Genomic DNA, 576,716 nt, shown 5'->3' with positions numbered 1-576,716 from the left:
AACTGTGGGCAATACTCCAAATGTGGCCTGACCAGAGCCTTATAGAGCCTCAGAAGTACATCCCTGATTTTATATTCAAGTCCTTTAAAAATAAATGCCATCTTTGCATTTGCCTTCCTGACTACTGACCCAACCTGCAAGTTCACCTTAAGAGAACCCTGGACTAGAACTCTCCAATTTCTTTGCACTTCAGACTTCTGAATTTTCTCCCCATTTAGAAAATAGTCCATGCTTCTATTATTCCTACCAAGGTGCATGACCTCACACTTTCCCACACTGTACTCCATCTGCCACTTCTTTGCCAACGCTCCTAATCTGTCCAAATTCTTCTGCAGCCTCCCCGCCTCCTCAATGCTACCTGTCACTCTACCTACCTTTGTATCATCTGCAAGCTTAGCCAAAATGCCCTAAATTCCTTCACTGAGATTGTTAATGTATAAAGGGAAAAGTTGTGGTTCCAACAGAGTCTTGCACAACACCCTTCCTGATGAAGAGCTTCCTGATGAAGAGCTTATGCCTGAAACGTTTATTCTCCTGTTCCTCAGATGCTGGCTGAGCTGCTGTGCTTTTCTAGCACCACACTCTCAACTCTGATATTCACCATCTGCATTCCTCGCTTTCTCCTGATGGAAAACCATTTGTCACTGGCTGCCATCCTGAGAAATCCCCACTCTCTGCTCTCTGCCTGAAAGCCAATCTTCTATCCACGCCTCTAACACCATGGGCCTTTATCTTACTCAGTAGCCTCCTGTGTGACACCTTGTGAAAGGACTTCTTGAAGTCCAGGTAGATAATATCCATCAGTTCTCCTTGGTCTACTCTGCTCATTACTTCCTCAAAGAATTCTAGCAAATTTGTCAGGCATGACCTACCCCTGATGGGGAGTAGGGATAACCCTAGTAACTATAGGCCGGTGAGTCTCACTTCTGTTGTGGGCAAAATCTTAGAGAGAATTGTAAGGGATAGGATTTATGAACATCTGGATAGGAATAATGTGATCAAGGATAGTCAGCATGGTTTTGTGAAGGGCAGGTTGTGCCTCACAAACCTTATTGAATTCTTTAAGAAGGTGACTAAGGAGGTGGACGAGGGGAAAGCGGTAGATGTGGTGTATATGGATTTTAGTAAAGTGTTTGATAAGGTTCCCCATGGTAGACTACTGCAAAAAATACGGAGGTATGGCATTGAGGGTGAGTTGGAGGTTTGGATTAGGAGTTGGCTGGCTGGAAGAAGACAGAGGGTAGTAGTTGATGGCAAAGGTTCATCTTGGAGTGCCGTCACTAGCGGTGTTCCGCAAGGATCTGTTTTGGGACCATTGCTGTTTGTCATTTTTATAAATGACCTGGAGGAGGGGTTAGAAGGTTGGGTGAGCAAGTTTGCGGATGATATGAAAGTCGGAGGAGTTGTAGACAGTGAGGAAGGATGTGGCAGGTTACAGCGGGATATAGATAAGCTGCAGAACTGGGCAGAAAGGTGGCAAATGGAGTTCAATGTAGCTAAGTGTGAGGTGATCCACTTTGGTAAGAGTAACAAAAAGATGGGGTACTGGGCTAATGGTCGGATACTTGGTAGTGTGGATGAGCAGAGGGATCTTGGTGTCCATGTACACAGATCTTTGAAAGTTGCCACCCAGGTAAATAGTGCGGTGAAGAAGGCATATGGCGTACTGGCTTTTATTGGTAGAGGAATTGAGTTCCGGAGTACTGAGGTCATGTTGCAGTTGTATAAGACTCTGGTGCGGCCGCATCTGGAGTATTGTGTGCAGTTTTGGTCGCCATACTATAGGAAGGATGTGGAGGCACTGGAACGGGTGCAGAGGAGGTTTACCAGGATGTTGCCTGGTATGGTAGAAAGATCGTATGAGGAAAGGCTGAGGCACTTGGGGTTGTTTTCATTGGATAAAAGAAGGCTTAGGGGTGACTTGATAGAGGTGTACAAGATGATTAAGGGTTTAGATAGGGTCGACAGTGATAATCTTTTTCCACGTACGGAGTCAGCTATTACAAGGGGGCATAGCTTTAAATTAAGGGGGGGTAGGTATAGAACAGATGTTAGGGGTAGGTTCTTTACTCAGCGAGTCGTGAGTTCATGGAATGCCCTGCCTGTAGCAGTGGTGGACTCTCCCTCATTATGGGCATTTAAATGCGCATTGGATAGGCATATGGAGGATAGTGGGCTAATGTAGGTTAGGTGGGCTTGGATCGGCGCAACATCGAGGGCCAAAGGGCCTGTACTGCGCTGTATTCTTCTATGTTCTATGTTCTATGAAACCATGTTGACTCTGCCCCATTTTACCACACACTTCTAAGTATTCAGAAATCTCATCTTTCACAATGGAAGCCAGTATCCTACCCATGACTGAGGTTAGGTTAATTAATCTGTAATTTTCCATCCTTTGCCTTACTCCTTTTTTAAACAAGGGTGTCATGTTAGTGATTTTCCAGTTCTTTGGGACCACCCTGCTTCTACTACTAATGCCTCCAGCCTCTTTTCGGCTATCTCCCTTAGAACGCTGGGGTGTAGTCTTATCTAGTCCAGGTGATTTATCCACCTTCACCTCATTCAATTTTTCTAGCACCTTCTCCTTGTTGATGGCTACCATACTCAGGTCTGCCCCCTCACTCTCTTGAAGTTTTGGGAAATTACTTGTGTCTTCCACTGTGAAGACTGATGCGAAGTAATTATTCAGTTCCTCAATCATTTCTTTGTTCCCCACTACTACCTCTCCAGCGTCATTTTCCAGTGGCCCAATGTCCACTTTTACCTCTTTTTTGCCCTTTATATATCGAAAGAAACTCTTACAGTCTTCCTTTATATTAACGGTTAGCTTACTGTCATATTTAATCTTCTCCCTCCTTTTTCATTTTTTTGTTGCCCTCTGTTGGTCATTGTAATTTTCCCAATCCTCTGGTTTCCCACAGTTCTTCCCTACTTTATATGCTTCTGTTTTGCTTTCATGCTATCTCTGATTTCCCTAGTCAGCCATGGTTGCCTCACCTTCCCTGTACCGTGCTTCTTTTACCTCACGATGAATCTCTGCTCTGTCTCCTGAGTTACTCCCAGAAACTCCTGCCATTGCTGTTCCACTGTCTTTCCCACCAGGCTCCTCTCCTAGTCAATTCTACCCAAGTTCTCCCTCATGCCTCTGTAGTTGCCTTTATTCAGCTGAAATACTGTTACCTCTGATTCTATCTTCTCTCTTTCAAATTGCAGAGTAAATTTGATCATGTTATGTTCACTGCCTCCTAAGGGTTCCTCCACCTTAGGTTCTATGATCAAGCCTGCCTCTTTGCACAACACTAAATCCAATATTGCCTGTTCCCCAGTTGGAGAAAGTGAGGGCTGCAGATGCTGGAGATCAGTGTCAAAAGGTGTGCTGGAAAAGTACAGCCGGCCAGGCATCGTCCAAGGAACAGGAGAGTCAACATTTTGAGCATAAGCTCTTCATCAGGAATCCTGATGCCATGCCAAGTGAGAGCCTTTTTCCTCGGAAGGCAATGGCCAGCACAAAGGGCATAGCTTTAAATTGAGGAGTGATAGATATAGGACAGATGTCAGAGATAGTTTCTTTACTCAGAAAGTGGAATGCACTGCCCGCAACAGTAGTAGACTTGCCAAATTTAAGGACAATTAAATGGTCATTGGATAGGCATATGGAAAGGGATGGAATAGCGTAGGTTAGATGGGCTTCAGATTGATTCCGCAGGTCAGCACAACATCAATGGCTGAAGGGCCTGTTCTGCACTGTAACGTTTTGTGTTCTATGTTCTGTGTTCTATGTTCAAGCCATTATGCACCCGGATAGAATGCTTACTATGGTGCATCTGCAAAAGTTAGTGAGCATCCTTATGGACCTGCCAAACTTCCAAAGCTGAGAAAGAAGAGGCATTGTTGTGCCTTCTTGACTGCTGTATCTACATGGGAGGTCCAGGACAGATTGTTCGTTATCATAGAACATAGAACATAGAACATAGAACATAGAAGAATACAGCGCAGTACAGGCCCTTCGGCCCTCGATGTTGCGCCGATCCAAGCCCACCTAACCTACACTAGCCTACTATCCTCCATATGCCTATCCAAGGCCCGCTTAAATGCCCAAAATGAGGGAGAGTCCACCACTGCTACTGGCAGGGCATTCCATGAACTCACGACTCGCTGAGTAAAGAACCTACCCCTAACATCTGTCCTATACCTACTCCCCCTTAATTTAAAGCTATGCCCCCTTGTAATAGCTGACTCCATACGTGGAAAAAGATTCTCACTGTCGACCCTATCTAAACCCCTAATCATCTTGTACACCTCTATCAAGTCACCCCTAAACCTTCTTTTCTCCAATGAAAACAACCCCAAGTGCCTCAGCCTTTCCTCATACGATCTTTCTACCATACCAGGCAACATCCTGGTAAACCTCCTCTGCACCCGTTCCAGTGCCTCCACATCCTTCCTATAGTATGGCGACCAAAACTGCACACAATACTCCAGATGTGGCCGCACCAGAGTCTTATACAACTGCAACATGACCTCAGGACTCCAGAACTCAATTCCTCTACCAATAAAAGCCAGTACGCCATATGCCTTCTTCACCGCACTATTTACCTGGGTGGCAACTTTCAAAGATCTGTGTACATGGACACCAAGATCCCTCTGCTCATCCACACTACCAAGTATCCGACCATTAGCCCAGTACCCCATCTTTTTATTACTCTTACCAAAGTGAATCACCTCACACTTAGCTACATTGAACTCCATTTGCCACCTTTCTGCCCAGTTCTGCAGCTTATCTATATCCCGCTGTAACCTGCCACATCCTTCCTCACTGTCTACAACTCCTCCGACTTTCGTATCATCCGCAAACTTGCTCACCCAACCTTCTAACCCCTCCTCCAGGTCATTTATAAAAATGACAAACAGCAATGGTCCCAAAACAGATCCTTGCGGAACACCGCTAGTGACGGCACTCCAAGATGAACCTTTGCCATCAACTACTACCCTCTGTCTTCTTCCAGCCAGCCAACTCCTAATCCAAACCTCCAACTCACCCTCAATGCCATACCTCCGTATTTTTTGCAGTAGTCTACCATGGGGAACTTTATCAAACGCCTTACTAAAATCCATATACACCACATCTACCGCTTTCCCCTCGTCCACCTCCTTAGTCACCTTCTCAAAGAATTCAATAAGGTTTGTGAAGCACGACCTGCCCTTCACAAAACCATGCTGACTATCCTTGATCACATTATTCCTATCCAGATGTTCATAAATCCTATCCCTTACAATTCTCTCTAAGATTTTGCCCACAACAGAAGTGAGACTCACCGGCCTATAGTTACTAGGGTTATCCCTACTCCCCTTCTTGAACAAGGGAACCACATTTGCTAGCCTCCAATCTTCTGGCACTACTCCTGTAGACAACGAGGACATAAAAATCAAGGCCAATGGCTCTGCAATCTCCTCCCTTGCTTCCCAGAGAATCCTAGGATAAATGCCATCAGGCCCAGGGGACTTATCTATTTTCACCCTTTCCAGAATTTCCAACACCTCTTCTCTACATACCTCAAAGCCATCCATTCTACTTAATTGTGACTCAGTACTCACATTGACAACAATGTCCTGTTCCTGATTGAATACTGACAAAAAGTATTCATTCAGTGTCTCCCCAATCTCTTCAGCCTCCACACGCAACTTCCCACTACTATCCTTGACTGGACCTATTCCTACCCTAGTCATTCTTTTATTCCTGACATACCTATAGAAAGCCTTAGGGTTTTCCCTAATCCTACCAACTAAGGACCTTTCATGTCCCCTCCTTGCTGCTCTTAGCTCTCTCTTCAGGTCCTTCCTGGCTACCTTATAACTCTCAATCGCCCCAATTGAACCTTCACGCCTCATCTTTACATAGGCCGCCCTCTTCCATTTAACAAGGGATTCCAATTCCTTATTAAACCACGGCTCCCTCACACGACCCTTTCCTCCCTGCCTGACTGGTACATACTTATCAAGGACACTCAATAGTTGCTCCTTGAACAAGCTCCACATATCAATTACGCCCTTGCCTTGAAGCTTACTTTTCCAAGCCACACATCCTAAGCCATGCCTCACCGCATCATAATTTCCATGCCCCCAGCTATAACTCTTGCCCTATAGTGCACACTTATCCCTCTCCATCACTAGAGTAAAAGTCACCGAATTATGGTCACTGTCCCCAAAGTGCTCACCTACCTCTAATTCTAACACCTGGCCTGGTTCATTACCCAGAACCAAATCCAGTATGGCCTCACCTCTTGTTGGCCTATCTACATATTGTGTCAGGAAACCCTCCTGCACACATTGGACAAACACTGACCCATCTAACGAACTTGAGCTATAGCTTTCCCAATCAATATCAGGAAAGTTAAAGTCCCCCATAACAACCACCCTATTACTTTCACTCTTCTCTTGAATAATCCTCGCAATCCTTTCTTCTACGTTTCTAGGACTATTAGGAGGCCTGTAAAAAACTCCTAACAGGGTGAGCTCACCTTTCCTATTCCTAACTTCAGCCCAAACTACCTCAGATGGCGAGTCTTCATCCATCGTCCTTTCCACAGCTGTAATACTATCTTTGACAAGCAATGCCACACCTCCCCCTCTTTTACCCCCACCTCTGACCCTACTAAAACATTTAAACCCTGGAACCTGCAACAGCCAATCCTGTCCCTGTTCTACCCATGTCTCCGTAATAGCCACAACATCGAAGTCCCAGGTACCAACCCACGCTGCAAGTTCACCTACCTTATTTCGTATACTTCTTGCATTGAAGTATACACACTTCAAGCCACTTTCCTGTTTCCAGGCACCCTCCTTTGAAATTGATGCCATGTTCCTAACCTCCCTACACTCTAGGTCCTGCACCCTAAAGCTACAGTCTGGGTTCCCATGCCCCTGCAGAGTTAGTTTAAACCCCCCCGAAGAGCACTAGCAAACCTCCCACCAAGGATACTGGTGCCCCTCAGGTTCAGGTGTAGACCATCCTGTTTATAGAGGTCCCACCTTCCCCAGAAAGAACCCCAGTTATCCAAATACTGGAATCCCTCCCTCCTGCACCATCCCTGTAGCCACGCATTTAACTGTTCTCTCTCCCTATTCCTCGACTCTCTATCACGTGGCACGGGTAACAAACCAGAGACAACAACTCTGTTCGTTCTAACTTTGAGCTTCCAACCTAGCTCCCTGAAAGCCTGCCTAACATCCTCAGCGCTCCTCCTACCTATGTCATTGGTGCCAATGTGGACCACGACTTCGGGCTGCTCCCCCTCCCCCTTAAGGACCCGGAAAACACGATCAGAGACGTCACGTACCCTTGCACCTGGGAGGCAACATACCCCGAAGTATCGAGTCCACAATTACTATTGCTCTGCTCTTCTCCACCCTTCCCTTCTGAGTAACGGGGACAGGCTCCGTGCCAGAGGCCTGAGCCCTGTTACTTACCCCTGGTAAGTCGTCCCCCCCACAAGTATCCAAAACGGTATACTTGTTCTTGAGGGGAACGGCCGCAGGGGGTCCCTGCACTGGCTGCTTCCTCCCAGTCCCCCTCACTGTCACCCATCTATCTGCCATCTTTGGAGTTACTACTTCCCTAAAGCTCCGATCTATGACCCCCTCTGCCTCCCGAATGATCCTAAGTTCATCCAACTCCAGCTCCAGTTCCCTAACATGGTCTTGGAGGAGCTGGAGATGGGTGCACTTCCTGCAAGTGTAATCAGCAGGGACAACCATGGCATCCCTCACCTCAAATATGTTGCAAGAGGAACATTGCACTGCCTTCACTGCCATCCCTCTGAAAGTAACCTTTTATATAAAAAAAACTGGGTCTAAAGAATACAACAAGCAAAATGCAGCACTTACCTACTTACCACAACGGGTCTTATTAAGTCAATGATCAGTTCTTTTGTTTTGCTGACATTGAGAATGAGATTATTGTCATTGCACCACAACACCAAGCACTCTATCTCCTTCCTGTATTCTGACTCATCATTGTTTGATTTCTGGCCTACAATAGTGGTGTCGTCAGCAAATTTGTTGATGGCATTAATATGGAATTTAGCTACACAGTCATAGGTATACAGGGAGTACACGTCCTTGTGAGGCACCAGTGTTGAGGATTGTCGTGGAGGAGGTGCCATTATCTAAGTTCACTGACTGTGGACTCGGGAAGCTGAGGATTCAGTTTCAGAGGGTGAAGCAGAGACCTAGGTCACAAAGTTTTGAGATTACTTTGGTTGGGATTATGGTTCTGAAGACAGAGCTGTAGTCGAAGAGCAGGAACCCGATGCAGGTATTCTTGTTATCCAGATGTTTCAGGGGTGAATATAGGTGAGGGAAATGGCATCCGTTGGGACCTGTTTCATTGATAGGCAAATTGCAGAGGATCAAGGCAGGCTAGTGTTGATGTGGGAATGACCTCTCAAATCACTTCATGGTTACGGAGTTCAAAGCCACTGGGTGATAGTCATTGAAGCACATTGCATATGTTTTCTTTGGTACTGGGATGATGGTGGTCTTCTTGAACTAGGTGGAGATTTCAGATTGTAGCAAGGTGAAATTGAAGATGTCAGCAAATACTTTCACACAAGACCAGGGCCTTTCTTATAGATAAGGAACAAACAGCCTCAGGTATTTTTATGTGCAGACACCCACAGCCCAAGACACTCCAGACCAGTATCTCAATATGCAGGTAGCAGTAATGGTTTAAAGTACAAAATAAAGCATGTTGACAGGTCGGGAACCAAACTCTTCCAGAGCTAAGGTCTGAAATTATAACAGAATCAAAGGGAAACAGCCAAAAGGTAAGGCAGGATCTCAGAAGACTTTGAGAAAAAAAACACTGGAAAATAGAGAGTGGGAAAGAAGATTGGAAAACTTAGATTTCAGGGCTACACAACAGGATATGTCTGAAGGGTGGGTAAAGATTTTGGAAACAAGCCATAAGCCATACTTTGAAAATTAAAAACAGACGATTGGAGCACTTCAACAGTAAGAAAAAAACTCAAGATATCTTTGGTCAAAATGGTGTGGCATTTTTGCACATTAGGATCCCACATAACTACCAAAGACATTGTTACTGCAAGCCAAATTTCTCTCTCTTAGTCTTTTACTTACATACTTACATCTACTTAACCATATTGTGGTTAGTGCTAAAATCTTTTTAAAATTTTCTCTGCCTTTTCTCATATTTTAGGTGCTGGAGGTGATTTCCTCGAATTCCAGGAGCAGCACTTATTGTTTAAATGTTGTTGCATTGTTTTGGAACTTTGGAAAACAAAAGTCAAAACAACAGCAGTTTTAAAAGGGTGAAGAACAGACAAAGGAAGCACATGATGAGGTCATTGCAGGAGAGAGTGAGAGAACCTTTACAGTTACTGCCTTTGCTGTTTGAATTCATGTATTGCTGGATTATCAGAGTGCATCTGGTAAAATTAACAAACAGTGAAATTCACAACTGATCTTGGAAGAATTGTTGGGCAAAGTTCACAGCACAAAATCAGATAAGTTAATTGTTTTAAGTGTGGCCTACAGAGAATCTGCAGTAGCGAATAGAGTGGGTTCTTTCTTGATTATATGTTTTTGGAGTTATGTCTCTTGATTAAAGCTAAAATATAAGCCATAACTATTAATTTAACCTGGGGCAGTGTTTGTAGAGGAATAAGATGGTGTTATTTTCTGGCTCTGTAGATTGTGAAGGACCAAAAATGGCCTTTAATAGAGTGATATGTACTTCTTGTCAGGTGTGGGAGTTTAAAGAGAGTTTAAGGGTTACTGCGGATTATATCTGCCATAAATGCTGTTGGGTGCAAATCTTATCAGATCAAATGGATCGGTTGGAGAGACAGAAGCAATGAGGAATTTGCAACAGCAACAGAAAGTGATGGATGGCAGTTATAGGAAGGGGGGAAAGTCTCAGTTACAGTCACATAGATGGGTTAACTCCAGGAAGGATAAGAAAGGTAGGCACCTAGAGTAGGAGTCTTTTGTGGATATACCCATTTAAAACATGTATGCTGTTTTGGAAAATGTAGGGGGTGATGGATTTTCAGGGGAAGGTAGCACGAACAGCCAAGTTTATGGTTTTGAGACTGGCTCTAATGCAACGAGGGGTACGTCAGGTTCCAAGAGATCAATTATGTTTGGGGATTCTCTAGTCTGAGGTACAGACAGACGTTTCTGTGGCCAGCAGTGAAAAAGCAGAATGGTGTGTTGCTTCCCTGGTGCCAGGATCAAGGATGTCTCAGAGAGGGTGCAGAATGTTCTCACGGGGGAGAGGGGCCAGCAAGAGGTCATTGTCCACATTGGAACCAAAGACATAGGAAGGGAAAAGGTTGATATTCTGAAGGGAGATTACAGAGAGTTAGGCAGAAATTTAAAAACGTGGTTCCCGAGAGTAGTACTATCGGGATTATTCCCAGAGTTACGAGCTAGTGAGGGCAGGAATACGAGGATAGAGCAAATGAATGCATGGCTGAGGAGCTGGTGGATGGGAGAAGGATCCACATTTTTGGATTATTGGAATCTCTTTTGGAGTAGACGTGACCTGTACAAGAAGGACGGATTGCACTAAATTGGAAGGGGACTAATATACTGGCAGGGAAATTTGCTAGAGCTGCTCAGGAGGATTTAAACTAGTAAGGTGGGGGGGGGGGAGGAGCGGGGGGTGGGGGGGGAGAGAGAGAGAGGTGGTGTGGGACGCAGGGAGATAGTGAGGAAAGAGATCAATCTGAGACTGGTACAGTTGAGAACATAAGTGACTCAAGCAGTCAGGGCAGGCAGGGACAAGGTAGGACTAATAAATTAAACTACATTTATTTCAATGCAAAGGGCCTAACAGGGAAAGCAGATGAACTCAGGGCATGGTTAGGAACATGGGACTAGGATATCATAGCAATTACGGAAACATGGCTCAAGGATGGGCAGGACTGGCAGCTTAATGTTCCAGGATACAAATGCTACAGGAAGGATAGAAAGGGAGGCAAGAGAGGAGGGGGAGTGGCATTTTTGATAAGGGATAGCATTACAGCTGTGCTGAGGGAGGATATTCCTGGAAATATATCCAGGGAAGTTATTTGGATGGAACTGAGAAATTGTATTATAGACCCCTTAATAGTCAGATGGGAAATTGAGAAACAAACTTGTAATGAAATCTCAGCTATCAGTAAAAATAATAGTGTGGTTATGGTAGGGGATTTTAACTTTTCAAACATAGACTGGGACTGCCATAGTGTTAAGGGTTTAGATTAGATTGATTAGATTAGGTTAGATTAGAATAGATTACTTACAGTGTGGAAACAGGCCCTTCAGCCCCACAAGTCTATACCAACTCTCCGAAGAGCAACTCACCCAGAGTCATTCCTCTACATTTACCCCCTCACCTAGAGAGGAATTTGTTAAGTGTGTACAAGACAATTTTCTGATTCAGTATGTGGATGTACCTACTGGAGAAGGTGCAAAACTTGGCCTACTCTTGGGAAATAAGGCAGAGCAGGTGACTGAGGTGTCAGTGGGGGAGCACTTTGGGGCCAGTGGCCATAATTCTATTAGATTTAAAATAATGTTGGAAAAGCTAGACCAGATCAAAAAGTTGAAGTTCTAAACTGGAGAAAGGCCAATTTTGCTGGTATTAGGCAAGAACTTTCGAAAGCTGATTGGGGCCAGATGTTCGCAGGTAAAGGGACGGCTGGAAAATGGGAAGCCTTCAGAAATGAGATAACGAGAATCCAGAGAAAGTATATTCCTGTCAGGGTGAAAAGAAAGGCTGGTAGGTAAAGGGAATGCTGGATGACTAAAGAAATTGAGGGTTTGGTTAAGAAAAAGAAGGAAAGTATAGACAGGATAGATTAAGTGAATCCTTAGAAGAGTATAAAGGAAGTAGGAGCATACTTAAGAGGGAAATCAGGAGGAAAAAAAGGGGACATGAGATAGCTTTGGCAAATAGAATTAAGGAGAACCCAAAAGGTTTTTACAAATATATTAAGGACAAAAGGGTAACTAGGGAGAGAATAGGGCCCCTCAAAGATCAGCAAGGCGGCCTTTGTGTGGAGCTCCTGAAAATGGGAGAGATACTAAATAAGTATTTTGCATCAGTATTTACTGTGTCCATATTACAGAGGAGGAAGTGCTGGATGTGTTGAAACGGGTAAAGGTGGATAAATCCCCAGGACCTGATCAGGTGTACTCTTGAACTTGGTGGGAAGCTAGAGAAGTGATTGCTGGGTCTCTTGCTAAGATATTTGTATCATTGATAGTCACAGGTGAGGTGCCAGAAGACTGGAGGTTGGCTAACATGTTGGTCAGAGTATTGAGTACAGGAGTTGGGAGGTCATGTTCCGGCTGTACAGGACATTGGTTAGGCCACTGTTGGAGTATTGCATGCAATTCTGGTCTCCTTCCTATTGGAAAGGTGTGAAACTTGAAAGGGTTCAGAAAAGATTTACAATGATGTTGCCAAGGTTGGAGGATTTGAGCTATAGGGAGAGGCTGAACAGGGTGGGGCTGTTTCCCCTGGAGCGTTGAAGGCTGAGCGGTGAACTTATAGAGGTTTATAAAATTATGAGGGGCATGGATAGCGTAAATATGCAAAGTCTTTTCCCAGGGTTCGGGAGTCCAGAACTAGAAGGCATAGGTTTAGGGTGAAAGGGGAAAGATATAAAAGAGACGTAAGGGGCAACTTTTTCACACAGAGGGTGGTACGTGTATGGAATGATATCTGGGATATCTGGTCGGCACGATTAGACCGAAGGGTCTGTTTCCATGCTGTAAATCTCGATGACTCTATGACTCTATATGTAGCTGCCATAATCTATAGAGGTGACAACATTACCTTAACCCATTTCCAAGTCTGACAGTGAGGCCAAGTGTAGTTGTGTGGAAGCAACTACTTCATCACTGTGAAATAGGTTCAGGCTTACACACAAAGGAGCAACACTATTTCAGCAGCATGTTTCTGTATGTCCAATAGCTCATAATGTTCTGGTGAGACAAAGTATGGAGCCAAGTACTCCAGAGTATGATGGGTTAACTAAAACATTTAATAAAACTTGAGCTTGAAAAGAAATTTAGTGACAGAATGGATAAAACTTAATCAATGACATCAGCATTTGGAAGGAACAATAGATGTATTTGCAATGGATTTATATCATCCGGCAGGATGTTGTGGATACAGAGTTTTGAAGAATCAACTAATTGGAGACCACATAGTGAGAGATGAGATGAGATCAGACTTTCTGACTTGCAAGTTCTTTGCACACATTTCTAACTAAGGAAGCATCATATGCTTTCTATTAAAGTGTGCACATTCAAAGTCTGCCAACAGCATGCAGAGTGGGCAACCTGGATGTCAATCAGTGTGCAGTGTGTATTGTTAATTCAACAGTTTATGCATTGATTGACATCACAGCTTACCTGCCCTACATGCTGCTGGCAGACATTGGATGCACATTTTAAGAAGAAACTGCATGATGATTTCTTGGTCAAAATTGTGTGCACATATCTTGGGTGGCATTTTTGTTTATTAGGATCTCATAACTACCAAAGAAATTGATGCTACAAGGTCAATTTCTCTCCCTTAGTCTTTTTCTTAAAAAAAAGAGAACATTTTAAAATATGTTTGTTGTTAGTGTTAATTAACCACTATATGGCTAAGTTGATACAGCTGTCTTAATTCATATCAGTTTGTTGAGATCCTTCATATTTGCATGAAATTAACTGCAGAACAAAGTCTTCCTGAAAGACTGGCTGACATACCGTGGATTACCTCCCAGGCTCTTTGTTGCTACAGTTTCAGCCTGGCTTACAGTTATCTGATTCTGCAATTGCTCTCTTGTCTTCTGCCAGATAATGTTGAGTACCTCCTAATAGACTGACTAACATTACCATTAATAAGAAACCCATGAAACCACAAATAGTCAAATTACACAGTTAATAGGCTGTCCTTTTTTTACTTACTGTGATGCAACACACACACTTTGTCCATAAACCTCATGTACAAACAAATAGACACATTCCAATTCCACAAGAATTGATAACATTATAATGGAAAGCTCCAACTGATTCAACAGTAAGCCTGCTATTCCTACTTAAATATCAAGTCAGTTAACAGCAATTTCTACAGATTTTTTCTGTGCGGAGCCACATGAAGTTTTGGCATTTATTGCTGAAGGAATACATGTAAGAGTAGGGAAGTGTCTCTGCGACTGTACAAAACATTAGTGAGGCTGCACCTAGAATACAATTTTGGTTACCTTATCTGAGGAGGGATATAGTTGCATTGGAAGCAGTTCAGGGGAAATTCATTAGATTGACACTAAACAAAAACCCAAAGAAATGTGGATGTAGGAACCAGAAACAAAAACAAAAATGGCTGGAAAAACTCAGCGGTTTTCAGAAGAAGGATCACTGGATCCAAAATATTGTCTTTGCTTTCTCTCCACAGATGATTTAGGGGAGCCGGTATTGGACTGGGATGGACAGAGTTAAAAATCACAGATTATAGTCCAACAGGATTATTTGGAAGACCTAGCTTTCGAAGCATTGCTTCTTCATCACCTGATGATCTCGCTTCAAAAGCTAGTGCTTCAAAATAAACTTGTTAGACTATAACCTGGTGTTGTGTGATATTTAACTTTGTCCACAGATGATGGCAGACCTCCAAAGTTTCTCCAGTAACTTCTGTTTTTGTTCACTGCATTAATTCCAGAGATGAGAGGGTTTTCTTATGAAGAGAGATGGAGCAGGTTAGGCCTATACTCCTTGGAGTTTAGCATGTTTCCACATGTGAGACAATCTAGAATGAGAGGTCATAATTTTAGGATAAGAGGTAGCAAAATTAAAACAGAGATGAGGTGAAATTACTTCTCTGAAAGTCCTGTGAATCTGTGAAATTCACTGCCCCAGTATGTGGTGGATGCTGGAATATTGAATAAATGAAAGGATATGGACAATTTTTAATTAGTAATTAGTTGAAGGTCACAGAGAGCGGCAGGAAAGTGGAGTCGATGCTAGATTAGACCAACTGTGATCATACCAAAGGCTGAGCAGACTTGAGGTGCTGAATTGCCTATTCCTGCTAATAGTTCTAATTAAATTATGTAAAGATTGGCACAAGGAGACTGGCACATGTTGAAAGGTAGTGAATCTTATAAGTGTGCCCAGATCAAACAATGATTCAGATTTTACGTGGACATGAGGTACACGTCAGAAAGAAAGTCATGGCCAAGCCCATCTGCTTTGACTCTGAAAACTAAAACTCAATTTTCCTTTGATCAGGTAGCTAATTGCCAACAGTTATGTCTTCCACTCCTCTGAGGGAGGATGTCCCCACTGAAAAGCTGACACCCCAAGGTTTTCAGTCAAGGTATCACTTCCAGGAGCAGTGGCTACTGTCCAGACTGCAGCAGTCCCCAGATGCCCACCATCAGGAAGATTCGGAGTGAAAGTAGGTGGGATTGGAGGTCACTGGGAGAGCTGGTGAGGGAGGACAGTTTGATCATGAGGGCATGGAGCATTTTCTGGCAGATGCCGCTTCTGCTGCTGTTAGGGACATGGGAGAACCTCTAGAGCCATAGGGTGAACAGAAGAGTCCTGCCCTCCGCCTCCCTCCACCTGACCCTCTGGGTCAGCAGCAACATTATATCACATGCCATCTCTAACTGAGACAAGCGTGGAGGTGGCCAATAAGGGGGCCATCATGGGAAAATTGGGTGGCAAGGTGGCACATTTACTTTATCAATCCCCTTTAACATTTTGTATCCTCAATTAAATGTTCTTTAATTTTTCTAAACTCCAAGGAGTATAGGCCTAACCTGCTCCATCTCTCTTCATAAGAAAACCCTCTCATCTGCTGTCTCATAGCGACAGAGACCCGGGTTTAATTCCCGCCTCAGGCAACTGTCTGTGTGGAGTCTGCACATTCGCCCCGTGTCTGCGTGGGTTTCCTCTGGGTGCTCCGGTTTCCTCCCACAGTCCCAAAATGTGCAGGTTAGGTGAATTGGCCATGCTAAATTGCCCGTAGTGTTAGGGGTAAATGTAGGGGAATGGATCTGGGTGGATTGCTCTTCGGAGGGTCGGTGTGGACTTGCTGGACCAAAGGGCCTGTTTCCACACTGTAAGTAATCTAAGTAAATCTCACTGTCAGCAAGTGGTGGCTCAGATTCCACATTTGCTCCCGATGTCCAAGCTATAAAAGCATCTAAGATCCTAAGTTTCGAGATTTAAGTAAGAACTCCTTCATTTGGATGATACTAAGGTACATACTTTTCCGTGGATTGTCACCTTGCTGCAGTGGAGAGGCTTTAGTGCTCTATTGACCCTGAAAGCAATGCTATCAGCAGTTCTCAACTCCTGGCAGGGTCATCCATGATGGTAAAGTTGGAGGCAGGAACCAGACAAAGCACACTCTACAACAATTACCTCAATAGCAATGCAGGCAGGAAGTATTTGTGTGGTATCAATAGCTGTAATGGCAGATAAAGGCTGCAGCAATAGGGAGGTTCCCCGTCATTGAGCTTTCCTTGCCACTGGATTTATCTTCTGTCAAGGACCATGTGTCCACTGATGTGCATCATTTACTCTGAAACCAAAAGGATGTCCTCATTTTTTAAAATGATAACCAATGCAGACAACTGCTAAACAGACCCCCAGCTGATCTACTCCTCAATGTCTATCAACTGGGGCAGCAGAGTGGCTCAGTGGTTAGTACTGCTGCCTCACATAGCCAGGGACCCATGTTCGATTCCAGCCTCAGGTGACAGTTTGTGTGGAGTTTGCACATTTTCCGTGTCTGCCTGGGTTTCGTCCAGGTACTCCAGTTTCCTCCCACAGTCCAAAGATGTGTAGGTCAGGTGAATTGGCCATTCTAAATTGCCCATAGTGTTAGGTGCATTAGTCAGAGAGAAATGAGTCTGGGTGGGTTACTCTTCGGAAGGTTGGTGTGGGCTTGTTGGGCCAAAGGGCCTGTTTCCACACTGTAGGGAATCTAATCTAAGTGTCACCAGAAACAGTTTAGAAAAATGCAGAAGTTTGAGTGACTAAAAGAGTCATGCAGAGTAGCAAACTTCCATCAATATCTTCCCCAAAGAATTCATTTTAATGGAGGAAATCTGAAAACAGCTGAAAAGCAACATCTCATGCTGAGAAAAAACTATCAGCTACAAGACCAGGAAATATCAAGCTTGGTAACCATTAATGACTACATCATCCAAGACAAGAAGAGCACAACTCTCCATGCCGAGAAAAATAACATCAACAGTGAGGAAATGAGGAGAGTTCATCAGAAAACAAAGGCAGAGTTATAAAGAAGAACTAAGGAAATCAAGAACCAATGGTGAACTGAGAAAGATAAAGGGCTGCAACTCCTTGCTGATAAACATGACACCTGGGGTTTCTTCAGTGTCACCAAGGCAATATACAGACCCAATGTCTTTGGCTTCAAACCTGTGCAAGTAAGGATAGAACCATTTTGAAAGACAGAGAAAACATCAGCCTCCATTGGATAGAAGACTTTAAAGAATTCATAAACCATGATATAATCAACAAGGTCATATTTGAGGAACTCGCCTAGCTCTCCACCAAAGATGATTTTGGATTGCCACTCAGTGTGGCATTGGACACATGAAAATGGAAAGCTGCAGAATTAGACAGAATTCCAGCACAGCTTTTCAAATTTTGAAGAGCAATGCTTATCAGTCATCTCCATCAACTTCCTGAAAATCTAGGATAAAGAAGAAATCCCTGCAGATCTTGGGGATGCTGCCATTATCACTGTTTTCAAGAAAGGAGACAAAGTAGACCAAGGAATCTCTCAACACTCCAACTCAGGAAGATCTTCACCTGAATCCTCACTAGGTGCATTCTCCCAGTCTCTGAGGAAGTCCTTCATGAAAGCTAATAAGGCTTCTGACCCATGATTTAACAACTCAGCAACACCAAGACAAAATCTAGGAACAATGCCAACCACTCTAAATGGCCTTCATTTACCTAACCAAGGCTTTTGACTCAGTCTATAAAAACAGATTACTGCGGATGCTGGAATCTGAAACCAAAAGAGAAAATGCTGGAAAATCTCAGCAGGTCTGGCAGCATCTGTAAGGAGAGGTTTAGATAGGGTTGACCGTGAGAACCTTTTTCCAAATATGGAGTCAGCTATTATGAGGGGGCATAGCTTTAAATTAAGGGGTGGTAGGTATAGGACAGATGTTAGGGGTAGGTTCTTTACTCAGCGAGTCGTGAGTTCATGGAATGCCCTGCCAGTAGCAGTGGTGGACTCTCCCTCTTTATGGGCGTTTAAGCGGGCATTGGATAGGCATATGGAGGATAGTGGGCTAGTGTAGGTTAGGTGGGCTTGGATCGGCGCAATATCGAGGGCCAAAGGGCCTGTACTGCGCTGTATTCTTCTATGTTCTATGTTCTATGAGAGAAAAGAGCTGATGTTTTGAGTCTAACTGACCCTTTGTCAAAGCTTAAAAAAAAGGGAGAAATAGGGAGGCATTTATACTAGACTGAAAGAGGGTGAGTCATGGCTCCAGAAGCAAAGGTGGCAATAAAGGTAGCAATATTGGTACCTTTACTTCTGGAGCCATGACTTACCTTCTCTCAGCCTAGTATAAACACCTCCCTATTTCTCCCTTTTTTTAGCTTTGGAAAAGGGTCAGTTAGACTCGAAACATCAGCTCTTTTCTCTCCTTACAGATGCTGCCAGACCTGCTGAGATTTTCCAGCATTTTCTCTCTTTGGGTTTTGACTCAGTCAATCGGAAAGTGCTATGGAAGACCCGCCAAAGGCTAGTTGTCCAATGAAATTCATCAATATCCTCTATCTCCTCCATGACAAACTGTATTCGCCTTACTGATGATTAATATGACAGAATCCTTTGAGATCAAGACAAACATCAAGCAGGGATACACCATTGTGCCAATGCATCTCCCTTTCTCCATCTTCATCTTGTTATGAAAAAGCTTCCAAGTGATGTGGATATTGTTTACAGGATGGATAGAAAACTTATTTTATGACACGGAGGTGAATCCCAAACACTCAGAAAAAAGCTCACCTCACCTCATGACAGTGAGCTCCTAAATTCCACTATTTAAAGAAAATAACATCAATTTATTTTCTAACTCTGAAAATGAATATTATACAAAAACTATTCACAAATCTAAGCCCCCCTTTCTCTTAACTGCTTATTATCTGACTCTAACTCTACAAAAATAATATGCTGTTCCAATAAGATACTTTTTAAAATTGCATTAACTTAATCTCAAAACCACAAAGCCTCCGTCCTCTCTGCTGTCTTCAATTTCCCTGTCGCTAATCTCCCTGGGTCATCTTCTTTCTTTTTACTACAAGTTTGATTTACATGAAAAGGTACCTTTGATAGAGAGGGTTTTCTAATTTCTTTGAGAGCAAGATGTTAGACTGGCAGTTAGCTCTCCAGCAGTTTTTCTCTCTATGGCAGTTGCTCTCTGACCAATTTCAAAATATCCACATTCTTATACCCCAACATTGGATCATCTCATTGATTCAATGTTGGCAAAACAATAAATTCAAATTTGATTGGGTTTTTTGGATCCTGGGGCATAATTTAAACTGATTGGTTAAATTTGAGTTGTTGTCAAAATAGCAACCAAAATTCAGGTATCCATTTCACAGCCAAATGTTACATATTTTCAATTTTCCTGTACAGTCTAGGACTGCCATTGAGTCAAATACACAGGTTCTGACAATCTCTCAGTTCATAACAGCATTCTCTCTCTCTTAAAGGTACAGTACATGCCTTCAACCTCATAGCACTTGTCAAACTCAAATGGTTGAAATCCAAGAAGTAAACAACACTGACCTCACTTGTGGAACTTCAGTTTGTGGATGACAATGTCATCTCTGGTGTCTCAAAAGAGAATATTCAAGCTTCGCTCAATGTCTTTGTGGAACAATACCCAAGAATTGGTCTCAGCCTGAACCTCAAGAAGATGTAAGTCATTTACCAATCCATACCAGGGCAAGTTCTAGTCCATCCCTCCATTAAGATCAGGGGAGAACTGATGACAAATGTAGAATGTATAACCGACCTAGGAAGCTACCTCTCATCTAAGGCTGACATTGATGCAGCAATTCAACATCACCTCCATTCCGTGAGAATTGCATTTGGATGTCTAACAATGATTGTCTTCAATGACGGTGACATCTGTATTGATACCCAGATCCTCACATATAAGGCAGTCATCCTTCCAAATCTTTTGTTTGTCTCCAAAACTTGGATTATATGTAGATGGCACCTTAAAATCTTTGAGAAGTACTATCAATGCTGTTTAAGATGTATTCTCTGCATTAGCTGGGAGAACAGGCATCATTATCCTTGAACGAGCTAATAGCACCACCACTGGGGCCATGGGTCGGCTATGTGTTCAGGATGCCTGGGTTTCAATTACCAAAAGAAATCTTCTTTGCCCAGCTCAAAGAAGGCACTCAGATGAGAGGAGAATAAAGGAAGTGGTTCAATGACGCCTTGAAGGCTGCTCTCAAGAAATGCAACATAGATATCAATACATTCAGAAGAAACTGACTTAGATGAAACTACTGCATGAAGGGACACAGTTCTTCAAGAACAGTCATGAGAAAAAGAAAGTACAGAAAAGGAACCAGAGAAAGGGCTGATCTCAAGACCAATGACCACTTCCACCTCCTGCTGAATGTATGGCTCTAGAATCCAGCACTTAGCTACACAGAACCCATGACCAGTGACACCAAATTCCACGAAGTTCCCTAGCTAGATAATTACACTTATTGAAGGATTGTCTATGATATAAGCTATCAACAGTAATATCACAACTTTGTCCATGAACAGGCAGTGAGAACTTGCCAAAAAATAATTTAACTTAATAAAGAATCGGTTTGTACCCCTTTTAAGACAGGTGTTCTGTTGTTGTGTCGTCATAGTCTTACCAAACCATAGAAGCTGCTCTCTTATTAGGGAGAAGTGAGTGGTGGTGAATTAACCTGAGGGCCAACAGACCTCTGGCAAGGGAAAAGATTCAGAAGTAGAGTCCTTCATGGTAACCTCAAACCGGTGATGGAAATTAAACCCTCCCTGTTGATGTCACGCTGCTCTACAACAATCCAGCCAACTGAGCTAAAGCAATTCCCTTGACAAGTATTCTCCTTACATAAAAATACACTACAATCAGCTAAATAGGTTAGAGACAACATAAATCAAGAGGAAAAGAATAAAAACTGAAAACAAAAGCAAAAAATAAAAAGTTAATGTGGTGAAGGTGATTGTTCCTGATATTGAGACAGTCTGGGTCCACTGCTGTTTGTCATTTACATCAACAGTTTGAATGAGAATATAAAAGTTATGGTTAGTAAGTTTTTGGATGACACCAAAATTGATGGTATAGTAGACAATGAAGAAGATTATCTACGAATAGAAAGAGTTCTTGCTCAGATGGGCCAATTGGCCAAAAAGTGGCAGATGAGTTTAATTTAAATAAATGCAAGGTGTTGCATTTTGGTAAAGAAAGCAGGGTAGGACTTACACAGTTAATGGTAAGGCTCCCGGAGGAGTGTTGATGAACAAAGGGACCTAGCGGTGCAGGTTCATAGTTCTTTCAATGCAGCGTCACATATAGATAGGGTGGTGAAGAAGGCATTTGGCAAGTTTGCTTCATTGGTCAGTGCATTGAGTACAGGGTTTGGGTCATTGTGGCTTTACAAGACATTGGTGAAGCCACTTTTGGAATACTGCATACAATTTCAGTTGCGCTTCTGTAAGAATGATGTTATTAAACTATAAAGGATGTTGCCAGGACTGGACGGTTTGATTTCTAAGAGGAAGCTGGATAGGCTGGGACTCTTTGCCCTGGGTCACCTTATCAAGGTTTATAAAATTATGAGAGACATCGATAAGGTGAATAGCCAAAGATCTTTTCCCAACAATAGAGGAGTCCAAAATGAGAGGGCATAGGTTTAGGGTGAGAGGGGAAATACTTAAGAGCGACCTGAGGGTCAACGTTTTCTCACAGAGGGGTGATGTTTGGAATGAGCTGCCAGAAGAAGTGGTAGAGGTGGGTATCATAATAACATTTAAAAGACATTTAAATAAGTAATAGAATAGGAAATGTTTGGAAGGATATGGACCAAATACAGGCATATGGAACTAGAACATAGAACATAGAACAGTCCAGCACAAGAACGGCCCTTCAGCCCACGATGTTGTGCCAAACATGATGCCAAATTAAACTGATCCCTTCTGCCTGCCTTTGGTCCAAATCCCTCCATTCCTTGCATGTTCATGTGCTTATCTAAAAATCCCTTAAGTGGCTCTATAGTATCAGCATCCACCACCACCCCAACAGTGCGTCCAGATTCCTACCATTCTCTCTGTGTAAAAAGCTTGCTTCTCACATCTCCTTTGAACTTTCTCCCTTTCACCTTAAATGCATGCTCCTAGTACTAGACATTTCAACTCTGGGAAAACGATTCTGACCATCAAGCATCTCATAATTTTACAGACTTCTATCAAATCTCCCCTCAGCCTCCACTGGTCAAGAGAAAACAACCCAAGTTTTTCTAACCTCTCCTTATAGCTCAGACTTTCTAATCCAGGCAGCATTCTAGAAAACCTCTTCTGCACCCTCTCCACATCCTTGCAAGTGGCAACCAGAATTGAACACAATACTCTAAGTGTGGCCTAACCAAAGTCTTATAAAGCTGCAACATGATATCCTGACTTTTGTACTCAATTCCCTGACTGATAATGGCAAACATGCCACCTGCCTTCTTTATCACCCTAACTACTTGTGTGGACACTTTGAGGAAGCAATGGACTTGAACCCCATGATCCTTCTGTACTTCCATGCTCTGCTCCATTTCTCCGCCCATTTCATGATCTATATCCCACTGTATCCTTTGACAACCTCCTACACTATCCACAACTCCACCAATCTTTATATTGTCTGCAAACATTACATTTTCATATATATACGCGCATATATATGACAAACAGCAGAGAAGCCAGTGCAGATCCTTGTGGAACACCACTAGTCATGGACCTCCAGCCTGCAAAGCACCCTTCTATGGGCAAGCCAATTCTGCATCCTTGTGGCCAAGTCACCATTGCATCCATTTCACCTTAATCTTTTGGATGAGTCTATCTCGAAGGACCTTGTCAAGTTAAGTTTGGATATACTGTCAGCATGAAGGAGTTGGACTGAAGGGTCTGTTTCTGTGCCGCATGACTCTATGATTCTATGACTCATTTGATTGAGTGTGGCTTTAAGGAATCCTAACAATAGTTATCTTAATGGAAATCAAGAGAAAATATCTGTACTGGTTGGAGTCAATCTTGGTTCAAAACAAGATGATTGTGATTGTTGAAAGTCAATTATTTGAGCAGCAGGACATTGCCACAGGAGTTCTTTAGTTCAACCTGGTTAGAGATGGTAAGGCTGGATCATTACTGGAGCTATTGGGACTTAAATAGACCTCTTGTTCCAGAGGTAAGGACACCTACACTGCACTACTCGAGCCCTAAAGCTCAAAATGGTGGTGTCCTTGTCCCAAATACCCTCCACAACTGAGCTGATATATGGCAGATAACATTTGCACCATACAAATAACAGGCAATAATATTAATTCATACTTATTTGAGAACTTGAGTTTGAATGATTATTTTTAAAGGTCAATGACAGACATTGGAACTTTGTCTTTAAATAAGGTTTCTGGGAAGTCAAGTAATTGGTGCTCTTGATTGTTTGAAATCACTTCAGGAAAAATGCTTATTTTATGACTGGTTGTTATGGCAGTTCTGTTTGAATAGTGTTTGCGGGCTTGGAATTTGTTGGGGGGATAGCCTAATAAGTAAAACTTGCTCAACTAATATCTCCTGTTTATGAAACAGCTGTGTGGTGAATTTCAGAGTGAAAACTGATGGTACTTTTGTAAGAGTGATTGAAAGAATCCATGTTACCCCAAAGGTATCCATGCATAAGTGTTGACATGACTATGCATGCAAGTCCATGAGATTGGAAGAACAGCAAATCAAACGAGATGATGAGTCAATTAAATGATTAAAATTAAATTGCAGAGGGTGCTGGTTATATATTGAAAAAGAAATGAAAATTAAAGGTCTTGAACATCAAGAAGAAGTGCCAAAAAGAACAAAAAAAAGAAAGAATACTGAACAGAGAGGAAATGGCAAGGGAAAACATGTTTCGTGCAAATAAATGGGAGATAGAAATAGAAACAACTGATTTTTTTTTTAAATGACAGATTACTGATTCTAGGTACCATTGGGATATGAAGAGGGAGCTGAGTCCAGACCAAGATGAGTGGGGAAGATTAAAATTTGTGTGTGCCCTCACAAACTTTTATGAAAGGGACAGTGGTTAGCTATGGAGCTGAATGAAAACTAAACATGGCTCATGCAATGCAGGTTGACAGGCAGAGCTCCTGAAATTTATGCTTGCTTTCTGGGGTGGGTTCTATAGGTAATGAGGTGGAAAACATTCTACTTTTGGCGTATAAGTGTTATCTATAAATCTTACATTCAGAAATTTAGAGAGACGTGTATAGAATTTCAGAGAGTAAAGCAAAGTAATTTTGACAAGTGGATGTGGGCGTTAAACTAGAGACTATCTATGTTCAAAACAAGATGTTCTGAGAAAGTTTCTTTTTAAATCACTCCCTCTAAATAAAACTAAGAGAACTAACAGACAGGGTGGTTACTGAACATGGTGGGACTGGCCTTCTGAAGTGTGTTTGTTTTAATGGGAGGAGTATGACAGGTAAACCAGATTAATTTAGAGCTTGGATTAATACATATAACTGTCATGTTGTAGCTATTACAGAGACTTGGTTAGGCCAAGACTGGCTTTACACTCCAGAATTTAGATATTTCAGGTGTGATACAGAGGTATGGAAATGAGGCGGGGAAGTTGCTTTACTGATGAGGATGACTTACCAGGGGAAAGCAGTGGGGCACAGGGCTCTGGCACAGAGTCTGTCCCTGCTGCTCAGAAGGGAAGAGGGAAAAGGAGCAGAGCAGTAGTCATTGGGGATTCCATTGTTAGGTGGACAGATAGGAGGTTCTGTGGGGACAAGAGAGACTCGCGGTTGGTGTGTTGCCTCTCAGGTGCCAGGGTTCATGATGTCTCTGATCATGTTTTTGGGATCCTTAAGGGGAAGGGGGAGCAGCTCCAAGTCATGGTCCACATAGACACCAACGACATATGTAGGAAGAGAGATGGGGATTTAAGGCAGAAATTCAGGGAGCTAGGATGGAAGCTTAGAGCTAAGACGAACAGAGTTGTTGTCTCTGGTTTGTTGTCCGTGCCACATGCTAGTGAGGCAAGGAATAGGGAGAGAGAGGAGTTGAACACGTGGCTACAGGGATGGTGCAGGAGGGAGGATTTTGGATTCTTGGATAATTGGGGTTTTTTCTGGGGTAGGTGGGACCTCGACAAGCAGGATGGTTTTCATCTGAACAAGAGGGCTACCAGTGTCCTGGGGGGGGAGTTCACTAAGGCTATTGGGGTGGATTTAAACTAATCCAGCAGGGGTATGGGAACCAAAGTTGTAGTTCGAGTATAGAAAAGGTTGAAAGTAGGGAGGTCCAAAATCAAGTTTCAAGGACGCAAGATGGAACCAGCAAGCAAGAAGTTGGTTTGAAGTTGTGTCTACTTCAACGCCAGGAGCATCTGGAATAAGGTGGGTGAACTTGCAGCATGGGTTGGTACCTGGGAACAGAGAAGATGGTAGGAGGTGGGGGGTGTGTGGCATTGTTGGTCAAAGACAGTATTGCAGGTGCAGAAAGGATGTTTGGGGACTCGTTTGGGTAGTATGGGCTGAGGTTAGAAACAGGAAAGGAGAGGTCTCCCTGTTGGGAGTTTTGTATAGGCCTCTGAATAGATCCAGAGATGTAGAGGAAAGGACAGCAAAGATGATTGTCATTAGGAGTGAGAGAGACAGGGTAGTTGTCATGGGGTCTTCAACTTTCCAAATATTGACTGGGAACACTATATTACGAATACTATAAATGGGTCAGTTTTTGTCCAGTGTGTGCAGGAGGGCTTCCTGACACAATATGTAGACAGGCCAACAAGGAGCGAAGTCACATTAGATTTGATACTGGGTAATGAGCCCGACAAGATGTTAGTAGGTGAGCACTTTGAGCCCGACAAAGTAGGTGAACACTTTGGTGATAGCGATCACAATTCTGTTATGTTTACTTTAGTGATAGAAAGGGATAGGTGTATACCATTGGGCAAGAGTTACAGCTGGGAGAAAGGCAATTACGATGCGATTAGGCAAGATTTAGGAAGCATAGGATGGGGAAGGAAACTGCAGGGGATGGGCACATTAGAAATGTGGAACTTATTTAAGGAAAAGCTCCTGTGTGTCTTAGATAAGTATGTATCTGTCAGGCAGGGAGGAAGCTGTAGAGTGCGGGAGCCATGGTTTACGACGGAAGTGGAATCTCTGGTCAAGAGGAAGAAGAAGGCTTATGTTAGGATGAGACGTGAAGGCCCAGTTAGGGCGCTTGAGGGTTACAAGGTAGCCAGGAAAGACCTAAAGAGAGAGCTCAGAAGAGCCAGGAGGAGAAATGAGAAGTTGTTGGCAGATAGGATCAGGGTAAACCCTAAGGCTTTCTATAGTTATTTCAGGAATAAAAGAATGACAAGAGTAAGATTAGAGCCAATCAAGGAGAGTAGTGGGAAGTCGTGTGTGGAGTCAGAGGAGATAGGGGAAGCACTAAATGAATATTTTTCAACAGTATTCACTCTAGAAAATGACAATGTTGTCAAGGGGATTATTGAGATACAGTCTACTAGACTTGGTGTGATTGAGGTTCACAAGGAAGAGGTATTAGAAATCCTGCAGAGTGTGAAAATAGATAAGTCCCCTGGGCTGGATGGGATTTATCCTAGGATCCTCTGGGAAGCCAGGGAGGAGATTGCCGAACCTTTGGCATTGAACTTTAAATCGTCATTGTCTACAGGAATAGTGCCAGAAGATTGGAGGATAGCAAATGTGGTTTCCCTGTTCAAGAAGAGGAGTAGAGACAATCCTGGTAATTATAGACCAGTGGGCCTTACTTCAGTTGTTGGTAAAGTGTTGGAAAAGGTTTTAAGAGATAGGATTTATAATCATCCAGAAAAGAATAATTTGGTTAGGGGTAGTCAGCACGGTTTTGTGAAGGGTAGGTCATGCCTCACAAACCTTATTAAGTTCTTTGAGAAGGTGACCAGACAGGTAGATGAGAGTAAACCAGTTGATGTGGTGTATATGGATTTCAGCAAGGCGTTCGATAAGGCTCCCCACAGTAGGCTATTGTACAAAATGCAGAGGAATGGGATTGTGCGAGATATAGCAGTTTGGATCAGTAATTGGCTTGCTGAAAGAAGACAGAATGTGGTGTTTGATGGGAAATGTTCATCCTGGAGTCCAGTTACCAGTGGTGTACCACAAGGTTGGTGTTGGGTCCATTGCCGTTCGTCATTTTTATAAACGACCTGGGTGAGGGCGTAGAAGGATGGGTTAGTAAATTTGCAGACGACATTAAGGTCAGTGGAGTTGTGGATAGTGATGAAGGATGTTGTAGGTTATAGAGAGACATAGATAAGCTGCAGAGCTGGGCTGAGAGGTGGCAAATTGAGTTTAACGTGGACAAGTGTGAGGTATTCACTTTGGTCGGAGTAACTGGATTGCAAAGTACTGGGCTAATGGTAAGATTCTTGGTAGTGTAGATGAGCAGAGAGATCTCGGTGTCCAGGTACACAGATCCTTGAAAGTTGCCACCCAGGTTGACAGGGTTGTTAAGAAGGCAAACAGTAGAGGGATTGAGTTCCGGAACCATGAGGTTATGCTACAGCTGTACAAAACTCTGGTGCGGCCACATGTGGAGTATTGTGTACAGTTGTGGTCACAGCATTATAAGAAGGATGTGGAAGCTTTGGAAAGGGTGCAGAGGAGATTTACTGGGATGTTGCCTGGTATGGAGAGAAGGTCTTACGAGGAAAGGCTGAGGGACTTGAGGCTGTTTTCGTTCGAGAGAAGAAGGTTGAGAGGTGACTTAATAGAGACATATAAGATAATCAGAGGGTTAGATAGGGTGTTCAGGGAAAGCCTTTTTCCAAGTATGGTGATGGCGAGCGCGAGGGGGCATAGCTTTAAATTGAGGGGTGATAGATATAGGACAGAGGTAGTTTCTTTACTCAGAGAGTAGTAAGAGTATGGAATGCTTTGCCTGCAACGGCAGTAGATTTGCCAACTTTAAGTACATTTAAGTTGTCATTGGACAAGCATATGGACGTACATGGAATTGTGTAGGTTAGATGGGCTTCAGATTGGTCTGACAGATCAACGCAACATCGAGGGCCGAAGGGCCTGTACTGCGCTGTAATGTTCTATGTTCTATGAAAAAAATCACAGCTCTCCCGAGGGAGGACACCTTGGAGGGCTCAACCAGTGTGTCTATATGGGTAGAGCTCAGGATAAGAAGAGTGCAATCACTTTGATGGGATTTTACTACAGGCTACCCAACAGCCAGCGGATTTGTTTGGTGTGTATGGAATAGATTTTTGTAACAGTACGTAAATAGTCCAACTTGGGAAGAGACAATACTAGACCTGGTGTTGGGATAGGAGCCTAGTCATGTGATCCAAGTTTCAGTTGTGGACCATTTCAAGAACAGTGACCATAATTTTTTATGTTTTAAGTTACTTAAGGATTAGGATAAGAGTAGAAGTCCAGTGGAAATACAAAATTTTGGAAAGATTAACTACAACAATATGAGACATGAACTGAGGAATACAGACTAGGGTTGTGTGTAAATCCATACCTGGCATGTGGAAATCTTTTAAAGGCCAGTTGATTAGAATTCAGGGCCAGCATGTTCATGTGAAAATGAAAGATACAGATGGTAAGATTCAGGAACCTAGGATGAAAAGAGAAATTGAGAGTTTAGTCAGAAGGAAAAAGGAGGCACTCATAGGGTTTAGGAAACTGAAGACAGACAGAGCTCTCAAAGAATACAAATATAGCAGGAAAGAACTCAAAAAAAGCATTAGAAGGGCTAAAAGGAGCCATGAAATGTCTTTACTAAACAGGATTAAGCAAAGTCCTTAATCTTTATACATATATAAGAAGCAAGAGGATAGCTAGAGAAAGGGTAAGTTCATTCAAGGAAAAAAGAGGGAATTTATGCATGGAGCTGGAGGAAATGGGTAAAATCCTTAATAAATGCATTGGTATTCACAAAGAAGAAGGACACGGTGGATGATGAGTCTCGGGAGGGGTATGCTGGTATTCTGGGGCACATCAATATAAAAAAGGAGGGGGTGTTGGTTGTTTTAAAATGCATTAAAGTAGACAAGTTCACAGGTTCTGATGAGATCTATTGGAGAATCCTGAGGGAGGCAGGTAAGGAAGTTGCTGGAGCCTTGAATGAAATCATTGTATCCTCTTTGGTTACAGAAAAGGTCCCAGATGACTGGAGAGTAGCCAATGTTTTTCCTTTAAGAATTGTAACAGGAATAATTCACAATTTATACATCATAAGCCTTACTTCAGTGTTAGGAAAATTATTGAAAAAGATCCTTATAGATAGGGTTTAGATTAGATTAGATTAGATTACTTACAGTGTGGAAACAGGCCCTTCGGCCCAACAAGTCCACACCGACCCGCCGAAGCGCAACCCACCCATACCCCTACATCCACCCCTTTAACCTAACACTACGGGCAATTTAGCATGGCCAATTCACCTGACCCGCACATCTTTGGACTGTGGGAGGAAACCGGAGCACCCGGAGGAAACCCACGCAGACACGGGGAGAATGTGCAAACTCCACACAGTCAGTCGCCTGAGTCGGGAATTGAACCCGGGTCTACAGGCGCTGTGAGGCAGCAGTGCTAACCACTGGGCCACCGTGCCGCCCGTTTACACGCAATTGGAAAAATATGGATTAATAAGCAATAGGTAGCATGACTTTGTGCAGGGAAGTTTGTGTCACAGAAACTTATTTAAATTTTTTGAAGTGACAAAATCACTTCTGAGGGTGAAATAACTCCACAGAGGCTCATATCCAGTCACCAAGTCACACTTTATTCACATGGCAAGTCCTTGACATTGATCCAGCTCCATCAGAACAGCTGTCAGGGTGACGGGATGCCTGACACTCCTGTTTTTATCTGTCAGCCAGGCTCCCTGATTGGACCAGATTAATAGCACTTGGCCGTGGGGGAATTGATTTAGCTCAGTTGGCTGGATTGTTGGTTTACAGAGTAGTGTGATATCAACAGCATGAGTTCAATTCCCTTCACTGGTTTGAGGTTACCATGAAGGACTCTCCTTCTCAACCTCTTCCCTTGCTTGAGGTCTGGTGGCGCTCAGGTTAAATCACCAGCAGTCACTTCTCTCAAAATGAGAGAGCAGCTCCTACAGTCTGGTAAGACTATGGTGACACACACATTTGGTGGATGTAGGTTTGCTCGCTGAGCTGGAAGGTTCATTTTCAGACGTTCCATCAGATTAGATTAGATTAGATTAGATTAGATTAGATTAGATTAGATTTATGGGCGGCATGGTGCACAGTGGTTAGCACTGCTGCCTCGCAGCGCCAGAGACCCGGGTTCAATTCCCACCTCAGGCGACTGACTGTGTGGAGTTTGCACGTTCTCCCCGTGTCTGCATGGGTTTCCTCCGGGTGCTCCGGTTTCCTCCCACAGTCCAAAGATGTGCAGGTCAGGTAAATTGGCCATGCTAAATTGCCTGTAGTGTTAGGTAAGGGGTAAATGTATGGGTGGGTTGCGCTTCGGCGGGGCGGTGTGGACTTGTTGGGCCGAAGGGCCTGTTTCCACACTGTAAGTAATCTAATCTAATCACCATATTAGGTAATATCTTCAGTGACCCTCCGGATGAATCTTTCCGAAGGCTCACTGAAGATGTTACCTAGTATGGCGATGAAACTTCTGAAAATGAACCTCCCAGCTCAGCACGCAAACCTACATTCAGTCCCTTAACCTGAGCTACAAATCTCAAAACTCACCAACACACACTTGGTTTTGAGGTCCACCTGGCTGACCTCATGACAATCTCTCACCCTCTGAATCTGAGGACATAGGCCAGTTCTTTTTTTTTGTAACTCCTCCTGGGGCATTTCAGATTCTTTTGACTTTGCTTCAGTGCTCACTTTTAGTATCTGGAGCATCTCAGAAGAAATTTATCTCTTCTTCAGGCAGCAAAGGCATCCAGGTGGTGACATCTGCTATTTCTGTTTTAGATTCCAATGTCTCTTCAATGCTTGGCAGAAATGGAGAACCTGCGGGTTCTGAAGCCTTTCTAATTGTTCAGAAGAGCCGGGCACATTTTGCTCCCACCTCATTTGCTAGTTTTCAGCTACCATATGGTCTATGTGCTTGTTCAGAACCATTACACCGACTCGAACTTTATATATCACTGGATCTGATCTCATACCAACCATGTGTCTTACCCATGCAGGATCATTCTTGTGGTTTCTACACCAAACTTTGCCCCCTGAACCACCTGATAAAGAAGCAATCATTCGAAAGCTAGTACCTCCAAATAAACTTGTTGGACTATAACCTAGTGTTGTGTGCTTTTTAACTTTGTCCACCCCAGTCCAACACTGGCAACTCCAAATCATCTCTTGAAGTAAACTGTCTGACTCACTTAGTGGAGTCTTGTATCCAGTATTAGTGTTCCTAATTCTGTTCACTGCCCACCCCCTCCCAGGTGCTGGAAGGTAAGATTTAACCAGATTCTCCCCATTAACAATTCTGCTGGAGCTATCCCTGAAGTTGCATGAGGGTGGTCCCCAAATAGAAACTGGGGCAGGTTGGTATCTAATGAAGCTGAGGGCTGTTTTTTTAAAGCTGCCTTCAAACTTTTGCACGTTCTGCCAGGCCGTTGGATGATGGATGGTATGAAGTTGTCCCTATATATTGAATACCATTCAACTTTAGGAAATATTCGATTCTCTGTTGGTAAACAATGATCTGTGACCAAAATTTTAGGGAGTCCATGTTTTGCAGTTCTCAATCATTGCCTCATGTTTGACAAATGAACTCATTGCCCTCACCTCTTTGAGGGGGCAGGAATTAATCAAGAACAGTCAACATAGTTTTGCTTAGGAAAGCTCATATCTGACCAACTTGATTTAATCTTTTAAAGAGGTGACATGGTGTGTAAATGAGGGCAATGCTTTTGATGTAGTCTACTTGGACTTCAGCAAGCTTTTTGATAAGGTCCAACATGGGAGATTTGACAGCGAAGGTAAGAGACAATGGGATCCTTTCGAAAATTTGACAAACTAGATGCACAATTAGCTGAATAGCAGGAAGCTGAGGGCAATTGTTGAGGCATGTGTCTCTGACTGAAAAACTATGTCCAGTGGTATCCCACAGGGCCCTTGCTATTTGTGGTTTAAATAAATGATTTAGACTTGAATGTAGGAGGATTGATCAGTAAGTTCACAGATAGTACAAAAATTGATGGAGGAAATAGTGAGGAGGACAGCCTTAGAGTCCAAGAGGATATGGATTGGCTGATCAGTAGCAAATGGTTTAGATAAAAGTTAAATAATGAACCTGGGCAGGACAAATAGGAATGATGAATGATAGGACCTTGGGAAGCACCAAGGAACATTGGTGTGCATGTCCACTATCTGTGTACATATATGATTTACACCAGGAGGGGGATTGTGTTTAAACAAAAGTTGGCTTTTAATGAAGTCAGTAGCCGGCAACTGATTCCAGCAAGTTTGAGAGACACCGTATTCAAGCAAATGGCAGATGTTGAATGTAATTGAAGTCTTCGGGAAAGAAGGTCAGGAAGGACCAGATTGGAGTTTGAACTGTGTTTTCTGGGGAGAGGAACTTTGGCTGCTGATGGCAAGGCATGAAGATTTTGAAAGCTCCCTCCCTCCCTCCCTCCCTCCCTAACCTCCCTTCCAACTTTTGGAAGCCCAGAGAGTAGAAAGCTGAGTTAGAAGTATAATAAACTCGACCTGAATGAATTGAAAATGGGAATCTAATCGACATCTGCAGAAAAGCAACCAAGGAGCCCCTGCCTGTGAAACAACACATTCTGAAAACCATTTAAATAATTTGGCTAGTTTTTCTTTGTTTACTTTTGTTTCTCCTTTAACTGTTTATTTCCTTGTCTTTTTTGTGAATGAGGGTTAAGAACAAAATGTATGGGTTTAAAGCATTGACGTTAATTTGATTACTCTTTTCTTTTAACTTTACTTGTTAAAGTTATGAAAAATATGTTTCTGGAAAAGCACAGCAGGTCAGGCAGCATCCAAGGAGCAGGAGAATCGACATTTCGGGCATAAGCCCTTCTTCAGGAATCCTGAGGGATATTAGTGAACCACAGCAGAACTCAAATCCAAGTCCTGAAAACATTACCTGGGTCTCTGGATTAATAGTCCAGCAGTAGTACCTCGAGGCCATCACCTTCCCTATTTCGTTAGAGTTTTTGAAATGGAGAGAAGTTTCCCTGACATGGTTGCAAAGTCCAACTAAAGCTCACCTAGCAGTGTTCGCCAGCAGGTTAGAAATAAAGTTGCCAGAGCAATCCAAGAAGGCAGATATTATAGATTTAATAATGAAACAGTGTGGTTTGGTAGAAATAGAGAAATAGGGTGGTACAGGTAGTACAACAGAGCATTAGTGAACCTTGAGTTGCAGCTCAGGCAAATGGAAATGACAAACTTGGAGATGGAATTCCAAATAGTGGAAAGTGAGAAACAAAGTGAATTCCAAAGAGAGTTAGAAGTTATAAAAACTTGAATTCCTAAAGGAAGAAGAGAGAGAATAGAATTGTAAATTAAAAGCAATACAACTCAGCAAGCTAAAGTAGAGGTTTGGAAAAATTTGAAAGAGGAAGGTTTATTCATAATCCGTGGTTCAATCAGATGTTCAAGAAATTACAGGCTTTACCAAACTTGGGGGCAAGGATGCTGAAGTACTTTCATTTAACTTGAGAAGATAGATACACATATAAGGTGGCAAAAATCAGATTGGATCTTACATACGCAAAGTAAATTAACTGGTGAAAAACAAGAGATTTATGCATGCCTGTCAGAGGAGCGTACTAGGGGTTATGCTGAGGTGAAAATGGATATTCTAAACGCATATCAGTTGGTCCCAGAAACATATAGGTAGAGGTTTCCGAATGTATGGAAATAGCCTGGACAAATTTAGAACATAGAACACAGAACATGGAACCTTACAGCATAGCATAGGCCCTTTGGCCCTCAATGTTGCACTGCCTTGTGAAACCAATCCAAAGACCATCTAACCTACACTATTCCATTCTCGTCCACATGTTTATCCAATGACTACTTAAATACCCTTAAAGTTGGCTAGTCTATTACTGTTGCAGGCAGTGCGTTCCACATCCCTTCTTCTCTTTGAGTAAAGAAACTATTCTGACATCTGTCCTATATCTATCAGCCCTCAATATGAAGCTATGTCCCCTCGTGCAAGCTATCACCATCCGAGGAAAAAGGCTCTCACTATCCACCCGATCTAACTCTCTGATTATCTTGTATGTCTCAAGTAAGTCAGCTGTCAACCTTCTTCTCTCACATGAAAATAGCCTCAAGTCCCTCAAACTTTCCTCATAAGACTTTCCCTCCCTACCAGGCAACGTCAGAATAAATCTCCTCTGAACCCTTTCTTAAGTTTCCACATCCTTCCTATAATGCAGTACTCCATTATAGAACTGAATGCAATACTCCAAGTGTGGCCACACCAGAGTTCTTAGCCCAGCTCTGCAGGTTATATATGTCCCTCAGTAACCTATAACATCCTCAGCACTATCCACAACTGTACCAACCTTAGTGTCGTCCACAAATTTACTAACCCATCCTTCTACGCCCTCATCCAGGTCGTTTGTAAAAATGACAAACAGCAGTGGATCCAAAACAGATCCTTGCAATACACTACTAGTAACTGAACTCCAAGATGAATATTTCCCATCAACCTCCACCCTCTGTCATCTTTCAGCTAACCAATTTCTGATCCAAACCGCTAAATCATCCTCAATTCCATGCCTCCGTATTTTGTGCAGTAGCCTACCGTGGGGAACTCTATCAAATGCCTCACTGAAATCCATATACACCACATCAATGGCTTTACCCTCATCCACCTAGTTTGTCACTTTCTCAAAGAACTCAATCAGGTTTGTGAGGCACGATCTACCCTTCACAAAACCATGCTGACTATCACTAATCAACTTATCTCTATCAAAATGATTATAAATCCTATCTCTTATAACCTTTTCCAACACTTTACCCACAACCCAAGTAAGGCTCACTGGTCTAAAATTACCAGGGTTGTCTCTACCCTCTTCTTGAACAAGGGAACAACATTTGCGTGGGTTTCCTCCGGGTGCTCCGGTTTCCTCCCACAGTCAAAAAAGATGTGCGGGTCAGGTGAATTGGCCATGCTAAATTGCCCGTAGTGTTAGGTTAAAAAAGGGGTAAATGTAGGGGTGTGGGTGGGTTGCGCTTCGGCGGGGCGGTGTGGACTTGTTGGGCCGAAGGGCCTGTTTCCACACTGTAAGTAATCTAATCTAATCTAATCTAATCTAATTTGCTATCCCCCAGTCATCTGATACTATTCCTGTAGTCTATGACAACATAAAGATCAAAGCCAGAGGCTCGGCAATCTCCTCCCTGGCTTCCCAGAGAATCCTGGGATAAATCCCATTTGGCCCGGGGATTTATCTATTTTCACACTTTCCAGGATTTCTAACACTTCCTCCTTGAGAATCTCAATCCCATCTAGTGTAGTCACTTGTCTCTCAGTATTCTCTTTGACAATGTTGTCTTTTTCCAGTGTGAATACTGACGAAAAATATTTATTTAGCACTTCCCTTATCTCCTCTAACTCCAAGAACAACATCCCACTACTGTCCATGATTGGCCCTAATCTTACTCTAGTCATTCTTTTAACCCTTATATGCATATAGAAAGCATTAGGATTTTCCCTGATCCTATTCGCCAACAACTTCTCATGTCTCCTCCTCACTCATCTTCACTCTCTCTCTAAGTCTTTCCAGGCTAACCTCTAACTCTAAATTGTCCTGACTAAGCCTTTACATCGCATCCTAACTTAGGCCTTCTTCTTCCTCTTGACAAGAGATTCAACTTCCTTAGTAAATCACAGCTTCTGCACTCGACAACTTTTTCCCTATTTGACAGGTACTTACTTATCAGAAAACGCAGTAGCTGTTCCTGGAATAAATTCCACATTTCTATTGTGCCCATCGCCTGCCGTTTCCTTCCCCATCCTGTGCATCCTAAATCTTGTCTAATCGCTACATAACTGCCTTTTGCCCAGCTGTAGCTCTTCCTCTCTGGTATATACCTATCCCTTTCCATCGCTAAAGTAAACATAACTGAATTGTGGTCACTATCAGGAGAAAGTGAGGACTGCAGATGCTGGAGATCAGAGCTGAAAATGTGTGCTGGAAAAGCGCAGCAGGTCAGGCAGCATCCAAGGAGCAGGAGAATCGAACGTTTCGGGCATGAGCCCTTCTTCAGGAATCATTCCTGAAGAAGGGCTCATGCCCAAAATGTCGATTCTCCTGCTCCTTGGATGTTGCCTGACTTGCTGCGCTTTTCCAGCAACACATTTACAGCTGTGGTCACTATCACCAAAGTGCTCATGTATCTCCAAATCTAATACCTGGCTGGATTCATTACCCAGCACCAAATCCAATATGGTATAGCCCCTTGTTGGCCTGTCTAAATACTGTGTCAGAAAACCCTCCTGCACACATTGAATAAAAACTGATCCATCTAAACTACTTGAACTATTGTATTCTCAGTCAAATTTATACTGTATTTGAAAGAGTTAAACAAAATAATTTGTTTGGTGGATAAGAGTATTAGAGTCTGAGATTACTTATGATGGTCTCAGAGAAATTATTAGAACAAAGAACAAAGAAAATTTACAGCCCAGGAACAGGCCCTTCAGCCTCCACGCCTGTGCAGATCCAAATCCACTGTCTCAACATATTGCCCAATTCCTAAGCATTTGTATCCCTCTGCTCCCCAGCTACTCATTCGTCTATCCAGACGTATCTTAAATGAATCTACCGTGCCTGCCTCTACCACCTCTGCTGGCAATGCGTTCCAGGCACCTACCACCCTCCGTGTAAAGTACTTGCCATTAAACTGTTTTCCTGTCACCTTGAACATGTGACCTCTCGTTATTGAATCCCTCACCCTGGGAAAAGGCTTATCTTTATCTACCCTGTCTATACCTTTCATGATTTTGTAGACCTCAATCAGGTCCCCCTTCAATCTCCTTTTTTCTAATGAAAACAATTCTAACCTACTCAACCTCTCTTCATAGCTAGCACCTTCCACAGCAGGCAACATACTCATAAACCTTCTCTGCATCCTCTCCAAAGAGTCCACATCCTTTTGGTAATGTGGCAACCAGAATTGTACATAGTATTCTAAATGCGGCCAAGCCAATGTCATGTACAATTTAACATGACCTGCCAGCTCTTATACTCAATAGCCTGTCCGATGAAGGCAAGCATACCCTATGCCTTCTTGGCCACTCTATCTACCTGCACAACCACTTTCAGGGTACAATGGACCTGAACACCCAGATCTCTCTGCTCATCAACTTTTCCCAAGGCTCTTCCGTATAATTCGTTCTAGAATTAGACTTCCCAAAATGCATCACCTCACATTTGCCTGGATTGAGCTCCATCTGCCACTTATCCGCCCAACTCTCCAGTTTATTTATATTCTTCTGTATTCTTTGACAGTCCCTTATGCTTTCTGCTACTCCACTAATCTTCGTGTTATCTGTTGATCAGACCAACAATTCTTTTAGAAGAATTTAAAGCTTTGTTACCTTCTATAATCAGAACTCATGTAGAAGACCAAAGGGTGATGGCAAGCAAGCAGCTATAATGGCTAAAGGTTATGCAACAATCCATAAACATTTTTTTCCATCACTCTCAGAAATTTGAGAATAATATAAAGTGGGAGAGTGAAAGGAAGTGTAGGCAAGTGATCACAGGCCCAAAATTGGACATTCTAAATTGACCCACAGCTGGAGAAATTGGGCTTGACAGAAAATTGGCTGAACTACATTAATGAGCAGCCAGCAACTATCAACTACAGAGAACAATGGAAACCAAAGTCAAAGACGTCACAAAGGTTTGGGAAAGCCAGTTATAACCAGCCCAAGGGTTGTGTATTGGAGAAGTTTCGATCAGACTTCTAGGCGCCTTGACTTCCAGCCAGTGCCTGAGGATTTATGCACATTTAAGAAAATGAGGACTTATTTGCAATTTGCAGTCTCTTTTTGTGCAAGGAAGGTCATGTCTCACAAACTTGATTGATGTTTTGAGGAAGTGACAAAAAATGATCAATTGAGGATGGTTAATGTTGTGTATGTGGACTTTTGACAAGGTCCCTCATGGCAGGCTGATACAAAAGGTGAAGTCACCTGAGATCTGCATGAACTGGTAAGGTAAATACAGAACTGGCTTAGTAATAGAAGACAGACTGTGGCAGTGAAAAAGTGTTTTTCTGAGATCTGTGATCAGAGTTGTTCCACAGAGATCAATGCTGGGCCCCCTTTGTTTGCAATATACATAGATGATTTGTAGGAAAATGTAGATGGCCTAATTTAGTAAGTTAGTGGAAAACATGAAGATTTGGGGAGTTGCAGAGACTGAGGAGGATTGCCAGAGAATACAACGGCATAGTCATAGGCCAGAGTCATGGGCAGAGAAATGGCAGATGGTATTCAATCCAGACAAATGCAAGGTGATGCATTTTTGGAGACCTAATGCAGGAGGAAAGTATACAGTAAATGGTAAAACCTTTTATAGAAACAACATATGGAGATATCTAGGCGAAGAAATCCACAGTTCCCTGAAAGTGGCAGCACATATGAATAAGGTAGTCAAGAAGGCATGTAGCATGCTTGTATAAAAGTGTAAAATAATTATAAAGAGTATAAAAATTAGCAAGTCGTGTTGCAGCTGTATCAAACTTTACGAGGCAAAAGTGAGTGCTGCAGATGCAGGAGATTAGAGTCAAGAGTGTGGTGCTGGAAAAGCACAGCAAGTCAGGCAGCATCTGAGAAGGAGGAAAATCAACATTTCAGGCAAAAGCCCTTCATCACGAGTAAGGCTGGGAGCCTCGGGGTGAAGAAATTAATGGGAGGGAAGTGGGGCTGGGGAAAGGTAGGTGAGAGTGAGATAGGTGGATGTAGGTGGGGGTAATGGTGATAGGTCGGAGGAGAGGGTGGAGCGAATAGGTGGAAAGGAAGATGGACAGGTAGGACAGTTCATGAGGGCAATGCTGAGCCAGAAGGTTGGAACTGGGATAAGGTGGGGAAGAGGGGAAATGAGGAAACGGGTGAAATCCACATTGATGGCCTGGGGTTGGAGGTCCCAAGGCGGAAGATGAGGCATTCTTCCTCAGGCATCAGGTGGTAAGGGAGTGGTAATGGAGGAGGCCCAGGACTTGTATGTCCTCGGCAGAGTGGGAGGGGGAGTTAAAGTGTTCGGCCACAGGGCAGTGGAGTTGATTGGTGCGGATGTCCCAGAGATTCTCTCTGAAACACTCTGCAAGTAGGCGCCCGGTCTCTCCAATATAGAGCAGACTGCATCGGGAACAACGGATAGAATAAATGACATGTATGGAAGTGCAGGTCAAAATGTGATGGATGGGGAAGCCTCCTCTGGGGCCTTGGACAGAGGTGAGGGGGGAAGTGTGGGTGCAGGTTTTGCCTGAAACGTCAATTTTCCTGCTCCTTGCATGCTGCCTGACCTGCTGTGTTTTTCCAGCACCACACTCTGTATCAAACTTTAGTTAGACCACATTTGGAATATTGTGTACATTGCTGTTTGCCACAGCAAAAGAAGTATTGGTACTAGGTACCATATTATCTACAGATGCGCAGGCTTCAGAGAGGGTACAGAAACATTTACCGGAATGTTGCCTGGTTTGGAAGTTATTAGCTATGAGGAAGGATTAGACAAACGTGAGGATGAGGGACAACGTGGTACTAAATTATGAGAGGCATGGATAGAATGGAGTCAGAGCTTTTTTCCCAAAGTAGAAATATTAATTATGAGGGGATATTTATTTAAGGTAAGAAGAGGTAAGTTTAACGGAGATATGAGAGGCGGATTTTTAATATTATGGGTGGTAAGTGCCAACAGAGGTGGTAGAACTGTGCCCAGTGGTTAGCACTGCTGCCTCACAGCGCCAGAGACCCGGGTTCAATTCCCGCCTCAGGCGACTGACTGTGTGGAGTTTGCACGTTCTCCCCGTGTCTGCGTGGGTTTCCTCCGGGTGCTCCGGTTTCCTCCCACAGTCCAAAGATGTGCAGGTCAGGTGAATTGGCCATGCTAAAATTGCCCATAGTGTTAGGTAAGGGGTAAATGTAGGGGTAGGGGTATGGGTGGGTTGCGCTTCGGCGGGTCGGTGTGGACTTGTAGGGCCGAAGGGCCTGTTTCCACACTGTAATCTAATCTAATCTAAAAAAAAATCTAATCTAAAAAAAACATTTAGGAGGTACTCTTCTGTGCCGTTCTTTATTCTTTGTTATTTGAAAGGACTACATAAATTGTTGCATGATATGCATTTTAGTCTATTGAGTGCTAGTAATCCCCAAAGAGGCTTGAGGGGGTTGAGCCAGAATCCATAAATTAGCTAATTCTCAATTTATGGTATTGTTATATATACATGTAGTACTGTTAAACTTGTTGGTGTGAATAAGGAAGATGCTTGCTTTATAGGGTAATTTTCTCAATGTACAATAGGAAACCTAGATACTCAGAGAGTTAGGCTATCCATCTGAGACTTGATACATGCCTGCACAAGATCATGGTCTGGGCCTGTGATCCCATTTTTGCTGGACACTTCAAGGGATCAACAGAGGTGCCAGTAGTCAAGCCCAAAATTGGACATTCTGAATTGACCTGCAGCTGGAGAAATCGGGCCCGACAGAAAACTGGTCAAATTTATTTAAGCAGCAGTTATCAGCAACAGAGAACAATGGAAACCAAGATCAAAAAGTCACAAAGATTCAGGAAAGCTAGTTACATCAAGACTGAGGGTTGCATATCAGAGAAGTATTAATCTGGCTTTCTGGCACCTTGACTTCCATCCAGTGTTTGAGGGCATGCATTTCACACCTCTTTAGCATGCCAACAATCATAGATGTTGGCGTAACCCCATTGGAGGCTTTGAACTACACTCATGACCCCATTGGTCAAAGGTGGGGCAAAGTAGGAAAGTAACACAAACATGGAAGCCACACGTCAGTGAAGACTTGCAGCAAGACCCATGACAGAAGTCCTTCAGCAACCCTTGAAGACTCAAGTGAAGATTCACCCTGACCTGCAAGGAAGAGAGCTATTCCTAGTTTGGAGAGGAAGGAAATTCCAATGGCCCAGCTCAACACATGGATAATTGCAGGTAATATCCTTTTTCTCAGATGGTTAAAGCTAGATAGAGGGTAAATATTGTAAGAATTTTGACAATGGCTCATAGGGTATTTTTAATAAGGAGTATTTTGTAACTAACATTGAATTGAACCACAAACCAAATTCTATGTACATTCATCGCCATCCACAAGAGCATTTGGCTAAAGTGTTTTTAATACATAATTGGGGCAAAGTGTCCAAAGCAGAGACAACAGAAAGCAAATATCCAGGGTAGGGAATGGACAGTAGGGAACAATTTGTGTTTTTGGAATATTGAAAGTTGCTGGAAAACCCATTTGACTTATAGGAGTTAGTAAAATGAGTTGGAGAAGGGAACAGCAAAAGACAATATCATGGACCAGGTTGTGGTTCTAACTGTAACAAAAATGGTGGGAAGTGATTTCTGTCATTAGTAAAATAAGCCGTAAAATAGGTGAGAGCAATGCAAGATTTTTATATAAAAGAATTGTGAGTTCTTTTTCTTTAGCTAAGATAGCTAAACATAGTCAGATAAAGAGATACAACACAGTCACCTTTTTGGAGAAAGGATTGATTTTCCCTCAGAGAGTTCAATGGGAGCTAAGATATTAATAAACTAGATTGGTGGAGAATATAAAGCATAACTAGAATGTGATTTGTTATTGGGAAAAGTAATTGTCAAAATAGTAAAATCATGACCTGTTGAGGGAATAGATTTACTTCTGGCTAATGATTTGGCAATACCAAGATTGTAACACCAATTACAAGAACAGGTTCCTGGTATCTTTCCTTCATGTGTGGCAATCAGGGCAGTGATTTATTAAAATCCATCAATCAGGGTTGATGTGACACCAGAAGCAAGTGAAAGGATCATTGAAACATTTTTGAGAAGTGAGGATGAACCAAGTGGAACATTTGGTATAATTGACCCTAATTACCTCACAATAAATAAACCCTGAATTAAATAAATTCATACAGTCACCTCATACTGAGGCAGAGGCCAAAGACATTTTAGAATGCTATTAGCCTAAGAGCAGAGTGCTGATGTGGAAGTGGAAATAGACACAGAGATGAAGAATGGTCAATTGTGCATCAGGTAGAGGCATCACTCTGCTAATGTAGGGAGAGATTACAAGAAACTTGAACTCCCGTGGCAGAAACATGGGGATTTTGTAATCTCCGGGACACCTAGTTTCCAAGGTCAATTTAGGATTCTTTAATAATGCCATATCTTACTTAGTTAAATCTTACTATGAATAGAGAATTGTTTGCTAATCCCTTTCAATTAGTTTAGGAATGTCGTTTTCAGCAGAGTTAGATGCCATTATAAACCAAATTGTTAATTTGCTCTGAGAAGCCATTTTGTTATGTTACCTTATGTTACTTGCATTAAGGAGCCATTTTGTAGTTAGTAAAGACATGCATTAAATGGTTGTTCTTGACAATGGCCTAAATCCAGATTTTAGATCCTCATTGGTACAACATTTCAACACTTCATATAGTTCTTTATATGTCTTGTTTACTGAGTTCTCTATTGCACTAGACTCCTTAGAATTGCAAAGTCTTGCTCCTACCAGTGCTCAAGTAAACTGGTACCACTAAATCTTCAGCCACTCTGTTTGCATTAAAATATTTGGCGTACAGAATTCAGCTTTCTGTGTCTCTTTGTTAAGAGATCCCATTACTTCAAATTGACCTGCCATTTTGTTTTCCTGCCACTTGAAGCTAGATAGCTGCTCACAGCCTAAGCCCCTTGGTGTACACTCTCCATGATGATTTCGGTAAACTCACGGGTGAGTACTCCCATTTTCAGATGTTGGCTGCAGCCTGAGTCCCCTCACAAATGGCACTCTCTGTTCACTCCGCAGTGAGTACCCTTCTTCCCTGGGATCGACCACAGACTGAGTCACCTTGTGACTACTTCCCTTGGCATTTTGGTTGGTCCCCCAACAGGTCTGTCATGCTATTTCCAAAATCCTGCACCATTTTCAAAGTCCGGGCAATGATCAATCTCCTCTCTTCTTTCAAAAAACAATGACAGCACACAATTAGTGTGCTGCGATTCACCCTCATTGCCAGTTATTATGTTTGGGACTGATTATAAGGTATAAAAAAATGCACAACATAGCCCTGTAGAAATTTGAACCAGGAACAGTTTATTATGTGTCTTTATAGCTGCACAATCGGACCTGGAGTGGCCTAAGTTCTCTGACTTTAAAATCTATTTTAAAAACTTCCCAAAACAAGGTGAAAGCATGGACAGGTAAACATGTGATGACTGGGAATTGTGAGCTGAAGATGACCTTTGGACTTTGGAAAATGGCTTGTAGTAAAAGGAAAAGACCAGAACAAACAAATCTCTACCTACATCGACACTGTCCTATCCCCCCTAGTCCAGGAACTCCCCACATATGTTCGAGACACCACCCACACCCTCCACCTCTTCCAAGACTTCCGTTTCCCCGGCCCCCAACGCCTCATCTTTACCATGGATATCCAATCCCTCTACACCTCCATCCACCATGACCAGGGCCTCCAAGCCCTCCGTTTCTTCCTCTCCTGACGTCCCCAACAGTACCCTTCCACCGACACTCTCATTCGTTTGGCCGAACTGGTCCTCACCCTTAACAATTTCTCCTTCGAATTCTCCCACTTCCTCCAGACCAAAGGGGTAGCCATGGGCACACATATGGGCCCCACTATGCCTGTCTCTTTGTTGGCTACGTAGAACAGTCGATCTTCCGTAATTACACCAGCACCACTCCCCACCTCTTCCTCCGCTACATTGATGACTGCATTGGCGCCATCTCATGCTCCCGCGAGGTGGTTGAGCAATTCATCAACTTCACCAACAAATTCCACCCTGACCTTAAATTTACCTGGACCATCTCTGACACCTCCCTCCCCTTCCTGGACCGCTCCATCTCCATTAATGACGACCGACTTGACACTGACATTTTTTACAAACCCACCGACTCCCACAGCTACCTGGATTACACCTCTTCCCACCCTATCTCTTGCAAAAATGCCATCCCGTATTCCCAATTCCTCCGCCTCCGCCGTATCTTCTCCCAGGAGGACCAGTTCCACCATAGAACACACCAGATGGCCTCCTTCTTTAGAGACCGCAATTTCCCTTCCCACGTGGTTAAAGATGCCCTCCAACGCATCTCGTCTACATCTCGCACCTCCGCCCTCAGACCCCACCCCTTCAACCGTAACAAGGACAGAACGCCCCTGGTACTCACCTTCCACCCTACCAACCTTCGCATAAACCAAATCATCGGCCGACATTTCCGCCACCTCCAAAAAGACCCCACCACCAGGGATATATTTCCCTCCCCACCCCCTTCCGCCTTCCGCAAAGGCCGTTCCCTCCGTGACTACCTGGTCAGGTCCTCGCCCCTCCCTACAACCCACCCTCCCATCCTGGCACCTTCCCCTCCCACTGCAGGAACTGCAAAACCTGCGCCCACACCTCCCTCACCTCCATCCAAGGCCCTAAAGGAGCCTTCCACATCCATCAAAGTTCTACCTGCACATCCACCGATATCATTTATTGTATCCGTGGCTCCCAATGCGGTCTCCTCTACACTGGGGAGACTGGACGCCTCCTAGCAGAGCGCTTTCAGGAACATCTCTGGGACACCCGCACCAATCAACCACACCACCCTGTGGCCCAACAGTTCAACTCCCCCTCCCACTCTGCCGAGGACATGGAGGTCCTGGGCCTCCTTCACCACTGCTCCCTTAACACCAGACGCCTGGAGGAAGAACACCTCATCTTCCGTCTCGGAACACTTCAATCCCAGGGCATCAATGTGGACTTCAACAGTTTCCTCATTTCCCCTTCCCCCACCTCGCCCTAGTTCCAAACTTCCAGCTCAGCACTGTCCCCATGACTTGTCCTACCTGTCTATCTTCTTTTCCACCTATCCACTCCACCCTCCCCCCGCCCCCAACCTATCATCTTCATCCCCTCCCCCACTCACCTATTGTACTCTATGCTACTTTCTCCCCACCCCCACCCTCCTCTAGCTTATCTCTCCACCCTTTAGGCACTCTGCCTGTATTCCTGATGAAGGGCTTTTGCCCGAAATGTCAATTTTACTGCTCCTCGGATGTTTCCTGAACTGCTGTGCTCTTCCAGCACCACTAATCCAGAATCTGGAGTAATTGTAGATTAATGAGGAGAAAGTGAGGTCTGCAGATGCTGGAGATCAGAGCTGAAAATGTGTTGCTGGAACAGCGCAGCGGGTCAGGCAGCATCCAGGGAACAGGAGAATCGACGTTTCGGACATAAGCCCTTCTTCAGGAATTGTAGACTAATGTTTGATTTAAGAAGTGTCTACAGACACAGTGACAAATATGAGGAGGATGGTCTTCTATCCCAGCTTGCATTTACTGGAATCAAGTTATCACTCAAGTCCTGTCTGCCTTGTAGCACCCAATGCAGCTAAGCTATTCCAGCTACAAGGCTTCTATCACAATACTTGCTCCAATTGTGCAAAGCACAGCACTCCAGAATGATTCCGCACACTGTCTGGACTATACAGAAGGCCAACCCACAAAGTATGTTCCAAGCTTCAGAACTCACATCATTTCCAGCTCTATGGTCAGTTTCACCACAGCTATGGGCATAATATAGACCAATGAGCCAAGGAATGGCAGATGGTGTTTAATTTAAATAAACGTGATGTGTTGCATTTTGGTAAGGCAAATCAGGGCCGGACTTATACATTTAATGGTAGGGCTTCGGGGACTGTTGCCGAACAGAGAGACTAATGGTGCAGATGCATAGTTCCTTGAAAGTGGAGTCACAGGTAGACAGGGTAGTGAAGAAGATGTTTGGTATGTTTGCCTTTGTTGATTAATGCATTGAGAATAGGAGTTGGGATGCCATGCTGCAGCGTACAGGATATTGGTCAGGCCCCTTTTGGAATACTGCTTTCAGTTCTGCTCTCCCTGCTTTAGGAAAGCCAGTTTTAAACTTGAAACAGTTCAGAAAAGATTTATTTCTGGGGTTAGAGGGTTTGAGCTATACATAGAGACTGAATAGGCTGGAGCTATTTTCCCATAGCATTGGAGGCTGAGGGGTGACCTTAGAGAGATTTAAAGTTTCATGAGAGACATAGGTAGGATGAATAATCAAGGTCTTTTTCCCAGCGTAGTGGAATCCAAAACTAGAGGGCATAGGTGTAAGGTGAAAGGGGAAAGATTTAAAAGGGACCTAAGAGGCAACTTTTTCACACACAGGTGCATGAACAGAATGAACTGTCAGAGGCAGTGGTTGAGACTGGTACAATTGCAACATTTAAAAGGCATCTAGATGGATATATGAATAGGAAGGGTTTCGACTAAATCCTGGCAAACGAGACTGGATTAATTTAGGATATGTGATCGGCATGGACAAGTTGGACAGAAGGGTCTGTTTCTGTGCTGTACAACCTCATCTTTCTATGGCTCTATGTGCACCAACTTAGTGAAGGTCACACTGGGCTGAGTGACCAACATATTACATCCAAAACAGAGTGTCTGCTTCATTCTGACCCCCTTCAGATCCCAGACCCATCTCAGCCATTCTACTTTCCAATGTATTCATTAGAATCCATCATCATACTTACATGACAGTGACAGCATCCTTCGAAGTTCTACAAATGATGGGATGCTTTTGGCCAGTGTTTCCCTCTATTGCTGCTAACCACTGCATCACTGAAGTGACAATGTTACTTTAGCTAGCACCAATGCTACTGTTCTGCCTTTGACCAATATTTGACCCTACAAAGTTCTATCATCCAGCAGACATGGATCCTGAGCATTCCCCCATCAAGCTGATTCCACTGACTGCTTGTGCCAGCCCTACAGGACAGATAACCAGAGTGCCCAGTAGACAAGGCCATTGTCTACTCCCCAGAGTGTAGACAGACAGATCCCCTAGTGGTCAAACTGATGACTGACCATAGCTGAGATTGTCAGAGGACTGTACCCCTGACTGATGCCAGTACCAGGACCTCAAAACTGATAGTGGCCACAGCTAGACTGTAGACTAATCCCTTTCTTCTAACCAACATAGAAATTTAGCTGAATTCAAGTCTAATATTTTTGCCAAGGCATTTTCTGTAAGAGTTAAACTCATGTCCTGGTGTGCCATACTGCAAGATGCCCCTGCTGCTGCCTATCAACACGAGTAACCCATATATCCTGTTCTGCAAGTACACAGTTCCTCAGTGGATTACAAGTTGATTGAGGAGGTGCTAGGATGATTGTGACATTTGGCCAATGTCAGATGGTAGTTCCCATGGATAAAGGGTAGACTCAGCTGCACCCGATGTGGCCTCCTCTATATTGGGGAGACAGGCCGCCTACTTGCGGAACGTTTCAGAGAACACCTCTGGGACACCCAGACCAACCAACCCAACTACCCGTAGCTCAACACTTCAACTCCCCCTCCCACTCCACCAAGGACATGCAGGTCCTTGAACTCCTCCATCGCCAGACCATAGCAACATGACAGCTGGAGGAAGAGCGCCTCATCTTCCGCCTAGGAACCCTCCAACCACAAGGGATGAACTCAGATTTCTCCAGTTTCCTCATTTCCCCTCCCCCCACCTTGTCTCAGTCCCAACCCTCGAACTCAGCACTGCCTTCCTAACCTGCAATCTTCTTCCTGACCTCTCCGCCCCCACCCCCACTCCGGCCTATCACCCTCACCTTGACCTCCTTCCACCTATCGCATTTCCAACACCCCTCCCCCAAGTCCCTCCTCCCTACCTTTTATCTTAGCCTGCTGGACACACTTTCCTCGTTCCTGAAGAAGGGCTCATGCCCGAATGCTCATGCCCGACGTCGATTCTCCTGCTCCTTGGATGCTGCCTGACCTGCTGCGCTTTTCCAGCAACACATTTTCAGACTCAGCTGATGCCCATGAATCAAGCCTTGAGATGCTGTTTGGTGCTGAAAATGTGTTGCTGGAAAAGCGCAGCAGGTCAGGCAGCATCCAGGGAACAGGAGAATAGACGTTTCGGGCATAAGCCCTTCTTCAGGAATGAGGAAAGTGTGTCCAGCAGGCTAAGATAAAAGGAAGGGCTTATGCTGTTTGGTACTCAGCAACATGGATGCTGGTTACTGCCAGTGGTGAGCTGAAATCACCAAGTACCTGCTGTAACTTCCATGTCAAGATTCTCCATGACTAGCTTTTATGATGTGCTTGGTAAGATAGAAAACAAAATTTTAATAAGTGAGTGGTAGCATTAACAAGATCATATAATCACCATAAACACCTCCTGCTTGACAAAACTCTAAAGGATGAAGCAAGATGCTCCTGGCATCAAGATAGGCATAGCCAAACCTTTCTCCTGATTCTGCCAGGCATCATGCCATTGGGACCCACATTGCTCAGGGTCCAAATATATTCTGCTCAAAGATTCTGTAGAGGGGCTTAAGTGGGTGGGCAAAAACTTGGCAAATGAAATATTATGCAGGAAAATGTGAGGCTATGCACTTTGACAGGCAGAATAGAAGAATTGACTATTTTCTAAATGGTGAAAGACAGCAGAAAGCTGCAGCACAGAGGTATTTGGTGGAGTCTGCTTGCATGAATAACAGAAAGGCAGCATCCAAGTTCAGTAGGTAATAAGAGAGGTAAATCTTTATTTCAAATGGAATGGGTACAGAGTTAAAAAAGATTAAATTTGCTAAAATTATACAAGGCCCTTGTTAGACAACAAGGCCTCCCCACCCTTCTCCAAATACTATGAACAGTATTGATCTTCTTACCTAAGCAAATATATACTGGCATTGGAATCAGTCCAGAGAAGGTTCACTATGTTGACATTTGTGTATTGAGGTATTTTCTTTCCAGCAGAGGTTGAGTAGGTTAGGTTGTACTCTTTGGAATTTAGAAAAATGAGATGTGACCTCAATCAAACATTCAGGGCCTAGACAGGGTACTGAGGGGTTGTTTCTCCTAGTGGGAGAGTCTACAAACAGAGGATATCACCTCGGAATAAGAGATTGTCCATTAACATAAGATGAGGAGCAATTTCTTCTCTGAGGACAGTAAATCTGTGAAATGTATTACTGCAGAGGGCTGTTGAGTCTGGGTAGTTAAGTATATTCAATGCTGAGATTAGCAGAGTTAAAAATCACACAACACTAGGCTATAGTTCGAAAGGTTTAATTGGAAGCACTAACTTTTGGAGCGCTGCTCCTTCATCAGGTGGTTGTGCCTGGCAGATTGGCAGATGTTTAGTCAGTAAAGGAATCAAGGGTTAGAAGGATAAAGTAGGAAAGTGGAGTTGACTATTAGTTATGATCAGTCATGATCACATTGAATGATGGAGCAGACATGATGGACTGAATAATTGAGTTCTACTCTTAACATCTTATGATTTTATTCAATTGAGTTATTGGTGACATCTAAACTTAAGTACTGAATTTTAGCAGTTCAGTAGTTGCAGAAATGGAGTAGAGACCAGGAAATGTGCTGTGTCAAGACAGCTTCCATCACTATCTTTCCATCTAGAAATTTCCTGTACCTTGGTTACAAGGGCAGTAAAATGTTTAAGGTGACAAAGGTGGGACGTTGCTACTGATCATGTGATTTGGAGTGCATGCCAGTGAATCTGAGGGCATGGAATAAGCAGTTCCCCTCCAAAAAGAAGTGCTTCTTCAGCTTTAATGACATAATACATACAACAGTCTGAAAGTCTGTGCTTTAAAGTGGTTTGTAAAATGTTACTATTTCACATACTTATACTGAATATAACCACTTCCATAGTCCTCAGAGACAGAAGAATCAATGAAGGACAAGGCAGGACTAATAAATTGCACAGCATTTATTTCAATGCAAGGGGCCTAGCAGGGAAGGCAGATGAACTCAGGGCATGGTCAGGAACATGGGACTGGGATATCATAGCAATTATACAAACATGGCTCAGGGATGGGCAGGACTGGCAGCTTAATGTTCCAGGATACAAATGCTACAGGAAGGATAGAAAGGGAGGCAAGAGAGGAGGGGGAGTGCCATTTTTGATAAGGGATAGCATTGCAGCTGTGCTGAAGGAGGATATTCCTGGAAATACATCCAGGGAAGTTATTTGGGTGGAACTGAGAAATAAGAAAGGGATGATCACCTTATTGGGATTGTATTATAAACCCCCCAATAGTCAGAGGGAAATTGAGAAACAAGCTTGTAAGGAGATCTCAGCTATCTGTAAGAATGATTAGATTCTCTACAGTGTGGAAACAGGCCCTTCGGCCCAAAAAGTCCACACCGACGCTCCGAAGAGTAACCCATCCAGACACATTTCCCTCTGACTACAGGCAATTTAGCATGGCCAATTCACCAAACCTTTGGACTGTGGGAGGAAACCAGAGCACCCAGAGGAAACCCACGCAGACATGGCGAGAATGTGCAAACTCCACACAGACAGTTGCCCAAGGCTGGAATCAAACCTGGGACCCTGGTGTTGTGAGGCAGCAGTGTAACCACTGAGCCACCGTGCCACCCCGAGGGTAGTTCTGGTAGGAGATTTTAACTTTCCAAATATTGACTGGGACTGCCATAATGTTAAAGGTTTAGATGGAGAGGAATTTCTTAAGTGTGTACAAGACAATTTTCTGATTCAGTATGTGGATGTACCTAATAGAGAAGGTGCAAAGCTTGACCTACTCTTGGGAAATAAGGCAGGGCAGGTGACTGAGGTGTCAGTGGGGGAGCACTTTGGGGCCAGCGACCATAATTCTATTTGTTTTAAAATAGTTATGGAAAAGGATAGAGCAGATCTAAAAGTTGAAGTTCTAAATTGGAGAAAGGCCAATTTTGACGATATTAGGCAAGAACGTTCGAAAGCTGATTGGAGGCAGATGTTCGAAAGTAAAGGGACGGCTGGAAAATGGGAAGCCTTCAGAAATGAGATAACAAGAATCCAGAGAAAGTACATTCCTGTCAGGGTGAAAGGGAAGGCTGGTAGGTATAGGGAATGCTGGATGACTAAAGAAATTTAGGGTTTGGTTAAGAAAAAGTAGGAAGCATATGTCAGGTATAGACAGGATAGATTGAGTGAATCCTGAGAAGAGTATAAAGAAAGTAGGAGTATACTTAAGAGGGAAATCAGGAGGGCAAAATGGAGACATGAGATAGCGTTGGCAAATACAATTAAGGAGAATCCAAAGGGTTTTTACAAATATATTAAGGACAAAAGGGTAACTATGGAGAGAATAGGGCCCCTCAAAGATCAGCAAGGCGGCCTTTGTGTGGAGCCACAGAAAATGGGGGAGATACTAAATGAATATTTTGCATCAGTATTTACTGTGGAAAAGGATATGGAAGATATAGACTGTAGGGAAATAGATGGTGACATCTTGCAAAATGTCCAGATTACAGAGGAGGAAGTGCTGGATGCGTTGAAACGGTTAAAGGTGGATAAATCCCCAGGACCTGATCAGGTGTACCCGAGAACTCTGTGGGAAGCTAGAGAAGTGATTGCTGGGCCTCTTGCCAAGATATTTTGTCATCGATAGTCACAGGTGAGGTGCCGGAAGACTGGAGGTTGGCAAACGTGGTGCCACTGTTTAAGAAGGGCGGTAAAGACAAGCCAGGGAACTATAGACCGGTGAGCCTGACCTCGGTGGTGGGCAAGATGTTGGAGAGAATCCTGAGGGACAGGATGTACATGTATTTGGAAAGGCAAGGACTGATTCGGAATAGTCAACATGGCTTTGTGCATGGGAAATCATGTCTCACAAAATTGATTGAGTTTTTTGAAGAAATAACAAAGAAGATTGATGAGGGCAGAGCAGTAGGTGTGATCTATATGTACTTCAATAAGGCATTCGACAAGGTTCCCCACGGGAGACTGATTAGCAAGGTTAGATCTCATGGAATACAGGGAGAACTAGCTATTTGGATACAGAACTGGCTCAAAGGTAGAAGACAGAGGGTGGTGGTGGAAGGTTGTTTTTCAGACTGGAGGCCTGTGACCAGTGGAGTGCCACAAGGATTTGTGCTGGGCCCTCTACTTTTTGTAATTTACATAAATGATTTGGATGCGAGCATAAGAGGTACAGTTAGTAAGTTTGCAGATGACACCAAAATTGGAGGTGTAGTGGACAGCGAAGAGGGTTACCTCAGATTACAACAGGATCTTGTCCAGATGGGCCAATGTGCTGAGAAGTGGCAGATGGAGTTTAATTCAGATAAATGCGAGGTGCTGCATTTTGGGAAAGCAAATCTTAGCAGGACTTATACACTTAATGGTAAGGTCCTAGGGAGTGTTGCTGAACAAAGAGACCTTGGAGTGCAGATTCATAGCTCCTTGAAAGTGGAGTCACAGGTAGATAGGATAGTGAAGAAGGCGTTTGGTATACTTTCCTTTATTGGTCAGAGTATTGAGTACAGGAGTTGGGAGGTCATGTTGCAGCTGTACAGGACATTGGTTAGGCCACTGTTGGAATATTGTTTGCAATTCTGGTCTCCTTCCTATTGGAAAGATGTTGTGAAACTTGAATGGGTTCAGAAAAGATTTACTAGGATGTTGCCAGGGTTGGAGGATCTGAGCTACAGGGAGAGGCTGAACAGGCTGGGGCTGTTTTTCCTGGAGCGTCGGAGGCTCAGGGGTGACCTTACAGAGGGTTACAAAATTATGAGGGGCATAGATAGGATAAATACACAATGTCTTTTCCCTGGGGTCGGGGTGTCCAGAACTAGAGGGCATAGGTTTAGGGTGAGAGGGGAAAGATATAAAAGAGACCTAAGGGGCAACTTTTTCACGCAGAGGGTGGTACGTGTATGGAATGAGCTGCCAGAGGGTGTGGTGGAGACTGGTACGACTGCAACATTAAGAAGCATTTAGATGGGTATATGAATAGAAAGAGTTTGGAGGGATATGGGCCAGGTGCTAGCAGGTAGGACTAGATTGGGTTGGGATATCTGGTCGGCATGGATGGGTTGGACTGAAGGGTCTGTTTCCATGCTGTACATCTCTATGACCCGATGACTCTAAGTCCTTCTTATTCAGCTTCCTTGCCCAGGATTGCACATTTGCACATTGTCTTCTATAATGATGCATATGCTTCTGTGGGGATTGCAATCCAATACAACCTGCTGGCCTTCTAGGAAATACAAGGCAAATATAGCCCCCGGAACAAACAATAAGGAATGAGAGACAATGAGCAAACTTAAGGAGCAAAGTTGGTACCCTCACCATGCTATTGGTAAATTGTCCTTTAATAAGCAGGGGTTTGTCCTGCAATAAGCATTCTTCACCACCCTCAGCCATCCTGAATTTTAATTTTTACTGTACTGTCCTGAAAGCACCTCTATTTTTGAGGTTTCCAAATTTCTAAGCTGCTTCGGCAGCACATCTTCTCCCAATAGCTAAGACTTCAGTCCTCTGATTGGGAAAACAACACTAGGAGCCCTTCTACCATCCTTAATAGGACAGGGTAGCTGCAGATGGCTAGTTCAGAGGCTGTTTCCAATAAAATTACAGCTTGGTTGCACTGTCCACAGGTGCAAATTTGCCCTGATTTCAGGGATGCAAAGCTCTCAGTGAAATTCAGTCCTTCGGCCTTCTGTTTAGCAGATGCATTGGAAGAGATCAGTTGCACAGAGCTGAATTGAGTAGAGTGTTTGCTTTGAAGAAAAAAAAAGGAGGAAGGAACATATTTTGGAGTGCCATTTGCTTGTATTAAAACTAGAAATTGAAATTCTTCCAAATAAATCTCAGATGGGGATTAAAACAGTTAACATTAGCACATGGGAGCCAAAAAGAATAGAACTGAAACAGTCAGCAAAATATTGAAATCTAGTCTGGATTACTGTGCGGGAAAATCCCTGAGCTGGAAAGAGTTCTTTGGATGGCTTTCTTTAAATGGTTTTCTTTTCTCTCCAAGTGACTGAATACTTTTCCAGGTGCTTTATTTATGGCTCATGAACCTGGACTGTAATCACCAAATGAGACTATCCATTTCCTTTCTTTTGAATTTTGGCAGGGCCCAGTATACATTTAAAAATTAACAGTTAGCAGTCTTACCTCATGTTTTGCACTCTTCCAGATAACAGTTTTAAATCTTTAAATGTTAAAATGATTGTTAGCTAATCATTTAGTCCTCTAGAGATATTCTTACATTGCTCTAATTCCAATATTGTTGCAATGCATTCTTGTTTGAATCAGCTGTGGTATGTGTTGCTTGCAAAAACCACAAGACTGATGTAACATTTAGTCCCTTAACCCATTTCCTTTTTATAGAAGCCCAAAATGTATAAAAACAGGTCATTTGCCTCAAAATGTCCACACTGAGCTTCTGAAGAGCATCCCACCCAGACCCATCCCTCTCCTCTATCTCTGTAACCCAGCATTTTCGATGGCTAATGCACCTAACCTACATATCCCTGAAAACTATGAGTAATTTAGCATGGCCAATCCACCTAGCTTGCACATCTTTGGTTGGGGAGGAAAACCAGAGCACCCAAAGGAAACCCACGCAGACAAGGGGAGAACATGCAAACTCCAGACAGTTGCCCGAAGCTGGAATCGAACCCAGGTCCAGGGTGCTGTGAGGCAGCAGTGCTAACCACTGAGCCGCACAAAATAATATAGCACAGAAGTATGCCATTCAATCCATCAAGTCTGTAATACCTCTTGAAATAACAATCCACTTACCTAAACTTCTGATGCAGCTTTATCCCAAATCACTGCAATTTAATCTTCAAGTATATATCTAATTCATTTTCAATGGCTATTAGTAAATTTGTTTCCACCTAGCAATACCTGCAAAGATTTGGTTAAACCAGAACACTCTTCACTTGTCTGGACAAATGAAGTGCCAACAACTCTCAAGAAGATTGAGAACATTCAGAACAAAGTAGTTCATTTGATTGAAGTCACATTCACCATTTTAATATTCACTTCCTCCATCACTAGTGTACAGTTGCAACAGTGTGCGCCATCTGTAGGATGCATGGCAGCAACTTATCAAGACTCAAGAACAAAGAACACTATGGCCCTTCCACCTCCAAGCCTGACACATTTTGCCCTTCCATACTAAAACTGTCTTCACTTACAAGATCCGTATCCCTCTATTCTCTTCCTATTCGTCCAGGTGCTTTTGAGTGCTACTATTGTGTCTGCTTGCAACACCTCCCTCGCAGCGGGTTCCAGACTCTCACCACACTTTGTGTGAAAAACCTGTTTTGCACATCTCTTTTAAACTAACCCCCACACCCACCACAGCTTGGACCTGTGTCCCCTAGTAATTGACCCATCCGCCCTGGGTAAAAGCCTCATACTTTCCACTCTATCCACCCCATTTACAATCCTGCAAACTTCCATCACTTTGCCTCTCAACTTCCTGCATTGCAGTGAAAACAAATCCAGTCTTTCCAACTTCTCTTCATAGCTAAAATCCCCCCATATCAGGCAACATCCTGGTAAAGCTTTTCTGTACCCTCTCCAAAGCATCCGTATCCTTCAGTTAGGGTGGTGACCAGAACTGTACACAATATTCCAAGTATGGCCTTAACTAAAGTTCCATAAAGCTGCAGCATAACTTGCCTAGCCTTATACTTATTGCCCCTTCCACTGAAGGCAAGCATGCCATAGGCCTTTTTTACTGTCTACTTGCACTGTCACCTTCAGTGACCTGTAGACCTGCACATCCAGATCCCTCTGCATATCAATATCCCTAAAGGTTCTGTTATTCACTGTATAATTTCCTCCTGTACTTGACCTTCCAAAATGCATCATCTCACATATGTTCAGATTAAACTCCATCTGCCACTTTTCTGCCCATGCCTCCAACTGATCTATATCCTATTGTGTTCTCTGATAATCCTACTCACTATCTGCAACTCCATCAATTTTTGTATCATCTGCAAACTTACTAATTAGAACAGCCACATTTTCTTTCAAATCATTTATGTAGACCATGAACAGCAGAGTGGCATGGTGGCTCAGTGGTTAGCACTGCTGCCTCACAGTGCTGGGGACCCAGGTTCAATTCCAAACTTGGGCAACTGTCTATGTGGAGTTTGCACATTCTCCCTGTGCCTGCTTGGGTTTCCTCACACAATCCAAAAATGTGCAGGCCAGGTAAATTGGCCATGCTAAAATTGCCCATAGCCTTAGGTGCATTAGTCAGGGGTAGATATAGAGTAGAGGAATAGGTTTGGGTGGGTTACTCTTCGGAGGGTCAGTGTGGAGTTGTTGGGCCAAATGGCCCATTTCCACACTGTAGGGAAGCTAATCTGAACATGCTTTACTGAAGTCATCTTCGTCGCCTCCTCAAAAAACTCAATCAAGTTAGTGAGGCATGATCTCCCTTGTACAAAACTATGCTGTCTATTGCTAATAAATCCATTTGCTTCTCAATGCGTTAGATTTTGTCCCTGAGAATCTTTTCCACTAATTTCCCTACCACTGCCATGAGGCTTTCAGGCCTGTATTTTCCTAGATTGTCCTTGCAACTCTTCTTAAACAATACAACAACATTGGCTATTCTCCAGTTCTCTGAGACCTCTGTGGCTAAAGAGAATACAAAGACGTCTATCAATGCTCCAGCAATTTGTTCTCTTGCCTCCCTCAATTTTCTTGGATAGATCCCTTTAGGACCCAGAGACTTATTTATCTTAAAGCTTTTTAAGAAGCACAGCACCTCTTCCCTTTTAATAGCGCCTCCTTTAATAGCTCTCCTTGAACAGCATCTTCCAGGAGTACCACCTTGAAGGATAAGGACAGCAGGTCCATGGGATCATCATCACATGCAGGTTCCCCTCCAGGCCACTCACCACGCTCATTTGGAACTCCTTCACAGTCACTGGATCAAGATCCTGAAAAGTCCTTCTTAACAACACTGTTGATGTACCTACACCACATGAACTGAAGCAGTTCAAGAAGATAGTTGATTCACCACCTTTTCAAGAGTGAATCTGAATATAAAATAACTCATGGTCTAGCCAAGATGCGCACATCCCATTAAGAAATCCATTTTCAAAAGTCCAAAACAAATTCCAGTTGAGTTTCTCAAGTGTGGAAAGACCCATCAGGTGCTATAACTTCATGGCTCTTATTTTTCTTTTGGAAACTACAATTTGTTCCCAATGGCAAATGTGACAGAAATCACCTGATACAAAAACAAAGATGACAGAAATGATTGCAACAGTTATGGGTGCATTGTACTCCTTAGTGCCATTGGGATGGCTTTGACTAGTGAGATGCATCCACTTACAGATCATGTATATCCAGGTGTGCAGAGTAGTTTCAATAGAAATTATTTTATCCATACACCATCCACAAGGTAAGTATGGGGACAGGATATATCTCTTTTACTTACCTTTGTAAATCTAGCCTAAAATGTTTGGCAACTGGGGAGGATTTAATGAGATTTTGGGAAAAAATTACTGTGCACCAAAATTCCTCAGTCATATGAGTCCCTTTCATGAAAATAAACTGTTGCTGTGCAGTTTGACATCACAACTTCCAACAGTTTCAGGAGGAAGAATGAAGTAAAACCAGGCTATGCCTTAGACCTCATTTGGTTTGATATTTTCTTTTCCATGGCCCTGTTGATGTGGAAAGATTTTTTAACATACTACGACAGCTAGCAAGTTTGCAATCTGTCTTGACTGAAAAAAGAAAAGGAAAATACAATGTGCCTTAATCAGAAAGCTCCTCTACACTATGATGCCATGTTAGATCCTGAGAGATCAGATAAACTGTCACTTAGAAAGGCATGGAACTAGTCAGAGTTAGTCAGCAAGGCTTTGTTAAGGAAGGATTATCAAGTGCTGAAGGGTCTATACTGTGCTGTATTGTTCTATGTTATGCCTTACAAATTTGATTGACATTTTTGAGGAAATGAAAATGATGATGATAGTGCAGTAGATGTTGTCTACATGGATATTAGTAAAGCATTTAACAAGGACTCACATGGCAGACTGGTCAAAAAAGTAAAAGTCCATAGGATACAGGGTAATGTGTCAAAATGGATCCAAAGTTTGCTTAGTAACAGGAAACAAAGGGTAATAGTTGATTGATGCCTTTGCAAATGGAATAATGTTTCCAGTAGTGTTCCACAGGGCTTGGTGGTGATACTCTGCTGTTTGTTCATGCATCAACAATTTGGACTTGAACTTGGGGGGCACAGTTGGGAAATTTGTAGATGACACTAATATTGGCCATGTATTAGAGGACAGCTATGAACTCCAAAATGATATAAATGTTTCAGTAGAGTGAACAGGAAAATAGTAGATGGAATTCAGTTCTGGTAAGTGTGAAGTAATGCATTTAGGGAGGTCAAACAGTAAAAAGGAATATACTAAAGGGATAGATGAAGTAGATATCTTAGTGTGCATTTGCACAAGTCTCTAAAGGTAACAGTACAGGCAGATACGGCTGTTAAAAAAGGCAAATTGATGCTATTCTTCATTGCAGAGGTATAGAATACACAAGCAGGGATGTAATGAAGAAAAAGTATGAGACACAGGTGGAGATCACAACTGGCATATTGTGCTTACAGGAAGGATGTAATTGGTCTGAAGAGAGTGCAGAGAAGTACTAGAATGTTACCAGCCTTGAAGAGTTGTAGCTATAGGGGAGATAAGAGAGATGGGAGTTGTTTTCCTTGGAACAGAGAAGGCTGAGGGGTGACAAACCTCATGGCAGAAGCATTAAAGGGGGCATGTTTGGAATTTGCTGCCTCAGCTGGAGGCAGAAACCCTAGACTTTTTTAAAAAGTATCTGCATCTGCATCTTAAGTGTGTAAGCTGCAGGGCTATGGGCTGTGTGCAGGAAGATGGGATTAGAAAGTGTACCTGAGTGTCTTTCAGTTGGCATGGACAAGATGAGCCGAATTGCTCTCTTCTCTGCTATATCATTTGTATGCTTCTATGGTTCTATAGATCCTCATAGTGAAATCATGGATCGTCTCTCCCAAGCTTTCAACGTGTTCAGTCTGATTATCAGCATCAAGAAAACCATGTTCATGGATCAGGGTATCACATCTCTGCACTGATCATACCAAATAACACCTCATTAGAAATGGATATAAATTTTTGTATCTTAAATCCACAATTAGTGACAATTTGTATCATGATGTGCAACATAACATGCACACATCATATAAACTCTCAAAACAGGTATGGAATCATACTAAGCCAGCTTGTAGAATCAGGATCCGGGTTTACAAGACACGTGTTCAAACAGGAGACAATGAGAACTTCAGATGCTTTAAGTCAGAGTCAATAGATGTGAAGCTGGAAGAGCACAGCAGGTCAGACAGTGGTTAGCACTGCTGCCTCACCACACCAGGGTCCCAGGTTCAATTCCAGCTTCAGGTGACTGTCTGTGTGGAGTTTGCACATTCTCCCCGTGTCTGCGTGGGTTTCCTTTGGGTGCTCCGGTTTCCTCCCACAGTCCAAAGATGTGCAGGTCAGGTGAATTGGCCATGCTAAATTGCCCGTAGTATTAGGTGCGTTAGAGGAAAATGGGTCTGGGTGGGTTACTCTTCGGAGGGTTGGTGTGGACTGGTTGGGCCTATTTCCACACTGTAGGGAATCTAATTTAAAAGTCAACTTTACAGGCTGAAACCCTTTGTCAGATTTGGGGGCGGGGGAAAGAGTCCAGAGGTATATAGAGGGATGGGGGTGGCGATGGGGAAAGGGTAGGTGGGATAATGATAGGTGGATGCAGATAGGAGGTTATTGTGATTGGTCAGTGGCAGTGATTAGGAAGGTGGACAGGTTAGAACAGGTCAGGGAGGTGAGGAGGGTTGGGGCTAGATATAGGATAAGGCTGGAGGAGGAGGGACTTTGAAGCTGATGAAGCTGATGTTGAGGCCATTGGGCTGTCGGATTCCCAGGCGAAATATAAGGTGTTGTTCCTCCAGATTCCATTTGACCTCATTCTGACAGTGGAAGAGACCAAGGATGGAGAAGTTGCTGAGACAGTGGAAGGTGGAATTAAATTAGATGCCAACGGAAAGGTCAGGTTGGTTAATGCGCAGAGAGTGCAGATGCTCTGCAAACTAGTCTCTGAGTTGGGGAGACCACATCAGGGAATTGAACACGGGTCTCTGGCGCTGTGAGGCAGCAGTGCTAACCACTGTGCCACCGTGCCACCCACTGTCACCGTACCGAACATAGTAACAGAAGTCAAAAGGTAATTACCCCACCCCACCCCCACTCCGAAAGATGTCAAAGAGGTGCTAACTGCACTTGAGTGCTCTTTGTTCTCGATGTGAACAGCTCTCACGCCTGAGTCAATAGACAATAGACAATAGACAATAGGTGCAGGAGTAGGCCATTCTGCCCTTCGAGCCTGCACCACCATTCAATATGATCATGGCTGATCATCCTTAATCAGTATCATGTTCCTGCTTTATCTCCATAACCCTTGATTCCACAATCCTTGAGAGCTCTATCCAACTCTTTCTTCAATGAATCCAGAGACTGGGCCTCCACTGCCCTCTGGGGCAGAGCATTACACACAGCCACCACTCTCTGAGTGAAGAAGTTTCTCCTCATCTCTGTCCTAAATGGTCTACCCCGTATTTTTAAGCTGTGTCCTCTGGTTCAGCACTCACCCATCAGCAGAAACATGTTTCCTGCCTCCAGAGTGTCCAATCCTTTAATAATCTTATATGTCTCAATCAGATCCCCTCTCAGTCTTCTAAACTCAAGGGTATACAAGCCCAGTCACTCCAGTCTTTCAGTGTAAGGTAATCCCCGCCATTCCAGGAATTGACCTCGTGAACCTACGCTGCACTCCCTCAATAGCCAGAATGTCTTTCCTCAAATTTGGAGACCAGAACTGCACACAGTACTCCAGGTGTGGTTTCACCAGGGCCCTGTACAGCTGCAGAAGAACCTCTTTGCTTTTATACTCAATCCCTCTTGTTATGAAGGCCAGCATGCTATTAGCCTTCTTCACTACCTGCTGTACCTGCATGCTTACCTTCATTGACTGGTGTACAAGAATACTCAAATCTCTCTGTACTGCCCCTTTACCTAAATTGATTCCATTTAGGTAGTAATCTGCCTTCCTGTTCTTGCCACCAAAGTGGATAACCATACATTTATCCACATTAAACTGCATCCACCATGCATCTGACCACTCACCTAACTTGTCCAGGTAACCCTGTAATCTCCTAACATCCTCATCACCCTTCACCCTGCCACCCAGCTTAATATCATCAGCAAATTTGCTATTGTTATTACTAATACCATCTTCTATATCATTAACATATATTGTAAAAAGCTTCGGTCCCAGTACTGATCCCTGCGGTACTCCACTAGTCACTGCCTGCCATTCCAAAATAGAGCCGTTTATCACTACTTTTTGTTTCCTATCAGCCAACCAACTTTCAATCCAAGTTAGTACTTTGCCCCCAATACCATGCGCCCTAATTTTGCTCACTAACCTCCTATGTGGGACTTTATCAAAAGCTTTCTGAAAGTCCAGGTACACTACATCTACTGGATCACCCTCATCCATCTTCAGAGTTACATCCTCAAAGAATTCCAGAAGATTAGTCAAGCATGATTTCCCCTTCATAAATCTATGCTGACTCTGACCTATCCTGTTACTACTATCCAGATGTGTCGTAATTTCATCCTTTATAATAGACTCCAGCATCTTTCCCACCACTGAGGTCAGACTAACTGGTCTATAATTTTCTGCTTTCTCTCTCCCACCTTTCTTAAAAAGTAGTATAACATTAGCCACCCTCCAATCCGCAGGAACTGATCCCGAATTTATCGAACTCTGGAAAATAACCACCAACGCATCCACGATTTTTAGAGCCACCTCCTTCAGTACCCTGGGATGTAGACCATCAGGTCCCGGGGACTTATTAACCTTCAGACCTAACAGTCTCTCCAACACCAATTCCTGGCAAATATAAATTCCCTTAAGTTCAGGTCCTTCAGCCACTGTTACCTCAGGGAGATTGCTTGCGTTTTCCCCAGTGAACACAGATCTGAAGTACCAATTCAATTCTTCTGCCATTTCTTTGTTCCCCGTAATATATTCCCCTGTTTCTGTCTTCAAGGGTTCAATTTTAGTCTTAACCATTTTTTTGCCTTTCACATACCTAAAAAAACTTTTACTATCCTCCTTTATATTATTGGCCAGTTTACCTTCGTACCTCATTTTTTCTCTGCATATTTCCTTCTTAGTAATCCTCTGTTGTTCTTTAAAAGCTTCCCAGTCCTCCATTTTCCCACTTATCTTTGCTATGTTATACTTTTTCTCTTTTAATTTTATATGTTTCTTAACTTCCCTCGTGAGCCACGGCCACCCATGCCTCCTCCTAGGATCTTTCTTCCTTTTTGGAATGAACTGATCCTGCAACTTCTGCATTATATACAGAAATATCCGCCATTGTTCCTCCACTGTCATCCCTGCTAAGGTATTGCACCATTGAACTTTGGCCAGCTCCTCCCTCATAGCTCCATAGTTCCCTTTATTCAACTGAAAAATTGTCACTTCCAATTGTACCCTCTCCCTCTCAAATTGCAGATTGAAGCTTATTGTATTATGGTCACTACTTCCCAATGACTCCTTCACTTCGAGGTCCCTGACCAATTCTGGTTCATTTCACAATACCAGATCCAGAATTGCCTTCTCCCTGGTAGGCTCCAGCACCAGCTGTTCTAAGAATCCATCTCTGAGGCACTCCACAAAGTCTCTTTCTTGAGGTCCAATACCATCCTGATTCTCCCAGTCTACCTGCATGTTGAAACCCCCCATAACAACTGTAGTAACATCTTTGCGACAGGCCAATTTCAGCTCCTGATTTAACTTACATCCGACTTCCAGACTACTGTTTGGGGGCCTGTAGATAACTCCCAAGAGGGTCTTTTTACCCTTAGTATTTCTCAGCTCTATCCACACTGACTCTACATCTCCAAATTCTAGGTCCACCCGAGCAAGGGACTGAATATCATCCCTTACCAACATGGCCATCCCACCTCCTCTGCCCGTCAGTCTGTCCTTACAATAGCACGCGTAGCCTTGAATATTCATTTCCCAGGCCCTGTCCACTTGAAGCCACGTCTCAGTTATCCCCACGATATCGTATCTGCCAATTTCCAAAACAGCCTTAAGTCACCTTCACGTCTCTTGTAGCTGAGTGAATCACAAAGAAGGAGTTTCACCAGATTGAAGAATTGTTTAGAGCCTTGGACAGAGGTGAGAGGGGAGATGAGTGGCAGGTGTTGTATGTCTTGCAGTTGCAGGGAAAGGTACTGAATGTGGTGGAGAAGTTGGTGAAGAGTGTAGAGTTGACGAGGAAATCACGAAGTGAGTGGTTGCAGCGGAAAGCGGACAGGGATGGGGAAGGAAATATCTTTTTGCTGGTGAGTCTGATTGTAGGTGGCAGAAATGTCAGAGAATGATGCGTTGAATTCAAAGGTTGGCGGGGTGGCATGTGAGGACTAAGAGGGCTCTATCTTTATTGTTGTTGGGGGCAGGTTTGAGGACAGAAATGCGAGAGATGGAGGAGATGCAGTTGAGAGCATCCTTAATTACTGAGGATGGGAAACTAAGTCCCTAAAGTAGGCAGATATCTGGGATGTCCTGGAGTGGAACGTCTCATCCTGGGAGCAGATGTGGTGGAGGCGGAAGATTGGGTGTATGAGATAACATTTTTGCAGGAGGCTGGTTGATATGAGTCAAGGTAGTTGTGGGAGTCAGTGTGATTGAAATAGGTATCAGTGGTGAGTTAGTCTCCAGAGATGGATACGGAGAGGTCCAGGAAGGAGAGGGAGATGTCAGAAATGGTCCAAATGAAGTTGAGGGCAGAGTGGAAGGTGTGGGCGAAGTTAGTGTACTGCTCGAGCTCCTCGCAGGAACCCGAGGCAGCACTGATACAGTAATCAATACAGCAGAGGAAGAGGTGAGGGATGGTGCCGGTGTAGAAGAGAGACTGTTCCATGACTCCTACAAAGAGGCAGGCATAACTCGGGCCCATGCTGGCCTTTTGGTTTATAGGAAGTGGGAGGAATCAAATGAGGCTGTCAGTGGAGAGGAACAGGTTAAGCCTATGGGAGAAAAAGCAGTGGGCTTTTAGGCCCCCCCCCCCATGTGGGCGATACAAGTTAAAAGATCTCTAAGTCCATGGTAAAGATGAGGTGCTGGGGTCCAGAGAATTGAAAGTTTTTGAAGAGGTGCAGGGCATGGGTTATGGGTCAAATGTAGGTGGGGAGTTTTTGGACCAAAAGGGAAAGAACAGAATCGAGGAGATGAGCTTGGTGGGGCAGGAGAAGGCATAGACAATGGGTCGACTGAGACGGTTGGAGCTTGAGTCGGAGATAGAAATAGGTGGTGGGGAACAATCAAGTCTTTTTTTGATTAGATTACTTACAGTGTGGAAACAGGCCCTTCGGCCCAACAAGTCCACACCGAACCACAACCCACCCAGACCCATCCCACTACATTTACCCCTGCACCTAACATGATGGGCAATTTAGCATGGCCAATTCACCTAACCTGCACATCTTTGGACTGTGGGAGGAAACTGGAGCATCTGGCGGAAACCCACGCAGACACAGGGAAAATGTGCAAACTCCACACAGTCAGCCGCCTGAGGCGGGAACTGAACCCAGGTCTCTGGCGCTGTGAGGCAGCAGTGCTAACCACTGTGCCACCATGCCACCCACCGTGGAGACCTTGTTTGATTGCTGTAAAATGTGGATGATTTAAAGCAATCAAAAAAGGAAACTCAACTTCATTTTTGTTACTTGTCACATATTCCGGGAATCTCATGGAAGAATGAAATCACAAATGCTGCAGCTCTGAAGTATGTTGGCTTTCATCAAGCTGATGTCACTTCACTGGTGTGGACACATTCACAGAATGAAATATGGTCACATACCCAAGGATTTTCTGTATGGTACAGTAACTGAAGCGAGATAATATATAAAATGCCCAAAACATGGAAGCCATAATGAGGAGGTGCTGGTGTTGGACTGGAGAGGACAAAGTTAAAAATCACACAACACCAGGTTATAGTCCAACAGGTTTATTTGGAAATACTAGCTTTCGGAATCCTCATACTCATTTGATTCCTCACATATCCTACAAACCAAAGGGGTAGCCATGGGCACCTACATGTGCTCGAGCTATGCCTGCCTCTTTGTAGGAGTCGTGCAACAATCTCTCTTCTGCAGCTACACCGGCACCATCCCTCACCTCTACCTCTGCTGTATTGATTACTGTATCGGTGCTGCCTCCCACAAGGAGCTCAAGCGGTTCACCAATTTCATCAACACTTCCATCCTGCCCTCAAATTCATCTGGACCATTTCTGATGAAGGAACAGCACAACACCTGGTGTTGTGTGATTTTTAACAAAACATGGGAGACATTAATAGGTAGCATTACATGTGAACTAGTACACATTACCATAACAAACAGTGGTCACTGCAGTTTGGCAACAAGAGCCAAGACTATACCACACTCTTGGGAAATTTGTAACAGGAGCTGCCCCTCACAGACTAATCTCTTCAGCCATTAACAAAAGTGCATCATAAGAAGCCACTTCATCTCTATGATTTGTTGTGTGACCATCATCTTGCATAAATGTCAAGAAAACAATATCATCAGGCAGTACCATAGAATCATACAGCCCAGAAGAGGCCCTATGGCCCATCAAGTCTGTACCCTCACCCCACTACTCTACATTAGGCCAATAGCCTTTTGTTATGACACTTTATGTGCTCATCCAATTGCTTTTTAAAGGATCTAAGGTTTCCTGGTTCAACACACTCTCACGTGGTGTATTCCAGACCCCCACTAACTCTGGGTGAAAATACTTCTCTTCAAATCCCTTCTAAACATCCTATTTTTCACTTTAAAATTATGTTTCCTTGTTATTGACCCTTCAATTGAGGGGAACAGCTTTTTTTTTATCACTCTATCTATCCCTCTCATAATTTTATGCAACTCAGGACCCTCTTCAAACTTCTCTGCTCTGAAGAAAGCAACCCAAGCTTATCTAGCCTCTCCTCATAGCTGGCTTGCTCCATCTCAGGCAAAATCCTGAAGAATCTCTTCTGCTCCCCCTTAAGTGCAATCAAGTTCTTCCTATAATGTGGTAATCAGAACTGCACACACTAATCAATCTGCAGCCTAACCAAAGTTCTGTTCAGTGCCAACATGATCTCTCTCCCCTTACAAGCTATACCATGACTGACAAAGCCATGTGTCCCATATGCCTTCTTAATTACCTTATTAACCTGGCCTGCCACCTTCAGGGATCTATGGACAAGCACCCCAAAGTCCACAGTTTCTCTGAGCTTCCAAGTGTTTTGCCATTTATTGAGTACTCCCTTGTCTTGTTCCTTATTCAGGAGTGCATCACTTCACATTTATCAAGCTTAAATAAACACTGATCTGCCCATCTGACCAATCCATTTATATCCTCCTGTAACCTTAACTCCTCAATGTCAAGCACCTGGCCAATTTTTGTGTCATCCACAAACTTACTCATCATCCCTCTCACATTCTCATCTACGTCATTTATGAGTATCATAAACACTGATCCCCGTGGTATGCTACTGCACACTGGCCAGTCAATTGTCTTCTACCATCACACTTGGTGACCTATCATAAAAGCAATTTTGGATCCATCTTGCAGATGAGCTTTACCTTCTTTATTAGTACTCCATGTGAGAGCTTGTCAACGGCATTGCTAAAATCCATACAAAGTACACCAACTGCTCTACTCTCATCTAAACACTTGGCTATCTGTCAAAAAATTCCACCCGATTTGATAGGCAAGACATCCCTCGAAAAACATCATGCTGATTATTCCTGACCAAACCTTGCCTCTTTAAATAGAAATTAATTTTCTCCTTCACTGTTTTCTCCAGGAGTTTCCTTATCACTGATGTTACCCTTACTACAGGTCCCTGGTCTATTTCTGCCATCCTTCTTGAAAAGTGGAATCACATTAGCTGTCCTCTAGTCATCTGGCACTTCCCCTATGACCAGAGGTAAATCAAAAATTTGAGCTTAGGCCCCTGTAATTTCCACCCTCATCTCTCACAATAGACTGGTTACAACTTGTCTGAACAGGGATTTGTCAATTTTAAATCTGCCAAAACATTTAATAGTTCTTCACTTTTTATTAATCTGCTCAAGAATTTCACACTCCATCTTCTTGAATTCTATACTTGCATCCTACTTATCCCGAGCAAAAAACAGATGTACAAATTAACACTACCAATGTCCTCCATTTTCATGCACAGATTGTCACTTGGTCCTTTATGGGCCCTAATTTTTCCTAGATTATTCTTTTCCCCTTTATATACTTGTACAATATTTTGAGATTCTCCTTATTCTTGGCAACAAGCAATCTCTCATACCCCTTCTTTGCTATCCTACTTGCTTTTTTGAGATCCTCCCCATACTTCCTATACTTCTCTAAGCCCTCCGTTATTTTTATCCCTTTATACTTGTTATACCTCTCTCATTTCCTCTTTATCCAGTATCAAGCTATTTGTAACTTGATACCATTTGGAACATTGTCAAAGCCTGTTTGGTGGCCACAACAATGTAATATTGCAATAAATGCTTCAATAAATAAACAGAATTTCACTGATTCTAAAACTGTTTCCAAAATTTGGAAGGTAGCAAATTTAATCTCATGACATGAGAACAAAGGAAAAGAGAAAATGGCCAGATAGCCTCTTAACATCAGTAACCAAAAGACTGGAACCATTATTAAGAATGTGGTAATAAGAATGATTAACCAGAGTCAGCATACATTTCTGAAAGGGAAATCATGAACCTGTTGGAAATTTTAAAGGCTGTAACCTGTTAGACAAATAAGGGGAAATTAGTGAATGTAGAGTATTTGGATTTCCAGAAAGCATTTGAAAACATGCTATGTAAGAAGTTGATACCTAAAATTTAAGACTCAAAGAATATATTGACATGAATTGAGGTTTGGTTAATAGACAAAAACATGGAATTAAAATAAATGCATATTTTCGGGTTGGCAGGCTGCATCAGTCAGTTACTATGAATGTTAATATTTGGGCCTCATGTTTATAATTCCTATTAATAACATAGAGAAAGAGTCTGAGAATATTGCACACAGATTGGGTGACAATACAAAGCTGGGTGGGAATGTAAACTGTGGGCAGAACACAGAGACTGCAGAGAGACATAGACAGTTTGGTGAATACGTAACAAGATGACAGATTGCATATAGTGTTGACAAGTGTAAAGTTATTCGCTTGAATAATAAGAACAGAAAGGCAGATATATTTTAAAATGCATTAAACTCTTTAGTGTTTATTATCAGCAAAACTTAGGTATATTCATTCAGGAAATACAACAGCTGTCATGGAAGCACGCCAAGAAATCAGGAAACAATTGCACTCTTCTCTTTGATGTAAGCATACCAATCATACACCAGGATTGGTGAATAAAATGATGGTTCTTTGTTTGAAAATAAAGCAATATATAAATAGAACTAAAGTTATAATGTCAATTACTGAGCTGATTCAGGCATCATTGTGTTTCACTGCCTTCGATATCCAGTAGGCCTCCGAATACTGAACTTGTGGAATGCACAACATAAGCTATTTGGAGTGAATTTTCATACCAATACTTGGGTGTAATAGACCCTGAGGATGAAATCTCTGAGCCACTATATATGATGAGATTGGCAATGGTCTCTTGCCACTTCTGTAAATGCATGCATTTTATTGTACAATGTGGAAGGATATTCTGACTGGCATCCAGCTTTGCAATTAGGTTATACTGTCTGTTCATCTGTGAGCATTTAATCTGGATTTTGGGAATACTGTGCCAATTTTTTTTATGCTCACTGTGCTGAAAATTGGCTCACTTTTTGTGTCGATGATCTGGTCATCATCATCATTATCTGACTGTTTAGGTTCGTTAGACAGTTAATGGATCTTGTGTTGACACTATTTGTTATGCAATTTTGATTGTTTAGGATTCTGTACCAGTCTGGTCTCTGCTTGTGGCTTGTAATTGAAGTCAAACCATTTGTTTCAGGCTATGCTTTCTGCACTGATTGTTCCAGTGTCCTCTGTTTCCATTTGTTATGCATATTGTACTGAAGGCTGAGTGTACATATGAGACCGCATCATTCACATTGCTTGCTAGGCTTGCTTATACTGTATGCCATGCCAATGGTGGACGAATGGCACCCATTAGTATAATTTCACACTGGCAGTTGTATCAGAGGTGCTAGCAGAATACTACTATTGGAGTGAGTGCTGTCATAGGCTTCATTATTTTGTTGGCTAACTCTGCTGAACATGAAACTGGGGATGTGAATTCCAGATGGAATATATTCAGAACTGAGTTTCGGTCATAAGTGATATTTGAGTTTTTTTCCAAACATTCACAGCACGTAGGTGTCACTTGTTAGCTAGCACTTATTACCCATCCCTGATTGTATATAGCCATGGCTCTGGATTCACATGTAGCTCAGACCAGATAAGGGAAGCAGTTTCCTCCCCTAAAGGTGGAACCAGATGAGATTTTCCGACAATCAAGAATGGTTTTATGGTCATCATCAGACTCTTAATTCCAGATTTGTTTTGCTTGAATTCAAATTCTACAACTTACCATGGCATGATTCAAACCTGGACTGCAAAGGTTCAGGAAGGCAGCTCACCACCATTGTCTCAAGGGCAAAGAGGATGGACAATAACTCCTACCCAGCCCTCTTCCCATGAGTGGAAAAAAAAGGTCGCACATCTCTGGATTTCTCGTCTCATGATTATACCACCATCATCCCCCGATGTTTTCTTACAATTTTTAAGATGGTTAATGGGGAGGCTTTTATTGCTGTAGCAATTTTAATCTTAAGGACTATTTCTAAGCTAGCTCAATATTGAATGATTGGTCCAGAAAACATCTCTATGCTTTGACAGAACAGGGTAACTCAGGTGGGAAATCTATTGCCTTCCACATGTGATGTAAACTTTGTAGTCATCTTTTAGCTTTTTGTACAACTTTTAGTGCTATCTTGAATAGTTGACAGAATTTTTTAATAGCTCTTCAAAAGTTAATTGTGCTCTGGGTTGCAGAACCATAAGTAGTCACTGCTTTATATTGTTATCGGTCATTGCTTGGCTACAGTGGTGGAGCCATTCACTTGTTATTCATTTTTTTCTGGGTTTATTCTCAGTGCAGCCTATAAAACAGTGATGACTTGAGCATTTAACGAACAATTTTAACAAGCAATAAAGATCGTCAATGGGGAACTTGCCACTCCCTACCATGTCATGAGCAAAGTCAGAGTATGAGTTACAGAGTTTTTACAGCTCAGACAAAGGCCTTTTGGCTCATCTCATTTGTGCTGGTTATTAGGTATCTATCAATTCTAATACCATTTTCAAGCACTTAGCCTGAAAAGTTGTATTCTATGGTGTTTCAAGTATTCTTGTAAATACTTCTTAAATGTCTTCAAAGTTCCTGCCTCTAGCACTCTTTTTAGGTAGCTTCCTGGAATCTCCTGTGATCCTCCTCCTCTTTACCTAAAAACTGCCTTTTGTTTATGGATCCGTCTTCTAAGAGGAAATGTTTCTCCTTATCCACTCCATCTATGCTATTCAGAACTTTGCACAACCCAATCAGAACCTCTCACAGCCTTTTCTCCTGTAAAGAAAACAATCCCAGACTATCTAACCTCTTTTCATAGCTGAAAAGCTCTCATCCTGACAATATCCTGGTGAATCACCACTGCACCCTCTCTAGTGCAATTACTTCCTTCTGATCCCAAATACCTTCTTAACCACTTCATCTGCTTGACCTGCTGTCTTCAAGGAACTGTTGACATGTACACTAATGTTCCTCTGATCATTTGTATTTCTTAGGATCCTACCATTCACTATGTACTTCCTTAACCTGCTAGACCTCCCAAAAAAAATCACTCACACTTGTCAGTATTAAATTCTTCCAATGATCTGAACACCAAGACTAACATCTCATCTGATCCTACTACTCTTCACGCCATAATCTATTATTCAGAACCTGGTAAGATTTGTCCTCTTGTGTCCATTGTAAAGACAGTATGCAGAAGTAGACCACACTGTGACCCAGCTGACAATTTCAAATATTTGTCAGTGTAATTCTTAGCACATTCAGAATTATTATCAAATATAGTCCAATTGTAGGAATGCATTTAGCGTTGGATACCATGTTTGGAAATTTGCAAGCAGGGGCTATTTGAGCAAGACTGTTTGATATGATACTCCAGTCTTTAGAATTTATGTACCATATATCACATCAGCACTGATATTCCAAATACCACATGACACAGTTGTGTGATGGGCAGGAATTGGCTTGACAGCAGTATCATGTTTGTAGGGAGCACCACTTATATTGCGACTGTATAATAACAAAGTGAAACTGCTCAATTCACCTGTTGCTCAAATTGTTGAGATACCTTATCCTTCCAGGATTTCTGAGGTGGACTTAGCCCTTTATGGGATCAAAAATGGTAGCCATGTAACTTAATGTCCTTAGCCATCTTTTATGGACCCTCATATCCCTATGCTAACTTAGTACCTACTCTCAACCTACCACCCTTTCCACTTCACCTACCGTGCCAACTTGTTGAGTAATCACAAGCATCCATGCAGCCAGGAGAAAAAATATAGTTTGATTACTTAAATTCTGATATTGCAGATTACATTCTCTTAAGAAAGGTACTCCCATTCATACATTTTGACACTTTTTGACAGGTCAATACTTGTTGACACTTCTGGACATAGGTTTAATAGTTCCAAGGAGTTTGCACATCTTTAATATAAAATCTTCTCCATAGTTAAACAATCCCAAACAGCACCTGACATCTCCAAAGTGTCCCTAAGCCACATCTCCATTATCCAGGGATCATATACATGGGAGTTTCTCAGCGCTCCAATAGAAATGCATTAAACACACACCAGCAGGCAAGACCTTTGCTTGGAGATGGATTCGATTTTCCCTGTGATTACAGATTTCTCAGCTCATTATATATCAATTTATGGGTAAAAAGCCTAATTTTGTGAGTGGACAGGCAGAACATTCTGAAGTCTAGTAAGACATTCTGGTCTTGAGCATTCAGGCTCCACATTTAAAAGGCAATCAGACAGCACTTCATTCTAGGCAAAAAAAACTTCTGCCCTGCTGGACAGCAATGTAAATCACTAAAGATCAGGCAAAAACAAGCATCATGATTTAGCAATGCCTCCTTAGAAGTTATCTTGAAGGTTGTCCAGTGGAGAAGTGAAATTCTTCTTCCCCTTGATGACAAGAGACCAGCCTAACTGATAAATGCAATGTGAACAAGAAAGCAGAGGCAGTCAACATTTATGAGTGGCTCAAAAGTACTTGATCGCAGCACCACTAAAGTGTAAATGATCTGCTTTGCTCTGTGAAGCTATGTACCATGGTCTATTCCATGCTACCACTTAATTGCAGCTATCAATGTGGCATTACTGGTGCAACAGCGGTACTGCCTCAAACAACTCTGCCAGGATTCAGACAAGAAACATAAACAGTTACCACCCTCAGAAGCTCATGCACCCAGGAGCAAAATAATTTCTTTTGTCACAATTAGGAGAACATAAACATCACCAAAGTATTTCATTGGACTAGGACACAGCCACAAAGGGTGGCCTTTTGAGTTGAGCCCCTTTTGAGTTCAGCATGATGTCCTGGCCTGGTCAGATTTGTAGACATCAGTCAATGTATCTGCCTTGTTGGCCAGGCTTTTTGACCTGGGCAGACTTCACCCACAAAACTGTAAGCATTTATAAATGACACATCAGGCTGTGAATAACTGAGATTTCTCATGAATTAACATGGAGAACCTTCAATGCTAACATTTTAACATTGTTTTCAATGAAACACATGGGTCATGAGAGAGCTGGATACTGAAGTAATTTGTTCTCACCAGAGCTTGAAGGAAAAAGCTTTCCTCTGCAGACACATTTCTCATACATACAGCTGAGCTTGTGAAGACATGTGTTGCCATTTAAGGTTAACAAAATTGCATTCACAAACTTAATTCCAGTAGTCTGCAGTGTTAATGAGTACTGAGGACATGCTGACAAATGCAAAAGAGGTTCCCAAACACTACTAATTAACCTGAAATGATTGTGTGAACTTGAGAGCAAAATATTAACCCACCATCGGGAAACTGTAATTTCCCTTCTCACCCATGAAGTTCCCTTGCCTGTCCTTCTGAAAGCTCCTGCAGGCATGGAAAATTCCATTTCCTCCATGTTATTTATACAAGTGTTATGAAATGGCTACGTATTAATGACTTTTTAAAATTCTGTCATGCAATGTGTACACAACAAAGAGCAATAACATAATGACAAATTAATCATCTTGTGTGAAGTTAATACACGGGTAAATTTTGGGCATTGAGAATATCCCGGGAACCCTACATCAAAATATCATAAAGTCATAGAGTTGTAGAGACATATCATGACATCTTTTTGCTAAACTTTAGGAAGCAGAAAAATTGGTGAATGTAATGAAAACTAATTCCAGCCATTGAAATCAGTTGATTTTTTGAGGCAGTGCAAAATGAGTGAGTACGAACCACTAAAGACCTGCCAAAATTATTTTCCACTGACTTCAAACATGAGAAACCAGCAAACAGAAAATATAAGTGAAGACAAAACTGAATTTTCAAGACTTTGAGGACTGGAGCTTGAGTTCAGGGCCCTTTTGCACCAGGGATACTGATTCACCAGCTCTGTTTTAATCACTTTAATTAAATAATCTGAGACTGATTTACTATTGCTGATAGTTTGTACAAACCCTTGCTGGTCTTTTCAGTTGCAGACTATAAATGAACCCTTATGCTATAATGAACTTATATTGTTACCATATGATATTGAACTGTGTTATGCTGTAATTTCCTTACTTTAAAGCCAATAAAAATTTAATCTGAAACAAATTGCCCCTAGTTAAAAGTAGATGCTGCCATCACAATCAGCTACCTAAGACTCCTCAAATTAAAATTGCTTAATGCAGTGTATGCCTGGAAGCTTTCAAATTCTAGCTACAATTTTTACCATATGATTAAAGTTTTAATCTCATGTAGACATTAACACTTTATTGATGGTGTCAGCTTTAAATATAGATTCAATCCATTGTAACTTATGTAAAATTTAATAATATCTGCAAATCAGATGGCTTCCCTGCATGTGAGTTCCGTATATAAAAGTGTAGAAATTAATTTGGAAATTTAAAAATGCCAATTCAAAATAATTCAATTCAAAGAGAAAGCATTGTTAATATGTAACAGATCAAGTAATGTTAATAAAGAAGGATGAGTTCAAATTCCAACAGTACTTTTCATTAGACTAATGTCTGATGTCAAACTAAGGTTTCACATGGTGGACTGGTTGGCAAGGTTAGACCACATGGAAAACAGGAAGAGCTAGCCATCTGTATACAAACTTACTTGAAGGTAGAAGACAGAGAGTTGTGGTGAAAGCTTGCCTTTCAGACAGAGGCCTGTGACCAGTAGTGTGTCATAAGGATCAGTGCTGGGTCCATTGCTTTTTATCATTTATATAAATGATTTGGATTTGAATATAGGAAGTATGGTTAGTAAGTTTGAAGATGACACCAAAATAGGTGGTATAGTGGACAGTGAAGAGGGTTATCTCAGAGTACAACCTTGATCCAATGAGCCAATGGGCTAAAGAGTGGAGATGGAGTTTAATTTAGATAAATATGAGCTGTTGCATTTTAATAAGGCAAATCAGGGAAGGACTTAGACACTTAATGCTAGGTGCAGGTTCATAGTTTCTTGAAAGTGAAGTCCCTGGTAGACAGGATAGTAAAGTAGGTATTTGGTACACTTGCCTTTATTCGTCAGTGCATTGAGTATAGGAGTTGAAAGGTCATGTAATGCCTGTACAGGACATTGGTTAGGCCAGTTTTGGAATACTGCATTCAATTCTGGTGTCCCTACCATGTGAAAGATGCTGTGAAACTTGAAAGGGTTCAGAAAACATTTACAAGGATATTGCCAGAGTTGGAGGATTTGAGCTATAGGGAGAGGCTGAATAGGTTGGGGCTGTTTTCCCTTGGAACATAAGAGGCTGAGGGATGGCCTTATAGAGTTTTATAAAAGCATGAGGGGCATGGATAGGGTGAATAGCCAAGGTCTTTTTCTAAGGATAGAGAAGGCCAAAACTGGAGAACATAGGTTTAAGGTGAAAGGGGAGCCTAAGCGGCAACGTTTTTCATGCAGAAGGTGATGCGTGTGTGAAATGAGCTGCCAGAGGAGATGGTGGAAGCTTTTATTATTATGATATGTAAAAAACATCTGGTTGGTACATGGTTTAGTGGGATATAGGCCAGTTGCAGGCAAACAGGACTAGATTAATTTAGGATATCTAGTCAGTATGAATGAGTTGAACCGAAGTGTTGGTTTCCAAATTGTACATCTCTATGATTCTATGACGAACATGTTTCTAATTGTTCCCTTCGTAAGAACAATAAATAACATCAATGCCTCATGGTACCATGAAGGAACATAGAAATAGTACCATTCAACCTGTACTATTGTTGTGTCATAAAGATTGGGGATTCAGAAATTAGAAAGTTACTTATGTTGCTATAGATGTCAGTCCAAGAAGATGTTTGCCTCGCTGATGCAAGGTTAAGAATGTGACTGAGCAGCTGCAAGAAGTTCTGACGAAGTACTCCTCCAGTATAAATCTTCATTTTTTGTCGGATGGGATGTAGTCCCAGCAAAGCCAGCATTGACTTTTGGTGCTCCTGGGAATACAGAGCTGCTAGCCAACCAAATTTGTTGGTATATGTCTATAGTGGGTTTTCCTACCACTGAGAATGCGAAGGACACATTCATTCCACCTAATGCTGATCCCAGTATACGATTGCAGCAGGGCAACCAGCTTTCATATCAGCAAAGTGCTGACTGACTTTTCATTTGGGAGCAGTGGGCAATCCTTCTACTGATAAATTTCACGCTTTTTGAGAAGCTGATAGTCGTATTACATAGTTGGTCATTTGTCTCAGCTGGTAACTTCTTCAGGACAAATTTGAAACTAAGTCTGAATCACATATCTGACATATTTCTCTCTAGTGATATATACACATCCACTTAAAGTTTTGCCATAATATCTCCTTATTTTCCAAAGTGCATCTCATTACAATTAACACATTTAAACACATAGAAAGCTTATTTTCAATTTTCAAGCTAAGAAATTCAGAAGTTGATGGATCAATGAAGCAATTATCCAATTACAATCCTTGACTTATTAACTGTAACATGAACTTTAGGCTTTTGAATTTTCTTACAGATCCTGCTGGAATGTCAGACTTGGATGTAACTTTGCACTTTGCATTGGATTTTGTCCTGGCTGCAGTGGAGTTGCACGAGGGTTGAAGATTAGATGCTTCCTTGAATTATTCTCTGTTTCATCTCTCAGCTGTACCAGTGGGTGTGACAACAAATTTTGCCTCAAGACAGGTATTTGTCACTTTGGCTGATTGCCATATACTTTCCATATTAAGTTCAGACCTGTTGTCCCATCTTTAAACTTGGTAACTTTTCACCTGCATTCCTGATCTGAATATCTTTCATCCTCATCTTTTTTTTCCAGTTAATCTCCAGTTTCTAAAAGGGTAGATTGATGAATACTAGGTAGATTTGTTCATACAGGTCAGCCGTTTATAAGTTTCACCAGTGATGGAATGATTGCTCTCAGTGATTTTGCTCTAAGGAGTGGCTTTAAAATGTGAGGATTTTCATTGGTCTGTCTACACTTTATAATGAAAGATTTAACAGTACAAATAATTATTTTGGCCAAACCATTAGATTAGGGCCTGAAGAGAAGATACAGTATGATCTATTTCCATTTCTTACACTTCTACCAGAATGATTTACTGGCAAATTCCAGAGTCATTATCTCAGACTAACACTCAGATTGCTGCAGATAAACTTAAAATAGCATTTTTAGTGCATGCTACAGTTATGCTTGACATATCATCCAATCAGTGGATCATCAGATACTTATAAATATAATCAGTGATAATTCTAACATAATTCCATAGATGAGTAGGAACTTTATGGTGTAAAAGGCCTTTTGTTTTGCAAACTGAACTGAAATAGACTGATATAAATGAAATATCAGGAAGGTTTTGTATTTTGAAAATCAAGTGCTCCATATTTTTTCTTTGAGCTGTGCAAAAGAGTGTTGTTATTTTATGAAGCAATAAAAGGGGGAATTCGAGACTTAGCAATATCAAAAGTCCTTTGAGTTAAGGGAATTCTGACTGACAACAGTCTTCTAAATACTTGAGCTGCAACGTGATTAAAAGCTGCAAGAGTGGAGGAAGAAAATCTTCTGGATCCTGCAAGCAAAAGTATCCATCTCCCTCCATGTAGGCAAGAAGTCAAGGAACCTGAAAGATAAAGTTCTAATATAAGACAAGACCGAGGTCCAGCTGATCACCTATTGAATGGAAGATTGAGTGCCACCCTACAGACAATAACATGGCATTATTGCTAAATTCAAAAGGGAAATAACTTTCCACTTTATAGTCTGCATATTTGATCTTTGGAATTTTGTTTACCCTGTAAGCATAATGTATAGTGTATGAGTTATACCATTCATCTTTTGTTTGTCTTAACCATGAATATGTATTTGAATTTTCTAAAGAAGTGTAGTTTATGTCACAGATAGATCCAAAATTCTTTTTTTTCCCCTTCTCTTGTTAAAATTTAAATGTGTTACTACAAATAGAGATTTTTTTCTGTCAATGGAAACTAGAGTGAACTGCTTTTCTCTGAAGTAGCAGTCAGTCAGTCATCATTTTGGTGATCTCCTTGGAATTTTATACAATTATACTTTTTGCAAGGGCTTGTGGAGTGGTGGGGCATGATTATCAGTACCTTTTTCCCAGTTAAGTCAGTCAAAAGAATGGTTCCTTGTGCCAATGTGGCCTACAGTGAAATTGGGATGAATCAAATTTGAACAACCAGAAACTTGATTGTGATTACCTTGTCAGTTGTTCCTGCCAGTAGAATTGAAATACTTGTTGAGCTGTAATTCAAGACTGGTAAATTTGTTTTACCCAAGCTCATACATGCTTGCCCTAAAACTATGCCAACCAATCGCAGTGAAGGTAGGCCAGGCTAGAATACAAAATCATGGGCAAGTCATCATTCAATATTGGAGTTATAGGAATTTCAAAAATATTGATGAACTTGTGAAAAATTTATAAGTGCTATTGACTAGAGGCTGTGAATTTGATAGAGTAAGTGGAAAACCTTGACACAAAATTAAAAGCAGACATGGTTAAGGTATAGGAGATTCCACCATTGGGTTGTCAACCATTCAGAATCGCAAGATGAGTATCTTGGAACAGTTTGACAAGCTGATATCCTTTCCAGTAAGGAAAAGGGTGAAAACAGCTTCCTAACGTGATGTTGAAGAATTCTGCAAATATGTTTCAAAACAGCACAAACACAGATGCTTCAAACTCTGGTCCAATCCTTCAGGAAAGGGGATTGCCCTGGAAAGGGAGTCTAAGCAATGGGCTGCAGTACTGTTTCGCTGGACTGATTCAAGTCAAGGCACCATGGTAAGCAGTGAGGGTGCAGCAGTTTTAGCTGCAATGTCAGATGTTTGACTGTAAAGTGATCACACAAAAGTCCTCAATGAGAATGCACCAAGATATGAAATCAAGTTGTGTTATCGTTTTTTACTAGACAACTCTTTTTTATAAAAGCTAAATATGTAATGGTGGAATGCAAAACAAGGGCTGAGTCACTGGTGAGGTCTGCATCAATATGGATTGCACTTAAAAGCTTCTGCATTGTGTGGAAGTCCAAAACACCATGTTGCTTTGCAAATATCAGGATTTACTCACTCATATAATGCTAACAACATCACCAGGATAACTTCTGAGGCATGGATCAGGAAAATGTGCAAAATCTATTAATGGAGAAAAGGAAGATTATCATCATTACAGACATCAGGCCTGTGCATCCTGATATTGCTGAGTTAATGTTCATTCTGACAAGCATCACAGTTAAGTTCCAGCCAATGCATTGGGGATAATTAGAAACCCAAAAAACAACTACTAATGGCATTTGGCCTCTCAGGTTACTGAGGGCATAAGAAGCAGGAAGACAAATTCTCCTAAAGGCCATTTTTTTGATGGAACAGGTAAGGATATGATAAGAGATGCCACTAATTACCAGTTCTGAAGAAGAGCCACTGAATGTGAAATGTTGACTCTGCTTTCTCGCCACAGATTCTGCTAGACGTGCTGACTTTCTCCAGCATTTCTGTTTTTCTGCCATCAATCACCAACAGAATCTACCTTGCTGAGTGCAAACAGGCTACAGTTGCACAAGACACTGAGAACAAGATGTTTAGAGTGAGTCCTACCAGTCCAAAGAAAAGGCTCTTTTCAGACATCCGCAGGACGGTGGCATGGAACTAACAGCTGAGACAATCATTAAAACTTACAATGAGGTGGAAGACACCATACGCTGCACAATGGAACTGCCAGATGAAGCAATAATTGATGCAGTATGTTCTTGAATTGAGGAGGCCAGTGACCTACAGAGGTTGCATGCTCAACCACCTGGTTCCCTACTGAAGTTTTAGGGCCATGGAAATGCTCTATCATTTCGAACTGCAGTGCATAAACAGCAAAAATGTGTTTGATAACCTAGACAACTTGGTGAGCTGCCTTGCACTCGTCCAAAGGTAGGACATCAGCAGAAAAAGATTGCCAGGATTTTCCGAAGATAACACCCAACACTTTTCCAATGCTTTTCACTGTCCATGGTCAGGCCATTTTAAGGTGTGAACAACTTGAAAATTAAAGACTTCTTTGAGATATTTATTGCATCTCAATATTTTAATTTTTTTTTTATGTAGAGCACTTTTTAGGCAATTTGGGTTACATATTGGCCTCCTTGGCTATTTCAAATCTTTGCTTAACATGAATTTGTCGGAAGACCCTCTGTAGTTCAACTTATTGAGATCTGATTGACATGCTCTGCTTTTCTTAACTCTGACTTTGATGTCATTGATCAAACTGGTCAGTAGACCAGCTCCTAATGTAGTTGCTGATATTTACGTTGTGCAAAATTCATCTGGTGTATGGGTAGGATATCTTTGTTTCATGTGTATTGGATCAATTGATGAAGTGGTACCATGTCTAAAGTATGATTTTACATCTCTCTGAAAGCTTCTGATTCCATCAAAACATTCAGGATATTTAAACATCAGATAACTAACAAATGTGATGTGTGTATCTTATGACCACATGGCTTGTGGTACATGGCTGATTCCATGAACAAATGATCACCACAGCCTGGAATCACAACATGCTGGTAGACCTGCAATCACTAGACTTCAGGTTTTTATTATGTAGAACATTAGGATGATTTATAATTAGAATCCCTACAGTGTGAAAACAGGCTCTTTGGCCCAACAAGTCCATATCGACCCTCTGAAGAGTAACCCACTTAGACCCATTGCCCTATATTTACCCCTGACTAATGTACCTAATCTACACATTCCTGAACACTATGTGCAATTTAGCATGGCCAATTCACCAAACCTGCACATCTTTTTGATTGTGGGAGGAAACCGGAGCATCTGGAGGAAACCCAGACAGACACTGGGAGAATGTGCAAACTCCACACAGACATTTGCCCAAGACCGGAATTGAACCTGGGTCCTGGTGCTGTAAGGCAGCAGTGCTAACCACTGATTCACTGTGTCATCCCAAGCCACTGTGCTGCCTCATTGCATTTACACTCCAGTAAAATGAACCCACATAATGGAATTAGTGAGGTATTACACTGAAAATTTCACAGCAGTGTGTTTCTCTATGGTCTTCCACATCTGTAGGTATATTTCTTGTAGAATTCTCAGAAGCAGGAATTTGGCACTTGCCCAATATCTATTTTTGCCAATAGTCAATCTTCTTTTAAAGGCAAATTATCTGAATCACTCCAGAAAATCCTGGTGGTGTAAGGATTTTGCTATATGGACATTGCAGCATCTTATTCATGATTAAAGTTATCCATTTTATCTGCGCCTCATGTATGTTTTTCCTATGGTCATTGTTGTTGCTCAAGGAACTATCTATTTGTCATCTGCTTGAGCTGTTGAAAGACTTCATGTAGTTCTTTCTACCTTTCCTCTTTCTCACTACCACTAGCAGTGATACTTGTTGCCATATGCTTTACAGAAATCATGAAATGCTGGTGATTTCTTCACGCATGTAGAAATCTGCATCTTCAACTTGTCCTCCTGGATTTTCAGTGGGTTGATAGCTTGGGTTACGCAATTTATTTAGCCTGCAATGGTCACATAGCTCATGTTGCAGTTTTGGGATTTGTCGAGTGGATTTCTCTGAAATATGTCTATTGGAGTGAATGCAATCACTAACTTGATGATTCTCTGCTTCTGAAAAATCACAGTTGACACACTTTTCCCTTTATAACCTGATAAAATAGGTCAACTGATTCTTGAAGCTTCTTAGCCTTTTGGCTCATATTAACTGTAAATTCTGAGTTGTCAGTCATCAGAGAATTTTGAGATCATCGCTGGATCATGATTGGGTGTCGAGGATCATCCATTGAGCTGAGCTGCTGTAGCGGATCTTTATGCTGGCTTTGGCTTAACGCCAATTCAGTGTACAGCCAACCAGAGGTATGGCCACTCCAAAGCCTGAGCCCAAGCTATTATGTCCGGAAAACATTCAGGGTGACTGAGCGGAAGATTGAGGAAGGAACACCAATCAATCGAAGCTTCTTCATGAAGAGGATCCTCCTGCATTGCTGCATGTTTCAAGCAGCGGATATTTTCTGTCTGCAGGATTTCCCCATGAGGGGGTCATTTTGATGTGACTTTCTGGAGCATGAAGCAATATGAATGTCTCCTGAATGTATTTGAGGAGAAAAGAGGTGAGGGCCCCCTCTCTGTACTGTCCGCAATATCATTGTTTGTTCTTCCAGTGCAGTGGAGCAAGGTTGTTACAATCCATATGTCCAATACCGATGTCCAGGAAGCAGATGAGCTGACCTTCCTGGGAAGTTATGGACAGCACCGATGTCTCCTTTGGAATGTGGACCAGCAAGTGACCCTGAAGGTGGATGACAGCAGGAACATTAGCTTCGTGATTGGAGGGAACCGAAGGTACTTGACAAATGTGGGGCACCCTGGAGTGTGCCAGACCTGCAGGACGTCAGGGAATATGGCAGTAGAGTGCAAGGTAACCTTCTGCAGGAACTGCGAACAGGAATGGCACTTGAGTAAGCACTATCAAGCATCCAAGAGTTGCAACCTGTGTGAAGAATCAAGCCAGCCATGCAAGGCCTGCCAAGATAGAGGGACACATATGCACAAATGGCCTGAAGTGACAACACAAGCAGTGAACCCCAAAAAGATGGTAAGGCACAGCCATCCAATAAGACAACTGAAAAAAGGACAGTCAGAAGGAAGGCAAGACTTGTGGAAAAAGAAAGGAAGATGCTCCAGAAAGTGATTAACCAACTGAACCTCAACCTGACAATACAGAGTCAATGGAGAAGGTGACAGTGAACAAACAGGAATGTGCGTATGGCAGGTGGCAAGGAAAAACCACAAAAGGAAATCCTGCAGCCACCCATGGCCACCACGGGCCAGCAGCAAAGTGGAAAGGGACAAGTGTATAAAGGACACACCAGAGACTCCTCTTCTGATGAAAACATACAGGAGGATCACCATAAACAGAAGAACAGACAAAGCACCTAGAGTTGGGAGGCAAGAGCTGAGCAAACCCTTCAACCCAGAAATGCTGGACATCGCGAAGGGCCTGATAAAACTCCAACTCCTAGTATCGGCAACCCCAGCACAGCACAGTACAGCTCCAGGAAACCAGGAGCAGTGATGCTTGGAACCAAGAGTACAGCACAATAATGACTCTGCTCAGTTCAGCGCACAACATTTAACTGGACCTTCCTGGCTTCGTGTCCACTCTGATGACACCTAATCCAGGACAATGCCCCCAGGGAGGAACAGGACAGCTACCTCAGCCCTATGAAGGTGCAAGAGTTCTTCCATACCACAGAGATGCAGGAGCTCACCAAGCAACAGGCCAGTTTTAAATCTTCATTGTGGTGACTTAATAAAATCTCAATTTGAAAATTGCCAGCATAAGCATGTGTACTGTAAAAGTCACTATGTAATGTGTCTCCACTTTGGCTTAGCTGCTGAACACCAAGCATCGTTTCTGCAGCAGTGTGGGATACCACAACTCAGCAGTTACAGGAATGTCCAAGCTTGTGGACTCACAGACCTTCGACTTTTTCAAGAGCTAACGATTGCTATTCCTCAGCCTGTGTATTCTGCTGTAAGGAGGCAACTTCACCTTCTCCAAAGTTAAGGAGATGGTGGGTGGGCACCTCCTTATGGCAGTTCTTTTACACAGAAATGCTCCCTTGATACTAATTAATGTGTAGGCTTCGGCAGTAAATAGTGAGCATCCAGCCATTCTTCATCAGCTCCCATGACGATGTCCAGGAGCTGATGAGCATCAAGAGATTTTTCATGTTCAAAGTTGTTCAGAAGGTGAGACAGTGAAGGATGAAACTGTCAAAACTCCAGAAAAATATGCAGAATCTACTCTTGCTATGGATAATGGGAATCAATATCAAGGAGGATCTCCAGAAGGTGAATAGCCAGTAACTCTCACTCTTTGTCTCAGAGGCTTCCAAGATATTCTTCCAGTGTCTGCTCTGTGGAGTAGGATGAGACATGTTTGCATCACTTCTTCCAGTGGGGCACAAAGAGAGATCTGTGATCAACAGCCTGTGAAGGAAGAAGATGGTTTGATAACATCATCTCAGACTAATAGCCTGAGAATCAACAAATCCTTTTATGCTAGAATGTATTGACAAGAAGCCTATAGACAGAGTGGCCTCCCTATCCTCTCTCACCAAAGTCTTAGATGACAGCACGTGGGAGACTCTGGATCAACTATTGTCTCTGAATGAGCTGACCAAGGCCCTCGAGTCCTTTTGAAAAGAATAAAATGCCAAGAAGTGACATTTTACTGGCTAAGTTATATTCAGCAATGTAGGAAAGGATTGGCCAGGACTTCCTGGGGGTGTACGACAGTATGTATCTGGCTGGTAACATGTGCGAATCGTTGAGGAAAGATATATTCACCCTCATCTAGGAGCAGAAGGGGGAAGAGAAGGAAATTAGAAATTGGCAACCAATTTCACTGCTTAACACAGATTATAAAATCTTTCTAAGGTCATCGTCAACCAGTCAGGTCTGTTCTGGGATTGGTGTTTCACCCTGACCTGTTTCACCCTGTCTGTACTAGTCAGGAAAATGTCAGACCCCCTCACTCTCCTCAGGGATACAATGGCCTATATTCAGTACAGGCGTGGGGGGACCTGCCTCAACAGCCTGGGCCAAGACAAGGCCTTTGACGTGATATCACACACACACATGCGGGACATGCTCACCAAAATGCAACTTGAGGATGGAATCCAGAATTAGATGTGAGTGCTCTACACCAATATCGTCCATGCAGTCTCAATCAGTGATTTGAAATCAGAAGGTTTCCCAATCAGATCTGGAGTCAGACAAAACTGTCCACTCTCTGCTGCCTTGTTTGTGTATTGTATAGGATCGTAAGGATGTGAATCAGAAAGGGGTTACTATTCCAGGCAGTGGAAGCCTGCAGGTCAAAGCCTCTCTGTACTTGGATGAGGTCATTGTTTTTGGTTCAGATCCTCTGTCAGTGCACAAACTCAAGATCATCTGTGACCAGTTCGAAAAGGTCTTGGTAGCCAAGGTAAATCTTGGCAAGAGTGATGCCATGTCTTTTGGGTCTTTTATCCCCTTCACCATCAGGACAAGTTATCTAAAGGTGCTGACAATATGGTTTGGAGGGGATGGGATATGTGCAAAAACTTGTGAGGAGAGTATTGCCCAGGTGAGGCACTCCCTCTCTATTGTATATAACAAACTGACTATTGGATGTGAGGTACTGCCAGTGTTGTTACACATAACACAGGCCTGGTCCATTCATCAAACCAGTGCCTTTGCCACCTTCCACTTCACTTCATCTGGAGGTCAAAGATGGACCATGTCCATAGGGACATTATGTACAAAGGTTCTGGATAAGGGGAGGAAAGATGTACCCAATGCTGCCCACATCCTGATGGCCAGTTTTGTTTGTGCTGCATAGATCTTTTGTACATAAACACTAAGTGTCCCTGGCAGTTTTACCTGTCTCTGGTGTTGTGAAGGTGGATCTGGTATCAAAGCTGAGGGACATGCCAAATAATTGGATTGTCTTGTATCACCTGTCTCTTGTGGAAAAATTTGCAAAGAAAGACATCTTTGACCACAAGTCCATCAGCACATAGAGAAAGAAGAGAGTGGATCCTGTCACATGGTTCCCTGAGAGGATTTGCGCCCACACCTCCCCCCTCACCTCCCTCCAAGGCCCCAAAGGAAACTTCCATATCCGCCACAGATTCACCTGTACCTCCACACATATCATCTATTGCATCCTTTGCACCCGATGTGGCCTCCTCTATATTGGGGAGACAGGCCGCCTACTTGCGGAGCGTTTCAGAGAACACCTCTGGGACACCCGGACCAACCAACCCAACCACCCTGTAGCTCAACATTTCAATTTCCCCTCCCACTCCACCAAGGATATGCAGGTCTTTGGACTCCTCCATCGTCAGACCACAGCGAAACGACGGTTGGAGGAAGAACGCCTCATCTTCCGGCTAGGAACCCTCCAACCACAAGGGATGAACTCGGATTTCACCAGTTTCCTCATTTCCCCTCCCCCCAGCCTGTCTCAGTCAAATCCATCAAATTCAGCACCGCCTTCCTAACCTGCAATCTTCTTCCCGACCTCTCCGCCCCCACCCCAGTCTGACTTATCACCCTCACCTTGACCTCTTTCCACCTATCACATTTCCGACGCCCCTCCCCCAAGTCCCTCCTCCCTATCTTTTATCTTAGCCTGCTGGACCAACTTCCCTCATTCCTGAAGAAGGGCTAATGCCCGAAACGTCGATTTTCCTGTTCCCTAGATGCTGCCTGACCTGCTGCGCTTTTCCAGCAACACATTTCCCTCCCTGAGAGGATTGTCAAAGCTAATAGGCAGAATGCCTCACCGCAATAAGTAATGGTGAGAAGCTAGTGGTGAAAAGGCCACAGCCTGTCAGATTCTTCATGAACGCCTGATCTCTGTGTGTCACAGCATCCTGCCTCGAAGTGGCTGTGACAGTGAAGAGTCTGTTACGCATCTTCTTTTGGAATGTGCCGTTACAAAGAAGTTCTAGAGAGAGATGCAATGGTTTTTGTCAAGGTTCATCCCAAGCAGCGCTGTTATACAGAACTCTGTGCTCTACAGGCTATTCCCTGGGATTCACATTGAGACAAACATTAACTCCACTGGAGGACCATCAACTCTGTGAACAATGCTCTTTGGTCTGCCTGAAATTTATTGGTCTTCAAGTGTAAAGAGTTGACCTTGACTGAGTGTCGCGGACTGGCACATTCCAAGGTCCAGGTCTACATGCTAAAGGACACAATAAAGCTTGGGGTAGCTATTGCCAAAGCACAGTGAGGAAAGACCACTGTCTAAGGTCTTTCTGCCGAAGTATAACGATGGTTTGTTCTGTTATCAGACCTCTTGTTGACACAGTGTATGCAAATAGCATTTTGCAGGTATAAGAAATACCTTTGCTTTTTGTAACTTCAGGGAGTGTCAAATTCCAATGTTTGCTTTTTTTGATATGCAAAAACTGTACAGAACTGCTTTAGTACCTGCAAATATGTACAGATTTTTGAATGAATAGAATGTAATTTTGAAATAAAAAAGGAAAATAACCTCTGTCCCTCACCTCCATGTATCTCTTCTATGTATAGCAAAATAGGTTTTCAGATCAGATACTAGCTGATACCCCAAAACATGTAATGTAATGGCCTTCTCTTTTGATGTGCTGTTAAACATGACATCAAGCCTCTCATCATAGTTTCAGCAGGTTGAAAACCTTCAAAGTTTAGAGCAAACTATATCCAGTCAAAAGCTATGAGGAGAAAGTGAGGTCTGCAGATGCTGGAGATCAGAGCTGAAAATGTGTTGCTGGAAAAGCGCAGCAGGTCAGGCAGCATCCAGGGAACAGGAGAATCGACATTTTGGGCATGAAAAGGGCTTATGCCCGAAACGTCGATTCTCCTGTTCCCTGGATGCTGCCTGACCTGCTGCGCTTTTCCAGCAACACATTTTCAGCCCCAGTCAAAAGCTACCAAACATTCACCAAAGGAAGCTGGGACACAAGCGATGAAAAGTGAACTTTTTTCCAGATGATAAAACTGCAAGTTAAAGCATACTCCTGGGCCAGAATTTTACCGAGACTGTAAGAGTTGGCAGACAACAAGGTACTTGAAATGACCTGGCATAGAAATGTTGAGTGGTAGGAAAGATGGAAGAAGCACTTCTTATTCTGACCAAAAGGAATGAGATATTTTAGACGATAGTTATCATAAATTTTAAAGCAATTTAACATTGCATTTTTATTTTTAGATCATTCACAGATTTTCAGAGAGAATGATCTTTCTTTCAGTGGGTTATCAGACTGACATTCTGAAAAGTTGCTGGAAGTATAGTCCTTGAATATTTTTAAGAAAAAGGTACATAGATTCTTCAGAAGCAAGGAAGTGTGAGCAGGTAGCCAGGAATGTAGATTTAAGGTTAAAATCAGAAGCCATGATCTTAATGAATGGTGTTACAGGCTTGTGGGGCTGAGTCAACTTATCTTTCTCCTCATTCACATGTTCATTCATACTTTCTTAATTCACGATTCGGAGATGTCGGTGTTGGACTGGGGTGTACAAAGTTAAAAATCACACAACACCAGGTTATAGTCCAACAGGTTTAATTGGAAGCACACTAGCTTTCGGAGCGACGTTCCTTCATCAGGTGATTGTGGAGGGCTCGATCGTAACACAGAATTTATAGCAAAAATTTGCAGTGTGATGTAACTGAAATGATACATTGAAGAATTGATTGTCTGTTAAGCCTTTCATCTGTTAGAATACAGTGATAGTTTCACTTCTTTCATGTGTAAATCACAAAATCCTTTTTTTTAAAGTTGCTGTTAACAATGGTGATAGCTAGACAATATGTTGAAGGTGTTAGACCCTGTGTTCTCTCTCTATGACCTGATGTTTAGATTGATTCCAATCTAAAAAGTGAAATAACAGAGTTTTACATAAATTCATGCAGTTTTTGAGCTCAGAGTTCGACATGAATCTATGTGGTTTTTGAGTAAAGTGCAATGTAACTCTGAAAGTACCAAAAAAATTCACCACACACAATATATATGTGTGCATGTGGCTCTTTGTCTGTCTGTGTGTGTGTCTGTCTGGGGTGGGGGTTGTGAGTGTGAGAAAGTGTGTGTGTGTGTGTGTAGTGAGTGCAGAGTGTCTTAAGTCTGTGAGGGGGTGCATGTGTGGGAGTCTGTGTGTCTATAAGGGTGTGTGTGGGTTTCTGTGTGCGCGTCTGTGTGTATCTGTGTCCGTGTGCATGTGAGAGTGTGTGTGTGTGTGTAGGAATATCTGTGTGTGTGTGTGTGTGTGTAGTGCAATGGTGATCACCTGTAATGTGACATGAACCCAAGGTCCCGGTTGAGGCCCTCCCTATGGGTACCGAACTTAGCTATCAGCCTCTGCTCAGCCACTTTCCTCTGCTGCCTGTCCCGAAGTCCACCTTGGAGGATGGTCACCCGAAGGTCCGAGGCTGAATGTTCTGGACCACTGAAGTGTTCCCCAACTGGGAGGAAACCCTCCTGTCTGTTGATTGTTGTGCGGTGCCCATTCATCTGTTGTCGTAGCCTTTGCTCAGTTTCCCCAATGTACCATGCCTCTGGGCATCCCTGCCTGCAACGTATAAGATAGACAATGTTGGCTGAGTCACATGAGTACCTGCCATGTACACGGTGGGAGGTGTTCCCACGCGTAATAGTGGTATCTATGTCCACAATCTGACTCTGTTATTTCACTTTTTAGATTGGAATCAATCTAAACATCAGGTCATAGACAGAGAACACAGGGGGCTAACACCTTCAACATATTGTCTAGCTATCACCATTGTTAACAGCTAACCCAAGAATGCAACTTTAAAAAAAAGGGTTTTGTGATTTACACATGAAAGAAGTGAAACTATCACTGTATTCTAACAGATGAAAGGCTTAACAGACAATCAATTCTTCAATGTATAATTTCAGTTACATCACACTGCAAAGTTTTGCTATAAATTCTGTGTTACGATCGAGCCCTCCACAATCACCTGATGAAGGAACATCTCTCCGAAAGCTAGTGTGCTTCCAATTAAACCTGTTGGACTATAACCTGGTGTTGTGTGATTTTTAACTTCTTAATTCACAGCTGCAAGTGGGTTTCCCTGTTCCCAGTAAAACCTGGAAACAGTAGTGTGACATTAGGATTATGACTTATCTTCATTCTTAATGGATTTAACTCACCTCATGCCCCCAAATTACCTCCATTAGTTAATGAAGATTCTGCCCATGAAGTTTAAATCTATGTTCCTATGCATCATTTCAAGTCACTGATATTAACAAATCTTGGTGTTCTCTTTCATATGTTACCCACAGTTATAAATTATAAATAGTGAAAAGAAGAGTTCTTTCCAAACCTTCAGACTCTCAAAATTCAAATAGGATGAATCACTGAGGAAAGACTTTAGTACAAGTGGCTCTAAGTTCATTGATTCTCTTGAGACAGGAAGGAAACGGTGGTGGGTAAACATTGTTGGTGCAGAGTGGAATAAGTACAATAGCACCAATTGATCTTGAATCAGAATAATATGGGTGGTGGTAAGCAATAAAAAGGAAATGCAAACGCTGGTATGAGTAGTTGATAGGCCCCCTAAAACTGCCCGATTCTACCTCCTTCCCAAGATCCACAAGCCTGACCAACCTGGCCGACCTATTGTCTCATCATGCTCCTGCCCCACTGAACTCATTTCTACCTACATCGACACTGTCCTATCCCCCCTAGTCCAGGAACTCCCCACATACGTTCGAGACACCACCCACGCCATCCACCTCCTCCAAGACTTCCGTTTCCCCGGCCCCCAAAGCCTCAACTTCACCATGGATATCCAATCCATCTACACTGCCATCCACCATGACCAGGGCCTCCAAGCCCTCCGTTTCTTCCTCTCCCGGCATCCCCAACAGTACCCTTCCATCGACACTCTCATTCGTTTGGCCGAACTGGTCCTCAGCCTTAACAATTTCTCCTTCGAATCCTCCCACATCCTCCAGACCAAAGGGGTAGCCATGGGCACCCGTATAGGCCCCAGCTATGCCTGTCTCTTTGTTGGCTACATAGAACAGTCGATCTTCCATAATTACACCAGCACCACTCCCCACCTCTTCCTCCGCTACATTGATGACTGCATTTGCGCCACCTCGTGCTCTCGCGGGGAGGTTGAGCAATTCATCAACTTCCCCAACACATTCCACCCTGACCTAAAATTTACCTGGACCATCTCTGACACCTCCCTCCCCTTCCTAGACCTCTCCATCTCCATTAATGATGACCGACTTGATACTGACATTTTTTACAAACCCACCGACTCCCACAGCTACCTGGATTACACCTCTTCCCACCCCACCTCCTGCAAAAATGCCATCCCGTATTCCCAATTCCTCCGCCTCCACCGTATCTGCTCCCAGGAGGACCAGTTCCACCACAGAACACACCAGATGGCCTCCTTCTTTAGAGACCGCAATTTCCCTTCCCACGTGGTTAAAGATGCCCTCCAATGCATCTCGTCCACATCCTGCACCTCCGCCCTCAGACCCCCCCATCCAACCGTAACAAGGACAGAACGCCCCTGGTACTCCCTTCCACCCTAACAATCTTCGCATAAGCCAAATCATCCGCCGACATTTCCGCCACCTCCAAAAAGACCCCACCACCAGGGATATATTTCCCTCCCCACCCCTTTCCGCCTTCCGCAAAGACCGTTCCCTCTGTGACTACCTGGACAGGTCCACGCCCCCCTACAACCCACCCTCCCATCCTGGCACCTTCCCCTGCCACCGCAGGAATTGCAAAACCTGCGCCCACACCTCCTCCCTCACCTCCATCCAAGGCCCTAAAGGAGCCTTTCATATCCATCAAAGTTTTACCTGCACACCAACAATATCATTTATTGTATCCGTTGCTCCCGATGCGATCTCCTCTACATTGGGGAGACTGGACGCCTCCTAGCAGAGCGCTTTCGGGAACATCTCTGGGACACCCGCACCAATCAACCACACCGCCCTGTGGCCCAACATTTCAACTCTCCCTCCCATTCTGCCGAGGACATGGAGGTCCTGGGCCTCCTTCACCACCACTCCCTCACCATCAGATGCCTGGAGGAAGAACGCCTCATCTTCCGCCTCAGAACACTTTAACCCCAGGGCATCAATGTGGACTTCAACAGTTTCCTCATTTCCCCTTCCCCCACCTCACCGCAGTTCCCAACTTCCAGCTCAGCACTGTCCCCATGACTTGTCCTACCTGCCTATCTTCTTTTCTACCTATCCACTCCCCCCTCCCCCCCCGACCTATCACTTTCATCCCCTCCCCCACTCACCTATTGTACTCTATGCTACTTTCTCCCCACCCACACCCTCCTCTCACTTATCTCTCCACGCTTCAGGCTCTCTGCCTTTATTCCTGATGAAGGGCTCTTGCCCGAAACGTCGATTTTACTGCTCCTCGGATGCTGCCTGAACTGCTGTGCTCTTCCAGCACCACTAATCCAGAATCTGGTTTCCAGCATCTGCAGTCATTGTTTTTACCCCTAAAAGTAGCCACATGGTGAGACAGAGAATAAAACATGAGATAATCCTGAATCCTTTCAAGTTTCACAATATCCTTCTGATAGGAAGGAGACCAGAATTACTTGCAATATTCCAAAGTGGCCTAATCAATGTCCTGTACACCCACAACATGACCTCCCAACTTCTATACTCAATGCTCTGACCAATAAAGAAAAGCATACCAAATGTCTTCTTCTCTATCCTATCTACCTGTGACTCTACTTTCAAGAAATATGAACGTGCACTCCAAGGTCTCTTTGTTCAGCAACACTTCCAAGGACCTTATCATTAAGTGTATAAGTCCTGCTGTGATTTGTTTTTCCAAAATTCAGCACCTCGCATTTACCTAAAATAAACTCCATCTGCCACTTCTCAGCCCATTGGCCCATCTGATCAAGATCCTGTTGTAATCTGAGGTAACCTTCCTCGCTGTCCACTACACCTCCAATTTTGGTGTCATCTGCAAACTTACTAACTGTACTTCTTATGCTCACATCCAAATCATTGATATAAATAATGAAAAGCAGTGGACCCAGCACCAATCCTTGTGTCACACCAATAGTTACAAGCCTCCAGTCTGAAAAACAACCCTCCACTACCACCCTCTGTCTTTCTACCTTTGAGCCAGTTCTGTATCCAAATGGCTAGTTCTCCCTGTATTCCATGAGATCTAACCTTGCTAACCAGTCTCCCATGGGGAACCTTGTTGAATACCTTATTGAAGTCAATATAGATTATGTCCACCACTCTTCCCTCATCAATCTTCTTTGTTACTTCTTTAAAAAGCTCAATCAAGTTCATGAGACATGATTTCCCATGCACAAAGTCATCCCGAATCAGTCCTTGCCATTCCAAATACATATACATCCTGTCCCTCAGGAATCCCTCCAAACACTTGCACAACACTGATGTTGGCTCACTGGTCTATAGTTCTCTGGCTTGTCTTTACCACTTTTCTTAAATAGTGGCACCATGTTAGTCAACCTCCTGTCTTCCGGCACCTCACTTGTGTCTATCGATGATACAAATATCTCAGCAAGCAGCCCAGCAATCACTCCCCTAGCTTCCCACAGAGTTCAAGAGTACACCTGATCAGGTCCTAGGGATTTATTGACCTTTATGCATTTCAAGAGATCCAGCACCTCCTCCTCTGTAATATGGATCTTTTTCAAGATGTCATCATCTATTTCCTCACATTCTATATCTTCTATGTCCATCTCCACAGTAAATGGTGTTGTGAAACTTGAAAGGTTTCAGAAAATATTTATAGGGATATTGCCAGGGTTGGAGGATTTGAGCTATGGCGAGAGGCTGAATAGGCTGGGGCTGTTTTCCCTGGAGCTTTGGTAGGCTGAGGGGTGACCTTTTAGGGGTTTATAAAATCATGAGGGGCATGGATAGGATAAATAGATGAGGTCTTTTCCCTGCGGTGGTGTAGTGCAGAACTACAGGACACAGAAGATATAAAAGGGACCTAAGGGGCAACATTTCCACACAAAGGGTGGTGCCTATATGAAATAAGCTGCCAGAGGAAGTGGAGGAGGCTGATACAATTACAACATTTAAAAGGCATCTGGAGGGGTAAATGAATAGGAACAGTTTAGAGGGATATGGGCCAAGTACTGGCAAATGGGACTAGATTAGGTTAGGATATCTGGTTGGCATGGATGAGTTGGACCGAAGGGTCCGTTTCGGTGCTGTACATCTCTATGACTTAGAGATGTTTGAGAAGATTTGTAACTCAAGTTGATGATAAGTATGTAAGTTAGCTCGCTGAGCTTGAAGGTTTGTTTTCAGACGTTTTGCCGCCATGCTAGGTAGCATCATCAGTGACAGTCTCTGGTGAAGAGCTGGTGGTATGTCCTGCCTCTTTATTTCTAGGGCTTGGTTTCTTAAGGTGGGTGAAGTCATTTCCGGTTCTTTTCTTCAAGGGAAGGTAGATAGGATCTAAGTCGATGTGTTTATTGATGGACATCAGGTTAGAATGCCATCCCTCTAAGAACTCTCATGTGTGTATTTGTTTCGCCTTTCCGAGGATGTGTATGTTGTCCCAGTCAAATTGGTGTCCTTCTTTGTGTATATGTATGGAAATTAGTGATTGTGGGTCGTGTCTTTTGGTGGCCATTTAGAATTCATGTATCCTCGTGGCAAGTTTCCTGTTTGTTTGTCCGATGTGATGTTTTTTACAGTTCTTGCATGGTATCTTGTAAATTACGTTAGCTTACTGGTGATATCTAATGGATCCTTTAGGTTCATTAGTTGCTGTTTAAGTGTGTTGGTAGGCTTGTGGGCTACCAATGTCAGGGGTCAAACCAGAAATAGTAATGTGGAGACTTGAACAAGCTGCCCTCCCATCTATCCAACCCAAACTTTGGGTCCACTCCGTAGATGACACCTTGATCATCACAAAACGGAACAAATTAGATGAAACATACAACACCATCAACAACATCCTTACAGGCATAAAATTCACAAAAGAGGAGGAGAACAACAACAGACTGCCATTCCTAGACGTGACAGTTGAATGTATAGTTAACAGAGAGCTTCAAACCAGCATCGACTGAAAAACAACACAAACGGACTAAATACTTAACTTCAGAAGCAATCATCCCAACACCCACAAATGGAGCTGCATCAAGACATTATTTCAATGAGCTACATCACACTGCAGCACCCAAAAACTACAAAAAGAAGAAAAATATCTATACAACGTATTCAAGAAAAATGGGTACCCAATAACACAATCTGCCAATTCCTCAGAAACAAACCCAAACAAGCAGACACATCTCAACCAAAAGCTAAAGCCATATTACCTTACATCAAAGACATATCAAAAGTGACTTCCAGACGACTCAGACCCTTGACATCATGGTAGTCCACAAACCTACCAACACACTTGAACAGAGTGAAGGCTTCCCTCGGAAACAGTGCCCATAACATAGTAGAATTTAGGGTTCAGGGTGTGAAGAAGGAACTTGGGTCAGAAAAAACTGTGCTAAATTTAAATAAGGGAATTACAAAAGAATTAGGGCTGGGACATTATGTTGCAGCTTACAAGACTTTGGTGAGACCACTTTAAATACCATATACAATTCTGGTTGCCCTGCTATTGAAAGGATGTTATTAAACTAGAAAGGGTATGGAAAACCTTTACAAGGATTTTGCCCAATCTGGATGGCTTGAGTTAGAAGGAGAGTTAAAAATGTGTTGTTGGAAAAGCGCAGCAGGTCAGGCAGCATCCAAGGAACAGGAGAATCGACGTTTTGGGCATGAGCCCTTCTTCAGGAATGGGGCTTAGAAGGAGAGTTTAGATTAGATTACATTACATTACAGTGTGGAAACAGGCCCTTCGGCCCAACAAGTCCACACCGACCCGCCGAAGCGCAACCCACCCATACCCCTACATTTACCCCTTACCTAACACTATGGGCAATTTAGCATGGCCAATTAACCTGACCTGCACATCTTTGGACTGTGGGAGAAAACCGGAGCACCCGGAGGAAACCCACGCTGACACGGGGAGAATGTGCAGACTCCACACAGTCAGTCACCTGAGGTGGGAATTGAACCCGGGTCTCTGGCACTGTGAGGCAGCAGTGCTAACCACTGTGCCACCGTGCCGCCCATCAAGTTGTCTTGGGTGGGTTCACCGAGCTGGGAGATTGGTTTTGTGGACATTTCGTCCACTTTCTAGGTAACACCCTCAGTGTAGTGGAAGCTCGTGTGCTGCTGTACTTTGTTGGTTGGAATTTATTTGGTTTCATTCCCACTACTTCCAGTTGTTGGTTCCTGCTGTTCTTTTCTAGATAGGTTGGGACATTTTTCCCTGGAGTGCAGGAGGCTGAGAGATGACATTATAGAGGCTTATGAAATCATGAGGTACATAGATAAAGTGAATAGCAAAGATCTTTTTCCAAGGATAGGGGAATCCAAACTAGATGGAATAGGCTTAAGTTGAAACAAGAAAAAATTTAAAGGGACTTGTGGGGCAACTTTTTCACATAAAGGGTGGTGCATGTGTGGAATGAACAGCCAGAGGAACTGGTAGAGATGAGTACAATTACAACATTTAAAAGACATTTGGACAGGTACATGAATAGAAAAGGTTTAGAGGAATATTGGCCAAACACAGGCAGATAGAACTAGTTCAGTTTAGAATACCTTGTTGGCATGGACCAGTTGGGTCAGAGGCTCTGTTTCCATCTGACTCTATGACTCCAGCTGATTGGAGCAAACTAGGACAAAGACCACAAAGACAGCTGAGGGACAATAGCAAACATTTAAGAAAATAGTTCATGTTTCACAACAAAATAATGGCTGACCAATTAAATACATATTCTGTGTTCCCGGAGTAAAATGCAAATAACGTACCAGAATTGTTAGGGAACATGGGGTTTAATAAGAGATAGCAAGTGAAGGACATCACTATTAGTAGAGGAATAATGTTGGGAAAATTGATGGAATTGAAAGCTGTTAAATCCCTAGGCCCTGATAATCTATATCCCAGAATAGTTAAGGAAGTTGCTGTAGAAATTGTGGATATGTTGTTGGTCATTGTCCAAGATTCCATGGACTCAAAAAGAGAGTAGCTTCTATTTAGATTAGATTAGATTTCCTACAGTGTGGAAACAGGCCCTTCGGCCCAACAAGTCCACATCGACCCTCCGAAGAGTAACCCACCCAAGACCCATTCCTTCTGACTGATGTAATGGGCAATTTAGCATGGCCAATTAACCTGACCTGCACATCTTTGGACAGGTGGAGGAAATCAGAGCACCCGGAGGAAACCCATGCCGACACGGGAGGATTGTGCAAACTCCACACAGACAATGGCCCAAGGCTGGATTCGAACCTGGGAACATGGTGCTGTGAGGCAGCAGTGCTAACCACTGAGCCACTATGCCACCCAAAGAAGACAGATAGAAAGAAAACCAGGAAAAATAATCGACCATTTAGCTAAATGTTGGTGTGAGGTAAATGCATGAGTCCACGATAATTGAATGGAGAGCTGAGCATTTAGGAAACAGTGGCAGGATCAGACAGAGGCAGTATGGATTTATGAAAGGGAAATTGTATTTGACAAATCAACTGAAATTCTTTAGGATGTAACCCATAGAGCTGCTTAGAGGTGCCAGTAGATGTGCTTTATTTAGACTTTCAGAAGACTTTTAACAAAGGGATTAGTGTGTAAAAAAATGCATGGGAGTTGGGGTGGAGAGAAAACTGGTTGCCAGACAGGAAACAATAAGTAGGAACGAACAGATCTTTTTCCAAATGGAAGATAATGACTGCTGGGGTACCACAGGGATCAGTACTCACACCCAAGCTATTTACAATATATATTGATGATTCAGATTAAGAAACTAAATGTAACACCTTCAAATTTTCAGATGAAGGTGAGGTGTGAGGAGGATACAGAGGTGCTGCAGTGTGACATAGACACCCTGAATGGGCATTTTCATTGTTAATGTAGTATAACATGGATAACTGTGAGGTTTGATAGCAAAAACAGGAAAGCAGATTAATATCCGAATGCGTATACATCGAGAGGGATAATATACAGTAAAATGTGAGAGTCCTAGTACACCAGTCTCTGAAGGTAAGCATGAAGGTGCAATAGGCAGTAAAGAAGGAAAATATTTTGATGGCCTTCATAGTATGAAGCTCCTGCGTACAGGGACAGAGTTGTCTTGTTGAAGTTTGTGGAATATTGTGTGCAGTTTTTGTCTCCTTATCTGAGGAAGGATAATTTTGCTATAGGGGGAGTGTAGCAAAGGCTTACCAAGCTGGGAATTTGTGTTGCAGACATTTCGTCCCCTGTCTAGGTGACATCCTCAGTGCTTGGGAGCCTCCTGTGAAGCGCTTCTGTGATCTTTCCTCCAGCATTTGTAGGGGTTTCAATCTGCCGCTTCCGGTTGTCAGTTCCAGCTGTCCATTGCAGTGGTCGGTAAATTGGGTCCAGGTCAATGTGCTTATTGATTGAATCTGTGGATGAGTGCCATGCCTCTAGGAATTCTCTGGCTGTTCTCTATTTGGCTTGTCCTATAATAGCAGTGTTGTCCCAGTCGAACTCATGTTGCTTGTCATCTACGTGTGTGGCTACTAAGGATAGCTGGCCGTGTCGATTCGTGGCTAGTTGGTGTTCATGGATACGGATCGTTAGCTGTCTTCCTGTTTGTCCTATGTAGTGTTTTGTGCAGTTCTTGCATGGGATTTTGTACACTACATTGGTTTTGCTCATGCTGGGTATGGGTCCTTCGTTCTGGTGAGTTGTTGTCTGAGAGTGGCTGTTGGTTTGTGTGCTGTTATGAATCCTAGTGGTCGCAGTAGTCTGGCTGTCAGTTCGGAAATGCTCTTGATGTATGGTAGTGTGGCTAGTCCTTTGGGTAGTGGCATGTCCTCATTCTGTTGACTTTCCCTTGGGCATCTGTTGATGAAATTGCGCGGGTATCCATTTTGGCGAATACATACAAGGACTGCACAAAACACTACATAGGACAAACAGGAAGACAGCTAACGATCCGCATCCATGAACACCAACTAGCCATGAAACGACACGACCAGCTATCCTTAGTAGCCACACACGCAGATGACAAGCAACATGGGTTCGACTGGGACAACACTACTATTATAGGACTAGCCAAATAGAGAACAGCCAGAGAATTCCTAGAGGCATGGCACTCATCCACAGATTCAATCAATAAGCACATCGACCTGGACCCAATATACCGACCACTGCAGCGGACAGCTGGAACTGACAACCGGAAGCGGCAGATACAAATCACTATAAATGCTGGAGGAAACACCACAGAAGCGCTTCACAGGAGGTTCCCAAGCACTGAGGATGTCACCTCGACAGGGGACGAAATGTCTGCAACACAAATTCCCAGCTCGGCGAACAGAACCACCACAACGAGCACCCGAACTACAAATCTTCTCACAAACTTTGAAAAAGCTTACCAGGCTGATTCCTGAGCTGCAGGACAGGCATATGACAAGAGGTTGGATTAATTAGAATTGCATTCATTGGAGTTCAGAAGAAAAACATCATATAGAAACCTATAAAATTCTAACAGGACTAGTCAGGGTAGATGCAGAGTATTATATCCCATTGCAATACGCTTTACTATCCAAAGTTCCCCCAGCCTTCATGTCCTCTGAAAACTTACCAAACAGACATAACGTTTCTTATGTGTTATTTGCAGAACAATGAACATAGAACCAAGTGTGTATTTAATTGGTTTGCCGTTACTTTGCTGCCTTGATAAATTCCCTTCCTTACTGTAAGGGACTACATTAATCTTGATTGATCTTTTTCTCTTCACATATTTACAGAAATGTTTACAGTCAGTATTTATATTCCCTGCAAACCTACCCTCGTACTCTATTTTCCCTTCCTTCATCAATCCCTTTGTCTTCCTTTGCTGAATTCTAAACTGCGAGAAAGTGAGGACTGCAGATGCTGGAGACCAGAGTTGAAAAATGTGGTGCTGGAAAAACACAGCAGGCCAGGCAGCATCCGAGGAGCAGGAGAATTGACGTTTCGGGCATAAGCCCTTCTTCAGGAATGAGGCTGGTGTGCCAAGTGGGCTGAGATAAAGGGTAGGGGGAATTTGTGGGAGGGGCGCTGGGAATACGATAGGTGGAAGGAGGTGAGGGTGAGGGTGATAGGCCGGAGAGGGGGTGGGGGCAGAGAGGTCGGGAAGAAGATTGCATGTCAAGAGGGCGGTGCTGCATCCAGGGGTTGGGACTGAGATAAGGTGGGGGGAGGGGAAATGAGGAAGCTGGAGAAATCTACATTCATCCCATCCCGTGTGGTTGGAGGTTTCCTAGGCTGAAAATGAGGCGCTCTTCCTCCAGGCGTCGTGTGGTCAGGTTCTAGCGGTGGAGGAGGCCAAGGACCTGCATGTCCTTGGCGGAGTGGGAGGGGGAGTTAAAGTGTTCAACCACAGGGCGGTTGGGTTGGTTGGTGCGGGTGTCCCAGAGGTGTACCCTGAAACGTTCCGCAAGTAGGCGACCTGTCTCCCCAATGTAGAGGAGACCACATCGGTGCAATGGATACAGTAAATGATGTGTGTGGAGGTGCAGATGAATTTGCAATGGATATGGAAGGATCCATTGGGGCCTTGGTGAGGGGGGAGGTGTGGGCGCAAGTTTTGCACTTCTTGAGGTTGCAGGGGAAGGTGCCGGGAGTGGAGGTTGGGTTGGTGGGGGGTGTGGACCTGACGAGGGAGTCGCGGAGGGAGTGGTCTCTTGCAGGGGAAGGTGCCGAGAGTAGAGGTTGGGTTGGATTCTGAATTCTAAACTGCTCCCACTCCTCAGATCTGTTATTTCTTTCTGGCCAATTTGTATGTCTCTTCTCTGGATCTAATTTTTTTTATCAACTTGTGGAACGTGGGTGTTGCTGGCTGGCTAGCATTTATTGCCCATCCCTAGCAGCCCTTGAGAAGGTGGTGTTGAGCTGCCTTCTTGAACAGCTGCAGTCCATGTGTTGTAGGTTGACTAACACTGCCCTTAACAAGAGTCCAGAACCAGGAGTTAGAACAAAAGGAAGAATACAGTACTGGAACATGCCTTTTGGCCCTCCAGGACTCTGCCAACAAAGGATGCCTTTATAAACTAAAAACCCTTTGTCTCGACACTGTCCGTATCCCCCATTCCCTGCCAATATCTGTCAAGATACCTGTTAAACATTGCCATTGTATCTGTATCTATCACCTCTTCCTCCTCTGTGTAAAAAAACCTGCCTCTCACATATTCTTTAAACTTACCCCCTTTTACCTTAAATGTATGGCCCTTTGTAATTCTAATTTCTACCCTAGAAAAAAGACTCTGATTGTCTACTCTATCAATGCCTTTCATAATTTTGTAAATCAGGTTGCCCCAAACATTCAAGTGAAGACAAACTAATTTTGTCCAATCTCCTTCATAACTAGTACCTTCCAAACCATGCAACATCCTTATAAATCATTTCTGTACCTGCTCCAAAGACACCATGTCTTCTGGTGATGTGGCAACCAGAACTATACACAATATTCCAAATGTGGTCTAACTAAAGTTCTATATAACTGCAACATTGCTTGCCAATTTTTGTACTCTATGTCCTGATCAATGAAGGCAAGCATGCCATAAGCCTTCTGGACTACCTTACCCACTAGTGTTGCCTCTTTGAGGGAAGTGTGGACCAAATGCCTAGATCCCTTTATATGTTGATGCTACTAAGAATCCTTTTATGACTGAGCCAGTTCTGTATCCATTTTGCCAGTTCATGTGGATCCCATGTGATTTCACCTTTTGTATCAGCCTGCCATGAAGGAACTTTGTCAAAGGCCTTGCTAAAATTTATATTGACGGATGTACTATCCTGTTCTTATCAATCATCTTTGTCACTTCCTCAAAAAACTCAATCAAGTTTGTGAGACATGATCTTCCCTGCACAAAGCCATGCTGACAATTGCTAATAAGTCCATAGTTTTCCAGATGTGAGTCAATCTAATCCCTAAGAATTTTCTTCAAAGTTTCCCTATTACTGATGTAAGGCTCACTGGCCTATAATTTCCTGAATTATTCATCTTTCCCCTCTTAAACAAAGGAGTAATGTTAGCTATTCTCAAGTTCCTTGCACTTCTCCTGTGACTAAAAGAGATGACAGTCTAAGGATATGGATGAACCATTTAAGACTGAGACGAAGAGAAATGTCTTCACCCAGAAAGAGATGTGCTTTTGGAATTCATTATCACAGAAAGCAGTTGAGCTAAATCATTGTATAATTTCAAAAAGGATTTGAATATAGCATGTCGGACTAAAGGGATCAATGTATATGGGGAGAAAGCAGGAACAGACTATTGAGTTGAGTGATCAGCCACGATCATAATGAATGGCAGAGCAGACGTGAAGGGCTGAATGGCCAACTTGTCCTATTTTCTGCACTTCTATGTTTCTATTTAATACAGAAGAATGAGAGGTGACCTTATTGAAACATATAAGATTTTTTGGGGACTGGGCAGAGTAGATGTGGAAAGGTTGTTCTCTCTTGTGGGAGAATCTAGGACCAGAGGCCATAATCTCAGAATAAGGGGTCACACATTTCAGGCAGAGATAAAAAGGAATTCCTTCTCTCCTTGGGTTGTGAACCTGTGGAATTCTTTACTGCAGAATGCTGCTGGGGCTGAATCATTAGCTGTATTCAAGGCTGGGATAGACAGATTTAGTCAGTAAGGGATTTGAGAGTTATGGAGAAAAGGCAGGAAAGTGGAGCTGAGGATTATCAGAGCAGCCATGATCTCATTGATTGGTGTAACAGACTCGAGCTGCATGACATTCTTCTACTTCTAAACCTTAGGAGTTTATGGTCTGAGCTGAATTGCCAGGCTAGTCAGATATGGCCAACAGGCAACTTTGTTCATTAGGGAGAATAAATGCAAACATTTGCCATTGTCTTAGGCTTCTAAAGGTATCTTTTTTCAAATTACACATGCAAATGGAATGTAACCTGACAGTATAACAAATGTCATACCAATAACTTTTGAACTCTGCATCTGGTAAATTGCAGGCTCCATATTGTCAGATTTAGTGGAAAAATACCAGTCCAATCCACAGGAGCTTCAAGAAAGATATATCTTAATTGATTAACTTCAGGCATTTATTCAGTTGGAAGAAAAGAGCACAGGGTAAGTCACACTATTTCAAGTTGTAGGAAGACTCATAGCAGCTTGTCTGATTTGATGTATTTACAACTTCATTTAGTTGGACAACAGTGACTGCCTGTTGATTAACTATAACTTCCATATTTAATATAGTGGAATCCAGTAATAATGATATCATCTGAGCCCCAAAGCTGTGATGTAATGTTTGAAATAGTTGCCTGGGAGATGTGTTCAAAACAAGGCTGCTCTTCACAAGTTACTTTCCATGACATTTAATTTATCACAGAGCACCCCACCTGTACTTCTTAAACAGGATCATTTGCCCCATTAATCAGTTAATTTCCAGTCAAAAGCATGTGATGAGGCTAGACCACCATTTGCATCTACTTCATTCACAGATTTAGCCCCATTCAAGGTGAAACACTGCAAGTTAACTTTAGCTGACTGAAGTAACAGCTGACATTTTTAAAAACAAATTTCTGAACCCAGGAAGTATGACTCTCAAAAACTTCTTAACAGTGGTGTGCAACAGATAATATTTTAAAATGAGTACTTGAAAAGAAGAATCAAATTATTATGCTTTCCAACAGCACATTAGCACAAGTGACATAGTTAGACATAGGGATGGAGTCCTATGGAGTGATTACAGAGAGCTAGGAAAAAAGTTAAAAACCAGGACCTCGATGGTGGTAATCCCCATGTCACTTCCAGTGCAATGTGCTAGTGAGAGTAAGAACAGAAGGATATTGCAAGTGAACGCACGGCTAGAGAATTGGTGCAGGGCGCAGGGATTCAGATTTTTAGATCATTGGGATCTTTTCCGGAGAAGTTAACAGTTCAAGAGAGACGAGTTGCACCTGAACTCACAGCCAGGTTTGCGAGTGCTACAAGGGAATGTTTAAACTAGATTGGCAAGGGATGGGATTCTCAACAGCAGAAAGTCAAGTGCGAGGCTGGAAGGAGTTACAGCAATCAGAAATAGTAAGACTGAAACACAACAGGGAGAGAAGAATGCTTATTGGATTAAATTACATCTATTTCAATACAAGAGGGCTGACAGACAAGGCCGATGGACTCAGGGTATGGCTTTGTGCGTGGGAGATCATGCCTCGCAAATTTATTAGAATATTTTGATGATGCAACCAGAAAGATTGATGAGGCCAGGCCAGTAGACATAGTCTATATGAATTTCAGTGAGGCCTTTGATAAGATTCCACATGGTAGGCTGCTCTGGAAGGTTAGACCACATGGAATCCCATAGGAGCTGGCAAATTGGATACACAATTGTATCGATGATAGGAAGCAGAGGGTAATAGCAGAAGAATGCTTGTCGAACTGGAGATTTGTGACTAGTGGAGTGCCTCAGGGGTTGGTGCTGGGCCCCTTGTTGTTTGTTATCTATATCAATGATTTGGAAGAGAACGTACAAGACATGCCTAGTAAGTTTGCAGATGACACTAAAATAGGTGGTATCGTGGACAGTGAGGAAGGTTGTCAGAAACTGCAACAGGATCTGATCAGCTGGGGAAGGGGGTCGGGAAATGGCAAATGGAGTTTAATATAGATAAGAGTGAGGTCTTGCACTTTGGAAAGTCAAATCAAGGTAGGAGTTTAATGGTGAATGGTAGTGCCTTAAGGAGTGTAGTGGAACAGAGGGACCTTGGAGTTCAGGTGCATAGCTGTCCGAAAGTGGATTCACAGGTGGACAGGGCTTTTGGCACTCTGACCTTCAACAGTCAGGCATTGAGTAGAGAAGTTGAGAGGTTATGTTGCAGTTGTACAGGACGTTGGTGAGACTGCATTTGGAATATTGTGTTCAGTTTTGGTCACGCTCCTATAGGAAGGATGTTATTAAACTGGAAAGCGTACAGAAGAAATTTACAAGGATGTTGCCAGGATTCAAGGGTCTGAGTTACAGAGAGACTTTGGACAAGCTAGGACCTTTTTTCTTTACAGCGTAGGAGACTGAGGGAGGATCTTATAGAAGCTTATAAAATCATGAGAGGCATGGATAGGGTGAATGCAGTCAGTCTTTTTCCTAAGGTTGGGGAATTGAGGACTAGATGGCATCCATTTAAGTTTAGAGGGGAAAGAATAAAAGGGAACCTGAGGGGCAACCTTTTTACACAGAGGGTGGTGCACATATGGTACTGTCAGTAGAAGTGGTTGAGGCAGACACATTAGCAACACTTAAAAGGCACTTAGACAAATACATGGATAGGAAAGGTTTAGAAGGTTATGGGCCAGATGCTAGGAAATGGGGTTTGCATGGACATTTTGATCGGCATGGACCGGTTTGGGCTGAAGGGCCTGTCTCAGTGTTATAGGACTCTTTGACTCTATGATTCTAATAGCTTTCTATATTTTTACAGTACATGAGATTTATTTTCTTCCACACTGACAGGAAGTATTGATTGATTCCTTGTTATAACTAATAATCCAGCAGTGTTTGCTCTTACTGCAAGGAAGATTAACATTTTTTTGTGAGCCTACTATTTTCAACATATTTGTATTGATTATATTTTACCTATGTATCTTGAATATGCAAACATCTAGTCATGTGTGTCTATAAATCTCATTGGTTGCCAATAAGTGCAAGGAGACTATATCCTCTTTGGGTTGACTGGCAGTGTTTAAATACAACTGTAATTCTTATTTCCAAAGTAAATTTGTAATGAATACTTCGCATTACATTTCTGCATACACTCTATTTACTGAGATATTAAGGTACATAATTTGAACAATTTGTGTGAGAATAGTACATGTGGATCAGGCAGCATCTGAGGAGCAGGAGAATCAATATTTCGGGCATAAGACCTTCATCAGGCAACCTAATAAACCCTTCCTGATAAAGGGCTTATTCCCAAAACATCGATTCTCCTTCTCCTCAGATGCTGCCTTTCCAACACCACACTTTTAACTCTGATCTCCAGCATCTGCAGTCCTCACTTTCTCTTCCCTGAGAATAGTACATGCTAACTACTTGTTAGAAAATGATCTCCAATGAAATGTTTACACTATTATACTTTTTCTAATTTGAAATATTTTATTTAACTTTCTGCTTCTGTCTTCTATTTTGTTATTTCTCAAGGTCGATATGTCACTATTCTTTTAAGATACATGCTTACAATATCACCATTGCATCATATGATGTGACCCAAAAGAAAAAGATATTCTTAACTCAATAACTTGAAACATAGCAAGTGCAAATTGCATATGACTGTGTAAACCAATAACTTTATGTTAGCTAAATATTTACTTGCCTGTGAATGCAATGTTAGTGTTTAATTTCTAAATGTAATAAACTTCTATTGGATGCTTCAATACCATTATATCAATGCCTAGTTTCTTATGTTATGAGGGGAAACATAAGCACTGTATCGCCGGGTTAATTAGCAAATTAGAGGCAAAACCACCTATCTCACTGTTCTACTTCCACAGACAAGTTGAAGAAGAAGTAATCACCAAAACTATATTCTTACATCATTTATGTAATTAAGACCAAACAAAATGATGTGATTACCAGAAGAAATGCTGCATTTTCAGATACTGTCTTTCAGATGAAATATTAAATTGAGGCCCTGTCTGCCCTTCTTTTTATATTAACCATATTAATAAATTACATAAAAAAACCAATGCTGGACGTGCACAGAAGTCAGCAGTATCTCTACAGGATAAATGCTCATAAATTAATGTGGATGGAGAATTGAGTGGATTGCAGAAAAGAAAGTGCTAGCCTCCATATCCAGTCTCCCAGTGTAAGCTGTAAGCCTGCTTAGGTCTGCACTAACTTAAGTAATATGCCCAGTTCTGCAATACTCTAGGGAAATGGGTTGGAGAATTGTATGATTTCCAACCTATTTCAGAAGGAAATAACTATATTATAAATTTTATATAGATTTTGTATCTAAAGATATTGGTCATTCTGAGCTAAAGTAATGTAACATTCAAACATTAGTCTCTAATAAAACCATGGGCAGAATTTAATGTCTGAAAGATATGAACGATGGAAAGATTTGTACCAGAATCAAATGAGAAGTCTGACAAGGCCTATCTCATGCATGAGCATCTCGCTGCATTTTTATGCATTTCCTGCATGCAAGGTTTCCCACTAGGCAGCAGAGAGTTGCCAACTTAAGGGGAATTATAACTTGTTAATGACCTTTATTAATGCCACAACTCACCTCATCAATATTAATCTTCCCATCTCAGCAAACTTGCCAAACAAGTTTGATACTGAGAAATCCTAATACAGAAATCAGCATTGGATGAGGTTGTTGACTTGCTCACTGACCTGGTAGGTTTGTTCGCAGACATTTCATCACCATTCTAGGTAACATCATCAGTGTGCCTCTGGTAAAGCATTGGATGTCTGGGTCTGCTGGGGTTGGTGGTGTCATTTCCGATTTTGTTGCTGTTCCTTAATAGTTGGTATATAGGGTCCAACTCTACATGTTTGTTAATGGAGTTCCAGGTTGAGTGCACAGCTTCCAGGAATTTCCATGCAAGCCTCTGTTTGGCTTGTCCTGGGATGGATCCGTTGTCCCAGTCAAATTAGTGATCTTCACTGTCCGAGTGTATGGGTACAAGTGACAGCTAGTCATGTCTCTTGGTGGCTAGTTGGTGTTCGTGTACCCTGGTAGGTAATTTCCTTCCAGTTTGCCCTATATTGTGCTTTTGGTGATCTTTACATGGTTTTTTGTATATAACGTTGGTCCTGTTGGTTATACTTGTTAGTAGCTATCGTAGTGTGGTAGTTACTTTGTGGACTACTATGATACCCAGGGGTTGGAGTAGTCTGGTGGCCATTTCTGGTATACCCTTAATGTATGGCAGTGTGGCCAGTATGTCTACGGACACAAGCTGCAAGCACACTTCATTCAGAGATATTGACATCTGACATTGACATCCCATCAAGACTATCGAGAAACATCTCCAATACACATGCAGGCTGCTTAGGAAGTACATATTTAAATTGCAGGATATACTGGCAACTAGCATTGAAAGGCTGCAGCAGGAACACTTACCACACTGAGGCAGGGATCTCGGACTGATCCAGAGCCAGTGAGGAGAAGGTCTAGGCAGACTGTTGAGCAAAGTTGGAGTGGGGAATGTCTGAGTGGATTTTGGAGCAAGGGAGTATAACTGGGAGAGGGTAGGGTCTCAGCAGAGTGTGGAACTTGCGAGCAATGCTGGGAATAGATTGTGTCTGAGCAGAAAGTGAAGCAAGGGAACAGAGAGGGTCTGAGCAGAGCTTGGCAGAGCATGGGAGCAGAGCTGGTAGTAGGGTAAATCTGAACAGAGTGTGGAGCAGGAGAGCAGAGCTTGGGAGTGGGCATGGTCCTAGCAGTGCATGAAGTAAGAAAGCATTGATGGGATTGGAGTGGTCTAAATAGAATGTTAATGATGCTGTAGCTGCAAGTGGATTGGTGCCATCCATGTATAGCATCCCTACATTGTAGAAGTAGGCCATTTGACCCTCTGAAGAGCATCCCACCCAAAGCCACCCCTATCTTTGCAATGCTGCATTTCCCATGGCTAATCCATTTAAACTATTATGCCTGGACACAATGGGCAATTTAGCATGGCCAATCCATCTAACTTATAGGAGGAAACTGAAGCACCCAGAGGCAATCCATGCACACATGGGGTAAATGTACAAACTTCACACAGACAGTCATCCATAGGTGGAATCAAATCCGGGTTGCCTGACACTGTAAGGCAGCAGTGCTAGCCACTGAGCCACCATGCTGTATGTACAAGCACATCTTTTGTCACTGTGTTGTGATGTCACTGACATTATTTGCACAAACAGTAGCTATCTATACCAGCCACCTTGATGTTGGTAACACACGATCCATAAAAAAAATTTGCTTACAGTCACTTTGTTGAGGATTTAAAGATGCATATTGCTTTCTCTGTTCAATTAGTCATACATATGACAAATTGTTTTCCAAATGTTTCCCTCAAGCCTCTTCCCTATCAATGATATCTCACGATAATGTCTGTAGATACTTGGTTCAGTTTTTCTTCTGTTTATAAAGATATTGAGTACATTAGCCTCCTTTATGTCTGAGAGATCTATTGCAGACCTAGTGAACTATTAAAGTTAAGTCCAAGGAGTTAGCCAGCACTTGACCCATTTCTTCGAAATCCTCTCTGACCTTCATTCATACCAGCTTGGGAAATTTGTATAGCCTGTTCATTTCAATATCTGTGTTTGCCAGCTGTGCATTGAGTGCATTCTTTTTAGGAGGCCCTGATAAAGGGAAGAATCCTTACTACTTAAAGGCAGCCAGCACCTCTGCAATGCTGTGTAGAATTGCGGTATAAAACATATTACTCAAGTGCCTGAAGGTGAGAGAGAGGACAGACATTAAGGTTGTCTGATACCACACTGGAGTCTCAGGTGCACCAATTTGGGAGAGGGAAAGAATCACAAGGCAGGAATCTGATCAACTGCTGATAAGGAGGCAGTGGAAGGAAATTACCAAGGAGGTCAATAGCAGGAGAATTGCTTTTATACATTGAGCATGCAGTACCAAAAAAAAATCATGATTTGACTAGAGTTGTTTGTGCATCTTCTTAGCACAGCTGAGGCACAGTATTCCCCTTCCTAAGAACTCCATAAACTGCTACTTTAAGCACAAATTACAAATTTCTTTTACTTACCTTCTCAGTTGTAACCTTTAAATTGAGGAATGGTGTGTTGCCTGGGCAATTATGGGAAAGGAGGTAGCAGTGATCTTAGGTGAATTCAAAAATATTCATCCGTGTGGGGTGAGTTTGAATTGGAGGGACTCACTGGGTATAAGATGTGGCTGTCGAAGTGAGATTTGGTAAATGCCTTGTTAAACATTAGGAGTGAGAGTAACAATAACGATGGTTAACAAGAAGAAAGATTAGAATGGAAATCATGTTTGAGAAAATAGCAGAATGTCTTTAAGGCAGGCAATACTGGAAGAGATATGGCAGTGAGCTAAACATTAAAATAAAACAAAGAACTGTGGATGCTGAAGATCTGAAACAAAAAAAAATTGCTAGAGAAACTCAGTACATCTGGCAGTATCTGTAGAAAGAAAGCAGAGATAAAGTCTAATGTTTCAAGTCCAGTGACCTTTAGAATGGGGAGTGGTGTTTATTTCCTGTCGATGGTGAGTTGGGTGTTACTTGGTGTATGTTCGAACGTAGAATATTACAGTGCAGTACAGGTCCTTCAGCCCTCGATTTTGTGCCACCCTGCAAAACCAGCCTGAAGCCCATTTAACCTACACCATTCTCGACCATATGTCTATCCAATGACTATTTAAATGCCCATAAAGTTGGCGAGTCTACACCTATTCAGGCAGTGCCTTCCACGCCCCTACTACTCTCTGAGTAAAGAAACTACCTCTGACATCTGTCCTGTATCTATGACCCCTCAGTTTGAAGCTATTCCCTCCTGTGCTAGCCATCACCATTGGAGGAAGAAGGATCTCACTATCCACCCTATCTAACCCTCTAATTATCTTATATGTCTCAATTAAGTCACTTCTCAAGCTCCTTCTCTCTAACAAAAACAGCCTCAGGTCCCTCAACCTTTCCCTGTAAGACCTTCCCTGCATAACAGGCAACATCCTCGTAAATCTTCTCTGAACCCTTTCCAAAATCCTTCCTATAATGTGGTGACCAAAATTGCACGCAATGCTCCAAGTGTGGCCGCACCAGAGTTTTGTCCAGCTGCAGCATGACCTCATGGTTCCGAGACTCAATCCCTGTACTAATAAAAGCTAACACACCATACGCCTTCTTAACAGCCCTATCAACGTGAGTGGCAACTTTGAGGGATCTATGTACATGGACACCAAGAACTCTGTGCTCATCTACACTACCAAGAATCTTGCCATTCGCCCAGTATTCTGCATTCCTGTTACTCGTTCCAAAGTGAATAATCTCACACTTTTCTGTATCAAACTCCATTTGCCATCTCTCAGCCCAGCTCTGCAGTTTATCTATGTTCCTCTGTAACCTACAACATCCTTCAGCACTGTCCACAACTATACTGACCTTAGTGGCATTCACAAATTTACTAACCCATCCTTCTACGCCCTTATCCAGGTTGTTTATAAAAATGACAAACAACCGTGGACCAAAAATAGATCCTTACGGTACACCACTAGTAACTGAATGTTGTCAGTTGGGTGACTATGATAAGGGGTGGGGCGTAGTTGAGATGACAGTGGGGAAGGTTACAGAGCAGGTGTCTCTTGGGATTTGATTGGGTCGTCCAGGGTTGGGTTGTGTCATTTGAGTGTCAATGGAGGCAGGGTCGTCAAGTGGGTGAAAGTGGAAAGGAGCCTGTCTGTGGAGTGTGTCAGGTATCTGCAGTACTTTTAAGTTAATTTGGTTGACCGGAATGGTTGCACCAGGAGTTTGAGAATTGCGGGTCTTTGTGGATGCTTGCAGTCTCTAGCAGTGAGTCAACTGGGGACACAGATTTCAGTTTTATAATTAGCCAGGTGTTAGGTTTTAATGCCCCACAATCAACTCCTAGTTTTTCCTGGGTAACTAATAAAGTAAATCAGAACCACCCAAAGTCAAGCTACAACTGCCTTGAAGAGTTTGAAATATTGGGTCATTCCCTATCAGAGGTATCTCCTCAGGAAATATGGCCTACTCGTGCATCAGGTTATCTAAGACTTCCCGGCAGATATCTTGCAGTTTACAGCTGGTCTCCTACGATTGAAGGCTTTTAGAAAGGTTTACCATAATTTCCTTTTGTTTATATTCTATACTTCTATTATAGAAATACGTCGTCACATTTATAAATATATGGTCACTTTTCATCATGCAAGCTAAGAACGAATATATAGAGGCTAACAGCTATCCTTCGAGCTACACAATATTTTATGGACCAGGTGTGAAGAGAACAGGTCCTGCACCATATGCAGGCTATTTAACTGTGGAGGATAATTGCTGCTTTGGCAACAAGGTTAATTTTTTTCCAGCTGCAACCTATTGCTTGTACCTCACAGCCATTAGTAGGATTGATTTGTAACATTGCATGATATGATCGAAAATGCCTGGAGCTAGGAATTTTAGTTCACAAAGTAGATCAATATATAATGTTTACATGTCATTTTGTGATCCCAGATGTCTTACCCGTACTGTCTGGTGTCTGTTTAATACTCTCAGCATTTGAAAGGGCTTACATCACATGAAAGTGGAGTCTATTCTCTCATAGAATGAAACACTCATTCCATCCACTCCAATGTGATGAAGGCCACTTTCATCTCCATTGAGGACTCGTTATTATGATGAAATGTGGAAGCAAATAGTTATCACAGACTCAGCCTCTCAGTTGGCAAACCCCCCAAATCTTCATATTTCCTTCTTGGTTGCCATCTCGGTCAACTCCATTGACTTTGATCTTCCCGACATTCACACCCAACACATGTATTGAAGTCAATCAGACATGGAGAATGTGGGAGAAACTCAGCAGGTCTGGCAGTATCTGTTGAGAGAGAAAAATAAGGATAACATTTTGAGACTGGCATGACTCTGCTTCAGAAGTTCTGAAGAAGAGTTTTGTCGGTCTCAAAACATTTCTGTTTCTCTCTCCATAGATGCTTCCAGACCTGCTGAACCTCTCCAGCATTCCCTGTGTTTATTTCAGATTTCCAGCATCTGCAATGTTTTGCCTTTATTCAAACATTTCATTGTCCATCTCCCCACTTTACTCCCTGAGTCTCAGGCATACCATGTCATCATATCAGACACAAAAATGCATATCTCCCATTGAAACCAGGATGGTGGGGACTGTTGTTCAGCTCCCCCTTGCCCTCCATTGCTCAATCATCTCTTTTTTATATGTTGAGTTGCTGTGTTTTACGATTATTATCCTCTCTGTATCTTGCATGCTGCTTCGTATACACACAATTGAGTCCTTACGTTTCCCTACTGCAATGGTGCACCCTTTTTTGACTTTTAGTCACTTTTATTATAAAAACTGGATTCATCAAATGGTTCATAAATTCCCTAAACAATTTAACTCTTGAGAGAATAGTCAAATATTTAATAAAACCATTAAAAAGTTGGATTGTGTACTAAAAGCCCATAAATCCCAAAGTTAAGCAAAAAAACCTCAGAACAGCTAATGTCTACAGATATTTAAGCTAAGAACATCAAAACTATTGAAAATAATTGTATAACATAGAAATAATTAATTATTTTACTACATCAGACTTTAAATACTGTAAAATGTACTTCACCCATTTGTTTTATTTTATATATACTTGCCAGTTGACAGAAGTAACATTTTGGCAAATACTCTGTTAGAGACTGATACCAAAAGTAACAGGCCCTGGGATTGAAGTAAATCTAGTAAAGTAGATCCAAAAATTGGCTGAGTAGCAGGAAGCAGAGAGTGATGGTTGAGGAGTGATTTTTCAACTGAAAGTCTGCGTCCAGTGGGCTCCCACAGGGTAAATGTTGGGGACATTGATGTCAGTGGTTTATATTAATCATTTAGAATTGAATGTAGCAGGGTTGATCTGTAAATTCACAGATGATACACCAGCAATATGATGGGTGACATGATGGCACAGTAATTGGCACTGCTGTCTCATAGCACTAACTTTGGGTGATTGTTTGGGTGGAGTTTCCATTTTTGTCCTCTGTCTGTGAGAGTTCCCACTGGATTTCTGTTTCCTTTACCAGTCCAAAAAATGTATAGGTTTGATGGATAAGCCATGCTAAATTACCTCATAGTGTCCATGGATGTGCAGGCTGGGTGGATTAGCCATGGTAATTGTGGGTTACAGGGATAGGGTGGATTGGGGGGGTGGGTCTGGGTTAAATGCTCTTCAGAGGGTTGGTGTAGACATAAGGGACTAAATGACCTTCTGCTCTATATGATTCTGTGATACAAAAATTGGTGGGGTGTTAAATATGCAGGGTGGAGGATAGACTTTGACTATGAGAGGATATAGACGGGCTGGACAGATGAGCTGATCAGTGATAAATGGAATTCAATCTGAATAATTATGGGATGATGCACTTGGGCAGGGAAACAAGACAAATGAATATATGATGAATGGTAGGAGCCTGGGAAGCACTGAGGAACAGAGCAACCTTGGTGTGAATGTCCACCCGTCCCTGAAGTTTTCAGGACAAGTGGATTGATTTAGATTAGATTTCACACAGTATGGAAACAGACCCTTCGGCTCAACAAATCCACACCAACCCTCTGAAGAGTAACCCACCCAGACCCATTCCCCTATCCTATATTTACCCCTGACTAATGCACCTAACAGAGTGGGGAATTTAGCATGGCCAATTCACCTAACATGCACATCTTTCAATTGTTTGTAGAAACCAGAGCACCCAGAGGAAACCCACGCAGACATGGGGAGAATGTGCAAACTCCACACAGACAGTTGCCCGAGGCGGGAATTGAACCCAGGTCCAACGTGCTGTGAGGCAGCAGAGCGAGCCACTGTGCCGCCCCTAAAGTGCTTAAAGAGACATATGGTATACTTGCTTTATTAGTCAAGATATACCGCTTAAGTGCAGGGAGGTTCTGCTGAACTGTATAAAAGATTTGTTAGGCCACAGCTAGAGAATTGTGTGTGTTCTGGAATCCACAGGATAGGAAAAATGTGATTGTGCTAGAGACAGTGCAGAGGAGATTCACCAGGCTGTTGCCTGGCCTGGAAAGTTTCAGTTATGAAAAGACAGGAGTTATTTTCCTTATAGCAGAGGAGATTGAGCGAGGATATGTAGAAAGGTACAAGGGGCATAGATTGGGTAGACAGGAAGAAACTTTTCCATTTGATGGAAGCATCAATGACCGAAAGCATAGATTTAAGGGAAGGTAAGGGGCAGAAGGTTTCAAACAGATGTGACGAAAAGCTTTTTCACCTAGAGTGGGTGAAAATCTAGAATTCATTGCCTGTAAGGGTGGTAGATGCGGAAATCCTCATAACATTGAAGAAGTATTTAGATGTATACCTGTGATGCCAAGGCGTATGAGGCAATGGGCCTAGGGCTGAAAAATAGGATTGGAATAGTCTAGCAAAAGAGAAAATGCTGGAAAATCTCAGCAGGTCTGGCAGCATCTGTAAGGAGAGAAAGAGCTGACGTTTCGAGTATAACTGACCCTTTGTCAAAGCTTAGACTCGAAACGTCAGCTCTTTTCTCTCCTTACAGATGCTGCCAGACCTGCTGAGATTTTCCAGCATTTTCACTTTTGGTTTCAGATTCCAGCATCCGCAGTAATTTGCTTTTATTTATTGGAATAGCATAGGTTGTTTTTGAATGGCTCAGATACAATGAGCCAAAGGGCCTTTTTCTGTGCTGTAAGTCTCTGTGACTCTATGACTGTTTAACTCGAAATTAATGTTCCAATCACAGCTCACTCATTCACCTTATTGAGCAGATGCAAATCATGCATCCATAATTTTCTGATAAAATCAGAAGGAGACAAAATCATTTTATTCATGTTTAAAAATTATTCCTGCCTTCCTTGCAGCTGGTATAAATCTCTACAGCTGCTTCTCTCTGGCTACTTCACTGGCAATCAGATTGTTAATAGGAGTGGTTCAGTTCAAGTCTTGCCATTTCTCTTGCTCTTGAGAAAATGGCAGTTGACAGAAAGAGAAAAGGATTTCTGGCTGCAGCACTCAGCAGCAATTTCATTGCTATTTTGCCTCCATTCCTATCTCTTTTGATAGAAATTGGATTTGATTGGATTGAAGAAATCCAGTCCAAGTCTTCAATGCCATAGCCAGGAGGTTGTCAAGGCCCATATCAGTTGCTGCAGACTACATCTTCAGTCATTTTGTGGTATGATGTGGAGTGAATCATATTGTGTGAGGATTAGCATCTATTATGCTTGTGACCACAGGAGGGGGCTGGGATGGTTCATGCACTCAGCATTTCTGGCTGAAGATGGTTGCACAGGGTTTGACCTTATCCCCATCTTTCCCCTCTCTTCCCATCATTGAATATGGGCATGTACAAGGATCCTGTTACTTCAATGAGTTATCTACTTTGTTCATGATTGTTTATGACAGAATTGTAGAGCTTTGATCTGATCCATCTATTATGGGATCCCTTTTATCCATCACATTTGGCTTCTGTTAATAATCATGCAAACAGTCTTGCTTTGGAGCTTCACGAAGCTGTCATTGCATTATTGGATATTTATGCTGCTGCTCCTGGCATGCATTCCTACACAGTCTCCTGAACCAGGGTTGATCCCCTGTTTGATGTTAATGGCAGAATGGGGATTATGCCAGGCCATGAGATTATAAATGCTGTTCAGTATAATTCTGCACCTGCCAATGGTCTGCAGTGGCTTCTGGTTTTGCCTAATTTTCAGCTATCTCTTCTCAGTATATCATATTTAGAACAGCAGTTGTACAGCACAACTCAATGATTTGATCATTGTCATGACCTCTGTCCTCCATTTTGTTTATATGAACCACCCATCTCTACCAAAACCCACTGTGTAATTTTTATGTTTTGTTTGCTTTCCTCTCAACAGAGTGGAACCATTTTCTCCTTTCAAACCTATCATTTATATCTCTTCTTTACCACCACGTGCACACTCCTTTTGCCTTTTATTCTGGGCGTCCTCACCATCTGTTCCACACTCTCCTCCTCCCCCTCTGACAACAGCATAAGAACCATATTCCAACAGCTTTCAGTTTTAAAAAGGAGTCATATCAAATCCAAAATGTTACCTCTCGTTCTCTGTCCACAGATACTGCCAGACCTGAGATTCCCGAGCACTATCTGTTTTTTTTTCAGATTTTCTCATCGACAGTATTTTGCTTTTATTACAATGGTTTAATCAATGTGGCACAGTTTGAAGCTGCTTGCAAAAGATCTGCTATTCCTGGTGGAATGTCTTTGTTGATTGCCCACTCCCCAGTTTTATTTATACTAATTCAAAAGAGACATGACTATATATCCGGTTTCTCCTTAATGTGCAATCTGTGTGAGAAGTTTGCATTAAGTAACATTCAATCACTTTAATTTTTTTTAACTAAAGAAAAAGCTAGATGTAAATATTTAAATAAAGAGATCTAAGTGGTCCAGAGGTACATCAAACATAAATCTAAAGACAGTGTTCAACTCTTATGGGGAAATGTTTCCTTACTTTGAATTCTCAATTCTCTTGCTGACACATTGCCAACTAACAGTTTAACAACCACTTATGAATGTATAAGGAAAGAATGTAGATGAAATCTAAAGCTGTAATGTATTACAGCACTACAAGTGTCATTTCTAATTCTAATTTCAAGCTACAGCTCACTATAAACAAGAAGTATTGTAGAAGGTCCAAGACTGGTTCTTGCTAGAGCTTCACCATCATTTTGCATGTTACCCCTCTCTTCAGTCTTTTGTACCCTTCTCAATTATCAGCTTCATACACGTCTGGCGTAACTTAGTTAAATTAGGTTCCTGCAAGCCAAAATGGTAACTGTAGATTCTGAACCAAATTAATTTAACTAAAGGAAAAAGTGAGGACTGCAGATGCTGGAGATCAGAGCTGAAAATGTGTTGCTGGAAAAGCGCAGCAGGTCAGGCAGCATCCAAGGAGCAGGAGAATCGAACATTTCGAGCATGAGCCTGAAGAAGATCGTATAAATTCTTGCTATACATTTTTGCTATAAATTCTGTGTTACGATCGAGCCCTCCACTATCACCTGATGAAGGAGCGTCGCTCCGAAAGCTAGTGTGCTTCCAATTAAACCTGTTGACTATAACCTGGTGTTGTGTGATTTTTAACAATAGATGGTGGCATTTGAATTCAATAAATACTGGAATTAAAGGATTAATAATACTGAATTTTGCAAAAACTCATTTTGTTCACAAATGCCCCTTTAGGGAAAGATATCAGTCTTCCTTAGGGGTCTGATCTACATGTGACTCTAGACCGATGTCAGCGTGGTTGACTCCACAGCCTCTGGAAGAAATGATTTCTACAGATTCGCCAACCTCTGGCTGAAGAAATTCCTCCTCATTTCAGTTCTAAAGCATTGCCCCTTTACTCTGAAGCTGTGCTCCATGACCTAGTCTCTCCTACTAGTGGAAATGTATTCTCCACATCCACTCTATCCAGGCCTGTAAGCATTCGGTAAGTTTCAATGAGATCTCTCCTCATCCTTCAAGTACAGCCTCAAAGTCCTCTGACATTCCTCATATGACAAGCCCTTCATTCCTGGGATCATTCTTGTAAGTCTCCTCTGGAATCCCTCCAAAGCCAGCCCATCTTTCCTTAGATATGGGGCCCAAAACTACTCACAATATTCCAAATGTAGTCTGACCAGGGCCTTATGTCGTCTCAGTAGTACATCCCTGCTCTTGTATTCCAGCCCTCTTGAAAGGAATGCTAACATTGCATTTGCCTTTCTGTCAGCTGAACCCGTTGTTAACCTTAAGAGAATCTTGGACTAGGACTTCTAACTTTCTTCATGCTTCAGAATTCTGAAGTCTTTCCCCATTTAGAAAATAATGTCACTATTCTTCGTTGCACATAACATCACACACTTGTACACATTGTATTCCATCGCTCACCTTTGCTCATTCTCTTACTCTGTCCAGTCCTTCTGGCTCCTCAGCAATACTTGTCCCTTCACCTATCTTTGTGTCATCTGCAAACGTAGCAACAATGCCCTCAGTTCTTTTGTCCAGATTATAAAATTTAATGGTTGTGGTCCCAACACTGATGCCTGTGGAACTCAACTCATGACTGCCTGCCATCCTGAAAATGATTCTTTCCTCCCTATGCTCTGCTTTCTGTCAGTCAGCAAATGTGCTATCCATGCCAATAGCCTGCCTCTAACATCATGGGTTCTTTTCTTATTTAGCAGCCTCTTGAGTAGCACCTTGTCAAAGGCCTTCTGAAAATCCAAATAGCTCATGTTCATTGGCTCTCCTGTGTCTAACTTGCTCATTACCTCCTCAAAGAATGCTAACAGATTTGTCAAGCTTGACTTCCGCTTGATGAAGCCAAGCTGTCTCAGTAGTGTTTTACCATGCACTTGCAAATACTCTGCAAAACCTTACCAATGACTGTGGTTTGGCTAGCCAGCCTATTATTTCCCATCTTTTACCTCCCTCCCTTCTTAAACAGGGTATTACATTTTCCAGTTCTCCGGGACTCTCCCTGATTCCAGTGATTCCTAAAAAAATCATCGTCAATGCCTCCACAATCTCCTCAGTTATCTGCTTCAGAAGCATTGGGTTAGACCATATGGTCCAGTTGACTTATCTTTTTCCAGACCTTTCTGCTTCCCAAACACCTTCTCTTTAGCGATGGCCACTCACTCACCTCTGCCCATGAATCTCTTGGATTTTTGGTGTGCAGCTGGTGTCTTGCTCTGTGAAAACTGTTGCAAAGTACCTTTTTATGTCCTGCACTATTTCTTTATTGCCATTATGACTTCTCCAGCCTCATTTTCCAGTGGTTTAATGTCCACTCTTGCATCTCTCTTACCTTTTATATATGTAAAAGAATTTTGGATATTAAATTGTCTTTTTTTAGTTTTCCTCTGTTAGTTTATTAAAAACTTCCCAATCCTCTGGCTTCCTATTAGTTTTCACCACATTATATACTTTTTCTTTTGCTTTTGTACTGTCCCTGACTTCCTTTGTCAGTCACTGTTACCTCATGCTTCCCTTAGTATGCTCTTTCTTCCTTGGGATAAATTTCTGCTGTACCTCCTGAATAACCCACATAAACCCTTAACATTACAGCTCCACCATTTTTCCTATTAGCCTTCCCTTCCAATCAACTCTGGCCAACTTCTCCCTCATTTCTTTGTAGTTACCATTACATTTGATTCAAGCTACCCTCTCAAACTGCAGGGCGAATTCTACCATATTATAGACAGTTCTCCCTAGGGGTTTCTTCACCTGAAGCTTCCTAATGAAGAAGCTTAAATGCCTTCCTCATTACACAGCACCAAATCCAAAACTGCCTGTTCCTTTGTGGATTCTAACCACAAGCTGCTCTGAAAACCATCCTGTGATCAGTACAAACCTGATATATCCAGTCCACTTGTATGTTGAAGTTCCCCATGCTTATAGACAATAGACAATAGGTGCAGGAGTAGGCCATTCTGCCCTTTGAGCCTGCACCACGATTCAATATGATCATGGCTGATCATCCTTAATCAATATCCTGTTCCTGCCTTATCTCCATAACCCTTGATTCCACAATCCTTGAGAGCTCTATCCAACACTTTCTTAAATGAATCCAGAGACTGGGCCTCCACTGCCCTCTGGGGCAGAGCATTCCACACAGCCACCACTCACTGGCTGAAGAAGTTTCTCCTCATCTCTGTCCTAAATGGTCTACCCCGTATTTTTAAGCTGTGTCCTCTAGTTCGACACTCACCCATCAGCGGAAACATGTTTCCTGCCTCCAGAGTGTCCAATCCTTTAATAATCTTATATGTCTCAATCACATCCCCTCTCAGTCTTCTAAACTCAAGGGTATACAAGCCCAGTCGCTCCAGTCTTTCAGTGTAAGGTAATCCCGCCATTCCAGGAATTGACCTCGTGAACCTACGCTGCACTCCCTCAATAGCCAGAATGTCTTTCCTCAAATTTGGAGACAAGAACTGCACACAGTACTCCAGGTGTGGTCTCACCAGGGCCCTGTACAGCTGCAGAAGAACCTCTTTGCTTCTATACTCAATCCCTCTTGTTATGAAGGCCAGCATGCTATTAGCCTTCTTCACTACCTGCTGTACCTGCATGCTTATAGTGTTGTTCTTATATATCTTTTCTATCTCTTGAGTTATTTTCTGCCTCACATTCTGACTACTGCTCGATCTGTAAATAACTTCTACCAATGTCTTCTTTGCAGTTCCTCAACCTCTACCTATACAGATTGTATACCTAGATCACTACTTGCTAGTGATTTAATTTCATTTTTTACTAACAGGGCAACCCGTCCCTCTGTCCATTTGTCTCCTTTGGTTAGGAAGCATATCCTTGGATATTTAGTTCCCAGCCCCAATCTCCTTGCAGCCATATCTCTGCAATTTCGATCTGTCCTCCAAGTTCATTAACCTTGTTTCATATGTTGTGTGCATTTAAGTACAACACTCTCAAACTTGCTTTGACTGCCCCTTCTCATAGTTGTCCCTTTTGTCTGCTGTGCCTAAACTCAATTCCTGACCCTTTCCACAGTTGTTCTGGAAACTTTTTAATTGCTAACACCCCTTGAACTTTTTCTCTAATTTTCCATGCAATTGAACGGACCACTCTACTATTTAGTTTAAAGCCCAATCTATATCTATCTAGGCAATCCTACAGGACTTCAATCCTAACATGATTCAGCTGAAGCCCATTCCATTGGAATAATTCCTTCCTTCCCCATTACTTGTGCCAATGTCCCATGAATTTGAACCCATTTCTCCCACAACAATCTTTGAGTGTATGCCAATTACCTCATAGCTCAGGTAGCAATCCAGATATTATTATCTTTTTGGTTCTGCCTTTCAATTTACCATCGAGATGCTCACATTCTCTCAGCTGAACCTCTTTCCTCTCTCTGTCAATATTGTTGGTATCTATGTGGACCATAACAACTGGATCTTTTCCCTCCCACTACAAGTTTCTCTGCAGCCCAGCTGAGATATTCTGAATCTTGAGTTGAGCCCTGGATTTTACCTTGGATTTGGTACCAATGACATAGGCAGACTGAGGGAAGAGGTCTTGCATTAAGAGTTCAGGGAGCTTGGCAGTAGATTAAGAAGCAGCGCTTTGAAGGTTATAATTTCAGGATTATTCCTAGTGTTACAGTCTAGCATACACAGTAATGGGAGAATACAACAAAAGAATGCATGGTCCAATAGTTGGTGCAGGAGGGAGAAATTTAAATTCTTGGATACTTGGACGTTTTCTGGGGAAGGTGGATTTCACACGAAGGATGGTTTGCACTGGAACCAGAATGGGATAAATATCCTTGCTGAAGGGTTTGCTCGTGCTCTTGGTAAAAGTGTTTAAATTAGTTTAGCAGGGGCAGGTGACAGACTGCATTAGTTCAATAACAACACAGCATAACTTAGAAAAGGAAGCAAGACAGAGCAGGTTCAGCCATGCAGCGTCTCAAGGGAGTAAGAGGCTGACGACTTTAATTCCAGGAGTATTAGTGGTAGGACAGATGAGTTAATGGTATGGATTTACATATAGAACTGCACTGATGTTGCCATCACAGAAATATGATTGAGGGAGGGACAAGACTGACAATTTAACATTCCAGAGTATGGAATCTTCAGGCAGGATAAGGAAGGGCCTGAAAGTAGGGTCGTGTTGCATTATTAGAAAATCAATTACTGCAGTAAGAAGGAATGATATCTTGGAGGGTTCATCAAATGAGGCTTTGTGGATAGAATTCAGAATAAAAAGGGAGCTGTCACACTTTTAGTGTTGTATATAGGCATCCAAACAACCAGTGGGCAATTGAGGAGCAAATATGAATCATTGAATCACTACAGCGGCCATTCAGCCCATTGACCATGCATTGACTCTCCAAAGTACATTCCACCCAGAGCCAGTTCCTTGTACCATCCCTGTATTCCTGCATTAACCAAGGCTAACCCAGTTAGCCTGCACATCCCTGGACACTACTGGGCAATTTAGCTTGGCCAATCCACCAAATCTATATATTTCTGGACTATGGGAGGAATGGAAGAGCACCCAGCGGAAACCCACGCAGACAACAGGAGAATATCCAAATTCCACAGTCATGCAAGACCAGAATCAATCCTGGGTCCCTGGTGTAGTGAGGCAGCAGGGTTAATCAATGAGACTCTATGCCACCCATTGTAGTCACTGACTGTAGTCAATTCACTGAAGCGTGTCTAACACTAATAGGGAATTATATTACGGGATTTCAACCACCAAATAATAATTGGGATAATCATAATATAAAGAGTTTAGAGGGGACAGATTTCTTGAAATGTATACGGAGAGTTTTTTTTGTCAGCATGGTGATAGTTCTACTAGGGACGGTGCAGAGCTGGATGCAGTTACGGTGAATGAAGTCAGACAGGTGTTCAAGGCAACAGTGGGAGAGCATTGTAGTGATAGCCACACATCTGTAAATTTTAAGTTCCTTATGGAAAAGAAGAAAGATGGCCTGGAAAAAAAAGGTTTTGGATTGGACGAATAGAGTTTTATTAAAATAAGGCAGGATCTGTCCAAGATAGACTGGGTACAGCTAGGTTAGGGTAAATTTACAACAGAACACTCAGAAATATTCAAAAGGTACTGACACAGGGTGTATAGGTCCACCATATTCCCTTTAGGGTAAAGCTTAGAGTATCAAGCCCAGAGAACCATGGATGATGATCAGCTAGGCCAATGGATGGAGGAGTGGCAGATGGAGTTTAATTTAGATAAATGTGAGGTGCTGCATTTTGGGAAAGCAAATCTTAGCAGGACTTATATACGTAATGGTAAAGTCCTAGGGAGTGTGGTTGAACAAAGAGACTTTGGAGTGCAGGTTCATAGCTCCTTGAAAGTGGAGTCACATGTAGTTAGGATAGTGAAGAAGGCATTTGGTATGCTTTCCATTATTGGTCAGAATATTGAGTACAGGAGTTGGGAGGTCATTTTGTGGCTGTACGGGACATTGGTTAGGCCACTGTTGGAATATTGCATGCAATTCTGGTCTCCTTCCTATCGGAAGGATGTTGTGAAACTTGAAAGGGTTCAGAAAAGATTCACAAGGATGTTGCCAGGGTTGAAGGATTTGAACTACAGGAAGAGGTTGAATAAGCTGGGGTTGTTTTCCCTCACGTGTCAGAGGCTGAGGGATGGCCTTATAGAGATTTATAAAATCATGACGGGCATGGATAAGGTAAATAGACATAATCTTTTCCCTGGAGTGGGGGAGTTCAGAACTAGAAGGCATAGGTTTAGGGTGAGAGGGGAAAGATATAAAAGAGACCTGAGGGCAACCTTTTCACGCAGAGGGTGCTATGTGTATAGAATGAGTTGCCAAAGGAAGTGGTGGAGGCTGGTTCAACTGCAATATTTAAAAAGGCATTTGGATGGGTATATGAATAGGAAGGGTTTGGAGGGATATGGGCCAGGTGCTGGCAGATGGGACTAGATTGGGTTGGGATATCTGATCGGCATGGACAAGTTGGACCGATGGGCCTGTTTCCGTGTTGACTCCATGATTCTACATCTAGGAATATTTGGGATTGGATTAAAAGGAAAAAAGGGGCATATAACAGGTACAAAAGGAGCAAAATAACGGAGGGCCTAGCATGCAAGGAATTCTCAAGAAAACAATTAGCAGAACAAAGAGGTTGCATGAGAAAATGCTGGCAGGTAAAATTAGGGAGAATCCCAAAATATTCCACAAGCATTTGAAGGGGGAAAGAATAATCAGATAAAGAGTAGAGCCTATTAGTGACCAAGGGGGAAATCTGTGCATGAAGCCAGAGGACATGGTAGTGTGTTACATGAATAGTTCACATCTGTCTTTACCCGAGAGATGGAGGATCAAGTATAGAAGTGAAAAAGATGGACTGTGAAGTTCTTGAGTTTAGATCAGAGTGGTGCTGGAAAAGCACAGCAGTTCAGGCAGCATCCAAGGAACAGGAAAATCAAAGTTTTGGGCAAAAGCCCTTCATCAGGAACAGAGGCAGGAAGCCTCCAGGGTGGAGAGATAAATGGGGGGGTGCCTGAGATTGATAATAAGAAGTGAGGAGGTGTTGAATGTTTTGGTGGATTTTAAAGCAGACAAATCCCAAGGACGCTGACCTAAATTTTCAAATCATCTCTGGGCATAGAGGATGTATCAGATGACTAGAGAACAGCTGATGTGGTTCCACTTTAAAAAAGGGTGGTAGAGATAGACATGAAAACTGCAGATCAGTATGTCTAACATCAGAGATAGGGAAACTATTGAATAAAATCATGAAGGAGAAAATTAATCTCTGTTTAGAGAGGCAATGTTTGATTGGGGTAGTCAGCATGGCTGTGTCAGAGGCAAGTCAGGCCAAACAAATTTGATGGACATTTTTGTGGAGGTGACCAAGTGTTTAAGTAATGGTAAGAGATAAAGAGTGATGTTAGAAGGCTGCTTGTGTGGCTAGAGGCCAGTATTCAGTGGTGCACAAGAGGAATCAATGCTGGGTACCTTATTGTTTGTGATATTCATAAATTATGTGGATGACAATGTGAGAGAGATGATAAGTAAGTTTATGGATGACACTAAGATTGGCTAAGTGGTTGAAGGTGTTAGGTTATGGAAGGATATAAATGGGCTAGTCAGATCAGTGGCAAATGGAACTTAACCCTGATAAATGTGACGTGACGTACTTTGGAAGAAGGAACAAGTCAAGAGAGTATTCAAAGCATGGCAAGACACTGGCATGCTCAGAGGAACAGAAGGAACTTGGGGTGCTTGTGCACAAATCCCTGAAGATTGCAGGACAGGTTAGTCGGGTGTTAAGAAGGCCAATTGGACACTTGCCTTTATCAATTGCGGTATAAGTTTTAAGAGAAATACAGAACTTTGATTAGAAATACAGAACTGTTGTCAGCTTTTGTCAACACAATATAGAAAGGATGTAATTACACTTTGGGAGATGCAGGTAAATCAATGTCTCTGTATCTTGTGGACTTATAGATCAGGAGGGAAAAGGTAGTGTGACAGTAGATGGTGAAACATTAGGAAATACCAGCGGAGAATAGGTGGAGAACATGAGAAACGACAGTAGCGTGCAGAATTGCATTGAAAATTGAGAGGTGTCTACATTCCCTCGTGGATGATGGTTAATTACGAATGTACTAAACTACATAGACAGCAGCGTAATAGATCCTGGATGTTCTTTAAGTGTAACCTAACAGATGTTATCTTTGAATCCGAAGGAGCTTATCTTCATTTTCCTTTTTCTCCTTCTTTCACTTTTTTGAATGCATTTAAAGAGTATACCTTAAATGTTAATTTCCAAAGAAGAGTCATATTTGATTAGAAATATTAATTCAATTTCTCTCGCTGCAGATACTATCAGACAAGTGATGGGTACTACCAGCTCTTTATGTTTTTAGTTCAGATTGCACCATTTTTAACACATTTCTTTTACTAAGTTCCTCCTTTTGTTTGAACCAGTTCAATAGCAGAGAGTTGTGGTTGGATGCTTTAATAACACATCATAATTTTATATGGCTATTTTTATCTGCAGTGTACCAAATTTTTCATACCACACTGTGCATTTGTAATCATGCACTTCAAGCTCTCATTTCCTGTATTGGATCTCTCTATGGATGTAGGTTTGCTCACCTAGCTGGAAGGTTCATTTCCAGACGTTTCATCACCCTACTAAGTAATATCTTCCGTGGGCCTCCAGGCGAAGCACTGCTGATAATTCCTGCTCTCTATTTATATGTTTGGGTCTCTTTGGGTTGGTGATGTCATCTCCTGACATCAAACATATAAATAGAGAGCAGGAATTATCAGCAGTCCTTCGTCCAGAGGCCCATTGAAGATATTACCTAGTAGGGTGATGAAACATCTGGAAATGAATCTTCCAGCTCAGCGAGCAAACCTACATCCAGAATCTCAACCTGAGCTACAAACCTTCTCAAAACTTGCTGCGATCTCTCTATTTCTGATCTATCTTGTGAAGCAAAGTATTAACTTCTAAACACTTAGAGGCTATATCATTGTTCCTGTCATCATTACATGATGATGATGATGATAATGAGACTCCAGTGAAAGAACTTAGACCTTATGCAGAATGTAATGTATATAGATATTTTGGTTTAAATAAATAATTGCTTTAAAAGGTCGCAAGAGTTTCTTAGGATGTTGAAGGGGGTGAGGGAAGAAATAGCCTTGGGATTATTTTCCAATCTTCACTAGACACAGGTTAGTTGCCAGACAACTGGAGGAATGCAAACGTAGTTCCATTGCTTAAGAAAGGTACAAAAGAAATGCCAAAAAACATAGGCCAATTATTCTTAATTCGGTGGTGGTCAAATGGTGAGCGAATCAGGGATTGTCAGCATAGCTTTGTTAAGGGAAAGTTATGCAATACAAAATTGAATTCTTTGAGGAAGTGATGAGGAGGATCAATGAGGGTAGTGCTGTGCATGTTGCCTACATCGGTAAAGCAATTGACAAGGTCTCACTTGGCAGACTGATCAAAAAGGTAAAAGCCCATGTGATACAGGGTGATGTGTCAAATCGCATCCAGAGTCGTCTTAGTAACAGAAAACTAAAAGTAACAGTCAATGGTTGCCCTTGCGAATGGAAGGGCAAGTGGTGTTCTGCAGGACTCGGTGCTGAGCCCCTACTGATTGTTTTATACGTTAATGATTTGGACTTGAATCTGGGGAGCACTATTGGGAAATTTGCAGATGACACAAAAATTGGTCGCTTAGTGGATAGTGTAGGGAATAGCTGTAAACACCAGAATGATATAGATTCATAGATTTGTACAGCTCAGAAAAGGCCCTTCGGCCCATCGAGTCAGCACCAACATAACTTCCGCTAAAGGTGCATCAATCCCAATTTCCTGGACTTGTCCCATATTCTTAAATGGTATAATATCTCAAGTGATAATTCAAATTTTTTTAAAGGTTGTAAGGTTTCCGGCCTCCACTACCTTCCCAGGCAGTTCATTCAGAATTCCCACTACCTGCTGAGTAAAAACAATTCTTCCCAAATCCCCTCTGAATCTCCTGTCTCCTACCCTAAAACTAAGCCCGCTCATGATTGACCCCTCAACCATGGGGAACAGCTGCTCTCTATCCACCTGGTCCACACACCTGTCATAATTTTATACATGCCCCCCACTCCGTCTTCTTTGCTCTCAAGAAAGAGTCCAAGCCTATCCAGTGTCTCCATGTAGCTAATTTTCTCCATTCTAGGCAACTTCCTAATAAACCTCCTCTATATACTCTCTACGGCTATCACATCTTTCATGTGGGGACATGACCAGAACTGCACACCATGCCCCAACTGTGGCCTAACCAATACTCCAAACAACGTCAACATTACCTCCTTACTCTTATACTCTAGGCCATAACTGATGAAAGCATGTGTTCCATAGATGGGTTGGTAGATTGGGCAGAAAAGTGATACTCTGAAAAGTTCAATTCTGAAAAATGTGAGTAAAGCATTCAAGCTATGTGGCAGGAGGATTGGAGGCATCATGAGATAAACGCAGAAGGTGGTGGTTGTCTGGAATTGGGTGGTGGAGGCAGAGACCCCAAGGTTTTTTAAAACGTCCCTACATATGCACCTTAAACGCTATAAACTGCAGGGCTATGGGCCATGTGCAAGAAGATGAGATTAAAAAGTGTATCTGGGTGTCTTTGGGTTAGCATAGCAAAATAGACCAAATGGCCCCCTTCTGTGCACTGTGTATCATTTTTATGGTTCTATGGTGCTGTAGATCTAGCCATATCTTTAAAGTAAGATCTTACAAACATTGTCCCGATCACAACTCTCCAAAAACAGATGGTGATAGAGTTGAAGGGACCTGAAAGAGCCTGATGACTAGAAAATCTGAAGCAAATTTGGTACAATCAGGCAACCTCATTGCAAACCCCCAATGAATACACGGAACAGAGTAACAGCACGAAATAGAAACAGACCAGTGACCAGCAGAGTAGCAGTGCAGAAATAAACCCTGTACCAAAGTACATGATTGCAATGTCACCATTTCCAGAGGCATTTCAAACAATTCAGATATGAATTGAACAATTCAGATATGAACAGGCAGAAAGTTGGAAAAATTGGAGAATGAAATCCAAGTATTTCAGAAATGCTTCAGAGTTAAGCAACAAAGATTGACCAAATTCAGGACAATTCGTGGCTTTACACAGGAGACACCATGGATGATATGATGTGAACAAGAGTGAACAAAGAGACTGCAACATAATTAGCACTTTTTATTTTATTACTTTAGTATTCAGTACATTGATAGAATTCAATAAGACGATTTAACAAGAGGGGGCAGAAAACAGGGAAGGTTGCAACTGCCTCATTAATAATCTTCACAGCTTGGCATACAATTGCAATTGTGAAAGGCTAAAGGATCTGTAGAGAGATCTGGTTGTGCAGGTCCACAGATCACTGAAAGTGACAGCTCACGTAGATAAGGTTGTAAAATAGGGCTATGGCATGCTTTTCTCCATCGGAAGGAGCATTGAGTATAAGGATAGATAAGTTATGCTGCAGATTTTAGTTAGGCTGCACTTGGAATATTGCATACAGTTCTGGTCACCACACAACCAGAATGATGTGGATGCTTTGGAGAGGATACAGAAAAGGTTTACCAGAATGTTGCCTGGTATGGGGGATTTTAGCAATGAAGAAAGGTTGGAAGACTGGGTTTGTTTTCACTGGAATGCAGGAGGTTGAGGGGCAACCTGATAGAAGTATATAATACTGTGAATGGCATGGATAGAATGGAATGTAGTATGAGGCTTTTTCCCAGAGTGGAGGGATCAATTACTAGCGGACACAGGGTCAAGGTGCGAGGGGGATGTTTAAAAGAGATGTGCAAGGCATGTTTTTCACACAAATGGTGGTGAGTGCCTGGAATGCATTGCCAGAGGAGGTGGAAGAAGCAGACACAATAGCATTTGGATGAATATATGAGTGGAAGGAAATCGAGGGATACGGATCCTGTAAGTGAAGACAGTTTTAATATGGAAGGGAAAAATGTGTCAGTGCAGGCTTGGAGGGCTGAAGGGCCAGTTCCTATGCTGTATTCTTCTTTGTTTTTCATTCTTTGTTGACAACGTGATCCAAGATAGAATAGTTGATGTTTTAGATTAATGTGTTTTAGACTTCCTGCAGTCCATGGTAGATCTAATTTTGATTAAAGCAGTAAAGCATAAAATCAAGTCACTATTAAGAAATGGAGAGGAATCGCTAAGAAGAAACAGTTTGAGTTGTGTCAATATAGCAGCAAAAATAAAAGCACCATGGCAGCAGCCCGGGAGTACAAGGAAAGTGTGCCAGATGCCATTTGTCATGTCTCTGCTGTGGCAAGAAGAAGGTTCACAGGCATAAAGAATGTCTGCTCAAACCGCAGAGAGCCTTGCATGCAGAAAAGTCAATTTATTTTAAATTAGTATGCTGTTGCAACAGATACTTATCCTCAAAGTAGAGAAAAAAACTTCAAAGGCGAGCATTATCCAAGAAATTAAGGAACTGGTAATGGAAAAAAAAACCTTTATGGGGAAAATTAATGAATTTTTTAAAAACTGGAGTGATAATAAAGAGGCCAAAGGACACAGTAACATTTACAAACTGGACACAAGAGCAACAGTCTCAGTGTGAGATAGAATGGCTCAGTTTAAAGGCAAGGTGGTTCAGTGGTTAGCACCGCTGCCTCACAGCATCAGGGACCCAGCATCAGGGACACAGCCGAGGGTGATTGTTTGTGTGGAGATTGCACATTCTCCCTGTGTCTGTGTGGATTTCCTCCTACAATCCAAAGATGTGCAGGTTAGGTGAATTGGCCGTGCTAAAATGGCCCATTGTGTTCAGGGATGTATAGGTTAGGTGCATGTGTCAGCGGAAATGTAGGGGAATGGGTCTGGGTGGGATACTCTTTGGAGGGTCAGTGTGGACTTGTTGGGCCAAAGGACCTGTTTCCACACAGTTGGTGGTTCCAATTCTAATTGCAATCTTCATTTATTTGAATTCAGGGTACAATAAGATCAAACTGAAGATCAAAGCAAAAAAAAAGAGACATGGAAATCCATGAAATACTACACATTTTCCAGACCCACAGAAAAACATGCATAGAATATGACTTAATTTTAAAAAGTGGTGTGATGATACTATGGCTTTGAGAGGTATATTTTATCCTTTTTGTTATGAAGAAAGGTTGAGACAGAGGTTCCAAGCAGTCTGCTCAAAACCAAGCTCGAAACCAATAAAGTAAACAGTTTGTGAGGCCTTGAGTTTTTTTAATTGGGAACAAAAGAAACAAGCTAACTCAGTGGGATCAAGCTCCCACAGAACCAAGATTTTTACTTTTCTGCAGTTGCTGAGGTCTTTAAGCTAGATGTGGAAGTTTTTATTTCACTCTCTGTTACAGTTGAAAGATGTGTTTTGCTTAAAGTCGAATATCTGAAACATAACACCTTACAATTACCTTTAAAATAAGTTTAAAATAAGAAAAGGTTGGGTCAAAGCTACCCTTTATAATATATTTTGAGGGGGTTTGGTCTGGTCAAAAGTAGTGGACCAAGTCAAACATAAACAGCAAAACAAGTAATTCAGACTCATATTCATTTGGAGTGGATGCCAGTTTGTTCTCAGAAAAGATCCACAACCATCTGAAAATATCAGAAGTGAAATATGAAACAATGCTTCAAGAAAGAGTTATTTAATCAGTTACTAGATCTACGAAATGATGTTCTTGTCTGGTACCTGATCAATCTGATCCAAATCCAAATGTCTCTATCAAACTTTTACAACTGAACAAGGCCCTAGAACATGCAGTACACACAATGGAATCTGCAGACGAGAAAAGAATACCATTACTACAAAATTGAATGCAAATAGTGGACTTTGGAGGCTAGATGAAAACTTGACAATTTTAACTTTATGTAATTTGGATGATATTGTTTCAACTACCTATGTTTTAGAATCATGTCTATGTGAAACACAGAGGACAATTCCAGAGAACAATATAAAACATTGGAACGAATAGAAGGTATTGTAGATCATCTAGACAGTATTTTGATCCATTGCTCATCAAAGGGTGGCACAGTGGCTCAGTGGTTAACGTAGCTGCCTCACAGTGCCAGAGACCTGGTTTCAACTCCACCCTGTTTGCACATTCTCCCTGATCTGCATGGGTTTCCACGAGGTGTTCTGGCTTCCTCCCACAGTCAAGATGTGCAAGCTAGTTGAATTGGTCATTCTAAATTGACCATAGTATTCAGGGATGTGTAGGTTAGGTGTGTTAACCATGGAAAATGCAAGGTTACAGGGGGGGATGGGTCTGGCTGGGATGGTCTTTGGAAGGTCGGTGTGGATGTTTTGGGCTGAATAGCCTGTTTCCACATTATGGAGATCCTATGAAAAACAGAAGGTGATCAAAAGTGTTCAATGCACTTCAAAGTGCAGTCTTAATACTCAATGAGTAGTGTGGGTTATCAAAACCCACGATAATGTTTTCAGGCTAGATTGTGCAAGCAAATAGAATCACAATAGACCAACAGGAAATAAAACTCTGGATCTCTGGATAAGAAGTCTTGTAGCCACATGGATGTTCGAGAAGTTTTTTGCCCAAGTTCTTGGACTGTAATTCAAGATTGAAACTAATCACTAAGCCACTTAGAGTTGTTAAATACAAAGGAAATCATGAAGGTACTTCCTCAGATCAAAACATTCAGATTGAAGCCAACCAATGTGATCCAATGCTGAGTACATTCAGTATCAAACTACTGCTGATGCATTATTGACAGGAAGACATGAAATTTGTTAAGGAAGGTGAAGCTTAGCTTTGCCTGAACATTGAATACTTGCCTGTGACAGCAAAGAAGCTGGATGAAATCAGGCAAGCACAGATGCAGAATGGGTAACATGTGCAGATCTGTATATGCTGCCTTGACTAATGACCAACATATGTCTGAAACAATCCTGTCTTACAAGACTACATTGAGCAGCATTGACACTTTAGCATCATCGATTGGCCAGGACCAGCACAAAGCATGGTATCCACATATAATGCAATCATTAAACAAACTGTTTCTAATTATGTCACAAATACAGAAGGAATCACTTCTGGCCTTCTCCTGCACATCTGGGCCATAGGGCTGCATTGGCATGGACTTTAAATTGAAAAGTAAAGATTTTTCACTGTCATGGATTAATATCCTGTTGGATAGATGTACAGCACTTAACCTGAAGTTGTCAGAGCCTTTATAATAAAGATTTTCTGAACACATTTAAGACATTGTTGTCTTTGATAATGGACCATGACTTGCAATTGCAAATTTTAAGTTCTTTGCAGAATTTTACAGGTTGGTTCATGTCTCAATATCCCAAAGATGCTTCCAGGCCAATGGGTATGCTGAGAGAGAGATACACATAACCAAAGATCACCTAAAGAAGAACAGAAACACTAACCCGACTGTGTGAAGCCACTGTTACATTCTATTCCAGAGCAGTCTAGCCCCATGTGAACTACTGATGGGCAAAGGCTGAAAATCCAACTCCTTTCCCTCGCAGACACATTGACATCAAGGGTTGATGATTCTGAAAATGGAAGAAAGGTATCGAGCAGGCCAAGTTGATGCTACTAATTAATGTCAAACACCTACAAACTGCTTGGTATTGAAGCCAGAAAATGGTCTGGATCAGAGACAACAGCAAGCTGCCACTGTCCTCAGGAAGATTCAGACACCAAGATTATATTTGAACAATACAGGTGGTACTATTAGGTGCAACAAAAATTACTTGATATCTATCAAAACAAACCTGCTTCCAGGATGGACTACCCAGGTAGATGTACATGCCTATGGAATTTCCACTCAATAAGAGAATCAACCATGAAGCAACACTTTCAAAAGAGAAGACAGATTTTCGATAAGAAAACTCTATACATGATCAGAATGTTAGTGAAACCAGCAAAAAAATTGCTCCCATAAAACAGAGACTTTGGCAGAGATGGACATGTGTGTTTATAAAAAAGACTGGAGGGATAAAGACTTGATGGGAAACATGGAGTTAAAGATTTAGTCCTCACTTGTGAAGAGGAAACTATATCATCGCTGATATCATTGCCAAATGATGATAGGCATGATGAGGAACAGACTGTAGTGAAGGAATAATAGTTTATGCACTGTTGTATTGTACACAGTGAGCTTGGAGTAAAAAAAAGTTCTAAAAATGAATGCAACCACACCTTTACCTTGGAGTAAGACTTTACAAGCATCATCTTCAGATTAACGGAATGTCAGCACTCTGGTGTTGCTCTTTCCTCCATGTCCTTGTGCACCTTATGTTTCCTGTTTAATGCTTGCTGTAGGTTGCTCCCTCACTTCCCACTCCCCACACCCCCCATCCTCTACCAAATTAAACTCTCCCAAAGTACAAGTTAACACTCTGTGTGAGCTTTGGTCCTAGCTTTTTGAGGTGCACCTTGATAATCTCATACAGCTTTATCTTGGCTGAGAAATGGTCCTAAAGTACCATGTGTCTGAAACCTCCAGACAAATTTGCTTTATTGCTTTGATTTTGAAGGTCCTACTGTTTAATTTTGTCCCTAGCTCCAGCAACATAATGGGGTGACACAGTGGCTAGCACTGCTGTCTCACAGTGCCAGGAAAATGGGTTTGACTCCACCCTCGGGTGACTGTCTATGTGGAGCTTGCACATTCTCCCCGTGACTGCATGAGTTTCCTCTTGGTGCTCTAGTTTCCTCCCACAGTCCAAAAATGCGCAGGTTAGGTGGATTGGTCATGCAAAATTGCTCCTGGTGTCCAGGCATGTGCATGCTAGGTGGGTTAGCCTTGGGAAAGGTGGGCTTATAGGGATAGGGTCTGATTGGGATACCCTTCAGAGGGCTGCTGTGCCTCGATGGGCCAAATGGCCTGTATCCACACCGTAGGGATTCTACAATATTCTGTAGGAATGTCTTCCTACTAATGTCAACGGTTCCAACCGGGAATTCTGATTGTTCTTCTTTCCCTCACAAAATGTTCTGTATCTATTCTTTAATATTCTTTACCCTGGCATTCGAGAGGCAATAGGCCATCTGAGACACATCAGTGATTGCAGGAACATCTCTATACTTTCTGAACAGTTGATTGTCATAGAATCACTGCATTTAGATGGATTTGTTAAAGGTTTTTGAGTAGCAAGTTGAAGGACCTGAACGTCACCACCTACAGGTCAATTGAACCAGAGATGATTCGAATAATTTATTCTTTAAAAAAGAAATCGCACTTGAGGGGAAAAAAAGCTTGCAGGTATACCGGGATAGAGCAGGGAAATGTGACCTGATTGGGTTGCTCTATGCAGATCCAGTGTTGTCACAATTGACCAAATTGCCTCCTTCATCACAATTTAACAATGTTGCCCTGCCTCACTGTGTGCCCAAATCTCCCCCATCATCTATCACTCCACAATGTCATGGATGTGTTCTAGGCTGCATTACTCCAAAGTGTTGACACCTTTGTTGGTTCAGAACACTGAAATCTCCATAATGAACGTAACATGTTGCAGACGTGCATTCTCCATTGATTTGTGAGCTCATTTCTTCCACAAAAATAGTTTAGCTTTTAATCCAGGCACTTCTTGAAATTTATGTGGCTGTTTTGTAAATTACTTTGGCTTTGTTCAATCCAATGGCCTGTCAGCAATGGTGTAACTGTTTGGCACTCACCACAAGAACCAGATGGAAATTTTGGCTTCAGTCTTAACTTTTTAGACTTTGTTCAGTATAATTTCTTTTATTAGCTCTTTCTTTTACAATATTATTTAAAATTTGGCCAAATCATAGGTCAATAAGTCTAATAAAAATAGATTTTTTTTACACAAATAAAATTCAGTCTGCTGATCCATTTTTCAAGCTGTTGCAGAATATCATTTTAAAAGGAAATTAAATACAGTGAAGTACAGTTTCCATCCTGATTGCAATCAATGACTCAAATGCAAATAGTGCCCAAAATTACACCAGTTTCAAAAGCATTTTGTTTCTCTCATCTTTCCAGCTTATCAGTGGCCACAAAATCAGTAATGGAACAGTCTAACTGGGCATTACTTTGAAATATAGTAATTGTAACAATTAATTTGCTACAAAACTAATCCTTTATATATATAAGAATAGCAAATGCAGTGCTATTTAATGGAAGTGAATTTACTACCAGAGAAAAAGTATTGCTTAATTACAATGTCAATGCAACTTCTCTGTGTAACTTGACTTTAAATCACTAAGAAAGACCTATATAAAAGGAAGAACCATTTGTTAATTATTTTGGGATACAGTAGTTAGTTTCTTGGTAAAGTAAAAAAAACTTTAAAAGATGCCTATTAATGCCCTCATGCAATTTATTCTTTAATGACTCCTCAAGGACCTACAACTAAAATTTGTTAATGAAAGCTCTCAATGGCGATTAACTCACCAAGGATGTAGCCAGTTATCTGGATTAAGCTGATTCTAGTGTTCTTTTTTTCTCCTAGCAAGCACAGAGGATCATAGGAACTCAACTTGTGTTGAGTCTAATTTCTGCTAATTAAATGCAAGCAATAAACTTACATCAAAAATACTACATAGAAAGTTCTGTTCAGACAAAATAGACTGTTTTGTTCAACTAGGCAAAAGTGAGGACTGCAAATGCTGGAGGTCAGAGTCTAGATTAGAGTGGTGCTGGAAAAGCACAGCAGGTCAGGCAGCATCCAATGAGCAGGAAAATCAATGTTTCGGGCAAAATGCCTTCATCGGGAATAGTTTTGTTCAACTAAACAAGTCCCTATGGATGCTATTCCTTAATCAGTAGCCCTTATTCTGTGTTAAAGAAGAAAGTGAGGACTGCAGATGCTGGAGATCAGAGTCAAGAGTATGGTGCTGGAAAAGCACAGCAGGTCAGGCAACATCTGAGGAAGAGAATCGATAGTTCAGGCATAAGCACTTCATTAGGATGAGGCTTGTGGACCGGGGGACTGAAGGATAAATGGGAGGGGCGTGGGCTGGGGGGAAAGGCAGCTGGGAATGCAGTAGGTAGATGAAGGTGGAGGAGAAAGTGATAGGTTGGAGAGGAGGATGAAGGGGATAGATGGGAAAGGCGATGGACAGGTCAAGAGGGCAGTGCCAAGTTGGAGGGTTGGGACTGGGATAAGGTGGGGGGAAGGGAAATGAGGAAACTGGTGAAATTCCACTAATCCCATGTGGTCACAGGGTCCCAAGGCAGAGGATGAGGCATTTTTCCTCCAGGCATCGTGTGATTGGGGTTTGGTGATAGAGGTAACCCAGGACTTGCATGTCCACAGTGGAGTGGGAAGGGGAGTTGAAGTGGGGTGGTAGGGTTGGTTAGTGCGGGTGTCCCAGAGGTATTTTCTGAAACAATCCACAAGTTGACGCCCTGCCTCCCCGATGTAGATGAGACCACCGGCTGCAACGGATGCAGAAGATGACATTATTGAAGGTACAGGTAAATTTTAATCTGATGTGGAAGGATCCTTTGGGGCTTTGACGGAGGTGAGGGAGGAGGTGTGGGGCACAAGTTTTGCACTTCCTGCAAAACTTCCTGGGAAAGGCGATGGACAGGTCAAGAGGGCAGTGCCAAGTTGGAGGGTTGGGACTGGGATAAGGTGGGGGGAAGGGAAATGAGGAAACTGGTGAAATTCCACTAATCCCATGTGGTCACAGGGTCCAAAGGCAGAGGATGAGGCAGGAGAAGGTGCCAGGAGAGGGGTGAGGACTGGTGGAGGGCATGGATCTCATGAGGGAGTTAGACAGTGGCCATCTGGGATTTTCTATGGTGAAATTGGTCATCCTGGGAACAGATGGGGCACAGACGGAGGAATTGAGAATAGATAATTCCATCATTGAAAATCCCAGATGGCCTCCTTCTTCAAAGACCGCATCTTCCCCTCTCACGTGGTTGATGATGTCCTCCAGCGCATCACCTCCACTTCCCGCACCTCCGCCCTTGAACCCCACTCCTCCAAATGAAACAAGGACAGAATACCCTCACCTTCCACCCCACCAACCTCCATGCACATCGTTCACCCTCTGTCACTTGCACCACCAACAAACAGACCCTACCACCAGGGACATTTCTTTCCCCACCCCTATCAGCGTTTCAGAGAGACCATTCCCTCTGCAACTCCCTTGTCAGATCCATGCTATCAGCTGCCCAGAATCTCAAGGAGGGAATGGCCAACTGATGTTCTATTTTATAAACCTTCTCACAATTAAAACTCCCCTTAGAATTAGAAACTTGCAGTGGTTTATAAGTTGTGTTGTTTTATATCAATAAATATATTGATCAGAATATTTAAAGTTTGTGTGAAAAGCATGAGCAATCTGAATGAGTGGAAAAATTATTCTAAAATGAAGATGTCATTGCAAACAATGTTTGAATACATTCACAATGTTAATTCAGTGGACTCCTGTCCTTACAATTACATGGAGAAAACAAGACATATTATTGGCTCAAATTTTGATGGACTATTCTTCTGGAGAAGGAAGGTGAAACAGAACATGAGAGCACCCATTCCCAAGGACTCTGACCCCATTTTTAGTTGTAAAGGTGGGGATTTTCTCTATTTTCAAAGCTGATAGCAAAGCCTGCAGGTACATTTGAGTGTTATCTGATCCAATGAGAGAGACTAAACCATTCTAATTAAGATGCATCAGATTTAATTTGATGCATTATTGTCACATGTACTGAGATACTGAGAAGTCTCTTAACAATTTTTATAGATGCATCCATTCGAATGCATCACAGTTTGGAATGACAACTGTTTTGTCCAAGACCACAAGAAATTATAGCGAGTTGTGAATGTAGCCCAGTCCATTACGAAAACCAGCCTTCCTTCCATTGACTCTGTCTACACTTCTGACTGCCTTGGGAAAACAGCCAACATAATCAAAGACCCGTCCCACCCTAATTATACCCTCTTCCACCATCTTCCATCACGCAAAAGGTACAAAATTTATCCCCAGGTTTGTAAAGTCTAACTGCAGATTCTTTCTTCAAAAAAAGTTTGGGATCCTTCAAGCTATCTTCCTAAAACTGTCACTAACTCTCAGCTGGTAGGAAATAAAATCATTCAGCATGCATGGAGAAAAGAATAATACGACGATGTCAATCATCTTGCAGTCTGACCTTTACAGCACCTCCAGCAATTTCTGTTTTTATTTTGGATTTCTAGCATTGTAAGTATTTTACTTGTTGTCTCAGTTGACAAGTGTTCTGCTGAAGACTTATGAGTGCAAGATGGATGGAAAATGTCCAGTTAGACAGCAGACATCACCTTGACATTGACAGGAAGAGTCAAGGATTGTTTGGCAATGTTCTGAATGCCAATCAATGGTAGCTGAAGATAAAATGAAATAAAATAGCTGAGGAATCTCTGTTTCACTAGTTATACAGTCATAGAGTCATAGTAACAGACTCTTCGGTCCAATTTGTCCGCGTCAACCATACATCCCAACCTCACCTAGTCCCATTTGCCAACATTTGGTCCATATTCCTCTAAACTCCTCCTATTCATATACCCATCCAGATATCTTTAAATGTTGTAATTGTACCAACCTCCACCACTTCCTCTGGCAGATCATTCCATGCATGCGCCATCCTCTGCATGAAAATGTAACCCCTGACGTCCTTTTTAAATCTTTCCCCTCTCATTTTAAACCTATGCCATCTAGTTTTGGACTTCCCCACCCTAGGAAAAAGACCTTGACTATTCACCCTGTCTGAACCCCTCATGATTTTATAAATTTCTGTAAGGTTATTCCTCAGCCTCTAATGCTCCATCGCCAAAAGCTCCACCTTATTCAGCCTCTCGTTATGACTCAAATCTTCCAATTAAATTCCATCGGCTACTCCTCAGCCCATTGGCCCATCTGATTAAGGTCCTGTTGTAGTCTGAAATAATCTTCTTTACTGTCCATTACACCACCTATTTTGGTGTCATGATTCGGATGATGAAGGAGCGTCGCTCCAAAAGCTAGTGTGCTTCCAATTAAACCTGTTAGACTATTGTGTGATTTTTAACTTTATTTTGGTGTCATCTGCAAACTTACTAATCATATCTCCTATATTCACATCCAAACAGTTTCTCAATGTTTGGCTGCACTGCAGTACCACGTCCCTGATCTTTTGTCACCAAGTGTGAAGTGAAGTAGGCAGATCAGAACCTGCTTATGGACAACCCCAGGCCTGGTCAAGGTGCCACAGGGAGGTTCATCTGTTTTGCTTAGATGCCACATTTGCACCCAGGTGTCTGTGAAGATGAAGCACATGGTGTCCACTGGTACACTTGATGTTTTCCACGATGTACATACATCTGAGGGGCTAAGGTGCATCATCAGTAACCCAAACAAAATTTTAATTTGATGTGCTAATGTTCCTTGCAATATTTTGCTTGTTAATTTGTTAGCAATAGGCTCTTCTTTAATTGACAAGCCCCTGTAACTGGTTGAATTAAAAAACAATATGAGAGATGAGGAATAGAGCTCTTCTGCAAATTACAACCATTGGCACGACTGAACCTATCCTGACCTCTCATTCAGGAGTTAGTGAGCTAATCACTGTCAGCCCTGAAACGGAGTTATATTCAACCTTACCAAACTCATGAGTCAAACAGTGCTTGAATTATTTAAGGGCTAATTCTGTGCTTTTAATTAGGAACAGCATTCATAAAACTCTAAAGGTTTCCCAGGCCACATCATCATAAAGATGACCCAGGATGTCAGGCTCTTCCACTGAGAAAGTATTTTAGCCTCAGCTCTGTGGTACAAGGGTAGTCATTCACTTCTTATGTAAGAAACATAAGCACAAATCAGCATGGTCTCACAATGTGACTTAGTAAAAAAATACATCTTGGCTAGGAAATGGTAATATGAGCTGGGGTTAAAATACCTCAAAAAGCTTGTAATCACTCTTCCAGTTGGACTTGTGCTGCCGTCTCGTCGTGAATTTTTCTACAATTAGTTCAGATACCTCACTTGGTAAAACAGTCTCGACTGAAGTTAAAAAATATTACTTTGTCAAAAACGTTTCCCTCCCTACTTTTTAAAGCTGCACAAATGTGTTGTCACTTTCTGTCTGCTTGAGCAATTCACCCACATAAAAATCCAACTGAAATAATGTGGAAATTGGCCTGAGGTAATAGTACCTGGGAGGATAAAAGACATGACAGTCTGTTTGAATCATGTCTGGGTTTCCTTGCTGAATATTGTGATACTTGCAGTGGAAAATTCAGAACATTTTCAGATTACTTAATAAATAGACTGTGAAATATATGATTCAAGTCGCAATTCAAACAAATGCATTCAGCTAAGTTTAAACTTCTCAGCTAGAAAAGAGAAAGTTAAAGTGATCATCTAAAGGAGAGTTTGAAAATTCTGAATGGTTATGGGACTATTTCCACTAGTCAGTGAGAGGCACAAATTTACAAATAATAAAACAACAAGGTTCAGAAAAGAAGACTTTACAACAACAGAAAAGGTTAGGATGTGAAATTTTCAGCGATATTATTAAATTGGAGTTTTGAGTCATTATGCAACAGAGAACGCTATTCAATCCATTACCAGCTTTCTAGTGTGATCCAGTCTGTCCCATTCCCACACTCCATCCTCACAGTCGTGAAAGTGCTCATCCAATTTATGTTTAAAAGCAATAATCTTTTCCACTTCCACTGCCATTGAGGGCAGTCAATTCCAGGAGTGGAATCTTACAAGTCTAAGCAACATGAGCTATAAAAAGAGGTGTGGCTGAATTGGCGAGACTCATCCTGAAATCAAGATTATCCTGCTTCAACCTTTACATTTTTCCAAGCAGCTTGGTGAGATTCTCGTCAGGAAGCAACAAGTTGTCAATTGATCATGATTAATACTTGTTAAGCTTGTTTTTAAGCCCAATTTATCTTGTAATCATTCTGCTATTGATCTTACCAAACTCACCCAACAAATTAGCCATCAAGGAAACCCAGCATGGGTACCTGCCGGGTTCAGCTCAGCGCTTCCTCCGAATGGCTTCGCTGTTACTCACAAGCAAACAGTAACTTAGGGCACCATCCTTCATTTGTGGATATTGGCATCTGAAATTCAGCAACATTTGCCACCATCTTGACACCCCTCCAATGTACTAGCAGTGCTCCTGGGAAATCCAGACATGCATAACATGGCATATCAGCAACCAGAAATCAACAATCAACAAAGAAAATCAGGCACTTGGCCCACAGCCTGAATGAGTCAGTCATCCAGGGCAGATTATTTGCTTTCTTAGTATGCATTGACCTGGTACCTATCGATATGCCCATAGCTTGCATGCCTTGCCTTGCTCTGTCTTGGAGTGTCAGTTAGCACAGTCACAGAACCAAATCGCTGGCCATGCTGCTCAACAGTCCCAAAGTTAAAAATCACACAACACCAGGCTACAGTCCAACAGGTTTATTGAAAGCACTAGCTTTCGGAGTGCTGCTCCTTCATCAGGTGGTTGTAGAGCTGGACCATAAGGCACAGAATTTATAGCAAAAGATTACAGTGTCATACAACCGAAATGATGTATCGAACAAACCTAGACAGCAATCTAGGCTTGTTCAATATATCATTTCAGTTGCATGACACGAAACTTTTCTAAAAACTCTGTCTCTTATGGTCCTACTCCACAGCTATCTGATGAAGGAGCAGCACTCCAAAAGCTAGTACTTCCAAATAAACCTGTTGGACTATCATATGGTGATGTGTAATTTTTAACTTTGTTCACCCCAGTCCAACACAAGCTCCTCCACATCACAGAAGTCCCAAGTCAGGGTTTCACACTTTTTGCATTTGGCAGAGTACCATGTCAGTGTCACATCTGCACCATTTTGTTGCAGAGTTTGTGCCAAGCCCAGTGCATTTGCAGCAAGCAGTTAGCCTTGTCCCAAACTATTAGGGGAGTATTCTTCAGTGAAGTCCATGAAGGGAACTAACAGTCAGGGGTACTGTTAGTCAAGTACTGCCTTCCATTCCAACCCAAGGTTTCAGACGCCATCAGGTGTCCAAATAGAGTGGTTGTGCAGGGGGTGGGGAGTGGGGGTGATGAGTGGATCCATGCTTCTGAATTCAAGGGAGCAGATTACACAGTCCTTTGTCTCCATCATGCCATTTGGGAGGGGTGGGGTAGGAGTGTTGCTGTTCTGGACATATATAGTCACTAGTCAAGGATATGTACAGACCTTAGCCTGCATTGCCTGGTGAGTTGCAGTGGAGCGACAAATGGTCCTTGGTTGGAGGGACATGGATTCCTCTGCATCCTAGCAGGAGATGTCCCACTCTTCTCCAGAGGCAGCAAGGAGGCAGTTGTATGTCCCACTCTTCTCCAGAGGCAGTGAGAAGGCAGGTGTATGTCCCAGTCTTCTCCAGAGGCAGTGAGAAGGCAGGTGTATGTCCCAGTCTTCTCCAGAGATAGCAAAGAGGTAGGTGTGAGGACATAGATATCGGGCACCCCATGCATCTCTCCTGCATTGTTCTGTCCTTTTATGGGGTGCCTTTTCGTCTAATGACAAAAAGGGGGTAATGTGTAAGACGCAAGTGGGTAGACAGCTGTTAGATCTGGTAAATGTGGGAGTAAGGCATTAAGGTGCTCTGAGGGAGTGGGGATATACTAGGGAGGTCATTTAGAATTAGTAATGTTAAAGCATGACAGGGTCAATAACGAGATCAAGCGAGATAATGAGATTTTAGGGGTAGGTTCTTTACTCAGCGAGTCGTGAGTTCATGGAATGCCCTGCCAGTAGCAGTGGTGGACTCTCCCTCATTATGGGCATTTAAGCGGGCATTGGATAGGCATATGGAGGATAGTGGGCTAGTGTAGGTTAGGTGGGCTTGGATCGGCGCAACATCGAGGGCCGAAGGGCCTGTACTGCGCTGTATTCTTCTATGTTCTATGTTCTATTATGTGTTGCAAGCAACAGAGGGGGTGTCAGAGCATGAACTTTAGTGGGAGGTGGGTGTGGCGACAGGGTGAGTGGGAATTAGCAGAGAACAGAGTGTCTCACTTACCCTGGAAAAGCAGAGAAAATCATTGACCTTCTCTCTACACTGTATTCTAGTCCTCTGAACCCTTGTGCCAGCAGTGATCCGGGTAGCAATTTCCTACTAAACTGGTCACATAGCTTCTTCTGCCTGCGCTTCAAGAGAATGACACATCACTGGTGGACCACCCATCCACAAAAGTTCCCAGGTCACTGCTGGAAAAACACAGGGTCAATTTCACGTTCTCTGCCACCTCTCCTCACACTCTCCAAGTCTGACATGGCTGCTTGTAGATGTGAGCACTCCTCCAGTTGCATTGCTGACTTTCAAAGATGGTACAAATGCAAGGGATTCTCATTTTCAGGCAGATACTGGCTGAACGGCGAGTTCTTCTGGAAACAGTGCATAGCAAGAGGGTGAAAATCAGATGTTTTCTTGCCAGAAGGCTGAGTGGTTCCTATCAATTTCATCATCTTAATTGCAGTTCCCACTCACAGTTGATGAAATTGATAGGAATCACTCAACCTTGTGGCAAGAATCCCTGCAACAAACTTAATGTAACGCCCACTTAGTCAAAAGTACAAGGTCAGCTCAAGGTCATTATACCTTATTTCGTAAAATAATTCTTTATCTCATCTCCAATGCACCTCTTGTCCAAAACCTGAAATATGTCTCCAAGCTAAAAACTATCAGCTAATGGGAAGATCTTTTCTCATCTAACTGTAATGATTTTATAATGTTCTGTAAAATCTCACCCTAATCTCTTTTGCTCCAAGCAAAATCGACTCCAGCCTCTCCACGTTACCTCCAGCTAAACTCCTTCACTCCTTCACTTTACCATTCTGGTAAATTTCTTAGAACTTTCTCAAGGACCCTATCATTTCAGAAAGTGTAGTAACCAGAAATGAACAGTCAGAGTAATTTAGTGGAGCTTGCTAGAGGATGCAAACCTGATATGTGGGCCTGGAGAATCACATGGGAGAGAAGTGTTCCTTGTCAAATGAGAGGGGGAAGAGGATGAATTCAGAAACTCCCACTCGCAGGAAGATGGGAATCAGACTAATAATGGGTTACTTAAATCCAATTACTGACAGTCCACTAGAATTTAATGGCATTTGAAAAATTAAGCAAGCCTGACAAAGTTCTCTCATGCCTTCAAAAAACCACCCATTGGCCTGTCACAACTTTGCCAGTGGGTTCCCTCAATCATGGGAATTCAGTGCCCAATTCAGGCTCACAGCATCAGGAAGGGAATTGCTGTTGAATGCCAAAGCTCTGTTCTTGCACTTGAAACCGCCTCCATTTCTTTGCTGGAAATTCATTCCCCTCAGCTCCTGCCTTTCCTCCACTGATTGTTCCTAATGATGAATGCAGTTCGAGAACTCCCAGCATCTTAATAGCTGACTGCTCGTAAGGGTGAGATTTCTGCTTTCAATGACATTTGAATGAATAAAGGCTCAATGTTGTCTAGGTATTTCCTGATTACCAAATTGTTTCAAGCCTCTCATTGAGATGATATGGTTTTGCAGGGTTTCCCATCAGTTCTGTAATTGATGGGCGCCACCCATTACAACAGCTAAATTTTAGCCAATCTCTAGCTGTCATCTCACCAGAGCTTTACAAACAGTTTCCTTACTTTTTTATTTAAAGCCTCTATTTTGAAGCTTAAATGCCCCGTAAGCTTCTTTTTTCTACTCCTTTAAATATGCCCTACCACCGTAAAGATCTATATGCTTTATAACACTTCTGAAAGAGTCAATGATTGATCTATGCTGAGCTCCACCCAATCTGATGATGTCATACATCTCTGGTTGGAGAATTTGTTGCACTCTGTACTCTGTTGGACACCTATTTGTATTGTATGCCTCCTACTAGTAATGGTTAGTACGCCCAAGAATTTATGTAACCTATATACATATGCTGTGATGTAATAAACTTCTTCTTATTATGAAAGATTAGATCATCTTCTGTTGAGATTTATTCATGGTCAATCTCCCACCACAGACTATTGAACATCCCATTGGACTAGCAGAAGGAGGAGGATTGGTGGCAGCACTGTATCCAAATCACAACCCACTATGGGATGGTTGTTAAGTGATGTGGGTTCCATTTAGCTCCTTATTAGAATCTCCAAGTCTCCCTGACTCTGCACACTCTTTAGAATTGTGTCATTTAGTCTATATTGGCCCTGAGTATCAAAAATATAACATCCCAGAATGTACCTCAATCTGATGATTGACTGGCCATTATTTTAGGAAATCAGAAGTAGAGTAGGCCATTCGGCCTGTCAAGTCTGATCCATTATTTAGTACAATCATGGCTGATTGAACTCTTCAATGACTTTTTCCCACACTCTTCTCTTAACCTTTTATGTCATTGATAATCAAAATTTGTTAACCTCAGTTTGCCCAATCTATGTTCATAGGATAATCCTGCTATCCTAGGAACAAGTCTGGTAAACCTTTGTTCTATCCCTGCATGGCAATAATATCTTTCCTGATGTAAGGAAACCAATGATGCAAGCTGTACTCTAAATGCAATCTAACTGTGCTCTTATACAATTAAATAAATACTCACAGTGAAGTATTATTTTCTGATGAAGGCTAACATTCCATCAACCTACCTAATAACTTGCTGTACCTGCATATTAGCTTCAGTGACTTATTGACAAGGAAATATAAATTCCTTTGTACTTTCCAACTTCTCACCATTTAAGAAATACTCTATACATCTGCTCTTCCAACCAAAGTGGATAACCCCGTATTTTTGATATTTTGTACTCTATCTGCCAAGATCTTGCCCAATCACTATGCCTTTTTAATACTTTTGAAAACATTTTACATCTTCCTCACAATGGACATTCCAAGTTAGCTTTGTATCATCTGCAAATTTTGTAATATTACATTGTTACTTATTGTGAGTAACTGGGTCAAAGTACTGATCCTTACAATATCCCATTTGTCTCAGTCTGCCAATGTGAGAATGACCCATTTATTCCAATTCTCTGTTTCCTGTCTCTTAGCCTGTCCTCAATCCAATATTACCTCCTGTACTATATGCTTTAAATTTGTTGAACAACCTCTTGGCAGGGTTGGGCTGGTGGGGAGCCTTATCAAAAGCTTTCTGAAAATCAAAAAATAAAATTCAACTTCCTTTTATCAATTTTTTAATGACATATTCAATAAATTCCAATAGGTTTGGCAAACACAATTTTCCCTTTGCAAATCCACAATGATGTGCCCAATCAGATCATTTCTTTTATCCAAGTACCCATTTGTCACACCGTTTGTGACAGATTCTAGCATTTTTCCTACCATTGATGTAAGGCTAACCAGTCTGGTTTTCCCTTGGTCCTTTCTAAATAGGCAGGAGTTGGACAGTTACCAATGCAAGCTTCCAATCTGGAAGAATCTTTACAGCATCAACTATCTTGATAGCACCACCTTCAAGCCTTTAGGATGCAGATACCTGGGACTAATTAACTTTCAACCCCATTAATTTCTCCCATACAACCTTCAAATTCATATAAATTTCCTCCAACTCCTTATTCTCCCTCAACTCTTGGATCTCTAATTCTGAGAGATTTCTTGTATCTTCCTTTGCAAAAACAGACATAAAGGGCAGAATCTTCTCAGGATTTGAGCAATACAGATTGTGGCAAGATTTGTGGCAGAGTTGGAGAACAAGTCCAGTGAGGTGAATGTCAACATTGGGAACATTAGCACTATCTTCTATGCTTTTCACAAGTGATGCAGTGAGTTTTTCACTAGGCAATGGGGAGTTACCAATTAATGGCCCAACTTTTCTGATTAATATTCAGCTTTCTATCTTATCATATTTGCCAGACAAGCTAGATGTCAAGACATGGAAAACTGAGCTCATCCCTTGCTCCAAATGGCCTCCATTTTATGGTAAATCAAAGTGCAGCCCAGGGCATGATCCATGAGCAGCAGATGCTTGCAGTCCTTGTGCAGAAGCATTGTCATCCAGCAATTGCCAAATCCTCAAGATTATCTCGGCATTTCTCCGATACATGTATAGGGTGATCTGGGAACACAGACTTCAGTTGCAGGGCATAGAGGCAACTGGCATTGAATGCCTGCAGCAAGGATATTTCAAGTACATGGACACATAACCAGCTCATGGCTTGGACTAGGCTGTATCTCAGGGCTGCTTGCTTGTTTTTTTTGTGTTCACTCACTTAGACCTAACTGTAGGATAATACCATCAATGTCTTCCACAGCTTTGAATTGCTGATTAGCATAGTCAGACAACCAGGCAGCTTGTCTTGCTGGTCAGCTCTTCTCAGTCAAGGAGGTATACATCTCACTGAATGGTAGTGTGCTATGTAAACTCATACCTACTTAATGTCCCAGCAGCTAATATGGCAAACACATTGAGGATGGATAATAATCTGTCTGTCAGCTCAGTCTGCAAAAACTATGGGGAAAGAGGCACACCAAAACACAAAATTACTGGAGAAACTAAGCAGGTCTGGCAGCATCTGTGAAGAGAAGACAGAGTTAATGTATCGAGTTTAATGACCGGGCAGCAGATGATAAAAATCAAAGAGAAAAGCAGGTAGATATTATTAAAGTGACAAGGACAATTCACTCACCCTTCCTGTCAAAGATTAAAATTCCTGCTAAAGGATGCAGATGAGGCTGATAAAACATATGCAAGGCCCTTTTAAGAGAAGAATGCAAAATGTGAGATATGTAAAAAATATTAAAGGACAGCACTGCATCGTATGGCAAGTCTTATTGTGGAGATAGTTATAGAAGAAGCATGGAGAAATGAGTACAGCATGAATTTGGGGTTCCAGCTACATTTTGGCTGATAATGGAGAGAAATTTGCTAATGTTGAGTTAAGAGATATGTATGAAAACATGAACGTTATGGTCATGAAAACCACAATTGACAGCTTTTAACAATGGCCACTGTGAAAGGAATTATGCAGTGATCAATGCGTAAAATCTTGCTCAATGCGCAAGTTGACCATACTGTCCTAGACATTTCTTGCAAACAGTGTATTTCAGATGGTCAGAGGATATAGTCCAATCTGTAAATGGAGGTATTTATTTTCCTCTCATTTAAAAAATGCTGTGATGTGTTTCCCCTGAGGCCTCTGTTTGAAGTCCAATTTTACAGCAACTGGCAACAAACTCTCTATAGACTTAAATCAGAGGTATGGTTTATTCGTGCATACAGACCTTGGGGGTGTTTGTCGCAACACATGTCCACATGCAAGCATTCAAAGCACAAAAAATTAAGAGTTTACTATGAAGAATGACATAAAAAACAGAAATGAATATTAATTTAGGTGTTTGTCAGAATCCAGAAAGTTAATATCCAATGGCCCTAAGGGGAAAACATCATATAATTTCTTTGAAATTGATGATGATGCATTAGGATAATGTTGGTCTATTTTACAGGCAAACACAAGGATTTTTCCTGGAGAAACAAGTTTTCAAAGGAGGTTTATTCATACTTGAAGTAGAGTTAGCGATTAGCTTGGAATCAAACTATTTGCTATTCTCTGTTCCAAAGTTAAAAGCAGACTTTAGACTTGGGGCAAATTTACTGTTACTCTAGAGTCTGGCTATTGTGTCATAAACTGGTTAGGCTAAGGTAGAAGGGTTTCAAAAATTATAAACAAACACTTCAGTGACTGGAAAGGTTTTGGTCATGTAACATGGCTATTGAATGAATCAGGTTATATAGGTTTCTATGAACCTGGTGAAAACCATTATTCATTATATAAGATACATGGTGGACAGTACCTTTGACAGGTATAATGAGCTCCAATAGCTTTCTTTGTTAGTAGTCCTTGCTGGGAACATGTCCTGTCTTCTGTTCTTTTGTGTTTGTTGATTGCAATGGCTAGACAATGAAAGGTATGAGACCCCCAGAAGCGTCTATGCTTTGGTTTTATGATTTCTGGAACTCCAAGAACTGTAGTAAAATTGTATCCTGTGACCAGTAGTAGCCTTTTTTTTTGTCTCAAAGTCTGTTTTAAAAAGAAAACAAGAAATTACACTTTTCTAATAGTGGTTATGAGGCTGACATGTTAAAAACTATTCGTGGACCAATGAAAGAGTAAGTACGTGCAGAAAATGTCTGCAGAGAGAATTTCGAAGGCTAAAGCAAGGTTAGTTGCTTGAGGTTTTAAAGAATGACTGGATGATTGAGATGTTAAAGTGACCTCTCCCACAATGGAAAGTTTAACCCTGAAAATCCTTTTAGGTCAATTGTCCATATAGTTGTGACAGTGTTGATCAATTGAGCTAAAATCTGCATTTCTACAGTCTGAAAATTTTCAGACAGAAATGTTTCTGTAACTGTCCAAACAGACATGACTGTAGAAAAATTATGGAAACTAAAGTGGCCTTGCATGTAAAAAAATTAAAGAGGGCAGGAAGAAGCTGAATTGATGTGTGCTTTGTTTCTCATAACATGTCCCTTAACATAAGTATATGGATGTGGATAACTTGATGTCAAAAAATCCATCTGAATGTTCATTACAGCTCACTATTTTATACAAACAATAGATTCACTGGCACTTTGGTGCCTGGGCTATTATTAGACTATTCAGTTAGAAAGAACAATATGCGTTCCTCAGTGTATCATGTTTCAAATGGTCCAAGTTAAAATGGAGTCTGAGATCTTTACATCCTCAGGCTACATGCTACGTTACAGTGATGAATAATGAGCATGACACTTATACTCACATTCTGCATGATCTAATGCAAGATCTCCCTTTCCTCAAAGATTAAAAAAATTCCCAAACTGATAAATATGTTTGTCCATAGTTACAATGCAATAGTAGTTCAAGAAAGAAGTTCATTACTCCTTCTCAATTAAGGACTAAGAATTAAGTAACATATATTGACCCAGCCAATGAAGCCCACACCTCATGAATGAATTTAAAAAGGTCCATTTGGTAATTATACAAACATGTAAAACCAGTGTTTACTAGATTAACAATTCAAACTTCAATGTAATCCTAACGCAACTTGATCTGATGACAGGGAAGTGTTCAGATTTTTGGGACATTGAGACCGGCACTGGGGGAGGTGGGACTGTTACAAATTGGCTGATCTACACCTGGGCCGGACTGAAACCAATGTCCTTGGGGGTGCTTTTGCTAACACTGTTGGGGAGGAGGATGGGAACCAAATGAGGAGGTTAGTGGACAGGAAGAAGTTAGTAACTAAAGCCTGTAAAGAATTAGATAATGAACATGATTTGGAGTTGCCGGTGTTGGACTGGGATATACAAAGTTAAAAATCACACAACACCAGGTTATAGTTCAACAGGTTTAATTGGAAGCACACTAGCTTTCGAAGCGCCACTCCTGATAAAAGCTAGGGTGCTTCCAATTAAACCTGTTGGACTATAACTTGATGTTGTGTGATTTTTAACTTAGGTAATGAAGTTAGTGTGACTTAGGGGAAGAATAGGCAGGAAGTGGAAGATGAACGCAGAGGGACTGGTGGTCTGAGGTGCATTTGTTTTAATGGAAGAAGTATAGTAGGTAAGGCAGATGAACTTAGGGCTTGGAATAGTACCTGGGAGTATGATGTTATTGCTATTACTGAGACTTGGTTGAGGGAAGGGCATGATTGGCAACTAAATATCCCAGGATATCGATGCTTCAGGCGTGATAGAGAGGGAGGTAAAAGGTGTGGAGGAGTTGCATTACTGGTCAAAGAAGATATCACAGCAGTGCCGAAGGAGGGCAATATGGAGGACTCAAGCAGTGAGGCAATATGGGAAGAGTTCAGAAATAGGAAGGGTGCGGTAACAATGTTGGGGCTGTACTACAGGCATCCCAAAAGCAAGTGTGAGATAGAGGTACAAATATGTAGAGAGATCATAGAAAGATGTAGGAGTAGCAGAGTAGTGGTAAAGAGGGGATTTTAATTTTCCCAACATTGACTGGCATTCACTTAGTGTTAGAGGATTGGATGGAGCAAAATTTGTAATGAGTATCCAGGAGGGTCCAACTCGTCAAGGGGCCATACTGGACCTGGTGTTAGGAAATGAGCCCGGCCAGGTAATTAAAGTCTCAGTGGGGATTACTTTGGGAATAGTGATCACAATTCCATAAGTTTTAGGATAATAATGGGCAAAGTTGAGAGTGGTCCTAAAGGAAGAGTGTTAAATTGGGGGAAGGCCAACTGTTCCAAAATTTGGCAGGAGCTGGGGAATGTAGATTAGGAGCAGCTGCTTGAAGGGAAATCCACATTCGATATGTGTAAGGCTTTTAAAGAGAGATTGATTAGAGTTCAGAAGAGAAATGTTCCTGTGAAAATGAGTGATAGAAATGGCAAGATTAGGGAACCATGGATGACAAGTGAAATTGTGAGACTACCTAAGAGGAAAAAGGATGCATACATAAGGTCTAAGCGACTGAAGCCAGATGAAGCTTTGGAAGAATATTGGGAATGTCGGATTAATCTTAAATGAGGAATTAAGATGGCTAAAAGGGGTCATGAGATATCCTTAGCGAACAGGTTTAAGGAAAACCCCAAAGCCTTTTATTCATATATAAGGAGGAAGAGGGTAATGAGGGAAAGGGTTGGCCCACTCAAGGACACGGGAGGAAAGATATGCGTGAAGTCATAGAAAATGGGTGAGATTCTTAATGAGTACTTTGCATCAGTATTTACCAAGGAGAGGGACATGACGGATGTTGAGGTTAGGGATAGGTCTTTGCTTACTCTTGGTCAAGTCGGCATAAGGAGGGAGGAAGTAAAGGATGGGGTCTATAACAGGTTACTGAGGGAAGTGAGAGAAGAAATAGTTGGGGCTTTAACAGATATCTTTGCAGCATCCTTGAAAATGGGGGAGGTCCTGGAGGATTGGAGAATTGCTAATGTTGTCCCCTTGTTTAAGAAGGGTAGCAGGGATAATCCAGGGATTACAGAGCTGTGAGCCTGACGTCAGTGGTAGGGAAGCTACTGGAGAAGCTACTAAAGGATAGGATATATACCCATTTAGAAGAAAATGGGCTTATCAGTGATTGACAGCATGGTTTTGTGCAGGGAAGGTCATGTCTTACAAAACTAATAGAATTCTTTGAAAGGTGACAAAGTTGATTGATGAGGGAAGGGATGTATATGTCATATACATGGACTTTAGTAAGGCATTTGATTAAGTTCCCCAGGGTAGATGCAGAAGGTGAAGTCGCATGGGTGTTCTAGCCAGATGGATAGAGAACTGGTTGGGCAACAAGAGACAGAGTAGTAATGGAAGGGAGCTTCTCAAAATGGAGACCTGTGACCACTGGTATCCCATAGGGACCATGCTGGGACCACTGTTGTTTGTAATATACTTAAATGATTTGGAGGAAGGTGTAGGTTGCTTCATTACAAGTTTGCAGCTGACACTAAGATTGGTATAGTAACAGAGAGTGAAGGGGACTATCAGAGAATACAGCAGAATATAGATAGATTGGAGAGTTGGGCAGAGAAATGGCAGATGGAGTTCAATCTGGACAAAGGTGAGTGATGCATTTTGGAAGATGCAAATCCAGAGTGACTATATGGTAAATGGAAAAGCCCTGGGGAAAATTGATGTATAGAGATATCTGGGTGTTCAGGTCCATTGCTCCCTGAAGGTGGCATCACAGGTCACAGTGGTCAAGAAGGTATACGGCATGCTGTCCTTCATCGGACGGGGTATTGAGTAGAAGAGTTGGCAAGTCATGTTACAGTTCTATAAGACTTTGGTCCAGCCACATTTGGAATATTGCATACAGTTCTGGCTGCCACATTACCAAAAGGATATGGCTGCTTTGGAGAGGGTGCAGAGGCAGTTCACTAGGATGTTGCCTGGTATGGAAAGTGCTAGCTGTGAGGAGAGGTTGAGTAGATTAGGATTATTTTCATTGGAAAGAAGGAGGTTGGGTTGCAGTGGGGGGGATCCTGATTGAGGCCTACAAAATCATGAGAGGTGTTGACAGGGTGGATAACAAGAAACATTTTCCCAGGGTGGAGGACTCAATTACTAGGGGTCACAAGTTCAAAGTGAGAGGGGAAAAGTTTATGGGAGATATACATGGAAACTCCTATTGTTGCTTATCTTCAATAGTTGCTAAATGCAACAGTTCACACTATCTCTGGTCAAAGTGTAACAGATCAAACTTGAGAAAGTCTTTGACTGATTCAGTAGTATCCTGCAGGGGCTGTTCCACCTCAGTGGGTATGATTGAATATCATAAATTGTGGCTTCAATGAGATCTGTGCATACTTGAGGTCCTATGATCGGACAATTGATATCAACCAAGTAAAAGATTTCGGGAAGCCAACATCACAGAAATCACCAAATTGTTACAGTGTGGAAGGAGGTCACTCAGCCCATTTCTAAATAAAATGTAACTACTTTCAAGCTAGGAGGAACTTCTAACAGTGAAGTCATAGTCATAGAGTCATAGAATCGTACAGCACAGAAACAGACCATAAGACCAAAAGACCATAAGACATATGAGCAGAAATTAGGCCATTCAGCCCATCGAGTCTGCTCTGCCATTCAATCATGGTTGATATGTTTCTCAACCCTATTCACCCTTCGGTCCAACCTGCCGAATATAATCCCAAACTAATGAAGGCCCATCTGTCTGCTCCTAGCCCAAATCCCTCCAATCCTTTCTTATTCAAGTATTTATCAAAATATCTTTTGAATATTGTAATTGTAATGTTGCAAATATAAAGAAGGCTGGAAGTTACAATCTTGTACCCAGCAGTAAACATTATTTTTCTTGGTACCTGAAACGAATAAGTTCCTACAGACCTAATTTGGAAAAAAAGGTAGATTAATGCTACTCAAAAGTCAGCTACAAAACTTTTCTGAATGAAAATACAGAGTAAAAACAAAGTGCTCAGAAGCAGTTTTTTACACACATAAACCTTGCCTGTCTGCAAAGATCAGTTGGTTTAGTGCAATTTTCACTGGCTTGATTTCTGGATGCCTTTTCCTGATATCCCCACATGCTGTATCTATCCAAATAATTACCTAATGCCCCCTCAATACCTCAATTTAACCTTCCTCAACCACATTTCCAGGCAGTGCATTCCCTACCCTAACTATACACTGTGTGAAAAGTTTATTTTTCATTATCAACCAATTTATACTTACATGTTGGCACTGCAGTGTGATACTGCCATAGCACAGAATTGGTGAATTGGTACATGCTGGGTAAGGGTCTTTCATGGACTGAAATATCGAGCAGCACTTGTTTAGATTAGATTAGATTAGATTATTTACAGAGTGGAAACAGGCACTTTGGCCCAACAAGTCCACACTGACTCGCCGAAGCGTACCCGCCCAGAACCATTCCCCTAACAGGTACATGTTTTTCAGGTTATACAACTTCTGATTATCTTTTACCATTAACATGATGTTTGAAGTTAACTTCTTCTTCTGAAACCCTGTCCTTTGTTTACTTGGTTTTAAACCTCATGGAAGTGTTTGCATCTGCACATCTCCACAACACTTTCCTTGCTGCCAGCATTGTAGTAGGGTGGCACAGTGACTTAGTGGTTAGCACTGCTGCCCCACAGCACCAGGGATCTGGGTTTGATTCCAGCCTTGGGTGACTGGTTGTATGGAATTTGCACATTCTCCCTGTGTCTGTGTGGGTTTCCTCCCACAGTCCAAAGATGTGCTGGTTAAGTGAATTGGCCATGCTAAGTTGCCCAGTGTTCAGGCATGTATAGGTTGTACGCATTAGTAAGGGGAAATGTAGAGTAGTAGGAAAGGGGAATTGGTCTGGGTGGGATAATCTTTGGAAGATCGGTGTGGACTTGTTGGGCCAAATGGCCTGTTTCCAAACTGTAGTCATTCTATTTTTTTTAAAACTCACCTCTAATCCCTTTTAACACATTCCCAGTCCCTCTTCATCTGAAAGACTGTGGACTTCCCTTGTCTAGTACCAAAGATGCTTATTTATTGTAGTCCCTGTAATGCACACTAATGAGCCTATAAAAGCTGTGGTTGAACAGATCTGACAGACAGGACTCCCTTTCATTGAGAGGCAGATGTCTGATCTTCAGCTTGACAAGGCCTTCCTGTGGGACAGCCTTTCTTTTACGAGCTGATTGGTTCACAACTGACATTTCTGTGGGGACGGGGTCAATGATATGCCCCCCCCCCCCAACAAACAACATTCATCCCTATATAATGAACTGCCCAAAGCAACAAGGCAACGTCTGCAAAATGGCATTGGACACAAGAATTTTGAAACAGAAGATGAAGTTAATACTGATTTCTAACAAAATGTAATGGTTACAAGTTTTAAAACTGTGATGATTAAGTTTGTTGCTGATTTGTTTTATTGTGCTTGTACTACAACAGCATGGGAGCAATTTGATTGAAATGTTATTTGGATTCACAAAGTAGTGAAAGCAGAAGTTTAAATGGTTTAGAAGTAGTACTTGTGTTAGTGATGACTATACATTGAGCACATTGAAAATAGTTGTAAATCCATGCAAAATACCTGCAGTAAATCCTTTTATAAGTGCGGATGTAGTCTTTAGTTCGGTTTGTGCTGCTGAGTTAACCATATATGAAAAAGGTAAAACTGAAAGCTGACATGAAGCATTATTTTTGGAAAGCCATTACACCTTTAATTTTACCAAATCAGATATTATTTCCTTTCCTTAACAAGGTGATATTTCTTGTCAATTGTCTTAATAGTATCAGGTGATAAGAATAAAAACACATTAAAGGCAATGTTTTCCCCCCACTTAGAAACGTATAGAAAATAGGAGCTGGGGTAGGCCATTTGGCCCTTCATATCTACTCTGCCTCAGTACACCATTCCCATTTTCTCACCTTACCTAGTGAACCCTTTAGCCCCAAGAACTATAACTAGGTCCTTTTTGAAAACATTCATTGTTTTGGCCCAATCAGCTTTCTGTAGAGGAGAATTCCACAGGTTCATCAGTTTCTTGGTGAATAAATTTCTCCTCATCTTAGTCCTAAATGACCAATCTTGTATCCTTAGATTGGCCCCTGTTTCTGGACAACCCAGTCATTGGGAATGTTATTCCCATGTTTACCCCATTTAGTTCTTTTAGAAATTTTATAGGTTTCAATAAGATCCCCCCTCATTCTTCTAAACTCCAGTGAATATCATCCTAACTGATCCAGTCTTGCTTCATATTTCAGTCCTGCCTTCCCAGGAATCATTCTAATGGTATTGCACTCTCTTCATAGTCAGAACGTCCTTCCTTAGATAAGGAGACCTCATAGAATCAAAAAAATCCCCACAGTGTCATTCATCCCATCAAGTTTGCACCAACTCTCCAAAGAGTATCCCACCCAAACCTAATTCACCTCACTTGGTTAAAAACTCTGTAGTTTGATGAAAAATAAACAAGGCTAATAGAAGAGATTAACAGAAGTCCACAGATAATTTGCAGTCAAATGAATTTATTTAATGCAAAAGTAATTGAAGATACAAGAATCAACGTTCTTCACTCTCAAAGAATCTTCATAAAGATTTATTTGTGTAAAACCAGGCCTAGAAGTATATGCATATATTTTGTCAAGCTTATGTTCTCTTGTGACTTATTTATAGTTATTGAATATGGAAGTTTAATGGGGAACTGTTTTTTATTTTGGAATTAAAGGAGGTTCACATCTGATGGATCCAATATTATTTGAAAAATGAAACCTCAGTTTCCTTAAAATCTGTTTATTATTTCAGGTATTATAATCATCAAAAACAACTTCAAAACTCATAAACATATCGAATGACTGTCCATGTTAAGGATCAAAATTTTGTAGCAACATTATAACTTATCGCTCTTTATGTTTTTCAGTGATTTGTCCATTAGAATTATAATTTGTAGAATCTCTGGAAGATATAGGCTATTGACATTCCCATTATTGATGTATTCTTTTCATAGAGTCATACAGCACAGAAACAGACCCTTCAGTCCGACCAGTCCATGCCGAACATAATCCCAAACTAAACTAGTCACACCTGAATGCTCCCGTAACATATCCCTCCAAACCTTTCCTAATCATGTACCTATCTAAATGTCCTTTAAACATTGTAGTTGTAGGCACATCCATAACCTCCTCAGGAAGTTCATTCCACACTCAAACCGCCCTCTATTTACAAAATTTGTCTCTCATGTGATTTTTTTAAAAATCACTCCCCTCTCAACTTAAAAATGTGCCCCTTAAATAGAAATCTCCCATCCTAGCAAAACACAACTACCACTGACTCTATCTATACCTCTCATTATTTTATAAACTTCAATCAGGTTCATCTCTCAACTTTCTACGTTCTAGTGAAATAAGTTTCTTTATAACTCAAACCTTCTGTACCTAGCAACATCCTAGTAGATTTCTTCTGAATCCTCTCCAGCTTGATAATATCCTTCCTATAACTGGGTGACCAGAACTGGACACAGTATTCCAGAAGAGGTCTCATCAATGCCCTGTACAGCCTCACCATGGCTTTCCAACTCCTATACTCAAAGGACTGAGCAATGAAGGCAAGCTTGCCAAACACCTTTTTAACCGCCTGTATATATGTGATGAAAACTTCAAAGAATTATGTACCTACACCCCTATGTCCCTGTGTTCTCCAACACTATCCAAGACCCTGCCATTAACTGTATAAGCCCTACCCTTGTTTGTTATACCAAAATGCAATACCTTGCATTTATCCAGATTGAACTCCACATACCATTCTTCAGCCCATTGACATTTAATCAAGATCCCATTATAATCTTAGAAACACTTCTTCACTCTCTACTATACCACCAATTTTGGTGTTGTCCATGAACTTACTAACCATGCCTTCTATATTCTCAGTCAAATCATTTATATAAATGACAAACAAAAGAGAGAAGGTTTGTGAGCGGCACGGTGGCACAGTGGTTAGCACTGCTGCTTCACAGCGCCGGAGACCCGGGTTCAATTCCCGCCTCAGGCGACTAACTGTGTGGAGTTTGCACGTTCTCCCCGTGTCTGCGTGGGTTTCCTCCGGGTGCTCCGGTTTCCTCCCATAGTCCAAAGATGTGCAGGTCAGGTGAATTGGCCATGCTAAATTGCCCGTAGTGTTAGGTAAGGGGTAATGTATGGGTGGGTTTCGCTTCGGCGGGTCGGTGTGGACTTGTTGGGCCGAAGGGCCTGTTTCCACACTGTAATGTAATCTAATCTAATCTAATCTAGAACTCAGAACCGATCCCTGTAGAACACTGCTGGTGAAAGGCCTCCAGTCCAAATAACAACCCTCCACCATTACCCTCTATCACCTGCCATTAATTTATTCAGTTGGCAAGCTCACCCTGAATCCCATTGATCTAAAAGCATTTTTTTCAAAACCCTTCCATTCAAGGCTAGTGAATCATTATTTTTAGCTTAAAAAGTATCCTTCAAATAAAAGGTTGTTCAAATTGTTTTCTTTTGCCAATCTAACTAATTCCACCATCACATCCATCTCTCACATACTATACCCCCCTGTCCACCCACATCAAAAACCATTCAAAGTCTCTCATGCCATGCTTATGTTTCTTCGTAAGAATGTAAGGATCAAAAACAGGGACATCGGAAACATCGGACAGGAGCATGCCATTCAGTCCATTGAGTCCATTGCTCTACTATTTCATATAATCATGGATGATTAAATAATTGAATGATTGAAACCTACCCCATAACCCTCTATGCCTTTCTTCTCAGAAATCTATCAATATCTTCCTTAAACATTCTCAAAGACTGGGCTTCCGCCACAGTGCTCTGTGGTAGAGAATTCAAAAGATTCACAGTCCTCTGAATAAATAAAAGTATGAAGAAGGTCAATGACCAGAGTAAGTGCCACCATTTTCTCCCTAATACCTCACACTCACCTATCTCTGCTTTGTATCCACCTCCCACCGAGGCTCATGCCCTACCACTCTCATTATTGCCTGCAACATCTTCCCAACTCACTCTCACTCACCCTAACTACCGACATCACTAACCCTATATGTCATCTGTGCAGCCTTGTCACTCACTTGGGACATTTCCCATCTCCAGCAACAGTAATATCTGCGCCACTAACTTGCCTCTCCTGTAATATCTGCCTCTTTCTCTCATTCCAGGAGGAAAACAACCCACAATAGAACAGAAAAACCCAAATATGTGATGTTCTGCCCGTCATTTATCTCCTCACTCCTTCAGAAGATGGCAAGCTGATTCTGAGTAGCCCAACAGGCTTAGTATTGGAGGGTAACCTTGATTTAATGTCCTAGGAATCCGAAGTGATGATTATCCCACTTGACTTGATTGAGGTCTATTGATCACCATGACAAGCTACCTGGCTTTACATCTGTGCTAAACATCAATGGCAAGACAGCAGTAATGTGAGCTCACTATCTCTGGCTGAGTGGCGAAGCACAAAAATGGTGAGCAAGGCAAGCATTACAAGCAGGGATGTTTTGAGCATCCAAGTAGCTCACAATGAGTTAGCAGTATGACAGCAAGCAGAGAACCTAGAAGTGCAACCTAGTCCAATTTATATGCTGAGTGCATGTCCTTGAGAGCAAAGTCTCTTAGCAGCAGCATTACAATCACGGTTGCCAGTGCAGCGGCCTGAGGTTCAGCACTGAAATGCAGATACGTTCTGTAAGTGAGTTGGAGATGTGTCATGAGGGTTCTGAAAGGCTGATGTATGTCAGGTGCCAATGACATGGTATGTGTGTGTCCACTGCCCAAGGAGGTCTGAAATGTTGCTGTCTGGTTTCCAATCTGGAGATCGGTTAGAGCAAGTGAATTATCCAGGTAGCTCCTCTGATTTCCATGTGGTGTCTTCCAACTTCTAGTTTGTTGGGTGTGTTTAGGAATATTGGAACCTGAAATTAGATCAAGTGGGTTGGATTGTCAACAAGAAGCTTTGCCGTTGTCTGGTGAGAATTTCACCACAAAGCATGTGAAAAGGCTAAAAGATGGAGCAAGGTGATTTTGGGCAACACCACATTTCTCGTTGATTCTGCCATATATCTCATTGTAGCCCACATTGCTCAGATTCAGCCCTAAATTGTTCTTGTTATACAATCTGCATATCTGGCAACCAGATTAACTCTTTCACTGATAATAGAGAAATGTACAGCATGGAAACAGACTCTTTGGTCCAACTCGTCCATGTCAACCAGATATCTTAATCTAGTCCCACTTGCCAGTACCAAGCCCATAATGTTCCACACCCTTCCTATTCATATACCCATCCAGATGCCCTTTAAAAGCTGCAATTGTACTACTTCCTCTGGCAGCTCATTCCATACACACACCACCCGCTGCATGAAAAAGTTGCCCCACTGGTCCCTTTTATATCTTTCCCCACTCACCCTCTAGTTCTGGACTCCCCACCCCACGGAAAATACCCTGTCTATTTATCCTATCCATGCCACTCATCATTTTATAAACATCTATAAAGGTCACCCCTCAACTTCTGATGCTCCAGGGGAAACAGCCCCAGCCTGTTCAGCCTCTCACTATAGCTCAAATCCTCCAATCCTGGCAACAGCCTTGTAAATCTTTTGTGAACCCTTTCAAGTTTCGCAACATCCTTCTGATAGGAAGGAGACCAAACTGCATGCAGTATTCCAAAAGTAGCCTAACCAGTGTCTTGTACAACATCCACCAGTCATTTCCAGCTCATAATTCAAAATTGATTAAAGAATAAAAATAAAAATTATGAAAAATCAGCAAAGGTTCTAACAACAAGAAAACAACCATTTCCGAAGGTTATGGGTCACACTCTAGATCCTTTGAGCAAAAATATCTAATTTGAGCAAAAATGTTAGTAAGAACTTTAAAAACATTGATCATTGACAAATTGTAGAGAAATTGGGGCAGCACAGTAACTCAATGGTTAGCACTGCTGCACCAGGGACCTAGGTTCGATTCCACCCTTGGCCAACTGTCTGTGTAGAGTTAGCACATTCTCCCCATGTGCAGGCTGGGTGTATTAGCAGTGGAGAATACAGAGTTACAGGGATAGGATAAGATAGGATGGTGCGAGGGTTGGTGTGGACTTGATGGGCCAAATGGCCTGTTTCCATACTGTAGCGATTCTATGAAATTAATAAAGAAAGGATTGGGACAACACCTACCTGATTGATCTTTACCTCAGTTTGATAATGAAAGGGAATTTGCTGCTGAGAACAATTTTCGAAACTGTTAACATTATCATCATGAACACCGCTGTTGAAAGAGTTTTCAGTAGTGAGCTCTGTGAAAGGAATCACGTAGCGATCAACAAAATGCTGCATACAATTTTTACTAATAATCAAATTACATGTTTGCAACCATAAGCAGTTCATGCAATAACTCATTCCAGATAGTTGGAGAGTATGTCTATAACAATTGATGTTTGTGTGAATCCCAAACTTTCTTCTGTGATATGAAATAGATTCTGCTCTAGAAACTGCTGCTATTAGTTCTTCCTGCACATTTGGATGCTTTACATGCAGGGAGCGAAATGTCCATCCAAAACTAAGGTCATGAGGAAAACATTAAGGGGTCAGAGCCATTGTATCAGCAATTAATCAATCAATCAATCCAGGACAGAATTTATTTCAGGAGATCTAGTGTATTATAAAATAGAGGGTCAAAGGGAATGGAATTGCCCTTGCAAGGTATTTGGGTATGACAAACTTAATACTTAAAATATGGAATAAAATGTGGAGATTCTTGGCATAATTATAATATTACTGGACTACGGCAACTAAAAATGAAAAACAACTGCTGGCCCAAGCAGTAAGATCCTTATTCCATGATTTTTTTTTCTAAACTAGGAATTCAGAGGCAAGATAAAATGTCACCCCGGCAGCATTGGATTTGAATTTAGACAATAAATCTGGAATATGAAAACTAGACACAATAAAGGTGACTATGACAAATGATCTTTAAAAAAAATGCACCTGGTTCACTGATTCCTTCAGGGAAGGAAATCTACCAGTCTGACCTATGTATGACTCCAGACCAACAGTATGATTGACCCATAATTACTCTCTGAAATGACCTAAAGCTTTACTCAGTTCAAAGGTAAATAAGGATGGACAACAAGTGCTTGCCTTGCTAGCAATGTCCCCGTCCCATGAAAGAATAAAGAACATGAGACTTCATTTGCCATGATTAAACAAGATTAATTACAAAATCCATGTCTTTGAACAGCTGATGGAAACAAACAAGGCACTTTGAGTCTCTAATATTCTGTTGAAAAAAACCCTGAGGAATAGAATATAATTGATCAAGAAATCAAGTGGTAGCATGAGTGGTCATTAGACACAGGAAAAATTGTAAAACACAAAGGAACTGTTTAGGTGTACTTGTGGTGACCATAATTTTGTAAGTTTTTGGATGCTTATGGATAAGGACAAGAATAGATCTCCAATGAAGGTGTTAAACTGGGTGAGGGCCAACTTTGACCAAATTAGGCAGGCACATTTCTGTAAAAATGAAGGATAAGAATGGCAGGATTAGGGAACTTTGGATAACAGCAGAAATGATCAGCTTCTTCAAAAAGAAAAGGAAGCATACCTAATATTTAGGCAAATAAAAGTAGACAAAAGCTGTGAAGAATATAGAGAAAGTAGGAAGGAGCTCAAAAAGGAGTTATGAATTCTCCTTGGTCAACAGAGTTAAGGAAAATAACAGGCATTTTATACATACATTAGAAGCAAGAGGGTAGCTTAGGAAAGAGAAGGCCCAGTCAAGGTTAAAAGGAGGGAGGTTATGTGTGGAACCCAAAGGAAATGGGTGAGATCCTTAATGAGTGCTATACACCAGTATTCACCAAAGAGAGGGACATTCAGGTTTGGGAAAGGTGTGCGAATACTCTCAGGCAAGTCAACATAATGAAGGAGGAAGTGTTGGGTGTCTTAAAATGTATTAAGGTTGATACACCCCCAGGGCTAAATGGGATTGATCACAGGATACTGTGGGAAGCAAACAAGGAAAATAGCTAGGGGCTTAACAGATATCTTTGCATTCTCTTTGCTATCAGGTGAGGTTGCAGAGCACTGGAGAATAGCCAATGGCCTTTCTTTGTTTAAAAAAGGAAACAGGTAATCCAGGTAATTACCGGCCAGTGAGCCTGATGTCAGTGGTGGGGAAAATACTGAGAGACTGGATTTATTCACATTTGGAAGTGAATGGACTTGTTAGCAATCAGCAGCTCAGGTTTGTGCAGATAAGTTTAGGTCTCATTAACTTGAATGAGATTTTTGAGGAGATGACAAGAATGAATGATGAGGAAAGAACAATAGATATTGTCTACATGGACTTTAGTAAAACATTTGATAAGGTACCTCCTGGCAGGCTGGTACAAAATATAGAATCTTAGGGGACCCTGGTGAGTTGGCGAGACTGATACAAAACTGGCTTGATTAAAGAATTAAAAATCTCAACAGCAGAATGAGACTTCGGAGTGCTGCTCCTTTATCAGGGAGCTGATGAAGTAGCAGTGCTCTGAAAGCTAGTACTTCCAAATAAACCTGGTGTTGTGATTTTTAACTTTGTTCACCTCCGTCCATCACAACGCCTCCATATCATTGTTTGATCATAGACAGTAGTGGTGGAAAAGAGTTTTTCAAAATGGAGAAATGGCAGAGTTTAATCTGACAAATGTAAGGTGATACATTTTGGATGACCAAATTCAGGTGCAAATTATACATTAAATGGTAAGACCATTAGGGAAAATTGACATACTGAGGGATCTAGATATACAGGTCCACAGATCCCTGAAAGTAGCAACACCAGTTGATTAAGGTGGCCAAGAAGGCATACAGCATGCTTACCTTCATCATGTGGGGCATCAAATATAAAAACTGGCAAGTTACGTTACAGCTGTGTAAAACTTACGGCTACACTTGGAATATCGTGTGCAGTTCTGGTAACCACACTACCAGTAGAACGTAGAAGCTTTGAAGAGGATGCAGGGAAGTTTTAACAGAATGTTGCCTGGTCTGGAGGCTTTTAGTTATGAGGAGAGGTTGGATAAACTCGGATTGTCTTCACTGGAAAGACGGAAGCTGAGCGAGGAGTTGATAGGGTGGATAGTCAGAAGGCTTTTCCCAGGTTGGAAATGTCAACTACAAGAGGATACCAGGTTCAAGATAAGAGGAGGAAAGTTTAGGGGAGAAGTGCAGGGAAAATCTCTCCCACAAAGGCTGGTGGGTACCTGGAAAGCACTACCAGTGGAGATGTTGAAAGCAGGCATATTAGCAACATTTAAGGTTTATCTGGATAGATAGGTGAACAGAAGGACAGAAACTGCATATAGGCAATATGTAGCAGATCTAAATAAGGATTAGGAATCAGTGCAGGCTTGGTGGGCCTAAGGGCCATTTACTGTTCTATATTGTTTTATACATTCGAAAGAAGTAAAGTGAATGGTGAGAAATGACAGCTGTGCAGGAAATACTACTGAAAAGTTAAACATTCGTTGATTAATCAGTTTGTTAGCCAACAAGTAAACCCTGTAGACTGTCAAAATGGGTAAGGGGGAAGAGTACCAAAGCACGATGCAAGTGCTGATAGTGGTTCCAGAAGTCACTCTTTGTTTGGAAATGAGCAGGCAATAAAGAAATAACTTTTTCTAGTAAGGAAGGGAGGTCTCACAATACTAACATAAAAATGAATAGAGGCCGTAGCTTCAACTGATTAGAGAATAAAGACTACAGGACAGTCTCAGAAGCAAAATCGAAACAGAAGTTCTTATGATTGCGAAGTTGGGTTACATGTAAAAATATAAATCAGTGGAAATGCATAATTAATTTAATATCCTTAGGTGATCCAAAGAACATGGAGCTACTCATTTTTGGTGACTCTTTGCATACCTTCCTGATGGGAATTTAAGTCCAGCTGTTTTTGTAATTTTTCTAATGGATGAAAATAGGAGTGGTGCCTTTTAGCTTGGGGAGCTAAGAAAATAAGGAGTTGTTAAAAGTAATGCAACTGCTGAAACATTGGCTCTTGCACAGGCAGTGCATATAAATTTTAAGTTGTCAAATAATTAAAGTGAGATTCTTTATTGAAAGACATACTGAAGATTAGAAACCCATTGAATATTATGTAAATAATCATCTATTGGGGTAGTGCACATTCTATGAAAAAGGTAAACGAGATAATTATAGACTAACCTTGCTAGCTTGAAATAAATATTGGACAGAAAGAAATCTCAAATTAAATTGATTAACAATCTGTTTTATACGTTTTTGTACTGTAAAGACTCCCCTACCTTTTTTCTATTGTTATCTGAACTTTTGATTGCAAACTGACATTGGAAAAGAACTGGCTTAAAAGCCAAGGATTGTTGCACATTTTAAAAGCAACCTGGCACTCATTGTTAGTGCTGTTTGTTCAAGCACTCGTGGAAATCTCGTTACGGACAAGCTTGAGCTAAGGGGACTGGGTACAAATAAACATTTGGTCAGAAATAAGTAGCTGCTTGATTTGTGAACAAATAGCCAGTTACCAATGAGAAAGGCCTTCTACCAACACTATCCGACTGGCTTCTAGGTAGCTGAACAATTTGTGGCTGTGAATGTTTGTTTGAGTCAAAAGTAATTGAATCTCTGGAATGAAATGAGCTTGTGAAAGGAGCTCTGCAGCAATAAGCATCTGAAGCCTAAAAATAGTCAGTTTTATTTTTTTTCCTTCAGCAATTGCTGTAAGCTGTGGCTCTTAACCATTAAACCAGAGATTTTATAAGTATGAGCCAACCACCTTGTAGCTTTTGAAAGCAAGTGGAAGTATCTAGAAAAGGAGAATCATGGAGCAACACAGCCAAAAGCACCATCTCAGTGAATCCTGTGAACAGAGACCACTGAACTTCTTTCCAAGTCTTTCCCTCCACAAATTACTCTTCCTTTTTTTTCCCTGTCTGTACATATTTGTAGAGGAATGTTTATAAGGGTGTTAGAGTTTTAACAACTAGTTTTAACCTGACTGAAAGGTAAGAACATTATCGCAGCACTATGCAAGACCAAATATGTTGATGGTTCATAATTGTTTATCTGTAGTTAATATCTATTTATTTGTGTTAAATACTATATCTTGTTGAGCACAGAAACCTGGTCTGCACTCTGTCAACCTGGATCGAAAGGACAAATAAAATCAGGGAATTTTGCATTTTTTTAATAAAATCTTTAATTTTGTGATGATTCCACTAATACTGGGGCGTGATTTCCAGTAGGTTACCACAGCAAGATGCAATAGTGCAAAAAATTGAGAAGTTTAGAAGTGAGATGAATCACACAATGTATTACTTTGTACAATTATGGAGATTTTGTTTCATTTGTTTTGAAATGTTGATTGTGTGTGTGTGTCTGTGTGTCTGTGTGTATGTGTGTGTGTGTATTAACACTTTTTTTTGTTTAAAGATAGAAGGAAATTTGCTAATTGCAAGTATTTTCTAAAGAATCTGTTCAGAGACTTTATAACACACTGTAGAGCAGGTGAGACTTGAACCCAGGTCTCCTGGCTGAAAGGTAAGAACATTATCGCAGCACTATGCAAGACCTAATATGCTAATTATACATTAATTGTTTAATTTTATGCAGGTTGTGGGTATTAACTGGAGTTTCGTTTGAGTACGTATGAAGTAATACATATTGAAACTATGGTTATTGACTTAAAAGTGTGTGAGCTTGTAATATAAAGTAAAGATAAGACTTAGTAAAGATTGACTTCAGTATTATCTTTCATTTAACTAGCTTTCTGAAATATATAAAGGAAAGTTGTGTCAAAAGGGATTGACTTGTTCTCTTTTCAAAGCTTGCATTGCAAAACCTAGCCATTTTTGTTTTATGTTTTCTTGGGAATTTAAAAAAAAATACAGGAATACCCACCCTTCAGGCCTTTTCTAGATATTTTAATAAACTTATTTGGGCATGTTGTAATATGCCTATGAATCCTGGCTGTCTAGCTCAGAGGAAGAGACACTATCACTGTGCCGTAAGAGTGCTTTTTCTAAACTTAGTTACATAGATGCTTAACCACAGGTAATGTATAGCCAAAAGGTGATTGGAGAAACTGGGATAAATAAGAAATTTGAATAAAAAGTAAGCAACTATTTCCAGCAGATCTCTATGTTTCTGTGACTAACTCAGACAAGGTTATGGAAACAACTGACTGAATATATTAGGTAGTGGCCTCTGTTATTCAATAACTGAATGAACAGGTTTCTTGAGTTTGGAACTGCAGGCATTTGATTCAGATACTGTTATATGATACCTGAAACATTATTAAGCAATGAGTCTGATGGATGAGTGCTTTTACTGTGGCATTGACAATGAATAGTGCTCCAGGTGCTATTCAAGCAAAGGTATTTTCTTCATAGCACAATGTAAAATATGAACAAAGTTTCCAACTGAAATTCAACTAAAATTTGGATTGAAACCAAAATAGTTAGTTCACCATTCAGTGGACATTTCAAATAGATTTTGCCAACATGTTCATCAAACAATCAATCGTTGTCATTCAGCAACATGTCAAATCTATACCTGGCATTCCAATGCAGAAATCTCTGTCAGCACAAGACCATTTGCTAAATGATGATCTGATTTGGCACACAAATCCATAAAGAGCTAGAGGCAACCTGATTGATTTGGAAACATGGAGAAAGATTAAAACAGTGCAATATCACTACATCAAAGCCATGAAATGTTTAACAATAATTCAGTCAGGTCACACACAGTACTATAGTGAAGGAAGTATGTAGGATGGGTTTCATGATAAATTGAACACATACTGAGCATATCCACATCCAAAATAGCTTTACTTTGTTCAAGGAAGCTGTCAAGAAGGTCATCAGCTACATAAATGTTGGCAATACACATATGGCAGTACAGTGCAAAACATTATGTTGCAATATATATCTGTGAAGGAACAAATGTATAGGAAAGAGAAAAATAATGTGGCTCACTGACATTTCTGTTACCTTTTTACAATAGACTAGGGTGAACCCCATCAAATCATGTAGGTCCAGAGAGGATACGCCAATCTGTTAAGCTCCCTGATGAGAAGGGATGAACTAATCCCCTTTCTTTATTCACTCATCCCCTTGGGTGGTTGTAACAAAGTGAACTTGAAACGATCCCTTCCCATGAGGATAATTTTCTCCCAAACCCAAATAAACTTGCTTGAAAAGGAGCCAATTTAACCAGACTTAATTGGAATAACAAGAAGTTTTAATTTATTAAATACAAAATGCAGGAAGAATTAGTAATACAAGACATAAACATACATGAATTAGAAATAAAAATTGAGTACAAGATAAAAGATTAAAAACAAAACATGGATGTATATCAACATCTGAATTGTTGGCTAGGAGCAGATAGTTGAGCGTTGCTGTTGTTGCACTGGAAGGTTCCCAGTAGCATTGGCGTTGGTAATTGAACAGTCAATATTTTATGATGCTTGAGTTTGGAAGCTTGTTGAAGTTCCAATGCTTTTCAACTGTGATTGAATTCCAGCACTCAGGATGAGAGAAAGCCCTTTGTTGTCCTGGTTCCTTCTTAACATGTTTTCGGCAGTTGGAGTTAAGAGTGGATAGTTACTTGCAACACAGGGATAACATAGAACATAACATAGAACATAGAATGTTGCGCCGACCTGTCACACCAATCTGAAGCCCATCTAACCTACACTATTCCATGTGCGTCCATATACTTGTCCAATGACGACTTAAATGTACTTAAAGTTGATGAATCTACTACCGTTGCAGGCAAAGCATTCCATACCCTTACTACTGTCTGAGTAAAGAAACTACCTCTGACCTCTGTCCTATATCTATCATCCCTCAATTTAAAGCTATGCCCCCTCTTGCTCGCCGTCACCATTTTTGGAAAAAGACTCTCCCTGTCCACCCTATCAAACCCTCTGATTATCTTATATGTCTCTATTAAGTCACCTCTCAACCTTCTTCTCTCTGATGAAAACAGTCTCAAGTCCCTCAGCTTTTCCTCGTAAGACCTTCCCTCCATACCAGGCAACATCCCAGTAAATCTCCTCTGCACCCTTTCGAAAGCTTCCACATCCTTCTTATAATGTGGTGACCAGAACTGTACACAATACTCCAAGGGCGGCAGCACCAGAGTTTTGTACAGCTGTAGCATAACCTTATGGTTCCAGAACACGATCCCTTATTAATAAAAGCTAAAACACTGTATGCCTTCTTAACAACCCTGTCAACCTGGGTGGCAACTTTCAAGGATCTGTGTACCTGGACACCGAGATCTCTCTGTTCATCTACACTACCAAGAATCTTACCATTAACCCGGTATTTTGCATTCCAGTTACTCTGACCAAAGTGAATCACCTCACACTTGTCCGCATTAAACTCCATTTTCCACCTCTCAGCCCAGCTCTGTAGCTTATCTATGTCTCTCTGTAACCTATAACATCCTTCGTCACTATCCACAACTCCACCGACCTTAGTGTCGTCTGCAAATTTACTAACCCACCCTTCTATGCCCTCATCCAGGTCGTTTATAAAAATGACGAACAGCAGTGGATTCAACAATGACCCTTGCGGTACACCACTGGTAACTGGACTCCAGGATGAACATTTCCCATCAACCACCACATTCTGTCTTCTTTCAGCAAGCCAATTACTGATTCAAATTGCTAGATCTTTCACAATCCCATTCCTCTGCATTTTGTACAATAGCCTACTGTGGGGAACCTTATCGAACGCCTTGCTGAAATCTATATACACCACATCAACTGGTTTATTCTCATCTACCTGTTTGGTCACCTTCTCAAAGAACTCAATAAGGTTTGTGAGGCATGACCTACCCTTCACCAAATCGTGCTGACTATCCCTAATCAAATTATTCTTTTCTAGATGATTATAAATCCTATCTCTTATAACCTTTTCCAACACTTTACCAACAACTGAAGTAAGGCTCACTGGTCTATAATTACCAGGATTGTCTCTACTCCCCTTCTTGAACAGGGGAACCACATTTGCTATCCTCCAGTCTTCTGGCGCTATTCCTGTAGATAATGACGATTTAAAGATCAATGCCAAAGGCTCGGCAATCTCCTCCCTGGCTTTCCAGAGGATCCTAGGATAAATCCCATCCGGCCCAGGGGACTTATCTATTTTCACACTCTGCAGGATTTCTAATACGTCTTCCTTGTGAACCTCAATCACACCAAGTCTAGTAGCCTGTATCTCAGTAATCTCCTCGAAAACAGTATTTTCTAGAGTGAATACTGTTGAAAAATATTCATTTAGTGCTTCCCCTATCTCCTCCACACACAACTTCCCACTACTATCTTTGATTGGCCCTAATTTTACTCTCGTCATTCTTTTATTCCTTAAATACCTATTGAAAGCCTATCTGCCAACAACTTCTCATGTTTCCTCCTGGCTCTTCTGAGCTCTCTCTTTAGGGTAACTAGGGGGTAATTCTTTGACTATGACTTTCACAGCATGCAAGGACTTGAAACAAGCTTTTAAACATCTTTTCTGTTTAGTTCTGCAATAGGTGACTTTCTGCTGGGAGTACCGAGATAAGCAGCCCCTCATTATCTCTTCTTGAAAAGTTTCTCCCTTTTTGGAGTTTCACAATTTACCTGTGTAACATTCCATTGACTTCACGCAGAACTTTGCCAGTCAATGAACCGGCATATTAATTCTGTACCAATCCTTTCGAAAACAACACATTTTAGAATTCAAAGTAAAACTTGTCTATAAATACTTCAGGATTCTGACCCACCATTATAACAATCTCAAAGCCCAGGATCCCCAAGGTCTACTCTGTAGAGTCCAGAATCAGGTGGTTGGATGACCAGTCTGGTCTGTATGCTCTGCATGTTACATGAGATTGGTCAATGCAGGTGATTTGTCTCTGTTGTTATATGAAAAACATATGTTTTATTCTGAGATACATTTAAAAGTATAAAAAACCCAAAAGTGGACGAATCTTGTTTTTGGACTTAGTCTATAGCTGGTGAAACTGACATAGCTCCTATAATTCTGGATCAGTGGTGCTGGAAGAGCACAGTAATTCAGGCAGCATCCGAGGACAGGCAAAATCGACGTTTCGGGCAAAAGCCCTTCATCAGGAATAAAGGCAGAGAGCCTGAAGTGTGGAGAGATAAGCTAGAGGAGGGTGGGGGTGGGGAGAGAGTGGCATAGAGTACAATAGGTCAGTGGGGAAGGAGATGAAGGTGATAGGTCAGGGAGGAGAGGGTGGAGTGGATAGGTGGAAAAGGAGCTGGGCAGGTCGGACAAGTCCGGACAGGTCAGGGGATCGGGTTTCTGGAGGTTAGAAGCTAGGATGAGGTGGGGGAAGGGGAAATGAGGAAACTGTTGAAATCCACATTGATGCCCTGGGGTTGAAGTGTTCCGAGGCGGAAGATGAGGCGTTCTTCCTCCAGGCGTCTGGTGGTGAGGGAGCGGCGGTGGAGGAGGCCCAGCACCTCCATATCCTCGGCAGAGTGGGAGGGGGAGTTGACATTTCCGCCACCTCCAAACAGACCCCACCACCAGGGATATATTTCCCTCCCCACCCCTCTCCGCCTTCCGCAAAGACCGTTCCCTCCGTGACTACCTGGTCAGGTCCACGCCCCCCTACGACCCACCCTCCCATCCTGGCACTTTCCCCTGCCACCGCAGGAACTGTAAAACCTGCGCCCACACCTCCTCCCTCACCTCTATCCAAGGCCCCAAAGGAGCTTTCCACATCCATCAAAGTTTTACCTGCACATCCACTAATATCATCTATTGTATCCGTTGCTCCCGATGCGGTCTCCTCTACATTGGGGAGACTGGACGCCTCCTAGCAGAGCGCTTTAGGGAACATCTCCGAGACACCCGCACCAATCAACCACATCGCCCAGTGGCTCAACATTTCAACTCCCCCTCCCACTCTGCCGAGGATATGGAGGTGCTGGGCCTCCTCCACCGGCGCTCCCTCACCACCAGACGCCTGGAGGAAGAACGCCTCATCTTCCGCCTCGGAACATTTCAACCCCAGGGCATCAATGTGGATTTCAACAGTTTCCTCATTTCCCCTTCCCCCACCTCATCCTAGCTTCTAACCTCCAGAAACTCGATCCCCTGACCTGTCCGGACTTGTCCGACCTGCCCAGCTCCTTTTCCACCTATCCACTCCACCCTCTCCTCCCTGACCTATCACCTTCATCTCCTTCCCCACTGACCTATTGTACTCTATGCCACTCTCTCCCCACCCCCACCCTCCTCTAGCTTATCTCTCCACGCTTCAGGCTCTCTGCCTTTATTCCTGATGAAGGGCTTTTGCCCGAAACGTCGATTTTGCTTGTCCTCGGATGCTGCCTGAATTGCTGTGCTCTTCCAGCACCACTGATCCAGAATCTGGTTTCCAGCATCTGCAGTCATTGTTTTTACCATAGCTCCTATAATGATTTAGAATGATTTGGGTGAGGAGTTAGACTAAAAGTAAGTTTGACATGCAGATAGGTAAAGATAGTAAAACTGCAGAATATACACAATATGGTATGGTTTGATTCATAAATTTGGATTTGGAATTTTTATTTTGTAGTGCATTTTATTCTTGCCTTGCTGCAAAATGGATTCTGTAACGGTCAGCAATAGAGGGAAGCTAAGGCCTGGGCATGTTATGGATGGTGAACTAACATTTCCAGAGCCTTGGGAAGTGACAGATTGTGTCCATCATATTTGTACTATGTAAATAATTGATCTTAATAAACAGCGAGATCTGTTTCAACAAAACTGACTCTCTGTGGTACGTGTCATATGGACTAACATGTAGAAAACTAAAGTGCAACATGCTTATGACGATGGTGGCAGCAAGTGGGCACTGAACACTTCTGGTGACTGCTAGTTATTGGCAGTAAGTAGATCTTAATAAAGGCTGAAATAGTGACAAGTGTTGCAGTTGCACAAGATCATTTTCCCAACAGTCATCAACCTGTCAAGTTCAGAGCTGAAATTACAAATACAAAAAACTTAAAGGTACTAACCTGTACTGAAGCATAGTACCTTAAAAGAAGCAAGAAACATCTGTAAGTACTCCAGTCCTCTCTTTACTTCAAATAAAACTACCTGTTTACAAATGGCCAAGGACAGCACTGTTTTTAAAAAGACAATTAGGTTAGGGATGTCCTTTAAAACTAATAAACAATCTTAGAAGAAAGTATGGAAAACACACACAAACAAAAATTCTATACTGAAGAATTCTATACTTACCTGCGTCAGTTAATTCTGCAATTCTTTTCCCAAAACAGGTATGATAATAAAAGAAAGGCATTAAATCATCTTTGCTGCTGCTGTTTTGATGTGAATTCAATCTAGAAGTACAAGACCAATTCTCTAAAGGGGAACAGTGCTAAAACTTCAAGGTTCTACAAATACGTTAGTGACAAAAGGATAACTTGGGAGAGAATAGGGCCCCTTAAAGATCAGCAAGACCTCCTTTGTGTGGAAACATAGGAGATGGGGAAGATACTAAATTAATATTTTGCATCAATGTTTACTGTGGGGAAGGATATGGAAGCTAGAGAACTTGGGGAAATAAATAGCGGCATCTTGAAAAATGACCATAATACAGAGGAGGAGGTGCTGGACGTCTTATAAATGTGGATAAATCCCCAGAACCCGATCAGGTGTACCCTAAACTTTGTGGGAAGCTAGGGAAATGATTGCTAAGATATTTATGTCATCAATAGCCACAGATAAGGTGCTTAAAGATTGGAGGTTGGCTAACTTTGTGCCACTGTTTAAGAAAAAATGTTAAGGAAAAGCCAAGGAATTACAGACTGGTGTGCCTGACATCAGTGGTGGGTAAGTCGTTGGAGGGGATCCTGAGCGACCAGATTTATCTGTATTTGAAAAGGCATGAGAAATCATGTCTCACTAACTTCAATTGAGTTCTTATGAAGTAGAGAAGAGGATTGATGGGGGGGGCACAGCGGTGGACGTGAAATATAGTAAGACATTCGACAAAGTTCATCATGTTAGACTGGTTAGCAAGGTTAGATCAGATAGAAGGCGGGAGAACTAGCCATTTGGATGCAAAACTGGCTCAAAGGTAGAATATGTGGAGTGGTAGTGGAGGGTTGCATTTCAGATCGAAGACCTGTGATCAGCTGTGTGCCACAAGGATTGATGCTGGGTCCATTGCTTTTTATCATTTATATAAATGATTTGGATGTGAACATAAGAGGTATGGTTAGTAAGTTTGCAGGTGACACCAAAATTGGAGATGTAGTGCATATTGAAGAAGGTTACCTCAGAATACAATGTCTCCTTGATCAGATGGGAGTGGCACATGGAGTTTAATTTAGATAAATGTAGATGCTGTATTTTGGAAAGACAAATCAGGGCAGGACTTGTACACTTAATGATAAGTCCTGGGGAGTGTTGCTGAACAGAGACCTTGGAGCACAGGTTCATTGTTCCTTGAAATTGGAGTCGGAGATAGATAGCATAGTGAAGAAGGCATTTAGTATGCTTTCCTTTATTGATCAGTGCACTGAATATAGGAGTCGGGAGGTCATGTTGTGGCTATACAGGAAATTGTTAGAACACTTCTGGAATATTGCATTCAATTCTGGTCTCCCTGCTATAGATAGGATATTTTGAAACTTGAAAGGGTTCAGAAAAGATTTATAAGGTGTTGCCAGAGTTGGAGGGTTTGAGTTATAGGGAGAGGCTGAATAAGCTGGGGCTATTTTCCTTTGGAGTGTCGGAGACTGTTGGGTGTCCTTATTGAAGTTTATTAAATTTATGAGGGGCATAGAAAGGATGAATAGCCAAGGTCTTTTCCCCAGGGTAGGGGAGTCTAAAACTAGACGACATTGGTTTAAGGTGAGAGGGGAAAGATTTTAAAAAGTCCAAATGGGCAACTTTTTCACGTGTGTATAGAATGGACTGCCAGAGGAAGTAGTGGAAGCTGGTACATTTTAGATTAGATTCGATTCCCTACAGTATGGCAACAGGCCCAACCAGTCCACACCGACCCTCCGAAGAGTAACCAACCCAGACCCATTTCCCTCTGACTGATGCACCTAACACTATGGGCAATTTAGCATGACCAATTCACCTGACCTGCACATCTTTGGATTGTGGGAGGAAACCCACGCAGACACGGGGAGAATGTGCAAACTCCACACAGACAATCTCCCGAGGCTGGAATCAAACCTGGGACCCGGGTGCTGTGAGGCAGTGGTGCTAACCACTGAGCCACCAGGCCATTGAACAGGAATGGTCTGGAGGGATATGGGCTAAATGTTGGCAAAGGGGACTAGGTTAATTTAACATATCTGGTCAGCATGGAAGAGTTGAACCAAAGGATCTGTTTCCATAATGTACAGCTCTTTGACTCAATGACTCTATAACTGTTTGTACTATTAGCTCTCAATGAGAAATTGCATGTTTATGTCAAGGTCTAAAGTGCCCAATCTAGGATTGCACTTCAGTGTAATTTTAAAGAAATGTTATACAGTCAGAGATGTTGTGGTTCTGTTCGCCGAGCTGGAAGTTTGTGTTGCAAACATTTCGTCCCCTGGCTAGGCGACATCATCAGTGCTTGGGAGCCTCCTGCGAAGCGCTTCTTTGATGTTTCCTCCGGTGTTTATAGTGGTCTGTCCCTGCCGCTTCCGGTTGTCAGTTTCAGCTGTCCGCTGTAGTGGTTGGTATATTGGGTCCAGGTCGATGTGTTTGTTGATGGAGTTTGTGGATGAATGCCATGCCTCTAGGAATTCCCTGGCTGTTCTCTGTCTGGCTTGCCCTATGATAGTAGTGTTGTCCCAGTCGAATTCATGTTGCTTGTTGTCTGCGTGTGTGGCTACTAAGGATAGCTGGTCGTGTCGTTTCGTGGCTAGTTGATGTTCATGTATGCGGATTGTTAGCTGTCTTCCTGTTTGTCCTATATAGTGTTTAGTGCAGTCCTTGCATAGTATTTTGTACACTACATTCGTCTTGCTCATGTTGGGTATCGGGTCCTTCGTTCTGGTGAGTTGTTGTCTGAGCGTGGTGGTACAGAGAACACCAGACGGAGAATTCACTACAAGAGTATACAGGAAAGCCACACACACAGACCAAGTCCTAAACTATGAAAGTAACCACCCCAACACACACAAACGAAGCTGCATCAGGACACTATTCAAAAGGGCCACAACACACTGCAGTACACCAGGACTGCAAAAAGAAGAAGAGGAACACCTATACAAGGTATTCGCCAAAAACGGATACCTGCACAACTTCATCAGCAGATGCCTAAGAGAAAGACCATGGAACGAGGACATACCACAACCAAAAGGACTAGCCACACTACCATACATCAGGAGCATCTCGGAACTGACTGCCAGACTACTGCGACCCCTAGGACCCATAACGGCACACAAACCAACAGCCACGCTCAGACAAGGTTTAGATTAGTTTCCCTACAGTATGGAAACAGGCCCTTTGGCCCAACCAGTCCACACAGACCCTCCAAAGAGTAACCCACCCAGACCCATTTCACTCTGATTAATGCACCTAACACTATGGGCAAATTAGCATGGCCAATTCATCTGGCCTGCACAAGGAAACCCATGCAGACACGGGGAGAATGTGCAAACTTCACACAGACAGTTGGAATCAAACCTGGGACCCCAGTGCTGTGGAGCCAGCAGTGCTAACCACATGAGCCACCATGCCACCTTTTTAAACAGTGAAAGACCCATTTGACCTTGCCCTCAACCACCTACTTTAGATTAGTTTAGATTCTTTACAGTGTATTGGAGTTCCCAGGGGTCAGTATTGAGGAACTGTTTTTCCTGTTTTATATTAATGAGCTAGGTCTTGGTGTGCAGAGGACAATTTCCAAGTTGTGGATGACACAAAACTTGGAAGAATTATAACTGTGAGAAGGATAATGTAGAACGTCGAAAGAACATTGACAAATTGGGGGATTGGGCAAATAGGTAGCAGATGAAGTTCAATGCAGAGAAGTGTGAGGTGAAAATGGAGAGATTGTATAAAATAAAAGGTTACAACCTAAATGGCATGTAGGAGCAGAGAAAACTGCATAAGTCATTAAAGATGACAAGTAGAGAAAGCTGTTAATAAAGTATAGAGTATTCTACTATTGTTTAACATCGGCAGGGAAGTTATAATGAACTTATATAGGACATTGGTTAGACCTCATCTAGAGTATTGTTTACAGTTTTGAGTGCAACACTATTGAAAGGATGTGGATACATTGGAAAGAGCACTGAAGATGTTTATGAGAATGGTTCCATGCTTGAGGCACTTCAGTTCTGAGAAAAAAATCTGAAAAATTGAGATTGTTTTCCTTGGAGAAGAAAAGTACAGGAGATTTGATAGAAGTTTTCAAAATCACATGGAGACTAGAGAGTGTGAATAGGGAGAAATTGTTACAGCTCATAGAAGAATCAAGAGTCAGAGGGCACAGTCTTAAAGTATTTGGCAAAACAAGCAAATGCAAAGTGACAAAATGATTTTTTCACACAGCGAGTAGTAAGGAATTAACTGTAGCGGCAGCACAGAAGGATTGCCTATCCATTTGCTGTTGTGACAGCAATGGGTCTTTGCTGATCCTACAGGTGCTGAATGATGTGGAGCACCCTCTTTGCTTCAACACCAACCCACTAGCGAGCAAGAACGTAGTCCTCTAGGCAGGGGGTAGTCATGGGGAATTTCATCTGTATGTATTAGTCCCCACCCATGCAGTGGAGGCTTGTCTCCAATTTCTTGACAATTCCTATCAACTGCCTATGGCCAAACATTTGCTATACGACTACCACCCCGTATTAAAACATCTCATGCACAGGCATATTTCATCCCAAAAATGAAATATGAGTCCTGAAATATCAGAACCCTCGTGAACCACTGATGGACCTGAATATCCCACCTTTTCCATCACTCAGGAATTCCAAAGCTACAACATTGATGTTGTTGCCCTAAGTTATACATAGTGGATAGGAGAAAGACAGCTGAATGAATATGATAGCAGATTCACCTTCTTCTGGAAAAGGTAAAACAACAGACGACTTAGTGCTGACTTCAGCATGAAATAACAAATTAGTTGTCTCAGGAATCCTCCTCTGTGAGATAAATGAATGCCTCATGACCCCAAAACTCACCTTAACCCAGAAGTAGCACACCACAGCCATCAGTACAAATACCTCAACCCTAGAAGCAATGAATGAGGTTGAAGTGGTATTCTACTCCAGCCATGATCAATCAATATCCTAAAGGGAGATGGGTTGATTCTCCTTAGTGATTTGAGTGTCAGAGTTGGGAGGTACAAAAACTGATGGAAGGCAGAGGGAAATCACATAACAGTGGAGTCCTCCTCACAACAAAATGTCTAGAACCTGGTCTGGTAATAACAAATACCTTATTTCATCAAAGAGATAAATAAATCAGGGATTACAGCACGGTGGTTCAGTGATTAGCACTGCTGCCTCACAGTGCCAGGGACCCAGGTTTGATTCCTGCCTCAGGCAACATTCTGTGTGGAGTTTGCATGTTCTCCCTGTGTCTGCGCGTGTTTCCTCTGGGTGCTCCGATTTCCTCCCATAGTCCAAAGATGTGTAGGTCAGGTGAGTTGGCCTTGCTAAATTGCCCATAGGGTCAGGTGCAATAGTCAGGGATAAATATATAGCTGGAGAATGGGTCTGGGTAGGTTATCCTTTGGAGGGTTGGTGTGGACTTGTTGGGCCGAAGGGCCTGTTTCCATACAGTAGGGAAAAAAATCTAATCTAAATAACCTCACAGGTACACACTTGTTCCAGAAATTGGCATCTGATTGACTACACCATTGCCTGAACAATGGACTACAAAAATGTTTGCATTACGCACACCGTGGAGCTGATATCTGCTGGATTATGTTTCAAAACACAGATAATGTTTGCATGTGCAGAGACACAGACACCATTGTCTGACCTTGTTTACAACCTCCATCCTGGCCCAAAAGAACCCAGTGGTAGTTAATGAATCAATGAACTCAAGAACTCCACTAAAAAAACCTACTCTGTTAACACATCAAACCCAACCTAATGATGTTCAATGAATAGGAAACATAGAGAGTTGACAGTGACTAACCTGCTCTTAAATCCATCATAAACAATACATTTGAGGAGACTTTGTGTTTGTTCACCAGAAAAAGATCAAAACTGACTTGATGGGAATGATCAAGTGTTGCAAGAGCTCCTGAACTGAAAGTACCACCAAGACTTGAGAACAGTAAATTTATCTACAGACAGATGAAGGCCAGGAAAAAAATCCTGTGACCTAAAGAACAAATGGTAGATGTAAACAACGGAAGAAAACCAGTTACTCAGTTCGACATGGAATGTGTATATTCTTCAGCACAGCAAAGACCATCTACAGCAAGCACTCTAAGACATACCCTTTGAAGAATGGAGTGGCATTCTTCAAGAACAGAGAAGCAGTCAGTCTCATTGGAAGGAGCACTTTCAGGATCTCCTTAATCAAAGCTGAGTTCTTAATGGAGTGCCTATGATCACATTCCACAGCATTCAACTCATCACCACCTCTGCACAATGTGCCTGAAAGAGGTTGAAAAGGCTATCTACCAGCTGTGAACCAACAGGGCCAATGGAATCTCTGTGCAAATATTAAATATGGCAGAGAAACACTCTTAGCTCATGGAGATGATCTCATCTGAAAAAAGGAGCAGACGCTGGTTTTCAAGTTGATGTAATTGGGACTATTTTCAAAAAAGAAGATAGGACAGATTTCAGTAATCACAGAAGGCTCTTCCTGTGGTTCACCACAGGGAAGGTCATTGTAAGAATCATCCTCAATCATCTTCCCCATGATTGAAGAGCTCCTCCCGAAATCACAACGCATATTCATCCAGCAAGGGGCACAGGGGATATGCCCACAAAGATGCAGAGAGCAGCAGCTACCTCTATTCATGGCTGCCTTTGATATCACAAAGACCTTCAATTCTATAAACCAAGAAAGATTATACAATCTCTTCAAACTTGGTTGCCTGCAGAAATTCTTCACTATCCTCTCCACCACAGAGCCATTACTAACACAAACTGGAATCAAGTTAGGTTGTGTCATATCTGTGCTACTCTCCATCTTCCTTGCTGCAATATCCAAGAAACTTCCTACTAGAGTGGAGCTAGTTTACAGAGTGGTAGGAAACAGATAAATGCACATTGACTTCGGTATAGAACCCAGATCCTCCAACCTCTGTCAAATTGTAATACACAGATGACACTTGCATGTGCACAGGCACAGAGACTAAGCCTCAAACTATTATCAATGCACTTACAGAGAATACTATGGATCATTTACTATACCATGGGAGCCTCAATGTTTGTAAGGGCAGGCATCAGTGGTGAAACTCACTATCACATCCTGTTTGCCGCCACAGCCTTTGGCCAGCTGAGAAAAACAAAGGATCACCAGACTCAAAACTTTACCTCTGTTTTCTCTCCACAGATGCTGCCAGACCTGCTGAGAAAAAGTGTTTGATGACAAATTACACACCCTGCATCAAGTTCATGGTTTACAGTGCCACAGTAATTAAGTGCTCTCCTGTTTGTATTGGAGGCAAGGACAATATACAGCAGACATCACAAATCCGGACTTGTGTCAGAATGGGTCTGGGTGGGAATCTCTGGGCTAGTCTGGACTTGTTGGGCCGAATGGTCTGTTTCCACACTGTAGTGATTCTATGAAAAAAATCATAGATTTCAGGAGAACAATTATATTCCATATGCAGTCTATTTATGCTTGTAGGTAATGAATTGTAAATGGGTTCTGTTCAGTTGTACAGCTAAGGAATTGGCAATGACTCAGAGTTTATGCTGAGGTAGCACAGTATTTAGTAGCTGATGTTTTGATTTCCAAGTCATACAATAGATTTGCTATACTGCAACTTTTGTGCCAATTGGAATGGGTAATGACTTTGTTCAACAACTCATAGATTATGTTCCTATGTTGTTGAATTAAGGTCAATCTTGGCTTAACTGCAGCACGTCAGTTTGCTAATTCATTATACAAGACTTGACCCCTCAAGCCTGCTCTGCTCTTTCAATGAGATTATAACTAAGGAAGAGTGACTCAACCCAAAATATTAATGCTGATTTCTCTCCACAGATGCTGCCAGACCTGCTGAGCTTTTCCAAAAATTTCTATTATTGTTTCTGATTCACAGCATTTTCAGTTCTTTTGGTTTTTAGATTGATCTTTATTGACTTGGCTGTCCACCATCATCCTTGTCAATCAAAACTTTAACGCAAACTTGAATATATCCTAAAACATATTAAATGATCCATCTGCACTGTTCTCTGGGAAGAGATTCCATAGACTAATGATTCTACAAGAAAATAAATTCTCCTAATTTCATCCTAAATTGGAAGACCTATCCTCTTGCTCCGGATTCAATCACAAGAGGATGCATTTCATTGGCAGACACCCTGTCAAAGACCTCCAGGATCTTATATTTTTTGATAAGATTAACTCTCATTTTTCTGAAATCCAGTGGATATGGGTCCAAGAAGTTCATGACATGACTCCTTTTTCTCAAAAATCAAGTGAACATTCTTTGGACAGCTGTTAATGCAACATATGCTAACTTAAGTGAGAAGACACTAACTGTACACTGTATTCCAGATACAGGTCTCACCCTTCACAGCTACATCCTTGCAACACTTCCTTGCTTTTACTCTTGAGCTCTCTTGGATTAAACACGACTATTTCATTAGACTTCCAAATCATTTGGTGTACCCGCATTGAAATATTTGGTACTTCATGTAACAGGAGATCTAAATCCCTCTGTAGAATTTTTTACACTCTCCACTTAAATAAAATACAATAAAACTTGTCATGGAATTGTGGAAGGAGGCCACTTGTCTCTCCAGTCCACACTGACCCTCTAAAGAAAAAACACATCCAGACCCACATGCCTATTCTAATACTGTAACCCTTTGTTACCATGGCTAACCCATCTAGCATGCACATCCCTGGACACAATAGGCAATTTAGCATGGCCAATCCACCCAAACTACATAGCTTTGGACTGTGGAAAGGAAACTGGAGCACCCGAAGGAAACCCACGCAGACGAGGAGAGAATGAGTAAACTTCATACGAGCAGTCACCCGAGGTTGTAATCAAACTCGGGTCCCTGATGCAGTGAGGCAGCAGTGCTAACCACTGAGCCCATTTCTTCCCATAAAACTGAACAAGTTCATTTTTTTTTACCTTGTATTCAGCTAAACATTTTATATCCACTCGTTTAGCCTATCTAAACCTCTTTTTTAGACTCTTTAACAAATTACTTTGCTCTCACAAACCTTATTGAATTCATTGAGAAGGTGACTAAGGAGGTGGACCAGGGTAAAGCGGTAGATCGGGTGTATATGGATTTTAGTAAGGCGTTTGATAAGGTTCCCCATGGTAGACTACTGCAAAAAATACAGAGGTATGGCATTGAGGGTGAGTTGGAGGTTTGGATTAGGAATTGGCTGGCTGGAAGAAGACAGAGGGTAGTAGTTGATGGTAAAGGTTCATCTTGGAGTGCAGTTACTAGCGGTGTTTCACAAGGATCTGTTTTGGGACCATTTCTGTTTGTCATTTTTATAAATGACCTGGAGGAGGGTCTAGAAGGTTGGGTGAGCAAGTTTGCAGATGATATCAAAGTCGGTGGAGTTGACAGTGAGGAAGGATGTGTCAGGTTACAGCAGGATATAGATAAGCTGCAGAGCTGGGCAGAAAGGTGGCAAATGGAGTTCAATGTAGGTAAGTGTGAGGTGATTCACTTTGATAAGAGTAACAAAAAGATGGGGTACTGGGTTAATGGTCAGATACTTGGTAGTGTGGATGAGCAGAGGGATCTTGGTGTCCATGTACACAGATCTCTGAAAGTTGCCACCCAGGTAAATAGTGCGGTGAAGAAGGCATATGGCGTACTGGCTTTTATTGTTAGAGGAATTGAGTTCCGGAGTCCTGAGGTCATGTTGCAGTTGTATAAGACTCTGGTGTGGCCACATCTGGAGTATTGTGTGCAGTTTTGGTCGCCATACTATGTGGAGGCACTGGAACAGGTGCAGAGGAGGTTTACCAGGATGTTGCCTGGTATGGTAGGAAGATCAGCGTGAGTTGGTACCTGGGACTTCGATGTTGTGGCTATTACGGAGACATGGGTAGAACAGGGACAGGATTGGCTGTTGCAGGTCCCAGGGTTTAAATGTTTAAGTAGGGTCAGAGGTGGGGTAAAAGAGGGGGAGGTGTGGCATTGCTTGTCAAAGATAGTATTACAGCGGTGGAAAGGACGATGGATGAAGACTCGCCATCTGAGGTAGTTTGGGCTGAGGTTAGGAATAGGAAAGGTGAGCTCACCCTGTTAGGAGTCTTTTACAGGCCTCCAAATAGTCCTAGAAACATAGAAGAAAGGATTGCGAGGATGATTCAAGAGAAGAGTGAAAGTAAAAGGGTGGTTGTTATGGGGGACTTTAACTTTCCTGATATTGATTGGGAAAGCTATAGCTCAAGTTCGTTAGATGGGTCAGTGTTTGTCCAATGTGTGCAGGAGGGTCTCCTGACACAATATGTAGATAGGCCAACAAGAGGTGAGGCCATACTGGATTTGGTTCTGGGTAACGAACCAGGCCAGGTGTTAGAATTAGAGGTAGGTGAGCACTTTGGGGACAGTGACCACAATTCGGTGATTTTTACTCTAGTGATGGAGAGGGATAAGTGTGCACTACAGGGCAAGAGTTATAGCTGGGGGCAGGGAAATTATGATGCGGTGAGGCATGACTTAGGATGTGTGGCTTGGAAAAGTAAGCTTCAAGGCAAGGGCGTAATTGATATGTGGAGCTTGTTCAAGGAGCAACTATTGAGTGTCCTTGATAAGTATGTACCCGTCAGGCAGGGAGGAAAGGGTCGTGTGAGGGAGCCGTGTTTTAATAAGGAATTGGAATCCCTTGTTAAATGGAAGAGGACGGCCTATGTAAAGATGAGGCGTGCATGTTCAATTGGGGCGATTGAGAGTTATAGGGTAGCCAGGAAGGACCTGAAGAGAGAGCTAAGAGCAGCAAGGAGGGGACATGAAAGGTCCTTAGTTGGTAGGATTAGGGAAAACCCTAAGGCTTTCTATAGGTAGTGGGAAGTTGCGTGTGGAGGCTGAAGAGATTGGGGAGACACTGAATGAATACTTTTCGTCAGTATTCACTCAGGAACAGGACATTGTTATCGATGTGAATACTGAGTCAGAATTAAGTAGAATGGATGGCTTTGAGGTATGTAAAGAAGAGGTGTTGGAAATTCTGGAAAGGGTGAAAATAGATAAGTCCCTTGGGCCTGAAGGCATTTATCCTAGGATTCTCTGGGAAGCAAGGGAGGAGATTACAGAGCCATTGGCCTTGATTTTTATGTCATCGTTGTCTACAGGAGTAGTGCCAGAAGATTGGAGGCTAGCAAATGTGGTTCCCTTGTTCAAGAAGGGGAGTAGGGATAACCCTAGTAACTATAGGCCGGTAAGTCTCACTTCTGTTGTGGGCAAAATCTTAGAGAGAATTGTAAGGGATAGGATTTATGAACATCTGGATAGGAATAATGTGATCAAGGACAGTCAGCATGGTTTTGTGAATGGCAGGTCGTGCCTCACAAACCTTATTGAATTCTTTGAGAAGGTGACTAAGGAGGTGGACCAGGGGAAAGCGGTAGATGTGGTGTATATGGATTTTAGTAAGGCGTTTGATAAGGTTCCCCATGGTAGACTACTGCAAAAAATACGGAGGTATGGCATTGTGGGTGAGTTGGAGGTTTGGATTAGGAGTTGGCTGGCTGGAAGAAGACAGAGGGTAGTAGTTGATGGCAAAGGTTCATCTTGGAGTGCCGTCACTAGCGGTGTTCTGCAAGAATCTGTTTTGGGACCATTGCTGTTTGTCATTTTTATAAATGACCTGGAGGAAGGGTTAGAAGGTTGGGTGAGCAAGTTTGCAGATGATACGAAAGTCGGAGGAGTTGTAGACAGTGAGGAAGGATGTGGCAGGTTACAGCAGGATATAGATAAGCTACAGAACTGGGCAGAAAGGTGGCAAATGGAGTTCAATGTAGCTAAGTGTGAGGTGATTCACTTTGGTAAGAGTAACAAAAAGATGGGGTACTGGGCTAATGGTCGGATACTTGGTAGTGTGGATGAGCAGAGGGATCTTGGTGTCCATGTACACAGATCTTTGAAAGTTGCCACCCAGGTAAATAGTGCGGTGAAGAAGACATATGGCGTACTGGCTTTTATTGTTAGAGGAATTGAGTTCCGGAGTCCTGAGGTCATGTTGCAGTTGTATAAGACTCTGGTGTGGCCGCATCTGGAGTATTGTGTGCAGTTTTGGTCCCCATATTATAGGAAGGATGTGGAGGCACTGGAACGGGTGCAGAGGAGGTTTACCAGGATGTTGCCTGGTATGGTAGGAAGATCGTATGAGGAAAGGCTGAGTCACTTGGGGTTGTTTTCATTGGAGAAAAGAAGGTTTAGGGGTGACTTGATAGAGGTGTACAAGATGATTAGGGGTTTAGATAGGGTCGACAGTGAGAATCTTTTTCCACGTATAGAGTCAGCTATTACAAGGGGGCATAGCTTTAAATTAAGGGGGGGTAGGTATAGAACAGATGTTAGGGGTAGGTTATTTACTCAGCGAGTCGTGAGTTCATCGAATGCCCTGCCAGTAGTAGTGGTGGACTCTCCCTCATTATGGGCATTTAAGCGGGCATTGGATAGGCATATGGAGGATAGTGGTCTAGTGTAGGTTGGGTGGGCTTGGATCGGCGCAACATCGAGGGCCGAAGGGCCTGTACTGCGCTGTATTCTTCTATGTTCTATGTTCTATCGTATGAGGAAAGGCTGAGGCACTTGGGGCTGTTTTCAGTGGAGAAAAGGTTTAGGGGTGACTTGATAGAGGTGTACATGATGATTAGGGGTTTAGGTAGGGTTGACCATGAGAACCTTTTTCCACGTATGGAGTCAGCTATTACGAGGGGACATAGCTTTAAATTAAGGGGTGGTAGGTATAGGACAGATGTTAGGGGTAGATTCTTTACTCAGCAAGTCATGAGTTCATGGAATGCCCTGCCAGTAGCAGTGGTGGACTCTCCCTCTTTATGGGCATTTAAACGGGCATTGGATAGGCATATGGAGGATAGTGGGCTAGTGTAGGTTAGGTGGGCTTGGATCGGCGCAACACCGAGGGCCAAAGGGCCTGTACTGCACTGTATTTTTTCTATTTCTATTTCTATTTCTATTTCTATCTTTGTGTCATCAAATAATTTAGCTTGTACATATTTCAGCCCTTCATCCCAGTCAATGATGCACATGACACATGTTGAAAATTTAGCACTGATCTATGAGTAACTCCACAAGTTTGCTAACCTGAAAATAACTTAATTGTTTCTACTCCTGCCCTCTTTTTAGCTAACCAGAATTTTGACAATGCTAATATGGACCCCCTACACCATCAATACTTCATTTCATTTATAACCTCTCACATGGCACTTTATTGAATGCCTTTTGGAAATTAAGTACACCACATGGCTCTCCATTATCTACTTTAGTTGTTATTTTCTCAAAGAATTCTAAAGTTCGGACGAACCTGATTTCTCTTTCACAAAATCATGTTGACTCTGACATGTGTTAGTTGAAACTTTATTGCTGGAACAGCACAGCAGGTCAGGCAGCATCCAGGGAACAGGAGATTCGACGTTTCGGGCACAGGAAGGGCCTGTGCCCGAAACGTCGAATCTCCTGTTCCCTGGATGCTGCCTGACCTGCTGTGCTGTTCCAGCAATAAAGTTTCAACTTTGATCTCCAGCATCTGCAGACCTCACTTTCTCCTCTGACATGTGTTAGCCCCATAGTTCTTGTTTTCTTGAATAATGGTGTTACATTATGGTTTTATAACCAGCAGAGGAATTTCCATAATTTTACAGAATTTTAGAAGATCACATATAACGTATCTGTTATCTCTGCAGTCACTTCTTTTGAAACCATAGGCTTAAGTTCTTCAGTCCAGGGCACATGTTAGCTTTTAACTCTATTTGTTTTCCCAGTATTCCTTCTCTCATAATAATTTTAAGCTCCTCTCTCCTACCTCTCAATTTGCAAATATTCTGTTTGTGCTATTTGTATCTTGTACAGTGAAGACAGACACCACAAGGTCTAGATTAAAGTGGTGCTAGAAAAGCACAGCAGGTCAGGCAGCATCTGAGAAGCAGGAAAATCATCATTTTGGGCAAAAGCCCTTCATCAGGAATGAATGGTGAAGGGCTTTTGCCCGAAACGTCAATTTTCCTGCTCCTTGGATGCTGCCTGACCTGCTATGCTTTTCCAGCACCGCTTTAATCTAGACTGTGATCTCCAGCATTTGCAGTCCTCACTTTTGTCTAGACACCACAAGGGATCTAAGCATTGGGGGTTATGGGAAGATTTTGGTAAAACTGATCTTACTGTTGGGAGCATGCTGGTCCTTCTTTCATGTTTTTGACAAGTGGCATGACAGGTTTCTCATTCGGTAGCAACAAGTTGAGAATTAAGGTAAACTACTGCTTGTTAAACATCTTGTTAATTTCATTAATATTTAGCTTTCTGTCTTACAAAACCATCCAACCAACTTAGAGCATTTGACATCGAGATCAGACTGGGTAACTGGACATTTTGTTTGTACTCACTCATGAGACATGAACATCACTGGCCAGCCAGCATTTATTTGCTTTGGGGTGATGAAGTGCCTTCTTGTCTGCTGCAGTCCACATGCTGTTGACTCACATGCACTTAGGGAGGGAATTCTAGGATTTTGGGCCAGCAACAATGAAAGAATGGTGAGGTATTTCCAAATCAGGATGGTGAGTGGCTTGGAGGGGAACTTACAGATGGTGGCGTTCCCTTGCATCTACTTCCCTTTTACTTCTAAATAGAAGCTGCCTTAGGTTTTAAAGATGCTGTCTAAGCATCTTTGGTGAATTTCTACTGTGCATCTTATAGATGGTACACACTGCTGCTACAGAGCAGCATTTGCTCGAAAGGACCTCGATGTTGCAAATGACCAAACAGCATCCCAGGAGATGGTATACAGGTGCATGTACCCATGGACATTGATATTTGGCACTTGCCAATCTGTCATGACCAACATGGCATCTCTCCATAGATTGGTGGGATGCTCTGAAACACAGACTTGGATTGCAGGGTGCAGTGACAACTAGCATTGAAAGGTTGCTGCAAAGACACATTGCTGAGGTTAGCTGAAGGATTGGACCAGACTGTATCTCAGGGTTGCTTATTTATTCTCTTAACACTCACTCAGTTTGCCCTGCTCCAAAGTGAGCAAAGACACATAAGCAGTCAGCTTGACTTGCTGCTCAGCATTCCTCAGTCAAGGTAGCATACGTCTTGCTGTATGGCAGTGTGTTACATGAATCTCTTACCTGCACCACATGCCAGTAACTTATATGGCAAACACACTGCAAGTGTATCGAACAGGCAGCCATGTCTCAAAGTCTTATGGGAGTCATCCTTACCACAATCCATGGAAGCACACAGCAGTCAGGGAATCCTGGCACAATAAGTCAAGATCAAGCTCCAGGGGTTGAATTAATATGGCGGGACATGGATGTTTTGGATTCCCCATAGGTTCCATCCCAGTCTTCTCCTGTGAGGATCAGGGATCTCTCCATATAGGGTGAAGAGTCTAATGTCAGGGAACCTTGTACCATATAGACTCACTTTGCCATGTTATAGATTGTTTTCTCCTGTAACTAAAGAAAGGAAACAATTTACTGATGAAAATGGGTGGCACAACTGTTATTTCTGGTGTAAGTAAGTGAAAGGTAATGAGTGTTCCAAGAGCATGACTAGGCATTGTAGGCAGGTTAATGGTTTGGAAGGGCAAGTTAGGAAGATGTTGCAGGCAATACAATGAATGGCAAAGCATTGTAACCTAGAGGGGGGGGGGGGGGGGGTGTGGGTTCAGTAGTAGAGATAGAGTGCGTCAGAGTTAACAGAGAGAAGAGGAAGGCACTTATTCTGGTGTAGCTGATCATTCCTCCAGGCCATGAAGTTGACACTGACCCATTTATTGACCTTTAACTAAGCAACCATTGTCTGGTGGCACATCCCCTTCTGCAGGTTTTACAGGAGAAGGCTCCTCTTCCTCGCTGCAGTCCCTCGACCAGAACATCTAGATCCCCTCTTAGAGAAGCATATTGCCATCTTACCCATTTCCAATATGTTCTGCAAATATCCTTGATCGAACAAGGCAGATCCAGATGGTCAGTGTTCATCCAGATACACAGTGGATTAACTCCTCAGTATAACTCTCTAAGAACTCAATACTCACCTTAGTTATCCTTTCCCTTTTAAATAATTGGAGAAACTCTTACTATCTGTATTTAATTTTCCAGGTTGCTTTCCCTCATATTCTGATTTCTCCTGTTTTTATGGTCTTTCCTTGCAGGATTCTAAAATCTGTCCAACTTGACTTACCACTAATCTTTGCAGATTTTAAAAAAATTTCTTTAAATTTTATATTATCCTTAACCTCTTTAGGTGTGGACCTTTTTTTAGCTAAAAACTATGAAATCCTTATATATTTGCCATTACTCTTTTCCTGTTCTGCCTCCTAACTTAGTTTCCAGTTCTTTTATCTAACTCTATCTTCATACTCTTGGAATTGCCTTTATTCATATTTAAGACACTAGTCTTAAACTCACACTTCTAAACAAGGTTGAAAGCTGACCCATTTTTGGGGTTGGGAAAGAAAAGTTGTTAAGTAATGAAAGCACAGAAATCTCTCAGAATCAGTTGCCAGTTCGTAGGAGGGTTTGCTTGCAACCAGTTGTTGGTATGCTTATGGCAACGAACTAGAACTTGTAAATCACAGGCCTGATTTAGATGGCAACCATCAGTATGGCAGCTGTTTTGACTTCCACGGAAACTGGACCTCAAAAATTGGAAACCTGGCAACTGCACAAGGTTGCCTCATGGTTCAAGGTGAAGCCAGGATTGTAAGAAGATGACAAGAAGAAGGTAGCTATTCAAACAAAGCAAGCCTGGCTGGAGGCAACAGATAATGAGCATCCATAGTGTTATCAGGAGGATTTGGCTGCATTGCTGCAAGAGGTTTAATAATCTTCTTCTTTTTAGCTAAGTGACCACTATGTGACATCATTACCATTACGATGTGATTGACTTTTAATTGCGACCTAAATGTCCTAGTAAGCCATTTAATTCAAGGGCAATTACAGACTGGTAACAAACAGTTGGTGTTTTCAGGGACATCCTGAGAGAATAAAGAAAAAAAAAACACCCAAATGATAGGCCTCCACATCTGCAGTCATCAACAATTATCAGCTGAACGGCTTGAGGGTCCTTGGTTCCCGTGAAAATAAAATTACCATGTATCCCGGATCATTACTGACCTATTAGCTTTGCCCAGTAGCCTAGCGACATCAAGCTGCATTGCAATTCCAAGCACCTTAATGATAATGGAGATTGGTAGCAGAGAGGGGAAAGAGAAAAGCAAATCCTGCACTCCAGATCACACTACCTCATAGGACACCCTGCCCTATGTACCCAAAGATCTGTGAGTCAAGAATAAATCTCTTCAGTCATAAACAGATCCATATTAAAAATTCACAATCTTGATTAGATACCATCTACAAATCAAGAGTTAATGATGAGCAGGATCGGAGAGGGGAGAGAGAAATCACAAGAACTGGAACGGCAGGATTTTTTCAAAGCTGGATTTCCAGAGCAGCTGAGACTCTGGAATGCTGTTCGAGAGGGAGGAATTCATTGCAACTCCTTTATCCACTGAATATAATAGCTTTTCACCATCCATGTGTGAGGCTCACCTGGCAATTTCCTTGTATCGTTGTAAAGAGGGCAAGCCAAGCATTCGTCCTCCTGTGTTTCTACACATTACAGAAAACTTTGGAATGTCTTTGTTGCATTCTTTGTCCTCCCCAAAATGCTTGAGAGTTAAGAAAACAGAAGCTGGCATAGAAGACATCTGGACAGTGTCCAGGTCCACCAATGTTGACTTTGCAGGATTTTTGTCGGAATGCTTGTAGAGCTGTTTTCAAGATACACACTCGAATTTGTTCAATCACTGAATCTGGATACTGTGGCAAAGGCATTGCTGGTGAATTTCCCTTTCACTCTTATGTATCATTGACATAAAGTCTTAGCCTCACTGCTGTACTGGATTGTGGCAATAACAACTGCTCTGTGCACTACAATGTTTGTTGACTTGCAGATGTCTTCATTGTGAAAAACTTACTGCCATAATTGTAGAAGGCTGAACTAGCACAGCTGATCAAGTGTGTGTTTATTCTCATCAATGATGGCCTTTTAAGAGAACTGGCTGCCAATAGGGACTACTCAACTTATTATGGGGTCTTTTTAGATAAAACTAACATACCAAAAGCAGTTATAAATCACAAATTAGAGGAGAGGGAGAAACACAGGAAAATTATGATCATCAGAGAAATAGCACAAGGAGCTGCAGGTTGAGAAGTACCCAGGTCCTCATGGACTTCTTCCTCAGGTCTTAAAAGCAATGGCCAGTGGGATAGATGATGCATTTGTTTTAATTTTCAAAAATTCCCTTCATTTAGTGAAGGTTCCATGAGATTGGAAGATAATGAATGTAACACATATATTCAAAAGGGAGTGCACCAGAAAACAGGAAATTACACACCAGTTAGTTGAACAGCTGTCTTAGGAGAAACATTGCACGCTGTTATTAAAAATGTTAGCACTTAGAAATGTTCAAGGTGATCACAGAATCAAAAAATGTTATCATGCAAAAGGCTTTTCAACACATCATGCCTGCACTAGCTCATTAAATTGCATCATTACCTGATACCAATCTTCTGTTTTTTCCCATTTCCTTGCAGATTATTTTTATTCAAAAATCATTCAATCCCTCTTAAATGCCTCAATTATACCTGCCTCCAATGCAACTCCAGGCAGTGAATTCCATGCACTCATTGCTCACCAAGTAAAAAGCTTTACCTCACTCTTGCTTTTTTTTTGCACATCAGTTTAGATCAATGTCCTCTTCTTCTTGGTCCTCTATCTGCCCCTTATGATTTTGGAAATCTCTGTCAGATCTCCTTTTGGCTTCTTCTTTCCAAGGTGGACAATCTCAACTTCTTCAATCTATCCTCATTGCCAAAATTCCTCATTTCTGGAAGCATTCTTGAAAATCATTTCTATACTCTTTCCAATGTATTCACATTCTTCATACAATAGACAAGGTCTTTTCCTTGTGTTGGGGGTGTCCAGAACCTGAGGGTATAGGTTTAGGGTGAGAGGGGAAAGATATAAAAGAGACCTACGGGTCAAATCTTTCACGCAGAGGGTGGTATGTGTGTTTGGAATGGGCTGCCAGAGTATGTGGCAGAGGCTAGTACAACTGCAACATTTAAAAGGCATCTGGATGGGTATATGAATAGGAAGGGTTTGGAGGGATATGGGCCGGATGCTGGCAGGTGGGAGTAGATTGGGTTGGGATATCTGGTTGACATGGACAAGTTGGACCGAAGGGTCTGTATCCCTGCTGTATCACTCTATCTATGACTCTATAACTGTCCACCTGTACACAGTACTCCAGCTGAGATCTAATAAGTGCCTTACACAAGTGCAAATCACCTCCTTGTTGTTGGATTCTATGCCCTATTAATAAAGCTATGGTTGCTGTTTGCTTTGCTTACTGCTCTGTCTACTTTTCCTGCCACATTTAATGACCTGTGTGCATATATACCAAGGTCCCCCTGCTACTACACCCCTTTTAGAACTGTGTTCCCTATTTTATATTTTCTTTCAATATTATTCCTCCCAAAAAGCATCACCTCACACCTTTCTGCATTGAATCTCATCTTCCACCTATGTGCCCAGTGCATCAACTTGTTAATGTCCTTTTGAAGCATCTGCAGAACAACAACTATAAACCTTTGGAGGCTTCATGGCTGATCTGCCCGAGGTCTTATTTCCTGTTTTGTACTATCTCATTATAGCCCGTGACTCCTTGATATTTCAAAAATGTATCTACTTCCTCTTTAAATGCTCTCAGTGATCTATCCTCCACAACACTCAGTGGCACTTGGGTGGCACAGTGGCTCAGTGGCTCAGTGGTTAGCATGGCTGCCTCACAGTGCCAGGGACTGAGGTTTGATTCCAGCCTGGGGCAACTGTCTGTATTCTCCCCATGTCTGTGTGTGTTTTCTCCCACAGTCCAAAGATGTGCAGCTTATGTTGAGTGGCCATATTAAATTGCCCATAGTGATCAGGAATAAATAGATTAGGCGTATTAGTTGGGGGTAAGTGTAGAGTAATAAGGTAGGTGAATGGGTCTGGTTGTGTTACTCTTCAGACGGTCAGTGTGGACTTGTTGGGCTGTTTCCACATTGTATGGATGCTATGATTCTAACTCTTTGAGCTTGAGTATTCCAGACATTTACTACCATCTAGAAGAAGAAATTCTCTTATATCTCAGTTTTACATGAGTGTTATTCATAATGTTAATTATTTCTCTTAGTTTGTGATTCCCTACTAGTGGAAATTCCCCTCTCAATACCTACACTATGAAGCACCCCCCATCAGCCTACTGAATAGCCTTCAATACCAGTATATCCTTTCATAAATATGGTACCAACTGTATCCAGTACTCCAGGTACTTTCTCACAACACTCTATATAGTTGGAACTATTTTTAATTCCTCTCCCTAGTAAATGCAGGATCACAAGTTTAGGTTAGGTATTGAGTTGGGTGGGCGCTCTTTGGAAGACAGTATGGATTCAATGGCCAAATGGCCTGTTTCCAACACTCTAGGGATTCAATGATTCTATGGATAAAGACTAAAATTCCAGTTGTCTAGTTCATTACTTGCAGCTTCATGCTGACCTTTTGTGTTTCATATGCAAGAACTCACAAATACCTCCACACTGCATCTTTTTTTGGAGTGTGTCATCATTTAAATAATAGTCTGCATTTTGATTCTTTTGACTATTTGAGGATGCATTGTTTGTCTTGAACTACTCAAGTAGAATCATTGGACATCTAGTAGCACTACATTCAGGTTCTCTGAATGAGACTGGCTACTTGTTTCTACCACCTGCACAGAGTGATCCATAAGACTTTATATGGATAGCAGACCTCATATCCTGTCCAGTTTCTGTACCAAAGGCTGCCTTACATCAAACGGACCTTACATCTCACTTTCTGCCCAAATTCCTTCCAAGTCAAATTAATTTCCCACATTTGCTCCAGTCAAAACAAACCTTCCTATTAAGTGATGTAGTTCAGCTTTAAGTAGTGCTGGTCAGCTTGAACTCTGATCAGATTCTATCAGTTTTTCACCCCAGCTTGGACGTGTGGCTTCTTAAAAGCACGATTTGTGAAGGATGCATACCGTAAATATGTAAGTGAAGAGATGACAAAATTTGACGGCAGCCTAGACCATTAGTAATGGATACCATGTAATCACATAGCACACCTCCTGCACCAGTTTTACACTGTGATATAAAGTGCTGGCCAATCACAGATCTGTATGAAATCCTGCTGGACCTGGCAGCCATGCTTTCATACTGATAGTGGAAGTTTTAAAATCTTGTTGCTAGCATGTTACTGGCGGCATTCCTTGTATCTTGGCACCCATATTTTACAAATACATTAATAAAATCCTGCTTTCCAGACCAGAATTATTAGCTACAATTGTCAGTTGATGACACCAATCAAAACAAGGGTTCTTTAATTTGTTGGAGTGATTGTTTGCCTTGTGTGTAGGAGGCTGGACAGATGTAGCCATCAGGGCAAAATATCACTAGCCAAGACCGTCATAATAAGAAAGGATTTCATTCCATAAATATGCAGCTGGTCAGTGTGTATGCCATAGAGTATTGTAGATTTGTGCCAAGTTTCCATGCAGCTGCTCCGATCACTTCATGCTGTGCCAGTCAACCATTTTCTTATTACTTCAATGGCTAAGCAAAGATCAGGGTATATTTGGTATGGTCACAATCAACTCAATACAGCACCATTTTGCAGCTGCAGTACAGTCACAAAAGAGGGAGAAACAGACTCATGGGATTAACACACTTAATCTCTTGAAGCAATGACTTGGTGGTTTGCATCAGTACAACACAGAAAGTTTCATGAGCTAGGCTATGTATTGCACATCATCACAATCCAAAAGTGGATTGGCCATGGAGGAACAAAAGAAAGACTTTCCCATTTCAGATGGGGAAAAGGAAAGGAGGGAACAGAACAGATGGAATAACTACTACATCTTGCAGCCAGGGATGACCTGCACAGAAGGTTGGCTAAGCTGCTCATTTTGCTCCACTGCTCACGAATTACTTTGCATTAATAATTCTTGTAACAATTCTTTGATAGTCAAAAGTGTGTTGCTGGGAAAGCCTGGCAGGTCAGACAGCATCAGAGGAGCAGGAGAATCAACATTTCGGGCATAAATCTTCATCAGGAATGAAGGGCTTATGCCCGAAATGTCGATTCTCCTGCTCGTTGGATGCTGCCTGACCTGCTGTGCTTTCCCAGCAACAGACTCTCAACTCTGATCTCCAGCATCTGCAATCCTCACTTCCTCCAAAACAATTCTTTGATACTCCATTAACTAACGCACATCATACTAGAATTCTGCTAGTAATCCAAATTAATAACTTTGATTGATACTTGTATTGGATCAGTGGTAACATTCCTACATCTCAAGTGGATTTGTATTCAAATTTGCTGCAGAAAATTGAGTGCATAATCTAGGCTAAAACCAACATAATATAAAGAGAGTGCTGCACTGTCAGAGCTGTTGGTGTAAATTCATTCTTGTAAATCTTTTTGGTAAGTAATAATTTATATCTTTTGCAATATGAGGTTTGGAATTGTGATTCTTATTATACTCTAACCAATAATTCATTCAAGTTTAACCATTTTAGTGGAGACATTCATGATCTTATTTGCTCATTTTTGGTTTGGAACTGTGAATTGAAGTTGAACTTTAACCTTTGAGCAGGAGCTTGTTCTGGAAGGGAAGACAGAACAAACAAACTGATGTTTGATTATGGGAACTGACCTGGAGAGAGAATTTCTGGTTGATTGTTTCTCCCAGAACACTACAGACTTTTCAGTATCAAGATGTGTTGCTCAAGAATTGGCAGTTAGTTGGTTGTTGATTGGGTCAATCAAGGGCTGAATGGTGTTAGCCAGCCAAGCACAGAGAATGTTGACAAAGAAAGAGATGATGAAGAAGCAGTGCTTTGACAGCTAGTGATTCCAAATAGATCTATAACCTGGTATTGTGTGATTTTTAACTTTCTCTGTAGGACATTAGGCGAAAGTCTCCAGCAGTCTGTAAAATTTGTTTGCATGCATCATTGACTTTGGAATTCAAACAAATTACAGTCCTATGTAGGAGCAAGTTACAAATGCTGGAACCTGAATGAAAACAAGAAATGCTGGAGATCATAAAGGGTCAAGCAGCATCCGTGGAGAGAAAGCAAGCTAACGTTTTGAGTCTAGATGACTCTTCGTCAGAGCTGAAGTGAAGTGTGAAAGGGCAGCATTCATGCAATAGTGGGGTGGGGGTGCGGAGTGCTGGGGGAGAATGGATGTTGATGGTTCAGATTAAGCGACTGGAATGTGAGAATGGCAGAATAATGGTGTGCCTAACTGCCAGACTGGAAACAACAGACAGTCCCTCTGGGTCGGGGGTGGGGGAGAGAGGGTGACAGAGAATGTAACAAGCAAAGCTTAAAAAAAGGGAAGGAATGGGGTCACAAGCTGAAGGTGTTGAATTCAATATTGAGCCCAGAGGTTGTAAACTGCCTAGTTTGAAGATGAGATGTTGCTCTTCCAGTTTATGATGTGATTCACTGGAGCATTGCAGCATGCCGAGGACGGACAAGTGGGTATGGGAGTAGTACACTGTGTTACAATGACTGGCTATGGGAAATTCAGGGTCATGCTTACACATGGACAAGAGATGTTCTGCAAAGCGATTGCCCAGTCTGAGTTTAATTTCTCCAATGTGAAGTAAGCTATATTGGGTGCAACAAATATAGTACACAAGATTGGAGGACGTACAGGTGCCGTGGGAAGGGGTGGTGTTGGTGGTTAGTGTTGGACTGGGGTGTCCCAGAAGGAACAATCCCTGGAAATGCAGGGGGAATGAGGGGATGATGTGTTTGGTTGTGGTGTTCTGCTGAAGTTGTCTGAAATGGCCAAGAGTGATCCTTTGAATGTGAAGGCTGCTGGGATGAAAAGTGAGAACAAGGAGGACCCGATCACGCTGTTGTGGGATATGGAAAATGGCAAGAATAGAAGCACAGGTCAGATGCGATTAAGAGCCCTGTCAACCACAGTGCCACACGCAACAGTAGAAGGTGTAGGAGCTGCTCCTTCACCTCCTCCCTGCTCACCATCCAAGGGCCTAAACAGTCTTTCCAGGTGAAGCAGCATTTCACCAGTACCATTTCCAATCTTGTGTATTGTGTTCACTGCATCCAATTGCATAAGTGTTGCCCCCTCCACACTTCATTCAGCTCTGATGAACAATCTTCTAAACTCAAAACATTAGCTTGCTTTTTCTCCATGGATGCTGCCTCACTTACAATCCTATGTGCCTAAAATATAACATATAGTTCAAGAGTTTCTGAAGGCCTAGTACCCATTGTGCAATCATTGAACTGGCAACTTACAATTCTTTATTTTTCTTTAAATTTATCTGTTAACTGCAGGGCAAATAAGATACTGTCAGATAAAGAGGATAAGATATTATATGGGATATTTGCTTTTATTAGCCATACATAGCATTTAAGAGAAAAGATGTGTTGCTGAAACTGTATAAAACATTGGTTAGACCACAGCTAAAGTATTGTGTGCAGATGTGGAATCCAGTGTGATAGCACTGGAGAAGGTGCAATGGAGATTTACCACGATGTTGCCTGGGCTGGAGAGTTTCAATTATGAAGAGAGATTGTACAGACTGGGGTTGTTCTGATTAGAGCAGAGGAGAGTGAGAGGGATCATGATATGGAAACCCTCACAACTCTTAAGGAGTATTTAGATGTACATTTGCAATGCCAAGGCATACAAGGCTATGGGTCAAGTGCTGGAAAATGGGATTAAATTAATTAAGTGGTTGTTTTGACTTGTGTAGACTCAATAAACCGAAGGGTCTTTTTCTTTGCTGTGGACGTCTATGACTAACTCTGCCTATCTGCCTGTGTGTGAGTGGTGGTGCTGTTTAAAGGAGATTGGATTAGATCATCAACCTTAAGTAGATTGTTTTGTTGTTTATCCATGTTCTGCTAAAGTTACATTTTTAATGAAAAATCTTTATGTTCTTTGTTTAAGTATACATTTGATGCCTGTTATCTGTTATTTGTAAAGAGTGGTAAAGAACATTTGGGGGCATAATTGAATGCTTTAATTATATCATGTTACAAATCTATGGATAAGGAGGCTGATTTGGTTTGGCCTGCTGTCTCTGTGCTGTAAAACTTTGCATCTACTCTCCTAGAAATAAAGAGTGTTTTGTTTGCTCTTTTTCCGTCTTTGCCAACATTTTTAATAGCTTGTGAATCAGTCCTGTTAAATTATTTAAACTCCTAGGCCCAGATATTTTTGGAGATGGAGCAGGAGTGTTGTTTGGCAATCCAGAATCCCAGAAGAATGGATCTCACTCAGGTCTGACTGAAATTAATTGTAGGATCTGATGAAAATTTTGTTTCTGTTGCCCAATTGCAGACTACCAAATTGAAAGGTTATATGGTGAACTTCATCAATGTAATTTGCTGGCATAAGGCCATGTTCAGGGAGTAGTTGGAGATTAGGAAAGGTCAGAGGTCTGTGTGAGATTGGAAATTGGGGGAGATCCAAGTTCAATTGCTGGTTAGGTAAGGGGTCCCAGAATTTGGTTGGGTCAATGGAAGATGGTGCTTAGTAAAGTTCTGATCATGATGGAAGAAGGAGTGGAGTAGTTAGCTAGTTACTGATTGCTTTACAGATGCTTTTGAATAACTAGAGGAACCACTTGTGGTCCTATACCTACTGTGGTCTATCTACAGCTCATGGAGTGCAGCTCCTCACCAGCTTCTCAAGAGCAACTAGTGGCAGGCAATAAATGTAGACCCAGCCAGCAATGCACATATCCCACAAAGAAATCTGAGAAAAAAAAACTTTGACTGATGAATTCAGCAGCCTATGTTTTTCTTTAGGGATTGCCAGAGGATTAGGAAAACAAATGTGAGAAATGCAACGTCAAAATATTTTAACTGAGCCATCCAACCTCAGGAGCATGTTGGTTGCCTTTCTCCATGTCTACTAAATCTGAGTTTGAGTTCAGATTTGAGCATTTTAACATTTGACATGCCACTTGATCAAAATCTACCGGTTTAGGGGTTAATGTTCACTCCTATTTTTCAAGGGGTAGAGACCTCTTTATTCCTCATACCAAAATACATCACTTCACATTTATCTATACTGAAATTAATTGACTATTCACACATTCATTCTAGTCACAGACCCCACCGCGCAAACAATATTCCTTATTATTAAGTTTTCTGTGCATTTTGACACAGTTCTTCAAGTTTAGATTTAACCCGTTATAGCAAATGATAAACACTCAGTTTCAACATCAATCTTTATAAAGTACCACTTCTCACTGCTCATTATCATAGCTTTGCTGGTGGGGCCTTATTATTAGGTAGATTAAGTGCTGTATTTCTCACACTAAGTCTGTACGCTTCAAAAACATCGAGGACATTGTGGATCTTCTAAAGGTTGGGAACAATTTATTCTATGGAAATACACTGTATGCTACAACATAATAACATGACAAATAGGAGCTGACTTTAAAACCTTTCATGCCTACTCCACCATTCAACATGAGCATGATTGATCACCTCCCCCAATTCCACTTTCAGCCCACTCACCAAAATTCCTTGATACTCAGATCAAATATCTGTTATTTGTCTTTTAATGATGAAGCATCCACATTCTCTGAGATTCCGAAGACTAAAAATTGTCTGAGTGAAATAAACTGTCATCTCAGTCCCAAGTAAGCAACCCCTAATTCTAAGATTATAGCCCATGTTCTGTATTCTCCACTTAGCGAAACAACCTCTTGACAAATATCCTGTCGAGTCACTTCAGAATCTTATGTTTTGCTGAAGTTGCCTCTCATTCCTCTAAAGTCTATAGTGTACAGACCCAACTTGCTCAGTTTTCCTTTACAAGCGGAGGCAATGATCTGGACATTTTATCATTAGACTGTTAATCCGGAGATCCAGACAATATCCTGGGGGCCTAGGTTCGAATCCTGTCATGGCAGAATTTGAATTCAATAAATATCTGGTATTGAGAGTCTAATGATAACCATGAATCCATTGTCGATTATCAGGAAAAACCCATCTGGTCCATTAATGTCCTTTAGGGAAGGAAACTGCCATCCTTACCTAGTCTGGCCTACAAATGACTCCACAGCAATGTGGTTGACTCTTACCTGCCCTCTGAGCAAGTAGGGAGTGGTAATAAATGCTGGCCTAACCAGCAATACCTATGTTCCATGAGTGAATCTAATAAAAAAAAGACAATTCTCTTCACAGAAACCAATTTAGAAAACCTTCTCTGTAGCACATCCAATGCAAATATATCATCCTTTAACTATGGAGTTTAAAACTGCTCCAGGCTACGTTTAGTGATCTCTGCACTGTGTGGTGGCAGGTATATACAGGGGCAACTAAGTTCCTCATGCCACCAGCAAGAAAGCCTGCAGACTCAAGCTCCAACCAACCTTTCGAAAACTGAATGGTAGGCTTCTCAGTATATCATGTGTCCCAATAATGAAGTCCCAATCCATTGGAAGCTGCAGACCAATCAGATCCCAGCAGCTTCAGGGCTTGGAGAACATCATTGGAGGTCCAGGCTGCAAAGCTTTGAAAAGTTGAAACGGCGAGTAGGTGAGGTAATATTTTTACAGGATCACTGGAGAAGGAGGTCAGAGGGTTAGAGGAAAGGCAAGGCAAGTGTGATGGCTTTTAGCGGTCACCACCATATCAGCCATCCATTGCCCCAGATGCTCCCAGAAATTGGAAAATGGAGATTCACCAAACCAGCAGACTGGTCACCCTGATTTCCTTTTTGGGAAAGCAACTTATTGTCTTGCCTGTAGAGCAGCCAGTTAATGAGGTAGGATGAGGCTGTTAAATGGCCACTAATTGACCACTTAAGGGCCTTAACTCGTAGAATGTTGGACTTCCACCATGGAACGTCTTGCACAGAGCTTAATTGTTGAGAGTATCTTGGCTGTGCCAATTCTCCCTATTATTTGTCCTTCCCACTACCAGCCCCACAACCTATAGACAGGTAAAAATCCTGCCAGAGGTTTAATAAAAGCCTGTGCAAATGTAGTAAGACTTCCTTATTTTTGTATTCCAATCCCTTTTCCATAAAGAACAACACAACATTTGCTTTCCTAATTGCTTTCAATTTCTGCATGCAAAACTTTAATCATCACCTTTATGACTTTTTAATTATAACTTCGTGCAGCCTGTATCCTCATCACAGTGAAATGATGAAATCATAACTTCAAAACTATGCTTGATATTATTCAAATCAACTAACAATACCCTTTTCTTAATCCTACCATTTCTAAGAGGTTCTCTCCCATATCTTCAGGAAAGCTGGTGAATAGCTGGGGTTTGTTGTGTTTTATTCTTCATGGTGTTTGTAAATGATGACCCCTTGGAACTTGAACCTAAGAGGTGTGGTAGAAGACAGCAGCATTTTGACTGTTAGGTATTCTGGCCCAGCTGCTTTTCTAACACAATGAATGGCATTGGTGGAAGGATAACCTCCCCCATATAACTTTATCAGAAAATAATTGTCACTCGTCTTTAACTTAACTAAGTAGAGAGATCTCAGTATTTTCATTATTATGTGAATGTGGAAAAGGGGAACACAAACTATTCCCATTGTGTCATCATCATTTTGATGGAGTTACAGCACATCACCACAATGAACCCATGAGAGAAAGCATACCTATGGGTGAATCTTTTAAGCTTTCCATTTGATTCACCACCCTCTCCCCAGAGAAGAAGACTTCAAGAGCTACAAGAGCTGGTGGTGCATGTTCCTTGGATACAGCCTGGCCACTACTTCCCTAGAAGTCACTTCATGTTCCATGGTAAATTACAGACTAGTATCCTTTGACAGATCAGATTCCTTCAAATATATAGACTTGATATGACCACTATGGAAGGCTTTCCAGTAATCAGCATTTCTCTCCACTCTTGCAGAGCTTGGAACTGAGCTTGCCCATCAGTGAACTGACTTCAGGGCTGTCAGGTCCACTAGTCACTAATCCAGGGGACAGATATTTCATGTTTTAACAAATGCAGACTTCTCTGGCATTGTGACTGGATTAGGCAATCTCTGTGCTAAGAAGGGGTGGAGTGGATGACACTTCTGTTGATAAACTTGCCCTCTTCCAAATTCTCTTCCACAGGATACTAATGCTAAGATAGAACTTGAGAAAAGACAGAGAGAGATACAGGATTTAGTGCGTCACTACAGGCAATAGGTTTCAGTGTACACGCTTATAAAGGCATCAAGTTAATTACAGATTTGTAAAGACATATAGTCATAGAGTCATGCAAACATGGAAACAGATCCTTCTGTCCAACTAGTTCACGCTGATCATGTTTCCAAACTAAACTAGTCTCACCTGCTTGCATTTGGCCTGAACTCCTCCAAACCTTTCATATACATGTACTTATATAACTGTCTTTTAAATGTTGTAACTGTACCTGCATACACCACTTCCTCTGGCAGCTTATTCCACTCACTAGCCATTCTCTGTGTAAAAAGGTTGCCCTTCACGTCCTTTTTAAAACTTTCTCCTCTCACCTTAAAAATATGCCCTCTAGTATTGAACTCACCCACTGGAGGGAAAAGAGCTTTGCTATTATCTGTGCCCCTATGATTTTATAAACCTCTATAAGGTCACCCTCAACCTCCTATGCTCCAGCCTATCCAGCCTCTCATTATAACTCAAACTCTCCATTCCCAGCAACATCCTGGTAAGTCTTTTCTGAACCATGTCCAGTTTAACAATATCCTTCCTATAATAGGGTGAGCAGAACGACACACAGTACTCCAGAAGAGGCCTCACCAACATCCTTTTCGACTTCAACATGACGTCCCAACTCCTATATTCAAAGGTGTGAGCAATAAAGGCAAGCATGCTAAACACCTTATTAACCACCCTGTCTACCTGTGATGTAAATTTCTAAGAATTATGAACTTCAGCCCTTAAGTCTCCCTATTCTACAAGATCTGCCATTTCATAGAGTCATAGAATCCCTTCGGCCCAACAAGTCCATACCGACCCTAAGAAGAATAACCCATCCAGATCCATTTCCCTACCCTATTATCCTATGTGTACCCCGTCTAATATACCTAACCTACACATCCCTGAACACTATATTATTTTCCAGCAACACATTTTTAAGCTCTGATCCCCAGCATCTGCAGTCCTCACTTTCTCCACTATATTATTAGCATGGCTAATCACCTAACCCACACATCTTTGGAAGGAAACCAGAGCACCTGGAGGAAACCCATGCAGACACAGGCAGAACGTGCAAACTCCATACAGAGAGCCACCCAGGGCTGGAATTGAGCCTGGGTCTCTGGCACTGTGAGGCAGCAGTGCTAGCCACTGTGCCACCCCCAAACCACTGTGCCACTCCTGCCCATTGACCCAATTGATCAAGATCTCTTTGTAATCTTAACTAACTTTCTTCTCTCCCCACTATACCACCAATTTTGGTGTCATCTGCAAACTTACTAACCATGCCTCCTTTATTCTCATCCAAACCCTTTATATAAATGACAAACAAAAGTGGACCCAGTACCGATCCCTGTGGAACACCGTTGGTCACAGGCCTCCAGTCCAAAAACAACTCTCCACCAACACCCTCTGTCTCCGATCATAAAGTCAGTGTTGTGTCCAATTGGTAAGCTCACCCTCTATTCCATGTGATCTAACTTTACTAATTAGCCTACCATGCAGAAGCTTATAAAAGATTTTGCTAAAGTCCAAGTAAACAACAACTACCACTCTGACCTCAATCTTTTTGGTTATTTCTTCAAAAAACTCAGTCAAGTTTGAGAGACATGATTTCCCTTGCACAAAATCATACTGACTATCCCTAATCATTCCTTATCTCTCCAAAGACATGTAAATCCTAACTTTCGGAATCACATCCAACAACTCACAGCTCTATACTCCTCAGGCTTCTCCTAGATACATGTGCAATTGTTTGAAATAATTAGAGGGGTGCAATTTGAAGGAAGACTCTGCCAGGATTTAATTTAAAGAAAGAGGCTAAGTATGAAGATACGCAGAAAAAAACGTACTGACTTGTTATTTCTCCCAAGAGAGAACAGAATCTTGTTAGTACCTCAAAGAGGACGAGATACATTATCTCCCAGTGACTGGTGATGAAGAACAACTCAGGGAGGAGTTCAAAGTGCTGGAGATTGTAGGAAAATCTTGTTGTGCCAGATACAAAACAGAGAAATGGAACTGTTCAGTGTAAAGTCAGCTGTAGTTCATCCGGTTGGAAATTAATGGAAATCTTGACAGAAAAACATATTTTCTGGAAAGCACAATTTTTAAATTCTCTGTAATTGCAGTTTCTAGTTATAATGTATAATTCATGGCAGAATTCTTTAAAGAGGCATCCAAAAATTACTCCATATAAATTTTTTGAGAAGAATCAGGTGTCATCTTTAATAAACATTTCATAAAAGAAATTATGAACTTCCTTTATTTAACCAAATGTTCCAAGTCCAATTTCAGAATTAACATGTTGTCTGTTCAACTTGGTTTTTTTCTTCCACTCTATGATATTTGTACAATCACATAATAAAAAAGTGCTGAGATCCTCTATTAGCTTAAATCAAATCTGACTGTAAATTATAATGTACTCACGGAATTAGACTTTACAGATAATGTCCTAAACCCCACCATCACCATCCTGAATATGTCCTGTTCACTGGCAGGATAGATCCAGCAGAGGTGGCAGCATAGTGATATAGAGTCAGGAGGGAGTCGCCATGGGAGTCATCAACATTTATTCCAGACCCCATGAAGTCTCATAGCTTAGGTTAAACATGAAGAAGAAACCTTCTTCTGACCACAAGATGGAGTTGTACTGGGGAGGTGATGTTATCACTAGGCGATTAATCCAGAAAGGATGCTGCCTGACCTGCTGCGCTTTTCCAGCAACACATTTTCAGCTCTGATCTCCAGCATCGGCAGTCCTCACTTTCTCCTCGAAGATTTTAACCTACTGCGAATCCTCTTGCAAGGATGCCTTCCTTGAAGAAGCTCTCTTCCTCCCTCTATCTTAGCCTGCTGGACACACTTTCCTCATTCCTGAAGAAGGGCTTATGCCCAAAATGTCGATTCTCCTGTTCCTTGGATGCTACCTGACCTGCTGCGCTTTTCCAGCAACACATTTTCCGAATAATCCAGAAACTCAGCTAATGTTCTGCATGGGGACCCAGGTTCAAATCCTGCCACAGCAGTTGGTGGAATTTGAATTTAATAAAATAAATCTGGAATTAAGAATCTACTGATGACCATGATACCATTCTCATTGTCCGAAAAGCTGATCTGGCTCACTAATACCTTTCAGGGAAGGAAATCTGCCATTCTCCATTGGTCTGGTCTACATGTGACTCCACACCAACAGCAATGTATTAGACTGTTATCTGCCCTCTGAAATGGCCTAGCAAGCCGCTCAGTTGTATTATTTGCTACGAAATCTTAACAAAGAAATTAAACTGGACCAGCCACCGAGCATTGTCCTAGGCACTGGAAAACACAACAGCAGAAACAGCCCTGTCGACCTGCAAAGTCCCCTTTACGAACATCAGGGCGATAGTGCCAAATTGGGAGAGCTGTCTCACAAACAAGTCAAGCAACAGCCTGACATAATCGTACTCATGGAATACGATCTTACAGATAATGTCCCAAACCCCACCATCACCATCCTGGATATGTCCTGTTCACCAGCAGGACAGACCCAGCAGAGGTGGGAGCATAGTGATATACAGTCAAGAGGGAGTTGTCATGGGAGTCATCAACACTGACAACATGAATTCTCATGGCTTCAGGTTAAACATGAACAAGAAAACCTTCTATTGATTATCACATACCATCCTCCCTTAGTTGATGAATCAGTACTCTTCCATGTTGAATAACAGTTGGAGAAAGCACTGAGGATGGCAAGGACACAAAATGTTCTCTGGGTGAGGGATTTCAATGTCCACCACCAAGACTGGCTTGGCAGTAATACAACCGAGTTGGTCGGGTCCTAAAGGACATGACTGCTCCTGAAGCAGGTGATGAGGGAACCAACAAGAGAGAAAAACATACTTGACCTCATCCTTATCAAACTTCCAACTGCAGATGCATCTGTCCATGGCAGTATTGATGAGGGTGACCACTGCACAGTCCTTGTGGAGACAAAGTCCCATCTTCAAATTAATAATAACTCCCATAGAGTTGTGCAGCACTATCACTATGCTAAATGGGACAGACTTCAAACAGATCTGACAACTCAAGACTGGGCATCATTGAGTTGCTGTGGACTGTTAACAATAGCAGAATTGTACTCTAGCACAATCTGTAATCTTTTGGCCCGGCATATCCCCTACTCAGTCATCGCCATCAAACCATGGAATCAACCCTGGTTCAATGGAGAGTGCAGAGTGCATGTCAGGAGCAGCACCAAGGCATATCTGAAAATGAGGTGTTAACCTGGTGAAGATACCCACCAGGACTACTTGCATGTCAAACAGCATAAGCAGCCAGTGATCGACAGAGCTAAACTATCCCACAACCAAAGGATCAGATGTAAGCTCTGCAGTCCTGCCACATTCAGTCATAAATGGTGGTGTATATTAAACAATTCACTGGAGGAAGAGTCTTCACAAATATCCCTATCCTCAATGATCAAAGATCCGAGCAGATTAGTGCAAAGGATAAGACTGAAATATTCACAGCAATCTTCAGCCAGAAGTGCCGAGAGGATGATCCATCTCAGCCTCCTCCAGCAGTCCCCAGCAACACAGACACCAGTATTCAGCCAACTCAATTCACTCCACATGATATCAAGAAATGGTTGAAGACACTAGATATTGCAAAGGTATGAGCCCTGCCATCATTCCGTCAATAGTACTGAAGACTTATGCTCCAGAACTATTCCTGTACAATTACAATACTGTCATCTACTGTCATCAATGTGGAACATTTCCCAGGTATGTCCTGTACATAACAAGCAGGAAAAATCCAGCCCAGCCACTTACCAGCTCATCAGTCTACTCTCAATCATCAGTAAAGTGACGGAAGGTGTCATCAACAGTGCTATCAAGCAGCACCTGCTCAGCAATAACCTGCTCAGTGATGCCCAGTTTGGGTTCAGCCAGGGCCACTCAGCTCGTAACTCATTACAGCCTTGGTTCAAACATGGACAAAAGAAATGAATTCCATAGGTGAGGTGAGAGTGCTAGCTCTTGACATCAAGGCCACATTCAAGAATCCCTAACAAAACTGGCATCAATGGGTAAAAGGGAGCAAACTCTCCGCTAGTTGGAGTCATATGTGGTAGATAGGAAAATGGTAATGGTTGTTGGAGGTCAGTCATCTCAGATCCAGGTCCTCTTTCAAGAGTTCCTCAGGCTAGTGTCCTAGGCCCAATCATCTTCAGCTACTTCATCAATGATCTTCGCTCCATCATAAGGTCAGAGGTGGGGATCGTCACTGATGATTGCATAACGTTCTACACCATTCACAACTTCTCACACATTGAAGCAGTCTATGCTCAAATACAACAAGATCTCCAGGCTTGGACTTACAAGTGGCAAGTAACATTCGTGCCACACAAATGCCAGACTATGACCATCAACAATAAGACCACTGCTCCTTGTGATTCAATAGTGTTACCATCACTGAATCCCCCACTGTCAACATTCTGGGGGTTACCATTGACCAGAAACTCAACAGGACTCACGATATAAACATAGTGGTTACATGAGTGGGTCAGAGGGAGGAATACTATAGCAGATAACTCATCTCCGGACTCCACAAAGCCTGTTCATCATCTACAAGGCACATGTCAGGAGTGAAATGGAATATTCCCCACTTGCCTGGATGGATGCAGCACCAACAACACTCAAGAAGCTTGACACCATCCAGGACAAAACAGCCCACTTGACTGGCATTACATCCATAAGCATCCACTCCCTCTACCTCTGACACTCAGTAGCACCGGTGTGTGCTATCTACAAGATGGTACTGCAGAAAATTGCCAACAGATCCTCAAACAGCACCTTCCAAACCCATGACTACTTCCCTCTAGATGGACAAGGGCAGCAGATATATGGGAATACCAGCACCTTCAAGTTCACCTCTAAGCCAATCACCACTTTGACTTCGAAATATATTATCGTTTCTTCAACATCACTGGGTCAATATCCTGGAATCCCCTCCCTCATGGCATTGTGGGTCAACCAAAACAGGTTGACTCTAGCGGTTCAAGAGGGCAGCTCACTACCACCTTCTCAAGGGCAACTAGAAACAGGCAATAAAATGCTGATCAGCCAGCAATGCCCACAAATGAATAAGAAAGTTTTAGAATAATAAAAAATTACATACCAAAGAGTTGCTCAGCATTTCATTAAGGTTAAACCAAAGTCACATGCCTCTGCCAATCTTTGTGGGTGGCACAGTGGTTAGCACTGTTGCCTCACAGTGCCAGAGACCCGGGTTCAATTCCCACCTCAGGCAACTGTCTGTGTGGAGTTTGCACATTGTCCCAGTGTCTGCGTGGGTTTCTTCCAGGTGCTCCGGTTTCCTCCCACAGTCCAAAAATGTGCAGGTTAGGTGAATTGGCCATGCTAAATTGCCCGTAGTGTTAGGTGTAGGGGTAAATGTAGCGGAATGGGTCTAGGTGGGTTGCTCTTCGGAGGGTCGGTGTGGACTTGTTGGGCCGAAGGGCCTGTTGCCACGCTGTAAGTAATCTAATCTAATCTTCTTAACCTAGACAAAAATCCTGAAATAGATTCCACGTGTGCGTAGGGACCCTCACCAACTTTTATTGATGCACCCTAGAAAGTATACTATCTGGGTGCACAATAGCGTGGTATGGCAACTGCTCTGCTCAGGATCATAAGAAACTACAGAAGGTTGTGTGCACAGCCCAGACCTTCATGGAAGCCTACCTCCGATCCATGGACTCCATTTACACTCCCCATTGCTGAAGAAAGGCTGCCAACATCATCAAAGACCCCTCCCAAACCGATAATGCTCTCTTACTGCCTCTTGCATCAAGCAAAAGATACAAAATCCTGAGCACACGCACCAACAGGTTCAAGAACAGTTCCTTCCCTGCTGTTGTTAGACTGCTGAATGGCCTTTCTAACTTCAAATAATGTTGATCTTGCTTTACGCATCTCCTGTGCACTTGTAACCTATAGATCTCGCTCTATCTGAGCACCCTATGATCTGTCTGCTCTTGTTTGCTATGATGTGCCTGAACTGTTCACAAAACAAAGCTTTTGTCTGTACCTAGGTACATGTGACTATAGTAAATCAAATCAAATTGTTGAGTAAACCTGATTGTGCCTCAAATTAGAGAAGGCTTGGGATTTTAATATTCCTTAATTTAATCCTTCAACTCTTGGCAGGTTTTAGTATCTGATGCCTCAGGGAAAGTTAGACTCTTAATAACCAAGAAGGCTGTAGGTCCACAAGCTATCAGGAGAAGTACTCATTGCTTTTCATCTGCCCCAATATCATTGGCCCAGAAAGAAGTAATACATTATTTCTGCGTACTGAGCCTAGTTTTCAACAACAGGAGTGAACGAGTCAAGCTTCCCAAATAACGGCATGGTGCCAGCAATGCTTACCCCAACCCATAGAGTCTGTTGTGAGGAAATATTTTCAGAACGCTTTTCTCTCAATTCCACTGAAATACTTCAAAAGAGACTAGTATTCCTTAACCAATTCGCTTTTTATTTACATGTGGAGAGTCTTTGACATTGATCCAACTCCCTCAGAGTCAGTTTTCAGAGTGAACAGGACATCTGATAAGCCTGTTCTTTTTTTGTCTTTTTTTTATTACCCCCACACTATCATTTAACTGTGGTAGTGCTTGTTTATTCCCCCGCACCCATATTGTGTGTGTGCAGGTGTAAGACACAGTGAAAGACACAAGGTGCACGAATCTTTATTCAATTTCCACTACCAGGAAGAAAAGAAACACCCAGGTAGCCAGTGACAGACTCTACTGTTTTTTTTTCAGCAATGACAGTTGTACATTAGACAGTACTGTTACATACAAAAGTGCAGACAATACAGATCCAGCAAGCCCCCGCCCCTCCCACCTTCCGACCACTCTAAGGCAGCCCGCCCCTACCCACCTTCCAGTTCTCGGTCCACCCCATGCCCCCATCCTCTTTTTTTTTTCTTTTTTCCAACTCTCAAAAGGGAAAAACACCCGAGTGGCCAGTGACAAGCACTGCCCTTCTCTCCATTTATTTTTTAATTTTTTTTTTATTTTAACCCCCGCACTACCGCCTAACCGCAGTAGTGCTTATTTTTTCCCCAGCACCCATGGTGTATGCGTGCAGGTGTGAAAGACACAAAGTGCACAAATCTTTATTCAGTTTCCACCACCAGGAAGATAGGAAAACACCCGAGTGGCCAGTGACAAGACTACTGCTTTTCTTTTTTTTTTGGACCTTGGGGCGACACTCCTGTTCATATTTTTTTATTTTTTTTTCTTTATTTTTTTTCTAAACCCCCACACTACCACCTAAGTGTGGTAGTGCTTATTTTTTTTCCCAGCACCCATGGTGTGTGTGTGCGCAGGTGTGAGACACAGTGAAAGACACAAAGTGCACCAATCTTTATTCAATTTCCACCACCAGGAAGATAGGAAAACACCCGGGTGGCCAGTGACAAGACTACTGCTTTTATCTGATAGCCAAGGCTCCTGATTGGACCGGATTAATAGCCCCAATCAGGAAACTCATGTTCTACGATGTCCACCTTGTTATAGTCACTACAGGAATTATATCACAGTGTCTCTTCTGTTGCCCGGTTAAAATTCTGAAGTTCCCTTCTTAATTGAATTGTAGGTGACCGTGTACCCCAAGGGCTGCAATGATTCAAGAAGATAGCATACCATCACCTTTCTCAGGCAATTAGGGGCATGCAACAAACATTGCACTAGCCAGAAATGTCCGCAAGCAAAGATCATTAAGAAAAGGTTTAAACAATGCAAATATATAAAACTACCCTCCTTCAAAAATAATATGCTTAACACACAAAACCATTCACTCTGGGAAAATACAAAACTCTGCAGTCTTATCTTAAAACTATTTAAAAGAAATTAAATTCAGAATAAAAATTTCATTCACAGATTATCCAGAATATTATTCTGTAGTTTTGCTTTTCCAGAGGCAGTGTTACAGGTATAAAATTCTCCTTTAGGAATTACAGTCAGTTTTCAACTTACAAGCTTTGATAAAAGGAGTTTCATTGAAAGGTGAGAGAGGGCAAATGCTGTTGTCACAGACAAATTCTCTCTGACTCTTGTGTTCAAATCCAATAGTTTTACCGCATCCACAAACTGGTCATGTGACTGCTCTCCACAATTCCTGCTCTCAGTGACTCTAATTGAGGAACTTGCATTCTTTACAAATGCAACATTCTACCTTGCTGCAGCTAGCTGCCTTTCCTTTGCAAAGTTTTCTTTCCAAAAGGCCAAGATATGCAACGTGAAATGATATTGCAAATTAATGTCTCCAATAAAACATCTTCATAACAGGGAGGATTTTGTTGGAACATGGTATTATTGGAGAAGAGTTTAATGGAAATAGTAGCATTGGTGAAAATATTATTGGAAGATGGTATTATTGGATAGGATTTTATTACAGGATGGTGTTACTGAAGAGGATTTGTTGGTAGATAATGTTATTGGAGGGGGTTTTATTGGAAGGTGATTTTCTTGGAGATGATTTTGTTGGAAGATGTTTTTGATGCAAAGTATTTGCCAGACTATTAGTGTTGGAGTATATTAGACTGGATTATGGGCTTTATAGTGGAGTTCTAGCTTGAATGATGGATTATACCAAAGGATTTGTTACATTGCTACAACTGTGAAGGATGCCTACCGCTCCATCCCCCGCCCTCATTTCGGGAACTCCAACTACAAGCCGTGTTTCTTCTCCTGGCTTATAGGCAAAAGCTCAAGCAGGAGACCCCTTCACAGATACAGGTCCAATGCTGATTGGAAGAGGCAGAGGATCAACCCTGGTGCTGTCTGGGATTGGCTGATTGGGCCAAATTCAAACAGTCCGCAAATACCTGTGACAAGTACACCACCACTGTCACAGACTTTATCAGCAAGTGTGTGGAGGACTGTATACTGAGGAAGTCAATCAGGTGTTCCCCAACAGGAAATCTTGGATGAATCAGGTCATACAGAACCTGCTAAAAACCAGGCGTGAGGCCTTCAGATCAGGAGTCAAGATTAGAGTGGTGCTGGAAAAGGCACAGCAGGTCAGGGCAGCTTATGCCCGAAACATTGATTTTCTTGCTCCTCAGATACTGCCTTATCTGCTGTGCTTAAAATGTATCCCATAAAGTTCTCAACAACATTGGGCACAGGTAGTAAAGGAAGTTAGGATTAATGACTGGACCAGTATTTCTAAGATAAGATTTCTTATACTGATCCTTGTTTAACTTTGCACTACCTGAAGTCCTCGAACTCATCTTTCTGCCTCCGGAGGAACAGCATTTCTCTCTATTTATTGCAGTACATTTCACTCCACCTTCATCTGCTTTAAATGCCATTTTGTGCATTTCACTAGTACTTCTTTCACCTCCTCTCTTGAGTGATATAAACAGTGAAGATGTGTCATGTCAGATGCATAGTGAGTAGCCTTTGGAAGGCATGTCCTGCAAGCTCTTTGATATCTTATAATCTCTCCTGTATCAGTAAGATTTTGCACCCACACTGAACATGTTGAAGTGCAATTGTTTCTTTAGACATTTCTCAGTTTTTGGTTACCCTTCTCCCTTTCTTGCTTTACTGTTTAAGAAGATATAAAGTCCTCAGAGGATGAAGAGTTGCCTGGAAGCAACACATAAGTTAGTACAGTGTCATCATGCTTTGATCACTCTTCCTGAGAGGATCCTTTACTGTGAGCTCATTAATTAATTCCACCTTACTACACAATATCACATCCAGAATAGCCTGATCCCTGGTTGATTCCACAACATATCGTTCCAAGAAACAATCTTTAATATATGCAATGAACACTCCCTCAGGGCTATCCTTGCCAATTTGATTAATGCTGTCTACTTGCATATTAAAATCACCCTTGATTATTGCTGTACCATTCTTACAAGCCCCCGGTATTTTCTAGTTTATATCGTGCCCCACTACAGGACATCTATTTAGGACTTACAGATTAATCCCACCAGAGACTTTTTGCCTTGCTATTTCTTAGTTCTACCCAGACTGATTCTAAGTCTTGATCTTCAATATTGATTTCATTTCTTACGACAGCTCCGATATCTTCCTTTACTAACAATGCTACACAACATCCTTTTCCTTCTCATGTGTCCTTTCACAATAGGGATTACACTTGGATATTCAATTCTCAAATCTTATCTTCCTGCAACCACATTTCAATATCTTTCACTAAATCATGTCCACTTGTCTCTATTTTAGTTGTTAACACATTAATTTTTGTTTCAAATAATCTGTGTGGATTAGTGCCACTGGTTATTCTTCCATATCTTGCACTTGCTTTTATCTCTCCAATACACCCACCAAGACTCATATTCTATTCACTTTCACTGTTGCATGCAGCATCTTCCCTCACTCATCTTGCCCTCCTCAACCTCCTCACACAGCTAACCCTGTATGCTCCCTGCACTGTCTATTCACTCAAAATGCCTCAACATATTTTCCTGACCTGGACCACCGCTAACAGTTTTGTCAGTCACCTTCATCTCCCTTAATACCTCTTTTCTCTCACAGCAGGAGTAAAAAGCCAACAATAAAGCTGGAAGAGCCACAGTTGTTGTCACGCTGCTCGAGATTTGGCTTCTCACCCCTCACAAGAAGAAGATCCTCACATGACAACCTCAAACTACCAATTGGCCATGTCCAAGCCCCATATTGGTATCAGAGGCTGCCCTTGACTTATTGTGCTGGGATCCCCTAGCTGAACGTTATCTCTCTTGGCTCGAACTGGCCATGACAAACATCCTGGCTTTGTGTGTGTGCTAAATGACAAGGCAATATACAACTACTGTCAGCCCTCTGGCTGAGGGTTATTCTGCTAAAAGGTAGGATTGTTGTGGTGAGGCTGGCACATGTCAGATACTACAATCATACATGAGAGGGTGCTTGTAACTGCTGCCCACCTGTGTGTTCTGAAATTCTGTTGCACGTGTACAAGATGGTGATGTACAGAAGCAAGCGGTCAGCTTAAATCGCTCAGATTCTCATGTCAGGATCTCAGGAATTCTTAATAACTGTTTTCTTTGTAGTGGATGGTGGGACTGAGACGTACATATAAACAACGCAAGAATTACAGTTAATGAGGCTGACAATGAGCAATATTTCCCATTAGTGATGCTGACACCAGCTTGTATGGGAACTTGTAGCTGTCATCAAGAATTTACAGCACAGAAAAAGCCTCTTCAGCAATGTTCATTCTAAGTTTCTTATTGACTGCATTGGCATTGAAGGCAGCAGCAACTTTTGAAACCAAACTACCTGCACACAAGCATAGATGTGCAGCTTAGAGGGAATGATACCTTTGGTCTATGGTGTCCATGTCTACCATCTATTCTGAAAGCATTTACCAGTACTTGGCCTGTAGCCATGTATGCCATAGCATTTCAAGTGTATATCTAAATATGTTAACGTCTTGAGGTTCCTACCTCTACTACCCATTTAGGGAGTGTTGAAACTCCAAGGCCAAGTATGCATCTTCTGACCCAATGCTCAGAAAAATCAATATGATGGTGGTCACTTTTTGAATGCACTTTCAGTAAGAATAGTTTGAGACATTTACAACTCAAATGCTGAATTCATGTGCTAAAGTTTTGTGAGATGTGAAGTGATTCCTACCTCATTATCTGGTCATTTATCTCATTTGCAGCGTGCCACTAGGCTATGTGTTTGCTTACATAACAATAGTGGGTATTTTGAAAGTTTATTTGCCATAATCACTTTTGGAATAACATGGGAGTGTAGAAAAGTACTATGTATAGATATACATCTTCTTTATAGTTAAGATTATAAAGTTGCTGCAAGGCACAATCTGTCAACCTCCAGGAAAACTGTTAACTGAACTGCCTGCCACTGCCAAATTTGAAGAATATTTCCATGAACAGCTCTGAAGACAGGAAAACATTCAGTGTTATGGAATGGAATACATGGTCATTAATCAAATGTGAAATAACTACAGTTGCCAGTTTGGAAAAAATAACATTGAAACTGTAAAATTGTATGGTCTTTAGTTATGAATACTCAGAGCAGTAATTCATTTTATATTTCTAGATAATTTCGAATCAAAGATTAGTACAACTCAAAAAAAGGTCATTCAGCACATCCTCCTTGTGTTGGCTTGCTGAAAGAGCTCTCCCATTGAATTCCATATTACAGCTTTGTCACAGTCATCATGAAAATTAGCTTTCGTGTCTTTAGAAAGTTTGTTTGGAATCTGCTTTCATCACCCTCTTTTTAAAAATCTCATTTTCCCTACAGCTTTCTGTCAATCATTTCAATTCTATGATCTCTGACCTACTTGCCCATCCAGCATCCATTTTTAAATTTCCTCCAGCACTCTTTTGATTATTCTGATTCATTTTCAATTGTTTTCTACACTTAGCATTTGGCATAAATTATTTTATCTTAGTCTCATTTTTCCCTTTGACATGCAAGGAACAATCATGTTGTCAGAAAAGTTTTAAGCATACAGAGAGGCAGTGAAAGGGAGCAGGAGAGGAAAGAGCAAATAGGAGCGTCGGTGATATATAGAAAGACAGGAAAGATTAAATCACAAGAGCAATGATGTTACAAAGCAAAATTGAATGGAGGTGGGACAATTAAAAAAATGAATAAGGGGTTCAGAGGAGTGAAAAATGAATTGCAAACAACTGCTGTCCATGAAATGAGAGAAACAAGATGATTTTAAATTATTGAACTCCAGAAAGTTGGTTAAGTGTCTGGTTGAAAGCTGAGATATTATTCCTCAAAGTTCCATTGATCATGATTGTAATAATGTACAAAGAGGTCAGAATGGGAGCGGGAAGAAAATTAAAATTACGGCATGGTGGCACAGTGGTTAGCACTGCTGCCTCACAGCGCCAGAGACCCGGGTTCAATTCCCGCCTCAGGCGACTGTCTGTGTGGAGTTTGCACATTCTCCCCGTGTCTGCGTGGGTTTCCTCCGGGTGCTCCGGTTTCCTCCCACAGTCCAAAGATGTGCAGGTCAGGTGAATTGGCCATGCTAAATTGCCCGTAGTGTTAGGTGAAGGGGTAAATGTAGGGGTATGGGTGGGTTGCGCTTCGTGGGTCGGTGTGGACTTGTTGGGCTGAAGGGCCTGTTTCCACACTGTAAGTAATCTAATGAATCGAAAAAAAAAGTGACTGACTGATTTCAAAGCCATCAAACTGTTTGGTGTCCCAAGTATACAGAAGTTCACATTCTGAACATTGAATCATAAAATCCCTACGGTGTGGAAGCATTTAGCCCATCAAGTCCACACCAACCCTCTGAAAAGCATCCCACCCAGACCTACCCCCATACTCTACATTTGCTATGGCCAATCCACCTAGCCTGTACATCCCTGGGCAATTTAGCATGGCCAATCCATGTGACCTAACCAACACATCTTTGGAATGTGGGACAAAACCCATGCAGACACAAAGAGAATGTACAAACTCTACACAGTCTCCCAAGGGTGGAATCAAACCCAGGTCTCTGACACTGTGAGGCAGCAGTGCTAGCCACCATTCTACCCCACAATATACTAAGTTGAAAAATGTACAATTAAATTCCTCTTCCATCTGGATGGTTTATTTTGGACACTTAATGATGGGAAGGGAGAAGACGTTATCTATCTTTACTTGCATAGAAAAGTACCATGGAAAGAAGATTGGAGGTAATGGAAAAGTAGACCAGTGTATTGAGGAATGAATTGTCTTTTTGAGCTCTGAAAAAAGTAAGGGCATTGGCATCAAGCTGAAGGTGGGGGTAATAGTGGAGAATGATCCATTGAATCTGTTGGATGTTTGTGCATAGAACATGAAGACTGAGAGTTAATAACCATTGACTCTGCAGGAAAGAAAAGTAGACCATCAATTGGTACAAGGCTCTTTAAGACAATGCTTTTACATTTACAAACATACAATGAGGATGAGGATTAGATAAGTCAGTCATTCTAGTGTGGCTTAGTGGGGTAGCACTGCTTCCTACAGTACTGGGGCCTGGCTTCGATTCCAGCCTTGGGTGACTTTCTGTGTATATTTCCACGCAGGTGTTTCCTCTCACAGTGAGGGTTAGGTGGATTAGCCATGGGAGATGCAGGGGTAGAGGGATTGGGTCTGGGTGGGATGCTGATCAGAGAGTCAATGTGGACTTGATGGGTCAAATGGCCCACTTCCATTTATGCAGTTGCAAACATTTGCTGGCTCAGGCACCCCACGCTCCAGTTACCCTGTGCTGCAGGTGCCTGCTTCTGTGTACTAATATATGTTCATTTTTTTCTGTACAACTTTAAAAGCATTGTTTATTTATGTACAAATTTAAATGTGATTAATTTCTCAGTGATTATTTTTTGCATGCAGTTTGACAAGTATTTAACTAAAAGGAAAATTTTAGCCACTGCTGCTCAACAGAAACTGATTTGAACACATAAATTTGCTGAAGTTACTTATCTCACTTGATGCCACCAGGAGCTGTCAGAAAACAATTTTCACCACCTTTCCTGATTAGATGGCAATGCCATGTGCCACAGATTGGCCTAGTCCTTTTACCATCCACATGCAAGCTCCTGACAATGCCACAGGGACCATAGGAATCCTGAGTGTGAAGCAATAGCATGTTTTCCACAAGTCCTCCAAGTTACTCAAGAAAGCTCAGGCCTCTTTTGTCAGAAACGTGTCCCCATGTCTTGATCACAGAAGTCTGGTGGGAAAGCCCAGTAGTCAATCTCACCATTTACTTGCTGCAGTGGGCAGTCTCTGACCAACAGCGCTTTCCATCAATTCCACCCCCATAATGGGTGAGACCAGTTGCCAGGAGTTATATTAGTCCTAAGCATTGAGGGGAATTATTTTGCTGGGTATTAGAATCCAGGCTAATGTTTCAATTACACTGCCTTATCAGACTAGGACAATTTCATTTTGAAAATTGAATTTCTCTTTTCTTTTGAGGAGAATTGCAGTTATTTCATCTGTGGACTAAACACTTTCCAGTCGTGGATGTCAAGTGCTCAGAATCTATTCCATTATCTCCAAGTTTCAGAAACAATTTTCTTCTATTGTTTCAAAAACAATTTTCATCAATTTTACAATTTCTATGCAAAAATAATTAAAATGATAAAAACATAACAGAAACAGAATCAGTGATGATTCCATTGTAGAAGGAAGCCATTTGATCCATTATTCCTACAACTAAATGTGAAAGACTCCATCTTTCTTCCTATAAGTCTCTTTGCAGCAGATATTAATCCTTTAAAATATACAGTGATATGTAGTTCGAACATGTTCTGCAATATGGAAGTTATATGAATAGATGTTATGAGTAGAAATCTTTCCCGTGCTAGAAATATGTCACTTTTTTTTAATGTTGTCTAATTTAGAAATTGGCAGTCTTTGTAAGAAAATATAACCTTTTATTTATCTCTTTATTCGCACTTCAGTCCATCTGAAGGCTACTTTACTTTTTCTCTCAGAAAAAGAATCTTCATTTAGCTCCAACGTATCTCAGCACAAGGGACACGAACAATCAACTCAACATTCCTTAAAATCCACAACCTTCTGCTATCCATTAACAGGATTTTTTATCCCATCCGTAATTCTTGGCATTGCTATTTAGTTTCCAACCAAACCTGCATCAACCCTTATGTTTTGTTTTTTCATCTCTGGGGTAAATTTGTAAAGAAATACACAGCAAAACTGAAAGATGAATAGATAATTTAATCCCTTGTATTCTTAACTCCATTTATAAGCTTTTGCTCTGTACTCCTGATACCCTTGCTTAAGAAGTCCTTTCAATTTTAACATTCAAAATTTAAGTTGACCTATTGAGGCAGACACTTCTAGATTTCAGCTTGTTGAGTGACAAAACATTTATTGACTCCTACATAAATAATCCATCTCTAGTTTTAAGATTATGTATCTTGTTCTGAATTCCCTCAAGTTAAGAATAGATTCTACTGAATTCTTTTATCATTTTACACACTTTGATTGGATCATGCATCTAAATTAATGAAATTCAAAGCAACATGTGAACATATGAATTAGAAACAGAAGTAGACCTTTCAGCTCCTGAAGCCTGTTTGCCATTCAACAAGATTATGACTAATCTGATTGTAATCTCAAATTTGTATTCCTGCATACCCTGCTAACCTTTCATACCTTACTTAACAAGAATTTATCTACCTCTACTTTAAAAACATTCAAGGATTCAACATTCACAACTTTTTAAGGGAGAAAATTCAAAAGACCCTCACTAAAGGAATAAAATGCCTCATCTGTGTTTTAAATGGGAAACTCTTGATTTTTAAACAGTGACCCCAGTTCTTGATTCTCCCAGAAGAAGTACCATTCTCTCCACATCTACCTGTCAAGACCCTTTACAATCTCACATATTTCAATCAAATCACCTCATCCTACTTTATACTCCCTACAGATATAAAGCTACCCTACCCTAGTCTGCAATACATTTTCATCATTGGAGACTAATAGGGAGATTAATGCCATTATATACTATAATATTCCAGGTGTGGTCTCACCAGTGCCCTACATAATTGAAGCATAAACTCCCTATTTTCATATTCAATTCCCCTTGTGATAAATAATATTCTGTTAGCTTTCCTAATTACTTGCTGTACCTGCATGTGATTCATGCACAATGGCATGCAGGTTTTCCTGTGCTTCAGAGATCTGAAATTTCTAAACTTTTAAATAATATGCTTTGTTTTTATTCTTCCTGACAAAAATGACAATTTCACATTCCATTATATCCCATTTGCTACATTTTTGCATACTCACATAATCTATATTTTTAAAACCTAATGTCCTCATCACAACTTACTTTCTTATCTATCTTTGTGTTGTCAGCATATTTGGCAATTATACCTTCCATCTTTTCATCTAAGTCATTACATAAAGTGTAAACAGTTGAGGTTCCAGCACTAATCCCTGTGGTTTCATACTCAAAACATGGTGTCAATCTGAAAAAGATCTATTAATGCCTACTCTTTGCTTCCATTAGCTAGTTAGTGTTCTAACTATGCCAATATGCTGCCCCCTATATGACAAGCTTTTATTTTCTGCAATAACCTTTAATGCTTTCTCTTCTTCAAGAGTATATTACCTCCTCAGGGACTGCTAATGGATTGGTTAAATATAATTTCCCTTTCACGTGACCATGTTGACTTTGCCTGATTACTTTGAACTTACCCAAGAGCCCTGCAAAAACTTATTTAATAATATCTCCAAACAGTTTACCTCTGACAGACGTTCAGCTAACTAAACTGTAAGTTCCTGCTTTCTGTCTCCCTACATCTTTGAATAGAGGAGTAACATCCACTATCTTCCAAATCAAATGGGACCAATCCCAAATTAAAGAAGTTTTGGAAAATTAAAACCTATGCAATAACCATTTCTTTTAAGATCCCAAGTCTACCAAGACCTGTCAGCCTGAGCTCTAATAAATTGCTCAGGATCATTCTCAGGTGACTGTTATCTTCCCGAGTTCCTCCCTCCCTCCCTTCCATTTCCTGATTTGTCACTGATTCTGGGATATTTCTTAATTACTTTATAATAATTACTGTTGTAAAATACTTGTTCAATTCATCTGCCATTTCCTTATTTTCAATTTTAATTCATCACTCTCATTTCAATATGATCAACACTGATTTTGTGGAGCTCTAAGAGATTTGAAGATAGGACACTCAGTGATAAAGACAGAATGATGACTATTGCGGGCATTGGAACTCTATGATAGATGGATGTTTGGGTGGGATATATTTTTCAGCAAATTGGGAGCAGCAACACCAACATGGTAAGCACATTCCCTGTTAAAATGAAGACAGACAGCCTAACTAAAATAGTTAAATCATCAACCCACCTCCCGTCAGCAGATTGGTTACCCATCCGTTATTTTATTGAAACAAGATGTGGGGAAATTTGAGACAGATTTGATTCCTATTTCAAATTTTTAAATTTTAATCTCCCACCCAAACCAAATCCATTAAATACAGTGAAATAAATTTCCCTTTTTAACCCCATTCTAGCCTGAATATATCATCAAGTTTGATTCTTCAACGTATTACTAAAAGAGAGCTGCATTAGAGTTACAACCTTTAGGATGAGGTACCAACATTTTAGTTGCGTTCATCGAGGCATAAACAATTACAAACCACTATGTGATTAAAACAAGAATATTCTTTAGTGTCTGGGTCAACATTTCCCCTATAACCATTAATTGGTCCCTCATTTGTTGCTGTGATCCTCTGTGTGCAGTTTGGCTATTTTTGCCTGCATGGTAACAGTGGCTATACAGTGCTTAAAAGCAAGTTCTTTACTTTTAATTAGTTTAAAAGAAGCTGAATATGTTGAAATGGATGATGACCTGAAAGGCTATGTAGCAAATTGTCTGAAGGATTCCAACGCAGACACGTGGAATGTGCTGATACTAGACATTTTGTTCCAATATCTCAGTGTTTGATGGCAATATTTTTTCCATATTGTACATCTTCAAATGTGGCATGTGCAAATAGAAAAGAAATGTCTGCTGCACATATTTCCTGTGTTAGGACTGGCCAACAAAAACTGTGGAGGTTTGTAAAATTTCTGAAAGATGACAGAACTAGTCATAGTATCAAATAAGGACAAATATGAAATACTAAACTAAGTGTTCTACGCCTAACCCAGCTTCTCTATTCCCAAATTTATCAGAGCATGATTTTGAGTTTGAGCATAGTGAGCCTATTTCAAGCTGACTTTCCTTGATCAAAGTAGCAGAACTAGAGGATGCATTTGAGTCTAGTTAAATTCAACAATAATCTGCAAAAGCATTGGCTGTGATAATATGACTGTGATGGCCATTGTAACAGGTGACAACATTGCAGGATGGGTAGTAATATAAGCTTTTAATAAGATTGCTTGCCCTTCTTTACACTTCCAGTTCTCACCTGTTCCCTGTGTTTGAATGGGCATGAAGTGAACCTGCATCACACAATACTCCCTTGAGCATTTAAAGGTTCAGCTCAGAGAAATAGCAGAGGAAGTTTGGAGATTGCAACAGTTCTTCTTGAAGGATAAATGCATCTAACAAGATATCAAAATTAGTTGATAATCTTTTAATGTTCTGCTGGGGAAGTTAAGGACTCAGGAAAGCAGTTCTTTTTCCCACTATTGATGAAATGCAACCTGTTTTCACCAGTAAGAAGATGTGGTTTGAGGTGGAATAGAAGGAGACCATCTCAATGAGATCCCATAGTTAGTGCCTTTCAATTACATGAATAGGTAAGAAAAGTTAAGCAAAGTTAGAGATGTATTTACATCCTGTCATATACTTCCCCTCACTATGTTCAATCTCATGTATTCCACTGACAGCTCTCCTCAGATCCTTTTCATTTTCATCATTCTCCTAACACGCTCTTCTTAACTCTCCTCATGTCTTCCCCTCTAATTTCCTTCACCTCTCACTACCACTCCCTCCAATTCTCATATAATGCGATACCTCTGAATTCAGATTCTGCCCAAGTCTCAGTTTATGTCTGAGTGAGCCACCAAAACATACTCAAATGCATGCTGATACCAGTGGCGCTGCATCTGCCTGACTGTCACTCATTTCAAATTCATCCACCAGATAGATACATGCCTCAGAATAAATTGTAGATCCATTCTGCCACGCGGGTAGGAGAACAGAGTATAAAATGCCAAAGAGACAGTGAAGAAGTATTTGGATCATGGGAAGTTGCATAACAAAGGAAAAGATAAAAACATAGAAAATGGGAGCAGGAGTATGCCTTCAGCCCTTCAAGCTTGCTCCCCCATTCAGTATGATCACAGTTGATCATCCACTCAGTACCATTTTCTGCTTTCTCCCTATACCTTTGATCCCTTCAACCCCAAGAATTAAACTTAATTCCTTCTTGAAAATATTTACTGTTTGGGCCTCAGCAACTTTCTGCAGCAGAGAATTCCACAGGCTTCACCCTGGGTGAAGAAATTTCTCCTAATCTCAGTCCAAAATGGCCTACCCCAAAATCCTTAAATTGTCTTTCTGCTGGAACATCCTGGCTTACTTTAACACTGAAAGGTGGATGCAGAGATTTGTATCAGCCAAAGATTGTGTTCTATGGTATCAATAGCAAAGGTTCCTTGTCAAGTTTTGTATTCCACTGGACAGCTTTACTCCTGCCAATGGTTGCGTGATCCTTTCCAGTGCTGGAATAAGGTCATGACTCCCCTTTATTACTTGATTAAGTTTTTTAGGAAACAGGCAAATGTTTTGACATCCATTTGGTTTCTGTCTCATTGCGATAGAATTCACACATTATTTAGGCTTTGTAACTTCATTTTCTTCAATCTCTTGGAAATTTCTTTGATGTTTTCCTTCTAGTTCTATTACTGGGGGTATAGAGTGTGATGAGGCAGGAGGAGAATGAGCTACTGTTATCATCATTGGATCAACAGTGATATCAGCATTCATTTGCTGCCAACTCTTAGAAGTCTTTTTCACCTAATCTTTAGAAGTTATAGATTCCACAGACATTCCAAAGATGTTACAAAATTTTCCTAATTGTTTTGCTTCTTCGACAAATGTTGGGACAAAAGCTAGAAATCCCTGAATGAGTAAACAGAGATTAAAATCAAACAGAAAAAGAGGGTTATGATAAATATAACATTCATAATATATTGCATACCTCACTCTCACCACTTAGCACCATTACAAGACTTGAACGCACATCCCAGAACAATCAATCAATCAATCAATATTCAATTTTTGCAGTCATTTTAGAATAGAATAGAATCTCTACAGTGTGGAAACAGACCATTCAGTCGGACAAGTTCACACCAATCCTCCAAAGAGCATCCCACCAAGACCCAACCCCCTACTCTAACCCTGTAACCCTGCATTTCCCATGGCTGATGTACTTAGCCTACACCTCACTGAACACTATAGGTAATTTAGGATGTCCAAGCCACCTAACTTGCACATCTTTGGACTGGACTGAAGCACCCAATGGAAACCCACACAGACACGGTTAGAACATGCAAATTCCATACAGACATTTACCCAAGAGTAGAATCAAACCCAAGATCCTGGGTGCTGTGAGGCAGCAGTGCTAACTGCTGGAACCACTGTGCTGCCCTGAACATATTGCACAATACTCACTGTCACTCCTCTCAGTTTGGGTTCCAGAACCACTCAGTTCCTGACCTCATTACAGCCTTGGATAAAACATGGATTTAAGAGTGGAATTCTAGAGGTAAGGTGAGAGTGACAGCCCTTGACATTAAGGAGCTCTAGTAAAACTAAAATCAATGGGTATCAGGGGCAAACCTTCTGGAGTTTGGAGTCAAATCTGACACAGAAGAAGATGGTTGTGATGGTTGGAGGTCTGTCATCTCAGCTCCAGGACTTCTCTGCTGGAGTTCCTCAAGATAGTGTCCAAGGCCCAATCAGCTTCAGCTACTTTATCAATGACCTTCCTTCCATCATACGTTTAGATATAGGGATGTTCACCAATGATTGCACAATGTTCAGTATCATTCATGCCTCCTCAGATATTGAAACAATTAAATGCAAGAGGATCTGGACAATACCCAGGTTTGGGCTGACAAGTAGGCAAGTAGCATTCAGACTACACAAATGTCAGGCTATAACCATCATCATTAAGACAGAATCTTACCACTGCCCCTTGACATTTAATGATGTTATTATCACTGAGCCCCCCACTGTCAACATTCTCGGTGCTATCATTGACCAAAAGCACACCACATAAACACAGTGGCTACAAGGGCAGGTCAGAGGCTAGGAACACTGTGGCCAGTAAGTCACCTCCTGAGTTCTCAAAGCATGTCTACCATCTATAAGACACAAGCCAGGAGTGTGATAGAATATTCCCAACTTGCCTGGATGAGTGAAGCCCCAACAACTCTCAAGAAACTTGACACCATCCAGAACAAAGCAGTCAGTTTAATTGGCACTGAACCTACAAGCATCCACTCTATTCACCATCAACTCTTAACAGTAGCAATGTGGACTGTCTACAAGATGGACTGCAGAAATTCACCAAAGATCCTCAGACAGCATCTTCCAGCCCCATGATCACTTGCAATTCCCTCCCTAATGGTATTGTGGGTCAATCCACAGCAGATGGACTGCAGCCATTCAAGAAAGCAGCTCACCACCACCTACTCAAGGGCAACTAGGGATGGGCAATAAATGTTGGCCAGTCAGCGATGACCACATCCCACAAATGAACTTGAGGAACATCAAGACTGTGATGATGGAGACATAGCACTGCCTCCTGATTTCATGCTCATGGCCACTAATTCAGATATTGGCACTGTACATAACTTGGAGGATACATAGACATTAAAATTGAATATGGAAGGAGACCAAGCAAGGGGAACAGTGGCTCAGTGATTAGCACTGCCTCACAGCTCCAGAAGCCTGACTTCAATTCCAGCCTCAGGCATCTGTCTATGTGGAGTTTGCACATTCTCCCTGTCTATGTGGGTTTCCACCAAGATCTCCAGTTTCCTCCCATAGTCCAGGGGTGTGCAAGCTAGGTGAATTAGGATTGTGTTTATCAGTGCAGCCCTGATTTAGTATCTACTTTTGAAGTTATTATATATCTCATAAATTGTTTTCCCAAAGATACCCAATTCTGTGTTCTATTTGGTCCATTAGAGAAATTCAGCATTCCCTGCCATATTATTTCTGATGCCATATCTTCTTGATGTAATAATATGGTAATATTTTGCACAAACAATCTCTTATTTCATACTTAGTTCCCACTCCTCATTGCTTAAATAAATAATTCCCATCACTATGGAGGAACTCTCAAATTTTCTGCCATTTCTGTTGCCATTACACCAAGTCTGCTTAACCTGCCCAACATTATCCTTTTAACTATAGGTTTTATAATGCCTATGGGTTTGTATCCTCAGATTAATATTCATTTTATGACCCTTTACTTACAATTTTGTAGCAATGCCTTAAGGTGCTTCCTTGCTGCAGTGTGACACTCAATCTGAGCTGTCACTTTTAAAGTGCAACATTGGTGATCTTTCAGGAATCACCAGAGTCAGGGTGGATCCCAGATAACTGGAAAATGATTAATGTAACATCGATTAAGGGAAGGAGGCAGAAAACAGAAAATTATAAGCTGGTTAGCCTGACCTTGGCCTTGATCAAATAGTAGAGCTGACTGGATGGGCTGAATAGCCCAGTTCTACACCTTTATCTGATGGTCTTAACTCAACCTCCAAAAGTGTAATATTTTGCTTGTCAGCAAAATTAAAGTCTGTGAAATAAAGTGTTTTGACAGCTAAAGAATAAAACTAGTTTATGGATATGTTATGAAGATGTGAGTATACTGTATCTTTAAGAGAGTTAAAAGCTAGCAAAAACTAACTGACAGCTCCAAGTGTTTTGAAAAAAAGATACAATGTAACATGTGCTCCAGCTACTGGGGTAGCTAGGGTAGCTGGTTGCCTGGGAATGACAAAACAGATTCGAATTAGGTCAATCAGTTTAAATTATACCCCAAAAATATCAAACTCCAATCCAGTTTGAGTTTAGTATATTGACAATCTTAAAGACCAATGACCACAATCCGATGCTTTGGGGGCATAAGACCAGGGAAAATTGAATAGTTGGGAGGAGAACTGCCAAGCTACCAGCATGTAAAGACTGCCTTACAAATAGTTCTCTTAAAAGTACCTTTATCAATCAGTAACCTGTGAAGCAGAATCCTTGAGAAGAAGAAAAAAAACAACAGGAATGCAGAGAAAACTGATAGCTGCCTGGTTTTGAGATAAGTTTTGTTTTGTAAATCGTAAACGGGAGTTTTATTGGACTAGTACTGTAGAAGGAGAAGGTAAAAGATAGGTTACAGAGGAGTTGTAAATAGTTGTTAGTTCATTATTTTCTATTATATTTTAAGAAATAAGGTTGTTAATTTTTACTTTAAATAGTTCTTGGCCTCTCAAATTTTCACAGATTAGTGCACAGGATAAATCATTTCAGTGTTGCTGGTTTACAGTAAGCAGGAGAGTTTACCCCGTGTCATAATAGTTTCGGGGCTTGGGTCTTGAGTAAACTAAAAGTGAAAGAAATGGCTTTTAAAATTGCTAAAGAGTTTCTAGGATTTGAAGACCATTCTCAAATTTGCCAAGAAAGTTTAGAAGGAAAGTTTAGAATTAGCAAAGAAGCTAGATTTGGGTTTAACCAAGGACAAAAATAAAGTTGAAATTGTAAGGGAATTACTCAAACACTTAAGTGTGTTAAAGAAACAGAAAGTGCAGTAGAGCTGGAAAAACATAAATTACAATTGAGGATAATGGAGTTAGAAGATAAACAAAGAGAAAGAAAGAGAGAGAAGAAAGGGAGAAAAAAGGGAGAGAGAATGAAAGGAGAGCGTGAGCGAGGAAAAAGAGAGAGAGAAGGTTCTTAGCTGAGCAAAGAGAGAAAGAGAAGAAAGGGAGAGACACAAAGAGAGAATTTGAACTTGAGAAGTTGTGACTTAGGCTTATGCCCGAAATGTCGATTCTCCTGTTCCCTGGATGCTGCCTGACCTGCTGCGCTTTTCCAGCAACACATTTTCAGCTCTGATCTCCAGCATCTGCAGACCTCACTTTCTCCTTAAAGATTTCAACCTACTGTGAATCCTCTTACAAGGATGCCTTCCTTGAAGAAGCACTCTTCCTCTTTCTACAAAGATTTCAGTGAGTCCCTCTCTCACTGCACCCCCCAGGTCATCTCCTCTGCACAGAAGCTCTTCAGCCACATTCTCAAACAGACTCGCTACCACAGCCATATCTCCTTCCTCAGCACCTGCCTACGGAACCGACTTATCCCGCACGGACTCCAGACTACGTTCCGACCAACAAAACTTGGACCCAACCAGGACAACCAGTACCTACAACAAATCCGAAGCCTCCAGCAACAGACCTCCCTCTGGATCCTCCGCTCCACGCTTGCAGCCATGCGCCACTACCTACATTCCCTGCAACTCGACCTACCCCAGCTCAGGACAACACTCTCACAGACCTGCAAAGGACCTCTACTGTTCTTCATCCACAGAAGGATCCATAAACTAAACAAACAGTCCTTCCTAGCCATATCGGAAATTAAAGACAGTAGGTACCAAAAACTCTCATGTACTTACCCCCACACTCCAGATTCCTCAACTGTTCCAGAATCTTCCATCGGCCTCCGAAATCAGTCTGGCGCCATTACACACGCGGCCGCTACATCGCCCGCGGCAATAGGCGCTGCCACCGCCGACGATGACGTCACTTCCGCCCCCACCGACCTCACAGCCTCCGCGATCGCCGTCCAGACAACCGCCTCCGCGATCGCCGCCCAGACAATCGCCGACATATTCGCGACCTCCGTGGCTATGGGGAATAACTCTGTCTCTGTGGTCGCCGCAGCCACTTCCGCCCCCAGTGACGTTACTAACCTACACGCCCACAATGCCGCATGTGTCTCCGCCCCCACGCCGATCTCCACGCCTAACCCCGCCCCCGCCGAGTTCCATCACCACGCCTAACCCCGCCCCCACGACGATCTCCGTCACCACGCCTAACCCCGTCCCTTCGCCGATCTCCGACTGCATGCCTAACCCCGCCCCCACGCCTATATCCGTCACCATGTCTAACCCCGCCCCTTCGCCGATTGCCATCACCACGCCCAATCCCGCCCCCACGCCGATCTCCGTCCCCGCCCCCAGGCCTAACCCCGCCCCTACACCCAGCCCCAGCCCCAAACCAGGTCCGAGCTCCCAGCCCTGCCGAGTTTTCACTATCCCTCCAGACCTAACCCTCTCTGAGGATGAAAGATCAGTCCTCAGCAGAGGCCTCACCTTCATTCCCCTATGCTCTCGGATTAACGAGTTCAACACACGGCGTGACATCGAACAATTCGTCCGCCGCCTTCGCCTCCGTGCCTACTTCTTTAACCAAGACTCTCGCCCACCCTCTGACGACCCTTTCTCCCACCTCCAACACACACCATCCACCTGGACACCCCGTGCTGGCCTCCTATCTGCCCTCGATCTCTTCATAGCCAACTGCCGCCGCGATATTAACCGCTACCTGAACTCCCCCACCCCTCCCACCCACTCCAACCTCTCACCCTCGGAACGCGCAGCCCTCCACTCCCTCCGTTGCAACCCCAACCTCACTATCAAACCAGCAGACAAGGGAGGCGCGGTAGTAGTTTGGCGCACCGACCTTTACACCGCTGAGGCCAAACGCCAGCTCGCAGATACCTCCTCCTACTGCCCCCTTGACCATGACCCCACACCCCACCACCAAACCATCATCTCCCAGACCATCCATAACCTCATCACCTCGGGGGATCTCCCATCCACCGCCTCCAACCTCATAGTCCCATAACCCCGCACCGCTCGCTTCTACCTCCTGCCCAAAATCCACAAACCTGACTGCCCCGGCCGACCCATTGTCTCCGCCTGCTCCTGCCCCACCGAACTCATCTCCGCATACCTTGACACCGTCCTGTCCCCCTTAGTCCAAGAACTCCCCACCTACGTTCGGGACACCACCCATGCCCTCCACCGGCTCCATGATTTTCGCTTCCCAGGTCCCCAACGCCTTATTTTCACCATGAACATCCAGTCCCTGTACACCTCCATCCCCCATCATGAAGGACTGAAAGCCCTCCGCTTCTTTCTTTCCCGCCGTACCGACTAGTACCCTTCCACTGACACCCTCCTTCGACTGACTGAACTGGTCCTTAACCTGAACAACTTCTCTTTCCAATCCTCCCACTTCCTCCAAACGAAAGGAGTAGACATGGGCGCCCGCATGGGCCCGAGCTATGCCTGCCTCTTCGTAGGATATGTGGAACAGTCCATCTTCCGCAACTACACTGGCCCCACCCCCCACCTTTTCCTCCGCTACATTGATGACTGTATTGGCGCCGCCTCGTGCTCCCACGAGGAGGTTGAACAGTTCATCCACTTCACCAACACCTTCCACCCCGACCTCAAATTCACCTGGACAGTCTCAGATTCCTCCCTCCCCTTCCTCGACCTTTCTATTTCTATCTCAGGCGACCGAATCAACAAGGACATCTACTACAAAACGACCGACTCCCACAGCTACCTGGACTACAGCTCCTCTCACCCTGCCCCCTGTAAAAACGCCATCCCATTCTCCCAATTCCTTCGTCTCTGCCGCATCTGCTCCCAGGAGGACCAGTTCCAAAAACGTACAACCCAGATGGCCTCCTTCTTCAAGGACCGCAATTTCCCCCCCGACGTGGTCGACGATGCCCTCCACCGCATCTCTTCCACTTCCCGCTCCTCCGCCCTTGAGCCCGGCCCCTCCAACCGCCACCAGGACAGAACCCCACTGGTCCTCACCTACCACCCCACCAATCTCCATGTACAACGCATCATCCGCCGTCATTTCCGCCACCTCCAAACGGACCCCACCACCAAGGATATATTTCCCTCCCCTCCCCTATCAGCATTCCGTAAAGACCACTCCCTCCGTGACTCCCTCGTCAGATCCACACCCCCCACCAACCCAACCTCCACTCCCGGCACCTTCCCCTGCAACCGCAGGAGGTGCAAGACTTGCGCCCACAGCTCCCTCCAAGGCCCCAAAGGAAACTTCCATATCCGCCACAGATTCACCTGCACCTCCACACACATCATCTATTGCATCCTCTGCACCCGATGTGGCCTCCTCTATATTGGGGAGACAGGCCGCCTACTTGCGGAGCGTTTCAGAGAACACCTCTGGGACACCCGGACCAACCAACCCAACCACCCTGTGGCTCAACACTTCAACTCCCCCTCCCACTCCACCAAGGATATGCAGGTCTTTGGACTCCTCCATCGCCAGACCACAACAACACGACGGTTGGAGGAAGAGCGCCTCATCTTCCGCCTAGGAACCCTCCAACCACAAGGGATGAACTCGGATTTCACCAGTTTCCTCATTTCCCCTCCCCCCACCTTGTCTCAGTCAAATCCATCAAATTCAGCACCGCCTTCCTAACCTGCAATCTTCTTCCTGACCTCTCCGCCCCCAGCCCAGTCTTACCTATCACCCTCACCTTGACCTCTTTCCACCTATCACATTTCCGACGCCCCTCCCCCAAGTCCCTCCTCCCTACCTTTTATCTTAGCCTGCTGGACAAACGTTTCTCATTCCTGAAGAAGGGCTTATGCCCGAAACGTCGATTCTCCTGTTCCCTGGATGCTGCCTGACCTGCTGCGCTTTTCCAGCAACACATTTTCAGCTCTGATCTCCAGCATCTGCAGACCTCACTTTCTCCACTTAGTCAGCAAAGTCAAGTTAACAAGATGTAGATTAAAAGAGAAGGTAGTGATATATATAAATATGTCAAAACTCTGCCACATTTCAATGAGAAAGATGTTGAAGCCTTCTTTATTTCATTTGAAAAACTCGTGAGGCAGATGGAGTGGTCCGAGGATTTATGGGAAATGCTAGTTCAGACTAAACTGGTAGGTAGAGCTAGTGAGGAATTTGCAGCATTGTCAGATGAGATGTCAAGGGATTATGAAGAGGTTAAACAGGCTATTCCAATGCGTTTCATCCTGAATCCCAGGGAGCTTTAGAAAGGTGGCATCAGACCTTGAAAACCATGTTGAGATCATACTGTCAGGATTACCCAAATGATTGGGATAAAGGTATCCCATTGTATTGTTTGCCATTAGAAATGCCCCAAATGAATCTACTCAGTTCACTCCCTTCAAGTTAATATTCTGTCATGAAGTGAGTGGCTCTTTGAATTTAATTAAAGAAAAATTGACAGGACCAAAGTTGGAGATCTCATACTTTGATTATGTATCAGAGGTGAGGGAGAGATTAAATAGAGTCAATGAGTTAGCTAAACAGCACCTAAAGAGGGCCCAGTATAGAATGAAGCAGGTGGAAGATAAAAACTCTGAGACTCGGACATTTTCCTGAGGGGATGAAGTGTTACTGCTGTTACCAGTGATAGGAGATCCCTTCAAAGCCAAATTTAGTTATCCCTATCAAATTGAGAAAAAGTCGAGTCAGGTGAACTATCTAGTAAAGATGCCAGATAGAAAGAAACAGTATTGAATATGTCATGTGAACATGTTGAAACCATATTATACTAGAGAGAAAGAACTGGAGAAATAGGTGTTCGTTACTGTACCGCAGAATGAGAAATCAAATTCAGATGATGTGGATTTTGATAGGCCTCAAAATAGATTTGAAAATGAAGAGGTTCTTGAGGAGTGAGTTAGGTTAGTAAGCTATCTGTCTCAGGAGCATAGAATACAATTGAAAGATTTGTTACTGCAGTACAAGGAAATGTGTAAGAATCAGATGGGGAGGACTAATGCTATTGTACATGACGCAGACGTAGGGAATACTGCTCTGATAAAACAACATCCCTATTGGCTTAATCCTTTCAAAGCCAGACAGGTCCAGATGGAGATGGAGGCCATGCTCAACAAGGACATAATCGAACCAAGCCAGAGCGAGTTTGCCAATTGTCTTCGTTCCCAAACCAGACGGGACTCAATGATTCTGTGTGGATTATCAGAAGTTCAACGCCATTACAAAATCAGATTCACATCCAATTCCTAGATTGGAGGACTGTAATGAGAAAGTTGGACAAGCCAGTTACATCAACAAGTTGGACTTAATGCATGGTTACTGGTAGGTACCTTTATCAGAGATGGCAAAAGAAATTTCTGCGTTTATAACCTCAAATGGGCTTTATCAGTTTAAAGTGATTGCCTTTGGAATGAAGACTGCACCTGTCACATTCCAAAGATTCAAAGTCTATTTGAACGGTGTAGTGATCTTTAGTAAGTCCTGGAAAGACCACAATGTACAGTTGGCAGAGCTCTTTGAATGACTATGAGAAGCAAAACTGGTGATAATCTTAAATAAAACTGAATTTGCGAAAGCAGAGGTGACATTCTTGGGACATAAATCGGTCATGGAAGGTTGACCCCACAGAACGCAAAGTCAAGGCCATCGAGGAAGTTCCATGACCAACCTCGAAGAAAGAGGTGCTTCGATTCTTAGGACTCAGCAGATGCTATCAGAGTGGCACCGTTAACCGATTGGTTGAAGAAGAACACAAAGTTTCAATGGACAGAACAATGCCAGGATGCATCCGACCATTTGGAAGCAATATTAACCACCAAACCAGTTTTACCTACGCCAAACTTTTCAAAACCTTTTAAAGTCACCATCGATGCTAGTGACATTGGAGTTAGAGTTGTGCACCTCCAGGAAGTTGAGGATGGGATTGAACTGTCACTTGGTTACATTTTGAAGAAAATTAACATCCACCAGAGGAAATACTCCACGATCGATAAAGAACTACTGAATTTGGTACTGGCCTTACAATATTTTAATGTGTATGTCACGAACAATGTGTCAGAGATGGTTGTGTATATGAACCACAATCCTCTTACATTTTTAGGATGCTTTAAAGACAAGAATATGAGACTATTTTGTTGAGGTCTTATGTTACAGGCTTTTAATTTATAAATCATACATGTTGTGATGATAAGAATGTAATCGCAGATGCATTATCCCAGATTTACTGATAGAGTTTAGATGAGATTTGCATTTATTTAATGTTTTATATATATATGTATATGGGAAGAAGTTAAGGTGAACTTATATTAAAGCTATCTGTATGTTGGGGTAGTGTGTTTAAAGAAAAAGAAAAAAAAATGAAGCCATCTTTTCATTATGCTAGTTCATTTTTTCTTCAGGAGGGAGGAGGTATGAAGATGTGAGTTAAAATCTAGCAAAACTACCTGACAGTACCAAGTGTTCTCAAAAACGATACAATGTAACATGTGCTCCAGCTACTAGGGTAGCTAATTGCTTGGAAATGACAAAACAGATTCGAATTAGGCCAGTTTAAATTAAACCCCGAAAAATACCAAACTCCAATCCAGTTTGAGTTTAGTATATTGACAATCTTAAAAGCCAAAGACACAATCCAATGCTTTGGAAGTATAAGACTGGGGAAAATCAAACAGTTGGGAGGAAAACTGCCAAGCTACCAGCATGTAAAGATTATCTGAAAAATAGCTCTCTTAAAAGGCACCTTTATCGATCAGTAACCTGTGAAGCAGAATCCCCAAGAAGAAGAAAAAACAACAGGAATACAGAGAAAACTGAAAGTAGCCTAGTTTTGAGATAAGTTTTGTTTTGTAAGTTGCAAACGGGAGTTTTATTGGACTAGTACTGTAGAAGGAGAAGGTAAAAGATAGGTTACAGAGGAATTGTAAATAGTTGTTAATTATTCTCTGTTGTGAGCAGTTCGAATGGTCAGCTTCCACATGAACCTTTAACTCTGAAAATGCATTACATCTGATCTTGCTTCTAGTAGGAATCAATAGTTTTGAGGCATGTACACATATCTTTTTCATCTTTAAGAAATAAAGTTGTCAATTTTTACTCTAAATAGTTCTTGGCCTTTCGAATTTTCACAGATTAATGCACAAGATAAATCTTTCCTGTGTTGCTGGTTTACAGTAAGCAGGAGGGTTTACCCTATGTTATAACAGTTGTTAACATTTTGTCATGTCATTGTTAAAATAAGGAATAAAAGTGTGGCTATTAAGTGTTTTTCTGCATATATAATTAATGTGTATGTCACGAACAATGTGTCAGAGATGGTTGTGTATACAGGCAGGTAGAAAACTAAGGTGGTTGGATAAGAGCTATAACATTGAGCAAGTCAATAACTCTCTCCATAATGAAGTTGTGACTTTGTTTCCGTCTCATTAACAGATTTCGCAACAGCTATGGTTGCCTAGAGGTTAAGGTTGGAAACTAAGGTTTTGTTCAGCCAAAAGATTGTAATTTGAATTACTTTGGAGCAAAATGGCTGAAACCAAGTGTAAAATGTTGGGGCATGCTTTCCCACTAGCGTTTTGTAAAGCTGAACCGTACGCTCAATGAAGTGGATAGGTGGAGGCCGGATAGGATTGATGGAAAGATGAAATAGATATGTGTACATGCCTCAAAACTATTGATTCCTACTAGAAGCAAGATCAGATGTAATGCATTTTCAGAGTTAAAGGTTCATAAAATCCCTACAGTGTGGAAGCTGACCATTCCAACTGCTCAAAACTTAGACAGTGCATTTCCAAAATTTGGAAGTTCTGTTAAAATTTATTAAAAAATTTAGAATATTGATTATCTATTAAAGGTATACAAAGCTTGTTCAGACTTTTAATGAATTTAGAACTTTACAGAAATCATACAATGAAATTTAATAGGCAATATGCAAGATTGCAAAAGTATGACTTGGAGATTCCTATTTCAGTGTGAGTCTTTAAATTGTTGAACGATTTTGAGGTCTCAAACATGGATAGACTATTCCTCGTGTTGACTGAAGTTAGATTTTCAAAAACAAACACATTTTTTGCATAGTTACCATCAGAAGTTTAAAAAACTTCTGGGAAAACATTGATTGGTAGTGATGGTTTTTCCATGTATTTGATGGACTCATCAGGAATGATGACAAGTTTTAAATGCTCAAAACAATTTATACTTTAGGAGAAATGGGTACTGATTGAATGCCAGTTGATTCTGATTGATAAAGAATAAATTGCCATGGAGAAGGGAACAGAAAACCTATAGGCTCTCCAAGACTCTCAATATTTCAAAACAAGGTGCTAGGCTTGAAGATATTTCTTTATTTTGTGAGGAATGGATCCCAGCATAAGAATATAGTTTCTACCAAGTGAAAACGAGTTTGGTTACAAGTTTAGCTGATCGTCTTAAATTGGTTGTTCATGAAGCTTTTAGCATTCTCAGAATTGTTCAGCTAACACTGCTTAATCATTTAGTCACAACTAGCAATAAGTATGGATTTTGCAAGCATGTGTTGGTTTGGCACATACTGAATGAGGGTCACTTGACACGAAAGATTAAATCTGATTTCTCTGAACAAAAGCTGCCAGACCTGCTCAGTTTTTCCAGAAATTTCAGCTTTCTTTTATGATACTTCGCTTTTCCAGAGTAAGTTATGGTGGACTAACCACTTTTCATGTACAAAACTATCAGCCTTTAACCCATTTATGAGCTTGCATGACACACGACAAACTGATTCAAATCTGATCACTGTAGCCATTATCCTGTTGGATAGCTTTGATGTTCCCTATTTCTACATCAGGCTTGCAAGCTGAGCAAATGGCCTCGGGCCCTATTTATAAGATTGTTAACAACACCAGTCTTTACCTCTGTTTTGTAAAATTTTAAATAAATAACAACTTTTTTGAACTTTGTTACCAAGGAGAATTATATGCAGCAGCTGTGTTTTCAGAGGAAATGTTGTCTCTTGCACTGGCTCAGCACCACTCCCATTCTTCCTTTTCCCAATTGCAGTTCTGCTTTGAATTGAGAAAGAGCAGACTCATGTCAATTCACAGCAAGCAACGTGCGAAGCTAGCAACATTAGTACTGTGGTGTATGGACATGGACCTACTTATGCCAGATTTTCTCTAAACAATATGTGCCCAGTCTAACTATACATTCACTGCTGTTCTAGAATCATCAATTAGTGGAAGCTGCATTTCTGCTGCTTGTTATTTCCTACATTTGTTGGAGATGGCGACTTTGATGCTAGCACTGACACACTTCTGTGATTGCTTTTATGACTTCCTGCCTTAACAGCTTACTTGCTTTTTGCACTTAGCTGAAACAGAAGAGCAGTAACTGTGGTTGACATATTTCTCTCGGGATAGGTTGGGGGGGGTTGCAGGGATAGGTCTGGGTGGGATGCTCATCAAGGGGTAGCCTGCTTCCACACTGTGGGCCTTTTATGATTCTATGAACTGTCACAAGTTATATTCTTGCTACATCCTCAGGATAGAAGAGGGCCATCAGACTAATATGTATTCATGTCACTTCGCAGAAGATTGTGTATGACGTGGGGCACTGGTATGCTGCATAAATATGTCAGCTTTGCTGAAATCTTTAATTCCTGTCTGCATATAGGGTGGAGCTGGTGGAGTTAGTGGAGCTTGTGGAATGTAGCACTGGCCCCTGTAATTCCAAGAATGTTCCTTTTGAAAGATACAAGTATAGTTGGAGAATGCCAGAAATGACAACATATGACCAATTGCAAATAGACTGAACTCTCTAAATTCAAAGTGATAGTGGAAAGAAAATAAGAGGTGAAGAGAGACAAAAGAAGAGATTAACAGCTAACATGAAACAGAATCCAAAGTCAGTATATCAATAATGAGTAATAAAAGAATGGATGACTGGTAAGACCCAATTATGAAATTCACATTTTGAAGCAGTGTGTCCAGTAACTTTGCATTTGCCCTTACCTGCAAAGATGATTCTGCAGAAATCAATGAAGAGAAATACAGTTCTTTTTTATTTGGGGCGTGAATGTCACTGGCTAGGCCAATATTTATTGCTCATTCTTAATTGCCCAGAAGCCAGTTAAGAGTCAACCATATTGCTGTCAGTCTGGAGTCACATGTAGTCCAGACGAGGTAGGGACAGTAGTTTCTCTCCCTAAAGAAAATTTGTGAACCAGATTCATTTTATAGACCCTTAATTCCACATTTTTATTGAATTAAAATTCCACCATACACCATGATGGGATTCAAAACTTGCTCCTAGAACATTACCTCAGTCTCTGAATTAATAGGTTAGCGATAATACCATCACCTCCCTAGTTAAGACACTGCATGGCCTAAACAATGATAGCAGCGGAGGTATCAGCAATACTTAAAGTTGACATGCCATCAGGATCATACACGATTAAATTAGATTCCCTACAGAGTGGAAACAGGCCCTTCGGCACAAGTCCATCTTTTCCTTCGCTACATAGATGACTGTATCGGCGCTACCTCGTGCTCCCACGAGGAGTTTGAACAGTTCATCCACTACACTAACACCTTCCACCCCGACCTCAAATTAGCCCCACCCCCCATCTTTTCCTTCGCTACATAGATGACTGTATCGGCGCTACCTCGTGCTCCCATGAGGAGGTTGAACAGTTCATCCACTACACTAACACCTTCCACCCCGACCTCAAATTCACCTGGACAGTCTCGGACTCCTCCCTCCCCTTCCTAGACCTTTCTGTTTCTATCTCAGGCGACCGAATCAACACGGACATCTACTACAAACCAACCGACTCCCACAGCTACCTGGACTACACCTCCTCCCATCCTGCCCCCTGTAAAAACGCCATCCCATTCTCCCAATTCCTTCGTCTCCGCCGCATCTGCTCCCAGGAGGACCAGTTCAAAATACGTACAACACAGATGGCCTCCTTCTTCAAGGACCGCAATTTCCCCCCCGACGTGGTCGACAGTGCCCTCCACCGCATCTCCTCCACTTCCCGCTCCTCCGCCCTTGAGCCCCGCCCCTCCAACCGCCACCAGGACAGAACCCCACTGGTCCTCACCTACCACCCCACCAATCTCCATGTACAGCGCATCATCCGCCCTCACTTCCGCCACCTCCAAACAGACCCCAGCACCAAGGATATATTTCCCTCCCCTCCCCTATCAGCTTTCCGTAGAGACCACTTCCTCCGCGACTCCCTTGTCAGATCCACACCCCCCACCGACCCAACCTCCACTCCTGGCACCTTCCCTTGCAACCGCAGGAGGTGCAACACTTGCGCCCACACCTCCCCCCTCACTTCTCTCCAAGGCCCCAAAGGAAACTTCCATATCCGCCACAGATCACCTGCACCTCCACCCACATCATCTACTGCATCCGCTGCAGCCGGTGTGGCCTCCTCTATATTGGGGAGACAGGCCGCCTACTTGCGGAGCGATTCAGAGAGCACCTCTGGGCCACCCGGACGAACCAACCCAACCACCCTGTAGCACAGCATTTCAACTCCCCCTCCCACTCCACCGAGGATATGCAGGTCATTGGACTCATCCACCGCCAAACCACAACAACGCGACGGTCGGAGGAGGAGCGTCTTATCTTCCGACTGGGAACCCTCCAACCACAGGGGATGAACTTGGACTTCACCAGTTTCTTCATCCCCCCTCCCCCCACCTTGTCTCAGCCGAATCCCTCCAGCCCGGCACCGCCTTCCTGACCTGCAGTCTTCTTCTTGACCTCTCCGCCTCCATCCTACTCCGACCTATCACCCTCACCTTGACCTCTTTCCACCTATCACATTTCCAACGCCCCTCCTCCAAGTCCCTCCTCCCTACCTTTTATCTTCTCCTGCTGAACACTCTCTGCTCATTCCTGAAGAAGGGCCTGTGCCCGAAACGTCGAATCTCCTGTTCCCTGGATGCTGCCTGACCTGCTGTGCTGTTCCAGCAATAAAGTTTCAACAAGTCCACACCAACCTTCTGACTAATGGTCCTAACAACTATGGATAATTTAGCACGGCCAATTCACCTAACCTGCACATCTTTGGAATGTGGGAGGAAACCAGAGTACCCGGAGGAAACCCACTCAGTCCCGGGGAGAATGTGCAAACTCCACACAGACAGTCACCCGAGACTGGGAATCGGGCCTGGGATCCTGGCGCTGTGAGGCAGCAGTGCTAACAACTAAGCCACTGTGCCGCTCTAATACACGATGCAGTTGAAGATACTGTGTGAAGTATGAAAGGAAATCATGGAGGCACTAGTTATAATCTTCTAATTCTCCCTAGATATTGGGATAGTGTTACAGGACTGGACAATTGCAAATTATACACATTTGCTCAAAAGTATAAGCTCAGCAATCATGGTGAGAAAGTTTTTAAAAAATGGTAATTCAGGACAAAATTAATAGTCACGGGAATAAGTGCAGGTTTCTTAAGGAAACCCAGCATGAAATTGTTAAATGCATGCTTGCTGAAATTTGTTGAAATATGTTAAATGGTCATATTTAACTAAAATAATTCAATATTTTTAATGATGAATGGTATAACCCTGGGAAGCAAGGCCCATCTGTATAGCATCTTTCAGTTTAGTTATTAGCTCGTTTCTTTCTAACTGTTGCAGCAAGTCTGTGATTGTATTGTTCTATAGTTTATCACACAATCCTCTTCCAATGCTTCTTCATCATTGTCCAGCTTGGTAAAACTACACTCTCCTCATTTCATTCTTATCCATCTAATTGTATCCAAAGTTACATGCAATGGTTTCTCCTCCTGCTTCTGCAGTGCTACCTCTGCTGTTCCCCCAAGGACATATCTTTGAGTTCCCTGTTTCTCATCTACCTGCTGCTCTTAGCAACATCATGTGAAAATATTCCCTCAATTTTCACATGTACACTGACAGCACCTAGCTCTATGTCACCACCAGCTCACTCAACCTCTCCAGTTGCAATTGGTCACATTTTATTCAATTAAATATTGGAAATATCAAAACCACAGTCTACAGGCCAGTGACTCCATCTCTATCCTTGGAAACTCTCTAAGTTTAATGCAGATTGTTGAGACCTTAAACCTGACTCGAGCTTCTGGCACATTTCTGTGCCAACATTCAAACCGCATTTTTAGTAATGCAACATCATGCCTACTTTAGCTTACCAAATACAGAGGAACTTTGATTATCTGACATTCGATTATCTGAATTTTGGATTATCTGAACAAAATCTCAAGGTTTTGATGCATGACTAAATTATGTTATCTGGCATTCGCTTAAATGAATGAAATCCTTCCTGCCTGTGGCCTAATCAAGGTTCCTCTGTATTGAGATCTTCACCTGCGTCTTGGATATCAATAGACTTGGCTATTCTAACACATATATACACTCTACTCTCCATGATTCTGATGCCTCTGACCATAATGTATAAAAACATAGAAACATACAAAGTAGGTGCAGAAGTGGGCGGCACGGTGGCACAGTGGTTAGCACTGCTGCCTCACAGCGCCTGAGACCTGGGTTCAATTCCCGCCTCAGGCGACTGACTGTGTGGAGTTTGCACGTTCTCCCCGTGTCTGCGTGGGTTTCCTCCGGGTGCTCCGGTTTCCTCCCACAGTCCAAAAGATGTGCAGGGTCAGGTGAATTGGCCATGCTAAATTGCCCGTAGTGTTAGGTAAGGGGTAAATGTAGGGGTATGGGTGGGTTTCGCTTCGGCGGATCGGTGTGGACTTGTTGGGCCGAAGGGCCTGTTTCTACACTGTAATGTAATCTAAACAAAAAGTAGGCCATTCGGCCTTTTGAGCCTGCACCACCATACAACACAATCATGGCTAATCATGCATTCTCAGTACCCCATTCCTGTACTCTCCCCATACCCCTTGATCCCTTTAACCACAAGGGCCACATCCAGTTCCTTCTTGAATACATCTAATGAACTTGCCCCAACAACTTTCTGTGGGAGGGAATTCCACAGGTTCACAACTGTCTTAACGAAAGAAGTTTTCCTCATCTCAGTCCTGAATGGCTTATCCCCTATTCTTAGACTGTGATGTCTTGTTCTGCAATTCCCCAACATTGAGAACATTCTTCCCGCCTCTAGACTGTCCAGTCCCATCAGGAATTTATACGTTTCCGTGAAATGCCCCGCATTCTTCTAAAGTCCAACAAATACTCGTCCAGTTGATCCATTCTTTTCTCATATGCCAGTCCTGCCATCCCAGGAGTCAGTCTGGTGAACCTTCATTGGACTCCCTCAATAGCAAGAATGTCCTTCCTCAGACTAGGAGACTAAAACTACACACAATACTCAAGGTGTGGCCTTACCATGATTCTGTACAGTTATAGCCTGTATAACTGTAGCAAGACACCTTTACTCCGACACTCAAATCCTCTCACTATGAAGGAGACAATGCCTTTAGTTTTTCTCTCTGGCTGCTGCACCTTTATGCCAACCTTCTGCGACTGTTCCACCATAACACCCAGGTCTCATTGCACCCAACCTTTTCCTAAACTGACACATTCAGATAATAATCTGGCTCCCTGTTTTTGTGACCAAAGTTGATAAATACAATATAATGTAGATAAATGTGAGGTTACCAAGTATTTGCCCACTCAGCCAGTTTGTCCAAGTCACCCTGCAGCCTCTTAGCAACCTCCTCACAGCACACACTGCCATCCAGCTCAGTGTCGTCTGCAGATTTGGAGATATGGCATTTGATTCTATCATCCAAATCGTTAATGTATATTGTGAACAACAGCAATGAACCTTGCAGCCCGTCACTCGTCACTGCCTGCCACTGTGAAAAGGACCTGTTTATTCCAACTCTCTGCTTTGTCTGCCAACCAGTTTTCTTTTATCCATATCAATACATTACCTCCAATACTATGAGTTTCAACTTTCCAATCACCCTTTTGCTTGTTCACCTACATTGGTCCCTGGCTTTTGTTTTTCAAATCTCTCAGTGGCCTTATCCTCTCCTATTTCGAACATCGCTTCAGCCACACAACACTCCATGAAGCACATTTGAACAGTTTATCACATTAAAGATGCCATATAATTAGAAGTTATTGTTGGTTGGTGCTTTCTAAAATTGTTTAAAATTTAAAATAATAAGTGAAAGTGAGCATAAATGGGAAAATAAGCCGAGGCAAAAGAGAGTAGGAGAAGGGAGAGAAGGGTCTCTCAGCAAGAGGAAGGGAAATAGGAAGCAATTCTTCCCAAACTTCAGCGTGATCAATGATCAAATATTTCACTAAATGGATGATCACTGCAAACAACAACTGCTGCAGCCACAACTTCAACATCAGTGCATGACATGGAATGCATTGCAGGGGTTATCCAGCTCACCATAACTATATGATTTTACACATCTTTTAGGCCATTGCTGGAGATGTATGCAACTTTCAGTTTGTACAAGAGAGGTCACCAATGCTTTGTGTGCAAAGAGTTAGATTTATCTCAATCCACCAAGGCTCCATAGATAGCACCTTCCAAAACCATGACTACTACCAACTACAAGGAGAAGAGTAGCAGATAAGTGGGAATACCACCACCTAAAAGCTCCCTTCCAAGCCACTCACCATCCTGACTAGGAAATTGCTGCTCCTTCAGTGTTGAAGGATCAGAATCCTGAAACTCCCTTCCTAATAGCATCGTGGGGATCTATCTACAGCACATGAATTGCTGTGACTCAAAAAGGCAGCTCACCACCACCTTCTCAAGGACAACTAGGAATGGACCTTAAATACTGGCCACATCCTATGGGAAAATATTTTAAAATCCCATTGCCATTACAGGAGTTTGCAGGTTCCATCTGAAGGAAGGTTTTCTTGACTGTACGCACACTGATTCACAAGCACTTCTGTCATAAATTAAATTTGTCATCTACCTGAAGCAGAGGATTCATTAATGCAGCACAGAAACAGGTAGAAGTTGAGCTGAGAAGAAGCACATTGGTGAGGCTGTATTTGAAGTACTGTGAGCAATTCTGGTCACCCTGCTATAGGAAGTATGTTATTAAAATGGAAAAGGTGTGTTGGGTAACCCATGGCCAGAGATAGCACAAAATGACTGCCTATGGATTCTTACTTGGCATAAAGATGGCAGAGAAGACTTCTACTTGCATTAACAGAAATAACTTGTTCAGTTCAGCATCAGAGTGAGATCATAAGTTCGGACAAGCTTTGAGAATAAGATAAATTCAAGGTAAAAGATAAAACAAAGAATCTTACAAATTAAAATACAGGCAGGAAATGTATGATCCCACAATAACTGAGACTCTTTAGGTAATTGAACATTGAGAAATTAAGAATTGCAATCCACATTAAGAGATTTGATTGAATTTCTTTAAAACAAAGGTCGATAGATAGTGAAGAGGAGCCCCCAACTCAATGGCAAGGGGGATTGAATGATAAATTGATCAGCAGATAACCTCTCAAGGGCACCAGCTTGAATTTGAGAAAATAAACAACGACAGTTTCCAAGCCGGAATCAGCAAACCTGCATAATGATGGAAACAGCTCAAATGAATTCTTACCTCCAAAGATCAAGGTGGGTGTGGGCGATGGGCAAGGACAGCGATATCTTGTAAAAGCTTAGGAATTCAGACAAGATTCTTGAACTGGGAAAGTAATCAGTTGGATTAATGGCATTTGAATAGAGGTTGTCTTATTAAGTAAAATCGGGTAGAAATATTTAGAGAACGGACAGTAAATTTCATTTTCGAAGCAATCCCCTGTTAAAACACACTTATAGATTGCATGTGAATACAAGGAGTTATAACTGCAGCTACAAGATAGAAGAGCAGTGTTTGTTTGACATTCCAAGGACAGATGAGTGAAAAGCTGTTCATAATTTGTTGGCTAAAGAGTTCCAATGTTGTGTGTAACCATATCGCTTTAAATATAACTTTATATTACAACTGACGTCATGAATTTTATAGCAATTAGTAGGAATTAGCATCTTTTTGTTTTTCCTGTCATAACTGCAAGGATTGGTATATAGATTAATAAAATCCCAGCAACGAGTAATAAAACTATATGATGAACGTCATAAGAACATGGGTGAACCTAGGGTTGTCCATAGGGGTAACAATCATTGATTGGGTGTGTTTACAGGATTGGATGTATAAATTAGGAGGATTTAACAATGACATCAGTTTTGTATAAAATTATTGTAACGTGGAATGTATAAATATTCTATAAATGTATAAATATTGGGAAATTTAGAATGTCACTAACCTCTCCTCATATCTGAACTGAAATTAAGAGGGCAACTGGACCCCAAATGAAAGTCAGATTTGAAGCAATCTCTGGCCTTTCCCATACGTGTGGTAAAGGAGGTCTGAATAAAGATCGATTTATGCTACTGAACACAGGACTCAAACTCTTCTTTGACATCCCTCCTCAGCAATTGGTGCTGCAAGCATCGGTCCATTACTGACTATGTGGGCCCAAATGGGTGAGTATGTTTAACATTACCACCATTTAGGTATAGGAGAAAATCGATAGTTTCAGCTGTAAGTTGCAGTACCAAAACAACTGAGAAGGAGGTTGTGCTGTATTTAGCGGAAATGCAATTGGCCTGAGGCAGGTCCACATTGGGAGGGCTTGAAGCACAAAGTAGAACACGTGGGTGGTGTGACATATAGGCATAAGGCCATGGTGGTTGGAAAGGACTGGAAGTGATCATGTCTAAAAACAAAGACAATTAATGTGGAGCCCAGAGAGGTCATTGGCAAAAAGTATATTGGATCACAATGGGAACCTGATCATGACCCAGACACTCCAATACCAGAGCAAAGATCTCGGTGGAAGGGCCAAGAAAAATATAAATATGAGAAGGTGGTTGTAATTATGAATATGTCCATTGAGAAATGGGAACAAGCAAGGGTAGCATCTCTCAGACATGAGATTTTAAAGTCAAAAGGCTGATGGCAGCCGGGGAGGTACCGGCAGCTCCGCTCTACCAAAAGGACGGCAAGGACAATGACGTTGATGGGAATGGGTTAGAGGTCAAAGTGAACACATATGGATATAGAGACAATAATAGATGCGATGACCCATCACTCAATAACTCAGAAAAAACATGTCTACGGCACTGTTATGAATCTTTGCTAAAACACGGAGGGAGGGCTGGAACCAAAAGAAACAGAATGTAAAAACTACACTAGAGTCATTTAGTCCTGCCGAAAGGCAAAGATTAATAAATGGGCTACCCACACTAAAAAGAAATGACAATAATGGCCCCTACTGGGAGAAATTAGATGAGCTGGTGGAGAGTCATAGCCTTACCGATGACAGCATACACCTTCTCACTAAGATTAAAATACCCAAGAGTGTATGGCAGAAGCTGCCAGCACCTATCAAGGTAATCCCATTCCAAACATAAGAAATAACACTCGGACAGTGGATGCAGATGTTTATGGCTGTCTGTACAGATGAATTAGGTAGGGGCACCTCTAAGTGGATTAAGGTGACCATAATAACAATTGGTTGAAAGAGAAGATTGAGAGAAAGCTTGAAGATATAAAAATTGTGGGAGCTGCCCAACCCCAATAGGGATGATGAGATATTCTGAGACATTTCTAAAAGTAATAAAAGATGGGATGAGACCCCACTTAACGAAGATTATAAAAATGGGCCTCCTAGCAGGAAATAATAATAACTAGATCCTGAATTGAGCTATGAGGGCCAAGGCAGAGTCAGAAACACAGAACAACACAACCAGGGAGGCCGCAACCTAGTGAGGAAAGCTGTATCGTGTGTGTTATGAATGCAGCAGGAAGAGACACTTTACCAGAGAATGTAAATCAAGAGGAGGAGATAAGTGTTTGAAGTGCAGCAGGGAAGGCCATTCAAAGAAAGGTTGCTGGTCAAAAGGGAGGGGCAGAAGGAAAGGAACCAAGTGTCCAAGCACCCTGGAATCAAATCCCTCAGGAAGGGACACCAGCAACTGTACCTGTAATGTCAGACTTATATTCACCCTTACCAAGCATCACGACACAGGTGCCTGTATTTCAGCTCTCGGCACAGGAGATTCTGGTCCATTCCAGTAAATCCAAAGTCACAGAATAAGCTCACTTTTACTGTTGGGGGAAATAATATACATGGACCTGGTTATCTCAGGGATTCCACAATAGTCCTGCCATATTTCACAAATGTATGGCTGAGCTAGTTAGTCAAATCAATCTTACTGAAACTGAGAGAACAGCTTGCAGTATGTAGACAATCTTCTAATCATCTCAGTTGACAAAAAACAACATAATTGGATATTAAACAAGTGCTGATTTGCATCAGTTAAATGGGCTTAAAATTCATCCATGAAAACTGCAATCAGGAAAGCAAGAAGTGACATTTCTCGGATGTCAAATCAGGAAAGAAGACAATCCCAATGGAATGAAAGACGATGATTTTAAAACTACCCATCATCACATCGTGAGGGGAGTAAGGCAATCTTTAGGATTGCTTAATTACTGTAGGAACTTTGTGGGAAAATACTCAGAATTGGCAGAATCATTACAAAGGTAAAAACAATGACTGCAGATGCTGGAAACCTGATTCTGGATCAGTGGTGCTGGAAGAGCACAGCAATTCAGGCAGCATCCGAGGACAGGCAAAATCGACGTTTCGGGCAAAAGCCATTCATCAGGAATAAAGGCAGAGAGCCTGAAGCCTGGAGAGATAAGCTAGAGGAGGGTGGGGGTGGGGATAGAGTAGCATAGAGTACAATAGGTCAGTGGGGAAAGAGATGAAGGTGATAGGTCAGGGAGGAGAGGGTGGAGTGGATAGGTGGAAAATGAGCTGGGCAGGTCGGACAAGTCCGGACAAGTCAGGGGATCGTGTTGCTGGAGGTTAGAAACTAGGATGAGGTGGGGGAAGGGGAAATGAGGAAACTGTTGAAATCCACATTGATGCCCTGGGGTTGAAGTGTTCCGAGGCGGAAGATGAGGCGTTCTTCTTCCATGCATCTGGTGGTGAGGGAGCGGCGGTGGAGGAGGCCCAGCACCTCCATATCCTCGGCAGAGTGGGAGGGGGAGTTGAAATGTTGAGCCACGGGGCGATTTGGTTGATTGGTGCGGGTGTCTCGGAGATGTTCCCTAAAGCGCTCTGCTAGGAGGCGCCCAGTCTCCCCAATGTAGAGGAGACCGCATCGGGAGAAACCCCGGTAAGAGTGGGTAAATAGTCAGACAGAGAATAGACTGGATAAAAGCCTTCTCTCAGCCTAGTATAAATACCTCCCTTTTTTTTAGCTTTGACAAAAGGTCAGTTAGACTCGAAATGTCAGCTTTTTTCTCTCCTTACAGATTTTCCAGCATCTTCTCTTTTGGTTTCAGAGAATAGAGTGGAGTTTAGAGATGGAGGAAACCTTTCTAAGGTTAAAGTAGGCTGCGATGTCCGTCCTAGCAGTGGCACTACCAGATGGGTCAAAACCTTTTCATGTCTGCTGTGATGGTGAAAATGGATATTTTACAGCAGTAGTGTGTCAATAAAATGTGATAAAATTAGACCAGTACTCTATTATTCTGCTAAAAGAGGGTCTGTGGTGGCTGGGCTCCATCGATGTGCCCAGGCTTTGGATTGTGCCACCTGGGCAGTTGAGGTGTCCGAACCCAACAACTTGATGGGAACAGTTATCCTACCATGCTCCATAGTCTGGTGGGCTTACTGGAGGTGGGAAAATTAAAATCTATATCAATCGGCTGCAGAGCTAAATGGGAGTCTGTGCTACTCCAAGCAGATAAATATGCTTTTCATCATTTATATAAATGATTTGGATGTGAACATAGGAGGTATAGTTAGTAAGTTTACAGACGACACCAAAATTGGAGGTGTAGTGGACGCGAAGGTTACCTCACAGTACAAGAGGATCTTGATCAGATGGGTCAATGGACTGAGGAGTGGCTGATGGAGTTTAATTTAGATAAATCTGAGGAGCTGCATTTTGGAAAGGCAGTTCAGGGCAGGACTTATACACTTAATGTTAAGGTCCTGGGAAGCATTGCTGAACAAAGAGACCTTGCAATGCATGTTCATAGATCCTTGAAAGTGGAGTCACAGGTAGACAGGATAGTGAAGAAGGCATTTGGAATGCTAGTAAAAAGTGAGGACTGCAGATGCTGGAGATCAGAGCTGAAAAATGTGTTGCTGGAAAAGTGCAGCAAGTCAGGCAGCATCTAAGGAGCAGGAGAATCGACGTTTCGGGCATAAGCCCTTCTTTAGGAATGCTAGCCTTAATTAATCAGTGCACTGAGTACAGGGATTGGGAGGTCATATTGTGGTTGTACAGGACATTGGTTAGGCCACTTTTGGAACACTGCATGCAATTCTGGTCTCCCTGCTATAGGAAGGATGTTGTGAAATTTGGAAGGGTTCAGAAAATATTTACAAGGGTGTTGCCAGAGTTGGAGGGGAGAGGCTGAATAGGCTAGGGCTGCTTCCCTGGAGCATTGTAGGCTGAGGGGTGACCTTATAGAAGTTTATAAAATCATGGATAGTGAATAGCCAAAGTCTTTTCCCCAGGGTGGGCGAATCCAAAACTAGAGGGCATAGGTTTAAAGTGACAGGAGAAAGATTTAAAAGGAACCTAAGGGACAACTTTATCATGCAGAGGGAATGAATTGCCAGAGGAAGTGGTGGAGGCTGATACAATTACAATATTTAAAAGGATCTGGATGGGTATATGAATAGGAAGAATTTTGAGGGATAGGGACCAAGTACTGATAAATGGGACTAGATTAGGTTAGTAATTCTGGTCTGTGTGAACTATTTGGACCGATGGGTCCGATTCTGTGCTGTACATCTCTATGACTCTATACATAGGTACTGAAGGATAAAGTGGTAAACCCAAAAGGACTGATAGTGGGGGAAGGGAATGAGCACAAGTGTGTGAGAGAAGTTGAAAATGGAGTGAATACTGAGATTGCTGAGGAACCACTAGAAGTAGACAGAGTGTTGCAGTTATTTGTAGATGGATCAAGGAAATATTACAAGGGAATATCTCACACTAATTGGGCGATGGTAGATCTAGAGAGAAGTTTGATGGCTAGCATCAAGCACTTTGGAGTCAGCCCAAGTAGCAGAATTAGAAGTCCTGACAGCAGCACTGAAATTAGCCAGCGGCCAGAGAGTCAATGTATACACAGATAGTAGGTGTGCTTTTGGAGTAGTGCATGACTATATGGTGGCCTGGGATCGGCGAGGATATATCACCTCATCCAGGGGCCACATACAACATGAACAGCAGGTTAAAGCTTTAACAGGAGCAGCAGTAATTAAGATTAGTGCTCACAGGAAGGTACAAACCCCGCGACAACAGGGTAATGAGTATCCAGATAAAGGAGTTAAAATGCTTTCCAAAACTGCACAGACATTTGAGGAAATACCAGTTGCAGTGGTTACAGAAGTGAAAGATGAAAATTTAAAGACATTGCAAGAAACATTACAAGAAGAGAAGCAGGAATGCGAAAAGAGAGGGGCAATGAGAGGACAACATGGAGTAGGAAGGATGCAGGATCAGGCAGTGGTACCACACTGTAAAACATATCATGGTTTGGCCCACATTGGGTTGGGTAAAATGTAGTATTAGATGAGCCACTGCTGGTGGTGAACCAGAATAGGGAAAGATACAGCAAAATTCTGTCAAAGAAATGCAACTTATGTATAGTGCAAGCCAGGGAAAGCAATCAAGATAAAATCGAGCCAACTTAAGGGCCCAATGGGAACAATTGCAGATGAATTTTATGACTCCTGCTCCAATCCCAGGGAAAGACGTCCAGTTTAGTCTCACTAGAAAGATTTACGTTTAGAGATTGTTCATCTCCCATATCACCCCCAAAGCTCAGGAATGGTTGAGTAAATGACTGGACACTTAAAACCAGTCTGACTAAGGCCCTGATGGAGAAAGGACAGGATAGTCTAAGATACTTGCTGCCATTCTAATGAAATTGGGCTCAACCCCAAAATGGGGAACAGTGCTGACCCCTTTTGAAATAATAACCAAATGGGCTATGCAATTGTCAGAGGATGTGGCTGGGGGTAAGTACCGGCAAGGACAGGGTCACAGAGTTTGAGAGGTAGCTGGCAATGCAGCTGCATGAGCTGAGAGGAGAAGCTGTAGACCGACAAAGAATCAGGGACTGGGAAAGAGAGCACAAAATTCTTTTAGCAAAACCCCTATGCCAGGAGATTGGGTAATGGTGAAAATATTACTGGAGTGCGTGAGATTACAAGTGTGATGGGTTATGCCATATGAGGTCATTATTACAGGTGGTATATGTGCTTTGGTAGGTATTAAAGAGAGACTGAAATGGAAGCATTGGTCCCAACTGAAGTTATATAAAGCTTGAACACAATTATTAACATTTTGGGCACCACCAGGCTAGTAGCCATCACTGTGATCTACTCAGGGAGCAGATAATGACCACTGAGAGCAAAGAGATGAAGAGAAGTCTGATGCATGTATAATATTGAAAGGGGAAAATAAGATTGTAATTCCCAAATAGGGCATGAGACTGGAAGTGATAAAAACATGAAGTTATATTACGGCAATGTAAAATCGGAGGGGGTAACACTGACTATGCCAGCCTTACCCTGTCTGACTGCATGGTCAACTGAAATAAGAAAAAAAACTGGTCCATTAATATGGACCCCAACAAGTAGTACATGCACACAAGCCCAAATTAGGCAAAGGCCAGTGAAGTTTATGTGTGGAGAACAGGGAGCGAGAATATGCTTGATATGGCTGAAGTATTCTGTTACCCACAAGTTATAAACATGTGTCATTGTGGATTTATTGTAGGTTTAAGTGGCTCCTTTATACGGGGTGTACGACTTCTCCAGAACTGACATATGTTCCCAATGTCACTATTACAAGCAAAAATGTGACCATGACTCCAAGGCCATCAACTACAAGCTCAAAACCAAAATGTAAATGAAGGCCAACAGGATCATCGGGGTGAGTTAGTAATGGAAGATACAGGAACAAGTGAGACCCTTATGCCAGTACACAATCAGGTGCAGGTAGTTTCTGACCTAACAGATGTACACGTGCCTGATTAGTGTCTCACTACCACAAAAGAATTGTTTGCCCACCTCCTAGGATTGCAGTTGAGAGGAAGGCAGTTTAGGTTGAAGGAAAGCCTCTAGAGGAAAAATATGGGATTGTTTGAAATGGCAGGAGTTGGTTATACCTCAGAAATAGTAAGAGTAAACATATTAGGTACAACTACAAAAGATGAGCAGTTTTAGTGTCTGCAGGAAAACACGGTCACAGGAATGTGCTGGCAGACAGCAAGCTGGTTTGAAGTGTGTCTATTTCAACGCCAGAAGTATCTGAAATAAGATAAGCGAGCTTGCAGAATGAATTGGTACCTGGGACTTCGATGTTGTGGCCATTTTGGAGACATGGATAGAGCAGGGTGAGGAATGGATGTTGCAGGTTCCAGGGTTTAGATCTTTCATTAAGAACTGGCGAGGAGGTAAAGGGGGGGGGGGGGGGGCGGGAGTTGGGGGGGGTTTTTAGTCAAGGATAGTATAACGGTGGCTTGAAAGAACTTTTGCCTGAATTGGTACGATGGGCAGTGATTAATCTCATCATCCAACAAACTGATGTGGATTTAGAATCACTACAATACATAACAATGGAATTATCATTGATTCCACAAGTAACTGCAGGTTGGGTAAAGATTGTGGAAAGAGTCGAAGAAGTTATTCATCAATGGTTTGAACACACAAAGGACATTAAAACTGATGTCGATCAAGCGGACAGGAAGTTAGAACAACCAAGCTGGATAAATCAGATTTGGGATGGAGGACTAAATACCCAAACAAACCAAGGATTCAGGTCGTATCATGTGCACTAGTAGTAATGCAATTCATTGTTTTGATTGTGCTAACAATAGTACATAACAATAAATGATGTATTAAAGAGCAATGACATGAGGACTCCCCCATTTCCCATGGTAGTAGAGGTAACAAGTAGATCCTATACATTTTATAGTCCAGCTTGGTGCATTAACCAAGTGTTGAAAATGTGTTGCTGGAAAAGCGCAGCAGGTCAGGCAGCATCCAGGGAACAGGAGAATCGACGTTTCGGGCATAAGCCCTTCTTCAGGAATGAGACAGAGGTATTCCCCGCGGCTATGGGGAATACCTCTGTCATTAACCAAGGATCTGGGGTGTTGAAAACAAAAAATCCTGGAGGTCACAGCAGGGCAGGCAGCATCCATGGAGAGAGAGCAACTTAAAATTTAAAGTCTAGATGATTCCATCTTCAGCTCCAATAAAAAGTTATCTTGGCTTGAATCGTTAGCTTGCTCTCCCTCCATGGATGCTGTTTGGCCCACTGTAATCTCCAGATTTTTTTTGTTTTCAGTACAGATTCCAGTATCTGCAATAATTTGCTCCCAAAAGCAAGGTGTTGTTGGGATAACCCATGGCCAGAGATTCCACAAAATGGCTGCTCATAGATTTTTAGTTAGCATAAAGATGGAGAAGATTTGTAATTGCAGTAACAGAAGTAGCTCATTTAGTTCAGCATTAGAATGAGATTATAAGTTTGGACGATGCTAGCTTTGAGAATAAGATAAACCCAAGATAACAGATAGAACCAAGAATTTTACAAATTAAAATACAAGAAGCTCTGTACAAACTCTCAGTGGCAGTCTAATAAGAGATGTTTGGGAACAACAGTCTGAAGTTTGTAATTTAGCAAGAAAAGTATGATCCCAAAATAACAGAGACTCTTCAGGTAATTGAGTATTGAGAAATTAAGCATTGCATTCCACATCTAATGGTAAGAGATTTGTTTGAATTTCTTCAAACCAAGGGCCAGAGATAGTGGAGCTGAGCTCCCATCTTGTTGGCAGAGGATTGACCAACAAGTGGGTAAGCAGATGGCCTCAAAAAAGACACCATTTGATATTTGAGAATTGTTTGGCTACTTCCCAACCAAAACAAGTGAACTTACATAATGATGGAGACAGATCAATGAATTCTTACATCCAAGGATCAAGATGGTGGTGGTGGAGTTGGAGAAGGGGAAGGACAGATATTTTCTAAAATCCTACGAATTCAGACAAGATTCTTGAGCTGGGAATGCAATTGAGTTTCAGTCTTATTTATGAAATTTAAATAGATGTTGGCTTATTAAGTAAATAGTGTACAAATTTCATCTTGGAAGCAATTCCTTGTTTAAAACACATTTAGAGACTGCATGCGAAGACAAAGAGTTATAACTGCAGCTACAAGACAGAGGGGCAGTATATGTTTGACATCCCAAAGTCAGGTGAGAAAGAAGCTGTTCATAACTTGTTGGCTAAAAAATTATATTATTAGGTGTAACCATATCACTTTATATATAATTAGCTTTGTATTAGAACTGACACTGTGAATTTCATTGCAATTAGTAGGAATTAGCTTATTTTTGTAACTCCCATAATAACTACAAGTATTGGAGTATAAATTAATGGGTTGCAATGTAAGATCCCAAGGGCTAGTGGTAAAGCTATATGGTAAATATCATGGGAGACCTAGGAGTGGCAATCATTGATTGGGCGGATTTACAGGATTAGATGTAGAAATTAGGAGGATTTAACAATGACAACAATGTTGTATGTAATTATTGCAATGTGGTATGTATAAATATTCTGTACTTTATTGGGAATGGTAGAGTGTCACTGACCTCTCTTGCAATCTGAGCCCATATTATGAGAGGAAATGGGTCCCATGTGAAAGCCAAATTTGGAACTGTCTCTGGCCTCTCCCATGTACGATAAAAGGAGCTCTGATTAAAAATCAATTTGTGCTAATAAACAAGATTCAAACTCCTCTTTGCCATTCCTCCCCAACTAGGTACAAAAAAAAGATTTTCAAGGATTGTACTGAGACTGGAAGATTTGAGTTATAAGACGAGACTGGATAGTTTGGAACTTTTTCCCTGGAGCGAGGAAGCTGTGGGGTGACCTTCTGGAGTTCATGAAATAATGAGGATCATAAATAAGGTAGAATCATAGAATTCCTACAATGTGGGAATAGGCCCTTCTGCCCAACAAGTCCACACGGAACCTCTGAAGAGCAACTCGCCCAGCCCCATTCCCCTACCGTATTAGTCTACATTTACCCCTGACTAATGCCTGAGCATTAACATCCCTGAGCACTATGGGCAATTTAGCATGGCCAATGCACCTAACCTGCACATCTTTGGATTGTGATAGTAAACTGGAACACCCGTAGGAAACCCATGCAGACACAAGGAGAATGTACAAATTCCCACAGTCACCAGAGGTTGGAATTGAACCCAGGTCCAACATGGATAAAGATTTAAAAGGGATGTGATGGGTGAATGTTTCACATAGAGGGTGGTCCTTATATAGAACAAGCTGCCAGAGCAAGTGGCAGAGGTGGGTACACTTGCAAAATATGAAAGATATTTGGACAGGTAGAAATAGAAGCATATATCAGATGAATATGTGACTGAAGAAATGGTGCAAGGAAGAGGGTTTCAGATTCTTGGCGCACTAGCACTATTTGTGGGGTAGCGGCGTGGCCAGCACAAACTGGACTGGTCACATCTGGGCTGATATCCTCAGGGTAGTATTTGCTTGACAGATTTAAACTAAAATAGCAGAGGAATGGGAACCTATGCAAGAAGTCAAAGGAAGGGAAATCAAGAACAAGAACAAAAAACAGAAAGACAAATAAGAAAAGTGATAGCAGAGAAATTAAGGAGCAAGATGAAATAGGGACATGCCTTAATGTGTGGAGCATTTGCAATAAAGTAGATGGGTTAATCACACAAACAGATGTAAACAATATGGCATAGTCATTATTATGGAGACATGGCTAACAGTGCTGTGGAAATACTGCCACATGGACAGCAATGATTCAAAATAGCACCACCTTGTCAAAAAAAGTTAGACATGACAGGAACAGCTGGCCTTACTAGCAATTCTGATACCCATGAACAACTTAAACACTCTATGGAAGTTCCTCAAAATGATGCATTTTATCATAACAGTTTCTGCTCGATAAAGAACACTATTAGCTCTCTAAACCTTTTCTAAAACTGGAGTTTTTAGTGCCCAATATTATTTGATTAAAAGTCACCTTGCAACCCAACTAACATCCTTCCCAAAACGTGGCACCCAGAATTAGATGCAATACTCTAGCTGAGGCCTGACATTAATTTTATAAAGGATAAGCTTAGCTTCCTTGCAAGACTAATGAAGACTAGAGTTGAATGTCATTAGCAAAACCCAACTATGGATTGGTGAATGTGTTGCTGCAGAGTAAGTGCCCATTGATAGCACTGTCGAAAGCATCATCCACATAATCGACTTGTAGTTATCACACGGACTGTAGCTTGGTTCAAGACACAGATAATTTTGAAGGACAGATCTTCAATAACATTCAGTCCATAGCCTTTGCCGTATCAAGTACAGTCACTTCTCCCTATCATGTGGGCAGGAAGTTCAACTCACGGGAGATTAAAAAAAAGAAAACATTTTGCACAATGGACAATGGGATCAAAAGAAGGGGGGCGTGGAACATGTATGGGCTGCCAAGACCATAAGAGGGGAAGGGATAGTACTAGTGACCAGAGAGTGAACTGAATCTCTGAGCATGGGACAGGTGGACATGGGTGGGAGGAAGACAGCAAAATTGGATGTGTAGTGGATAGAGATGGGCCTATGGGCTGAGGAGTGGTAGATGGAGTTTAATCTAGATAAATGCGAGGTGCTGCATTTTGAGAAAGCAAATCTTAGCAGGACTTGTACACTTAATTGCAAAGTCTGAGGGAGTGTTTTTGAACATAGAGACCTCAGAGTGCAGGTTCATAGCTCCTTGAAAGTGGAGTCACAGATGGATAGGATAGTGAAGGAGGCGGTTGGTAGCTTTCCTTTATTGAGCATTGAATATAGGAGTTGGGAGGTCATGTTGTGGCTATACAGGACGTTGGTTAGGCCACTTTTGGAATATTGCATGCAAAACTGGTCTTCCTATCAGAAGGATGTTGTGAAACTTGAAAAGTTTCAGAAAAGATTTACCAGAATGTTGTCAGGGTTGGAGGATTTGAGCTATAGGGAGACGCTGAACAGGCTGGGGCTGTTTTCCCTGGAGCATCGAAAGCTGAGAGGTGACCTTATAGAGGTTTATCAAATTATGAGGGACATGGATAGAATAAATAGACAAAGTCTTTTCCCTGGGGTGGGGGAGTCCAGAATTAGAGGGCTTAGGTTTAGGGTGAGGGGGAAAGGTATAAAAGGGATCTAAGGGCAACTTGTTCACGCAGAGGGGGTGCACGTACGAAATAAGCTGTCAGAGGAAGTGGTGGAAGCTGGTACAATTACAACATTTAAAAGTCATCTGGACAGGTATATGAAAAGGAAGGGTTTAGAGGGTTATGGGCCGGGTGCTGGCAAATGGGACCAGATTAGGTTGGGATATCTGGTCTGTGTGAACGATTTGGACCAAAGGGCGTGTTTCTGTGCTGTTCTCTAAGTACACTTAGCATGCATACGCGCATTGTACACGTGCAAAGATCAAAAATAAGTGACAAAAGCTAAGCTGGCAGTAAATAAATCAAGTCTTAGGACAAATATCAAATGGTCCTGTAAATTCCAGACATTTGGTCACTCTGAATTGGCTGCAAAATGACATATGTGCTGGAAAGGATCTCAGGAGGAGGCAAGACGAATCACTTTGTAATTCTGGCTGAAGACTGTTACAAGTGCTTTAGCTTTGACTATTGCACTGATTTGCTCAGCTCCCCATTATTGAGAATGAGGCTACCTGTAGAATATCTTCCTTCAATTGGTTATTCAACTCAATGCCTGTCACCATTCACAACTGAATGTGATAGAATTACAGTGCTTAAATCTGATTGTTTAATCACTGGTCTTGGGCTATTGGGTTCTGTTTGGTGTAACTAAAATAAATGGCAATATTCACGATGAACATGACTCTTGTAATCAATTAACCCATTTCTTTTGCTTCATTGGTGAAAAGATGAAAAATTAAGATTAAACTGGTTTCTATGAATATCAATATTATACATCATTATACATAGATTATATTTCATTTATTATTCAGAAATATATACTAAAGAACATAAGAAAATATTATGGGCAGCACTGTGGCTTAGAGGTTAGCATCGCTGCCTCTCATCACGAGGAGTCCAGGCTCAATTCCTGTGTGGAGTTTGCACATTCTCCCTGTGTCTGCGTTAGTTTCCTCTGGGTGCTCCAGTTTCTTCCCACAGTCCAAAGATATGCTGGCGAATTGGACATGCTAAATTGCCCAGTGTTCAGGATGTGTAGGCTAGGTGCATTAGTCAGGAGAAATGTAGAGGAGTGGGACTGGGTGAGATATTCTTCGGATGGCCAGTGTGGACTTGTTGGGCCTAATGGCCTGTTTCCACACTGTAGGGATTCTACAATAAAGTACAGAACTTTTTCAGTCCTCCACTGGTCAAACAAAATCATAGACATCTGTTTAAATTCACCAAGTGGCCAATTTAATATACTGTGATAAAGCCAAAAATGATTAACACTCCTTTCACTCAAAGTTTGCTACAACTCTTTTGAAGAAAAATGATTATTCTGTGTCATGTCTTTATGATATAGTTTTTCATCTGTGGTGCCAGTGGTGAATTCAAATATTTTTGTTTCAGCATCATTTATATTTTGTCCAAACTTAGGCAGATTTATCTTAAAGTTCCTTTGTTGTTAGGATGGGTCAGATGAAGGTCTACTTTCTTGTAAAGACCTAACAGAGTTGTTGCTGAATGAAGTACTAGTATTGCACAATTTAAAAGGATGATCATTGCCACGCAACCCACATGCACAAAAAGGATTCTGTCTGGGATTATTATGGAATGATTTCACAACTGAATTGTAGTCAATTTGCGAAAAAGATGCTGCAGTTTTCTTCCTGCGGGGAGGTGCTATTGGGGCTGTGGCTGCACTTTCTGAGACTCTCACTGGGTTATTACAAAGTTCATGAGAAGTTCTATTGCTTGGACACTGTTGCTGTGTCTTTTTCAGTAGTGACTGTGAGATTATTTCCTTGAATGTTTCAGAATTTCTTTGAGAAGTCACTAATGGTGAATTGGAGTATGCTGCCACAGCTGTTTTGAGAGACTTCGGTTCCTTTTTATTTGCAGCCTCTGAACTGAGGTACTGTTGATACAAAAATATGTCTGTTACAAATTGAATACAAGTGTAACAGTGAAAATTATAATGGCTGAAAATGTTACAACAATCACATTTTTTTGTATGTTCCACAATATACTAAAAAGTCCAAGCTTAGTTACCACTTCACTAAAATTTGTGGCTTTGCTGTGTTCAGATTGTATGTCTATTCTCATTTTATTCTATATTGTTAGAAATGGTGTAATGTCAGTATAAGTAATTAATTCTATTTGATAATTTACAATTGGGTTAACCAACCAGCCTTTGGTTATTGCTCTTTTTCTCCTGATTTTATTACATAGCTACTTCACTTGGAGGCGGAGGTTATAAGATAAATGGAAACTATAAACTAAATAAAAATTTTGTGGTAGGTTTTATAATAGTCATACAGCCACACAACATGGAAACAGGCTCTTCAGGCCAACTCATCCATGCTAACCAGGTTTCCCATTCTAAACTAGTCCCATTTGCCAGTATTTGGTCCATAACACTAAGTCAAGAGTGAGGTGCTGGAAGTGCACAGCAGGTCAGGCAGCATCTGAGGAGCAAAAGAATCGACATTGCAGTCATAAGCTGTTCATCAGGAGCCTGATGAAGGGCTTATGCCCGAAACGTTGATTCTCCTGCTCCTTGGATGCTGTCTGACATGCTGTGCTTTTCCAGCACCACACTCTTGACTCTGATGTTCAGCATCTGCAGTCCTCATTTTCTCCATAACAGTCTAATCCTTTCCTATGTATATACCCACTTCCAAAAGTCTTTTAAACATTGTAATTGTACTCACCTCTACCATCTCCTCTGGCAGCTCATCACATACAGGTACTACCCTCTGTGTGAAAACGTTGTCGTCTGTCCCTTTTAAGTTTTTTTCTCTCTCACCTTAAACCTGTGCCTTCTTGTTTGGACTCTCCCTCTCTAGGAAAATATTTGGCTGTTCACCCTATCTATGCTTCTTTACCTCACCCTATAACTTCCTTTGATGCATGGGAAAAAAAGCCCCATCGTATCCAGTCCCTCATTATAACTCAAACCTTTCAGTCTCAGTTACATCGTTGAAAATCATTTTTGCACCTTTTCCAGTTCGATAACATCCTTCCTATAGCAGGGTGACCAGAATTGCACATTGTAAGGCAACATTTGGAGTACTATGTCTTGTACAGCCGTCACATGACATTGTAACTCCTGTACTGAATGCTCTGACCAATGAAGCCAAACGTTCCAAACACATTTTTCTTGTGAATATGAATCACCACTTTCAAGGAACTATATACTTGTACCCCCAGGTCTCTCTGTTCGAAAACATTCCCCAGGACCCTACCATCAACTGTGTAAGTCTTGCCCTGGTGTGTATTACCAAAATGCAACACCTCACATTTATCTGAATTAAACTCCATCTGCCGTTTCTCAGTCCATGGCCCAGTTGATCAAGATTCTGTTGTACTCAGATAATCTTCTTTGCTGTCCACCAAACCACCAATTTTGGTGGCATCCTCAAATTCACTAACCTTGCCTACTATATTCTCATTCAAATTGTTTATATAAATGTTATACAACAGTGAACCTAGCACCAATCCTTGTGGTCACAGGCTTCCAGTCTGAAAAACTACCCTCTACCACCACCTTCTGTCTCCTGCCATTAACACCATATGTGTCCAGTAGGACTCTGGAAAACACAGAGGATTTGAGGGACCTCAGTGTGCATGTAGACCAATCTCTTAAGATATCAGGGCTGGCAGATAAAGTGGTCAAGAAGGCATATGACCTACATGTCATTATTAGCTGAGACATAGATTACGCTGGAACTGTATAAAGCATTAGTTAAGCCCCAACTAGATTGAAATTCTCAATTCCACATTACAGGAGGATTGTGAATGGCAATGGAGAGGGTAGAGAGGAAATTTAGTAGGATATTGCCTGAAATGGAGAATTTTAGTCTTGAAGAGAGAATGAACAGACTGAGACTGTTTTTCCTTACAGCAGAAGAGTTTGAGAGGGAACATGACTGAGATGTTTAGATATGGTAGAGAAGAAGACTCATTTCTCCTTATTGGAGGGATCAATAACCAAAGGGCATAGAGATTTAGAGGAGATGTGAGGAAAAATGTTTTCCCCCAAAGGGTGGTGGGAATCTCAAACTCTCCACCTGTAAGGGGTGAAGGGGCAAAAGCCTTCATAAAATGTTAGCAGGATTTAGATGTGCACTTGCAATGCCAAGGCACACAACATTATGGGCCAAGTACTGGAGTAGGGGATTAGAATATTTAGGTGGGATGTTCGTTTGGTGCAGACACAATGTGCTATGGATCTCCATGATTCCATGATTATTGCCTTTCCATTCTTCTTTCTCTATCCTCTCCCACTCTGGTAACTTGGCCATAGATCTATCCCTGAGGAACAACCACTTTCACTAGGTTTTCAAAATAGAATACTGATCGGCATGCACAATAGATTCAGGAGACCTTTGCCCTGCTTTCCTGGTTTTCTCAGACTGCCTGGCAGTCACCTATTCTCTCTCTGCCTGAACTGTTCTAATCTGTGTCTGACCAGCTCTGCCTCACAGATGCACAACAATGACTCCAGCTGCTGCTCAAGTTCTAGCACCTGGGAGTTCAAGCCTGTGTAATCAGTCACACTTCCTGCAGACGTGTCAGTCTGGGACACATAATATGTTCATGACTCCACACATAACACAGGATGTACACTCCACTTGCCTTCATTGACCTACAATCCAATAACTGCTAAAAGTATTTGTTACACGTAGAATACAAAAAGAATGTATGATAGAAACTTATGAGTAATTTAAATTTCCTTCACTTGCATGAAATTTAATTTTGTTTGGATTTTATACCTTTGACTTGATTTAATTTTACCTCCCTTTTGTAATGTTCCTTCCTAAAATAAACGTAGTTCCTTTTCTTTGTAAACGATGTTATCTTTACTTTTAAAAGCTATTTAGAATCTCTCCCTAACAACAGTTTCTCACTAACCGATTAACCTCCAGATTTCTTGTGACATCACTCTTGTACATTTCTCCACTCGGCCTCTCTCACTACTGTATTCAGACTGAAGCCACTCCGTGCTCGCCACGTTTTTTTTTAAACTTGCTGCCTCCTCTCTCAGTGCTGTGTTCAAAATAAAAACACTCCTTGAGCCGTGCTCTTTTAAACTTGTTGCCTCCTATCCCCATTTATAAAGAAGATCACCTGCTTAGATATCAGGAAAGACGTTAAACAAAAGGGAGCTAAAATTAAATCCAAGTCAAAGAAAAATGTATTATGTTAAACCAACCAAAAGTAAGTTTAACTTCAAAAGAAGTGAAGCGAAGGAAAGTGAGGGCCATGGGGTATGGGACAGGATGGGAGGGTGGGTGGGAGAAGATTGAACAGGAAGGAATAGGACCAGTGTGTGTGGGCAAGAAGATCAGAAAGGTAGGGGGTAGTATTAAAGGGGTTTCTCGTGACTAAGATTGTTGTCCATTCCAGTAATGATAGCGAAGGCTGACCATTCTGCTCTCATTATCATTCTGCACTATCTAGGACAAGATGCTATGTTTAAGATTCTTCAGTGTTGCCAGGACTTCTTCTGTCCTCTATCTTCATGTGCAGTACTGCCCCAAATTCCATCAAATTAGCTCTATTTGAGGGTGTGGGGTGTTTGTCACTAGTGTTCTCCACTGTATGAAATGGGCTAAATTCCTTAATTGCCTCAATCATGTCTTATTTATTTGAGACTTTGCTCTCCAGATTGGCCTCCTCTCTTCTACCTTTGGTAAAATTTAACTCATCCAAACGTCTTCCAGTAGCTCTCATCCCTGACCTTCCAGCCCTGGCCTTGTGTGCAGCACTGATGTTAATCAACCCAACTCTGGTAGCTGTGCCTTCATGTACCTGGAATTCACACTCTAAACCCAAACCACCTCTCCACCCCTCTTTTTTCTTTTCGGACACTCCACAAGGCCTACCAGTTTGGACAAGATTTTCATCACCTGTCATAAAATCACTTCTATTCTGATGGAAAGTCAAGATCTGAAATATCAATGCTGTTTCTCGCAACACAAATGCTGCCAGACCACCTGAGTATTTCCACCATTTTCTGTTTTTATTTCTAATACAGCCTTATTTGACTCAGTGTTCAATCTTGTTTGACATCCATTCCTGTCAAGGGACTTGTGGGTGCCTTACGAGACTTAAAGTGCTATATAAATTCATGTCAGCAACCATATTTGACTGCATTGATAATTGCATGGACAGCATGGGAATCACAGGTAGACAGGGTGGTGAAGGTGGCGTTTGGCACACTGGCTTTCATTGGTCAGTGCATTCAGAATAGGAGTTGAGATGTCATGTTGCATTTATACAGGACACATTGGAATGAGTTTACAGAGATAATAACTTTTCAGGAGACAGCAGAGCTCAAGGCATTTGGTAATTTATTCATGCATTCCATCGATATAATGCAGGGAGAGGCCTAAGGTTACTTTGACTCTAGCCTCAATGTGAAGGTCGGATCACCCCCTTAATCTTCAGCTCAGGTTAGAAGAAAAGTCAATGACACTGTAATTTTAAAAACAAGTACCTTGTCTTTTATGCATTTTTCTTGTAACATTAACATGGTGGCAGATACCCCTCCCTTGTATACTACTGGTTAATTAGTGCTGGGTTGTTCAACTATGACTGGGGTTTCAGTACATCACTCTATTCGTAGTCTTGTTGCTGTGATCTGAATGGGTCCCTTTTGGTATGTGGGAACTGAACTTTCCATGGTCGCTTGTGACCTTTTATCTCTCAACTCCAACATCTGTGACTGCTATTTTGTACAAAGTAAGAAAGAGAGTCTTCTTTGAGATTTCCCACCATTGCAACTCTCTTAGCTGCTATCCTTGTTTAGAGATAGGGAGGCCCCTCTCTATTACTTGTAATTAGTTAGAGTCATACAGATGTACAGCACAGAAACAGATCCTTCGGTCCAACTCATCCATGCCGACCAGATATCCTAACGTAATCTAATCCCATTTGCCAGTACCCGGCCTATATACCTCTAAACCCTTCCTATTCATATACCCATCCAGATGCCTTTTTGTACAGCCTCCACCACTTTCTCTAGCAGCTCATTTCATACATGCACCACTCTCTGCGTGAAAATGTTGCCCTTAGGTCCCTTTTAAGTATTTCCCCTCTCACTCTAAACCCATGCCTTTGAGTTCTGAACTCCCCCACCACATCATATCTATGTACCCTATCCATGCTCCTCATGATTTTATACACCTCTATAAGATCACCCCTCTGCCTCCGATGCTCCAGGGAAAACAACCCTAGCCTATTCAACCTCTCCCTATAGCACAAAACCTTCAACCTGGTAACATCCTTGGAAATCTTTTCTGAACCCTTTCAGGGTTCACAACATCCTTTCTATAAGAGCGAGGCCACAATTGCACTCAATATTCCAAAATGGAATGTTACGAATATCCTGTACAGCCACAACATGACCTCCCAACTCCTATACTCAATGCTCTGACCAAGAAGGAAAGCATATCAAATACCTTCTTGACAATCCTACCTACCTGCGATTCCACTTTCAAGGAACTATAAATCTGCACTCCAAGGTCTCTTTGATCAGAAAAACTCCCCAGGACCTTACCATTTAGTGTACAAAGCCTGCTCTGATTTGCCTTTCCAAAATGTAGCACCTCACATTGATTTAAATTAAACTCCAGGCACTCCTCAGCCTATTAGCCCATCTGATCAAGATCCTGTTATACTCTGAGGTAACCTTCTTCACTGTCCACTACGCCTCCAATTTTGGTGTCATCTGCAAACTTACCACATAGAACTCCTTTGTTCACATCCAAATCATTTATATAAATGACAAAAAGCAGTGGACCAGCACCGATCCTTCAGGCACACCACTGGTCACAGGCCTCCAGTCTGTGCAACCCTCCAACCACCAACCTCTGTCTTCTATGTCGAATCAGTTCTGCATCCAAATGGCTAGTTCTCCTGTATGCCATGAGATCTAACCTTGCTAACCAGTCTACCATGTTGAATGTCTTACTGAAATCCATTTGGATCACGCCACCACTCTGCCCTCATCAATACTCTTCGTCACTTCTTCAAAAAGCTCTAACAAGTTCGTGAGACAAGATTTCCCACTCACAAGCCATATTGACTCTCCCTAATCAGTGAGGAGAAAGTGAGGTCTGCAGATGCTGGAGATCAAAGTTGAAACTTTATTGCTCGAACAGCACAGCAGGTCAGGCAGCATCCAGGGAACAGGAGATTCGACGTTTCGGGCACAGGCCCTTCTTCAGGAAATTCCTGAAGAAGGGCCTGTGCCCGAAACGTCGAATCTCCTGTTCCCTGGATGCTGCCTGACCTGCTGTGCTGTTCGAGCAATAAAGTTTCAACTTTGATCTCCAGCATCTGCAGACCTCACTTTCTCCTCACTGATTAGGGAGAGTCAATATGGCTTGTGAGTGGGAAATCTTGTCTCACGAACTTGTTAGAGCTTTTTGAAGAAGTGACGAAGAGGATTGATGAGGGCAGAGTGGTGGCGTGATCCAAATGGGTTTCAGTAAGACATTCAACATGGTAGAAATTCCTGAAGAAGGGCCTGTGCCCGAAACGTCGAATCTCCTGTTCCCTGGATGCTGCCTGACCTGCTGTGCTGTTCCAGCAATAAAGTTTCAACTCTCCCTAATCAGTCCCTGCCTTTCCAAATACATGTACATCCTGTCCCTCAGGATTCTCTCCAACAACCTGCCCATCACCAATGTCAAGCTCATTGGTCTATAGCTCCCTGGCTTGTCCATACTACCTTTCTTAAATAGTGGCACCACTTTAGCCATCCTCCAGTCTTCTGATACCTAACCTGTGACTATCGATGATACAAATATCTCAGCAAGGGCAGCAGAAATCACTTCTTTAGTTTCTAACAAAGTTCAAAGGTTCACCTGATCAGGTCTTGGGGATTGATCCAACTCTGTGTGTTTTAAGACATCCATCACGGTGGCTCAGTGGTTAGCACTGCTGCCTCACAGTGCCATGGACCTGGGTTCAATTCATCCCTCGGGCGAGCATCTATGTGGAGTTTGCACATTCTCCTCGGGTCTGCACCGGTTTCCTGCATGGCCTGTCATGAACTCAAGTGGTCAGAAAAGTCAGGCTGTCAGTTTTGGGCAGCACGGTGGCTCAGTGGTTAGCAATGCTGCCTCACAGCGCCAGGGACCCGGGTTCGATTCCAACTTCGGGCGACTGATTGAATGGAGTTTGCACATTCTCCCCGTGTCTGCACGGGTTTCCTCCCGGTGCTCCGGTTTCCTCCCACAATCCAAAGATGTGCAGGTCAGATGAACTGGCCAAGCTAAATTGCCCATAGCGTTCAGGGATGTGTAGGTTAGATGCATTAGTCAGGGGTAAACATAGAGGAATGGGTCTGGGTGGGTTACTCTTCAGAGGGTCAGTGTGGAATTGTTGGGCCGAAGGGCCTATTTCCACACTGTGGGGAATCTAATCTTAGCTATGAAGCCGTGACTCAGTGGTTAGCACTGCTATCTCACAGTGCCAGGGACCTGAGTTCAATTCCACCCTTGGGTGGAATTTGTATGTTCTCCTGGAATTTGTATGCTCTCCCTAAGTTTGCTCTGGTTTCTTGGCAGCATGGTGGCTCAGTGGTTAGCACTGCTGCTTCACAGCATCAGGGACCTGGGTTCAATTCCACCCTAGGCAATAGTCTGTATGGAGTTGGCATGAGTTTCTTCCAGGTGCTCAGGTTTCTTCCCGCCTGTCTAAAGACATGCAGGTTAGGTGGATTGGCCGTGCTAAATTACCCATAATAGACAAGCAGGGAACTGAAAGAACACAGCAAGCCTGGTAGCATAAGGTAGTGCAGAAGTCACTGTTTTGGGTGTAACCCTTCTTCAGGGGGCAGCACGGTGGCTAGCATTGCTGTCTCACAGCGCCAGGGACCTGGGGTCGATTCCAGCCTCGGGCGACTGTCTGTGTGGAGTTTGCACATTCTCCCCATGTGTCTGTGTGTTTCCTTCCATAGTCCAAAGATGTGCAGGTCAGGTGAACTGGCCATGCTAAATTGCCCATTGAGTTAGTCAGAGCGAAAGGAGTGTGGGTGGGTTACTCTTCGGAGAGTCGGTGTGGACTTGTTGGGCTGAAGGGCCTGTTTCCACACTGTAGGGAATCTAATCTAATTTCCTTTCTCTGGAAACTTCCTACTCTGTAATATGGGCATTTTTCAAGATGTCACCATCCACTTGCGCACATTCTATATCTTTCATGTCCTTCTCCAAAGAAAACACTGACGCAAAATACTCATTTAGTTTCACCCCCACCTCCTGCAGTTCCACATCAAGATTGTCTTGCTGGTCTTTCAGGGGCCTTATTCTCTCCTGAGTTACCCTTTTGTCCTCAGAGTATTGAGAGAATCCTTTTGGAGTTTCCTTAACTCTACTTGCCAAAGCTATGTCCCCTTTTCACCATCCTGATTTCCCTCTTAAGTATACTCCTACTGCCTTTATAATCTTCTGAGGATTCACTCGATTTCTGCTGTCTATACCTAACACATGCTTCCTTCTTTCTCTTAACCACCCTCAATTTCTTTCATCATCCAGCATTCCCTACACCTACCAGCCTTGCCTTTCACTCTAATAGGAATATACTGTCTCTGGACTCTTGTTATCTCATTTCTGAAGGCTTCCCATTTTCCAGCCATCACTTTACCAGCTAATATCTGCCCCCAATTAGCTTTTGAAAGTTCTTGCCTAATATGGTCAAGATTGGCCTTCCTTCAATTTAGAATTTCAACTTTTAGATCTGGTCTATCCTTTTCCATCAATGCTTTAAAACTAATGGAGTTATGGTCCCCTGCCTTATTTCCCAAGAGTAGGTCAGGTTTTACAAATTTGTTTCTCAATTTCCTGCTGGCTATTGGAGGGTCTATATTGCAATCCCAATGAGGTTATCATCCCTTTCTTATTTTTCAGTTCCATCCAAATAACTTTCCTGTATGTATTCCCAGGAATATCCTCCCTAAGAACAGCCGTAATATTACTCCTTATCAAAAACGCCACTCCCCATCTCTCTTACCCACCTTTCTATCCATTTTTATCCTGGAACATTAAGCTGCCAGTCCTGTCCATCCCTGAGCCACATCCCTGTAATTGCTATAATCTCCCAGTCCCATGTTCCTGACCATGCCCTGGGTTCATCCCCCTTCTCTGATAGGCCACTTACACTGAAATAAATGGAGTTTAATTTATCCATCTTCTCTTGTTCTCTGCTTTGTCCTGAATGTTCGATTTGCTCCTTTTCCTAACTGTACCAGTCTCAGACTGATCTCTTTCCTCACTGACTCTCTTTGACAAAGGGTCAGTTAGACTCGAAACATCAGCTCTTTTCTCTCCTTACAGATGCTGCCAGACCTGCTGAGATTTTCCAGCATTTTCTCTTTTGATGTAATACTGCTGCCTTGTACACCAGGAGCTTGGTGTGAGGTCTGAAGTCTGTGAACAAGAGAACTAGAAGGTGGTGTAGGCAATTCAGCCCCTCAAGCCTGTTCTGCCATTTGATATGATCATGGCTGGTCTCATCTTGGCCTCAACTCCACTTTCTTGCCCAATCTCCATGACCTTTCAATACAAAAGGTGCAGCAATACAAAACCCTGGTTAAACCCCACTTGGAGTACTGTGAGCAGATCTGGGCTTAGGATGGACATATTGTCTTTGGAGAGAGTACTACATAGGTTTACAAGAATGATACCTGGACTTCAGGGATTAAGTTAAGACGTAATCTGAATGAAGTCTTAAAGATATAAACATTTCTTCACACAATGAAGCAAGTGAAGGATAATATTCAGGCTTGACATGAAAATATGTTGCAGTATCTTCACTACTGAAGCATCAAGATGTTGGTACACTCTTCCTAACAACACTGTAGGTATATGTACACTATATGAACCACAACAGTTCAAGACAGCAGCTTACCAATAACTTTCTCAAGCCAACTAAAGGTGGGCAATTGACAAAACAAACTAATTTCCAGAACCACTCACAACTGTGAACAATTTTTTAAAAAATGGGTGTGTAGAGTTGAAATGCAAATAAGCCATTATCAATTTAAATACTGGAATAGATTCAAATAGCTGAATGGCCTATTCCTGTTGATTTCTCCTTGTTTGGATTTTTTTTTAAAACGACTCAGCCTAACTAGGTTAGCACTCAGTTTTGCAACTTTCCAACTAAGAGCAGAAGGACAATTCAGCAAGTTTCATGCATAACAAAAAGAAAAATCTTTATTGTTGGCGATAAAAACTTTCAAGAAACTAGGAAAGTCTTAAACCAATTCACAGCATAAAAAAAACTCCTCACAATTCGTTACTGAGCTGGCCATACCAATTGCAAGAGATTGTGAGGGACAAACATAGTTTGAGGCGGAACTAACTGAACCTGACTATAATTGATTTGAACTTGGCAATGTTAGTTGCTGACACTAAGTATTTACAATGTAAACATTCTTAATACTTTAAGAAATCAACATCTCTTGTTTATGATAATCAAAATAACTTACCAAGTCACCTCTTATTCCTGTTCCTTCTGGATCAGATGGTTTAGCAGCAGGATTTCTTTGAGCATGTAATAGAGGTATTAATGAAGTAGAATATGTTTGAACATGTTCATCAGGAAGAGGCATGTCTGACTGGGACTTGAGAATTGACTGTACTAGAGATGGCTTTATGTTAGCCTCTGACTTCAAACTTCCTGAAAAAGAAAGACATTGTTCAGAGCCCACTTTGGTGTCTAGCGCTGTCAACAGTTGCAAAAGTTTCATTTAGTAGGGAAGACAAGTACATAACTTACATATCTGTCCCGTTTACATCAACAATGGTACAAATCTTGCTTTGTTCTTGAAGCAAAGTCATCATAGCACATAAAATGCTCAGAAATAGCCTCCTATGCTCATTGCTGTCGCTGCTATAGTGACATTTGACACGGATAAAGGTTGTGCACAGGGACACAGCTACAGAAATATACAAGGCTACCCAGGGAGAAAATGCCATATGTCTCTATATTTTTACACCTTTCACAGGTCTTGTATTTTTACAAACCCACCAATTTTCATGAACTCATCAAGAAAATACAATTTCTCTGTAACAAAGGAGTAGGCTATACTTCTTCGCTTAGAAAACAGTGCAAGGTGGGGGAGGTGATAGTTGATAGGCTGGAGGCTTATTAAAGAGCGAGAGGGTGTGGGCTGGCTGGGTCTGCCATTGACTTCAGCAATAGCTGCAGCTGTTGAAGTCAGAGACAGGATCAGGGGTCAGGCAATGGACCAAGACAAATTTTTTGCCTAGAACTGGTGAGATACAGACAAATTGTTCATTTGTTTAGATTAGGAATGCCACAAACATTGTGCCTGTGTCTGTTTGCTGTATCTAACTGGGTGATGCAAGCCACTCCAGTTGGCCTTATGTCCAATAGGTATGGAGAAGCAAAGCCAAGACTGCTCTTGAATTGCGGCACAGGCATTTTGACCAGGAAGTACACGCAGACATACAGGTATGGACTCGTGTGTGGATATTAGCTGAAATTAAGATTGTACTAATCTTTTATGACTTTTGAGTCAATAGTGGCTCAGTCATAGCCATCTCACCTCAGACTCTCAAGGTTCCAGTTTCAAGTCCCGCTCAAGGGTTTGAGTACGACAAAAAGTTTAACATTCCAGTACAGTACCAATAGGATGGGAGATTAAACTGAAGCTCCAACATCCTGCTTCGATGGATGTAAAAGATCAAATGGCACCAACTTCAAAGAAGAACAGAGGTGGTATCTTGGCCAACGTTTAGTGACATACCAACAGCACAGGTTCAATCCCTGCTGAGGTTACCATAGAGGATTCTCCTTTTCAACTTCTCCCTCTTGCCTGATGCATGGTGATCCTCAGGTTAAACCACCATCAATTTTCTTTCTCTAATGAGAGAGCAGCCCTATGGTCTGATAAGACAATAGTGTCTTTACCTTTTATGGCTTTTTGGTGCTTACCTCACATTCAGAATTAGAGGGGGCTTGGTGCCTGTGGAGTGTGCGCTTGTGTGTGTATGTGCATATGCTCAAAGAGTGTTTTAAAAAAGTCTGATGTAATTCAACACTCAACAGATTTATCTTGATAAGCTGCTACAGGAATAACATCTTTAAGTATTTTAATTTAAAACTTCAGTGGCATTGTACTTGCAATCTGTTCTCTCATGTAATAATGGTTTTAATCAACAGTTGTGACACACCTCCGGGCAGGTGGGTCTTTTGGTTCAGAGGTAGGGAAACTACCATTGCACAAAAACATCCCCTCTCTTACATTCAAGCATTGCTTAGCAGGTAAAAGGACACTAGAATCACTCCACCTGTTTTCAATTCCATTAGATGTTTTATTGCCGCTTCTGCTTCTTTGGCATTTGTTGTTTTAATTTGTCTCACATGATATGGCTTGCTAATTCCAGTTCTAGATGAAGACTGAGAAACAAGATTGTGTTGAAAACAACTTCAAATATGAAACAATAATAACGTATCCAACAAATCCCAATATAGAAGCATAGCAAAGGCAGCCTTCTATGTATCTGTGAACGTGCACACAGTTGTGACTGAGGGCTGTGGATTTTTTGGGGGATGGGGCTGTGAAGAGCGTGGTTGGACAAACTAGTCAACAACTGCCTTACATGAAGAATGTTTGTGTTTCATTAATATTGCACTCTTCATTTTCGGAAAGTCACCATTACAAATTACAGCTCTACTCCAGATATTATTGATCTCTCCCAATACAAGACTGTGCATCCTTTACAACTGGACCATTACTTTTCCTGCCTATCACGTGGTCATAGATAGTGTGACTGAGGATTGTAGCAAAAACTAAACTATGTTAACTGAAGTAGAAACTGTGATCTTAGACTCTACATATGCTTCTCCAATATTAGAGGTGGATTAACTTATTTGCGATGAACAAACATATTGACTTTAAACTTGAAACATTAGCAAACATTTGTCTTAAATGTGCATTTAGCCTTGATTCTGCATCACACCTAGTAACAAATAACAGATACTATACTTTCAATGGTTTGCCCTTTCTAGATTCTGTAGAACTCTATCTTATGAAAACTTGCCTAAGTCACTATCTTTCCCCACTTGAATCTGACTTTGGTTATGTATCTGTTCTATAGCCCACAAAGAAGAAAACCGTTTTCTCCTGAATTCCCTCTTACCCATAGTTTGGTCAGTAGAAATTGAAAGAAGTCAACGTAAGTTAGTTGTACAAGTCCAGAAACAGAGAACTGAGGTTGCATTTACACAAATGACTGAAAATAGCAGACCACTTAAAGAGCTGACAGAATTCTTTGATTAATAACCAGCAAATTGACTTGTATATCTCAATGGAAGCCTTGTCTCTGTTGGGGGCAGGAAGGGTTAGGAAGTGGTGAATTAACTACAGTGTTCAAGAGGAAAGTGATGGTCTAATGCTGTTATCGCTAGACTATTATTTTGAAGAGACACAGCTCATGTTCTACGACAGATAGTAGAACTTGAATCTTATAGAAATATGAAATTAAGACTCTAATGATGACTATAAAACTGTTACAAAAATAGAAACTGGTGGAAAACTCAGCAGGTCTGGCAGCAACTGTAGAGAGAAATCAGAGTTATCATTTTGGTTTGAGTGACCATTCCTCAGAAGTGCACTGAGGAAGGTTCTCTCGATCTGAAACATTAACTCTGATTTCTCTACTCGGATGCTGCCAGACTTGCTGAGCTATTCCAGCAATTTCTATTATTGTTTCTGATTTCTAGTATCTGCAGTTCTTACCATAAAACTTTTTCGCTGAGAAAAAGACACATTAGTGAGTTTTGTATTGTACTCTTAGGGCAGAATTGCAACAATACTAAATTGGAAAGATTACAACTTATACTGTACAAGGAAAGGATGGTGATTTTCTGACATGTGAACTCTGATTGGTCAGGATGTTGCTATGGGGAAGGCATCAGGAAATAGCTGCCCCCCAAGGTTTGATTTATGAAAAGCTATAATGACTGGATGTCTTCTGATTACAAAGGACAGAGCCTTGTGTATAAAGATATGTAGTTCTATCAAGCAGTTACAGCATATTTGATATTGCTATCCTATTCTATAATGTGCTCCTTAAGGAAACCACATATGGTGGTACACTAGGGAGTGCAGGTTCATAGCTCCTTGAAAGTGGAGTCGCAGGTAGATAGGATAGTGAAGAAGGTGTTTGGTATGCTTTCCTTTATTGGTCAGAGTATTGAGTACAGGAGTTGGGAGGTCATGTTGCGGCTGTATAGGACATTGGTTAGGCCACTGTTGGAATATTTTGCAATATTTTGCAATTCTGGTCTCCTTCCTATCGGAAAGATGTTTTGAAACTTGAAAGGGTTCAGAAAAGATTTACAAGGATGTTGCCAGGGTTGGAGGATCTGAGCTACAGGGAGAGGCTGAACAGGCTGGGGCTGTTTTCCCTGGAGCGTCGGAGGCTGAGGGGTGCCCTTATAGAGGTTTACAAAACTATGAGAGGCATGGATAGGATAAATAGGCAAAGTCTTTTCCCTGGGGTTGGGGAGTCCAGAACTAGAGGGCATAAGTTTAGGGTGAGAGGGGAAAGAAGTAAAAGAGACCAAAGGGGCAACTTTTTCACGCGGAGGGTGGTACGTGTATGGAATGAGCTGCCAGAGGATGTGGTGGAGGCTGGTACAATTGCAACATTTAAGAGGCATTTGGATGGGTATATGAATAGGAAGGGCTTGGAGGGATATGGTCCGGGTGCTGGCAGGTGGGACTGGATTGGGTTGGGATATCTGGTTGGCATGGACAGGTTGGACCGAAGGGTCTGTTTCCATGCTGTACATCTCTATGACTCTATTGAGATAATCTAGGAATGCTGCCATTGTCTGAATCATTGAATTTATGAACTTAGCAACTCATGCTGTTGCATTCAGCTTTAATGACATTATACATGCCTAAATTTATGGTGCTGCCATGGCATCTCCTCTAGGTTCAACTTGTCAGTTTCCACAAGAAATGCATCTTCCACAAAATGACCTCTAATTTACCTTCTGTATATTTCCAATACGTAACTGAGACACTTGCTAGATTTGAATCTGCAGTGCATGTAATAATTTCCTTACACACGATAACAAGGTCAATCCCAATTAACATTCTAGTTGAGGAATCCGCTAATGGGTTTTCCACCTCTATCTACTGCATCCCACTTTCAGTGGATTGTTAGAGTTACATGTACTATAAGATTGACTTCATTGGCAATTTGGTAAACCGATCCCAAATCATTTGAGTATTATGCAAGCTTAATGTTGCAAAAGAACACAGCAAAGACGTCTTGCAGGATAATAATTACTCTGACTGGATCACATCGCGCTGCATATCATGGAAACTCAAAAATGAGCCTAAGAAGTGCACTTTCAACCCTACAAAGAGCCAGGTTTTTCTCACATTATGCTGGAAGGGTAAGGCATTTCAAAAGCTTGAGCAACATGTGATGTTAGCTGTTTCACACTCCTACTAATCAACAGCAGGATGAGTGATAGTCCCCATTGACAGTATGCTGCCATCAAGTCAGGAAGACAAAGAAGCAAATGTCATATGAACTGCAATGCCGGTGTAATGCCTGAGCATGCAGTTCTTACATCCCAATGATTTGCTGATCACAAGTGACAACAGTGCAGTCGATGCTTTTGGCTATTTGTGACAAACAAACAGAATACGGACTATATCAAAGGTAATTTTGTGATTGGACAATACTTACCAAACAATTCTGATTGTGCTAACATTGACACTAACAACCAATTTATCGTCATTTAGGCTCACTTGCTATAAGCTACATGTATGTATATTTTCATATACAGGGCTCTGTCCTTTGCAAACAAAAAATTGCAAGTCAACAAAACAAAAGTTTGGGGCTCATCTATTCCCTAGATCATTTCCCAGGAATATCAAAACATTAAGTAATGAGAGTTGACTTGCCTGATTTGAATTTAAACTAAAGCTTATGAGATAATAGTTTGTTGGTGCATTCTCCATGGCAACCCTTATATCAATCAGAGACCACTTGCAAACCAATTAGCACTCTTTCATCACGATGGTCAATTGACTCCTCTTATGTTATATCTCTACGAATTTCAATTTGGTAACTTACAGCTGGCCCTGGAAGAATCTGGGATGGATTCAGAGTCATGGCCTGAAAAGGACTTTCTTCAGATGAAAGCACAGTATCAGAGGCTGATTTTTTCATGCTTTGCATAGCTAGAAAAAAAAGCTTTCAATTTAAAATCTAAACAATTAAATAAATGGCTGTACTGCTAAGTTCATGATGGTCTGTTTACTTGATAGCTAACAGTATGGTAATTCTTACTTGGTGGAGGGGGTCTTTGTGGAGGTTGAGGTCGGTCAGGTACTGACACAGATCTACATGCTGTACGTAGTTGAGGAGCTGCCTCTCGATTAACTAGGGAACATTTTGCATTGTTTAAAGCAGGAAGAAAACATATTTAGATGGCACAGAAAGTCTAATAGCAAAAATCCCTAGCTCAAAGTAACATAATTAATATTGATATTGATTATGGTCAAAAGTCATTACATACCAGTTATTTCACTTTTTTGAGAATCGGGCATTCTGTTTAGTAATTGAACCTCAGCAACCTCATAAACAAGAGATTCTGTAAACTCTTCAGGTGATTTTTTGTGATTCACTATTTGCCCTGTCACCAAATGCTGTGGGACAATTTCATCTAAGTCTTCATCTAAATCTCCTACAAGAGAAAGAAAGTGCATGTGATTAATTTCAACAGTGAATAGCATTTGGTAGAACAGAGCATAGTTTTGCAAATCATGTCCTGAGAGAAAGGGTTAAGAGGACCACCCGATACACTACATTGCTTACCAACACAATCAATCTCATCTCTGGACTGATTCAACACTTAAATGCTAATCATATATCAGCATCATACATCTTCTGACCCACCTGATTTATCACATCACTCATGAACAAGCAATTTATTTACAAAATTCATTTTTAACAGACTGCTGAGAACATCCTGAATACATTTTCAATCCAGATTCTATAATTAAATGTTACTTTATAACTGAGATGGCTGATTGATTTGATTCTTTGCAACAGCAGCTAACTCTGTTTTTGCATTACACAATTGGTTGAATTATCAGCACGAATGGGATTAGCAATTTTGTTCGACAGGGTTCTCTGAAAATGAAAGTTGTGAAGGAAGCAACCAACCTATCTGAAATATTTGAATGAGACATATTTATCATTCAGTTAGAGGCAACAGGAATCATTGGAGAGAGCTAAGACAGGTCGTGAAGAGCTGGCAGAGTCAATTTCTCTTCAAAGAAAAACCTGGCAAAAGCAGTATGCAAAACAGGCAGAAAAGCAAAGATGGCTGAAGTTATGCATGCAGCAATATAGACCTTCTGTTTACAGAACATGCTTTTTAAATTGCTTTAAGTGAAGAAAAATATGTGCGGGATTGTGGCAGGAATGAGTTACACATTCAAAGAAAAACAATGATTATTTACTTGAACATGGAAACAGGAGAAACCAAAGCAAGTGAAAGAAAATTAGAAGTAATTATTCCAAACATGCTGGTTTGTGGAGAGATGTTCTGAGAGTTTGTAATGTCCTGGAGCATTAGCCTGTTTCAATAGGATTCTTTTTTATAGGATTCTTCAAGTAATAACTTTTCAACTGGTACATGAAACATCCTCCTAATTCTTGATAGAGTGGTGGAAACAAATTCAATAGTAACCATCATAAGGAAACTGGATATAGGCTTGAAAAATAAAAATTGCAGGCATGTGGGAAAAATAACCACATAATTGACTAACTGGATTGTTCTTTGGAAGAGCTAATGCAGATTTGTTGGGGCAAATGGTCACCTTCTGATTCTGAGATTGGTGGCAGACAGAACGTTGGGTATGGGAGACAGCGAGGTTCCAAGTATTGTAGGCAATAAACCTTCAAGTATTAAATGTGCCCATTGGTTCAGCACTGTTCCTTCTACGGAACAGAAAATGTTGGCCCTATTTATTACAACTTATGCAAAACTAAATGTAATAGCCATCAATGAACACAAATTAATGAGCCAAGATGAACATTTATCATAACATAATGTGTGCTTGTTGAAGATATCTCCTTGTGTCACCAAACTGTCGCTCAGCATTTGCAATAAATTTCGCATTAATAAAACAAAAATAATGTGAACAATTATATAACATTTGACTCAGAAAGAAATGGCTGAAATAAAGACGACATGGTGTTGAAGCTTCATGTTTTGCACACATCACAACAGAATTACAGGATTACCAAATTTCAAAGCGAATAACAATTGACACTGCATAAGAAAGGGCATTGATTGGTTAACAGATGGACTCTGATTTGGAGAGGTATTGCTTTGGAGAATGCTGCTCAGAACTGAAGACCCCAAATGATTGATTAGTTTAAGATAAAACAATATCAGGACATATTCCTTTGCTTCACAAGGACAGGACTCTCTGTATAAAAATATGTAGGTTACACTAAAACAAATAAATGACCAATATGGTGAACCTTAACTTTATTGTTCATTTAGTTTATAATCACAATCAGGATCTCTCCCAGTGCCATAAATGCACATTATTCTTTGTATTTAGCCTTCAGTTTTAGATTTTCTTTCTCGCAGCTCTTGTTTCTTTCATAGTCAATCATTTGATAAATTAATTTGAGCACTTTCATATCATATCTGTGGAACTATTCCAAAACAGTTTTGACCAGCTTACAGTTGCAAGTCTGTTAAATATGCCTTAAAATCAAAAATCTAAGTAATTGTGTTTCATTTCTCCTTTCCAGAAGTAATCTTTGAATTTAATTCTATTATAATGATTGATAGAAAAATATTATTAAAGCCTTGTCTCTTGTTGGCTCCAGAAAACTATATGAACACATACAAAAAATCCATTACTTTCCTAATGCAAGTTTCTTTCCTCTTTCAAATGAGCATGAAAGTTAAAGCCTCTTTTTAAAACAACTTTGCTTTTCCTACAAGCCTTTCTAATCTCCAAATCAATATATTCTGCTATCTCATTGCTGTCATCAGGTAATTTAGAATCATACAGTCATACAGCACAGAAACAGAACTTTCAGTCCAATTCACCCATGCCGACCAAGTTTCCCAAACTAAGATAGTCCCACTTGGCTACATTTGGCCCACATCCCTCTAAACCTTTTCTATTCACGTTCCTATCCAAACGTCTTTTAAACATTGTAACTGAAACTGCATCTACCACTTCCTCTGTTCATAGTGCATTCTACATACAAACAACCATCTGTTGAAAAAGCTGCCCCTCAGGTCCCTTTCAAATCTTTCTCTTCTCACCTTAAAAATAAGCCCTCTAGTTTTAAACTCCCCTATACTAGGGGAAAGATCTTTGCTATTCACCTTATCTATGCCCCTCATTATTTTATAAATCTCTAATAAATCACCCCTCATCCTCCTACCCTCCAGTGAAGAACTCCCAGCCTAACCAGCCTCTCCTTATAACTCAAACCCTCCAGTCTCAGCAACATCCTTGTAAATCTTTTCTGAACCCATTCCAATTTTTCATTTTTCTCATTTTCCATGGCAAAGCCACTTCCAATCAAGAGTCCACTAATCAATCAATCAGCACCATCCTCTCATACAGTGTTATTACCTTTGTGATTTATTGGTACAGAAAAAGTACTTGTGCTTCAAGAGTGTTATGAAGATTTTGTAATGTTAGAGGGAGATCTCAGATGCAAAAGAATAATAGATTCATTTGATATTGCAGATTGGCTGCAATGTTTGTCCACATAATGTCAGTGACTACTGTTCAAAATTATTGAGTGCATGAAGAATTGATAAACATCTTATAAAACCAACCAAATAAAACCAAGAAAGCTGCAGAGGTGATAAATCAGAAACAAAAATAGAAATTGCTGGAACTGCTCAGCACATCTGGCAGCATCTATGGAGAGAAATCAGAGTTAATGTTTCGAATTGAGTGACCTTTCCTCAGTATTTTTGACTCTGATGTAAAACCAACCATTTATTTAAGTCCAGCAAACAAAACAGTTGCAATAATTTACACAAATGTAGAGGGGAAGCTACAATGTTGGTATACCCACAATAATTGCAGCAGTTCAATCGATGTACCTCACTATTCACTACTGTAGAATAATAGTGCTGGGGTAAGGCTGTGTTGTATAATTTGTAATCTTTAATGCCCTCTCACCCCCCATGGAGTTAATATTGAGGTCAGTCATTCTAATAGTAAGGTTATTGTGTTACTGTAGCTTCCTTATTAACATAGTAATTAAATGTTTTAATCACACAACACAACTCAATGTTATTAAAACATTCAGGTACCATGCTCGTGTGTGGATTCAAGACCAAGCCTGTAAACAGAAAATGGTTGTGGTTGAATTTTAGGTTTTCTTGGATTACTGGTATCCTACAAGCTTGTTAGGATCTCCACTATTTACATTTTAATTAATGACCTACTGTCAGTGTTCAGAGAGTGACCTACAACTTTGCTGAAATTATTAATACGTTGGTTAGATTCACTGGAACTGATTGGAGTTGGTGCTTACTTTACTACAGAGAAAGGAGCTACCCATTTGGGTAGTGGTTAAGGTTTTATTCTATTCTCAAGTTCGAAAAGACAATACAAATTGGTGGCAAAGTAATAAGGATATAGAAAAAGAAACATAAAGAAGCAAATGATATAATTAGGTGATTATTTAGAACCAATGAAGGATGGCAGGACAGGTGAAGAGTCATGTAGGTCCTGCATAACATTGTGATCCAGGGCAATGAGTGTTCGAAGTTTGAACAGCTTCAGCTCAGAGTGGAAAGACAGTTCAATGCGTCAGGGAGAGGAAATGTTACCCAATTGTTTTTTTTCTACTAGGCAGCATTCACAGTAGCTTGAATAGTGTCTTCTGATTTGTTCAGTGGTCAGAGATAGGAGGGTGTTGTAGTGAATGTAACAAGGTTGGCCAGGTGGATCTTATAGAATGTAAGTTTACTCAGTGGAACTGTTAATCTGATCCAATCGGGGAGCCTGGTTCACAGATATAAACAGGAGTGTCAATAAAATTTTTAAAAAATTAAGAAGCATCAAACATCCGCTTCATCGGATCAATGTCAAGGACACTCCACATGTAAATAAAGGGTGACTTGGTGACGGGACACCGGCTGCTGTGGAGTTATTTAAGGTGTCATTGTAAGTGAGTAAGGTAAGGGGAGCCAAAGGACCGCTGCTGGCATCCAATAGGTTTGAAGCACTTTCAGGCTGTTTGGATGACAGGAGGAGCAGTAGGATAGATGAGAAAATTGCTTGGCACTAGAATTCAGGATATCTGCTCAGGGATGGAAAGGAACTTGCATAGAAGGATGAGAATCCAGAGGTCATGGTTTACTAATGGTAACTACTAATGACATAAATAGAACTAGAAGAGATGCACAGAAAATATTAACCACATATTAGGAAAGTAGAGAGGAAATCTGCTCCCCCAATTAGAGAACCTGATGTCCAAAAAAGGTAATTAAGTGTCCAGCTAGCACCTTAAACATAGGGATGTCAATGACAGACTGAGAAACATTATGGATGCTCAGGGTTATTCAGAGGCTGGAGTACTTGGCACTGGGTTAGTGGAAGCATCACCAAATTGTTAATGACTGGGACACTACTCCAAAAACAGCAAAAGGACCTCAAAAAGGCAAGTAAAGATAGGAAAAGAATGATAAGTGGGAAAAGTATTGAACATTGAAAAGATGAGCCACTCAGAAAGCCCTATTCAGAGACACACAATTACTGTAGAAAGAACAATAGGCACCAACTTGCTAGACAGATCATGGGGACTATATCCACATCCTGCCCTCATACCAAAGAGGAACTAGAAAATAATTTTCACAAAAAGCTGTCCACGCTAAACAACAAAGCAAATCTCAGCAAACTTGCCACATTATCTGAACAAGTTGCTGATAAGGCCAATAGAGGTGGAGAAAGTAAGTCCAGCTATTCAGGGATTTGTGTGAGAAGTGCAGCTGGTCCAGACAGGGTGAGCCTGGAAGATGTTGAGAGCATTCATGTTGTTGACATCACATTCCTAACTCCTCTATATGGCTAAAATTGAGTACATTACCTGACACTCTCAAAAGGAGCCCTAATCCCCAAGACCAAGGACCCTGATTGCCTGAGAGACATCAACAAGTGGTGCCCCATCACACTTAGTCCAATGCTGCTCTGCCTGTTCTTCAAGATCGTGATGAAACGACCAAGCGACACAGTCAAAATCAACTGTAGACAGAAGGGTTTTCGAGTAGCTATTCCTGGGTGCAATGAAAACATTATGGTTCTTGGGAATGTCATGAAGGATGCAAAACACAACAGAAAGAACTTTGCAGTTGTCATTATCAATCTTGCAAAGGGCTTCAACTCTGTTGATCACAAACTTCTAATTAAAGCAGTACAAAGAGTATATCTCCTCAGAGACTTTGTGATCTGGTAGAAGATCTTAAACAATACTATGTTGTTGGAAGGGAACAAAATTAAGATCACCCAGATAAAAATAGAAAGGGGTATTGAGCAGGGCGACCTCTCTCAACAAGACGATTCAATTTTGCTTTGGATCTGTGGCTGGTGTGCTCCTTGGAGGAGCCAACTCAGAGTTTTCTTGCTCCTGGTAGACAAAAGAATCAACTGTTCTGCTTTGGCCTCCATGGACAGATAAGCGATCTTAAGTGACTTGCACACACGGATAGAAAGGAATTTTAAGCTAGTTCAGTCATTTGCAAAAGATTGTTCACTAATTTGGCCAAGACTAAAGACTTCCATTTTACTTAGAAAGGAAGACTTTCTCATGTACTTATAGCAAAAACTGGAAGCTTAATGGTAACACCATTTTCTTCATCCCATCAGGTGAGACAAAGAAATACTTGAGTGCATGGCTAGATCCTTACTCAGGTGTGACAGACGGTGACTGGGAGGAGAAACTCTGGACCGAGTGATCAGTCTGAGAATAGCTATTCTCTGACTAGCACAGAAAATCAAAATCCTGAAGCTGTATGTTGTCCCCAGGTTATGTTGTCCCCAGAGCATTTGATCCTCTCCAAAGTACCTCAGAACATGCTAGTCAAGCTAAACCATATTATCAAAAATTCCGCTAAACAGCTTCTCCACCTTCCACTGCATGCAACTAACAGTCTCCTGTACTCTGGTAACAGGCATGCCAAAGCTTGAAGTACAGATCTCAGCATGATGAAAGCACTCAACATCCAGGCACATCGTAATTCTAGGACAAAAACAAAGTCAATGCCATCAAAGATCTGGCGAGCTCAAAGTCCTCAAGGAAATCGAAGGTTCCTTCAAAACAAAGATAGCTGCACCCCGGAGGAGTTGGAGCCTACTGACCCTGTCACAGGAGAACAAACATTATCCACAATGCAATTGATAACCAGCTATACAGCATACAGGAGGTGGGAATCCATGAAATAGTCAAAGCTTAAACACCAGGATATGGCCATATCGTATTATAAAGGTAATAAAGGTCTCAAACTCCTAAGTGAAATCTGCATATAACAAAAGCATCTCGTTTCATCAAAAGCCTTCTGCTGCAGAGCAATTTGTATCCCACAAAGGTCCATCCTAGCACAGCTCTGATCTTACAATCAAATCCTGCCAAAGATGCAAGGGCCCCAATCAAATCCTTGCTCTCATTTCTGGCTACTGCCCATGTTTAGTATGTGTGAGAATAAAGTACCACAATAAGATTTTAAACCAACTTCACCAACTTGTCTCCAAAGAAGATTGGACACCTTACCAAGGCTGAAAGTTGTTGGGGCATCATTTGGAAACCAGACATCATTTTTAGAAAGGTCAAAATGGTGGATGTCACAGTCCAACATGAGGATGACAATAAGCATTAGATTAGGCACTGAAGTCTCAACACCTTGAGTCAGTGATCATGGAATTGACAGGGAGCTCTAAGCCCAAGTATTTTGGCTTTGTGCTGGGCACAGAAGGCAAATGGCCCAAGCTCAACAAAAGCCTCATAAGATTGCTTAAAATTCAAAAATATAAATCATCCACCCAGCAGATATCACAACTCATGATATCCCTGATCCTCAATGCTATAGATCTTCAGCATCAGGTAAAATGACAAATAACCACCCAGTTCATACTTTACAAGTCCCTAGCTTTACATCACAACTGGCAACATTCCAAATGAACATGCCCCAATATTACAATAGAAACACTTAAGTTTCCAAACTTCACCTCCCTCCTCACCTCTCTAATCTGAGGAGGAGTGCTTAGGGTATTTCCTTCTGACCAGTTATCACCCTGGCTACCTGTCTTCCTTTCTCTCTCCCACTTTTTGTTTTCCTCAAATTTCTGGTGGTAATGAAATAGAGGTCTCTGGATCAGTTCGTAATCATCAGCCATTATAGCTGCTTGCCTTGCCTGTCATCTTCTACTCGAGTTCTTATTACAGAGGGGAGGGAAGTTTTAAATTCTAAAAAAGCATCATAAGCATTGTCAGCCTTCAAAGATTTTATCCACCTGTCAAAATGTTTTTTTTTTAACTCTCTCAAACTTATCAGATGCTTGTTCAGGTTCTTTCTTTAAGTTCTGAAATGTCTGTTTGTATGCTTCCAGACTAATTCACATGAGCTTGCAATTGGTCCTTTATCTAACATAATCTCAAGAACGTTCCTCCTATAGGGTTGCATTTCCATGCTTTACTGTTAATTTACTTGCCATTGGCAATATCAAATCTGTTTTTGGCCACTACATTTGGGTTGCTACTTTATCAAACAACTTCAACAATGTTTCCACACCCATCTCTTCACATTTTGGTAAAGCTTACATAACCTTAAATATTTCCTGACTGATTTACAGATTATGACTAGGTCTTTCCCCTTCCAAACTCTCTAACACGTCTCGTCTAGCTTGCCTGAGCTGCATCATTTGAAATTGAAATTCCTTTTTTTTTGTTTTCTCTTCCTTTTCCCTCTCATGCCTCCCTAATTCCAGTTTTTCTGAGTTTAATTACTCTTTGGAATGCTATTTCCTCCTTTTGGAATTCCATTTCCTCCTTTTGGAATTCTATTTCCAACTTTTTCATTTTCAATTCCTTTAACTGAAACTCAACACTCACCAATTCATGCCTTGAACTACCTGAAGGGCCGAATGGCCTACTCTTGCTTCCATTTTCTATGCTTCTATAGCCATATTGCATCTCTGATATTTCCACTGAACCCACATTTTTCAATACTAAATTGATGTCTGTCTTTGTAGCTCACAGTAGCAAGTTCATTTACAGTCTGCTTGCAAACTCTGTTAGTTAATTTTAATCGTGACCCGCAAAAGTATGATGGAAGCTTTTGTCTCTTACATAAGGTCTTTAGCAACGTCTAGTGCCACCTTAAGTCTGTATATAAACGGTGTCAAATTACCAGCTGTAAGATGTACCAATATCCAATTCTAGAACTACAGAATCTAAATTCCAATATCCTGAACCCCTGGTGCTATGAGCTAGTGAGGGCAGGAAGAGGAGGAGAGAGCAGATGAATGCATGGCTGAGGAGCTGGTGTATGGGAGAAGGATTCACATTTTTGGATCATTGTAAGCTGTTTTGGGGTAGAAGTGACCTGTACAAGAAGGACGGCAGCTTAATGTTCCAGGATACAAATGCTACAGGAAGGACAGAAAGGAAGGCAAGACAGGAGGGGTTTTGGCGTTTTTGATAAGGGGTAGCATTACAGCTGTACTTAGGGAGGATATTCCGGGAAATACATCCAGAAAAGTTATTTGAGTGGAACTGAGAAATAAGAAAAGGATGATCACCTTATTGGGATTTTATTTTAGACCCCTAATAGTCAGAGGGAAATTGAGAAACAAATTTGTCAGGAGATCTCAGTTATCTGTAAGACTAATACTGTGGTTAAGGTAGGGGATTTTAACTTTACAAACCCCCATAGACTGGGACTGCCATAGTGTTAAGGGTTTAGATGGAGAGGAATTTGTTAAGTGTGTACAAGAAAATTTTCTGATTCAGTATGTGGATGTACCTACTAGAGAAGGTGCAAAACCTGACCTACTCTTAGGAAAAAAGGCGACTGAGGTGTCAGTAGGGGAGCACTTTGGGGACAGCGACCATAATTTTATTAGGTTTAAACTAATGATGGAAAAGGATAGACCAGATCTAAAAGTTGAAGTTCTAAATTGGAGGAATGCCAATTTTGACGGTATTAGGCAAGAACTTTCGAAAGCTGATTGGGCACAGATGTTTGCAGGTAAATATGGGAAGCCTTCAGAAATGAGATAACGAGAATCCAGAGACAGTATATTCCTGTTAGGGTGAAAGGAAAGGCTGGTAGGTATAAGGAATGCTGGATGATTAAAGAATTTGAGGATTTGATTAAGAAAAAGTAGGAAGCATATGTCAGGTATAGACAGGATAGATTGATTGAATCCTTAGAAGAGTATAAAGGCAGTAGGAATATACTTAAGAGGGAAATCAGAAGGGCAAAAAGGGAACATGAGATAGTTTTAGCAAATAGAGTTAAGGAGAATCCAAAAGGTTTTTACAGATACATTAAGGACAAAAGGGTAACTAGGGAGAGAATAGGACCCTTAACAATCAGCAAGGTGGCTTTCGTGTGGACCCGCAGCAGATAGGGCAGATTTTGCATCAGTATTTACTGTGGAAAAGGACATGGAAGATATTGCAACATTTAAGAGGCATTATGATGGGTATATGAATAGGAAGGGTTTGGAGGGAGATGGGCTGGCAGGTGGGACTAGACTGGGTTGGGATATCTGGTCGGCATGTACAGATTGGACCAAAGGGTCTGTTTCCATGCTGTATATCTCTATGACTCTATATAGAATGTAGGGAAATTGATGGTGACATCTTGAATAATATCCACATTACAGAGGAGGTGGTGCTGAATGTCTTGAAACAAAGAAAAGTGGATAAATGCCCAGGACCTGATCAGGTCACCATGGGCAGCATGGTGTCACAGTGGTTAGCACTGTTGCCTCACAGCGCCAGAGACCCGGGTTCAATTCCCGCTTCAGGCAACTGTCTGTGTGGAGTTTGCACATTCTCCCCGTGTCTGCGTGGGTTTCCTCCAGGTGCTCTGGCTTCCTCCCACAGTCCAAAAATGTGCAGGTTAGGTGAATTGGCCATGCTAAATTGCCTGTAGTGTTAGGTGAAGGGGTAAATGTAGGGGAATGGGTCTGGGTGGGTTGCTCTTTGGAGGGTCAGTGTGGACTTGTTGGGCCGAAGGGTGTGTTTCCATACTGTAAGTAATCTAATCTAATCTAATCAGGTGTACACTAGAACTCTGTGGGAAGTTAGGGAAGTGATTGCTGGGCCTCTTACTGAGATATTTGTATCATCGATAGTCACAGGTGAGATGCTGGAAGACTGGATGTGGGCAGGTTATTGGAGGGAATCCTGAGGGACAGGCTGTACATATATTTGGAAAGGCAAGGACTGATTAGGGATAGTCAATATGGCTTTATGCATAGGAAATCCTGTCTTACAAACTTGATTGAGTTTTTTGAAGAAGTAATAAAGATGGTTCATGAGGCAGAGTGGTAGATGTGATCTATATGGACTTCAGTAAGGCATTTGACAAGGTTCCCCATGGGAGACTGATGAGCAAGGTTAGATCGAATGGAATACGGGGAGAACTCGCCATTTGGATACAGAACTGGCTCAAAGGTAGAAGACAGGGTGGTGGTGGCAGGTTGTTTTTCAGATTGGAGGCCTGCAACCAATGGAGTGCCACAAGGATCAGTGCTGGGTCCTCTACTTTTTGTCATTTACATAAATGATTTGGATGTGAGCATAAGAGGTATAGTTAGTAGGTTTGCAGTTGACACCAAAATTGGAGGTGTAGTGGACAGCGAAATAGGTTACCTCAGACTACCACAGGATCTTGATCAGATGGGCCAATGGACTGAGAAGTGGCAGATGGATTTAAATTTAGATAAATGTGAGATGTTGCATTTTGGGAAAGCAAATCTTAGCAGGACTTATACACTTAATGGTAAGGTCCCAGGGTGTGTTGCTGAACAAAGAGACCTTGGAGTGCAGGTTCATAGCTCCTTGAAAGTGGAGTCGCAGGTAGATAATATAGTGAAGAAGGCATTTGGTATGCTTTCTTTTATCAGTCAGAGTATTGAGTACAGGAGTTGGGAGGTCATGTTGCAGCTGTACAGGACATTGGTTAGGCCACAGTTGGAATATTGCATGCAATTCTGGTCTCTTTCCTATTGGAAAGATGTTGCGAAACTTGAAAGGGTTCAGAAAAGATTTACACGGATGTTGCCAGTGTTGGAGGATTTGAGCTATAGGGAGAGGTTGAATAGGCAGGGGCTGTTTTCCCTGGAGCTGAGGAGTGACCTTATAGAGGTTTATAAAATCATGAGGGCATAGATAGGATAAATAGACAAAGTCTTTTCCCTGGGGTGAGGGAGTCCAGATCTAGAGGGCATAGGTTTAGGGCGAGAGGGGAAAGATATAAAAGAGACCTAAGGGAGAGGGTGATACGGGTGTGAAATGAGCTTCCAGAGGAAGTGGTAGAAGCTGGTACAATTGCAACATTCAAAAGGTATCTGGATGGGTATATGAATAGGAAGGGTTTGGAGGGATCTGGGCCGGGTGCTGGCAGGTGGGACTAGATTGGGTTGGGATATCTGGTCGGCATGGACGAGTTGGACTGAAGGGTCTTTTTCCATGCTGTACATGTCTATGACTCTAAGTCAAACCAAAATAGCCTCGTTATAACTGGAGTCACAACATAGTGAAACCAAAACACTCAATGACTTTCAAAATTGCCTTAAAAATCACAAATTTTACAATTAACAGATCTTGGACACTAAGGTTACATCACAAACAAAAATTAACAATTTATTATTAATATGTAACTTTAGCAGAACACAGATAGGGAAAAATGTAATCTCCTTAAGGACTACAACCTAAAGCCCAACCTTTTTAATCATAACCCCATCACACGCGCAGTTAAGAGATTTGAGCTATAGGGAGAGGTTGAATAGGCTGGGGCTGTTTTCCCTGGAGCGTCGGAGGCTGAGGGGTTTCCTTATAGAGGTTTATAAAATCATGAGGGGCACAGATAGGGTAAATAGACAAGGTCTTTTCCCTGGGGCCGGGGAGTCCAGAACTAGACAGCATAGGTTTAGGGTGAGATGGGAAAGATATAAAAGAGATGTAAGGGGCAACTTTTTCGCAGCACCTCGGGCGACTGACTGTGTGGAGTTTGCACATTCTCCCCATGTCTGCGTGGGTTTCCTCCATGTGCTCCGGTTTCCTCCCACAGTCCAAAGACGTGCAGGTCAGGTGAATTGGCCATGCTAAATTGCCCATAGTTTTGGGTGCATTAGTCAGAGGGAAATGGGCCTGGGTGGGTTACTCTTCGGAGGGTTGGTGTGGACTGGTTGGGCTGAAGGGCCTGTTTCCACACTGTAGGGAATCTAATCTAAAAATCTAATCATGCAGAGGGTGGTGCGTGTGTGGAATGGGTTGCCAGAGGGAGTGGTGGAGGCTAGTACAATTGAAACACTTATAAGACATCTGGATGGGTATATGAATAGGAAGGGTTTGGAGGGATGTGGGCCGGGTGCTGGTAGGTGGGACTAGATTGGGTTGGGATATCCGGTCGGCATGGACGAGTTGGACCGAAGAGTCCGTTTTCTTGCTGTACATCTCTATGACTCTAAAATAAAAGAATTGTAATCTGCCAGTCCAATAAATCATTCAAACACTGCATACCAGGCTTTCATGAAATCCTTGGATTTGTTCTCAGCTAAGTAGAATAGTCCACTGCTGGGACTACAGGCAGGAAGAAGTATGGACAAAATTCATGGAATTCAGGAGCATTGACAGGTCCAGGCAGGCAGATCTCAGCAAGTGAGGCAAAACAGCCACATCCAAGAGGCATACAGGAAGTATTAAAGGGTGGAAGCAATGATTTTGTTGGTGTTGTCTTGGATGATGATATCCAAAGGAAGTCCTCACTCTCAGCCAATAAAGAGACTTTTAAGTGGCTATTAAACCCTTTGTAAGATGAAAGGCTTATGAGGGTGAACGGGTAGTCAGCAGGCAGGTCACATGATGCATATTATAAGCCTCGCCACTTTCAGTGGTACAAGTGATGGTATTGTTAAAATTTGTATATAGTTCTTAGACAACGAGCTATTCTACAAATGCTTGTACTTACAATTTAGTGGACAGATCTTTGATAGAAGAATTACAATACTAATTAATCTACCCCCAGGGAATCCTCCTTCCAGGAAAATATAATCAATTGCTACGTAGTTAACTATGATTAAGTTTTGGGTTTAGATTTGTGAAGTGAACAAAAAGGTATTACCCTGGAGACAGTGACAAGATGATGATTACAATTGTGAATTGGCAATCATTGGGAATGTTAACCATTTCTAGGAACTTGATAGAAAATACATTGATAGAATAATAACCACAAAGGGGTGAAATAAATGAAGCAAGCTCTATTACTGGCAGTTTTCTAGCTTTGCACAAGTTAAAACTCTTTTTGAGGTGATTGTTGTGGATGAGATGCTTGGAGTGTGTTTCATTGTTGAGGATGATCCATTCTCTACTCAGCATTTACTGAAGTTCTGAACGTATTGCGTAGGAACCTGTGTTGTGACAACTGGCATTCTGGCACATCAATATCCACATTATCACTGCATTTTTAGTATCATTTGGTAGTAATTTTGCACATGAGGCATATGAATTACCTTCAGTATCATAATCCAGACTGTTAAAATCAAAAGTTTCTTCAAGCAGGCAAGAATTTGCAGTCGGAGACATCGGTGCAATACTGTTTCTGTTTATATTAATTTCTTCATGTAGATTATTAAGCCAGTTTCTTGTTCGGGGTTTTATACACACCACTCTGCCGTTAACCTTGAAGGTGTTAAATCATAATTTAAATTGATGGGACTGCACAAACAAATAATTGCATAAAATTTGTTTCTACCTTCCTTTTAGCACACATCAAATCGTAGTGAAGTATCAGGTAAACAAATGTCATCTCTCCTTTAGCTCATTTGTCAATTGTCTGACACCTTCCTCTAGTATCCAATCCTCCTCCAAGCTGCAACAGTTTATCCTTACCTACTCTATAAGAATTTTTCATCACGTTAAACACTTCCATAAAATCCCATTTTAAACTGCTTCAGCTTAAATCTCCACATGACTGAAACCTCTCCACCCTGGTGCTGTTCTTGGAAGTTTCTTTTACAACGTGTCCAAATCTTTGACAGGGCGAAAGTGAGTATTGCAGATGCTGGAGATTAGAGTCAGGAGTGTGGTGCTGAAAAAGCACAGCAGGTCAGGCAACATTCGAGGAGCAGGAAATTCAACGTTTTTGGCAAAAGCTCAATTCCTGCTCCTTGGATGCTGCCTGACCTGCTGTGCTTTTCCAGTACCCCACTCAAATCTTCGACATTCTACCTAAAGTGCAATGTAGTTTAAAACATCAACTTTGTTGAATGTCAAAGTTTTGTATAACTATTTTCCTCAGATCTGTTTTTATTGAAAAAGTTAAACTATCTCTCCCTTGATCCCCCCATTACTTCCAAATTATTTTGGAGCACTGTTGATTTGCTTTAATCACACCATACTTTTCTAAGTGAATTGTAAAGGATTTCTTAAACACAGATTTCAGCATTTTCCCTAAGATTTATTGCAAGCTTGTCATTCATTATTTTCTCTCTTCCTACTTTCTTGAACTGTGATATAACATTTGTTAACTTCTAAAATGCTGGTCTGTTCCAGAATCTAAGAAATTTTGGACAAATTCAGCCTGCACTTCAACTATTCCTGCAGGTCTATTAGAATTATAAGTTGGTGGCCATTTGGTCACAGAGATTTGTCTGATTTCAGACCTCTAACGTCTACAGGATATTTCTCTGCTGATTTGAATTACCTTAATTTTCTCACTTGTAATACCTCCTTGATCAACTCCTGCTATGTTATTTAAATTGCTTTCTACTGAAGACGGACACAAAATATTTATTCACTATCTCGATCATTTCCACAACCTGAATAATAACTTCTCCTGCCTCTGCTTCTAAGGGGTCAACATTTATTTTAGTTATTCTCTTCCTTTACATTAGCTTTTATGATTCGATTTTATAGAGTCCTACACCATTGAAACAAAACTTTTGGTCCAATCTGTGCTGACCAGACATCCCAATCTGACCTAGCCCCATTTGCCAGCATTTGGTCCTTATTCCTTTAAACCCTTCCTATTCATATATCCACCCAGATTCCTTTTAAATATTGCAATTGTACCCACTTCCACTATTTCCTCTGATAGTTTGTTCCATACACATAACCACCCTCTGAAAATGTTACCCCTCACGTCCTTTCCTCTCTCAGTTTAAACCAATGCCCTCTGGTTTTGGACTACCCCATCCTGGGAAAAAGACCTTGCATATTCACTCTATACAGGCCCCTCATGATTTTATAAATCTCTAGGAAGTCACACCTCAGCCTCTAAGGCTTCGGGGAAAAAAGTCCCAGCCTATTCAGCCTCTCCCTATAACTCAAACTCTCTAGTATCAACATTTTCCATGTAAATCGCTTTCTCACCCTCTTAGGTTTAACAAAATTCTTTCTATAGAAGGCCATCCAGAATTGTACATATATTCTAGAAGTGGCCTCACCAACGTCTGTACAGCTGCAGCATGATGTCCCAACTCCTATACTCAGTGTACTGACCAATGAGGGCAAGCTTGCTAAATGGCTTCTTCACCACCCTGTCTACCTGTGACTCCATTTTCAAGGAACTATGCACCTGCATCCCTAGGTCTTGTTGTTCAATAACATTCCACAGGACCCTACCATTAACTATATAATTCTGCCTTGGTTTGCCTTACCAAAACCCAACACCTCACATTTATCTAAGTTAAACTCCATCTGCCACTCCTTGGCCCTTTGGCCCATCTGATCAAGCTCCCAATGGATGCTCTTCAAGGATCAGTATAGACCCGATGGGCTGAATGACCTACTTACACAGAACATAGAAGAATACAGCGCAGTACAGGCCCTTTGGCCCTCAATGTTGCGCCGATCCAAGCCCCCCTAACCTACACTAGCCCACTATCCTCCATATGCCTATCCAATACCCGTTTAAATGCCCATAAAGAGGGAGAGTCCACCACTGCTACTGGCAGGGCATTCCATGAACTCACGACTCACTGAGTAAAGAATCTACCCCTAACATCTGTACTATACCTACCACCCCTTAAGTTAAAGCTATGCCCCCTCGTAATAGCTGATGGGGCTATCATTCTAAATCAGGGAACTCATATTCATTGAGGTCCACCTGCGGATCTCATTACAATCACTACAGACTCAGCACTGAACCTTGTGGCACACTGGTGGTCACAAGCCTCTAGTCTGAAAAGCAATTCTCTATCTCTACACACTGTTTTCTACCTTCAAGCCAATTTTATCTTCAATTAGCTAGCTCCCCTTATTCCTAGCAAGTTTATTCTCATATTCTGATTTTCCTCATCAACTTTTTTGGAGACCCAGCCCTTGCTATACACAAAAAGATAACTATTTATATACAGTTCTTTTAGTTAACTGTACTCCATAAAATGCTCCCAATGATTACCACCTCCCAATATTTGTACAACCATTTTGCACCAAATTAACCCCTAACTAATATATCCATCACCTGTTTTTTCGTTCCATTAGTCCTGGGTATCCCTTCACACCAAATCAGATGATAACAGGGCTAGACTGCTGAATCCCTTCTCATAGGGTAATTACATCATGAACGATTTGTTGCACTTCCTTAACAGGTAAGGAGATCAAAACTGCACATGAAACACCAGGCATGGTCATACCAATGTCCTGCACAAGGTTACTAAGACTTTCTTACTTTTATATTCTCTTTTTGACAAAAACAAATCTAACATTACCCTACTTCACTGATTGCTGTCCCTCCCTGTTAACCTCTTGTAAATCATATAAAAGGACACCCAGCACCATTTGAAGGCAAACATTCCCCAATTTTACAACAAAAAATATTGTTTTTGTTTTTCTTCTCAAAGTGGATAACTTTCCATTTCATCACACTTATTACCATCTGCTCACTTACTAAATTGTTTATAACTCTCTGCAGTGTCTTTATATTGTCCTCACTTCTTATATTCCCATTTAGCCTTGAACCCTCCTCAAACTTAGATATTTTACAGCTTCAGTTAAGAAATTAATATAGATTTTCATTATTATTCACACTTGAAAAAGACAACGTTGTCGAGGAGAATACTAAGAATCAGGATATTAGACTAGATGGGAATGAGGTTCGCAAGGTGGTGGTGTTGGAAAATCCGGAAAGTGTGAAAATAGATAAGTCCCCTGGGCCAGATGGGATTTATCCTAGGATTCTCTGGGAAGCCAGGGAGAAGATGGCCGAGCCTTTGGCTTTGATATTTGTGTGTTTATTGTCTACAGAAATAGTACCAGAATACTGGACGATAGCAAATGTTGTTCCCTTGTTCAAGAGTACAGACAACCCTGGTAATTATAGACTAGTGAGCCTTACTTCTGTTTGGGTAAAGTGTTGAAAAGGTTATAAGAGATAGGATTTATAATCATCTCGATAGGAATAAGTGGATTAGGGATAGTCAACACGGTTTTGTGAATGGTAGGTCGTGCCTCACAAACCTTAGAGTTGTTTGAGAAGGTGACCATACAGGTGGATGAGGGTAAAGCTGTTGATGTGGTGTATATGGATTTCAGTAAGGCGTTTGATAAGGTTCTCAACTGTACACTACTGCACAAAATTTGGAGGTATGGGATTGAGGGTGATTTAATGGTTTGAATCAGTAATTGGCAAGCTGAAAGAAGAGAGAGGGTGGTGGTTGATGGGAAATGTTCATCCTGGAGTTCAGTTACTCGTGGTGTACCACAAGGATCTGGTTTGGGTCCACTGCTGTTTGTTATTTTTATAAACGATCTTGATGAGGGTCTAGAAGGATGGGTTAGTAAATTTGTGGACAACACTAAGGTGGTACAGTTGTGGATAGTGCTGAAGGATGTTGTAGGTTACAGAGGGACATAGACGAGCTGCAGAGCTGGGCTGAGAGGTGGCAAATGGAGTTTAATGCAGAAAAGTTTGAGGTGATTCACTTTGGAAGGAGTAACAGGAATGTAGAGTACTGGGCAAATGGTAGGATTCTTGGTAGTGTAGATGAGCAGAGAGATCTCAGTGTCTATGTACATAGAGTCCCCAAGTTGCCACCCAGGTTGATAGGGCTGTTAAGAAGGCATACAGTGTGTTAGGCAAAAGTGAGGACTGCAGATGCTGGAAATCAGAGTCTAGATTAGAGTGATGTTGGGAAAGTACATCTGGTTAGGCAGCATCCGAGGAGCAGGAAAATCGATGTTTCAGGCAAAAGCCCTTCATCAGGAATTCCTGAAGGGCTTTTGCCCGAAACGTCGATTTTCCTGCTCCTCGAATGCTGCCTTAGCAGCTGTGCTTTTCCAGCACCACTCTAACCTATACTGTGTGTTAGCTTTTATTAGTAGAGGGATTGAGTTTCGGAACCATGAAGTCATGGTGTGGCTGCACTTAGAGAATTGCATATAGTTGTGGTCACTGCATTATCGGAAGGGACGTCGAAGCTTTGGAGATGGTTCAGAGGAGATTTACTAGGATATTGCCTGGTATGGAGGGAAGATCTTATGAGGAAAGGTTGAGGGACTTGAGGCTGTTTTCATTCGAGAGAAGAAGGTTGAGAGGTGACTTAATTGAGATATATAAGATAACCAGAGGGTTAGATCGGGTGGACAGTGAGACCATTTTCCCTCAGATGGTGATGGTCACACGAAGGGGCATAGATTCAAATTGAGAAGTGATCGATAGAAGACAGATGTCAGAGGTAGTTGAAAAACGTGTTGCTGGAAAAGCGCAGCAGGTCAGGCAGCATCAAAGGAGCAGGAGAATCGACGCTTCGGGCATAAGCCCTTCTTCCTGATCTCCAGCATCTGCAGTCCTCACTTTCTCCCTGTCAGAGGTAGTTTCTTTACTCAGAGAGTAGTAGGGGTGTGGAACTGCCTGCAATAGTTGTAGACTTGCCAACTTTACAGGCATTTAAATGGTCATTGAATAGACGTATGGATGAGAATAGAATAGCGTAGGTTAGATGGGCTTTAGATTGGTTTCACAGGGCAGTGTAACATTGAGGGCCGAAGGGCCTGTACTGCACTGTAATGTTCTATTATATAAAGCTGAAGTCCAATTACTGATCCACACAAAACCTCAGTGGTTGCAGTCCAACAACCTGAAAATATCCCATTTATTCCTGTTTTTCACTCTCTATTCATTCAATCCAAGTTAATATATTTATCCCAATCATTGTTGCTCCTACTTTATTAAATTACTTTTGAAAATACATATACACTGACTACATCTATTGGTTTCCCCTTATCCACCCTACTAGTTACGTCCGCAAAACGTTTGAATAGGTTTGTTAAGCATGGTTTATGTGCCAAAATATAATTGAACAGAGTTAAATGGATTGATGATTTTCTAAGTTTCCTGTAGCCAAGTCTCTAATAATAGATTCCAGCATTTACTGCTACTACTGATGTTATATTAGCTAGCATATGGTTCTAATTTTCCCACTTCCACTTTTCCTAATTTTTTTCCTTATCCTTTCATGGGAGGTGGGTATCACTGGCAGGGTCAGTATTTATTACCATCTTTAAGTGACCTTGCATTATGTGGCTTGCTAAAACATTTCAGAGAGCATGTAAAAGTTAACCAGATGCAGGACTGACAGATCTCCATCCATGAAGGACATTATGTTTCAGATTATTTTTTACAACAATTGATAATGGTTACATGGCCACAATTAGACTAGCTTTAGATTCCAGATCTTACTGAATTCAAATTTTACCATCTGCCATGGTGAAACCAACTGCCAGAACATGTACATTGGTTTCTGGATTACAAGACCAGTCACACTAACACTATGCTGTCACCTCCCTGCAAGTAGTGTGATTATAACTATCACCTTGAAATCCCTCCAATAAACCTGAGGAATTCTGGATGATCAAACTAATGCATCTGCAATCTTTGCAGCTACCTCTTTTAAAACCCCAAGGTTCAGAATAGTAGTTTTAGGGGATTTTGTGATCTCTTCGTCCCTTTGTTTTGTAAACCATTCCATTAGATTTTACTCAGCAAATCAATGCAGCACAAATTTCGTTTTCATACTAAATTGGTTTGGGTTGCTAAATAATGCATTTTGAATACATCAACCAGGTTACTGCTTGCTTCGGCCAATAGCTGGATTACTTAAGAAAACTCTGTGTTAAAATAGCAAACGGCAGGAAACAAGTACTAGCAAGTCAGTAAGTTTTAAACCTAGATTTTAATGGCATTACTCAACCATTGCAATTAAATGGTGGGGGCTAACTTTGCTCCTATGGCTTATTCTATGTACTCTCAAAACAATGCTAATTAACCGTACATTACATCCCAAATATGCCAGAAAAGCAGAAAGTAATGGCTTAATTTATTGTGGCAATTCGCATTTCTTAGTGACATACATAAAGTGCATTCTTAAGTTCAGTTATCACATTATTAAAATGACTGACAGCATTTTAATTTAACATGCTAGGGCATAAAATGGAGACTGTTTTGCATTAAACCAGACTTACCATTTTTCCATCTAGATCCAAAACTTTCAGAGCCATCCGACTATCCTGAAAAGTTACCAACATCTGTCCGTGATCAAATCTAACAGAAATATAGTAACAGAATTATTGTCTCATCATGGGGTAGTAAGTAGTAAGGGTATGGAATGCTTTGCCTGCATCGGTAGTAGATTCGCCAAGTTTAAATGCATTGACAGGCAAATGGACCTACGTGGAATAGTGTAGGTGGGATGGGCTTCAGATTAGTATGACAGGGCGGCGCAACAGCGAGGGCCGAAGGGCCTGTACTGCGCTGTAATGTTCTATGTTCTATATTCTATGGCTAGCATTCTTTAGCAAAACAAAGTTGAGAAAATCATCGCCTATCAGGGTAGGCTTGATTAGGGCCGACACTGAAAGAGAGTTTTCTCTGGCTGGAAAATGTTAAAAATGGGAACACAGTTTCAGGTCAGGGGCTGTTCATTAAGGACTGTGATGAGGAAAAATTACTTCATTTAACAGGTTGCAAATTTTTAGAACTGTCCATGTCAGAGGGTTGGGATTGCTCCAACACTGAATATACTTAAGGCTGGTATTGATTTTTCTTTTTGATCTCTCAGGGAATCAAAAGGTACGGGGAGTGGGCAGGAAAGTAGGGCGGAAGCATAGAATCACCGAAAATCACAATAAATAGGCAATATGGTTTGTTCCCACTGCTATTTCTTGTGATCAGGTTACTTTGTCATGATACATAGAAATGCATCACTAACATTAATCTGCTGTAGCAAGTCTTTGCATTTTCCTAAAAGTTGGACGTACAACATTTAAATTAATTATGTCATGGAACTATGTTGCCGTTGAGACCAATTACAACATAAAACAAGGTTCAGAATTTCAATGCTTGGCAACAGGAATTCATGAATGAGGCATAAGAATATGGGAAAGGGAGTGGGCCATTGAGTCTCCCAGGCCTCTTCAGTCTGACAATGAAGTCATGGCTGATCTATACCTCTTTAACACATTCTTAACTTCTAGCTAGCGGCAATCTAAAACTTAGTAATTGATCAAGTAAAATAGAGTTCCAACCATCTCTTGCCCTTTTTATGTAGAAGTATTTACCAATTTCATTCCTGAAATGTCAGCTGTAATTTTTAACTATGAACCCGAATCCTAGACTTCCCAACCAATGGAAATAATTAATCTCTTTTTTAATATTTTGCAAACTGTAATCAAATCACTTTAACTGTCTGAAACTTAAAAAAAAAAGGCTGGCATGTGGCTCAGTGGTTAACACTGCAGCCTCACAGTGCCAGGGACCTGGGTTCGATTCCCACCTTGGGTGACTGTCTGTGTGAAGTTTGCACATTCTTCCTGTGTCTGCATGGGTTTCCTCTGGGTGTTCTAGTTTTATGGGTGGCACGGTGGCACAGTGGTTAGCACTGCTGCCTCGCAGCGCCTGAGACCCAGGTTCAATTCCCGCCTCAGGGGACTGACTGTGTGGAGTTTGCACGTTCTCCCCGTGTCTGCGTGGGTTTCCTCCGGGTGCTCCGGTTTCCTCCCACAGTCCAAAGATGTGCAGGGCCAGGTGAATTGGCCATGCTAAATTATCCGTAGTGTTAGGTAAGGGGTAAATGTAGGGGTATGGGTGGTTGCGCTTCGGCGGGTCGGTGTGGACTTGTTGGGCCGAAGGGCCTGTTTCCACACTGTAATCTAATCTAATCTAATCTAATACATCCCTGTAGTAATCCTTCTAATTCAAATTAAGGAGTCTGATTTTCTGCTCCCAGAGATGGCGAGAATAATGGTGGATGTAATAACCAGGTAAGTGTCCAAAAATCAGCTTTTCACCATTGACATAATTAACAATTAATCGATCAGTATCTCTCTATCAGCTGGTGAAAACCTAGTATCTATGTATCTGTCTCTCATTAACTGCATAATTCACTGTATTATCTTTGTCTTCACAATTAACTTCTGCCCATGTGGTAGACATTTCTTTCTCCCTCCAAGGAATCAGGCACTGATTGACACATGGCAGTTAGGGTGCCCTATCATGAAACAACAGTCTTCAAAATAGAAAAAAGATCCCACTCTCTTAATTTGTGACTAAAACAGCTAGTGTTTGCTGGTTATCCTGGGAGCTGCCATGATGATTACCATCCTGGGCTACTCATCAGCACCAGCCTTTTCAAAAGTCTTCTGCCCAACAAGGATGGTTACTGGGCAACATCAGGTACATTCCCTCTAAATCATACCAGTAGACATCTCTAAAAACTCCTCAGATTGACACTAAGGAGATACATGATGCTTTCTGAGCTTTGACCATTGTAGAACAGACCATATGACTCCTCTTGATAGGTTCTGATGCCCAGACTGGCGAGGTAATACCACACACTATACCCTGATGCAGTGGTATCATGTACGTTCACAACCTAGTTGCCAAATTAGAGTTGGGTTATCAGAGGAGGAGATGCAGGAAGGAAAGGAAATCTGTGAGCAGGAAGCTGAGGTTGAGAATCCTGAGATGAACTAGGATGACAGAGACGAAGACCAGACAGGGAGAGTCTAATTGGTCATTGTGTCTGAGAATAAAGGCTGATAGTTAACAGTTTTTGTTTTTTATACACAACTTTGGGCCAAATGATCAGCATTTTGTTTTCATGCTGTGTAAATTGGCATCTCTGTTGTCAAATCTGTCACTTGTGTTCTAGTCCTGATGGTTTAATGATTTATTTATTGTCACTTGCATTATACAGTGAATAATACAATAAAATACAGTGAAAAGCTTCAACAGTTGCCAAAATCCGGTGCTATTTTGAATAAAAAGAATAAAAGATATAACTAAAAGAGAGTCCTGAGCCAGCTCACCCATGACAACTGTGCTGCCTCCCCTTGTCCACCATCTCACCACCTGCATCAGACTCACCAACAAAGGAATCACTACTCTTTAGGCAGCACCCCTTCGCCTTAGGGTCTGCCTCGCCCACGCCACCACCAATGCTGGGCCTGGTGGTGAACCCATACTCATCCTGCAAACAGGAATCCCCAGCTCCACTGTCAGATCAAGCTGCTGATACCATCTTGCCAAGAATCCCGCTCAGGCTGCTCTCCTTTGAGATGTTACCTTGCTAGCCATGCCATCTTAAACGGTCCACTGCCACTGCCTCCAATTGGTGGACAAGCCACCACTGCCTCTGTTAGCCCTGAATGCCAGGAGGGTATCCCTGCTGCTACCGCTCACCGCGAGGAACTGCATCTGCTGACTCCTCTCATTGCCACAGCATTTTCACCTACAAAGTGCCCATTTCCTTCCTGCAACTATGACATTTTATGAGTGCTGGGTGAAGGAGAACTGCTACATGTAGAGCTCTCTGTGAGCTCAAGACAAGGAGTACCCCAATTCAAAGATTCCGCGTTGCAGTGAAGAGACCCCAGCAACAAAGGCCACCACCATTACAACCTCTCTTCCTTCACAATACAAGTCATAATTCGCTTTGCAGACTCCTGATCCTAGCTCCCTGATTGGGAGGGTGGCCTGTTCCCAGCATCCTCACCTTTCAGACGCAGTGTCAGAATTGGCCAAATTTCTTGGTAGCCCCAATGAGCTGTCAGCTCTTGGAATGGGAATTATTCGAAAGGGACAGCAACCCCAATAGAAACTAGCTTGCTACTAGCCATCAAAGAAATGCAGTTGGGGGTGCATAATTGCTCAGAGTTTCCATACATAGTGATCACAGCACTGACTTAGAGTCATCGAGATGTACAGCATGGAAACAGACCCTTTGGTCCAACCCGTCCATGCCGACCAGATATCCCAACCCAATCTAGTCCCACCTGCCAGCACCTGGCCCATATCCCTCCAAACCCTTCCTATTCATATACCCATCCAAATGCCTCTTAAATGTTGCAATTGTACCAGCCTCCACCACATCCTCTGGCAGCTCATTCCATACACATACCACCCTCTGCGTGAAAAAGTTGCCCCTTAGGTCTCTTTTATATCTTTCCCCTTTCACCCTAAACCTATGCCCTCTAGTTCTGGACTCCCCGACCCCAGGGAAAAGACTTTGTCTATTTATCCTATCCATACCCCTCATAATTTGTAAACCTCTATAAGGTCACCCCTCAGCCTCTGACGATCCAGGGAAAATAGCCCCAGCCTTTTCAGCCTCTCCCTGTAGCTCAGATCCTCCAACCCTGGCAACATCCTTGTAAATCTTTTCTGAACCCTTTCAAGTTTCACAACATCTTTCCGATAGGAAGGAGACCAGAATTGCATGCAATATTCCAACAGTGGCCTAACCAATGTCCTGTACAGCCGCAACATGACCTCCCAACTCCTGTACTCAATATTCTGACCAATAAAGGAAAGCATACCAAACGCCTTCTTCACTATCCTATCTACCTGCAACTCCACTTTCAAGGAGCCATGAACCTGCACTCCAAGGTCTCTTTGTTCAGCAAGTGTATAAGTCCTGCTAAGATTTGCATTCCCAAAATGCAGCACCTCGCATTTATCTGAATTAAACTCCATCTGCCACTTCTCAGCCCATTGGCCCATCTGGTCCAGATCCTGTTGTAATCTGAGGTAACCCTCTTCACTATCCACTACACCTCCAATTTTGGTGTCATCTGCAAACTTACTAACTGTACCTCTTATGCTCACATCCAAATCATTTATGTAAATGACAAAAAGTGGAGGTCCCAGCACCGATCCTTGTGGCACTCCACTGGTCACAGGCCTCCAGTCTGAAAAATAACCCTCCACCACACCCTCTGTCTTCTACCTTTGAGCCAGTTCTGTATCCAAATGGCTAGTTCTCCCTGTATTCCATGAGATCTAACTTTGCTAATCAGTCTCCCATGGGGAACCTTGTCGAACGCCTTACTGAAGTCCATATAGATCACATCTACTGCTCTGCCCTCATCAATCTTCTTTGTTACTTCTTCAAAAAACTCAATCAAGTTTGTGAGACATGATTTCCCACGCACAAAGCCATGTTGACTATCCAGAATCAGTCCTTGCCTTTCCAAATACATGTACATCCTGTCCCTCAGGATTCCCTCCAACAACTTGCCCATCACCGAGGTCAGGCTCGCTGGTCTATAGTTCCCTGGCTTGTCTTTACCGCCCTTCTTAAACAGTGGCACCACGTTTGCCAACCACCAGTCTTCCAGCACCTCACCTGTGACTATCGATGATACAAATATCTCAGCAAGAGGCCCAGCAATCACTTCTCTAGCTTCCCACAGAGTTCTCGGGTACACCTGATTAGGTCCTAGGGATTTATCCACTTTTAACCGTTTCAAAACATCCAGCACTTCCTCCTCTGTAATCTGAACATTTTGCGAGATGTAACCATCTATTTCCCTACAGTCTATATCTTCCATATCCTTTTCCACAGTAAATACTGATGCAAAATATTCATTTAGTATCTCCCCCATTTTCTGTGGTTCTAGAAGTTGCTGTTACACACAGATCTTGGAGACCCGCTGCAACTAAGAAGAAAATTAAAGGCAATGCTGCCTACAAAAAGCCATGATTGCCCACAGCTTTCTATGCCATCGTTATGGCATAGAAAGCTAATTATTAGGTTTGTCCAAGCTCTTTTCATTTTGATAGAAGACAAAGATAAAAGTCTGGTAAATTGAACAATTGTTCTCAGGGCTGTTTATTACTGGAAACTAGCTCTTACCTTACCAACAAAATATTGCCATAACTCTGGAGCCAATTAATTATTTCATTGCTTAGATTATCCGAAAAGGCTTCCCTTTCTCCATTGGTTGGTCCTTTAAGACATATCACGACAGTCGCATCCGATGGCCCCTGGGAAGACGTGATTTCCTGGAATACTTGCTCACGTGCAAAAATATCCACTTCCTGAATATTCACTTCAAAGACAGCTAACACAGGCCTATATTTGATTTTTGAAGAGGAAAAATGTATAATTACACAAGCTGGAACATTGACTTCATAACTGGTGTGAACATATTAACACTAATGTAAACAATAACCAGTGAAATATAAATATCATTCAAAATGGTTTCTGCACTTTAAAAATCACAGCCTCATGACAGAGATTCAAATGTTGAAAATAAGTTACATCATTACTTTGTTGAGTGTCACAGTCATATTAATTATTCAGTTTATTCTGCTGACAAGACAGAAAATCCAACTGGTTCGCCAAAGCCTGTTCACCATCTACAAGACACATGTCAAGAATTTGACGAAATACTCCCCACTTGCCTGGATGAGTGCAGCACCAATGACATTCAAAAAGCTCAACAACAAAAGTCGGGTTGAAGGGCAAGTTGTGAGAGGGATACAGTTTACAGAGAAATAGTGATAGGTTAAATAAGTGGTCACAAGGAATATAATGTAGAAAAACATGAAGATCACTTTGGAATGGAGAACAAAAGAAAAGAGTATTTTTTAAATGAAGAAAAAACTGCAGAAAGCTACAACACAAAAGGACTGGGAATGGGGATGTGGGTACTTGTGCACAAAACACAGAATGCTAGCTTACAAGTGCAACAGTTAATCAGAAAGGCTAATGGAATGGTGGCCCTTAGTTCAATAGGTTTAGAGTGTAACCATAGGGAAGTCTTAATGCAATGCACAAGGTGTTGGAGAGATCACATCTGAGTACTGGAGTAGTTTCGGTCTCTATTTAAGGGAAGATATTTCATTGGAAGCAGTTCAGAAAAGGTTCACTACGACAAATTGAGGGATTGTCTCATGCGTAAAGGTTAAACAGGTTGAGACTCTAATCATTGGAATTTAAAAGAAGAGAGGTTACCTCATTGTAATACAGAATTCTTAAAGGACTTGACAGGGTAAATGCTGAGAAGATGTTTCCCCCTATGACAGAGTCTAGAATAAGAGGACAAAGTCTCAGGATACAGGGATGCTAATTTAAGACTGAGATGAGGAGGAATGTCTTCACTCAGAAGATTAAGTGTCTTTGGAACAATTCGTCAACGGGAGAGCTGTGGGGGAAGAGCTGTTGTGTATATTTAAGGCTGAGATAGATAGATTCTTGATCAATAGGGGAATAAAGGATTGCACAGAAAATGTAGGAAAGTGGATGTGAAGACTGCCAGATCAGCCATGATCCTATACGATGGCAGGGCAGGCTCAAGGGACCAAATGTTGAAAAATGTGGTGCTGGAAAAACACAGCAGGCCAGTCAGCATCCGAGGAGCAGGAGAATCGACGTTTTGGGCATAAGCCCTTCTTCAGGCTTATGCCCAAAACGTCAATTTTCCTGCTCCTCGGATGCTGCCTGGCCTGCTGTGTTTTTCCAGCACCACATTTTTCAACTCTGGTCTTCAGCATCTGCAGTCCTCACTTCCTCAAGGGACCAAATGGTTTACTCCTGTTCCTTTTCCTTATGGTCTTAGGATAATACAGCCATTGGATTGGCACTCCATACTACCTTGAACATTCATTCCCTCCACAGTTGATGCTCATTGGCAGCAGTGTGCACCATCTACAAGACAGACTGCAGGAATTCACCAATGGTCTGTTGACAGCATCTTCCAAACCTGTAATCACTACCAATTGCAAGATCATTAGAGAGAAGAAGGTTGAGAGGTTACTTAATAGTAGATAGTCAGAGGGTTAGATAGGGTGGACAATGAGAGCCTTGTTCCTCGGATGGTGATGGCTAGTATGAGGGGAATAGCTTTAAATTGAAGGGTGATAGATATAGGACAGATGTCAGAGGTAGTTTCTTTACTCAGAGATTAGGAGGGGCATGGAGTGCACTGCTTGCAACAGTAGTAGACTTGCCAACTTCAAGGGCATTTAAACGGATGAAAATAGAATAGTGTAATCTAGATGGCCTTTAGATTGTTTTCATAGGTCAGCGCAACATCGAGAGCCGACTAACCTGTACTGCGCTGTAATGTTCTATGTTCTATGTACAAGGGCAATTGATGCATTTGAGTACCACGAGCTGTAAGTCACTCTATCCCAAGTTGGAGCTACATAAGTATTCTGTCATTTTCATTGGATCAAAGTCCTGGAGTCCTAGCACTGTGTGTATTCCTTCATTCATAGTTACAGTGGAAAAGATAACCGCCACCTTCTAAAGGGTAATTAGGGATGGGCAACTGGCTCATTTAACCAAAAATGTCCACATCCCACAGTTAGATAAAAAGAATGACGCTTAGGAATCCCAGAATCAAATCCCAGCTCAGTCCTTTTTAAAGATCCCCTTTAGTCTACACAATTCAGCAAAGATCTAACCCTTCATTTAAGACCATAAAACATAGGAGCAGAAATTAGGCCATTCAGCCAATCAGGTCTGCTCCGACATTCAATCATGGCTGATAAGCCATTCTCCCACTTTCTTCCTGTAGCCCTTGATCCTCTTGACAATCAAAAACCTATCTATCTCCATCTTTAATATGCTTAATGACCTGGCCTCCATAGCCTTCTGTTATAATGAATTGCATAGTTTCACCACTCTGGCTGAAGAAGTTTCTCCTTATCTCTATTCTAAAAGGTCTTCCCTTTACTCTAAGGCTGTGCCCTCAGGTCCTAGTCTCTCCTACCAATGGAAACATCCTCTCAACATCCACTCTGTCCAGGCCATTCAGTATTCTGTAAGTTTGAATTAGATTCCCCCTCATCCTTCTAAACTTCATCGAGTATAGACCAGAGTCCTCAAACATTCCTCATATGTTAAGCTTTTCATTAATGGGACTATTCTCGTGAATCTTCTCTGATCACGCTCCAGAGCCAGTATATCCTTCCTGTGATATGGGACCCAAAATTGCGCACAATACTCCAAATGTGGTGTAACCAGAGCCTTATACAGTGCCTCAGAAGTACACCCTGCTTTTGTATTCAAGTCCTCTCAAAATAAATGCCAACATTGCATTTGCCTTCCTAACTACTGACTCAACCTGCGAGTTTACCTTGAAAGAACACTGGACTAGAACTCCCAAGTCTCTTTGCACTTCAGACTTCTGAATTTTCTCCCCACTTAGAAAATAGTCTATGCCTCTATTCTTCTTACCAAAGTACAGGACCTCACGCTTTCCCACTTTGTACTGCATTTGCCACCTCTTTGCCCACTCTCCTAACCTGTCCAAATCCTTCTACAGCCTCCCTACCTCTCCAACACTACCTGTCTCTCTTTGTAACATCTGCAAACTTAGCCAGAAGGCTCTCAGTTCCTTCGTCTAGATTGTTAATACATAAAGTGAAAAGTTGTGGTCCCAATACTGATCCTTGTGGAACACCACTTGTCACCAGTTGCCATGTTGAGAAAGACCCTTTTATCCCCACTCTCTGCTTTCTGCCAGACAGCCATGATTCTATCTTGTTTCTAATACTATGGGCCCTTAAGTTACTCAGTAAGATCTTACTGTGTGGCACCTTGTCAAAGGCTTTCTTGTAGTCCAGATAGATAACATTCATTGACTTTCCTTGATCTGCCCTGCTTGTTACTTCCTCTAAGAACTTTAGCAGATTCGTCAGACATGACCTCCCCTTGATGAAACCATGCTGACTTTGCCCTATTTTACCATACTCTTCCAAGTATTCAGAAATCTCATCCTTCACAATGGATTCCAAAATCTTAGCCATGACCAAGATTAGGCTAATCTGCCTGTAATTTACTGTCTTTTGCCTTACTCCCTTTTCAAACAGGGGTGTCACGTCAGCAATTTTCCAGTCCTCTGGGACCCTCCCTGACTCTAGCGATTCCTGAAATGCCTGGTGTATACTAGGCATCACTAATGCCTAGAATACACCAAAACTTTTCAAGTCACTCTCAACTTGCAACACTTGAAGCAGTGGAGTAAAATTTGTATACAATGATATCAAGTACCAAATGTTTCTGTGAATTATAATTTGGTAGGCAAAATTGTTGAAGATAAAATGATGAGGTAAAAATGTACATCAAGCAAAGTGAAATTTATATGTGGGGCTGATGATTGAATGTGTTACAAATGTGCTTTTGTGCATTATGCTAAGTGTACAATAGTGTTGTGTCATATATACACTGCAAAGAGATGCTTTCTACTTTTTCAAAAAGCAAACTCAATTTAATTGACATATAGAAGTTATTGCATTTTGGGAAGGCAAAGCAGGACAGGACTTATACGGTGAAGGTAGGGCATTGGGGAGTGTTGCTGGACAAAGAGACCTATAGGTGCAGGTGCATAGTTCCTTGAAAGTAGGTCAACAAGATGGTGAAGGCGGCATTTGATATGCTCACCTTCATTGTTCAGTACATTGATTATAGGACTTGGGATGTCATGTTGCAGCTGTACAGGACATTGGTGAGGCCACTTTTAGAATACTCCATTTAATTCTGGTCTCCCTGCTATAGTAAAGGTTCAGAGAAATTTATGAGCGTGTTGCCGGGATTGGAGGGTTTGAGCTAGAGGGAGAGGCTGAATAAGCTGGGGATTTTCTCCCTGCAGTATTGGAGGCTGAGGTGTGACCTTATGGAGGATTATAAAATCACGAGCACAGATAAGGTGAATACCCAAGGTCTTTTTTCCAGGATAGGGGAGTCCAAAACTAGAGGGCATAGGTTTAAGGTGAGACAGGAAAAAATTAAAAGGGACCTGAGGGGCAACCTTTTCACGCAGAGGATGGTGTGTGTAAAAATGAGCTGCCAGAGGAGGTGATGGAGGTGGGTACAATTACAACATTTAAAAGGCCTCAGGATGGGTATATGAATGAGAAGGGTTTATCGGGTTATGGACCAAATGCTGGCAAACGGGACTCAATCAGTTTAGGATATCTGGTAGGTGTGGATGAGTTGGACCGAAGGGTCTGTTTCTGTGCTGTATAGCTCTATGACTCGAGGTATTGTATGTTGGATTTTAGATTGTCTACAAACAGGATGTGTCAGAGGATTTAATAGAGCTACACTGCCACCTAAAGACTGCCAAACGCAACTACAGTGTACCCAAATCTGTTTTCAAATGGAATTACTTAACCATTAAAAATGGCATTTGAAATGATAGGGTATTCTATTCTAGTCCAAATTTCCACAAAGGTACATGACTGAAAATGTGATACAGTAACAGGAAATTAATGCAATAAAATTTATTGTCCCGCACTTTGCATCATTGTCTCTCTCAACGAGGAGGGGCTCTGCTGATGGCAGGAACCTGCACACGGAGTCTTTTACCGTGGGAAGGCTGTTGGCCTGCAGCTGCCATACTGTTCCAACTGACCAGGTCTTCCACTCTTAATGCCTGCTGTAAATGTATCAGATATATTGGCCACATTATGAGATACCTTTCGTGGCCATCAAGATCTGAGGTGGAATCTAAACGCAAGAGACTCTGGGCCAGAGACACGGATGCTAACCACAAGACCTCACTAGCAGGACTGTGCAGCTCAGCAAGGTCTAAGAAGTTGGAAATCACCTATTAAGTAGTGAAAGCTCACTTTGAGGTGGCTTGTTACATGCAATTCTCACTCACCTGCAGATGACTGAAGTTATTCAGTTTCACTGCTCGATTACTTTGAAGACCTGCTGTTCTATCACAGGACAGGAACATTGCCAGCTGTTGCCTTGATGGTGTAGAGTGGTTTGGAGTGGTTAATACCCTCATTGCCAAATTCCAGCCATTGCAGTCCACACCATCAAGTAATGCCAGAAGGCTAAACCCCTGCTGGCTTCACCATCGTTTTGAGCTGTTGCTGTTCAATCAAGGTTGGCAGCCAGTTAACCTCTATCAGCAATGATTGCGTGGATTTAGCCCCAACCCATGTAATTGCAGTTAGTCACCTCAGGACTCATCTGAGGAAGAAAGTAATTCTCTGTCTCAAAGAACCATCTAAGAACACCAAGCAATGCTACACTGAGCAAGAGATGGCAGCAAGATTGGTTCTTTTAATCCAATGTGGGGAAACATGGGCTGCATATGAAAGGTCCTAAATTAAACAGGCAGAGGAGTTTCAGAATTCACCATCATTTAATACACTGACAGTTTTGTCAAAATTTATCCTTTCGGTATTCAGTATAGTGTCAAATTCACTGAATTCTCATCGCCAGGTCTACCCACATTCGTTAGCACGAAAGAAAGATTAGATTAGATTAGATTAGATTACTTACAGTGTGGAAACAGGCCCTTCGGCCCAACAAGTCCACACCGCCCCGCCGAAGCGCAACCCACCCATACATTTACCCCTTACCTAACACTACGGGCAATTTAGCATGGCCAATTCACCTGACCTGCACATCTTTGGACTGTGGGAGGAAACCGGAGCACCCGGAGGAAACCCACGTAGACATGGCGAGAACGTGCAAACTCCACACAGTAAGTCGCCTGAGGCGGGAATTGAACCCGGGTCTCTGGCGCTGAGGCAGCAGTGCTAACCACTGTGCCACCGTGCCGCCCAAAGCTAAAAGCAAAAGCAATAAGTCACACTGTAATTTAGACTGACTTCTCAAGCTCCTCTGAATAATTAAAATAAAAATGCAAGAAACACTTGCAAAAGATTCATTTCAGTGAATGAGAAATTCTCACAAAATAATTCTGCTAATTGCAATTCTGCCTAAACTCTCTTTGACATCCAGAATACAGTATCAATCACAATCACATACTTATGGTCAGAGGCTTTCAACTCTGCTCTCCCATAATATAGCAAATCAGCAGGAGGCCACATTTTCTTCTCTTCTGTCCCAGCTTCATATTCACATCCCCTTAAATCGATCCCTAAATAGAGGAAATCGAAAATACTGATGGTTGATTGCACATTGTTTATTTACTTTAAAATTAAAGTTACTTATCTTGAGTAAATTAACAGCCTTATTTCTTCAATAGAATATCATTATGTTTTCCTATGGGAAGTTTTGAATGATGAGCTCTTACATGTGTCATGACTACACCTTCAAGGATAGGCAAGATTGTGCAAAGAAATAAGTTATTCCAAAATCTGCCTACATGAAGTGTCATGAGGAAAATAGATATTAGATGGACAGAAAATTAAATTCAACTCCTCGTGAAACGGTAACTGATCCGCAAGCAGCCTAATCAACTACTTAAGGTGGAAGCTGTGTGGAGAGGAGTGGCAAGAACTTAGTCTGAAAAGAAAGAAGGGAAAAAACACATTTATTTCGTAACACAGCGCTAATGTAAACACTGTGCGATTTTAATATTTTTAGAGTTTGGATTTCAAATCAGTATCATATGAACATTGGCTAACCATAGAACAGTACAAATCATCTGGTCCATGATATTGTGCCGAACATGATGCCAAATTAAACTAAACACATCAATGCTGTTCATGGTCCTGACAGTAACTGTATACTTTTCCCTAATATGATCTTCCAAAGTGCAGCACTTCACACTTACCTGGATTAAACTCCATATGCCATTTCTCTGCCCATATCTACAACTGATCTATATTCCGCTGTATCCTTTTACAACCTTCTACACTGTCCACAACTCCACCGATCTTTGTATCGTCTGCAAACTTACTAACCTACCATCCACCTTTTCATCGATGTCATTTAGGATATATCACAAACAGCAGAGGTCCCAGTAAGGATCTCTGCAGATCACTAGTCACGGACCTCCAGTCTAAAAAACACCCTTCCATCACCACCCTCTGTCTTTCATGGGCAAGCCAATTCTAAATCCATGCAACCAAGTCACCCTGGATCCCATGCACGTTAATCTTTTGGATGAGACTCCCATGAGGGACCTTGTTAAAGCCTTACTAAAATCCAGGTAGACAACATCCACTGCTCTACCCTTATTGATCACCTTTTTAGATTTAGATTAGATTACAGTGTGGAAACAGGCCCTTCGGCCCAACAAGTCCACACCGACCCGCCGAAGCGAAACCCACCCATACCCCTACATTTACCCCTTACCTAACACTACGGGCAATTTTAGTATGGCCAATTCACCTGACCCTGCACATCTTTGGATGGTGGGAGGAAACCGGAGCACCCGGAGGAAACCCACGCAGACACGGGGAAAACGTGCAAACTCCACACAGTCAGTCGCCTGAGGCGGGAATTGAACCCGGGTCTCTGGCGCTGTGAGGCAGCAGTGCTAACCACTGTGCCACCGTGCAGCCCACCGAGCCCTTTGTCGCCTCGTTGAAAAATTCATCAAGTTACTACGACATGACCTGCCCTGCACAAAGCCATGCTGACTGTCCCTAATCGGGTCACACTTTTCCAAGTGTGTGTAAATCCTATCCCTAAGAGTTATTTCTAATAACTTCACAACCACTGCTGTGAGACTCCCCAGATTATAGTTTCCCTTCTTGAACAGAGGATTAACATTAGGTACTCACCAGTCATCTGGGACCTCTCCAGTGGCTAGAGAGGATACAAAGACCTTGATCGAGGCGCTAGTAATCTCCTCTCTCGCCTCCCTCAAAAACCTGGGGTAGATACGATCAGGTCCTGGGGACTTATCCACCTTAATGCTCTTCAAGAGACCCAACACCACTTCCTTCTTGATTTCAAAATGCCCAAGCATATCAGCATGCTCCACACAAATCTCACTATCCACTATATCATTCTCCTGGATGAATATGGATGCAAAATACTCATTTAGGATCTCACCCACAACTCCTATCTCCAAGCATAATTTCCCTCCTTTATTCTTGAGCGGTCCTACCTTCTCTCTGATTAGCCTCTTGTTTTTCATGTATGTATAGAATGTCTTGGGATTCTCTTTAACCCTCCTTGCCAAGGTCATTTCATGGCCCCTTCTTGCTCTCCTAATTACCTGTTTGAGTTCTTTCCTGTTTTCTTTATCTGAGCACTGTCTAATGTTAACTTCTTTTATCCTTTTGATTAAATTCAGAGCTTCCCTTGTTATCCAAGAGTCCCTCACCTTACCATCCTCATACTGTCTTTCTCATCCTCATACTCTTTACTGGAACATGCTGGTCCTGAACTCTGATCAGTACGTCTTTAAACAACTCTCCCGTGTCAAATGTGGACTTGCCCGATTACAGCTCCACCCAATCAACACTCCCTAGCTCCTGCCCAATACTAAAGTAATTTGCCCTTTCCCAGTTTGATACCGTCCCGCAGGGTCCTGACTTACCCTAATTCACAGTTATCTTAAAGCTTAAGTTGTGATCACCATTTCCAAAATGCTTTCCCACTGAATGGTCAGTCACCTGGCCAGTTTTATTAGCCAGTACAAGGTCCAGTATGGCCCCTCCTCTAGTTGAACTATCCAGATACTATTTTAAGAAACCCTCTTCGATGCACTTAATAAATGCAGCCCAGTCTTAAGCCTCTTGCTCTAAGGGATTCCCAGTCAATATTGGGAAGTTTAAGGGACCTTTACTTTTATGAGGAGTTCTAAATAAAATCAAAAACTTTGATTGTTTGTTTACACTGAGGGGTTTACAATAGTAAACATTGAAAGGACTAAGCTTGCCTCTGATTTAGGGCAAGGAAGTATTGATTTTAAGCTTAGAAAAGCCCAGAGACTGAAAGCTTTTAGGACGCAGTACTGGACGACACCTGACTGGGATCAGAAGTAAATATAGTTTCTCTCCAAGAAAGAAGCATAGGATAATTCAGGGAAAGCACAGTTATCCTAAATTAAAAGTGTAAGTTTATGAAACTTCCAAGCCAGATTTCGATAATAGGCTGATTATCAAAAGACTAAGAAAATTGAAGTTTTTTGTTTTGTGAGTATTCACTTAACAGTATTCACAGATCACAGGACAGAAGTGGAAAGAAGTTGTTAAGTCGAACTTTAAGATTTGATACATAAGAATTTCTCTAGAACTGATTCACTATGAAGCTATGGTATTAGGGAATGCACTAGATTTTGTTTTGCCATGTGTTTTTAAGTTTTTCCAACTGTATACTATGTTTCAATAGCTTGATTTGCTTTATTATAATAAAACTATATTCTGTTTTAAAAGAAAATCTGGAGGCTTATGTGCCTGTGTTTCTGTGAATGACCAACAATTTTTTTTTTTAAAAATTGATCTATCAAGTCAGGTTTCATTCTGGGATTTGACTTGTCCAATGGTAATGACAACTAGAATCATAATATTTGGCATACATATATAGTTCAATTAAATCTGTGAACAGTAAAACCAAAGATCAACTAATAAGTCATCAAAAGTGTCAAATATACATAATTGAAAGTTATTGCTCATTATTTACATTAATAACATCAAACATTTTTCAAAAAATTCATAAACAGCAGGTCGATGCATTTTGTTGAACCAATATAAATTTTTTTGCATATGCATTCCTATTATTTTAGGGAACAATTTTCACTAATTGTTCAGCTGTTTATTCCTTACATTGCTACTTTGGCATATTGTCAAGTGCTCCCAGCACCTTTTGCATGATACAATGTCACAGCAACTTCTGCACAGCGTTCCTTTTTGATGCTATTTGTGCTCATAACTCTCAGTGAAAGTTTACTGTGAGACTGTTCTTTGATTTTATCATGTTAATCCATGTATCGTGTGACCATGGCAGGAAAATGCATCACTAGAGTAAATGTTGAATCTTCTCAACATAAGTGACAGCGTAAAATTGTGACTCATGATGTGAAATTAGACTTAATTAACAGAAGTAGTAATCATACTGTCAACATTGCTCACCATCTTAGATTGCTGCCACCAACCATTTGATTCTGGGAAAGAGCAACAAGATCAATGAGAAAGCCAAACATGCTGTGTTTCATTCAATGCAATGATAACACAGATTAGTGATGTGATGACAATCTTCATGAGAACAACACGCCGATCAGCCTCGTCTTTATCCCAGCAGAAGTTATCAGTCTTTATGAAAATAACAAAAGAGATGAAGGAGGGAGCCCTACTATAAATCTCTGTGAGAAAGAAGAAATCTTTGGTAAGGGCAAGGGCTGGTTTAGTCTTTTCCAGCCTTGATACAGCTTTAAGAAGATATATGTGCAGGGAAAGCTGCAAGTACTGACACCAATGCTGCTGATACATTTCTGGAGAAGTTTAGAAATTGATTAAGATTAGATTCCCTACGGTGTGGAAACAGGCCCTCCGCCCAACCAGTCCCTCTGAAGAGTAATCCACCCAGACCCATTTCTCTCTGACTAATGCACCTAACACTATGGGAAATTTACCATGGGCAATTCACCACACCTTTGGATTGTGGGAGGAAACCGGAGCACCCAGAGGAAATCCACGCAGGCACAGGGAGAATGTGCAAACTCCACACTGACAGTTGCCAGAGGCTGGAATCGAACCTGGGACCCTGGTGTTGTGAGGCAGCAGTGCTAACCACTGAGCCACCATGCCGTCCTAGGATGTTCGTCAAATTTCCCATGCAGATGAGATGAGTCTATACTGATATGAATGCTATCAAGGACCTATAGTGCTATTAATGAGAAAAGTGCTTCTAGTTTTAAGGCTCTGAACAGACATCTCACTCTGTTGCCAGGCAGCATTGCAAAAGGTGACAAGAAGCTGAAACCTATGATCATTTGTCATGGTGAAAACCCACGTACAATTAAAAAAATCATGTCTGCCCATCACCTGCAAATTGCACCATAAGGCATGGATAATAAGGCAGCTATTACATGATTGGTCCATGGACTACTTTGTACTAAGATGAAGTACTATTTTGCCAAGGAAATTTTGACATTTAAGATTCTTCTCATTTTGGACAATGCCATTGCTCACAATTTGGACTATGAGATCCTTTGTCCAAATGCCCAAATCATGTTCCTACCTTTGTAAATCGCATCCATCATACAGCCAATGGACGAGAGAATCAGAGTGAGATTTAAAGTCTACCATCTCTGTAAGACTTTCTGGACTCACAACAATAAAACTGATGAAGGGATGCCATCTGTCCAAGCCATCCGGAAGCAATTTAACATCATGGATGCTGTGAACGTCACTGGTACTGTATAGGACAAAGTTCTGCTTCATCACATGAACAGTGAATGGAAGAAGTCATTCCCAGCGGCAGTGAACTACTAGGTTGGCAACGAACTGACCACCATTCATAGTGAGTTAGTAAATCTGGGACATTAGGTGGGCCTTGAGGGAGGAAAGAATGATGTTGCACACTTACTCAAGTCCCATTCCAAGCCACTCAGTAATGCGGACCTGGTAGAGATGGATTCACAAGCATTGTGTGAAGAGACTTAAGATGATGCAGGTGATAATGGACCACTAGAACATGAAAAAGACCTGATCACAAAGGGTCTGTAAGATGCTTTCAGGCACAATGATGAGGCCCTGAATATTCTTGGAAGTCATGATCATCTGGCAGATCAATCAGCCAAAGTACCACGGTTTGTTAATGACAGCTTGTCATGTTATCAATAGATTTACGATGCCAAGTTGTGTGAAGCAAAACAGTCAATTCTAGACATTTTCTTTAAAAGAGTAACAACTCTTAAACCTTCTCAAGTCAAACCAGTCTTGGGAAAAACCAGGACTGTCAGGCCTCTAAATGAAGATGACAGGTAAAAAGACATAAATGCAGAAATAACACTTGCTCCCAGCAAGCCAAACAGTCACTTTTCCAAGGTAAGAATTAAAGTAAACATGTTTAAAACTGTTTAAAAGCCTGTATGTTTTGTGTACAGTACATGAAGATGAATAATTAACAGAATAAAAGTCCTTGATTATCCAAACAAAGGCAACTTAAAGAATTCGCCCTGACATAGCCCACCCCCTTAATTACATTATTCATCTGGTGTCTAAATCTGACTATTCATCAGATTTTCCGAAATGTACCTCCTATGAACAGTGAGGATTCCCTGCATAGGTAAATTGGCTCTATCTTCTGAAGGCAACTACCTTGTCGCTTAAAAATCATGACAACATTAAAAGATATGACTATTACAACAGTTACTTCTTTAGATATTAAACAATTTTAGTTTAATATTAATATTTAGATAATATTTAATCTATTTAAATATTAGATTAATATTTCAATTTTATCATACCAAATGTATCACAGGACCAATTTTTTCTCCACAACAGCACTCGATCTGTCCAAGCAGGAGTTCTGCATTTGTCACTGGTGTCATAAACATCTGTGCCCACATCATATTTGTATGTTGGAGCAAAATTGATGGTACCTTCAAAGAAATCTTTGAAAATCTAAATTAAAAATGCAAATTAATAAAAACATTAACATTGTAAACAATAAAGTTTTCAAAAATAATTCTTCTTGAATGATTCAAGGAAGTTCTCTCAGCATAACTAATGGATTTTATTAGAAAAGCTGATAACTGTTCAGCTGTTTCATTGCATTGCACACTTTCCCCACAGAATGTAAAGTTCATTCATACTTAAACATCTTTGGAATGAAGAAATAATCTGGAAGCCACTGATACATTTCAAGACAGATGTTGCAGCAAAAACAGTGGATATTAAATAACTTTGAAATGCTAAGAAGCTAAAAACAGTGGAAGAACAAATAATCAAAAAAGCTAATTGAACTTTAGCCTTTATAATAAAAGGGTTGGATTACCAAAGGCAAAAGACTTATCTTAATTAAACAAAGCCCTAGATAAACCACTTTCAGAGAACTGGCTATGAATCTGAGCACAGCACCTTAGAAAGTATACATTGACTCTGTAGGAGAGCAGCATAAATTCGCTAAGGTAACATCAGGGTTCAAAGATTAGAATATGAGGAGAGATTTCATAACTCAGGCTTATATTTGTAACAGGAGAAAGTGAGGGCTGCAGATGCTGGAGATCAGAGCTGAAAATGTGTTGCTGGAAAGGGCTGAAGACGGGCTTATGTCCGAAACGTCGATTCTCCTGTTCCTTGGATGCTGCCTGACCTGCTGCGCTTTTCCAGCAACACATTTTCAGTTTATATTTGCAACAGTCCAGAGGATGACTTGGTTGACATTTTTAGGATTTTGAAAGGTTATTAGAAACCTTTTCTGATGGAGAGACAGGACAAGGTGACATAACCTCAGATCAAGCCCAAGCACAGAGTACTGGAGGTGTGGAATGTTCTCCCACAAAAGACAGTAGATGTAAGCAGAATTAATAATGTTAAATTTAAGACTGTTAGACTTTTATTAGCCTGAGGTATAACAAGATTAGTGTCCAAGGCAGGTGGATAGAGTTCACATCACAGGGTAACTCATCTCTCAAACTAGTAATTTACCAGGCTGTCTCACCATATCACAAAATGCCAACCAGCAGCACTGGAGGATTCTTAAATGACACTAGATTAGCAATTTAAGGCTTTCAATTGGCTAATGGGCAGAAGCGCCAACTTTCCCAACACTGTTAAAATGCAATAGGGGTGGCAAAGTGTTGGATTTGCCAACTCCCCACTTGTTGTTATCCATCCATGCCCTGACACTCTCCTGGCTATCAGCCAAAGCACAGAACCCAGTAAAATCTTCACCTAAGTTGCTATTTCAAGGGTCTCGAAGTTGTTGCGTGTAGACATAGGAGGCGTGTTACAGGTGGGTTGCTTGGCAGGAAGTGAGTCTTTACTAACTCCCTCTACAATAGCAAGAATGGATTGGTAGTCATATTACATCCTGACTGGCTTCCCACAAGTACAGGGCATTATCAATTGCATGCTTGCGACAATCCAACGACTACCAAATTAATGGGGGTCTCATTAACATTCTAACAATGCACAGCTGGTATGCAACGACAAGAGGAGTTTGTATTGGGAATATAATTTAAGGACAACATCAAAGTAAGCGTGAATTACTTGGACAATTTCTGAACTGAACAGGAGCATGTGATTTCTTGGAAATGGGTTCAACAGTTCATGGGTGGGCACCCACCTCCCATTTCTAATGTCAAACGTTTATTGTATATTGTAAGGCACCTGGAATTTTCTGGAAATCAAATGATTTCGCAGAAGTAGCTGAGCAAAGCAAGGAAATAACAAGTTAGGTTTATTATATAGCTACTGGAGTACAAGAAAACTGGTTTTGAGGGGTGTTTTGAGGGGGTTAGGGTCTATGCTAAATGTGGCCTATCAACTTTCTCTGGTTTTAGAATTCTGTTTTTCAAACCCAGAATCAGTAAGTCGAGAAGGCACCCCTGAAATCACAACCTCTCTCCTAAAGTCTGGTTCCTCGGAAATCACTAGTGGGAACCTAATAGAGTTTTCAAAAGCTAATATTTTTTAAGTACTACGAGCTGATCATTTGCAACAACTCAAACCCAAGTTGCTTGGACTCAGACTGAATAGTTATCATCAAGGTACAACTGTCAGTGATTCAGCTTTGTCAACAGAAAATTTCAGCAGACTTGAGGAGTTATCACATTTTATTGTTTATTTCTAGACTTTGGACCATAGGATTTTTTTTAACTCTTTTGCCTTTTTAATACTATCTTTGTAAAGACATATCATTTTCATGTGAGAAAGTGCATGTCTGTGGGATGAAGGACATTACAGTTTTAACTGAGGATCATACCTTAGATGTTAATGAGTAGTTATCTCCAATTTAGTGAGAATAGGTTTTGTTACTAATAAATATGTCTTAAGTTAATTAAAGAAGCCTAGTGACATTCCTTTTATACTTGATAGTAGCACTAATGACAGCAGTACTCTCTTTAAAGAGTACTTTATTGGGACTTAATTATCAGCATATTCCTCCCATTACAGTTGTGATAATTCATGCAAAATCGCAGTATACTCCCTGGGAGCAGTTCCGATGTCTTCATCATGTTTAATGTCTCCAATAAGAGACAAGATAGCCACTGCCCCTTGACATTCCCGCTATCAACATTCTCAGATTACCATTAATCGGAAACTCAAATTAATTTGCCAGGAAGGTTAGGAATGCAGCATCAAGTAACTCATATCCTGACTTCCCAAAGCCTGTCCACCATCTGCAAATCAGGAGTGTGCAGGAATACTCTCTACTTGCAGATCCAACAGCACTCAAGAAGCTTGATAGCAAACAGGACAAAACAGTCTGCTTGATTGGCACCATAACCACAAACTTGCACTCCCTTCACCACCAACACTCTGTAGCAGCAATGTGTAATATCTACAAGATACACTGTAGAAATTTGCCAAAAATCCTGAGACAGTATATTCAGAACTCATGACCACTCCCATCTAGAAGGACAAGAACAGCAGATATGTGGGAATATATATTTGCAAGTTCCCCTCCAATCTATTCACCATCCTCACTTAGAAATATACCGCTGTTCCCTCAGTGTCCCTGGGTCAAAATCCTGGCATTGTGGGTGTACCTGCAACGCATGGACTTCAGCAGTTCAAAGCAGCAGTTCACCACCACTATATAAATATGGATGGACAATAAATGCTGGTCCAGCCAGCTACACCCATGTCTCACGAGTAAATTAAAAAACAATCCAGCACTCCAGCATTACAAAGCAATTTGGATCAGGTGGCAGAAATAAGGAGTTGGTCATTGACTTATAAACAACTTAAATTTGATGTATTGTAGTCACACTTACCTACGTACAGTGCAAAGTTTTATTTTGCAAGCTGTGCAGGCAGATCATAGCAAACAAGGACATACAGATCACAGGGTGCTTAGACAGAGCGAGGTATACAAGGTTCCAGCTGCACTGGAGGTGCACAAAGCAAGATCAATGTTATTCAAAGTTGAGAGGTCCATTCAGCAGTCTAATAACAGCAATTACTGTATGTACAGAGGAACCTTGATTATTTGGATAATCGAATGCCGGATAACATAGTTTGGCTGAGCATCGGGACCTTGCGATCTTGCCAGATAAACCGATATTCGGCATTCGATTATCCGGAATTCGACTAAACAAATGAAATACTCTCCGCCTGTGTCCTTTTGATAATCAAGGTTCTTCTGTATTCAAGCTTCAGTATCTTCTGCCCAAGAGAAGAGGTTGTATGAGAGCTTTACGGGGGGGTGGGAGGGGTCTTTGATGTTGGCAACCTTTTTGCAGCAATAAGAGTAAATGGAATCCATGATGGAAGGTTGGCTTCTGTGATGGTCTGGGCTGTGCACACAATTTTCTGCAGTTTCTTACGGTTCTGGGCACAGCAGTTTCTGTACCAGGCTGTTATGCATGCGAGTAGTATGCTTTCTATGGTGCATTTGCAAATGTTGGGAGGACTAGGACAGATTATTGGTTATTGTCACTCCCAGGAACTTTACACTGTCAACCCTCTCCACCTCAGCTCTGTTGACATTGATAGGTGCTTGTCCTCTTCTTCTTTCCCGAAGTCAATGATCAGTTATTTTGTTTTGCCAACATTGACAGAGATTGTTGTCATTGCACCAAGACCTCTACATCTTCCTGAATTCTGACTCATTGTTGTTTGATATCCAGCCACCAAGGTGGTGTCATCAGCAAATCTGCAGATGGTGTTCATGTGGAATTATTCTACACAGTCATGGGTGTACAGCGAGTACAGTCGGGGGCTGAGAAAACATTCTTGCCAGTGCCAGTGTTGAGGATTATCATGGAGGAAGTGCTGTTGTCTATCTTCGCTGATTGCAGTCTGCAGTCAGGAAGCTGAGGATCCAGTTGATGACAGCGGAGCTGAGACCTAGGTCTTGGAGTTTTGAGATTAGTCTGGTAGGGATTATGATGTTGAAGGTGGAGCTGTAGTCGAGCCCCACGGTGTCCTTGCTATCCAGATGTTCCAGTGATGAGTGTAGGGCTGAAGAAATTATGTCCTGTTTGCCACTAGGAAATTGCAAGGGATCGAGGCAGGTTGGGAGAATAGAGTTGGTGAGGGCTATGACCAGCCTCTCAAAGCACTTCATGATTATGGATGTCAGAGCCACTGGGCAGTAGTTGTTGAAGCATGTTGCATGTGTTTTCTTTATACTGGAATGGTGGCAGTGTTCTTGAAGCAGATGGGGACTACACATTGCAGCAAGGAGAGGATGAAAATGTCAGCAAATACCTCCACCTGCTGGTCCACACAGGAGATAAATATATAGCCGGGGACTCTGTCTGGGCCAGTCGCTTTCCTTGGGTTTACTGTCAAGGAAGACTGATCTGACCTCTGCAGCGGTGATGGGGGAACAAGTGTGTCCTGGCCTGTCGGGACAGGTGACACCGTGCCACTGGCAATCTGCTCAAACCGAGCAGAGAAAGCATTGAGTGCATCAGGGAGGGGATGTAGTTTTGTCTGCTATTTTGTTCTGCTTCATTTTGTATCCCGTTATGCTGTGTAGGCCTTGCCATACGGTGTCCGTATGGTTAGTTTGGGCCTCTAGCTTGGTCGGGTATTCCTCATGACATTTCTAATGGCCTGGAGGGTCATACCTGGATTTTATGTATAGGTCTGGGTTATCTGACTTGAATGCTACATGCCTGGTCTTCAGTAAGCAGTGGACTTCCCCATGGTTCACCCAAGGTTTCCGGTTGGGAAACACATGGATTGAACCAGACAAGAAGACACACAAGTGAATTGCATAAACATTCTGATGAAAGCCATAGGACCATCCAGGTGGGTTAACTGAGCAAATTCATGTATCAGGACTGCACTTCAGATTCCCAGTGAGGTCTCGGGTTTTTCCATACTCATCAGCAAGCTCCTAAAGAATCTTAGCAGCTCCTGCATGGTACTGCACAGCCAAAATGATTGGAGCTGCACACATTTACAAAGATGTTCATCAGATATCTTCTGACAGTGAGAACATTAAAGTGGAGAAGGAGATTGACACTGAGCAATCTTCTTAGTAGGCAATCACTTGGGATTAAGGTTGACTTTCTTCCACTCCAGTGATATGGGTCCTGGGGGCATGAAACAGAACTATAGAGCAATGGGAAGATAGGGTATGGCAGTAAATTTGCTGATGACATGAAATTTGGCAGGAAAGTGAGGTGTAAAGAGAACATAACTTATTTATATCTTTTGTATTTGGAGTACCAGTACAATACTGATTTCACCCTATTTACAGAAAAATGTTAATACATTTGAAGCAGTTCATAGAAGGTTTATTAGACTAATAACTGGACTAAGTAGATTGTCTTTTGAGACAAGACTAGACAGAACAAGGTTTTTTCCTCTGGAGTTTAGAAGAGTCAGAAGTGACTTAATTGAAACATATAAACAGAGGGGACTCTACCAGGTGGAAGTCAAAAAGATATTTACGCCTGTGGGAGAATCTTGAACTGGTGGTCGTCCATTTAAGAGAGATGAGGGAACATTCTTTTTCTCAGAGATGAGTGTACAAAGGAACCTCAATTATCCAAATACCAATTATCCAAAAATCGGATTATCAGAAGGATATCTCGAGGTTCCGACAGAAACATTACATCAAAGACATGTGTCCAACACAGGTCGCGTCTTTTGTTTACAGTGATTAAAAGTCCTGCCAAGAACAGTCCTGGACTGATGGGAGCGCAGGCACCATCTCTAAATGACTGACCTCCCGCCCCCCTCTCTCTCTCCCTACATTTTCCCTGGAATTCTACACAGGGGTGTACCCTAAACTCCCCTTCCCCAGATAATCTCTCTAACATTGCCCTGTACAGGGCAAAGGTGGAATCGGTCAAAGTGCTGCAGTAAAAGGTTATGTGCATGCGCGCGCGCTATTTGGAGACCCACCCCACAAAAGGCAGCAGCAGCAGCAGTCTTGGTGTCCAGTCCAGCTGCCCTGGAGAGTGGGCGGGACTGGGCGGAGGGGTGTTGGGGGCAGGCAGTGGGCGGTGTTGGACGGGGTTTGGGGGGCAGGGGGAGCGGTGTTGGACAGGGTTGGGGGCAGGTGGGGGGCAGTATTGGATGGGGCTTGGGGCAGGTGGGGGAAGCGGTGTTGGACGGGGTTGGGGGCAGGTGGGGATGGCGGTGTTGGATGGAGTTGGGGGCAGGTGGGGATGGCGGTGTTGGATGGAGTTGGGGGCAGGTTGGGGTGGCGGTGTTGGATGGGGTTGGGGAGCAGGAGGTGGAGCAGTGTTGGACGGGGTTGAGAGGCTGTTGGGGGACAGGTGGGGGCGGTATTGGATGGGCTTGGGGGTGCTGGCCTGGGGGGGGCGGTTTTAGATGGGGTTGGGGGCGGATTGGGGGGGGGGTTGGGGGGGCTTGCATGCGCTGTGATGCTACCTTATCTCCTGAACAGAAAGCAGACTTCACAGGAAACTCAGAGCCCCAGAGGAAATGCATTGAATCGATTAACCGAATAATCAATTATCCGAACAAAATAGCACCCACCCATCTCATTCGGATAATCAAGGTTACTTTGTATTTGGAACTCCCTTCCTCAAAAGGAAGTGGATGCAGAATTTTTAAATACAGTACTTTTCAGACTGAGATAGATAGATTCATGATCACGAAAGGAATAAAAGATTTTCAGGAATGTGCAGGAATATAGAATTGAGGTTAAAATCAAATCAGTTATGATCTTATTGAATGGCAGAGCAGTCTTGAACGGCCAACTCTTGTTCCTTGTTCATATGTAATGAATTCTTTAGTTAGCTTCCATATCACTAGCACTTCCCCAAAGCATTGAACAAACCAATCCTATGGCCATGTCTACACCCATTGCACACTTGCTTTATGGGTCTCATAATGAAGCAAGTAAAAGAGCATGCTGACATGGGATAAATAGTGGACAGAACATAGAAGCTGGTTACATCATCAAGCTGCTTCTGTGTTGAACCCAAACTTGGGTATAATCTTCCGAAAGAACTGCAGATGCTGTAAATCAGAAACAAAAACAGAAGTTGCTGGAAAAGCTTAGCAGGTCTGGCAGCATCTGTGAAGAGAAACCAGAGTTAATGTTTCAGATCCGGTGACCTAAGAAAGGGGTCCCTGGACCTGAAACGTTAACTCTGATTTCTCCTTCCAAATGCTGCCAGACCTGCTGAGCTTTTCCAGCAACTTCTGCTTTTGTTGGGTATAACGTTCTTGCTCCTCATTCTTTCAGACACCTTTGTATCACTTGACTTTAGCAGCTTCCTTCCTCCAACACTCCTGACTGCACCAAGCCACAAATACAGGGAGCTCGAATCTGTACGATGGCCTTGCCTTATGTGAGTTCATGTTAATATCTCCTGGAATCCCCATATTTCATTTTTGTATTACACCCATAAATTATCAATTTGACATCACATCATGTGCATCACTGAAAAGCTTGGAAATGCAAAACCCAGAAAACAATTCCTCTCAATCATTCAAAATAAAGTTCGTGAACCTATCCTCAAGTTAATGTATGGGCCTTGAACATTCTCCCGTCTACTTCCCCTTCTGAAACTGGTTTTTGCATTAATGTGCAAAAATTGTTCATAACAGTGGCAGTAAGCAACAAATACATACTTGTAGAAATATTAGACTTGAATTCACTCGCTAAAACCAAGAGCACAGATACATTGCAAATAACCCTTGATAATGTACTCCTCCTCATAACATAAAATCAGACATTGGGGCACATACGTTTTTGTATTAAGTTACAAATACATTTTACTAGGTTATCATTATAAATCAAGGAGGAATCACGCATCCTGCTGTTTCCTAGAATCATAGAATCCCTGCAATGCATTTAGAGGTCGTTCAGCCAATCGAAGAGCATCCTATCCCCTAACCCCTTATTTATCATGACTAATCCACCAAGCCTGCACATCCCTGGACACTATGGGTAACTTAGCTCGGCCAACCCACCTAACTTGCACATCTTTGCACTGTGGGAGGAAACCAGAGCACCAGGAGGAAACCCACACAGACACGGGGAGAACGTGCAAACTCCACAGAGACAGTTGCTGAGGCTAGAATTGAACCCAGGTCTTTGGCACTGTGAGGCAGCAGTGCTAACCACCGAGCTACCAGGCTGCCCCCAAAATCACAGAATCCCTACAGTGTGGAAAGAGGAAGTTCGGTCTATCGGGTCTGCACCGATCCTCCAAAGACGATCCCACCCAGACCCACGTCCCCAACCCATTCCTGTAACCTTGCATTTAACAAGGCCAACCCACTTAAGCTGCTCATCCCTGGATTTTACTGGGCAGTTAGCATGGCCAATCCACCTAACATGCATATCTTTGGACTATGGAGCAGCTGGAGGAAACTCACACACAGACACAAGGAGAATGTGCAAACTCCCTGACAGACAATCACACAAGGCTGAAATCGAACCAGGGTCCTTGGCACTGTGAAGCAGCAGTGCTAACCACTGAGCTATTGTGCCACAAATGAACGTGACCTTACAGACACATAGCCAAGCTCAGATATAGCACGCACTCCTTGTCAGAGAACTAAACCCTGGTCTCCCATGTGACGGGGGGGGGGATACTAACCACTATGCCATCGAGAAATTGCTGAGGAAGGGTCACTCAACCCAAAATGTTAACTCTGATTTCTTTCCACAAAAGCTACCAGACTTGCTGAGCTTTTTCAGCAATTTCAGTTTTTATCTATGAGCAATGACTGTTACAAAGGATAAAAATACTGCCCTGGGAAAATAAATTACTTTTTCTTACTTCTCTTTGTTTTTTTTTAACTCACTTTATTCTCAGTCTTCTGATGTTGCAATTGGTCATAGGCCTGAAGAGTTTTCCAGTCCTGTCCTTTAATGTGGTGAAGGACTTCTTCATGTGGAAGATCAAGGCGGAAGTTTGAATCTCCACACCAGAATACATAGTCATGGGAGAAAACATTTCTTCCCTGTCACAATAAATGAACAGCAAATATTATGTAATCAAATTGAAATAGGATAGAAATTTTCTAAGCAATTACTAGTCTAATAGGATGTCACTCAAGTGAAGGGAATGGAATGTTAAAGAAGTAACATACCTTTTCATGTCTTCAGTGAAACGATAGATTCAAGACCAGAGTAGTGCTGGAAAAGCACAGCAGGTCAGGCAGTATCCGAGGAGCAGAAAAATCGACATTTCCTGCTCCTCGGATGCTGCCTGACCTGCTGTGCTTCTCCAGCACCACGCTAATCTTGACTCTAATCTCCAGTGTCTGCAGTACCCACTTTCGCCTAGATTCAAGACCAGTCAAACCAGCAACATTTGCAGACTCCGTCCTGAAAGCCTCAAAGCCTAACATTGAGTCATGGAGTCTGGAGTCAATGTATCAGGTCAAATGTGGGCAAGGAAACCTCCCACTGATTACTACCTACCATCCTCCCTTGACTGAGGAATCAGAAGTCCTCCATGTTGAACAACACTTGGAGAAAGCACTGAGGGTGGCAAGGATGCAGAATGTACTCTGGGTAGCAGATTTCAATGGTCTTCACCAACAGCGGCTCAGCAGCACTATATGGATCAAGCAGGGCAGATCCTAAATGACATAGATGCTAGACTGGGACTAGGGCAGCTGGTGATGGAACAAACCATAGGGAAAAAACTTACTTAACCTCATCTTAACCAATCTGTCAGAGATGCATCTGTCCATCTATCAGTAAGATACTGTGCATTCCTCATGGAGATGAAAACCCACCTTCACATGAAGAACACTCTCTATCATGTTGTGAGACATTATTATTATACTAAATGGGGCAGACTTTAAAAAGATCTAGCAAATCAAGATTAGGCATACATGAGGTGCTGTAGCAGAATCACAGTCCAACACAATCGCATTACCCTGCATATCCCCCATTCTACCATTACTGTCACCATCAAACAAGGGAATCAACCCTGGTCCAATGAAGAGTGCAGGAGGGCATATCAGTAGCAACACCAGGCATACATTAAAAACAAGATGTCAACCTGGTGAAGCTACAAAACTACTTGCATACCAAACAGCAAAAGTAACTGAACTAAACAATCCCTCGGGTCAGATTTAAGCTCTTCAGTCCTGCCACATCCAGTCATGAATTGTGGTGTACTATTAAACAACTTGCTGAAGGAGGAGGCTCCACAAATGGTGGTGAAAGGTATCATCAACACTGCTATCCAGCAGCATTAGCTCAGCAATAGTTCACAAATGATTAGACTGGGCTCTACCAGGGCCATTCAGTTTCTGATCTCATTACGGCTTTGGTCCAAAAACAGACAAAAGAGCTGAATTCTAGAGGTGAGGTGAAAATGATAGCCCTTGGCGTCAAGGCTTCATTTGACTGAACGCAGCATCAAGGATCATAGCAAAACTCAAATCACTGGGAAACAGGGGAAAAGCTTTCTGCTGATAGGATCATATTGGAAGTCAGTCACCTTAACTCCAGGAATGTTTGCAGGAGTTCCTCAGGGTAGTGTCTCATGCCCAATCATTTTCCAGTGCTTCACAAATGGCCTCCCCTCCATCAAGGTCAGAAGTAGGGGATGTTTGCTGATTATTGCGCAACGTTCAGTACTATTTATGACCCTCTGATACTGAGCAAGTCTTTATTCAAATGCAAAAAGAAGTGGACAACATCCAGGCTTGGGCTGAAAAATACTGACAAGCAGTAATTATAGAACATAGAAGAATACAGCGCAGTACAGGCCCTTTGGCCCTCGATGTTGCGCCGATCCAAGCCCACCTAACCTATACTAACCCACTATCCTCCATATACCTATCCAATGCCCGCTTAAATGCCCATAAAGAGGGAGAGTCCACCACTGCTGCTGGCAGGGCATTCCATGAACTTACGACTCGTTGAGTGAAGAACCTACCCCTAACTTCAGTCCTATATCTACCCCCCCTTAATTTAAAGCTATGCCCCCTTGTAATACCCGACTCCATACGCGGGAAAAGGTTCACACTGTCAACCCTATCTAACCCCCTAATCATCTTGTACACCTCAATCAAGTCACCCCTAAACCTTCTTTTCTCTAATGAAAACAGCCCCAAGTGTCTCAGTCTATCCTCATACGATCTTCCTTCCATACCAGGCAACATCCTGGTAAACCTCCTCTGCACCCGTTCCAGTGCCTCCACATCCTTCCTATAGTATGGCGACCAAAACTGCACACAATATTCCAGATGCGGCCGCACCAGAGTTTTATACAACTGCATCATGACCTCAGGACTCCGGAACTCAATTCCTCTACCAATAAAAGCCAGTACGCCATATGCCTTCCTCACCGCACTATTTACCTGGGTGGCAACTTTCAGAGATCTGTGTACATGGACACCAAGATCCCTCTGCTCATCCACACTACCAAGTATCCGACCATTAGCCCAGTACCCCATCTTTTTGTTATTCTTCCCAAAGTGAATCACCTCACATTTAGCTACATTGAATTCCATTTGCCACCTTTCTGCCCAGCTCTGCAGCTTCTCTATATCCTGCTGTAACCTGCCACATCCTTCCTCACTGTCAACAACTCCTCCGACTTTCGTATCATCCGCAAACTTGCTCACCCAACCTTCTAACCCCTCTTCCAGGTCATTTATAAAAATGACAAACAGCAATGGTCCCAAAACAGATCCTTGCGGAACACCGCTAGTGACGGCACTCCATGAAGAAACTTTGCCATCAACTGCTACCCTCTGTCTTCTTCCATCCAGCCAATTCCTAATCCAAACCTCCAACTCACCCTCAATGCCATATCTCCGTATTTTCTGCAGTAGCCTACCATGGGGAACCTTATCAAACGCCTTACTAAAATCCATATATACCACATCTACCGTTTTCCCCTCATCAACCTCCTTCGTCACCTTTTCAAAGAATTCAATAAGGTTTGTGAGGCACGACCTGCCCTTCACAAAACCATGCTGACTATCCTTGATCACATTATTCCTATCCAGATGTGCATAAATCCTATCCCTTACAATTCTCTCTAAGACTTTGCCCACAACAGAAGTGAGACTCACCGGCCTATAGTTACTAGGGTTATCCCTACTCCCCTTTTTGAACAAGGGAACCACATTTGCTATCCTCCAGTCTTCTGGCACTACTCCTGTAGACAAAGAGGACATAAAAATCAAGGCCAATGGCTCTGCAATCTCTTCCCTTGCTTCCCAGAGAATCCTAGGATAAATGCCATCAGGCCCAGGGGACTTATTTATTTTCACCTTTTCCAGGATTTCCAACACCTCTTCTCTACATACCTCAAAGCCATCCATTCTACTTATTTGTGACTCAGTATTCACATCGACGACAATGCCCTGTTATGAGTAAATACTGAAGAAAAGTATTCATTCAGTGTCTCCCCAATCTCTTCCGCCTCCACACGCAACTTCCCACTACTATCCTTGACTGGACCTATTCCTACCCTAGTCATTCTTTTATTCCTAACATACCTATAGAAAGCCTTAAGGTTTTCCCTAATCCTACCGACTAAGGACCTTTCATGTCCCCTCCTTGCTGCTCTTAGCTCTCTCTTCAGGTCCTTCCTGGCTACCCTATAACTCTCAAACGCCCCAATTGAACCTTCACGTCTCATCTTGAGATAGGCCGCCCTCTTCCATTTAACAAGGGATTCCAATTCCTTATTAAACCACGGCTCCCTCGCACGACCCTTTCCTCCCTGCCTGACAGGTACATAATTATCAAGGACACTCAATAGTTGCTCCTTGAACAAGCTCCACATATCATTTACACTCTTGCCTTGGAGTCTACTTTTCCAAGCCACACATCCTAAGTCATGCCTCACCGCATCATAATTTCCCTGACCCCAGCTATAACTCTTGCCCTGTAGTACACACTTATCCCTCTCCATCACAAGAGTAAAAATCACCGAATTATGGTCACTATCCCCAAAGTGCTCACCTACCTCTAATTCTAACACCTGGCCTGGTTCGTTACCCAGAACCAAATCCAGTATGGCCTCACCTCTTGTTGGCCTGTCTACATATTGTGTCAGGAAACTCTCCTGCACACATTGAACAAACACTGACCCATCTAACGAACTTGAGCTATAGCTTTCCCAATCAATATCAGGAAAGTTAAAGTCCCCCATAACCACCACCCTATTACTGTCACTCATCTCCTGGATCACCTTCCCTATCCTTTCTTCTACGTTTCTAGGACTATTGGGAGGCCTGTAAAAGACTCCTAACAGGGTGACCTCACCTTTCCTATTCCGAACCTCAGCCCAAACTACCTCAGATGGCAAGTCCTCATCCATCGTCCTTTCCACCACTGTAATACTATCTTTGACAAGCAATGCCACACCTCCCCCTCTTTTACCCCCACCTCTGACCCTACTAAAACATTTAAATCCTGGAACCTGCAACAGCCAATCCTGTCCCTGTTCTAGCCATGTCTCCGTAATAGCCACAACATCGAAGTCCCAGGTACCAACCCACGCTGCAAGTTCACCTACCTTATTTCGTATACTTCTTGCATTGAAGTATACACACTTCAAACCACTTTCCTGTTTACAGGCACCCTCCTTGGAAATTGATGCCATGTTCCTAACCTCCCACACTCCAGGCCCTGCACCCTGAAGCTACAATCTGGGTTCCCATGCCCCTGCAGAGTTAGTTTAAACCCCCCCCCAAGAGCACTAGCAAACCTCCCCCCAAGGATACTGGTGCCCCTCAGGTTCAGGTGTAGACCATCCTGTTTATAGAGGTCCCACCGTCCCCAGAAAGAACCCCAGTTATCCAAAAACCGGAATCCCTCCCTCCTGCACCATCCCTGTAGCCACGCATTTAAGTGTTCTCTTTCCCTATTCCTCGAATCTCTATCACGTGGCACGGGTAACAAACCAGAGACAACAACTCTGTTCGTTCTAACTCTGAGCTTCCAACCTAGCTCCCTGAAAGTCTGTCTAACATCCTCGGCACTCCTCCTACCTATGTCGTTGGTGCCAATATGGACCACGACTTCGGGCTGCTCCCCCTCCCCCTCCAGTACCCGGAAAACACGATCAGAGACATCACGTACCCTTGCACCTGGGAGGCAACATACCAATCGTGAGTCTCTCTCGTTCCCACAAAACCGCCTATCTGTGCCCCGAACTATCGAGTCCCCAATTATATCACACAAAATGCCAGGCAATGACAATCTCCAAAAGACACAATCCACCCATTATCCCTTAACACTCAATGTCATAACCATCACTGAATCCCCCACTATCAAGATCCTATAAGTTACCACTGACCAGAAACTCAAATGGACTTGCCAAATGTAAACAATGGCTACACAAGCAGGTTCAGAGGCTAGGAATACTTCACCAAACAACTCAATTCCTGCCTCCCCAAAGCCTTTCTATCATCTACAAGACACAAGTCAGGAGTGTGCTGGAATATTCCCCACTTGCCTGGACGGGTACAGCTCCAACACACTCAGGAAGCTTGACCTCAGCTAGGATAAAATAGCCCACTTGATTGGCACCACATCTACAAATATTCACACCCTCATTTCTGATGTTCAGTAACAACAAAGTGTACTACCTATAAGATGCTCTGCAGAAATTTACCAAAGATTCAGTGATAGCATCTTTCAAATTCATAACCATTCCCATATAAAATGACAAGGGCAGCAGATATATGGGAACACCACCACCTGCAAACTCCCCTCCAAGTCCTTCATCATCCTGAATCATTCTGTGTCAAATCTTGGCATTCTCTAACAACATTGTGGGGCTACATACTGCACATGGGTTACAGCGGTTCATGAAGGCAGTTTTCCACCACCTTCTCAAGGGCAATCAGGGATAAGCAACAAATGCTGATTTTGCTAGCAACACCTACATCCCACGAGTGAATATAAAATAAAGCCTCTGATGCTGACCATGGCAATAAACTGATATATTTTATGTTTGTTCCAAGCTGGAGCAGGCAATATTTGCAAAATTCCCTACTCTGTCATCTATTGTCACCTGAGGGAGTCACTGGAGCTTGTATTCCAAAGGAGCTGATGCATTTCACTTGAAGCTGATAAAGTGAGCATATGCTTTCGGATGGTTGCAGGCATTCTTGTGGTGCAGGTTGACACTTCTGCATTCACATTTCATTCTGGTATCTACACTTACCAGATGCATATATCATTAAAATGTCATGAACAAGAACAGAAATTAATCAAAAGCACTAATAGAATTCTGGCCATTTTATGCAGAGGACTAGAATACAAACAGATGTCATGCTTTTACTGTGCAAAGCTCTGGTCAGATTACATGTGGAACAGTGTGAGAAGTTCTAGGCACCGTATCTTTGGTAGGATATGACCAGCCTTGGATACAATGCAGTGTAGATTTACCAGAATGCAACCTGAACTTGAAAGGCTAAATTACAAGAAGAGATAAAAAAATTCCTTAATCATGACAAGGTAACTCTGCTTTCTTTTGCTCAGACGCTGTCTAATCCATGATTATTTCCAGCAATATTTTCTTCAGATTTCTAGCATAATAATTATTTGATTTTTGTTTTGCACAAATTAGTTTTGTGTTCCCTGGAATGTAGGAGATTAGAAGATGATTTGATCAAACTTTTGAAAATACTAAGGGAATAGATAATACAAATTAGGAGATTCTCCCCTTTCCACTAGTGGGCAGCACGGTGGCTAGCACTGCTGCCTCACAGCGCCAGAGACCCGGGTTCAATTCCCGACTCAGGTGACTGACTGTGTGGAGTTTGCACGTCCTCCGGGTGCTCCGGTTTCCTCCCACAGTCCAAAGATGTGCAGATCAGGTGAATTGGCCATGCTAAATTGCCCGTGTTAGGTAAGGGGTATGGGTGGGTTGCGCTTCGGCGGGTCGGTGTGGACTTGTTGGGCCGAAGGGCCTGTTTCCACACTGTAATGTAATCTGTAAATCTAATCTTAGTGTGGACCAGGCTAAGGTCATATCCAAAACACTACACTTAGGCCAATCAGACAAGGCTCTAGTCAGAGCAAATCAAAACATGTACATCTCTATGACTCTACAGGGTGGTAGACGTCTGCAACATTTTTCTGCAAGCAGCAGTTACTGCTGGATCAACCATTATTCTTAAAACTGAGAAGCACAGATTTTTATTAGTCAAACATATCAAATGATATGGGACACAGGCAAGTATGTGGTGTCAGGTCAGATCTCCCAAAATCTCACCAAGTGGCATAACAGACTCAAAAAGACTGCACCTAGAGTCATCAAATTACTTAGGGCACTAAGGCGGGCCTTCAACCAATTGAGTGTATGCTGGCTCACCACAAAGCAATCCAGTCAGTCCACTTCTCTGCTCAAAGCCATTTAATTTCTTTCTTTCAAGTACCCACCCAATATTCATTTGAAATTATTCATTGCTTTTGTTAATACTATAAGTCCGATTTCATTATCACCCACTGAATAAAGTTCTTCCTCATATTCTGTTTACATCTCTTTACTTAAAATCCTAAATCTATGTCTCCTAATACTTTCTTCATTAGCTAATAAATAGCTTTCTGTGCCTACCTTTCAAAAACTTGGTCTAATCTTGCCCATTTCTGTCAAATCTCCTCTCAATTTCCCTTGCTCCATGTAGAATGCACAAGCTTCAGTAATCCAATCTTGTAAAGAAACCCCAGTTCCTTTATTCCACTATAGCAACTCAGTCATTTTCAACAGCACCTCCCAACTGATTGCATCTATCACTTAGAAGGGCAGCACCTCCTAGGCTCTTTACGTGTCCCAAATTCCTTTCCCCAGAACGGAATTTCTCACTTTTCTCTCACTGTTGCTGGGTCAAAGTCATATAAATTCCCTATCTTATAGCACTGTATAGGAATCTTCCTACACAGGTTACAGTGTTTTGAAATAGTTGGTTCATTACTACCTTCTGAAGAGCAATTAAAAATAGATAATAAATGTTGATATTGCACAATGCCCATAATACATTCTAAAATAGCGCATCAAATCCATCCACAGTCTTTCTCGTTCTCACCTTCTTAATGTGAAGACACATTATAGGTTATAGTTATTAAATTAATACAGGTTATCATTTCCCCGTATCATTTTCATTTCCAATTCGCAACCTTGCATATACACTTGTTATTTCTCTTCAAAAACATAACGTTTTTCTCCCCTAACGTTTTTCCATTCCTGTTCCAATGCTTGATCTGCCAATTTATTTTTCATACCAATACTTCTTCATCATGCCTTATAATCTAATAAATTTTAATTAAACAAGTTATGGTCATGATATTAAAATTTTCTCCTAACTTCTGGTTGTTTTCTTACCCTGCTTTGATGTATCCTTTGAACATTATCAATTTCTGTACTAGCAATCCTGATTTCAATAATTGGCACTGAACGGCTCTTTCAGAGTTTTGTGCAAAATATACATGTACAATAAGAACATGCTGGAACAAACTAAACTCATTTTTATATGACTCACCAAGAGCAGAGAAAAAATTTAAACAAAATCAAAATGGAGAATCCATCATCTTAATTCCTGGGCTACATTTAAATCTGGTTCCAGAGGTAAACAGCATGCTAATTGACTAAAACGTAACTGTGCAGAAAGAATAAATACCATTGGGAAGCTGAGTTTCTGCATGATTTCTCTATAATCTTCATTTCTTTCTTTCACTTGTGACTGTCCAGCTGTCAGATGGGCACATATGAAGCAGAGTGTGCTGCTGTAAAACTGCAGACGAAGTGCTACTGCTCCTTTGTTCCCAGTCTTTCCACCCATCCCAGTCTTCACCCTATCCACGGCAACCTCTCTGCAAAAGAAAAATGAAACAGATTTTCTATTTACATTTTATTTCCCATTTCCTCATTTGTTTTACTTATTAAGACCAGAAAAAAAAACTGGAGCAATCCTGGCAACTTGTTAAGATCACAGAACTTTAAAAAAAACTCACATTTCCGACAGTATCTCCATATCTCAGTTCTCCTGATGCACAGGAATCTATTGATCTTAGTCTTGAGTTTATGAATTGACTGCCCTCATCTTTCAGCCAGAATATTCACAAGCTAGTGGTGGGACCTCTACCTAATGTCACCAATGGATATGGTGGTCAGAGAGTATCACGGGTGCAAGATGTTTTAAAATATTCTTTCATGGAACATGGGCACTATTGGCAAGGTCAGTAGTCGTTTCCTATTCCTAAATGCCCTTGAAGTGGATTACTCGATCTTTCAGAGGTGGTTAAATGTCAATCACATTGCTTTTGGTCTGGAGTTACATGTAGGTGACACTGGGTAATGATGGCAGTTTCATTTCCACAAGGCATTAATGGACCAAATGGACTTTTGTTTTAACAACAACTGATGACAGTCGACATGCCCACCATTATTGATACTAGTTTTATGTTCCATATTTATTTCCTTAATTCAAATTCCATCAGCTGCCATGGCAAGATTTGAACTGATGTCCTTGGAGCATTAGCTTAGCCCTCTGGGTTACTAGTTGAATGTTACTACCACCAATACCTCCCAGGATGTCAGTAGGTGAAAAATAGCTGAAGAGACAATAGCTATTGGTTAGGATGTAGGTTTACTTGCTGAGCTGGAAGGTTCATTTCCAGACGTTTCGTCACCCTACTAGGTGACATCTTCAATGGGCCTCCGGCGAAGCACTGCTGATAATTCCTGGTTTCTATTTATATGTTTGGGTTTTTTTGGGTTGATGATGTTATTTCTTGTGGTGATGTAATTTCCTGTAGTGAACTCGCTTCCTGTTCTTTTTCTCAGGGGGTGGTAGATGGGGTATAACTTGATGTGTTTGTTGATAGAGTTCTGGTTGGAGTGCCATGCTTCTAGGAATTCTGATGCGTGTCTTTGTTTGGCTTGTCCTAGGATGGATGCGTTGTTGTCCCAGTCGAAGTGGTGTCCTTCCTCATTCGTATGTAAGGATACTAGTGAGACACAAAATGACATGACCCTCTCTCACTAATATCCTTATATACGGATGAGGAAGAACACCATTTCGACTGGGACAACACATCCATCCTAAGACAAGCCAAACAAAGACACGCTCAAGAATTCCTAGAAGCATGGCACTCCAACCAGAATTCTATCAACAAACACATCAAGTTAGACCCCATCTACCACTCTCTGAGAAAAAGAACGGGAAGTGACCTCACTACAGGAAATGACATCACCACAAGAAATGACATCACCAACCCAAAAAAACCCAAACATATAAATAGAAACCAGGAATTATCAGCAGTGCTTTGCTGAAGGCCCACTGAAGATGTCACCTAGTAGGGTGACAAAACGTCTGGAAATGAACCTTCCAGCTCAGCGAGCAAACCTACATCTGGAACTTCAACCTGTGCTACAAATCTTCTCAAAACTCACTCAGCTATTGGTTAGATTTGAAAACAGCTCATTTAGAAAATTTAATGAAGTATGATTTTAATTATCCCACTAAGAGCATGGAGAACAAAATATAGTAATTTGTAGACAAAATTCAAATTCAACAGATTATACAAAATAACCACACAATTAAAAGATTGAAAGTTATATCCATGGATGTCAACTTAAATGAAGAAAGCTGACAAATGCAAAGAGTGATTGTCAGCATGTAATGAATGGGGCTAAATAAATTCACAGTCATGGACAGGGGTTCTTGTAGTGCAGTGATTGCATCCCTACCTCTAGGCCAACAGGACAGGATTCAAGTTCCAACTGCCCCGTTAATTTGTCATAACATGCCTAAGCAGCTTAACTGAAATGAATATACATGCAGATAAGGAGGAAATGAATGGGAAAGTACAGGTCATTCTGCTAGAATGTTTAGTTAATGCAAATTCGCTGTAATACGATTGATGAATTGGGGATGAAAAGTGTGGTGCTGGAAAAACACAGCAGGCCAGGCAGCATCCGAGGAGCAGGAGAATCGACGTTTCGGGCATAAGCCCTTCTTCAGGAATGAGGCTGGTGTGCCAAGCGGGCTGAGATAAAAGGTTGTGGGGAGGGAATTTGGGGGAGGGGTGCTAGGAATACGATAGGTGAAAGGAGGTGAGGTGAGGGTGATAGGCTGGAGAGGGGGTGGAGGCGGAAAGGTCGGGAAGAAAATTGCAGGTCAAGAGGGCGATGCTGAATCCGGGGGTTGGGACTGAGAAAAGGTGGGGGGAGGGGAAATGAGGAAGCTGGAGAAATCTACATTCATCCAGTGTGGTTGGAGGGTTCCGAGGCGGAAGATGAGGCGCTCTTCCTCCAGGCGTCATGTGGCCAGGGTCTGGCGATGGAGACAGCCAAGGACCTGCATGTCCTTGGTGGAGTGGGAGGGGGAGTTAAAGTGTTCAGCCATGGGGCGGTTGGGTTGGCTGGTGCGGGTGTCCCAGAGGTGTTCCCTGAAACGTTCTGCAAGTAGGCGGCCTGTCTCCCCAATGTAGAGGAGACCACATCGGGTGCAGCGGATACAGTAAATGATGTGTGTGGAGGTGCAGGTGAATTTGAGACGGATATGGAAGGATCCATTGGGGCCTTGGAGGGAGGTGAGGTGAGGTTTAGGATCCCGATGACTAGAATATTCCTGTGTCGCGATTCTGTGCTGTATCACTCAGTGACTCAAAACAATTTTAAATTGGCCTGGGGGATCCAATTTTAGTGGTGCCAGGAGTATGTGGGAGCAGATTCTAGAAACTCTTTGAGCAGCCTAGGCTGGGCTTGCCTGTGACAGAGGAGGTGGTGCAAAAGAGTTTGCAGAAGGGTAACTTTGGAATGAGAAGGCATCAATGGACAGCTGCAAAGTTCTCCAAAGTTCCTCTTGAGGTGTTAGTTGAGGCGCTGCAGAGAGGTGAGAGAGAGAGAGATCCTGGTATCTGCAGAAGAAATCAGTTCAGAGCCATTGAAACGGTCTGAATGGAGGCAAGTAGAGAGGTCACCAGTAGGCGAGTGAAAAGGATGGTATCAGTCATGTTATAAAAGATTAAATAACCCATTACATCTGGAAAAAGGATGAGCAAGTGATACCCAGACAACTGATCTCTAATAGACAGGCTGCACACGTGCTCAGAGTCCGAGTACCCATATTTCTCCACACTGTCAGATCAAGTGATGAGTTGAATTAATGAGTGATTAGCCACAAAGCAACTGAGAATTGGATAAGGTTTTGAGAAGTTTTGTCACTCAGGTTGAGGTTCTGGACATAGGTTTGCTCACTGAGCTGAAGGTTCATTTTCAGACGTTTCGTCATCATTATAGGTAACATCAGTGAGCCTCCAGACAAAGCACTGCTGATGTTTCCTGCTTTCTATTTATATGTCTGGGTTGGCGATGTCATTTCCTGTGGTGATGTCACTTCCTGTTCTTTTTCTCAGGGGGTGGTAGATGGGGTCCAATGCGTTTGTTGATAAGAGTTCTGGTTAGAATGCCGTGCCATGAGAATTGGATGCCACTGAAGAATTCAACAGTTCATATCAAGGTCATGTTGGAACAGGTCAGGAAGGTCAGAGTATTCTGTCCTCTCTCCTCAGCATGCAGAAAAAAATATCATGAGTGACATACGACCTGCAGTGGAAGGGGAGCAGAGTGTCCCTGCAGAGTGAATGAAACCTTCCTGACTGGAGGAGACTCCACAGAGCCTGCAACATCATACTATAGCTGCATTCCATCAATTAACATACACATCTACCACCCTTCAGCTTTAGAATAAGGCGTTACAGGTAAGTACCACATAACAAGTGAACACCCTGTAGAAGTGGGAGTGAATGTACAGGATCACATAGTTAGATACACAGAATGAAGTTGTGTGTTTATTTCATCATTCATTTCTTTTGAAATAATAATAGCTGATGATTATGACTGAATATCTGTGTTAATAAATCTCAAATCAAAGTTGAAATGGTGATGGCTTGGATGTTGGAATCAGTGCTTGGTTTAGAGTCATAGAGATGTACAGCATGGAAACAGACCCTTCGGTCCAACCTGTCCATGCTGACCAGATATCCCAACACAATCTAGACCACCTGCCAGCACCCGGCCCATATCCCTCCAAACCCTTCCTATTCATACACCCATCCAAATGCCTCTTAAAGGTTGCAATTGTACCAGCCTCCACCACTTCCTCTGGCAGCTCATTCCATACACGTACCACCCTCTGTGTGAAAAAGTTGCCCCTTAGGGCTCTTTTAGATCTTTCCCTCTCACCCTAAACCAATGCCCTCTAGTTCTGGACTCCCCCACCCCAGGGAAAAGACTTTGTCTATTTACCCGATCCATGCCCCTCATAATTTTGTAAACCTCTATAAGGTCACCCCTCAGCCTCTGACGCTCCTGGGAAAACAGCCCCAGCCTATTCAGCCTCTCCCTATAACTCAAATCCTCCAACCCTGGCAACATCCTTGTAAATCGTTTCTGAACTCTTTCAAGTTTCACAACATCTTTCTGAAAGTAAGGAGACCAGAATTGCACGCAATATTCCAACAATGGCCTAACCAATGTTCTGTACAGCCACAACATGACCTCCCAACTCCTGTACTCAATACTCTGACCAATAAAAGAAAGCATACCAAATGCCTTATGATATGGGACAATTGATGGTGTTAAACACCCCATTATCAATGTATTTGGGTGTCACTGAGATTATCTAGATGACTGCACTTACTGGATAATTTCTTTGTCTGATGGAAAGCATGTTACACAGTCTCCTGTAATAGAGCTGAATGCTGTTCAAGTAAGGATTTATTGAATAGTGTGGCTTTTGTGGCTATACCAGCCTACCAATATCTGAGGCCTGAGATGATGTCAGTGGTCTCTCTCCCTCATGACTGGGCACCAGACTCCTCAACAGATCCACCTTTATCCCACTCTTCTGTTTTCCTTCCGTCCTTCGAGGGAGGGTGCCATTCCGGGTCATTCTTTTCAACCTGCTTCAGTATCCTTTCTACAGTTTTGTACAACACAGAGCAACTAACCTCAACATGAGATACCATAGAATCCCTATAATGTGGAAACAGGCCATTTGGCCCAACAAGTCCACACCAACCCTCCGAAGTGTAACCCATCCAGATTCATTCCCCTAGCCTATTACTTGACATTTACCCATGACTAATGCAACTAGCCTAGACACCCCTGAACGCTATGGGCAATTTAGCCTGGCCAATTCACCTAACCTGTACATCTTTATGTTGTGGAAGGAAACCGGAGCACCCGGAGGAAACCCATGCAGATACGGGGAGAATGTGCAAACTCCACACAGTCACCCAAGGCCAGAATCGAACCCAGGTCATGGCGCTGTGAGGCAGCAGTGCTAACCACTGAGTCACTGTGCTGCCCCACCTTGGCCAATACCTTGGCTGACTTTACTGGAGAGCACCACTTGACCAAAATGGTGGTCATCAAGGTACCAATGGTTTGTTCAATATAGGTATGTATTAGTAGAGATGTTTGATTACAGTGTGTCTGCATCCATTCCAGGGTACCATACCAGGGTCAGCTGGCACCTAAGGGGATCGCCCTCAAATCCCATCAACTACCCATGGAGTCTGGACATTGGTCTGAAGAGGCCAGGCATCTTGGAATCTTACAGTGTTTTGGAATCATGACAGTTGCCCGGAAAACCAAGTGGAAGATGTGCTTCCTATGACCCACAGAGCAGATGGATATGCAACAAGTGATTGCCTTCATGAATCTGGCTGGCTGGTCTGAAGGCACCTTAATGATCAAGACTGTCTAAGTGATGGTCCTTGGACTTAAGGAAGTCTATCAATAGTGGGATGCTGTTCGGAGGGTCAGTGCGGACTTGATGGGCCAAACGGTCTGCTTCCCCTTTGTAGGGATTCTATTAACTCTCTGCCCTCCTTTTGAAAACTGCATCATTTTCCAGAGATACTGGGTCCACAATGATAAGGACATCAATATCTTTCAGGAATATGATCTGCAACTGCCCATCTCTACTGGCAACTGAAAACTTAGCTTGCCACATTAGGCAACTGTCCATATAAGCTGTTAAATACATTTTCAACATTTACTGCCCTAATTCAATCTCAAGATCCAGGTCTGGATGACCAAGCAAGAGGGATGTCCTTTTGTGTACTGAATGTTAAACTACCTCAGAAATGAATGTGAGTTCAGAATTCACCAGATTGGGGTCTTTGTAGAACAGGAATGATTCTAATTAGAATAAAATACTATATGCAACCTTTAAATATTCAAATGTCTCCCCTTATAACAGCCAGTTGAGACCCCAATCATAAAATAGCACTTCTAAAATGTAAATAAATCCACATTTACATTTATGTTGATTAAATTATGCAGTCAATCCCTGCTGCATATTCCATAGTGACACCCTGACCACATATGAAATCCAATTGGTCCTCAGGCACTTTAATGCCCAGAATTTATTTCTGGTGAAGGTGGCAGGGTTCAGTATACCACCATCTCACCTAATTAAGTTCCCTCCCCCACCTTCAAGCTCAACACCACCAGCAGAGGTTTCTGCCAGAATCCATTGAGATCAAGTGACAGATTGCTAAATTATTTGTCCAGCAAATATGTTCAAATTTTCATGCCTTAGATTTGAAAAGTGAACATCAGGAGAAAACAACCGGGACAACTGCAAATTAAGATTTTGCGAGAAACAAGTGTGAATATGGAGACGGGCAACTAGTTCAGTAAATTGACAGCTGATGTATTGCACTGAATAAAACGTCATAGGCTCATATGTAGGAGTTTGAAGGGGCCTGTAAATGACTCAGGGAAAATCGTTTTTCCTAGGAACAAATGCAAAATGAAATGGCTCAAAAGTGAAACAGAGTGATATACAGATACATGCATAAATGTCTTAATCTAAAATTTGGAAGGGTAGAAGCAGAATGGCCATGAACGATAGTAAAATGAAGAGGTAGTTTTAGAAATGAATGTTAGTTTAAAGAGAAGGAAAGGTTTAGGAATGTCAGCAAAGCATGAAGGCGTAGAAAGTGATTGAAATCATTTAAAAAATGTAAAATAGTGATGTTTTACTTTATGAAATCTAAATACAATTTAACAAGTTCAAATTTAGTTGTAAGTACCAATTACTAACCGAATGTAGGGTACGTGATGGAGTCGGACAAAGATATACAGACAGACACCAACAAGTTGGCCTGATGACAGCAGGATGTATTTATGTGTTCTAGATGTTGCTTTTTGAAGCTGTTCTGCCCACATTTTCTTGTTAGTTGTGCTGAAATGGAAAAAAGTTTTCAATGATTTATAAATATATTAATAAACTTTCTAGATCAGCCAATAATATCTAAGGTATTAAGATAAATAGAAAACTCTATTGTGTGAAAATCTAATTTGACATAAAATATTCATTATAGATTTTTAATTTTAGATTTCCAGCATGGGGACTTCTGTTAAATTTCCAACAGTAAATTGAGATAAATCACCACCAATAATAATGGCACCATTAGCATACTGAATACATTCATAAATCTTGTATTACAATTGCAATGAAGCAATGCTGTACCTATTAATTAGTTCCAATTCAAAACAATTATGATTTATATCAAATATGTTACCAAGAAGACAACAAAGAAAACATTAATCACCTACTTAGAAGCAATACAACATTCAAATAAAACCACATAACCTCAAACAAACCTTTGAAATATGGTCAACTGAAACCAAAATAAGAGGGTACACTTGCTCACCTAGCATTAACAATGTTCCCTGCATTAAGTTCCACCATTTCCTGAAAGCCAATAGCAAAGATATCTGGTGGGCAGCTCTCATTATCTATGCAAAGAGAAAAAAATGAACAAAGTTTAACAGATGATGTAGAAATACAATCACACGTTGGAAGGAATTTAATTCCCTCACCCAGAATTGATGGCAGGAGAACATTTAAATCAGGCAGGAGATGGGTGAGAAACTTTCCTGCTTTGACTTGATTACAAAGGAACATAGGACTTTGGAGCAAGAGTAGGCCATTCAGCCCTTCAAGCCTGCTTCACAATTCACTCAGATCAGTCTGTTCTGGTTGTGGTTTCAGTTCCACTTTCCTATTTGCCCTGCATACTTCCAGACTCCTTTTTCTGCTAAAACTCTTTCTAACCCAAGCTTGAAAAATTCAATGATGCAGCCAATGACTGGTGAACCATATCAAACATTATGTTCTGATTATCACACACACCTATTAGCATGATATTTATGATCAACCATGATCATGAATTGGCTGAAAGAGAGACAAGACTGGCAGCTGAATGTCCCAGGATTTAAATGTTTCTGGTGTGATGGAAGGTGATGTAAAAGGGGTGGGGGAGTTGCATTACCAGTAAAGGAGTATCTCACAGCTGTACTGAAGGAGGATACATCAGATAACTCGTGCAGTGAAGCAATCTAGGTTGGACTCAGGAATAGGAAAGGTGAAATCACAATGCTAGTGGTACACTACAGGCATCCCAACAGCCAGTGGGAGATAGAGGGGAGAATATATAGACAGATGCTCATAAAGTGTACAAACAGCATTGTTGTTGTGCTGGGTGATTTTAACTTCTCCTATATTGACTGGACTCACTTCGTGTGAGGGACCTGGTTGGGGCAGAATTTGTAAGGACCATTCAGGAGGGATTCTTTAAACAATATGTAAACAGTCCACCAGGGAAGGGGTTATACTGCACCTGGTTTTGGGAAAAGAGCCCAGCCAGGTGAGTGAAGTTTCAGTGGGGGAGCATTTCAGGATAATGACCATAATACTGTGAGTTTTAAGATACTTGTGGATAGGGATTACAGCAGTCCTCAGATGAAGGTGTTAAGTTAGGGGAAGGCAAACTACAACAATATTAGGCAGGATCTGGAGAATGTTGACTGGAGGTGGCTGTTGAGGGTAAACATCGGACATATGGGAGTATTTCAAAAGGCAGTTAAGAGTTCAGGTGCAGCATATTCCTGCGAGAATGAAAGTTAGGTATATGACAAGTTATGTGAACCTTGGATGACTACAGATGTATGACCTTGGTTAAAAAGAAAAAGGAAGCATACATAAGGTCGAGGAGAATGGGCACTGACGAAGCCTTTGAATTATTGAAGGAATGTAAAAAAAGCAGTTAAACAAAGAATTCAAAGGGTGATAAGGCATTAGGAAACAAAATCAAGAAGAATCCCATGACTCCTTCTACATATATAAAAAAGCAAGAGGGTACCTAGATAAAGGGTTGGCCCACTCAAGGACAACAGAGGGAATATGTGTGTAGAGCCAGAAGAGGTAGGGAAGGTCCAAAATAAATACTTTGTATTGGCATTCACCAAAGAAAAGAAATTGGTGAAGGATGATCTCAGGGAAGGGAGTGACAAATTTCTGAGTCAAGTTGCTATTAAAAAGGAAGACGTGTTGTACATCTTAAAAAACTATTAAGGTAGATATATCCCTGGGTCCTGATTGGACCTATCCCAGAATATTGAGGTAGATAGGGAACAAATTGCTAGATCATTGACAGACATCTTTGTATCCTCTTTGGCCACATGTGAGGTGCCAGAGGACTGGAGAATATCCAATGTTGTCCCATGACTTAAGAAAGGTAGCAGGGATAATGCATGAAGTTGCAGGGATAATGCAGGAAGTTACAGGCCTGCGAGCCTCACTTCAGTGGTGGGGAAATTATTGGAAAAATTCTCAGGGACAAGATCTATAAGAATTTAGAAATAAGTTGACTTATTACCGATAGACAGCATGATTTTGTGTCGGGGAGGTTGCGCCTCACGAACTTGATCGAGTTTTTTGAGAAGGTGATGAAGAAGATTAATGAGGGAAAAGTGATTGATATTATCTACATGGACTTCAGTAAAGCCTTTGACAAGGCCGCACATGGCAGACTGGTACAAAAGGTGAAGTCACATGGTTTCAGGGGTGAGCTGCCAAGATGGATATAGAACTGGCTTAGTCATAGGAGACAGATTTGGGGTGGAAGGATGCTTTTCGGAATGGAAGACTGTGACTAGTGCTGTTCCACAGGGATCAGTGCTGGGAACTCTGCTGTTCGTGGTCTCCATAAATGATTTGGAATAAAATATGGCTGGTCTAATGCAGATATTACAAAGATTGATGGAGAGGCAGATAGTGAGGAGGATTGTTAGAGGATATAGTTGGAGGCATGGGCACAGAAATAGCAGATGGAGCTTAATCTGGACAAATGTGAGGTGATGCTTTTTGGAAGGTCAAGTATCTCAGATTAAAACAGGATCTTGATCAGATGGGCCAATGGGCTGAGAAGTGGCAGATGGAGTTTAATTTAGATAAATGTGAGGTGTTGCATTTTGAGAAAGCAAATCTTAGCAGGACCTATACACTTAATGGTAAGGTCCTAGGCAGTGTTGCTGAACAAAGAGACCTTGGAGTGCAGGTTCATAGTTCCTTGAAAGTAGAGTCGCAGGTAGATAGGATAGTGAAGAAGGTTTTGGTATGCTTTCTTTTATTGGTCAGAGTATTGAGTACAGGAGTTGGGAGGTCATGTTGTGGCTGTACTGGACATTGGTTAGACCACTGTTGGAATATTGCGTGCAATTCTGGTCTCCTTCCTATCAGAAAGATGTTGTGAAACTTGAAAATGTTCATAAAAGATTTACATGGATGATACCAGGGTTGGAGGATTTCAGCTATAGGGAGAGGTTGAATAGGCTAGGGCTGTTTTCCCTGCAGCATTGGAGGCTGAGGGGTGACCTTATAGAGGGACATGGATAGGATAAATAGACAAAAGTCTCTTCCCTGGGGTGGCGGAGTCCAGAGCTAGAGGGCATAGATTTAGGGTGAGAGGGGAAAGATATAAAAGAGACCTAAGGGGCAACCTTTTCATGCAGAGGGTGGTACATGTATGGAATGAGCTGCCAGAGGAAGTGATGGAGGCTGGTACAACTGCAACATTTAAAAGGCATTTGGATGGGCATATGAATTGGAAGGGTTTGGAGGGTTATGGGCCAGGTGCTGGCAGGTGGAACTAGATTAGGTTGGCATGGACAAGTTGGACTGAAGGGTCTGTCTCTGTGCTGTACATCTTTATGACTCTATGACTTTATACGTGGAAATTATACAGTGAATAGCAGGATCTTTATGAGTATTGATATGCAGAGGGATATGGGTGTGCAGGTCCACAGAGCACTGAAGCACAGGTGGATAAGGTAATAAAAATGGCCTATGGCATGGAAAAGACTTTGAGTATGAGGACAGAGAAGTCATGTTGAAGTTTTATCAAACTTTAGTTAGGCCACACTTGGAATATTGAGTACAGTTCTGGTCACTACACTACCAGAAGGATGCTTTGGAGAGGGTGCAAGGTTGTTGCTTGGTATGGGGGATTTTAGCTATGAAGATAGATTGGATAGATTAGGTTTGTCTTGGAGGAGGTTAAGGGGTGACCTAATAGAAATTTATAAGATTGTGAATGGCATGGATAAGGTGGAAAATATGAGCTTTTTTTTCCCCCCAGCTGGAGGGGTCAATTACTAAGGGACAGAAGTGCAGAGGGAGTTTAAAAGAGATGTGAGAAGCAAGTATTTCACACAAAGGGTGGTGAGTGCCTGGAACACACTGCCAGAGGTGGTGGTGGAAGCAAATACTATAGCAACATTCAAGAAGCGCCTGGACAAATATGAAAAGATATGAATCCTGTATGTGAAGATAGTTTTAGTATGGAAGGGCAAAATGTGTCGGCACAAGCTTGGAAGGTCAAAGGGCCTATTCCTGCGCTGTACTGTTCTTTGTTCTAACCAGCCCATGTTTACAACCCTCAAATATATATGCATTATTAAATTCTACTATTAGAAACCATAATTAAATGATCTGCACTGTGCTAAGGATTACAGTCAAAACAAAATTAAGATCATCAAATAGGCTCGTAGTGTAAAGCTACATGCATCAATACTCAGGACCGTTTGATGTAGGCAAAAGGAAGGTCATGGTGACAGCTTGACTCTGCTGCATTGCCATGGCATTTTTCCAAGCAATCAATATCAACTTGCCTGGTCTGAGAATTAAGATTGACTGTTAAGTGTCTTGCTGGATTGCCATGCCAATTACTGACCCAACCAATCAGCATCCTCTCTCATTGTATGCAAACTCCAAATTAGTTTCGTGCATTCTTGTTCAAGTACAAGACAAAAAGCTTCAATTTCTACTCCCTTTTAGTAATGTTTAATTGCAAAAATATTCCAGTAATACTTGTAAATCAGGAGGCTGAAGGAAGAGAGGAACTTGGTAATATTGTAATTACCGTATATACTCGAATAATAGTCTAATTTTTTGACAACTTTTTAAGGTTAAATTTATGGGGTCGACTGTAACATGAATACTATTTTGGATGGACTGATTTTCATAGAACATTACAGCACAGTAGGGACTTGCAGCTGTTTTCAATAGAGAGAAGAAGGTTGAGAGGTTACTTAGTTCAGACATATAAGATAATCAGAAGGTTAGATAGGGTGCACAGTGACAGTCCTTTTCCTCAGATGGTGATGGCTAGCATGAGGGACATAGCTTTAAATTGAGGGGTGATAAATATAGGACAGATGTCAAAGGTAGTTTCTTTACTCAGACAGTAGCAGGGGTGTGGAATGCACTGCCTGCAACAGTAGTAGACTCACGAACTTTAAGGGCATTTAAATGGTCATTGGATAAACATATGGACGAAAATGGAATACTGTAGGATAGACAGGCTTCAGATTGGTTCCACAGATTGGCACAACATTGAGGGCCAAAGGGCCTGTACTGTGACCATCAAAATTCATACCGTATCATTAGCAGAAGCCCAATTGATCTCTAAACAAATAAAGAAAAAAAAAACGGATTATGGTAATTCTGAAAACTCTGAGCGGAACTCAACAGCCAGCAGACTGGAAGACTGGGTGCGGGGCAGAACAACCAGTAGACTGGAAGGCTGGAGCAGGACGTGATGGCCAGCTTACTGACTCGTAAATCTGTTATCTGTGAAGAACTAGGGTTGACCTTTAGATGAGACATATGAAAAATCTCAGGTTATTTGGCCAAATATAGGGGATCGACTTTTACATAAAATCGACTGTTACTCAAGTATATACGATACTATGGCTTTGGTACAGTAAATTGATGGAGTGCAGGTTGGTAAGTCTCCAGATCCTTAGCTTAGGGTCTTAAAAGAGGTTGCTAGTAACAGGTAATAGGTGTGCTGCTGTTAGTTTTCTAAAATGTCTTGGAACCCGTTAAGTAACAAATACAATCCCTCATAGTGGCTCAGTGGTTAGCACTGCTGCCTCACAGTGCCAGAGACCCAGATTCAATTCCAGCCTCAGGGGACTGTATGTGTGGAGTCTGCACATTCTCTGTGTCTGCATGGGTTTCCTCCGGGTGCTCCAGTTTCCTCCCACATTCCAAAAGGTGTGCAGGTTAGGTGAATTGACCATGCTAAATTGTCCATAGTGTTAGGTGCATTAGTCAGGAGTAAATGTAGGGAAAAGGGTCTGGGTGGGTTACTCTTTGGAGGGTCGATGTGGACTTGTTGTGCCGAAGGGCCTGTTTCCACACAGTAGGGAATCTAATCTAATCTAATCTTCAAGGAAGGAAGGTCAAAAACAGGAACCGTAAGTCAATTAACTTCATGTCTGTCACATGGTAAGTATTGAAACCAGTCATTAAGGAGAAAGTTATAATTGGGCACTTAGAAAACCTCAAGATAATTTGAAAGAATCAGCATAGCTTTATGAAAGGGAAACTGGAATTCTTCGAAAGAGTGACGTGCTGCAGTAAAAGGGGATCCCATTGATCTACTGTAACTTGGAATTACATAAGTCTTTTGACAAGATTGTACAAAGTATTAGGAGAAATATACGAGAATAGAGGGAAAATCAACACAGAATGATTATAAACCTTTTTCAGATTGGCAGGGTGTGATGAGTGGTGGCTCGCACAAGTCTGCACTTGCCTCTCAACCTTTTACAATACATATCAGTGAATTTGATAAGGGAATTGAAGAGATAGTGGCTAAATTTGCAGGCAGTGCAATGATAGATAGGAAAGTATGTCATGACATGACAGGTTGAATGAGTGAGCAAAAATCTGGCAAATGGAGCATGATGTGAGAAAATGAGAAGTTGTTCACTTCAGCAGGAAGAGTAAAAAAGCAGATCATTATCTGAAATATGAACGACTGCCAAGTTCCAAGGAGCAGAGGTACCTAGGTTTCCAGGGCATGGTTGATTAAGGTGGCTGATGGAATACTGTCCTTTAATAGAAAAGAATTTGAATATAAAATCAAGAATGTTAATGCGTCAGATTAGATTAGATTAGATTAGATTAGATTACTTACAGTGTGGAAACAGGCCCTTTGGCCCAACAAGTCCACACCGACCCACCGAAGCGCGCCCACTCAGACCCATTCCCCTACATTTACCCCTGCACCTAACTCTACGGGCAATTTACCATAGCCAATTCACCTGACCTGCACGTTTTTGGACTGTGGGAGGAAACCGGAGCACCCGGAGGAAACCCACGCAGACACAGGGAGAACGTGCAAACTCCACACAGACAATCGCCTGAGGCGGGAATTGAACCCAGATCTCTGGCGCTGTGAGGCAGCTGTGCTAACCACTGTGTCACCGTGCCGCCCCTGGATACAGTGTATTGGAGATATCACATAGAGAGTTTTACAGCACAGAAACAGACCCTTTGGTCCAACTCATGTCGACCAGATCTCCTAAACTGATCCAGTCCAATTTGCCCCATATCCCTCTGAATCATTCCTATTCATCTACCCATCCAGATGCCTTTTAAATGTTACATTCTCAAGGTTTGTGAAGGTTTATAGCTCAGGTTGAGGTTTAGGGTGTAGGTTTCCTCACTGAGCTATAGGTTTGATATCCAGACGTTTCATTACCTGGCTAGGTAACATCATCAGTGGCGACCTCCAAGTGAAGCGAAGCTGTTGTCTCCTGCTTTCTATTTATATCTTTCTCCTGGATGGGGTTCCTGGGGTTTGTGGTGATGTCATTTCCTGTTCGTTTTCTGAGGGGTTGATAGGTGATATCTAGATCTATGTGCTTGCTTATGGTGTTGTGGTTGGAGTGCCAGGCCTCTAGGAATTCTCTGGCATGTCTTTACTTAGCCTGTCCTAGGATAGATGTGTTGTCCCAGTCGAAATGGTGTTTTTTTTCATCCGTGTGTAGGGCTATGAGGGAGAGGGGGTCATGTCTTTTTGTGGCTAGCTGGTGTTCATTTATCCTGGTGGCTAACTTTCTTCCTGTTTGTCCTACGTAGTGTTTGTGGCAGTCCTTGCATGGAATTTTATAGATTACATTGGTTTTGTCCCTGGGTTGTACTGGGTCTTTTAAGTTTGTTAGTTTTTGTTTGAGAGTGTTGGTGGGTTTGTGTGCTACTAGGATTCCGAGGGGTCTCAGTAGTCTGGCTGTCATTTCTGATGTTACATTCTACTCACCTCCATCACCTCCTGTGGCAACTTGTTCTGTATAAGTACCACCCTCTGCATGATGAGTCTGCACAATTTTGGTCTCTTTGTTTAAAGAAGGCAATCCACAAGAGGTTTACTGGATTGATATCGAGACTGAACAGGTATTCTTTTGATGAAAGATTGAATAGGCTGGAGTTCCATTCACCAGAATTTAAAAGAGAGAGGGTAATTTGAATTTTATAAGGTCTTCAATGATCTTGACAAGGTGAATGTTGAAAGGATTTCTACCATTGTGTATTTCTACCTAATTCAGTTCAGAATTAGGGGCAATCTTAAAATTAAGTGTCATCTTAGGATCAGAAATGAGGAATTTTATTTTTGGAGGTTTGTGCAACTTTAAGACTGTCTGCCTCAAAGTAGTAGAGATAGGGTCACTGAATATTTTAAGATGGACGTGAATAGAATCTTGTTAGGTCGGGGAATCAAAAGTTATCAGCAGTAGATGGAATTGGGAGTACAAACAGGATATGACCTTAAAATTCAAACTTGCTGGGGATCACAGAAGGACAGACAGCATCCATGGAGAGAAAGCAAGCTCTGAAGTCGTCATTTAGGCTCGAAACATTAGCTTGCTTTCTCTCCATGGATGCTGTCTGTCCTTCTGTGATCTCCAGCATTTTGTTTTCAGTTCAAATTTCAGCATCTGCAGTCATTTGATCTTACCCATAACCTTATTGGTTTGTAGAGGGATGAATGGGCTACTTCTGCTCTTAATCTTTGAATTCATATTTCCGACATGTGATTTCTTTTCAACCTGGTGATGGAACATTCCTAAAATAAAGTGCAGTAATGGGCAACTTCACTTTTTCCCTCCAATTATTATGGCGATATTCAAAGTAGCCCTTAACCAAAAGAGAAAATGCTGGAAAATATCAGCAGGTCTGGCAGCATCTGTAAGGAGAGAAAAGACTGACGTTTCGAGTCAAACTGACCCTTTGTCAAAGCTAAAAAAAGGGAGAAATAGGGAGGTATTTGCTACCCTTTGCTCCCCTTCTCCCCTGTTTTCCATTTTGCCTCTGCTTCACCCATTCCCCCAAACCCCACATATTTTTTCACACAGCACCGGCTTCAGCCTTGGTCATTCACAGCTCCTAACCTCCCTATAATCTCTCTATGCACTGTCACTATCACCTCTTTATTGTTACCTTTGCTTCTGGAGCCATGACTCACCCTCTTTCAGCCTAGTATAAATACCTCCTTATTTCTCCCATTTTTTAGCTTTGACAAAGGGTCAGTTAGACTCGAAACGTCAGCTCTTTTCTCTCCATACAGATGCTGCCAGACCTGCTGAGATTTTCCAGCATTTTCTCTTTTGGTTTCAGATTCCAACATCCGCAGTAATTTGCTTTTATCCAAAGTAGCCCTTACCTCCCTAAAATGATATAAATTAGGAAATCACCAATGGAGATTTGCTGTTGAAATCTTATTGCTTCATTTAAAAATGCATTGGAGCTCAATATGTTGTAGCATGGTAATAATCTAACATTTAGCAGCAAGAACAATCATTTCACCTCTGCAGCCTGTTCGAACATTCAATAAAATCACGGCTGATCTGATTGTGGAGCCCCCAACCATAACCACTGGCTCATTTGTTAGTCAAAAATCTATCTACTTCTACATTAAAAATATTCAATGATCCCGCCACCACTGCCTTCTGAGGATGAGAGATCCAGAGATTTACGACTACTCAGAAAATAACATCATCTGTGTCTTAAATCGTTTTTCGTTCTCGTTAATGTTGTAGAGATAAAGTTATTCTGATTTGTTGTTCAGGTCTTTGTGGTATTTCAGCATATGATTCTGTGCCAGCAAATCCTGCGTTATGGGGCTTTTCTCCATCTCAATGCAGTCACTGAAATTTCTGATAGCATAACCATTATTCCAGTATATTAAGTAGTTAGCAGAGTATTTACAACTGGCAACTTAAATGAAATGCATCATTCACTCTGTGGACGAAGAGTTCAGAATAACAATGTATTCAGCGAAGCATTAAAAATCATGTTCCTCAGCTTACCCTGGAATTTGGATGTTTTGTTCTGTTTGAAAGCATCAAGTAACCAACTACTAAGTTCAGCAGTACTCAGCATGTTGCTTCTGAACTGTTTACCACCATTTACGTTCCATGTGCCAATGCTGACGCGAGTGCTCTTGACATTAGTGTACTCTATCTGTCGCTCACACATAGCTTCCAAAATCCCAGGAGGTGCTGTTGGACAACAGAACAACTAGAATTTGTCATTTTGTATTATACATTGCTCTTTAAACCACAGTACACCATCATGACTGAAGAAACCAGAAGAGAAGATAAGCCTTATAAATATAACAACCTTAAATTTAACAACCTTAAATTCCTGGTACAGAAAGGTTATTGTAGGAAACATTGTGACGAATGTGTCATGAACACGTCTACTTACTGAAAAGTGCACTGCTGTCCATCAACACCCTTGCCTTATCTGCATAATCCTCACTATAAAAATCCCCCACGAGGAGCAAATCAATAGCTTCTTGTTTAGCTCCAAAGAAATTGGCCTGGATTGTTCGGGATACAGAACGTGCTCCATCTTTTACCTGAACAAAAACAAGCACTTAATTAATGGAGTTCATAGCAACAGTTCCATTTTAATTCAAGTTTCACACTGCTCAACTATTAAGGTGGCAGCTTGACTTAAGTGGTAGTTCCTTAGCTCAATCCAAAACTCATAGGATCTTATCACAAATATTTGTTGTACGATTGGAGGCATCATCTTTTGATTGAGAAAAGCATTGTGCCTGTCTGCTCAAGTTCATGCAGAAAAATCTATGCAATATTGGAGTAGGGGTTTCCCCCTCTCCAGCATGTGAATTTCCTCTCAGATTATCTAATGTGTCTCTGCACACACTGCTAGGAGCAATAAAGTTAAAAATCATACAACACCAGGTTATAGTCCAACAGGTTTATTTGGAAGTACTAGCTTTCAGAGCGCTGCTCCTTCATCAAGTACTGTGGTGCAGGATCATAAGACATAGAATTTATAGCAAAAAACCACAGTGTCATGCATGCAACAGATACGCTTTATTGAACAAACCTAGACTGCTGTTAAGTCTTTCATCTTTTGGTTTATTAATATGTAAATCCCAGAACTTCTTTCAAATCACATTCTCGAGATAACTTAAGGGTTTATAAAAAAAGGTGACATCTCAGCTCAAACAATGCATTAAAAGTTTGAGGTTAGAGTCTGAGTGCATCCCAATCTTGAGTCAGACTGGTTCTATTTAACGGGGGACTTAAAGGAGCAATAAAGCGCAGGAGGGCAGTGTTGCCCTAACAGTGGCAAAATGAAGTCTGGTGCAACCATTAATAAGGTGGTCTGGAGATTCCAGAGAAGGTCAAAATCAGGAGTGTGATCCTGAAGAGATGGATTCAGTGCTGCAAGCAGTTCTACGATTTGACCAGGTCAGGAAAGGTCACTAAGATTATACATGCCCATGCGCTATACCTTCATTTTTGTCCAGTCAATCGGATTCAATTCACATTCTTACCTAGCCCCTCATAACTCATCAGAACCAATTTTATTATATATTCTATAATGCTATAAGCTTTCATTAAATAAAACAATGAACTGCAGTTGCTGGAGATCTGAAACAAAAAATGTGCTGGAGAACATCAGTAAGTCTGAAATTCTTTCTATTCTCAAAGTGATTCTGGACATAGGAAACATTATATGAAATAAAAATGAATATAAAGGTGTTCAAATCAAAGCAGTCAATAAGACCACCCGATAGCGATTACATAATTTTTGGCAGAGGCTGTTGTTCGAGTAACAACTAACTTAATAGAAATTCAAAATATATCTTGAGAAGCAAGTAGAGATAATATTTCAAATCTGACAGATACTGCCAGAGATCCTGAAATTCACTAGAAATTTCTGTTTTTGTTTCAGACCTCCAGCATCTGCAGTTCTTTATATTTTTTTAATCAAAACATTCTTTTATCAGCTGAAATTATTTATCTGTTGGAATTCTAATTGAATTTTCTGTTCCTTAGTCCAATTCCAATTTCTCCAGCTTTTAATCTAGAAGGATTCTTGTAGTAAACAGATGATGTCAATACCATCTGACAAAAGAATGGAGGGTGGCCAGGGAGAGGAGGTGGGGTGGTGGTTAGATTGTTCATTCCACAGGCATATTGTGATCTAGATTTGAATGTCTGTTGAAAGCACATTTAATATATACTTTCAAAATGAAAATAGGTTAAATATAGGTGCCTACAAAGGAAAAGTTTGGAAGGCTATGGGAACTGGGAGAATTAGATCTGCTTGGACAATTTACTCAAGGAGTTGCCACTGACAATAATAGGCCAAATGATCACCATCTGTGGCTTGAAATTTCAAGATTCTAATGTTTTTCCCTTTTTTTCCAAAGGAGGTTGCTTTTTATTCACTTCTGAATTAAGCTGCAGCATGGCAGAGCAGGGGCAGCGAAGCAAGACAATCAGTGATGTTTGTACATGAATGCTGAGTTCCACAACTGGCCTGATGAATTCCTTCAATAACTTCTCCAATTCCTCTGAAGAAGTGAATTTTCTCAGGCGTGATTTAATGGGTGCTGGTTGTACTCCTGAAATCACTGGAGTGGAATTCTTCATGTCATAGAGTCCCAGAGCACGGGAAGAGGACTGAGTGCATTCATGCCTCTCATGATCTTATACACTCCCAGGAGATTCCCCCCTCAGTCTCCTACGTTCTAAAAGAAAAATTCCTAACTTGTCCAACATCTCCTTATAACTCAGAGTCCTCGCAACATCCTTCTAAATTTCTTCTATACTCTTTCCAGTTTAATGTCATCCTTCCAAGAGCAAGATGACCAAACTGAACACAATAGTCCAAGTGCGGCCTCACCAATGTTCAATGCAACTGCAACATAACTTCCCAAATTCTATACTCAGTGTCTTGACTAATGAAAGCCAGTGTGCCAAAAGACTTCTTCAATGCCCTGTCGACTTGTGTCTCCACTTTCAGAGAACCATGCACCTCAACTCCAAGGTCCCTCATTTCCACTACACTCCTTAAGGCCCTACCATTTTCCATGAAACTCCTACCTTTATTTAACTTTCCAAAATGCAAGGCCTCACACTTATCAATATTAAACTCCATTTGCCATTTCTTGGCCCACTTCCCCAGCTGATGAAGACCCAGCTGCCTGTACCTAAGACATGCTTTCTTCTTTTTTCTGGTCAAAGCCTCAACATCTCTCATCATCCAGGGTTCCCTATTCCTATCAACCTTGTCTTTCTCCCTCACATGAATATATAGACCTTGAACTCTAGCTATCTCATTTTAAATGGCTCCCACATGCAAACAAACTACTTCAATCAACCCTTGCAAGCTCCTGTCTAAATCCATCAAAATTCACCTTGCTTCAATTTAGAACTTGAACTTGCGGACCAGTTTTATCCCTCTCCATAACTACTTTAAAATTAACAGAACTATGGTCACTGGTCCCAAGGTGCTCCCCCACTGTCACCTCGGTCACATGTTCTGGCCTATTCCCCAAGAGTAGGCTAAGTTTTGCCCTTCCCGAGTAGGGCCCTCTATATATGGATTTAGGAAACTTTCCTGAACACACTTAACAAATTCCACCCCATCTAAGCCTCTTTGGCAGTCCCAGTCTATGTTAGGAAAATTAAAACCCTTTACTATGATAACCCTATTGCTGCTGCAAGTCTCCCCAGTCTCCCGGCATATTTGTTCCTCTATTTCCCATTGACTTATTGGGGGCCTATAGTACATCCCCAATGACGTTATCATCCCCTTCTAATTTCTTCATGTAAGTGTAGAATAACAAATGTAAGTTGGTTACTCAGATATGAGGAAATGGGTCAGTTAACTGGGTTGCAATGCAGAGTCGTAACAGCATGGGTTCAATTCTCACATCAGTTGAGGTTATATCTACACTTCTCTCCTTGCTTGATGTGTGGTGAACCTCAGGTTAAAATATCACCAGACATTAATCTCTAATGAGGGAGCAGCACAACATGCTAATAAGACTACAGAGACTTTACATTTTAGGGCAGTTTCATTCTATTTTGCTGGCCACATAAATGTGTGGAGGTGCCACCACTGGGGTGTACAACATCAGAAGTCACATAGCACGAGGTTATAGTCCAACAGATTTATTTGAAATCACAAGCTTTCAGTGCACTGCTCCTTCATCAAGTGAACTGATAAGAAGCACACAGGCACAAAACTTATAGGCAGAGAGATCAAAAGATCATGCAAATGGTGTGCGTGAGTGTCGACAGGCTAAATACCAAGTCTCTGAAGGTGATTCAAAAGTGCCAGACGGTGAGAGTAAGGTCTAAACAGCTGAATAGCAAGTGAAGGGATAACCTATGATCTGACTAACTGAGGCAGAGAGATAATCACAGGGCAATATTAACAACAACACCACACAACCCTGCCATGGCAACCTCTGCAGGACATACCAGATCATCAACATGCATACTACCATCACATGTGGGAACACCACCCCACACACCACATACACAGCAGATTCTCATGTGACTTGGCCAATGTTGTCTATCTCATACGCTGCAGGCAAGGATGCTCCGAGACATGTTATCTTGGCACGGCCAAGCAAATGCTACAACAACAGATGAATGGACACTGTGCAACAATCGCCAGACAGGAATGTTGCCTTCCAGTCAGGGAACTCTTTAGCAATCAAGGACATTCAGCCTCTGATCTTTGGGTAAGCCTCTTCTAAGGCAGCCTTAAAGATACACAATAATGCAGAATCACTGAGCCAAGCTCCGTACTCATGAAGATGGCCTCAACTGTGATCTTGGGTTCACGTCATACTACAGGTAACCCCACCATACTGTTCTGTATCTGTAAAAGCTTCCTTACTGTCCTGTTTTGACACCATCACCTTGATAACTTGTTATGATCTCTCTACCTTAATTAGTTTATACAATTTTGGATTACATGTTACTTTAGTTAAACCCTTGGTATATGACTGTTATACCTATCATGTTATCCCAGCTATTTGGTTTGTCTCCTACATCATCTAATTTTTAATTTTTGTAATTATCTCTCTGCTTCAATTAATCAGATCATAGATCATCCCTTCACTTGCTATTCAGCTGTTGACACTTTACTCACGCTGTAGAACACTCTTGATCACCTGCAGGGACTTACTATTTCGCCACTCACACCATTTGCATGATCTTTTGATCTCTCTGCCTATAAATTCTGTGCCTGTGTGCTTATTTTTGCTACACCTGACATAGGAGCAGTGCTCCGAAAGCTTGTGATTTCAAATAAACCTGTTGGACTCTAGCCTGGTGTCATGTGGGTTCTGACCTTCGATAAATATGAAAATTTTGCATTAAGGTTCACTGGACATTGAGCAGAAGTAGGATTTCTGGCTCTTTTTTCTTGTACTGTAATGAAAAAAACTGTACACACACTAATATCTTCCCAAGCTCAGTCTGTACAGCCAGACTGACAGTCTTGAATTTGCTGACAAAATAATTCTTTGTGCACTCAGTATTATAGTGTAATTGAACATTTACAAAACCATATTTAACTTCAAACGTGAATCTGAGCACAAGATAAACCTGAATGATCCCATTTAAGACTTGTAAAGAAACTCATATATACAACTACAGATTCAAATACAGAAAATATATCAACACATTGGAAATATGCAAGGAATAGGAAGCTAGTTGTCATTCCGTTGAAGACCCATTTTTCATCGAACTCAAAGATGTCATTGGCAAGAGCTGGGTGAAGCAAGATCCCATGGCATCACCATCCAGTTGGATATTTTCAAATAGGGTTTTGCAAATACTATAAGTGCATGCTATTTCTTTTACCTTCGTTTTTCCTTCTTTTGCACGACTTCCTGTGAAGATCTTGCTTAAATTATGTCCATTTAATGACCACATTGTCTTGTAAAATTCCACAAAACGCTCCACTACTGTCTTCTTAACAGCCATTCCCAAGCTCCCCAGCTGGCTGTACAAAACCTAAGGGCAAAAAACATGATTCCAAAACAATGAAATGGCATCATTTTCATGTAGACAAGAAATGTTAGTTAAAATTATTTTTATAGCCATCATCTTTTGATTTTTTTTCATCACCAAAGCAGGCAAACTGTTTTCAACGAGCCACAAGAGTCCTTATTGCTGTTTGGTGTGATGCAACAGATAATGAATTGTATGATCATGAGTGCACTAAGCTATGGTTTACTGTTCTGTAGCATGTTGAAGCAACGCTACATGTAAAACAGATTTAACAATATCTTGCAAAGTTTCTAAATTGAATACTATTACACAAATTTCTCAAGCTTGACATTTTCAGAGAAATTGATTCCCAGAGGAGAAAGGGCACAGGAAAGAGGGTGTGTTGTTAATCTTTGTGCATTAATTGCAATGAGGATAGCATGTAAAATCTGTGCAAAATTAATGTGGTCAATCCATTAATTAGCATGACCTTACTGTTCAAGGCGGCCTATATTAGGTATGCGCATGTGCACCATGTGATCACAAATTGTGCACTGTAGCTGCAAACTGAATGGACATCGTATGCAGGATTACTTGTCAGGAATTGATAGACAGCATGCACCAATGGTCACTGCTATTGCACTGGAGGTAGATGACAAGGAAGCTCCACCAAAACCCCTAAGCGGTTCAGAACCTTTTAGGTACAATGATGTAGAGCAACAGTTTACCAATGAGATGAGAGCAGGTATAATGGCTCTTTGGATATTGCTGCAGAGCAGGTTAAAACATCGTTGATCCGACAGACTTAAAATGGTCAAATAGCTTCTCTTAATAGCTGCACCATTCAGAACCCTACTAAATGCTGAATTCACATCACTCCCATTCTCCACTAACTGGAATCTGTGACAATCAAAATATAGAGTTCCTTAACTTCACTTTTATAAACTTGGTAAACAAACTTCCCACAACTCATGCCCCATAACAACTATTCAAACATCTCTCAATATTCGCATGACCATATTCCTTTATTTTTTGTCGGAAGAATTGCAATACAACAGCAAGATGAGAAACTGCCACGAGTGAAAGACCAACATATTTGCTGAGGAGACAGTGATGCTGTAGTCACCAGTTCTTCATATCTAATCATCCTCCTCTCTTCTTCCTTGGCCTACACATTCTGGTTGACAATCAGCAGATGGTGTAGTCATATTATACTTTTTCTGCGCTCTCCCACACTGCAACATAATCCTCATCATGTTTTGAGTTCACTTTAGCAGGGTGTGCAAATCCCTCAATATGTTGGATGATGGTGATAGTGATAACAAAGGTGTGCCATCACCAGCCAAAAATACTAGGTGGAACTTACAGGCAAATGGGCATTAAACCAAGAAACCTGTGGACAGCTTTTAGTACAAAGTCATCGAACATGACCACCACCAACAACCTGCTACAGACCACGCGGCAGAACTTGGAGCCCATCCTTTCACATGTGGAAAAAATGATTTGCTGCATTAGCTGAGGAATCCGCCTTGATGGAGCTTCTTGTGACAAACAGAACAACTTCAAACGCAGCACAGAACACTGTCTGAAATTCTGGCTTAATTCTGGGTGCCACTGTTAAAATCAGTGGGACATTATTGCATTGCAGGACTCTATTCTATTGAACTGCTGAGATGTTAATCCCTAAAACTTTAAATGTTTTCAATGGATGAACAAGCTGTTTTCCTCACACAGGATAATACATTATCTACTTCAATAGCTCCACACTCTGAGTGTATTCCCTGGTGCCTGACAGCCATGAAATCATCAATATAATTAAATAAACCTTCAAGACCACCAGACATTTCCTCCTTATAGGGAAAACTAATTAGCATTGAGTGAAAGTAGATGGCTGTTGCCAGATAGATTCAGTAGGCTGAATTTAATTGCAAAGTCATTTGGCTGGAATGCCAGTGTCAACTAGCTGTGGCAATTTTAAACGGTTCTGAAAAGATCAAATAGCCGTCTAACCTTCCGCTGCCTGACAAAAGCATTTAAGGGCCCTGCAAGGTGAACATCCAGTCTAAGATCTGCTGGCCAATCAGATGAGCAACTGACAGCACTGCTGGATGCAATGAAAGCATGTTTAAGGTGATTAAAGAAAGATAGGGAGAAACTATTTCCTCTAGTGAGGGAGTTTGTAACCTGAAAACTAGAGCTAGAATCACTAAGGGGTGATATCAGCCAGTGAAGCACTATCTGGAATAATTGGAAGAAATAACTTGTGCTGTAGGGGGAAACCAGTGGATGCATTATACATAGATTTCTAGAAGGCATTTGTTAAGGTGCCATATCAAAAGTTAATGCAGAAATTAAAAGCACATGGTGAAGGGAGTAATGTATTAGCTTGGACAGATTTGCAGTTAAGCAGAAGCAGAGATTAGGAATAAATGTCTTTTTCAAGTTGGCAGGATAAGTAGTGTGCCACCTGGGTTGGTGCTGAGGTTTCAACTTACATAAATGATTTGAGACTGAAGATATGGTAGCTAAGTTTGCTGGTGACACAAAGAAAGGTAGGTAAGCGAGCTGTGAACAAGGCATAAGGAGACTTCAAGGTGATATAAATAGGTTATATGAGTAGGCAAAGATCAAACAAATGGAGAACAATGTGCAGAAGTGCAAAATTGTCTATTTTGGGAGAAAGGATAAAAAACAATATCTATCTGGCGAGAGGTTGCAAAGCTCTGAGATGCAGATAGATCTGGGTATCCTTGTACATGAATCACAGTATGTTAGTAATCAGGAAAGCAAATAATCAAGATGTCATAGAAGGGTCTTCAAATGAGACCAGCGGGGTAGACCTTAGAAATAAGAAAAAGCATGAATACTTGGCCGGGATTATTCAACAGCCTTCCCAATAATCAAAGTGAGATGGAGGAGCCTGTATGCAGGGAAATCACAGAGAGGTACGAGAGAAACAGAGTTACATTTGTAGGGGATTTCAACTCTGTAACATTAACTGGGTGTGCCTTGGTGAGAAAGGATTAAACAGGATGGAATTTTTAAAGTGTACCAAGAGAGTTTTTTTGTGCCAATACACAGATAATCCTACTAAAAATGGGACAGTGCTAGATCTAAGCCGAGGGAGTGAAGCCAGTCAAATGGTTGAAGTTTCAGTGGGCAAGCATTTTTGGGAAATTAACCATAACTCTGGAAGTTTCATTCTCATTACGAAAAAGGATAAGGATAGTGCAGGAGTTAAAGAATAAACTGCGGGAAGGTCAATTTCAATATCATGAGACAAGATCTGGCAAACATAAACTGGGAGCAGCTACTTGGTGGCAAATTTACATTTGGAAAGTGGGAGTCTCAAAGTAATATAGTGAATTCAAGGGTCATTGTGTTCCTCAATGAGTGAAGAGAAAAGGCAGCAAGCCCACAAAATTCTAGACATCATGTATTTGATAAAGAAACAGAAGGAAGCATGCATCAGGTACAGCACATTAAAAATATGGGAGATTCTTCAAAATTGGAGGCTGCTTAAAATAGAAATTTGGAGGGTAAAGAGGGAGCATAAAATATCTCTGGCAAGTAGGATCACGGCTTTTTATAAGTATATTAAGAGTAAGAGGGTTACCAGGAAAGAACAGGATCTATCAAAGAACAAAAGGGCCTGTGTGTGGAGCCAGTGGACATGAGGTGAAGTCTTACATCAATACTTCTCATCTGCATTCAAAGAGGAGAATGACATAGCAAACAGGGATTTCAGTTGGGATTGTGAGGTTCTAGGATATGTTAAGATGAATAAAGTCAAAGTATTAAGTGTTTTAGCAGGCATGCAGGTGAGGAAATCCCCTGGGCCGGATGAGATGTGTCCCAGGCTGCTATGGGAGGCAATGAAGGAGATTGCTGGTGTGCTGGTGAATATATTTAATACCTTGCTGGCCACAGGTGAAGTGCCAAAAAATGGAGGATAGGTAATGTGGTGTCTTTGTTCAAGGGCAGCAGGGATGGGCCAGGTATTTGCAGACTAATTAGTCTGAAATCAGTAGGGGGGAAATTATTGGAAAAATTCTGAGGGACAGGATTAATCTTAGAAAGGCAGGGATTGATCAGGGATCATCAGCACAGATTTATTAGAGGGAGATTCTGACAAATTTAATTGAGTTTTTTGAGAAGATGACTAAATATATTGATGAGCTTAGTACAATTGATGTGGTTCACATGTGCTTCAATGAGGCCCCTGACATGGTCTCACATGAAAGGCTGGTCCAAAAGGTAACAGCCCATGGGATCCAAGGCAGGTTGTCAAACTGGATCCAAAATTGGCTTGCAAACAGGGTGATGGTGAAGAAATATTTTTGTGATCGGAAGCCTGTGACCAGCAATGTATCACAGGGATCAATGCTGAGACCTTTGCTATTTGTTATGCATCTTCACAATTTAGATGTGAATATAGAAGGTACAATTAATATGTTTGCAGATGACACAAAAATTGGCAGCGTTGATAGCTAAATTGGGCAGAGTATCTAGTCCTGAAAAGTGTGAGGTGATGTATTTTGGGAGGTCTAATAAGAGAGGGATATGCACAGTAACTGGTAGACCTCTTGGAACCACTCAGGAACAAAGGGACGTTGATATACAAGTTCATAGATCACTGAAGGTGTCAGCACAAGTAGATAGGGTGGTGAAGAAGAAATACCTGATGCTAGTCTTCAATTAGCCAGGGTGCAGAATATAAGACAAGGAGAAAGTGAGGACTACAAATGCTGGAGATCAGAATTGAGAGTGTGGTGCTGGAAAAGCACAGCAGGTCAGGCAGCATCTGAGGAGGAGGAGGAGAATCGACGTTTCAGGCATAAACCCTTCATCATATGAATCTTGCTCCTTGGATGCTGCCTGACCTGCTGTGTTTTTCCAGGACCACACTCTAAACGCAGAATATGAGAACAATATGCTTTATAAAACATTGGTTAGGCCACAGCTGGAACTCTGCATGTAGCCCTGGTCACCACACTATTGGAAGGATGCTATTGCACTGGAGAGGGTGAAGAGGAGATTCACCAGGATGTTGCCTGGGATAAAAGGCTGGCTTTACTTTCCTTTGAGCAGAGGAGTGATCTGATTGAAATATACAAAATTATGAGAGGCCCAGACAAAATATTTTCCTCATGGCAGATACATCTAAGACCAGAGGGCATAAACCTTAGGTGAGGAATAATTCATTTCAAGGAAATGTGTGAAAAATATTGTAGAAGTATGGCAGAAATATGGAAGGTGCTGCCGGATAGGTGGTGGAGGCTCTTACTCACGCAGTATTTATGAAGCATCTAGATGAGCACTTAAAATGTCAGAGCCTCGTAGGCAATGGACTAAAGTGCAGGTAAATGGGATAAGTATAGTTTGGTGTTTGTTATTCAGCAATGACGTGGTTCGGTAAAAGGATTGTTTCTATGCTGTAAGACTCTATGAATCTTATATGTGGAACAGTCCATCTTCCGCAACTACACTGGCCCCACCCCCCACCTTTTCCTCCGCTACATCGATGACTGTATCGGCGCCGCCTCGTGCTCCTCGTGCAACGAGGAGGTTGAACAGTTCATCCACTTCACCAACACCTTCCACCCCGACCTCAAATTCACCTGGACAGTCTCAGATTCCTCCCTCCCCTTCCTCGACCTTTCTATTTCTATCTCAGGCGACTGAATCAACACGGACATCTATTACAAACCGACCGACTCCCACAGCTACCTGCACTACACCTCCTCCCACCCTGCCCCCTGTAAAAACACCTTCCCATTCTCCCAATTCCTTCGTCTCCGCCGCATCTGCTCCCAGGAGGACCAGTTCCAAAAACGTACAACCCAGATGGCCTCCTTCTTCAAGGACCGCAATTTCCCCCCCGATGTGGTCGACGATGCCCTCCACCGCATCTCTTCCACTTCCCGCTCCTCCGCCCTTGAGCTCCGCCCCTCCAACCGCCACCAGGCCAGAATCCCACTGGTCCTCACCTACCACCCCACCAATCTCCATGTACAGCGCATCATCCGCCGTCATTTCCGCCACCTCCAAACGGACCCCACCACCAAGGATATATTTCCCTCCCCTCCCCTATCAGCATTCCGTAAAGACCACTCCCTCCGTGACTCCCTCGTCAGATCCACACCCCCCACCAACCCAACCTCCACTCCTGGCACCTTCCCCTGCAACCGCAGGAGGTGCAAGACTTGCACCCACACCTCCCCCCTCACCTCCCTCCAAGGCCCCAAAGGAAACTTCCATATCCACCACAGATTCACTTGCACCTCCACACACATCATCTATTGCATCCTCTGCACCCCATGTGGCCTCCTCTATATTGGGGAGACAGGCCGCCTACTTGCGGAGCGTTTCAGAGAACGCCTCTGGGACACCCGGACCAACCAACCCAACCACCCTGTGGCTCAACACTTCAACTCCCCCTCCCACTCCACCAAGGATATGCAGGTCTTTGGACTCCTCCATCGCCAGACCACAACAACACGATGGTTGGAGGAAGAGCGCCTCATCTTCCGCCTAGGAACCCTCCAACCACAAGGGATGAACTCGGATTTCACCAGTTTCCTCATTTCCCCTCCCCCCACCTTGTCTCAGTCAAATCCATCGAACTCAGCACCGCCTTCCTAACCTGCAATCTTCTTCCTGACCTCTCCGCCCCCACCCCAGTCTGACCTATCACCCTCACCTTGACCTCTTTCCACCTATCGCATTTCCGACGCCCCTCCCCCAAGTCCCTCCTCCCTACCTTTTATCTTAACCTGCTGGACAAACTTTCCTCATTCCTGAAGAAGGGCTTCTGCCCGAAACGTCGATTCTCCTGTTCCCTGGATGCTGCCTTACCTGCTGCGCTTTTCCAGCAACACATTTTCAGCTCTGATCTCCAGCATCTGCAGACCTCACTTTCTCCTCTATGGATCTATAGCCCTAACAGAGTGTTATGATCTATTGCATAGAGATTTGAATGCAGGAGTAGGGAGGTCATGCTTCACTTATCCGCAGCATTGGTGAGATTGCATCTGGAGTACTGAGTACAGTACTGGTCACCATACGTATGGAAGGATCTTAATGCATTGGAAGCAGTTCAGAGGTTTACTAGACTATTACCTGGAATGAGTGGATTACCTAATGAGGAAAAAAGATTCCAGGATGCTATGTTGCCTCCCTGTTGCCAGAGTCAGGGATGTCACTGAATGGCTACAGGACAGTCTGAAGGGGGAAGGCAAACAGACCGATTGTGGTGCATATTGATACCAATAACATAGGTAGGAAAAAGGAGGATGTCCTGAAAGCAGAACTTAGGGAGCTTGGAAGTAAAATAAATAACAGGATCCAAAATATAGTATCCCTGGATTATTCTAGTGCTGCATGTGAGTGTATGCAAAATTAAGAGGTTAATTGAGATGAATACGTGCCTTAAGAGATGGAGAGTTTTGGTTTCAGGATTATTCGCCCATTTTTGGAGGCGGTGGGACCTGTATAAGATGGGACCAGCATCCGGAAGGAAGGTACTGTTGGAGAGGGTTTAAACTAATTTAGCAGGGGGTGTAGGATCCAGAGAGAAAATTCAGCGTGGGAAGATAGAAATTAGAACTAACAGCAAGTGAGCCAGGATGGAACAGACATTATAGCCCAGTTAAGGCGTAAGTAGGTTTGGCAAATTTGAATGGTATTCATTTTAATGCAAGGAGTCTGATGAACGAGTCTGACAAACAAAGCAGATGAACTAAAAGTGCAAGTTAAAACATGGGGGTATGATGTAATTGCTGTCACTGAGATGTAGTTCAGAGGGGGGAAAGACTGGCAGCTCAATATTCCAGGATACAGGGTCTTCAGGCAAAATAGAGAAGGAGGTAAAAAAGGAAGCAGTGACACAATTTTGATCAGGGAATCAATAATAGCAGTATGTAGAGATGACATCTTAGAAGGCTCTTCAAATGAAATTTTATGGGTAGAATGCAAAAACCAAAAGGGAGCAATCTCATTACTGGGAGTGTACTAAAGGCCACTAACAGTCCAAGGAAAAAAAAAGAACAACTGTGTCGGCAAGTTTCAGAGACGTGTACAAGTAATAGGGTAGTGATAGTAAGGGATTTCAACTTTCCCAACATTAATTGGAGTAGTAATTGTGTGAAAGGTTTGGATGGAGCAGAATTCTTAAAATGCAGCCAGGCCAGCTTTTTAAGCAATTCGTGAAACATCCTGAACTTAATTTTAGGTAACAAAGCTGGGCAAATGGCTGAACTCTCAGTAGGGGGGTATTTTGCAGATCATAACTCCATTCAATTCAAGATTGTTCTGGAAAAGGATAAGGATGGGCCTGAAATCAGAGTTCTCAACTGAAGCAAGGTCAATTTTAATAAGATGAGATTTGATTTGGCCAGTGTAGACTGGGAGCAGATACTTTCAGGTAAAATCACTCTCACGGCAATTGGGTGCATTCAAGAATTTGGAGAGTAGAGGGCCATGATATTTTAAAAAAGAAAAAAGATGAGACCATCAAATCTTATGAATCCTGGATATCCAGAGATACATAGCATTAAGAGAAAAAGGGAACCTTATGACAGATACTGAGGGGTCAAACTACAGAAGCTCTAGAAAAGTACAGAGTATGCAAGAGGGGAAATTAAAAAGGATATTTGGAGATCTAAACGGGATGCGTAAGGATACTGGCAGGTAAAATAAAATAGAATCTTACAATATAGAAGGCCATTCAACCCATCATATCTGTACAGGCTCCTGAAAGAGATACCCAGTTAGTCCCACCTTCCAGCCCTGTCTCCATAGCCCTCTAACTTCATCATTTTTAAATATATATCCAACTCTCTATGGAACCCAACTCCATCACTCTCCAAGACAGCATATTCCAAATCCTAACAACTCACGAGTAAAGAAGTTTCTCATCATCTCACTTCTAGCTCTCTTGTTGACAATCTTGAAATTGTGATCCCCTAGTTACTGACATATCAACAGGAAACAATATTTTTTCTACTCCATAAAAGTGTTCACAGATTTGAACATCTCAATAAGGTCACCTCTTAATTTTCTCTGATCCAAGGAGAATAAGCCTGATCTCTCTAATCTTTGCTTGTATCTAAAATCCTTCACTCCTGGTATCTTTCTACTAAATCTCCTCTGAACTCTCTCCAAGACTTTAACATCCTTCCCTAAATAATGTGACCAGATCTGATGACAATACTGAACAAAGGAAAATCCTAAGCTGTTTTTCATACATTAAGTGTCAAAAGATAACGAAGAAAAGAGTAGGGCCCATTAAGGACCACAGCAGTAATTTGAGCATGGACCCAGAGGATATAGGTCGGGTTCTAATACTTTGTGTTGGTTTCCATTACTAAGAGGAATATTGTGGGTATAGAGATTATGTTTATGATACAGTTGAAGAAATTAACTGGATAGATAGTGAGGACACTCTGAGCGGTCTGGCAGGCTTCAAAGCAGATAAATATCCAGAGCTGGATAAAATGTATCCCAGGTTGCAAGTGAGGCAAGGAAGGAATTTGCAAGAATGCTTGCAAAAACTTTCAATTCTTCTCTGGCCAGAGAACTGGAGAACCGCCAATGTGATATTGTTATTCAGGAAGGGAGAGAGAAATAAACCAGGAAACTACAGGCCAGTCTAACCTTGGTGGTGGGGAAACTACTAGAAATAATTCTGAGGGACAGAGTTATTCTGCAAGAAGCCGGGGCAAATCAAGAACAGTGGCATGGTTTGTTAAAAGGAGGTTATGTCAGACCAAATTGATTTAATTTTTTTTTTAAGAGATAACCAATGTGTAGATGAGGGCAATGTTTTCGATGTAATCTACTTTAGCTGGGTTTTGATATGGGCCTACATTGGAGACTGATAGCAAAAGTAAGAACCCATAGGATCCAAGGCAATTACATCAACAATTAGTTGAATGGCAGGAAGCAGACTGTGATGGTTGATGGGTATTTTCCCAAATAGAGGTGTGTCAAATGCGGTTCCACAGGAGTCAATGATGGGGCAGACGACTGTCTCTAATGAGCACTGCCTCTTCACAGGACTGTCCCTAATAAGGATGACTTACCATATATTATGTTGAGTGCACAGTAGTTTACTTTGTGTCAATTCACCAGTCAGAAACCTTCTACCCAATGAAGAGAGGACAGATACCATGTTGGCTCAGTGGTTAGCACTGCTGCCTCACAGCGCCAGGGACCAGAGTTCGATTCCAGCCTCAGGTAACTGTGTGTGTGGAGTTTGCACATTCTCCCCATGTTTGCATGGGTTTCCTCCGGGTGCTCCGGTTTTCTCCCACAGACCAAAGATGTGCAGATTAGGTGGATTAGCCATGCTAAATTGCCCATAGTGTTCAGGGATGTGTAATTTAGGTGCATTAGTTAGGGGAAATGTAGAGTAAGAGGGTAGGGGAATGGGTCTGGGTGGGTTACTCTTTAGAGGGTCAATGTGGACTTGTTGGGTCAAATGGCCTGTTTCCATATTGTAGAGGTTCTATGAGTCAATATTTTATTGAATGCCAGAGCCAGCTCGAAGGGTCGAGTAGTCTGCTCTTATCCATTGTATTATATTCTCTCCCCAAAAAAAGCAAGTGAACCTTCCAATTTTTAATTGACAGCCCAACAACTGGAATTGATAGTTGTTTGTAAGGAAGAGGAATTAATGGTTATGGAACCAAGTTGATGGAGATCAGATACACATCAACAATGATACAACTGGTTGCTGGAACAGATTCAAGGTGTTGCAGAAGCTATTCTTATTATTTTTATTTTATTTTATCAAGACGCGCTCTCCAACAATATCTCCTTCAAAATTGGTCTCAATTTCTTTAAAAATTAAAATTATTACCTCCAATGCCACATAAGACTGGACACTGTTTGTCCGATCCAGACAATCAAGGCAATTTGTTCTGAGCACTCCAGACTGCAGACTTAAAAGAACAGATGCAATTAATGGTTTACTTCTGCAGAACAGATTGAACATTATTCAGTCTTGAGGTTGCAAATTCCAATTACTGTATAACACCAGGAAGCCTGACTAAAAATTAAATGTAAAAACAAACGGTTATCAGTGGTATTGTAATTTATAATATCAGTGAAATTTTAGCAATATTATACTTTTCTGAGCAATCTGAAAAATATTGGTTCTGCATCTAGAGATTCAGAAGTAGAGATTGGTACTGTCCTGCCACTTGAGATGGAAAGAGAATAAACTTCTTCTTTTAAGAGTTATTAACCTTTGGAATTCACTACTCAAGGCAGCAGCGGAGGCTGGATTATTGAATTTATTCTGAGAGAAAGGGGATTAAATAATTCAGAAGACTGGGCACCAAAATGAAAAATTTAAAACTACAGACAGCATAGAGAAAGACACATTAACAGGATATTACTGATATAGCTCAGATCACAGAATGCAGAGTTCAAGGTCAGGTATGGAGTGAATTTATGGAGGAAGAGTGGTTAATAAAGGTTAATAATGATGGAAATATAATGCAGTGGCAATAATGGAGACTTGGCTCAAAAAAGGATAGAACTATTAATATTCCTGGGTATAAGGTATCAGGAATGAAGAGAAAGGAAAAAAGGAAGGAGTAACAATTTTGATTAAAATAAAGTGTCACAACACTAGAAAAAGGAAATACCCTTAGATGTTAATGATTACAGTTAAGAAACAAACAAGGATCAATTTCAAACTTGCGTATTTCTCAGACCATCAAATAGTGAGGAGGAGAAAGTGACCCAGATTTTCAGGCAAACTAGGATGCATGAACTATGATAATAGGAACTTAAATGGAACTTTGTGTGATTGAGGACAAACGAGGAAGAAATTTTGAAATGCATATTGGTGAACTTTTTTTGATTATTATGTCACTGTTCAATATGGAAAGTGACATTGCTGGATGTAATCCTGAGGAATAGAGTGGGTCAAATGGTGAATCTAGCCAGTAGTGATCTAAGTTGGGTAATGTATGGAGTATGACAAGGCACAATCTAAAATAAAAATACAAACTGGAGGCTACCAAATTTCAGAAAACTGAAAAGGCCCAGATAAATTGGAGTCAAAGACTGGCAAATGGAAATGTAACAAAACAATAAGAGGTCTTTAAAGAGGAGATGACTACGTACATAACTTACGTACATTCAAATAAAAGAGGGAAAAGGAAGGCAACCAATGTCAGACTGACTTAAATTACAAGGAAGTTTAAAAAAATGTGATAAAGCAGGAAAAGCAGAATTAGAGATCCCTTTTCCTTTCCACAAAAACATGTTACAATATGAAAAAAAATTCCTTTCCAGCATAACATCTGAGATAATAGTTGAGTTTTTTTTCCTAAAAGTCATGAGTCTATGGACCTCCCATCCCCAAAAGGTAAAGGAGGTAGGATAATTAAATATTTTTAGATAGGTTTTAGACTAACAAGGGAATCAATTATGGTCACTAGGGAATTTAGAGTTAAGACCGCAGTCAGATCAGCCATGATCTTGTCAAATAGCAAAACAAACTCAAGGGGCCAAATCACCTAAACTTGCTACTAATTTACATATCCACATCAATGGCATTGTGCTTTAGAATGAAGATCAGAATTTTAAGTGTGTATTCACTATTTCTCACAACAGCCTTCCATATGGATCCTCTCCCACAATTACATCAAATTGTAAGACTATTTATCTTATACCTGGAGTCCACTAGAAGATGAAATGAATCTTGCTGCAGTCCTAACATTTCGCAAATTATAGCTATCAGAATAAAGATATCACCCACATCTCATCTCATTAATTTATTTCACACAAACTCTAATGGAGGACTCACAACAAGGATCTATCAAACAGTTTATTAAATGGTTATATCCACAAGAAGCTAAATTCTTAAACATTTAAATTAGATAGATCTCTCATTTTGTAAGCACTAATTTCTATTACTTTTAATTGTATTAATATACGTTTTGAGGACATGCCACCTAAACAGTTTTTTAGTCAAGGAGACAGAGAGGACCGCAGATGCTGGAGATCAGAGTTAAGAAGTGTGGTGCTGGAAAAGCACAGTAGGTCAAGCAACATCCGAGGAACAGGAGTGTCAACATTTCGGGCATAAGCCATTCCTGATGAAGGGTTTATGCCGGAAACATCAACTCTTCTGCTCCTCGAATACTGCCTGACCTGCTGTGCTTTTCCAGCACCACACTCTTTCAGTCTTTTAGTTAACCAGACTAAATAGATAGTGTAATTTCAGCAAGGAAAACAAATTGTAATTTTACTTGACTGATGCAGTTTCATAATTTTACCACTGAAAAAGGAAATAGAATAAGAACTTCTAAAGACTCACCAGGGACATATCTGCTCACCACTGGTGAAGAAGCCAAAGTTTTCCAAGTGTTCCTGCAGCTGAGGTTTTAGCAATGAGTGCAGCTTCTCCGCCTTCCCTCCTTTCACACAATGGTGATAGTCAAAATGTATCATTGGCGTGTCAGGGGCATAAGCAGAGGCCCACATCAGTTTCTAGATAGAATAAAAAACACTTATTATATGGCTTCTTTAATGTTCATTTAATTATAAGTCATGAGATGTTCAGGAGAACTGACTGAAGTCTGGATATTTCCCACAAAGAGGGTGAGGCAAACCGGAAACCAACAGCACAGTGTGCACATCAGCCTCAGTCACATTCATCCTGATGTGGATGTGCCAGCGTTGGAGTGGGGTGGTCCAAGTTAGAAGTCACACAACACCAGGTTGTAGTCCAACCGATTTATTTGAAATCACCAACTTTTGAAGCACTGATCCTTCATCAGGTGAAGGAATAACCTGATAGAATCTCAAACAGTTGCCCTTTTGAACAGTTATTTATAACAATTAGGAATGGGTAGCAAATGCTGGCCAGCCAGTGACACCCACATATCATGTGTATAAATGGAACTGTACATGCCACAGCAGATTCTGTGTGACAGGAGCATATTTTGAACAAAAATGCTGTCTATTGTTCTGATGTGTCAAGTGTTAAAATTTCAGCATTGTCCACTATTGAATTAGGAGAAAGTGAGGACAGCAGATGCTGGTGATCAGAGTTGAGTGTGTGGTGCTGGAAAAGCACAGCAGGTCAGGCAGCATCCAAGGAGGAGAATAGCCATTCAACTTACATATAGTCATAGAATCATACAGCACAGAAACAGACACTTCAGTCCAACTAGTCCATGCTGAATGTAGTCCCAAACTAAACTAGTGCCACCTGCCTGTTCCTGGCTCATTTCCCTTCAAACATTTCCTATTCATGTACTTATCCAAATGTCTTTTAAACATCATAATTATACACACATCCATCACTTCCTCAGGAAGTTCATCACACATGCAAACCACCCTCTGATTGATTATAAACTAAACTGTTACCAGGGTTCTGAAGTTTCCTTTTATTAAAAAAAGTTGTGGTAAAAACGTGACTATAACATAATCCTAGCTAACCTTCCATTTTTCATCCTCAATGTCAAAATCACCAAGACTCTGCTGCCCATTTTCTAAATTGTGCAAACTCCCATTCACCTATCACATCTATGCTTGTTGCTCTATATTGGCTCCTGGTTATGCAATGCTTTGATTGCAAAATTTTTCATCTTAGTTTCCAAATCACTCCATGGGCTTATCCCACCCTACAGAAACAGAAAAATTGGAGCATGAGTAAGTCATTTGGTTCTTTGAGCCTGCTTTGCCATTCATTATGATCATGACTGATCATCCAACTCAGTATCCTGTTCTTATTTTCTACCCATATCTTTTGATCCTTTTAGTCTCAGAGCCATATCTAATTTCTCATGAAAACATTCAATGTTTTGGCCTCAACCACTTTCTGTGGCAAAGAATTCCACAGCCTCATCACTCAAGGTGAAGAAATTTCTCCTCAACTCCATCCTAAATGTATATCCTTAGAATGTGACATAATATCTGGAGTTTCACATGACTGTGACCATCCAACAAAATTTGGGACAGCATGGGTGGCTCAGTGGTTAGCACTGCTGTCTCACAGCACCAGGGACCTGGATTCGATTCCAGCCTCGGATGACTGTCTGTGTGGAGTTTGCACATTCTTCCAGTGGCTGCGTTGGTTTCCTCCAGGTCCTCCGGTTTCCTCCCACAATCCAAAGATGTACAGGTCAGGTGAATTGGCCATGCTAAATTGCCCATAGTGTTAGGTGCATTAGTCAGGGATAAATATAGGGTACAGGAATGGGTCTGGGTGGGTTACTCTTCAGAGGGTCAATGTGGACTTGTTGGGCTGAAGGGCCTGTTTCCATACTGTAGGGAATCTTCAGTTCTATTTACATTTTTTGCTTCATTTTCACCCTTCCAACTACAAGTGATGGGAAGTAGCACATTAGGAAAATAAATTAATTCTGAATTTTTTGAAGGCAATTTTTTGAAGAAGCTTTGAACAAAAGCTTTTAGTTAAAAAATAATGAAAAACAATGCAGAAGGTAGACTTAATATGAATAGGCATTACATATTACAGTGAAAATAAGAAAACTACTGGAAAGACTGAACACATCTAGCAGCATCTGTGGATCAACGAGCTTTCATCAGAACTGGAAAATGTTCAGATGTAACTGGTTTTAAGTATAGAGGCAGACAATTTTATGGGGGGGGCGGGGAGGTGGTGGAAGAGCAAGAAGGTAAGTTTGTGATAGGGTAGAAAGCAGGAATGATGAAATATCCAACAAGATGGTAGTGCTTGGTAACATGTTAAGGGAGGAAACAAAATATGGGTTTAGAAGAAATGTAAACAGGACTAGCTTAGCTTAGGAAACTTGGTCAGCATGGACAAGTTGACCAAACAGTCTGTTTCCATGCTGTACGACTCTATAAAAAGGGGGAGAAGATACATTCAACATCAATTGCTGTGGTCCAAGAAAATTGCGAACATGAATTCTAATCTGAAAGTATTGTGGGACTGTGTTCAAATAACAACCGAAATCGTTGAGTGGTGAAAATAGCTTCTTTTATTCAGCAATCACAGTACAAGTTCGACGTGGCAATAGAATCCCGAAATACAGTTCTTACATATATTAAAATTCCATTACTATAGTATTACATTGTTTTATCTATAGCACAGAAAGGTTTGAAGGACTTCTGTCCTGACAGACAGGATATGGGTTAAAATGTGCTAAATGCAGGCTGCTACTTCTGATGGGATTAAGAGTGTCTAACCAATCCACTTGCATAATTAAGGGGTGTTAGTCCCTTTGTCTTTTAAGTTAGTAAATGTTAGTAAAAATACCTGGCCTATATGCTCTAAATAAGTTAGAAATTGTACCTGTACTTAATAAAAAAGCAAAGGATATTAAACTGATTACTGCAGCTGGGTTGTGAGATTATTTACTATTTGCCGGATGAGTTTCATTCATTCATGCAATTTCATGGAAGCACTGTTTTGTCAGTTAGTGTCTTAAAGGGAAAATAGCCGAGTTAAGAAGTATTTAACAGGAACTTACTAACTGGGGAATCTATTCAGGTCCAGGAGATGGTTGGCAAGGGCTGATTAATATTGTAATGTTGCGTGGAGACTTGACAGGCAACATTGTTGTTTTGTATGCCACACTTATTCAGACATAAACACAGCAAGGGCTGATAAGGTGTGAAAATGTAGTAACTTTAGCGAGCTTGTGAGTGAGTTAATAAAGATAATCTGTAACACAATATCTCAGGGAGAAAGTGATGACTACAGATGCCTCAATCCTGATGAAGAGCTTATGCCCGAAAGGTCAATTCTCCTGCTCCTCGGATGCTGCCTGACCTGCTGTGCTTTTCCAGCACCACACTCCCGAACACAATATCTCACACTACTGAACTCAAAGGTTGAGCCCAGAAGTTTGTAAAGCACATAATTGAAATGATTTAAAAAATCACACAACACCAGGTTATAGTCCAACAGGTTTATTTGGAAGCACAAGCTTTTGGACAACCACCAGATGAAGGAGCAGCGCTCCGAAAGCTAGTGCTTCCAAATAAATCTGTTGGACTATAACCTGGTGCATTGTGATTTTTAACTTTGTACACCCCAGTCCAACACCGGCATCTCCAAATCATAATTGAAATGAGGTACTTTTGAGCTTCACTGACTTCTTTGCCCTTGATCTAAGGAGTGAGACTGAGATAGAGAATTAAATCAACAAGCAATTACAAGCCCAGGATCACCCTTGCAGATTAAATGGAGATTTTCATCAAAGTGGTTGCCCAATCTGTTTAATTTCCACAAATTACAGACCATATTGTCAGCAGTAAATACAATAGGCTTACTTAAAATAAGTACAAGGAGGGTTTTAAGTTTTGGATATGGAGAAGCAAGAAAGTAACAAACCAGATGTTGAGCTTCTTTGGGAAGGCAAGGAGGTATTCATGGTGATTGAGATTTTTCAAAAAGGACAGTCCCCTTGGAATGTTGGATGAGGAAGAGAAAATGTGTTTGGCTGTGGCATCACACTAGAGATGGCAGAAATGGCAGAGGATGATCTGTTCAAATGGAGGCACATGGTTTGGAAAAGAAGGACAAGTGCAACCTTTTATGGTTCTAGGAGTGAGAGAAGAGGGTAAGAGCAATATCTTTGGAAATGGATCAGATATGGTTAAAGCTCTTGTCAGCTATGATGGCAGCATTCAAGGAAAAAGGAAGACTGATTGGAAGAAGAAATATAGAAAGTGACATCATCAAACTGAGACAAAGAACCTTGGAGACTGGAAAGGAGTCCAGAAAAGGAATGGGGTAGGAGGATACAGAGTCAGGGTAGTTGTGGGAATCAGTGGACTTATACTATCCCCACCCCCCAGAACCCCGAGGGGAACACTACCCCTGCTCATGACTCTACCCCCATTCCCCCCACCATCACACCCACTCCAGGTACTGGCTCTGACCCCACTCCCAGCTCTACACCCACACCAGCTCCCAGCTCCCAGCCCTGCCGAGTTTTCACCACCCCCCCAGACCTCCCCCTCACTGAGGACGAACGATCAGTCCTCAGCAAAGGACTCACCTTCAACCCCCTCCGCCCACGCATCAATGAATTTAATACACGCTGTGACATCGAACAATTCTTCCGTCGCCTCCGCCTCCGAGCTTACTTTCACAATCAGGACACCCGCCCACCTTCCGAGGACCCCTTCGCCCACCTCCAACACACTGCATCCACCTGGACACCCCGCGCTGGCCTATTACCTGCCCTCGACCTCTTCATTTCCAACTGCCGCCGGGACATTAACCGTCTCAACCTGTCGACCCCCCTCCCCCACTCCAACCTCTCATCCTCACAACGCGCAGCCCTCCAATCCCTCTGCTCCAATCCTGACCTCACCATCAAGCCAGCGGACAAAGGGGGCGCAGTGGTAGTCTGGCGCACTGACCTCTACATCGCTGAAGCCAAACGCCAACTCGAGGACACCTCTTCCTACCGCCCCCTTGACCATGACCCCACCCCCCCATCACCAAACCATCATCTCCCAGACCATACAGAACCTCATCACCTCAGGAGATCTCCCACCTACAGCTTCCAACCTCATAGTCCGGGAACCCCGCACTGCCCGGTTCTACCTCCTTCCCAAGATCCACAAGCCTGACCACTCTGGCCGACCCATTGTCTCAGCATGCTCCTGCCCCACTGAACTCATCTCTACCTACCTCGACACTGTCCTATCCCCCCTAGTCCAGGAACTCCCTACATACGTCCGAGACACCACCCACGCCCTCCACCTCCTCCAAGACTTCCGTTTCCCCGGCCCCCAACGCCTCATCTTCACCATGGATATCCAATCCCTCTACACCTCCATCCGCCATGACCAGGGCCTCCAAGCCCTCCGTTTTTTCCTCTCCAGACGTTCCCAACAGTACCCCTCCACCGACACTCTCATTCGTTTGGCCGAACTGGTCCTCACCCTTAACAATTTCTCCTTTGAATCCTCCCACTTCCTCCAGACCAAAGGGGTAGCCATGGGCACACGTATGGGCCCCAGCTATGCCTGTCTCTTTTTTGGCTACGTAGAGCAGTTGATCTTCCGTAATTACACCGGCACCACTCCCCACCTCTTCCTCCGCTACATTGATGACTGCATTGGCACCACCTCGTGCTCCCGCGAGGAGGTTGAGCAATTCATCAACTTCACCAACACATTCCACCCTGACCTTAAATTTACCTGGACCATCTCTGACACCTCCCTCCCCTTCCTGGACCTCTCCATCTCCATCAGTGACGACCGACTTGACACTGACATTTTCTACAAACCCACCGACTCCCACAGCTACCTCGATTACACCTCTTCCCACCCTACCTCTTGCAAAAATGCCATCCCGTATTCCCAATTCCTCTGCCTCCGCCGTATCTGCTCCCAGGAGGAGCAGTTCCACCATAGAACACACCAGATGGCCTCCTTCTTTAGAGACCGCAATTTCCCTTCCCATGTGGTTAAAGATGCCCTCCAACGCATCTCGTACACATCCCACACATCCGCCCTCAGACCCAACCCCTCCAACCGCAACAAGGACAGAACGCCCCTGGTGCTCACCTTCCACCCTACCAACCTTCGCATAAACCAAATCATCCGCCGACATTTCCGCCACCTCCAAACAGACCCCACCACCAGGGATATATTTCCCTCCCCACCCCTCTCCGCCTTCCGCAAAGACCGTTCCCTCCGTGACTACCTGGTCAGGTCCACGCCCCCCTACAATCCACCCTCCCATCCTGGCTCTTTCCCCTGCCACCGCAGGAACTGTAAAACCTGTGCCCACACCTCCTCCCTCACCTCCATCCAAGGCCCTAAAGGAGCCTTCTACATCCATCAAAGTTTTACCTGCACATCCACTAATATCATTTATTGTATCCGTTGCTCCCGATGCGGTCTCCTCTACATTGGGGAGACTGGGCGCCTCCTAGCAGAGCGCTTTAGGGAACATCTCCGGGACACCCGCACCAATCAACCAAATCGCCCCGTGGCTCAACATTTCAACTCCCCCTCCCACTCTGTCGAGGATATGGAGGTCCTGGGCCTCCTTCACCGCCGCTCCCTCACCACCAGACGCATGGAAGAAGAACGCCTCATCTTCCGCCTCGGAACACTTCAACCCCAGGACATCAATGTGGATTTCAACAGTTTCCTCATTTCCCCTTCCCCCACCTCATCCTAGTTTCTAACCTCCAGCAACACGATCCCCTGACTTGTCCGGACTTGTCCGACCTGCCCAGCTCCTTTTCCACCTATCCACTCCACCCTCTCCTCCCTGACCTATCACCTTCATCTCCTCCCCCACTCACCTATTGTACTCTATGCTACTCTATCCCCACCCCCACCCTCCTCTAGCTTATCTCTCCACGCTTCAGGCTCTCTGCCTTTATTCCTGATGAAGGGCTTTTGCCCGAAACGTCGATTTTGCCTGTCCTCGGATGCTGCCTGAATTGCTGTGCTCTTCCAGCACCACTGATCCAGAACCTTATACCAGTTATTGCCTGACAGCCTACACCCAGAACTGGAGAAAAGGAAGGGTGGCATTGGAGGTGGACCAGGTGAAAGAAATGGAAGGATAGAATATGGAAGTGGGGGGGGGGGGGGGGAGGAGGGATGATTTTTTTCTAGTCAAGAGCAACAAAAAGAAATGAAGCTAATTCAGAAAATTACACTGATATTGCCATCAATGCTCTACATGCACTACAATATAGATAAGGTTAGCCTGAATCAAAGAATGTTCAATTCTTTGCCACAAAAAGGCAGGCATATTAGATCAGATTCCCTACAGTATGGAAACAAGCCATTCGGCCCAACAAGTCCATACCGATGCTCCGAAGAGTAACTCACACAGACCCATTCCCCTACCCTATATTTACCCCGACAAATGCACCTAACACTATGGGGAATTTAGCATGACCAATTCACCTAACGTGCACATCTTTGGATTGTAGGAGAAAACTGGAGCATCCAGAGGAAACCTACGCAGACACTGAGAGCATGTGCAAACTCTGCACAGACAGTCGTCCAAGACTGGAATCAAACCCAGGTCCCTGGTGCTGTGAGGCAGCAGTGCTAACCACTGAGCCACTGTGCTGCATATCCAGGGTCCATATATGTTCCCACAGCAATAAATGTTATTTAGAAGAATGGAATTAAAGAGACTGTTTAGTACAAGAGTACTACTCAGTGATAGTCAAAGCTACCCTGACAGCATTTCTTCATACCTTTCTTCCTGTAATTTTATTCTTTTTTATTCATTCGTGGGATGTGCATGCTTCTGGTCGGCAAGCACTTATTCTCCATTCCTAGTTGCCCTTGAAAAGGTGGTGGTGAATTGCCTTCTTGAACTGCTGAAAGTCCACCTGTGAGTTGACCCACAATGCCGACAAGGTGGGAATTCCAGGATGCTCCCCTAGTGACAGTGAAAGGAGGCAATATACTTCCAAATCAGCATGATGACTGGCTTGGAGGGGAACTTGCGAGATGGTGTTCCTGTGTTCCTCTTGCCGTTATCCTTCTAGATATGGCGGGAGAAACAGCAAGTGCACTTGTGGTCATTTTCTAAAATTCACTGAACTCTGGGGTAGTTCCAGCAGATTGGAAAACAGCAAATGTCATGCCACTGTTTAAAATGGGTGGTAGACAAAAGATGAGCAATTATAGACCGGTTAGCTTAACCTGTGTAGTGGGGGAGATGCTGGAGTTTGTTATCAAGGATGAAATAGCAAGGCATTTAGATAGAAATTGTCCCATTGGGCAGACGCAGCATGGGTTCATGAAAGGCAGGTCATGCTTAACTAATCTTTTGGAATTCTATGAAGACAGTACGAGCACAGTGGACAATGGGGACCCAGTAGATGTGTTGTATCTAGACTTCCAAAAGGCCTTCGACAAGGTGCTGGACTATACCGGCACACTGGCTCAGTGGTTAGCACTGCTGACTCAGGGACACGGGTTTGACTCCAGCTTCGGGTGACTGTCTGTGTGGAGTTTGCATATTCTCCCTGTGTCTGTGTAGGTTTCCTCCCACAATCCAAAGATGTGCAGGTTAGGTGAATTGGCCATGCTAAATTGCCCATAGTGTTCAGGGATGTGTGGATTGGGTGCATTAGTCTCGGGTGACCAAATCGACACGGACATCTACTATAAACCGACCGACTCCCACAGCTACCTAGACTACACCTCCTCCCACCCTGCACCCTGTAAAAACGCCATCCCATATTCCCTATTCCTTCGTTTCCGCCACATCTGCTCCCAGGAGGACCAGTTCCAAAACCGTACAACCCAGATGGCCTCCTTCTTCAAGGACCGCAATTTCCCCCCAGATGTAGTCAACGATGCCCTCCACCGCATCTCCTCCACTTCCCGCTCCTCCGCCCTTGAGCCCCGCCCCTCCAACCGCCACCAGGTCAGAACCCCACTGGTCCTCACCTACCACCCCACCAACCTCCATGTACAACGTATCATCCGCCGTCATTTCCGCCACCTCCAAACGGACCCCACCACCAGTGATATATTTCCCTCCCCTCCCCTATCAGCGTTCCGAAGAGACCACTCCCTCCGTGACTCCCTCGTCAGGTCCACACCCCCCACCAACCCAACCTCCACTCCCGGCACCTTCCCCTGCAACCGCAAGAAATGCAAAACTTGCGCCCACACCTCCCCCCCTTACTTCCCTCCAAGGCCCCAAGGGACACTTCCATATCTGCCACAAATTCACCTGCACCTCCACACACATCATCTATTGCATCCGCTGCACCCGATGTGGCCTCCGCTATATTGGGGAGACAGGCCGCCTACTTGCAGAACGTTTCAGAGCACACCTCTGGGACATCCGGACCAACCAACCCAACCACCCCGTAGCCCAACACTTTAACTCCCCCTCCCACTCCACCAAGGACATGCAGGTCCTTGGACTCCTCCATCGCCAGACCATGGCAACATGACGGTTGGAGGAAGAGTGCCTCATCTTCTGCCTGGGAACCCTCCAACCACAAGGGATGAACTCCGATTTCTCCAGTTTCCTCATTTCCCCTCCCCCCACCTTGTCTCAGTCAAATCCCTCGAACTCAGCACCGCCTTCCTAACCTGCAATCATCTTCCTGACCTCTCCGCCCCCACCCCACTCCGGCCTATCACCCTCACCTTGACCTCCCTCCACATATCGCATTTCCAAAGCCCCTCCCCCAAGTCCCTCCTCCCTACCTTTTATCTTAGCCTGCTGGACACTCTTTCCTCATTCCTGAAGAACGGCTTATGCCCGAAACGTCGATTCTCCTGTTCCTTGTATGCTGCCTGACCTGCTGCGCTTTTCCAGCCACACATTTTCAGCTCTGCATTAGTCAGTGGTAAATGTAGAGGAATAGGTTTGGGTGGGATACTCTCTACAGGGTCAGTGTGGACTTGTTGGGCCAGAGGGCTGGTTTCCACACTATAGGGATTCTATGATATCATTCTATGAACAGGCTGCTGCATAAGATAAAGATGCACAGCATTACTGGTAAAGTATTAGCATGGATAGAGGATTGGTTGACTAACAGGAAACAAAGAGAGTGCGGATAAATGAGTGCTATTCTGGTTGGCTATTCACAATTTATATAGATGATTTGGAGTTGGGGACCACATGTAGTGTGTCAAAGTTTGCAGATGACATTAAGACGAGCAGCAGAGCAAAATGTACAGAGGACTGTGAAACTTTGCAGAGGAACATAGATAAATTATCTGGGCAAAGGTCTGGCAGATGGAATACAATATTAATAAATGTGAAGTCATTCATTTTGGTAGGAGTAACAGTAATAAATGGCTATTACTTGAATGATAAAAAGCTGCAGCTGCTGCTGTGCAGAGGGACCTGGGTGTCCTTGTGCATGAATCACAGAAGGTTGGTCTGCAGGTCCAATGAATAAATAGCAATGCAAATAAAATTTGTTCCTATTGCTAAAGGGATTGAATTTAAAAGCAGGGAACTTGTGTTGCAGCAGAGTGCTGACAAGGCCACACCTGGAGTAGTGCGTGCAGTTTTGGTCTCCAGAGGAGGTACACTAGGTTGATTCTGGAGCTGAGGGGGTTGGCTTACGAGGAGAGACTGAGGAGAAAGTCTAGGATTATATTCATTGTAATTTAGAAGAATAAGGTAGGATCTTATAAAAATACATAAAATTACAAAGGGAATAAATAAGATAGCAGTGGAGAAAATGTGTCCACCTGCAGGTGAAACTAGGACAAGAGGGCGGAGCAGATTTAGGACTGAGTTGAGAAGGAACATCTTCACCCAGAGAGTTGTGAATCGATAGAATTCCCTGCCCAGGGGTGTAGTTGACACTACTTTAGTGAATGTTTTTAAAGCTAAGATAGACTTTTTTAAAACAATAAAGGAATTAGGGGTTATGGTGAGAGAGCGGGTAGGTGAAGCTGAGGACACAAAAAGATCAGCCATGAACTTATTGAAATGGCAAAGCAGGTTCGAAGGGCCAGATGGTCTACTCTTGCTCTGAGTTCTTACTTCTAGATGGAAGTAGTCATGGTGGATGGAGGTGGATATACACAAACTGGTTCAATTGAATCTCTTAATCAATATCGAGTGTAGAGGCATTCTTAGGAAGGCAAACAGGGGATACAGGTAGCATTAGCAGATAAGGTAAAGGATAATCAAAATTGATTCTACAACTACACTAAGAGGAAGAGGGTAACTAGAAAGAGGGTAAAGCCCCTTAAAGATCAAGGAGGTTGTCCTGGTGTTGAACCCCAGGACATGGGAGAGATACCTCCTATGTTCACATCCAAATCATTTATATAAATCACGAAAAGCAGTGGACCCAGCACTGATCCTTGTGGCACACCACTGGTCAGAGGCCTCCAGTCTGAAAAGCAACCCTGCTCCACCACCCTTTGTCTTCTACCTTGGAGCCAATTCTGTATCCAAATGGCTAGTCCTTTGAGTAAAGGAGTTGGGAAGTCATATTGAGGTTGTATAGGAGATTGGTGAGGCCTCTTCTGGAATACCATGTCCTGTTCTAGTCACCCAGTTATATGAAGGATATTATCAAGCTGGAGAGGGTTCAGAAGAGATTTTCCAGGATGTTGTCAGATACGTGCATGTCTTTGTTTAGCCTGGTCCAGGATGGATGTATTGTCCCAGTCAAACTGGTGTCCCTCTTCTTCTGTGTGCATGAATACCAGTGATAGTTGGTCATGCCTTTTGTTGACTAGTTGGTGCTCATGTATTCTGGTGGCTAGTTTCCTGCCCATCTGTCCAATATAATGTTTGTTGCAGTCCTTGCAGGATATTTTGTGCATGACGTTTGTTCTGCTGGTTGTTGGTATGGGGTCCTTTAAATTCATCAGGAGAGGTTTCAGTGTGGTGGTAAGTTTGTGGGCTACCATGATGCCTAGGGGCTGGAGTAGTCTGGTTGTCATCTCCGAGATGTCTTTGATGTATGGCAGGGTGGCTAGAGTCTCTGGGCATGTTGTGTCTTCTTGTTTACGTCTGTTGTGCAGGAATTGGCAGACAGCGCATATCGTGTATCTGTTGCTCCTGAATACGTTGTGTAGGGCTTTTCTTCAGCTTCTCGGTAGTTCCTGGGTGCTGCAGTGTGTTGTGGCTCATTTAAGTATTGTTCTGATGCAGTTCCACTTGTCGGTGTTGGGATGACTCTTTCTATTGTTGAACATCTATTCAGTGTGTAGAGCTTTCCTGTCTGTAGAGCTGTGTGTAGAGCTGGTCTGCAGCTCTCTGTTGGCTTTTCTTTCTACTGTGAAATCTAGGAAGGGGAGTCAGTTGAGTTTTCTTCCTCTTTGGTGAACTTTAGACCAGTAAGGATGTTGTTTATGTGTTTGTGAGTTTCTTCTAATTTGATGCATTTCATGATGACAAAGGTGTCATCCACATAACGGACTCAAAGGTTGGGCTAGATCATGGGAAGGGCTGTTCATTCTAACCTCTGCATAACTGCTTCTGCTAAAAATTCTGATATTGGGATCCCATAGGTGTCCCATTGATTTGTTTGTAGATCTTGTCATTGAAGGTGATCAAACAATCCCTCCATTAGGGAGAGGTGATGGCCTAGTGGTATTATTGCTGGTGGGCTGTTAATTCAGAGACCCAGATAATATTATATGGAGGGGAAAGTGAAGACTGCAGATGCTGGAGATCAGAGCTGAAAATGTCTTGCTGGAAAAGCGCAGCAGGTCAGGCAGCATCCTAGGAGCAGGAGAATCAACGTTTCGGGCATGAGCCCTTCTTCAGGAATGAGGAAAGTGTGTCCAGCAAGCTAAGATAAAAGGTAGGGGGGAGGGACTTGGGGGAGGGGCGTTGGAAATGCGATTGGTGGAAGGAGGTCAAGGTGAGGGTAATAGGCCGGAGTGGGGGTGGGGGCGGAGAGGTCAGTAAGAAGATTGCAGGTTAGGAAGGCGGTGCTGAGTTCGAGGGATTTGACTGAGACAAGGTGGGGGGAGGGGAAATGAGGAAACTGGAGAAATCAGAGTTCATCCCTTGTGGTTGGAGGGTTCCTAGGCAGAAGATGAGGCACTCTTCCTCCAACCGTCATGTTGCCATGGTCTGGCGATGGAGGAGTCCAAGGACCTGCATGTCCTTGGTGGAGTGGGAGGGGGTTGAAGTGTTGAGCCACGGGGTGATTGGGTTGGTTGGTCCGGGTGTCCCAGAGGTGTTCTCTGAAACGTTCCGCAAGTAGGTGGCTTGTCTCCCCAATATAGAGGAGGCCACATCGGGTGCAGCGGATGCAATAAATGATGTATGTGGAGGTGCAGGTGAATTTCTGGCGGATATGGAAGTGTCCCTAGGGGCCTTGGAGGGAAGTAAGGGGGGGAGGTGTGGGCGCAAGTTTTGCATTTCTTGCGGTTGCAGGGGAAGGTGCCGGGAGTGGAGGTTGGGTTGGTGGTGGGTGTGGACCTGACGAGGGAGTCACGGAGGGAGTGGTCTTTTCAGAACGCTGATAGGGGAGGGGAGAGAAATATATCACTGGTGGTGGGGTCCGTTTGGAGGTGGCGGAAATGACGGCGGATGATACGATGTATATGGAGGTTGGTGGGGTGGTAGGTGAGGACCAGTGGGGTTCTGTCCTGGTGGCAATTGGAGGGGCGGGGCTCAAGGGTGGAGGAGCGGGAAGTGGAGGAGATGGGGTGGAGGGCATTGTCGATCACGTCTGGGGGGGAAATTGCGGTCTTTGAAGAAGGAGGCCATCTGGGTTACACGGTATTGGAACTGGTCTTCCTGGGAGCAGATGCGGCGGAGACGAAGGAATTGGGAATACGGGATGGCGTTTTTACAGGGGGCAGGGTGGGAGGAGGTGTCGTCTAGGTAGCTGTGGGAGTCGGTCGGTTTATAGTAAATGTCCGTGTTGATTCAGTAGCCCGAGTTAGAAATGGAAAGGTCTAGGAAGGGGAGGGAGGAGTCTGAGACGGTCCAGGTGAATTTGAGGTCGGGGTGGAAGGTGTTGGTAAAGTGGATGAACTGTTCAACCTCCTCGTGGGAGCACAAGGCAGCGCTGATACAGTCATCGATGTAGCGGAGGAAAAGGTGGGGGGTGGTGCCAGTGTAGCTGTGGAAGATGGACTGTTACACATATCCTACGAAGAGGCAGGCATAGCTGGGGCCCATGCGGGTGGCCATGGCTACTCCTTTGGTTTGGAGGAAGTGGGAGGATTGGAAAGAGAAGTTGTTCAGGGTGAGGACCAGTTCAGTCAGTCGAAGGAGGGTGTCAGTGGAAGGGTACTGGTTGGTACGGCGGGAAAGAAACAAGCGGAGGGCTTTCAGTCCTTCGTGATGGGGGATGGAGGTGTACAGGGACTGGATGTCCATGGTGAAGATAAGGCGTTGGGGACCAGGGAAGTGAAAATCATGGAGGAGGTGGAGGGCGTGGGTGGTGTCCCGAACGTAGGTGGGGAGTTCTTGGACTAAGCGGGACAGGACCATGTCGAGGTATGCAGAGATGAGTTCGGTGGGGCAGGAGCAGGCTGAGACAATGAGTCGGCCGGGGCAGTCAGGTTTGTGGATTTTGGGCAGGAGGTAGAAACAGGCGGTGCGGGGTTGTGGGACTATGAGGTTGGAGGCGGTGGATGGGAGATCCCCTGAGGTGATGAGGTTATGGATGGTCTGGGAGATGATGGTTTGGTGGTGGGAGGTGAGGTCATGGTCAAGGGGGCAGTAGGAGGAGGTGTCCGTGAGCTGGGGTTTAGCCTCAGCGGTGTAAACGTCCGACCATTCCGGATGGAATGCTTTTCGTAGATTCAGTGTGAACTTGTTGAGTCGAATGGCCTGTTTCCACACTGTAGGGATTCTATGAAATTCTCAAATATCAATCTATCCTCGTTAACGGTTTATATTCTTCTCGCAACTTGCCTATCCACCAATTTTTATATCATCTGCAAATCTGGCTATTGTACATTTGCTTCCTTCCTCCAAGTCAATAATATGTTGTAAACAAATGCGGTCCCAACACGGATCTCTGTGGAACCCCACCTGGTCAGGGTCGAAAAGTGTGGCGCTGGAAAAGCACAGCCAGTCAGGCAGTATGCAAAGAGCAGAAGAGTCAACGTTTCGGGCATAAGCCCTTCATCAGGAATGGTTTACAGAGTGCCAAGCTAAAAAAACTCTATCCCCACTGATGTTTCCTGCCCATCAGCCAATTCTCCATCCATGCCTATACTGCCTCGAACACCCTATCACTCAACCTTTTGTGAGATATCTTGTTGAACACCTTCTGGAAGTCCAAATACAACATATGTATTGGTTCCCTTCAGTCAACTTTGGTTGAGACTTGCTTGAAAAATAATAATAAATTAGTCAGATATGATTTCCCTTTTATGAAGCTATGCTGACTCTGCTTGATTAATGATTTCCCAAATCTGCAGCTATCATTTCCTCCATAATAATTCCAACTTAGGCTAATCAGCCTACAGTTATGCACTTTTTCCCTTACTTTTCTCCTTTATTGAATTTAGGTGTCACATGACACTTTTCCAATCCTCAGGTATTTCTCCAAGATCCAAAGATTTCTAGAATGTAACAACAATGTATCCACTATCTCTGTGGCTACCTCTTTTCAGATCCTCGAGTGCAAGCCATCAGGTTCAGGACACTTACCTACCTTTAGCCCCATTAGTTTGTCTCATTACTATTTCTCAAGTGATGTTGAGAAAATAATTCCTCCCCTATGTTTTTATATTTACTGAGATGCTCCAAGTATTTTTTACCATATCAGATGAGTACAAAATATCCATTTTCTCATTCCCCAAAACTATTTCCCTAGACTCTAGCTCTAAAGGGCTTATGTTCATTTTGACCTTTTCTATTTCTTTTTATATATTTAAAGAAGCTCTTACTGTCAGTTTTTATATTCCTTGTTAATTTGGCCTCGTAGATTACTTTCTCTCTCCAAAGAGGAACATCTCGCCCTATAATCGGTAAAAAGAGTGTGAAAGGTGGTGTAACCTGCTCTTCAGCAACTTCCTGGTTAAATAAAATAAATCCCTGACACTCACTTTAAAATTAACAAGTAACAATTTATTCATCTAAATCTAACAGTGAATTAACTAAATTATTAACAAACAGAATAAAACCCTTCTAACTACTAAATATTCCCAAATAAGACAAGATTCTAATGGCATGCTGTTCCAATAAATACCAGTCCCACTCATATACGAAAAAATAGGATTTATTCTCTCACAATTACAGCTAGGTTGTGTGTCTTTCAGAACATTACGTGCCTTCTTCTGTTGATTCTTCTGTCAGTAACTCTTTCACCGTCATTGGTACTGTTATATTTTAGATGACGCTTTCTCGAAAGCATAGATGACTATGAGAGCTAATTTCTCTCTCTAGAATTGAGGGCTGTTAGCTCAGGCGATGACAGTCAGCTCTGGGGTCTTTGTCTAATTGCCCCTCTCTTTTATACTCTTGATGACATATAGGATTGGTCCTATCTTGTCAAAACCATCAGATTTAAATTTAATAGGTGCTTGGTATGTAAGGGCCTAACTTAAGTTGATTGGCTAAATTTAAAACCTGTTACCTTGATGAAAACTGTTGCTTGGCCTGCTAACTGTTTGGTTTTTCAATACAAATATTTCAGTTCAAGTGCTCTCTGTTGCTGCAAACTTTAAAACTGTTTACAGGCATCCAAGCACTGAAAAAACACCACCTTTTCAAAGAACCACATAATGTTCCCCCCACTTTTTACAATTTTAGAAATATCAAATTCTAACTTCCTCTTTCCCAATCTACAATTATTCTACCCAATGTTGCAACTTTTTTTAGACCTCTTTTGCTGAATTCTATTTTGTTTTCCTTCCTTCCATGCTTTTTCTTTCAACTTCTTTTATACTTAACTTCCTTGTTTAGCCACAAATGGGTCGCTCTCTCTTTAGGCTAGCTTAGTCATCGACTTGAAATGTTTAGTCTCTTTCTCTTTCCACAGTTGCTACCAAATCTGTTCCATATTATCTGAATATCCTGTTTTCATGGAATTTGTGTCTGTTCTATTTTGCTTTTATGTCAAGAACAATGTGCCTTTTTCAATTGGAACTCCCACACAACGGAATCGGGTCAAACCCATGACTTGAAGCCGAACGGCAGTTCACCAAGCCTTCTTGGCAAATAATTTCATGCCGTATTTTTCCTTACCCAAATTTAAATTCAGGTTTAAATTCAATTCCCAAAAGTTATAGACCGTTGAGATTCTGCAGTGGATTGTTTAGTGACTAACTCACTAAACAATCCACATCTCTACAGTGCATACAAAATGTTTCAGACAAAGTTTTCACTGATGACATCCCTACCTTAAAAGCCCTGCTAAGAACCTCCTCTCCTCCTTTAATTCTTAGCAGGTTAACAATGACTTGACTCCCATACTGCTGTCTCAGCAAAATCAAATGCCTGCAAAATCACAGTCAATGCATTTTATTCACTTCATAGATGGCCAGGTGCAATGATTATGCACATATACTATACAAAAGTAAGCATTATAATCTAATATTCATTTTTCACATTTAAAAATACATAAAGTCATGTGTATCATAGATATAAATGTACATTATAAATACATTTTGTATAAATTTCAGCCGTCACACAATGGAAGCATTCCGAGTTTGGATATTATGGATTCAATGGAGAAAGTGAGGACTGCAGATGCTGGAGATCAGAGCTGAAAATGTGTTGCTGGAAAAGCCCAGCAGGTCAGGCAGCATCCAAGAAACAGGAGAATCAACGTTTCGGGCATAAGCCCTTCTTCAGGAATGATATCGATGTTTCGGGCATTCCTGAAGAAGGGCTTATACCCGAAACGTCGATTCTCCTGTTCCTTGGATGCTGCCTGACCTGCTGCGCTTTTCCAGCAACACATTTTCAGCTATTATGGATTCAATTCCAACCTCAGAACTTGAGCACAGAATCTAGTCTGACACTTCAGTGCAATACTGAGGAAATGCTGCACTATCACAGTAGTCATTTTCTACCTGAGATGTCAAACCAAGGTATCATCAGCCCTCTAAGGTTAGCATAAAATATCCCACTGCACTACTTGAATTAAGAGCAGTATACCAAAAGCAACTTAAACTAACTTGGAAGGGGAAAGAGAGCCAAGATGAAGCAGAGAGGAACAATATTAAAGGCAGAGAAACAATTGGCACGAGAATAAACAGTCGCCCAGAAATCTGAAGGAATCAGACAAAAGAGAAATGCAAGCAGAATATGGAAACATTAATCACAATATTAGGTTTATTGCTGCAATGGAAAAGAATAACCATAGATGAAGATACTTCAAGGACTGTGAGTAGATCTGGCATCATACCTTAAGAAGGATGCATTGGCCTTGGAAGGTGTACAACCTAGATTTATAAGGATGATGCCTGGCCTTCAGGGGTTAAGTAATGAGGACAGATTATATAAATTAGGCTGTTTTCTCTGAAATTTAGAAGGTTAAAGGATAATCTGATTGAAGTCTTCAAAATAGTAACAGAAAAAGACAGAATAGACAAAGATAAATTATTTCACTGGTTGAAGATTCTGTAACACAGGGACATAGTCCAAAAAATAGGAAATTATCAGGAATGACGTGATGAAGCACTTCTACACACAAAGGATGACAGAGGTTTGGAATTCTCTTTCACAACCTGTTTTTCAGCGGCAGTGGCAGCAGCAACTCGAAGGGCGGCAGCTTGCACCAGGGGACTGCTGGGAGCAGTGAGTTATTGATTTGTGCTTTTAAAGTTGAAGTCAGAGAGCAGAGGTTTCTGGGAAAGGAGGGACTTCTTATTTTTATTTCTGTCCTGCTATATAAGTCGGTGTCTTCTCAACCCGAGACCCTACCTTTGCAGGGCCTCCCACCCAACCACCTCCTCTAACCTTAAAAACCAGGGACATATTAGGCAAGTGTCTCTTCTTTTATACTTCGTGACTAGGGGACTAGCAGGGATGGCAGTACAGGGAGAGCAATGTTCTTCCTGCAGGATGGTTGAGGTCAGGGATGCCAATAATGTCCCATCCAAGTACATCTGCAGGAAGTGCACCCAACTCTCGTTCCTCCAAGACCATGCTAGGGAACTGGAGCGGGAGCTGGATGAACTTCGGATCATTCGGGAGGCAGAGGTTGTGATAGACAGAAGTTACAGGGAAGTAGTTACTCTTGGGCAAGAGGAGAGTTGGGTGACTGTTCGAAGGGGGAAAAAAACAGTCATTGGAGGGATCCCCTGTGGTCGTTCCCCTGAAAAACATGTATACCGTTTTGGATACTGTTGAGGGGGACGACTTACCAGGAGTATGCAGTGGGGCCCAGGTCTCTGGCACAGAGCCATCCCTGTTGCACAGAAGGGAAGGAGGGAAAGGAGGAGAATGTTAGTCATTGGGGACTCAATAGGTAGAGGCTCAGATAGAAGGTTTGTAGGGAACGAACGAGACTCGCAGTTGGTGTGTTGCCTCCCAGGTGCAAGAGTCTGTGCCGTCTTGGATCATAACTTTGGGGTCCTGAAGGGAGAGGGTGAGCAGCCTCAAGTCGTTGTCCATGTAGGTACCAATGACATAGGTAGAAAGAGGGATAGGGATGTAAGGCAGGATTTCAGGGAGCTGGGGTGGAAGTTGAGAGCTAGAACAAACAGAGTTGTTTTCTCTGGATTATTACCCATGCCATGTGATAGCGAGGCAAGGAATAGGGAGAGATATCAGCTAAACATGTGGCTGAAAGGATGGGACAGGAGGGAGGGTTTCAGGTTTTTGGATAATTGGGGCTCATTCTGGGGAAGGTGGGACTTATACAAATAGGAGTCTTCACTTGAACCAGAGGGGTACTAATATCCTGGGTGGGAAATTTGCTGGTGATATTCGGGTGGGTTTAATCTAGCTCAGCAGGGAGATGGGAACTGGAGGTGTAGCTGCAGTGCACAGGAGGATGAGAGTAGGAAGGACAGGGACAGGATTTCAGGGTCACAGGAATGTGCTGGCAGACAGCGAAGTGGTTTGAAGTGTGTCTACTTCAACGCCAGAAGTATCCGAAATAAGGTAGGTGAACTTGCAGCATGGATAGGTACCTGGTACTTTGATGTTGAGGCCATTTTGAAGACATGGATAGAGCAGGGTGAGAAATGGATGTTGCAGATTCCAGGGTTTAGATCTTTAATTAAAAACAGGCGAGGCGGTAAAAGAGGGGGAGGCGTGGCCTTGTTAGTCAAAGATAGTATAACGGTGGCTGACAGAACTTTTGATGAGGACTCGTCTACTGAGGTAGTGTGGGCTGAGGTTAGAAACAGGACAGGAGAGGTCACACTTCTTGGAGATTTTTACAGGCCTCTGCAGAGTTCCAGGGAGATAGAAGAGAGGATTAGTAACATTATTCTGGGTAGGAGTGAAAGGAACAGGATGGTCATTATGGGGGCTTTAACTTACCCAACATTGATTGGAAATATTCATAGCTCTAGTACGTCGGATGGATCAGTTTTTGTCCAATGTGTACAGGAGGGTTTCCTGACACAGTGTGTCGAAGGTCCGACAAGCGGGGAGGCCAAACTGGATCTCGTGCTTAGTAATGAACCAGGCCAGATGTTTGATTTAGTTGTAGGTGAGAACTTTGGAGAGAGTGACCATAATTCAGTTACGTTTAGTTTAGCGATGGAAAGGGATCAGTACATGCCACAGGTCAAGAACATAGAACATAGAACATAGAACAATACAGCACAGAACAGGCCCTTCGGCCCACGATGTTGTGCCGAACTTCTAACCTAGATTAAGTACCCATCCATGTACCTATCCAAATGCCGCTTAAAGGTCGCCAATGATTCCGACTCTACCACTCCCACGGGCAGCGCATTCCATGCCCCCACCACTCTCTGGGTAAAGAACCCACCCCTGACATCTCCCCTATACCTTCCACCCTTCACCTTAAATTTATGTCCCCTTGTAATACTCTGTTGTACCCGGGAAAAAAGTTTCTGACTGTCTACTTTATCTATTCCTCTGATCATCTTATAAACCTCTATCAAGTCACCCCTCATCCTTCGCCGTTCCAACGAGAAAAGGCCGAGAACTCTCAACCTATCCTCGTACGACTTCCTCTCCATTCCAGGCAACATCCTGTTAAATCTTCTCTGCACCCTCTCCAAAGCTTCCACATCTTTCCTAAAGTGAGGCGACCAGAACTGCACACAGTACTCCAACTGTGGCCTAACCAAAGTCCTGTACAGCTGCAACATCACTTGAATTCAATCCCTCTGCTAATGAACGATAATACTCCATAGGCCTTCTTACAAACTCTATCCACCTGAGTGGCAACCTTCAAAGATCTATGTACATAGACCCCAAGATCCCTCTGTTCCTCCACCTGACTAAGAACCCTACCATTAACCCTGTATTCCGCATTCTTATTTGTTCTTCCAAAATGGACAACCTCACACTTGGCAGGGTTAAACTCCATCTGCCACTCCTCAGCCCAGCTCTGCATCATATCTAAGTCCCTCTGCAGCCGACAACAGCCCTCCTCACTGTCCACAACTCCACCTATCTTCGTATCATCTGCAAATTTACTGACCCACCCTTCGACTCCCTCATCTAAGTCATTAATAAAAATTACAAACAGCAGAGGACCCAGAACTGATCCCTGCAGAACTCCACTTGTAACTGGGCTCCAGGCTGAATATTTACCATCTACCACCACTCTCTGCCTTCGACCGGTTAGCCAGTTTTCTATCCAATTGGCCAAATTTCCCTCTATCCCATGCCTCCTGACTTTCCGCATAAGCCTACCATGGGGAACCTTATCAAATGCCTTACTAAAATCCATGTACACTACATCCACTGCTCTTCCCTCATCCACATGCTTGGTCACCTCCTCGAAGAATTCAATAAGACTTGTAAGGCAAGACCTACCCTTCACAAATCCGTGCTGGCTGTCCTTAATCAAGCAGTGTCTTTCCAGATACTCATAAATCCTATCCCTCAGTACCCTTTCCATTACTTTGCCTACCACAGGAGTTATCGATGGGGCAAAGGCAAGAATTAGGATGCACAGAATACGGTAGCAAAATGCAGGGGATGCGGACAATGGAAATGTGAAGCTGACGTAAGGAACAGATATTGTGTGTCCTTGATAGGTATGTCCTTGTCAGGCAGGGAGGAAGTGATAAGGTAAGGGAACGATGGTTTACGACAGAAATTGCATCCCTTGTTAAGAAGAAGAAGGAGGTTTATGTGTTGATGAGGCAAGATGGTACAGATGAGACGATGGAGAGTTACAGATCAGCTAGGAAGGATTTAAAGAGAGAGTTAAGAAAAGCAAAGAGAGGACACGAGCAGTCTTTAGCAAATAGAATAAAAGAGAACCCTAAAGCTTTCTATAGGTATGTGAGGAATAAAAGGATGATTAGGGTAGGAATAGGGCCAGTCAAAGATTAGATTAGATTAGATTAGATTACTTACAGTGTGGAAACAGGCCCTTCGGCCCAACAAGTCCACACCGACCCGCCGAAGCGTATACCACCCAGACCTATACTCCTACATTTACCCCTTCACCTAACACTACGGGCAATTTAGCATGGCCAATTCATCTAACCTGCACATTTTTGGATTGTGGGAGCAAACCGGAACACCCAGAGGAAACTCACGCAGACACGGGGAGAATGTGCAAACTCCACACAGAGAGTCGCCTGATGCGGGAATTGAACCCGGGTCTCTGGCGCTATGAGGCAGCAGTGCTAACCACTGTGCCACCGTTAGGATGGAAAGTGGAAATTGAGTGTGGACCCTGTAGAGATTGGACAGGTGCTAAATGAACATTTCTCATCAGTGTTCACTCAGGAAAAGGAGAATATTGTGGAGGAGAAGAATGAGATATGAGATATTAGACTAGAAAGGATTGAGGTTAGTTACGTACAGGTGTTATCAATTCTAGGAGGAGTGAAAGTAGAAAAGTCCCCTGGGCCAGATGGGATTTATCAGAGGACTGTCTGGGAAGCTAGAGAGGAGATAGCAGAGCCTTTGGCTTTGATATTTGAGTTGTCATTTTCTACGGGTTTAATACCTGAGGACTGGAGGATTGCAAATGTTGTGCCCTTGTTCAAGAAGGGCAGCAGAGATGACTCAGGTAATTATAGACCAGTGAGCCTTACTTCTGTTGTAGGAAAGGTTTTGGAAAGGATTATAAGAGATAAGATTTATAATCATCTAGCAAGCAACAATTTTATTTCAGATAGTCAACATGGTTCCGTCAAGGGCAGGTCATGTCTCACAAACCTCATTGAGTTTTTTGAGAAGGTCGCCAAGCATGTAGATGAGGGTAGGGCAGTTGACATGGTATAGTTGGACTTCAGTAAAGCCTATGATAAGGTTCCACATGGTAGGCTGATGGAGAAAATGCAGAGGCATGAAATTGAGGGTGATTTAGCAGTTTGGATTAGAAACTGGCTTTCTGGAAGAAGGCAGCGAGTGATGGTTGATGGAAAATATTCAGTCTGGAGTACAGTTACTAGTGGTGTTCCACAGGGATCTGTTTTGGCACCATTGCTGGTTGTCATTTTTATAAATGACTTAGGCACAGGCATAGGTGGATAGATTAGTAAATTTGCAGACAACACTAAAGTCGGAGTAGTGGTCAGTTTGGAAGAATGTTACGGGTTGCAGGGGGACGTGGATAAACTGCAGAATTGGGCTGGGAGGTGACAAATGGAGTTCTATGCAGCTAAATGTGAGGTGATGCAATTTGGGAAGAATAACAGGATGGCAGAGTACTTGGTCAATGGAAAGATTCTTGGTAGTGTGGATATGCAGAGGGATCTTGGAGTCCATGTGCATAGATCCCTGAAAGTTGCCACGCAGGTGGATAGTGCTGTTAAGAAGGCATACATGTGTTAGGGATTTTGGGATTGAGTTCCGGAACCGCAATATCATGCTGCAACAATACAGAATGCTGGTGCGGCCACAGTTGGAATATTGTGTACCGTTCTGGTCGCTCCATTACAGAAAGGATGTGGAAGCATTGGAAAAGGTGCAGAGGAGATTTATCAGGATGTTGCCTGGTCTGGAGGGAAAGTCTTATGAGGAAAGGCTGAGAGACTTGGGTCTGTTATGGGCGGCACGGTGGCACAGTGGTTAGCACTGCTGCCTCACAGCGCCAGAGACCCGGGTTCAATTCCCGCCTCAGGCGACCGACTGTGTGGAGTTTGCACATTCTCCCCGTGTCTGCGTGGGTTTCCTCCGGGTGCTCCGGTTTCCTCCCACACTCCAAAAATGTGCAGGTTAGGTGAATTGGCCACGCTAAATTGCCTGTAGTGCTAGGTGCAGGGGTAAATGTAGAGGAATGGGTCTGGGTGGGTGCGCTTCGGCGGGTCGGTGTGGACATGTTGGGCCGAAGAGCCTGTTTCCACACTGTAAGTAATCTAATCTAATCTGTTCTCATTGGAAAGAAGGCGGCTAAGGGGGGGGGGGGGGGGAGGGGGGGATTTGATAGAGACATAAAAGATTATCAGAGGATTAGATAGGGTAGACAGAGAAAGACTTTTTCCTAGGGTGATGACGTCAGCTTGTACGAGAGGGCATAACTACAAATTGAGGGGTGATAGATTTAAGACTGATGTCAGGGGCAAGTTCTTTACGCAGAGAGTGGTAAGGGCATGGAATGCCGTACCTGTTAAGGTGGTCAACTCAACCACATTAGGGAGATTTAAACAATCTTAAGATAAGCTCATGGATAATTTTGGGATAGTGTAGGGGGACGAGCTGAGAATAGTCCACAGGTCGGCGCAACATCAAGGGCCGAAGGGCTTGTTCTGCGCTGTATTGTTCTATGTTCTAACCTGCAGTTGATGCTTGATCAATTCTCAAATTTAAATCTGGTTTAGATCATTTTTGTTAAACAAATGTTAAAGGATATAGGCCAAAGGCAGATATTTGGAGTAAGACTATAGTTTTCTAGTTGGCCAAAGAAACTGGAATTAAAAGCAAACAGAATTGTCAAGTTTGTTATTAATACTGCAATCATATTATCTTCGAGAATTAAGGAGGATATGGAGAGTACAGAGGAGAATTGAAAAGTTCATTTAGAGCAGTCAACAGAGAAGGCTGACCAGTGGATAAAATGAAGACACATGGTGTTGGAAGAATCAAGAGTTGCAAATGTTATATGCCTTTTCAAAAACATGAGCGCATTAATAAAATAACCAGAGGATTGACAAAAGCAGTGCAATTGTTATTCTATGATCTTTCAGCAAGTACAGTAGCTACGTGGATCCAAATTGGTTAACATACAGAATCAAGAAATGGGCAAAATACATCAGAGGAATTTAATCTAGAGAAATTTGAAGTGACGCATTTTGAAATGAAAAAGAAGCAATATAAATTAATGCGCAATTTCAAAGGTGTAAAGTGGGACCTTGGGAAATAAGTCTACAATTTTTGAAGATGATCAGGCAGTTAAAGCATAGGGGACTTTGTGTTTTCCAAAACAAACACATACAGTGCAAAAGAAAGTTTTAGTACTTGAATAAGACTTTTTAAATCACTGTCTAGGCCTCAGCAACAGTATTGTGTCAAATGTGAGCTGCACTCGTCTGGAAAGGTGTTATAAATGCTAAAATGGCACAGGTATAAGGGAGTGGACAAGATAAAATGAATAAAGAGAGAAATGGCTTTTATTAGCAGGCAGCAAATAAGATGATTGTCAAAAAAACTGGGGAACTTCATTTTAAATGCAGCAAGTTATGATTACCTGGAATGTGTTTCCCAAAAGGGCGTTGGCAACATATCTTAAATAAAACAAAGATATGAAGGTGCTGGAAATCTGAAGCAAAAATAGAAATTGTTAGAGAAACTCAACAAGTCTGGCAGCATCAGAAGAAGGGTCACTGGAGTCAAAATGTGAACTGTGTTCTCTCTATAGATGCTGTCAGATCTGCTGTGTTTCTCCAACAATTTCTGTTTTTGTTGCAAAATATCTCAATTGTGTAAATTGATGACAGTTGGCAACCTCAGTTGTTTCAATGTGGACAAATGCAAAATGGGACAGAATACTGTTGCAATTTTCACCTTTTTGCTACTCCAACACAGCCATCTAACCCCTAACTCAGTGTAGATTGTTGTTTACCTCTAAAAGAGTAACCTCAACCACATTTTCAGCCATTATAGAGACATTAAAAACAGACATTACTCCCATGCTTCATTTTTCGAAACACTTCAAGTAAATCCCCAAATTAATATTTGGATTGCTCTAAGTTTCACCAGTATCTGCCCAGGGAGCAAAGAGGAGCAGTTTGGGAGACTTGCAAGGCTTAAAAAGATATGCGTTGAAACTTTATTGCTGGAACAGCACAGCAGGTCAGGCAGCATCCAGGGAACAGGAGATTCGACGTTTCGGGCACAGGCCCTTCTTCAGGAAGGCCTGTGCCCGAAACGTCGAATCTCCTGTTCCCTGGATGCTGCCTGACCTGCTGTGCTGTTCCAGCAATAAAGTTTCAACTCTGATCTCCAGCATCTGCAGACATCACTTTCTCCTTAAAAAGATATGCAGCTGTTAGTTTCACCAGTGAACAAAAGGTAGGCAGGCTCTAGTAGTGGGGCCATTTTTGATAGCGGCTGCTTTACAGTCTAAGTGCTGCTGTTAGGGGTTATGTGAAGAATGGGCATTGTTTACGAGGGCGGGCAGCAACAACATAACTGCAAGGTAAGAATTTTGTTTCACCTCCTAAGTTGATTATTTTTTAAAAGGGCCAGAGATGACAGTCAGTGGAGTGGTACACTCCTCCTGCCAGATGTGGAAGATCAGATGGCAGTAAACTGTGCCTGAAAACCAAGTCTGCAGGAAGTGTCTGGCTGAAGCTCCTCTTAAACTGCGTTGGTTGGAGCAGCAGTTAGATGCATACAGAGTGTGATAAATAATAGCTTCAGAGAAGCAGTCACACGGCAGGTTCAGTCAGGGAGATGGACAGCCACAAGGAGAGATAGGCAGGTAGTGCAGGAATCTCCTGTGGCTCTCCACCTCTCAAACAAATACTATTTTGGATACTGTTGGGGGAAACAGTCTCTCAGGGAAAAATAGTAGCAGCACCCAGGTGTATGACACCATGACTAGCTCTGTTGTAATGCAGGCTATGGCAAACTCCAAATAGGCAACTGTGATAGGGGTTATCTAGTCAGGGCCACAGACAGGCATTTCTGTAGCCATTAGAGAGACTCCAGAATGGTTTGTTGCCTTCTTAGTGTTGAGTCTAAGGATGGCTCTGAGCGATTGCAGCAATTACTCAAAGTGGAGCATGAGCAGCCAAAGGTCGCTGTACACATTTGTACCAATGACATAGGTTAAAAAAAAGAGATGACATCCTGCAGAATGAATACAGGGAATTAGGCATAAGATTAAAAAGCAGGATCCCCTCGAGGGGATTGCTCACAGTGCCACGTGCTAGTCATAGTAGGAACAGGAATAGGGCAGATGAACACATGGCTGAGGAACTGGTGCAGGATTCAGATTTTGCAATCATCGGAATCTATTCTGGATTAGAGGTGACCTGTACAAGAGGGACAGCTTGCACCTGAACCTCTGGGGGACTAATATCCTGGCAGGGAAATTTGCTAGAGCTACTCGGGAGGGTTTAAACAAGTCTGACCAGAAGTAGTGAGGAAAAGGAGAAGGTTGAGGTTAGCACAGAAGTTAAACAGACAAGGAAGGCAAGAGTATGCATGGAATAAGGGAAGACTGATGAATAAACTGAATTTATTTCAACGCAAGAGGCCTGACAGGGAAGACAGATAAACGCAGGGCATGAATGGGTACATTGGATTGGGATTTCATAGCTATTGTAGAAACAACTGAGGGAGGGATGGGATAGGAAATTCAATGCTCCGCGTTACAGATGCCTTAGGAAGGATAGAAGGGGAAGCAAGAGAGGAGAGGAATGTCATTTTTTTTTAATGAGGGAAAACATCATGGCAGTACTTAGAGAGGATATTACTGAGGGATTGTCCAGTGAAGCTAAATGGATGGTGCTAAGAAATAAGAAGAGGTGATTATTTTCATGGGAGTTTACAATAGGTCCCCCCAATAGTCAGCAGGAAATTGATGAGCAATTATGTAGGGAGATCACAGATAGATTTAAGAATAATAGGGTTGTAACAGTACAGGATTTTAACTTTTCAAACATAGACTGGGACTGTGTTAAGGACTTGGATGGAGAGGAATTTGTTAAATGTGTTCAGGAAAAGTTTCTCAATCAAAAATTTTGAGAATGTAAAGGGGCAAGACTTTTGGGAAATAAGCCAGGGCAAGTGACTGAGGTATTTAGTGGGGGAGCTCTCTGGGACCAGTAACTATAATTCCCTTTGTGTTAAAATAGTTGTGAAGAGAATAGATCTGGTCTACAAGTTAGAGTTCTAAATCGGGGAGAGGCCAATTTTGATGGTTTTAAACAGGAAGTTTCAAAAGTCAATTGTGGGAGGCTGTTCACCATAAAGGGATGTCTAGCAAGTGGAAAGCTTTCATCAGTGAGATATGATTCGGAGATGCCGGTGTTGAACTGGGGTGTACAAAGTTATAAATCACACAACACCAGGTTATAGTCCAACAGGTTTAATTGGAAGCACAATAGCTTTCGGAATGACGCTCCTTCATCAGGTGTTTGCAGAGGGCTTGATCGTAACACAGAATTTATTGCACAGATCTGCAGTGTGATGTAACTGAAAGTATTGTGTGTGTGCGTGCGTGCGTGTGGTGCAATGGCGATCACCTGTAATGTGACATGAACCCAAGGTCCCGGTTGAGGCCCTCCCTGTGGGTACCGAACTTAGCTATCGGCCTCTGCTCGGCCACGTTCCTCTACTGCCTGTCCCGAAGTCCACCTTGGAGGATGGTCGCCCGAAGGTCCGAGGCTGAATGTCCTGGACCACTTCCTATTGGTGTGAGGGACAAGGCTGGTAGGAATAGGGGACGCTGGATGCCTCCAGAAATTGAGACTTCGGTCAAGAAAAAGGAGGCAGCTGGGATCAAGTGAATCTTTTGAGGAGAATCGTGGTTGCAGGTGTACACTTAAGAGGGAAATCAGGAGGGCAAAAAGGGGACATAAAATAGCTTTGCCAGATGAGGTTAAGGAGAATCCAGAGATTCTACAAGCATATTAAAGGCAAAAGAGTAACTATGGAGAGAATAAGGCCCCTTAAAAGATAAGTGAGGTCATCTCGAGCCAAGGTAGATGGGTCAGATCCTAAACAAATATTTCTCATTTACCATGGATGAAACATGGAAACTAGAGAACTCAGGGAAGTAAACAGTAAAGTCTTGAAAAGAGTCTGCATTGCAGAAGAGAAGGTGCTGGATGTCTTAAAATGCATAAAGGTAGATAAATCCCCAGAACCTGATCTAAGACATTATGGGCAGCAAGGGAAGAAATTGCATGGCCACTACAGAGATAATTTGTATAATCAACAGCCACGAGTGAAGTGCCAGTAGACTAGAGGGTGGCTATTGTTGTGCCATTATTTAAGAAAGACTGTAAGGAAAACACTGGCAACTGCAGACCAATAAGCCTAATGTCAGTGGTGGGAAGTTGTTGGAGAGGATTCTGAGAGACAGGATTTACATGCATTTGGAAAAGCAATACTGATTAAGGATAGTCAGCATGGCTTTGTGTGTGGGAAATCATGTCTTACTAATTTGATTGAGTTTTTTAAAAAGATGATCAAGAAGATAGATGACAGCATGATAGACTTTATCTACAGAAACTTTAACAGGGCCTTTGACAAGATACTGCATGGTAGATGAAATTGGTAGCGTTAGATCACATGGAATCCAGGGGAGAGCTAGCCTATTGGATACAAAATTGGCATCAATGTAGGAAACAGTGAGTGATGCTAGATAGTTGTTTTTCCAAACTGGGTGCCTGGGACCAGTGGTGTACCCCAAAGATTGGTGTTGGGTCCACTGTTGTTTGTCATTTATATAAATGATTTGGATGAGAATACAGGAGGGATGTCAATAAGTTTGTGTGAGACACCAAAATTGGTGTTTTAGAGGACAATGAAGAAGGTTATCTCAGATTGCAACGGGATCATGATCAGTAGGCTGAGAAATGGCAGATAGAGTTTGATTCAGATAAATGTGAGGTGTTGCATTTTGGAAACACAAACTAGGGCAGGACTTGGACAGTTAATGGCACAGAGCCCTGGGGAGTGTTGTTGAACAGAGAGACATAGGAGTACAAGTATATATTTCCTTGAAAGTATCATTACCGATAGACAGTGTGATGCCAAAGGTGTTTGGCATCCTTGCCTTCATTGGTCAGAGCACTGAGTATAGAAGTTGGGATGTCATGTTACAGCTGTTCAAGACATTGGTAAGGCCACATTTAGACTACTGCATACAATTCTCATCGCTCTGCTATAGAAAGAATGGTACTAAACAGGAAAGGGCGCAAAAATGATTTATAAGAATGTTGCCAAAACTGGAAGGTTCGAGTTGTACGGAGAGGTTGGTTAGGTTGAAGCCTTCTTTCTCTGGAACATCGGACCCTGAGGGGAGATCGCAAAGATTCATAAAATCGTGAGGGGTATAGATGAGGTGAATAGCCAAGGTCTTTACCCAAGATAGGGAGGAGTTCAAAACTAGAGGGCATAGGTTGAAAGGTGAGAGGAAAAAAGATTTTAAAAGGACATGAGGAGCAATGTTTTCCCCCAGAGGGTGGTGCGTATATAGATTGAAGTGCCAGAGGAAGTGGTCAATGCTAAGAAGACATTTGGACAGGAACACCGATAGGAAATGTTTCAAGGGATATGGGCCAAACAGGAACAAATGGAATTCATTCAGTTTAGGAACCCTGGTTGGCACACACTAATTTGTCCAATGGGCGTATTTCCATGCTGCTTAACACCTCTGAATTTAAATTAACCAACTTGTCAGTCAATTGAGATGAATAATGAATGCTATCTGAAATAAATTTGATTTGCAAGAATCAACTTTACATTTGGAATTTTGATATCATGAGAATTTTTTTCAACGGTCCTCTTGTACAATCATGCAAATAGAAAATATGAGGCAAGAATATTTGCTAGAGAGCAAGGAATACGAACTGCAGACTTCTGGAAGTGAGAAAAACCCTAGCTGTGGAGAATGTGGAGTTGTTAGGGGTAATCAGATTTTAGAATACTTAAACAATTACTCTTACCTTTACCTAGAAAACAATGCAGCCAAGAGCCAAATATTTAAACTCCAAAGTGCACAAGAAAGTTTTGCTCCTGGGCAATTTTCCAAGTTAACAGACTAACCTCTTTTCCAAATATCTCCACCCACCCCTTTTTAATTCTACATAACTGCAAATGGGATGATTTTGTGCCTTAAACAGTCACTTTGAAACTTTGGTTCAGCTGCCACCAACTATCTCATCAGCATTTGCTGCAAGACACACTTATGGAATCATACAGCAGGGAGACAGACCCTTAAGACCAACCAGTCCATGCCAAACATAACCGCAATCTAAACTAGTCCCACCTAAAGTCAGAGAAGTCTTAAAGCACAGAGACAGGCCCTTTGGCCCAAACTCATTCATGCCGGCCAAAATGTCCATCCACGCTAACCCCATTTCCCTGCACTTGGCCCATATTCTTCTAAACCTTCTCTATCCATGTATTTGTCCAAATGACTTTTAAATGTTGTTAATGCAGCGAACTTTACTTCCACTGGCAACTCATCCCATGTTTCACCATCCTTTGTGTAAACGTTGCCAGTCAGGTTCCTTTTATTCTTTCCCCTCTCACCTTAAACCGATGCTGTCTAGTCCTCAACCCTGGGAAAAAGACTGAGTGCATTTACCCGATTCATTCCTCTCATGATCTCATACATTTCTATAAGCTCCCCCTTAAGTCTCCTAACTCTAAAGAAAGAAGTCCTAGCTTATCCCATCTCTCGCTAGAACGCATACTGTTGAGTCCTGGCAACATCCTTGCAAAATTTCTTCTGTACTCTTTCCAGTTTAATAACATCCTTCCACTAACAAGGTGAACAAAATTGAGCACAATATTCCAATTGCGACCTCACCAACATCCTGTACAACTGCAACATAACTTCCCACCTTCTATACTCAATGCCCTGACTGATGAAGGCCAGTGTGCCAAAAGCCTTCTTCACTGCCCTACCTACCTATGACTCCACTTTCAGAGAACTGTGCACTTCCACTCCAAGGTCCCTTTGTTCCACTACACTCCTTAAGGCCTCAACATTCACCATGAAACTCCTATCTTGATTTGACTTTCCAAAATGCAAGGCCTCACACTTATCTATATTAAACTCCATTTGCCATTTCTTGGCCAACTTCCCCAGCTGATCAAGGTCCAGCTGCAATTTCTGAAAACCTTCCTCACTGTCCACGATACTGCCTATTTTAGTGTTATCTACAAACTTACTAATCATGCCTTGTACATTCTCATCCAAATCATTGATAAAGATAACAAACAACAATGGGGCCAGCACCGACCCCTGAGGCACTCCACTCGTTAGAGGTTTCCAGTCTGACAAGCATCCTTCCATTATTACCCTCGGCTTCCTTCCATTAAGCAAATTGTGCATCCAATTTGCCAGTTCCTCCTGGATTCCATGTGATCTAACCTTCCAGAGCAGCCAACCATGTGGAACCTTATCAAAGGTCGTACTGAAATTCTTATACATTATGTCTTTTGCCCTGCCCTACTTTCCTGGTCACTTCAAAGAACTCTAACAAATTTGTTAGGCATGATTTCCCACAAAGTCATGCTGGCTATCCCTAATCAAACCCTGTCATTCCAAATGCATGTACATCTTATCTCTCAGAATCTTCTCAAGTAACTTACCTATCACAGACGTTAGGCTTACTAGTCTGTAGTTCCCAGGTTTTTCTTTGCAGCCCTCCTTGAATAAGGGCACAACATTCGCTACCCTTCAATATTCCAGGACCTCACCCATGGCTAACAATGATGACAAATATCAGTCATCTTCTCTAACCTCTTGCAGTGTTCTTGGATATAGCTGGTCAAGACCAGGAGGTTGATACACCTTCATACATTCTATTACATCCAACACCTCCTCTACTGTGATATGGACTGCCTCCAAGATATGACCACTATTTTCCCTAAGTTCCCAACTCTTCATGTCTTTCCCCACGGAGGAGAAGTATTCATTGAGGACATCACCCATCTCCTGCAGTTCTACACATATATGTCCACTACGATCCTTGAGGGGTCCTATTCTCTCTCTAGTTATTCTTTTTCTTTTAACATACTTAAAACACCTCTTTGGATTCACCCTAACCTTCCCAGCCAAAGTTATCTCACGCCCTCTTTTCATCTTCCTAATTTCCTTCTTCAGTTAACTTCTGTAACCCCTATATATCCTCAGGGATTCCCTTGATCCCAGTTACCTCCTTTTTTCTGGTCAAAGCCTCAATATCTCTTGACAGCCAGGGTTCCCTATTCCTGTCAACGTTGCCTTTCCTTTCATTCTCACAGGAATATACAGACCTTGAACTCTACCTATTTCACCTTTAAAGGCTTGCTGGAGGTACCTTTGCCAGCAAACAAACTACTCCAATCAACACCTTCCCATTCCTGGTCTATATCTCTCCAAACCTTTCCTTTTCATGTGTCCACCCAAATGTCTTTTAAACATTGTAATTGTACCTGCATCCAGCACTTTCTCAGGAAGTTCATTCCACACTTAAATCACCCTTTGTAAAAAAAAACAACTGCCTCTTATGTCTTTTTAAATCTCTCACCCCTCAATTTAAAAACATGCGCCCTAGTCTTGAAATTCCCCATCTCTGGGAAAAGACAACTATTATCAATTCTACCTGTACCACTCATTATTTTATAAACTTCTATTAGGTCACCTCTCAACCTCCTACACTCCAGTGAAAAATGTCTCAACCTGTCCAGCCTTTCTTTATAACCCAAACCTTCCATACCCAGCAAATTGCTGGTAAATCTCTTCTAAACCCTCTCCAGTTTAATAATATCCTTACTGTAACTAGGTGACCAGAACTGGATGCAGTATTCCAGAAGAGGTCTCACCAATGTCTTGTACAGCCTCAACATGACTTCTCAAGTCCTATACTTAAAGGACCGAACAAAGAAGTCAAGAGTGCCAAATGCCTTTTTAACCACGCTGTCTGTATGTGAAGCAAACTTTAAAGAATTATGTCCCTGCACCTCTCGGTTCCTCTGTTCTATAACACTACCCAAGGCCCTACCATTATTGCATGTATCCTACCCATGTTTGTTGTAGCAGAATATAAAACCTTACATTTACCCGGATTGAACTCCATTTGCCATTTTTCACCCATTGACCCATTTGATCAAGATCCCTTTAATACTTCAGAAAACCTTCTTCATTGTCTACTATGACACTAATTTTGGTGTCATTCACAAACTTACTAACCATGCATTCTATATTCTCATCCACATCATTTATTGCAATGACAAACAAAACAGGATGCAGAACCAATCCCTGTGGTATACTGTTGGTCATAGGCCTCCAGTCTGAAAAGCAACCCTCCACCACCATTACTCTGTCTCCTGCTGTTAAGCCAATTATGTATCCAATTGGCAAGCGCGGCCTGAATTCCATGTGACCTAACTTTACTAATTAGTCTACCATGCAGACCTTGTCAAAGGCTTTACTGCAGGTCATTTCCTCTACCCTGAACCTCTTCAACCAAGTCCTGAAGCAGACCCATACTACAACCACGTCTCCTTCCTCAGCACCTGACCATGCAACAGTTCCTGAAAATTCAAATAAACAACATCTACTACTGTGTCATCATCCACCTTTTGGGTAACTTGCTCAGAGAAGATTTACCATTTTGAATGGGTCTGGAGCTTTTTTGAAAATACACATGTTTTTAATGAGCACTCATAGAATCATTGAGTTCTACAGCACAGACAGGCCCTTAGCCCAAACTGGTCCATGCCAGCCAAAATGTCCGTCCACGCTAATCCCATTCCCCTGTTGGCCCATATCCTTCTAATCCTTTTCTATCTACGTATTTGTCCAAATGCCTTTTAAATGGTGTTATTGTACCCACCTCAACCATTTCTGCTGGCAGCTCATTCTATATGCGTACCACCCTCTGTGTCAATAAGTTGCTCCTCAGGTTCCCTTTTATTCTTTTCCCTCTAACCTTAAACCGATGCCCTCTAGTCCTCAATTCCCCAAACCTGGGAAATAAATAGAGTGCAATTATCCTAACAATGCATTTCATGATCTTATACACTTCTACAAGATCCCCCGTCAGTTTCCTATGTTCTTAGGAAAGAGTCCTAGCTTGTCCAACCTCTCCCGATAACTCAGACCATTGAGTCCACTCTTTTAGATCGATAGAATTTTTTTCCCTCATTCATTTCAAAGCTTAAAAATGTGTTGCTGGAAAAGCGCAGCAGGTCAGGCAGCATCAAAGGAACAGGAGAATCGACGTTTCGGGCTTAAGCCCTTCTTCCTACAAAGGGTGATTTAAGTGTGGAATGAACTTCCTGAGAAGGTTCTGGATGCAGGTACAATTACAATGTTTAAAAGACATTTGGATGGATACATGAATAGGAAAGGTTTGGAGGGATATAGACCAGGAGTGGGCAGGTGTTGATTGGAGTAGTTTGTTTGCTGGCAAAGGTACCTCCAGCAAGCCTTTAAAGGTGAAATAGGTAGAGTTCAAGGTCTGTATATTCCTGTGAGAATCCTGAAGAAGGGCTTATGCCCGAAACATCGATTGTCCTGTTCCTTTGATGCTGCCTGACCTGCTGCGCTTTTCCAACAACACATTTTTAAGCTCTGATCTCCAGCATCTGCAGTCCTCACTTTCTCCTAATTCATTTCAAAGACATGTTCCTGAACTCTACCTGTTGTGGATACTGGATGTGGCTATCAGAATATGGAGAAAACCTTAAAGAGGCAGGTGATATGAAGGGGACATGAAAGGACAATGGAAGTAAGAGGTAGCACAGGAATGGGTGTGGAGTGATGTGGAGTACTAAGAGTGACTATGGGACACAGGCATTTAATAAGGATGGGGCTTAGGGATGAGGAATGGTACTGTTCAATACAATTGGGTTACTGTTGCAATAAAGAGTGGTACACCTCCACGGCTTGTTGGCCTTGTCATTCACCCACCTTAACTGCTATCTGATGCCTGCTTCCAGAGGTAGCAGTTGCAACAAGGGTGTTGTTAAGATGGTACAGGGTTTTGGTAAGACTATACAAACTGTGCATAGGTTTGGTCTAAAGACGTACTTGTATTGGATGCAATGCAGTAAAGGTTCAGTGGTTTGTGGAATAATGATTCTAAGATACTTCAACAATTCTGTAATTTTGTGATGAAGGTTGTCATATGATAAGATACCTTCTGAAGTTTAGAAGAATGGAGCTGATCTTATTGAAACATGCAAGATTATGTACAGACTTGACAGGATTGATGCTGAGATTTTCCGAAAGAGTTGCAAGTCATTGGAATTATCTAACCCAGATTATTTTATCATGCTCCTTTGCTGACCATATTTAAAGCTGAGGTAGATTTTGTTTGTTGCTGAGGAAATCAAGAGATATGATCAGCAGTTGGGAAATACAAACAAAGTAATTAGGAGCAGGAATTGACCATTCAGCCATCAAAGAACAAAAGGGAACAAAGAAAATTACAGCACAGGAACAGGCCCTTCGGTCCTCCAAACCTGCGCCAATCCAGATCCTCTATCTAAACCTTTCTAAGGATCTGTATCCCTCTGCTCCCTGCCCATTCATGTATCTGTCTAGATACATCTTAAATGACACTATCGTGCCCGCCTCTACTACCTCCGCTGGCAATGCATTCCAGGCACCCACCACCATCTGCATAAAGAACTCCCCCCCCCCCCCCCAAAATGAAGGAAAGCATGCCGTATGCCTTCTTGACCACACTATCAACCTGCGTTGAGGCCTTCATGGTTCAATGGACCTGAACATCCAGATCTCTCCGTACATCAATTATCCCCAGGGCTTTTCCATTTACCGTACAGTTCGCTCATGAATTGGATCTTCCAAAATGTATCACCTCGTATTTGCCCGGATTGAACTCCATCTGCCATTTCTCTGCCCAACTTTCCAAGCTATCTATATTCTGATGTATTCTCTGACAGTCCCTTCATCATCTGCTACTCCACCACTCTTAGTGTCATCTGCAAACTTGTTGAATGAGGCAACCTACACCTTCCTCCAAATCATTTATGTATATCACAAACAACAGTGGTCCCAAAATGGATCCCTGTGGAACACCGCTGGTCACAGTTCTCCATTTTGAGAAACTCCCTTCCACTACTACTCTCTGTCTTCTGCTGCCCGGCCAGTTCTCTATGTATCTAATTAGTACACCCTGGACCATATGCGACTTCATTTTCTCCATCAGCATACCATGGGGAACCTTATCAAACACCTATCCACCATTCTATCAAGCATATCCACCATTCAATAATTGATGAATGATTGATCTAGCAGTGGTCTCAACTCCAGTTTCAGATGCGGTTCCATAACTCCTAACTCAGCTTTGGATAAATTCAATGACCCAGCCTCCAAAACCCTCAACAACTGCAGTCAAAAATCCCTACTTTTATATTCCAACCCTCTTTACAATAAACACCATCTGTTTTCCTAATCATTTGCTGTACCTGCCCATTGAAAGAGACCACATATTTTCCAGTTATTTGAATGATAAACTGAAAGTTGCACCACCTTAATCGAAGAACCAAATATTTGCAATATGGATAATTAAATAATGCATATTGCTGAGTTGTGCCACACAATGTTGCTTTTTGCAAGAAAAATGTGGAGAAAGTTGTCACTAAACACTTCCAAGTTAAGAAAATTCTGCATGGCAATGGCTCTCTGATTGGCTGATTTGCAGTGTTGAAAGACTGCAAATGCTAAGGGCAGCAGAAAGTGTGTAAACATCCAGCCTGCAAACAGAATCCAACCACGAACCCTATCCTGACCACTCTTCATGTGGTGAAAAGCCAAAAAACCCCATAAAGTTAAAAGAAATAAAGTTCATCTGATCATCCATCGAACAGAAAGTCAACAGCATCACTCCAATACACACATCAAAAAGAACTAAGAGAGAAAAAGCAGTTTCCACATTGTGGTCTGGACTTTAATGTTCATAATTTTGTTTATCGTATGCTCCTTTCCATCCATAGTACACCAAATGACTTGTCTTTCATCTGTCTTAACCTTGATTGAGAATGTGTGCATTTGGGAAATTTGAAGAGGAATAAGCTTAAGTTGTATAAATCATCTGTTTATTGCTTTTATTGAAGTTAAGCGTCACAATGAATAGAATTTCTTTTACTGTTCCTGAAAAAAAAGGCTAGTGTAGTTTGCTTTGTCCTGGGCGGGGTCGGTCAGGCAACTTGAGTTTTTGGTGGATTCATGATATTTTTGCACACTTACAGATTTTGTCACGACCTATGGGACAGTGGGACACGATTATGAAAGTTTTGCTTTTAAAATACTCTGAAAAATGTTAATTTTTGTGTATCAGGTAGTTTTGGCCAAACTCTTCAATATTCCCTCATGATAGAAGATTCAGCAAGTCCCACTCCAACTGCACCCACATGCTCACCTTCCGAGCTCAACCATGTGACTCCCTGGTTTATTGACTAAAAATCAGTCACCATGCTGCACTTGCCTGCTTCTGTTTGCAGAAAGTTAGCACACAACCAGCCTGGATCACCTGGCACTCCCCACTAAAAATGGCGAGTACTTTGGGCTCAACATCCACTGTTATGCTGTTTGGCAACAATCTGCCAGTGATTTCAGGTCTGTCCCACCATAGTCTCCTCTCCATAGTCATCACTGGTGCCTCAGAGGCCATAGATGTAGGAACACAGGTAAATTATTAGGCCCATGGAGCCTGCTCAGTCAATGAGATAATGACTGAGCTGATAGTCCTCAACTCCACTTTCTTGTCTTATTGTAGTATTGATTGCCTTAATTATTAGAAATGTGTCTATTTCAGCCTTGAATATACCTAATGACCCAGTTTTGACAGCCCACTGTGCTAAAGGATTCCATGTATTCACGACTCAGAGAAAAAGCTCATCTGTGTTAAATAGGCAACCTCATACTCTAAGATGATGTCCACTGGTCCTAGACTCTCACACAAGGGGAATAAAGGAAATTATGATTCCAAATGGTACCTCTGCCACCCATGAGATATGCAACCTAGTGCTAAGAACACCCAGCCTAAGCCTCAAGCTCTCTTACACCTGTCTGTCTCCTCCTTTAAGATGCTCCTTTTCTTGTGACTGGTTATCCTAATTTACTTCAAAATACTCCTTTAAAACAGCTCATCATTTCCTGTGGTGACGTCGTTTCCTGTTCTTTTTCTCAGGGGGTGGCACATGGGGTCTAACTCGATGTGGTTGTTGATAGAGTTCCAGTTGGAATGCCATGACATCGCCACAGGAAATGATGTCACCACAGGAAATGACATCACCGACCCAAAGAAACCCAAACATATAAATAGAAAGCAGGAATTGTCAACAATGCTTCACCCGGAGGCCCACCGAAGATGTTACCTCATAAGATGAGGAAACATCTTGAAATGAACCTTCTAGCTCTGCAAGCAAACCTAAATCCAGAACCTCGCTAATGTTTTATTACACTAATCATAGTGATACAAGTTGTTGTTGCTCTATTATTTTCTAATATCAAGATTATTTGATATGTAGACTCAGTACTGTTTATATTATAAGACAGAGTTTCAATAATACACAATACCTGTCGAAAGCAGGAGCATCAGCTTCGATACCACGGGTGAGTCGTAACTGGTGAGAGCCAACCTGATAAATGGAGAAAGAAAATACAGAAAGCTTTCACAAACCTATATTTATAAAAAAAAAGCATAATCCTAGTTTCCCTCTAACGTTCTCTTTTCCACCATCTGCAGTTTGTATATCAGAATGAGGTGAGATGAGGGTTAATGTGATGAGATGGATTAGTTAGGGACCACTTCTTTTACGGTGTCCATCCCATTCTTGACAGAGCCCCTGTCGTGGCCACACCAATGACCACCAGTCTCACCTTCTCCATGTACTGAGGACATATGGTCATGTCTGTCCCCAGTCTGATTTACATTGCTACCTGTGTTAGATGCCACCCTATCCTGTAAGGGAACACAGTTGTCACTGAGTACAATACAATGTGTTTAGGTGCTGTGCCAGTCATTTTTGGATCACTAGCATAAATGCGCAGGCTGAGAGATGTGGATATCAAGCTTGCAGCAATGTTAACTATGCAAGCATGAGATGAAATGTGGCTAACGTAAGCCATGCTTGATCAAGGATAAGCAGTATATCTGCAGCAATTTGCTTTTATACATTAAATGTTTGTGGTTGATTGGGGGGGTGGGGGGGCAGTCGGAGTGAGCAAAAGGTGATGGCGTGTCGGGGTGATGGCGAATGAAGCAATGTGTGCAGCTAGTACTCCATCCTATAGCCGTAGCATTTAAAGTTGTATTCCTGACCTTGTTTGCTCAGGTGAAGTGAATAAACTTCTCCCTGAACTGCACAAAGATTTTTGGGTTAGAATGTTGGCAGTGACCGCTACTTCTGCTTTGATTCCATTGCCTTCACAGTTGTTAAGTTCTACAAAGGACTAAGAAGGCTGGAGCATTAAACAGCAGCTTTATTAAGGAGATGTTTATTCTACAGGTAGCAAGATTACAGTAAACTGCTTTCTGCCCGAAATGCCTGACGTCATTATTACATCACATGACCAGACTCAAAGTGGCAGTTTACCATACTTACATAATTACACAACATCCCTCCCATTTTACATCAGGCGTTCCTTTCATGAAATGTTGTAAATCCTTTAGAATCATTTGAAGTAAAGTCAGTCAGTAAGACATTCCAAAAAAACAAATTCTTGTGTGGCTGTTGATGTACTTCAGGCGTCTCTATTTTTCTCGTTGGCTTTAATGTCTGGTGATTGAGGTGCATTAGAAAAATCATCTGTCATTCTTGTTCCTGAGATGATTAAATCCTTGGAGGATCACACAAATGTTGTTTTCTCCATGAAAGCTACTGTCTTTCTCAGATGCTCCAGTCACTGTTTGGCCCTCAGGAACATCCAGGTGTCTGTTGATACAACTTTTTTTGTGTATTTTCAATGAATGCAATCCTGGGAACATCCATACTACATAGTCTTTCTTTCCTATGGTATAGGAAAGCAGTCCAGTCTGTGCTACAATGAAGGCTGGTAGCCAATTCTTGCCAGTGAGATAATTCCTCAGCAACACTTATAGAGTCAGAGATGTACAGCACAAAAACAGACCCTTTGGTCCAACTTTCCCATGCTGCAATGTACCTCCCCCAATCTGCTGCGGTTCCACACATAGGTTGCCTTGCTATTCTTTACGAGGCCCTATTCTCTCCCTAGTTACCCTTTTGTCCTTAATGTCTTTGTAAAATTCTTTTAAATTCTCCTTAACTCTATTTGCCAAAGCTATCTCATGTCCTCCTTTTTTCCCCTCTTGATTTCCCTCTTAATTATATTCCTACTGCCTTTATTCTCTTCTAAGGATTCACTTGATCTCTGCTGTCTGCACCTGACATGTGCTTCCTCCTTTTTCTTGACCAAAATCTCAATTTCTGTACTCAACCAGCATTCCCAACACTTGCCAGTCTTGCCTATCACCCTGGGATGGAAATGTATTGCTGGAAAAGCGCAGCAGGTCAGGCAGCATCTAGGGAACAGGAGAATTGACGTTTCGGGCATTAGCCCTTCTTCAGGAATGCCCTGAAGAAGGGCTAATGCCCGAAACGTCGATTCTCCTGTTCCCTAGATGCTGCCTGACCTGCTGCGCTTTTCCAGCAATACATTTCCATCTCTGATCTCCAGCATCTGCAGACCTCACTTTCTCCTTGCCTATCACCCTAACAGGAACATATTGTCTCTAGACTCTCATTATCTCATTTTTGAAGATTTCTCATTTTCTAGCGATTCCTTTACCTGCAAACTTCTTGACCATTCTGGAAATTCAGCACTTGGCTTTGTTCTCTCATTTATTCTGTTGTTTCTGTTAACAATATAATTTGTCATGGATAAGTTCAACGATTGAGGCTTTACCATGACCAATGACTTAGAACTTTTAGTCATTAAGTGGGTTGTGTTCCAGTATGATAATAAAAATTGGTTTGGTGTTTTGGATAGTGATCCTTGTTCTTAAGTTACCCTAAAGGAATGTTTCATTTTCTGAACAAACCTTTCTGCAAAACCATGTGTGGTTGGGAGATAAATATGTTGAATTCCAATCTGCTTTCGATGGTCTGTAAACTCTTGTGATACGAACTGTAGACTATTATCACTAACAAGTTGCTCTGGATTGCCTGTCACGTTTTTATTAAATGTCTCTCCTCTCATCTTAAAATATGCCCCCTAGTCTTGAAATTCCCCATCTTAGGGAAAAGACACCTACCATGAACTCTATCTATACCTCTCATTATTTTTATCAACTTCTACTAGGTCACCTTTCAACCTCTTAAGCTCCAGTAAAGAAGTCCAAGCCCATCCAGCCTTTTTTTTTTAATAACTCAAACCTTCCATACTTGGCATCATTCAGGTAAATCTCTTCTGAACCCTCTCCAGCTTGCTAATATTTATCCTCTAAATGGGTGGTCAGAACTGGACACTGTATTCCAGAAGAGGTTTCACCAATGTCCCGTACAAAGGACCGAGTGTGAAGGCAAGCGGGCCAAATGACTTTATAACCGCCCTGTCTGTATGTGCAGCAATCTTTAAAGAATTATGTGCCTGTATCCCTAGGTCCATCTGTTCTACAAAGCTACCCAAGACTCTACCTTTAACTGTATAAGCCCTACCCTTGTTTGTTGTACCACAATGCAATACCTCACCTTTATCCAGACTGTACTCCATCTGCTATTTTTCAGCCCATTGACCCCACTTGATCAAGATCCCTTTGTAACCTTGGACAACCTTCACTGTCTACTATGTCACCAATATTGGTGTCATCCACAAACATGCCTTCTTATATTCTCATCCAAATCATTTATACAAATTTATACAAAAGACCAAGAACCATTCCCTGTGAAACACCACTGACCACAGGCCTCCAGTCCAAAAAGCAATCCACCACCATTACTCTATCATTTGCTGTTAAGCCAATTATATATCCAGTTGGCAAGCTCACCCTGAATCCAATGTAACCTAACTTTACTAATTAGTCTACCATGCGGAACCTTGTCAAAGGCTTAACTAAAATCCAAATGACCAGCGTCTACAGGTCTGCCATCAACCACCATTTTGGTAACTTCCTCAAAAAACTCAGTCAAGTTTGTGAGACACAATTTTCCACACACAAAACCATACTGACCATCCTTAATCAATTGTTGCCTCTCTAAATGTCTATAAATCCTACTTTATAATCAACTCCTATAATTTACCTACAACCAAAGTCAGATTCACAGGTCTACAGTTCCCCAGTCTCTTCTTACAATGTTTCTTAAACAAAGGTACAACATTAGCCACCCTCCAGCCATCAGCACCTCACTCGTAGTTATAGATGGTGTAAATATTTCTGCAAGGGCCCTCTTAATTTCCTCCCTGACTTCACATAACGTTCTTGGATGTGTTAGATTAGGTGCTGGAGATTTATAGAACATAGAACAGTGCAGGCCCTTCGGCTCTCGATGTGGTACTGGCCTTTTACCCTACTCGAAGTTCAGAGTAACTACATATCCTTTATTGTATTATCTTCTATGTGCCTATCAAAGAGTCGCTTAAATGTCCCTAATGTATCTGACTCTATGACCACTGCTGGCAGTGCATTCTTTACACATCACTCCCTGTGTAAAGAACCTACCTCTGACGTCTTCCCATTACCTTCCTCCAATTACCTTAAAATTATGCACCCTCATGACAGATATTTTTACCATGGGAATAAGTCTCTGGCTATCCACTTCATCTATGCCTCTCAACATCATGTACATCTCTATCAAGTCACCTCTCATCCTTCTTCGTTTTAATGAGAAATGCTGTAGCTCGCTTAACCTTTCTTCATAAGATATGCCCTCCAGTCCAGGCAGCATCCTGGTAAACCTCCTCTGCACCCTCTATAAAGCCTCCACATCCTTCCAATAATGAGGCAACTAGAACTGAACACAATATTCCAAGTGTGCTCTAACCAGGGCTCTACAGAGAAGCAGCATAACCTTGCGGCTCTTGAACTCAATCCCCCTGCTAATGAAATCTAACACACCATACGCCTTCTTGATAATCCTATCAACTTGGGTGGCAATTTTGAGGGAACTTTAGACATGGACCCCAAGATCCCTTTGTTCATCCACACTGCCTTTAACCCTGTATTCTGCATTCAAATTTGACCTTCCAAAGTGAATCATTTCACACTTTTCCAGGTTGAGCTCCATCTGCCACTTCTCAGCCCAGCTCTGCATCCTGTCAAAGTCCCATGCAACCTATAACAGCCCTCCACACCATCCACAAGTCCACCAACCTTCAGCAAACTTACTAACCCAACCTCCACTTCCTCATCTAAGTCATTTATAAATATCACAAAGAGCAGTGGTTCCAGAACTGATCCCTGAGGAATACCACTGGCCATCGAGCTCTAGGCTGAATACTTTCCACCACCCTCTGTCTGTGTGCCAGCCAATTCTATGTCCAGACAGCCAAATTTCATTGTATCCCATGCCTCCTTACTTTCTGAATGAGCCTACCATGGGGAACCTTATCAAATGCCTTGCTAAAATCCATCTACACCACATCCACTGCTCTACATTCATCAATGTGTTTTGTCACATCCTCAAAGAATTCAATAAGATTTGTGAGGCATGACCTGCCTCTCACAAAGCCATGCTGACTACCTCAAATCAAAGTAATCATAAATCCTTTAAAGGAGAAAAAAAGAGCTGACGTTTCGAGTCTAACTGACCCTTTGTATTTATACGAGGCTGAGAGAAGGTGAGTCATGGCTCCAGAAGCAAAGCAAATGTAGCAATAAAGAGGTGATAATGACAGTGCATAGAGAGATTATAGGGAGATTAGGAGCTGTGAATGATCAAGGCTGAAGCCAGTGCTATGTGACAAAATATGTGGGGGATTGGGGAGGGGGGGGGGGGGAAAGGGATAAAGCAGAGGCAAAATGGAAAACAGGGGAGAAGGGCAGCAAAGGGGATGAGGAGAGAAAAAGATGATGAGAGAGTGGGGAGTGAGAGTAAGAGAGACATTCAAGAAGTAAGAGGTACAGAACAGTGAAAAAAAGTTTTAAAAAGATACATAAAATGAATGAAATAAAATTATCTGAAGTTGTTGAATTCAATGTTGAGACCGGCCTATTTGGTCTATTGCATTCGTTGCTCCCAATGTGGTCTCCTCTATATCGGAGAGACAAAACGCCAACTGGGTGATCGCTTTGCTGAGCAGCTTCGGTCTGTACGCAATCAGGTCCCGGACCTTCCAGTGGCTTGCCACTTCAACACACAATCCTGCTCCCATGCCCACATGTTTGTCCTTGGCCTGCTGCAATGTTCCAGTGAAGCTCAACGCAAACTGGAGGAACAGCATCTCATCTTCCGATTAGGCACGTTACAGCAACATTGAATTCAACAACTTCAGATAATTTTATTTCATCCATTTTTTTAAATATTTTTTTTTCATTGTTCTGTACCTCTTATTTCTTGATGGTCTCTCTTTCTCTCACTCCCCACTCTCTCATCATCTTTTTCTCCCCTGTTTTCCATTTTGCCTCTGCTTCATCCCTTCCCTTCCCCCCCGCCATCCCCCATATTTTGTCACAAAGCACTGGCTTCAGCCTTGGTCATTCACAGCTCCTAATCTCCCTATAATCTCTCTATACACTGTCATTATCACCTCTTTATTGCCACTTTTGCTTCTGGAGCCATGACTCACCTTCTCTCAGCCTCGCATAAATACCTCTCTATTTCTCCCCTTTTTTTTTAGCTTTGACAAAGGGTCAGTTAGACTCGAAACATCAGCTCTTTTCTCTCCATACAGATGCTGCCAGACCTGCTGAGATTTTCCAGCATTTTCTCTTTTGGTTTCAGGTTCCAGCATCCACAGTAATTTGCTTTTAATAATAAATCTTGTCTCTTCAAATGTTTGCCCACCATAGATGTAAGACTGACTGGTCTGTACTTCACAGGATTATCCCTGTTCCTTTTCTTGAAAAAGGGAATAACATTTGCAACCCTCCAATCATCTGACACTACTCCAGTGGACAATGTAGTTATCCACCTTTACAGTCTGTAAAAGCTCCCGAACATCCTCTTCTGTAATGTGAAATGTTTTTAAAACATCATAGTTTATTTCTCCTCATTCAGTTTCTTTCATCAAAATGGAATTTTTTGCTATGACTTTTCTGGCCATTGTCATAGATGTAATAATGATAATGGGGTTAAGTTGAGTACTCTTGCACAAGCTGCACATATTCTTGTCTTCTCCTCAATTTCAAAGTTAAGCCCTACTCACCGGAATGTCTTTTGGCTATCATCTCTGCTGTTAATAATATGGCCTAAACATTCAATGGAACCTTTTTTTTAAATTCATGTCTTTTCTCACTCTGAAGCTGTAACCTTCAAGTCTTTGCAGAGTAGCATCTAAATTATGCAGATGCGCTTTTTCATTTATCCTCATGACTAAAATATCATCTAGGTAATACTGGACTGCATCTAATCTACTTAAAATCTGATCCAAGGCATTTTGTAACAATGCAGGTGTAGATGTGATTCCAAATGGAAGTCTCTTGTATTTGAATAGTCCTTTATGTGTGAAAGGGGCCAGTTAGCTCAGATGGCTGGACAGCTGGTTTGCAATGCAGTGTGATAGCAACAGCATGGGTTCTGTTCCCACATTGGCTGACGTTACCACGAAGGATTCTCCTCAACCTCTCCCCTTGCCAGGTGTGCAGTGAACCTCAGGTTAAACTGCACCAGTCATCTCTCTCTAAGGAAAGAGCAGCTTTATGATCCTCTGGACTATGGCAATTTGAATTATTTTATTTCTTTGCTTGATATAATCAAGTATTTCAATGATTCAGGAGATACCTTCATCTGGAAATGTGTTAGTCTTAGATTAATTTGATTGAAAAGCTGACCTCCAGCTGGTCCAGTAAATAGGGTCATCATCGGTAAAGGCAATGGACACTACTCGTCACACAGTACCAGATCTTCATGACCTTAAGATCACCAAAGATACATACCAATCCATTTTTTTTCCAATCACCAATATGAAATGGGTGACCCAATCACTCATTTATGGGTTCAAGGACTCTCATCTTGTCCAGCCTCTCTAATTCTGATTTGACCTTTGGTCTGATTGCTGGATTCTCATCCTTTATTTTCAAATTTATGGTATTGTTTTCATGTTCTCAGATCCCCACTGAAAACAATGACATGTTTCTTTAGAATTTATGATAGATCAGTCTCAGGCACTGACAAGCAATTTACTTCAACCTAGTTGAGTTTGATTTTCTCCAACCGCATTCTTCCCAATAAAGGTGGAAAATTTCCTTTGACAGTACGTAAAGGTAAATCTTCAGACTTTAAATGACTTCTTTCTTTAAGTCTTCAACTGAACATACACATTGATACAGCTCCTGAAAAAGGCACTACTTCACTCGTGTACGTTCTTTGTACAATTTCTGAGGGTTGCAGCGCAATGTGATTTAGCTGCTTCTAATACACACTTCTAGGTATCAATGAAACTGTACACTTTTTTTCCCCTCAGTTTCTGCATACAGCTTCTTTACACCAGCAACTTGCTGCTTATGATACATTTAGTCACACTGATGGCAATTTTGACTCTGCATTGGTGCTTGTCTCTCAGCCACCATTTTGTGAACTCTCAGACTTGACAGCTAGTTCATTCAAGACTGCTATTTCCAGTGCTTTAAGTCAAGGTTCCTTTCTGTCAGCAGTCTCTTCTGGATTGCTTCACATCATAAACCACATATCAGTCTGTCTCTGAGAGCACCAATAAAGTTGTCTCCAAATCTGCAGAATTCTGCTAACTTCTCTAAAAGTGCCAAAAACTCGGAGATAGATACACCAACATGTTAGTTGAATTGGTGGAATCTGAACCCATCAGAAATCACAAATGGTTTTGGTGAAAAATCATTCTGCAGGATCCCTATTACTTCTTCCAATGTTTTGGAACCTGGCTTCTCCAGCTGTACCAGACTCTTCAGGAAGTTAAAAGTCATTTCTCTCCAGCAATACTCAGGAGCTCATGGACAACTAAATCTGCTTCATTTAAGAGTTTGAACATAATAATGTCATCTCCCACTGTAGGAGTTCAGCACTATGTATTTTCATCATATGGTCCTATTGCGCCAAAATTTCCTGCTTGTTTTTGTAAAAATAGGAAGGACATGCATAACACAATGTACTATGAAAATTTGGCCACTACCTCGCTTCTTCCTGTTCAAAACAAGGCATTCCTGAGGCTGCCTGTTTTTTTCAGAGTCTATACCCCTAGCTGAAGAGATTTCCCTCCATGTAGGGTACTCATTACTCAAAGTTCCTTCAGGATTGAGCACATGATGAAGTTTATCTGCATGATTCTCCTCATCCCTGCTTTTTTTTTCTTTCCTTGCTCGCTATACTTGCTTCGGTGCAGCAAATACATCTTTTAATTTTTTTTAAATCAATGAATCAGTAGATTGACACAGTGAATCTCAAAGCAGTTTTTATTCTCGGTGCCATTTTCCTTCTTGTGTTAAGTAAAGGTAGTAAGTACAGAGGAGGCATGGAGGTGCTATTTTTCAGTTGATATGCTACACTGAGCTCCTTTTTGCCTATTTGGGTGGATGTAAAAGAATACCATGGTACATTATTTTTTGAGTAGGGAAATCCTCCCTGGTGTCCTAGCCAATACTTGTCTCTAAATCATCACCACAAAAATCAAATAATTTTATCATTAACAAGTTACTGTTTTATTCATACTGATTTGTAGCATATGTGTGTTGTCTATTGGGCCTACTCAAACAAAACATAATTCTGAAGAGGAGTCATTAACTCAGTTTCTGGTTACATAGATTCTGCCAAGCCTGAGCTTCTCCAGCACTTTTGTTTTTGTTTCAAAACAAAACAACAAGAGTATGAAGCTCCCCTTAAGAAATAAAGGCTGGCTTAAAGTAAGGTTGGCTAGTTTAAAGTGAGCTTGTGTCAGACAAACATGGGCCACCTGCCTGACGCTCAGTAGCTTGATTAGTGCTGTGATGTGCACTCTGGTCATATACATCAACCATGGAGGTCCTGGGCCTCCTTCACCACCGCTCCCTCACCACCAGATGCCTGGAGGAAGAACGCCTCATCTTCCGCCTCGGAACACTTCAACCCCAGGGCATCAATGTGGACTTCAACAGTTTCCTTATTTCCCCTTCCCCCACCTCACCCCAGTTCCAAACTTCCAGCTCAGCACTGTCCCCATGACTTGTCCTACCTGCCTATCTTCTTTTCCACCTATCCACTCCACCCCCCCCCCCCCCAACCTATCACCTTCATCCCCTTCCCCACTCACCTATTGTATTCTATGCTACTTTCTCCCCACTCCCACCCTCCTGTCACTTATCTCTCCACCCTTCAGGCTCTCTGCCTGTATTCCTGATGAAGAGCTTTTGCCCGAAACGTCGATTTTACTGCTCCTTGGATGCTGCCTGAACTGCTGTGCTCTTCCAGTACCACTAATCCAGAATCTGGTTTCTAGCATCTGCACTCATTGTTTTTACCATATACATCAACAGACTTGAAACTTACATGCTACCTGATCACGACAAAGTGCGTTGGTTCATCATGATCCTTACACAGTTAATGGGCCTTATTCAATTTCTTTCCTCTTTATCTTTCAACAGGAATCAATTGACAGTTTTGGAGGAGTGCTACAACCTGGATACATTTCCACTTTTTTCATTATAATCCACTCAACCACCCAGTTTCTTCAGTATTCAAAGTTCTAATGGTTGGAATGAAGAGTTTCATAAACATTATATATCTCATAAATGACACGATTAACTTTATCATTCGTTTTCTCTAATGCCATCGTTAAAGTTTCTACTTAAAGCTCCTCGCCTGACATAAAATGTTAGGTGGTAAAAAATGAGCAAGCTAATGTCAGATGAAATCAGTTTGTCCAGTCTGAAGAAATATGGCATAAGCACTTCCTCAGGATTTATCACCCAGTTAGTAGGTGAATTGAATTGTTTTCTTTGGCTCCTACTCATCTATCTTTCGCTTTAATATTCCAAAACTTCATTAATAAACACAGTCCTTCAAAAATCTATGATCTATCTTATAACCATTTGCCCCTATTTGTGCCTTTAGATCATCTATCTCATTGTGCGTGCCACACCCATTCAGACTGAGTGGCTTACTTTATCTGTTTGATTGCATTTTGCCTTTGCTCCTTGAATGTGGTTACAAATAAAAGTCAAAAAACATTTGAGGTACACCATGAGGCCAGAAAGCAACAAAAAGAAACTAAAAGGCAAACAAAATTAAAATTTAACATTTGTAAATTCTCACTAAAAATTCAAAACTTGTAATAGCTAATTTTCAGTGCCTTAGAGGTTGATTGATAACCAATATCTTCACTGCAGTTAATACAATATCTACACATTCATTGAGAAGGCATTAATTTAGATGATGGATTTAATGATAAACTAATAACTACATTCCCTAAACAAAATGGAATCACAGGGCGAGACTATTTTGTAAGACTAACAAAGTGAGACAATATTTACAGTTAATGATGTGTCAGGTCCTCAGCTGAAGTTGCAACACCATGAGTCTTTTTAACTATTTCTGGCACATAACGTTTACATTTTATACAAAATGAAACAAATCATCCTTGTGCCTTTCCTTACTGCCTGCCCTTTGTAGTCTTTAGCTTCTCCTGTCACTTCTCAGAGTTATTTTCCCAAACGTTTAGCTTATGCAGTGAAAGCTTTTTAAACTAGTAATAAAGATAATGCAGAAGGCCTTGGAGGACAACCATGAAGACCTTTGATTTTGGAAGGCACATCTCCAGACTATATCATCTCTACATTGGTTATAGCTATCTGGGCTAGTTGTTTCACAGACACCAGCAACACTACTACTGTGGTAATTAGCAGGCTTTGGCCCTCTAGAGGAGGAGAAGACGGTATATCTTCCTCCAAGACAGTCAATTCTAGCTACACTTCATTACAATTGGAAAACTGAGCACAACATTCTTGCATCATCCTGAAAATTCCTTTTATCACTGGTACCCAAAATCAAGACTCCAGTTGTCTAAACCTTCATGGCAGCATTTTCTGCCTTGTCAAATGCTATTAGATTTGCTCTGAGATGCTCCATCATGGTGAATTCCACAGTTGATCAGGTTAATCACTCATTCTTCATTAGAAAAAAATGGAGGAGCCCAGTGGTGAGTTTTGAGAAGATTTGTAGCTCAGGTCGAGGTTCTGGATGTAGGTTTGCTCGCTGAGCTGGAAGGTTCATTTCCAGATGTTTTGTTCCAGACCCAAAGAAACCCAAACATGTAAATAGAAAACAGGAATTATCAGCAGTGTTTCACCTGAGGCCCACTGAAGATATTACCAAGTCGATCTGGAAATGAACCTTCCAACTCAGCAAGCAGACCTACATCCAGAGCAGTGATAGTGCCCCTTCCTCTGGGCCCAGAGATCTGGTTTTGAGTCCCACCTACTTTGGAGCACCTTCAGATGTTTAAAGAGATTAACTGAAGTAGCTATTGGAAATAAAAATAGACACTGACTCTGTACGTGATCCTAGCAGCCTGCCTAGAACACTAAGCAGTTCCCAAATACAACCATCAGCATTCTTCTGAAGCCTGCTAATTCAACATGTGCAGCAGAATGATAAATAACTAAGGCTGATCCAACATTCCTCACATTCACTTTCCTGCTTTTTCCATGTAACCCTCAATTCCTTGACTGATCAAGAATCTATCTCTGCCTTAAAAATTCAAAAGGAATCTGTCCCCATAGCTCTATACTGGAAGGAGTTCCAAATGCTCAACACTTTAGGAGAAGAAATTCTTCCTCAAGTCAGTCATAATTTGATGCCCCTTTATTGAGACCATGCCCTTTGTTCTCAGACTCTATGATAAAGGGAAACATCCTCTCAGCATTTACCCTGTCAAGACCCTTAAGAATCCTGTGTTTCAATGAGATCACCTCTCATTCTTCTAAACTCCAATGAGCAAGGTCCTAATCTGATTAACCTTTAAATCGTAAGACAATCTCTCTGTCCTAGAATCATCCCAGCGAAATTCTTTGAATTGCTTCCAATGAAATAATACCTTTAGAGTCCTAGAGATGTAGAGCACAGAAACAAACAAATTGAGGGCGGCACGGTGGCACAGTGGTTAGCACTGCTGCCTCACAGCACCAGAGATCTGGGTTCAATTCCCATCTCAGGCGACTGACTGTGTGGAGTTTGCACATTCTCCCCATGTCTGCGTGGGTTTCCTCCGGGTGCTCCGGTTTCCTCCCACAGTCCAAAAACGTGCAGGTTAGGTGAATTGGCCATGCTAAATTGCCCATAGGGTTAGGTGAAGGGGTAAATGTAGGGGAATGGGTCTGGGTGGGTTGTGCTTTGGCAGGTCGGCGTGGACTTGTTGGGCCTGTTTCCACACTCTAAGTAATCTAAAAAAAAAATCTAAAAAAACCCTTCAGTCCAACTTGTCCATGCCGACCAGATATCCCAACCCAATCTTGTCCCACCTGCCAGCACCCAGCCGATATCCTTCTAAACCCTTCCTATTCATATACCCATCCAAATGCCTTTTAAATGTTGCAAACGTACTAGCCTCCACCACTTCCTCTGATGGCTCATTCCATACACGTACCACCCTCTGCGTGAAAAAGCTGCCCTTTAGGTCTTTTTTATATCTTTCCATTCTCGCCCTAAACCTATGCCCTCTAGTTCTGTACTCCCCCACCCTATGGAAAATACTTTGTCTATTTATCCTATCCATGCCCCTCATGATTTTATAAACCTCTATAAGGTCACCCCTCAGTCTTCGATGCTCCAGGAAAACAGCCCTAGTCTATTCAGCCTCTCCCAATAGCTCAAATCCTCCAACCCTGGCAACATCCTTGTAAATCTTTTCTGAAGCCCCTCAAGTTTCACAACATCCTTCTCACAGGAAGGACACCAGAATTGCACACAATACTCCAAAAGTGGCCTAACCAATGCCCTGTACAGCTGCAACATCACCTCTCAACTTCTGTACTCAGTACTCAGACCAACAAAGGAAAGCATACCAAACGCCTTCTTCACTATCTTATCTATCTGCTACTCCACTTTCAAGGAGCTATGAACCTGCACGCCAAGGTCCCTTTATTCAGCAACACTCCCCAAGACCTGACCATTAAGTGTATAAGGCATGCTAAAATTTGCTTTCCCAAAATGCAGCACCTCACATTTATCTGAATTAAACTCCATCTGCCACTTCTCAGCCCTTTGACCCATCAAGATCCTGTTATAAACCGAGGTAGCCTTCTTCGCTGTCCACTACACCTCCAACTCACTAACTATACCACTAATGCTCACATCCAAATCACTTATATAAATGACGAAAAGACCCAGCACCGATCCTTGTGGCACTCCACTGGTCACAGGCCTCCAGTCTGAAAAACAACCCTCCATCACCACCCTCTGTCTTCTACCTTTGAGCCAGTTCTGTATCCAAATGGCTAGTTCTCCCTGTATTCCATGAGATCTGACCTTGCTTATCAGTCTCCCATGGGGAACCTTGACGAACGCCTTACTGAAGACCATATAGATCACGTCCACCACTCTGCCCTCATCAATCCTCTTTGTTACTTCTTCAAAAAACTCAATCAAGTTTGTGAGACATGATTTCCCACGCACAAAGCCATGTTGACTATCCCTAATCAGTCCTTGCCTTTCCACATATATGTACATCCTGTCCCTCAGGATTCCCTCCAACAACTTGCCCACCACCAACATCAGGCTCACTGATCTATAGTCCCCTGGCTTGTCCTTATCACCCTTCTTAAACAGTGGCACCACGTTAGCCAAACGTCCAGTCTTCCGGCACCTCACCTGTGACTATCGATGATACAAATATCTCAGCAAGAGGCTCAGGAATCACTTCTCTAGCTTCCCACAGAGTTCTTGGGTACACCTAATCAGGTCCTGGGGAATTTATCCACTCTTATACAAGGGGACCAAAATTGCTCCCAGTACTCCAGATCAGGCAAACTACCGCATACATCAACCCATATACCTGTATATTTGTACCAAATAAGCTACCACATGTGCAAATCCCACCTCTACCTTCGCCTCTCAAAGATGAATAATATTAATATCTGAGTTGATAGCTGCAAAAGTCAGATAATGCACCAGCACTGTCATTCTCATCCTCCTCCTGCACTGGCTAAGGAATTTTATCTGATCACAAGTTGCATTGAAGAAGGGACAGGATTAGCTTGTGGACTTGTGTCCACAATTAGTGTCTGCAGCCCAAGAGGGAGAAGAGATGAAAACGATTATGCCTATACAACTCTTGCTTGATGTCCGCTTAAATTGCCCATTGCTGCACCATCAGCTCTGTTTTTTCTCCTTTGTGGACAGTATTGTCTCATCAATGGGGGAGAGGATATTAAATTCTGCTGCTCCCAATGGCAATCTTGTTTTGCTTTATGTATAAATTCCTATTCAAAGGGGAGTGCATCAGTGAGAATGCTAGGAATTGTTTGGGAAATGTAACTGTCAAGATTGAATAGCTGTCAATGTGATGCGTAAATGTTTGAAATAATGCAGAACTTGAGGGTGAGGTGAAAAATATTAATTTTTAGCATTATTATAATTGAAATGGATTCCAACTTGGTGTGAATAGGGGTGCTGCAAATTTTGCAAAAGTTCTAATTCAAATTACCTAATCCAATGATCAAAAATCATCAAATGAAGCTGCTACCTATGCTCCGTATTTTAGTTTATTCTGCAGAGCATTCCTTGTCTAGAACAAGTAAAACTAAATTAGTACTATAAATTACCTGTATTCCAGGCTGCTCCCAAAATAATGGGACTGAACCTCGTATCTGGACAAAGGAAGACACTGCATCATCCAAGTAAATTACCTGCAAAACAGAAAAGAATGAGAAGCTCAGATTAAAATGGAAAAAAACACACCTTTGTTTTTGAAATGAATGTTAGACATCTATCCCAATTTCAATACGCTTAACATTTTGAGCTAATAGTTTATAGAATGCATTGAGGGGTGCTGTGAGAACAGTGGGGAGGACAGGGTAGTAGCAATCAGCCACAGCTTACATTCTTTTCTTACAGGTCAGGCAGGTACCCTGCTTCTCCCAACTTCATATTCATTCAAGTATGGGAGGCTTTCTTCTTGGGTGGTGTTTTTGATTATGAGAATTCAATACATGCCAAAAGAGCTGAAGAATTTAAGAACTGGTAAATGTCTGAATAGTTTAATCATTTCTCCTAATGTTTAAGACATGGTCTCTGCTGCTAGTGTATCAACCTGAATAAATAATGCAGGTTCACTTTACAGGCCGAATTGCAGCTGAATTTCTAAGTTCAAATTTCTACCATATCCATCTCAAACTGCATTTCATTTCAGATCGGATCTCTGTTTAATCTACAAGTTTAGGATTCACTCCAGGTTCATCTGAATCTTTAAAAAAATGGACATGTGGTTCACTCCTGCTTGCTCTCTAATGTTTTGTCTCATTTTCATTAAGGTCAGCGAGCAATCACAGGAATCTCTGAGCAAAACAGTTTGAAGCCATTACTTCATACCTTTATACCAGCTTCAGGAGCTGTCTTTAAACAAAATGGGACAGGACAACAAATAAAACCAAAAGAACTGCAGATGCTGTAAATCAGAAACAAAAACAGAAATTGCTGGAAAAACTCAATGTTTCTCTCACTATCAGAATGAAGGGCCACTGGATTTGAAAGGTTAACTCAGATTTCTCTCCATGGATGCTGTCAGACATACTGAGCTTTTCCAGTAATTTCTACTAAATTCACAATTATTGTTTCACCAGTTGTTTTCACTAGTTAACCAGAAAAAAAGCTATTGTAATAAAGGTAGATACAATATTCAATTGATATTACTTAACAGCTTGCACTTCATTATAATTGCATAAAAAATGAACAAATAACCTCTCCTGCTGATAAATTCACACCATTCTTATGTAAAGGAATTTTGTAAATCACTACTTTTGTGCACTCATGCTATTGATCATATCACACCTCTTAGCTAGTTTGTTTGGCTATACCAAATTAAACAGTTCTTTGAAATAAACCCAGAATTTAGTTTTGTGTGCAGCAGAATGCAATTCTGGGGTTGGATTTTGTTACATGACACTTAAGGCTATTGAGTTGAACATCTCCATGCTGATATTTAGGCTACGCGTGAACAGAAGAACATGAGCTAGAAGTCATGAAAGTGTGACAATACTATGGCTTTAAGAAATGTATTTTCTCAGAGTTTTATTTAAATGAGGAAGGATTGGGACAGAGGCACTGAACAGTCTGTTCCAAAGTCACTAAAGTAAACAGCTTGTGAGGCTGTAGGGCTTTTTTTGAAGTTGGAACAATAGAAGTAACCTGAATGATTGGGGAGAAAGTGAAGACTGCAGATGCTGGAGATCAGAGCTGAAAATGTGTTGCTGGAAAAGCACAGCAGGTCAGGCAGCATCCAAGGAACAGGAGAATCGACGTTTCGGGCATGAGCCCTTCTTCAGGAATGAGGAAAGTGTGTCCAGCAGGCTAAGATAAAAGGTAGGGAGGAAGGACTTGGGGGAGGGGCATTGGAAATGTGATAGGTGGAAGGAGGTCAAGGTGAGGGTGATAGGCCAGAGTGGGGGTGGGGGCGGAGAGGTCAGGAAGAAGATTGCAGGTTAGGAAAGCGGTGCTGAGTTCGAGGGATTTGACTGAGACAAGGTGGGGGGAGGGGAAATGAGGAAACTGGAGAAATCTGAGTTCATCCCTTGTGGTTGGAGGGTTCCTAGGCGGAAGATGAGGCGCTCTTCCTCCAGCCGTCGTGTTGCTATGGTCTGGCGATGGAGGAGTCCAAGGACCTGCATGTCCTTGGTGGAGTGGGAGGGGGAGTTGAAGTGTTAAGCCATGGGGTGGTTGGGTTGGTTGGTCCGGGTGTCCCAGAGGTGTTCTCTGAAACGTTCCGCAAGTTCCCAGAGGTGTCCCAGAGGAATGATTGGGGTCAAGTTCCCTCAGAGCCAGGACATTTAGTTTTGGTTTTTCAGTAGCAGTTGATGCTGGGGTCTTTAAGTTAGACGTGGAAGCACTTTTTTCTCTCTATTACAGCTAAAAGTTGGGAGTTCTCTTCCTGCTATTAGAATTGCATGTTCAACAATCTACTTTATTGAATTTGCCTTTAGAAAGGAATGTTACTTTTTTACTTAAACAATTATCCTGTTAAGTTTTTCAATCGAGCTAAGTTATTCCAATTTCTTTCTTCTTTTGTTATCTTTTAACTATAGTGTAAGAATCAAGGGTGTTTTGCTTCAAGACTGGGGGTTTGACCAATTAGATTTCATCTGGAATGCAACGCCAGGCAGTTGCCTGTAAATTAAGAAAAAGTTAGGGTCTAGGTAACCTTCTTATTATATTCTGAGGGGGCTTGGTCTGGTTCATAACAAAGGCTATTATACATATGCGAGTCTTTCTTATATCTTTAATACCTGTTCTGTTTCAACAAAGTTGGACACATGACCATCATCATCAGTTCCTCTTACGAAGAAGCCGGTGCCAGCTCGCTCGCAGCTGAGCCGTGATATCAGGCAGGCCTTTGCCTTTTTTTCTGTAGCATAGGCCGTACGTATCTCTACTGCACCACAGATCACCTTCAGCAGCCAATCTGAGCAGTTCACTTGGTACTGCTTGAGATGTACATGTAGAGTGCGATTCCTACATTTGGTTCAGAGAGACAAACAATGAATAGAAATTGTCAACATTTCTATAGGCAATAAAAAAAGCAGATTATTTCTCCACTCACTGCTCAGAGAAAATTGGAAACTGAGCTTTTACCTCCACTAGAGTATCTTATGTTATGCTCATAATGTCTCTCATAAGACAAGAAACTAGGATTGTACAATATGGTATTGAAAAATTCAAGTTATATATTACAGTTGGCTGTTATATACAATTATTACATTCACAGGCATGAATGTCTGTGCTAGTATCGTGCCTTCTAATTACAGAGAAAACATGCTTCCATTCGCATGTCCTGTTCCAAGTGATCCAAGTTAAGATGTAGTATATGATCTTAATACCATCAGGTCACATGTTGTGATAATGTGAGCATATCTCTTTAAAGATGTACCTATTTACTGCACAACACCATTCATTGGCAATCTTTACGAATTTATCAATAGTCAATTTCTGAAATTTGGCATTGAAATTTATTATGTCTACTTCCAATCAAATTTGAGTCAAAGCAGGAAATCCCAAACTAATGTTCTCAACTTTCTCTCCATTTCCAACAAATCAGTAGAAATACAAAATAAATGTTAATGTGTGAGTGTATGTTTTGGTGAGAGAATCTGATTGTAAGACTGTGTGTGTGTTTCAGAACCAGGAGGCACTGTTTTAGAATTAGGAGTCGCCCTTTTAGGACAGAGGTGAGGAGATTCTCTCTCTTTTGGAGCATTGTGTAACTTTGGAACTCTACCTCAGAAGGCATTGTGGCCAGATTATTGAATATTTTGAATACCAGCAGATTCCAGTTAGATAGGGGAAATTGAACTTTACCAGGGACAAATGGGAATGTGGAATTTAAAGCAGGAGTTCAACAGGCCGGTTGGGGGGGGGGGGGGGGGGGGGGGGGGAGTGGGGAGATTGTACTTCTACTCCCACTTCCTATGGTCACATATTAAATACCAGGACTTTTTAAGTCTGAGGGTACCCTTTTCTTAAAAATCTATACTTATTTAAGTATACTGTTAACTGTAGTTCCCTTACCCTACTTTGCTTACTTATATTCCTTAACTATATTGGCCCGGACTTTCATTTATTCATGTTGTTTTTCAGTTAATCCTTTCTTCTAAAAAGTACATCTTTTTAAAATCAACAGCCCAATTTCTTGTGATGTCAGTGATTTGGTTTGTTTTCCCAATCAGCAGACCCCTGAAGTTTTTTAAGCTTCAATCATCTGCTGAGGTTTTATTCGGGCTTCAGGTGCTTGACTGATACCTATCCCTCAGTCAGTTTCCTTGTTAATCTTTTAACTAGACCATGCAACTTAAAAAAAAAAATAAGAATGGAAAGACTTTACTGGTTGAACTCCCACAGTGCACTAAATTTCCAATATCAACCACTCACTTGGGCTGTACATCACTCTGGGTGTGCCTTCTCCCATCTGTGCGTGCAAACTGTACTGATCCTTGCTGTGTCTTGGAAAATGTTGAATTTGTTGTAACATAAAACTTCAAAATCAAAAGCTGACTTTGGAGTTTACCAAGGTGTGGGGCACTGAAAAATGTGTAACCCCACCTTTGTGATAGAGCTGTCGTGGAAAAAACTGAACACTTAGGGTTTACCTCTGACTTTGTCATAAAATTAATGTTACATAAGCCTCCATATAACAGAAAATGAATTGAAAACAATCTTTAACAGGTTTTAATTTGCTCTCAAAACATTGGGCTCAATTTTGTAGCCTTCCGTTGGTGTACATGAAGGCATATTAAAGTGGTGGGTGAGACGTCAGACAACCCACCCACCTTGAATCGATTAAGGACCTTAAATGGAGAATTAATGGTCAAAGGGCCTCCTTCCACCTTTGCCATTATTTTATATGCAACAGGGGAAATGGAGACAAGGAGAGCAGCCCAGCAGTTTTCAGAGTGAGGTGTATTGAGAAAGAAGTGGGAGATTGCTTTCGGGAAGTTCCATGTTCAAATTCACACCTACCCAAGATTGCACTTCCCCTTTAAACACATTGCTTTCTCAAACTTGCATTCATCCATTTCCCACACCTCCACACATCCCCTCTCCCCCTTGCAATGACCCCTTACTCCACACACCCCCAATCTCCCCCTTGCAATGACCCCTTATTCCACACACCCCCAACCTCCCCCTACAATGACCACTCACACTCCTTGCTTGGCTGTGCTAGCTGGGCCAGTCCAAATTTCCATACTTGTCTTTAAGGCCAGATTCAGTCTTTATTCAGTCCTAGCATTGCTGCAATTACAGTATTGTTGGCCAATCAGATAGGCCAGCATGGCTCTATGGCAGGACTTCCTCCCAGAAGAGACCTGAAGTCCCAAACAAAAAATTGAGGTTGCTCCCAACGTAACATTGACACATGGCACGAGGGTTTCAGGTGGGCAGACTGCCAACTCATTTCTCAGTCAGGGGCCAGGATTTATGGCTCCAGGGTTTACAATTCAGCTGTTAGAACTTGCTGCCCTCTGCTGTCCAATGTCACAACTATTACTGTCAAAATAATAGTATATAGGTGTTTTATGAAATTTATACTCTTCAATGGTCCTCATGTAATATGACTACAATTATACCTGATAAAATTCTATGTCAACAACACAGACGTGTACTCACTAGGTTAGGTAAGGTTAAAGCCTAGAAATTATGGTGTTGGGGCTTGACAAGCAATATAGAGATCTGGATTAATAATAGAGACCGTTAAAATCCCACTATAGCTGATGAGGAACTTGAGTCAAATTAATACAGCTGGAATTTTTTTTAATGTTAGTGTCAGTAATGGTGATCTTAAAACTGCCAAATGACTATCAACAATCTTGTACACAAATATTGTTTGGCAAGGGCCACCCTAATGGGTCGTCCTCAAAAAGAAAATTTACAGAGTCATAGAGATGTACAGCATGGAAACAGACCCTTCGGTCCAACCTGTCCATGCCGACCAGATATCCCAACCCAATTTAGTCTCACCTGCCAGCTCCCGGCCCATATCCCTCCAGACCCATCCTATTCATATAATCATCCAAACGCCTCTTAAATGTTGCAATTGTACCAGCCTCCATCACTTCTTTGGCAGCTCATTGCATACATGTCCCTCTGTGTGAAAAAGTTGCCCCATAGGTCTGTTTTATATCTTTCCCCTCTCACCCTAAACCTATGCCCTCTAGTTCTGGATTCCCTGACCCCAGGCAAAAGACTTTGTCTATTTATCCTATCCATGCCCCTCAATTTTGTAAACCTCTACAAAGGTCACCCCTCAGCTTCCGACGCTCCAGGGAAAACAGCCCCAACCTGTTCAGCCTCTCCCTATAGCTCAAATCCTCCAACCCTGGCAACATCCTTGTAAATCTTTTCTGAACCCTTTCAATTTTCACAACATCTTTCCGATAGGAAGGAGACCAGAATTGCACATAATATTCCAACAGTAGCCTAACCAATGTCCTGTACAACCGCCACTCCTGTGCTCAATACTCTGACCGATAAAGGAAAGCATACCAAACGCCTTCTTCCGTATCCTATCTACCTGTGACTCCACTTCCTAGGAGGTATGAACCTGCACTCCAGGGTCTCTTTGTTCAGCAACACTCCCTAGAACTTTACCATTAAGTGTATAAGTCCTGCTAAGATTTTCTTTCCCAAAATGCAGCACCTTGCATTTATTGGAATTAAACTCCATCTGCCATTTCTCAGCCCATTGGCCCATCTGGTCCAGATCCTGTTTTAATCTGAGGTAACCCTCTTTGCTGCCCACTACACCTCCAATTTTGGTGTCATCTGCAAACTTACTAACTGTACCACTTATGCTCGCATCCAAATCATATATGTAAATGACAAAAAGTAGAGGGCCCAGCACCGATCCTTGTGGCACTCCACTGGTCACAGGCCTCCAGTCTGAAAAACAACCCTCCACCACCACCCTCTGTCTTCCACCTTTGATCCAGTTCTGTATCCAAATGGCTAGTTCTCCCTATATTCTGTGAGATCCCCATGGGAGACTGATCAGCAAGGTTAGATCTCATGGAATACAGGGGGGAAGCTCTATAGGAAGCTTAGAGGAACAGAGGAATCTTGAAGTGCTTGTCCAAAGATCTCAAGGTGGCAGCAGGGTAATAGAGTAGTGAAGACTTTATCGGTTGTAGCAGAATTCTAACAGCAGAGAACTTAGGTTGGAGCTGGATAAGACTTTGGTTAGGCTGCAGCTCAAGTACAGTGTGCACTTCTGGTCATTATATGATAGGAAGGATGTGATTGTACTGGGAGAATGCACTGCAGATTGACCAGGATGTTACCTGGGATACAGAGGTTTAGTTTTGGAAAAAAAAGAGTGGATAAGATCAGGTTGGTTTCTTTTGAGCAGAAAAAACTGACAGGGGACCTGATTGAGGTGTGTGTATAGACAGAGAGAATAGAAAGCAGCTGTTTTGAAGGGTACAAACAAGGTGGATTGAAAGCAGCTGTTGCTCTAAGGGTCACGTTTAGTGTTTATGAAAGTTATGCAAAAGGTCCTAGAATCTTACAGCACAGGATAGATGTTCTGATGTATGTGTTTCTATTAGTTTCTCCACAGCCTTGTTGTCACATTTCATCTTCAGTTCCACTTCCAAATTCACATTCATATCATCAACAAGATGCCCTATTTCCAAGCCCAGTTCATCACCTCACTTCACTCCTATCTCAAGAATTGCTACTGAAACCTTCAGTTCTGCCTTGGTTACTTTTAGAATCAACTACTTCAACACATTCTTGATTGTTGTCTCACATTCTACCCTTTGTAAATTCAAGGTCATCCAAACTTCTGCTACCTATGCTTTAACTAGTACCAAGTCCCATTCCCCTCTCACTCTGAAGCTTGCTGATTTACATTGTCACCTGACTTTAAAACTGCCATCTTTGTTTTCAACACAGCCCCCCTTGACCTTGCTCCTCCCTATTTACATAATCTCCCCTCACCTGTTGTATTATATTTCACAGTCAGTATATTTCTAATAGACAAGCTCATGATATTGTCACTGCACATGGGAGGTAACATAAGAGTAAACAGATGTCATGCTCCATCTCACCTTAGATCACCTGAGGCATGACACGTTACTGGAAGCATGATCCTCTGCTGTAACCAAACAGCTCAGTTTTAGCTCTGACATGTATGTAATTAGTTGTAATAAATGTCTGTTGGATTCTTCAGTATCACAGCATTCGTGCCTATTTCTTATGTTATGGGAAGTAGCATAAGCAATGCTGCAGCATGTAAAACTCTCTCCTGGAGGCAAGCTCACATCAAGTCCCACAGGCTCTGAACATCTGCACTCTTCTAATTCTGGCCTCTGGAAATGACCCCAATTTTACTTGCTCCATCATCAAATATCATGCCATTAGCTGCCCAGGTCCCAAGCTCTGGAATTCCCTTACAACATTTCTCCATCTTCTTACTTCATTTTTCCCTTTATGATGCTTTCTAAAATCTACTTCGTTGGCCAAACCTTTGGACATCCGAAATGGATGCAAGCTTTGTTAAATTGATATCATGACTGGTGATTGACTGACAGAGTTGTGACAAGGTAAGAGGGGAAATGTATACCAATGAAAATGTTGAATGACTGTTTATTTTTTGCTGTTGACTTGTGTCTAGGGCACAGCAATGGTTCCCACCTCCTTCATCAGATCATGAACTATAGCTAGTGAACTGGGTCTGACTCTACTAAAACTGTGAGGGGGTTTGAAATGTTCAGCCCTGCAACAGAGCCAAAAATGGCAGAAGTGTGGTGAGCAGGATGGTTAACAAATTCTTAACATGTGCCAGCAAAAATTACTAGAAGCTAGAACGGGAGTGGGTCTCGTGGATGTGGGTCACAGTTATTACATTAAAAGTCTCCTGACTGAGCAGAAATTCAACCTGTGCGTGAGGAATAAAGTTTGTGGGGCTTTGTGGTTTCTATTGCCCATTCCACACTCCATGAAGGTTTTACCATGCAGTGGAGGGAGCAGGGGTCATCAGTATTTTTGGTAACTTGTCAGTTTCTAATAGCATTAAATCATTTAAAACAGTAATCTAACCAGAAAAATCGGATTCCCGCCTCATGGTCTTTTGCATACAGCTTCTGTGCACACAGACTAAGATCAAAAGTCGAACCAGAAGCTGATGAAAAATAAAACATCCCAGAGTTCAGCAGTTTCCTTAAGGCAGTGATTCGTTCTTCATCTGTTGTTTCTTCTTGAAGTGGAACAAAATCTGTTGTGGTAATCTTACATATGTCAGTGTCACGGATCCTCCCTACAGATACACAGCCTGTCACCAGAACCAGAAAGCAGAGTCTTGAGTCACCTGGAAATGAAAAGCATAGAATGAAAATTCTTCGTATTTGGTTAGAAAAAGAAATAATACAATAAGAAACTAGGTCCTGTCCAAAAATGATCACAAAATACATAAATCAATGCAAAGATGTGCATAAGAGAATTTTTTTAAAATTATCTAGTTTTAAATGCGATTTATAGCATTACAGATTGATTATAGCACAAGAGGATGTCCTGTTATGCACCTCTTCCCTTGTTCCATTTCACTCCCACCTTGGTCCCTGGCCTATAGCCTTGTAACAGTTTTCTTCACTTCAGATAATCATTCAATTCCCTGCTAAAGGCCTAAATTGAATCTGCCTTCACCAGATTCTTAAGCAGCGCACTCCAGAATCTAACAGTGCTGCACAATTGTACTTCTCCTATCAATTGCAGCTTTCACCATTCATTTCAAATCATATTGACTCCGTCTCAATCCTTCTGCTAATAGGAACAGTTTGTTTCCTACCTGCTGTGTCAGGACGCCCCATGATTTTGAACAAAACCTAACTAATCACCTCCTTTCTTCTCCAAGGACAACAGTCCCAACTTTTCGGATATATTCTCATTGCTATAATGCTTTATTTCTGAAACCAGTCAAATCCATTATTTTTCCACCCTCTCCACTGTATTCACATTCCTCCTGAAGTGCAGCGTGCCCAGAATTGAACATGGTATTCGAGGTGAGGTCAAACCAGTGTCGTTGAAAGATTTGCTAGAACTTCCTTTTTTGTGCTTGGTTGTGATATTAAAGGGTTAATTTTCTCTGCTGACCTGCAGAAATTGGATTTCCTGGGGGGGTAGGGTGGTATGTCTGTCTTGCAGGTAGAATGTATGCCATTCAGAGCCATTTGCATGGCCAAGTTATTCAGAGTAAAGGAATTTACATTGTCATGATCTCCTATTCAGAATCAATAAGAACATTGCAATTAAAATTCTGACTGCTTCCTGCAGTTTAAAAAAAAGCAATTCACAACAGATTTGACCATTAAAGGGATGATTTACATGATATTGTTTCTGAAAATGATGCGATCACCAAGTGTCTTGAGTCGCATGTGACTGAGGGCGGGGGGATGGTTGGGAGTCATCTTGTGGGCGTTACTGACTGTAATGTGAAACTCTTGTACTGTATACAGGAAGAACTGTCCCTTTGATCAGACAGATCCCTTGACATGGCTTCGCAAACATTGCAAAGAGTGTTAAAAGTTCCTCCACACCTTGTACTTGCTTAATAAATTTGGTTGTTCACAGAAGTTGGCGTCTGCAGTCGCATCGAGTGCGTAAGAATCTCAAGGAAAAGAACCTAACATGGTGTTTTGTTATATGCCCAGAATCCCATACAGTTTATCAACCTAACCTGCCATCAAGTGATATGTACATAAATATCCCAGCCTCCTCTAACCTGCAGCCCTTGTTGAAGGAGGCTGTTTACTTTATCTTATCTTTCTTTATTCTTCCTACCAAAATGAATCAACTCTCCATTTTCTGATTAAATCCCATCACCAACTTGTTCATCCATATCAGCCTGCATATGCCTTCTTGAAGCTTATCACTATCCTCAAAGTTTAGTGATTCCATGTTTAACATCATCTACAAATTGTGCAACAGTGGCGTGGACAAAGTCTAGCTTGTTAATATAGAAAATGAAAAGCTGTGGTCCTAGGATCATTCCAGGGAACCCAGTATATAATTTTCTTCAATCTGAGAAAAACCATTCACCACAACTCTGTTTCTATCACTCGATCAATTCTTTATTTTTGTTTTCACTAACCCTTTAATTATATGGACTGCAACTTTGCTGATAAGCCTTTTATGTAGCACTTGTCAAAACCATTTGGAAGTCTTTGTGCTCCACATCAATTACATTACCATCAGCAAACTTCTTAGTTACGTCAAAAATCTCAAGCAAGTTAGTTAAATACAACTTATCTTTAACCCAACCATGCTGGCTATCCTTAATCAATCTACATTTGCCCAAGTGACTGATTCAAGACACTGTTTTGAAAAGCCTTCCCACCATGAAAGTTAAGTTGATTGGTCTGTATTTGCTGGGTTCATCCTTACACAGTTTATGAATGATGGGAGAATGAGAGGACTGCAGATGCTGGAGATCAGAGTTGAAAACGTGTTGCTGGAAAAGCGCAGCAGGACAGACAGCATCCAAGGAGCAGCAGAATCGACGTTTCGGGCATGAGCCCTTCTTCAGGAATGAGGAAAGTGTGCCAAGCAGGCTAAGATAAAAGGTAGCGAGGAGGGACTTGGGGGAGGGGTGTTGGAACTGCGATAGGTGGAGGGAGGGTGATAAGGGGAGGGTGATAAGGGGAGGGTGATAAGGGGAGGGTGATAAGGGGAGGGTGATAAGGGGAGGGTGATAAGGGGAGGGTGATAAGGGGAGGGTGATAAGGGGAGGGTGATAAGGGGAGGGTGATAAGGGGAGGGTGATAAGGGGAGGGTGATAAGGGGTGGGTGATAAGGGGTGGGTGATAAGGGGAGGGTGATAAGGGGAGGGTGATAAGGGGAGGGTGATAAGGGGAGGGTGATAAGGGGAGGGTGATAGGCTGGAGTGGGGGTTGGGGTGGAGAGGTCAGGAAGAAGATTGCAGGTTAGGAAGGCGGTGCTGAGTTCGAGGGTTGGGACTGAGACAAGGTGGAGGAGGGGAAATGAGGAAACTGGAGAAATCCGAGTTCATCCCTGGTGGTTGGACATTTACTATAAATGACCGACTCCCACAGCTACCTAGACTACACCTCCTCCCATCCTGCCCCCTGTAAAAACACCATTCCATATTCCCAATTCCTTCGTCTCCGCCGCATCTGCTCCCAGGAGGACCAGTTCCAAAAACGTACAACCCAGATGGCCTCAAGACCGCAATTTCCCCCCAGATGTGGTTGATAATGCTCTCCACCGTATCACCTCCACTTCCCGCTCCTCCGCCCTTGAGCCCCCCCCCTCCAATCGCCACCAGGACAGAACCCCACTGGTCCTCACCTACCACCCCACCAACCTCCATATACATCGTATCATCCGTCGTCATTTCCGCCACCTCCAAATGGACCCCACCACCAGGGATATATTTCCCTCCCCTCCCCTATCAGCGTTCCGAAAAGACCACTCCCTCATCAGGTCCACACACCCCCCATCAACCCAACCTCCACTCCCGGCACCTTACCCTGCAACTGCAAGAAATGCAAAACTTGCGCTCACACCTCCCCCCTTACTTCCCTCCAAGGCCCCAAGGGATCCTTCCATATCCGCCACAAATTCACCTGCATCTCCCCACACATCATTTGCTGCACCCGATGTGGCCTCCTCTATATTGGGGAGACAGGCCGCCTACTTGCGGAACGTTTCAGAGAACACCTCTGGGACACCCGGACCAACCACCCCATGGATCAACACTTTTACTCCCCCTCCCACTCCACCATGGACATGCAGGTCCTTGGACTCCTCCATCGCCAGACCATAGTAACACAACGGTTGGAGGAAGAGTGCCTCATCTTCCGCCTAGGAACCCTCCAACCACAAGGGATGAACTCCGATTTCTCCAGTTTCCTCATTGTCTCCCCCACCTTGTCTCAGTCCCAACCCTTGAACTCAGCACTGCCTTCCTAACCTGCAATCTTCTTCCAGACCTCTCAGCCCCCACCTCCACTCTGGCCTATCACCCTCACCTTAACCTCTTTCCACCTATCGCATTTCCAACACCCCTCCCCCAAATCCCTCATTCCTGAAGAAGGGCTCATGCCCGAAATGTCGATTCTCCTGCTCCTTGGATGCTGCCTGACCTGCTGCGCTTTTCCAGCAACACATTTTCAGCTTATGAATGATGGGGTTAACTTTGCCATTAGGCAGAAGTGGATACTGCAGATGCTGGAGATTAGAGTGGTGCTGGAAAAGAACAGCAGGTCAGGCAGTATCTGAGGAGCAGGAAAAATTGACATTTCAGCCATCAGGAATGGTAGCTTACGTAACTCTTTTTGGTGTCACAATAGACTGGAAAAGTTAACTCTGTCTTTCGATGAAGGGCTTTTGCCCAAAACGTCAATTTTCCTGCTCCTTGGATGCTGCCTGTCCTGCTGTGCTTTCCCAGCACCACTCTAATCTTGGCTTTAATTTGCCATTCTCCAATGCTGTGATAGCATCCATATACCTCAGGAGGATTGAAAGATTACGCTCAATGCCTCTAGCACGGAAGCAGGGCATTCGGCCCATTAGGTCCACACCAACCTTCTGAAGAGCATTCCAATTAGATCCACCCACTACCCTGTCATTCTGATAAGGAATCCAAGCATGCAATGTTAACTGTAAACAAAGTGCTGGAGAAACTCAGTTCAGACAGCACCTGTGGTGATAAACACAAAGTTAACTTTTCCAGTCTATTGTGACACCAAAAAGAGTTATAGATGCTACCAGACCTGCTGAGTTTCTGTTTGTACTTCAGATCTCCAACAGCCACAGTGCATTGCTTTTATTATTGCAATATTAACTTGTTGGCCATCAACGCAGATGCAAACTGACCAAATGGAATTTTCCATCATTTCTGTTTTTTTATTTTAGAATTATTATCAGTTTATTTTTCTTCTTGTTTCAACTCAATTATTGCAGGTACTGTTTGCCTCAAACAATATAGTTACAAAATGGTGAATTTGTTCAAATAAAGGGGAAGCCCTAGCTACTATTTAGTCAGGAGGAATAAAAAAAAAACCTGGAAATATTGAATTAACTACTGTTACAGACATGGCAAGAGTTAATATGAGTTAGTAAGCGTGAGTAGGTCTGCTGCTTACTCTACATGAAATTAACAGGAAGGAAAAGCAGGATCGTACCAGCGCACAAACTTCAGAAAAATACACGAACAACAAGAGTGCTACTGTAGAAATCAATTATCCTTGTGTGAACTGGAGCAAAAGAAGTGTAAAAAAGAATTCCTAAAATGTGTGGAGAAATTTCTTCAATTTTGTGTTTACAGCTCAATGTAAAAGGAAAAACATCTTGCAACTAGTAGAATTAGAGGAATATTCCTCAGCAGGATATCATTTTCGAGAAACAGCAATCCAAATATTTGGTTCTGAGAAGTAATGAAAAAGAACAAGCAGTAATCGAAGTTGACAATGGTAAATGAGAAGAGAGCTAAATTCAGAGAAGAAGTGGAAAAGGGTTTGAGCCAAGGTAGTTTGGAATTAATGACTGGCAAGTAAAACAGTAGATTAGCAGAAAAAAAGCCTCCTGAGAGATGATGAGGATGCAGGTACTGACTGACAGTTCTGTGAAGGAAATGGATGGACACTCAAAGAGTGCTGAGATTAAAATGAAAAAGTTGGCTCTGACAAAAATGGTTCATGATACCACAGAGAATCAAGCAGAATAAAGGAAAGAGGGTCAAAGAGAGAGTACAATAACAGATAATTGGTTTACTTAATAGGGAACATAAATGTGTTCCTATCAAAACAAAAAGGTAAAGAAAGTTCGAGTCAGAGATGTACAGCATGGAAACAGACCCTTCGGTCCAACCTGTCCATGCCGACCAGATATCCCAACCCAATCTAGTCCCACCTGCCAGCACCCGGCTCATAGCCCTCCAAACCCTTCCTAATCATATACCCAACCAAATGCCTTTTAAATGCTGCAATTGTACCAGCCTTCACCATTTCCTCTGGCAGCTCATTCCATACACGTACCACCCTCTGCGTGAAAAAGTTGCCCCTTAGGTCTCTTTTATATCTTTCCCCTCTCACCCTAAACTATGCCCTCTAGTTCTGGACTGCTTATGCAGTGAAAGCTTTCTAAACTAGTAATAAAGATAATGCAGAAGGCCTTGGAGGACAACCATGAAGACCTTTGATTTTGGAAGGCACATCTCCAGACTATATCATCTCTACATTGGTTATAGCTATCTGGGCTAGTTGTTTCACAGACACCAGCAACACTACTACTGTGGTAATTAGCAGGCTTTGGCCCTCTAGAGGAGGAGAAGACAGTATGTCTTCCTCCAAGACAATCAATTCTAGCTACACTTCATTACTATTGGAAAACTGAGCACAACATTCTTGCACCATCCTGAAAATTCCTTTTATCACTGGTACCCAAAATCAAGACTCCAGTTGTCTAAACCTTCATGGCAGCATTTTCTGCCTTGTCAAATGCTATTAGATTTGCTCTGAGATGCTCCATCATGGTGAATTCCACAGTTGATCAGGTTAATCACTCATTCTTCATTAGAAAAAAATGGAGGAGCCCAGTGGTGAGTTTTGAGAAGATTTGTAGCTCAGGTTGAGGTTCTGGATGTAGGTTTGCTCGCTGAGCTGGAAGGTTCATTTCCAGATGTTTTGTTCCAGACCCAAAGAAACCCAAACATGTAAATAGAAAACAGGAATTATCAGCAGTGTTTCACCTGAGGCCCACTGAAGATATTACCAAGTCGATCTGGAAATGAACCTTCCAACTCAGCAAGCAGACCTACATCCAAAGCAGTGATAGTGCCCCTTCCTCTGGGCCCAGAGATCTGGTTTTGAGTCCCACCTACTTTGGAGCACCTTCAGATGTTTAAAGAGATTAACTGAAGTAGCTATTGGAAATAAAAATAGACACTGACTCTGTACGTGATCCTAGCAGCCTGCCTAGAACACTAAGCAGTTCCCAAATACAACCATCAGCATTCTTCTGAAGCCTGCTAATGCAACATGTGCAGCAGAATGATAAATAACTAAGGCTGATCCAACATTCCTAACATTCACTTTCGTGCTTTTTCCATGTAACCCTCAATTCCTTGACTGATCAAGAATCTATCTCTGCCTTAAAAATTCAAAAGGAATCTGTCCCCATAGCTCTACATTGGAAGGAGTTCCAAACGCTCAACCCTTTAGGAGAAGAAATTCTTCCTCATCTTAGTCATAATTTGATGCCCCTTTATTCTGAGACCATGCCCTTTGTTCCCAGACTCTATGATAAAGGGAAACATCCTCTCAGCATTTACCCTGTCAAGACCCTTAAGAATCCTGTGTTTCAATGAGATCACCTCTCATTCTTCTAAACTCCAATGAGCAAGGTCCTAATCTGATTAACCTTTAAATCGTAAGACAATCTCTCTGTCCTAGAATCATCCTAGCGAAATTCTTTGAATTGCTTCCAATGAAATAATACCTTTAGAGTCCTAGAGATGTAGAGCACAGAAACAAACAAATTGAGGGCGGCACGGTGGCACAGTGGTCAGCACTGCTGCCTCACAGCGCCAGAGATCCGGGTTCAATTCCCATCTCAGGCGACTGATTGTGTGGAGTTTGCACATTCTCCCAGTGTCTGCGTGGGTTTCCTCCGGGTGCTCCGGTTTCCTCCCACAGTCCAAAAACGTGCAGGTTAGGTGAATTGGCCATGCTAAATTGCCCATAGGGTTAGGTGAAGGGGTAAATGTAGGGGAATGGGTCTGGGTGGGTTGTGCTTTGGCAGGTCGGCGTGGACTTGTTGGGTCTGTTTCCACACTCTAAGTAATCTAAAAACAAATCTAAAAAAACCCTTCAGTCCAACTCGTCCATGCCGACCAGATATCCCAACCCAATCTTGTCTCACCTGCCAACACCCAGCCGATATCCTTCTAAACACTTCCTATTCATATACCCATCCAAATGCCTTTTAAATGTTGCAATCGTACTAGCCTCCACCACTTCCTCTGATGGCTCATTCCATACACGTACCACCCTCTGCGTGAAAAAGTTGCCCCTTAGGTCTCTTTTATATCTTTCCCCTCTCACCCTAAACTATGCCCTCTAGTTCTGGACTCCCCCACCCCTGGGAAAAGACTTTCAAATGGAGACCAACAAAAATAAATTACAGGAGCTGAGGTACTACCCAGGTCAAATATATGCAAGGAAACTGCCTGCAGATTACCACCACTGTTGCCCCTTCAGCATTCCCAGGTGCAGGATGTACTCTCGTTGGGGGGAGTTTAATGTCCATCCCCAAGAGCAGCTCACTTGCATCAACACTGATTGAGCTGATAGAATTCTAAAGGACATAGCCGCAAAACTGGATCTGCAGTAGGCGGCGAGGGAATCAAGAGGGAAAAGCATACATGACATCATGGTCACCAATCTGCCTGTTGCAAATACATCTGTCCATGACAGCACAGGTAAGACCACTGCACAGTCCTTGTGGAAGGCCCACCTTCATATTCAAAATCCTCTCCACTGTGTTGTGTGGCACTATCACTTTCCTAAATGGGATAGATTTTGAACAGATATCGCAATTCAAAAATGGGCATCCACAAGGTACTGTGGGCCATCGATATATCAGCAGAAACATACTCCCAAAACAATTTGTAACCTTCATCGCATAGCATATTCCTTACTTTATGATTACCACCAACCCAGAGGTTCAATCCTGGTTCAATGAAGAATGTAGGGGGGCATGCCAGGAGCAGTCCTAGATATACCTACAAATCAGGTGTCAATCTAGTGAAACAACATTCTAGGATTACTTGCATACCAAACATCAAGTGATAGAGAGAAGCAGTTCTACAGCCAACGAATCAGATCTAAGCTCTACTGCTGTACCAGACTTACAAGAGTACACTACACAACTGTTCCCATCATCAATAATAGAGAACCACAGCACATCAGTGCAAACATAAGGGCTGAAATTAGCAACAATCTTCAGCCAGAACTACTCAATTGATGATCCCACTCAGCCTACCCCAACATGACAGATGCTACTCTTATATCAATACAATTCATTCTACATGATAACAAGAGGCATTGGATACTCTAAGGTTATGGACCCTGACAACACAGTCTTGAAGACTTGTGCTTCAAAACCTGCCAAGTCCTGAGTCCAGTTGTTCCAGTGCAGCGACTACACTCACAGAAGCCAACATTAAAACTGCCCATGTATGTCCTGTAAAGAAGCAGCAGAACAAATCCAACCTCGGCAATCAGCTCGCCATCTGTCTACTTTCAATCATCAGTAAAATGGTGGAAGGGGTTATCAACTTTGCTTTCAAGCAGTATTAGATTAGCAATAAAATGCTCGTGATTGCTCAGTTTGTGCACTGCTAGGACTACTCAGCATCTGACCTCCTTATAGCCTTAGTTCAAACACGGACTAAAGAGCTAGATTCCAGAGATGAGATAAGACCAAAGGTGGTACCAAGGAACCCTAGCAAAAGTGGAACAAATGATAACTAAGGAGACGATTTTTCACCGGTTGGAAGCATACCTGGCACAAAGGAAGATGTTCACTGCAGTTGGAGGTCAACTCAGCTATCCCTCCAGGACATCACGGTCACCAATCTGCCTGTTGGAGATACCTGTATTGCCATGGACAGATGTAAGACCACTGCACAATACTTATGGAAGGCCCATCTTCACAGTTCCTCAGGATAGTATTCTTCTTCCAACTATCTTCAGCTACTTTATCAATAACTTTCCATTCATAAGGTCAGAGCTGAGCATATCCAAATGCAGTAAAGACCTGGGCAATATCCAGGTTTGGACTGAAAGGTGGCAAGTGGCATTCGTACCACACAAGTGACAGACAAAGACTATTTCTAACTAGATAAAATCTAACTGTCACCCCTTGGCATTGAATGGCATTACCATCACTGAATTCCACCTATCAATATCCTGGGGAGTTACTATTGACCAAAAACTAAACTTTATTAGCCAAAATTGTGGGGACAAAAGCAAGTCAGAGGCTACAGTGAATAATTCACCTCTCTACAGCCCAAAGCTGGTCCAGTATCTACATGGCACAAGTCAGAAATCTTATAGAATGTTTCCCACTAGTCTGGATGATTGCAGCTCCAACAACACCCAAGAAGTTTAATATCATCCAAGTCAAAGCAACCCACTTGACGGACACAAGCCAAAAATATTTACTCCCTCCACCAATATTGCACAGTAGCAGTGTGTACCTTCTACAAGACACACTCCTTAGACTGCATTCACCAAACCCACAACAGCTAACATTTAGAAGGATGTGGGCAGCAAATTCATGCGAAAGCCACCTTCTGCAAGTTTATCTACAAGCTACTCACCAACCCAACTTGGAAATATATTCCCATTCTTTCAATGTTTCTGGATCAAAATCTTGCAAGTCCTTCCACAAAGTTATTGTAGGAGTAACTATACCAAACAGACTGTGGTACTTCACAAAACAGTTCATCCTCACCTTTAAGGGCACGAGGGATGGTGAAAGAATATGCTCCTTATAACTTTGTCTAATTTTTAGGGACTGGTGTTTACTTGCAGTGCTCTCTTTTTGCATTCAATTATATATTACGATTGTTTAGATTTAGATTTAGATTAGATTACTCAGAGTGTGGAGACAGGCCCTTCGGCCCAACAAGTCCACACCGACCTGCCGAAGCGCAACCCATCCAAACCCATTCCCCTACATTTACCCCTTCACCTAATACTACGGGCAATTTAGCATGGCCAATTCATCTAACCTGCCATTTTTGGATTGTGGGAGGAAACCAGAGCACCCGGAGGAAACCCACGCAGACACGGGAAGAATGTGCAAACTCCACACAGAGAGTCGCCTAAGGCGGGAATTGAATCCAGGTCTCTGGCGCCGTGAGGCAGCAGTGCTAATCACTGTGCCACCATGCCGCCCACAAATCTTATATATATTCTGAATAGTTTACTTCAGTTTTCTCCCTCTGTCAATTTCTTGCTTATCCTTTACCAAAATTTCTCTCATTCCTCAAGTTTGCTATTCATTTTGACCACACTATAGCCGCCTTCTTTTAATCTAATATTACCATTAGTCATAAATGGAAAAAGTTCCACATGGACCTTTTATTTCTCAATGAAATGCATATTTTAAAATTATGAAATGGTTGCTATGCTTTTCTACTGCTAAATATTTTAACCTGATTTCCAAATCTACCATACATATGAGAGGCAAGGGGTAATTGCCTTTAAGCTTAATATTATAGCTCCAGACTGAAGCACATTACTCTGAACTCAATGGGACATTCACAGATCATAGAATCCCAAGTGTGGAAACAGGCCCTTCATAGGTAAAAACAATTATTGCAGATGCTGGAAACCAGATTCTGGATTAGAGTGGTGCTGAAAAAGCACAGCAGTGCAGGCAGCATCCCAGGAGCAGGATACTGCGTGAACTGCTGTGCTTTTCCAGCACCACTCTAATCCAGAACAGGCCCTTCAGCCCCACAAGTCCACAACGACCATCCAAAGAGCATCCTATCCAAACCCAATCCCCTACTATTCTACATCTATCCACCAACACACCTCTGAACACTTTGGGCAATTTAGCATGGCCAATTCACCTAACCTGCACATCTTTGATTCGTGGAAAGAAACGGGAGCACCCGGAGGAAATCCACGCAGACATAGGGAGAATGTGCAAACTCCACACAGTCAGTCGCCCAAGGTTAGAACCAAATCCAGGTCCCTTGCACTGTAAGGCAGCAGTGCTAACCACTGAGCCTCTATGCTGCGCTAAATTCTATCAGATCACTCTTCACCAGTGGTTTCCTTTCTTGTAAATTATGAATTGATCCTATCTAACTGCACAAGATAAGATCTGAAATCGGCTGTTCCCTGATTGGTTCCATAATGTATTTCAGAGGCCCACTAAAAAATTATTAACTTAACCACTCTGCTGAAGTTACATATACATCAGGCACAGGTGATATTAACCAGCTGTTTAAACGTGATTCATAAATATAGTTTAAAGAAGAAAAAAGGAGTAAGTTGTGATTTTACCAAGTATGCATACATCAATACCTTATGATATCAAACTTGTTTATCAAATGATGGATGAAAGGTATGTTAATCTAGGAATCCTCAACCATAGTTTGAGAGAAATTAATCTGTCCGTTAAGCTATAGTACCCTATGGGAGAAAAACGGTAAGTATTTTCCTGGTAATCTGTTACTTTGAACAGGATTTTGCTAGTCTTTTGGAAAATTATGCAGGCACACATTGAAAGACTGACTTCAAATGTATAATCTTGTAGGACTACAATACCAACATTCATGTGATTATTTACTTTTGAAGTTGTTTGGTTCATTAAAAAAGAATCAAAGGGGAAATCTGTAATGTATTTGTGTTGTCAGCATGTCCAGTGCATGGTGCTATTAAAATTTTATTTTGTAATAGCTCCACAAAGGCTAGTATACCATCACCAGGTCACCCAATACTTACATGATGATGTGGAGGAGCTGGTGCTGGACTGGGGTGGACAAAGTTAAAAATCATGCAAACACCAGGTGATAGTCCAACTGGTTTATTTGGAAGCATTAGCTTTCGGAGTGCTGCTCCTTCATCAGGTAGGATGGAAGTTGTGAACAATGTGGCCCAACAGGCAACAGGGACAGAGGCAGAATGAGTGTCTACAGTAGAAAATGAATGGTAGAGCTGAAGACAAATGGTTTTGATGTTTAACTGAAAGAAACTATGATTCATCCATGGTCAGATATCAACAAGATGGCTGCTAACACTGAGGCAGCAGAAAGGTGAACAGAGTTGCCAGTAATATAGAGCAGAGTGTAGTTAATGTATCTGTGGGAACCTATCACATGTCAGATGATGTCATCAAGGTGCAAAATGGAAATGAGAAAGCAAAAAGGCTCAAGGCTAATCCTCTGGGTACCATAGAGATAAATGACTAAAGTAGAAAACCAGGACCGTAGATACACTGGTCCATATTAATCAGCAAGAATCAACCAGCTAAGGCAGTCTCACCAAGCTTGGGAACATTACAGTGACACAGGAGCAGGACTGTGTGGCACATCCTGTTAAAGTACAGCATTGTCACAGAAGATGCCATTTGCCACTTTGATCAAAACTGTGCATTGATTTGATAGGGTAGAAACCTGTTTGGAAAGAATTGAGCATCAAATTATTTGGAAAGGTGGGCACAGATTTAGGGCAATACCTGTTCAAGACTTTTAAAAGATGAAAATAAGGTGGGGAAACAGAATGATCATTTGCAAAAATAACTGGATCAGGCATAGACTTTCTGGAGAAAAAGGGGTGGCAAGGGCAATTGCACAACAAAGCAGGAGAGTACCTGAGGAGAGGAATCTCAAGCTACTCTATTGTTGCGAGTTTAGATTAAATTACTTAGTGTGGAAACAGGCCCTTCGGCCCAACAAGTCCACACCAACCCACCGAAGCGCAACCTACCCAGACCCGTTCCCCTACATTTACCCCTTCACCTAACACTACGGGCAATTTAGCATGGCCAATACACCTAACCTGCACGTTTTTGGACTGTGGGAGGAAACTGGAGCATCCGGAGGAAACCCACACAGACACAAGGAGAATGTGCAAACTCCACACAGTCAGTCGCCTGAGGCGGGAATTGAACCCGGACCTCTGGCGCTGTGAGGCAGCAGTGCTAACTGCTGTGCCACCCAGATCCTTAATGTTACAGATTAAATAGACTGAAAGGCATATATGATGGTAGAGAAAGTTATTGCACTTCTAAGTATTGAGATGGCCTGAAATCAAGAAAGGCACAATACAAGTATTATGTCTATGAGTTCAAATTCTTACAAAGCAAACCAAAATTATGAAATTCTCTCAGTTCGATTTGATTTTGCTAATCTCAATCATGATGGTGTTCACAATGGCTCCATGAACAACCTTGCATTGCTTCCAGCAGTAAATGGAGGAGTTCTTATTTTTCAAAAATAAGGAAGAAAGAATATCTTAAGCTTTCTGATACGGGAAGGTTTATTAAATTGGCTCTAAACTACTTGTTTAAAACAGTAGATAGCCATTCTGTTCACCAGTCAAATGCAGGTTCAATTTGTACGACGATGCAAATTGTTTAGGCAGTTAAAAAGGTGGAATTTTATCTTTTACCAGCTTCCTGCAATGTGTAAACCTGTGCAGGATCAAAGAAACTGTAGTTTTCAATTAATGTGTCAAATTTCCATTCCAATAGGTAACTACAAACTAATTTGTGAATCCAGTAAAGATTTTATTAAGAAAGTAAGGCAATTAAACCATTCCAAAGATGTGCAGGTGAGGTGGATTGGCCATGGTAAATTGCACATAGTGTCCAGAGATTTGTAGGCTAGGTAGGTTAGCCATGAGAATTGCAGGGTTACAGGAATAGAGTGGGGCAGGGGGTCTGGGTGGAATGCTCTTCAGAGGGACTGTGTTCACTCAATGGGCCGAATGGCCTGCTTTCACACTATAGGGATTCTATGATTCTATGAAACAAGAGACTGGATTAATGAGTTTCTATATCTGGCAGCATTCCATGATAAAATGCTTCACAATCAATATAAATGTTAACTTGTACAAATAACCCGGGTAAACCATTGCCAGAGATACAGAGAATCATTCTTTACAATTCCACTGATGGCATTTCTGACTACAGCAAGTGAAAGAAGAGCTACTTGATCTGTTTAACTTGGATTCAACAACCCACTTTCCATTCAATAACATAATGATAATGCAATAGTGTTTAGTTACTGGAACAGTATCAATTTCACACAGAGTCACAGGGTAGTCAAGAGTCACTGAAGAATGGGGAGATTGTGAGCCAGCAGATCAGGTGACAGATCAGCTATACAGCTGAATTTCTGACACTGACAAGAGTGCATCTCAGTTAACATTCTCGGTCAGTATGAATACAATGCATGCAAAGTGCGAAGTATCTTACACAACAGTAAAGAGCTGATGAACTAAAATTTATTAATTCTCCCGAAGATGAGCCAAAGCCTTTTGGAATAGAACATAGAACATAGAACAATACAGCACAGAATAGGCCCTTCGGCCCACGATGTTGTGCCGAACATTTGTCCTAGCTTAAGCACCCATCCATGTACCTATCCAATTGCCGCTTAAAGGTCACCAAAGATTCTGACTCTACCACTCCCACAGGCAGCGCATTCCATGCCCCCACCACTCTCTAAGTTAGTATCTAACTTAGGCAGCCATCTGTGAAACTGACAAGTCCAAGCTCTCCTGTGACCCTATTAATGACTAATTCCCGTTCAGCCTGTTGACACCAGCAAAACAAGAAAAGCTGACTTTCAAGTCTAACAGGACTGCGTACCAGAGTGGAAAAAAGGTATTTATAGGAACCATTTATTGAAAGAAGAAAAAGACATAGCTCACGTTCTTAGTTGAAGACTTAGAATTAATGGGTTCTTTTTGATCTGGGTTTTACTTGACTGATAAGACTTGTATAGGTCAATGAAACTGAAATATATTTGAGAATTTCTAAGACGACTGGAGACTGCGTTGTCATTAGGTAAACACCACATTTAAATAACCACTAATTTATCATTTTAAGCCTTGTGTGGCATACTATTAATCCATTTGTTCTCACTCACTACAAATGGAATAAGTCTAACTACACAGTTAATCAAATACTGAGGCATCACTTATTTGCAGCTCTTAAAAATATAGAGAACACATTTGCTTACCACCCTTGGTTCTAATTTTCACTTTTCTTATTGGGGACAGCAAAATACTGTTTACAATTCAAAGTTTGTGAGAAGATTTGTAGCTCGGGTGCTCGTTGTTGTGGTTCTGTTCGCCGAGCTGGGAATTTGTGTTGCAGACATTTCGTCCCCTGTCTAGGTGACATCCTCAGTGCTTGGGAGCCTCCTGTGAAGCGCTTCTGTGATGTTTCTTCCAGCATTTATAGTGGTTTGAATCTGCCGCTTCCGGTTGTCAGTTCCAGCTGTCCGCTGCAGTGGTCGGTATATTGGGTCCAGGTCGATGTGCTTATTGATTGAATCTCCTCACTAGAGAGGAAGAAAAGGACAACCAACTCCCATTCCTAGACGTGATGGTACAGAGAACACCTAACGGAGAATTCACCACAAAGGTATACAGGAAAGCCACACACACAGACCAAGTCCTGAACTACGATAGCAACCACCCTAACACACACAAATGAAGTTGCATCAAGACACTATTCAAAAGGGCCACAACACACTGCAGCACACCAGAACTGCAAAAAGAGGAAGAAGAACACCTATACAATGTATTCGCCAAAAACGGATACCCCCGCAATTTCATCAACAGATGCCTAAGGGAAAGACAACGGAACGAGAACATGCCACAACCCAAAGCACTAGCCACACTACCATACATCAAGAGCATTTCCGAACTGACAGCCAGGCTACTGCGACCACTAGGACTCATAACAGCACACAAACCAACAGCTACTCTCAGACAACAACTTACCAGAACGAAGGACCCAATACCCAGCATGAGCAAAACCAATGTAGTGTACAAAATCCCATGCAAGGACTGCACAAAACATTACATAGGACAAACAGGGAGCCAGCTAACGATCCGCATTCATGAACACCAACTAGCCACGAAACGACACGACCAGCTATCCTTAGTAGCCACACGCAGATGACAAGCAACACGAGTTTGACTGGGACAACACTACTATTATAGGACAAGCAAAACAGAGAACAGCCAGGGAATTCCTAGAGACATGGCACTCATCCACAGATTCAATCAACAAACACATCGACCTGGACCCAATATACCGACCACTGCAGCGGACAGCTGGAACTGACAACCGGAAGCGGCAGAGACAAACCACTATAAATGTCGGAGGAAACATCACAGAAGCGCTTCACAGGAGGTTCCCAAGCACTGAGGATGTCACCTAGACAGGGGACGAAACGTCTGCAACACAAATTCCCACCTCGGCGAACAGAACCACAACACTGTTTACATTTCTGCCGATCAAAATGATGTACATATGCACAAAAACTTACATAATACATATATCTTCATCAAAACTAGTCCATTGTTAACTAATAGAATTATTACTATCATTGCATTATTAGAATGATGCAATGGATAAGGAATTGCCAAGTCTAGTTGAGTTTATTCTTCTTACAGTAGAGAAGTTTAAGATAACACTGATCATAGCTGTTCGAAAGCTCACTGACACTTGAGAGGGTAAATGTTAAAAAATATTTCTAATGTTTGAAAGATTGATAGCAAAAAAATTGGGTGACCAGGTTTTCAAAAGTCAAAACTGAAAAACATTGAAAAGCCATTGGAAGGCAGGGTCTGTGTTGATAACTGACACGCTGTGAGTCAAATTGCAGGGGTCTGGGGAAAGGCAGTTGAAAGTGAGAGGTTGTGTGATGACATCACCTAAAATATGCTGACCCAAAGTGAGAATGTGATTTCAACAGCAGCAACAAAGCTGTTAATGCCAAAACATTAGTAACAATTCCCTTAGAGGCATTAAGAGGATAGTTATGACGAATACAGGCTTGGTACGTATATGCATGCAATGTGATGGGTATTTATGGGAAGAACAAAATTTCTTAGCTTTCCTTCATACAGGACGGCACGGTGGCACAGTGGTTAGCACTGCTGCCTCACAGCTCCAGAGACCCAGGTTCAATCCCCATCTCAGGCAACTGTCTGTGTAGAGTTTGCACATTCTCCCAGTGTCTGCGTGGGCTTCCTCCTGGTGCTCCGGTTTCCTCCCACAGTCCAAAAATGTGCAGGTTAGGTGATTTGGCCATGCTAAATTGCCCGTAGTGAAGGATGAAGGGGAATGGGTCTGGGTGGGTTGCTCTTCGGAGGGTTGGTGTGGACTTGTTGGGCCGAAGGGCCTGTTTCCACATTGCAAGTAATCTAATCTAAAGATCTAACAAGAGAAATGGAAAGTATGAAAACCAGGACATCTGAATTATTTTTAGAGAAATGTCAGGGCACTGGGACACTTAATGAAAAAAAAAAATCAGGCTATTCCAGCAAAACCTCCAAATAAGATTTGTATTGAAGTAAAAAAAGTAGAGCTGATATACGGTGAACAGTTTAATGCAGTTAGTGGTTTGGATTTACAATTGACCACCTGCTAATGCTGGCAGTGAAAATGCCATTGAAGAAACACCTCATAATCTGATCCAAATAAACAAATAGGCATTGGAAAATCACTTCAAATATAAGATTAACAATTTTAGGAGTTTGTAATGATTAATCAAAGCTAGAAGTTCCCTTCAAATTGTCTAATTACACATGGACTGGACTGAATGCAATAGACCGTCCTGAAGCTCAGTCAAGCCTTCAAAATAAGACCAACTGGTAAAACAGATACCTGGTCATTAATTCAACATTCTTCTTATACAGTTGCCTGCTGGGCTCATAATTTATACTGTATGAGTGTGTATGGAGGATACAAAACTCTCCTGTCTGTTGGGTGACAGGTGTGGGGTAGAGGGCCTAACAGTTATCAGTAGGACTGGGGTGGCCTTGCCATCACCTTCATTCATTCACCTTCATTCATTGTTACTCAGCACCCCTGTCTCCAGCCCACACCCAACTACCGGAGAGAAAATGCATTATAAATATGCTGCCTTTTAAAAGTCAGGAACGCAATCAGGAAACATTCTGATTTCCGATTCTCGAACTACTGATGGAAATATAGCCCTGATAGAAAAGTAGGAGTGCAAGTAGACTGCTCAGCCCATTCTGCTTGGTGTATCATTCACTTAAATGCTGGGTTTTCTTCCCCCCCACCCGCCCATCCCATATCCCTTCATATTTCTAAATGCCAATCTTTAGAGTCATAGAGCAGCACAGCATTGTAACAGACACTTCAGATACCAATGTGTCCATGCAGACCAAATATTTTAAGTAACCTAGTCCCACTTGCCAGCTTTTGGCCCATATCACTCAAAACGCTTTATAGTCATAAATCCATCCAGATTCCATTTATGCACCACACTGTCTGTGAAGTTATACCTCAGATCCCTTTTAAATCTTTCCTCCCTCACCTTAAACCTATGCCAGCTAGCTTTAGGCTCTCTCGCCACACCACCAACCCCCCAAGCCCCCTGCTCTGCCCCCCACCAGAAAAGACCTTGGCTATACATCATATCCATGCTCTTCATGATTTTATAACTTTATAAGGTCATTCCTCAGCCTCCAATGCTCCAGGAAAACAGCTGGAGCCTATTCGGCCTCTCCTTGTAGCTCAAACCCTCCAACCTTGGCAACACTCTTGTAAATCTTTTCTGAACCCTTTCAAGTTTCACAACATACTTCCTATAGCTGGGAGACCAGAATTGCACGCAGTATTTGAAAAGTGGTCTAACCAATGTCCTGTACAGCCACAACTGACCAATAAATAAAGGCAAGTACTTACTCAGAGTAGTGGACGCGTTGAATGCACTGCCTGCAACAGTAGTAGACTCGCCAAGCTTAAAGGCATTTAAATGGTCATTGGATAATCATATGGATGAAAATGGGATAATCTAGGATCGATGGGCTTCAGATTGGCTCCACAGGTTGGCACAACATCGTGGGCCTGTACTGTGCTGTAATGTTCTATGCTCTCTATCGGATGCCATCTTCACTATCCTGTCTACCTACAACTCCACTTTCAAGGAACCAAGAACCTCCACTCCAAGGTCTCTTTGTTTAGCAAAACTCCCCAGCACCTGACCATTAAGTGTATAAGTCCTGCTAAGATTTGCCTTTCCAAAATGCAGCATCTCACATTTATCTAAATTAAATTCCATCTCCAGGCCTCAGCCCATTGGCCTATATGATCAAGATTCCATTGTACTCTAAGGTAACCTTCCTTGCTATCCACTACATCTCCAATTTTGGCGTCATCTGCAAACTAACATCTTACTAACTATACCTCCTACATTCACATCCACATCATTCATATAAAATGATGAAAAGCAGTGGACTCAGCATCGATCCTTGTGGCACACCACTGGTCACAAGCCTCCAGTCTGAAAAGCAACCTCCAACACCAAGCGGTGTTTTCCTACCTTCAAGCTAGCTCTCCCTGTATTCCATGTGACCTAACCTTGCTAATCAACCTACCATGAGGAACCTTGTTGAATGCCTTACTGAAGTCCATATAAATCATGTCCACCTCTCTGCCCTCATCAATCTTCTTTGCTACTTCCTCAAAAAACTCAATCAAGTTAGTGAGACATGATTTCCCACGCACAAATCCATGTTGACCATCTCTCATCAGTCCTTGTCTTTCCAAATGTAAATGACATGTAAATTCTGTCCCTCAGAATTCCCTTCAACAACTTGGTCACCACCAATGTCTGGCTCACTGGCCTGGCTTTTCCTTACCACTTTTTAAAAATAGTGGCACCATGGTAGCCATCGTCCAGTCTGGCATCTCACGTGTGGCTATCAATGTTACAAATGTCTCAGCAAGGGACCCAGCAATCACTTCCCTAGCTTCCCACAGAGTTCTAGGCTACACATGATCAGATCCGAGGGACTTATCCACCTTTTTGCATTTTAAGATGTCCAGCACCACCTCCCCTGATATATGGACATTTTAAGATGTCGCTATTTATTTTCCCAAGTTCTCTAGCTTGCATGCCCTTCTCCATAGTAAACACTGGTACAAAATACTCATTTAGTATCTCACCCCTTGTCATCCCGTTCCCACCTCAGTCGAAGCAAAATGCTCAGAGACACAGTATGGCTTTACCTCCTTTATCTTTATTCCGGACCCTGGAAGGAGAGAGAATGATCACCCACGTGCACAGAGACACGAGTTCTCAGTCTTCTTTGGAACAGCAGATTCTTAATGAATTATATAGTCACTTTACAGGGAGGAGCATCAGCAAGTGTCAATAGTAGAGATTAAGCCATGTGGCATTATACATAATGAATACTCTTCACTTCGTTAATTAACTTTACATGCTGAACGCTTCCTCATCTTGTTAAATGGCATAACATAATGAATGCTTTTCCACCTTGTTAACCCATTACCCTTGCCTCCAGCACCCCATTGTTAACTAAGTTCTTATCTGATCTGAATCATGTTCAGCTGAACCTCATGCTTTACAAACTCAAAACTCTTTCCCTACTTTCTCATACCTTATACACTTTCTCACCCTCTCCTGTGGCCTTGCTGATCTTTAAGGACCCTTATTCTCTCCCTAATTATTCTTTTGTCCTTAATGTATTTGTAGAATCCCTCTGGATTCTCCTTCACCCTATTTGACAACGGTTGCTCATGTCCCCTTTTTGCCCTCCTGATTTCCCTCTTAAGTATACTCCACTATCTCTTTACTCTTCTAGGGATTCACTCGATCCCTGCCGTCTATACGTGACATATGCTTCCTTCTTATTCTTGACCAAAATCTTAATTTCTCCAGTGATCCAGCATTCCCTACACCTACCATCCTTGCCTTGCCTATCATCCTAACAGGAACACACTGTCTCTGGATTCTCGTTATCTCATCTTTGAAGGCTTCCCATTTTCCAGCCATCCCTTTACCTGCAATCATCCTTCCTAAATTAACTTTTTAAAGTTCTTGCCTAATATTGTCAAAATTGGCCTCCCTCCAGTTTAAAGCTTTAACTTTAGATCTGGTCTATCCTTTTCAATAACTATTCTAAAATTAATAAAATTATGAACATTATCCCTTAAGTACTCTCCCACTGACACCTCAGTCACCTGCTGAGCCTGATTTTCCAAGAGTAGGTCATGTTTTTCACCCTCTCAGGTAGGTACATCCACATACTGAATAAGAAAATTTTCTTGTACACATTAAATTCCTCTACATCTAAGCCCTTAACTCTATGGCAGTCCCAATCTATATTTGGGATGTTAAAATCCCGTATCATTAGCAACCTATTATTCTTATAGATAACTGAGATTTCCTTACAAATTTGTTTCTCAACTTCCCACTGACTATTTGGAGGGGATCTCCAATACAATCCCAATAAGGTGATCTTCCCTTTCTTGTTTCTCAGTTCCACCAAAATAACTTCCCTCTGAGGTTTTCCAGGAATATTATCCCTAACTACAGCTATAACGTTATCCCTAATCAAAACTACTACTCCCGCTCCTCCAATCCATTTGTGATTAAAAGATACTCTCACCCAGTTCCCATTGTGCCTCTACACATTTCAACCTGTTCGCCGTTTTAAAAAAAAACTCTGACTATCCGTTCCTACTACCAATATGCATAATGTCACATTTTTTCAACAAGATAGTCCAGTTGTCCTGTTCTTGCACATTCACTCTGTCTGTCCAAAACTTCATGAAGCAGCTTTGCATCTTTCTCTTAGGGTACATTCCCACTTAGCTTTGTGTCATCCATGCATTTGAAAATATTTCATTTGGTCATCCTGTCCAAATGATTTAATATATATTGTAAATAATTGAGGCCCAGGTACTGATCCTTGTGGATTCCTATTACTCACTGCTCTCCAATGTGAGAATGATCCATTTATCCTACTCGGCTTTCTGCCTTTTAGTCAACCCTTAGTCCATGACAGTACTTGACCAGCTACCCAATTTATGTTGGCTAACCAACCTTTCTTGGGGGATTTAAGCGAAAACTCTGAAAATCCAAGTGTACTATATACACTGATCCCCTTTTATCAATTCTGTTCATAACATCCTCAGAAAACCCCAACAGAACGTAATTTTCCATTGTTCAATCCATGCTGAATCAGATCACTTTGACCCAAGTATATCTTTCATAATAAATTCTAGCAATTTTCCTACTATAGATACAAGCTGAGATCTATAGTTCCCCACTTCTCTCTCTCCTTTGTTAAATAGTGAGGTGGCATTTTGCTACTTCCCAATCTGCAGGAATTATTCCAGCATTTACAGAATTTGGAAGATGATCACTAATGTAGCCATTATTTCCATAGTTGTCTCTTTCAACAGTCTCCAATTAAGAATATCAGGTCCTGCATATTTATCAGCCTTCATTCTCCTTAACATTTCCAATTTATGTACTCAATCCTACTATTCCAGTTTCCTTCAATTCCTCATTCTCTCTAGTTGCTTCAATCTCTAATTTTGGAAGACTTATTTTTGTATTTTCCTCAATGAAGGAACCTATTGAGGCTTAGCAATCTTTTTTTTAAACTAACTTACATCCATATTTTATTCTCCCTTTATTTAGTAATTTCCTAGTCCTCCTTTGCCATAATTTAACATCCTTCCAATCTAATGGTAACTAATATTTCTGATACTTTATAGGTCTTTCCTTTTACTCTTATACACACCTTATTTTTCTTTGCTAACCCTGATGCACTAAGCAGTTTTGGGGTTTTACGCCATTAAGGAATGTATAGTTGCTGCAAACTTTGTAACAATTGTTAAAAGACTATGCATTGTCTGTGTACTGTCAGAGCTTTCAAAGATGTAGTTCATTGAATTACCAGACATTACGGCATAGAAAATATTCATTAAACCCATATAGTATCATTTCTTTGAAAGAATATTCAGTTATAGTCAGTTCTGCTATAATGCGTGTTTCTTCAATGCAAATTGGCATTAATGCGATTGAAGAATTTAGACAGTTATTTGTAGAATGCAAACTTTCCTTATCAGTATTGGCTAGAACGTGATTCCGGCCTAGTTAGTTTAACTGATATGGCAACCGTGTGATTTTCTTATAACGCATGATCGCAGGAGAATTGAACCTGCGTTATATCAGAACCGACTGTCGTCCCATTGCCTCAACTTGCTCCATATGCCTGTAGTGTTTTTGTCCTTTGTGTTTTAATTAAACGTTTGCACTTTTATGTGAATGAGGGACCTCCCCCGACAAACTCAATGGCTGTTATATTGCAACCCATTAATCTATACAAACTGCATAGTTGTTGTCCCGTTGCCCCTCCCCCTCCTCCCCTCCCTCAGTCAAAGCAAAACACTCAGAGGCACAGTATGGCTTTACCTCCTTCATCTTTATTCCAGCCCTTGGAGGGAGAGAGAATGATCGCCCACATGCACAGAGACATGAGTTCACGGTCTTCTCTGGAATAGCAGTTTCTTAATGAATTATATAGTCATTTTACAGGTTGGGACATCCAGATAAGGCAGTGTGCATATTGATTGGGTGACCATTACAATCAGCAAGCATCAATAGTAAAGACTAAGCTACCTGCTGTTACACAATGAATGTTCTTAACCGTAACTGGCTTCACATAATGAATACTTTTCACCTTGTTAAACTGACCTTACATACTGAATGCTTTCAATATTGTTAAATGGCTCTACATAACGAATGCTTTTCTACCTTGTTAACCTATTACCCTTGCCTCCAGCACCCCAGTGTTAACTGCAAGTTCATATCTGATCTTAGTAATGCTCAGCTGAACCTCTTGTTTCACAAAACTCAGAACTTAACTCTTTCCCTACCTGATTATAGTTGAAAAGTGTGGTGTTGGAAAAACACAGCAGGCCAGGCAGCATCCGAGGAGCAGGAGAATCGAAGTTTCAGGCATAAGCCCTTCTTCAGCCCAAAACGTTGATTCTCCTGCTCCTTGGTTGCTGCCTGGCCTGCTGTGTTTTTCCAGCACCACACTTTTCAACTCTGGTCTCCAGCATCTGCAGTCCTCACTTTCCCCTATTTGATTGTACCCTATATACATTCTCATTCCCTCCTTTTATCATTTAATGATAACCGATGGCATTACTAACTTGCATAAGACTCTGACAGCCAGTATTTAAGTTATTGATGCACAATAGACAGTGATTATAACAACAAGAATTACTAGTCCATTGCAGTAATTAGAATTTGAAGAATCCTCCTATGTGGAAAAAAAATTCACCAATAAAGTTCTTAAATCCACAGTCCTTAGTGACCACTCCATCCCCTTCAAGTCAAGTGGAAACAAGCCAGTTCTCCAAAAGTCTCCTTCAGCAAAGTCCAACCTGAAAACAAAATTCAGTCTGTCCATCACACCACAGAGAAATCTGAATTCTTGGATAATGGTATTTAAATACTTAACTAAACTGACAAGACTTCCATTCTTGCAGATACTTTTCAGATAGAGGATACCAGTGCAACTGAGCGTGCAGTGCAGCAGCTGCAGGCCAGGTGAACACAGCATTGTTTGCTGCTTCTGCCCCCGCTCTGCTGTTAAACGTAACAATGCCAACCGGCTGTTGTGATGTTAGCTTGATCAGTGAATCTTCATATCTCATATGGTAAAGCTCAAATGGCGTAATGTCCATTGGATGGCCACTGACAAGAAGCGTACCGACCTCCTCATCAATTTCATATTGATATTTCGTGCTCATGGCTGGGAAGCTGATTGAATCTGTTGGAACTGGTTGTGGAGGGGTGGGCGATGGTCTGAAGATGTGCTGTGAATGGAGAAACTTGAGACGATGTTAGCTGCTGAAAGTATCTTTGCATCTTCTCTTTCATTCCTTCCTTGCCAGGGTGGGTATCAGTATGAAGACAGTCACACATTTAACTACACTAAATTGTGTCTGCTTATTTCAACACTCTTTGAATTCTTGAAGTCTGTTACTCTGTTCACTGTCTATGACACTACTAAGTTTTATACAATCCATAAACTTCTACATTATAATTAACTGAATTGTTTAGGCAGTACAAACAACAATCAATGGTCCTAAAATCAAACCCTCGCAGGTCCCCCATTCAGGTTATTCCAAAATTATTTTTTTTTAACAAATTGATATTTGGCTAATGTGAAAGCTGTCTGGAACAGCAAGAAAACAACAAAATGTTTCCTGTGCTCTTGCATTTAAGAGGCAGTTTCAGTTCAGATTTAAGTCTCAAATATTTGTGGGAAACAAATGCAGAATATATTAAAATATGTTCTCCAAATGAAACTTCCCGACTAAAACAGTTGAAATTATGGAGGCAATTTTGGTAGTGATCAACATTCTTTAAATTTGCAATTTGAAGGGGGCCAATGAAATCTTAACAATAATTAACAGAATTTAAACAGCTCAGCCTCAAGTTCTAATATTGTCTAGAAAATCTTAACCAACCATCAAACTAAAAATGCATTCTTCTTTTTGTAAACATGCTGCGCAGCAGCAGCAGCAAAGATATTTTAATACAATACTCTCATCTGGTTAAACCATGACCACTGACCCAACTGTCCCTTTTTAAACAGGTATTGTAGAATTTCAAACACATCAAGGCACTCAACTTGTTTTAAGCTTGATCATTTTAAAAAGGACTTAATGTTGTACAATTTCAATGTAGAAAGAAAATCTGCCCCAATACACAGCCCACAAAACACTTTGAATTGAGATCCTGATTCGAACAAGGCAAAATAGTTCCTTAAAAGGATTTTCAGAATCAGTATTTGAACAAACCAAAATTTTTAAACAACAAACACTCTCAGCATGGCATAATCTCCATTGAAACTTTCCTTTTTTAACCCAAGTATTATTAAACCTTAATTTTAGCGTTTCTCTTTTTTTTGCATTCTCTCACTGCAATGACACTTATAAAAACAGAAAGCCCTTGCGGCGGACCACATGGCGCCACGATCCAGCCACTCTCTTCCCCCAGAACAAAGACTCACAGAGCCTCAAATTTCACCACTAGGGGACTTTAACCCCTTTCTCACTTTACTCCTCATGAGGGCTTGAATTCCATTTAAACACAGAGAACCTGAACCTCGCTTATACGCAGAGAGCTCGAACCCCAATTGAACACAAAGCTCAAACCGCAGCACAGTACGGAAGACTTGAACTGCAAATTAACCCAGTAGACTCGAACCCCAATATCGCGCAGAGGACTTGAATCTCAATCACACCCCTAACCCAGGGGACTTGAACTCCAGTACTGCGCAGAGGACTCTAACCTCAACAAAACCCACCCAGGGGATGTGAACCTCAGTACCACGCAGAGGACTCTAACCTCAACTAAACCCACTCCAGAGGACTCTAACCCCATCTCAGGAAACATAACATGTGGATGTAGGTTTGCTTGCTGAGCTGGGATATTCGTTTCCAGACATTTCATCACCTTACTTGGTAACAACTTCAGTGGGCCTCAGGCGAAGCAGTGTACATGATTCCTGCTTTCGATCTATGTGTTTGGGTTTCTTTGGGTTAGCGATGTCATTTTCTGTTCTTTTTCTCAGGGGGTGATAGATGTGTTTGTTGATAGAGTTCCGGTTGGAATGCCATGCTCCTAGGAATGTTCGTGTATATATCTGTTTGGCTTGTCCTAAGATGGATGTGTTGTCCCAGTCGAAGTGGTGTCCTTCCTTATCTGTATGTAAGGATACGAGTGAGAGAGGGTCATGTCATTTTGTGGCTAGTTGGTGTCCACATATCCTAGTGGCTAGTTTTCTGCCGGTTTGTCCAAAGTAGGGCTTGTTACAGTTCTTGCACAGTATTTTGTAAATGACATTAGTTTTGCTTGTTGTCTGTATAGGGTCTTTCAAGTTCATTAGCTGCTGTTTCAGTGTGTTGGTGGGTTTGTGGGCTACCATGATGCCAATGGGTCTGAGTAGTTTGGCAATCATGTCCGAGATGTCTTTGATGTAGGGGAGAGCGGCTAAGGTTTCTGGACATGCTTTGTCTGCTTGCTTGGGTTTGTTGCTGAGAAATCGGCAGAGTGTGTTCATTGGGTACCCATGGTACCCATTCTTTTTGAATACAAAATCCCCTACAAAGTATCCTTACATACAGATAAGGAAGGACACCACTTCGACTGGGACAACACATCCAACTTAGGAAAGCTAAACAGAGACAAGCACGAGAATTCCCCTAGAAGCATGGCATGCCAACCAGAATTCTCAACAAACAGAGTTAGACCCCATCTACCACCCTCTGAGAAAAAGAACAGAAAATGACATCACCACAGGAAATAACATCATCAACCCAAAGAAACCTAAACACATAAATAGAAAGCAGGAATCACCGCTTCGCCTGAGGCCCACTGAAGATGTTACCTAGTAGGGTGACAAAACATCTGGAAATGAACCTCCCAGCTCAGCGAGCAAACCTACATCCAGAACCTCAACCTGAGCTACAAATCTTCTCAAAACTCACTAAAACACAATATGTATCTGGACAGAGTATTGGTGCAAAAAATCAAACCTCATGGTCTCCTACTAATATTCATTCTGATTACCTATACTCAGAAAAGCAGAAGAGAACTCTATCTCTTACATAAAGAACTCTACCTTTCAGTAAAAGTTCAAAATCAGAAGTGTTTTGGTTAAAACCCTGAAGGGGTTATTTGAGAAAGTTTAAATTCTGTGACATGAAAGTTTGAGACTAGCAGTTAAAACCACAGAGAAATTAAGCTCTATAGGAGCATGCTCCTCCTGTTTTTTTTTCCCCTGGTGTGGTGAATCTCTGTGTTCTATGCACAACAGCAGGTTTCACAACTGGAAGCCAATGCATCAGCCCCATAGATTTCAACCAAAAAAGATGATAGTGGTAACAAATTAATCTTACACCAAGAGGAGTGTGATGAAGATGCATCATAATAATAAAAAGGAGGAAACATTCAAACCCAAAGATACTGAACTGGAACCACTAATTTGTGAATTAAAAAGGGATATGGCCAAGGGAAATTGGAAAGATAAACTGACGAGAATAAAAAGAAAAGTCTTCAAAAATGGAGATACTTCAGATCCAAAGTGAGCATATTGTTATAAGGAGCTAAAGAGGATTCAAAATTAGCATCCCTTTTAGTTAAAAGTTGGAAGTGAAATAAAAGGGAAAAATAAAAATGAGCCCCATGATGAAGGTTCAGCACAGTAGAGAATCTTTTGATTACCTATTCTCTTATTCCCTTTCTTCTTGAATTTCTAGGTCATCTTTTGCTGGTTATAAGATTATTAAAGGATTGGACACTCTGGAGGCAGGAGGCAGGAAACATGTTTCCACTGATGGGTGAGTCCCGAACCAGAGGACACAGCTTAAAAATAAGGGGTAGGCCATTTAGGACAGAGATGAGGAGAAACTTCTTCACCCAGAGAGTGGTGGATGTGTGGAATGCTCTGCCCCAGTCTCTGGATTCATTTAAGAAAGAGTTGGATAGAGCTCTCAAGGATAATGGAATCAAGGGTTAAGGCGATAAGGCAGGAACAGGATACTAATTGAGGATGATCAGCCATGATCATAATGAATGGTGGTGCAGGCTCGAAGGGCAGAATGGCCTACTCCTGCACCTATTGTCTATTGGTTCGAAACCCTCCCGAATCACAGAATTACTTGTCTTTTTCATAACATCAGAAATCTTTTAAACTAATTCTATCACAAACTTATCTACTCAGATGTGGCTGTAGAATTCTTCCAACAAAGGTTTTACGACTCAATCGAACGTATAATAGTTGAAAATATGAATTAATTCATATATTGCCATGGCTTATTTATCTTAACTAATTTCTCAAAATAACTTAACCCACACACTTCTCAAACCTCCATAACTGAATGTGTTTAAATTTAAAGATACCTATTTCCAACTTAATCATACAGCTCCAAAACTTGCTTTAAAGTCAGTCATATTAATGATCAAACTTTCCCAAGATCTGTTAATTGAAGATTAACAAACATGCCAGACTCATTACACAATGCTAAATCTAAAAGAGTTTTCTGGAACAGTTGTCAAGGAATCAGCTAGGTAAAAGACCATCTAAAATAATTTTCATAAACTCATCTTCCAAGCTACCTTTGCCAACTAATTTATCAAATATGAAATGAAAGTCCCTCACAATTAACTCATTACTCACTTTACGTTTTCTTATTTTTGTGCAGCTTCAAAAACCCTGTAACAATTTAATACCAATGACTATTTGCTTGGGTCCCTGCCACCTAATGCTCTATCCAGTTTCAGCTCCCATCCCATAACCCTAACATCAATCCTGCCAGATTGAGGAGGGATACTGCTCTGCATTATTTAAATCAGACACAGGAAATAAAACACTTGGCTCCTATTCACTGTATGGGTATCATTCTTGTCTATGTCAGATGTGGCCCTTTTTAAAAACCAACCTCAACTAAAATTCTACCTATTTCTAGGAATCACAATTTAGAAATAACGTCAAGATTGTGGAATAGGTTAAAAAGAATTTTACTCGTGATACCAGAAATGACGGTGTTCAATTATACATTCATAGAGTCATAGAGACATACAGCATGGAAACAGACCTTTCGGTCCAACTCATCCATGCCAACCAGATATCACAACCCAATCTAGTCCCACCTGCCAGCGCCCGGCCCATATCCCTCTAAACCCTTCCTACTCATATTCCTACCAAGATGTCTTTTAAATGTTGCAATTGTAATAGCCTCCATCACTTCCTCTGGCAGTTTATTCCACACACGCACCACTCTCTGCGTGAAAAGGTTGCCCTTAGGTCTCTTATATCTTTCCCCTTTCACCCTAAACTTGTATTTCTGCCTCTAGTTCAGGACTCCCCCACCCCAGGGAAAGATCTTGTCTATTTACCCTATCCGTACCCTCATGATTTTATAAACCTCTATAAGGTCACTAGTCAGCTTTCGAGGTGCCAGGGATTACAGCCCTTGCCTATTCAACCTCTCCCTAAAGCTCAAACCCTCCAACTCTGGCAACATCCTTGTAAATCTTTACTGAACCCTTTCAAGTTTCACAACATCTTTTCGATAGGAAGGAGACCAGAATTGCACGCAATATTCCAAAAATGGCCTAATCAATGTCTTGTACAGCCGCAACATGACCTCCCAACTCCTGTACTCAATGCTCTGACCAATAAAGAAAAGCATACCAACGCCTTCTTCACTATCCTATCTACCTGCGACTCCACTTTCAAGGAGCTATGAACCTGCACTCCAAGGTCTCTTGTTCAGCAACACTCTCTAGGACCTTACCATTAAGTGTATAAGTCCTGCTGAAATTTGCTTTTCCAAAATGCAGCACCTCACATTTATCTAAATTAAACTCCAACTGCCACTCCTCAGCCCATTGGCCCATCTGATCAAGGTGGGTGGCACGGTGGCACAGTGGTTAGCACTGCTGCCTCACAGTGCCAGAGACCCGGGTTCAATTCCCGCCTCAGGCGACTGACTGTGTGGAGTTTGCACGTTCTCCCAGTGTCTGCGTGAGTTTCCTCCAGGTGCTCCGGTTTCCTCCCACAGTCCAAAGATGTGCAGGTCAGGTGAATTGGCCATGCTAAATTGCCCGTAGTGTTAGGTACGGGGTAAATGTAGGGGTATGGGTGGGTTGCGCTTCGGCAGGGCGATGTGGACTTGTTGGGCCGAAGGGCCTGTTTCCACGCTGTAAGTAATCTAATCTAATCTCATTATACTCTGAAGTAACTTTCTTCGCTGTTCACTACACATCCAATTTTGCTGTCATCTGCAAACTTACTAACTATACCTCTTATGCTCACATCCAAATCATTTATATAAATGACGAAAAATAGTGAACCCAGCACCGATCCTCGTGGCACTCCGCTGGTCACAGACCTCCAGTCTGAAAAACAACCCTTACCACAATCCTCTGTCTTCTACCTTTGAGCCAGTTCTGTATCCAAATGGCTAGTTCTCCCTGTATTCCATGAGATCCAACCTTGATAACCAGTCTCCCATGGGGAACCTTGTCGTACGCCTTACTGAAATCCATACAGACCATGTCCACCACTCTGCCCTCACCAATCCTCTTTGTTACTTCTTCAAAAAACTCAATCAAGTTTGTGAGACATGATTTCCCACGCATAAAGCCATGTTGACTATCCTAATCAGTCCTTGCCTTTCCAAATACATGTACATCCTGTCCCTCAGGATTCTCTTCAACAACTGATGAAAAATACTCATTATATGTTGAGAGTCTAAAGAAAATGGAATTCTTCTCCATATCACAGAAGGAAAAAATGTAATAAACAGTTAAAAATAATGTAGAAATTTAAGAAGTAGGAAATTGCTTCCAATTGTAGGAAGATCAGTAACCAAAGGGAATACATCTTAAATAATTAGCAAAAGAACCAGGATGAATGAGGGGAATTCGGTTTATGCAATGTCTTACCATGTGCTATGCAAAAGGGCACTGGAAGCAAATTCAATTGTGACCTTAAAAAGGGATTGGATTTATATTTAAAGCTTTCAGGATTTTGAGGAAGACTGGGACTCATTTTTAGTTCTTTCAAAGAGCTGGCACAAGAACAATGGGCTGAATTACATCCTTTGTGTTACACAATGGCCCAATTCTTCACATTGCAGTGGTAAGAAATGACAGAATTTTCAAAATTATACAAATGGCAACTGAGCAAGGAATAAAAATGAAAACATGTCAGTGCAAAAAATCCCAACTCAATGTGCACTTCAAATTCAAATTAATTTGATAGAATATCACACCAAAGTGCTCAACTTCTATAACTTGTCAGGATGCAGACTTTTTTTTCCTAAATCTGATAAGATTCTTGCTAAACCTGACAAAATTCTAATTTTGACCAATTCTGCTCCATTAGGTTCCATAAGATCACCTATCCACTTACCATTCTTTATACAAAGTACTCCCAGACAGCCATATGCATCCATTATTTTCAGAAATTGACCCTTCACAATCTCCTTCTCCTCAGATGCTGTAAAAAAAACAAAAACACACATTACGCATTTGACATGTGGGGTCCACGTAAATTCAGACAATAATGAGCTTAGATCATCAGATGGCATTAGCTTCTATTCCCATAAACTGGAACTCAGTAAAGAGAAAAGTTGCCTTGTTCAAGACCTGCCTTAAGACAACTATGATCAGTTTAGTCATTTCATTTTCCCTCCATTTTAAAATGTGTATTTTCATTCATTCTTTACCTCTCTCCACCATTCACAAACTCAATAGTAACTTATCCTCAGAGTTAGGTACCAGGAATTGAGTCTTAGATTGACTCAACATCTAATTTCTGTTTCTTGTATTGCAGAGTTAAGAGAGATTATAGTGTTGCAATTTACAACCTTCATTGTATTCCATAGCCAGATAAGGAGATTTTTCATTCTTCTGTCTGGGCTTGATTTAAAACTAGGCCTCAAATTTGAAAGCAACACTTGTTGATTTTTGAATTTAAATTCAGAAGAATTTTGCAGGAAACACTTACATTAATCTTCAACTAATCTCATCAGGTGATGTACAATGAGAGCTTTTACTCAAAATATAAATCAGTGAAAATATTTCTATAATGTAAATGCTTTAGCCCAGCCAACTGCTCAGAGTTTCCCATCATCATAGTGGCCTTCACTTGGACATTAACTTAATCATTAAATTCAAACAATATACTTAATTCTGTTTCCCACAGGATCTAGTTGACCCAGACAGTCCCAGGTTTATGATTTGCTACAACAGGGCTCAAATGTCAATGAAGCCAAGATGCAAGTAAACATTTGCTACTAGGTTCTGACTCTACATCAGTACAAATAAAGTTAGACATTACATAATGGATCAGCAAATTATAATATTGTGATGTCAGCTGTTTCGGTGGCAGCACACTTGCCTCTGAATCAGAAGGCTGTAGGTTCAAGCTCCACTTCAGAAACTTTACAAACTTCTATAAAGGTCATCCTTCAACCTCCTATGTTCCAAGGAAAAATGTTCCAGTCGATCCAACTTCTCCTTATAAGTCAAACCCTCAAGTGCCAGTAACATTCTTGTAAATCTTTTCTGTACCCGTTCCAATTTAATTATGCCCTTCCTATAGCAGGGCAACCAGAACTGTATTCAGTACTCCAAAATTGGCCTCAATGTCCTATAAAACTGCAACATGATATCACAACTCCTCTACTCAATGCTCTGACCAATGAAGGCAAGTGTGCCAAACGTCCCTGTCTACCTGTGATGCCACTTTCAAGGAACTATATACCTGAATCCTAGGTCTCTTAGTTCAAAAATATTCCACAAGGTATCAACTGTTCAAGTCCTGCCTTGGCTTGTTTGATCAAAATGCAACACCTCACACGTATCTCAATTTAAGTCTATCTGCCACTCCTCAGCCCTTTGTTTCTAACCTTTCTGCTAGTAGAAGTAGTTTGTCCTCATTTACTCTCCTTCTTCATTTTGAACACTTATCGAATTTCTTCTTTACCTTGTCTTCCTAAGAGAAACAAACTTCTCTAGTCTCTCTAACCAAATGAAAGCCCTCAACAATTCTGGTAAATCTCTTCTGCACCCCAGCAAAAGCCTTGATATCATTCCTAATGTGTGACACCAAGAATTGAATGAACAATATGAATTAAGAGCAGAAATCAGCCATTCATGCCACTTGCCTTCCAATAAGGTCACAGTTGGTCTCTCTGATCCAAATACCATTCCCACCTTTCCCCAGATAAATTTTGATTCCCTTGCCTGATGAAAAACTATCCACTGTTATCTTTAAAATATTTAATCTCCCTGTTTCCACCACATTGTGAGGCAGAAAGTTCCAAAGTCGCAAAACCTTCAAAAAAAATAAATTTCCTTCATCTTAGCAATCACTAATTTTAAAGAAGTATCTCCTAGCTGTGGAATTTTCCACACGAGTAAATATGCATTCCACCTTGTCAAGGCCATTCAGAACTTTACAAATTGTATGATTTGGAGGAGCCAGTGTTGGACTGGGGTGGATAGAGTTAAAATTCACACAACACCAGGTTATAGTCCAACAGCACTAGCTTTTGGAGAGCTGCTCCTTCATCAGGTGGTTGTGAAGCAGAATCATAACACACAGAATTTATAGCAAAAGATTACAGTCTCATGCAGCTGAAATGATATATTGAACAAACCTAGATGGTTAAGTTTTGCACCTTTTAGAGTGGGTTTGCTGGTTTTAGTTCTTTAATATGTAAATGCCAGAACTTCTTCAAAGTCACATTCTCAAGATGACTTATGGTTTTATAACAAAAGGAGACATCTCAGCTCAGACAATACCTTAAAATTGTGAGTTTACAGTCTGTATGTATCCCAATCTGGAGTCAGACTGGTCCTATTTCAAAGTATAATTTACGAAATATTACCTGTATTGACTGCTTGCAGGTTCTGCATTTTTGAACAAAATAGAATCTATCTGCAAATGTATTTCTGTACATAGAAATACCAGTCAGGGAACACTTCAACAGCCAGGGACATTCGGCCTCAGACCTTCTTCAGGTGATCATCCTCCAAGGCGAACTTCGGAACAGGCAAGCAAAGGCTGATAGCCATGTTCAGTACCCATGATGATAGTCTCAAATGGGACCTTGGGTTCATGTCACACTCCAGGTGACACCACTGTTTTTAGATCAGATTACTTAGTGTGAAAACAGGCCCTTCGGCCCAACAAGTTCACACCGACCCTCCAAAGAGCAACCCATCCAGACCCATTCCCCTACATTTACCCCTTCACCTAACGCTATGGGCAATTTAGCATGGCCAATTCACCTAAACTGCACATTTTTTGGACTGTGGAAGGAAACCGGAGCACCCGGAGGAAACCCACGCAGACACGGGGAGAATGTGCAAACTCCACACAGACAGTTGCCTGAGGCGGGAATTGAACCCAGGTCTCTGGTGCTGTGAGGCAGCAGTGCTAAGCACTGTGCCACCGTGCCACCCACACATGCACCCTTTTTCATACCTGCGCGCGCACGCGCACACACACACGCACGCGCACACACACGCACACTTTTACCCCATCACACATTTTACCAAGCTTGCACACACGCAAACACTCACTCTCTCACATGCACACACACACACACACACTCTCTCCTGCATATGCACACATGTATAGGTTTATGGAGTGAATTTGTACTTGCAGTTACATTCTGTTTTGCTCAAAAAATGCAGAACCTGCAAGCAGTCAATCTCTACAATATTTTGTAAATTCCACTTAGGAAATAGAACCAGTCTGACTCAAATTGGGATACAAACAGACAGACTGTAACCTCACACCTTTAATGCATTGTCTGACACCTTTTGAATGAAAACCTTAAATTATCTTGAGAATGTTACTTAGAAATAGTTAGGGATCTACATATTAAAGAACCAAAAACAGCAAATCCATTCTAAAAGATTAAAGACTTAATCTAGGTTTGTTCAAGATTTCACTGTAGTCTTTTCACTGTAATCTTTTCCTATAAATTCTGTTTCTTATGGCCCTGCTTCACAACCACCGGATGAAGAAGCAGCACCTCAAAAGCTAGTGCCTCCAAATAAACCTGTTGGACTATAACCTAGTGTTGTGTGATTAACTTTACAAATTGTAACAATCTTACAAAGATCAGTGGATAGTGTGGAATTTTTCCAAAAAAAATATACAGCAGCATATAGATCAGTTGTAGATCTGGGCAGAGAAATGGCAGATGGAGTTTAATCCAGGTAAGTGTAAGGTGTTGCACTTCAGGTAGGGAAAGAGTTAAGTTTTGGGTTGTGTGACAAAGGCTCAGCTAGCATGACTTTGACCAGATAAAAGCTTGCAGTAAACAATGAGGTGCTGGATTCTGGATCAGTGGTGCTGGAAGAGCACAGCAATTCAGGCAGCATCCGAGGACAGGCAAAATCGACATTTCGGGCAAAAGCCCTTCATCAGGAATAAAGGCAGAGAGCCTGAAGCGTGGAGAGATAAGCTAGAGGAGGGTGGGGGTGGGGAGAGAGTGGCATAGAGTACAATAGGTCAGTGGGGAAGGAGATGAAGGTGATAGGTCAGGGAGGAGAGGGTGGAGTGGATAGGTGGAAAAGGAGCTGGGCAGGTCGGACAAGTCCGGACAGGTCAGGGGATCGAGTTTCTGGAGGTTAGAAGCTAGGATGAGGTGGGGGAAGGGGAAATGAGGAAACTGTTGAAATCCACATTGATGCCCTGGGGTTGAAGTGTTCCGAGGCGGAAGATGAGGCGTTCTGTCTCCAGGCGTCTGGTGGTGAGGGAGCGGCGGTGGAGGAGGCCCAGCACCTCCATATCCTCGGCAGAGTGGGAGGGGGAGTTGAAATGTTGAGCCACTGGGCGATTTGGTTGATTGGTGCGGGTGTCTCGGAGATGTTCCCTAAAGCGCTCTGCTAGGAGGCGCCCAGTCTCCCCAATGTAGAGGAGACCGCATCGGGAGCAACGGATACAATAGATGATATTAGTGGATGTGCAGGTAAAACTTTGATGGATGTGGAAAGCTCCTTTGGGGCCTTGGATAGAGGTGAGGGAGGAGGTGTGGGCGCAGGTTTTACAGTTCCTGCGGTGGCAGGGGAAAGTGCCAGGATGGGAGGGTGGGTCGTAGGGGGGCATGGACCTGACCAGGTAGTCACAGAGGGAACAGTCTTTGCGGAACGCGGAGAGGGGTGGGGAGGGAAATATATCCCTGGTGGTGGGGTCTGTTTGGAGGTGGCGGAAATGTCGGAGGATGATTTGGTTTATGCGAAGGTTGGTAGGGTGGAAGGTGAGCACCAGGGGCGTTCTGTCCTTGTTGCAGTTGGAGGGGTTGGGTCTGAGGGCGGAGGTGCGGGATGTGGATGAGATGCGTTGGAGGGCATCTTTAACCACGTGGGAAGGGAAATTGCGGTCTCTAAAGAAGGAGGCCATCTGGTGTGTTCTATGGTGGAACTGCTCCTCCTGGGAGCAGATACGGCGGAGGCAGAGGAATTGGGAATACGGGATGGCATTTTTGCAAGAGGTAGGGTGGGAAGAGGTGTAATCCAGGTAGCTGTGGGAGTCGGTGGGTTTGTAGAAGATGTCAGTGTCAAGTCGGTCGTCACTGATGGAGATGGAGAGGTCCAGGAAGGGGAGGGAGGTGTCAGAGATAGTCCAGGTAAATTTAAGGTCAGGGTGGAATGTGTTGGTGAAGTTGATGAATTGCTCAACCTCCTCGCGGGAGCACAAGGTGGCGCCAATGCAGTCAATGTAGCGGAGGAAGAGGTGGGGAGTGGTGCCGGTGTAATTACGGAAGATCAACTGCTCTACGTAGCCAACAAAGAGACAGGCATAGCTGGGGCCCATACGTGTGCCCATGGCTACCCCTTTGGTCTGGAGGAAGTTGGAGGATTCAAAGGAGAAATTGTTAAGGGTGAGGACCAGTTCGGCCAAACGAATGAGAGTGTCGGTGGAGGGGTACTGTTGGGAACGTCTGGAGAGGAAAAAACGGAGGGCTTGGAGGCCCTGGTCATGGCGGATGGAGGTGTAGAGGGATTGGATATCCATGGTGAAGATGAGGTGTTGGGGGCCGGATAAACGGAAGTCCTGGAGGAGGTGGAGGGCGTGGGTGGTGTCTCGAACGTATGTGGGGAGTTCCTGGACTAGGGGGGATAGGACAGTGTCGAGGTAGGTAGAGATGAGTTCAGTGGGGCAGGAGCATGCTGAGACAATGGGTCGGCCAGGGTGGTCAGGCTTGTGGATCTTGGGAAGGAGGTAGAACCGGGCAGTGCGGGGTTCCCGGACTATGAGGTTGGAAGCTGTGGGTGGGAGATCTCCTGAGGTGATGAGGTTCTGTATGGTCTGGGAGATGATGGTTTGGTGATGGGGGGTGGGGTCATGGTCAAGGGGGCAGTAGGAAGAGGTGTCCTCGAGTTGGCGAATATGGATTTCAACAGTTTCCTCCTCATTTCCCCTTCCCCCACCTCATCCTAGCTTCTAACCTCCAGAAACTCGATCCCCTGACCTGTCCGGACTTGTCCGACCTGCCCAGCTCCTTTTCCACCTATCCACTCCACCCTCTCCTCCCTGACCTATCACCTTCATCTCCTTCCCCACTGACCTATTGTACTCTATGCCACTCTCTCCCCACCCCCACCCTCCTCTAGCTTATCTCTCCACGCTTCAGGCTCTCTGCCTTTATTCCTGATGAAGGGCTTTTGCCCGAAACGTCGATTTTGCCTGTCCGCGGATGCTGCCTGAATTGCTGTGCTCTTCCAGCACCACTGATCCAGAATCTGGTTTCCAGCATCTGCAGTCATTGTTTTTACCTCTGAGGTGCTGGAGGCAAGGGTAGTGGGTTAACAGGTAAAAAAACATTCATTATGTAAAGCCAGTTAACAAGGTGAAAAAGCATTCATTATGCAAAGTTAGTTAAACAGGGTTAAGAACATTCATCATGAAACACCAGAAGGCTTAATCTCCACTATTTGACACTCGCTGATTGCAATGGTCACCCAATCAATATAGATGTTGCCTTATTTGGATGCTGCTCCGTGTAAGTGACTATACAATTCATTAAGAATCTATTGTTCAAGAGAAGACCACAAACTCATGTCCCTGTGTACATGGGTGATTGTTCTCTCTCCCTGCAGGGCCTGGAACAAAGAGGTAAAACTATACTGTGTCTCTATGTGTTTTGCTTTGACTGAGATGGGAACAGGACAACACAAAGATGTGCAGTTTGGGTGGTTTGGCCATGCTTAATTGCCCATAGTGTTCAGAGATGTGTAGGTTAGGTGCGTTAGCCATGGGGAAGTGTAGGGTCACAGTGAAAGGGTAGGGTCTGGGTGGGATGCTCTTTGGAGGGTCGGTGTGGATTTATTGGGCTGAAGGGCCGTTTCCACACTGTAGGGATTCCATGGAAACACAGACCTAAGGGAGTGTGTACACAAATCTTTGGTGTATGGATAAGTTGATGTGGGTATTTCAAAAGAATGCAATTGAAAACTTATGAAGGACAGAATTACTACTGTAGAAAGAGGCTACTCAGCTCACTGTACCTGCACTGGCTCTATAAATTAGTGCCAGTTTCCTGCCTTCACCTGGTAACCCTGTGTAATGTTCCTTTTCCAATTAAAGTCAAAATCCTTTTTGAGTGCTTCAGTTCAACCTTCTTTCATCAGACTCTCAGGCAGCACATTCCAGACCCTCGCCACATACTTTTTCTCATTAATTTTACATCTTGTGCCATTTACTTTAAATCTGTGGTCCATGATTTTTAATAAAATCCCCTTTCCTAATAGGTACATAAAGTACCCATCAAGCAAGTTTAAAAACAATGTTTATGTAGAATTGATGTGGAGATGCTGGTTTTGGACTAGGGTGAACAAGGTCAGAAGTCACACAATACCAGGTTATAGTCCAGGTTTGTTTGAAATCACAGGCTTTTGGAGGGTTGCTCCTTCGTCAGGTGAAGTCCAATTCACTCGATGGAGCAGCCTCATTTATGAGGAGAGACTGGCTCGGCTATATTTATTATCCTTGCAGCAGGGGAGGATGAGGGAGGACCTGAGTCAGGTATACAAAATTATGAGAGGCACATAATAGTTCATGAAAATTCCTTCCCCATGTCAGAAATGACTAAGACCAGAGGGCATAAGTTTAAGTTGAGGAGTAGGCGGTTTAGACAGGATCGGAGGAAACGGTTTTTCATCCAGGAAGTGGTAGAAATATGCAATGTGCTGCCTGAGGGGGTGGTGGAGGCAGGTACTCTTGCAACACTTAAGAAGCAGCTGCATAAGCACTTAAAACACAAGGCTATGAACCAAGTGCAGATGAATGGGATTCATGTAGTGTGGTATTTGTAGGTCAGCATAAATATAGTGGAGTGAAGGGAATGTTTCTATGCTGTATGGCTCAACAAGTCTATGAGCAGTAAACATAATTTTCATCACAATCCCAGCATGCACAAACGTTTCAATTTGGTTGATGTCATTGCATCAGTATTTGTAAGTAAATGGGAAGAGGTTTACCCAACACTTTGTCTTAAAGCCTGCACCCCTCAATACCAAAGGAAGCAAAGATTTCATATAAAATGCATTTAGGAAGGAACTTTAAGAAAGACCAACAGAAAAAAAAAAATAGTTTGTAAGTCAAATTTTTCACAATATTGTTTTCTACACATTTTGTTACCTCTAAAACGAATATTATCAGTTTTTGCCAAGTATGAAACAGCCTTTCTGTTTTCATTACACTTTTGGACTTGAGTTGCTCTCATCATTTGCATTAAAATTCTAGGATCTTTCTTATCAAGTTCAGTAACCAATCAGTAATTCCCAGATTTGTTTTAAATCTCCATCTCAAAAAGATGTATTAAGGTGGAGGGAATTCCAGAGTGTTAAAAATCTACATCAACCAGGTCTTTGAATTCTTTGAGACAGAGAGATTGAAAGAAAGAGTGAGAGAAGGTTAACTCTTTGTGGTCGGATTTGAATGTACACTTGCTTGTCATGGATTGAATTTGTGTTGTTCCCTGGAGTTTGAGATCCCAGAAGGTTATGAACTTTGTTTGCATTTTGGGAGATGATTTTTTTTAAAAAAAAGCCATGTTGTAGGACAATGGTATTGGGAATGTTAGCTGAGCAAGGTTACCTCATGACCTTTTCCATATAATTTAGACTAGTCCATCATTATGATGTATGATAAAATGGAGGCTTATCTAGCCAAGGCAATTGGCCATTTAGCCTGGCTTGATCAGGATTTCCCACTTTTGTGCATGTAGCTTAATTAGTCAAGTATACTCAGACCTGTCAATTAGTTTCTCTTCCTCTACAAACTTTTGCCATTTTAATACTGCTTATCTGATTAAGGACATGTGGCACTTTTTGAAATCTCAGTACCAATTTCTGTATAAAGACAGCTTGTTTGCAGCAATAAGGGGAGTCGCCTGAGAGAGCTCTTAGGGTAAGAGCTGGCATCGCTACTATGCTAATGGTATAAAACTTTAGCTCAAGCCTGGCTTGTAGTTTTCTATGTTATAGTGTAACATTGATGCCATTGGTAAATAAAGGTTATAGTTTACATTAAACTGTAAGAGTTTTATATTCCAGCCTACCAAAGAGTACCATCTCCAGGACGAAGCAAGAGAAGCTTACAAGTCGAGTCCATTAGGGATTCCCTGAGCCACGTGGAGTAGGTACTTTCACATATAGCTAATCGAAATAAACGTTTCCATTTATCGGATTATTTTGGTTTTGAAGAGAAGTATGATATGGTCTTCTTCTGCCCTTCCTCTTCCCATCAATACCCCAACCATGACCTCCAGTGCTAAATATCACAGCTGAACCCAATTTTATATTCAACCCACATGCAACCAATGGATAATATTGAAAAGACAAAAATAACTAAACTCTCTCCTAAATTAGTTGATTCTAATATCACCAAACTTACTACCACTATGACTGCCCTAATGATTCATGTATTGATTTTGAAATTTTCCCAGCTTGAGAGATCTGGCTCCATTCTCGATGATGTGTTGACATCAGCCTTTCAAGGAGCTTGCAGTGGTACTTAATCTTTTAAAAAGTCATTCACGTTTCATGTTCATTGACCTATCATTGATTACTGTGAAATAACTTCTAGAATTATCTGTCAAAAAAAATGCTGTGGAACCTCAGTCGTTGACTATGTTTAAGGTAGAGATTGATAAGTACTCTGACTACCAATAACATGCAAGGTTTTATGTATGGGGTTGGTAAAGGCAGTGAAGTATTTGATCAGTCATGATCCTGTTAAATGGTAGGCAGGCTCAATAGGCTGCATGGCCACTTCTGTTCCTATGCTCCTGAAACACAATGCTGGTAATCAGCTGTTAATCATGAATCTAACTGATGCTATGGTATTGAGATTCAATGCTCGCTAAAACTGCATAAGCCAAGGATCTTGGCATGTTGTTCCAATGTTACTGACTTCCCTGTATAAGCAAAGAGATACAGAGTAAGCAGAAAAAGGAAGTATATGAAAATTTTCACTTTGATGATTCAAGTGGTTCAAGGGAATAAAGGAAATCAGAGCCTAGTAACTGATTGTAAAAGATAATCCAAAAGCCTTCAATAAGATTTAAATAGTCTTACAATAGTAAGAGGTCAGTAGGGATAATCAGGGACTAATGAGTATTTTGCTTGGTCTTCACCAAGAAAGATTAGATTAGATTAGATTACTTACAGTGTGGAAACAGGCCCTTCGGCCCAACAAGTCCACACCGACCCACCGAAGCACAACCCACCCATACCCCTACATGTACCCCTTTTTACCCAACACTACGGACAATTTAACATGGCCAATTCACCTGACCTGCACATCTTTGGACTGTGGGAGGAAACCGGAGCACCCGGAGGAAACCCACGCAGACACTGGGAGAACGTGCAAACTCCACACAGTCAGTCGCCTGAGGCGGGAACTGAACCCGGGTCTCTGGCACTGTGAGGCAGCAGTGCTAACCACTGTGCCACCGTGCCGTGATAAGTCAAAATGAACAAGGAAGTAGTTGACATACTAGATGGACTAACAACATCACCAAGATGAACATCACTAAGAACAGAGGAAATAAAAGGGAGGAAGTTGCATAAACAATCTTTAAATCCTTCTCGTATACAAAGGACTTGTAACTGGCAGGTTTTACACTCTTACCAAAAAAAGGTGCATGGATAAACCCAGCAACTACAGGTCTGTCTGTTTAACCTCAGTCTGAACAAACCTTTAGGAAAGATGGGCCAGATTTTTGCTTCCACGTCGATAGCACAAAATTAGAAATTTCCCTTCTCACTGAATCTACCTCAAGAGTAAAACTCCAGTTAAACCTGATTTTTACAGACAGCAGGTTCTGTTTGGAATCAGGTTCACTGTCTCCAGATGCAGATTAAAAGGTAGCCCCTGAGGCTGTTCAGTGCAAGGTCAGCTGGTTAAAATACACACCTTGGTTCACAAAATGTAGTTTTCTCAAAATTTTATTGCCTCTGAACCACATTTGTCACACTTTATCACTAACTCACCTACTTTTCAAGCAAAACACTACAGATGCTGGAAATCTGAAATAAGAACAAAGAAATGCAGAGGAAAAAATACCAACAGGTCAAGCAGCATCTATGTTTTAGGTTGCTGACCTTTCATCAAAATTGTTAAACCATACCTGCCAGCATAGTCCCATGATGGACCTATATCAAAGTAATACCCACACCACCCTTTGTCCAAACAGCCTCCATGTCAATTCACTCACGAGGCATCATGGGCAGACTTCAGCAGCCACAAAGATGGAGCAAAAAACTTTGAAAATCTAGTGCATTACTCACTCGTGAATATTTCCATTTACCCAGTGCAGGCTTTTAATCTCTCATAAAAGTAAACTTTTAAACAGACTCAATACAAGAGACAGCTAATCATTGAATTATCTCTTATATATTAATCAGTGAATTCAGAAACCCCTACAGGTTAAGTTTAACTTTTGAAACTCAGTCAAGCATTCATAATGGTCTGTTAATAATCCTTGGGCAAACATCATCAAGAGATTCTTTTGGGCATGCCTTTCTCTGATGTGCAGGTAGCCTGTCAATCAAAACAAACAGTTTGGCATTTTAAAAATTTTCAGTGTCAGCTATTAACTATTATTTAAAGTCTACACAGCAGGGGTTTTAAAAAACTTCAGATCACGTGGGGGGACTCGCCATGCAGCTAATAACTGAAAAGGGAATATCCACCCAAGAATTTACTGAAGTGGTTATCGGTCATATTCGCCAAAAGGACTTGGGCTGCAAGCAGCTACCTAGACTTGAGTGACAGGAAAGCAAAATGGCATGTCAATTTAGAGTGATGGAATTTTTAATGAAAAGTTGTACTCTGTACAATGAATGTTTTAATGCAAACTTGAAGGCAAACAGAGTTCTTGAAGACTTAATGATATTAATTTTTTTGAACACTAGTGAAAGTCAGACCGTTGCAAGGTCAAGGCATCTGATGAAATCAGAAACCAGTGGAGAAGACCTCTAAAGAACTATGTGAAGTGTTGGAAAGTCATTTTGTACCAAAGTCACTGATTATCATGGACCCTTTCTGTTTTTACGAACGGGTACAACAGAAAGGACAGCCCATTGCCCAATTCATAGCCACCTTAAAGAGGTTAGCAGAACATTGTAATTTCACAGCATTCCTCCAGGATGTCTTGCAGGATCAGTTGGTTTGTGGCCTCCAACTTGAAACCAATGATAGCTACTAACAAAGAGACCTGGCTTTCAAGCCAGCTGTCAAAAATCGCTACTTCATTGGAGTCGGCAGCTAGCAAAGAAACACAGAAGTGAAACATTCTCTCCACATCTACTCTGTCCAATCAATTCAAATGAACAGAGGTCACAGTACTGGTCTTTGGATGTAGGTTTGCTCGCTGAGCTGGAAGGGTCAGTTTCAGACATTTCGTATGTAACATCAATGAGCCTCCGGATGAAGCACTGGTGGCATGGCCAGCTTTCTATTTATGTGTTGGCTGTTTAACAGTCCTGAGAACATCCATTCTTGTGCTGCCTGTGTTTTGTCATGCCTCGAGTTCATAAGATTTAGACCTGGTATTTCATCCACTTAAGCATAGTTCCTATGTCAATTGTTTTCTTTTTATCCCATATATTATATTCATGCTCACACTCAAATAAAAGTAAACAGAATAGACACTAAGTAAAAACTGAAGCAAAGCAATTATGTATTCCTTCTGCCATTCTTTCACTGTGTTCACTTTTCTTACCCTTCACTGACATTATTTGTCATTTATGCATTTGTGAAATATCACTTATTTTCTGTTAAATTATGTTTTCTCATAGCCTTGAGACTTTATAAACTTTTCTCTCAATTTCCTCCTACTTCTCTTTGTCTTCTTCTTTAATTGTCGAGCACCTTGCATTGATAGTTTTTATTTCAATGTGGGTGTACTCCTACTCCCAACGACAGCTGCAGTTCAAGAAGGCAGTTCACTGCCACCTTCTCCAGGGCAATTATGCAATAAACGCTGGCCCAGCCAGTAAAGCTCTCATATCCTGAATGCATTTTTTTAAAACATTAGTAGTCCTTAATTAGATCCTTGCTTATGGCTTTTGTCGAAAACAGTTTCGCTTGACTGCTATTAATTAATCTTTAAAGAATTCCCATTGTTTACTTGTATTTTCAAAGAAACTAAGTTCAAAATCTAATGTCCTCAAATTTATTTTCCAATTGATTACAATAGGCTTTGCTCCCATTACTCTTGCACCTTACAATATTGTGATGACTGTCATTAGGTTACTCTTCTTCTCTTACTTCTATTTATTCTACTTCACGAACTATTGCAAAATCTGGCAATGATTTTTCTTGCCAGACTTCTCAAGTCTAAGTTAAAAAGTAGTGCTGAATCCAAGTGCAAAAACTCCATTCCTTTTTTGGTAAAAAGAAATAGACTCAATGTATCTGGGGGCAATTGAAATCTTCTGCAATTATTATTCCATGCCATTGCTCTTCTAATAGAACATTCCTACATACTTCTTCTCCACTAGACTTCCACTATTTGGACCATAGTAATCCCGTCAGACAACTAGATTGATTTTTGAATTAAAAGTTGGCAATCAAACAACATACATGCTGCATCAATCCTACTTTGGCTCAGATTATTGTAGCCATGTAAACAGGATTTACACAATGAGGCCATATGAAAGGGAGCGAACTATGTTTGAGAATGCGTATCGGGTATAACCAGGTAGAGAAAGAGTTAAGTCGAATTTTATGAAATGAGATACAGCTCAGCATGACTCAGATCAGAGAAGAACTTGCAGTTAACAATGGGATGCTGGAGTTAAGAGTAATGGGTTAACAAGGTGGGGGGGGGGGAAGGGAGAGGAGGAGAACCGGACGACGTGTTGGGACTAAGAATTACCATAGACATTAAAACTGATGGGCTATTACCCAGTGACTAGTGTCCTCCAAAAAATATTCACAACTCAAACTTAGAGTTCAGACTTCCAAATGACTTAGCTTAATAGTCACTCATTAAAATAGAGAGGATAACATTCTCCAACTCCTGGATAACTACATTAGGGATCTTCAAGCCACTTTCAATAATCAGAAAAATGGGTATGATTTTGATGCTTATCAACTTTGATGGGTTTTTGATTGGTCTACACTGCTTCAGCTTTGAACTTAAAGTTCACATTGAGAACACCACTAAAGGCACGTGTACTTTTTTTGTTTGATCCAGAATCTCTGTCATTCTTTGTTCTATGTGTGACTATCTTCAACCAGTACACTTTCTTCACCCCCTTTCCATACTTTGTAATGTGTTCTGTAATAATTAACCGAAAATCTATTCCCTATGTTGCCACATTTAATTTTATTCCTTCTATATCCACATCATCCCCAAAAATTATTCATTTTGTGTTGTATACCCTGAACATGGTGTACAAGTACTAATTCCTCTCTCAATTTTAGTAATTATATTACTTTATCATCCTATGAAGATATCAAATCTCCAGTCATTCGAGGTATCCTTCTTCCTTTTCTTTACTCTCTTCGTTCTCTTATTATCAGGTTTGTCATTTCCAGCAACCCATTCCCAATATTATTAGTTTACAGTCTTCTATTTAAGCCTTGGTTATCCTTTGGTCCCAGCCTCTTGAGGAGCAGCTCATTCAAATTGTACAGCATCATCCTTCCCCCGGTATCTGCCAGTGTTCTGGTTTCCTCCCACTCCAAAGATGTGCAGGTTAGGTGGATTAGCCAAGCTAAAATGCCCTATTATGTCCAGAGATGTGTAGGCTAGATGGATTAACCATGGTGAATGCATGGTTATGAGGAAAGGGTGGGGGACTGGGTCTGGATGGGTTGCCTTTTGGAGGATCAGTGCAAACTCATTGGCCAAATATCTCTTTCCACACTGCAAGGATTCTATGGTTCCTGTACCAGTTACCAGGATCCCATGAAATGGAACCCTTTCTACCCACACCTTAATTTTAAAAAGTCAGCATTAAAGTATGATTCGGAGATGCCGGTGTTGGACTGGGGTGTACAAAGGTCATAGACAGAGAACACAGGGGGCTAACACCTTCAACACATTGTCTAGCTATCACCATTGTTAACAGCTAACCCGAGAATGAAACTTTAAAAAAAAGGTTTTGTGATTTACACATGAAAGAAGTGAAACTATCACTGTATTCTAACAGATGAAAGGCTTAACAGACAATCAATTCTTCAATGTATAATTTCAGTTACATCACACTGCAAATTTTTGCTATAAATTCTGTGTTACGATCGAGCCCTCCACAATCACCTGATGAAGGATCGTCGCTCCGAAAGCTAGTGTGCTTCCAATTAAACCTGTTGGACTATAACCTGGTGTTGTGTGATTTTTAACTTTTTAAAATTAGTTTGTATACAACATAGACATAGGTCCAGTATTACTCCAATGATTACCTGTTTTCAATTAACTCCTAAATCATGATACACCCAGAAAAGGACCTTCTCTAGTCTCTGCCATGTTGACAATGTTGAATTGAGTAGGCTAACTGCATCTTCCCACTCCTGAATGCATTTAACCTAAACATCTTTTAAAAATTTGCATTTATAAAATGGTTTTAATAACAACCCAAAAGCACTTCACAGGAACATAGACATAGAAGACATAGACCATTACAGTGCAGAACAGGCCCTTTAGGCCTCGATGTTGTGCTGAACTGTGAAACCAATCTGAAGCTCCTCTAAGCTACACTATTCCATTTTCATCCATATGTCTAAACAGATGACCAAATGGGCGGCATGGTGACACAGTGGTTAGCACTGCTGCCTCACAGCGCCAGAGACCCGGGTTCAATTCCCACCTCAGGCGTTTGCACATTCTCCCAGTGTCTGCGTGGCTTTCCTCTGGGTGCTCCGGTTTCCTCCCACAGTCCAAAGATGTGCAGGTCAGGTGAATTGGCCATGCTAAATTGTCCGTAGTGTTAGGTAAGGGGTAAATGTTGGGGTATGGGTGGGTTACGCTTCGGCGGGTCAGTGTGAACTTGTTGGGCCGAAGGGCCTGTTTCCACACTGTAATGTAATCTAATCTAATCTAATCTAAAAGAAGCACATTTTAAATAGTGTCATTTAGGAGGAAACACAGACAAAAGTTGAGAGAGAACTCTAGAGCTTAGGATCTCAGCAATTGAAAGTACAGCTATCATTCAATGGAGTGAATAAAAGCAGAGATGCTCAAGAAACTGGAATTAGAGGGCTTATTTATGGATCCATGGTTCATAAATACCATTCTTCATTGCCCTCAAGAAGTTGGTGAGCCAGTGCAATCCATATGGTGTTAGTACATTTCACCTTGTGTTCAGCTCCCTTGTCCACATTTGTATTAGACCTGTGAAATGGCCTGGAACGGTGCAGCCTGGTGGAATTCAAATCTAGCTTCAGTTAACAAGTTGCTACTCTGGCAGAGTCACATAATAATTGATACCAACAATTACTTTATAATGACTGAAAATAGGCTGATGAGGCAGTAATTGGTCAGACTTGTTTTGTTCTGGATTTTGGAGGCAGGATATGCCTGGACAATCTTCCACAACTTTGGAGATATACCAGTACCATAGCTGTTGTAAAAGAGTTTGGTGATAGCTGTATGCTCCCATTAGAGGGAGTGGGTGTACTTTTGGATTTTAAGTCTTCGATATGTTGTCAAGCCCACAGTCTGTGCTGCATCCAATGCATTCTTGATGTCACACAGTGTCAATTAAAAATCTATGATTTGGAGAAAGCTGAAGATGAATCTTCCATTCAGCACCTCTGGCAATAAATTTTAGAAATTCTTCAGCCTTGTCTTCGTGTTGGTTCCCTTACCGTTGATGATAGGGATATTTGGGGAATGCCTTCCTCCTGATAATTATTTAATAGTTTACCACCATCCAAAAGATGATGCACCAGGACTTCAGAGCTTAGACCTGATCTACTTTTACTATAGCATACTGCTTCCACTGCTTAACAAGCATGTAGTCCTCTGTAGTTTCAGCAGATTGGCACCTCAGTTTTAGGTATACTTAAAAATGCCCCAGCATCCTCTTCTGCACTCCTCATTGAAGCAAGGTTGGTTTAGTATCCTGGTTAGATAGTAATGGTAGATTGAGGGATATGCCAGGCAGTGAGGTTATAGTTTGTGGTGAAATACAATTTTGCTGATAGCCCAAAAGCAGCTGGTGGATTTCCAGTTTAGAGCTGCTAAATTTGCTCCAAATCTATTGAATTTAGAATAGTGATAGCAAAATATCTCTTGGGATTGCCAAAGGAATAACTACAAAAATATATATCATCTAATTTTCAGCTAAAATCATTGAAATCTATGGCTGTGTAGGTGGATAGGATTCTATTATTTGCACTGATGACTAGCTTTTTTTGAGGTCTGTGCTGAAAAATATTTTCTCCACAATACCAGACATGTTTTGAGACTATTTAGGATGCTTTTTTTTGTACCACTCAATATTCATCTTTTAGTAGGTGACAGGCATTTTTTTTCCCTTCCTATTGTGTCTTTATGGGAATGCCCAGCCACAGCAAACACTGGAAATTTGAACTGGCAGAAGTGCATTCCATGAATGGAGCTTGTCCAAATCTGTTTTCAATGGTTAGGGAAGCTGTAGACTCCCTTGAAATGCTGCCATTCCCATCCCTATAAAACATCCTCCAAATCCACTCCTCACATTGCAGAGGCCTAGTACAGTTGCAGTTACAGAAAAAGCTACAGATGTGGAGAAATTGAGGGTGCAGAGATGCTTCAGTGTGATTTGGACGAATGAGTGGGTGAATAAATATGAGGTAATCCACTTCAGGAATAAAAACAGGAAGGCAGATTATTTTCTATGTGACGAGGCTGCTCCTTTAAAAGATTATTCTGTACATGGTATTTTTTCGAGAGGGGTGGTAAAGGCAGAGTTTCCGATATGTCTGAAAGTATCTACTTGAGAAAGCTTAATATAAAAAAAACACTTGTACATGAAAGGGAAGTGGCCAGTTCTCCCAGTTCAGAATTTTTTTTTCCCCTCATTTTGGGTTAGTTTTAGCTAGGGACCCAAAGAAACAGTTCCTTGCTGATCCTGTCTCTCTCTGCAATCTCTCTCCTATAAGAACGTGTTTGCATTTACCCTTTTGCTGAGGAGTGTGTTATCCAATATTGTAGGAAATTGAAATAGCTTTAAGTTGTATTTTCATGTCGGTTGGGTTTTCGAATAGTTATATTATTTTAAATTCAATTTTCTTTTGTTCATTTGTAACTAAATTGTTTTGTTTAAAACAGTGATTTGACTAGCTTCAACGCTCCTGGAATATTCACCTGACATCTGCTTAAAATAACTAGTAAAACATTAGGTTCTGGGCTACCTTCTTGAAATCTTATCAGTTTGGTCTGGCCTGTTCCATAATAGATTGGGGGCTCTTTGCAAGATTTGTTCTGTAGTTCCGTTTTCGAATTAGGGTAGTTGGACTCAAAGGCAGCGAGTGGTAGGTGTTAGTGTCTTTTGTTCCGGGTGTTGAATTCAGTTGGTTTAAGCAGTGCTTGGTGTAGTCATGGCTCTTTCAGTCATTAAGAGTTTTCTGGGGTTTGGAGACATGACTTTGGGGGCTTTACAAAAGGTGAACAAGGAAAGGCTGTTGGTGTTGACAGTCAAGCTGGAGTTGGAGCTGCTTCCTTCAGTGAGGAGAGGAGAGATAACTACAACAATAGCTCAACATTTAAAATTTGCTGGAAATGCCATCAGAATCTTTGGAGATGGCTAAAATTCAATTAAAAATGAAGCAGCTTGCGACAGAGGCAAAAGAAAAAGGAAGAGAAAAGGAAATGAAACTGTTTGAATTATGATTAAAAGCAGAGGGAAAAGAAAAAGAATGAAAGGCCTGAGCAGAACACAAAGAAAAAGGAAGAATTACTTTACCAGAACAAAAAGAAAACAAAAGACAGAGACAAAGAGGAAAAGAAGGAAAAGAAGGAAAAGAAGGAAAAGAAGGAAAAGAAGGAAAAGAAGGAAAAGAAGGAAAAGAAGGAAAAGAAGGAAAAGAAGGAAAAGAAGGAAAAGAAGGAAAAGAAGGAAAAGAAGGAAAAGAAGGAAAAAGAGTTTGAACTTCATAAACTGGCAATTAGACAGGAAAGTCAACTTAAAAGAATGGATGAAGGCTGCAGAGGAAGAGGTTGAGGATGAGCAAACCCATAGTAGCCAAACGTCTGGCGGGGATCCATTTAAATATAGGAGAAAGTGAGGACTGCAGATGCTGGAGATCAGAGCTGAAAAATGTGTTGCTGGAAAATGTGTTGCTGCACTTTTCCAGCAACACATTTTCAGATCCATTTAAATATATACAAGCGTTGCCTAAATTTGATAAGAAGGGTGTAGAATCCTTTTTCATCTCATTTGAAAAGGTGGCTAAACAAATGAAGTAGCCAGTGATCAACTCAGTTTTGTTGATCCAAATAAAACTTGTAGATAGAGCTATTGAGGTATTTGCAACACTATCAGAGGAGTAAATTGCACCTATGCGGAGGTGAAAAAAAGCCATTAAGTGCATATTAACTTGTACCAGAAGCATACAGACAACTTTTCAGGAATCTTAGGAGGAACCCTGGTCAAACCTACACTGAGTTTGAAAGGATCAAACAAAGTAACTTTGATAGTGGAGAAGAGCATTAAAAATAGAGCAAACCTCTTCGAGAAACGATTATTTTGGAGGAGTTCAAAGAATCACTTCCTGAAGTAGTGAGAACTCAAGTGAAAGAGCAGAGAGTTAAAACAGCAAGATCAGCAGCTCAAATGGCTGATTATGAGATGATTCGTAAATCAAAGTTTGGCTTCCAACATCAATTTCAATCCATGAGGGACAGAAATTGGGGAAAAGAGATCCTCTTGTCAGAAGGAAAAGGTAGATCTCGAGGATCATAAGCATAACTTGCCACAGGGTAGAAAGGAAACCCTTAAAAGGGAAAACAGAAGTTTAAAAAGTTCCAGTACTTTTACTGCAATAAAATCAGCTGTGTGAAATCACCAATGTTGGTAGGTTTAGAAAAAGCACTGGAAAGCCAGATGTAGGAAAACAGGATAACTCTGACTTTTGTTGGAGGGGTAACAGAAAGCACAGTGGAGGCTAAAAAGTCTACTCCCCGTTCAGGAGACTAGGCAAAAGCACATTGCGTGTGAGACCCCGCCCCCACGCCACCCACCTTAAACCCCAAACCCCTGCCCACCCCTAGCTGCCACAACTCTGTCCGCTTACACCCAGCCCCAACCCCATCCATCCCCCTGGCCGTCCCCAGCCCCATTCAATACCGCCCCCTTTCCCGCCTCCAACCCCATTCAACACCAGCACCCTGCCCAACCCCAACAGCTCCCACCACACCCCCACCGCATCCAACGCTGCCTTCCCCGCTTACCTCGCAAACCCATCTGCTCCCACACCGCTCCCCCCGTCCCCCAACCCCGCATCCCCACCCAGTCCGAATCCTGTCTGCGCCCCTGGCCTCAACCGCCCGCATTTCCACACACCTACCACACCCCACTCCCCCCCCCACCCAGCCCTCAGGGGCTGCAGGACTGTACACCGACAATAAGGCTGCTGCTGCTGCTTTTGTGGGGTAAGTCAGAGTCATCAAGATATCTAGCAACTAAACAGCAACTATCCCAACCCAATCTAGTTCCACCTGTCAGCACCTGGCCCATATCCCTCCAAACCCTTCCTATTCATATACCCATCCAAATGCCTCTTAAATGTTGCAATTGTACCAACCTCCACCACTTCCTCTGGCAGCTCATTCCACACACGTACCACCCTCTGCGTGAAAAAGTTGCCCCTTAGGTCCCTTTTATCTTTCCCCTCTCACCCTAAACCTATGCTCTCTAGTTCTGAATTCCCCAACCCCAGCGAAAAGACTTTGTCTATTTACCCTATCCATGGCCCTCTTGATTTTGTAAACCACTATAAAGGTCACCCCTCAGCCTCCAACGCTCCAGGGAAAACAGCCCCAGCCTATTCAGCCTCTCCCTATAGCTCACATCCTCCAATGCTGGCAACATTCTTGTAAATCTTTTCTGAACCCTTTCAAGTTTCACAATATCTTTCTGATAGGAAGGAGACCAGAATTGCACGCAATATTCCAACAGTGGCCTAAACCAATGTCAAGTACAGCCACAACATGACCTCCCAACTCCTGTACTCAATACTCTGACCAATAAAGGAAAGCATACCAAATGCCTTCTTCTCTATCCTACCTCCCTGCGACTCCACTTTCAAGGAGCTATGAACCTGCACTCCAAGGTCTCTTTGTTCAGCAACACTCCCTGGGACCTTACCATTAAGTTTATAAGACCTGCTAAGATTTGCTTTCCCAAAACGCAGCACCTCGCATTTATCTGAATTAAACTCCATCTGCCACTTCTCGGCCCATTGGCACATCTGGCCAAGATCCTGTTGTAATCAGAGGTAACCCTCTTCACTGCCCACTACACCTCCAATTTTGGTGTCATCTGCAAACTTATTAACCATACCTCTTATGCTCGCATCCAAATCATTTATGTAAATGACAAAAAGTAGAGGACACAGCACCGATCCTTGTGGCACTCCACTGGTCACAGGCCTCCAGTCTGAAAAACAACCCTCCAACACCACCTTCTGTCTTCTACCTTTGAGCCAGTTCTGTATCCAAATGGCTAGTTCTCCCTGTATTCCGTGAGATCTAACCTTGCTAACCAGTCTCCCATGGGGAACCTTGTCGAACGCCTTACTGAAGTCCATATAGATCACATCTACCGCTCTGCCCTCATCAATCCTCTTTGTTACTGCTCGAAAAATCTCAAATCAAGTTTGAGAGACATAATTTCCCACACACAAAGCCATGCTGACTATCCCTAATCAGTCCTTGCCTCCAAATAGCATGCGCGAGCGAACACACACACACACAACGTTTTGACAAGTTCCACCTCTGCCCTGTACAGGACAATGTTGGAGAGATTATCTGGGGAAGAGGGAGGGGGGTTTAGGGTACATCCTTGTGTAGAATTCCAGGGAAAGTGAGGGAGGACAGGGAGGGCAGGTGGGAGATCAGTCATTTAGAGACGGTGCCTGTTCTGTCCAGGACTGTTCTCGGCAGCATTTCAGCAAGCTGAGATTGGTTTTAATCACTGTACCCGTAAACAGAAGACGCGATCAGAGTTGTCACAGGTCTTTGACGTATGTTTTTGTCGGTACCTTGAGATCCCCTTCGGATAATCAGATATTTGGATAATTGAGGTTCTTCTGTAGTTGGTCCACAGGTTAGAGTGCTGCCTACTGTGGTTGAAAAGCCAGTGGAAAATCAGACACTGAATTATTACAGGAAGCATGTCCTGGGATGTTTCTTGACTGTGTGGTAACAATGTCTCTAAGTCAGCAGCTGAAGCAGGAGAGATCAAAGAGTACAGATAAGAAAGTTGAAGTGGAATTAGCAGAGACCCTGTTTGATCAGATGGTTGAGACAAGCCAGAAGCAGATAGATGACAAAGTAGATATCTTTAGCTCAGAGAAGTTAACGGAGTTACAGCGGAAAGATGAAAATTTGAAGCAATTGTAGCAAAACATATACTTGGAATAATGAATCTAGATGGATCCCTGAGTGCTACTATCTTACAAATGATGTTTTAATGAGGAAATACAGCCTATGACTTTCAGACAAATAGGAAGTGGGCAGACATTCATCAAGTCATATTGCCAGTGTGTTGTGGGTTACACATGAATTACCAGTAGGATATCATTTAGGGGTAAGAGAATCTCAAGCTAAAATACAAAAACATTTTCACTGGCCTGGACTGCACGAAAATGTAGTTGAATTTTGTCAGACATGTCAGGTAATTTAAAAACTGCAGGCAGCAATAAAACCTGCACCTATAATACCAAGAGTCTTAATTGATTGCAAAGGACCCCTAACCTAAAACATTGACGGGAATCAGGATTTCTTAATAATAATGGATGTGTCCACCAGAATTCCAGAGGTGAATCTATTACACAATATCACAGCTAAATGGATTGTAGAGGAATTACTCAAGCTTTTCACTAGAGATGAACTACCACAGAAATACAATCAGAACAAGGGTCAAACTTCAAAATTATTCAAGAAAGTTATGGATAGTTAGGAATAAAACAATTCAAATCTACTGCATATCATCCAAAATTGCAAGGTGTGCTAGAAAGGTGGCATCAGACATTAAAATCAAGTTGAGGACTTCTGTTACTGCCAGTGATGAATCTTTAAAAACAAGGTTTAGTGGACCTTATCAAGTCAAAAGGAGATTGAATAAGGTGAACTATTTGATAAGGATTCTAGACAGAAAAATTTCAGTGTGTCATGTGAATATGCTCAAACAGTATAGGGAAGGGAATCAAAAGGAGACTGTTGTTATTGGTTACAACAGAGTGAAGAACCAAGTTCAGAGGATTCTGAATTGGACATTCCTTGAATTAAAATTGGACAATGAGGAAGTTGTCAAAAATTGGGATAAATTATTGAGTTACCTTCCAGAGGCAAATCAAAATGACCCAAAACAGTTATTGCTATCACATGGGGAGATGTGTGGAAATAAGCTGGGAAATACTAACTTAATTATGCATGATGTATAGATAGGAAATGCTGTTCCGATTAAGTAATATCCTTAGTCTTAAGCCTTTAAAGTTGGTACGGGATCAAAAGGAGATTGAATGCATGCTCCAAGGTGACACATTTGATGTGAGTTACAGTGACTGGAGCTCACCAATGGTGCCAAAAGCAGATGGTACTCACCACAGTTTCCTTTTGCTTTCCTTCTCTGTCAAAATATCTTTTCAGCATGTTCACATGACAGAATGAGGTGAACTATTTGGTAAGGAGTCCAGACAGAAAGAAATCTCAATCACCTTTCGCCTTGATATGGTCCACTAAACTTTGCTTTTAAAGGGTCACCGATCACTGGCAGTAATAATTTTATCTCTGATAGCAAAATTGAGAGTTTTTAATTTCTTGTCTGCCTCCTGTTTCAATACATGCTGTGATACTTTTAAATGCTGTCTAGCCAATGCCCCCAGTTTATTTAATCATTCCCTAAAATTTGATACAGTCCAAATGTGTGAACTCTGAATTATGACTAACCAATTTCTTCTTAATCAATTTTAGCAGTCCCCTCTCTTCACGCCCAAAAGCTAATTCAAATGGTCTGAATTTGGCCAATTCTTTTGGTGCATTTGGAACAAACTGAATTCCTTTATCCCAATCATCTGGATAGTTTGTAATTGCATCGACTTTGTGATAATCAAAGTCTGGTTCATATCTGACTCCACATTTGAAAGTCTTTATTGAAAAGGTGGGACAAGAAACTTATATTTCTAGTTGGACTTGCTCAGAGGGTACTGGCAGGTACTTTTGTCCGAAAGAGCAAAGACAGACAATTTTGGTTTTTGTAATGCAAATGGACTACATCAATTTAAAGTCATGATATTTGGTATGAAGGATGTGCCAGCCACATTTCAAAGACTAATCAATAAGGTACTTTCCAGATTACCCAATTTGTAGCTTATATTGATGACCTGGTAATTTTTAGTCACACATGGAAGGAACATTTACAACATTTATCAGAACTGTTAAATCGACTTCAACTGTTAAACCTGACTAAGGAGAAAATTTGCCAAAGTCCAAATCACCTTCCTAATCAATGTTATTGGATACTGATAAATAGCCCCACAGAATCCAAAAACAAAAGGTGATTGGGGAGTTTCCCATACCATCGACAAAAACAGCAGTACTATGATTCCTGGGATTGAGTGGATTTTATTCAAAATTTGAACTGAGTTTTAGCTGTGTGGCTGCTCCTCTCACTGAATTACTAAAGAAAATAAAGAATTTCCAGTGGACAGTGAAAGAATGTGTATAGGGTATAAGTAGGTAGGGAAAGAGTTATGAGTTTTGTGAAGCAAGAGGTTCAGCTGAGCATGACTCAGATCAATAGGTTAACAAGGCGGAAAAGCATTCATTATGTAAAGCCATTTAACAAGATGTGGAAGCATTCAGTATGTAAGGTCAGTTTACCAAGGTGAAAAGTATTCCATATGTGAAGCCAGTTAAGATTAAGAACGTTCATAAGCAGGTTGCTCAATCTTTAATGTTGACAGTTGCTGATTGTAATGGTCACTCAATCAATATGTATGTTGCCTTATCTGGATGCTCCTCCCCATAAAATGACTATATAATTAATTAAGAAACTGCTATTCCAGAGAAGACCGAGAACTCATGTCCCTGTGCATGTGGTCGATCATTCTCTCTCCCTCCAGGCCTGGAATAAAGATGAAGGAGGTAAAGCTTACTGTCGCTCTAAGCGTTTTCCTTCGACTGAATGGGAATCAGGATGAAAAGCAGACTGTGTCAGAAGGCACTTGACAGCCTGAAAGCTGCGTTAACCACTGCCCCTGTATTAGCCACACCTAATTACAAAAAACCATTCAAGATGACTATGAGAAAGCTTGTAGCCTTACATGTGACACATTTGCTACAGGAGATGCAGGAAAAGCACTTGACATGGCGGGGGGGGGGGGGGGCGGGCATTTGTTCAGAAGAATTGGGGGCACCTGTTCTTAGTGTCAATGGATCGGTGTAAATAAAGTAATAACATTTTTTCACTTGTGGAATGTGTGGCAGTACTTCCTTCTCACGCCGGGGGCTGGAGGCATGCATATTTCACTGTGGAATGTCAGAGAGCTAAACATTTTGGTTATAATCGAAGACTCTTAACAAAACTCATACTCAATAGGAAAAGAACTTTTAATTTAATAAGCTAAGTGGAATATACACGAAATCAAACAATCCTGATACGTTTTCACATATACCACACTGAGCAGATTTGAATTTATGAAGCTTTATTCCATAATCTTGACTGTTCTAGAGTGTGACAGTCTCATTACCCTTACGGGTTAGGAAAACACAAAAGGCTGAATAACACAGTAAGGACATTGGAAGATGTTCATGTGAATGAGAGAGAGAGAGAAAGAGAAAACATTCTTCTGTAAATAACATTCGAGGGAGAGACGCTGTTGGAAAGATTAACTCTGTGGTCTGATTTGACTGAACACTGGCTTGTCATGGATTGAACGTTAGTGTGTTCTTTCCTGGAGCTCAAGATCTGGGAAGGTTATGAATTTAATTTGCATTCTGGGAATCTAAGGTGATTTTAAAAGAAAAAGCCATTTTGTAGGACAATGATACTTGACATGTTAGCTGAGCAAGGTTACCTCATGACCTTTCCCACATAGTTTAGACTAGTCCCTCATTATGATGTACAGCTAAAAAGGGAAGGCTATCTATCCAAAGCAATTGGCCATTTGGGGCCTGGCTGGATCAAAGTTTCCCACTGTGATGTGCATGTAGCTTAATCAGGCAAGCATATACAGACCTGTCAATGAGTTTCTCCTCCTGTACAAACGTTTGCCATTTTATTGTTGCTTATCTGATTAAGGACATGCGGTGTTTTTCTCGTAATCTCAGTACCAATTTCTGTATAAAGACAGCTTGTTTGCAGAATAAGGGGAGTAGCCTGAGAGAGCTGGTGCTGCTCCCCTGCTAATGGTTTTAAAACCTTAGCTCAAGCCTTGCTTGTAAGTATCTATGCTATAGTGTAACATGCTATTGGTAAATAAAGGTAACAAGTTAAACTAAACTGTAAGAGTTGTATATTCCAGACTATCACAGAGTACCATCTCCAGGACGAACCAAGAGAGAACCATTCGGGATTCCCTGAGCCATCTCAAATAGGTACTTAACAATTTGGCGCTGCGAGCAGGGTTCCAACAAGGGATACTTGAGAGTGAAACTGGGAAAGAAGAGCTTCATCTAAAAGGTCGGACTCGAGACCAACAGGCCCACAAGGTAAGGTTATAACTTGGTTGCTCGCTGTCTGCATTTTTGTGTGCCACATCCCCCATTTCACTCTCACATACCCTGATGGCACCCTGAATGAGATTGTTTAAATAGGCACTAAAAATAGAGACCTTGCAAAGGTAGGAGACAATGGTAAGAATTTTGTGAAGGTATACAATAAATAGGATAAATATGAATGTGGCCTCAAATAAGATAGAGAGTAAATGTCCCTTAACAGAGATAGTGAGTACGTATCCTAATTATGAGAAACAAAGGGGAATATCTGGTGCAGCTGCCCAACAGAATAAGGTCTGGCCTCTGAGAGGCACACATGATCTAAATTTACTTATGGAGGCTGAACAAGAGTTAATTTTAAAAAAGGTTGTGGGAGTAAAAAGAAAAAAGCCATATCTGCATGGAAAAATGTAGCTAAAGAAAAGTGGGAAAATTCCATGCAATCATCATGGAGTTAACAATGTATTAAAAGGGGTATCAGTCAATTAACTGAGGAAGGATTTGAATTAGATTGGACAGAAGTAAAATGCAAATATGAAGCACATGATTTAGAAGCAAAATTGGAGATAGCTAGAGAAAAAAATAGCATAAAATAAAAGGAGGCGGAGATCCACAACCTAATCTGTAATTTCAGGGACCCCAAAGAAAAAGGAAAGTGGTAAATTAGAAAGAATCAGGCTGCAGCTGCGCATGATCAGACAGACAAGGACAGCTCCTTACACCCCACCTATCCCAAAGACCCATTATTAGAGGACAATGATTCTCCTGCAAGCAAGGAATTTAAATCCAATTCGGAGGAGGATATCATTTATTATGCCCGCCCTCCTGTTAACCGACCTTTTCCGGTTCCCCAGCAGGGAATTTCTTGAAACCCACCCATAGTATGACCAAAGTGAACACTGACTATGAAACTAAAGCACCTGAACCCCCTTCCTACTCGGAGGATGAACGTGCCAAGGCCCATACCCTTTTTTTTGCCTCATTTGCCTCTCCTGTCCAGCATAAGAAGAATTCGGATGATCAAGGCTACCATAATCCCACTGCCACCCGCACAAGGAATCAACTGAGATTAAGACATGCAAGGAACCCTGAGAAGGCACCTTTGACTGCCACATTGATGAATTACAATCAAAGTTTAGGTACCTTTAATGTTAGTCCTTGCACTCACCCTAATATGAAATGGCCAAGAGGAAATTTCCCGACTGGAAGGCTCCCTAACCCACTGGCCCAGGATCAGGGACAAAATCCATTTGTTAATCTTTATCAACCTTGGAAGCCTCATGAACTCTCTCACATCATCAATAAGGCTCCAGACTATGGAAAGAATCCCAAAGGAGTCAGTAGTTATATTAATAGGACTAGGACCATTTACAATGTGGCCTCCCAAGACTTCTTTATAGAATGCGCTCTTTTCTCTGAAAAATGGACTAAGTTCTTAGAAATTTTACAATGTAATAATCATACCCAACTCATGATTACGCATCCAGGCGAACCTAATAGGTCAGATTGGATTAATAGCTGCCTCCGTGAAGCAGTACAATGTGCAATCGACATGAGTAAGGTCCTCACATGTAAACCTTGTTCAAGCAAAGGAGCTGAGGATTTCCTTGTCTGCTTTAGGACTGCTATGCTGCTTACTCTGGTGACACTCAGTACCCACAAGGACAATTGCCCCAACTTAATGCCTTATGATTGACTGTCCTTCCTGACCAGGTACAGAAACCTATTAAAACCATAATATACACTGACAAGATGCCGATGTTGACCAGTTCAAGAAGGATGTAACTTCTGGGAACTAAAAGACCCGACAGTAAGGCCTCAACAGTTAAGGTCAAGACTGAATTTGCCCAAAGTGCAAGGGCTGGATCTAAATCCAGAACTCTGAATCACCTAGCTGGCCTTGCGGACAGGAAGGTCTATCTAGTATGGCAAGAGAATAGGGCTGGTACTGTATATTGACAACATCCCTATGAACCTTGGGTCCTCCTATGTACCTTCCCCAACAGTCCATGATGCCCCTTACTCCCTACACATCCTCTTACTATTCCTCTCTGTCTCTCCCACCCCCTACAGCCAGACATTTGCTTCAACTGTAACCAACCAGGACATTCATCCAAAAACTGCCCTCTCCCAAGGCAGGCCCCTGTTGATCACTGAAATGAAGAAGCTAGCAATCTTCTGATCCCTCTCCCCAGGAACCCCAACAGGTTTCCCCTTTTACTGCATGATTCATATTCAGACATTTACAGAGATTCCATTGTGCCAACCATCCCCAAGCAGCAGGAATTGTAGAAAGTGCCAATGGTACTTTAAAAGGTCAGCGAAGCAAGTTGGTAGAGGAAACAGATCTTAATTGGCTGCAAGTACTCCCGATTGCCCTTTTTAATATGAGAACCATGACCAGTAAAAGACGGGATTCTTGGCGGCTAAACTAGTATATGGAAAGCCCCTAACGATTCCCTGGTCTGCACCATTAATGACCCAATATCCTGTTAATGTGCATGAAATGCACAGGTATCTGATTAAGCTAACCAAAGAAATGCAGTCTTATCATCTTATCTGGTACCAGGGAAGGAAAAAGAAAAAGGTTCAACGTTTAAAGACATCAACCCTGGTGACTACGTATTATTGCAAGACTTTAAATCGAGAAAAATTGGGCCGTCACTGGAAAGGTCCTAATCAAGTTCTTCTGACAACTGAAACTGCAGTAAAAGTAGAAGGACATTCAACAGAGGTCTACAAAGGAAATTGCAAGTTTGTATCACCTTCACAATTCTAGTATTAGTACGAGTGCAATCAAAACCCAATCCAAGTATATGTGCCCAGATGTAATCTGCCCATCGGTAATATCTCCGACAGGCCAAACCTCCAATGTGACTGTATGAACGGAATTTGTCAATGCTAATGAATCAAATGGAAAAGTGACTAAGATGTACGTACATTTATTGGTATGAACAATGTCATAGGAATGAATTTTATCAAACTAAACGATATTTTGGAGGATGCCACATGCTGAAGCAATGAGACCATTAGATGCCCACCAATGACTCTTTCCCCCAACACAGATGATCATATCATCACCTACCATCACCACCACCACTGACGTTGTTAACTACCACTCAAGACAAGACACTCATGACATGATGATCACAAAACAGCAGAAATTAACAACATTCACTCTGCTATCCACTACCCATTTTGCTACCCCATTGTGATTCTGATACAATGAGAACACTAACATGACCCACTTATAACCCCGATGCCACTTGTAGAAAAAAACCCAACAATTTAGGTGTAGAATGCCAATGTAATCATGGCTACACTGGCAATGGCATTGGTGCTTTGGGATGCTTCGATGACGATGAATGTATTATCTTCCCCACTGCTCCCCCTGAAGATAGAATTTGTCAGCTCCATGAAACTTGTACCAATACTATTGGAAGCTGTTATGAGTGCAGATGCCCAGCTGAACCTCATTTAAGCTATTCACATTGCACATCCAAACATCACTTTCAACATTATTGTCACCCTCACAACACATCCATGCCAGTTGTCATGAGATGGCATGATCCGATAACTTCATTCACTTCATCAGCCGAAAACAGTTACTTTGAAATGTTTGTCTGCTTCTCTCCCAAAGTGAACCATAGGAATTGCAGTTTTGAGCACATAGTACCGAAATCACAGAACCCTAAGGCATCTATTGCTCTGAGACTGTCAACTTGTACCTTCTCGACAGAACCTTCTCCTGTCTGACCTACCACTACTGGCAGAAATACCTTTGTACAGCTTCTGCAGTCAGTAGCTACTGTAGTTAACAAAGTTGAAAAGTGAAGACAGACCAAAAAACTATGCACTCCAATCCTCCTTCTGTTGCCAATGGTTTCTTTATTCAAGCTAAACACCCCGACCAATGTGTTGTCTGCTCACTCTTCCATCAGATATACAATGTATGAATAAGACTCACCCATTTATTCAATCCCTTACCTACGATGACAAAACTCATTCGGTAGAAGAAGCGCATTGCTGTGTGAAGTGCACTAACAAACTTAAAGGACTCAACGTTAACGGTGTTCCACTATTAGAATGGTGTATTGAAAGAACTTCCGGTACCCATGACATGGGGCAAGTGAAACAAGTACTTTTAACAATGTTATAAAAGACACTGGTTGTACACCTACTCTCCATCCACAAATACACTTGGATAACTGAACTGTTGATAACACCCACTGTTTACAAGATTCAGCCCTTGTTCTGACTCAACTCGTCATTCATTCACAGAAGTGCACCCTTGGAACTCTATTTAGCCTCCACTGGCTATATGAAAACAAGGCCTACCCATATATACCGAATGACTGGTATGGACATTGTGCTTTAGTGCACACCTTACCACTTTTTACCCTTCACCATAACATACCTAAGGTAGATGACGAATGGAGAGCCCACCAATTATTTGCGTCACTATATTTCAATTGTATATATTACCAGTAGTGTATCTGAGACAGACAGTCATAGACACTGATCATAGCCCATTGAAGTTTGTGGAGAAATTTAAGGATAAAAATTCCAGACTGTTAAGATGGAGCTTGTTGTTACAACCATTCAATTTGAAAATTGTGCATGTGGCAGGACAGGAAAATGTGATTGCCGATGCATTGTCAAGATTTGGAAGAGAAATGGAGGTATTAGGTTGCAGGAGTAAACAGGCTGAAACAGAATATAGTAGTGCATGTTTACAGTTAATGTGATGTATATGTGTTGTGGGCTACTAACAATGTAAGATTTGAGGTTTTATAATGAAGCTTTTTTTGGGTGGTGGGGGAGGTGTGATGATGCTGCTCCTTTAATAAAGGTTATGTTGTCCTTGATATTTTTTCCAACAGGGGTCTTACAGGCAGAGGTTCTGATATGTCTGAAAACATCTACTTGAAAAGGCTTTTAAAGTTTTTTTTAGAACACTTGAACAATGAAAGCGGAGCGGCCAGTTCTCCCAGTGTGGGTTTTTTTATACTTTTGGGTTAGTTTTAGTTGGGGACTCAAAGAAACAGTTCCTTGCTGATCCTTTCACTCTCTGCAGTCCCTCTCCTGTTAGAATGTGTGTTTGAGTTTACTTTTTTGCCAAAGGGTGTGTTATGAGATATTGCAAGAAATCGGAACAATTCTTTGTTAAGTTGTGTTTTCATGTCAGTTGCGTTTTCAAAAAGTTATGTTATTCTAAATTTGATTTTCTGTTGTTCGTGTGTAAATAAATTCTGTTTTTTTTTTAACCGAGTAGTTTGACCAACTGGGTCACTCCTGGAATATTCAGCTTACATCTGCTTAAACCAACTAGAAAAGTTAGGTTCTCTGCTACCTTCTTAAAATATTTTGACAGGATTTGGCCTGGTCCGTAACATCTGAATGGCATTAGATTGGGAAAAGGGGAGTTGCAGTGAGACCTGGGTGTCTTTGTACACCAGTCCCTGAGAGGTAGCATACAGATGCAGCAGGTGGTGAAGGTGGCATGTGGTTTGTTAGCCTTCATAACAAGAGGATTTGATTATAGGAGCTGGGATGTCTCGCTGCAACTGTTAACAGCACTGGTGAGACCACACCAAGAGTATTGTAAGCAGTTTTGGTCTGCTTATTTGAAGAAGAAAGGTCTGGCTATGGACAGTGAGGTCAAGCTTACCAGCCTGATTCCTGGGATGGCAGGATTGATGTATGAAGAGAGATTAGTCTGGTTACGACTATATTCACTGGAGTTTAGATGAATATGGAGGGGTGGTGGGCAAGACTTCACAGAAACTTATAAAATTCCAACAGGTCTAAGCAGGGTAAACACAGGAAGTAAATTCTCAATGACCAGGGATCACAGTCAAAGGGTAGGAAAATGGAACGGAGATGAGATCAGTCATTATGGTATCAAATGACAAAGCAGTATTGCCTGTTCTTCATTCTTGTGTCATGAAATGGAGTAGGTAATTTAGAACTGAGATAAGGTGAAATTTCTTCATCCAGAGTGTGATGAATTGTGGAACCGAGACCAAAATATTGAATGTTTTCAAGAATTAGTTAGATATCGTACTTTGGGAATCAAAGTGTTTGAGGAAAACATAGTTGGATGGTCAGCCATTATCATATTGAATGGCAAAGCAGTCTCAAAGGGACAAGCGGCTTTCTAATCCTATTTTCCATGCTTCTAATTGTGAAAATGCAAATATGGCTAAAGATACAGGCACAGTAGTTAAAATTGAAAAAGCTATAAACACAATTGGGGGTCCAGCTAAATCTGAGGATACAGTTATTGTTAAAGCTGCAAGCACAGTTGTGGATATGGGTGAATTTGCTGAAAGGAGCCAAAGTGCAGATACAGTACAGGTAAAGCTGCAGTCACAATCCCAGTACCAGTGTCATACAGCTCGGAAACAGACCGTTCGGTCCAAACAATCCATGCCGACCGTAATCCCAAACTACACAGTTCCCACCAAACAGTTCTTATTCATGTAATTATCCAAAATATCGTTTAAATGTTGCAGCTGTACCCCACTTCCTCTAAAAGTTCATTCCACGCGCGAAAATCTGGTGTTACTTACAGAGAATGGCCACAGCCCCAGCCTCGAAGAGGAGGCAATCCTGACGACTCCTGGACTCCAGCAACACACTGCTGCCGCCGGGTTCCTGCTTCTGAAACACTCGGAATCCTTTACTCAGAGCCATGGTCAAATTTCAAAGGAAAACTCTGAACACAGGTTAAAAAAGATCCCAGCATGAGGTAGCCAAAAACAACTTTCACTCAACCATCCGCTCTTTTTCCTTCTCATTAATGTTGTAGCTTTCCCAAGCCGATTCACATTCCCCTGCTCACAACTAATAGCACGTCGGAAAGCTGCTGAAGCAGGAAGTAGGCGTCCAACATAAGACCCTCCTTCAAGACGCTTTTTCCACCCACTCTCAGGTAAGGAGCCAGTCCAGCACACGGGAACCAATTAGATACACAATTTTTGATCCTCCACTCAAAAACGACAACCCTATCTCAATCTTGGTCACCTTTCAAGCAACTTGGAGCGCCATCGACAGGTCACACAAAAAAACAATAATCTTGCCAAAAACTCCGCTGTAGGTGCGGCTCAGACGGTTTTTATACCATCAGTAAAGCAAATACGTTTCGATGTGCTCTCCAAAACTGAGGAATGTTTCCTGGTAGGAAGTAATCGACAATATTGGATTTCTCCGGCTGTGTCAACTGGTTACAAAAACTGAGAACAGATGCATAATAGGAATCCAGGGCAGGATAGTTCAAACGGAACTGTTCTCAATTTTTTTTTTCTGAATCAGCGCCAAGCTGTGATTTTTGTCACTTTCCGAATGATCCGCCTAATTATTAATAAAGTGTAAATCGAGGTAAAGTCTGGCAAATACAGTATCTTCTTCGGCCAAAAAAAAAAGTCAAACCTGCGATTGACACACTAAACCAATTAGGGCCAGGGATAGAAATCGGACTCCGGGTCTGGGCACTTGATCTCACCAGCGGGCCCTGGTAAGTTTTGAATTCTGATGTATAGATCCCTGGCCCTCGGTCGACTCGAACGTTTAGTTGAGAAGTACAGTGCCTCAGGGACTGGGTGGGTTACTCTTCGGAGGGTCGGTGTGGACTTGTTGGGCCAAAGGGCCTGTTTCCACACTAGGGAATCTAACCTAAAAAAACATAATTTTTTGCTTGAGAGAGCAAAGTGTTGCCATGTAAAGAACTCAGAAAGGTTAATGAAGACATTTTTTTAAAAAAATTGTTAACGTCAAGATGAGCAGGCGTACTGTTCCAGACACAAAAGTAAGTTTGGACTTCTGTTGGCCTGGATTTCGGGCTCCTCAGCTAACTTGAAACAGTTTGTTTTTAATCCCAACCCTCCAATACTTCCATTGGCCGCTAGGTGATGTTCCTGCTTGTTGGCTGTCAGATTTTCCTAATCTGTCCTCTACCCCACATAAAATTGAGGGCAAATAAATACAACCTCAGTTGAGGGGCAGCAGTTAAAGTCCGTGAGGCCTATGATCCAAATTGCAGAGCACGATTATCATCCACTCTCACTTGTTTCTCATCAGGGATTAGAAAAAAAGATGATTAGGCTGACATCAGAGCAGGCAGAGAGACTACACTCAACAATTCCATGCATTCCCATATTTTTAATTAGAGGAAAGATTTGAGAAATGGGAAATGTAAGCTTGCAAAGCAAAAGGATATGCTCGCATTGCAGAGCAACTAATTTGATATCCAGAGTGGGACAGGAAGAAAGTGGAAGACATGGGAGCAGAAGTGGGTCATTCAATCCATCAAGTCTGTTTTGCCAAAACTGTTTATCATTCACAGCTGTGGTCTGACTAATGCCTTGCACAGTTTTAACAAAACCTCTCTATTTTTATATTCTATTGCCTTTGAAATAAAGACCCAGCATATGTATGCATGAAAAAGTGGCAAATAGAGTCAAGAGGGAACAAAAGGCAAAATTGATGGCAAAAAGACATGCAGTAAGGAAAGGGTAACTTTGTTAGTAGGTGATGGATTGAGTACATTAGCAAGAAATGATCTTGAATGATGTAAGAATCCATTTGGGTGGATGCAAGAAATATCAAAAGGAAGCTATAGGAAGGATATTATTAAACTAGAGAGGGTTCAGAAAAGATTTACCATAACATTGCCAGGAATGGAGGGTTTGAGTTATATAACTAGGCATGTTAGGCTGGGACTTTGTTCACTGGGGCTTAGGAGAGTCAGCGGTGACCTTATAGAGGGGCATAGTTAGGGTGAATAGAAAAGGTCTTTTCCCTCAGATGGGGGAGTTCAAAACTAGGGGACATACTTTTAAGGTGAGAGGAGAAGGTTTAAAAAGGGCAAGAGAGGCAACTTTTTCTATGCAGAGAACAGTTGGTGTGTGGAATGAACTTCAAGAGGAAGTGATGGATATGGACACAATTACAATGTTTAAAAAACGGTGAAAATTACCCGGAGTAAGAAAGCTAGGTTGACAACAGTCCCAATAAGCAAACCCCCTTTAAAACACAGTACAAAGGGAACAAATGCTTATAGGTTGAAGTTAGAAGGGCATAAGCAGAGAGATTTTCCACACAGCTCACTATTGAACTCCTAATTAGTTCTGACTGAACTGCTCAGCTAGAGAGCTGACCACTCCCCTTTTATTATACAGGTCACTTCTAGAACATGACCACTTTGGCCTGAAGTCTCACCTGTTTACATATAAACAAAAGGCCTCAGGAAGATCAGGTTTAACCTGATGCGGAATCTTCTTCCCATTAGCAACTCTAGTGGAGCTATTCTGTAGTTGCATGAGGAGTGGTCCTGTAATCAAACAAGAACTGAGATGTTTGATATTGTGTGAAGCTGTATGCTGTTTCTTTAAGACTGCCTTCAAAGTTCGGACTGCTGCTTCCGCCAGACTATTGGATGGTGGATGGTATGGAGTTGTCTTTATATACTGAATGCCATTCAACTCTAGCAAATACTTGAATTTCCTGCTGATACATGATGGCCTCTTGTCTGTGACTAACACCACTGGGAGTCCACGTATTGCAAAAGATGCTCACAACTTTTCTATCATCATGCCCATGTTTGGCTAATGAACTCTGTAAACATCCCATCACTTTGAATAGGCATTCACAATGACCCATATAGCCCATGAAAGGAACCAAGAGTTGAAGTGTAACTGAGTTCAGGGTTCACCTGGCCATTCTAATGAATGAGGGGGAGCTACTGGCAGTAATTTTGGCCCCTAGCATTCTGGGCATTGCCCCACCAATCCAACTATATCTACATCTAGTCCTGGCCACCAACCATAACATCTCACCAGCATCTTCATTTGAAACCCCTGGATGACCCTGGTGGGGTTCAGCCAGTTTCTGGTAAGGACCTTTGCTCGGGCCAACCACTCTTGCTCCCGTAATAATATGCCAATCTTTATGGAGATCTGAGCTCTCCAAGTCCAGAAGTTTTCAATTCTGCTTGTGATGACCACTTTCTTTCTCCCATCACTACTAGCTGTTTCAAGTTTTGTCAGTACCACATCCTTTGGTATCCACGGTCAGGTATTCTCAGCAGTGACCAGAAAGTTTAAAATAAGAATGAACTCTTCTAATGAACTCTTCTTCACCACCAGTGGTGGATCTGCCAGAGGGAGGTAATTCAAGGCATTTGCCACTTGGCCTCCCGGACAGTGTTCCAACTTATAATTGTACACACTCAGAGTAAGAGCCCAACACTGAATTTGACCTGAAACTATGGACAGTATAGCTCTGACCTCTTTAAGTAGCCTTATCAGGGGTTTGTTGTCCATTATTATTCATAATTTACGTCCGTAAAGGTATTGATGGAATATTCTCACACCAAGGTGACTGCCAAATCTTCCTTCTCTATCTGGGCATATTCTTGTTTGGCATCAACCAAAGTCCAGGTAGCATACACCATGGGCCTCACTTTGAGCCACAGGTGAGCCAACACTACCCTGTACCATACAGGGAGGCTTTGCATTTCAGCACCAAAACTCACCAAAAGGCTGATCCTTTTATAATAGCAGATATAATGGTACCAGGATGGCGGTCAGGTTGTCTATGAATTTTCCATTATAATTCACCAACCCAAAAAAACCTCAGATCCAACACTGTTGTGGGAGTTGGGCCACCTTGGTCACCGTCACTTTATCTTCCAATGGGTGTAACCCAGTCTTGTCAACCTTGTAGCCCAAGTAGGTCACTTGGGACACCTGGAACACATTCTTTTCTTCCTAATGAGTACACATGCATTAGAAAAACATTTAAGCACTTTCTCTAAGTTCTCTAAATGCTCTTTACTGATCTTCCCTGTTATTAGCAAGTAGGCCAGATAATTGGCACCCTGAGGTAGACCTTGTAAAATGTTGTCCATTGGAAAATGGCACAGCTTGATGATACGTCGATAGACAGTCTCGTATATTGGTAGAAACCTTTATAAGCATTAATTGTAATACTTTTAGGAATCCTCATCTAACTGCCAATGCAGGTATGCATGGCTCACCAGTTTTGTGTATAAGTCCTCTATGCAAGGTAATCATCCAGCTGCAAAAAACAGTTTACTGTTTGTTTGAAATCTCCACAAAGGCAAACCGACCTGTCAGGCTTCACATTTGGTACAACTGGTGCTGCCCATTCTGTGAACTGTACTGGTTTGATGATCCTTTCAGTCTCCTGATTTCTGCCTCTACTTTTGCCTGTAAAGCAAATGGCACTGGGCAGGCCTTGCAGAATGGTAGAATTGCTATTTGGGGTGGCACGATGGCTCAGTGGTTAGTACTATTGCCACAGCGCCAGATACAATTCCTGCCTTGGGCAACTGTCTTAGCGAGTTTTGAGAAGATTTGTAGAAGATTTGTCTGTGTGGAGTTTGCGCATTATCCCCGTGTCTGCGTGGGTTTCCTCCGGGTGCTCCAGTTTCCTCCCACAATCCAAAGATGTGCAGGTTAGGTGATTTAGCCATGCTAAATTGTCAGATATTAGATTACTTAGATTTTTTTAATTAGATTGAGATATTAGATTACTTACAGTGTGGAAACAGGCCCTCCGGCCTAATAAGTCCACACCGACCCGCCGAAGCGCAACCCAGCCAGACCCATTCCCCTACATTTACCCCTTCACCTAACACTACGGGGGCTTAGCAGTGGTTAGCACTGCTGCTTCACAGTGCCAGGGACCCAGGTTCAATTCCCACCTCAGGCAATTGTCTGTGTGGAGTTTGCACATTCTCCCCGTGTCTGCGTGGGTTTCCTCCGGGTGCTCCGGTTTCCTCCCACAGTCCAAAGATATGCAGCTTAGGTGAATTGGCCATGCTAAAATTGCCCATAGTGTTAGGTGGATTAGTCAGGGGTAAATATAGGGGGGTTGGTTTCTCTTCGGAGGATCGGTGTGGACTTGTTGGGCCAAAGGGCCTGTTTCCACACTGTAGGTAATCTAATCTAATCTAAGTTGTCCATAGTGTTCAGGGATGTGTAAGTTAGGTATTAGTCTGGGGTAAATGTAGAGTAATGGGGGGATGGGTCTGGGTGGGTTACTCTTCAGAGGGTTGGTGTGGACTCGTTGGGCTGAAGGGCCTGTTTCCACACTATAGGGATTCTGTGTGAGGTGGCCTTAGCTCTTTGATAGTCCCTAGACCGTCCTGAAACACTTCTGGTTATTTCATTAGGACTTCACTCAGGCAGCCATTTTTCAAATGAAAAATGTTAAGCTAATCAAGTTAATCTTTCTCAATCAATTCACCCTCTCAAGCTTGGCCCCAAGCCTTTCACTACAATCAGTGATAACTGACCCAGCTGCTTCTTATAAGAAACCATACCTTTATCTGTAAAGGTTCCTCAGTATATATGAGTTTTTTACCTCACCAAGTCTTATGTAAACTTAGAGGTTGGAATCCAGAGTGAATTTTGGTAAAGACTGGTTCCACAATCATTGATATAGCTGCACCAGTATCAACCTCCATTAGAACTGGTTGACCATTTAACCAGACGTTTATTTTGATTGGTTCTGATTTGGATGTTGACATGCAATTTGACTGTTCCAAATCAGATGTAGATGGATTTCCCAGGGTGTGCACTCTCCAGGATACTGGTCTATGAATTTCATACTCAATTCAAGCCTAGTGGGACTCTTTCGCTGTCTCAAGTCCACATACTGGCAGCAATAACAATGGTCTGCTGGTAAAGACCATTAAGAAAATTTTACCCATTTGGCTGAGGCTGGGCTTTGTTTTGGAATTTTGCTGTGTGCTGACCTAGGATATCTGTTCAGGATATGTCTTGAATGAAGCTATTCAATTGCCTTCACTCAGGTGGTGTTCCTCAAGGCAGTTGACCTTGGCAAGGGTGACCACTTCATACCTTGTAACCATATGTTCCACTTGCCACATTTTCTAATGACAAAGGCCTGCTTGAAGTCCAGTTGGACTTCAGCTAGTAGGCACTTTTGCATGATTACATCATTAACCCCACATAGCAGTCCCTTAGAGTCTCACTTACGGTTGAACCAAACTCACGTGCCTCTACAGTTGTCAAATTGTCGAGTAATCCTGATAGAGTCTAAGAATTAGAGGAGACTTAGGGTTGTAATAGACCTCAGTTGAATCTGTCAACTCTTGAAAGGTTTTAGCATCTTTGCCTCAGGGAAAGTTAGGCTCCTAATAACTAAAAAAGTTGCGGGTCCACAAACTGGCAGGAGAATTACTCATTGCTTTTCATCTGCCCCAATGCCGTTTGCTCAGAAAAGATAACGCATTTTTCCCACATACTGGGACCAGTCTCTGATGTTATGATTGAAGAAGTCAAGCTTTCCAAATAGCAGCATGATGCCAGCAATGCTTACCTCAAAGAAGACTGTTGCGAGCGAATCTTCTCTCACTGCCAATGAAATAACTTTATGAAGGCCAGTGTCCCATCACTAAGTCACCCTTTATTTGCATGCGCATAGTACATGATACTGATCCAGCTAGCTCAGAGCCGGCTCATAGAGTGGACAGAACTTCTGAGACTACTGTTTTTTCTTTTTTTTCTCCAAGGGGGAAATAAAATACTCCATGGTGCCCACCTCTCCCTGAAAACCTCAAGGGTTTTGGTAAACACTTCTGATTACATCACGTTTTTTTACTGAAGAGATCTAATCTCCTGTTTATATATTTTTTCCTCCTCACACTATATATGGAGCAGTGCTACCCAGGAATACTGTCATACCTCAGCAGTGCACACAGCATATAGCAGAGGAGGGTCCAATCCATTGATCTTTGGGTTACACTTAAAAGATGGGATATGATAGCACTGGAGGGAGTGCAGAGGAGATTTACTAGCTTGTTGCCTGGGCTGTAGAGTTTCAATTATAAATAAAGATTGGAAAGATTGGGGTTATTTTTCTCAGAACAGAGGAACATGTGAAATGACATGATTAACCAGGGGTGTAGATTTAAGGCAAGGGAGATGTGAGGAAAAACTGTTTCACTCAGGGGATGGTGGGGATCTTCCAAATGTTGTCTGAGCAGAGCCTCATCCAGCCTCAGCAGTTACATTCTAGTCCTCTTGAAATTAATACTAACATTGCATTTGACATCCTAACCACCAAGCATACCAGCTTAAGGGAATCCTGAACTACGATTCCCAATTTGCTTTGTGGTCCAGATATCAGAAGTAATTTCCCATTTAGAAAATATTCTATGCCTCTATTCTTCCTACCAAAGTGCACAGCCTCACACGTTCCAACACTGTATTCCATCTACTACTTGTTTGTCCACTCCCTAGTATGTACAAGTCCGTCTGCAGCCTCCCCGCATCCTGAATACCACCTGTCCCTCCATTGACTTTTGTGTCATCTGCAAACTAAGCAACAATGCCCTCAGTTCAGGACTGAAAATAACAAAATGCTGGAGATCATATCAGGTGAGGCAGCATCCATGGAGAGAGAGTAAGCTAATGTTTCGAGTGTGGATAACTCTTCGTTAGAGCTGAAGTGAAGTGGAGGGGACATCATTTATGCTATAGTTGGTGGGGTGGTGGTGATGGTAGTGGGTGTAGTGTGTTGGTGGAGAAAAGATGTTAGTAGTTTACATTAAGTGATCAGAATGTGAGAATGGCAGAACAATAGTGTGCCTCCTGCCAGACTTGAAAGGACAGTAAGCAGGAACGGGGAGGGGAGAACATACAGTCATAGATGTACAGCATGGAATCTGACCCTTCAGTTCAACTCGTCCATGCTAACCAGATATCCTAACCTAATCTAGTCCCATTTGCCAGCATCTGACCCTTATCCCTCGAAACCCTTCCTATTCATATACCCATCTAGATGCCTTTCAAATGTTGTAATTGTATCAGCCTCCACCACTTCCTCTGACAGCTCATTCCACACATGCACCACCCTCAGCACCACTTCCTCTGATCGCTCATTCCATACACGCACCACCCTCTGCATGAAAAAGTTGCCCCTTAGGTCCCTTTTATATCTTTCCCCTCTTACCCTAAACCTATGCCCTCTAGTTCTGCACTCCCCCACCCCAGGGAAAAGACTTTATCTATTTATCCTATCCATGCCCCTTATGATTTTATAAACTGCTATAAGGTCACCCCTCAGCCTCCAACGCTCCAGGGAAAACAGCCCCAGCCTGTTCAGCCTGTCCCTATAGCTCAAATCCTCCAACCCTGGCAACATCCTTGTAAATCTTTTCTGAACCCTCTCACATTTCACAACATCCTTCCGACAGAAAGGAGACCAGAATTGCACACAATTTTCCAACAGTGGCCTAACCAATGTCCTGTACAGCCACAACATGACCTCCCAACTCCTGTACTCAATATTCTGACCAATAAAAGGAAAGCATACCAAATGCCGTCTTCACTCTCCTACCTACCTGCGACTCCACATTCAAGAAACTATGAACCTGCACCCCAAGGTCTCTTTGTTCAGCAACACTCCCTAGGACCTTGCCATTAAGTGTATAAGTCCTGATAAGATTTGCTTTCCCAAAATGCAGCACCTGGCATTTATCTAATCTGCTACTCCTCAGCCCATTGGCCTATCTGATCAAGATCCTGTTGTACTCTGAGGTAACGTTCTTTGTTGTCCACTACATCTCCAATTTTGGTGTCATCTGCAAATTTACTAACTATACCTCTTATGTTCACATCCAAATCATTTATATAAATGACGAAAAGTAGTGGACCAAGCACCACCAAGATCCTTGTAGCACACCACTGGTCACAGGTCTCCAGTCTGAAAAGCAACCCTCCACCACCATTCTGTCTTCTACCTTCGAGTTCATTCTGTACTCAAATGGCTACTTTTCCCAGTATTCCATGAGATCTAACCTTACTAACCAGTCTCACATGGGATGCTTTGTCGAACGCCTTACTTGAAGTCCATACAGAGCAGGTCCACCACTCATCAAGTCTCTTCGTTACTTCTTCAAAAATCTCAATCAAGTTCGGGAGACATGATTTTCCACGGACAAAGCCATGCTGACTATCCCTAATCAGTCCTTGCCTCTCCAAATGTTTGTAAATCCTGTCCGTCAGGATTCCCTCTTGGGGATTTATCCACTTCTATGCATTTCAAGACAGCCAGCACCCCTCCTCTGTAATATGGACATGTTTCAAGATGTCACCATCTATTTCCCCACATTCTGTGTGTTCCATGTCCTTCTCCACAGTAAACATTGATGCAAAATACTCATTTAGTATTCCCCCCTTCTCCTGTGGCTCCATACATAGGCTGTCTTGCTGATCTTGGAGAGGTCCTATGCTCTCCCTAGTTACCCTTTTGCCCTTAATGTATTTATAAAAACCATTTGGATTCTCATTAACCCTATTTGCCAAAGCTATTTCATGTCCCCTTTCTGCCCTCCTGATTTCCCTCTTAAGTATACTCCTACTGATTTATACTCTTCTAAGGATTCACTCGATCTAATCTGTCTATACCTGACATATGCTTCCGTCTTTTTCTTTACCAAAACCTCAATTTCTCTAGTCATCCAGCATTCCCTATACCTACCAGCCTTTCCTTTCACCCTAACAGCAATATACTGCCCCGGACTCTCTTTATCTCATTTCTGAAAGCTTCCCATTTTCCAGCCATCCCTTTACCTGCGAACAACTGCCCCCAATTAGCTTTTGAAAGTTTTTGACTAATACCGTCAAAATCAGCCTTCCTTCAATTTAGAACTTCAACTTTTAGATCCGATCTATCCTTTTCCATCACAATATTAAAACTATTTAAATTATGGTCACTGGCCCCAAAGTGCTCCCCCACTGACACCTCATTCACCTGCCCTGCCTTATTTCCCAAGAGTAGGTCAAGTTTTGCGCCTTCTCTAGTAGGTTTATCTACATACTGAATCAGAATTTTTTTTTGTACATACTTAACAAATTCCTCTCCATCTGAACCCTTAACACAATGGCAATCCCAGTCTAGGTTTGGAAAGTTAAAATCCCCTACCATAACCACCCTATTATTCTTACAAATAACTGAAATTTCATTACAAATTTGTTTCTCAATTTCCTGCTGACTATTAGTTGGTGTATAATACAATCTCAATAAGGTGAGATTATTTCTCAGTTCCGCCCAAATAACATCCCTGGATGTATTCCCAAGAATATCCTCCCTTATCAAAACGCCACTCCCCCTCCTCTCTTGTCCCCTTTCTGTCCTTCCTGTAGCATTTGTATCCCGGAACATTAAACTGCCAGTTTCTGCCACGTTTCTGTAATTGTTATGATATCCCAGTCCCATGTTCCTAACTAGGCCCTTAGTTCATTTGCCTTCCCTGTTAGGCCTTTTGCATTGAAATGCAGTTTAATTTATCAGTCCTACCTTGTTCTCTGCTTTGGCCTTGCCTGCTCTGACTGACTCACTCTTTTTCCCAACTGAACCAGTCTCAGATTGATCTTTTTCCTCACTACCTCACTGGGTCCCACCACGCCCCACCTTACTAGTTTAAATCCTCCCAAGCAACTTTAGCAAATCTCCCTGCCAGTATATTAGTCCCCTTCCAATTCAGGTGCAATCCAACCTTCTTGTACAGGTCACTTCTACCCCTGAAGAGATTCCAATGATCCAAAAATGTGAATCCTTCTCCCATGCACTAGCTCCTCAGCCATGCATTCATCTGCTTTATCCTCCTATTTCTACCCTCTCTCGCTCATAGCACCAGGAGTAATCCAGATATTACTACCCTCAAGGACCGCATTTTTAAATTCCTGCTTAACTTTATATTCTCCCTTCAGAATCTCAACCTTTTCCCTTCCTATGTCATTGGTTCCAATGTGTATAATGACCTCCTGCTGGACCCTCTCCACTTTGAAAACATTCTGCACCTTCTCTGAGATATCCTTGATCCTGGCACCAGGGAAGCAACACACCATTCTGATTTTTTGCTGCTGGCCACGGAAATGTCTGTCTGTGCCTCTGACTTGAAAGTCCTATAACACAATTGATCACTTGGAACCCAACATACTCCTTCTTACGTTAGAGCCTGTCTTGATATCAGAAACTTGGCTGTTTGTGCTACACTCCCCTGAGAGTCCATCACCCCCTATATTTCCAAAAATAGCGTACTTGTTTGAAATGGGGATAGCCACAGAAGACTCCTGTACTGTCTGCCTATTCCTCCTATCTTTCCTGGAGCTAACCCATCTATCTGACCGTATCAGCGCCTTTGCTCCCTATCTATAATCTCCATCCATCACACCTCCTTGCTCTTGTAAATTCCTCATTGCCTCCAATTGTTGCTCCAACCAATCCATTCAATCTGATAGGATTCATGACCAAAGGCACTTCCTGCAGACATAATCCTCAGTAACATGTGAGCTCTCCCTAAACTCCCACATCTAACAGGAAGAACATTTCATTCTGCTAAAGGCCATTTTTGCTCCTTCACAACCTACAGACACAGAAAATAGCACTGTCCTTTTGCTGTTAAAAAAAACATGCTCCAGGCTAACTTGGTACTTACGGTTTATATTTTTAAAACTTAATCAAAAGACAGATCTCAGTAAAACATACAATCAAGAAAGAAACCACTCTACTCACTACTGTCAACTTACAGCAAGGTTACACATTAAAAACTATGCACTTATCTACTCCTGTGCTGTGAGCTCTCCCACACAGGTTCCTCCACGATAGCAAACTAAAATAAAGAAATGGTTCACATTTTACAGAACTATGGAGAAAGGTTGAAGATTGGAACTAATCAGAGGACTCTCTCAACTTGATGACAGTAAATGAAATGATCTCTTCCTGTGCTACAAGAAGCAATGAACACGAGAAGAAAGTTTATCACACTGCAAGTGGTTAAGATTGGGAATCTGCTGTTTGAGAGCACGTTGAAGGTAGGTTCAATCTAGGTATTCAAGAGGGAAGAATGTGCAGTTTGTTGGGGGAAGTTAGGTGAATTGGATGAGATGATTTACTCATTCAAAGAGTTGGCATAAATATGTGCTTAATGGCTCTCTGTCTGTTCTATGAAAGTTCTGTGGTTCTATGATGTGATTCTATGATTACAGAATTTTTAGTTGTTCCTATTCAGTTCTACTTTTCTGACCAAAAGCCCAAAATTGCAGTTTGCTTTCACAATTTCACATTTTGCACACAATTCCTTCAGGATTCCCTAAATTTAACAATAATTCATTGTATTAGCAAAGCAGAAGTTTCATGCTTGAGAATTACATGAGTCGCAGCAAAATCGTGCAATATAATTAAACAACTTTTTGATGTGCACCTCAAAGGAGAAAGATGAGCTGCAAGAGAAGACTTTCTGGGAGAGAAAACTGGACTTTTAACACCAAGGCAGCTAAATGCATGACAACCAATAGGGTAAAGTGAAAATATTTCAGCGACAAACTTTGATCAACAATGCAACAGCATTACTTTGATGGCTTTCTAATGGATAATATCTTTTGCAAAACACTGATCAAATGTCAGCACTCTCTTTAAAATGTTTGCTATTTTTAGTACTAAAGTGGAAGTAATCTGTACCACCGACAGAAAATACGCATCTAAGTCTGGCACTGGTTGTATAATTTTTGCGTCCTGGGGACGAGGCCACTATATAATCCATCGCAGTCTGTTGTAAAATTTGTTTTAAAATTGAGTCATTAGTTAGGTTTGTTAAAATGACCAGCTATGGAAAGGTCAGGATCGTGCTTGCACATGGACCGGAGATGTTCTGCACCCTGTCTGTGACTGGGTGATCACTTTGCAGAACACCTCCAGTCCATGCGCAAACATGACCCTGATCTTTCTGTAGCAAGTCATTTTAACACTGCATCCTGCTCACATGCCCACTTGTCTGTCCTCGGCATGCTGCAATGTTCCAGCTAATCACAGCAAAAACTAGAGCAGCAACATCTCATCTTAAGACTAGGCAGTTTATAACCTTCTAGGTTCAATATTGAGTTCAACAACTTCAGATTATGAACTCACTACTATTCCTTCCCTTTTAGCTTGACTTGTTATATTCTCTGTCACCATGTCCTCTCTCCCCTCCCTCAACTCCAGTGCAACTGTCTGTTCTTTCCAGTCTGGCAGTTAGACACACCAGTGTTCTGTCATTCTCACATTCTGATCACTTAATCTGCACAATCAACATCCTTTCTCTCCCACCACCATTGCATAAATGCTGCCCCCTCCATACTTCACGTCAGCTTTGATGAAGTTATCTAGACTCAAAACGTTAGCTTCCTCTTTCTCTGTGGATGTTGCCTGACCTGTTGTGATTTCCAGCGCTTTTTTGTTTGCTTTCAGTACAGATTCCAGCATCTGCAGAAATTTGCTCCTCCATTCTATTTATACTTCTTTCCATTTCTTTTTGAAACAGTTCATCACTTCTCTTTATTATTATTTTATGGGATGTGGTCAGCATTTATTGTCTGTCCCCAGTTGTCCTTGAGAAGGTGGTGGTGAGTTGTCTTCTTCAACTGCTGCAATCCAGCTGCTGTGAGTTGACCTACAATGTCGTTAGGGTCAACTCTAACGATGGAGGTGCCGGTGTTGGACTGGGGTGGACAAAATTAAAAATCACACAATACCAGGTTATAGGCGAGAATGTGGTGCTGAAAAAGCACAGCAGATCAGGCAGCATCTGAGGAGCAGGAGAATCGACATTTTCCGGCATAAACCCAATAATTCCTGATGAAGGGCTTATGCCCAAAACATCGATTCTCCTGCTCTTCCGATGAAGGACTTATGCCCGAAATGTTGATTCTCCTGTTCCTGGATGCTGCCTGACCTGCTGTGCTTTTCCAGCAGCACACGTTCGACTCTGATCTCCAGCATCTGCAGTCCTCACTTTCTTCCAATACCAGATTATAGTCCAACAGATTTAGAACATAGAACATAGAACAGTACAGCACAGAACAGGCCCTTCAGCCCACGATTTATTTGGAAGTACTGGGTTTCGGAGCACTGCTCCTTCGTCAGGTAGTTAGTGGGGAAGGATCATAAGTCACAGAATTTATAGCATAAGATCACAGTGTCATGCAACTGATATGATATTAGATTAGATTAGATCAGATTCCCTATAGTGTGGAAACAGGCCTTTCTTCCCAACCAGTCCACACCGACCCTCCGAAGAGTAACCTGCCCCTAATGCACCTATCATTACGGGCCATTTAGCATGGCTGACTCACCTGAGCTGCACATCTTTGGACTATGGGAGGAAACCGGAGCATCTGGAGGAGACCCGCGCTGACACGGAGAATGTGCATATTGAACAAATCCAAATTTCTGTTAAGTCTTTCATCTTTTAGAATGGATTGCAGATTTCAATTCATTAATATGTAAATTTCAGGACTTCTTTCAAGTGTCACATTCCCAAGATAGCTTAAGATTTTATTTAAAAAGGTGACATCTCAGCTCAGACAATTAGGGAGAGAATTTATGGAGTCCCAGTGAGAATAAAGGAATGGCGATGTATTTCTAAGTGAGGATGGTGTGTGCCTTGGAGGGACATTTGAAGGTGGTGGTGTTCCCATGCATCTGCTGCCCTTGTCCTTCTAGGTGGAAGTGGTTGTGGGTTTGGAAGGTGCTGTGTAAAATTCTTTGGTGAATTTCTGCAGTGCATCTTGTAGATAGTCCATACTGCTGCTCTTGAGTGTCGGTGGTGCAGGGAATGGATGTAGTGAATGTTATGCCAGTCAAGCGGGTTGCTTTGTCCTGGATGGTGTCAAGCTTCTTGAGTGTTGTTTGGCTGCACGCATCCAGGCAAGTGGGGAATATGCCATCACATTCCTGACTTGTGCCTTGTAGATGGTGGACAGGCTTTGGGGAGTCAGGAGGTGAGTTACTCACTGCAGTATATCTCACTTCTGACCTGCTGTTGTGGCCACATTTCAGAGAACATCTCCAGGACACACGCCCCAATCAACCCCACCACCCTGTGGCCAAATACTTCAACTCCACTTCAGCTCTACTCCACTAAGGACATGCAGGTCCTGGGCCTCCTCAACTGCCAAATTCTAGCCACTTGATGCCTGGAGGAAGAACACCTCATCTTCCACCTTGGGATCCTCCAACCGCACGGGATCAATGTGGATTTGCAGCTGTTTCCTGATGTCCCCTCCCCCACGTTATCCCAGATCTAACCTTCAACTCGGCACTGCCCTCTTGATCTGTCCTACTTGCCCACCTATCCGCTTCACGCTCCATTACTACCTATCACCATCACCCCTCCCATCTTCATCTACCTATCCTATTCCCAACTACCTTTCCCACAGCCCCACCCCCAACTCCATTTATCTCTCAGTCTCCTTGGGCCCCCCCACCACATTCCTGATGAAGAGCTTATGCTCAAAACTTCGACTCTCCTGCTCCTCGGATGCTGCCTGACTGGCTGTGCTTTTCCAGCACCACACTTTTTGACTTATAGCCACTGTTTTCGTAGCACATCCTGTTGTATTTCTGATCAATGATTAGCCCCCAAGATGATAGTGGGGGGTTCAGTGATAGTAAAACCAGTGAATATCAAAGAATGGTGGTGGGTAGATTCTCTTATTGGTGATGGTCATAGCCACACCTTTATGTAGTGTGAATGTTATTCGCCACTTTTCAGGCCAAGCCTGGATATTGTCTAGATCTCTTGCATTTGAACATGGACTGCTTCAGTATCTGAGGAATTGCGAATGGTGCTGAACATTGTTCACCAATGATTATTCAGCCCCAGTTTTGACCTTATGATAGAGGAAATGTCATTGATGAAGCAGCTGATGATGGTTGGGCCCAGGACAGTACCCTGACGAACCCCTGCAGAGATGTCCTGGAGCAGTGAAGACTGACCTCCAACAATCACAACCACAACCATCTTCCTATGTGTCGGTATACTCCAACCAGCGGAGTTTGTCATCTGATACCCATTGATTCCAGTTTTGCTGGGCTCCTGGATTCCACATTCAATCAAATGCAGCCCTGATGTCAAGGGCTGTCACTCTCACCTCACCTCAGGTCTTCAGCTCTTTTGTTTATGTTTGAACTAAGGCTGCAATGAGGGCAGGAGCTGAGTGGCTCTGGCTACTAAACTGGTCGTCACTGAGTAGGTGCTGCTTGATAGCATTGTTGGTCACACCTTCCCTGATTTTACTGATGATCGAGAGTAGACTAATGGGACAGTAATTAGCCAGGTTGGATTTGTGCTGCTTTAATGTACAGGACATACCTGGGCAATTTTCTACTTTGTCAGATTTGCCAGTATTGTAACTGTACTGGAACAGCTTGGCAAGGGGAGCAGCAAGTTCTAGAGCACAAATCTTCAGTAGAGTTATAGAAATGTACAGCACGGAAACAGATCCTTTGGTCCAACTCATCCATGCCGACCAGATATCCTAACCTAAGCTCGACTCATTCGCCAGCACTTGGTCGGTATCCCTCTAAACCCTTCGTATTTGTAGACCCATCCAGAGGCCTTTTATATGTTGTAATTGTACAACTTCCTCTGGCAGCTCATTCCATACATACACCACGCTCTATGTGAAAACATGATTTGGAGATGCTGGTGTTGGACTGGGGTTTACAAAGTTAAAAATCACACAACAACAGGTTATAGTGAAAACATTACCCTTTAGGTCCGTTTTAAATTTTTCCCCTCTCACCCTAAACCTATGCCCTCTAGTTTTGGACTCCCCCACTGCAGGGAAAAGATCCTGTCTATTTACCCTATCCATGACCCTCATGATTTTATAAACCTCTGAAAGATCACTCCTCAGCCTCCAATGCTCCAGGGAAAACAGCTCTAGCCAATTCAGCCTCTCCCTGTGGCACAAATCCTCCAACATTCTTGTAAATCTGTAAATTCTGAACCCTTTCAAGTTTCACAACATCCTTCTGATAGGAGGGAGACCAGAATTGCACGCAATATTCCAACAGTGGTCTAACTAACGTCCTGTACAGCCACAACATGACCTTCCAACTCCTATATTCACTGCTCTGATCAATAAAGCATACCAAACACCTTCTTCACTATCCTATCACCTGCGACTCCACTTTCAAGGAACTATGAACCTACACTCCAAAGTCTCTTTGTTTCGGTAAACACTCCCCAGGATCTTAGCACTATGTGTATAAGTCCTGACCTGATTAACCTTTCCAAAATGCAGCACCTTACATTTATCTAAATTAAACTCCATCTGCCACTCAGCCATCTGATCAAGATCCCATTATACTCTGAGGTAACCTTCACTGTTCACTACACCTCCAATTTTGGTGCCATCTGCAAACTTATTAATCATACCTCCTTCTACTCATTGGAATTTAGAAGAATGAGAGGTGATGTCAGTGAAACACTTCAAATTCTTAAGGGGTTTGAGTGTGTAAATACTGAGAGGATGTTTCCCCTCAGGGAGAGTCTTGGACCAGAGGCCATAGTCTCAGAATTAAGGGATGCCAGTTTAAGACTGAGATGACAAGGAATTTCTTCTGAGGGTTCTGGGACTGAGATAGATAGATCCTTGATCAGATTACTTACAGATTACTTAGATTACTTACAGTGTGGAAAGAGGCCCTTCAGCCCAACAAGTCCACACCGATCCACCGAAGCGCAACCCACAGAGACTCATTCCCCTACATTTACCCCTTCACCTAACACTATGGGCATTTTAGCATGGCCAATTCACCTAACCTGCACATCTTTGGACTGTGGGAGGAAACCGGAGCACCCAGAGGAAACCCACACAGACACGGGGAGAATGTGCAAACTCCACACAGTCAGTTGCCCGAGGTGGGAATTGAACCCGGGTCTCTGGCGCTGTGAGGCAGCAGTGCTAATCAGTAGAGGAAGCAAGTGTAATGGGGAAAGGGCAAGAGTGTCAGATCAGCCATGATCCTATTAAGTGATGGAGCAGGCTCAAGGGGCTGAACGATCTACCAAGTTCCCACTTCTTTGGCTTTGTGGTCTTTCGAAGCTGCTACATCACATGTTGGCAATGTAAACATTGGAAGGGACTGCAGATACTAGGCACTATTACTCCAGGTGCAAAAGTTGGTATGGCAGTGACTGAAGGTGTTGGTCTTTCACAAATTTGCCAGAAATGTTTGGGGTTGGGAGGTGTATAGTGAGGCACTGCGTACGTGTTTCATTGGAATTGGTTACCTGCAGGCATATGACTTCTTTAGTGAATAGCTCTGTTGCCCTTGAAAGGTCACCTTCATAGGTCGCACTTACCCCATCCACCCTGTGTGCACTCACAGGTATTTTCTTTGCCATTGCACCTTTGCAAATATCAGGATGTCAAAAGACCATAGCAAGTACTCCTCAGATAATAATGTCCTGGCTCTGACTTTACACAATGTGTGAGGCCTCAAACATCCAAAGTCCATTCTGGGCAGCTCACCACATCAATCCCATAGCTCTCATACCCCCTCAGGTCCCTACCCAACTTCTATGCATGAGTCTTAACCAAATTGCTCCACTTACATTCACGACTGTCACTTCCTCCCTTTCAGTCTGCAGTCCCCAATACACAATTTTTCTCCTGCAGCAGCAGCTGATTTTCTCCCCCCAACTCTTTGCCTTTACTGGACAGACTAACCATACCCTCCTTCCTTGTGCAACCAAACCAGACAGCACAACACGAGAAGTACCCATACACTTGACTGATGCCTGTACACCTCCCCAAATGACGTTAGTGCTAATCTCCAGATTTGCTGCTATTGAGGCATAGGGCTGACCATGGTCCAATCTCTGGACTACAGAGGTATCCATCTGAACGCATGGCTTGCTGGGATCCTCTTATGGTTGTTCTGGCACACACTGCAGATATAAAATCAACATAGCAAAGCGCCATTCAGCAAGATGACCACCTCAGGGTTGGAGGATTTGAGCTATAGGGAGAGGTTTAATAGGTTAGGGCTGTTTTCCCTGGAGCATCAGAGGCTGAGGGGTGACCTTATAGAAGTTTATAAAATCATGAGGGGCATGGATAGGATAAATAGACAAAGTCTTTTCCCTAGGGGTGGGGGAAGTCTAGAACTAAAGGCCATAGGTTTAGGGTGAGGGGGGAAAGATATAAATGAGATCTAAGGGGCAACTTTTTCACGCAGCAGGTGGTACGGGTATGGAATGACCTGCCAGAGGAAGTGGTGGAGGCTGGTACAATTGCAACATTTTAGGCATCTGGATGGGTATATGAATAGAAAGGGTTTGGAGGGATATGGGCCTGGTGCTGGCAGGTGGGACTAGATTGGGTTGGGATATCTGGTTGGCATGGACAAGTTGGACTTAAGGAACTGTTTCCATGCTGTACATCTCTATGACTCTTGACTGAGGACTGCTAACCAGCATGACAAGCTGCCTGGCTCTGTTACTGTGAGAAAGTGAGGACTGCAGCTGCTGGAGATCAGAGTCGAAAAGTGTGGTGCTGGAAAAGCACAGTAGGTCTGGCAGCATCAGAGGAGCAGGAGAGTTGATGTTTCAGGCATAAGCTCTGTTACTGCGCTGAGAGGCACGGCTAGGTAGGAATGCTACCTGCATCCAGTTAGCACTCACTCACTTTGAACCTAATACATCAAGTGGGCGGCACGGTGGCACAGTGGTTAGCACTGCTGCCTCACAGCGCCTGAGACCCGGGTTCAATTCCCGCCTCAGGCGACTGACTGTGTGGAGTTTGCACGTTCTCCCCCTGTCTGCGTGGGTTTCCTCCGGGTGTTCCGGTTTCCTCCCACAGTCCAAAGATGTGCAGGGTCAGGTGAATTGGCTATGCTAAATTGCCCGTAGTGTTAGGTAAGGGGTAAATGTAGGGGTATGGGTGGGTTTCGCTTCAGCAGGTCGGTGTGGACTTGTTGGGCTGAAGGGCCTGTTTCCACACTGTAATGTAATGTAATCTAATCTAATCAAGCAAGCAGCATTGATATAGACCAGTCCAATCTGAGCTGAATGCCTGTCCCTATATGCAAAGTGTACTTACAGCTGCATTTCAATGTTAGTTGTAGTTGTGGCCCAAAATGCAGGTTTAAAGTGCAGAAGCATCATATAAGTGGATTGGAAAGGTGCCAAGATAGTCTACAGAGGCTGGCAGGTGTTGGATGCAAATGTTTATGGATAAGGGGCCAGTCCAACAACTGCCCATGACTGTGTCCTGAGACATTGGGGATTGCTGTCCAAGGTAGCAGCCTGGAGGATCAAGCTAAAGTCACCTGGTAACCACTCTGATTTTAATGCCAGAAGTTGTCAATATTTATTTTCCTTGCAGTGGATGGTAAGGTAGAAAGCTTGAAGTGAAAGGTACATTTAATAAGGCTATTAACAAGAATCTTGCCTTGACACCCAGAACTCATTCTCTACAGTGCAAATAGAGGCCAGTCAGCCCACTGAATAGCATCTGACACAGATCCACCCCTATCCCCTAACCCCACATTTACCATGGCTAATCCACATCGCAAACACATCCCCGGACAATACAGGACCATTTAGCATGTCCAATCCACTTAATCATCACATCTTTGGACTGAGAGGAAACCCAAGCAGACACAGGGAAAAACTTATGAACTCCATACAAATAGTCACCTAATGCTAGAATTGAACCTGGAATTCTGGCCCTGTGAGGCCATGGTGCTAACCAATGTCCTGCCCAAACTCTGCTTGAAAATAATTTGCTTCCGACTTCAACAAAGATATTGTCCAGCTTCTTTCATAATAGTCACAGATTTCTTGCACCAAACTCTTAATGGTCTATATGTGCATTGTTGTTGGCCATTCATTTCTGCTTTCCCCAGGCAGTTACTTTTACATATTATTTTTCCTGTGGTACTTGGTCTTGTTCAATTTCCATTGTTGAGCTGCCATGGACTCTGGGACTGATTCTATGGTCTGCTTCTTCCTATCCATATTACTTCAGTATTCCAGATCATTCATGTCTACAATTGAGGCGACACCACTCTACAGCAGTTCCAAATTGCCACTTGGATTACTATTACAGAAAGTGTTAAAGGTTTCTATCCTTACTGGCTCTCCAATGTCCAACTCTGGTAATGATTTGGCAAATTAGTCAAAATCAAAATTGGTTTCTTTCCATTTTTTTTATTTTCACTTGGGTCTGGAATTACTATGGTCAGTAGCTTAAATGTTATAATTTGACTATGGAATGACATTAATCTCAGTCTCCAATATGCAATCACTTGTCCAGGAGAGAATTATCTTGTGTATATCTGCATGGGTTTTGCTGATTTTCACTACCATCACAGCCCTTTCACTTAAATGGAGAAACAAAAGAATGACATATGTTAAATTTCCCAATCCTTTATAAAATGCTAAATTCTCAACTCTGAAACTGAAGGCCATAGTCATTCACCATCAGATTGCTGTATATGGCTTAAATCTGCTTTCAAGCATCAGACAATCTCAGTGGTAATTATTGAAGTCAGCAGGTCCATCCCCCAGTAGTCAGAATATTAATCTGCAGCTGCTAGTTCAGCCTGATGTCCCTAAAATCACTGATTGCTGGACACCAATAAAACCTCTCCTTGGGGGAGAATGGCAGAGTGGAATTATGACTGTTAATCCAGAGACCCAGCTAATGGGACCCGGATTCGAATCCCACCATGGTAAAAAGGTGGAATTTGAATCCAATAAATATCTGGATTTAAGAATCTAATGACTATTATGAATCCATTTCTAATTGTTAGAAAAACCCATCTCTTCACTACTCAATCCTTACCTGGTCTGGCCTACACGTGGTTGACTTTCAACTGCTCGCTGGCAATTAAGGATTGGCAATAAATGCTGCCTCGCCAGCAATGTTCCAATCCTATTAAGAATAATAGATCCTCTCCTGCCTGGGCATAGCTGGTGCTTGGCCTCAGCAGACCACAAAGTGCCAGATGACTGGGGCATTTCTTCCTAAGCTGTCAGTGAGATGCTCTCCAGATTGTGTACCCAGTGTCTCTCTCTATAGCCTCCGATGGTGAGAGGTGGGTGCATGAGCAGAGATGAAGTGAATATGAGGCAGTAGATTTGACACGTAACATGTCGCCTCCGCAGACCCCACAGAGACATCTTCCTACCACCATTTACCTCCCTTCACCAAACCATTATCTCCCTGACCCACAACCCTGCACCACCAGGTTCTACTATTTACCCAAAATCCACAAAAACCTTACTGACCTGGTCGACCTACTGTCGCTGCCTGCTCCTCCCCCACCAAACTTATCTCCTCATATCGCGACACTGTCCTATCCCACTTGGTCCAGGAACTCCCCACATACATTCAGTGCACCACCCACACCCTCCATGACTTTCATTTCCCCAGCCCCAAATGCCTCATCTTCACCACAGACATCGAGCCCCTTACACATCCATCCGCCATGACAAAGGCCTACAAGCCAATTTCTTCCTCTCCCACTAACCCAACCAGTACCCCTCCACTGACACACTTTCGATTGGTGGAATGGTCCTCAGCCTCAACAACTGCTCCTTTGAATTTGCCCACTACCTCCAGACTAAAGGGGTAGCCATGGACGCCCACGTGCCGCAGCGATGCCTGCCTCTTCATAGGATACATGGAACAGTCCATCTTCCAGAGTTATACAGGCACCATCCCCAACCCCTTTCTCTGCTACGTTGATAACTGTATTGATACCACCTCGTGCTTGCACAAGGAGGTTGAGCAGTTCATCAACTTCACTAACACCTTCCACCCTGATCTTAAGTTCACCTGGACCATCTCAGGAAACCACCTTCCCTTTCCTGGATCCCTCAGTCTTAATTTCCGGCGACCAACTCAATATGAACATCTATTTCAAACCTACAGACTGCCACAGCTTCCTGGACTACACCTCCTCCCACCCCCTCTCCTGTAAAAACATGATCCATCACTCTCAATTCCTATGTCTCCGCCATATCTGCTTCCAGGAGGAGCAATTCCAATCCAGGACATCCTAGATTTCCTCCTATTTCTTGGACGATTTCCCCTCCCACATGATCAAGAATGCCCTCCAGTGCTTCTCCTCCACTTCCCACACCTCCACCTTTGTACACCCCCTCTTCTTGGGCAGTACGGTGGCACAGAGGTTAGCACTGCTGCCTCACAGTGCCAGAGACCTGGGTTCAATTCTTGCCTCAGTCAACTGTCTGTGTGGAGATTGCACACATTCTCCCAGTGTCTGCGTGGGTTTCCTCCAGGTGCTTCGATTTCCTCCCATAGTCCAAAAATGTTCAGGTTAGGTGAATTGGCTATGCTAAATTGCCCGTAGTGTTAGGTGAAGGGGTAAATGTAGGGGAATGGATCTGGTGAGTTGCTCTTCGGAGGGTCGGTGTGGACTTGTTGGGTCAAAGGGCCTGTTTCTATACTAAGTAATCTAATCTAATCTTCAACCACAACAAGGATAGAACCTCACCTTCCACACCACTTATATCCAGATACAGGTCATTATCCTCTGCTATTTCTGCCACCTACAATCAGATGCTACCACCAGAGACATATTTCTGTCCCCACGCCTATCTACGTTCCACAGAAACTATTGCCGCGATTCCCTCATTAGGTCCACACCCCCCACTCCCACATTCAAATTGAAATCATTAATGTACAAAACAAACAGCAGGGGTCCCACCGTCAAGCCCTGCAGAACACCATTTGAAAAAACTTTCCATTCACAATGGCAGCCGCTGACCATTGCCTTTTGTTTCCTGTTACTAAGCCAACTTTGGATCCAATTTGACACATTACCCTGTATCCCACAGGCTTTTACTTTATTGACTAGTCTGCCATTTGTGACCTTGTCAAATGCCTTACTAAAATCCATGTAGACAACATCCACTGCAAGACCCTCATCGATCCTCCTTGTGACTTCCTCAAAGGATTGAATCAAATTTGTAAGGCAGGACCTTCATTCAACAAAGCCAAGCTGAGTCCAGGATCCTTCTTATCAGGACTGAGCATAGTCTTAAGCAAGAGGTCACAAATCTGGAATACAGTATCTATGAGACAGACATTACTTAGGAAAGAGTTCAGAATATTCATTATACTCATTTCTGAGATTAAAATAAGTTTGTTTTGTGAGGAAAGGTTGGAGTTTAAAAGGACTTGATAGGGTAGATACTGAGAGGATGTTTCCTTTCATGGGGGACATTTAGAATTTGGGAGCACAGTTTGAAAATAAATGTTCTCCCATTCAAGATGGAGATGAAAAGGAATCCAGGGATCATTTGTATGTTGAAGTCTTTCCCACATAGCAGTGAAAACTGAGTCATTGAATATATCAAAAGCTTTGTTTAACAGATTTTTAATTGAGGAAGGAGTCAAGAGCTATTGGGTGAGGAGGGAGGAGCAGGCAGGAAAATGGAATAAAGTCCACAATCAGGTCAGCATGATCTTATTGAACAACAGAGCAGGTTTGAGGGGCCAAATGACCTACGCAACCTATTCATATGACCTTGTCTACAAATTATAGTTTAATCAATGTTTGCTAATAAAGCCACCCTTGTACACAGACAAAAATATTTCTGTGTGCATTGGTTTAGATAGACAGTTATTATCCATATTTATACATCTTTCAATGCTGATCACATCTCTTGTCAAAGTAGCAGGTTGGCAAATTATTCTAGCCCTCTGCCAAAAACCTTCTGGAACATAGTCCCAAAATACTCATCTTCAAGAGCATAACTTACCTTTGCTTGTCATCCTTTCTCAATGATGCTCCATAGGCTACTAGTTAGCATTAAAAATTACAACTTTGGCTTAGCTTCATCCTCATTAGTTAAGGTAATTACTGGTCCTCACACTCTACGACCTCTGCACAAACCAAACTGAATCTGGAACCTTCCTGGTCAGATTGATTCAATATCATATCACAAGGACCGTGGGTACTATGAATAAAATTAAAATAAGGGATATGCTGACTTCATTACTTGTCACGACCAGTTCCACCATAGAACACACCAGATGGTCTCCTTCTTTAGAGACCGCAATTTCCCTTCCCACATGGTTAAAGATGCCCTCCAACGCATCTCGTCCACATCCCGCACCTCCGCCCTCAGACCCCACCCCTCCAACCGTAACAAGGACAGAACGCCCCTGGTGCTCACCTTCCACCCTACAAACCTCCGCATAAACCAAATCATCCGCCGACATTTCCGCCACCTCCAAAAAGACCCCACCACCATGGATATATTTCCCTCCCCACCCCTTTCCGCCTTCCGCAAAGACCGTTCCCTCCGTGACTACCTTGTCAGGTCCACACCCCCCTACGACCCATCCTCCCATCCTGGCACTTTCCCCTGCCACCGCAGGAACTGTAAAACCTGTGCCCACACCTCCTCCCTCACCTCTATCCAAGGCCCTAAAGGAGCCTTCCACATCCAAAATTTTACCTGCACATCCACCAATATCATTTATTGTATCCGTTGCTCCCAATGCGGTCTCCTCTACATTGAGGAGACTGGGCGCCTCCTAGCAGAGTGCTTTAGGGAACATCTCCGAGACACCCGCACCAATCAACCAAACCGCCCCGTGGACCAACATTTCAACTCTCCCTCTCACTCTGCCGAGGACATGGAGGTTTTGGGCCACCTTCACCACCGCTCCCTCACCACCAGACGCCTGGAGGAAGAACGCCTCGGAACACTTCAACGCCAGGGCATCAATGTGGACTTCAACAGCTTCCTCATTTACCCTTCCCCAACCTCATCCTAGTTTCAAACCTCCAGCTCCGCACTGTCCCCTTAACATGTCCGGACTTGTCCGACCTGCCTAGCTCCTTTTCCACCTATCCACTCCACCCTCTCATCCCTGACCTATCACCTTCATCTCCTCCCCCACTCACCCATTGTACTCTATGCTACTCTCTTCCCCACCCCCACCCTCACCCATTGTACTCTATGCTACTCTCTCCACGCTTCAGGCTCTCTGCCTTTATTCCTGATGAAGGGCTTTTGCCCGAAACATCGATTTCGCTGCTCGTTGGATGCTATCCGAATTGCTGTGCTCTTCCAGCACCAGTGATCCAGATGCTGCTCAGTCAGTCAAGTCATAGCACAACTAGACCATTTGCTGCACTGAAATTTGATGTTCGTCAGTGGTCGATACTGAATGAAGTAAGTCATCAAAAGTGGAGATAATAACAAATAAATCACTTGGATACTTAAATAGTAAAAGATTAGCTTGCTCAAAAGCAAAGCGGTTGACCAGAAACCAAAAAAAGAAAGAGGCCTCATTGACTCGGTGAAATATGTAAAAAAAAAGATACTTCAGATTATAACTCCTGCAAAGGGAATTTAATGAAACTATTTGAATTGTGCACTTTGTTTTCTTTTTCTGGAACTCATTACTGAAGTGGTTGTGCACAAAATTCTCTTTGCCAATCCATTTCACCAATTGAAACCAAAGTTTGGCAAGATGACTTTATCTCCTACAAATTGGATGTTCATCGCATAAGTTCTGACTATAATGGAAGGGTCAAGATGATAAATCTGATATTTAATTCCAACAAAATTTCCTTACATGGCATTTAACAAATATACATGAATGATAATTTACATATTTTATATACATAGTGTACAGTTAACACTCCACAAACTATTATTCATAACTGATTGGAAATTAAAGTTCATATCTCAATAATTTAAAATTCCCACTTTAGTGCAATTTTCATGTCTTAACCTGAGCACTGAAGTATAGTTAGTGAAGGCATTTATATTTCCAAACCGTTCCAGTATAATTGCTTTATGTACAGAAGCTTTTTCATCTCATCCAATGCAGAATTGTTCTCTTTCCCCCAATACATTTTCCATTGAATTTAAATTTACTTTTCTCCAGCTTTCTGTTTGAATAGCATAAAGTCAAATTTCAAAAATGTATAAGCATGGAACATTTATTTGTTCATAATCCAAAAATAATGTAAATACAAAATTAAATACTCATCTTTGGTGCAAACATGCTGTTATAATCCTCCTAGATTAATAAATGTATATGTATCAGTATATTTGCAGAGTATCTTTGTATAGTAAATTTAAATATAAGCAAGGCTATCAGCGACAAAATATTTCTAATCAGAATGGCTTTGATAGTTTTGGCAACTGAATAGCACAAAGTCCCTAAACTTCAGGTGCTAGACTCTGAAAAGAACTAGTGATCATCTGAGAATAACAATTATGTTGCCAATACTGTTATTAATATTTAACACTTCAAACAGCAATTTCTTCGCTGGTTTGATAAGCTAAGCAATGAAGCAAAGCAGTCAAAAAAACTGGTGATATTGCAAAACAATCAATTCACATAAACTTCAAAAAGAAAAGCAAGTTTAACCAACCATTTCTTGGAAGTTTTTCAGAATGCCACCCCAGAGTGTAATATTTTATCATGATTTTACAAAAGCTGGTAGTAAAAAGGGAAAAATGAAGTATTGTGTAATGGTTTAAAGTTTGGTGAAGAATAAATGGAACTGCTCAAAGCTGGAATGCTTCAGACTCATTTTTTGAGGTCTGGTGCATTCTTGATATCTTAGTATAGAAATTATAATTTAGTGAGAGGAGCAATGGGAGGTTGCGCACAGCATGAATTTTCCCCTCTAAATGTCTTCATTATTGTGCTAGATTCCTTACATGACCATCAATTGACTGTATTGGTATCTGGAAATCCTTTCTGAAACAGCATTTTCTTTGTAATCTCCTGAACTTGGTTTTAAGATCAATTTCATTCTTGCTCACTTCATTCACAGAATACAGAGGACATAACATTTTACAAATTGCACAAAATAATAGAAAAGTAAACTGAAATCATATGGCAATGTCTTCCACAAAGTGTTTGTTTCAAGGACAAAGTGGACGTATTACAAAAATACAGAACATGAAAGAAAGCATTACAAAAATAGAAAGAAATGGGTAAAGTTAGAAAGAAAAAGTTCACTTAGTTTTTGCTTGCACCGAATTACTGAAGAACTTTTACTCAAAGTTTCACACCATTTGCACAGCTGTAGAAAAAATATCAGATATGGTCCAAACAACTGCTTTGTATGTTTAATATTATCTCAAACAAAACCTGAATTTGAGAAGTGTTTCTAAGGTTTTCTTTTCCATATAAACACACTTCAGAGCACAGGATCCTTCCACCAAGTAGGCAGTTAAGGCTAATCGTGCTGGCATGTTTACTGTTGAACTGTAAAATGGGTCAATGCTTGCTTCAGCTTTGCAGCAATCTATTAAGAAATAACATTAAGAAATAAAATTGAAGCACACTTCAAAAAGTCTCCATTTCTTTCAAACGACCATGAGGTTATCACTTAAACATTTCATAAGCAACTTTCTAGGCACTTCATTTATATATTTGTGCTTTTCATACACTGCAGTTTTCAACACTATGCCCTCTATAGTCAACAGCAGTCTAATACGGTGCCATCAAACAATTCCACTTCGGAATGTAATCTCATGTAATCGAGTCTGCCAGAAGGTTGGAACTTGAGCAGCTCTAGACAAAGATGCCTACTGTAAAATACTCTATATATTGTTAATAAATACTATTTGAAGAATTATCTTGCTGTCTGGTCAGATAAATCCATCCTAAGGACAGCATTTACTTTGATCACTAACTTCTGGAGTGCATTACATAATGCTACAAATTTTAGGTTTAAAAAAAGTGGTTTATCCTGCTTTTCCTAAATGTGTCGAATTTAATCATAAATCTATGCTTCTTGTTTTACACCTCTCAAGCCCTAGAAACTATTTTCATCTACTTTCTCTCATTTCTTCATAAGTTCGATGGAGGCATTTAAAATAACTCTTAAATCTCCTCTGCTCTAACTGAAATATTTCAGGAAATGAAGGGAGAATTGTGATGAGAAGAGTCCAGGAGAATTATATTCCTCTTCAAAACAGGAATGTAGCAGCAAATAACAAATCATGGACAAATATCTGAATTTTGCAATTCTTTAATATTCTCTTATTTCGCTGTGGTCCTTGTCAGCACTATTTATTTGCTATCATCTTCAAAGCTGAAATTCTGTTACTTCTAATGCCAGAGTTCAAATCATTTATGTAAATTGCGAACACCATTGGTTTTAGCATGCTTCTGTATGTGAAGGGCTGAAATATTTATGGTATTCAATAATAACGACTCCAAGTTTTCTTGTTGGCCTTTGGTTTTATAGGTGAAATCTTCTATTAGCTCATCAGTGTGACCACAAATAATTTATGAATCCCTGTTGCAAGTTATTTCAAATGTGCAGGTATTAGAGTTGAGCATCACACGTATGCCATAGATAACCGAACCAATATCAAGAGTCGGATCCCTACGCGGCACGATGGCTCAGTGGTTAGCACTGCTGCCTCACAGCACCCGGGTCCCAGGTTCGGTTCCAGCCTCGGGCGACTGTCTGTGTGGAGTTTACACATTCTCCGTGTGTCTGCGTGGGTTTCCTCTGGGTGCTCCGGTTTCCTCCCACAGTCCAAAGATGTGCAGGTCAGGTGAATTGGCCATGCTAAATTGCCCATAGTGTTAGGTGCATTAGTGAGGGAGATGGGATTGGGTGGCTTACTCTTCGGAGGGTCGGTTTGGACTTGTTAGGCCGAAGGGCCTGTTTCCACACCGTAAGGAATCTAATCTAATCTAATCTTATTCGTTAAGTTCTTAAATGTTGGTCCATGCATGCAGAAATCAATTACAAGAACATTACAGTTGGAGGTCAATGTCAGCTAATTTTAAAATTGATATTCCATAATTTGTGCCTTACTTTGTACATTCTTTTTGGATTAGAGTGGTGCTGGAAAAGCACAGCAGGTCAGGCAGCATCCGAGGAGCAGGAAAATCACTGTTTCGGGCAAAAGCCCTTCTATTCCCGATGAAGGGCTTTTGCCCGAAACATCGATTTTCCTGCTCCTCGGATGCTGCCTGACCTGCTGTGCTTATCCAGCACCACTCTAATCTAAACTCTGATTTCCAGCATCTGCAGTCCTCACGTTTGCCTATATTAGCCAACTGTCAAATTACCCACTGTTAAGATTGAGGCTCATCCCATTGCAGTTTAAGTCTTGCATTATTCTCCAAAACATGAAATAACTGGATTAAAGTCCATTTTCTTCAATCTGGCAGAGATTTAACATATAATGTACTAACTCTTCACAGCTGAAATACAGAGGTAGTAGTCCCTTTGATATTCAAATTACAACTCCCTTCCTCATACTGTACTTTGTTACATGGTCAAGAGAATAATTCCTATGACTCAAAAGGCAAGAAAGAGGAGGAGGGGATAAGGGAAAGAGTGGCAGGTAAGAACACACAAGAGAAACTGGGAATGAATAACTAGCAAAATTTTATACAAGAAAGATCAATTAGACAGATCAATTCTTGCACAGTGAGCATGAACCGAGGACCAATGGGCTATACAAACTCTGGAATAGAATTTTTTTTAACAAGTGTTAATTAAGTGTTATTTGCTCCAAAAGTTAATTAAAGAACAATTTCCCTGCAGTTTTTAAGGTTACATTGTTACGGCAGTGACAAACATAGAATAAACATTGAATATAAAATTTCAACTATCATTTGATTGTTATAGCCAAAACCTTTCATGGACTAAAATGTCTTAAAGAAGAAGAAACATGGACCTAAAATGCTGCACTGGTCACCTGATCTAGTGTGAAGCATACTTCATATGGAATAAAAAACTTATTTGCATAGAGGTCATTTTATCTGAAGGGATCAAAACCAAACACCTGAGTCAGTCATGAAATTTGCATCTTCTGCTTAATTCATAATTATGATAAATTTTGTGCACTGGGAGTTGAAAGACTCACCTGTTAGTTGGCCAGCTTGGTAGCAAGAGATAGCGAGGAGTGCAGCTGCTGGAGAAGTCAGCACTGATCAAGTGTGGTGCTAGAAAAAGCACAGCAGGTCAGGTAGCATCTGAGGAGCAAAAGATTCAACGCCTCATCAGGGCTCAACATTTCAGGCATAACCTGTCATCAGGATTGTTGAAGGGTTATGCCCCAAACATCGACTCCCTTGCTCCTCAGATGCTGCCTAACCTTTTTCCAACACCACACTTTATCAACTCAGGCAGCTGGATAAGACAATGGAGCTACACTCCCGAATACACATTTCCTATAGTTATGTCGATAGCTGCTTTTAAGCAGTAGGGCAAAGTGAAGGATAAATGGATTATAAACAAGAATTGGAGAGACACTGTCTCTTCCCCATGCCCATGTTTCTGAAGTCGGAAAACAGCATCCAGTGCAAAACACGTGAAAATGACCAAATCGCCAAGTCATCAAGATTCTGATTCTGAATCTGCAAGTGTTGCAAATGAATCAACAATTAATCAACTGTGGCCTCAGGTTTAAAATCTAACACCTTACAGATTAAGAGACATAGAAAAATTGGAGCACAAGTATGTCATTCAGGCCATTGGTCCATTTCACCATTCAACATGGTCACGGCCGATCCTTTATCTCAATGCCATACTCTACTCTCTCTCCATACCCCTTAATATCTTTATCTTCCAGAAATCTGTTTCTTAGAAGTCTATTTCAAGATTGCATTGCCTTATTTCTCCCCATTGTCATAGAACTATACAGCACAGAAACAGAATCTTCGGTCCAACTCGTCCATGTATACCATATATCTAGTCTCACTTGCCAGCATTTAGCCCATATCCATATAACCCCCTCATTATTCATATATCCATCCAGATGCTTTTTGAATGTTGTAATTGTACCAGACTCCACCACTTCTTCTGGCAACTCGTTCCATACATGCATGAAAATGTTTCCCCTTAGGTCCCCTTGAAATCTTTGTCCTCTTCCCTCAAACCTATGTCCTCAAGTTTTCAATACCTCCACCTGGAGAAAAGACCTTGACTATTCACCCTATCCATTCCCCTCATGATTTTATAAACCACTAAAAAGGTCACCTCGGAGCCTCTGATGCTTTGGGGAAAATAGCCCAGCCTAATCAGCCTCTCCCTATAGATCAAACCCTCTAACCCTGGCAATATTCTTATAAATCTTTTCTGAACCCCTTCAAGTTTCACAACATCCTTCCTATAGCAGGGAGACCAGAATTGCATGCAGTATTCCAAAAGTGGCCTAAGCAATGTCCTGTACAGCTGCACCGTAACCTCAACTTCATACTCAATGCATTGAAAGGAAAGCATGCCAAATGCCTCTTTCATTATTCTATCTACCTGCAATTCCACTTTCAAGGAACTATGACCCTGCACTCCAAGGTCTCTTTGTCCAGCAACACTCCCCCGGACCTTACTATTAAGTTAATAAGTCCTGCCCTGATTTGCCTTTCCAAAATTCTGCACCTCACATTTATCTAAATTAACTCCATCTGCTACTCCTTGGCCCATCGCCCATCTGATCGAGATCCCATTGTACTCTGGAGGTAACCTTCTTGGTTGTCCACCACACCACCAATTCTGATGTCATCTGCAAACCATATTATATGGTTACTAACCATAACTCCTATGTTCACAAATCATTTTTATAAATGATAAAAAGCAGTGGACCCAGCACCAATCCTTGTGACACAACATCGGTCACAGGTCTATAGTCTGAAAAACAACCCTCCACCACTACTTTTACCTTTGCTTGGTGTCATGTCTGGTCTTTTATCAAGTGCCTTAAATTTTTCATTCATGGTTATCAACCCACAGGCACTGGAAACACTTTCTCTTTACATATTCTATCTAAATTATTCACGATTTAAATACCTCTATTAAAATTTAATTAAATTACAAGAAGAGAACAAGGCAGTTTTTCATTTTATGTCTTTTGTCCCTGCAGCATTTGAAAAAGAAAATAGTTTTGTGAAGTAACCTACCATCTCATGAAATTCAATTTGCTGCTGTAGGTACAGTTGGATTACAGAATTGTAATCATAAATCCGATTATTGTGGAAGTGATTCATTTCAGCTGTAATGAAATTAAGGTCTGAATTCAATAACCTCTCTGTAATCATCTTTACTCAAACTTAAATGTAAAATAAAACAAAACCCAAGAAAATATTTTCAATTTTCTACACTATAATCATTTTTTTTATACCCACCTTTTTCTTTTTCAGATTTCTCCCCATTCCAGAAAGATAGGGCAACCTAGGCTGTGAAGGGATACGGAGCAGAAGCGGGTAAATGGAATAGAGGTACAGACTACCCATAATCTAACAGAATAGGGGAACAAGCTAAAGCAGCAGGTTGCTCTACTCGTATTCCTACATTACTGAGCATTGACAGGAAGCAAATCAGCAGGAAGATCGCTTCCGCACAGCAGGCCAACTCAGATTTTCACTTCCCCAAGCTGCCATGACAAACTCCTTTTTGTGGTGAGATTATCAGAACAGCAAGTCAGAGTACCTGACACATCTGTAACAGAAAGTTCTAGTTACATTTTAATGCCATTGGAAGTTTTAGGGGTAACATTCAGGCATACATATCTTAATTTTTTTTTATTCAGGGGTAATACTTTAGATTAAAAATTTTTGTACAACAGTAATCCCCTCCATGTACAACAGTAATCCCCTTAAATCATGTTATTAGTGCCAGACAAAGTTGGGTTGGCTACATAAAGTATATATCAAGTTTCACACTTCAGATTAAAGTAGTAAAATTGAAATATGAATCAAGATGTACTTTTCTTTTATGCCTATTTCCTAGGGCCAATCCATATCAAGAGGGTTCCCAAACATCAGAACAACCAAATGTTTCTCAAATGAAGGTTACCTCTCAAAATGTCCCTTCCAGCAGTCCAAGAGATCAGCCATGTAAATTTCCCCCAGTGACATATCATCATCACCACCACCACCACCACCTTCACTTGCCCAGCCTCCAACTGTCCTCTCCCCAAACTGGTCATGATCCTGGCTGCAGTTAAATCTCTCAGTTAAATGTCTCAGGGGCATCACATGGTCACCACTGCAGACAGCCAGGACTTTGTGCAGCAAAGTGAACAGGGATTGGGAGAGTCAAGTATCAGAATGGTCAGGAATCCATTCAGGGAATCTCAGAACTCATGAGTGCCATGAACCAAATTACAGGAGAGAAGAAGAAAGTCAGGGAGAATGGAGAGTAGTATCTTGGGAGAATTAAAAACTGAGCACTAGAAAAAGCAAAGACTGTGGATGTACATTTGGGAATCTGGGGTCAAGTAAAGCAGAAGGAATGGTTGGACATGGGGACTACCATTTTCCACACTGCCAGGATCAGCAGCAAGATGGTTAGTGGAAGTGACACTGAGAAGTGCAATCAGTAAATGGGTGAGCTGACTTCACTGTGGGTAAACTCTGAAATACTATTTCCATTGGTAGAGAACAATGAACTGAAACTGGAAAACAATGATTTTCATTCGAAAGAAAAATATGGAAGAAAAGGAGGAAAATGCTTGGATGCAGAGCTGCAACAGTTTGGAATACATGGATACAAAAATGTGAAAACACATCTCAACAAATTCAAGAACAGCTTCTTCCCCACTGTTGTCAGACTTACGAACAGACCTCACATATACTAGAGTTGATCTTTCTCTGCACCTTCTCTGAATTCTGTTCTATTACAATGATGTTCTTATGAAAGATATGATTTGCCTGTATAGCACGCAAAATAATACTTTTCATAGTATCATGGTACATGCGCCCCGGAAGCATGGTGGCTCAGTGGTTAGCACTGCTGCCTCACAGCACCAGGGCCCCGGTTTCAATTCCAGCCTTGAGCGAATGTCTGTGTGGAGTTTACACATTCTCCTTGTGTCTGCGTGGGTTTCCTCCAGATGCTCTGGTTTCCTCCCACAGTCCAAAGACGTGCAGGTTAGGTGGATTGCTACATTACCCATATAGTGTGATCAGGGATGTGTAGGTTACATATTGTATGGAAAATGCAGGGTTGTAGAGTGGGGGGGTGAGTCTGGATGGGATAACCTTGAGTCAGTGTGGACGTTTTGGGATGTATGGCCAGTTTCCACACTATAGGATTCTATTCCATGTGACAATAAATAAAATAAAAATACACAACCTTAGTATGAGTAAGGTAAAGATTATTTTAATATTACAAATATCAAAAAGGTCTTGAAGTGAATTGGATGCACTGATTTTCTCCTTCGCCTGCTCATTAGTGTCCTCCTCGTTTTTTGAACTTCAGGCACAATGGCTGCTGATGTGAATCCACAAGAGACAACACTCAGTTATAGGGGTCCAAAGCAATTAGTGTAAATGCAGCAACACTGAGAAGGCATTTAGAAGTTGTTGCCTCCAAGCAGTGTTGGCAAACCTAATGCCAGCAGCCAAGAATCCCAAATTTCTATTATTATTGCTATGAAGTGTTCTAAACTGTTTTCTTCCTCAGAAGAAAGAAAAAAATCAAAAGTATATATGAATGCAAAATATGCAAAGTCACTTTTTAGAAATAGATTTTGATCCTATACCTACCTTGGAATGCATAAGACATTGTTCCAATACGGTTCACCATGGTATTCTTTTCTTGTGGTGTCACTTTATTCAAAGCAACTAGTTTGTCACCTTCTTTTGCTTTTTCTATAGCTCCCTGTCATAAACAATAAAGTTACAGCATCATACATAAAGTTCATAAAATCAACATAAACTATTAAAAGTCTCAAAAAGGTGATCTCATTGAAACCTACAAAATTCTTAAAAGTCTCATCTAAAAGGGATAGATGAGATAAATATAGTCGATAAGATGTTTCTCTTGCTTTGGAGTCTAGACGCAGGGGCACAATTTAAAAATAACAAGAGATGGTATTAAGGACCAATGTAAGATGATTTTGTTTTTACTCAATGGTGAATGTTTGGAATTCTGTTCTTCAGAGGACTATGAAAGCTGGGTCTGAGTTTATTTAGAAGTAGAGATTGATAAATCTTTGGTTATGTAGGTAAAAGGTATTCAAGCTTTCAATCAGCCATGATTGTATTAAATGGTGCAACAAGCTTAATGGGCTGAAGACTTACACTTGTTCCTGTAACAATTGCTCTCAGATCAACATGAAAATTTTACTGCTGAGTTTTAGTCAATAAATTACTGACCAAACTGTACATTGTCAGATTATAAATAAAAAGATTTTTAAAATATTTCTTCCTCACTTTTTGGGTGTCTGTGGCTAGGAAAACATTTGCTGCCCATCAGTGAAGAACTGCAGGCCATGTACACTCTCTCTGTACTGCTGGGAAAGGAATGCCAGGATTGTCACAAACTAAAGCAGAAGTTGCTAGAAGAGCTCAGCAGTCCGGAAGGGTCGCAAGACCCAAAATGTTAACTGATTTCTCTGCACAGATGCTGCCAGACCTGCTGAACTTTTAAAGCAACTTCTGCATTTGTTTCTGATTTACCACATCCACAGTTCTTTTGGTTTTTATCCAGGATTTTCACTACTGACAGTGAAGTAATGATGACACAGTTCCGAATCAGGATGTTATTCAGCTTGGAGGGGAACTTGCAGATGGTGACAATCTAGCATCTGCTGTCTTTTTTCCTTTAGGTAGTCCATGTCATGATTTTAGAAGCTCGGTTAAAGAAACCATACAGAGCTGCTACAATGCATCTTGTAGATGGTGCACACTGCCACTGGGCATTGGTGGTGGAGAGAATAATGTTTAAGGTGGAGGGTGAGGTGTTAATCAAGTGAGCTGTTTCATCCTGGATGATTTTGGGCTTCTTGAGTTGGAGCTACATTTATCTAGATAAGTGGAGAACAGGCCATTATACTCCTGACTCGAGTCTCAGATGGTGGATAAACTTTGGGAAGTCAGGTAATAACTGACTTGTGGTAGAATTCCCAGTTTCTAATCTGCTTTTGTAGCCACAGTATGGCTGATCCAGTTCTATTCCTGGTCAATGATAATTTCAGGATGTTGATGGTGGGAGATTTTAGCAATAGTAATGTCAGTGAATATCAAGAGGCAACAGTTAGATTCTCTTTTATCGGAGATAGTCATTAACTATCATTTGTTACATGCTAACACACCAAAAAGGTCCATCAAAACAGAATTCCATTTTAAAAGAAAATGCGTGGCTACATTTCTTATCAAAATATCATACACAGGCTACCAACAAGGTATTTACATACCATTCATAGTTGTTAGCTTTTAAGTTTTTCTTCATTAGGTAACAGTTACAAACTAAATGTGATTAATTGTACAGATTGGAGGAAATGTTAAACTGAGTATGCATTAATCCAACACTATAAATGAATACTTTAGCACAACTTAAGAAATACAAGAAGATTGAATTTTAATGTTCTACATATTTACAATTCTTCCAATTAATAGTGTTATATGGAGGACAATAATTAAGCAATTCTGGACACATTTGACTATACTCAACTCAACCCTGTTATAATCCCTGCAAGTGAAACCATATGTTAAAAGATTCAAATTTAATGAATAGCCTCCAGATGAAAAAGTTACCACATTCAATAACTTCAACACAAATCAAAAGCCACATAAAATCAACAGGCAAATGATACTTCAAATGAAAAAGGTAAAGTACATGTTAGATAATCAAAACAACAAAGATACACCTTACACAAAGACAAGCATTTACATTATTCCCCACAAAAATGAAGTTCCACAATTTACAAACATAGAAAACTGAAACAGTAGACCATTTGGCCCTTTGAGATTGCTTCACCATTCTATACGATCATCCTGTTCGCACTTTTGCCCCATATCTATTGATCCCTTTTGCCCCAACAATAGCTAATTCCTCCTTGAAAATTATGCTGACAAGCTTAAAAAATGTCGATCTTTATTTGTGCATAGTAGATCAGGAGTTCTATCCAAAAATAGCTTCCACTTCCACATTTCACGCAGTTGTCATTAGCAAGTCACACCTATACAAATCCTCTCTTTTTCAGATCATGACTGATGATGGTGTAGCTTTCCACAGTTCCTTTTCAACTGACAGATCAATAAACACCCTGTTTCACGGTTCTTCTGCTAAGCAAACACCCAGCTTTTTAGCATGTTCAAGCAATTCACGCAGCCATCCAGGTTTTAGACCTTTTTAAGCTGACTTGCACAGTACCTCCAGGAGCTATATTGAACTTTTCCCTTCTTGAGAAATTTGTTTCTTTTTCTCATAATAATTTGCTATGTTCTTCTTCCTGCCTCAGTTTGTTCTTTCTTTCTACAACTGTATGCTAATTATCTTCTATCCATACCTCTATTTTATGTCAGCTACAATTTCATAATCTCCACTGCAGCACAAACAACAGTCATCTAATATTATGAGTGCGATGACAGCAGCATGCAGAAGGGCGTGCAGAGTGTCCCAGCAGTTCAACCAACTGTCATGCAACAGATAGCCAAAGCTCAGCAGCCCTAGCAAAGAACACTGACAATAGGTCCACAGGACATAAACAAGCTAACAAAAAGTGGCAAGTGCATTAAAAATTGTGCCTGCAATTCCTGTGCCATGTGAGAACCATAGAACACTTCATGTACACTGAATAAATACAAGTCCAGTGTGCGTCTCCAATTGCTTGAACACAAGACCAGAAATCTTGCATTTCAGGAGCAGCTGTCCATTCTCAGGAAGGCAACATTCACTTTCAGAAGGTTGGATGTTCAAATTCTCAAGACTTTAGCACAAAAACCTAGGCCAAGATTCCAGTACTGAATTGAGGGAGTGCTGAACTGTCAGAAATGTCTTCTTTTGGATGAGAAGTTAAACAAACCCTTTCAGATAAATCCAATGGATCCTATGGCACCACATTGAAATGGAGCAAGAGAGTCCTATCAAGCATCTGGACAACACTTCCGTTTCCACTAACATCACTAATTCAGATTGTTTGGTCAATAATGAATTCCTGTCTATGGAATCTTGTTGTATGCAAACCGGACCTATGCTTCCTGCATCACAATAGTAGCAACGCTTCAAAAAGTACTTAATTGACTATCAAACAAACTGGGACTTCCTAAGGTAATGAAAGACACTATCTGAATGCAAGTTCCTCTTTTCTTTTACTAACTTACTAACAGCACTTCAGTTCAACGCATATCTTTCCCTTTTTACCCTGATTTACGCCATCACAAAATACTGATGCTGACAATTGGATATGGAACTAGAAATACTGGAAATACTCAGTTCATACAGAAGCATCTGTGGAAAGACAAGCCAAGTTAATTGATCTGAATTTTATCCATGGGGATTCTCACTTTGGAGTAAAATAAAAAAGCAGCTGAGGTTACACATGCCTCCAGCAGGAACCACTCAGCAATCTTACCACAGAGTCTTTCTGATTGGTCATTTATGGGCCCGCTGTCAGGTCTACAACAGGTATATTAAAATCAAGGAAGTGCTAGCAAAGTTCTCAGGTCCAAGTAGACAATAGTTCCCTTCTGGGAAAGTTATTAGAGCCATGGGTGCTGCTTTCTTTTTGATGCCCATTTCTCAGGTCCATAAATATCTCTCCCCCAACCCTGACTCCTGCTGAGCTGCAACAAGGTGATTATTTCACTATAGCTCATGACCATCTGACATGACAGAGACTAACAACAAAATGTTGACAAGATTATACTGTCAATGACCATAATGCCTTGGTTAATAGTTGGAAATTACCATGGGTGATGAGAAAATATTAAATTTTGTATAACAGCACTTCTGGACACATTAAAAAAAAGTTGCCTGTTTCCTTGCAGCATGTCCCAGACACCACAATCAGTAAAATGCACAGTGATTTTAATGCCTCACCCCAAACCGCAAGAGTCAGTCGAATTCACTCAATTAGTCCTGTTTCTCCTTCCACAGATCATGCCAAATAGCTCTTCTGGTTTTCAAATTTGTGACTCCACCCCGGTTTCCAACTCAGTGACCAAGGAGATTTGCTCCTTCTGTCTTTAATCAAAAAATTTGAGCAATTTCTTAAAACTCCCTGTTCATGTGCATTGAATCATAGAATCTCAACAGTGCAGGTAGAGGCCATTTGGGCCAACGAAATCCCACATGTGCGTTACAGGCATATTCACCATAGTTAACCCACATAGCCTGCACATTACGGAGCAATTTAGCATAGCCACTCCATCTAAACCTTTGGACTGTGAGAGGAAAACAGAGCACCCAGAGAAACCCATCTAGACTCAGGGAGAATGTGCAAACTCCACATAGACAGACACCAATGGCTAGAAACAAACCATGTCGCTGGTATTAGATTAGATTAGACTACATTACAGTGTGGAAACAGGCCCAACAGGCCCAACAACACCGACCCGCCGAAGCGCAACCTACCCATACCCCTATATTTACCTCTTACCTAACACTACGGCCAATTTTAGCATGGCCAATTCACCTGACCTGCACATCTTTGGACTGTGGGCGGAAACCGGAGCACCCGGAGGAAACCCATGCAGACACGGGGAGAACGTGCAAACTCCACACAGTCAGTCGCCTGAGGCGGGAATTGAACCCGGGTCTCAGGCGCTGTGAGGCAGCAGTGCTAACCACTGTGCCGCAGCAGTGTTAACCACTCTGTGACCTTGCTACCTGGTGTAACATCCAGTATTTTTAAAAATTTCTCTTCAAAACCTTCAACATGGATACCATTTCAGTAAATGCTTGGAAGGCGTTGAAATCTTTCTAAATGAAGGCTACCATAGTGGAACACTACACATGGCCAAAATCAATGATTTGTATCAGTTTCCCTGTTATTTCTAATTATTATCCAAGGCTTTACCTAAAAAAAAACTGGAAGAAGTAGTGTCCTAAAAAGGACTTGTCCTTCCACTTACCAAAACTGGTGAATCTGAAACAATACGTTGGATTTCAAGTACCTGCAGAAGTTGGAGGAGGAGGCAAATTAGAGGCCCAAAAGAAAAGCTGCACCAGTGGGCAGATTCCCTGGCCTCATCCCACTTCGGATCACTGGGCTACCAGCCGGCAATGTGACTGGAAGTCATTACAAGTCACTGAAAAAAATTTAAAGAAAGGCAGCTGGGATTCTCCAGCCAGCTTCCAGGTTCTCGTGGGCATGAAGGCACATTTAGGTATCCTGAGGTGGCAGAGTGAGTGCCATAATTCCAGGCAAGCCGAGAGACACTTCAGATTTGATTACATTCCCTCCAGCATGGAAACAGGTCCTTCGGCCCAACCAGTCCACAATGACCCTCTGAAGAGGAACCCACCCAGACCCATTTCCCTCTTACTAATGCACCTAACACTATAAACAATTTAGCATGGCCAATTCACCTGACCTGCACATCTTTGGACTGTGGGAGAAAACTGGAGCACCCGGAGGAAACCCACACAGACAGTCACCAGAGGCTGGAATTGAACCTGGGACCCTGGTGCTGTGAGGCAGCAGGGCTAACCACTGAGCCACCGTACCGCCCCAAAATTTACTTTAGCGCAGGAACAGTCTCAGACCTCCCTATAGAAGACCTCTCCTTCCTTCACCATAATAGCTCCTCCCCACAGTGACTGCCTGACTGCAAGTTCCATTTTTTTGTTTGAGATTTTTAAATATTTGAAAGATGACACTTAGCTTTGATTGCAGCTGCTGCCCCTTTCAAGCTGCAAGGTCTTTGATTGATCCTCTATCTGCAAGAGACAGCTATCATCCTTAAATGAATGTCAAGCCTGTCTCCAGGCCAGTTAAAGGGACACCCAAGCAAAGGTCACAATAAGTGACTGCTTCCCCCATGGGATTCGACACTCACAAACAATCCCAATCTTTGTTTCTCATTTTCAGAGAGAAGTCATGAATTTATTTAAACTTAATTGACGCAATATAAATTAATCCACATTTGGAGGTGCCAGCTTTGGACTGGGGTGTACAAAGTTAAAAATCACAAACACCAGGTTATAGTCCAGCAGGTTTAATTTGGAAGCCCTAGCTTTCTGAGCGCTGCTCCTTCATCAACCACCTGATGAAGGAGCAGCGCTCCGAAAGCTAGTGCTTCCAAGTAAACCTGTTGGACTATAACCTGGTGTTGTGTGATTTTTAACTAAATTAATCCATGCTGAGATGCTAATTTCAACTAAAAGATAGTAGAGTGGTTTGGTAGTCAAGCACATCATTCTGCTAGCTTAGGCTAAAATCCAGCCCACAATGGCTCTTTAAGCATGTCTTCCATTCTTTGCCTATTATAAATATCTCTGGACTCCTCTATTGACTCAATGATCAATTAGTTTGTACAGTATCAATCCACAGGACTTCGAACGGACAGTTTAAAAGATCTTTTATGCAATAGTTTTTAAATAATCCATATTTTGCTTCAAATTAATTTCATTTATCCATATTTTTATTGCCATCTAATTAAGGACAAAAAAATCTGCAGTGAATTTTTTTTTACCTTATGCACACTAATGATATCAGGGAAACATCCTAGTAATCCCTTGTACTCTTGGTTTGTTTCCATCAGATAATGCAAGTCCTTTTTAGGCTGTTGAAAACACAAGGTTATATCACATATTTACATAAAACATATCTCATTAAAAACAGCATTTGCACTCCGATTTCATCATTTCAATTTCAATTATTGTAACATGCCAAAAAGTCAATTATTCCTATTGTTTCCTCAGTGAGGCACACCTTTGCAGCATTACAAATACATCAATAATGCAAAACAAAAGGCAAATCTGAACCAATATTCTACTATTCATTCCTTTGCTTCACAACCTTTGTGGTAATGTCTGAATTCCACGGGAGCACTGCACATTACCAAAAGATCTTTTTTTCGTTTTCTTTTTTAAAAATGACTACTGTTGAGAGTTTTAATATCACATTCTTACAGTCTACTGTTACTATCAATTTTAGGTAGCATTTTACTTCTTCAATATAACTATTCATACTCAAACTCAAATACAAACTACTCAAATACCTGTTCTGCAAAGATGCTGGCAATTTCTTCAAATGTCTTTCCTACTTCAGTTAAAGGATCTGTCAAAATGGATTCACCTGAAACACAAATCAACAACTGAATCCTTTGCCCGATTATACAGCAAATGTTATGATAGATACGTTTCACAAGGAAATAAATTCCCAACAAAAAGATAACTTCCTAATGACAAAGATCTTCAGTTTCCACTTGACTGAACTTCTTTTTTACACAGTTCCTCTGATATCTGCATAACTGGCACAAAAAAAGATTACGGAATTTTAAACGCAAACTGAGTTTCCATGAACTCTTGCAATAGTTTAAAAAAACATTGCACCAGATGAGGTCATACAATGCAGATATGTCACAACCACAGAATATATTAATCACTATTGGGAATTTCCTCTAATTTACAGGCTTTCAAACAGGCTTCAAAAAAAAACCTGATTCTTTTGACACAGGACAATAATAGACAAGTATAGTAAAGTTTCAAATTTACTTTTTTTTTTAAAAACGCTTACTCAGAAACGGGCAACTGCATGACAAATCAAATGGAAAATAGCTTTGTCTATTTTTCAATCATTTCAAAAATTCAAAATCAGGTTACTCTCAGGTTCAAAATACTAATTTTTGTGATAAACCCATCTTCAGCTGTACTCATCAAATTTTAACCAAGTTACACACACATATATATGATTTTAAAAATTCAGCAATAGGTAGAATCTTTTTTTAAACACACAATCCTGCCAAGAACTAAATTTACCTAGATTGAAAGTAAGAGATCCTTGAAATAAAAATCAATTTATAGTTATATAAATCAATATATATTTACATATTGTGTCATCATTTACAAAATGTACTAACTTTGGCACTATTTCCAAAGGAACAAGAACAAGGACCCAAAATGAAATACGGTATTAAAAATCCAAGAATAACCAAGTGGATACATTTGTTTGAAGTGTGACGGATGCACTGGAGTGATTGCATGAAGAGAATTACAACACAGCAATGACCATTGTGCCACAATTGAGCAGGGTTATAGCAATGATTTGCAACTGCTTGAAACTTCCTTTATAAGATTTCCTGAATTCTGTAATAAGCTAGAGGTGCATACAAAAGACTACCCTGAAACATAAATAATAGCACATTACCTTCATAACCACTGGTTGCAAAAACCTGTGAAAGGTTTTGCAAAGCTTTTCCCATCTTCTGATATTCTTTAGGCAGTGCTTTCAAGAAAAAAACAGAACACAATCAGCACAGAACATGATCATTTCTGCATCTTAAAAGCAGTCAGTCAACACCAATTGTAGTAGGAACAGAAGTAGGCAATTTAACTCCTTGAATCTTTTCAGGAATTCAATTAGATCAGAGCTAGCTTGTACTTTAACTCCACTTACTCACCTTATTTGTAATCTGTTTTCCAAAAAAAATAAGCTCAGTTTTGAAATTTTCAATTGATCCAGCTTCAAAAGCTTTGAAGGCTCCATTATCCTTGATGTGAAGTATTTTCTGACACTGCACCTGAAAGTTCAATCTCTCCATTTTGACAATACATGCCCGCCCTTGGTCTGGATTTCTCCACCAGAGGGAGCAGTTTATTCGATCATTCAAACCACCAATAACAACGTTGATCATCATGAACATCTCAAATAATATCACCATATGTTCCATGTTAAAAAAATGCAAGCCTACTAAATACAACATGTCTTCTTAAGTTAACTCTGTTGGATATAATTCTGTTGAATGCACATTTCACCTTCCTCACACCCCCAGGCCAAATTATTCTTCCCGAGGGGTCCTACCCAGGCTGATTTCAGATGGGTTCCAGCCAGACGACCTAACATTCAAAATACAAATTCCACCTCTTTTTCTTTGCCCTGAGTATGTCTACTAGCTTTTACTGATTTCTGTACTTGATCCCAAAATTATTCTACTCAAAACATAGTTTCTAAATGACAAGGTGTTAGATAGGAATAAAATACAATCCACCCTTTCCTAAATAAGTTCAACTGCAGGATGGTAGGTAAAAGTGAGGACTGCAAATGCTGAAGATCAAAGTCTAGATTAGAGGGGTGCTGGAAAAGCACAGCAGGTCAGGCAGCATCTGAGCAGCAGAAAAATTGACGTTTTGGGCAAAAGCCCTTCAACAGGAATGAGGCAGGGAACCTCTGGGATGGAGAGATAAATGGGAGGGGGGTGGGGCTGGGGAGAAGGTAGGCAAAAGTGAGGACTGCAGATGCTGGAAACCAGAGTTTAGATCAGAGTGGTGCTGGAAAAGCACAGCAGGTCAGGCAGCATCCGAGGAGCAGGAAAATCGATGCTTCGGGCAAAAGATGATGAAGGGCTTTTGCCTGAAACATCGATTTTCCTGCTCCTGGGGAGAAGGTAGCCTAGAGTACAATAGGTGGATGAAGGTGGGGATGAAGGTGATAGGTCGGAGCGGAGGGTGAAGCAGATAGGTGGGAAGGAAGATTGGCAGGTAGAACAGGTCATGAGGATGGTGCTGAGCTGGTAGGTTGGAACTGGGGTAAGGTGGGGGGAGGGGAAATGAGGAAACTAGTGAAGTCCACATTGATGCCTTGGGGTTAAAGAGTTCCGAGGCAGAAGATAAGGCGTTCTTCCTCCAGGCTTCAGGTGGTGAGGGATGCGGATGGATATACAAGAGCAAAAACATAATCAAGAACAATATATAAAACAGACAGCTTTAATGTATTTCACAGATCTTATCTGACTTCGGTCCTATTCTTCCTTGATTATGGACAGTGAGTTTGCTTAAATGGATTTAATGCAAGGAACAGTGGTAACTATATCAAATGTTAGCTGACAAAAAGACTTACAAAATAAAATATCCTCCTAGCAACACTGTCAAAGCAATTAATTTAACTTCAAGAATTTGAACAAAGCATACACATTATTTAATGTGTTTATTTCTTAAAATAGTTAGATCAGAGAAATATTTACTACAAAATTCTCTGCTTCTGACATTTTCCATTACTCTACAGAAAATGATAAGCCACAGGGGATGACAGTGGAAACTAAGTTGACAACATCTATTCATGATGACTTAAGTGGCAGGAAATGGTATAGTGCTCACACTTGCCCAGATTCAATTCCGAACCTTATTTTACAACGTGGGCAGCTGTAACAGTAGGATTCCATCAAAAGCCACTTGTTCACTTCCAGTAGCTGGTTTTGCAGCAGAGGACAGCAAAAGAGATAAGTGAACAACAGGAAGAAGTGGAAATAAATATAGATGGAGAAACAGATGGATATGGGTAGAGATAAACAAAATGATTAAAAAAATGCATTATTGACATACTGATCACAAAATCGTTTTTTTTTAAATGCCTGTAATCTTGGCATTACAAGTGACAAGGGTAGCAGATGGGGAGCTGGGTGAATGGAAGAGGGGCCAAAAAGAGGAGGGGTGGTGGGCAAGAAGGAAAAGAAAAGGGTTGTCTGGGAGGAGAAAAAGTAGTTCAGGAAGGAGGGGCAGAAAGAAGTGGCAGGACTAGAAAGAAGAGAAAGGGGTCAGGAGATTGGGGTAGAGAAAGGAAGGCGACAGCTAACTTCTTCAAATTCAACTCCTGTTTCTGTGGTCACAACTGCAGATGCCCTCATTATAGCTTGGATCTAAACATGAACAATAAAGCTGAACTCCAGAAGTGAGGTGAGTGACAATTCTTGACATCAAGGCAACATTTAACTAGGTGTAGCATCAGGAGCTTTCGTAAAACTAGAGCTAATGTGAATCTGGGGAAAAATCTCGACTGGTTGGAGTCAGACCGAATTCAAAGCAAGATGGTTATAGTTGTTGGAGGTCAATTATCTCAGACCCAACATATCATACTTGGACTAGTGTCTAGGCCCAACCATTGTCAGCTGCTTGGAGTGACCTGCCCTCCATGATAAAGTTCAGAAGTGAGGATATTCATCAATGATTGCATACAATCAATGGCGACAATTCAGATGCTAAAGCAGTCTGTGTCCATATTCAATAAGACCAGGACATATTCCAGGTTTGGGCTAATGAGTGGCAGTAAGAGATAATCTAACCATCTCCCCTCAAAATTCAATGGTATTACAATATGATCAACATCCTAGGGTTTATTATTATCCAGAAACTTCACTGTACTACCTGTATAAATATTATGGCTACAAAGACATTTGATTTAATTTATTGTAGTCACATGTATCTGAGTACAGTGAAAAGGTTTGTTCTGCAAGCAATACAGGCAGATTACAACATACGAAGATATTTAGATTATAGGGTGCTTAGACAGAGTGAGGCATAATGGGTGAGGTACAACTGTGTAGGAGGTTGACAAAAGAAAGATCAACATTAGATTTAAAATTACAGAATCCATTCAGCAATTTAATAACAGCAGGGAAGAAGCTGTTCTTGAACCTATTGGTATGCATGTTCAAGCTTCTGTATCTTCTGCCTGACTGAAGCGGTTGGAAGAGAGTATTACCGGAGTGGAAGGGGTCTGATGATATTGGCAGTCTTTCCATGACAATGAGAAGTGTACATGAAGTCTGTGGAAGAGAGGTTAGCTTCCGTGATGGTCTGGGTGATATGCACAACTTTCTGCAGTTTCCTCAGGTCCTGGGTAGAACAGATGCCATACCAAGCCATTATGCACCCAGATAGAATGCTTTCTGTGGTGCAAAAGTTGAAGTTCTTTATGGATATACTGAATTTCCTAAACCGTCTAAGGAAGAAGAGGCTTTGTTATGCCTTCTTGACCATCACATCTACATGAGGGGTCCACAACAGATATTGCCACTCCAATGAACTTGATGTTCTTGACCCTGTACCTCAGCTCCATTGATGTAGATAGAAGTGTCCTCCTCCTTTCTTCCTGAAATCAATGGTCAGTTCTTTTGTTTTGCTGATATTGAGAGAGAGAGACATTGTTATCGTCACACCACAACACCAAGCCCTCTATCTCCTTCCTGTTGTTTGAGATCATTGTTTGATATGTGGCCTACAATGGTGTTGTTGGCAAACTTGCAAAATTTGACATTTGCATGAAATTTGGCCACACAGTTGTAAGTGTAAAAGGGAGTACAGTAGGGGAGCTACCTATCCTTGCTGGGCACGGTATTGAAGATCATCATGGAGGAAGTCCTGCTGTCTATCTTCACTGATTTCAATCTGTGTCAGGAAGATGAGGATCCAGTTGCAGAGGGTAAAGCTGAGACTTAGGTTGGGATTATAGTGTTAAAGATGGAGCTGTAGTTGACAAGTAGGAGCCTGATGTAGAGATTTCCTAGCTTCTGAAATATGAGGAAAGTAACACGCCTCCAGATTTCTCAAAGTCTCTTTACCATTTATAAGGCTCAAGTCAGGATGGAATATTCTGGATGTGTGCGATCCAAACAACACTAAGCACAACAGAATCTAAGATATACCAATCCACTTGATTGGCACCTAATCCACTACCTTTAATATTCACTCCCTTTCCCACTAAGACACAATGATGGTAGTGTGTACCACATACAATATGCACTCTAATAACTTGTGTTATGGACTAGACCAGACCACTCAAAACATTCTTAAGCAGGCAGCCCCAGACCATAACTTTGCAATTTGTTTCGGTATGTGTACAGTCAAAATTAGCTGGAGTAAGATAGTTAGGTTGACTACTAGATTTTAAAACCGACAAAAATTTATTCACAAAATTACATAATGAAACACTAAGAACAGAATAAAAAATCCTTACAGAACTCAGCCTATCCAACTAGACTTAATTATGCTGTTCCAAATATACACAACAGTCCCAATAAGCGAACTCCTTTTAAAAACCAGTACAAATGGAACACATGCTTATAGATTGAAGTTGAAGTTGAAGGGCAGAAAAGAGACAGCATTTCCACACAGCTGTTGAACTTGCCACTTCAAGACTGAAGCTGAAAATGTGTTGCTGGAAAAGTACAGCAGGTCAGGCAGCATCCAAGGAACAGGAGAATGGACGTTTCGGGCATGAGCCCTTCTTCAGAAATGAAGAAGGGCTCATGCCCGAAACGTCGATTCTCCTGTTCCTTGGATGCTGCCTGACCTGCTGTGCTTTTCCAGCAACACATTTTCAGCTCTGATCTCCAGCATCTGCAGTCCTCACTTTCTCCTCGAAAACTTTTACTTCAAGACTGAACTTAAACTGCTCAGCTCAGGTCAGCTAGATAGCTGGCCATTCCCCTTTCATTATACAGGTCGCTTTTAAAACATGACCACTTTGGCTTGAAGTCTCATCTGTTTACACATAAACAAAAGGCCTCTCGAAATCCTTTTCATCTCTGCACCAAACCAGACTGATCAAAGCCCACCCTGGTTTATTGCCCCTCTGAAAAAAAACAAGGATAAGAGAGTCTCCTTGAGCCAAGGAACAGCTTTTAGAAAACAAAAGGGACTAGATTTGTGACACTTGTTAAGCCACCTATGACTAGGCATTTCAATCCCTTCACCTCTACTACTAGAAGCACAAAAGGCAGGAAATGTTGCAAGTTCCCCTTCAAGCCATACACCATCCTAAATTGGAACTATATTGTCATTTTGTTTTTCATTCTATTTGGTTCAAAATCCTGCAACTCCTTCCCAAATAGCACCACACCATTAATAGATGTGCAGTAATTCAAGAAAGAGGCTCACCACCAATGGTCAATTAGGCATGGCCCTTAAATGCTAATGACACACATTCCATTGAAATAAAAACTAGTCCCATATATTACCTTACCATTCCTCTACAGAGCACCGTAACAGTGCCCTTTGTTATACTACTGCAATAACAGTGACCACAAAACAACAATTTACACCAACTCTGTCCTATGTTCTATCTCTATTGAACAAATCATCAATATTCACTCAAACTTCAACTGGTCACTTTTGTCGATTTCCACAGTACCTGTTGACAAGTATCTTTCCCTAGCCCTGTGCTGCAGTGGGTATAAGTATGCTTGTGGATAACTGCTGCTTTTCACTGGCAGAGGCTGCAGACAAGATTACTAACGGACAACAGCAACAAATAAAATGGCAGTGCTTGTAACACAAATTCTATTATCCTCAGAGAGAAAAGCATATTAAAACGTGCCATTCCTCTCTGGTGGTGCTCAGCTATTCTAATGTTCAGTTAGCACAAATTGCTGAACAAAAAGTCTGAAAGCCTCTTGGAATAGTGTTATCTGGGTTCATTGTGGCAGTAGTCTGAGCCTGTAGGGCAGCATGTTGGACTAGTATGGCAACAAACACATTGTAGAACTCAATGTGAGCTTCCACAACAGTACTCAGACACTGGGTGCCTTCTACTTGTGCAATGGAAGCTGAAACAACAACAGGTCCTGAAGGTCCTGGTTGAGTCCACAAGGTGTTGACCACCACTTCTATATTAGAAAGGATAGGCTCTAAGCTTTGCAAAGATTCCTTCACTAAGTTGGAATAAGACTCATCTACGCTTCTTCCAAGTGATAATAGGCTGACTGATCTATCAGCACATTTTAATGTGCACATCTATCAGTTTTCTTCTCTATTTCATATATCAATTTCCTTATCTGAAGCCTCTTTAGCAGAACATGTGTGCACACTGACAGTACCTTATGCACTATCCTTTCTCTTTCTCAAACGCAAGATTCAAAACATGTAAATTGTCCTACTATGCCATGCTCAAGAGTTCGAGCATCTGAGATGGAATCTAAATATGACATTATGAAAATCAGTGTTCTGCTCCTTTAGACTCACGTTCTCACAACACTGCCAGGCCAGATGACAGTTCATGAGTAGCTGAAAATAGAGGGTAGGGTTACGTTGATAAGAGTGTGGCCTGGTGCACGTAGATTAAGAGGTGCATGCTAACACCATTTGGTGGCTGGGATATCGGAAAATATTGTGGAATGGGAGAAAAATGGGATGCAAGGTGCATTAAGTAGGAACATACTATAATCTTCAATGTTTTCAACCCTTCTGCTGGCCACAACTCACTGATGTTGCTCCAATTATAGCGATCAGTATCTCTGCCATAGACCCAATGACATGCAGCCATTCCCTCATTTGTTGGTTGTTGCTACCTCCAGTTCTGTGCTACCCTGCCCTGCAACAGAGACTAAAGTTTGTCTGTCCGTACACTGGAATCAGTTTGGATGAGGGACTCTCTTAACTGAAGGGGAAGTAGTATATGCAAGATTTAATATTTCCAGTAGTAAAGAGTGAGGGTGAGGAGTAACAATGGATATGAGTTACATTTGGCAGATTACATGCAGGGCACGGTATAGTACTATTCAATTTGTTTGCTGTATACAACAGGACTGTCAAAAAATTCATATCCAAACTTACATACATATGACAACAGCAAATTTAGAAAAGGGACAGAAAAGCCAAGATGAAGAACCAACTTCAATTAAATAAGCAAATCCAAATTGATTATTTTTTATTTCATTGACACTGTGAAGCTTCATTTCAATTATTTCTAGCCCCTTTCTTTCTGCCTCTAGCATGGAATCATTCGAACATCTTCAAACAGTCCAATACAGTTCTTAGGACATCCTGATAGTATCATTGGACCAATATATCCATTCTACTAGAATGTGGGGGTAGGAGTAGAGATCTGCCATCATTTTTAAACTAATAATTCCTCCTCATCTTCAAAGTGGAACATATTTTCTGTATTCTGACACTGCCCTTTGGTTTTGCATGCTGCTCTGAGGGGAAACATCCTCACAACACCGAGCTGAACAAGCCTCCCTAAAATATTAAATGTTTCGTTAAGATCACCTCTCATTCTTCTAATCACCAATGTATACTAGTCCAACTTAATCAACCTTTCCTCATAAGATAACCCCTTTGCCCTGGAATCAATTGAATGAATCTGCCATCAATACAAGTATGTCGCCTCTTGAATAAGATGATCTGTACTGTAGGTGTCATCTCAGTTGTATAGTTGCAATAAGTCTTTCCTACTTTTATAATTCACGCCCTTGCATTCTACGTTCCTTCTTAATTATTTGCTTTACCTGCATGCTGAGGGGTCTTTGGCTGGCCAGCATTTATTGCCCATCCCTAGTTGCCCTTGAAAACGAAATATTGAACTGCCTGTTTGAACTGCTGCAGTCCAACTGCCATAGATTGACCCACAACGTACTTAGGGAGGGAATTGCAGGATCTTGATTTAGTGACATTGAAGGAACGGCAATGTATTTCCAAATTGGGATGGTGAGCAACTTGAAGGGGATATGGCAGGTGATGGTTTTGCCCTGTATCTGCTGCCCTTGTCCTTCGAGATGGAAGTGGTCATGGATTTGGAAGGTGCAGTCTAGGTTGGTTAGCCAATTTCTGCAGGGAATGTTGTTGATAATACACACTGCAGCTGCTGAGTGTCGGTGGAGGAAGAACGAATGGCATCACGTCCACAAGCAATCAAGCAAGCTGCTTTGTCTTGGATGGTGTCAAGCTTCCTGAGTGTTGTTGGAGCTGCACCCATCCAGGCAGGTTTGGAATTTTCCATCACACCCATGACTTTTTCCTTGTAGATGGTGGACAGGCTTAGGGGAGTCAGGAGGTGAGTTACTTGCCACAGCATTCCTACCCTCTGACTTGCTCTTGTAGCCACTGTATTTACGTCAATGGTATCCCCCAGGATGTTAATAGTTGTGGGATTCAACACCACTGAATGTCAACGGCAGTGATTAGATTATTCGTATTAGAGATGGTCATTGCCTGGCATTTGTGTGATACTAAGTTACTTGTCACTTGTCAGCCCAAGCCTAGGTAATGTCCGGATCCTCTTGCAATTGAATATGGACTGCTGCAGTATCCGAGTAGCAGGTAATGGTGCTGGACATTATGCAAACATTGACAAAGATTCCCACTTCTGACCTTATGAAGAAGGGACTATCATTGATGAAGCAGCTGGAGGTGATTGGGCCTAGGACACTACCCTGCGGAGATGTTCTGCACCTGGAATGACTGACCACCAGCAACTATGACCATTTTCCTACATGCCAAGTATGACTCCAAACAGTGCAGAGTTTTTCCCAGATACCCATTGATTCCAGTTTTGCTAAGGCTCCTTGTTGTCAAATATGGCCTTGATGTCAAGGGCTGGCAGTCTTACCTCACCTCTTGAATTCAGTACGTTTCCCCATGTTTGAACCAAGGATATAATGAGGTCAAGAGCTGAGTGACTTTGGTAGAACTCAATTTGGGCATCAGTGCGCAGGTTATTGCTAAGTAGGTGCTGTTCATCTTCCATCACTTTACTGACGATTGAGTGTAAACTCATGGGCAGTAATTGGCCAGGTTGGATTTGTCTTGCTTTTTGTGTAGAGGATATATCTGGACAGTTTTCCACATTGTTAGATAGGTGCCAGTGTTGTAACTGTCCTGGAAAACCTTGGCTAGGGGAGCAGCAGGTTCTGGAGCACAAGTCTTCAGTATCGTTGCTAGAATGTTGTCAAGGGCCATCAACTTTGCAGTATTCAGTGCCCCCAACCATTTCTTGATATCACGTGAAATGAACTGAATTGGCCAAAGACTGGTATCTGAGATGTTCGGAAATGACTGGGGTACACAGAGATGGATCATCCACTCTGCACTTCGGATTGAAAATTTCAGCCTTATGTTTTGCAATGATGTGCTGGACTCTTCCTACATTGATGAACGCTCCTCCTCCAGCGAGTCATTTAATTGTCAACCAACATTCCTTCATGGCAGGACTGCAGAGCTTAGATCTGATCTGTTGGTCGAGACAACACACATTTTTTGTCTGGTGTTGCTTTTGATATGCCCTCCAGCACTCTCCATTGATCCAGAGCTGATCCCCTGCCTTGATGGCAATGGTCAAGTAGGGTCTAAACAGGCCACGAGATTTCAGATTGTGCAGTACAATTCTGTTGTGGTTGACAGCCCACAGTGCCTCACGGACGCTAAGTCTTGTATTGCTAGATCTGTTCAAAGTCTGTCCCATTTAGCATAGCGTGTGCCGCATAACTCAATGTGAAAGCAATACTTCATAGGAAGCATAGTAAGTAAGTTTGCTGATGACACCAAAATTAGTGATATACTGGACAGTGAAGAAGATTGTCTAAGATTACAACAGGATCTTGATTACCTGGGCCAACAGGCTGAGGAGTGACAGATGAAGTTTAATTTCGATAAATCTGAGGTCTTGCATTTTGGTAAGACAAACAAGGGCAGGTCTTACACAGTTAATGGAAAGGCCCTGGGGAATGTTGTTGAACAGAGAGCCCTAGGGGTCTGTTTTGCAGCTCCTTGAAAATAGCATCACAAGTAGACATATAAATGAAGGCAGCGTTTAGCACACTTGCCTTCATTTTACGTGTTTGGAGTACTGCATGCAGTTGTGGATGCTCTGCTTTAGGAAGTATGTTATTAAATTGGCAGAAGAGATTTACAAGATGTTACCGGAACTGGGGGAGAAGAGTTTTGAGGAGGGGCTGGACAAGCAAGCAGTTTTAAATCCCTGAACAGGAGGTGGTTGAGGGGTGACTTGAGAGAGGTTTATAAAATTAAAAGGGGCATAGATGAGGTGAATAGCAACGGTCTTTTCTCTAGAGTAGGAGTGTTCAAAACAAGAGGGCATAATTTTAAAGGTGAGGGGGTCAAAATTCAAAAAGGATCGGAAGGGCAACTTTTTTCACACTTGTATAGAGTGACTGCCAAAGGAAGTGGGAGATGCAGGTACAGTTACAACATTTAAAATACACGCTTACTGATACTATCACAGCTGGACTTTCATGTCTTCCATTAACAATACTTAAATGTTGAAGACTCCAGGCAACTCTCTCACAACTGTATATCATGGTGCTGCCACTTGTGCTGGGTCTAGGACATATCCAGGGATGATGGAGGCAATGTCTGGGACATTGTTTGAAAGCTAAGATTCTGCGAGCATGGCTACATCAGGCTGTTGCTTGGCTAGTCTGAGAGATAGCTCCCTCAATTTTGACACTAGCCCCAGATGTTAGTATAAAGAACTTTGCAGCGTTGACAGTGCTGTTTCTTTTCTGGTGCCTTGGTCAACGCCAGGTAGTCCATTTGGTTTCATTTCTTTGTTGAGACTTTGTGGTTCTATCAATCACTGAATAGCTTGTGAGGCCATTTCAGAGTGCAGTTAAGAGTGAACCACACTGCTGGGAACTGGAGTCACATGAAGACCTGACCAGATGAGAATGGCAGATTTCCTACCCTGAAAGACATTAGTGAGGCTGATCGGTTTTTCTGACAATCGCCAATGGTTTCCGGTCATCAGTAGATTCTTCATTTCAGATTTTTTTTTAAATTATTTCAAATTCCATCATGGTGGGATTCAAACCCAGGTGCCCAGAACATTAGCTCAATTTGTGGATTAATAACCAATCAGTAATCCCATTACTCTCCACTGTTTTGAGATTTGTGTACCAGGGCACCCAGATTTTCCTATATTGAAGGATTCTCTCTCCCATGTACATCAAATTCAATTTTTTATTGCTTTTAAAGGAGGAATTATAAAGAAAAAGTGTATTTATGACAGTTGTCAAGTAGAAAATACAATTGAGAACCAGGCTGTACTTAGAAGGTTTAGAGGGGTGGGCAAAAAATAAATAAAAAAAGAAAAGAGGTGCAATGAAAAGACTGAAAGGTAACGTAGAAGAGAATTCCAAAGTCTTCTTTACATGTAAAGAGTAAAACGATGGTAAAATGAGGATTAGGGCAGAGTAGTGGTTTAAATGGAGGCTTGACTCAGACCTTTAGTGAATACTTTGCATATGTCTTAGCTAGCAAGGGGATGCAACACAGGCCATAGTAAAGGGAGGAAATTCAGTCACTAAAAAGGTGCAATATCAATGAGGAGGAATTGGCTGGTTTTCTGTGCTTAAATGAAAGCAAAGTACTGTGGATGCCAGAGATCGAAGATGAGAAGAGAAAGTGCTGGAGAAATTCTGCAGATTTAGCAGCATCTGTGGAGAGAGAAACACAATTACAAAGAAAAGTCACATTGGACTTGAAATATTAACTGTTTCTCTCTGCAGATGTGGCCAGATCTGTCTACTTATAAATGACGAGGTGCCTGTACTGGGCAAGCTGCATCTAACAATACTGAGGGAAGGAGGAATAGAAATTGCAAAGACACTGGCAATAATTTGTCAGCCTTTTTTTGGCAGTGGAGAATTGCAAACATTGACCTGGTTCAAAAATAGGCTGCAACAATACCCCAAGCAACTATCGACAAGGAAACAATATTCATTATAAAGTTTTTCAGGCTGGAGGAAGGTTTGAAGAAGAATCTCCCAGGGGTCAGCATTGGGATCTTTGTATTCCTGTTACACATTTATGATCCCTAGATCTTAGGATGGTGGATGTGATCTATATGGACTTCAGTAAGGCACTCAACAAGGTTCCTCACGGTAGACTGGTTAGCAAAGGTTAGATCTCAGAATACAGACAGAACAAACCATTTGGATACAGAACTGCCTCGAAGGTGGTGCTGGAGGGTTGCTTTTTAGAGTGGAGACCTATGACCAATGATGTGCCACAAAGATCGGTGCTGGATCCACTGCCTTTCATCATTTGGATGTGATGTATAGTTAGTAAGTTTGCAGATGACACCAAAAGTGGAAGTGTAGTGGATGGCAAAGAAGGTTACCTCAGAGTACAAAGAGATCTTGATCAAATGGGCCAATGGGCTGAGGAGTGGTAGATGGAGTTTAATTTAGATAAACGTGAAGTGCTGCATTTTGGAAAAGCAAATCAGAGCAGGACTTACAGACCTAATGGTAAGGTCCTAGGGAGTGTTGTTGAACAAAGAGGCCTTGGAGTGCAGGTTCATAGTTCCTTGAAAGTGGAGTTGCAGGTAGATAGGAGTGTGAAGGTGGCGTTTGGTATGCTTTCCTTTATCGATCAGAGCATTGAGTACAGGAGTTGGGAGGTCATGTTGCAGCTGTACAGGACGTTGGTTAGGCCACTTTTAGAATATTGCATGCAATTTTGATCTTCCTATTGGAAGGATGTTGTGAAACTTGAAAGGGTTCAGAAAAGATTTGCAAAGATGCTGCCAGGGTTGGAGGATTTGAGCTATAGGCTGAACAGGCTGGGGCTGTTTTCCCTGGAGCGTCGGAGGCTGAGGGGTGACCTTATAGAGGTTTATAAAACCATGAGGGGCATGGATAGGATAAATAGACAAAGTCTTTTCCCTGGGGTTGGGGAGTCCAGAACTAGAGGGCATAGGTTTAGGGTGAGAGGAGAAATATTTAAAATGGAACTAAGGGGCAACTGTTTAACACAGAAGGTGATGAGAGTATGAAATATGCTGCCAGAGCAAGTGGTTGAGGCTGGTAGAATTACAACTTTTGAAAAACCTCTGGATGGGTATATGAATAGGAAGGGTTTAGAGCGAAATGGCCAACTGCTGGCAAATGGGACTAGATTAGGTTACGATATCTGGTTGGCATGGACGAGTTGGACCGAAGGGTCTGTTTCCGTGCTGTACTATGACTCTACATATGACACCAATTTGAAAACTGGTGGATGGTATAAAACTTGGAAATATTGTAAACAGTGAGAAAGGTAGTATAAGACTTTGGACAAGTTAGTGGAATGGGCAGACAGGTGGCAGATGAAGTTCAATGTAGAGAAATAAGGGGTGATATATTTTGGTAGGAGGAACATGAAGCAACAATACAAAACAAAGGGTACAGTACAAATGTAAGAGTGTGGGAGTGGATGAACCTAAGTGTATACATTAATTAAAACGGACAGGACAGATAGAGAGAACAGTTAATAAAGCTTACATTTACTGATACAGGCATACAGTACAGAGCAAGAAAGTCATATTGAACTTATACAAGATACTAATTCAACATCAGCTAAAGCACTGTGGCCAGTTCTGGGTGCATTGCTTTAAGGAAGGATGTAAAGACATTGGAGACAGTGCAGGAGTTTTACAAGAATGGTTCAAAGGATGAGGAACATGAGTTATGATGATAGATCAGAAAATTGGAGCAAAGAAGGAGATCTGATAGAAATAGTCAAGATCATGAGAGATTCAGAGCAAATAGAGAGAAACAATTCCCACTTGGGAAAGGATAAATAAGAGGGCACAGATTTAAAAGTCATTCATAAAACAAGTGTTGAGGATAAGCTTTTTAATGCAGCAAATGGTTGGAGTCTTGAATACACTACCTGAAAATACGGTGGAAAGGAGTTCAAGGCATCGGAAGGGAATTAGTGGTTATTTGAAAATGAACAATATTTAGCGTTATGAGGAGAAGGTAAGAAAATGAAACTAAACAAATGTTCATTCAGATAGCCAATCCAGTCAATTTGCCAAAAAGCTTCCTTCTACATCATGATAATCCTGTGATTCTATCAAAGTGGAAAACTTCACATTTACCCACATTACGGTCGATCTGCGAATTTTTCTCCCCCATTCACTGAATTTATTTATATCCCTCTGCAGACTCCTGAGACCCTCTTCACAAATTGCTTTCCACCTTTGCTCTCTTTATCAACAGCAAATTGGCGACAATACACCCTGTCCTTCATATATATTGTAAATAGATGAGACCCTAGCATTGATCTCTATGCCACTCCATTAGAATCTATCATCCTGAAGATGGTGCACATATTCTGACATTGGCTAACCTACAGGAAACAATCCTCTATCCAGTCTAATATACTATCACTATCACTATCGGTGGGAGCAATCACTCTGTAAAGAGTATGACTGTCCACCTGAGATTCTATGTCACTGGTCATGGGTTCTGTGGGTCATTGTGTGGTTGTTGAACCTAACCCTCAAGCCACATCTCCAACCACACTTTTGGCAGGTGTTTCCAAGATACAGAACTGGTTCTTGTACTGGAGATCATTTACATTCCTTTCTCCACCCTTCAACATGTAATCAAGGGCTCTCTAAGAATCGTGTCCCTTATTACAAGAATTTCCTCCAAGTCAATTTCTCCTTCTTGAAGGTCTCCTATGCACTGATATGCATGTTGCATTTCACCAGGGAAGCCTTCAGGGAGTCTTTATAATACTCCCTTTGCCCTCCTGTCGGTCCAGCTCCTTCTTTGAGCTGGATGAAGAGGATTTCCTTTGACACTCAATGCCAGTATCTTAATCATATGGCCAGTCCAGGCAAGTTGGTGTCAGATTATCATTGCCTCATTCTGGTGCTATTAACTGCTTCAAAAATGATGTTAGTACGCCGGTCCTCCCAACTGATGCAGAGAATCTGTCTCCAACAACATTGATGGTACTTCGAGGGACTTCAGGTACTATCTTTAGGTAGTTCAAGTTTTGGCATCATAAAGAAGAGTCAGAAAAATGACTGTCTTATACACAAAGATCTCTATATTAGTACAAGTGTCATGGTCATTGAACATGTGCAAGGTGGCCCTTGCAATCTGGTTGTGATGTTGAACCACCATATCAATGTCGGCCTCAGGTGAGAGATAGCTTTTCAAGTAGGGGAAACGTTCCACATTTGAGAGGATACCTCCATTGATTTTAATGGAGGGATGGACCTGAACTTAACCTGGGATGGGTTAGTAAAGGATTTCTGTCCTCTTGAGGTTGAGGCTGAGACCAATACTTCAATATTCTTCCACAAAGGCATTGAGTAAGACTTGAAGATTCTCTTCAGAGTGCAGAGATGACACTGTAATCTGCAAACTGATGTTCCACAAGTGTGGGTGGTGTTGCTTTCTTCTTGGATTTCAACCGGTTGAGATTGAAAGTTTTCCATCTATCCCTATAGTCAATGTCTACACCACTGGGAAGCTTGTTGTTAACTAGATGAAAAATGGTGGCACAGATGGAAAAAAGAGTGGGGACGATGACACATCCCTGCTTGACCATGCCTTGTCCTCAAAGGATTCTATCATATTACTGTCAGTGATGACCAATGGCAACATCTGGTCATGGAAGAAACAAAGGATATTGATGAATTTCACTGGATAACTAGCCTTTGACAGACTCAAATACAGTACTTACTGATTCACTAAGTCAAAGCTTCAGTCAGGTCGATGAAGGCCACGTAAGTGTTGATCCTGGTATTTCTCTAGAAGTTGCCAAGCTGTGAAAATCATGCCCGTAGTTCCACAGTTTGGTCAGAAGTCACACTAGCTTTCAGGCAGGATATCCTCAGAGTCTGGGAGAAGGCACCTAGCGATGATTTGGGTGATGATCTTCCCAGGGATGGAGAGTTTGCGATTCCTTGATAGTTTCCACTGTCTACTTTGTCTCCTTTTATTGAACACTGTGATGATGGTAGCATCCCAGAGAGCAGCAGGGATACCTTCTTTGTCCCAGATTTTCAGGAGAAATTCTTCTTACTCCGACAGCTTTCCCATTCTTCACGTGTCTAATAGAGTCTTCAACTTCTGCCACACTAGGTGGAAGTCAGAGCTCACATTTGATGGTAAATTGGGGGATTTCCTCAACACATCCGCATGGTAGATTGTATCACACTTTAGGAATTTAAGTGTTTACTCCATTAAAGACTGATTTTTTTCACTGTCTCTCAAAAGGGTGTCTTCCTTTCTCTGTAACACTGAAAAAAATGCAGGTGTCATGCTGTCGGCCATGGAGTTACAACTGCTTAGCTTTCTCATTCAGAGGTTCTTTATAACTCTGATTTTGTTGTTTGGTGAGCTTTCCTGTTCTTGTCAATGAGGGCTTGGACGATATGGTCATTCTCAACAAACAAGTTTTGGGAGTTTCCTAGTCTCGTAGCCAATGGTTTCTTCACAATATAAGAAGATGGCTGTTTTCAGTTCTTTCCAGATTTCGTCCATTCCATTAGAATGAACTCTTTGGAGATTTTGGTGAAGATATTGTTAACAGTTCGGTAGCTGCTTGGCTCTTAAACTTTGTTCTTGGTTCTTCAACATTGAGCTTTTCCTAAACTGTTTCTTCATTTTCAGCTGCATCTGGTAGTATTTGATGGACATTGAGAAGCAGATGTGCCAGTGCTCTGTCCAGCAGTTATACTATCACTAACACCATGTCTTTTCTAGTAACATTCTACTTGACACCTTATCTATCCCTTTTGGAAATGGCAAAAGGTAAATGATATCAACCATACCATGAAACAAAAAGCTATAACTCAAATGAGGGAATGAATAAGAGCATGAGACCAGAGAGCAAAATAAGGAATAAGGCACAAGGTTCCTTATGAAATTAACAAAAATGTTGTTGAAACTGAAGGAATAGAAGGGAGAAATAAAACAAATGGAATAGTGAGGAGTTAGAATAAAAGGTGAGACAAAGAGGGTCAAATGAGAGAGTATTAAGTCATGAGAAATTCAAAATCAGCATTATGAAAAGGAATACAACTGTGTAATGCAGGGACATGAGAAAGAGGAGCATGAAACAAACTATTATAGATATAAGATTATAAGGATTGTTTTGGAATATCTTGAAGACAAAAAAATGAAAGGGGTTCATGTGACCTACTCAGAATTCGAACAACAAACCTGGGTGGCTTAGTTGCTAAAAGATTTAAGGGAGACCAGGTTGTTGTACTGGGAAGAAGGTATTCATCCCTTATAAACAACGGCAAAACATTTATGCTGATAGTAAATAGACCAGCTTCCAAAGTACCTGGAAAAAGTGTTGAGAATGTCAGGTTTTACAAACTGCTTTACTTTAAAACTGTTCATTTAATTTGAAAATTGAATAGCCTTGCAAGTTAGAAGTTATTTAGCATTGTGTGTGGAGGCAGAGAGTTTGGCTGAAAAACCATATTAATATTTTATTTCAGTCTTGGTATGGATAATATCATAGTGAAGGAGAAAGTAGATCTAGCAAAGGTCCTTTAAAGTAGATTGGCAGCACAAAAAAGAAAATTATTTACTCTGGCTACAATTCATTTGAGGGAGAAAGGATGGAAATTCTCCTTGGGTGTGTGCAATGGTGTTAGACTACTGAAGGAATTTAAATTCTACACCCCGTTCAAAAAAACAGGGGTGATATGTATAGCAGTATAGGCCAATTAGTCTAACATGCTGGTGGAAAAACATTGAGACACCATAATCGGAAATGAAATTGTTACTTGAAAAATCATGAGTTAATTAATAATTGCTAGAGTGTAAGTGTTACAATCAAATGGTGTTTACCAAACTTATTTGTATACGTTCATAAAATAGTGGAGTAGATGAAAGAAAGGATGATGCTGTGTAAGTAAGCTTTGAAATGAGATTTGGTAAAGAGATACATAATACCAAGACTGAAGCCATGGAATTTAACACTACCCGAAAATGATATTGGCTAAGGGACAGAAAGTAGCATTGAGTGATTAATTTTCTTAGATTGGAGGAAAGTGCGTTCTAGTGACTCTGGGATTTGTGTTGGAATCACTGCATGTTTTGATATATATTAACAGCTATGGTATCTGTACACAACACATAACTTGAAATATTGGAGATAAAACAAACCTTTGAAATGTAATTTTGAGAGAATGGAAAGGGTAATAAAACACTTCAGGAAAATAGACAGTTTAATGGGTAGACAAATGCCAGATAAAATTTAATGCAGAGAATAGTAAAATTATCAAATTTAGATAAGAAGGGTAGAAAAGAAGTGTAAATAGAAACTGAATACTATTCCAAATAGGGTTGCAGAAACAGAACCCTTAAGGGCTGTTGGTATATGGTCTTTATAGGTGGTAGGTCTAAATAGGAAAGCGGTTTAAAACAGAATATGGGATGGCTTTTCTTTTGGAAAATAGAGGAACAGAGAACAAAACCAAAAGAAGTCATATTAAACTTTTTATAAAGTTGGGCCTGGTTGGGCCCCAGAGGAGCAGGTTTCAGGAAGGACATCAATGACCTTGGACGGTAGGTTTCAAAGGTGAAATATTTCAATTATGTAGACAAAAACTATTCTCCTAATAGCCAAGGATTTTTAAAGTGAGTATTCAATGGTGAAAGTATTCAAAATTTTGAAGGATTTAGTAATACAAACAAGAATGTGGGCGGCACGGTGGCACAGTGGTTAGCACTGCTGCCTCACAGCGCCTGAGACCCGGGTTTAATTCCCGCCTCAGGCGACTGACTGTGTGGAGTTTGCACGTTCTCCCCGTGTCTGCGTGGGTTTCCTCCGGGTGCTCCGGTTTCCTCCCACAGTCCAAAAGATGTGCAGGGTCAGGTGAATTGGCCATGCTAAATTGCCCGTAGTGTTAGGTAAGGGGTAAATGTAGGGGTATGGGTGGGTTTCGCTTCGGCGGGTCGGTGTGGACTTGTTGGGCCGAAGGGCCTGTTTCCACACTGTAATGTAATCTAATGTAATCTAATCTAATAAACTGTTTGCAGAAGAATGGGAACCAATGGTAACAAAATGAAGGTAGTGACAAAAGAACCAGCTAATGAGGAAACTTTGATACACAGCAAGTAATGCCATGAACTGGAATGCACTGTCAGAATGGGTGATGGAAGCAGATTCAATAACATCTTTCAGAAGATAATTGGATATATAACTTGGGAGTGAAAAACTACAGAGTTAAGGAGGAAGAATAAAGGGAATAGAATCAGTTAGACAATTCTTTCCCACATAAGCTGGGCCAAGTGATTTTTATTTGTATGTCTGATTCCATGTATTCTAAGGTCAGACAAAGCATTTTGCCACAATGATTTTTCAAAGACTTTGAATAGATATAAGAAGTTAAACAAACTTTTCATACCCACCTCCTGCACAGCTTTTCCAATGTTCCTGTCCCACACTGAGCAGCTCTTTAACCCCATCATCCATGGCTTTTGTAAACTTACTAAACATTTCAACCTTCTGTTCTCTGCAGGGTCAAATGCACAAAAAGTGACTTGATTTTTTTTCTGAATATGTATTTAAATTGACTGAACAATGGGAATTGTATAGAGGAGGAAACTCAATCAAAAAGGCAGTGATGCAGAAGGGGAAGAGCAGAAATTTATACTTATCACACAGAATACTTCAGCTTTTAAATTAGTAATTTTCAAATTATTAGCAGTTAACTTGGAACAGTAAAATTAATACATACGCCTCGAGCAGACCAATATCTTCTGCTGGTGGCTCCATTGTTGAAAAGATCATTATACCAACAACATCATCCTTTTCAGTTTTCCTCTTTCCTAATTTCCATTCCTTCAGTGAACAAAGGAGACAGAAATACAAATAAAAATGAGAAAAAAAACCTGAACTCTTTTCAATTTGTTTCCTTTTCCTGATTGTGTTTAAGGGCAGCCCATTCAAAACAAAGAACACCAATTAGCATTTTTCTTTCTAATCTTTGGTTGTTACAGCTGTGTAGATAAAATGTGGACAAACGACACAACAATTACAGCTTGTGGTGAAAGCTAAAAATAGTCTTCAGCGACTGCTGCCAGCAAGAAAAGATACAACAGCTTTCGAGATGCATCGAGAGTCAAAGTGCTTATAGTTCACAACTGGCATAGTGCCATAGACCCAGGACTAGTGTATTTGGCTCCAAATTTCAGAATAGAGATCTGTACAAAAAAAAAACAGAAGGAACAATTAGAGGAATGTTAGCTCAGTGAGGCATCCAAAAGATAGGACTGTGATCCTAAATGGAAACAAAAACCACTAGTTATTCTCATATGGAATAGCTTATTCATTCTGACCTCAAACTTGAGATATGAGCCAGAATTGAGATTTGCATCAATATTTGCTGAGTGTATGTTGAGTTCAAAACATCAAACTATTTTATACCACAATAAATTCCAAGTCCACAGCAACAGTTAAGAAAATTTCCCCATGTTACTCTATTCCAATGAACCATCTTCCTTTCTTGAGCCTGCCTTTCTAGAAACCCATCTACCTCAAGCTGAAAATATATATTCAGTGTAGATTCTAAAATAAAACATCAAGCGTGATCAGTATTATTGAATTCTTTGAAGTAGTAACAGAAAAATTAGCCAAGGATTATATAGCAGTTAAGTTTACAAATTGCAAACTTATTACTAATGTCAAATAAGAGTTCTTTCCCAGAAAGCTAGTTGAAGGACAGAACTGTAGCCAATGTCTAAATACCTTTATATTTATTTTCAAATTTCCACATTACCAAGCAAACATTAGACAATCAGCTACCATTAGTTATTTTAAATCAACCTGTTCAGACATGTTACAATACACTATACTGGGTGAGGGGGATCTTGATCCCCCCCCCACCTTCTGGCCCAGAGGTAGAGACACTACTACTGTACCTAATCACAATGCTTTCAATTGGTTTATTTATAAAGGGACTCAGGTGAATGCCCAGTTAATGTCATACAATTCAAATACAATTATCAGGATGAAGCAGCAGAATGGTTTGGTAGGTTTGAGACAGAACAGAGAAACCAAGAGGTAAAGGGTAGTTATTCAAACTAGCAAACAGTGGGGAAATCATGGTCACAAGGATCAGTTAGAGGATCACTGTGGTTTAGTATTCACATAAATAAAGTGGACTCAGCTATTTGCAAGATCATTTCAAAATTTCTGGACAATTCCAAGATTAGCTTAGTACGAAACAAGACTGGGACAAAATTATGAGACGCCGTTAATAAAAACAGAACAGGTAATATTATTGGCACATGAATTTCAATACAGATGTGTGTGAAGTGTTGATGGAAGAACAATACAACCACATACTTTATGAAAAAAAGAGAGTGGAACAAAGGGGCACAGATACACAAATTACAAAAATGTCAAAGGTCATAAAGCAACTAAAAAGAAACAAAAAAAGGGTAATGATTTCACTGCTACAGGGATAGAATTGAAAGGCCATTGTGTTAAACTTCCACTGAACTTTGCACCATTATTGAATTACTATGCAGTTTTTAAACACCATACTATATTTTTTAAAAAATAAAGATACTAGACAAGGTGCCACACCTGAAGAATGATAAGTATGTTGAATTATCTACCACATGCAGTAATCAAAGCAAATAATACAGAAACAGTAAAGGGAAAATTAGATAAGTACATGAGATAGAAAGGAATGGAACAATATTCTGATGATGGAAAGTAATTGGTGTCTCTACCACCACTATCTACAGCTCCAAGCTACACCATGCATGATAAAATGTATGTTGCCACATCAACTCAACTAAGGCTGGTACCACTTACAGAAGAACTGTCTTATCAAGAGAGGTTGAATAGATTGGGCCAGTTCTTACTGGAACATAGAAGAACAAAACTGAAGATTCTTGGAGAACTTGACAGGGTAGGTGCAGAAAGGTTGGAGGGAGACAGCTTCCAGTTTTAGCTGTAGCCCTGACTCAACTAACCCCCGAACTGAACTGACCTGCGCAGCTAGACAGCTGGCCATGCCCCCTTGATTACACTGAGTTAGGCCGGAGGCATTATCTAGGCGAAAGTGAGGATTGCAGATACTGGAGATCAGAATCAAGAGTGTGGTGCTGGAAAAGCACAGGTCAGGCAGCATCCGAGATGCAGGAAAATTGATGTTTCGGGCAAAAGACCTTCATCAGGAAGCATTATCTGTTAGGAGTAAACAAAAAAGGTTCCAATAATCTATTCAAACCCACTCTTGTTGGAGCTAGACCAATTACCCCCCCCCCCCCCCCCCCCAAAATAAAACTCAAGGGCATAGTAACTTTGAGAAAGGACTAGCTTTTTGACAGAACATACTGCCAGAGGCTGTGATGGAAACAGACACAATAACAACATTCAAGCAGCACCTGGACAAATATATGAATAGGAACAGAACAGAGGGATGTAGATCCTGTAAGTGAAGACAGTTTTAGTATGGAAGGGCAAAATGTATCAGTGCAGGCTTGGAGGACCGAAGAGCATGTTCTGTGCTGTATTGTCCTCATTTGTGTTCATAATTGTTTGCCATTAGAATCTATTTGTTTGCAATAAATAATCATTCTTGTTAAGAAACCTAGTCAGAGTCATAGAGGTGTAAAGCACGGAAACAGACCCTTCGGTCCAACTCACCCAAGCCGACCAGGTATCATAAATTAATTTAGTCCCATTTGCCAGCACATGGCTCATACCCCTCTAATTCCTGAAGAAGGGCTTATGCCCGAAACGTCGATTCTCCTGTTCCCTGGATGCTGCCTGACCTGCTGCGCTTTTCCAGCAACACATTTTCAGCTCTGATCTCCAGCATCTGCAGACCTCACTTTCTTCTCATACCCCTCTAAACCCTTCCTATTCATATACCCATCCAGGTGCCTTTCAAATTTTGTAATTGTACCAGCCTCCACCACTTCCTCATTCCACACACCACAGTCTGCATGAAAAAGTTGTCCCTTAGTCCCTTTTAAATCTTTTCCCTCTCACCCTAAACCTATGCCCTCTACTTCTGGACTCCTCCACCCCAGCAAAAAGACCTCACATATTTACTCTGACCATGGACATCAAGATTTTACAAACCTCTATAAGGTTTATAACCATCAGCTTCTGACACTCCAGGGAATACAGCCCCAGCCTATTCAGCTGCTCCCTATAGCTCCAACCCTGGCAACATCCTCGTAAATCTTTTCTGAACCTTTTCACATTTCACAACTTCCTTCCTGTAGGAGGGAGGCCAGAACTGCACACAATACTCCAACAGTGGCCTAACCAATGTCCTGTATAGCCACAACATGGCCTCCCAACTCCTATACTCAATGCTCTGACCAATATATGAAAACATACTAAACATCATCTTCTCTATCCTATCTACCTGTGACTCCACTTCCAAGGAGCTATGAACCTGCACTCCAGGGTCTCTTTGTTCAGCAACACTCCCTAGAACTTTACCATTAAGTGTATAAGTCCTGCTAAGATTTGCTTTCCCAAAATGCAGCACCTTGCATTTATCCGAATTAAACTCCATCTGCCACTCCTTAGCCCATTGGCCCTATTGATCAAGGTCCTGTTGTAATCTGAAATAACATTCTTCGATGTCCACGACACCTCCAATTTTGGTATCATCTGCAAACTTACTAACTATACCTCTTATGCTCGCATCCAAAATCATTTATATACCGATCCTTGTGGCACTTCACTGGTCACAGGCCTCCCAGTTTGAAAAACAATGCCTCACCACCACCCTCTGTCTTCTACCTTTGAGCCAGTTCTGTACCAAATGGCTAGTTCTCCCTGTAGTCCTTGAGATAACCTTGCTAACCAGTCTCCCAAGGGGAACCTGGTCAATGGCAGAGAAAATTGCAAAGGATTTCCTGTATATGGCAGAGTTGTCCCAGTAGTCTTGAGATAACTGTCAAAGACCAGGGTATTTGAATTGGATGATACACTGGAGGTAGCATTGCCATTCTAGCTTTGTCAGGCAGAGACAATTGAGGCATTAGCATGGTTTAGAGGAAATACAAGAGAGACCAGGAACTCTAGGTAGTGAAACATCAGAATCAGGTGATACTCAGTTTCTGTTAAGGCAACCAAGCAAAAGAGAGAACAAAGAAACTGAAGATGGCAGAAAGAACTAAAGAAAGACTAGAGAAAGATAAGAAAAGGGAAACTGAATTAAAGGAATACAAAATGGAATTGAAAATACAGAGAAAACTAGAATTAAAACAGCGGAGAGAAAAATGAGGGAATATGAATATTAGATTAAAAGGACACAGGTAAAACAAAAGACAACAGATGCGCATGCAGGCTTTATGGAGCAGAATCCAAGACATAATTTGAAATCCAGGAAGAAAATGTTTAAGTTTACTTAAACACTACCAAAATTTGAGAAAATAGCTAGAAAAGTGAATTGGGCAAAAGAGTGCTGGAGTTGTTCATGCAGTGTATATTGGCAGGTGAGGTAGGGGTGACTTGTCCTTCATAATCCTGACAAACTACCTCAGACTATGAAGTAAACAAAAAATTATACTGCCTTCATACGAGTTTGTGCCTGTGGCATATAGACAAAGGTTCCAGAATTCTAATTCGAGGAAGTTCTATTACTAAGAGACCAGAAGTAAACACTTGTGATGCAGTAATAGTACACAAGGTCACAGAGATATGAAAGGTTTTTGATAAAAGGGAAGATAACTCCTTTTTCTTCAAAGAAGCATTCTCACCCAAAACAGTACTCAGTTACAAGGACTAATCAAACTCAAATTGTTAGTAAATGCAATTGGTAGAGGGTATGAACTGTTCGTCTTGATAGTGGGATCAATGATTGGGAGCTTAGATTTAAGTTAAGGAGATTGGAGGAAAAAAACCTTTTCACATAGACAGCGGTGGGAATCTAGAACTCTCCGTCTGTAAGGATGGTAGAGACAGAAACTCTCCTAACATTAGCAGTATTCAGATGTGCACTTGTGATGCCAAGGTGTACAAGACAATGGAATGAAAATGAGATTAGATTAGTTAAATGGTTGTTCTTGATGGATCAAAGAGCCCTTTTCTGCATTCTAAATCTCTATAACTAGTTCCTTTGTACAAGACCTAATTGAAGTGTGACTTTTCTTTGGGACTAGTAAGGGTAATTAAGAAATTACTTTTGAAATAAATTGATTTGCTCCTGGAGAATGATTTAACAGGAGTGAAAATTATAACTTCACCTGTAATTATGGTCAAACAGATAAAGTTGCAAGAACAGACTCTAGGTATTTTCTCACCATGCTAGAAATGGCTAAACACAGTCACCAGAGGTCACAGTGATACAGGCATATGTTAGGGTAGCTGACATTCTACCCTTGAATGAGGATAATTTCTAATGAACAATGTTTGGCTTGTCTTTGTTAATTGACACTCAGGAAGGAAAACTAGAGTTAAGTCAAGTTAACACACAGTTCACACTGGAGTTGAATAGTTGTAGAAATTATATTAAAAATTGAGTTCTGATAAGGAAATGGAGACACTTTCACAGACTGATGGATGAAGAATAGAAAGTTGTTCATCAAATAATGGTGCCGCCTAGATACCATGAAGGAATACAGCAGGTAGTATATGAAATTCCTCTGGCAGGAAATATAGAAATATGAAAAACACAGACATCAGTAAATAAAGTGTTTTATATGGTCAAAACTTCAAAAACATAACATCTGTAAAATATGTCATACACTTAGGTGGTTAGGTTTTGAAACTTGAAAGGGTTCAGAAAAGATTTACAAGTATATTGCCAGAGTTGGATGATTTGAGCTATAGGGAGCAGTTGAATAGGCTGGGACTGTTTTCCCTGCAGCGTCGGAGGCTCAGAGTTGTCCTTATAGAAATGTATAAAATCATGAAGGGCACAGATAGGGTAAATAGACAAGTTCTCCTCCCTGGGGTAGGGAATCACAGAACTAGAGGGCATAGGTTTAGGGTGACGGGAAAAATATAAGAGAGAGCTGAGGGGCAACTTTTTCTCGCAGAGGGTGGTGTGTATGGAATGGGTTGCCAGAGGAAGTGGTGGACGCTCATACAATTGCAACATTTAAAAGGCATCTGGATGGGTATATGAATAGGAAGGGTTTGGAGGGACATGGGCTGGGTGCTGGTAGGTGGGACTAGATTGGGTTGGGCTACCTGATTGGCATGAACGAGTTGGACTGAAGGGTCTGTTTCTGTGCTGTATATCTCTGACTTTGGTAGGAAAATCTCATCATGTAATGAAACAAGCAGTTTTTGGAGAACTATTTAGCCAAGTGTGAATTGGCTCTGTCTGACGATTACCAAAAGCAAAAGCAAGACAAAAATATATCCTTACCATAATGGATTTGACAACCCCATTCCCAGAAGCTATTCCTTTGTGGGCAACTGCAGCTCAGGTAGTAGTGGAAAAGTTAACTCAGTATTTTTTAAAACTCATTATAGACTAATAATTTGCTATCAGAGATTCCCCAAGAGAATCTAGTGGGTTTAGACCATTTGAATTAATCATTATCGTGAGACTGAAGGTTGATAAAATTGATTGGGGAAGAAGTTCCTAAACCAAAAGACAAATCCTCCACGTTTCTCACCCTAACACAATTAGTAACAAATCACTAGAACACTTAATCCTGCTTATAAATCGGTCCCTTCAGTGTTCACTTCTCTATAACTAGCAGCACTCACCTCAATCACAGGGTTTCAGGCTAAAGTCCCAATCCTGGACCTGAATACAAAAGGTGAAGGCTGACACTTCAGTGTAGTACAGCAAATATATTACACTTGTCAGAGGTTCTACCTTTCAAATGAGAAATAAATAGTGGGCAGTACGGTGGCACAGTGGTTAGCAGTGCTGCCTCACAGCGCCAGAGACCCAGGTTCAATTCCCACCTCAGGCAACTGTGTGGAGTTTGCACATTCTCCCCGCGTCTGCGAGGGTTTCCTGCGAGTGCTCCGGTTTCCTCCCACAGTCCAAAAACTGTGCAGGTTAGGTGAATTGGCCATGTTAAATTGCCCATAGTGTTAGGTGAAAGGGTAAGTATAGGGGAATGGGTCTGAGTGGGTTGCTCTTCCGTGGACTTATTGGGCCGAAGGGCCTGTTTCCACACTGTAAGTAAGTAAGTAAGTAAGTAATCTAATCTAAAACAATTCTCATCTGCTCATACAGGTCTTGAAAAAGATCCAATTTTTAGAAAAGCAATGCTTCCTGTATCATAACAATGACTACACTTCATTATGTATCGCATGGTTGATAAAATGCTTCGAGATATCTACTGGCTGTGAAAAATGCTATCTAAATGGAAGTCTCTCTTTTTGTTCTCTTCTTCCTACAGAGGCAACCATTGCCCTAGGGTAAGCCTAGAACAAATGAAGAGGCCCAGACCCCAATCTCCAGCCCAAAGGGTGGTTGTCAGGTTGAATGTGACAGATGGTAACTAACAAGTTGCAACAGGACAAAGCTTTAATTGGCCATGTAAATGCTTCAGTTAGCATCCAGGATTGAGGGCTGGCTTCCACCTTCACTTTGTTGGCGAGATGCCAGCAGTGACAGGAATACTATGGTCATGCCATGATCACGCTATCCTATGCTCCACCCCCATCATTATTTCAGGCTCAAAAAAAATACTAGATTATATTACAAAGGAACATAAAAAATAGGTGCAGGAGTAGGCCATTCAGCCCTGCCAGTCCACACCATTTAATATGATCGTGGCTGAACATGCAACCTCAGTATCCCATTCCCGCCTTCTCCATGTACCCCTTGATCCCTTTAGCCACAAATGCCACGTCCAGCTCCCTGTTGAACATATCTAATGAACTAGCCCCAACAGCTTCCTGTGGGAGAGAATTCCACAGGTTCACAACTCAGTGAAGAAATGCTTCCTCATCTCAGTTCTGAATGGCTTACACCTCATTTTTAGACTCTAACCCCCTAATTCTGGACTTCTCCAACATCAGGAACATTCTTTCTGCATCTAGCCTGTACAGTCCCATCAGGATTTTTATATGTTTCTATGAGATCCCCCCTCATGCCTCTAAATTCCAATGAATACAAGCCCAGTTGATTCAGTCTTTCCTAATGTGCCAGTCCTGCCATCCCAGGAATCAATCTGGTGAACCTTCATTGGACTCCCTCAATAGCAATAATGTCCTTCCTCAAACAAGCAGACCAAACCTGCACACAATACTCAAAGTGTGGCCTCACCAAAGCCCTGTATAACTGCAACAAGACACCTTACTCCGATACTCAAACCCTCTCTCATTATGAAGGACAGCATGCTTTCCTCACTGGCTGCTGCACCTGCATGCCACCATGAGTGACTGTTCCACCATGACATCAAGGTCTCATTGCATCTCATCTTATCCTAAACTGCCACCATTCAGATAGTAATCAGCCTTCCTGCTTTTATGACCAAAGTGGATAACCTCATTACATTGCATTTGCCAAGTATTGCCCACTCAGCCAGTCTGTCCAAATCACCCTAGAGCCTCCTAGCATCCTCCTCACAGCACACCCTGCCACCCAGGTCAGTGTCTTCTGCAAATTTACTCTCGCACAGGTGCAAGAGTAACAGGATAGTTGTTATGGGGGACTTTAACTTTCCAAATATTGACTGAAAATACTATAGTTCGAGTACTTTAGATGGGTCAGTTTTTGTGCAAAAGTGTGCAGGATGGTTTTCTGACACAGTATGTAGAGAAGCCAACAAGGGACTAGGCCACATTGGTACTGGATAATGAACCTGGCCAGGTGTTAGATTTGGAGGTAGGTGAGTACATTGGTGACAGTGACCACAATTTAGTTCTGTTTCCTTTAATGATAGAAAGGGATATGTATATACTGCAGGGCAAGAGTAAGATTTATTGTGGGGGAAAAGGCAATTATGATGCGATAAGGCAAGATTTAGGGAGGGAATGGATACAATTGAAATGCGGAGCTTATTCAAGGAACAGCTACTTATCAGGCAAGGAGGAAGTGTTCGAGCAAGGGAGCCGTAGTTTACTGAAGAAGTTGACTCTCTTGACAAGAGGAAGTGGAAAGCTAATGAGTTGTGAAGACTCAGTCAGGGTGCTTGAGTGTTACAGGTTAGCCAGGAAAGACCTAAAGAGAGAGCTATGAAAGCCAGGAAGGGACATAAGTCGTCGTTGGCAGGGAGGATCAAGGAAAACCCTAAGCTTTCTATACGTATATCAGGAATAAAAGAATAACTAGAGAAACCTTAGGGCCAAGCAAAGGATAGTAGTGGGAAGCTGTGCATCGAATCAGAGGAGATAGGGGAAGCGCTAATGAATATTTTTCGTCAGTATTCACGCTAGAAAAAGACAATGTTGTTGAGGAAATACTGAGATACAGGCTACTAGACTAGATGGGATTAAAGTTGGCAAGGAGGTGGTGTTAGCAATTCTGGAAAGTATGAAAATAAATGCCCCCTGGGCCGGATGGGATCTTTCTTGGATTCTTTGGGAAGCCAGAGAGAAGATTGCAGAGCCTTGGCTTTGATACTTATGTCATCATTGTCTACAGGAATAGTGCCAGAAGACTGAAGATAGCAAATGTGGTCCCCTTGTTCAAGAAGACAACCCTGACAGTTATAGGCCAGTGAGCCTTACTTTGGTTGTTGGTAAAGTGTTGGAAAAGATTAGAAGTAGAATTTATCATCATCCAGAGAGGAATAGGTTGATTAGGGATAGTCAACATGGTTTTGTGAAGGGTAGGTCGTGCCTCACAAACTTTGAGTTCTTTGAGATGGTGACCAAACAGGGATGAGGGTAAAGCAGTTCATGTGGTGTATATGGATTTCAGTAAGGTTTTTGATAAGGTTCCCCATGATAGGCTATTGCACAAATACAGAGGCATGGGATTGAGGGTGATTTAGTGGTTTGAA

General features: G+C 42.0%; 2 protein-coding genes and 1 long non-coding RNA gene across 5 annotated transcripts in view; 1 reads left to right on the top strand and 2 right to left on the bottom strand.

Moving 5' to 3' along the window:
- Positions 1–258,830: 258,830 nt before the first annotated feature.
- On the bottom strand, positions 258,831–503,565 carry LOC122553185 (polyphosphatidylinositol phosphatase SYNJ2-like). 3 transcript variants are annotated; one of them, XR_015758472.1, is made up of 28 exons: positions 502,350–503,564; positions 468,780–468,866; positions 436,300–436,567; positions 429,993–430,218; positions 427,317–427,400; positions 412,013–412,074; positions 389,571–389,667; positions 372,130–372,302; positions 369,655–369,736; positions 358,662–358,814; positions 353,218–353,371; positions 352,818–353,009; positions 343,028–343,112; positions 342,415–342,555; positions 334,969–335,161; positions 326,164–326,322; positions 316,710–316,866; positions 310,367–310,478; positions 303,476–303,694; positions 297,804–297,882; positions 290,852–291,020; positions 276,625–276,792; positions 276,396–276,488; positions 276,180–276,286; positions 272,367–272,475; positions 270,539–270,729; positions 266,913–267,101; positions 259,817–259,951 (listed from the first exon to the last, which is right to left on the bottom strand). XR_015758472.1 is itself a non-coding variant. In XM_087991468.1 (27 exons), the coding sequence occupies exons 1-27, from the start codon at positions 502,471–502,473 to the stop codon at positions 259,499–259,501; spliced, it is 4,137 nt and encodes a 1,378-aa protein (XP_087847594.1). In that variant the 5' UTR covers positions 502,474–503,557; the 3' UTR covers positions 258,831–259,498. The 3 variants fall into 3 exon arrangements, 2 of the variants coding, with proteins under 2 accessions (XP_087847594.1, XP_087847595.1); XM_087991468.1 differs by lacking the exon at positions 266,913–267,101 and having other exon boundaries at positions 258,831–259,951; positions 502,350–503,557; XM_087991469.1 differs by lacking the exons at positions 259,817–259,951; positions 266,913–267,101; positions 272,367–272,475 and having other exon boundaries at positions 270,587–270,729; positions 502,350–503,565.
- LOC122552921 (uncharacterized) lies at positions 475,017–481,670 on the top strand. Its single transcript, XR_006312553.2, has 3 exons — positions 475,017–475,395; positions 477,950–478,031; positions 480,815–481,670. It is a non-coding gene; the product is annotated as an uncharacterized LOC122552921 (long non-coding RNA).
- A 25,628-nt stretch (positions 503,566–529,193) lies between the features above and the next one.
- LOC122552919 (sorting nexin-9-like) overlaps positions 529,194–576,716 on the bottom strand; it is a 141,123-nt gene continuing 93,600 nt past the window's right edge. Inside the window, exons 5-12 of the mRNA XM_087991727.1 lie at positions 566,552–566,764; positions 566,223–566,326; positions 546,695–546,772; positions 545,547–545,623; positions 545,019–545,108; positions 538,143–538,257; positions 535,554–535,645; positions 529,194–530,931 (exon numbers count right to left, since the gene is read on the bottom strand). Of these exons, the coding sequence (XP_087847853.1) occupies positions 530,881–530,931; positions 535,554–535,645; positions 538,143–538,257; positions 545,019–545,108; positions 545,547–545,623; positions 546,695–546,772; positions 566,223–566,326; positions 566,552–566,764 (820 nt within the window). The 3' untranslated portion in view covers positions 529,194–530,880. The remainder of the gene's footprint in view (positions 530,932–535,553; positions 535,646–538,142; positions 538,258–545,018; positions 545,109–545,546; positions 545,624–546,694; positions 546,773–566,222; positions 566,327–566,551; positions 566,765–576,716) is intronic.

This window comes from Chiloscyllium plagiosum, unplaced genomic scaffold, assembly GCF_037043375.1.
Source record: "Chiloscyllium plagiosum isolate Xiang-an unplaced genomic scaffold, Cpla_swu_hap1 HiC_scaffold_10, whole genome shotgun sequence".
NCBI lineage: Eukaryota > Metazoa > Chordata > Chondrichthyes > Orectolobiformes > Hemiscylliidae > Chiloscyllium > Chiloscyllium plagiosum.
Note: the sequence above shows the minus strand (reverse complement) of the source record. Positions and strands in the feature narration are given on the sequence as shown.

What these genes read in the sequence shown, in the direction of transcription:
- LOC122553185 (XM_087991468.1), bottom strand. Translation starts at nt 502,473, where the DNA reads ATGGCTCTGAGTAAAGGATTCCGAGTGTTTCAGAAGCAGGAACCCGGC. An exon ending in TGGGGCTGTGGCCATTCTCT is followed by an intron (nt 468,867 to 502,349) that starts GTAAGTAACACC and finishes TTTTTTTTACAG; the next exon opens with CATCTGAGGAGAAGGAGATT. An exon ending in AGAAACTCAGCTTCCCAATG is followed by an intron (nt 326,323 to 334,968) that starts GTATTTATTCTT and finishes TTATTGTGACAG; the next exon opens with GGAAGAAATGTTTTCTCCCA.